The sequence below is a fragment of the Homo sapiens genome, chromosome 1, assembly GCF_000001405.40.
Source record: "Homo sapiens chromosome 1, GRCh38.p14 Primary Assembly".
In the NCBI taxonomy this organism is placed as follows: domain Eukaryota; kingdom Metazoa; phylum Chordata; class Mammalia; order Primates; family Hominidae; genus Homo; species Homo sapiens.
Window position 1 is genome coordinate 58,559,271 of NC_000001.11, and position 572,404 is coordinate 59,131,674.

Genomic DNA, 572,404 nt, shown 5'->3' on the forward strand with positions numbered 1-572,404 from the left:
TGACTTTTTTTTTTTTTTTTTGAGACAAAGTCTTGCTCTGTCACCCAGCCTGGAGTGCAGTGGTGGCATCTTGGCTCACTGCAAGCTCCGCCTGCCAGGTTCTTGCCATTCTCCTGCCTCAGCCTTCCGAGCAGCTGGGACTACAGGCACCTGCCACCACGCCAGGCTAAGTTTTTGTATTTTTAGTAGAGACGGGGTTTCACCGTGTTAGCCAGGATGGTCTCGATCTCCTGACCTCGTGATCCACCCTCCTTAGCCTCCCAATGTGCTGGGATTACAGGCATGAGCCACTGAGCCCAGCCAGCAATGACTTTTTAAGTGCAACACCAAAGGCATGATCTATGTAAAAAACAATTAATAAAATGGACTTTATTAAAATTAAAATTTTCTGCCCTGAAAAAGATACTGTCAGGAGAGTTAAAAGAAAAGTGACAGACTGGGGAAAGTATTTGCAAAAAAATACCTATTTTTAAAATGTTATTCAAAATATGTGAATAACTCTTAAAACTCAACAACATAAACACACAAAAAAATCTGATTAAAAATGGGTCAAAGACCTTAACAAATATCTCATCAAAGAAGAAATACAGATGATAAATAAGCATATAAAAAGATGCCCTACATCATATGTCACCAGGAAAATGCAAATTAAAACAACGAGATACCACTACACACCTATTAGAATGGCCAAAAGGCAGCACACTGATAACATCAAATGCTGGTGAGGCTGTGAAGCCACTGGAATTCTCATTCATTGCTGGTAAGAATGTAAAAATGGTACAGCCACTTTGAAAGACCAGCTTCTTACCAAACTAAACATACTACTTTTTATCAATGATCCAGCACTTGCACTCCCTGATAGTTACCCAAAGACATTGAAAACTTATGCCTGCACAAAAACCTACACACAGGTGTTTATAGCAGACTTAATGCCAAAACTTGGAAGCAATAAAGATGTCCTTCAGTAGGTGAGTGGATAAAAAAAGCGGCAGTACATCAAGACAATGGAATATTATGCAGCAATAAAAAGAAATAAGCTATTAAGCCATGAAAAGACATGAAAGGCTGGGTGTGGTGGCACATGCCTGTAGTCCCAGCTGCTTGAGAGGCTGAGGTGGGAGGATGACTTGAGCCCATGAGTTCAAGTCCAGCCTGGGCAATATAATGAGACCTCATCACTAAATAAAATAATAAATAAATAAATAAAGTTTTAAAAGAAAAAGGCATAGGAGAAACATAAATGCATATTACTAAATTCAAGGAGCCAATCTGAAAAGGTGACATACTGTATAATTCCAACTATATAACATTCTGGAAAAGGCAAAATTATAGAGACAATAAAAAGATCAATTGTTGCCACAAGTTAGGGTAAAGTGAAGGATGAATAGGTAGAGCCCAGAGGAATTATTTTAGGGCTGGAAAACCACTCTGTGTGATACTGCAATGGTAGATACATGTGATACATTTGTCCAAACCCATTAAATGTACACCACCAAGCTTGAGCCCTAATGTAAACTATGTACTCTACATGATAATAATATGTCATTTTATGTTTATCAATTGTAAAAAGTCTACCACTCTGGTGAAGGCTGTTGATAACGGGGGAGGCTGTGTGTGGAGGGGCAGGGGATATATGGGAAATCTCTGTACCTTTTGTGAAATTTTGCTGCGAACCTATAACAGCTCTAAAATATAGCTTATTGTGACGGTTAATTTTATGGTTAATATGATGGTTGATTTGACTGGGCTAAGGGATGCCCAGATAGCTGGTAAAACATTATTTCTGGGTGTGCCTCTGGGGTGTGTCTGGAAGAGATTAGCATTTGAATTGGTAGACAGTAAAGAAATAATCCTCACCAGTGTGGGTGAGCCTTATTCAGTCTGTCCAGGGACCCAATAAAACAAGAAAGTGGAAGAAGGATGAATTCACTCTCCCTATTTCAGCTGTGACATGCATCTTCTCCTGCCCTCAGTCATTGGCACTCCTGCTTCTTGGGCCTTCAGACTTGGACTAGGATTTACACCCCTGGCTCTTCTGGTTCTCAGGCTTTCAGGCTTGAACTAAAACTCACCGTTGGTTTTCCTGGGCCTCCAACTTGCAGATGGCAGATGGTGGGACTTCTTAGCCTTCATAATCATGTGAGCCAATCCCTCAGAATAAATTTCTCTCTCTCTCACTCACTCACTATCCCTTTGGTTCTGTTTCTCTGAAGAACCCTAACTAATACATCTGTTTAAAAAATGTAAAGATATTAAGAAAGAAAGAGAGTCTTGACAACATTATTTGAACACTTGGATCCAGCCATGGCTAAAGCTAACACCTCCTCTTCACTTTCCAGTTACACTAATCAACATATGTTCTTTTTGTGTAAACTTACTTGAGTTGAATAGCTAACATTCATAGCTGAATAGTCCTTGCTAATATAGTCAGTTATTGCACATCTAGTTGCCTCCGCAATACATTTTCCTTTCCTCTTCTTATACATGACAAGCTCCTGTTTGTCCTCAGGTCTCAGCTTAAGCAGAACTTTCTCGAGCAGATCTTCCCTAAACTGATTCCTACTTCCACTCCAGCTTACGTCAGTTCTCCTTGCTGGATGTTCTCGTAACGCCCTGTATTTCCTCATAACACTCATCCCACACTATTGTAATTACTTGTTCCATTTATTCTCCCTGTTCCACCACCACTACCAAGCTGAACTGTTAAGATCTTCGAGGGCAGAAAAAAAATATTCTGTTCAGTGTTATATTCTCATTTCTATTGTGATGGAATGAAGTGGGTAGCCAGTGTCTGTTCATTCATAGATTTAAATCTTCATTTGATTTTGAAAATTATGGTAAAATACATTATGAGCAAGTGTAAGTGTTTTTGTATGGCTACTAGACAATTGTAGTAAGTTCTGATTAATTTTTAGCATAAAAGCTAGTAATTGCTTTTACTTAGGGAGTTCTAAATGAAACTGTAATAATTTTTTTTAAAACTCCCCAGGCTGATCAAAGGGAATAATTTGAAGAAGGTAATTATGCACATGGAGGATGAAGATTATTGCTTTAACAGTATTTAGCAGTCTGATTAAAGAAAGAGAGAACCCAGTCTGCCAGTTCTTTGAGCATTTTCTGAAGATCTGGATTGAAGTCTAAAAGTTTCCTAATTCATGTGTAAAAATCGCAAGCATTCCCAGACACCAAAATAGACAAATCATGAGTGAACTCCCATTCACAATTGCTACAAAGAGAATAAAATACCTAGGAATACAACTTACAAGGAATGTGAAGGACCTCTTCAATGAGGACTACAAACCACTGCTCAAGGAAATAGGAGAGAATGAAAACAAATAGAAAAACATTCCATGCTCATGGATAGGAAGAATCAATATTCTGTAAAATGGCCATACTGCCCAAAGTAATTTATAGATTCAATTCCATCTCCATCAAGCTACCACTGACTTTCTTCACAGAATTAGAAAAATCTACTTTAAATTTCATATGGAACCAAAAAAGAGCCCGCATAGCCAAGACAATCCTAAGCAAAAAGAACAAAGCTGGAGGCATCATACTACCCGACTTCAAACTATGCTATAAGGCTACAGTAACCAAAACAGCATTGTACTGGTACCAAAACAGATATATAGACCAATGGAACAGAGCAGAGTCCTCAGAAATAATGCCACACATCTGCAACCATCTGATCTTTGACAAACCTGACAAAAACAAGCAATGGGGAAAGGATTCCCTATTTAATAAATGGTGTTGGGAAAACTGGCTAGCCATATGTGGAAAACTGAAACTAGACCCCTTTCTTACACCTTATACAAAAATTAACTCAAGATGGATTAAAGACTTAAATGTAAGACCTAAAACCATAAAAACCCTAGAAGAAAACCTATGCAATACCATTCAGGACATAGGCATGGGCAAAGACTTCACTACTAAAACACCAAAAACAATGGCAACAAAAGCCAAAATTGACAAATGGGATCTAATTAAACTAAAGAGCTTCTGCACAGCAAAATAAACTATCATCAGAGTGAACAGGCAACCGACAGAATGGGAGAAAAATTTTGCAATCTATCCATCTGTCAAAGGGCTAATATACAGAATCTACAAGGAACTTAAACAAATTTAAAAGAAAAAAAACAAACAACCCCATCAAAAAGTGGGCGATATGAACAGACACTTCTCAAAAGAAGACAATTATGTGGCCAACAGACATATGGAAAAAAGCTCATCATCACTGGTCATTAGATAAATGCAAATTCAAACCACAATGAGATACCATCTCATGCCAGTTAGAATGGTGATCATTAAAAAGTAGGAAACAACAGATACTGGAGAGGATGTGGAGAAATAGGAACACTTTTACACTGTTGATGGGATTGTAAATTAGTTCAACCATTGTGGAACACAGTGTGGAGATTCCTCAAGGAGCTAGAACCAGAAATACCATTTGACCCAGCAATCCCATTACTGGGTATATACCTAAAGGATTATAAATCATTCTACTATGAAGACACATGCACATGTATGTTTATTGCAGCACTATTCACAATAGCAAAGACTTGAAACCAACCCAAATGCCCATCAGTGATAGACTGGATAAAGAGAATGTGGCACATATACACCATGGAATACTATGCAGCCATAAAAAAGGATGAGTTCATGTCCTTTGCAGGGACATGGATGAAGCTGGAAACCATCATTCTCAGCAGACTAACACAGGAACAGAAAACCAAACATTGCATGTTCTCACTCATAAGTGGGAGTTGAACAATGAGAACACATGGACACAGGGAGGGGAACATCACACACTGGGGCCTGTCGAGGGGTGGGGGAATAGGGGAGGGATAGCATTAGGAGAAATACCTAATGTAGATGACGGGTTGATGGATGCAGCAAACCACCATGGCACGTGTATACCTATGTAACAAACCTGCACGTTCTGCATGTGTATCCCAGAACTTAAAGTATATAAAATAAAATAAAATAAAAACCACACACACACACAAAGATTCCTTTTGTTTAATTTCCATATAAACAACACTACCCATATAGTACACTTGCTTAGCCAACTTAATCTGAAAATTTAGGGGAAAAACCAAGGAGGTGTTTATGTCACAGTTCCATATATATCATTCATTCATTTATTCATTCAGCAGACATAATCTTTAAAATAAATGGAATATTAGAATTCCTTTTTCTTAGTCAAGTCACAAACTAGGGGTCTGATTGATACAGGAGTTAAGAAGAAATTACTTAGTCAGATAGCAAGGGCATGGGAGTCCTCGGTGAGGCTTTTCTTTTTAATGAAAAGCAGCCCCAAACCGTTTTCTAACAAAGAGCAAGCTGGGAACTTGCGTGGCTGAATGCTGCCAGGAACTAAGGACTAGACATATTCAAGATGGCAGCTCCATCTTCCCTTCTCTGCCAGCCACGTGTACTATAAAGGAGGAGACAAGATCATGCTGGTTAACTGGAAATCTCCTTTGCATAAGAAGATTAGGGTGGGGCGAACAGCCTTCCCCGTGCACTATGTAAACGTCATACCTGATCGAACCAATCTATGAGCCCTATGTAAATCAGACACTGCCTCCTCAAACTGGACTATAAAACTTGGGGGATTCCCCACCAACTGGTCCTTTCCTCTCGGAGACCCCTTCCTCCAAAGAGGAAGCTGTTTCTCTTTCTCTTCTTTTTTACCTATTAAACCTTTGCTCCTAAATGCCTCCTGTGTGTCCATGTCCTAAATTTTTCTGGCATGCAACAACGAACCCCAGGGGTATATATCCCAGATAATGTAGCCACTTCATGATCTTATTTGAATAGTATCCTCCCCTAATTCATGTTCACCTGGAACTTGTATATGTGATCCTATTGGAAATAGGGTCTTTGCAGACATAATCAAGTTAAGATCAGTTCATACTGGATTAGGATGGGCCCTCATTCAGCGAGTAGTGTCCTTATGAGAAGCCAAAAATTTGGACACAGAGATACACACAGAGGGAAGACAGCCATGTGAAGAAAGCAGAGATTGGAGTTATGCTGCCACAGTCCGAGGACTTCCCACAACCCCAGAAGCTAGAGGATGCAAGGAAGGATTCTTCCCTAGAGCCTTGATTTCAAACTTCTAGCTTCCAGGACTGGAAGAAATTAATTTATGTTATTTTAAGCCTCCGAGTTTGTAGTAGTTTTCTATGGAAGCCCCAGGGTACTAATTCATGGTCCAATCTTCTGCCAAGTGACCCTTCCTTTCCCCTCACCACCCAGCCTCCATCCAATTCCAAAACATTTTCTCCCATGTCTTCTTTGTTGTTTCCTTTTAAAAGAGTTGGAGTTGAGTTTTGCCATGTTGCCTAGACTGGAATGTAGTATCTATTCATGCCATGTTGCCTAGGCTGGAATGTAGTGTCTACTCAAACACGCGATCCCTCTACTGATCAGCATGAGAGTTTTGATTTGCACCATTTCTGACCTGGGCCAGTTCACCCCTCCTTAGGCAACCTAGTGGTTCCCCGATCCCAGGAGGTCCCCAGATTGATGTCGAACTTGGTGTGGTCATCCAATCAACATAGCACACAGCAGCCCAGAACTCCTGGGCTCAAGCGACCCTCCTGCCTCAGCCTCCCCAGGAACTGGGACTCCAGGCTCCAACCACCAAGCCCAAGTTTTTATGCAAAGCAGTTAAGGATCTTTAGCCCCTCACCCAAGCAAAGGCCTTCCCTTTGCATATAGGAAGGCTCAGACTCTGCCTCACCGAATGAGAGGCACCTAGAGAGAGCAGGTTTTCCTTTCCTCCACCCTAGCAGGGTTTTCAAAGGGTGAAGAGTGCAGTAAAATGGGAGTGTAGTAGAACAATTGATTTCTCCACTGATTAAAATTATACCATTCCCTTGAAGTTTAAAAAAAGAAAGACAAAAAATAAAAGAGAAAATGAAAGCAGTTACAATCAATTTGGATTTAAAACAACAAATTTTGCACTTAAAATGTTTGTTCCCATTTTTTAAAAATGGAGTCTTTTTATAATTTTGTTACTTTTCCCCCCATCACGTAACAGTATATTGTGAGTATTTTCCCATGTTAGAAAGTCCTCAAGGATTATACCGTAACGTATACAGATCCACAATCCCTTATCCACTGTCGGGGACAAGGGAAGCTCCTTTTCACTCTCTGAAGGTTCCCTGAAAAATCAGCTTACAAAGCCTGATTAATTGGACAAAAGGCATACAAATGTATTTAACATATATACAATGAGAGCCTTCAGAAAGAATTTGGGGCTTGGATCCTGGCAAAACAGCTATAAGAGGAGAAGTCAATGGGCTTGAAGAACATACAATGGTCTATTGGGCCCACAGAGTGAAAGATGATTTGTGACAAAAGTCTGTCCAGGTTTGTTGACAGACTTTGGTCTTCCTTCCTGTGATATGGGTTCAGTTAATGAAAACTTAAGGAAGGGACTGGAGGTAATTGTTTTCTTCTTTGGTAGGTCTGGACTTTAGGCAGATAAGGAAGCTTTGGAGAGCAACTTTATCCCATGCTTTGAGAGAGATGGAGGTGGGGGGCAGATCTGGAGAGAGAAGTCAGAAAGACCTTGAGGCTCCTTTTTCAGTTTAGCATGTACAAAGCACTGCATTTTGGGATATCGATTTCTGAGCCGCAACACCACAAATCCAAAAAGCTGAAAACCCAAGAGCTGTTTTAAAAGTTTGGCAGCAAAACTGACCTGAAGTGACCTAAGCCTGCTTATGGTCTATTTATACCACTTAGTGTGACTGTTAATGTTTCATGGCAGAAATCTAAATATATTGATTAGAGATGCTGTCACAGACCCTGCTGAAGGGATTAAAATCATGCACCAAATTATCCTTCTAAAATCCGAACATTTCTGAATTCTGAAACACACTAGATCTCAAGGTGTTGTGAACCTATATAATCATCCCCCTGTAGTTAGATATTTATTTTCACCTTTTTACTATTATAAAAAGTGCTGCATGCAACATGTTATACATGTGAATCTTGTTTGCATCACTATTCATGTCCTTAAGATAAATTCCTTGATATAGAAATAGAAAGTCAGAAAAACTAAACATGTTCTTGGTAGATATTGTCTACTTGTTTTCCAGAAAGGTTATACCAATTAACATACCCCTCACCAGCACTGAGAAACAACAGTTTTATTAATTTCACAAAGGAAAATTGTCATAGCATTGTGCTTTTAACTCATTTGGTTACCAGTGATGTTAGACATATTTTTAAAAAGAGGTTTATTAGTATTTCGAGTTCCTCTCCAGGAATTGTCTATTTATTACCTTTGTTCCTTTTCTACTGAAATTCATCTCATAAGCTTGCTTTGTGTATGTGCTGCACCAAGGCCAAGGGAGTGGGGGCCAAAATCAAGCCTGACTCTGATCACTAACTGTGTACCCTCCACTGAGGAGGGAGCACTTTTTCTTCTTTGAAAGGTGTCTCTCCACCTGGTGCACTTGCCAAGCCCTGCACTGTAAGGCTGAGTCCAACTAGATGGACTGTCTTTTTCTAATTTGTCTGCCCAGAGCAAACAGGATGCCCTTTCTAATTTGCACAAAAGTACCAAACTGAGATCTTAACTAGACGAATTGTGTTTCTAATTAATTTGAGTTTAAATTCTTTATATAAGCTGGGTGTGATGGTTCACACCTGTAAACCCAGCACTTTGGGAGGCTGAGGCAGGTGAATCACTTGAACAGAAGAGTTTGAGATCAGCCTGGGCAACATGGTGAAACCTGTCTCCACAAAAAAATACAAATACCCAGGCATGGTGGCGCATGCCTGTAGTCCCAGCTACTGGGGTGGCTGAGGCAGGATAATCGCTTGAACCCAGGAGGCAGAGGCTGCAGTAAGGTGATCATGCCACTGCACTCCAGCCTGGGGGCAGAGTGAGACCTGGTTTCAAAAAACACAAAAAATGTTCTTTATATAGTAAAGCTATCATATTAAAATTTCGAGTGTTATATTGTGCTGGCTGTGTTTTTCTTGCTTATTGCTTTGTATTTGTTTGACTCATAAGTTATCTAAACGTCTTCCATTTTGCTTTTTCTTAAGAAATATTTGTGGAGCTATAAGTAGCTTTGTTTTTCTTCCTTTTGCTTCTGAATATTATTTTAGGTGGTGAGACATGGGTAGAAATGTATGAAATCTAATCCTTGAACAGTTAATCCCAGCTGTCAAAGGGCCATACTTGGCCCTGTTTAAATTCCCAGACCAGAGATAGCCCTTCTGGAAGACATCTACACCCATCTCATCTATCCATCCATTCAACCAGCACTAATTATTGAACACCCAGTATGCTCCAGGCACTGTGCGAGACATTGGGAATACAGAGGTGAATAACAGAAACCGGAATTCCTTCCTTTATGGAGCTTGCAATGGACACCACGTGTTCAAGTTTCATATAACCATAACAATAGCTAACATTTAGGAGTGCTCACTGTGTGCAGGCATCAGTTTAAGTGCTTTACCTGCATTAATGTATTTACTTCTCTCAGCAACCCTATGAGGAGGTGGGTATACTATTGTTCCCATTTTACAAGTGAGGAAAATGCACAGGGAGGTTAAGTAACTTGATCCAAGATCACAGACCAGCAAATAGCTTGGTTACTTGTAAAGCTGTACCTAGCAAGTTTTCATCACTTCTGTTTCCCATGTCACATTCACAGATTTGTCACTTTGTGACAATGTGTCACAAATTTGTTTACTCCAACCCTCTCTTTCTTCCTCTTGGTATAGGGCTTTGCTTCCACCAATGCTTCCACGCCCTGCGAAGAAACTGCTCTGCCACCCGTGACCTCTGACTTGGCCTTTATCCCCTGGTAGCAGTCTGGGCTTGTCTTTTAGTCTCCACCCCTGGTTTTAACCATTCTTGGTTTCGTTTGCCAACGCTTTCTCATCTTTCTGGTCCTGGTGTGCTGGAGTCTTTTAAAGCATGTTGCTAGTTTTCTTCCCTTCTCAGTCTATCACCTTTTGCTAGACAATTGAATTTCTAACCCTGGCTTTTAAGTACTACCTATAAACCAGTGCCTCCCAAATTCCCATCTCCAGCCCATACAACACCAGACTGCTATAGTCAGCTTCTGGATGAAAGCCTGAACTCAACTATCCAAAACCATCCTCGTCATTTCCCTCACACCAAACATGTTCCCATCCCTGTGTTCCCTTTCTCAGAAAATAGTGCCACCAACCAGTTATGAAAGCCAAAAGCTACAACCATTCTTAACACTTCCCTTGTCCTCACAATCCCCATATAAAATCCATCCCCAAGTCCTGTTGATTTTATATCTGAAATATCCCTTCAGTACATCCACTCCTCCCCATCATTATCACTATTTTCTATTCCTGACCCTCATCCAAGCTGCTTTTTTTTTTTTTGAGATGGGGTTTCGCTCTTGTTGCCCAGGCTGGAGTGCAATGGCACGATCTCAGCTCACTGCAACCTCCTGCCTCCCAAGTTCAAGTGATTATCCTGCCTCAGCCTCCCAGGTAGCTGGGATTACAGGCATGTGCCACCACACCTGGCTAATTTTGTATTTTTAGTAGAGACGGGGTTTCTCCATGTTGGTCAGGCTGGTTTCGAACTCCCAACCTCAAGTAATCCACCTGCCCCAGCCTCCCAAAGTGCTGGGATTACAGGCGTGAGCCACTGCGCCTAGCATTCCCAAGCTACCTTTACCTTTCACCTGAAATACTCCTATTACTGGTCTTTTATGGTTTCCTTGCCTCTATTCTTGTTCCTTTTCAGTCTATTCTCCACACTCCAGCCAGAGTGATCTTTCCAGAACATGAATCTGCTTATGTCACCCCTGCTTTAAAACAAATAGTTTTTTCAAGGATTTCTCTATGCTGTTGACAGGGGAGGGGGTGAAGTTATGTCAATAGGAAAGTAGAGGACCCTTATTTCTTCACACAAAGGCACCTACCAGGCCATTTGCCAAATTTGGCACTGCAGGGTTAAGTCCAACTAGATAGGAAGCATTTTTCTACCTTGTCTGCACAAGGGGTGTGCCCTTTGTGTCATTTGCACAAAGGTCAGAATACTTAGTAGGCTTGAAAGGCCTTCCATAGTCTGTTCCCAGCCCACTTCCTCAGTCACAGGCAGCACCAGTCTTCTTGCTACCCACAATCCACCCATTCTTGTCTACTCTCAGGTCCTCAGATAATCCACACTTCCTGCTGCTTCAGGACCTTTGCACATGCTGTTCTTCCTTACTGAAATGCTTCTCTTCATGCATAAATAACATCTGCTCATGCCTTACATCTCAAATCAAGCATCAATTCCTTAAGGGTCCGACTTCCCCCAAGACTAGGTCAGAACATTCATATTTGCTTTTTTTTCTTTAGAGCACGTATCTCATTTTTAAATTGCACCTTAGTTACATGATTGTGTTGTTAATGACTCTCTATGCTGTAGTCTTTATGTTCATTAAAGGCAGAGACTCTACCAGTCAGGATTCTTGGCTGTAAGCAACAGAAAAGGATTCTGGCTAAACTTAAGCATAAAAGGAATTTATTGGAGGATTTGGATTAAGTTCACAGAATCAGTGGGAAGGCTGGTGAATCAGACCCAGAAAATGAACAGGACCTAAGGTTGCCTAGGCAGCAGGGGATGTGGCCAATGTCAAGCTGTGGGGCAATCCGATTGGGATATTCTACCAACGCTGCTGCCACTGGACACTGGCACCCATGGAACAGCTGTGCTCTTGACAAAGCCAGTACTGTTCTGAGAAAATTTCTCAATTGTCCTGATCTATGGCTTCATATCCTCTAGGTCTCTGCCCAGGCAGGAGAGTTCAATTGGCTGAGCCATGTCACATGCCCATATCCCACCTGCCAGGGAACAGGACCATCAGGCCTCCCATCAAGGTTCACACAATGTGGGTGTTTCCCCCATTGAAAACATTGTGGGGATGCCAAGTAAGAAAAAAAAGAGCAGCAGAGAAACCGTATCTGTTCAATTCATATGTTCCCCAAACTAGTATGATATCTGGCATCAAATAAGACAAAAAATATTTGAGGGAACAAATAAATGACCAACGCTAGGCATCTCTGAGGACACAGACTGTCCAACTTGTGCCTGCTTCAGGGTAACTGCTCACAATCACTGGGGCCTTTGCACTCCAGCTAGAGCCAACACTGGTCAAACTGGCTGCTTAGTCGAGATCACCCCAGTCCCACTGAGGTCAGATGAGGAGCCAGGAGCTCTATGAGCTAGAGTGAGTGGATATTACTAGACCCATTTTATAATGCAAATGTGAGGTTCAGGGAGGTGAACTGCCATATTCAAGATAATACAGCTGGAAAGCAAGAACAAGGACTTGAAGACTCATCTGCTGGCATAGTTTAGTACCTTTTCCCACCTTCTGTATTATGTTGCTTCAATTGCATATGACAATGTGCTTCACATAAAAATATTTGGGTGGCCAGGACATTTCCTCCAACAGTATCAGATAACAAGGGAGTGGAGAGTGCTGAGGCCACCTAAGAGATCAGCTACATCCAGCATGGGAGAAAGCTGGGCACAAGGATTCCAAGGAGTTAATGCTTATCTAGTCAAGATCCCTTTCCTTGCAAGGAGACAAGATGCCTTGGTAAGCTGAGCTGCCTGCTGATAAACTGCTGGTTAACATGTTCAGGCTATCACTGTGGATCATTTATCTTTCCCTTCTTACCCAGATCAATTTGGCCTCCTTGTACATCATGAACCTAAGAATTTCCACTGAAATTGATGACATATGGCTTGCTGCAGTGCCAGGGGACACAACCCCCCTGTTTACAGTATAATTCCCTAATAGTGAATGGGCCCAGCCCCCCATCCATCCCCATCCCTCCCAACAATTCCTTCTTTGAGCTCACTATAAAAGGCTATAATGAAACCTCTAATGATATTTAGCAATGACAGGGAATGGTTCCAGGAGGGAAATTACAGCTGGAAGATGTCCACCACGACCTGCTAGTAATTGTAAAGGAAATCTACTCAGGTCTCAAAGGGTCCTTTGTTTTATATAAACAGGAGGCTTCCAAGGTTGTTCTAGCCTCCTCTAATAGCAGAAGTCTATGGAGAGATATCTCCTTCAGAAAGTGGAGTGGAAGTTCTGTTCACATTACATTAGAAAGAACTCACTCATTACTAGTATTTTTCCCCCAAGAACTTGGGGGACCTTCCTCTAGTTCTAACAAGAGTGACTATTTACTAAATACATCATCAGGAGACTAACCAGGGAGGCAAGTGGAACACCAGACAGGATAGAGTCAGGGTGTTAGAGCTCTAGGGTGGCTCTGCCCCTCTCTGTCTGACTTGGGTAAATCCATTCTCCTCTATGAGCTTCAGTGTCTTCATCTATAGAATCAGAATGTTGAACTAAATGACTCTCTAAGCTTTTTCCAGCTCTGACATAACATTCTGTGATTCCACTTGGAAAATGGTAAGCAAAAAATTTGTAAGCAGAGGGAGGAATGGGTGATCTTTAAAAAAATGCTTCAATAAAAGAAACAGAATGGATAAAGCCCTGGTGACCTACACAAGGAAATCAGTCAAGTGTCCTCAGGAGGCTCAGAAGGCAGGCTGCAACTTGCTGGGCAAGCCACACCTGCTCCTCACATTCCTTCCAAGGGCAGCCCCAGGTCTGAGCTCTCGGCAGTGAACCAGTGAACTGTAAGGTATTTTTTTGTTTGTTTGTTTGTTTGTTTTTGGTGGGGAGGTGGGTGGAATCTTGGAGGCAGCTGCTCAATCCCTGAAGATAGCTGGTTCTTAAGACCCGACCCCAGCAGAGGAAAGCTGATTTTCAGAACAGAAGCATGAGGGGGCTCTTCCTTGGAAGAAGTGAGTAAAAAAAGGCATCTTAACCTGCTGGCTACCCAGCAGGAACAGGAGGAAATAAGTATAATGGAGACATGTGGCTAGTTTTTACAGCTAATAGGTAAAACACATCTTTAAAGCACATTAACAGTAAAAATCTTAGCTACACAAGGCAAAAGTCCCAAGCCCCATATTTGGTATATGCAGGGTGTGTGTTCATGAATTTACTCAATGTCTTTCAAATCTCAGTTTGCTGACATGTGACATGGATGTAATCTAAACAATTTAAAGTACATGAAACTTTCACTAAGCACCAGATTGTTTCAGACGCTCATATCAATTACTTCATTTAATATTCATAATAGCGAGAGAGGGATTTATAGTTTCATTTAACTAATGAGGAAACAGGGGAGGTAAGTGACTTCCTGACCCAAAGGAATAAGATTTGACCTCAGGTTTGTCAACATTTGGGTTACTTCCAGTAAGTCAATGGCTCAAAGAAGATTATATGTGTGAAAACGCTTTGCAAATTATAAATGCTATAAAGTGCAAGAAGTCACAGTCCTGAATTAATGCAGAAACCTAAATATCATCCAGAAGCAACATTCTGATGGAGTAAGGGGCTTTTTCAGGGAGTCTGCTTTGTTCAGTTGCCCACTGGATCCTTTATTTTCCAGGCAGACAAGTGAGTTTTTAAAAGTGACTCTTGAAACAATGAGGCTTTCTGGTTCCAGCTGTGCTACAGAAACATTAATCTTGAGAATTCACTTGCTCTTTTCATGTGTGAAATGCGGGGTTAGGTCACAGGTGATCACCAAGGTCACTTCCGTCAAAGCACTTCAGTGACTCAGAAGTGGAAAGCACCCAGTGAGACCTAGAGTGGGGAGTCTCACTCTCATTGTTAGAGAGCCAGTTCTAACTTCAGGTACTTGGGCCACCCTTCCTACTGTAGGAGAGCCTGCTCACATCCACCCTCTCCCCTTGGTAAGTCTTATTTGACCCTGGAAGGAAGTTTGGAGCCTGGAGGAGTTTCTCCCTTGATGAGTGGCAGCAGACTTTGAGATCTCTGGCAATCCCACAGTATCCACTCCACCAGCGCATAGCAGCCACAGCCCTAAGTTGAGAAGCCAGTAGCTGAGAGCTATCTCTCCCCAATTCTTACTGGTGTTTCAGTCTTGGGAGGTCCTCATAGACTGTAGAAACAGGATGGGAGGAGGGGCATGAAATGGATTCCAGGGGAAGAAACTGCAGTCCTGGATCTAGCTTAGCTGTTGCTGAATATGTGATATACCAACCACTCCCTTCCTTTGTACACACCTAGTGTTGTATCAGTTTCTCAGTTACTGTAGTAACTTGTTTACTTGTGGGGTACCCCACAGTCACACACATAAATGAACGTGAATGACTGAAAAGTAAGAGATAAGTGTAAGAGGGACAAGTGGCTAGTTTTTACAGCTAATAGGTAAAACATATCTTTAAAGCACATTAATAGTAAAAATCCCTGGGTGCAGTGGCTCACACCTATGATACCAGCACTTTGGGAGGCCGACGCAGGTGGATCACCTGAGGGCAGGAGTTCAAGACCAGCCTGGCCAACATGGTGAAACTCCATCTCTACTAAAAATGCAAAAATTAGTTGGGCATAGTGGTGGGCACCTGTAATCCCAGTTACTCAGGAGGCTGAGGTAGGAGAATCGCTTGAACCCAGGAGGTGGAGGTTGCAGTGAGCTGAGCTCACTCCACTGCCCTGCAGCCTGGACAACAGAGCAAGACTCCATCTCAAAAAATATATGTAATAAGTAAAAGTCTTAGGAAAACAGCCTGTGCACACCCAGCAAAAGTGTAGGGCCCACTGCAGACTGGCTCTAATTATGTGGGAAAGTCGTTTAATCTTAGAGCCACAACGCTTTGAGATTAAGTGATTTGCTCAAAGGCTAAATGGAAATAGTACCACTTATTTCAAAGTAGGGCTGGGATTCAAAGGAGGTACAGCTCTTGAACTAGAGTTTTCTGTCTCCATTGGTGATAAGCCTTGTTTAGAGATGACCAAAGACTGGCACTCTTTTTCATAAAAGCAGCTAGTTTTAGCTTCCTCCCTCAAGCTCACCCTCCTGCAGTTTGAAGGAAGTTTCCAAATAATCTTATTTAGAAAGAATAGCATTTACACTGGCCAGTTAGGATATCTTAGGACACACCAGAGTAGCAACATGAAACACCCACTTCTGGGGGAAAAAAAAGTGTTATAATTTGAAATAAAAAAAAAATACAAGTCTTGGGAAATTAGAGACCAATGTGATAGAAATCTGGAGGGACTTTTCACAAATGCCGACTTCTGGTTTGTGCCTTTCCCATATTTTATTAAATTCGTGTTTTATTTTAAAAAATTACAGCAACATTATCAAAGACAACATATGTACAAACATTTTACAAAAAAGAACATTACCAATATCAGTGGCAGTAAGGGCAAGCTGAAGAATAAATAGACTGAGTTTCCGGGCAATGTCTGTCCTCAAAGACATCCAAACTGCGTTCAGGCAGCTGAAACAGGCTTCTTTCCCAGTGACAAGCATATGTGGTCAGTAATACAAACGATGGTAAATGAGGCTACTACATAGGCCCAGTTAACAAACTCCTCTTCTCCTCGGGTAGGCCATGATACAAGTGGAACTCATCAAATAATTTAAACCCAAGGCGATAACAACGCTATTTCCCATCTAAACTCATTTAAGCCTTCACAATGTCGCAATGGATTCAGTTACTTGCAAACGATCCCGGGTTGTCATACAGATACTTGTTTTTTACACATAACGCTATGCCATCCCTTCCTTCACTGCCCCAGTCAGGTTTCCTGTTGTTGGACCGAAAGGGGATACATTTTAGAAATGCTTCCTTCAAGACAGAAGTGAGAAAGAAAGGAGACCCTGAGGCCAGGATCTATTAAACCTGGTGTGTGCGCAAAAGGGAGGGGGAAGGCAGGAATTTGAAAGGATAAACGTCTCCTTTGCGCCGAGGAATCAGGAAGCGTGACTCACTTGGGTCTGGGACGATACCGAAATCCGGTACCCCACCCCATCCCCTGCCCCGCCGGGTACCTACAAGCTCGGTTCCTTTCTCAACTCCCCCAGTTCCTTGATCTCCACCTTCTTGTACTTCCCCGACTTTCTCCGGTTGGTGATCACCAGGACGGCCATGCCGGCGACGAGGGCCACCACGACCACCACGATGACGGCGATGAGGCCGGCGGTGAGGCGCTTCATGGAGAACTTCGGGGGAATCTCGTCCAGGTAATAGATGAGCGTGCGCTCCACCTGCAGGGGTTCTCCGCGCACGCGCAAGTCCAGGCCGCCGCGGCCCTGGAATAGAGACTCGCCCTTGATGTCCCTCTCGAAGTAGTAGGCGGCATCGCCGATATCCACGTCACCGGCGGCCTTCTGAGACGTGTTCTGCCGCAGCTCGATCTGGATGGTGGGCTGCTCGTAGTGCACGGCCGCCACGAACTTGGGGTGCAGCCGATAGCGCTCGCGGAAGAGCCGCCTCAGCTCGGCGTCCAGGTCTGAGTGGTTGAAGGCGCCGGCGGTGGGGCGGTGGCGCAGGTCAATGAGGATGTGGTGGGTGCGCACCAGCTCATCGCAGCGTAGGCTCAGGTCGCCCTTGTCCGTGCGGCGCACGCCCACCGAGTTCACGCACCAGCACACCGACGTCTGGTTGCACTGGCGCGCCTTGAAGCGGCCCTCGGGGTCGCAGTCGGGGTCGTAGAGGCCATCGTTGTCCACGAGCGCGTGCTCACTCGGCCGCACCAGCGTGCGGGCGTTCTTGGGGGCGCTCATGCGCGCCTTGAGCAGCAGACACTTGGAGGTCAGCGTGGAGCAGTCGACCGCCATGCCCGAGCCCAGCGCGCGGCACTGGCAGCGGCCGCCGGGGCCGTCGGGGCTGCACACGGTCATCTTGTTGGTGGGACACGTGCAGTTGTCCTGCGCGGCCGTGTGGCCGGTCACCGCCGCCAGCACCAGCAGCAGCAGCGGCAGCCGCAGCGGTGGCGGCGCGAGGCCGGGGCCCCGAGCCATGGTGGGGCGGAGGAACGCGGACCGGACGCGGGCGGATGAGGCGCGGGGACTCGTCGGGGCTCGGGCTCCGGCGTCTGGGATGGTCTGCAGGCGTCTGCCGCCCGGCCGCTCCCTCCGGCTCTTATACTCTACCCGACCTGCCCGGCTGGTTCCACCACCGACCGTCCCCACTGGTATTTGGGTGACACATCCCGCCCCCCTCCCCGTCCCACGGAAGGCCAAGCCGGCCCTGCGCCGCCCGCGATAGGATCAGAACAGGGAAGCTGCTCCCGCCTCCTCCGGACCGAAAGCCGGGAAGGGGAGAACCGATACTCACCTGTAGGCTTCTGGGGACCCGCCCTCGGCGCGGCCTCCTGCTACAGACCTGGCGCGTCTGGGCCGCTCTCCCGGCAGAAAGTCTAAAGAGTTTCATTGCAAAGTGTGGCTCGCGACTGTCGCGCTCTCCTCTATACGCGACTCCCTTTTCGTTCTTTCCCAGCCCCAGCCCTCCCTTAATTTCTCTCACTCCCTCTCTTCTTTGTCCAGTTCTCACAGTAGCACACGTTTATATAGTTTACAGTTCACAAACATTATCTCATCCTAACACCAGTCCTGACAGGTAGGGACTATCAGACCCGTTTTATAGGTGGTACTGATGAGGCTTAAAGACCTGAAGTCACACTGCTATCAACTTCCTCATATTTCTGAGAGGGGTCTTTGGCACCCTGCCTAGGAGTGATGAGACCTTAAATAAAGTGTTTGTGGACACGAAGTGACACAGAATCTGAAGGGAAGTTAGGGAAGCAGTTCTGTTACTCACCATATCAAGGGTAAAACACAGGTATCCTGGTGTCCAGAGGGTTAAAAGTTCTGTTAAACACTAATTTTCTGTACCTCACACAAGCGCACACACACAGGCACACACGCACATAATATTTATTTGTGCACTGGCTATAAAGAGACAAACAGGAACAAATTCTTAAAGAGCCAGCAAGACTGTAAAGAGTTTTTTGTACAATTTGATTCTAACACAGCAAATCGTTGCTTTTCTTTTCCTGTATCCCACGTAAGTAGCTGAACCATGTAAATAATGAAAGAATGGAGCCTGTGAGAAATTGCTTGTCTGCCACTGTGTGGCTAGTTTCATGGCATACAGGGGTTGCAATCTCTTTTTGAGTCATTGAGAAAGTCTAGAGTTTCAAAGCTGTGGTAAAATTAACAATAATTAGCAAGCTATAATTATTCCCAGGTCCTCCATCAAAGCACATTTTATATGTTCAGCATTTAATGTGCACCACCAGTCGTGCAAGGGTGTTGTTTAGCAGATGAAAGCCAGCTGGGCCTCTGTCCCATTAATTTTCACGCAATTCCTGAGGCAGGAAGATTGAAATATATTCTGCCTTGACAGACAGAGGAAGCAGAGACATGTGAGGGACAATTTCTTTTTTCTTTTTTTTTTTTGAGACGGAGTTTTGCCCTTGTTGCCCAGGCTGGAGTGCAATGGCGTGATCTCGGCTCACCACAACCTCCGCCGCCCAGGTTCAAGCAAGTCTCCCGCGTCAGCCTCCCGAGTAGCTGGGATTACAGGCATGAGCCATCAAGCCTGGCTAATTTTTTTTTGTATTTTTAGTAGAGACAGGGTTTCTCCATGTTGGTCAGGCTGGTCTCAAACTCCTGACCTCAGGTGATCCGCCCACCTCAGCCTCCCAAAGTGCTGGGATTACAGGCATGAGCCACCACGCCCGGCGAATTTTTTTTTTTTTTTTTTTTTTTTTTTTTTTTTTTGAGACGGAGTCTCGCTCTGTCACCCAGGCTGGAGTGCAGTGGCATGATCTCAACTCACTGCAAGCTCCACCTCCTGGGTTCATGCCATTCTCCTGCTTCAGCCTCCTGAGTAGCTGGGACTACAAGCGCCTGCCACCACGCCCGGCTAATTTTTTTGGTATTTTTAGTAGAGACGGGGTTTCACCGTGTTAGCCAGGGTGGTCTCGATCTCCTGACCTCGTGATCCGCGTGAGGGACAATTTCTTATCCACAAACATGAGGAATTGTGGGATAGTCCTCTGCTGTCTATCCCCACTGTCTCTGTTCAGGTCTTCCTTGGACAGATATCTGAGTCAGGTTCTAGTTTCTTTTCCCCTCTCCGACCTCGGTCCACCCTGCATCCAAGAAGACTTTCTAAATCAGAAGTCTGTGCCCACCTCCTCTCTGTTAAGTAGAGTGAGGGGGGTGCTCTCGGCTCTCCAGATAAAATTCATGCTTCTTATATTAGCCCTTAAGATCATTCCTATATGATGTTATAGGCAAGCTACGTCTCTGTGCCTTAGTTTTGTCATCTGTAAAATGGGGATAATAAAAGTACCTACCTTACAAGGTAGGTTTTATAGTTAATGCAGATAAACTGCTTTGAAGAGTATCTGTTCTAACAGTATCTACACATAGTAAGCAACGGATAGATGTTAGCTGCTGTCATTTGTCATCATCGTTGTCGTCGTCGTCGTCATCATCATCATCATCATCATCGTGCTCCTGCCAACCTCTCCGGCAGTCCATGTTTTCAAGTCTTTGCAAAGTCACCTACCTGGAGTCTCCCTTTCTTTATTTAGTGCATAATTCTGTTTTTCTACTCAGCTCTTGAGTCACCTCCAAGATGCCTTCCCTAATAAGGCCCTCCCTGTTACACTCAGGGATATGCCTCTCTATTCGTTCCTAATCTCAGACATACTAGGATGGCAACATTAACTTTTCTGGGCTTTTGTCCTCCCATCTGTCAAATGGGCAAAATACAGCCTGTTTCGTAGATTATGCTGAGACTCAAATACAAAGAGATGAGATGGTAGATGCCAAAGCTTTGTAAACTCTAAGACTCTGTAAAAATATTAGATTTCACTTTTATTTCTAAAATATATATACCCTCTTCTTGCTTTTCCAGGTATTAACTAGGTAGCCACAATGTTCTATAACTAGCAGAGTTCTCTATTTTCCATTCCATCAGGTCCCAGGCTGGCAAGAGGAAAGCTGATGAGAGAGGGTTCTCAGGGCTGAGGAATTTGTGTGATGGTGTCATTGACTACCAAGCTAGAACAGCCCCACATGGGTGGTACTGGGGCTAGTGCTCTGAGGCATCCAAGCCTTTGCTTCTTCCAATTATGTTAGGTACTGAGAGGACAGGAATAGAAGGGGCCCAGCCTCAATATCTTCTGGGGAAGTTAGAGTAAGGCAAAGATGACCTCCTAATCCCCTCCCCCCACAGACTCCACTTGCTTAAATTCTCTGGTTCTGCCAGGCTTTCCCCAACACACACAAAGACCACAATGAGTTTATTATGTAAACACAGTCTCAGCTGTGATTCTCCCTTTTCCCTTCGTCCTTTTTCTGCCAAGTTCTGCAAAATAGCATGTATTAGCTTTATCTCTTTTTATTTATTTATTTATTTATTTTTGAGACAGAGTTTTGCTCTTGTCACCCAGGCTGGAGTGCAGTAGCATGACCTCGGCTCACTGAAACCTCCGCCTCCTGGGTTCAAGTGATTCTCCTGCCTCAGCCTCCCAAGTAGCTGGGATTACAGGTGCTCAACACCATGCTCAGCTAATTTTTGTATTTTTAGTATAGACGGGGTTTCACCATGTTGGCCAGGGTGGTCTCAAACTCCTGACCTCAGGTGATCCTCCCGCCTTGGCCTCCCAAACTGCTGGGATTACAGGCGTAATCCCACCACACCCAGCCTGTATTTTTTAATTTTAATTTAAAAAATATTTAACACAAGCATTTCAGGCTTGTCATGTGTTTATGAGGGGCGGGAAGCACATATAAGCACTGTATGTAGCCCCAGCACCAGAATATTAGGCACTAAGTAATGTTTATTGGATTAACACTGAGTTGTGCCCAGAATGTTTCAATATCAATATATTCTCCTAGGAGTGTTCATGTGGACCATTTCAGTACTTCTTTCCTTGTCTAAGCCTCACCACCTGCCCCAACCATGAATCTCTGTCCCTACCCTAACCCACCCTCCAAACACCCAATTTCAAGGAAGACTGGGTAACGATGCCCTTATTGTCATTTTTGTCCAATCCTTAACTTTTGTCAGCCTTGTGCCTGCAAGGATGAAGGATATGATCTGAGGACACCAAGAGCAGCCAAAGATTCTATAAGCAAGTGTATAATGTAGTTGAAAGAAAATGGACCTTGGATCCAGTGAGACTTAGGCTCAAGTTTTGGCTTCACACCACTCACTGCTGTGTGTTTCTCAGCAAGTTGTTTCAGCACTCTGCGCCTCAGCTTCCTTAACTGTAAAATGGGGGTAACAGGGCCTACACTGCATCAATGCCTGTGAAAACAATGATTTCCCACCTTGTAATTAATAATACATTTTTCCCCATTGAACTTCACACTTCAGCTGTTCTTGTGCTCTTTGATAAATTCTTGGTGATAATCTGATTCTCCTTGGTATAAGACCAATACCAGCATGTGAATTTTATATTAAAGGGTATGATATATAAAAACAAAACATAAAAATAAAACTGTTTGATTAATTAAAAATAAACAGCACTTACCATCGAGAATTATTTTAATGATTCCAGATAAAGACTATAAAATACTCAACATAATGTTTGGTATGTGCTAAGTAAAATATTTTAGCTATTATTATCAGCCATCTCAGGAATGTGAAGATGCTTTAAGATCATTAAAGGGTTCTTCACAAGGCCAGTGATTATGGGGACTGCTGAAGATCAAGTCCAGGGAGCTGAGTGCTAGGCAGGAGAGCAGCCCGAGAGCCCCAACCATCCCCTGACCTCCAGGATGCAGCAATATGGAGAGTATCTAGATGCAGATAGTGCTTTAGTATATTTGCCCCCATTATCTGCTGGGATCCCTGCAGCACCTCTGGGGGTTAGGCAGGGAAGATATTATTATCCCTATTTTATAGATGTGGAAACAGAGGCCTTGGGGGAAGGGAACAATTTGCCCATGGTCACATGCTTATAAAAGGTGAGGCCAGGCCTAGAAACCAGGTCTCCTGACTGCAAATGTATATAGAAATTAACAAAGATGGAATTAACAAGGGGTTGAAAGAGCTTAGAGACTCATCTCATGTTTCTCAGGTTTTCTGTTACTTTTCATCCCTTCCCTTAATTGTACAAATATTTTTAGGAATTTCTTGTTTCAAGAAGAATGATTAAATAATTTATTTTCTTTTTTTTCTATTTATTTATTTATTTTTTTTATTTTTTTATTTTTTTATTATTATACTTTAAGTTTTAGGGTACATGTGCACATTGTGCAGGTTAGTTACATACATATACATGTGCCATGCTGGTGTGCTGCACCCACTAACTCGTCATCTAGCATCAGGTATATCTCCCAATGCTATCCCTCCCCCCTCCCCCCACCCCACAACAGTCCCCAGAGTATGATGTTCCCCTTCCTGTGTCCATGTGTTCTCATTGTTCAATTCCCACCTATGAGTGAGAATATGCGGTGTTTGGTTTTTTGTTCTTGCGATAGTTTACTGAGAATGATGGTTTCCAATTTCATCCATGTCCCTACAAAGGACATGAACTCATCATTTTTTATGGCTGCATAGTATTCCATGGTGTATATGTGCCACATTTTCTTAATCCAGTCTATCATTGTTGGACATTTGGGTTGGTTCAAAGTCTTTGCTATTGTGAATAATGCCGCAATAAACATACGTGTGCATGTGTCTTTATAGCAGCATGATTTATAGTCCTTTGGGTGTATACCCAGTAATGGGATGGCTGGGTCAAATGGTATTTCTAGTTCTAGATCCCTGAGGAATCGCCACACTGACTTCCACAATGGTTGAACTAGTTTACAGTCCCACCAACAGTGTAAAAGTGTTCCTATTTCTCCACATCCTCTCCAGCACCTGTTGTTTCCTGACTTTTTAATGATTGCCATTCTAACTGGTGTGAGATGGTGTCTCATTGTGGTTTTGATTTGCATTTCTCTGATGGCCAGTGATGGTGAGCATTTTTTCATGTGTTTTTTGGCTGCATAAATGTCTTCTTTTGAGAAGTGTCTGTTCATGTCCTTCGCCCACTTTTTGATGGGGTTGTTTGTTTTTTTCTTGTAAATTTGTTTGAGTTCATTGTAGATTCTGGATATTAGCCCTTTGTCAGATGAGTAGGTTGCAAAAATTTTCTCCCATTTTGTAGGTTGCCTGTTCACTCTGATGGTAGTTTCTTTTGCTGTGCAGAAGCTCTTTAGTTTAATTAGATCCCATTTGTCAAAATAATTTATTTTCTAGGACACAGCTGTGAGCCCACAGCTGAAGACCCTAATGCCCAGCACTATGCAGGGAGGGGTCCGCACTCTTCTTTCTAGCCTGACCACCATCAGCTTCAGCCTCTTTTAAGGAGCTCCTTTTGAGACAGTGGGCAGTGCTGGAGGGCCAGAGTTTCCTTTTCTCCTCAGCAGAAGCTTGCAGTCCTAGAAGAAGCAGGTAACTCTTCAGCCAGAATACAGATAATGCAGAGAGAGAAGTTGGTTGTGGTGATTGTTAGTTCAGGCTGGAGGAAGGAAGCCCCAAGAAACAGAACATAAAAAAGGAAGTTGGACAGTGTCCAGAGTGTAGAGGTGTGGAGAACAGAATAGACAAGGGCTACACAACTGTATCTTCGGTGTTTCATTTCTTTAAAAATGTGTTTTAAGTATTTCAAAATACTAGAAATCAAGAGCTAGGGAATGGGTACACTCTCCATATTTTGTTTGCTTAAAATGTTTGTAATAAAAAAATTCACATCAATTCCTCAAAGTAAGTTTTGGAGGAAGTATTTGGGAGTAATATTTTCTGTTTTTGCTTCCTCTTTTTCTCCATTTCTGTTATTTTTATTAATATAAGCTGTCATTTATTGATCATCATATTATAAATTCCTTGTAATTCCCCCAGCAAGCCTACAAAATAATTACTCTTGTCCCCATTCACCTGATCAGGAAGCTGAGGCTTAGGGTCACATAGTTAGAAATGAGTCCAGGAAGGATCTGAGCCAAGTCTCGTGACTGGGACATTTTTCCATTGCACAGTTTAGTCTCTCGCTGATGGGTCTTGAATAAACGAGAGAGGTCAAAGATGTTCTGCTGGTAAACTGGGTGTGGTCTGGGTCCTGGCTGCCCAGGGAATGTTTGATCTTTTCACTTTTCTGGGAAGACAACACGTTTCTGTTTGTGCTTGCTCATTTGGGTGGGCCCAACTCAGTTTCTTTCAGGAGAAGTTGCCTGTGATGTGTACAGTTCTGCTTGGTTTTTGTGGTTCATCTGGATTTGAAAAGTGACTGCAGTTTCACCTTACAAGTGTGTGTCATGGTTTCATTTCAGAATCCTGCCCATCATCTTCTTTTCATGGTGTCCTTGTTCTGAATTGCAAACCATAAATGGCCTCCTTCTCATTCTGGTCTCTTCATCTAGGGGCAGTCAGCTTCTCCTGTAAGGGCTTTACACTCTGGGGAAAGCCAGTAAAACACTCAGTGACTTTTAATTTCACTGGGCCCAACAGCTTCCAGACAGATTTGGCAACAAATAAAGAGAGATTGGGAAACCTTCTCCCTACATTCCTGAGGCAGCCACAATGCTCGAACCCCACACTGATGAGTCACGGTGCTTCCTTTCCCAGAGCTGGCCCGGCGATGTGTGATGCCCTGTTAAGGGGATGTGGAGGTGTTTGCTGTTTTTAACCACTTTCAGCTGTCCTTGAGATAAGGGCAGGTGGTGAGAGGTCTTAAGTGGGCTGCTGCTACTGACAAATTCGTCTGCCTTTCTGGACAGTCCTGATCCAAGTGAGGCTCCTTAGAGTTATCAAAAGGGGTCTTAGAGGACATGTATTCCAGTCTCCCACCCAAAGAGAGGTATCTCAGAATGCTAAACAGGTGCTTGTAGGCTACCTGTGATAATGCAACATCCTTACCTCCCCACAAGACAACCCATTCCAGTCCCAAGCAGCTTTACTAAGAAGTTCATCATAATTAAGGAAATTCAGTGCCTCTGTAATTTTCACAAACTGATCTAAATTTCTACTCTTGGAGCAAGAAAGAGTAAGTAATGTTCCCCTTTCACTCCTTGGTTCCTCAGGAATTTGAAGCCAGTTCTCCTGTCCCCAGACTTTCCCCTTTCCTGCTCTCTCCCTGCCTCTTCCATTGCCTTTCTCTAGTGGAACGTCCCTATCCCGTCATCCTTCCTCCTGTGCCAACCTCACACCCTAGGTGGTGGCAAGCACCATCTCCACCAGTGGCCCAGCCCAGCAAATGACATTATGAGAGATACCAGCAGAGGATTCTAGGGAAGCTTTGAGGAGGTTTTACTCCTGTTGTCTTGCCTTTCTACTCCCCTGTCTAGGAAGGCAGGAGTAACCCTAACAGCCCCTTACCTATCTATCAATTTCCTCTTTTCTAGGAACAGATGGTTTCTGGGCAATACTTACAATAAATATCTACACTGTATTGAGAGCCTATTACCAGCCAGCAACTCAACATGTGTTTCCTCTATCCCTATAACATCTGAAGGGAGTGGGTTTTGTTATTCTCACTTTACAAATAAGGAAACAGGCAGAAGGGCGCTTGTCTAAGAATACACAAATAGTAAATGGAACAGCTGTAATTCACATTCTTTTCTAAACATATTTTAGAGACAGGATCTCTCTCTGTTGCCCAGGCTAGAGTGCGGTGATGCAATCATAGCTCACTACAGCCTCAACTCCTGAGCTCAAGTAATCCTCCCACCTCAGCTTCAAGTAGCTAGGGCTTCAGGTACGTGCCACTGCACCCAGCTCACACCCCTTTTTGCCTGGTTCTGAGATTATGCTTTTTCTGTGACATCATGCTGCTACAGACCATATAAATTTCCTGAACCCAACATGTTTAAAACTCCAGCATGGTAGTATAGAAGTTCACTGGTATACAAGTTCAAGTTATACCCTAACCTCTCTTACTCATGCTGAATCAGAACATCAAAAATGGCCTCTCAAGAGAATCCAAGTAAGGATAAGGCTTTGATTTTATCCGACAACTTACTACCTTTAGATGGTATGGATAGTAAGTTTTGCTATCTTCTCCTTTTGGGAAGACAGACAAGTATTATGGACACTGCAGATGAATACAGTACAGCCTAGTGCAGGTGAATTTTGTTTTGTTTTGTTCAAAACAAGAAAGCAGAACAGAACCTTTCAGTCTCCCTGGTAGAAGATGCTCTCCTTAGCTCTTGTGCTGCCCCTCCCACAGACATTAATACCCAAGCTACATCCCTGGCATGGCTTACCCTCCTGCTCCTCCCTGCGCCTGTTCCTGTCCATCTCAAGACATCTCCAGTCACATCGGTCCAGGGCTGAGTGTGCTGAGGGGCTCAACTGCACTCCTACTCTCAGCCGTCATGAGTCACAAGACTCACACCAGGGATGGAAGTAGAGGCGAGGAGGAGTGGGAGAGAGGAAAAGTTCAGAAGTCTAGGAAGAATGAGGCAGGCAGGAAAGAGGAGACTTCATTGTTCTCTAATTCTGGGATGTGTGGGCCCAAGACAAAGGGCAAGAAAGTCCTTGTTGTTCCTCTGACCTTAGTGGGATGTAAGAAAATGGATTAATTTCTTTGGATTCATGTGAGAAGTCCTGGCTCTGTCAGCTGATCTTCAACTAGCATCTTTCAAAGCATGACTGATGGGAAAATGAGGACTGCCCTCAAAAGCTTCTCCAAGATCATGGGAGGCTGCCAATTGGAAGGTACCAGAAACCAACACAACTAAATTGCTCAGCACCCTGAACCTCTTTCCCCACCCACACTACTGATTTTTCATATACTTTCCAGCCTTCTATTCATCCGTCTCTTCAGCCAGGCAGGCAGGCAGGCAGGCATCCTCACTGAGTGCCTCCCAGGTGCCAGGTCTGTATTGGGCTGAGGAGGTACAATGGCAAGTTACACCTAACCCCTGGCTCCATGGAGGTTACAGTGCACACAGCAACTACCTCCTAGTGGGGGTTTAGTACATATTTGTTAAATAAATAACATGGAAACATATGAATAACTACAATATGGATTTATAAACCATATCTCCTGTCCTCTCCACTTATACAGATTATTTATATAGAGTTGCAGGATACATCAGTAGAAAAACCTCACTGGCTCTTAAGGTTGTCTGTTTTTCTCATTTTTTAAAGGTAATGAGTATGTAGCAATTTGGAGGTGGGAGCAAATACAATCCAATAGATAACATTTGCATTTTAAAAGGCATCTGAAATAAATAACATTTAGGCAGAAAAGACAACCTAAACAGATAGCACATGAGGAAAAAAATCCAAATAAATAACATTGAAGAATGTTAAGGCTGGAGATAGCCTTCCAAGAAAGCTAGTCCAGTAGTTCTGTTTTGAGTCACAGAATCCATTTCTGAAGACAGTGATGGATTCTCTCTTCAAATAATGCAACTGTGCACAAAGACAGTATATTTTGCACAGATTCCAGAGTCACAGACTCCCTGAAATTCATTTCAAGGACCTTCCTGACCTCAGTTTTAAATTTCTGGTGGGACTCATCACCTTCATCTCACTTAACAGGGACAGTGAAATGACTTGCTCAAGATCATCAGCCAGTTAGTGAAAACATTAGGCAGTTTGGTCTTAAGAAGGAACTCAGAAACCAGTTGCCTGAGTTCAAATTTTGCCTTTGCCATTTACTAGCGATTTGACCTCAATACATCATTTAACCTCCCCCTGCCTCTATTTGCTCATCTGTAAAATGGGGATAATAATAGTTAACCTACTTTGCAGGGTTATTGTGAGGATTAGGAATTAATCCATGTTAAAAAAAAAAAAAAGTTGGAGCAGGGGTTGGTTAGCAAACTAGTTAGTTAAAGGCTAGATAAACAATTTAGGCTTTGTGTGCTAAGGATCAAAATTAAAGATGAGACTGGGTGCGGTGGCTCATGCCTGTAATCCCAGCAGTTTGGGAAGCTGAGGCGGGCAGTGGCTTGAACCCAGGAGTTCGAGACCAGCCAGGCAACATGGCAAAACCCTATCTCTACAAAAACTTTAAAATTTAGTCAGGTGTGGTTGTGTGTGCCTGCGGTCCCAGCTACTTGGGAAGCTGAGGTGGGAGGATCACTTAGGCCTGAGAGGTCGAGGCTACAGTGAGCCTTGTTGGCGCCACTGTGCTCCAGCCTGGGTGACAGAGCAAGACCCTGTCAAAAAAAAAAAAAAACAAATCAAGATAATTATGAAGTACTTATATAATTATTTAACAATGTAAACAACATCTCGGCCAGGCTCGATGGCTCACACTTGTAATCCTAGCACTTTGGGAGGCCAAGGAGGGTGGATCACTTGAGCTCAGGAGTTTGAGACCAGTATGGACAACATGACAAAACCCCATCTTTAAAAAAATCCAAAAATTAGCCCAGCGTCGTGCCATGTGCCTGTAGTCACAGCTACTTGGGAGGTTGAGATGGGAGGTTGGCTTGAGCCCAAGAGGCGGAGGTTGCAGTGAAGTGAGTTGTGATTTTGTCCAGCCGGGTGACACAGCCAGACCCTGTCTCAAAATTTAAAAGTGTCTCAGCCCATGGACCACACAAAAACAGAATTTGGCCAGTGTAGTTTGCTGACCCTTAGCTTAAAGCAGCACCTGGCACACAATAAATGCTCAATAAATGGTAGTTTCTATTATCCAAATCAGGGCTCTTTCGATTGCTCTGAACTGCTTATGCTCCATGTAACATAAATAACAGGAAACAAGGTGCGGGCTGACCAACTTAGCCAACCTGTTTGTTTAGACACAAGCCAAAGTTACCAAGATGTAACGCGTCTCCGTGCTCCTCCCTGTATCAGAGCCTTCCTATTCGTGTCCTGCTCCAGTAGGTAAAGCAGCCAATGCTCTAACTGTTCTCAGGGAAGCCTCAAGTCAGGTGCCATATGAAGACAGGCGGGAGGAGCTGGAATGGTTTCTGGGCAGAGGTAGAGACCGGAGAAGAAGAGAGGGGCCCATCCCACAGCTCTGAGGTGTCCCAGACTCTGGAGCACTATGCTATCTTCCAGCTGTGGCATCCTGGCCACATCCTGCCTCTTGTACCTGTAGAAGGCCAGTTCTGTCCATCAGCCACCTCCTGCTACTTTAGAGCAGCCCTGCCTGGGGCAGATCCAGACATAAATTCAACCACAGCTCTGAGTTAGAAGGGACCCCATCATCTACTTCCAATCACCCCATTTTACCAATAGGAAAATTAAGGCCTGGGTTGGAGAAGTGACTTGCCTGAGGCCGCATAGCAGGCACAGTTATGCTGGGATTAAAAACCCAGGCTCCTGCCTCCCAGGCCAGTGCTTTTTTCTTGCCTGAGTTCCTGCAGGTTTCTCTTTGGCGCATAATGGAAATACCAGTGGAGTTGTCTGGTGCAGTTTTTTATGCTTATCAGAGAGCAGCTGGATTTGATGTAGATGCAGCCGTCTTCAGAGGGTATTCTCTTGTTTATCAACATTCCTTGAGCTCCTTCTATGTGCCAGGCTGTGTGCTGAGCACAAAAGATGAAAAGAGAGCCAATGTCTTCTTTCAAAGACTCAGTTTACAACTGGATGTGATTATTGTTTCTCATTGGTTGGTTTGCGTATTTGTTTGTTCATTCAACAAACATTATTGAGCACATACTTTGTGTCAGGCATGGCACTAGATGCTGGGACTAAGCATTAGTAAAGCCTCTGCCTTTGCAAAAATTATGATCTAGTGAGAGAGATACACAATAAATGAAATAAACACAGAATAGTATGCACATAGGTGTTTGAAAACAAGTTCTCCAGGAGAAAAAAGAAAGTACCCTAATTTGTAGCCTTTGGTGATTTTCAAGTAGCTAGTCAATGGTGAAGTCAGGATTTGAACTCAAGCAACTGGTTTCTGAGTTCCTTCTTAAAACCAAATTGCCTAATGTTTTCATTAACTGGCTGTGTGACCTTGAACCAGCCATTTCACTATCCCTGTTAAGTGAGATGAAGGTGATGAGTTCCATCAGAGATTCTAAATTGAGGGCAGGAGGGGCCTTAGTGTACTCTCCCTGTGACCAATTTCAAGCTATCAACATGGTGTCACTGAGTGCCAATTTGGGAGTGATTCACACAGCTGGCTCTTGCAGCCCCATATTGCATGGGCCCTAGACAGATGACAAGTGCTCTGAAGGAAAAGAAGCAGGTTACAGGGTGGGAGAGTGAGGGAGGCTGTGCTATCTTAGATTGGCTGGTCAGGCAGGTCTTTCTGAGAGGCAAGATTTGAACAGAGACCTGAATGAAGTAAGGAAGCCAGATATTTAGTGAATATTTAGGAAATGAGCATCCCAGGCAGAGGGAACAACACGTGCAAAGGCCCTGAGTCAGGACTGTGCTTGGCCCTTTGAGGAACGGCGAGACCAGTCTGCAGTGAACACAGGATTTAGGGGAGCACACAGAGGGGGAATTTGAATTCAACAGGTATGTGCAGCAGTAGTGAGGGCAAGAGTTGTTAGCTGGACAAAGGGATGATATTTGCAGGGTATCTTAAAACATGAGGACAGGTTTAACCAGAAGGGTTGGAGTGTGGGCAGAAATGGAAAGAGAAGAGAGCTCTGGAAAGAAAGAATGGTGTGAGCAAAGGTGCCAAAGGTTGGAACAGAGTAATATGGCGGGGGATTGGGAGCATATGGCCAGTCAAACCTGCACGGGTAAGTGAGAGCCACATCGTGAAGCTAGTGATAGTTTTTCACCTGGGATAGACATATAGGCAGGCATTTGTGGAGGATAAATTTGACAGGGAGACACAAAAGGCAAAGAGGCTACTCTGGAGGCTACTGGTACAGGATAGAAAGGATGGATGAGTGCTTGATTTAGGGAAGAGAGAAAAGGATGGACGTGGAACAATAACCTCATGTCTCTGTAATGATTTACACTAAGGGCTTTCATGCATGCCATTGCTACTCACCTTCACAACAGCCCTGCGAGGTACATGGGATATGTGGTGTGGTGGGTTCAAGATGGTGAAAAATCTTTGACACTCCTCCCTTCACTTCGCCTTGAATCTGGGCTGGGCCCATATCTCATTTATAGCTAATAGAATGTAGCAGAAGTGACACAAAGGGACTTCCAAGACTAGGTCACAGGTAACCATTTTGTTTCTGCCTTGGCGTCTTGGCATGCATGCTCTATGGGAAGCCAGCTGCCTTGTGAGAAGTCTGACTACTCTAAGAAGAAGTCCCAGCTAGAGATGACACATGGCAAGAGAGGTGTCCAACCAGCGTCCAGACTTGCAGCCTTCCCAGCCCAGGTAAGTAAAAAAGCCACCTTGGACATCAAGCCCAGTCAAGCCTTTGGATAAGTCCAGCCCCAGGGGCCTCTGACTGCAGCTGCGCTAGACCCCAAGCAAGAACCACCCAGCTGAGTCCAGTCAACACGAACCCTGAGAGGTAATAATTGTTGTAAGCCATTAAGGTTTAGGGTGGTTTGTGATGCCACAATAGATAATCAGAAGATACCTGATATTATCCCCATTTTAGATGGGGAACTGAGGCTCAGGGAGATCACGAGGGCTTGTCCAAAGTCATATGGCTAATAAATGCTAGAGCCAGAGCCAAAATCCAGATGTGCTGACATTTATAACTGTTGTTTGGACTCCTTTCTGCTCTGTCATTACCATCCTCTCCCATGCCCTGGGCCCAGAAAGGTTGGGGAGGGAGGGAGCCAGCCATCTGAGTCTTTTTGCCAGCCCAAAGGAGAGGTCTACTCATGCCATTTATAGCAGCCCAGTTCTCAGGGGGGTTAGAGAAGTGTGTCCCCTCCAGCATCCTGATGCCCAAAGGGTACTCCCTTCTGGCATGTCCTCATGTTCTTCCTCTCTCTATTCAAGTCCTTCTGTCAACCAGCTGTCCCCTTGGGAATGAAGAAACGCACATTTACTGAGCATCATCTGCCTAAGCATTTTTACATGATGTTAGCTCATATAATCCATATGGCATGAATACCAAGTAGATACTGCCACAATTGGTGGGAAACTGAGGCTCAGAGGGGAAGATCTTTGCCCAGACTCACACAGCAAGTGAGTTTCAGAGCCTGGATTCCAACCCAGATTTCTCTATTCTACCATCTGCATTCCTTCCACTGGAAGATGGGGCTAATGTTATGCAGACATGCCACCAGAGCATCTGATGTGACACAGGTTCTCAGTGTATGCCACATTCCCTTCCTTTTCCCTCCCTCTATTTCTGCTCCATCCCAGAGAAATTCAGAACCTGCCAAAAGGCAAGAGAAGTCCTTGAGTAGAAAAATAAGACTCAACAATTATTGAACTCTCTGTGATATAGGCTCAAGGATTATCTTATTCTCACAAATACACTGTGAATTTAGGTGCTGTTATTAGCTCCACTTTCCATCTGATGAAGTCAAGGCTTAGACAGATAAGAAACTTGCCCAAGATCCTACAGCTAGTAAGGGATGGATTCAAGATCGAAACCCTGGTGTTTTTGTCTCTGAAGTTCATGCTCTTAAACAGCAAAGCCTACCTCAGCCCCTGAACTGGGAGCTCCCATGCCAGCTGCATGCCTGGCAGCCTGCCTGATAGAGCAGGACTGGGCAGGCTGATTAATGAGGGGAACGACCTGGGGAAGGAATGAGGTCACATTCCAGGAGGCTGAGGCAAGGCTGTTCACGAATCACTTCAAAATACTCACTCTCTTGGAAAAATACTAGCAGGGTTGGATACTCATGCCAAATAAGAAAACTAGATATACAAAATGGATATTAGGACTGAGCATAGTATTCAACCTTCCAGGGCCATAGGCCTAAAGGGGACCAATTGCTCAGCCATGGGTCATAGCCTTCCAAGGACTCGTTCATGTCCTGCCCCCTTCCCATACCTATCCCTGGTCTCCAGAAGATCAGATGGCCTTCCCTCTGACTTCCACCCCTCTTTGTATGTGACTTAAGCACATAACATGTGCTTGAATTATTAATAAATTCATTGGCTTTAAAGATATTTTTTGGGCACCGACTTGATGTCAGGCACTGTGCTAGGAGTAGTGAATATGACATATTAGTTACCCCCTTGGCCCTTACAATCTAGTGAGGAAGGTAGACATTAAACTGGAGATGAACATTTTGATAGGATAGGGTGCTATAGGAACTAACATTCTTCCTTTCTTCTTTCCCTTCCCCATTCCTCCCTTCTTTCCCTTCCCCATTCCTCCCTTTTTCTATTATCTCCTTCCTTCCAGAAATACTTATTAAGAACCTACTATGTGCTAGTATCAGTCGAGGTGCTAGAGAAGAAAGCAGTGAACAACAGAGATGCTTGCCCCCTTGGAGCTTATATCCCAGTGATGACTGGGGAATTTGACTTGGGATAGGAACAACTTGTGAAGGAACTTGTGAGCCATGCCAGAGTTTGAACTTTATCTGGTTGGTAAAAGAGAACCTAAAATTGAATTTAGGCAAGGGAATAGTCTGAGCAGATTTGTGTTTCAGAAAAATCGCAGGAAAACTATATGGAGGATGAGTGGCAGGAGGTGAGACTGGAAGCAGCAAGATCAGATTGGAGGTTGCTGGGAGACCATGAGAGAGACAGGTTGGTGCTCTAGACCAAGTGGGCTATTGAGAAAGGAAGAGAGCCCCATAACTCACTCCCACAGGGTGAGTAGTGACAGTGGCACCTTGGACAGGATGGCAGAGTAGCACCTCTTCAAACTGATACTTAAAAAAATCATGGACACATCTATTTGGTGGGCATAGAGAGAAACAAATGACTTGTTATTAAAAATTGCATGCCCATTGCTTTACGTTAATTATGTGTACTGAAGATGACATTTCAAATCATTTGAATTATCTTTTTTTTTTTTTTTTTTTTTTTTTTTTTGAGACGGAGTCTCGCTCTGTCGCCCAGGCTGGAGTGCAGTGGCGGGATCTCGGCTCACTGCAAGCTCCGCCTCCCGGGTTCACGCCATTCTCCTGCCTCAGCCTCCCAAGTAGCTGGGACTACAGGCGCCCGCCACTACGCCCGGCTAATTTTTTGTATTTTTAGTAGAGACGGGGTTTCACCGTTTTAGCCGGGATGGTCTCGATCTCCTGACCTCGTGATCCGCCCGCCTCGGCCTCCCAAAGTGCTGGGATTACAGGCGTGAGCCACCGCGCCCGGCCATCATTTGAATTATCTTTCATTTCACAATTTCTCTGTCACTCATAGGAGGGTAGCAAACTGAGGCACCATGGGATGAGTCCATCTACCCCACTGGAGAGACCACATGGAGAGGGGGAGGGGTCCAGCTGAGCCCAGCCCAGTCTCCCGCTGTCCCCAGCGGGGTGCCAGGCATGTGAGTGATGACATCCAGGATCCTCAGACCAGACCAGATGCCACCTGAATACCACTGAGTAGCCCCAGTCAAAGCTCTATGAAGCCTAAGTGTCTCCAGGCTAAGCCCTGCCTGAATTTATGACCCATAAATGGTGAGATATAGTAAAATGTTAGTATGTTCAAGCCAGTTTTGTTGTTTGCTGCTCAGCAATTAATAAACAGAACAGCCCCATTTGTTGACAGTCAAGCAACATCGAAGTTGACAAGCCCCTGCACCACCTGGAAGCCTTGTCATGTGATCCCCACAGAGGCCACTGTGGCTGAGTCTCCAGTGTCCATTACATCCCAGCTGATTGCTCTAAGTAAACCTTGCTAACATCATTCTCCTTGACAGGTGGATATGGGGAGGCTTGAGACAATGTAAGCCCCTGTGTCATGAGGGGAGGCTCCTAAACACTCTAGTAAAAGATTTTTCATGGGTATCAGCTCTCTTTCTCTCCTTCACTGGATGTGAAAAAAGACATATATCCCAATTGCCATTAGCAGCCACCATCTTATTACAGGGGGAACTAGACTTGGGAAGAAGCCAGTGTTATTGAGGGCAGAGGGGAGAGATGGAAAGAACCTAAGACCACAATGGTATCAATGAATCACTGAATCAACCAACCCTGAAGCCCACCCTACAGTTGGACAGGTGCTATGTGAACCAATTCTTAAGTTTCCAGCTTAAGCTAATTTGTGCAGGATTTTTTGCTTGCTACTCAAGGCAACCTACTTAATTTAATGCTATGGTTCCTTTCTGTGGAATATGGATATTTAGTTGGTAAATTCAATTTCTTAATTTCTAGCTTATCCTGAACTCAACCTATTCTCACTTGCTGTAGTTAAAGCCCTAGAATGGAGAATGAGAGAGAAATATTCTTGAGCCAGCTATCATTTAAACCATAATTTTGACTTACTACACAAAATCCATGAAAGCAGTGCCTCTAAACAGTAAGAGTGCTACCAATGAATATTAATAGCAATAATTATAAGAAGGATAACAAATATCATGGAGGAGTCGCAATATGCCAAACATTGTTTTAAATACCATATGGATTACCTCATTTAATTCCCATAACACTTCCATGTGGTTAGAGATATTTTAATCTCCATTTTACAGAGCAGAATCTGAGACAGGAAAAAATTAAGTTAATTTTTTTCTAGGTCACACAGCAGCAAGTGGTGGAATTGGAATTTAAACTGAGAAAGTCTGACTCCCGAGCTCTGTCTCTTAACAACTATTATAAACCAAGGTAGTAGTAACAAGGAAAGTAGTAGCACCAATAAAATAAATAAGAAGTATTATAGATTTGTTAGTAAGAAAGGACGACTCGACCAGGCGCGGTGGCTTATGCCTGTAATCCTAGCACTTTGGGAGGCTCAGGTGGGTGGATCACAAGGTCAGGAGATCGAGACCATCCTGGCCAACATGGTAAAACCCCGTCTCTACTAAAAAAAAAATACAAAAATTAGCTGGATGTGGTGGTGCGTGCCTGTAATCCCAGCTACTCAGGAGGCTGAGGCAGGAGAATCTCTTGAACCAGGGAGTTGGAGGTTGCAGTGAGCTGAGATCGCGCCACAGCACTCCAGTCTGGTGACGGAGCAAGACGCCGTCTCAAAAAAAAAAAAAAAAAAGAAAAGAAAGGACGACTCATGGGCGATGTGGAGGATTTGGGAGTGAATGAATCAATTATGAGGTACAAGTGGACCCTCAATATTTTACACATGCCCATGAACACTACTTATTGATGTTTTATAAATAGCTACATTATTACATATTCATATACACATATATATACTATGGATTTATTGTGTGTGTGTGTGTTTTTTTAGACAGAGTCTTGCTCTATCACCCAGGCTGGAGTGAGTGTAGTGGTGCAATCTCAGCTCACTGCAACCTCTGCCTCCCAGCTTCAAGTGATTCTCGTGTTTCAGCCTCTGGAGTAGCGGGATTACAGGTGCACGCTACCATGCCCCGCTAATTTTTAGTAGAGACGGGGTTTCACCATGTTGGCCAGGCTGGTCTTGAACTCCCGACCTCAAGTGATCCAGCCACCTCAGCATCCCAAAGTACTGTGACTACAGGCATGAGCCACTGTGCTCAGATGATTTACTGTTAATGTTTCTTTTTTATGTGACCTTTCAAACTTTAGTTTTATTAATCATGGTAACGTATTTTGGGAGAAAGCTGTGACCCTAGACAACAGGTGTCAAAACCAAGCCCCATAGCAGTGGTTTTCCCTTGATCAGCCCCAGTTGCTCCCTCTGGCTTCACTTCCTCCTGGCTGCCTCTGAACTCACCGTGCTAACACTTCCAACTGTAGTCAGGTCACTGGGGCAAAATGCAGAGGAACTGGATATCGCAAAATGCAGAGGAGCTGGGTATCCCAAAATGAGTTCTGCATCTGTTTGAGATAAGACCTTCATTCCTCCAATGTCACTGGTATGTCTGCTTAGAGGAAAGGAGCTCCTGACTGGCTGATTTTACCACCAATTTTGCCAGAGCCTAGGCATTGCTGAGTCACACATGTACCTGCTCTTCAGGCTCTTTCTTCTGAAAAGTAAAACTCTTCAGTATCGTGGCTAGGCTTCCATACAGACCCAGCCTTCACAAACAAACAAGCTGTCAGGTCAAATCCTTGGAGAAGTGAGTCTGTATTCAAACCAGAGCCCTCCAAGGGCTGCATGGGAAATGTTCCCTCTCTGGGATTCAGTCTGTTCTGAGGACTGGGCAGCGGGCAACCTCTGAACAAAGACAATTCCTGTATTTTGAGGCTCTTGAGCATCGCGTTGATCTTACGAAGTGGCCAGGCACGCGCCAGCCTCCTCAGAGGCAAATACTCCAGGGAACAACGTTGCTTATTGACAACAGACGCCTGTGAGTGGGAAGCATCATTCCCTTCCGAGAATTTGATTCCATTCAAGGCTGCTGAAGAAAATTTGTTTTTTAAAACATGACAGATTTTTTCCAGATGATATCCAGGTTTGCTAGCAATTTAAGAGACCTGCTATATTTTATACTGAGTGTATCCACTCCCTGCAAAAAACAGATCACAGAGATTGCAACCCTCCCCATGTTGAAAGAACTTTTCTCCAACTGATGTCATTATCGCCTTATTTCAAGCTGTTCCCACAGAATTCACCCTGATCTTCTCCTTTGTGCCTTCATTTATTTATACATTCAACACATGCTTTCATTTCACATGAAGAGATTGTCACATTCCAGGCACTGGGCAAGCTATTGAGAATACTGGGGTGTACAAGATAGATACACTTCCTGCCATGATGGAGTTTAGCAGGGAGGGCTGACCAGTTCTTAGAGGGTGGTGAGTATAATCACAGGGCAATATGGTGGGTATTCTCAGCAGGTACTGGGGATGAGGTGGGGCATCTAGACAGGCTGTGAGGCAGGGAACATCTTCTTAAGCAAGTGGAGTGTAACCCAAGACCTAAGGATGAGTAGTACTGGGCCAGGGGAAGAGGTAGAACAGAGTGTTCCAGGCTATGCAGATGTCGTCCACTGGCACTCAATATCTACTCCAACCTTCTTCTACCGTGTTAGTCTGGAAAGCTAAAAGCCACATTTTCTGGGTTTCTTTGTAGTACGTGTTCTGAATGTGAATTAGCTCCATCAGTCAGTGCATTCCTGCGGGATTTGGAAGATGGGGGTGCTGCAGTGGCCTCACCTCCCTGCTTCTGTGGCTTCTGCTGGTTGGTAAGCTCCTCATGGACGGAAGTCTGGCCGCCACAAGGCACTTCTTGATTTTGGTGGCTTCCTGGGTATTTCAGTTTCTAGGTTGTGGCTGTTTGCTGGTTTTGGTGGGTTTTTGATCCTGGCAGAGAGCTGCTGCAGGGGCAGCTTCCCAATTTGGCTGCCAGCTCCCTGATGGCAGAAGAGACAAAAGCACCCGAGGTGGCCAGATCTGCCTGCAGCTCTTGGGGTTGTCTTAGAGTCTCATTTTCCCGGCTTGCCATTGCTTCTGGAACCATGTAATATCCTGCAATAAATAAATCCCTTACTACTTAATCTAACTAGAATCGCTTCTCATTCCTATAACTGATCCCTAAACAACTTACAGACCATAGGAACCACATATGTGAATGTCCACTAGGAAGAAAGCTGGTAGCATTCCAAGGATGCCCCCATGCGTCTGGGACAGAGCCATTTAAGGGAAGAAGGACTGGAGGGACAAGAAAGTGCTAAATCATGGAGTGTCTTATTAAGCAGGCTAAAAATCTCTATTGAAAGGGCAACTGAAGGTTTTCAAGCTGTTTGACCCCAGAACCAGATTTGTACTTTTCAAACACACTGCCCACTAAGTGGAGAAGAGATGGAAGGCAGAGACTGAACACAAGAACACCAGTTGGAATCTATTGTGTTAGTCCTGGATTCAGAATATGCCTCATGTATCAATACTCAATTCCATGTTGAAAACAGGTAGTTAAGAGATTCTCAAGTTTATTTGTGTAAAAAATTAGATCTTTCTTACTTCATCTTCTATCTTATTCCAAATAGAGTGTGACCACCATTCTTTTCTTTCTTTTTTTTAAGATGGAGTTTCGCTCTTGTTGCCCAGGCTGGAGTGCAATGGCGCAATCTTGGCTCACTGCAACCTCTGCCTCCTAGGTTTGAGTGATTCTCCTGCCTCAGCCTCCCAAGTAGCTGGGATTACAGGTGCCTGCCACCATACCTGGCTAATTCTTTTTTCTTTTTCTGTATTTTTAGGAGAGACAAGGTTTCGCCATGTTGGCCAGGCTGGTCTTGAACTCCTGACCTCAGATGATCTACCTGCCTTGGCCTCCCAAAGTGCTGGGATTACAGGCGTAGGCCACGTGCCCAGCCGAGAGTGACCACCATTCTAACCATCAGTGTGCAATATTTCTTGGCAACCTTGTTGTGTCCTTCAACCCAAGGTCACAGCCACCATAAGGAGGCCCTCTCCATGGCTTTTGTTCTCTCTTTTCCTTCCTTCCCTCTCTCTCTCACTATGTATCCTCTGTTACAGTAACTATTCCTCCCCTGTTCCTTTTTCCCTAAAATGGCAATGTCTCGTGAGTTGTAATTAGCTCTGGGATCCTGTGCTATCTCTTTTTGCCTTGTGGTTTCCCTATATCCCACCCAAATCTTTCTAAGTAGTCCTTTTACTAAGCCCTTCTCAAATTACCTAATTTGAATGTGCCATCTGTTTCTTGCTGGGACCTTGATGGATACACTGGGTCATTTGTCATGTAGAATTCTCCTACATTTTGGGTTTGGCTAATTGTCTCTTTGTCATATCATTCAATACATTTCTTTATCCTCTAGATTTCCTGTCAACTGGTAGGTAGACCTAGAGACTTGAAGAGATCCAGATTCAAGGTGTTTTTGGCAGGTGGGGTGGGAACAACAATATTTCATAGGCGGCTTCTTTATACCTCTATAGCATCTCATTAGAACCCACATAAAATCTGATTGTCTAATTTTTTTTTTTTTCTGGCAGAAAGCTTGTTGTCAGCTTTCTTTTTTAATTTTTTTTTTTTTATTTTATTTTTATTTCAATAGTTTTTGGGGAACAGGTGGTTTTTTGTTACATGGATAAGTGCTTTAGTGGTAATTTCTGAGATTTTGGTGCACCTATCATCCAAGCAGTGTACACTGTACCCAATGTGTAGTCTTATCCCTCATGCTCCTCCTCCCGAGTCCCCAAAGTCCCCATCATTCCTATGCCTTTGTGTCCTCATAGCTTAGCTCCCACTTATAAGTGAGAACATATGATATTTGGTTTTCCATTCCTGTTTTACTTCACTTAGAATAATGGTCTCCAATTCCATCCAGGTTGCTGCAAATGCCATTATTTCATTCCTTTTTATGGCTGCATAATATTCCACAGTGTATATATATACCACATTTTCTTTGTCCACCCATTGGTTGATGGGCATTTAGGCTGGTTCCATGTATTTACAATTGCAAATTGTGCTGCTACAAACGTGTGTGCAAGTGTCTTTTTCATATAATGACTTCTTTTCCTCTGAGTAGATACCCAGTAGTGAGATTACTGGATCCAATGGTAGTTCTACTTTTAGTTCTTTAAGGAATCTCCACACGGTTTTCCATAGCAGTAATACTAGTTTACATTCCCACCAGCATTGTAAAAGTGTTCCCTTTTCACCACATTCATGCCAACATCTATTATTTTTTGATTTTTTAATTATGGCCATTCTTGCAGGAGTAAGGTGATATCTCATTGTGGTTTTAATTTTCATTTCCCTGATAATTAAAGATGTTGATCATTTTTTCCTGTTTGTTGGCCATTTGTATATTTTCTTTTGAGAATTGTCTATTCATGTCATTTGTCCACTTTTTGATGGGGTTATTTGTTTTTGTTTTTCTTTCTTGCTGATTTGTTTGAGTTCCCTGTAGATTCTGGATATTAGTCCTTTGTTGGATGTATAGTTTGCAAATATTTTCCCCCATTCAGTGGGTTGTCTGTTTGCTGATTATTTCTTTTGCTGTGCAGAAGCTTTTTAGTTTAATTAGATCCTATCTATTTATTTTTGTTTTTGTTTCATTTGCTTTTGCATTCTTGGTCATGATCTCTTTGCCAAGCCAACATCCGGAAGAGTTTTACCAATGCCATCTTCATCATTTTTATGGTTTCAGGTCTTAGATTTAAGTCTTCAATCCATCTTGAGCTGATTTTTGTATAAGGTGAGAAATGAGGATCCAGTTTTATTATTCTGCATGTGGCTTGCCAATTATCCCAGCACCATTTGTTGAATAGGGTGCCCTTTCCCCATTTTATGTTTCTGTTTGCTTTGTCAAAGATCAGTTGGCTGTAAGCATTTGGCTTTATTTCTGCATTCTGTATTCTGTTCCAATGGTCTATGTACCTATTTTTATACCAGTACCATACTGTTTTGGTAACCACAGCCTTGTAGTATAGCTTGAAGTCCAGCAATGTGATGCCTCCAGATTTTTTCCTTTTGCTCAGTCTTGCTTTGGCTATGTCGGGTCTTTCTTTTGGTTCCATATGAAATTTCAGATTGTTTTTCCTGGCTCTGTGAAGAATGATGATGGTACTTTGATGGGAATTGTATTGAATCTGTAGATTGCTTTTGTCAGTATGGTCATTTTCACAATATTGATTCTTCCCATCCATGAGCATGGGACGTGTTTCCATTTACTTGTGTCATTGATGATTTCTTTCAGCAGCGTTTTGTAGATTTCCTTGTAGAGATCTTTCACCTACTTGGTTAGGTATATTCCTAAGTGTTTTATTTTATTTTTTGCAGCTGTTGTAAAAGGGAATTAGTTCTTTATTTGTTCCTGAGCTTGGTTGTTGTTGGTGTATAGCAGTGCTACTGATTTGTGTACATTGATTTTGTATCCTGAAACTTTACTAAATTCATATATCAGATCTAGGAGCATTTTGGACGAGTTTTTAGGGTTTTCCAGGTATACATCATATCATCGGTGAACAGCGACAGTTTGACTTCCTCTTTACCAATCTGGATGCCCTTTATTTCTTTCTCTTGTCTGATTGCTCTGGCTAGGACTTTCAGTACTATGCTGAATAGAAGTGGTAAAAGTGGGCAATCTTGTCTTGTTCCAGTTTTCAGTTTCAGTTTTCCATTTGTCCCCATTCAGTATAATGTTGGCTGTGGGTTTTTCACAGATGGCTTTTATTATTTTGAGATAAGTCCCTTCTATGCCAGTTTTGCTGAGGGCTTTAATCATAAAGGGATGCTAGCTTTTGTCAAATGCTTTTTCAGCATCTATTGAAATGATCATATGGTATTTGTTTTTAGTTCTGTTTATGTGATATATCACATTTATTGACTTGCATGTGTTAAACTATCCCTGCATCCCTGGTATGAAACCCACTTGATCATGGTGTATTTTTTTTTTTTTTTGACATGCTGCTAGATTCAGTTAGTTAGTACTTTGTTAAGGATTTTTGCATCTATGTTTATCAGGGATATTGGTCTGTAGTTTTCTTTTTTTGTTATGTCCTTTCCTGATTTTGGAATTATGGTGATACTGGCTTCATCAAATGATTTAGGGAGGATTTCCTCTTTATCTTTTGGAATAGTAAGATTGGTATCAATTCTTTGAATGTCTGATGGAATTCAGCTGTGAATCCATCTGATCCTAGACTTTTTTTGTTGGCAATTTTTAAATTACTGTTTCAACCTTGCTACTTGTTATTGGTCTGTTCAGAGTTTCTGTTTCTCCTGATTTAATCTGGGAGCATTGTATATTTCCAGGAATTTATCCATCTCCTCTACATTTTCTAGTTTGTGTATGTAAAGGTGTTCATAGTAGCCTGGAATGACCTAGTACTTCTGTGGTATTAGTTGTAATATCTCCTGTTTCCTTTCTAATTGAGCTTACTTGGATCTTCTCTCTTCTTTTCTTGGTTAATCTCACTAGGTCTATCAATTTTGTTTATTTTTTTAAAGAACCAGCTTTTTGTTTCATTTATCCTTTGTATTTCTGTTTGCTTGTTTGCTTCAATTTCATTTAGTTTTGCTCTGATCTTTATTTTTTTCTTCTGCTGGGCTTGGGTTTGGTTTGGTCTTGTTTCTCTAATTCCTTGAGGTATGACCTTAGATTGTCGATTTGTGCTCTTTCAGACTTTTTGATGTAGGCATTTAATGCTATGGACTTTCCTCTTAGCACTGCTTTTGCTATATCCCAGAGGTTTTGATAAGTTGTGTCACTATTATCGTTCAGCTTAAATAATGGTTATTTTTTATTTATTTTTATTTATTTATTTATTTTTTTGAGACAGTCTTGCTCTGTCGCCCAGGCTGGAGTGCAGTGGCACAATCTTAGCTCACTGCAAGCTCCGCTTCCCAGGTTCACGCCATTCTCCTGCCTCAGCCTCCAGAGTAGCTGGGACTACAGGCGCCCACCTCCACACCCGGCTAATTTTTTGTATTTTTTAGCAGAGACAGAGTTTCACTGTGTTAGCCAGGATGGTCTCGATCTCCTGACCTCATGATCTGCCCACCTCGGCCTCCATATTTGTTTAATTTTTATCTTGATTTTATTGTTTATCCAAAGATCATTCAAGAGCAGATTATTTAATTTCCATGTATTTGTATAGTTTTGAGGATTCCTTTTGGAGTTAATTTCTGGTTTTATTCCACTGTGGTCTGAGAGGATACTTGATATAATTTTGATTTTCTTAAATTTATTAAGACTTGTTTTGTGGCCTATCATATGGTCTATCTGTGAGAATGTTACAGTGCTGAAGAAAAGAATGTATATTCTGCAGTTGTTGGGTAGAATGTTCTATAAATATCTTTTAAGTCCATTTATTCTAGAGTACAGTTTAAACCCATTGTTTCTTTATTGACCTTCTGTCTTGATGACCTATCTAGTGCTGCCAGTGGAGTATTGAATTCCCCCACTATTACTGTGTTGCTGTCTATCTCATTTCTTAGGTCTAGCAGTAATTGTTTTATAAATTTGGGAGCTCCAGTATTAGGTGCATATATATTTATGATTGTGACATTTTCCTCTTGGACTAGTTCTTTTATCATTACATAATGTCACTCTTTATCTATTTTTACTGTTGTTGCTTTAAAGTCTGTTTTGTCTGATATAAGAATAGGTACTCCTGCCCACTTTTGGTTTCCATTTGTGTGGAATATCTTTTTCCAACCCTTTACCTTAAGTTTGAGTCCTTATGTGTTAGGTGAGTCTCTTGAAGACAGTGGATACTTGGTTGGTGGATTTTTACCAATTCTGCCATCCTCTCTCTCTTAAGTGGAGCATTTAGGTCATTTATATTCAACGTTAGTATTGAGATGTGAGGTACTTTTCTATTCATCATGTTCGTTGTTGCCTTGATACCTTGTTTTTTTCCCCTTTTTGTTATTGTTTTATAGGCCCTGTGAGACTTACACTTTAAGGGAGTTCTATTTTGGTGTATTTCAAGGTTTTGTTTCAAGATTTAGGACTCCTTTAAGCATTTCTTGTAGTGCTGGCTTAGTAATGGTGAATTCTCTCAGCATTTGTTTGTCTGAAAAAGACTATCTCTCCTTCATTTATGAAGCTTACTTTTGCTGAATACAAAAATCTTGGTTGACAATTATTTTGTTTCAGGAGGCTAAAGATGGGACCCCAGTTGCTTCTGACTTGTAAGGTTTCTGCTGAGAAGTCTGCTATTAATCTGATAGGTTTTCCTTTCTAGATTATCTGATGCTTTTGTCTCACAGCCCTTAAGATTCTTCCCTTCACCTTGACTTTAGATAACCTGATGATTATGTGCCTGGGTGATAATCTTTTTGTGATGAATTTCCCAGGTGTTCTTTGAGCTTCTTGTATTTGAATGTCTAGATCTCTAGCAAGGCCAGGAAAGTTTTCCTTAATTTTTCCTTCAAATAAGTTTTACAAACTTTTAGATTTCTCTTCTTCATCAGGAACAGCAATTATTCTTTGGTTTGGCTGCTTAACATAATCCCAAATTTCTTGAAGGCTTTGTTGATTTTTTTAATTCTTTTTTCTTTGTCTTTGTTTGATTGGGTTAATTTGAAAGCCTTGTCTTTGAACTCTGAAGTTCTTTTTTCTACTTGTTCTAGTCTATTGTTGAAACTTTCCAGTGCATTCTGTATTTCTCTAAGTGTGTCTTTCATTTCCAGAAGTTTGTAATTGTTTTTTTCTTTATGATATCTGTTTCTCTGGAGAATTTTTCATCCACATCCTGTATTTTTAAAAATTTCTTTAAGTTGGTTTTCACCTTTCTCTGGTATCTCCTTGAGTAGCTCAATAATCAATCTTCTGAATTCTGTATCTGGCAATTCAGAGATTTCTTCTTGGTTTGGATCCATTGCTAGGGAGCTGGTGTGACCTTTTGGGGGTGTTATAGAAACCTGTTTTGTCATATAATCAGAATTACTTTTCTGATTCCTTCTCATTTGGGGAGACTATTTCAGTGGAGAGGTCTGAAACTCAAGGTCTGCTGTTCAGATTCTCTTCTCCCATGGGATGATCCCTTGATATGGTGCTCTCTTCCTCCCCCAAGGGATGGAGCTTTCTGAGAGCTGGACTGCAGTGATTGTTATTGCTCTTCTGCGTCTGTTATTGCTCTTCTGGGTCTAGCCACCACATGGATCTAGGGATTGTTTTTGCTCTTCTGGGTCTGGCCACCATGTGGGGCTATGAGGCTCTGAGCTGGTGGTCTGAAAAAAGTCCTGTGATGTGATCTGACTTCAGGTCTACAGCCATGGATACCAGCACCTGTTCAGTGGAGGTGGCAGGGGAGTGAAATAAGACTCTGTGAGAATCCTTGGTTGTAGATATGTTTAGTGCACTTGCTGAAGTGGCATTGTTGTCTGGGGTAAATACACAAGGTTTGTTGCCTCATGCCAAGGAAATCAAGGACATGAACACATGTGGAGTGAGGTTAAGAGCATAGGTTTAATAGGCAAAAAAAAGCGAAAGGAAAACAGCTCTCTCTCCTATGAGACAGAGGGGTGCCTGAGTGGGACTTCAGGCCTGCATCAGTGCACCGGATTTTATAGACAGGCTTGAGGAGGCAGTGTCTGATTTACACAGGGGCCAAAGATTGGTTGGACCAGGTGCGCACATTTATTTACATAGCGCATGGGGAAGCTGGCCCCCACCCTAATCTTATTATGCTAATGGGGTCTTTACTTTATTATGCAAATGGCGCCACGTTGTCTGTTCCTTGCTGTAGACATGGTTGATAAGGAAAGGGGAAGATGGAGCCACCATGTTGGACATGCCTAGCCCTCAGGTAGCCTTTTCCTAATGGCACAGCTGCCAGCATTCACTCATGCAAGCTTCCAGCTTGCTTGTCTATGTCTGCAGCTCCATTTTACAGGCTGCTCTTTGTTAGAAAAGAAGATTATTTTGGATCTGCTTTTCATTAAAAGGAAAACCTTACCAAAGACTCTCTTACCCTCGCTTTCTGCCTAAATAATTTCTTCTTAACTCCTATATCGTCGCTTTCTTGAATTCTGGTTCTATTAGCAGTGAAGTTGTCACATGGACACATTCAAAACCTCTGGTTACCCAAGATGTTGCAGGCAGTGGAATTAGGTGTTGTCTTCTCCTTTCTGGGATCAGGGTTATTCTGTCATGAGTTGCTGTAATAACCTGAGTTGGTTGGCCTCCAGCCAATAGGTGGCACTTCCAAGAGAACACCAGCTATGATAGTGGTAGGGAGCTCTAAACTTGCCCTAAGATGGCCAGGGTAAGTATTTTGGTTTCTCAGGTAATGGGTGGGGCCATAAAGCTCCAAAGAATGATTATGTTTTGTGTTCAGCTACCAAGGTGAATAGGGAAATACCATCAGGTGGGGACAGGGTTAGACAGGTCTGCACTCAGATTCTCCTTGGGTAGGGCTTGCTACTACCCAAGGCCACTGTGGTGGGTGGGTGGTGGTTCTCAGGCCAATGGGACTACGTTCCAGAGGGGATTATGGCTGCCTCTGCTGTGTCCAGGGAAGTGGTGGATAGCTGGTAGTGAGAGGCTTCATCCAGCTCCCATGCACTTGGAGAGATTGGTCTTCCACTACAGTGCCCTGCTCAGACCTTGCCCCAGGCCATGAGCTACCCAGCTGAGAATCAGCACAGCTTCCAGACCTCATCCCTCCCCATCTGCTCACTCCATTGGTGGTAGGTCCTGTGCTCACTCATACCAGCAGCACCTGATCATCCCCCAGACTCCACTCAAGAAATTTGTGCCCAGTCCACTACCAATTTCAGTTGGGACCTTTCTTCATCCCACAACACCTTCCCAATTCCACTGACTGCCTTTCCCAAGGGCCCCAGTGAGATATAGTCAGGGATGGCTTCCCTGGGCTCAAGCTGGATACTGGGAATATGTGCAAGGTACTTCCCACTGCCACTTCCACTTTTATATTTCATGCAACCCCCTAAATCTGTTTCATCTCTAGGTAAAGTTAAATCCTTCTCATGTGATCTGGATTTTCAGATTCCCCAGTGGGGATATGTGTTTGGAGGTAGGTTTGCCTCCTCTCACACTTTGGGAACTCACAGTTTTTTTTTGCCTGTTTCATGGAATTTGCAGCAGTGTGCAACTTCTTTCAAAAAATCTGTGAATTCCTTTGGTTTTCCCGGTACGTTCCTGTGGTAGTTCTTGGAGCAAAAGATCATGGTGTGAGTCTGCACACACTGTTCTGTCCATCCATGTGGGAGCTGCACATTAGCCCTGTCTCCTATTCATCATCTTCCCCCGTTCTTGTCCTGATTATCCAATTTTGAGTGCTGTTGAGGTTGATCTGTGGGTTCAGGTGTTTCAGCTGTAATGATGGTATTATAAAGTTACTCATCAATTTTCACCTAATGATTTTTTTGCAGTCACTGATGATTGCTGACTACATCCACTATTTCATTAAAGATTTGCAAAATAGTGATTTTCTAATTCTACCCTTCATTCTGCACCTATTAGCTGGGTTTTTCAATAAAGAAGAACTTTCCCTCATCAACCAAAAAGCTTCTTGCAAGGTTTTCTTTTTGGTTTACTGTGGGTTCATTAAGATGTGACAGATACGACTAGATGCAGGGACTTCAGAATGCTTTCCACCGTTGCTCCCTCACATATATACTCTTGTCATCATGTACTTTTATTCTACATATTATTATTGTTGTTTTCATTTCAATGTTTCACTCCAATGTTCATTTATACAATCAGTGAAAAATATTCCCCATAAATTAATATTTCTTTCTTTTCTTTCTTTCTTTCCTCTTCTTTTTTTTTTTTTTTTTGACAGGGTCTCACTCTGCCATCCAGGCTGGAGTGCAGTGGCATACTCATGACTCAATGCAGCCTTGATCTCCTGGGTTCAAGCGATCTTCCCACTTCTCACCTCAACCTCCACAAGTAGCTTGGACCAGAGGTGCATTCTACCATGTTTGGCTAATTTTTTTTTATTTTTTGCAGAAATAGTGTCTCCCTGTATTGCCCATGCCCTGTATTACCTCAAACTCTTGGGCTCAAGTGATACTCCCACCTAGGCCTCCCAAAGTGCTGGGATTGCAGGCATGAGTCACTGTGCCTGGCCAAATTAATCTTTTTCTTTTCTGCATTCTTTTCTGTGTCTCTTCATTCTTTTCTGCATCTCTGACTTCCAATCTGGAATCTGGTTTCCAGCCCTAAATTTCCTGGCTTCAGCACTGGCAAATTCTATTTTCCCAGGGAGGGGAAAAAAAGTACCTGACCAGGCCCAAAGACTTCATTTATTTTCTTCATTATTTTATTTACCTCTATAGGGGCTTTTTCCAAGTCACCCTCAATGGGATTTCCTTTACTCTATCTTCTGTAACAGCCAGAGCACATCAAATACATAGAAGCTGGCATTCTAGGCCATAGTAATTGTTCAGTAGGTACTTTATCTTGTTTACTTTGTTGGATAGCCTTTCTTAACAAACTTTCTCTGATATCTCAGTCTCAGATACAAGTCTCCCTGCCTTTAACCATTGTATCAGTTAGGACTTGCATTAACTGCAAACAAGTAAAAACTCAACCACATTTTACAGTTAGGCATTACACATATGCACACATGTATGTGTACACACACACACACACACAGAGAGAGAGAGAGCGAGAGAGAGAGAACTCTAGAACTTCTAGTCCCATGGCTTAAAAGTGTCAGGACCACTGACTCCACATTTTTCCAGGCACCTTCCTAATGCCTGTGAGTCAGCTAGTATTGCTTCAGCCATGACATCTATATTCCAGACAAAAAGTAGAAGGAAGAAGAAGAAAGGAAATGTCTCTACCTGTATCAGGTATATCAACCAGACTGAGAAATCCCCACTAGTCCGTTGCTTACACCTCATTGGTCACAACTCAGTCAAATGGCTACCTCAATCTGAATGAGAGGCTAGAAAATGTGTATATATGTGTTAGTTGTGCACTTCGCTATCCTAAACAAAACTGCAGTTCTGGCAAGGAAACATTGACTTTGGGTTGACAATCAACAGTTTGCCCTCTCCCTACTCTTCCCTTGGCATAGGATGCCCTTCCCTCCTCCCCACCTACTGAAATCTTATTAGAATATCACCTCTTCCAGGAAGTCTTTTCAGGTTATCTCAGTAGGAATTTTCTTTTAATTCTTCAGTTTAATAAGCAATATCTTGTTTGCCTAGTAACTGCAAGGCGCTACTAAGATACTATAGATGGAGATAAGTAAAATAGCGTTACTGTCCTGATAGAGCTCAGTTTACTTTTAGTATCTAAAAATCAGACTCCAATTATTATTTAATGATTACAGAGTTTCTATTTGAGGTGATGAAAAGGTTTTGGAAGCAGATCATGAGGATGGTAGCACAACAGTGTGAATGTACAACTGACCCTTAAGCAACATGGGTTTGAATTGCATGGGTCTATTTACAGAAAGATTTTTTCCAACCAAATGCAGATTGAAAACACAGTATTTGCAGAATGTGAACCCAAGTGTAAAGAGGGCTAACTTTTCATGTATATAGGTTCCACAGGGCTTGACTACAGGACTTGAGTATACAGGATTTGGATATATGTTGGGGGCAGAGGAGTTCTAGAATTAATCCCACTTGTATACTGAGGGGTGTCTATAATTAACACCACTGAATTGTACACTTCAAAATGATTACAATAGCAAATTCTGTGTTATATATATTTTATCACAGACAGGCAAATCGGACTCCAAATCCAAAAATGCCAGCATGGTGTGAAAATACAGACAGAAAGGAGGTATGGGTGTTGGGGTGCATAGAAAAGTCATTTAAATTACCTAGGCATTGGATCCTGTTCTGATGCTGTCTATTAGTTCATCTTCACACTGCCATAAAGACATATTCAAGACTGGGTAATTTATGAAGAAAAGAGGTTTTATTGACTCACAGTTCTGCATGGCTGGGGAGGCCTCAGGAAACTTACAATCATGGTGGAAGGGAAAGAGGCATGTCCTACATGGAAGCAGATGAGAGAGAGTGAGCAAGAGCAGGGAAAACTGCCCTATAAAACCATCAGATCTCTTGAGAACTCACTCATTATCATGAGAACAGCATGGGGGGAAGTGCCCCCATGATTCAATCACCTCCCACCTTGTCCCTCCCTTGACACATGGGGATTGTGGGGATTACAATTCAAGATGAGATTTGGGTGGGGACACAGAGCCAAACCACATCACACTGCTAGTTCTGTCTACTGAGAAGCAGATGCGGAGATGCAGTTAGGACAAACAGGCATATTTGGGTAAACTTGTGAAAGGAATTTCTTCTACTTTCACAAGAAACTTCTTTTCTTAGAAGCAGGACTGGTCAGAGGAAGCCATTAAACCGTGAAGTAGATCAAGTAGAAAAAGCCTCTCTGCCTAAAGGGGAGCTCTAGAGGAAAGAGCCCATTACAGGAATCCTGCTTTGGGTGGAAGTGCCTAAACCTTGCTCAGTCATTGGCTGGGGCTGCACTGGGAAGAACTGAAGGAGACCAGAAAGAACAAGTGGAAGCTGTCAGCCCACCACCTTCTCACAGCTAGGCAAGGCATCCTTTCTTGCAAGGGAATAAGTACAGCCCACCTCTGTCTGCCACAGCTGCTACTAGCTATGTGATCTTGTGGCATTTGAGCTTTCTGTGCCTCAGTTTTTTCATTTGCAAAATAAATATAATAATAAAAATAGCAACCCAATCTGGTTATTGGAACAACTATATGAGCTAATGAATGAATAGTGCTTAGAATAGTGTCTGTTTAATTATAGGTGCTCATTAAATGTGGGCTATCATTATCAATATTGCCAAGCAGAATGTACATTATGAAATAAACACAAAACTAAATTACATATATATGATACAGTAAATATAAATCAAAGTTCTGATATCTTCTGGACCTTGATTGGTTTTGTTCTATTTTTAGACTTCTGGTTTGGGCAAGAAATGACAGTGACTGCAGGTAAGATGGTGGCAGTAGATCTAGTAAGATGTGAACAGATTCAAAATGCAATTTAAAGTTTTAGAATATGCAGTGAAGTGGTCAAGGGGAGTGAAGTAGAATCAAGCCTGACTCTCAGGCTTTTGGCTTGATCAGCTGTGTGGATGCTGCTGTCAATAAGGTGAGAAAGACTGGAGGACAAAGGGCAGATGGGGGCCAGTCAAGACTTTCATTTGAACCCATGAAGCCTGAGTTATCTGTGAGGTAGTGGAAGCCAACAAGGCAGGTGGCCATGAGAACTAAGAGATGCAATCTGAGCTGGAAATAGAAGTTTGGGAGTAATTACCATAAGGATGGTATTTAAGTCCACAGGAATGGACAAGATAACTGCGAGAGTGAAGAAAACCAGTCTCTACCTGCTTCCTCACCCTCCAAATCCAATCAAGCTTTGGCTCTACCTCACTGTATTTTGGCTCCACCCCTCTTTTTTATCCTCTGTTTTGCTGCACCTGTTCAGTCAATACTGCTCATGACACTGTCCTTATAAACCATATAAAATTAATCAGGGAGGAAGGGAGGAGGAGAAGCAAAAATAAGCCAATCTTGCAGCACATTTAGTGTTAATCACTAGGCCAGTTTGCTCTCTGACCTGCTTCCTCATAGTTGTTTAGTGCCTATTGCCTCAGAATCACGTAGACCCTGTTACAGGTTATAGTTCCCCCTAACTGCTCTATACATAACAACTTGAACATTATACAATGTTACGTTTTCTATATGAGATCATCTTTTAAGTCCTGCATGCCAGTGAAACTATGGACACCAGCTGGTCTGAAGGACTCCACAAGAAGCTGACTCACAATGCAATTTCCACATCCTTATGATTTTATACCCCTTACTCCAACCACTTAATGACCCCAATTTTCCAGTCTCCCACCCTCCATGATCCCCTTGTGGATCCAGAAGTCCTTGTGGAGATGTATTTGAGAGTCTCCTTCCATCTCCTTGCTCAGCTTCCTGAGATCATTAAACTCTTTCTCTGCTGCAAACTTTGCTGTCACAGTGTATTGGACTATTACTGTGCCATGGGACTACAAACCTGTTGGTCCGGTAAAAAATTTTGGTGAGTCAAGCCTAGAGCCCCTTGTGGGCATTTGTCCATGGCTCAGTGCCCCTGCACAATTGGGACAGGCCCAGAGACAAGCCCACGTAGCCACTAGGTTCTATTGTACTAGGAGCTGTTGACAGGGCAGTGCCAACCTTCAGCACATAAGTTGCTTGCACCAAAGGAACAGTTTCCAGATTTGAAAGACATCTTTAGTGAGTTTTCTCTGTGCAACTGGCACATTTAATTGGCTGAAACTCTTTTGGCTCTAAGTCCCTTGGCCATAGGGTCCCACTGAGGGACAAGATGGACCCAAGGCAGGTAGCCATACCACTTCGGCAACAACATGGGACAGAATAAAAGCTTGGCCATCAATGCAGCTTCTGGCATATCTTGACCAAAAAAGGGAATGTAAATTAAAAATAAAATTCTAAGCCCCTACCAACTGAACAGACTCTGCTTATAGCCAATGGAAACCCACAAAGACCTTATAACCTGAGTTCCTAGCCATGATGGAATGGGTGGTCAGACATGTCTCATTATACTGTCTCCCTCTCAGCATCTAGACACAGCAACTGGCCAGCATTAATGTTAAAATGGAGGTCATAACACTGACAGAACAGACTCTTTGTGTCAGTAAGATTTCATGAGTATTCCAGAGTTTTCAGTCTTATTTTGCAAGGACTTTTGAAATTTGAGCTCACAGCTCTGATAATAATTAATTGCACACCAGATTATAAGATAATAATTTATAGATAAATATAAATTTATTTATAAATATGCATTTATCTAAGACGTATAGATAATTGAATTATCTATAAGTTGTATGCGTTGAACTACCAGCTGTTTAGGCTTCTGTATACCTGTCCTTGATTTGAAAGGTCTGAATTAATTTTATCCCTTGGAACTGGCCCTTACGATCTTATGTGCCCACATCTTTTGTCATGGTCCCTGGGCCTAGAGAGAGGATGTTTGATATTGCATAATTTTAGCAGCAGTGCGTTGGCAATGGAAAACAGATTGTCCCAGTGAGATTGAATAGTTTCAGATTCTGGCCCTGTGTTTCATGAAATATTATCAGAGACTAAAAGATAAATTATTATCTTATAGTCTGGTGTGCAATTAAATGCTGTGCTAAGACAGTGGATTGGAGCACTAAGGTGTTTGTACTGCACCCCTGAGATCCCCAACTGAGCACTTGTAAATACTTACAGGTTACTCCAAGGCAGTTTCATTCCTCTAATCCTGACTCTTACCTCAACTGTGCCCCTTGCCAACAGGAAGAAGCTAGGGTCATCTTCCCCCAGTTCCCACCATATTAGCTCTCACTTCAGGATTGAAGTATGACCAAGCCCACAGAGGGACAGAAACCATCCTTATAAATAGTATAAAATTAATCAAGGAAGAAGGGAGGAGGTGAAATAAAAATAAGCCAATCTTGCAGCACATTCAGCATTAAGCACTAGGTCAGCTTGCTCTCAGACCTGCTTCCTCATAGCTGTTTGGTGCCTATTGCCTCGGAATCACGTAGACCCTGTTACAGGTCATAGTTCCCCTTAACTTCTCCTTAACAACTTAACTTCTCCCCTTAACAACTTGAACATTGTACAATGTTACGTTTTCTATTTGAGATCATCTTTCAAGTCCTGCATGCCAATGAAACTATGGACATCAGTTGGTCTGAAGGACCCCATGAGAAGCTGACTCACAAAAGAATGCAATTTTGACATCCTTATGATTTTATACCCCTCAATCTAACCAATCAATGACCCCAATTTTCCAGCCCCTCACCCTCCAGGATCTCCTTAAAAACCCCAGCCAAGAGCTTCCTGGGGAGGATTTGAGAGTGTCTTTCCATCTCATTGTGGGTGCCCTGTGATCATTAAGCTCTTTACTGCAAACCCTGCTATCTCAGTGCATTGGACTATTACTGTGCAGCAGGCATTCGGACCAGTCCATCCTGTAACAGTCACCTGGATGAGGACACCATCTTGCCTGATTGGTTTCCCATGCCCTTATTTTGCTTCCTCTCTCATATCCTATTTCCTTATTCTTCTAATCCGTCTTCCAAAATGGCCACAAATCATTTTTCCAAAACCCCAATCTGCTCATGTCAATTGAATACTTGTTTCCTTAAAATCTTTCAGTTACTTCCATTGCACTCAGAATAAATCTCAACTTTCTCAGTTTAGAGCTCTTTCTTGGCTAGGCCTTTCATGTTCAGCCTCCAGCTTGCTTTTCTACTGATTTTTCTATGATCTCTAGTGTGAACTTCACAGGAAAATCATATCGGACTATTTGTACGTTTCTCAATGCTTCCAATTATCTCATGCCTTGCCACCTCAATGGCCTCAAGGCATCCTCAGACTCACAATAAAATCCAGACTCCTAATCATGGCTTGCAAGGCTCTGTCTAAACTGGATACCACGTCAACCTCATTCCCTACCTCTCTTTCCCTCCCTCCCTGCTGTAGCCATTGACCTCCTAGATATTCCTTCTCTTTTTTCTTTTCTTTCTTTCTTTCTTTTTTTTTTTTTTTTTTTTTTTTTTTGACAGATTCTGACTTTGTCACCCAGGCTGGAGTGCAGTAGCATGATCTCGGCTAACTGCAACCTCTGCCTCCAGGGTTCAAGCGATTCTCCTGCCTCAGTCTCCCGAGTAGCTGGGACCACAGGTGCGCACTACCACGCCCGGCTACATTTTTTGTATTTTTAGTAGAGATGTGGTTTTGCCATGTTGGCCAGGCTGGTCTTGAACTCCTGACATCAAGTGATTAGCCCACTTGGGCCTCCCAAAGTGCTGGGATTATAGGCATGAGCCACCGTGCTCGGCCTTCTCTTTTCTTTTGACTTAATTTTTTTTAGGGCAGTTTTAGGTTCACAGTAAAATTGGGAGGAAAGTATTGAAATTGCCCATATACTCCCTGCCCTAACACATGCGCAACCTCCCCTATTACCAATATCCCCTGTCAGAGTGGTATATTTGTTACAATTGATGAATCTATATTGACACATCTATCACCCAAAGTCCACAATTTACATTGGGGTTTACTCTTGGTGTTGTATTTTCTATAGGCTTGGACAAATGTAAAATGACATGTATCCACCATTACAGTATCATACAGATTATTGTAAGAATAATCCTAAAAATTCTCTGTGCTCCAACATCCTAGCTGTTTCTTGAACTTGCCAAAAAAATTCCAGACTCAGAGATTTTACATTTGCTGTTCCCTTTATCTTGAATGCTGTTCCTCTAGATGGTCAAATGTGTTAGTCTCTCATTTCAAATGAATTTCCACTTATATCTTGCCTCATCAACACCTCCCCTCTCCACTCTATGCATAACAACTATGGCCCCTTTCGTACCTCCCCCTATTATCTCCTGTATCTCCTTCATCAACTTCATTTCACTTTTCCCTATCTGATGTTATATTACATATTTCTTCTGTTGTTTGCTTACTATCTCTCTCCTCATTCTAGAATACAAAATGCACAAAGGCAGAGATTTTTCTTTTGTTCACTGCTGTATCCCCATTGCTTATATCAATTTCTGTATTTATTTATAGGTTATTTATTTATTTCTGTATTTATAGTAGGTATCTAACAAATACTAGTTAAGTGAATTAATGAATGAATAAACACAGGAATAAATGCCACCACTTCTGACTGTCTTTTTCCACTTGGTTAACTCCTACTCATCCTAAAGACTCAGGGTAGGCACCAACTCCTCCAGCAAGTCTTCCCTGACCGTCCGCCCAGGCTGGGATGAGGGCCCTTTGTTGTTCCTCTGGGCTCTCTCAGCCACCTGGACTGGCACCTCTATTGCAACACTTCTTATCTTGTGCCTCCTAACCCAATCTCTAAGCTTCTCTAGGGCAGAAAAATCTTATGCATCTCCCCCTCTCTCCAGTGCCTGGAAGAAAGTAAGTGCTCTGTAAATGTTCATGAAATGAATGGAAGAATGAATAAGTGAAAGAATTATAGCAGAATTTAAAATGTGCAAACTCTGATGTGCAAAATAACACAATTTTCTTTGTCATTAACTGATCTACTTTGCTCTTGCATCTCCATTCCTCCTGATGGTGAAAAATAATCCTTAAATTTGCCAATTAAAGGCAATTCAGTTTGCTTTGCAACTGAATTCAGTCTGCAACTGAATTCAGTCTGAATTCAGTCATGTTGGCGTTGATTATTGAAAAAATATCAATACCATTTCTCCCCTCATTCAAAAGACTCCTCCTTTTCTTCTTTGCCAAGATTGTATCTGGGTACAAGTGTGTATTTCTGCATCTCCATGGTCAAGAAGGTGGTGGGGAAGAGAGTACAGGTGAAGGTGGAACCCCTGGTCTGAGTTCCCTTAGTTCTCAGTGAATTCCAGAGGGTTGGCGGGTTTAACATGGTCCCTGGGCACTCTGAGTGGATGTCTACTGAGAGATTCATAATACCCGTGGTCTTCTGGGTGTCATCCATCTATCCATAGCCCCTGATGCTGAAGACTTCACCCTACTTTACCCTCTAGTTGTGAGGTTCCTGCTGTCTGTGGCTTCTAGCTCCTGTTCCCAGGACTGGAGCTTGCAGGAATGTTCTGTTTCTCTGCCCAAACTAGTGTGCAGCCTCTACGCTGTTGCCTCTAAGCACCTCCTTACTATGTCTGTACTGTGTTGGACATGATGCCATGCTGAACCTGAGAGTTGGGATTTTTTTCAGAGCTAGATCCTAAGAAATAAGAAACAGATGATTCTGCCCTGTTATCCCCACATCTCACTCATAAAACCTCCTGCTTCAGAGAGCTCAGCCCTCAGGTTGGGCTTTCTTCTCCCTCTGTCTCCACTGCCCTAAACCCCAGTACAAAAGGAGCTTTCTGTTACCCATTCCTGTCTGATAGATGCCCCTTTATTTCTTACCTTCCTTCTTTTGTGCTCTGTAGATTTCTATGTTCCAGGTGGTTTCCTCTGTTATCACACTTGGGCAATAAGCACCATATGGTGTAGAGATGCTAGAGATTCAAGAAAAAGGAAACTACCCTGGAGATAGTCTATTCAGATGAGAGGCAGGTGGGTGGATGGATGGATGGTTATTAGATGACTTGTCCCATATCATCAGGTCCTTATGTAAAGAGCCCAGGACTCCAAGCCAGATCTTCTGATCACTCTTTCCATTGTATCTTTTGGATTGAAAATCCAGTTCTCCAACTTCCCAACTTTCCCAAATGCCATTCATCCTGGAAAGCTTTCTCAGAGGGTAATTATGTGCTTGAGGACTCTGAGCTGTTCAGATGTGAGGACATGCGTCCCAAGATGCGCACAGCAGTAATTTGCCTTGTGGGTTTCCCAGTGCCCGGTGCTCTGTAGAGCCAGCTAATTAAAGGCCTTATCACAATTATGGAAAATCACAAGGCAGCAGTTTAATTAGATTTTCATGTGGAACTCTGTTTCATTCCCCTCATTTTTGCCTAAGATGTCTGAGAGTAGAATTGAGTCTAATGGCCATTAAAGTAGTGTTTGTTTTTATATTTAATTTCTTCTTCTCCAAAATCTTGATGCCTGAACCCTAAATGCCCAAGCAACGCTTAGATGTCTATTCAGCATTTCAAACTTAGTGTCCAAAATGAACTCCTGATTTCAACCCTATCTCTGTTCTTTCCCTATCTTCCCCATCTGGCAACACATTCTACTAAATCTTGGAATTAACTCTCCTCTTTTTCTAATTCCTCACATTCATTCCGTCAGACTTCATCACTTGTCTCTTCGCAATATTTTCAGAACCTGAGCTTCTCATCACCTCCAAAGCTACTACCTTTTTTCAAGCCACCATCATCTTTGCCTGCACTATTTCAAAAGCTTCTGACTGGTTCCTCTGCTGCCACTTTTGTCCACAGAATTAAATGGTCTGTGTGTGCCTGTGAGTGCACACATATAGCTTAGTCACTCTAACAGAGACCCAAATAAACAGTGGCTTAAACAAGACAGGAATTTGTTTCTCACTCATGTAGCAACCCGTGTGGAAGCAGTCCAGGACTTGTGTGTCAGGCACCCTGTTTTCATGGTTCCGCCCTCCTTAGGGTATTTCCCCTGCTCATAGGATCCAGTATTACTCACCCCCATGTCTGCTTTCCATCCAGTAGGGAGGAAGCCCTGGAGAAGAGGAAGGCATGCCCACTTCCTTTAACTGCCTGGCCCACAAATTGTGCCCACCACTTCCACTTGTCTGCCAATGGTCAGAATTTTGGCTAACAGCCACATCTAGCTACCTGGGAGGCTGGAAAATGCAGGCTATTTCTGGGCATCTAGGAGTCCAGCTAAGAATCACAGCTCTGTTGCTACAGAAAATGTCTTGAATGGATATTGAGGTTTCTGTCCTACTCATTCCCCCTGGTCTGTTTTCCCTACAGTGGCCAAAGAGAATAGCATAGAGATCAGGACATGTCACTCAGTAAATGACAGGATGGCACTCAACAATTATTTTTCTAGTGCCCCATTTAATAAATTCCAAGTCACAAGAATCAGGCCTCAATTCTAGTCTGCACTAGCTGGAAGAGACCCCAGAGAATATTTAGCGCATGGTTTTCAAAATGATTTTAGGCTATATATGTATATATATTTAGAGAAACTTTAATAAGGAAGCCTACTATGTTAAATGGGGAACAAGCTGGCTGCTATTTTTGAAATCAAGGGCAAGATGGATTCATTTGCTTTTTCTTTTCTGCTTTAACTCAAAGCTGGTTTAGATTCAAAGTCCCACTTCCAGAGGTGTTCGGACCACAGATTGAAACAATGAACTCCAGCAGAACATCTTCATTTTCCCTATGGGGAAACTGATGCCCAGGGAACAACAGGAGTTGTAGCTTACCGAGCTCAGTGCCTCACATGCTTGAGCTAACTTTCCCAAAGCGGGGATCCCGGCCATGGAAGAAAGCCTGCCTCATGACTGGCCACTCTCCCAGAAGCACCAGGCTATGTGCCCACCAGAGGGAATCCCAGCAGATTGATTCCTGCAATAACTTCATGCTCTCTGAAAAAAAAAAGTACCATACTCATGTTTCAGTACCTCCAAACTGGCAGTGGGGTTTCCTTTGTGGGGGAGGGGTAAGGAAGGAAACACTGGGAGGAGCCCTTCACTTCAGCTAAACCAGCTCTGAAAACTTGGCCAAGTCTCTCATTTACTTTGGTAACCATATCTGCTTGGAAGTGTTGCTGTAAAGATCAGAAAGAGATGAGGTCTACAGGCAACAATAGAGAGATGAAAGGGATTGTTTTTTCTGTGTGGGCCGTACAATATCCCACACTCTCATACCCTTGAGGGGCTTACCAGCTGAAGTGGAGACAGGAGAAGAAGGGAAGCCAAGAATCTCAGGTGCCTGGCACAGAATCAAAGGAGCAGTGGGAATTGTGCATGCTGCAGGAGGGACCAGGGCTAAAGTGGTGAGGACAGGGACACACTCCAGTGCTGGGTGGAAGAGAACCTGAGGGATAACATAGAGGTGGTGAAGGACAGGGCTCCCCACCTGGGGATCTTGTTAAAATGAAGATTCTGGCCAAGAGGACTGGGGAGAAGCCTGAGATTATTCATTTTTAACAAACTTTCTGGGGACGCTGAAGCTGCTGCTCCTGGTAACACCTTTAGTAACAACATAGAAAAAGAGACCCCACTGGTGCAGGGATCAGGCCAGCCTGAATTCCAGCCTCTCTTCTACCACCCAACAGTTGTGGACCTCAGGCAGCCTCGGGCCTTTTACCTTATAAGTGGGCACACTATTAGCAACTTTACACCAGAACCGCCAGCTTTCAGAATCCACTTCTCTCCTGTGCGGACAGAGGTGCAGACACATCTAGTGTAAAATGGGCCATCTGCAGTGACTCTCTCACTCTGTTTCTAGTCCTCCGCCAGCCCTCAATCCTACACACTTCCTCCCACCGCCTGTTTGTTTTGTTTTGTTTGATTTCATTATCTTCACTTCTCTGAAAAACAGAGGTAATACTGGCCTTTCAGGTTTGCTGGGAGGATTAGGTGAGCTCTTGTGTTCTCAGAAGCAATTAGACCCGCCCCCAACCGCTCCCATTGCCCTGCCCCTCCCCAGCCTAAGGTTTGTCCTTCACTTTCTATCACACGACCCCAGTGTCATCCCTAAGGCAGGGAACCTCTGCATCCTTTCCAGTCTTAGACATGGGCAAGACACCTGGGAGCAGCCTCGCTAGACCAAAACTAACACCCAGAGAGGAACCCACCCTCCAGGGGAACAAGAGGATCTCTTGCTTCCTGCCTGAGACTCTGAGACCTGAGAGGTCAACCCACCAAATCCTTTAACCTCTTCAAGTGGTGTTTTTGTTTGTTTTTTGAGATGGAGTCTCACTCTGTCACCCAGGCCTGGAGTGCAGTGGCATGATCTCGGCTCACTGCAACCTCCGCCTCCTGAGTAGCTGGGATTACAGGCATGTGCCACAATGCCTGGCTAATTTTTGTAGTTTTAGTAGGAAAGGGGTCTCACCATGTTGGCCAGGCTGGTCTCAAACTCCTGACCTCAGGCGACCTGCCTGCCTCAGCCTCCCAAAGTGTTGAGATTACAGGCATGAGCCACCACGCCCAGCCTCCTCAAGTGATTTTTAGTGAAGAAGCACATTCGCTCATTTTCCTGTCAGTCAATCTCTGTGAGGGAACTGTTATTTCCCCTTGGTAGGTGAGTAAACAGAGGACTCACTCTTCTGAATCCCACAGCTGACAAGTGACAAGATTCAAGCCCAGGCTTTGGAGATTTTATCTCTGTTCTAGAAATGAGCTTTTTGTCTTAGAGGATCCAAAGATGTCCAGTGGTTGGGCGTAGTTTGTTCATTTGCTGATGCTTTAGCCGAGGCAGGGATGATAAGAGAATCAGGAGGCAAGGGGGAGGTGTTTGAAAATCCAGGCTGTGGAGAGGATAGATCCTCCCTGAGCTGTGCGAGCTTGGCCTAAATTGCCCCATCTCCAAAATGAAATAATAATAACCACGACCTACCTCATAGGGTTGTTGTGAGGATTAAATGTGGTAATGTTATCCCCATGCCTAGCACACAGTAAGCACCTAAATACATCTCAACCATAATTATTTCCACCCCCACCGCCGACCACAATCCTTGGCTTAGGATTAACTATAATTATTAATGACACAACTGAACCAGGCTCTACCACTTCCTCAATTTGTAATCTCAGAAAAGTTCCTTACCCATTGTGAACCTTGGCTTCCTCTTCTGTAGAATGGGAATGATACTCACCTCTCTCTGCTTTAGGAAAGATTAAGCAATCTGATATGGAGTCTAGCACAGTGCTTGGCACAACACAGTCAATAATAGGGAACATTTCTTGCTGATGCCTGATGTTTCTGTTCTGTGAAGGAACCATCTTGCTCTTGGGGGTAAGCCTGCCCATGGGGAGTGTACACTGCTGATTCTCCCTCCCAGTGTCCCCTCACCTGGGTGGGTGTCTGCTTAATGCCATGGTTCCCTGGCAGACCCACTTGGCCTTCAAACTAAGCTACATCCTCTGACATAGCGTCTATCAGTAGTAAAAGTGCTATGTGGCTTGCGTCTTCATCGACTTATTTCTCAAATTATTCAGAAGTGTTATTCATGGGTACCCTCCTCGGAAGGACTTAATAAAGAAAATGTATTCAATTAGTCTTTTATTTAGCTTTTATTTAATCCACTATGTACTAGGAACCAAGCTAGGGATTAAGGCATAAATAAGACAATCCTGCCCCTCAGGGGCCCACCATTTACGGTGGGGAAGACAGGTGTGTAAACAGATGGTAATGCAGTATGCAGGGTGTTCTGGGACAGACATGTCAGGATGTGAATGGAATACACAGGAGAGTACATAGCCCAGCATGGAGAATCTGGAGAGACTTCCTGGAGGGAGGTGACGTCTAAATTGAATTTTAAAAATGATTATTCAAGTCTGTAAAATATATAACCCAGCATCACAGTTTAGTGTCATGTCCACCTGTTCCCTGCTTTGAGCCAAGTGCCTGATCCATAGTAGGCACTTAATAAATCATGAAATTACAAATAGGAGAGGGTATGGAGTAAAAGGAGCAAGAAGAGAGAGCTGGAGAGTAATTAGAGGGAGTGGGCGCTGCCATCGGGTCTGGGATTTGCTGCTCCCACCCCTGCTGCAAGTTCCCGAAAGACATGGAAGGTGGATTAAGAGATACATGGCAATGGGGAGCTGTGATCTTTCCAGGCCCAGGACAGAATAGAGGTTGAAAAGAGAGCTGCAGGCTTCAGAGGAATTCATGACATCAATGTGGCGAGAGGGCGGAAGACATGAGCGAGTCTCCAAAGGGAGCACAAATCGTTGAGGAGGCAGCTGAGGGTGAGCCCCTTGACAGCAGGGCGTGATGGGTCTCCTACTTATCCTTATTCAGCCTCTACAAGAGGAGAGCTTTGCACTTGATATGACATCAGAGTTGAGCATGAATAGGATTTCTCTGGTTTTGTTCATATTTGAAAATTCCATTAAATTTTCTTAACAAAAAGTTAAAAATCTTTTGGAAAAAAGATTTTTTTTTTTTTGAGACAGAGTCTCACTCTGTCACCCAGTCTAGAGTGCAGTGGCCGATCTTGGCTCACTGCAATCTCCACCTTCCAAGTTCAAGTGATTCTCCTGCCTCAGCCTCCAGAGTAGCTGGGATTACAGGTGCTTGCCACCATGCCTGGCTAATTTTCGTGTTTTTAGTAGAGACGGGATTTCACCATTTTGGCCAGGCTGGTCTCGAACTCCTGACCTCAGGTGATCTGCCTTCCTCGACCTCCCAAAGTGCTGGTGAGAGGTGACAGCATGCTGGCAGTCCTCACAGCCCTCGCTCGCTCTGGGCGCCTCCTCTGCCTGGGCTCCCACTTTGGCGGCACTTGAGGAGCCCTTCAGCCCGCTGCTGTACTGTGGGGGCCCCTTTCTGGGCTGGCCAAGGCCGGAGCCGGCTCCCTCAGCTTGCGGGGAGGTGTAGAGGGAGAGGCGCGGGTGGGAACCGAGGCTGCACGGGGCGCTCGCCGGCCAGCTGGAGTTCCGGGTGGGCGTCGGCTTGGCGGGCCCGCACTGGGAGCAGCCGGCCGGCTCTGCCGGCCCAGGGCAATGAGGGGCTTAGCACCCAGGCCAGCGGCTGCGGAGGGTGTACTGGGTCCCCCAGCAGTGCCAGCCCACCAGCGCTGAGCTCGATTTCTCACCAGGCCTTAGCTGCCTTTCCGCGGGGCAGGGCTCGAGACCTGCAGCCCGCCATGCCTGAGCCTCCCACCCCCTCCATGGGCTCCTGTGCGGCCCAAGCCTCCCCGATGAGCGCCGCCCCCTGCTCCACGGCGCCCAGTCCCATCGACCACCCAAGGGCTGAGGAATGCGGGCGCACGGCGCGGGACTGGCAGGCAGCTCCACCTGCAGCCCAGTGCCGCATCCACTGGGTGAAGCCAGCTGGGCTCCTGAGTCTGGTGGGGACGTGGAGAACCTTTATGTCTAGCTCAGGGATTGTAAATACACCAATCGGCACTCTGTATCTAGCTCAAAGTTTGTAAACACACCAATCAGCACCCTGTGTCTAGCTCAGGGTTTGTGAATGCACCAATCGACACTGTATCTAGCTACTCTGGTGGGACCTTGGAGAACCTTTATGTCTAGCTCAGGGATTGTAAATACACCAATCAGCACTCTGTATCTAGCTCAAGGTTTGTAAACACACCAATCAGCACCCTGTGTCTAGCTCAGGGTTTGTGAATGCACCAATCGACACTCTGTATCTAGCTACTCTGGTGGGGCCTTGGAGAACCTTTGTGTCCACACTCTGTATCTAGCTAATCTGGTGGGGACGAGGAGAACCTTTGTGTCTAGCTCAGGGATTGTAAATGCACCAATCTGCGCCCTGTCAAAACAGACCACTCGGCTCTACCAATCAGCAGGATGTGGGTGGTGCCAGATAAGAGAATAAAAGCAGCCTGCCTCAGCCAGCAGTGGCAACCCGCTGGGGTCCCCTTCCTCATCGTGGGAGCTTTGTTCTTTTGCTCTTTGCAATAAATCTTGCTACTGCTCACTCTTTGGGTCCACACTGCTTTTATGAGCTGTAACACTCACCGTGAAGATCTGCAGCTTCACTCCTGAAGCCAGCGAGACCATGAGCCCACCGGGAGGAACGAACAACTCCAGACGCAGTGCATTAAGAGCTGTAACACTCACCGCGAAGGTCTGCAGCTTCACTCCTGAGCCAGCGAGACCACGAACCCACCGGAAGAAAGAAACTCCGAACACATCCGAACATCAAAAGGAACAAACTCCAGACGCGCCACCTTAAGAGCTGTAGCACTCACCGCGAGGGTCCGCAGCTTCATTCTTGAAGTCAGTGAGACCAAGAACCCACCAATTCCGGACACACTGGGATTACAGGCGTAAGCCACTGTGCCCGGCAGGAAAAATATTCTTTTAAATAAACAAAATTAAGGTTTTAAAAATAATTAGATTATACTATTAACTAAAAGTTGTTGAAAATTAAGTAATCTAGCCAAGATGCCGTTAAGGGAGCCACTACCCAGTGGGAGAAGAACATCATAACAGCATAGTTTGGAAGCAACTCCTAGGAAAAAAAAAAAAAAATTCATGTTTATGCCCGACTAACTGGACTCCCCCTAAAACAGTTACACATGGAGTTTCTATGAGATGAGAAATAAAGAAGCAAAGAAAAAAGATTGGTAAATAGAAATATAAAATAAGATGTTAGAAAGAAGTCCAAATACCTCAGTATTCACAAGAAATGTAATAGATTTAAATACTCTGTTAAAAGGAGTAGCACTTGGCACAGTATTATAAAATACTTTCTTTTCTTGGTTCTCGCTCCCTACCCTCTCCTGGTTTTCTCCTACCTCACTGGCCGCTACTCCTCAATCTCCTTCTGTGGATGTGTCTCCTCTTCCAGGAGGAGCTACAAGCATTAGAAGAGGATGCATTTCTTCTTCCAGGAGGAACTACAGTCATTAGCAGAGGAAGACGCACATCCTCTCCTAAGGATTGTAGCTCCCCTATGTCTCAATCCTCTCATGTCTTCTCACCATACCTTCTCCAGCCTCATGGCTTTAAATAACATTTGATAACTCCAAATTCACATCTTCAGCCTGCAGCTTCTTCCTTGAGCTTCAGCTTACTTATCCAACATCCTACTTGATGCCTGTACTAGGTTATCTAATAAACCCATCAAAATTGGTGGAAGTAGAACTCTTAAAAATGTGCATCCTGTTCCCATTCTTCCTGAATCTTCCCCACCCAATAGACGGCACCACCGTTTTGTTAATTGCTCAGTCCAAAACGCATGTAGTCATCCTTAATATCTTCTTTTTCTCATATAATCTTGTTACAGGCCTACATTTTAAACTCCTCTCCTGGGATTCTTTCCCTTGCTCAACCTGTTTTAGTCACATTTGTCTTTGTTTGTTATTCGTAGAACACACCAAGGTTGTCAGGACCTTGGCGTCTGCTTTTTTCTCTGTTAAAATGGTATTCTGCCTGGTCTTCCCCCTTATTTCATCAATTCCTACTAGAATAGTACCCCTCAAAGGCTTCTTGCCTGACCCCACTTAAAAAAATGGAGCTGTCCCTCAGGCCACTCTCTATTCCTTTACCCAACTTCATTTCTCTGAATAGCACTTTCTACTGCCTCAGATTATATTTCCTATGTGTTTGTTGGCCAGTTTTTTAGTCATCTCCCCCAACTACAATGTAAGTTTTGTAAAAGCAGGGGTGTTGTCTTGTTCACCGCCACATCCCCAGTCACTAGAAATATGCCTGGCGCAGAGGATGCTTTATTAAATGAATTTCAAATTGATGAATGAATGAATGCATGAATATATTAATGAATAAAAGGAGGTAGACCTCTTAGGAGCTGAAGAAATAGTCCAGGTGAGAAATAATGAAAGACTGAACTAGATGTCATGGTTAATTTAATGTGTCAACTTGGCTAGGCCACAGTGCCCAGACATTTGGTTAAACATTACTCTAGATGTTTCTGTAACAGGACTGTTGGATGAGACTGACATTTACATTGGTAGACTTTGAGTAAGGAGATTCACCTCCATAATTTGGGTGAGCCTCATTTGATCAGTTGAAGGCCTGAGTAGAACCAAAGACTGACCTTCCCTGAGCAAGGGAGAATTCTCCAGCATGTAGCCTTTGGACTTGAACTGATATATTAGCATTTCTCTGTGTCTCCAGCATACTGGCCCACTCTGTAGATTTTGGGCTTGCCAGCCACTATAATCATGAATCAATTCCTTAAATAAATCTCTCTGTATATACACATCCTATTGGTTTTGTATGTCTAGAGAACCCCAACTAGTACACTAGGCCAGGTAGATGGGATGGAGAAGTGAAATAAGATATGGGAAATTAAGAAGACCTGGGAGGAATCATCAAATTAAGGCATTTGGCTTGGGAGACTGGGAACCTGTGGAAGCCATGCACCAACACAGAAAAGGCAAAAAACAGGTAACCCCAGCAATAATCTTGCAAGCAGCTGGGTTAATTCATTTGTTCGTTTGGAGGAATCATCAAATTAAGGTATCTTAATTATCTTAGTCTCTCCTAGGCTTGAGAGACCAAGAACTTGTGGGTGCCATACACCAAGACAAAAAACAAGTATCCCCAGCAATGGTCTTGCAAGCAATTGTGTTCATTCATTTACTTGTTTATATATTCATCGGGTCCAAGTACCTGCTCCACATGTAAGGTTCCTAAAAGCCAGGGAGATTACAGGATTTTCATAGATTGCACAACAAGTTTCTTTGGTTTGAGAGTTCTTTTTATTATTGTTATTATTACATCTCTGATAGGGAGTCCAGTTTTCTTGATTTTGCGATAGCCAATAATAATTGAGGGAGTTTTATAATGATTCAGCATGGGAAAATCAGAGTTAAGAAACTGCCCAGAGGTTCCCTGCAATTCCTGGTTGTGGCCTTTCATTGTTACTGTTCACAGACTCAATCTTTGTCATCCTGCTGGAAGTGAGGCCACCCCTTCTCCCTCAGGGTTTGCTGCTGCTGCCTGAGCTGTTTCCTCCCTAGCAGCCAATGGGCTAGTGAGGCTGTGGGTATGGTATGATGCAGATCTAAGTAATGATGGCCCGGAACTTTAAAAAAGCAAAAAGCTCAGTGAATTATTATTATTAGTCCTTCTTCAGAAGTACAGAGAAAGGGATCCTATCGCATTGGAGAAGTGTGGGCTGCACCAGTTAGATTGTCAGAAATGATGAGGCAAGCCCTATATGGAAGAGATCATTAATGAATAAAAATTCTAACATTTCTTTACTATGAAGTTTATGAAATGTTTTAAGATGTATTGTGCATTGGAGCTTCACGGCTATACTTTGAAGCAGATATTTTTATTACTCCAAATTTCCAAAAATAGAAACTATCAGAGATATTAAATGACTTTCTAAAATTCCATACTTAGTAATTTACAAAGTAGAATTCAAGCCCATGTCTTTTGGTTTCCAATCTTCGGAATTTTTCTAGAGGTTAGCTGGTTTTAGGCATCAGAGATGGGCTAACTAAATTGGAATAAATCACTTGCAGTTTGTTAAAAATGCAGATTTCTGGGCTCCACCCCCAAAAGATTCTGATTCAATAGGTTTTGAAGCCCCCAGATCTATATATTTATAAAATGCACTATAAAAATCTCCTGAGCAGCCAGGATGTTAACTAAGCTCCTGCTATGCTTAGCAAAATATGCTCAATATAAAAGCTCTAACAAAGGACAAAATAATAGTTTTTATTTTATCATTCAAAAAAATTGACATAGTTTCTATCCTTATAGAAATTTTAGTCTCTTAGGTGAGATAAACACATACAATGATCATACAAATAAATAGATATTTTGAAATAGATAAACAGAGAAGGAGTAAGAGGGGATGACTTGAAATTTAAAATATCTGATTTAGATAAGGGCAACAGGGAAACTTAAGCAGAGACCTGAAAGAATGAGATGGGTTAGCTAGACCAAGGGGGAGGCTGGGGTTGTTCAAGGCAGAGAGAAGAGCATGCACCCATGGCCTGAGGTAGGAAGAACTTAGTGTGTTCCAGAAATTGAGGAAGGCCCATGTCACTGAAGGCTGATGAGCAAAGAGGATAAAACAAGGCAATTATGACGGGTGGTGGCCCGGTGATCTGGGGCCTATGGACCGTGGTAAGAGATTTAGATTTTAAGTACAACCGGAATCCTCTTTCATGAAAGAAAAAGAAAAGTCAACAAGATTTGCATTTTTTTAAAGATTTGGATGAAGAACCAGAAATGGATGAAGAGTAATAGGGGATTCAGGGAGGCTTCTTAGGTGGTTATAGCACAAATCGAGGTGAGAGATGATGGTTTAGACCAGTGTGGTTAAAGTGGAGGTAGAAGGAAGTGGATAAAATTAAGAAGTATTTTGATGGGAGAATGAATGTGGTTTGGGCAAGAAATGAGGAATTCTCAAAAATGGCCCTGAGTTTCTGTCGTAAGTAATTGCAGTACCTGAGTGAAATAAGAGACATTTGTTGATCTGAGTCAGTGTGGAGAAGGAACTTATTTAGGGACATAAAAAGATTAAGAGTTTAGTTGCTGACATACTAACTTTGAGATGTCCATTAGACATTCAAGTAGATGTGTCAGATCTTGGCTGGAGATAAAATTTTTGGAATTTTCAGCATAGCCACAGAAGTGGATGAGATTCCTTGAGGAGAGAGTGCATGTTGATAACAGGAGCACTATGAGAGAGCCCTGAGGAATGGGACTGATGCATAAGGTCAATAAGTGGCTCCTCAGATTGGGGTGCATTATTTCTTGATCTATAGGAGGTCACTGTAAAGAGAAGAGCACTTGTCACCCTGCAGTTAGGTATCTGCTTATTTGTCTTAATTGCTCAATAGGTTGTAAGTCCTTCAAAGGTGAAGGATAAGAGTGTAACTCAATTATCCTGAAAACCACAGCACCTAACACACTGGGCATCTAAATGAATCATGCACACTGTTAAAAGCTTTACATTTATCACATAATGTAGTGCTCCAAAATTATATTATTCTCATTTTACAGAAGAGGAAACCTAAATTCAGAGATGTTAAATTCTTTGACCAAGGTCACATATTTAGTAAATGGGAAGGTTACATTTAGAATCAAAATCTATCAGATTGACAAATATGGCTTTCAAATTCCAGTGGATGAGAAATTTTAGACAACATCCTATGATAGGTAAGTGTTGCCATGGTTTGAATGTGTTCCCTCGAAGGTTCATCTGTTGGAAACTTAATCCCTAAAGCAATAGTGGTGTGTGCATGTGTGCTGGGGTGGCGGGGTGGGGGCACTACTAAAAGGTGATTGGGTCATGAGGGCAGAGCCTTCTTGAGTGGATTAATTTTGTTACTGTGGGAGTGGCTTAGTTATCATAAGCAAGTTGTTATAAAGCAAGTCCTAACCCTTGTGCCTCTCTTACGGTCTTTTTTTTTTTTTCTTCAAATTTTAACATATTTTATTGATTTAGGGGCCAAACAAGGCAGCATTTGGTCAGTTAAGAAAGGCACCTCATTGAAAATAATACATCACAGTGCTGTTGAGTGATCCCAGTCACAGGATTTGAGAATGGAAAGGACAATCTTTGGATGACATAGCTTAGGACACTTGCTCATTTATTTAAAAGAGTCCCTTCACACATTGCAGATAAAAGAAGGCAAGAGCATAGGATTGTGGCATGTGCTGGGTAGCTGTGAGAGGTTACTCATGAGATTACGTAGCCTAGTAAATTAGTGGTAAGTCAGGGGAAGGGAATCAGCCTCCCTTTCCATTTCATTCCCTTCTCCCTCCCCTTGATTCCAGTTTGTTTGATTTGTTGAGCCACCATCCCTATGAATACACCTTACATCTCTTTCAGATGTGGAAATGGTTTTTTGATCTTACAGTGTGTGGAACCGGGGTCAGTAATCAAAGCCTCCCTGTTCCAAGCTATAGACAGACAGGACAACAATTTGATTTCCTGTACTCTTGGTCTGGAACCCATGGGGTTCTGAGATAAAAGCTGAGGTCTTAGAGCACTGGCTTTAAAAAATATTTTCACCAGTCCAGAGTAAATGAAAACCCGATTCCTTAGAAATAATATTGTGTCTCTCTATTTCTACCCCCACCCTCCAAGCATGGTGTTTTTTAAAAAATTAATTTTTCCCTTACACTTTAAAAACTCTCACCTATGTATAAAATAAACTGCCACATTACAATAACACTGCTGTTGTTTCAAGTATTCCTCTCAGCCCCTCACCAGCCCTCCCTCACCATCCTCACCCTGACCACCCTTTCCCTCTGCCCAGCACCTAAGAGCAGGGATCACGCCACCGGGTGATGAGCAGTGTTGCAGTTTCGCCTGGCCTTCTGATACTAGGATGTGGCTTTGGAGAAGGCTGCTAGGATGCTTGCGAACACGACATCAGGGGTCTGGGATGCATTGATGGCAGAGTGGATCCCCCGTTTCCTGTAGTACTCTATGAGTGGGGTGGTTTGAGTGTGGTAGGCTTGCCGGCAGATTTTCAAGGCCTTTTCATTATCATCTGATCAACGGATCAAGGGTTCCCCGGTGATGTCATCTTTCATGGGCTCTTTTGGAGGGTTGAACTCCTCGTGGTAGGAACGGCCACTCTTGGGGTGATCAGCCTTCCTGTGATTCTTCGGATCAGCAGAGAGTCTGGGATGCTGAATTCAATCACAGAATCAAGCTTCTCTTTCCTCTTCTCCATGAGGTCATCGAGCATTTCTGCCTGCCTCACAGTCCGAGGGAAGCCATCCAGAAGAAAACCATTTTTGCACAAGGGGGTCTCCAAATTCTTCTCAATGAGCTCCACTACCATTTCATCACTCACCAGTTTCCCAGCATCCATAGTTGCCTTCAGCTTTTTTCCTAGCTCTGAGCCAGAAGCCACCATGGCCCTCAGCATGTCCCCAGTAGCTAAATGGCAGACACAGAAGTTTTCAGCCAATCTGGGTGCCTGGGTGCCTTTACCGGCCCTGGGAGGCCCCAGCAGCACAGCCTTTAGGACACTCGGGTTCTGCCGCTGGCACGCTGGGAGCCATGTCCGCCGAAGTCTCTCACTGCCACCAGTTCGCACACCTCACAGGTCCCTCTCTTTTGGTCTTATGTTCTCACTTCCACCTTTGTCCTTCTCACCATGGGATGACCCTTGCCAAATGTTGGCGCCATGCTCTTGGACTTCCCAGCCTCAAGAACCATGCACTAAATAAATTTCTGTTCATTATAAATTACTCAGTCTCAGTTGTCCTTTTGTAGCAACACACAATGAATCAAGAGAGGCAATGTGTACCAAGAAGGGGGGATTGTTGCTATAAAAATATCTGAAATTGTGAAAGCAGCTTGGTACTGGGTAATTGGTAGAGGCTGGAAGAATTTGGAAGAGTAGGTTAGTAAAAGCTTGTATTGCTATAAACAGAGCATTAAGGGTGATTCTGGTGAGGGCTCAGAAGAGCTGACTTGGGAAAGTCTGAATCTTCTTAGAGATTACTTAAGTAGTTGTGACCAAAATGTTGATGCAACTATGGACAGTAAAGGCCATTCTGATGAGGTCTTCAATGGAACTGAGGAACAAGGTATTGGAAGATAGATCAAAGGGCATCCTTGTTATAGAATAGCAAAGAACTTGCCTGAACTGTGTCCATGCGCAAGGGCTTTATGGAAGATGGCATTTAAGAACAATGAATTAGATCATTTGGCAGAAGAAGTATCTAAACAGCAAAGCACTCAGGCTACTGCCCAGCTACTTTTAACCACTTATAGTAAGATACTACAAGAAAGGAATGGTTTAAAGACAGAATTTATCATTAAAAGGGAAGGAGAGCAGAAAGATTTGGAAAATTTGCAGCCTGGTCATGTAAAGAACAAAAAAAGTATGCAAGGGTGAAATCAAACAACCTTTTGCTAAAGAGATTAGCATGGATAGAAGGAAGACAGCTCTGTTCATCAAGACAATGGTAGAAAGACCCAGAAGGCATTTTAGAAATCTTCAAGGGTTCCTCTCCTATCACAAGCCAAGAGTTCTAGGACGGCAGAATGGTTCTGGGGGATGGGCCTAGGGTTCCCTTCATGGGCTTACTGCCCATGGCTGCCTTGGGTCTCTGCATCCTGCATCTTGCTTGGGCAGTGCTCTTGGCTGCCCCAACTATGGCTCAAACAACTACAGGTGTGGCTTGACCCACTGCTCTGGAAGGTAGAAGTGGCAAATCTTGGCAATGTCCACATACTGCTAGGTCTGCAGGCATGCAGAATGCAAGAGTGGTGGGGGCATGGCTTCCTATACCAAGATTTTAAAGTATATCACAGAGAACTGGGGGCCCAGGCAGGGACTTGTCACAGTGATGGAGCTACTATAGAAGAGCCCCCACTAGGACAAGCCAAATGGAGCCATGGAAGCAAAGCCACCACACAGTCACCACTAGGATAATGCCTAGTGAAGCCATGGGTGCAGGACTACCTGAGAACTGTAGAGCTACCAGTGTAAGCCCAGAAATGCCATGGGGCTGGGGTTGCCATAGGTCTTGGGGGTTTAACCCCTATTCTAGTGTGCCTAGGATGCAGGACACGAAGTCAAAGGAGATTATTCTCCATCTTTAAGCCTTAATGTTATTTCAGGTTGGGTTTTGGACTTACTTGGGGACTTTCGCTTTTTTGTTCTTGCCTATTTTACCCTTTTAGAATGGGAATATCTGTTCTATGCCTGTCCCATCATTATAGTTTGGAAACAGATAATTTGTTTAATTTCACAGGCAAACAGCTAGAAGGAATTAACCTCAGGGTGAATCATGCCTTGAGTTTCACCCATATCTGATTTAGATGAGACTTTGGACTTTTGAGTTGATGCTGGAATGAGCTAAGGCTTTTGAGATCATGAGGATGGAATAAATGTATTTTTCATTCTGAGAATATAAATTTGTGTTGGGGGGGAGGGGTGGAATGCTATGGTTTCATGTATCCCCTAAAAGTTAATATGTTAGAAAAAATCCATAATGCCACAGTGCTGGGAGGTAGGACCTAATAAGAGGTGATTTGGTCATAAATGGTTTAATGTTGTCATCGTGGGACCAGGTTAGTTATCATGAGACTGGGTTGTTATAAAGCGAGTCTGGCCCCTGGTGCCTCTCTCTCTGTCCTTTGTGCTCACTTGTACCTTCTGCCCTTCTACCATGGGATGACCCTTGCCAGATGCTGGCACTATGCTCCTGGACTTCCCAGCCTCCCAAACTGTGAGCTAAATAAATTTTTGTTCATTAAAAATTACCCAGTGTCAGGTATTCTGTTATAGTAACAAAAAATGGACTAAGACAAGTATCTTTGGTGTCTTGTACCAAATTTTGCATTTGATAGTTTTATTTTATCAATCTTTATGATTTATGCATTATGTCCTATTTTAGTAATCTTTTCCTACTCTAATCTCATAAATATATTGTCTTCAAAAAGTTTTATAGGTTATTTTCTTTACTCTATTTGTAATTTATTTTTACAAATGAGGTAAAGTAGAGAATTAATTTTGTTTATTTACTTGTATGTGTATGAATAATACACTGTCCTAGGACCATTTATTAATGTTTTCCCCCACTGATTTATAATACCACATCTGACCTTCATTCATTCAATAACTATGTATTAAAGAGCCAACTATATGCCAGGCTCGGTTCAAGTCACTGGAGAAAGTATTGACACTCAGAAGATTAGGAAGATCTAGGCACAGCTGCTGGCCCTGAAAAGATTTTCTTATGTGATAAGCATTTTGCAACATATCTTAGATTCATGTTGTAACAAGATAATATATAAATAAATAAGCAGTTTCATTCTTTAGGCCCAACTTAGGCCGTCACAATTCTAGGAAGTCTTCTATGAGCTCCTCAAGCTGAGTTAAGTCCTTTTTTTGGTGCTCTTTCATTATCTTATAAAGTTTTCACTATAACATTGACCACATTATATCAATTCCTGTTTACATATTTTTTTCCCAGCAACAATAAAAATTTTGAGAACAGAGACTCTCCCTTATTTATTTCAGAATCTTGTACAGGGCCTTGGTTCCAATCATATTTGATAAATAAATAAATTACTATGTAACACTTTGGTTATAACTGTTTGACTTCAGGAGTGTGAAGTACATTACCAAGAAGAAAGCAATGTTGCTATTGGCCAATTGCAAACATATATGAAATCCAGAGGATAATTCAAACAGAAAACACACACACACACACACACACACACGCACACACACACACACACACACAATGATATGGTTTGGCTCTGTGTCCCCACCCAAGTCTCATCTGGAATTGTACTCCCATAATTCCCATGTGTTGTGTGAGGGACCGGTGGGAGATAATTTGAATCATGGGGGCAGTTTCCCCCATACTGTTCTCCTGGTAGTGAATAATTCTCACAAGATCTGATGGTTTTATCAAGAGTTTCCGCTTTTGCATCCTTCTCATTTTCTCTTGCCTTCACCATGTAAGAAGTGCCTTTTGCCTCCTGCCATGATTCTGAGGCCTCCCCAGCCACGTGGAACTGTAAGTCCAATTAAACCTCTTTATCTTCCCAGTCTCGGGCATGTCTTTATCAGCAGCATGAAAATGGACTAATACAGTAAATTGGTACTGGTAGAGTGGGGCATTGCTGAAAAGATACCCAAAAATGTGGAAGTGATTTTGGAACTGGGTAACAGGCAGAGATTAGAACAGTTTGAAGGACTCAGAAGAAGACAGGAAAGTGTGGGAAAGTTTGGAACTTCCTAGAGACTTGTTGAGTGGCTTTACCCAAAATGCTGATAGCAATATGAATAAGAAGGTCCAGGCTGAGGTGGTCTCAGATAGAGATGAGGAACCAGTTGGGAAGGTGACTCTTGTTATGTTTTAGTAAAGAGACTGGCGGCATTTTGCCCCTGCCCTAGAGATTTGTGGAACTTTGAACTTGAGAGAGATGATTTAGAGTATCTGGTGGAAGAAATTTCTAAGCATCAAAGCATTCAAGAGGTGACTTGGGTGCTGTTAAAGGCATCTAGTTTTATAAGGGAAGCAGAGCATAAAAGTTTGGAAAATTTGCAGCCTGACTATGCAATAGAAAAGAAAACCCCATTCTCTGGGGAGAAATACAAGTCAGCTACAGAAACTTGCATAAGTAGCAAGGAGCCTAATGTTAATCCCCAAGACCATGGGGAAAATGTCACCAGGCCATGTCAGAGACCTTCACGGCAGCCCCTCCCATCACAGGTCTGGAGGCCCAGGAGGAAAAAGTGGTTTTGTGGGCCGGGCCCAGGGTCCCCCTGCTGTGTGCAGTCTAAGGGCTTGGTGCACTGTGTCCCAGATGCTCCAGCCATGGCTGAAAGGGGCAAATGTACAGCTCAGGCTATGACTTCAGAGAGTGCAAGCCACAAACCTTGGCAGCTTCCACATGGTGTTGAGCCTGAGAGTGCACAGAAGTCAACAATTGAGGTTTGGGAACCTCTGCCTAGATTTCAGAAGATGTGTGGAAATGCCTGGATGCCCAGGCAAAAGTTTGCTGCAGGGGTGAGGCCCTCATGGAGAAAATCTGCTAGGGCAGTGCTGAAGGGAAATATGGGTTCAGAGCCCCACACAGAGTCCCTACTGGGGCACTGCCTAGTAGACTTGTGAGAAGAGGATCACCGTCCTCCAGACCCCAGAAAGGTAGATCCACCAACAGCTTGCACCATGCACCTGGGAAAGCCACAGACACTCAATGCCAGCCCATGAAAGCAGACAGAAGGGGGCTATACCCTGCAAAGCCACAAGGGTGGAACTGCCCCAAGACTATGGGAACCTACCTCTTGCATCAGCGTGACCTGGATGTGAGACATGGAATCAAAGGAGATCATTTTGGAGCATTAAAATTTGACTGCTCCTCTGAATTTCGGACTTGCATGGGCCCTATAACCCCTTTGTTTTGGCCAATTTCTCCCCTTTGGAATGGCTGTATTTACCCAATACCTGTACCCCATTGTATCTAGGAAGTAACTAGCTTGCTTTTGATTTTACAGGCTCATAGGCAGAAGGGACTTGCCTTGTCTCAGATGAGGCTTTGGACTGTGGACTTGTGGGTTAATGCTAAAATGAGTTAAGACTTTGGGGGACTGTTTGGAAGGTATGATTGGTTTTGAAATGTGAGGACATGAGATTTGGAGGGGCCAGGGGTGGAGTGATATGGTTTGGCTCTGTGTCCCCACCCAAATCTCATCTTAAATTGTACTCCCATAATTCCCATGTGTTGTGGGAGGGACCCAGTGGGAGATAATTTAAATCCTGATGGTGGTTTACTCCATACTATTCTCGTGGTAGTGAATAAGTCTCACGAGATCTGATGGTTTTTATCAGGGGTTTCCACTTTTGCATCCTTCTCATTTTCTCTTGCCACCACCATGTAAGAAGTGCCTGTTGCCTCCTGCCATGATTCTGAGGCCTCCCTAGCCATGTGGAACTGTAAGTCCAATTAAACCTCTTTGTCTTCCCAGTCTTGGGGATGTATTTATCAGCAGTATGAAAAAGGACTAACACACAGTCCCATCTTCTTTTTAAAGGGTATACTCCAGCAAAACTAGGGAAAGAAAAAGACATGAAATCCAGGCAATAGAGGATGCTACCCAGGAGGGTAATAAAGAGAATTCCCCAAATGGCATCTGTGCAATAGGCATAGAGAGCAGCCTGCCTCGTCTATAGCAGGTGGACAGAGCTCCTGGAGAGATGTCTCCATGTTGAAACAAAAAGAGAAGGTAATGAGACAAATAGAGTCTGATATGAGAGTTTTGGAAAACAATAATCAAAGCATAGGTAGATGGCAGATCTGATGAGCAGTCTGAGCAAAATTGAATAACTATATTTACATAGTCATTATAATATAAACCCTAATTTCCAATTAAATTTAACAAATGATATGGGGCAGGTGGGGGATGGGAGATTGTGTAAGAATGCTAAAGGCATGGATTATCACAGAAATATAATAGATGACATCTAATTTTGACAAAATAGGAAATATTAAAAGAAGCACATTTGTTTAGAAATATGAGATAACTGGTGAGACAGCTCAAGGAGTGAACTGAGGTTTCCTTTAGAGTGTGAAACTGGGTTTCATTATAAGTCTCATGACATTTTTTTTTAAGCTATGTGTATGTATAAATTGATGAAAAAATTTTTTTAACTTTTAAGTTCAGGGGTACTAATGCAGGTTTTGTGTCATGGGGGTTTGTTGTAAAGACTATTTCATCACCCAGGTATTAAGCCTTGTGCCAATTGGTTATTTTTCCTGATCCTTGCCCTTCTCCCACTCTTTGAAAGGCCCCAATGTGTGTTGTTCCCCTCTATGTTTCCATGTGTTCTTATCATTTTGCTTCCACTTGTAAGTAAGAACATGTGGTATTTGGTTTTCTGTTCCTGTGATAATTTGCTAAGGATAATGGCCTCCAGCTCCATCCATGTCCCTGCAAAGGACATGATCTCATTCTTTTTTATAGCTGCGTAGTATTCCATCATGTATATATACATTTTCTTTATCTAGTCTATCACTGATGGGCATTTAGGTTGATCTACATCTTTGCTATTGTGAATAGTGCTTCAATGAATATATGTGTGCATGTGTCTTTAAAACAGAATGATTTATATTCCTTTGGATATATATCCAGTAATGGGATTGCTTGGTCAAATGGTTCTGTCTTTAGGTCTTTGAATAATTGCCACACTGTCTTCCACAATGGCTGAACTAATTTATACTCTCACCAACAGTGTATTAACTGTTCTTTTTCCCTACAACGTTGCCAGCATCTGTTATTTTTTGACTTTTTATAATGAAAAATGTTGAAAAACTAAGTGAACCACTGTTTTACCAGGAGTTCTAGGTGAATCGACTGCTCCTCTATCTATGTGGAAGCATACAGAAATCTTGCTCATTTGGAGAGTTGATTCATCCTGGAGTGTTTATGTTGAGCCAGGGAAGCTGTTCTTCTGACTCCTTGCTCCTTGTTGAGAAGGGGAAGAAATGCCAAGTGGCCCCTTAGGGCTAATGACAGTGTCCCCTGTGAACATGTGTCAGAAGCAATCATATCTAATCTTGACAGCAGGTCTTTAAAGTGAGTATTATCATGCCCCATTTAAACGATAAAGAAACTGGGATTCAGAGACATTGACTTGCCCAAGCTGCTCCACTAAATGGAGCTATTATATATTTAGTGGTGGAGGAGGGGTCTGAACTCATGTATGCTGACTCCAGAACACAAGCAAGCCTGGATAGCAAATTATCTCTGAAGTCCTGCCCAAACTTGTTTTCTGTACTGCCATGCACTGCTCACATCTGCTGCAACCCCTTCTATGCCCATCTTCTCCCGTCCGACAAGCCTAGTTCCAACCCTACCTCTACTCCAGCTCTGCCTGCCTCTCCCAGCCCCCCAGCTAACTCCTGCACCCATAGTCAACACTGGTTTATGTCTTTCCATTTATCTTTTTATATAGATACAAATAGATCTCTTTTAAAGATAAATGCCATCATAGGGTACATAGTGTTGTATTCTTCATTTTTCTCATATGTCTTGTCTTTCCACATCACTTCAGGTTAAGATCATTTTTTTCCATACATGATCTGTACTATTCTGCAGTACATATTTCCTTAATTCATTTATCTCCTTTATTTTTCTCTAGGGTCATTTGTCAACATTTTATCATTCTGACCCTCCTAGCAACCCTTTTGACAGAGGTATTATTATTCTAGCATGTAAAGATGGAGAGTGGAGGCTTAGACAGTTAATTCTTTGGCACTAGCTAACAACTCTACAATAAAGGCTTGACAGGGACTATCCACCATCCAGAAACAACTCCAAAGACTTCAAAACGTGTTCCTTACTGGGCACTGCCTTTGGCCAGAGGGAGCTGTCTCACTCTCTCCCAGCAACGGCGAGGGATCACCACCTGGCTGATGCCCGGATATAAAGACCCTGCCGTTTCTGCCTCAATTTGGACAGCTCTGAAGGTTCCTCTCAACTGCAGGGGCCACTGTAGGATGGGCTGAGGGCTCAGTTGCAATTATATTGCAGTTCAGCTTCTCCCTCTGTCCAATCCTGCTCTCTTCACTTCCTTAGAGTTAAATATCCCGAGAGCACCTCCCAATAAACCTGCATGCAATCTCAGGCTCAGAGCGTGTCTCCAAGGTACCTAGTCTGAGATATTTAGTTACATAGCTATATATCTATTCTTTTTTTTTTTTCTTTTTTTTGAGCCGGAGTCTCACTCTGCCACCCAGGCTGGAGTGCCGTGGCGTGATCTCAGCTCACTGCAACCTCCGCCTCCCAGGTTCATGCAATTCTCCTGCCCCAGCCTCCAGAGTAGCTGGGATTACAGGCATGCACTCTTTGTATTTTTGTATTTTACAGGCCCGGCTAATCTTTGTATTTTTGGTAGACACAGGGTTTCACCATGTTGGCCAGGCTGGTCTCGAACTCCTGACCTGATCTGCCTGCCTCGACCTCCCAAAATGCTGGGATTACAGGCATGAGCCACCGCACCCAGCCTGTATATCTACTCTTTAAATAGTGCTGTCTGTCATACTCTCTACCTTTGTTCATAGCACTTTCCAGTACCTGATACATGATATATTTATTAGTTTATTCGTTATCTGTTTTCCTGTCTTCAGAATGTATGCTCCGTGCAAACAGGGACTTTATTTTATTCTCTATTGTATCCCCAGCACCTAAAATAGTGCCTGACACTAATTAACAATAAGAAAATTGTTAAATTGATTGAATAAATGAATCCTTTGAAAATTGTGGAGGCAGCAGAGACAAGTGGATAAAATCATGCTCCTTGATAGCAGACAGGTCTGAGATAGAGTTCTAGTTCAGCCCCATTCCCAGGGGTGAGCAAGTTTCTTAATCCATTTGAGCCTCAGTATCCTCACCTATAGAATAAGGTAAATAACAGGACCTACCTCATGGGGGTTTTGTGATAACTAAAGGAGGTAATGCATACAAAGCCTTCAGAATACAGCATACCCATTGTAAGCTCTCAAAACTGTTAGATGATGATGATTATAATACCGAACAGATCCCTTGGAAAAGGTAATTATAAAAACTACATTTCAAAATTATTTTTCTAAACCATTGGGTTAAAATACTGGAGAAAATGCAATTAGACAGTGATTATCTCTTCAACCTGCTGCAGGAATATTTTCTCTAATTGCAATGAAGATTTCATTAGCTGGGTCTGCAACATACAGTCCAGGACACAAAAAGCCTACTTGACAAATTACCTCCTGTACTCACTGGGCATGGAGCCTTCCATCTGAGCAACTGGGGCTTTAGGGCATGTAGCTATTACCTGTAGCAGCCTGCAATGGCAGGTGTAATTTGGTAAACTAGGGAGGCTGGAGAACTGATTTTAAAGCTAGGTGATCCAGAATTAAGAGTATGGAAAGAAGGCTTGCCTTTGGGTCCTTGTCACTCCATCTGCTGGCCATGGTATCCTAAACAGATCACCCATCAATCCATCCATGTATCCATCCATCCATATATCCATTCATTCATGTATCCATCCATCCATCCATCCATCCATCCATCCATCCATCCATCCATCCATCCAACATTTACTATGCATTTACTATATGACAGATGCTGTGCTAGACCCTGGAGATAGAGATGAGCCATTTCAGCCCTCAAGGAGCACCCCCTTTTGCGAAAAAGGGAAAAAAAACCAATTTCATATTTAAGAAGTAAGCAGTGGCAACAAGTCCAATGTTGCTGGGGCTTAGTCCTGTGCTGGGAAATGGGAAGTCAGGGGAAACTTGTTGGAGAAGTTGATGATAACTGAGTCAGTCAGGAAGACAGAGCAGGGATAAAATGCCAGACAGAGCAAACAACACATAAATAGAGATGAAGTCTTGAGTGCCATGCTTTTTGTATTTTTATGATTTCTGTTGATTTTGCTGTTTAAAGTGACCCCCAAATAGAGGCTGAAGTGCTGCCTAGTGTTCCTAAATACAAGAAGGCTGTGATGTGCCTTATGGAAAAAATATGCATGTTAAATATGTTTCGTGAAAGCATGAGTTATATTGTTGTTGACCATGAGTTTAATGTTAATGAATTAACAATATATATTAAATAAGGTGCCTTTAAACAAAAACACACATAAGATTAGGTTATGTATTGATAGACTGAGAAAAATTTTGTGACTAGAGGCTCACAGGAGCCTAATTCTGTATATCCTGTAGGAGCAAATTTTCATAATTCTGTGTTCATAGTGATTTTATAGAATGGAAGTACTGTGAATAATGAGAATCACCTATATCTGTTATCTTCCACAAGACATAAACCAAGTCCCTTTCCTCAATTTCTTTCCCTGGAGAGAAGCTCTCACGTGTGAGGCAGTGTATAAGTGGGTAGCAATGTTTTCCCAGATTCCCTGAAGGTCTAAGTGAACCAAACCACACATGTATTTCTTGCCTTTTAAATATGGGCCTCATCCTTATTTCTCTAAGCCTCCCTCTATGTTGCCCCCTTGTCTACTTCCCACTAGACAAGGTTTATAGTGTTCTGCACAAGTATTGAGACTCTATGACACCAGGGAGTTTTGCCTCCTAAGACTGCCACCTCCACATCCCTACTCTCCATTCCTGATCTACTTTGCTCCATGTTCCAAGTAAGTTAGAATGAGAGGTTCTCACTATATGTGTGGGAGCACGTGCCTGTCCTTTGCTTCACAAGGCCCATCTACATTAGAGTATGTATTTGAATGTCCTTCTATGGACATTAGACTCATTTTATAAAGCACCTCCATTCCCTTTGCCCCATTCCCCTTAGGGGATGCCTAGCTGGTTCTTCCTGATGTCTAGCTGCTTCTCTCTACTGGCTGAGTCTGGTGTCTTTACAGGCACAGCATGAGAGCTGGGCAGCCTGTAGGTAGTTTTGGAAAAGTCAACATTTGATTGGTAAGAGGACATTATTCAGAAAGAACAAATCGGGAGAGAGTGGGCACACAGGGATGGAAGTTCTCACTTTGGGCTGCAGGTTTCAGGTGAGACTTGTCAAGCTGATTCTAAAATTAACATGATTTATTAGAGGGCCAATATTAGCAAAGACAAGTTTGAAAAAAAAAAAAAGGAGGAGAACTTGCTGCATCACCTATCAGGACTTATCATAAAGCTCTAGAAACTAAAGTGGTAAGGAATTGTCACAGAAATTGACAGACTAAGGGAACAGAATAGTGAGCCCCAAACAGCCAGGCATCTATTGGAATTTGACACTTGCTAGAGGTGGCATTAAAAATCAGTGAAAAAAGGATAGGCTATTCAACAAATGAAATGAGACAATTAGTACACACATGGGGAAAAAATAATACATAAAAATAACATTATGGGCCTTAGTATAGGAAATTAGACCTTCCCACCTAAAATCCCATATGTCATAATATAAATAATAAAAATATTTTCAGCTTTCTCAAAATTTAAAAGTTATATATGTAAAATAAAGTCTGAGAAAATTAACAGAGAAGCTGCAGACAGGGAGATAATTTTGTAATGCATATGAACAACCAAAGATCTGTAACTCAAATATAAAAAACTGCTGCAAATCTATGAGAAAAGCCAAACAACCTAATATAATGAGCAAGAAAAATGAACAATTCCCAGGAGAGGAATACACCATCACCCTCCACAAAAATGAAAAGATGCCCAAGCTCCCCAATCACCCAAGAAGTTAGAATTAAAACAATAATCTAATACCATTTCCCTCCCATCAGACTGGCAAGCATTTAAAAGTCTGACGATACCAAGTGACATTCTGATGCAAGGGTAACAGGAGTGTCTATGAATAATACAACTTCAAAGAGAAATTTGGCAATCTTGGTAAACTTGGAGTTGCAGATACCTTTTGGCTTCGCAGTTCCATCTCTAGGTATACATCTCAGAGAAACTCACACACATGCTCATGGAGAGATGCAAAAACGTATTAACAGCAGCACAGTTTGTGACATCACAAATATTGGAAATGACCTACATTTTCATCGAAAGGGAAGAATAACTAAACTGTAGTATGTTTATATAATGGGATGCCATTAAGATGAATGAAACAAATTGACACATATCACTATGGAAAAAATCTATAAACCATCAACAGTAGAGTTTCATAGTTCAGGTTCCCAGACAGACTCTGATACTCTGGTGAGATTTGCAAGAGTTTTTTGGGAAGTACTCTTGGCAACAACACTTGTCTGGGGTGAGGGAGGCAGGATTGTTTGGACACAGGAAAAGCTGAACAGAGGCCATCGCCAATCCCATGAGCATCTCTGGAGCTGGCATGTCTCTACTGAGTTGTCCTATTGAGGCAAGGACTCCAGGTATTTGTACTCCTATAGTTACCAGTCATTGGATAACTAATCATTGGATACCAGCTTCTTTCTGTAGAGGTACAAGACTCAGCTGCCTTGGCAGCTGGAGAGACTGGCCCCCTGACCCTGAAGGACAATCTGGCCATGCACCTCAGTATCCACCACAGAGAGAAAATCAGGCAACGCATCAAGAAGATACATTACTAAGAGGGTTAAGATATTAATAGAGGGTTTCCAGGTAGGCTAGAGTGGAAATGCTCTTGACAGAAGATAGAGCACGTACAACACACCAGTCTATGGAAAAGCATGTAGGTGACCTGCTGCCATTGAATGTTTCAATCTTGTTGTCTTTAAGGGGTTCTTTATGTATTATGGATTTTAATTGTTTAATTTTTTTTTACCATGAAGGGAAAAATATTTTTCCCTTGTGGCTTCTGATTTTTGTGCATTGCTTGAAAGGCAAGTATTATAAGAATATTCTCCAGTATATTCTTAAGTGATATATTTCTACTCACAACATAGGCCCAACTTCACGGTGAAGGCCAAGACAGCTATTAGAGCCCCCTGTCTGTTGTTATCTGATCTAAGACACCCTTCCCTTCCCCAGAGAACCTAAATCAGGAACGATTCCTCCTTCAGGTACTCTACTGTCCTCTGTCTATAGAGGGTACGCCTTCCACCTAGCAGGACCTTCGCATGCAGCTGCCTCCTTTGGACTGTGTGGATCGACTCTCCACCTGTATTCCAGGTCCTTCCTCTAGCTGGAATGGTTAGAAAACTAACCATTTCAAGTCCCAGAATATCAGAGTTCTGCATGCTGATTGGGTTCTGCCATTTAGATGTTCAGGAGATGTAAAAGGGCAGCGAGGGGGACGCTAGCAAGTGGGACTGTGGAGATGTGAATTTTCTGGAGAACTGCTTTGTAGGGCCCCTTCATTCACTGGTGGCAAGGGCTGCTTGCTTGGCTTCCTGATCCCTGGGTGGTCAGAGCCACAGCTTCCCAGTGTTCAGAGGCAGCAGAAATAGTAGTGGTCACTGCAGCAGTGGTAAATTCTTAATTCTAGCAGGCCCTAATTGTGGCCTCAGAGGTTCTAGTTCCCTCAGTTGGACAGTAAGAATCATCTGGTGGTCATTTCTGGCAGCCTTGAGTAGAACCCAGAGCTGCACCCCTTTCCAACAGTTTTATAAGCATCCAATTTCCTGTGTTAAATCCCCTCTTGTATAAAATATTTACATGGTTTCTATTTCCCACACTGAAACTTTGCTGATATGATATCCAAATAAGAAGAGTGGCCGGGCGCGGTGGCTCACGCCTGTAATCCCAGAACTTTGGGAGGCCAAGGCAGGCAGATCACTTGAGGTCAGGAATTCAAGACCAGCCTGGCCAACATGGCAAAACCCTGAATCTACTAAAAATACAAAAATTAGCCAGGGATGGTGGCACGGGCCTGTAATTCCAGCTACTTGGGAGGCTGAGGCATGAGAATTGCTTGAATCCAGGAGGTAGAGGTTGCAGTGAACCGAGATCACGCCACTGCACTCCAGCCTGGGTGACAGAGTAAGACTCTATCTCTGAAAAATAATAAATAAATAAATAAATATATAAATAAGAATATAAACAACACCACTAGTAATAATAATAATAAATGCAACACTAATAGTAGCTAACATTTATTGAGTACTTGCTCCATTCCAGGCACTGTTCTATATATTTCCATGTATGAACTCATTTAATCCTTGCAACAACCTTGCAAGTTAGGTACTATTAGTGACCCCGTATACATATGAAGAAACTGAGAAACTGAAAGATTTCCCAAGGTCACACATCTAGCAGTCGCAGAGGTGGATTAAACCTGGGCAATCCTGACGTAAATACCATAAGAATAACAATGGCCAAGAAGGTGTCTTTCTTACATGTCTTCTCTGTTTCTCCCACTAGACTCAGGACTCCCTAGTCCCTCATCACTTTAACATTATAAAAGTGCTTTATTAATTATTCATACAGAACCAATATAGGTGGGACACAGTGGCTCACACCTGTAATCCCAGCACTCTGAAAGGCCGAGACAGGAAGATCGCTTCAGCCCAGGAGTTCGAGACCAGCCTGGGCAACATGGCAAAACCCCATCTCTACAGAAAGTGCAAAAATTAGTCAGGCATAGTGGCATATGCCTGTAGTCCCAGCTACTTGGGGAGCTAAGGCAGGAGGATCCCTTGAGTCCAGGAGGTTGAGGCTGCAGTGAGCCGTGATTGTGCCACTGTACTCCAGCCTGAGTGACAGAGGGAGACCCTGTCTCAAAAAACAAAACAAAACAAAACAAATATGATTAGAGAAAATGCAATCTTATTTATTATGGCTGATATTCAATCTCTTCTCAGAATCTACATTGCAAAACCAGCTCAGCAAGCTCTAGACTATGCCTTCCCTAAATCAGATCTAAATCGGTGACAGAAAACTATATCTATTGACATAAGGAAGAAATCATCAGGCTTTTATGTGCTCCAGAGAGCTCCAGAAAGACAGGTCAGATCTGGGCTTAACCTTCAGGTTGAAATTCATTTAGGAGTAATTCTGGAGCAGTCGTCTCCAGTAAGAAATGTTTCCTTCTCTTACCCCTGAGTCATCCCCCCAGGTCTTCCAGGGTGAAGTGAAGATGATGTTGGCTATTCTAACTGCCTTTGTTGATCATGAATGTGCCTGGATAAAGCAGGACTTTGGCTCTGGATGCGCAGGGCTCTGGAGAAACTTGACAAGGCCTGTTAGAGAGGATTGGCAACAGGTCACAGGGAAGAGCTTGGGTTCTGGCTTAGATTTCAGGTCCTGGTGGGAGGCCCCAGGGGCAGGAAACAACATGTGGACTTAGAGATGTGTTTGGTAGACAGGTGCTAGAATTGGGGTTTAGGTGGGGCCTTATCCACCAGATGGTTATTAGGATTGGGGTGGGAGTTCTAGAACAGTCCCCAACCTTTTTGGCACTAAGGACTGGTTTCGTGGAAGGTAATTTTTCCATGGACCGGGGATTAGGGGACGGTTTTGGGTTGAAACTGTTCTACCTTAGATCATCAGGCATTAGATTCTCATAAGGAGTGCACAACCTTGCATGCATACTTCACAATGCGCTCCTGAGAATCTGATGCCACCACTGATGTGATAGGAGGTGGAACTCAGGCAGTAATGCTCACCGCTGCTCACTTCCTGCTGTGTAGCCCAGCTCCTAACAGGCCACGGACTGGTACCAGTCCACAGCCTGGGGTTTGGGAGAACCCCTGTTTTAGAGGAATCTGCGGCTGGGATGACTAGATACTAAAGACTCCAGAGCCCAAGATGTTCTATGTCTCACTCCTTCCCTACTAAAGTCAAAATGGATCCCAGAATATCCAGAAGGGCTGAGTCTGAGTAGGAGGGTGAAAGGTGCCAAGTGGTTCCAGTTTTCAAGGCCAGCGGGCATTTGGTCATTGGGTCAGGCCCTCAGTTATACTGCATGCCCACTTGGACACTCTGGAAAGTTGGTCTTTCCCCACGTGCCCTGTGTTCATGGCTTGAAGACGAATCCCTTCCCCCAAGAGCAGAGCAACTTCCACTCTGGCTGATCACCCCCTGGCCTGTTTCTGGAATCTGACTCCACATCTCTGCTAATGGCACCTCATCTCCCATCTCTCTGAGTCTTGTCAATTCCTGCCTGGCTGTCGCTCCTGCTTGCAGGCAGGATCCAGGGTCTTTCCAGTCCACCTCCAAAATCTCTATCTGTCTCCCTCTCATTGCTTTTTCTTTTCTGATTATAAAAATAATGTGGCCAGGCACAGTGGCTGATGCCTATAATCTCAACACTTTGGGATGCTGAGGCAAGATGATCACTTTAGGAATTCAAGACCAGTCTGGGCCACATAGTGACATCCTGTCCTACAAAAAAATTAAAAATTAGCCAGGAATGGTGGTGCACGCCTTTAGTCGCTGCTACTTGGGAGGTTGAGGTGGGAGGACCGCTTGAGCCCAGGAGTTCAAGACTGTGGTGAACTATGGTGACACCACTGCACTGCAGCCTGGGCAACAGAGTGAGACCCTGTCTCTTAAAAAATAATAATAATATATGCTAATCAAAGGGAATGTAGAAACTATAGAAAAGCATGCTGGATTTGGGTTAATGGATTGGTCACACACAATGAAATCCCATGCCCTCCTGAAACATCACTCAAGCACAGCAAGGTAGTAGGGGGGCTTTGTTTTGAGAGACGTGACAATAATGAATCAATGCATGGGGTCTGACTTAGCAGGTCTGGAGAGTGGGAGAAGCAGACCCTCAAGAAGTGACCTGATTTACCTTGTGGAACCCCCAAAGCTCAAGAATTTGTAGCACCAGGGACATCTGGAATTGGGGATGCCAGTGGGGCTAGAATGATGATAGCTGGTAGAAGGTGGGTTGTGGGTTTAAGGCTAGGCACGGTGGCTCACGCCTGTAATCCCAGCACTTTGGGAGGCTGCCGGGGGAGGATCACTTGAGGTCAGGAGTTGGAGACCAGCCTGGCCAACATGTTGAAACCCCATCTCTACTAAAAATAGAAAAATTAGCCAGGCGTGGTGGTGAATGCCTGTAATCCCAGCTACTCAGGAGGCTGAGGCAGGAGAATCGCTTGAACCTGGGAGATGGAGGTTGCAGTGAGCCGAAATCACACCACTGCACTCCAGCCTGGGTGGCACAGTGAGACTGTCTCAAACACACACACACACACACACACACACACACACACACACACACACACACACACACAGAGAGAGAGAGAGAGAGAGAGAGAGAGAGAGAGAGAGAAAGTGGGTTTAAGATGTAGTTATCCCTTAGTGGCTTCCTGCTTCCTTAGCAGGCTACTGACCATCTCACCCCCAAGAGGGTAGTCGCTGCCTGGTCAGTCTCTGGAGAAAGTGAAGCAGAACCTTTCTGGAGTGGGGAAAAATTGGAGGATTAGGTGAAAGTTTACATGCTCAATTTTGAGGTGTCTATATCTTTTCTCCTACTTGGCTCCCCAGGGATCTGGAAGCCAAGCTTAAAACTTGGGTGAGAGATTGGGCAGACATTGGAAATAAACAGGGCCAACCATAAGGGCCACTGTACTTCCCAGTGCCTCCTCCCTTCAGCCAAATCGGCTCTGCTTGGTTCCTTCCTTCCTTCCCTCTCTCCCTCCGTCTCTCTCTCTTTCTAGATGTAACTCATAGATCATCAAGTTCACCACTTTTAAGTGTGGTTTTTAGTATCCGGAGTGGTTTTTAGTATATTCACAAGGTTGTACAACCGTCACCATCACCACTAATTCCAGAACATGTCATCACCCCAAAAAGACATCCTGTATCCATTAGCAGTCACTCCCCAATCCCTTCTTCCCACCTGAGACTCTGGCAACTTCTAATCTACTTTTTCTATCTATGATTTGCTTATTCTGGACATTTTCTAGAAATGGAATAATACAAAATGTGGTCATTTATGTCTGACTTCTTCACTAAGCATAATGTTTTCAAGGCTCATTAATGTTGTAATATATGTCAGTGCTTTATTTCTCTTTGTGGCTGAATAATAATTCCATTGTATGGGTAGACCATGTTTAATTTATCCATTTATCAGTTGATATCCAGTTGGGTTTTTTCTATTTTTTGGTTATTACTTGTTTTATATGCTTGGTTTTAATGCAAGATTTGTTTTCAACAGCGATTTCTAACTAAATAAAAGTCTGAATACTACTGGCTTAGAGAAACCTTTTCATTTTAGGATTTGAAGATGTTGGCTGTTGATTGCCTGAATCTCTTTCCATGAGGAACATGAAAGCACCCCTCTCTAAAATAGCATTGGACACCCTGGGGGACCTGACCCCATGTCCACATCCCCTTCTGTGGTCCCCGACTCCTAGCCACACACGATGCACACCAGCCTCACGGAAATCTACAATTCTTGGCACTGTGCCACCGCTTCCGGGGCACCTTCTGCCTAGAGTGCCTTTTCTCTCTTCTCTTCCTGTCCAGATCTATTTCACCAAGAAAGCTTTTGACCAGAAATCCAGGGCTCCTATTGTACAGCCCTGTCTCTCTACAAAACCAGAAGGAACTTCATGCCACATAGAGCCCTGCAGGTCCCACAGCCTGTCCCAGGTCCCTGGATCAGGAGGGAGGGCTCTTGAACGCGTAAACCCCAGGGACATGGCAAAATCCTTTCCTTCTCCTTTTGCAGCAACAAAAGGCCCCCAAGCCCTCCAAATGTCTGCTTTTTAGCATTGCTATTTTGGTTCTATTGTTGTTCTCCCTCCTAAGGAGGAGACGGTAACTAACTGCATTCTGGGTCTGCCCAGAGTATGATATATCTTCCTCCGCTGGGCCCTGGGCAGAGAAGCTGGGCTGCATTGATTTCCTGGGTGAAACGGAAGTGCAATTCACAGGCATCTTTCAAAGTGGAGAAAGGTCCTGGGTGTGGGCTGGAGCTGGACCTGTCTCTCCTGGCTCCCCTCAGGCAGGGCTGTGGATGATGCACCTAGTCCTGTTTGCCTGACAGAAAAATCACTTGCCCAGAAAATGCAGAACCCATCCCACTGCTGGACCTCAAATCCAGCATGACTAAGGCACCTTAGTCATCTTTAAATGGATTCTACCCTTTTGCCTGTTTTTTCTGTTTTTTGGTTTTTTTTTTCATTTTGTTTTCCATGTATGAACCCCACAGAAGAGAACACAAGGTGATGGATGAAAATGTTTGAGCAGTTGCTACCCAACTCGTAGTGATAAAAATACTCAGGATATAAAGTGGTAACACCGCTGACGCCTCATAATTACCCAAGTTATGTTGCACTTTTGATTAGAAAATGCAATTATGTTTATAGTGTTATAATCTCACCTGCCTTTGTGTTTTTGAGAAAATTGCAAGAGAATACCTCTCCTGGAGTAGGCTGCCCTTGCTAATCAGTTGATTCATGTCTCTTGAAGTGCTCATTGCACTTAAGATAATGAAGAGATGTGGCTTCTCCGGGGCTCTCAGCTCCCACCTAGACTCTGGGGCTTGTTTTTCAGAACAAACAGCTTTGTCTCAGTTGTTTTCTACTCCTCACAGGAAATCCAGCAACTGATTGTCATAGAACTGATTTTTCCCCAAGAATCTGCCTTCCATTCTTTCTTTTTGCTTTCTTTCACTTATTCAATTATTTATCCATTCATCAAGCTGCCATCAATTAAGTGCCTTCCTAATCTATGCTAGGTATTATACTAGGCATTGGGGATATGAAGTGTGAGAAGGCAGGGTCCAAGCCCTTCAGAAGCTCCGTCTCATAGAAGTAGTAGGAAAGAAAAGAGACAAGCAGAAGGCAGTGTGACTGGGGCCGAGATAAGAACAGGGTGTGAGAGGGGCCCAATCAACCCCATCTGGAGTGAATGAAGACTCAAGGCAGGCAGGCTTCCAGGTGGAAGTGATGTTTGAGCTGAATTTGAAGAAGGTTGGGACCAGGAAGGGTGTTGTTCAAGCATGGGGAAAGGGGTGAGCCTGCAGGGGTGAAGCTGCCCATTTTGGATTTGTCTAATCCAAGATGGGCAGTTGAAATGGGTTGAGTGGCTAGGGCAAAAAGCAGAGGCAGGAGTGTGTGTGTGTGTGTGTGTGTGTGTGTATTTGTATTTGAAGGCAGGAGTGGCAGGAGGTTAGGCTAGAGAGGGGTGCATCGTAAGTAAGGGTCTTCTGCGCTTCCGCGTCAGGAGTGGTGCAGAAAACTCGCCAAGCCATTAAAAAGCTTTTAGCAGCGGGGCACGGTGGCTCACACCTGTAATCCCAGCACTTTGGGAGTCCAAGGCGGGTGGATCACGAGGTCAGGGGTTCAAGACCAGCCTGGCCAACATGGTAAAACCCCATCTCTACTCAAAATACAAAAATTAACTGGGCATGGTGGCACACGGCTGTAATCCCCGCTACTCAGGAGGCTGAAGCAGGAGAATGGCTTGAACCTGGGAGGCGGAGGTTGTGGTGAGCCAAGATCACACTAATGCACTCCAGCCTGGGTAATAGAGCAAGACTCCATCTCAAAAAAAAAAAAAAAAAAAAAAAAGCTTTAAGCACAGAAATGATGTGCTCAGATTTATGCTTCGTGAAGAAAAAAAAAAATCCCTCGGCTTCAGTGTAGAGGATGGAGGGGGACCTGTTGGAAGCAGGAAGATTAATTACCTGTGACAATGCAAGAGGCTCTTATGAAATAGAGAATAGAGAACCATGTCAGAGCAAAATTTCTATCCATAAGGTCCATTCCTTCTGTTGTCTGGGTAACAAAGACAATCCCTTGGTATATCATCTACCATGTTTGGGTAAAGCATGACACAGGACCTACGAGCACAGGATTTCTTTTGTTGCTCAGAGAAGGCAAGAATTGCCATGAGGCGTGACCCAAGATCACAGGATAAGGAATGCACACACTTTGACTTCCCAATCTGGCTTTGACTGGGTCTGTGACTTGGACTTGGGTATCAGTTCTCCCATCTCAAAGTGAGGAGACTAAACTAAATTGTTCCTTAAGTTTCTTCCAGCTCTGAAATCAATAACGTAATAGCTTAATGAGCTGGCTTTAGAATTATATATGAATCTGAATTCTCTCTGCCACTTCTGGCTGCATGACGTTGGGCAAGTGACTTAAACACTCTATGGCTAAGTTTAAAATGGGGGTAGTAAGATTCTTCTTGCAAGGTTGTTGTGGAAACTAAATGTGACACTGTTATGTAAAGCATTTTTAGCACTGTATCTATGTATAATAGATGGCTGTTACTATTATAAACAAAAGTGAAGATAGTTAACCTGGATACTATGAAACAAGGAAACTCATCCCTAGATCATACTATGTCAAGAAACTAGAAAAGTGAATGTGTTAGTGCTTACAAATTCAGCTACACGTGCAGTCTTTTCTGCCTCTTAGGCTAGCCAACAGTACTGGGCTGAGATGGTAGTGCTGACACACTGTGACAGAGCACCCTCTAGTGGCCGTAAGCATTAACATTTTCATTACAATTATTGAAGAACATGGCTTTGTGGACATGCATGCAAACATCGAGGATTTGGGTTTGTTACTCTTAGATAATGCCAATAAAGCGAATAAAGTCTCACTAATTATAGCACTTCTAATAGTAATTCCTTAGTCAACTGTTCCACAAAAATCATGTTCTGGGCATTGATAAGATCTTGCAGTTCTAAAAGAGACAATTACATTTTAAATTAAAACGTATTAACATTTGAATCTCACATAAAATACTAAGTAGTTCTTTATGAGATTGAAAAATAATGTGACATCACTCAAAAGGATGGTGCAGTAGCACTTGGGTTAGGTGGCAGAGCTGGGGTCTTTCTAGGGGCGATCTTGCTACAAACTTGGCTGTGACTTTGGGCAACTTGCTTCATTTTGGGGAACCTGTTTCCTATTAAAATATAGAACTGTAAGCCTGAACAATCCTTTTTCCAGCTTTAAAATTCTCTGAATTAAGGGAGATAGGTTATCCATTTTAATATAGAGCTCTGGTTTCAAAGAAATTTGATGTCAACTTTTCTTCATGAACATGGGGTCTCAAGTACAGTAGTTTAAAGGCCATGCAAAGACAAATTTATACTATTTTAGAAAATCAATCCAAGCCATCTGTAGCAGAGATAGCTAGTCATTAACAACGATTCATATTTCCTTTCCATAATGTAGAATTTTGCAGAAGTACCAGTCCAATCAGGACTCCATTTAGCGGCTCCCTTTGCATTCAGGTGGGAACGTATGTTTAGTTCTTCCCAAAGGAATAGCAAAAACCATATGTATTTCCAAGTAGTTAAGTACCAGGTGCGTAACCCTCCACTCTTCCTCGTTCCCCTTGTCCTCCAAGGGATAACACTAATGTGAAAGGAATCTATTGAAGATGAGCTGCCCAGGAGGGCCACCCAATCAGAAATACCTGCATTGGATTTACTATTTCTTGTACTTTGCCACCTAAATGATTATCATTTAGGTGCCTGAGTTCAAACTGGTTCTGTAACAAGACAGAATATGCCTGTACTACTCTAAGGAAAATTAGCTTATAGGAATAAAAATTTTTCTGCAGATACTAACAAAATTTAAAGGCTGCATAGTTGATCTAGCAACTAAGGTTCTATGACTCTTCTGAGAAGTATTAACTGTGTAAAAGAAAAAATATATTTTTAATAGAAAAATGGAAACAACCTGAAGTTCAACTGAAAACAGATCAAATCAATTAAGACAAATATATACTGCAGAATACTATGTACTTACTGTAAAGGATGAATAGACTTTAGGCACCAACATGGAAAGATGTCCTCAATGAGAATTATAGAAGTTAAAGATATACAGTATGATTCTGTTGGGTTTTTAAAAAAAATTTGTAGGTTTTGCATAAAGACTGGAAAGTTGATGATCAATAAATGAGGGAATACTGCTTTTAAGGTAGATTTTCACTTCCTTTACACCTTCTACAGCCTTTAGTTGACAGAATGTGTATTGCTTTCATAATGAACATCTTCATATACTCTACCCTTTAACCAAAACTCTCGCCATTCTCACTCCTTACCTCCACACCTATGCTAAACACCTCTCTGGAGCATCCTCCCACAAATGCTATTTAACCAAATCTGATTAGGCGGCTTCTCTTCCCCAGAAATTGATCTCACTGCTCATATTCCAGAGAATTTTCTCTCATTTGTTTAACCATCCATTACCCTGGAAGTCTTTTTGCATCTCAGTGTCTTAGCTATTCATGTTGGGCTTTATCTGTTTTCCCACTTACAAGGCTTCTTGTGGGAAGAAATTAAGATTTCCTCATCTTTGCTTCCCCTACAGTGTTCTATATAACAGATGCTCAACAAATCTTTGATAAATTAAAATGTGGCATTTTTTTGCAATTCAATGTGTATATTGCTAATAATTTAGAAATAATCCAAATGATCACTTTATTTTCAAAATTTTATTTTTATGGAATTTTCAGCATGTTTAAACTTAATTTTTAGAACAAAATCCAAAAGCTTAAAATCAGATATCTTATAATGTGTCACAATTAAGTATGGAGAGTTCTGTCATTTTTGAGGAAAATCTTTCATAATTCTTAAAATGCAGGTATTTACAACATTTTTAAATACAGACATATACAACATGGCATATTTAAATGTACAAAATAGTTGAAATTACATTTTATCACAGAACATTCCAAAATTCAAACTAATTTTTAAAAGTCCACAAACACTGATAGCATTTGGAAAAAAATAGCAACAAGTTTATCAATAACCATGCCATATGTTTAGTAACTAACTTACTTATACACAACACATAATTTACATGTCAAATCCACAAATCTAAAAGATATATGACTAATCTATTTAACTCACGCTAGAATCTAAATACTATTTTATAATTCATAGGTTTAAATACATGTTTCACAGTAATCTATGAAACAGGAATATAAACTATGAAAACATATTTAACTGACTTCTTAAGAGACGAGGAAATGTCAAAAATAGCAAATCAGGCATTTTTTTCCCCTGAAATTAAAGTTCTTATGAATACCTTCATAAACACCAAAGGAAGAAAATAAAAACAACTCAGATACTACAACTTAATTTTTACCTTCTCAAACTTCTGTTTAGAGCTCTTGGCATAATCACAGCTCCCCTGGGATATTTTTATTTTTTCCTGATTTAGTGGAGGCAACTATTTATTCCCTCCCTTGTTCCAGGAAAAATGTAAGGTGGCTTAGAAGATAGACTCAGAATATACTAGAAAGTATAATTATAGGTTAAATAAAAAAGAAAATAGAGAAAGCAGAATTTGGGGGAATAGCACATGAAGCCATTTAAGAAAAGGTCAGGAAATATATCCTAAAGTATATTACATTATTCTCCCACAGTGATTTTCTGGAAATATTGCAAAATACATTAATTTGTAAGAAAACTAATATTAAAGTACTGGTAAACTAGAGATGCTGATCAAATTTGTTAAATTATTTATTTACCCTGATGAAGCAGATGATTATAAAAATGTGTGTGCTTTTCTTTGTGCTTGGATAAAAGAAGTTTTCCTAAATACCATATATTGGTAGAGTATAGGTGAAAAAAAAAATAAAATTTGGGCACCCTTACTGAATTTCTACTGAGAATTCCATCAACTGCTGTCTGCTGACTTGCGACTGGATGGCTTCAACTCAGGTGCTCATGTGTTACATGGCTGTTTTGTGAGCACAAAACAGAGCAACATCAATTCCAGGGCATCCTGACTATTGGTTCCTCCAGCTCACCTCATCAGGACCCAGGAAGAGAAATGGGAGGAAGGTAATGCAGAGGAGACCTGCTCAGGTTGGCATGTTGAAGCCACAGTCTCCTCTGTTGGGTTGAGAGCTGCAGAGGTTCTGACTGTGCTTACAGTCTGCATGTCACAGACCTCAACCCCACTCCTAGGGGCAGGGAAGGAATGGTATGGACAGAAGACTGGGAGCAGCATTAAATAGCTTCATGGAAACATGCATGGTCTGTCCATCTCTATTTTACAGGCCTAGCTTTCAACAAATAATAGAAAGAAGGGTCTTGTATTTATATGCTGAGAAGTAAGAATGCAGGGAGTGATGATGAAGGAAAGGGTTTGTGGGAAATGGAGAGGAAAGAAAGGTAGTAGGATGTTTCCCTTTCAAGTGTGGCACGAGTTTCAAAACTACAGATTAGGGACTGACCAAAACAAAAATATCTGAAGACTAAAACAAACCACTGCCTCCTATCTTTTTTGAGGATGAATGGTCCCAAGTAATCCTTGTGAGTTTTCGTTAGGTTGGGAAGGAAGTAAGTTCAAGTCTATAGATCTATAACCGTGGAAACTGCAGTGCTCCTGGATGGAGTGGCAAAGGCTTCTCCAAGGACTGTGGTGGTGGGAGAAGGGGACAGAATAATGACTGCTATTTTTCCAATGATGCCCTTCAGAATACAGGCAATGCCAACTTATCCATTAGGCACAGTACCTAAGGCCCACAGTTTTTTAGAAGCCCACAAAAATGTTTTAATTTTTTTTAGCCTCATAAGAAAAAACTGAACTTCTAAACAAAATGTTTTAATCTAAAATATTAATACATTCATTTCATACAGATACAATTGTAAAATATCACTTTTAATTTTGTATGGAAGAAGGGGTCTAAGATGGCAAAACTATCTAGGGCCCACAAGAATCATAATGCAGCTCTGAATACAGGGTCAAACAAACTGTAACTGAAGCAATGTAACTTGAACTGGAAACTGAAGATAATTTAAAAGGATTAGAGAAGAATGGTCAAGGCTAAAATAATGGAGATGGAGAGTCTGAGCTTACTGATCCTGTTCCACTGGTTTTTCTTTTCTTGAATGTTACTTTGGAATTAGATTAAGTCTAATACTGGGGAAGCGCTAGTGTCGATTTCCATTAGCCAAGCCAGAAAAAAAAAAAAATTAGGTCATTATTTTATAGTCATTGTGCAATAACAAAGACAGAATCAGGATGAAGACACCTGCATGTCTTTAAGTCCTTTAGTCCTTTCTCCACTTCTGTAAACATTATTAAAGGCAGGTGTTCCTTTGAGACTCTGCCTCCTGAACTTCCTGTATCATAGGCCCCCTCAGTTCTAGACTTCCTCTGTGCTTCTACAAGGCCCTGGCTCCATTATCCTCGGTAGTAGCCCAAGGCTGGTAGTGCCAGCAATGTGGGTACCTGTGGTTGCAAAATTGTTTTAAGAATATGACAAAAGAAAAAGGAAGCAGGGAAAATGATGGAGGAAGAGAGAAAGAAGTAACCAAGTTTAACATACTAAAATTATACTGTCAAAAAAATGGGGAAGGATTTATATACTAATTGTGTTTTTTTAAATAGTAGCACTGAGATATTTGTACTTCACACTTCTCTGTATTTTAAAATATACTTTACAAGACAAATGTACTCTATAGTCAGAAAATACTAAGTATTATTTTGAAAACTGTGCTCTCAAGGCCCCAAACTCTTGACAAGTATCATCCTTGAGATCCTCGCAATATGGCTTAGATTAGCAAATATGGTTAAACATTGGCACACAGGGCAAGGAGACTCAGATTTGAGAGCAGAACTTTTAACAATTTCCATTACTTTCCATCACCCAAATTCATCAGTATTATAGGGAAATGTCAATCAAGAAAGCTAGTATAAAACACTTTTTAGTATTTGTTCCCCAATATATCATGAGGAAACAGGTCAAAAGGAAGATGAGTACAAAGGAATCAATCACTGCCTTTCACAGAATCACGCAACTTCGGAGCTTGGAAGGGAATACTAAGCCATAAAATTCAGGCCCTTGATTTACTGGTGAGGAGCATGGGGTCCAGGTTATGTGTTTTGATTAAGGTCACACAGCAAAGTTGGTAACAGAGTTAGGGTAAGAGCTCAGGTTTCCTGACTTTTGGTATAGTTCCTCTTACACTCTCAGCCCTCAAACTAATTGTTTTATAAGCTATACTTCACTGTTTATCCTAAGTGCACACAGAGAAATGGAAAAATACTACCCTTTTTTTTTTAAATGTATGTTAATTTGGAAACTGTATTAACTCAAAATATAAACTTCACAAGAGTAGTCCAACGATTAGAATGAACAATAAAATTTTAGTTCTGGAAGGACATTAAGAAGTTAAGTTAGACTTCAGTTACACAAGAATTAAGGCTCAGGGAAAGTAAACTGTATCTCCCCAAATCACAAAGTTGAGACAAGAACCAGGTCACCTAAAGCTGACTCACTGCTTCTTCCAATACTCCTTATTCTTCATTGGCTATTGATTACAAACAAAGCAAAATATAGAATCAATCTGATTTAGATATAAGGAAACGTTAGTAAGAATGTTTGGTGAATAGCTATAAATCAATTCTCTGACTACTAAGAAATAAACTAAAATCTACTGAATTTCAATAAATGAGGCAGCATTGACTGCTTATTTTATTTTAAAATTGGCTTAAATGCAGATCATAATTCTGAGTTTTGGTGTCATTTGAAGATGACGTAAAGCTTAACAAATGTAAAACAAAATTCTAATGTTTAAAATTCTCTAGATCAAGGGTTGGAGAATAATAGCCAACAGCCTATGTTTTATGAGGCCTGTGAGTTAACAATGGTTTTTATCATTTTAAAGGGCTGTAAAACACACACACACACACACACACACACACACACACACAAAGAAGAATGTCTCATAGACATCATATGTGGCCTGAAAAGCCAAAATTATTTACAAACTGGCCCTTTACATTAAAAAAGTTCACTGACCTCCATTATAGATTCAGAAAGCATATGAAACTGGGCTGAATATGTAACATGTCCTGAAAGGCTTGTTTTAAAAATTAAATCTCTGATTTATTCCAGCTTTATTATCATTTGCCTCTTTCTCCTAGTAGTAGGCAGTAGAAAAAAAGTTTGAGTTATGATTACCTATGTTCCAGTTAAATGAGGTTTTATCACACCTACTAATGTAAGTGGACTCACAATTGAAGCTAATTATTTTATGTGTGTAAAATTGGTTAAAAATTTTCAGATAGCTGAGAAAATGGCATATCTTATGATACTACTGCTATACAATGAAATGGAAGATAGTATCTATGATTAGAAACTGGTAATTTAGTTCTCTCCTTTGGGTTTTTCCTGTTTTTAAGATTTTCTTGTCATGCCTCTCCTGGTCTCCTGTTAGATTTATTAATCAGTAGTTCTAAACCATATTAATTATCTCAGTGACCACCCATCCATATCTCATTTATAGCCATAAACAAATCTCAGCAGAATATATGGAAAGAATGGAAGTGCTTTTAAATGAAATAGGAGATACCACAATGGAACATAAATGACTAGTTCAGGGAAGAAATGACTTAGAGACATAGTCCAAATCCCAAGCTGAACACAACAGTAAAGCCGACCAGGTTGCTTAGTTTCACAGCCTACAGCATTGCTCAGTAAAGGACTAGAACACCGTGGTGGACCCTGGTTTGCAGAACACTCTGATAATCACTATATGAAAACAAATTTGTATCTCTTCCTTTTCACATGATTTATGTGGCAAAGTTTGGATTTTGTGAAATAGAGAAAAAATACCAAAGCTGTGCCAATGTTAACTACAATCACTTCAAGTTTATAACTTTGAAAGTAAGATCTACTGTGTCAAGATTAAAATGTCTTAACTTTAAAATAATCACATTAACAATTCCTTTGTACAGTTCTCTTCGGTTACTCCATTCTCTTGGTTGCTTTTATAATTGGAAAGGAACAAATTTTCTATTTCAGTCAAGAATTCTTCAGCCATAAAGCAATTGGTCACTTTGCTCAGAGTCTTCCTCATACACTCCAAAAGCTAGTTGAAAAGAAAAGTTTTATATTTAAATACAGAAAAAGTATGAGGGTTTGCATTACTATCACTATTTCGTCCCTTTCCAGACCTCACATTTCCTAATGCTCAAATGAGAAACACTCTCCTTAAAAATGGTTGAAGATTAACTTGTGTTTAATAGTCACAGAGCTGGAATGTAGGAAATTGCTGCTGAGGAACACTCAGCTTAGTACTTTTATGATTTTACATAAGGAGACAAACCTGAGATTGTTTATGTGATGCTTTCTACTTCGGACGTATTTGCGACTTTTCTCCATTTGTAGTTACACTTACAAAGCAAAATAATCCTGAGTATACACACACACAAAAATCTAGGTACATAAAAACATAGGATTCTGCATTTCAAAATGAGGATGCTAGCTGGAGTCTATTTCCTTGGAAATGTGCACATACTTTTTCAACAACACACAAAAAACTGGATATAACAGAAAGGAGTAAAACATATTAAAAAGAAACTTAATGTTTAAATTTTCTATCCCCAATTGCTATTTAAAAAGACAAATGTTGCAGATCTACTAGCCTTCAATCATTACAGAAGCAAAACCTAGACGTGAACTGACAGAATTCAAAACTCTTATTTCCTATTAGAAAGTTAAATAAAATGACTATTTAAATTTAATTGTTAGATTTATACCATCATTCTTAAAAATGACCAATTGTTAAGGCTAAAATGGAAACATGGCACTTTCAAATTTAATAAAATAAGAAAAATGTTCTCCATTGTGTATAATAATAATCTGCTAAAATCAGCCAACACTGACAAATTTATTCTAAAATAGAATTTTTTCTATGTGCAAGCTTGGGCAACAAAAAACGTTACTAATTATCTCCTAGAAATTAATTTTCCAAAGGAAAAAGTAATAAAAGAAATATACAGAAAATTATCCACAAAGTATTAGGCATCATGGGAAAACACATTGAGATGAATAGCTTCAGAATCTGTGAACAATGGAACCAATTAAAATGAAGACAGCTTACTTTCTGCAAACAAGTCAGGTCAGAATCCCGGCGAAAGATTTTATCCATGGGGACGCTGCTGTAGGAAGAAATATGAAAACAAACTGGTGAAACGAATACTATAAACTAATCAGTTTCATAATAAACTATCACGGATGCCATACATCACAATTTTATATTTAACTTGGGTTTTCTCTGAAACATAATTTAATGAGCAACACTGCAGATGTGCAACCATCTCAAACCACAGTACATACCTATGGGAGAGCCTGTATTTTTCTATTATCCATCTTGTCTTTTCAAATACTAATCCCCACTGAGGTTCTTCTAACATCTGCTGTACTTCAAATTTGTAAGGTAAGCCTAGAAAAGCATAAAGAAGCACATTGTCATCAACTATTTCTTAACTCTCCAATCTCCTTTTAATTATACTTAAAATTCCCTTCGGTGTTTTTACAGCCATAGCTTTGCAGATCAGCTGAACAGCACTTTAAACATAGTGGGCATTCATTAAATATTTATTGCCCGATTGTACTTGGTCCACTAAGCATATTAATGCCAAGCTATTAATAATAATAATGAGTAAAAGTGCCATTTACATGACAATTCTACGCATGGCACTATGATGGGATGATCACGTAATTTATCACCTAAACCAAGAGACTTTTTGAATGAAAGAAGGTACTATTAATAATTATGCCTGAACCGCAGGTTTAAAGTGGGATTATCCTAGACAAACTAAGACATATTGCCATCCTAGTGATAATTAAAAATATATATATATACAGGTTATTAAGCTTACAACAATGCTGTAAGTTATTGTTTTTTTTTTAACAGGTGAGAAAACTGAAGCTGAGATACATTAAAAATCATATTTAGGCTAGCAAAGTGGCAGGACACAGATGTTAAAACCCAGCAGGTTTGCCTCACTTCTGAGCCCAAACTCATTCCACCTCCCTAGAAGAGCTAATCTAAGACTAGACAAGAGGATAGGATGAACTCTGGGGAGGCAGCAACTGCTTTGAGTCAAAGTTGTTATACTAAACTCTGGAGGAAAGAAAGAAGCCCAAGGGGTGAACATCATATATTCATCTAGAAAGGAAAAAATACCAAACGATGAGTTATCTTAGCAATTTTTCACATATCCTTCAAGACCCCCATGCAAATGCATCTATAGCATTTTTTTAAAAGCTCAGCTGATTCACTAGCAAAGGCTGATACCATCATAGTAACACTTATAATGCATACTATGTGCCACCTAAAACTTAATGTGAAATCACTTAAATGAAGTAGCTGCCATTATTCACCCCCCCCTTTTTTTTTTTTCGATGAGGACACTACGTCATAGAAAGGTTAACCTGCTCATGATCAGATATAAAAGGCATTGGCAGGATTTGAACCCAGGCAGTCAGGCTCGAGAGTTCTGCTTTTAACTTATACATAATACTGCCTCAACTGGGTTTCTACCATGGTAAGGAATAAATAAAATGCCAGCAAATCAGAAGGCATGGAAAAAAAAAAGGGGAAAAATACAATTATTTCCTCACAATGAAATAAAGCATAGCTTAAATGTCAATATGCTCTAAAAAGGCATTTTTTCAGGTGTTTGGAAGGAAAGGGGACAGCAAGCCTGATGATGATGACTGATCTTTTTTATTTAATTGCTCAATTTTCCTCTTCTCCAAAAACTTAAGAAGAGTGACACACTATAGTACACGGGGTATTAAGCAAACTCCTTATGGTGATAACAGTCATTTACTTGACATGCTTTGATTACTTACTAAACATGGATACCATCTATATAATGATAACCACCCACTGAAAACCTATTATTTGCTAAACACTTTACATATATTACTGACACACCTTACAACCATATACCTACTGTAAGCAAGGTAGTAATTTTTTCTCATTTTACAGATGTAGCAAAGGAGAATGAGGGAGTAGACTGCCCAAGGTAAAATAAGCAATAAATGTCAGAGCTGGGATCTGAATCCAGTAGAGTGACTCCTACTCTCAATGAAAGTTGAAGATGAAAATAAAGAGAGGTAAATAATGCATTTTCAATCTATGCTGATGCAAAAACATGAAAACATACACACAAATTATATACAGGTCTATTTGGTATTTTTAAGAATATTTTTTAAGTTAAAAAAGGTACTTTTAAAGTCAATAAGTTTCTTTTATAGAGAATATTTTTATCCACTAAAATATCAGAAGAAAACTGATCACTAAATATATTTCCTGCCTGTCACAAGTAAAGAAAACATTAAACCATTAGAGATATTGTAAAGATATGACCTGAGTTAAAAGTACTGTAGCACAAGGTATCCCATGGCTTCTAGAAAACCTTAATTCTTGCACCAGAGGATTTCTAAGGGCAAAGCAAAAGACCTAGGATTAAGATCTAATACGCAGTGTTAAGCATGGACAAGTCATTTACAAGACAGCTCTGTCCAATGGTAGCTCATGGGAGCATCATGGATAGTTCCCTCTAATGCTTTCAAGTAGTTCTTTCCCATCTGGGCTAGTTTATTCACATACATGTGCTGATCTGTACTTTGCTAAATACTCCAGGGATACTCTTCTACAAATCTCCAGAGTTCACTCTCCATTCTGCTTTCTGTTCTCTTGGGGCTCTGTCTCACAAACTCAGCTGTCTTGGTCTCCTTATCTCCATCACCTTAATTGAGTCGGCCTGGCTCTGGGTGGGTTTCTCCTTCTTGTGCCATATCTGAAAACCCTCTTAAGCAGTAAGCTAGGGTAATGTGGGGCTCTTTTCATTTGTTTCCCATCTCTTAGCAATCGTATTCCTTTGCTGCTAAATGTTGTGTTTAAATACCATTATTTTACATATTTTGTCCAGTTTTTTGGTAGTTTCAGACAAGTTCTTTTTACTTCATTTTGGCCAGAGTAGAATTCCATGAACTAAATTTTAAATTTCATGTAATTCTAATCAACTTACATTTAAAGTCACACGTACTGCTATTGTACTGGATAGCATCAGAATTGAGGTTCATTACCAAAACCTAGCAGTCTGTGAGATTATAAAATCAAGTCAGATGATGATTTAAAGATGGTTTAAAAATGATTTAAAGAGAACAAGTTAATTGCGATTCTTTTTATAAAACTGTACTGAGCTAAAGAATAATATGTATTATGTGCTATGCTCAAAATGGACATTCCAGACTAAAAGCTAATACCAATATTATTAATTCAGTAAAAACCCATAGTGTTGACCACCTCCTAGATGCAAAGCAATTTATTAGGTGCTACTTGAGAAAAAAGACAAATAAGACACAGTCCCTGCTCTTTGGGCATACAATTTATTAGGACTTGCTAAATAGATAAATTGCATTAAAAGACAAAGTGACCATGAAGGCAGGAATAAAGTGTTGCAGATACATAAAGAATAAAGCAACTAATAGTAAATAACATGGGGGCAGTGCTGGTAAATCTACATCAAATATAGGGCATCCAAGAGAGATCATTAAGAATGAAGAGAAATTAATTATTAAACAAATATTCATTTAGTATCTACTTTATGCCAGGCCTCATGCTAGAAACAGGATAGAAAAAATGGGTACAATACAGTATTTATTCTCAAAGAGCTCATAATCTAATGGGGAAGAGTACAATGTGGGGTAACTGTAGTGGCAGTGTCCAGGGGACCTGACCTATAGCAGTGGTAGTAATGACAGAATAAATATCCTAGAGTTATTTAGCCTACTGTTTCCTCTGATTATTTGCTTTCTAGCCACACTCCCTTCCTTTTCCTAGTCTGCTATACTAACTCCCTATCCGCCCAGAAATGTTTGGACTACAAGTGGACATAAACCTCAGGGGAATCAAGTCAGATGATGGTCTATGCCAACCAAATTCTTTCCTGAGATAGAATGGGAACAAAGAGAGATACAAATTGAGTTAGTCATTGTTAACCCTAAACCGGGAGGTGACAGAGAGCTGGTGGTCATTTTTTTTTTCATTTGCATGCCATCACAGAGAAAGCCAGTCTGCATTTATAAAAAAATTTTCATGAGAACAGAGACTGTTTTGTTTACTGCAACATCTCCAGTGCCTAGCATACACACTGCCTGGCCATAACTTTTCTCCATATTTCAATCCTTTTGCCCAGTGGCCATGGTAACAAAAGTGGGGACTTGAATATAGCAGGAGATTAAGAAACGGAAGAGGGTGGCTGCACTAGGGTGGCACCCAAATAATGATTCCCTAGTTGAGGGCACAAACTCTTGCATTAAATAATTTTAAACAGTTGCAAATCTTTTGATTTGTATGAGTCAAAGAAATAAGAGTAGAAAGAGGATAAAGTTATTTTTGTTGAAAACTTACGATAAGAGCCATCTGGGCTAATTTCCTCACTTATAACCAGGCAGGTAATCTGAGAATATGGTAAGGGATTATTTCGATTATAGGGACTAACAATCATCCCAATGAACTTTGCACCTCCTCTGGAGAAGTAACTCTACAATGACAAGAAAAATATAATTAGTTTCAACTATATAAATTCAAAAGCCAATATTTATCCATACTAACATTTTAAACATCTAATGGGGAAAAGCAGGAACAAAAAGGTGCATTAAAAAGTTCACATCTGGCCCGGCACAGTGGCCCACGCCTGTAATCCCAGCACTTTGGGAGACTGAGGCAGGCGGACTGCTTGAGGTCAGGTCAGCCTGATCAGGCTTGAGACCAGCCTGGCCAACATGGTGAAACCCCGTCTCTACCAAAAATAAAAAAATTAGCCAGGTGTAGTGGCACGTGCCTGTAACCCCAGCTACTCAGGAGGCTGAGGCAGCAGAATCCCTTAAACCTGGGAGACAGAGGTTGCAGTGAGTCGAGATCCCACCACTGCACTCTAGCCTGGGTGACAGAGTAAGACTATGTCTCTAAAAAAAAAAAAAGTTCACATCCAAACTGCAACTAAATCAAATGCCTTAGATATTCATCTCACACGGTACATTTTTCAGGCAAAAATGTGTTCAACCAAATCCAAAATGACCCTTAAAAATATAAAATGGCCTACACAATCTGTATTTGCCATGAATATATTTACTAATTGTATTCACCACCCTACATCTGTAATTCTTATCAATACAGTAATAATTTACAAATACCCTACAGCAAACCCAGTCACATATCAAGTGTAAAATCCCAGAATAAAACTTTTTCTTCAGCTATAAAAAATACATTATGTTTCTTATTACTTCAGTTGTATCTAGTCCCTGTCCTAGTTGTTCCCATCAATTTTTAAAGGCTCTGGGAGTATTTACCAGTGATACATTCATGGCTTGTTTGTACTTAATAAAATAACTGACTTTCTAAATGTTTACATAAACAATTATCAATCTTGCAATCAGAAAAAAAAATGCATGTTCTTTTAAAACCCCCAGTATATGTATTTTTTTTCTTTTTTTTTTTTTTGGCTGGGTGTGGTGGCTCATGCCTATAATCCCAGCACTTTTGGAGGCCGAGGCGGGCCAATCACCTGAGGTCAGGAGTTTGAGACCAGCCTGGCTAACATGGTGAAACCCTGTTTCTACTCAAACTACAAAAAATTAGCTAGGCGTGGTGGTGCACGCCTGTAATCCCAGCTACTTGGGAGGCTGAGGCAGGAGAATCACTTGAACCTAAGAGGCAGAGGTTGCAGTGAGCCAAGATCGTGCCATTGCACTCCAGCTTGGGCAACAAGAGCGAAACTCTGTCTCAAAAAAAAAATAATAATAAAAATAAATAAAAATAAACAAACAAAATCCCCAGTATAAAGAATATTAGAAATGTAATATGAAAAATGTTTAAAGTTTATCTATTTAAAAGGGAGCATTGAGGGGGTGTGCAACCATTTACAGAATATAAATATACATGTAATACCTGGTATTTAGCTTGTGTGTCAATATCTCGTAAGGAAGGATTAGGATCAAAAGCAGGATGAGAATGATACCATCCAATAACACTGAAGCCTCTAACAGCCAAGGTTTCTGAGGCCTGTGTTTGTGATACAGGATCCATCTCACACTGTAGTCCTGTACTCAGACTGTTACATGGTTCTGCTGCACAGACCTATAAACGATTGATCCTCAAATGATTATACTAAAATCCTGTTAATTCTATTACTCTAATGTTATAATTCTTTCAAAGATACGGAAACTTTTCAAGGCCAAGACTTTTATTTAACAATACCACAGTTGCCTTTAACTTGCAAATGACTTAAACTCCAAAAGTCTGATTATATGCTAGGAACTTAGCATGCATTTTTCTACTCAAACAAGGTCATAATAATGGTTAGTTTTCCAGGTCAGCCCACATAATACCTGTACAAAGGTATTCTTTCAATGACTCCTGTTACTTATGACAATAATTTCAACAGAATGATGCATACAAACTTTCAACTAAAGTGTTAGTACCTGTTTCTGGCCTCTTAGAAGTTGTAGCTTTTTACTAATAAAGGTAATGAGGACCCAAGGCCTGGCAATGTTCTCTCGGTGGTAAAAAGAAACAGGCGCTAGGCATATAGAATGTTAAGTCACTTCTGGGAATATATAACTTGCTACATTTGCATATTCTCATATATATCATAGGTAAAGTCTGTATTTTAATTATATTAACTGAATTCTATAAAAATATTTGGTATGGTAGTAGGACTAAATAACTAAAACATTTTTTTAAAAGAGAGAACTTACTTCAACTACTTTATCAACTTCTGAGTATCTTCCTCCTAACAGACCAATCACTTCTGCCATAGAAACATGAGCATGCTAAAAGAAATACAAGACAGACTTAGCCCAAACGCACAAACCCACCTGACAAAGTAACAAAACTCACTTATCATAAGAAAGTCATTTGTAAGTATAGCCATCATGCTTTTATAAAATAAAGTAGCATAGGAGAGGAACTAGATGCTAGGATCAGTGCACAGAAACTAAGATTTCAGGTCTATCTTCACTGCTGGCTGAGAAGCTTTCAACCAAACACTTAAAAATTCTCAGACTCTACTTTTGCAATTACAAAATGAAGATACCATTTACTCTCCCTACTCAAGGGAGGTATTATGTAAGGATACAAAGTAAAAATCACTCTAAATCCTTCTACACAAAGACATCACAAACACAAAAACTGTTGGAGGTATCGGTAGTTTAGTAAAAACAAAAAAACCCTCCAAATTACAGGAGTTGTGCTTTGTTTCAGTGATCTAAAAAGTGGCAGACACATATATTAGAAACTTAAAATAGGGTTAATGATGGTAAACAGTCTGCAAAAACTCACATTAATTTATTTTCTCTAAAATATGGAAACATGCAATTGTTTGGCTTTTCTCCAAAAGAAAAGACTTATTTTTAGATTCCTTGTAAAAGAGGACAGTTAAGATCCAAAATACACGTCTTCCATACTCTGTCTTACGCCTGCAATAAAAATACACAAGAGTAGAAATCAGAATAACTAAGTAAACACAATAGATTATCCTTACCAAATCCATTATTAAAAGTGCTTCTGAAGCCACTTTCACCTGAAATGGCTCCTGAAATATAAAAAACAAAACAAAACGGGGGAGCATAAAAATAGAGATTTTTGTTTTCCCCACCTGGAATGCCCACCCTGTTCTCCTTTATCCACCCCACCAAGTTCTCAGCACTAACCAAAGCTCAGCACAAACTAGACTTTTAAAACATTATGATTTAAAATTCCAGCAGGGAGAAATTCTCTCTCATTTTCAGTCTTTTTATACATATGCCTTGCACATACGGAAAAAGAGTAAGCATTTCCTGTTTGACGGGGAAGCGGGGATTGTCTACTGTCATTCATTAATGCATAAATAGTACCTGCTTTTCTTCACTAAAAAAATTACAAGGTATCAGTTGGAAGGGATCAAACGAGCTGAAAAAGAAAAAAAATTTTCAATACAATCTCAACAAGATTAGGAAAATAACATTTATTTGTAAATCTGAAAGTGTATATCAATAATCTAAACCCAAATTCTGTCTAAATGAGAGAGTTTTGTAGGAAATTCCATAAACCCTTTCGAAAGAAGCACTGTTCTTTTAGATTTAACAAGAACAAAAAAAAAACCCAGGAACTTTGAGATAAAGTTGCTCTGTTGTCTTAATTTCCTTTAACACTCAAAGAGGACACTATAAACTATCAGACATATGTCCCACACTAAAAGCAGATTTCAAAAAGTCCAATGAAAATATAATTAACTGTCATGAGACCCAAAAAAAGGTTCAAGAAAGATGGAAGTTTATCAAAAACACTTGTCAGTTCAATAATGTGCCCACTATAGAATAGGAACTTAAAACATTTTTTGAATGAATGAATGACAAACAGTTCTGGTAAAGATATTAATGTATTACTCCTATCATAAACTCTTCAAGTGAAAAAGTGGCCAGGTGCAGTGGCTCACATCTGTAATTCCAACACTTCAGGAGGCCGAGGTGGGCAGACCCCTTGAGCCTAGGAGTTTGAGACCAGCCTGGATAACATGGTGAAACCCCACCCCTACAAAAGAATTTCAAAACTAGCTGAGCGTGGTGGCGTGTGCCTGTAGTCCCAGCCACTCGGGAGGCTGAGGTGGGAGGATCACTTAAGCCCAGGAGGTGGAGGCTGCAGTGAGCCATGATTTCACCACTCTACTACTCCACTCCAGCCTGGGTGACAGAGTGAGACCCTGTCTCCAAAAAAAAAAAAAAAAAAAAAAAAAACAAAAAAGTGAAAAAGTAAAAAGAGGTGAAAAAGAGAGAACCTAAGCAAGGTCAAAAGCACACATAAATCTCAGAAATGTCAGTAAAGAATTGAGGCTTGAGAACTATATTAAGAACAATAAAAAGGTTTTTTAGGCTATCTTCAGGGAAAGAAAAACACACAGGAATACATTCGCATTAACACAACTGGAAGAGAGCAGGGCAATTCCATTTCCATTCAACCATAGATGGTTAGCTTCAAGAGAACATTTTGTTTTGCTTAATAATGTATCCCAAGTGATCAGAACCGTGCCTGACATATACAGTACACATTCAAAGATACTTGTTGAATAAAGAAAGACCTTTAAATTAGAAAGTGTTTAATCAACACAAAAAGAAACTGAAGGCCAAGATAGATGAGAAAATAGCACAGAAAGAACATCCTGGAGTACTTAAGAACCACGGATATGGAACCGCTGTCAGTGTTTGTTGAGGAACTGCAGAGAATGGGAAAGTTGCTGAAGGACTAGAAATAGACAATTATTGAGCTTGTTTCACAATACAAAAAAGCAGACTGCAGAAAAGGAGGAACTAGATGTTGAACAGTAGTAAAATTCTAGAAAAAATTATGAAACAGCTGATTTGTGATCCTTAACCAAGTGAAGAGGTGACTAAGTAAAATAATGAGTTCATGAAAAGTCATGATAAGTAGACCTTATTGTAGACACTATTGATAGGAATAATCTGTTAGAAACTAAAGACTTAAATATATTTTATCTGAAATTAAACAAGACATCCGATATGATTATCCTTCTGTATAAGATGAAGATATATGCGTTAATTGTGGTAATCTATATAGCTGATTGAAGAATGAATGTCTTCGTTGTTTAAATATATACAATGAGGTTTACATTTATTCAATTAAACATTGCAATCAGTGAGTAATGGCAGGAAAGGCAAGCTTATTGAAATGTTAATGATACAGTGCTACAAAGGCTAAAATGAGAAAAGTGGATCTGGATTCAAAAAGATCCTGAAGACCTTGAACAATGACTTGAAAATCACAATAAATATAAGTCTCACATTTAGAGTCAGAAAATCAATTATCTGGATACTGGATGAGGAGTCCTAGCTTATGGAGGACTATTTTTTACATAGTTTATCTAATTCAGTCTCACGACAACTGTGTAAGTTTTATTTTTACTTTAGAGAGGTAATATATACTGTAATGATTAGGGGTATGAACTCTTAAGCTTAACACTTGGGTTTAAAATCAACAGCTCCACTACTTGACAGCGTGAGCAAGTTATTAAACCTCTCTATGCCTCTCAGTTTCCTCATCTATAAAATGGGAGTGAGAACATTAACTAATGCACAGGGTTGTCATGAAGACTATATGAGCTAATAAATATAAAGTGCTTAAAATACAGCTAACAGTGTTATTTAAATTATTGTTTAATAAATGAGAACCTAAGGATTACCCGAGGACATTTATCAGGCAAAAATATGATCTAGTGGCATTCCTGGATATCTTCTTTTAAAAGGTACACTGACAAAACTACAGTCTATTCAATGGGGCATCTGCAGGAAGAGGGAATAGAAAATCGGAACATTTAACTTATTTGGTGACCCTTAATTTTAAAAGGCTCAAATTTTAGATTACACATGCATTAGAAAACAACAAACCATGCAACAACTTGCTAACAATTAGTACCACCCAAAGAAAACCCAGTCATTTCATGAAGGTTCCTGTCCATAGCGTCTAGAGTTGAATGACCAACCTGTCCTAAACAGGGCCCCTTTACAACATATGTTGGATCATATGTTCAATGAATCTGAACAAATTTAAAATGTTTGTTCAAGGTCTTCCAAATTCATAATCAGTGAAACAAAAAAAATCTAAAAAATTGTAGCAGTATTTTTTTAAACTTAATGTGAACAATATAATGCAGCTATTGAATATTTTTTCATATATTATCTAGCCATTTGTGATAAATGTTTAAAAACCACATTTATATAACACTACACCTTTTTGTTGGTCTTGGCACTTTTAAAGATTTAACAGGTCTGCCTTTTTCCTCTTCTCTTCTTTTTGCCAACTCCTCAGCAGAGAGATGCTAAAACAAAATGCCAATTGATTAAGGAGTCCATCATCTACTAAGAGGCAGAATAAAAATAGTCCTTTAAAATCAAATTGAAGGGCATGTGAGGACAAGAGAGACTAAATTGATATAGATGGGCTTCCTTTTTGCTACCAACATGTAGAAAGACTGGACAGTATTTTTAAAAAATTGTTTCAAAAGACACGGCCATCCCAAACTGAAAATTTACTCCTTCTCTTGATTTGCCCATTTCAATCAATGGTACCAGTCACCCAGGTTCAAAAACGTCAGAATCACCTGAGTCTTTTATTTCCCATTTCTACTTACCATATTCTACTGTGTTGAGTTTTCTTTCACAACTGAGAGACAGTGCAGAGTAATGATTAAGAACAGATTCTGGATCTAGAATGTCTGGCCCAGTTATTTACTAGCTTGGTGACCCTAGGCAAATTCTAAAGCTTTCATGCTTCAGTTACCTCATCTTTAAAAATGGGAACAATAAAATTAATAATAAAAAGTAAACAATAATACCACTGTCATGGTATTATTGTGAAGACTGAGTTAATGTTTATAAAATACTGACATTGTCTGACACACAGTAAGCCCTTTATAAGTGTTTATAAAATAAAGTAAATCTCTATTCCATTTCTACGACCAACTTACACCCTAGTCCAAATGAACTATGCACCTTTTCCAGAATATATCTAGTATTTTCCCATGTCTCCAGCTTTGTTCCCTCAGCCTAAAGTGTATTCATCTCCATTTTGAGATTCTTCTGCAGATCCTTCAGATCAGATTATACCCCACATACTCTACGAAACCTGCCCTGATCACAGCCTTTGGGAGAAACTTACAATTCTTGGGACCAACCTTATTGAACTTACCATAGGTTTTGTCTTTCCTATTAGAAATACAAGCCCCTTATGGGAAGGATGAATTACTAATTACTGTGCCTAGAATAGTACTCAGGTGAGAAGTTGAGGGCAGGGAATGCGGAGGAGGAAAGAGAACTCAAGTTTGAGTACTTTGTGCATGCAAGGCTTACTGAATACCTAGTACTAGCATCTTTATATAGTCTATCTCGTTTCTTTCTTACAACAATACTTTGAGGGAGGTATTATTATTATTCACAATTCGTAAGTTAAAAAAGCATGAGATTCTGTGAGATTAAGTAGTTGCTTAAAGTAACAAAGCCAGTACGTACACATTCACACATTCTATCCATTCTACTGCACTAGCTGTTACAAAAAATATATATATTTAGAACACATGTGTGTCTAATGTCTAATGCTTAGAACAATATTTTAATTGGTATATCAGAACCTCTTCCAATAAATGTTTAATGAAACGAATTGGGCATACCAACTTCTTGACACCCTTATCTTGAGTTAGAGACAAGAATACAGAGACAGAGAATCCAAGTTCTGAAATGAGTTAAACTCCTAGTTAACTGCACCACCAATGCCTTCTACTTTGGTGTTTACTGGTGACTTCCAGACAAATTAACATGGGAATGAACACATACATGTTAATGTATGAAACAAGTACAATACATATGACATTAAGATGTACAAATATATATTTAAAAACCAGTTTTCATGGATGAGCCATTTGAAAGGTCAAAGTTACCTCAAACGTTTGTCCTTCTAAGTCCTTTGCATCACACCAGTTTCCCCATGGGTCTCGGACCCTACGTCTCCTTGTACGCTGCGATGAGATTAAAGTAAAGCAAAAGGTAGCAAGATTAATATGGAGAAATCATAGCACATTAATACACAAAATGAAAACAATAATTATCTAAAAGTCAATTAATCTATCAATTTAAATAGTATAACCTCTGGCAATGACTGACTAAACTTTATTAATTTATGTTCAATAGTTAGCACTCTAGTTACAAATATAATAAATCAGTGATGGCGAGGTAAGGGCAGGAGCACCAGTAGCAGGTGGGCAGGGTGTGGGCTGGGTGTTGGCACCAGAGGGCTATTTAAAAAATAAGATCAGTAATGATTTTCTGTATTTTGCTAGCATTTCTTCTTAGCTTTTATATTTCCTTTCATCATGTAGGAGCTAAAACACTATGACAAAATTTTGGGTTTTTTTTGAGACGGAGTCTCACTGTGTCGCCCAGGCTGGAGTGCAGTGGCGTGATCTTTGCTTACTGCAACCTCCCACCTCCCGGTTCGAGTGATTCTCCTGCCTCAGACTCCCGAGTAGGAACAAAAATATTTTTAAGATCAAAAAGAACCATCAAGAAAATGGCTTCCTTTTCAACCACTTGTGGTAGAAAATCTGCAAGAACACACAGCAAGAGGTATAATATTGAAAACTAGAAGCAAAATAATTATTATTTCCAGCTTTAGAAAGGAGGTGGCCTAGTTGATCAAATAATGAGAAATTACAAAGTTGGTTGACTACATTATTAAAATCCAGTTTTGCAAACCTCAATAGTGAGGCCTTTAAAATGGACCAGTTGCCAAAGGATAGTGTATGACTAGCACCATATCCAGCAACTCTAATTGATAACATCTTTAAGATAGTAAATCTAGATAGAAATGGTTTATAGCCTAAATACTCTGAGAAAAACAGCTATTTTAGCACCTATACTTTCTTTTTCATATCTTATTTATTACTAATTTAATCCATTAGTAAAACTAACAGGATCATATTATGACTCTGCCTTATAAAGAGTGTTGGATCGGCTGCACACGGTGGCTCACGCCTGTAATCCCAGCACTTCGGGAGGCCAAGGCGGGCGGATCATGAGGTCAGGAGATCGAGACCATCCTGGCTAACAAGGTGAAACCCTGTCTCTACTAAAAATACAAAAAAAATTAGCTTGGTGTGATGGCGGGCACCTGTAGTCCCAGCTACTCGGGAGGCTGAGGCATGAGAATGGTGTGAACCCGGGAGATGGAGCTTGCAGTGAGCCGAGATGGCACCACCATACTCTAGCCTGGGTGACACAGCGAGACTCTGTCTCAAAAAAAAAAAAAAAAGAAAAAAAAAGTGTTGGATCACATTTTTATTTGTTTTTTTTTCCCCTCGAGATGTTTCTTTTTCTCCTAGTAGGTCACTTTATTTTTAAAGTATGATTTACGAATTTTAAAATATTATAAAACTGACTCCAAGAATAAAAAAAAAGTCTAGTTATTCCAAAAAGGTGATTCTTAAGGTTAAGAATTTTAAAAGAAAAATCAATGAGAGAAAAAAAAACTGAACTATATATTTTTAAAAGACACATTAGATTTATAAATTAAAACGAAGCATCCCAAGACCACTTTAGGAAAACATTATGCTTCTGCATCAAGTTTGCTAGTACATTTTAAGGGTTTTTAGGTTTGTTTTTGCCTCAGAAAGCAACATGAAATTGAATGAAACCCAGAAAAGCGAATTGCTAAGGTGAAACACAAGAGGAAACATGTTTTTCTACTAAATGGTCATTTATTAAACAGCTCAAGGTAAGTACGTAAACCACACTAAACAGAGTAAGCAGCAATGTGGAGAGATCACTGAGAGAGATGACTGCTTACCATAGACTGCAGACGCTGGGCAAGTTGGTATGCTTCTACTGCATCTTTTCTGTCTCTGATTCGTACTTTGTCAACTGTTTGTGGCCTATTATACACAGCCTGTTCTATTGGAATTCAGGAAAGATAAAACCATCTATTATTTTGTGAAACTCATTTGTTAAACAGTAAGACACATGTACACTGACTATAGTGGGGCTTCTATGACTCTTATTTCACGATCATACATTTGATGTGCTACTGAGCACCCCTCAAATTAAAAGTAATGCTGTTATTATAAGAAAATCTTAATAAATGGAATATTTAGAAAATGGGTAGTTTGCTAACTTTGGCAGTCTAATACAGAAAACATGATTTAATTTTTCTTTTGGTGGCTGAGGAAGCAAAAATCCTTTAGTTTTCCTGAAAAGCTAGTCTCAATATTCAAGGCTTTGGGAAAACAAAGACACTGAAATGAAGGACAGATTCCCGGGCAAACTAAATTCTATCTAGCTCAATATAAAAGAAAATCATATCTGACAGAAAATCTTCTTGTTAGTTGTCTCCCTTTCATAGACAAACACAGAATATACTCTTCTTAAACCATGGGTTACAAGGTTTTATGTACCTTATCACTTTGTAGCTATGAATGGTTGTGTCATTTTAATTCAATAAAAGAGTAGAGGTCAGGCGCGGTGGCTCACGCCTGTGATCCCAGCACTTTAGGAGGCTGAGGCGGGCAAATCACGAGGTCAGGAGTTCGAGACCAGCCTGGCCAATATGGTGAAACCCGTCTCTACTAATCATACAAAAATTAGCCAGGTGTGGTGGCATGCGCCTGTAGTCCCAGCTACTCTGGAGACCGAAGCAAAAGAATCGCTTGAACCCGGGAGGCGGAAGTTGCAGTGAGCAGAGATCACACCACTGCACTTCAGCCTGGGCAACAGAGCGAGAAAAAAAAAAAAAAAAAGAGTAGAATATATTTTAAAATATGTATATTCATTAACTTTAAATTTGAAAAAAACTAAGGTACAATTGTCTTCCACAAAAAATATTTTGACGCTTTTATCACATGTAAGTGTAGAGGCTCACAAATTATTTCCTTTATTTAAACATTGCTAGGTAGTATTTCTAGCATGAATACAGTATTTGCAAATTAAATGGGCTATTATTAGACTTTTCATAAAATAATTTTACTTTTATCTGCTAAAGAACTGTATTCTTAAATTATTTCTATTACTTAGATTGAATATTTTACCTTTAAAGTTACACTCTCAATTTTCAGTGTAGGTCAAATGAAAACACAGTTTAACCAACAGTAAAATCTTAATAAAACATTTATTAAATAATGTTACAGCACCTCTGAATTCTATATACCTATAACTACTTGAATTCTAACCATCATAGAAATGAATAAGTGCTGTAAGGATAAAAAATGTCGAGTAAAAGATGTTGTTGGGTTTTTATTTTTACCACATCCAAAATTGATTGCTCCTATCAATTCGAGGTATGTATGAATCCGTCCAATACAATTAACATCTCCACAGTTCTTCAGGCCAGGACGTACTGAGGTCTTATTTAAGTATTTTGGTTTGCATATCTCCCTAATTAAGAGACAGAAGTACAATTATTTTGGATAAATAAAAACGTGAAAAAAGATTTCTGGGGAAAACTTTCAATATTTGAAATATCTCTAAATTTTAACCCCTTTCAATGTATAAATGTGTAATAAATACAATACTAATACATAATACCCATGTACTTTTTTTCTGAAATAAAATATCCTTAAATGATACAATAACTTATTAGCATAATTTTTTACAAGCAATATTTCTTCCCCAATGTTAAATTCATAGATTCCAGTTATCCCAGGACCTTGAATTCAGAAATTTATGTACAGACACAAATTGAATCTTTAAATACAAAGAGCAGTTTGATAATATATAGAAAAGATTTAGTATTAGACGTTTCCAATTTGTAATATATTACTTAGATTCATCTACTCTTATTTTGCTTAACAGTGTCTTTCAATTATCAGCTATCTTACAAATGCTTAAACATTTTATATTTGTTTTTAATTATGATGACAACAAATATTAAGTGCTTACTCTCAGTGGAAAACAGAAACAGACGTTATAAGGGATTCCAAAGGGGAAATCAAGAAACTCCCAAAGATTATGAAAGAAATAAGAGGTTTATATAATAAAACACGTATTTATTGAATATACTTAATGTACCTTGCTAGATGGTACAACATAAAATTCGAGTAATAAAGAACTTAGTAGAAACTAATTACTGAATGCTTAAGCCAGATTATTGTGCTGAGTTACACATCCTTAATCTTTACAACTATACAAGGTAGATTTTATTAATATTATTCTCATTTTGGAAATGAGGAAGCAAGGGGGTCAGAGTAAAGCACTTACTTAAGGAAGGGACATAATCAGGATTCAAGTATAGATATTATAAATTTAGGTATTCAGATATCTCATATAACATGGGTATTTCTCATTCGATCATTATTTTATTCCATGAATATATTGTTCTAAGCACTAGAGATACACAGATAATGTAAAATTTCTAACCTTACAGATCTTACATTCTAATGGGAGGGACTGTCAATAATCAATGAACCATATATATTACACTTTCAGGTAGCAATAGTGCTAAGTAAGAAGGTCAAGGGGATAGAGTGGGACAAACAGGCATAGACTACTTTAGATAGATAGGGTGCTTAGGCTAGGCCTCACTAAGCAGAATAGAGGGTAAAAATAATTTGTGATGTGGGAGGGTACCACACCTTCCATAGAAACGTTGAGATTTCAGTGTGTCTTGCAAGAAAATGAAACAAAATTGTACAAATGAAAGCAATAAAGCAGGCAAGAGTATGGCTACCAAGAAACCAAAGGAGTCTGAAAAAACTAGACTGAGCTAACTGAAGACTACTCAAAGTAAAAGGCTTTAAACAGAACTCAGTAATCTAGCACAGTGCTGAACAAATGGTAAGGACTCTAAAAATATGTTCATGGAATAATGATTCATGTTCGATCTTTTCCCCCTAACAAATAAGAGTACCTTCTATATTCTGAGCATTGTTTAAGAACTAGATTCAACAACAAACAAAACAGATAAAAATCTGCCCTCATGTTGCCTGCATTATCATGGGGGTTGAGGGGAGAAGAGACAGTAAACAAATAAAAATGTAATTATTTGTGGTAGTAATAAGTTCTATAAAGAAAATAAAATACAGGGCAAGAGAATGAAAGGGAGGAGATATGTGAGATATTTTAGATAAGCCTCTAATTTCCCTCGACCAGATTTCAATGAGACAAGAAAGCAACACTTGACAAAATATGGGGGAAGAACATCCAAAGCAGAGTGAAAAGTCAGGGTCAAGGCCATGAGTTGGAAGTGTGAAAATAATGAGTCAAGACTGCAGACTCCAATATCTCCTTTACCTAGTGTGACCTGGAAAAGTTTTTTATCCTCTGTGAACCTCATTTTTCTTATCTATAAAGTGAGAACGAGGTTGTCAAAAGGATTGGAGATGATTTAAGTACAGTACATGGTATTCGGGAGGCATTCAGTAATGGTACTGGTTACTATTTTAATAAAAATATTCCCCTAACCAGGGAATCAACTGCATCTGCTTTTATGAAAAGAATCTTTATCTATAAACAAATCTGGCAGGCTTCTTTTTATTTCAAAACTTTAACTCTTCTATTTTTTTTTAACACCACCTCCAGTGCCTAACCACTCACTCTCTTCTATTTCTGAACAAATGTGAGTTCCTGTTCAAAACAATTTTTGCTTTCACAATGTTCTGCTAAATCACCATAATGAAATAGCAATACCTAACCAGTTTCATGAACCAAGGCAAATGACTTAGGAAACTATTGCCATGTAATTTATAGTACCTATATAAATTAATCTGCCTCATTTGGAATTCAAAATTCAAAGTAACAAATATAGAATTTGATTAAAGTAACAAGAATATAGTGATCATTCATATGGACATTTTTAAGAGACAGGATCTTGCTCTGTTGCCCAGGCTAGTGTACAGTGGCATGATCCCACCTCACTGCAGCTTCAAACTCCTGGGCTCAAGTGATTCTCCTGCTTCAGTCTCCTGAGTAGCTACAACTACAGGCACACAACACCGCGCCTAAGTTTTAAAAAAATTTTTTGTAGGGACAGGGTCTTGCTATGTTGCCCAAACTAGTCTCGAACTCCTGGCCTCAAGTAATCCTCTTGTCTCAGCCTCCAAAAGCACGGGGATGAAAATTGTGAGTCAGCCGGGCGTGGTGGCTCACACCTGTAATCCCAGAACTTTGGGTGGCCGAGGTGAGTGGATTACCTGAGGTCAGGAGTTCTAGACCAGCCTGGCCAATGTGGTGAAACCCAGTCTCTACTAAAAATACAAAAATTAGCCGGGCGTGGTGGCACGCACCTGTAGTCCCAGCTGCATGGGAGCTGAGGCAGAAGAATCACTTGAACCTGGGAGACAGAGGTTGCAGTGAGCTGAGATCATGCCAAGGCACTCCAGCCTGGGAGAAAGAGTGAGACTCTGTCTCAAAAAAAAAAAAAAAAAAAAAAAGGTTGTGAGCCACTACTCCTGACCAATATGGACATTTTTGAGTTAGTTATGATTTCAAGGTCCTTAAATTTTGGCCATTCACCCTCTTATTTCCAAAAACAAAAGTAGATACCAATAGAAATCTAATTTAACTAGTCTTTGTCATTAGTGTGAATTAGGCCATGTAGAATAAAAGAGTGATTTACAGACACATGAAGACTGAAGTCCTTCATGTGTCAGTGACTGGTTGTATAATCCAAGGCAGGTCCCTAAACCTCTCCTGATCTCAGAATCATTCTTTATCAAATAAACATAATACCATCTGCATTATTTTACAGGATTGTTTTAAAAAATCAAGTAAGATGATGTAGCAAAGCTCTTTAACAACTATAAAGCACTATGTAAAGTCAGGAGTTGTTCCTTGCAAGTATTCTTTACTATGATGCCAACCTAACCCACATGTTGTACTTTCAGCACCTCCACCATCTGTAAGATAACTCAAGAACAAACCTCCTCCTTTAAGAATACAGCCATCTTTAAAAACCAAAGACTTATATTGTGTGGGTAAAATGAAGGTTACCGATTTATTATAGCAAGTTGTTTTCCTTTGGTAACCCTTCTAGGTTACAGCAGGAAGTTAACAATAGCAATAGGACAGGAAGGCTTTCCATACAAAAGAGAACAAAGGACAAAGCAGAACCCCTGCTCAAGGAACTAGGAAGCTCTCTGTAAAGATGGCCCTATACAATTTGATAGCTTCTGAAACAGAATTAGCAATTATGATTTTTAAAAATAATTTTTTTTTTTTTTTGAGATGAAGTCTCGCTCTGTCGCCCAGGCTGGAGTGCAGTGGCACGATCTCGGCTCACTGCAACCTCTGCCTCCCAGGTTCAAGAGATTCTCCTGCCTCAGCATCCTGAGTAGCTGGGATTACAGACACCTGCCACAATGCCCAGCTAATATATATATATAGTTATTTTTAGAAGGGACAGGGTTTCACCACGTGGGCCAGGCTGGTCTCAAACTCCTGACCTCAAATGATCTGCCTGCCTCAGCCTCCCAAAGTGCTGGGATTACAGGCATGAGCCACTGTGCCCAGCCAGCAATTATAAATGTTTAATGATGGTTTAATTAAGCTGTTTTAAAAAATTCAAATTAGGCTAGTAAGGTGGGAAATTTTGGGGTTTGTTCCCTAAGCTTCATTAAATAATTCAAATAAACGGTACTGACAATCTAGAGAATAAGCTTCATCTATCAGAAAACTGTATCCTGATAAAACTGGATGAAGAAATTAATAGCACATTATTGTCACAAGTTCAAAGTTAAAAGCATTTAAGATCACTATTTAGAAGTGTTTCTGCAATCTGGCCACATTTAATACTACTGCTGTCATCAAATTTTTCTATCTTTGTACTCAAAGTACATGATAAACCGGAAAGAATTATTTCCCTTTTCCCGTGCAGTGGTGTTCTCTCTATATCTTCCTAACGCTGTCCTAGGAGACTGCTTCATAAAGCAATCGTCTATCCCTTTTATTCCAGGCCCACAATCTAATGAATAGGCAAAAAGATGGGTTATGAGAGTTATAGGTGATAATGTTTACCAAAGCTTTTTTTCATTACAAGAAATCTTAAATCTTCCCTACTGTAGTGATCTCTAGATTTACTAGCAAAATTCTAAATTCTGTATAGGCCTAATTAAAATACTTCAGAATATCACGTTTTAAAACAACATCTATAATGTAATTCTTTCTTACCATTGATCCAAAATATAATTTCTAATTTTCAAATAGCGTTCTGGTGTTTTAGCTTGGCGCCCCTCAAAAAACTCAGGAATTGCTTGTTTTTCTTCTTCTTGAATGATATTTCTATCTATTTCTATTTCCTGTTCTGGTGGCTTAAGCTCTTCTTCCTCATGGCTTTCCTCTACCATTTGGCAAGAATGAAAAAGCATTTCATTATCATTCAAATTTTTCTGAATTTCACAAGGCTCTGGAGAAGGCAACTGCCTGGCATCAACTATTATTCCCCTTCCATCATGCTTGTTGCAGTTTTTAATCAATTCATTAAATTTCTGGTCATTTAATTCAATTGATTTTTTGTCACCATTGCTCTGTTTCTCAGTCCACAGTGTAATTTCTGAGCTTGAAAGTGTTTCATCTTGCTTTTCATTTTGAAGACAGCCCCTGGAAGACTTAGAAAAGAGAGCTTCCTGGCTGTCAGAAGTAATGAATTCTCCTTGATTGGTTTCATGCATTTTACTATTAGGAAAGTCTAACAAGAGATCACTGCTAGAATTCTTCTGGGGTGTTTGAGAAGACAACTCGTCCACCTCATCTGTGATGTCTACTTCTTCATCATCAGATAACTTTTCAATTTTTACAGCATTCAAGTTGGGATCAGCACGTCCCCTTAAACATGATGGTGTCCATGCCTTTGTCCCTTTATCTTCATTTTTAACTTGAAGATTATGGCCGGTCTTCTGATTTGGTGTTTCTTTATCCAGACCGCATTTGACCTTATTAAAAATCAAAATAAAATCCCCATAATATTAAGATTTAAAAATTTAATCACTGGTACACACAAAAAAGGATAAATATACAGTGTTATTAAACTGAATACATGTAAATGGTACATTATACCTCTAATGCGCTTTTCTTTTTTTTCTTTTCTTTTTTTTTTTTTTGAGACGGAGTCTCGCTCTGTCACCCAGGCTGGAGTGCAGTGGCGCAATCCCAGGCCACTGCAAGCTCCAGCTCCCGGGTTCATGCCATTCTCCTGCCTCAGCCTCCCGAATAGCTGGGACTACAGGCGCCTGCCACCGTGCCCGGCTAATTTTTTGTATTTTTAGTAGAGATGGGGTTTCACCATGTTAGCCAGGATGGTCTCGATCTCCTGACCTTGTGATGCACCTGCCTCGGCCTCCCAAAGTGCTGGGATTACAGGCAATGTGTTTTTCTTTAAAGGGTTTATAATAACTGCATTTTAGACAAGATTGGGCACGTTCATGGTGGTAGGACCATAGACTACAACTGCATTTCAAATGTAAAGGATCACCATTTAAAATTTCTATAAATATATAACTAATTCATGGGTCTGGTGATTTTTATTAATCAAATAATCATGACCTATATTTACTACTTATTTTTCAATATTAAGTTGAAAACAGCAGCCTGGCTCAGATCAACTGTATGGAATAAACCAACAACTATCATACTAAGGTATCGTACAATATATTGAAATATTTTTAAAGGCTTCTCAGACTATGTGATACTGTAGCTGATTATTTCTTATAATGCTAAAATAATCCTTAATCTATCTGACATCTTCACTGAGTACATTAAAACTACCTTTCATTTAAATAAGGGACAACAGAAAACAAACTGTCTTTTGCAGGCTTATTTAATGAGCTTATATTATAGAGATTATATTTTAATGTGATACTTGAGAAAAAAAGAGAGATTATATTAAGCCATAAAAGTATCTCCCATACCTGCTACTACAGACATAAATATCTGGTAATGTAACAACAACAAAAAAAGATAATGAAAGTGAATGAGCAAATATAACATGAAATAAAATCCTTACCTACGAAGTTTTTAAAAAGTCTTATAAATGACTAACATACATAAGAGATATGACAGCTCTCAGAAACAGGTTATTTATAGATCCTGTATCACACAGAATTCCAGGATTAAATATTTGAGGTTAACTGGCTTACTATGTAGAGAATAAAAGGGTAGCAGGAGGGAAAGAGATTTGGACATATTGCCTGAAACAGCTTTTAACATCCCTGCTATTTATTTTAAGTATCCTGTCTATAATTTTAAAAATTCAGATGAAATTTTGCATTGATTTCATAATATACTAGTCTCTGTTACAATATGAAAAATGTATCCTTCTACCCCAGGTCTTTGAGTAAAACTGGCACTCCAAGATACATAGCATGTATCTTGGAAGCCTAAGAGTAAGAATAACCAAGTTAAGCTTTATTCTGTTCTGAGGTATTAACTAAACCCTGGTGAGCTGCCTTGAAAATGCTTCTGTTTGGTTGAAAGATGGAGCATACAATCGATGTATGATGAATCCATTCCATTAGTTACCACCTATGTCTAGACAACACCGAAACAAATCTTACCTACAGGGTAGAACTCATTATCTACATGAAGAGATAATATCAAATTTCACTCAAGACACTTACCAATTTTATATAATTATGTTCCTAGGCTTCAAAGAGGATATATTAAAAAATTCTAGGCCGGGCACGGTGGCTCACGCCTGTAATCCCAGCACTTTGGGAGGCCGAGGCGGGTGGATCACGAGGTCAGGAGATCCAGACCATCCTGGCTGACACGGTGAAACCCCGTCTCTACTAAAAATACAAAAAATTGGCCAGGTGTGGTGGCGGGCACCTGTAGTCCCAGCTACTCAGGAGGCTGAGGCAGGAGAATGGCGTGAACCTGGGAGGCCGAGCTTGCAGTGAGCCGAGATCGCACCACTGCACTCCAGCCTGGGCGACAGAGCAAGACTCTGTCTCAAAAAAAAAAAAAAAGAAAAAAAAAAAATTCTAAATATCAAAACGACATGGTTGCATATAGCACAAATTACTTGAAAGATTAAGAAACCAGATCACAATTAAACCTTTCTTAACACTGCAGTTTATTAAAGTTTCAGACAATTTTTCATAACAATTGTAAAAATTTCATAGCTATTTAACAGATTTCAGAGTCAGGATAGCATTTACCTCCTGTAAGCTCTAATAATTCTTAAAAGTTTCTACAACACAAATATTTTAAAAGGAAAAGTTATTTTCTAGAGGAAACAATAAGATAAGATCTCTAAGGTTTTCTCTTTGAAATACAATTTGCTTTATAGTATATTTTTGAGCAATTACTATTTTGTCCATTTAACTTTATAAAATTAAATAGAGTAACATGATACCTATTTAATGGCAATACTCAAAACACTGAAGATATCCTCTGAGGTTTTGTATAGTACTATGTGGGTATAAAATACTTTAAAAACTTTTACCAGTAAGACTTTAATGCCTGAATTAAAGAAATACTTCTGCTTAGTTTTTTCTAAATATTATCATTATTAACCAGGATACTGATATTCTGCTTACCTTATTTTTAAAATACTGTCTTGCATAACTCTTCACTTGTAAAACAGTGCGGCTTCCAATTAGCTTTGAAATTTTGGTCCATCTTCGGCCAAATTTAGCCTGTATTATTAAAATGGGAAAAAAAATTGCTTTTGATGAATTTACTTAAGAATAGTCCAAGCCACTACCACATTAAAAAAAAAAAAACTTAAAAAAAAATACATCTTTATTTTCTGAAGCACACAATAAAGTCTTCTATATAGACTATGCTCTTAAAATCAAAGCCTACATTCATTCTTTTGGAATCTGAACTACTGAAAACTGATGGAAATGATTTAGAAACTCCTTTTTAAAAAGAATAGCTATCTAAATGAAGATATTGCCTAACTGAATGAATTCATATTGTAAGTTATAATGTTCCATATCTAAAATAACTTTTTAAAATAAATAAGTGCCTGAAAGGGGTACAGGTTACATTTTCCATTTATACGATCAACTGAACATGTTCTGTGCTAATTTCAACACTTTTTTTAACTCAGATTCCCTATTTTGCAATATCCATTATGTATCTCACAGCAGAGACTTTTACTCTATCAGATATCACAGTGAACTGACCTAAAAGACTAAATCGATTAAATCACAAATGAGGAAGTCCTGCAACAAATGTCTTCTTTGTTAAGATGTTATAAGCCCCAAGTTCTAACTACCCGTTTCATTACTCATCAGAGTTTCTCTTGCATATGTATATGCTGCACACATCAACAAACTCTGGTTTTCTCCTGTTAATGTCGTTGTCAGTTTTTATTTCATTTTTGAGACAGGGTCTCACTCTGTTACCCAGGCTGAGTACAGTGGTGTGATCACGGCTCATGCAGCCTCAACCTCCTAGGCTTAAGCAATCCTCCCACCTCAGCCTTCCCAGTAGCTGGGACTACAGGTACGCACCACTTTGCCGGGCTAATTTTTTATTTTTTGTAGAGATGGGGTCTCACTATGTTGCCTACCCTCCAACTAATGCCTTCTGACACCTCCCACATCCAGGTGTCAAAGGCTGTGCACGTCATAACACTGAAGCTGTGGAGGGAAAAAAAAAAATGACAACTTGAGGGAGCTCCTGTGTGTTCTCAAGCACAGAAAGGAACACATAATTTGACAGCTAAAAGGGACTGTTAGGTATCAAGTCTAACTATAATTTAATACGTAAATCCTCTCTGCAATATCCCCAACATAAGATATTCTCTACTTCCTAAGGTAGCTAAATAATTCTATATTTTTAGAATTCTTAAAACTATGAAAAAAACAAAAAACTAGCCACAACTTAGGAAAAGTTTTGTCAGATTTACAGGCCAGGCAGTCATGCCTTACGGTAGCAAATCATTTTCAAAGATCTCACCCAAGTGATAAACCTTAATTTAAGTAAATTTCTGATACTCATTAGAAAATATGACATATGGACAATTTCTTAAACTCAAAGTGCTTCTGAAAATTATTAGTAAATATAAATTAATTATTTAAGATTGCTCTTAACACCTAGCTGAGATCAACTTGATGAAAAACTACTTATCTTTATTGTGGGATGAAGACAAATAGATAACATTGGTAGGTAGCATGGAGCATTTGTGGAGACAGGACAGATCTGGATTAAGATATGATTAGTAGAAGAGTAGGGACTTGGGCACTAGAAAAATTGGGGAAAGAACACGAACAAGAGGAGCAAAGAAGCCAGGCACAGTGGCACATGTATGTGGTCCTAGCTACTCAGGAGACTGAGGCAAGGGGATCACCTGAACTCAGGAGTTCAAAGCCTGGGCAGCATAACGAGACCTTGTTTCTTAAAAAAAAAAAAAGAAGATAAAAAAAGGAGCAAAGAAAATATTCACCAGTTTCAAAATAGAGCAAAGGGAGAGTCCCATGCCCAAAAAAGGGAAGGAAAAAAGCCTTTCTTCATCAATCAGTACCACCCAAGTCCCTACTCCCAAGCCTGAGAGAATTCAGTCTGTAAGCAAACTTTATCAATGGTTTAAAAAAAAGCTGAAAATACAACTAATAATTCCATGCTTGTTGTGTAGGAAAACATTCCAAGTTTAAAATCTCCCTTAATGTAAATAGACAGAGGTCTACATATCTCTATATAAATAAATACATATTTACTTATATATGGACAAATATCTCTGGAAGAAAACACAAAGAAGACACTGGTTACCCCGGGCGAAGCGAACTGAAGGCTAAGATGAGAGTGAGAAGACTTAATACCCTATAACTTTAGGAACCTTTTGAATTTTAAACCATGCAAATGTAGTCCCCATAAGTACCACCAACATAAAAAATAACAACCCAAAAATGAACCTTAAATTCAATCTATTTGCAGATGTAAGCATATATGTTAGTACAAACTGCACCATGTTGTAAGCTCCCTGCTATTTTGCAGACCTTTGTCGAAGTGAAACATTTCACAGGGGTTCAGGCCATGAGAAGTATCCTGCCTAACCACCTGACTACAAGACAAACAAAGGCCCAACTAAAGAAATATCCCTATCCTATCTTGCTTGACAAAGGTCCAAAAAACACCTGAACACCACAACGACATCCCGCCGGAACAAGGGCCAGAACTGCCTCATCATGGGAACATCTTATCAATGTCCTGCTGGGCAGCAAGCCATACTGCCCAGACCTCTTCTGCCGATACCTATAAATTGCCCCAGGCTATAAGCAGCAGCGGGCTCTGGCATTAGGTTGGTCTCCCACTTCTGTAGGTTTTATGCTGGACATAAAGCCTGCATTTGCTGCTGAGCTGCCCTCCTTCTGCGTGTGTGTGTGTGTCTTTCTTTAACCCTCACCTCCTCTTTAAGACCTAACATTATGTATCTGGTCTTTGATAAGGGGCAAAACACCAAAGTTGTTAGGAATCTTAAATAAATGATTAATTAAAGTTAGATCATATAAATGATAATCATACAACACACTGAAATATCAATATAAAAAAAAAATCACCAGTATAGGAACAAGTCTTGAAGAGATAAAAACCTCAAGATCATTTATATATTTATATAAGAATATCATACAGTATACAGATCTCATGGTGTTGACTAAAATACAAACACAAACATTTTATTCTCATCATCTGTAGAAATGTTAATGATACTTCAATTAGCATACATAAATTTTATATATACAAATATTCTATATATGTAATGTATAAATATACATAATTTCAAAATTACTTAGAACATTACTAGGTATCATGCACCTTAAAGGAAAAGATATAAACTAATCTTGATAGTAAAAAAATTAAAAAAAAATCCTAAGTATTTTTTTTTAAAGTTTCTTCATATTAAGGGGTATTTTCAGAATTAGAAACCAGAATACGTATCTTTTCCATTATGCAACTTGTGAACATTTAAATAGATTTCAGTGTAATAGACATTCACGCAAAAAAAAAATGTTTCTGGTCTTCATTTAGAGTCGCTGAAATATTTAGACAGTGTATACAATGCCAAATTATCTGAATAAAAACTCAGCTGATCACCCCAACAGTTTCAAATATACAAGTTTTTATTTTATTTCAAAAAAAAAAAGAGATTACTAAATAATTTTGCCTTTTAATCCAGGTAGTTGGTGTCATGTATACAGATATACCTCAATTTCTTGGATTTTGATAATACCACAAGAACGTGAAAACTACAGATCTAAATCTATTTTAGTATTTTAGTACCTTAGATCTAAGTTAAAAGGAATTCTCTTGCACTACACTATAAACATCATTACTCTAACTACAGAAGAACTAAAGGTGTTAAAACTGTAATTAAAAAGAAAATTCAGGTCTCTATAAATTAATTTAACCTTATAACTTTACCAATATTTGCTTCTAGAATTATTTTACTAAAAATTTAAAATTGCTCTATTTACCAGCCCTTGTTCAAACAGCTCTTTTTCTTCTATCGTCCACTTTACTGAGTAACTGGCTGGTTTTGTAGGAGAGTGTACCCTGAGGGGAAAAAAAGGAATTGCAAAAAAAATTTCTGAAATGGAACATTCCATATTTATGTAACTAAAGGTTATAGATAGCCATGGGCTAAATTCAATACTTTGAGTCTAGGAATTAAAAATAAACAAACAAACAAAACAAGAAGGCTACAGCCTCTACCTGGGGGCAGAGATTTACCCTGTCACGTGTCTCTAGCTCAGGATGATGGGAGCCCCAAAAGACATAATCCTTGGGTCTGAGTGAGGGTAACACTAAAAGACATCAAAGGAAGTCAATGTGATAACAAACAAATAGGCTCCCTTAGACTGGATACAAAGCAGCAGGTGTTAATACATTCCCAAATCCTGAAAGGCATGTAAGAGTTTAAATTGGTTCCACAAATACTATCTCTTTAGTTCTTTCATGTAAATCCATGTAAATATTTAGAAAAGAAGTCAAAAACTACAGCATTGTATTTATTGCTTTTAAAATTCATTATCTCAAGGAATTAAAAATAAAACTGATGAAGCTCACTAATTTAAGCAACCCATTAATCCTTTTGTTAACTTCATTTCATTGTTTATTCAGCAAAATACAAAAGCAAAAGGCTGCTCAGTACTCAACCTCTTGGGCAATTGCAAATACGTAAACCACCCTTTAAAGGACCATAAACTTCCAAAGTCATAAATGCTAAATAATGTTTTTTCAATTATAGGGAAAGGATATTTTTAAAATAGTTAATTTCTCCAGATAATTTTTGAAAGCCACAAATCCAAATGAAAATTTTGTTGAAAATAAGTGAAAATTAACTGACAGAGTAAAAGAAATCAAGTCAATTCCAATATATCACATAACAGCTTCTCAAAATTTCCCCATAAACCCCTGGACAACCATATTTTTCACAATCTGAAAGAATTGCCTACATAGGGCCATGAAAGAAATTCTGGCAAGTAAATAACACCATAAAATTATACTTGTGCCACTCCAACATCTTTATTAAAAAAACTGTTTTTATATCTACTTTAAGGTCAAGAGGGCTTTTCCACAGGCCAACTATAATTAAAAAAAAATTATTCCATAATTTTTAACTAATGAAAACAGATTTATAAATATAAAATATAAGTACATACATGATTTTTGCTGTTTTCTGCAGACTGCATCACATGAAAAAAGAAAATAAGGAAGCGTGTGAGGTTTCTAAAACTACAATCCAGACTTTTAGAAATATTATAAATTGATTTTACCTCTTCATGTATTTTTTATCATCTTCCTTTTGATCAAGCCAGACTTTTTCCGGTTGTGATTTTTTAGATAAATAATATCTGTGTAACTATCAAGGAAACTTTTTAAACAATATTACAGTCATGTAATTTTTACATTACTTATACAAAACGTGTGCTACATAAATGTTATTAATAGTTCCCTTGTCTTCCCAATTAGAAGTGACTACAAGAAACAGCCTCCATGTTTAAATCAAGCTTGTCCAATCCTCTGCCTGCAGGCTACATGTGGCCCAGGACGGCTTCAAATGTGGCCCAACACAAATTCGTAAACTTTCTTAAAACACCATGAGATTATTTTGTGATTTTTTTTTTTTTTTTTGGCTCATCAGCTATCATTAGTGTATTTTATGTGGGGCCCAAGAAAATTCTTCTTCCAGTGTGGCCCAGGGAAGCCAAAAGACTGGACACCCTGGTTTAAATATTTTCTTCCAAAACATATGGAGAATGTAATAGGTAAACTTGGTTGGTTGTCCAAGGCAATTCGGGAATAATTTTCCACATTTCTAAAGCCAACAGAGAAGAATCCAAGGATCTTCTCTACCTTAATAAAAATTGCAAACATTTAGATCAAATCTACCAGAGAACTTCCCTCTTAAAGTTATTAGAACTAGCCTGATGAGGCCAGGCGCGGTGGCTCACACCTGTAATCCCAGCACTTTGGAAGGCCGAGGCAGGCGGATCACAAGGTTAGGAGATCGAGACCATCCTGGCTAACACGGTGAAACCCCATCTCTACTAAAAAACAGAAAAAATTAGCCAGGCGTGGTGGCGGGCGCCTGTAGTCCCAGCTACTCAGAAGGCTGAGGCAGGAGAATGGAGTGAACCTGGAAGGCGGAGCTTGCAGTGAGCCAAGTTTGAGCCACTGCACTCCAGCCTGGGCGACAGAGCGAGACTCCGTCTCAAAAAAAAAAAACAAAAACAAAAAACTAGCCTGATGAAGTACTTTAAGATTAGCCTGAGATATTCTTCACTTAACAAGTATTTATTGGCTATCTACTGCATATGTCAGGTACTATGCTAGGTATAGATGCTGAGAACAAAGATACTCTCATTATTTGTTTCCATATCTAGAAGTGAACCACTGACTACTTAAGTGTTTTATCTAGACAGTGGCCACCAACCACATGTGCATCGCTGGTTTCTGACCAGTGGAAACACTATTTGCATGAACTAGGATGTACTCTAAGTATAAAACACAGTGGATTTTGGCCGGGCGCAGTGGCTCACACCTGTAATCCCAGCACTTTGGGAGGCCGAAGCAGGTAGATCCCGAGGTCAGGAGTTCAAGACCAGCCTGGCCAACATGGTGAAACCCCATCTCTACTAAAGATACAAAAAATCAGCCAGGTGTGGTGGTGTGCGCCCATAATCCCAGCTACTCAGGAGGCTGAGGCAGGAGAATCGCTTGAACCAGGGAGGCAGAGGTTGCAGTGAGCCAAGATCGCACCATTGCACTCCAGCCTGGGTGACAAGGCGAGATTCCGTCTCAAAAAACAAACAAAACAAAACACAGTGGATTTCAAAGACTTAGTACAAAAATGTAAAATTATCTCATTAATGTTTTTATCTTGATTAAATGTTAAAATGAGAATATTTTAAATATTTTAGGTTATATAATATATAGTTAAAATTAATTTCCTTTGTGTTAAATGAGGATATCGGAAAATTTTAAATTATATGTGACTTTCTCTGAATAGCAATAATCTAGGCTATAACTGCAATGTCTGGGGAGAATTAGAGAATAAGAAAGCCTAAATGGGGTTAACCTATGATAATTAAAGGTACAGAGACACTCTAAAATCAACATGGCAATAAGTGGAAATAGTGGGAACAGAGAAATTCTGGCTTAGTAAGGAGAAATCCATAAAATGAAGATGAAGGAGATTAATAAACCACTACTTATTAGACTATGACTAGCTATCTTTATAAATCATAAAATCAGAAATCATTTCATTCAATCCTCTCCTTTTACATGTACGAAAACTGAGCTATAAATAAGGATCCACAAATGTAGGGAAAACATCTTCATTCTATAGTATTTGTTTTGTGCTTTTTATTTAGATTCCTCCCACGTAACACCTGTAAATTATGAAGTGAGAAGAACTTTTACATGTTCCAACTCTGTGCCCTTGGAAAATTAACATCTCTGGGTTTCAGCTTATATAACTTAAAAATGCAAGCTTGGACTTAAGGTTCAAAATGACTTAAATATTCTATCATTTCTACTCAATATTCAGATATCATAAACAGTTGGCTAGTGACAGAAACTCAAAATATGCAATCAGATCTCAGATGTTACAGTAAAACAGAACCTGAGGAAGAAAATGCTGCTTTTTGCATACATAGGTAACATGAAATTATATAATAGCAGTCTGGTGCTGTATAAAATCCATCTAGTAAACAGTGGCCTCTTGTAAATTTTGCATTTATAGATTTTTTTCACCCTGAAACCTGTACTTTCCTCATAATCATTAAAGGATACTCTTCTTCCAACAACATTTTCTCAATAACAGCTCTGTTCTCTTCACTGATGGTGTTATCCAAGGTCCAAGGCTATTAAAAAAGAGAATATATTTGTCTTTTTATTTATTGCTTTTTGAAATTATCTTCTGTTTTGGTAAAGAAAAATACATGTTATAATGATTATAAATGACAGTCACCATTTACTGAGCACACAGACATATTTTTGATTACCACAGTAACATTGAGATAGGCATTAATACTTTACAGAAGCAACCACAGCACTACTAGCATTTTAAGTGGAAGAGCAGAGACTTTACACCTGAGTCTGTTGGATTCCCAGGCTCATGCTCCTGCCCAGGATGAGGTAATAATCGCCATTCAAAAAAGGAATCATTTGTTAGGCATCAGACACTCTGTCAGACACTTAACCTCTTTCCAAAACTCACCACTAACTCTCCTTTTTCCTCAGTTACAATCTCCATGATCCTACTCATTTTCAACGCTCCAAGTTAAGTATTTTCAGCTCATATCTCTTCTTCAAGCTCTAGGCCATAATACCCAACAGCCCATCCGAGATTTCTACTTGGATATCTAATTGGCTTCTAGAACTTAACATATCTAAAACAGAACTCACCATCACTTATCTCCACCTGCTTCTCCCTCTGCATTCCCAACTCTACGAAAGGCACTATTACTCACTAAGTTATTCCATGTAGAAATTCAGGAATCATTGTGGATTCTTTCCTTTTCCTTTGATGCCCATATCCAATCTATCAACCAGTTCTACCTCCAAAATATAATTCAAATCTATCTACTCTATCTCTTCTGCTACTACCTCAGGCCAAGTCCCAATCATCAAATCTTGCTTCCATTACCGTGAATGTTTCCTAACTGGTCCCTTTAACTCCACTCTTACTTCCCTCCAATCTTTACCACAGTACCCAAAATTAATTTTATAAAAATAAATTTGCTAATCTCTATTAAATCTATATGAAATGTTTCAATGATGTCCCAGTTCCTTTAAAACAAAATGTAAACCCTTTAGCATAATCCGACTCATAAGTCCTGCATGACAGAACTCTAGCCTGCCTCTCCAACCTTGCCACATGCTGCCACTCCTTCCTTTCCCACCATATTCTAGACACTGGCCTTCAACCAGAGCTTCTGTAGTTGCTGTTCCTTCTGCCTATAATTTTATTTTAACTGTTCACATATCTACCCTTTTTCCCATCATTTTCAACTTAAATCTCACCTCCTCTGAGATTCCCTCACTGACAATTTAATCTAAACTAGGTTTCCCACTCTGGTACTCTCATTCAGCATCTTGCTTATTTCCTTCAAAATCTATTATTAGTTTGTCTACCTGTTTATTACTTAACTCCCTCTTAGAAAATAAACTTCTTGAGAGCAGGAACACGTCTGTCTTCATTGTAGTCGTATTCTCCAAGCCTGACCTACTGACTGGCACCGAGTAAGTACTCAATAAGTAACTACTACATGGCCGGGCGCGGTGGCTCACGCCTGTAATCCCACCACTTTGGGAGGCTGAGGCGGGCGGATCACGAGGTCAAGAGATCAAGGTCAGCTTGGCCAACATGGTGAAACCCCGCCTCTATGAAAAATACAAAAATTAGCTGGGCGGGGTGGCACACGCCTGTAGTCCCAGCTACTCGGGAGACTGAGGCAGGAGAATCACTTGAATGTGGGAGGCAGAGGTTGCAGTGAGCCGAGATCACGAAACTGCAGTTCAGCCTGGCGACAAAGAGACTGCATCTCAAAAAAAAAAAAAGTAACTACTACATGAAGAAATAAGCCCTGTGACAATCCCATTTTTTTTTTCTCTTTGAGACCGGGTCTCATTCTGTTGCCCAGGTTGGAGAGCAGTGGCACAATCAGAGCTCACTGCAATCTCAAACTCCTGGGCTCAAGGAATTCTCCTGCCTTGGCTTCTCAAAGCACTGGGATTATAGGCAGGAGCCACCTTGCCCACCTACCACTTTTTTAGGTGTAAAGAAACTGAAGTTCACAAATTTGAGAAGTGGTAGAGCAAAGACCTGTACCTAAATCTAGCTGGCTCCAAACCTGTTTCTCAACAGGCCATTTTTCAATGTCAAAAGAAAGAGGTTTCTATTTTTAAAGTAAAAAAAAATTCTAAATTTCTAAAAAAGAAAAATATTATATCTGTGATAGTTGAGAACTAGCACTAAGTTTAAAAAAAAAAAAAGAAGAAGCACTCTAGGCAATAAATAACAGCTTAATGCACCTGATATTTTTATAAAATACTTACAATAAGGCCATTCTCTGTTCTCCAAGATGAATCAAGATAGTGATCTTTTTGTAAAACTGATGCTGTATTTTCACCACTTCTGTAATAATTAAGAAAATGAGTATATAAGTGAAAATCATATTAGTTAATGAATGTAACTTACACAGCACAGAATCCAGCAGGTAGTAAGGGAACTAAGCAAATACTTAGTTCCCTTCTCCCCTTAACAAACAGATTTAACATTGTGGAAATGCCTGCTCTACCTCTTTGGCCTGTGAAACACGTGGTAGTGCTAAGCTACCCCATCTCAATTGTGAAACATCAAGTCTGACTGCTCACTTCTTTTGGTTCTCGAGAATAAACAATCTCATGAGGAAAACAATACCCCAAAGCAGCAATCACAACATGCTCTGTGACTTGAACCAACAATGCAGTTTCAGCTGATTAGTACCAGTACCCATGTGTATACAGGAATTCAACTTTGTGATTAAACCTTTTAGCTGTATCTAAATTATAAAAACCACCATCAATAGCACCACCTATAAAATGAAAGAAAAAAAAAAAACTAGATGAGAGAACCAAAACAGAAAATACTCAAAGAAGGACAGTACAGTGAATAGATAAGAAAAATGTGGTTTTAATAACAACTCATATAATTTAAAAAATTAATTTGATTTGGACGCTTTTCAATGTCCATGGGAGATCAAACTTTTTAAATTATCTCACTCGTTTCATTAAGCTCCTAAGAGCTCTTTAAAGTTACATTGTTTACCCCATATTTGAAAAGGCTGAGTAAGTTTTGGGGGGCTCAATCCATGATATAAATTTAATATTTTGCTTCGTTATTGACTTTTTCTAGACCTTGTCTAGTGATAAGAATTTTCCATCTCTAAGACTGCAAAAACCTTTCAACAGGCTTATAAATCTGAATCTTTAATTAGGCAGTAGTTATAATAAATTGTGGGGCTAATGAACTATTCTCTAAAAGCAATCATTTCTCTCAACTGTTGATGGTAAATAGATTTAATCTTAAATGTCAACTATGATCTGGAAGAGGCTACCAGGAAGGGTAAATAAAGGATTCTGAGACTTTTATCAGCTCAAAGAAACCTTTGCTCAAGTAACTAGGTCTGCCAAGAGTTCAGAAAATAGAACCACTATCATTTCAAATTCACTGTAGAAATCTTTTTATTCCTCAATAAGAAGAATCAGCAACACTCATACTCTGGTAGCTACTTCTGGATCTCTACCTGAATCTCCATAGGTACCACATATTAGCATGTTTAAAGCTTGAAATCACCTTTCCTCCCAAATCTGCTACTCTTCTATTGTTCACCATCTCACTCAGTGGCACCACCATCTCCGTAGTTATCCAAGCCAGAAATCCAAGCCTGACCATTTTCTTCACAACCCCCATTTAATCTGCCCTAATTCTGCTGTTTCTCCCATTTTCCAAATCCAGTCCTTCCAGTATTTTCATACTACCTCTGAGGTCCTGTAGTTTCCAATCTTATATAATTTTCCTGGATAAATGTAAAAGATAAAGCTGACAAACCATTCACCTCCCCTCCTTTATCTTTCTCCACCCATCTCCATCTGACATATATATAGGATTGCTGTCTATGTTATCTAACAAGAATGTTCTATGAGAGCACAGACTTGGTTTTGATACACTGTTGTATATCAGTGCATGGCATGTAGAAGGTACTCAATAAAAATTTGTTGGACTAAATGAACAAGGTAGGTAGGGCGTGGATCACTCAGATCTCTGGTAGTTAAAGAATGAGGATTTTATCAAAAAACCAACTGGGGAGTGAAGAGAATAATATGATCAGATCTGGATATAAGAAAGATTACTCTGACTTCAGACTAGAACAGAATGGGGCCAAGGAGACGAGGAGCAGTTAAGAGGGAGAGATTTTAAAAATACTAGAGAAAGGTGACAATAACTTATAGCTACAGGACAATGTGAACAGGAAGAAGTGAATACAGTTGAGAAGATATTTAGACAGAATCAACAGCCCTAAATAACTGATAGGGTAGAGGAGTAGAAGGAGGGAGGTAAGGAATGATGAAGTTTAGGTCTGTGCTTTGGGTGACTGGGTGTGTGTAGGTGCCATTTACTAAACTAGGGTACAGTGAAGAGATCTGGTGGGGAAAATTTATAAGGTGAAACTGAGGTGCTTGTGAGACATCCAGGTACAGATAGATTCAGAGAACTGGATAAATGGATCTGTCACTTAAGAGAGAGATCTGGGTTGGTAACAGATTCGGGAAACATCAGCTGGCAGGTCAAAAATGGTTTAACACTGGTAAAATTTCATATGGTTCAACCTAACAAAGAGAAGTTGAAGTCTTAAGAGGGACAGTGTGGTCAGTGAATCAAAGTCCAATGAGAAAACTCCTTGCAACACTAGGAGTAAAGAACATAAGAAAAGGAGAATGAGACAGAATGGTAGAAGTAGAAGAGAAACCAAAAAAAAATTTTTTTTTTTTTTTGAGATGGCGTTTTGCTCTTGTTGCCCAGGCTAGAGGGCAATGGCGCGATCTCGGCTCACTGCAACCTTCACCTCCCAGGGTCAAGCAATTCTCCTGCCTCAGCCTCCCTAGTAGCTGCAATTACAGGCAGGTGCCACCATGCCTGGCTAAGTTTGTATTTTTAGTAGAGACGGGGTTTCTCCATGTTGGTCAGGCTGATCTCGAACTCCCAACCTCAGGTGATCCGCCCGCCTTGGCCTCCCAAAGTGCTGGGATTACAGGCATGAGCCACCGCACCCAGCCAACCCAAAAGTTTCAATACCATCTTCTAACTTTGACATCTAGCACTTACCAAGTGCTTAAAAGTGTCTATTAAATTAATTCTCAACGGTTTCACAGATGCTATAATATCAACTGTAACTACATACTTCAGAGAGTACCATCACACTAAATTCCATACGGTTGGAGCTCCAACACCACTGGACACTATTTATCAGACTATATATATATATATATATTTTTTTTTTTTTTTTGAGACAGAGTCTCGCTCTGTTGCCCAGGCTGGAGTGCGGTGGCGTGATCTCCGCTCACTGCAAGCTCTGCCTCCCGGGTTCACGCCATTCTCCTGCCTCAGCCTCCCAAGTACCTGGGACTACAGGCGCCCACCACCACGCCCAGCTAATTTTTTGTATTTTTAGTAGAGATGGGGTTTCACCGTGTTAGCCAGGATGGTCTCGATCTCCTGACCTCGTGATCTGCCCGCCTCGGTCTCCCAAAGTGCTGGGATTACAGGCGTGAGCCACCATGCCTGGCCCAGAATATAATATTAATGATACTCCTTGGGGTTGTATAAGACAATAATTGTAACCATCATCAGGAACCAATAACCTTTGTAATCCTGCTTGTTACCACAAGTGCCACCAGTAGACCTAGGCCTCAACTAAAATAGGAAGAAAGAGAAAAGGGGAAAAATGAAACACAATCAGAAAGATAAATCTATGGAAGAAGCATACAGCCAATGCCCTCAGGTGACCAATCTTCAGTGTTTCCAAGGCCAGCTCATTTCTTTCTAGACTGCAGATAAGTATCCCTGCCAACCTATTTCATTAACTTGTTGCGAAAAGTAAATTAAATCAAACATGCAAAAGCACTTGGTCAAGATTTAAACACTAAATGAATGTCAACAAGTATTGTTATTAAGGGCTCCCTACTCATCTGCAAAGCTTTGAGGGACAATGACCATATGAGTTTAATCACCCCTCACGTCTTTATAGGGCTTTAGAGTTCATGATACACTTCTAAACACACTATCTTAGTGCCTCAAGCGCTGGGTTAGTACTTCTCCCCTGTTCACAGAGGCCCTAATATTAGGCTGAACTACATGAAGTTGCCGCTTTATAGAACAAAAATGGTCTAAATATTGGCAATTTCATATGGTTCAAGCTAATACAGTTCTAAGGAAATTGTACATAATTATAAACAACATAGCTGGCTGACTTTAGAACTCAGGCTTTCTGATTCCTGGCTAGTCTAGGACTCTTCATGACTAAAAGGAGACTCATTTTTGATTCAGAAAGCAAGGAGTCAAAGGAGGTTCTGTGTCAAATCACACTGGGCTGTTTGTTCTGCTGGAACAGGTATTTTAAAAAATGTGATCCCTTACTGGATTCTCACAGTACTGTCCCCGAGGGTAACAGGATGGTAAAGAATACATTCAGAGGGCACCTACCGTATGCTAAAGCATATCTCATAATCATTTCATTTGATCCTCCCAATTACATATCATGACTCCCAGTTTAAATATGAGCAGTCTGAGGCTCAGACAAGTTAAGTGTCTTGCCCAAGGTCACATTGCTATTAACTGGTAGGGCGAGCAAATGCAGAAGGAAAACCCAGAACTGTCCAACTCTAAAACCTGGCCCATTTAAGTCAACCTGCTTCTCGGGAAGTTTTACAACTATCCCCATGTGGAAGAAGGGATGAAACGACTCGCCCAAGGTCACACGGCTAGCAAGCCATAGAACAAGAGTCCCTGACCTCAGGTCTCGTCCGTAGCCGCTCTTGTTCTAGTTACTGTCGATGAGATCCTGAAAAGGAGGGAACGGAAGAAGGAATCTAAATGTAAATCAAACGCAATGTGGTAGGCGAAATCGGTGCCCTCACAGCATCCGGCAAAAGGTGAAAGCGACCCAGGAGTACCTGAGCTCCAGGTAACCGCCCTGCCCGCTGGGCTTGGGACAAGCCGGCGGGCGAGGTGCCTCCCAGGCCAACAAGAGACCCTGGCCCAGGGGACAGTCTTCTGTTCCCTTTTCCCTTGCCGGACCTGCAGCTTTCCCAGGGCCCGCTCCTTCAATCCACTCCCCTCTCCGCCCCAGAGAGACCCGGTCTCTAAGCCTCACCCTGGCTGTGCCCCCGCCGCCGCTACCACGTCCCCTTCGATATCCACATCCGCCTCTTCAGCCGCCATGATGGGACCTGACCCCGTCCGTCCTCCCGAGAGATCCCGCGAGACGAAGATGGCCCGGGGGCAGGGCCTAACGCGTCACGGGGCGGGATTGAAGCGTCGTCCGGCCCCTCCCGTGCCGGGAGGCGGGGTTTCCAGAGCAAAGGCGCCCCCAGAGGCCTGGGGCTTGGTCCTTTCTAACTTGTTGACATGTAGAGACCTTGGGAAGTGGCCCACGCCTGAGCTTTTTTTTTTTGAGAGGGAGTTTCACTCTTGTTGCCCAGGCTTGGGTGCAATGGCGCGTATCTCAGCTCACTGCAACCTCCACCTCCCGGGTTCAAGCGATTCTCCTGCCTCAGCCTCCCAAGTAGCTGGGATTACAGGCATGCGCCACCACGCCCGGCTAATTTTTGTATTTTTAGTAGATACAGGGTTTCACCATGTTGCCCAGCTGGTCTCGAACTCCCGACCTCCCGACCTCAGGTGATCCGCCCGCCTCGGCCTCCCAAAGCTCTGAGATTACAGGCGTGAGCCACCGCGCCCGGGCCCTCCTGAGCTTCTAAGAGCTTCTGTTCTTGCACACATTCTTTGGGACCTCACTGCTCTCACTGATAAAATGGGGATAACAGCAGTATCTTTCTGGACTGATGAAAAAGTCAAGCTAGACCCGCTTTGTGAACTGAAGGTTGCATACCTGCTGGTTATTTAAGTCTCTCTCTTTGTTTTTTAAAGAAAAGGGTCGTGCAGCACTTATGTGAAGTCGTTCAGCATTTCACCTAAGTGCTGAACAACTTTTATTTTAAAATTCAACAAATATTTAAGAATATAACTTATGATTGTGTAATTTATTTTGTAGACGTCTTTGCAATTTAAAAATCACGCTCATGACCATTAATCCTTACAGTGTCCCAGTGAGGTAGGCAGAGCTAATATCACCAGTTATACTTTACAGGTGAGGTAACTGAGGCCTGGAGAGCTGAAATGACTGTCCAAGGACAGGTAGCTTCAAAGACAGAGCCAGGAGTAGAATCCAGGCTTTGTTGACCCTCTACTGAGTGCTCACCATGTAACAATCATGTTGTTAGAAATTGGAGGATAAACACCACTTCTGTCTAGTTTATAGTTTCTCAAGAAATTAGATACTGACAGCCAGATGCGGTGGCTCACACCTGTAATCCCAGCACTTTGGGAGGCCAGGGAGGGCGGATCACAAGGTCAGGAGTTCGAGACCAGCCTGACCAACATGGTGAAACCCCGTTTCTACTAAAAATACAAAAATTAGCTGGGCGTAGTGGTGGGCAACTGTAGTCCCAGCTACTCAGGAGGCTGAGGCACAAGAATCGCTTGAACCCAGGAGGCAGAGGTTGCAGTGAGCCGAGATCACGCCATTGCATTCCAGCCTGGGTGACAGAGCGGGATTCCATCTCAAAAAAAAAGAAAAGAAAAAAAAACCCTTCTGCATTCCCCTGCCTTAGCAGCTATCACTCACACCTTGTAATTTTTCATCCGTCTGCCTTCTGCACTGGACTGTGAATTCCTTAAGGACAAAGACCACGTCTGCTAGTCCTTACACTACCAATATTCAGCATAGTGACACATAGCAGGTGCTCAATAACTATTGAACAGAGGAATGAATGAATTAATTAATTAATTAAATGACCTCACTTCTCACACTATTCCCAATTTGTCCCATCTCACCTTTGTTCTCAGGCTGCACTCTGAATATGATGGCAAAAGATGGAGAGAAAGAATTGCAAAGAGGGAGAGCCCAGTTCAGAAACCAAACACTGCTAGGGCCCATTCTCAGGCCACCATGGGAGTGCTGCTTCTGTTGTCAGTGGGCTTATCCAGTAACCAGTCCCACTGGTAACACCATGCCTGGAACAGAGTAGGCACTTAAAGATGTCTGTTGAATTTAATTTAGAGCAAAATTAGGGTTTCTTAAAAAGATGTAATGGGCTGGCCGGGCGCGGTGGCTCACACCTGTAATCCCAGCACTTTGGGAGGCCAAGGCGGGTGGATTACCAGGTCAGGAGATTGAGACCATCCTGGCTAACACGGTGAAACCCCGTCTGTACTAAAAATACAAAAGATTAGCTGGGCGTGTTGGTGGGCACCTGTAGTCCCAGGTACTCGGGAGGCTGAGGCAGGAGAATGGCGCGAACCCAGGAGGCGGAGCTTGCAGTGAACGGAGATCGCGCCACCACACTCCAGCCTGGGCGACAGAGCCAGAATCCGTCTCAAAAAAAAAAAAAAAAGATGTAATGGGCTAAATCATCAAAACAAATGTAAAATGGTATGCTTTTCACTGATTTTACATAGCAGGCAGGGATGGGGACCCTGGCAGGGCTGTCTGGATATACATGATATCAAATGAGAATGGTGCTTTCTAGAGCATAATGCAGAATACCATGTGAACAGCATCTCTGGCAATGCAGACGCAAAAATGTTTCTGGTCCAGTGCCAGATATCAGTAGGCATTAAAATATATGTGGAAGGAAAGGCCTGTACAGAATTCAGAGTTGCCCAATTCGTCTCAAAACCCCCCTGAACAGAGACACTAGCATAAAGCTTTCCCGTACACACCCCACACCCTGCACTGGGTCCACTGGCTTTATGTGAAACTGGCTCGTTAAGGGTCTAGGTCTAACTCCTTCCAACAGGATAGAGCTATGAGCTCACATGCAGATGAACTCCAGAGGCCTGGTCTACTATTTAAAATTCCCTCTAATCCTGCAACCCTAGGACTTGTTGAAAGACTCATTTCTCACCAAGTAGTTTGAAAGCAGAATGAATAATTCAGAATTAGTGTTTCATGAAACTTGTAGCATTCCTACTGTGCTTGGTACTGATGCATTGAATGAGATTGACTCAGTGTCTGCCCTCATAAAATCAATCAAATGTGCAATTTCAGGCCAGGCACTGTGGCTTATTCCTACAATCTCAACACTTTGGAAGGCTGAGGTGGGAGGATTGCTTGAGCCCAGGAGTTTAAGACCATCCCGAGCAGCATAGTGACACCTGTTTCTATAAAAAAATCAAATGAAACAATTAGCCGGGTGCAGTGGTGCATGCTAGTAGTCCCAGCTACTCAGGGTGGGGTGTGGGAAGGCTGAGGTAGGAAGATCACTTGAGCCTGAGAAGTAAAGCTCTCTAGCACAGGCAAGAGTGAGACCCTGTCTTAAAAAAAAAAAAAAAAAAAAAAAAAAAAAAAGGGCCGGGCGCGGTGGCTCACGCCTATAATCCCAACACTTTGGGAGGCCGAGGCGGGCAGATCACGAGGTCAAGAGATCAAGACCATCCTGGCCAACATGGTGAAACCCTGTCTCTATTAAAAGTATAAAAATTAGCTGGGCGTGGTGGCGGGTGCCTGTAGTCCCAGCTACTCGGGAGGCTGAGGCAGGAGAATCGCTTGAACCCGGGAGGCGGAGGTTGCAGTGAGCCAAGATCACGCCATTGCACTCTAGCCTGGGCGACAGAGCGAGACGCCATCTCAAAAAAAAAAAAAAAAAGGCAATTTCACAACAATGTAACAAGCTCCATGTCCATGTCTGCACGTCTACGTGTCCATGTAGCTCCACGTCTGCTACAGATGTGTGCTAAAAGAGTAATAATCATAATAATAAGCTTCATGATAGAGAACCTACAAACTGCTGTGGGATCTCCGAAGAGGGGCACTTAGCCCAGGATGAACCCTCTCCTTTACTGTACTTCTGAGGAAAACGTGGGTCAGTCAAAATTTGAAAGTACTGTCAGGCCTCTGAGCCCAAGCTAAGCTATCATATCCCCTGTGACCTGCACGCATATATCCAGATGGCCTGAAGCAACCGAAGAGCCACAAAAGAAGTGAAAATAGCCTTAACTGATGACATTCCACCATTGTGATTTATTTCTACCCCAATTGATCAACGTACTTTGTAATCTCCCCCACCGTTAAGAAGGTTCTTTATAATCTCCCCCACCCTTAAGAAGGTTCTTTGTAATTCTCCCCACCCTTGAAAATGTACTTTGTGAGATCCAACCCCTGCCCCCAAAACATTGCTCTTAACTCCACCGCCTATCCCAAAACCTAAAAGAACTAATGATAATCCCACCACCCTTTGCTGACTCTCTTTTCAGACTCAGCCCGCCTGCACCCAGATGAAATAAACAGCCTTGTTGCTGACACAAAGTCTGTTTGGTGGTCTCTTCACATGGATGCGTCAGACAAGTACCACTTTAGACCGTGGGAAATACAAAATAAAAACCCCTGTTTCTAACTTAAAGAAAGAAGCAATGGAAAAATACTAGAGGGCATAGTGCAATGCTGGGCACTCACACAGAGCCAGGAATAGTGTCTGCTCCCACTGGCCAGACTGAAAAAACCTCATGATTCAGGTAGACAATCTGAAGGGTGTGAAAGGAAAATAAACCTCGGGACCCCAAAATCACTAAGCCCAGGAAAAAGTCCAGCTGGGAACTATGTCAGGCAAACCTGCCTCCCACTTTATTCCTAAATAAGATAGCTGCAAAGATTAAAAAAAAAAAAAAAAGCTACATATCTCCTTCACAATTTGCGCACAAGGAAATTCCTTGTGGACCTCAAGATCTTTACCCAAAACAGTTCTGTTGAATTTCACCCTGGCAATGTAAATTGATAGCTCATCTTCATAGGTGGGACAGAAAGTCACCCTCTGCTCACCTGAGACAAAGGTATATCTGATTGCTTCCTCTGCCCTATTGTTAATGTAAAAATGCAGATTCACTGAGCCAGTCTATGTAAAAATGCAGATTCATTGAGCCAGTCTAAATTGTGTATTCAGTGAAAGGCTGAGCTAATTTAAAAGTGGGAATTGAGCTCATTCAAAAGAATGCAACCTTTTGTTTCTTATCTACCTAAGACCTGGAAGACCCCTCCCCCACCATGGCTGTCACAACTTCCAGACACATATTGATTGATGTCTCATATCTCCCTGAATGTATAAAAGCAAGCTATACCCCAACCACCTTGGGCACATGTTGTCAGGACATCCTGAGGCTGTGTCACGGGTGCGTCCTTAAACTCAGCAATATAAGTTTTCTAAATTGATTGAGACAGATATGTTGGATTCACAAAGGTATTGCCCAAGTAGTGGAGAATGCTTAGCTCTGGGTGAAGCACTGTTCTGCCACTGCCTAACAAATCTTAAGGACAAGACCTAAAAGGATCAAATTGTTTCCTGGTAACTTCACTGCATACCCCTTTTCTCCTAAAAGTACAAGGATATTTATAGGGATACAAAAATAGCTAGCACTAAACAAGGTAAAATTCACAATGCCTGGCATCCCATTACCAGGCATGCAAAGAAGTAGGAAAATACGACCCATAATGAGGGGAAAAAAATCCACTGAAACCCACCCAGTAGTGGCACAGATGTTAGAATTACTACACTGGGACATTAAGACAGTTTTTTTTTTTTTTTTTTTTTTTTTTTTAGATGGAGTCTCACTCTGTCGCCCAGGCTGGAGTGCAGTGGCGTGATCTTGGCTCACTGCAACCTCTGATTCTGAGGTTCAAGCGATTCTCCTACCTCAGCCTCCCGAGTGGCTGGGATTATAGGTGCCTGCCACCACACCCAGCTAAGTTTTCTATTTTTAGTAGAGATGGGGTTTCACTGTGTTGGCCAGGCTGGTCTTGAACTCCTGACCTCAGGTGATCCACCCACCTCAGACTCCCAAAGTGCTAGGATTACAGGCATAAGCCACCTTGCCCGGCCTAAAATACTTACTATAACTGTGTTCTATATGTTCAAAAAGTTAAATAGAGACATGGAAAATACAAAAATAATGAAATTGTTCTTCTAGAGATGAAAACTACAATGCCTGAGATGAAAATACACTGGATGGGACTAATGGCAGAGTAGAGGTTGTGGAAGAAAGGATTCGTGAACTTGAACACGTAACAAAATTAACAATCCAAAATTAAACACATGGAGAAATAAATAATATTAAAAATAAACAGAGAATCTCTGAGCTATAGGATAAATTCAGGCTTCCTCGTATATATGCAATTGGAGTCTCTGAAAAGCAGAGGGTGGGGAGGTCAGGAAAAATGTTTAAAGAAATGACTAAAAAAATTTTCAAATTTGAAGAAAACTACAAACTCACAGATCCTGAAAACTCAAGGAACCCCAAGCAGGAAAAAAATAAAAATGAAGAAAGAAAACCATACTATGGCCTATCATAATCAAATTCTCAAAACCAGTAACAAAGAGAAAACCTTACCAGAGGAAAAAAGGTAGCCAGGAGCGGTGGCTCACGCCGGTAATCCCAGCACTTTGGGAGGCCGAGGCAGGCGGACCACGAGGTCAAGAGATTGAGACCATCCTGGCCAACGTGGTAAAACTCCGTCTCTACTGAAAATACAAAAATTACCCAGGCGTGGTGGTGCGTGCCTGTAGTCCCAGCTACTCGGGAGGCTGAGGCAGGAGAATGGCGTGAACCCGGGAGGTGGAGGTTGCAGTGAGCTGAGATCACGCCACCGCACTCCAGCCTGGGCGACAGAGCCAGACTCCGTCTCAAAAAAAAAAAAGAAAGAAAGAAAGAAAAAAAGGCACATTACCTATAGAGGGAAAAAGATAAGAGTGACAGCAAATTTCATGTTGAGGAGAATGGAAGCAAGAAGAGGGTAAAGCAACATCTTTAAAGTACTGAAAGGAAAAAACAAATCAGCCACATGTGAATTCTATACCTCATTAAAAATATCTTTCAAAAATGAAGACAAAGTAAGGGCTTTTTAAAGATATGCAACATCTGAAAGAGTTCATTCTCAATCTACCTATACTACAAGAAATGTTGAAGGACATCTTTCAGGCAGAAGGAAATGTTATGAGATGGAAATCTAGATCTACATAAAAGAAGAGAATAGGGAATTAGGTAACTACATGAGTACATATATAAGATTTTTTTCCTAATATTTAAATCTCTTTAAAAGAGAATTGACTGTTTAAACATAAATAACATAGTGTGAGATTTATAACATATATATGTCATAAATTATATATATACTTATATGGACTGTTCATATTGATGTGAGCTTTGTGGCAGTTAAGATTCTAAAAGCAAGGAACAATTTGACTATATGCAACAGTAATGTGAGGTCCAGGAAGGAAGAAATTGCAAGGAAGAAATTACAATGCTATATTGTAAAGTTCGTATACTATACAAGTAGTGATATAATATCACTTAAATGAGCTATTATTGTGATATGTTAAAAATATGTAGTATAGCCAGGTGCGGTGGCTCATGCCTGTACTCTCAGCACTTTGGGAGGCCGAGACAGGTGGATCACAAGGTCAGGAGATCGAGACCATCCTGGCTAGCCGGGTGAAACCCTGTCTCTACTAAAAATACAAAAAATTAGCTAGGCGTGGTGGCTGGTGCCTGTAGTCCCAGCTACTGGGGAGGCTGAGGCAGGAGAATGACATGAACTCGGGAGGCGGAGCTTGCAGTGAGCCAAGATCGCGCCACTGCACTCCAGCCTGGGCGACAGAGCGAGACTCCAGCTCAAAAAAAAAAAAAAAAAAAGTAGTATAAACACTAATACAATCAGTAAAATAAAACAAAGTTTGAATGTTAACCATAAAAACATATTAATATATTAATTACTTCTATTGTTATTTTTTAAAGCAATAAAAAGGGGTTCGGAGGGGTTGCTAACTTGCTAAAGGACATAGAACTAGGAATCAATGGAGCAGGAATTCAAACCAAAGCCAATTTCAAAACATAAAAACATATTAATATATTACTTCTATTATTATTTTTTAAAGCAATAAAAAGGGGTTGGGAGGGGTTGCTAACTTGCTAAAGGACATAGAACTAGGAATTAATGGAGCAAGAGTTCAAACCAAAGCCAATTTCAAAGCTAATGTTATTTTTTCCCACACCAGACTGTCATGTGTGTGTGTGTGTGTGTGTGTGTGTGTGTGTGTGTGTGTATAAACAATTTTTCGGCTCTTAGGTCTGTAGAGAGTTGACCCTCAGAACTTGTGAATACAAAACAACAGATTGTCTTCAGAGTTAAAAGGTGAGATCACCTCATCAGAGCAGAGCTATCCAAGTAAACAAATAAATGGAAAGACATTCAGGCCCAAATGAATTCACACGTCTAAGTTCACAGTGGTAAATGCTGTCAATGCACTTCCAAGCAATGTCCAAGGAGTAGGAAGCTGTAGTGTTACAAATTTCTGGTTCTAGTGTGGAGGAAGATTCTAATATTTTCCATCCCATTAGCCAGACCACCTATACTATGACAAGATAAACTCTGTGAAAGAATGGACTTTGTTTTGTTTATTTCTTCATTCCTACGGTCCACAGCAGTGCTGGCTGTATAGTGGGCACTCAATAAATATTCGTTGAATAAATGGTTCCAGAAGGCCATGACTAATAGCATGAATCCATTACACTGGAAATATACATTATTGTTAACTATAGCTACCTACTCTGATATTGAACATTAGAGTTTATTCCCTTTGTCTAACTGGATGTTTGTACCTATTGACCAACCTCTCTTCATCTCCCTGCCCCACATACCTGTCTATAGGCTTTTTAAGTATGCTCCAGGCAACCTTCCCACTTTATACCTAGTCACATCACTTTTTACTAATTTTGTACACAGAACCAAGGGCAAAATGCCAAATCCAAGTGAGGTACCTCCACAGTTTAACATTATGTTAAAAGGAACGTTTTCAGATGATCATACATTTTTCTCATCAAAATGAACTTTTTATTCCTAGTCCCCTTAAAAAGAGAATTGTATATTTAAAAATACATAACACTTACATAGGAAAGAACATTTTTATGCTTTATGGTACTCTGCTTTCCTGCAAACTGAATTAATGTCAGAATAATTTTAGACTGGAAGAGGAGGAAGAAGAGTTATAAACAGAAAGGGAGGGTCAGGGCTAATATGATCACCTGTCCTATCCCAGATATTGTGTAAGGCAGAATCTTCCTTGGACCTCCCAGGAATCCTGCCAAGTAAGTAGTATTGCCCCCATTTTAGAGGTGAGGATAACAAGAGTCAGAGAGTTACCACAGCTGGTAACTATCAGAGCTGGGACTCCTACCCAAGTCTTTCTGACTCTACATTTACTGTATTATATTTTCATACTACAACAGAAAGAATATGGTATTTTGCAATATTATGTGAGCTGGTATTTTCTCATTTTGTTTAAGAATAAATTATAAGTGGACAATTTTCTGACTTGTTCAAGGTGCTTCATCTAGAAATAAGTAGAAAGTATATTTTAAAGGTTGGAACTTTGTCTTCAGTTTTACAAGTTCCTTTTCTGCCACCATCAATACATTCTATTTCCTTTGTTGATCCTAAAACAAAATTAACAGGAGATGTCATACTGTAAATCCTCATGGATGTTGTTAGAGGAACATTCAGTCAATAAAGGGTCTGTCTCATATTTCTACTACATTATGTTTGAATCCATTGGGAAGGCTGCCTATTTATTTCTTGTTTTCTCCCATTTTGAGTAAAAAAAAAAAAGATCACTGTATTTTTATTGAAAAAGGAAAGTATAATTGCAATATTAATCCATAAAAAGCTGGCATGTTAGCATTCATGCTAATTAGCTCAGATTTGTAACATGCTTTCAAAGCAGGAAGTGTCATACAACTGCTCCTAATGTTATTATTATGTTATGATCCAAACTGTCAGCTAAATGATTGCCAGGGATTCAAAGAGTTTCCATTTTAAAAATACAATAGCTAGTGGGCAGGGAGGAAAACCACTTTATCTATATAGAGGTGAGATAATAGATGGATGCAGACATAAACTTATGGGTTACACTTGGCAGGCATTGGGTATGGCTTGAATTGTTCCAGGAAAGCAAGCTGCATTTTATTTTCTTTTCCCTCCCCAATTCCCTGAAATCACATAAGGTAGCTACTGAAAAAGCTGTTCTCAATATGTTGTAAGGAAAGTCTGCCAATGCACTTCTTACATTTTAATTACAGTAATGCTATATCCATCTGACATTATCTGAAAGGGAAAGAAGGAATGCCAGCATTAATGAGCTCCTACTGTGTGCCAGGCATTTTACATACATTATTTCTTTCCAGCCAGACAACAGCCCTTTGAAGTAGATATTGTTATTTCCGTTTACAGATGTGGTAACCGAGGCTCAGAATAGTTAAGCAATTTACCCAAGGTAATGTAACTTATCATCTTTTCAATTACATCATGCAGTCTTAGGTTAGGTACCAACAGCATCATTCAGACTTACACCTTTTCTTCTCAGCGACCCCCGTGGAAAAATTATACCTCTTTCCCAATAGCTCCAGGTGGATGGGTATGGTTGACCAGGCCTGGATCTCATGCCATTCCTGATGCCAGATGGACTCAGTTCCACGAGGGCCACCTGAAAAAAGAAGGAATGGTAGCTTCCTAAGCAAAATAAGAGGGCTATTTTCAGAGAGGAGAAAAGGATGTCAGGCAGGCAGAATGACAGATGCCCACTAGACTGTTCTGTGTTGTATAATTCCCCTGTGTTCCCCCAAGCCTTTAGTGCAATCTATTAACCACTGCAGACTCATGTTAGTGTTACATCGGGCAAATTACTCAACCTCTTTAGACTTCTGATGGTTAAATGACCTATAAAATTATCTCTTCCAGGAGTAAAATTCTTTGATCATGTTTTTATTCATTTCACAGACATTTATTGAACATTGTTATAGGCAAAGCAGAAGAATGGGTGTGTGGGAATGCACATGGGTTTATATATGGTTGGCTGGTTAGTTAAGCATGAACTACCATCAAAATATACCCTCTGCCTGACATCCCTACCACTTCCCCTACTCGCAGCCCATCCCCATTCACAGGGCTTCCTCCCTCCTGCTAAAAGTGCTGGTTCTGACTCAGCTCTGGCCTACTGTTGCCATTCTGGAACTCTGGCTCAGAGTTGCTGGATCTTCTGAGTTTTTTAAGAGAAGTCAGAAATAAAGATTAATTTGTGAAAACCAGTTTAAATTTTTTAAAGACATTGTTGAATCAAACAAACACTTAAATGGGCTACATCTGACCTGCAGTTTGTGCCGATTGGTCTGTGTCCTTCTCTCATTCCACAGGTAATGCTTCAGTGTTCTTATTTTCTGATAGATCTGTCTGGCCCACAGTTACCAGCTTCTTCTTTTTTTTTTTTTTTTTTTTTTTTTTTTTGAGACAGTCTCACTGTGTCACTCAGGCTGGAATGCAGTGGTGCAATCTTGACTCAGTGCAAACTCCACCTCCCGTGTTCAAGTGATTCTCCTGTCTCGGCCTCCCAAGTAGCTGGGTTACAGGTGCCTGCCACCAAGCCCAGCTAATTTTTGTATTTTTAGTAGAGACAGAGGTTTGCCATGTTGGTCAGGCTGGTCTCAAACTCCTGACCTCAGGTGATCCACCTGCCTCGGCCTCCCAAAGTGTTGGGATTACAGGCGTGAGCCACCACACCCAGCCATGAGCTTCTTAAGGGCAGGGAACACTCCTCTGTTCATTGTATCCACAGCACCTAGCACGACACACAGTAGGCACTTAATAATTGTTTGTTGAATGAGTGAAGGAATCAACTGGAAAGAATAAGGCCAGGATTTAAAAAATTAAAAACAGAAACCTTACTTTATAAACACACAATCAATGGATACTTTAGATGAGAAAAACTATGGATAGATAAGATTTTAAAAGCAACTGACAGCTTACACCCATTAGAATGGCTACTCTCAAAAAAACCAAAAAAAAAAAAACAAGTGTTGGATAGACTGTGAAGAGATTACAACTTTTGTGCATTAGTGGCAATATAAAATAATGCAGCTACTATGGAAAATAGTATCGTGGTTCCTCAAAAAAATTAAAAATAGAATTACCATATAATCCAGCAATTCCACTTCTGGGTATATGTCCAAAAAATTGAAAGCAAGAACTTAAAGAGATATTTGTGCACCAGTGTTCACAGCAGCATTATTCACAATAGCCAAAAGGTGGAAGCAATCCAATTATCTCTTAATGGATGAAGGGATAAACAAAATGTGGCATATACATACAATGGAATATTATTTAGTCTTAAAAGGAAAGGGAATTCTGACATATGCTTCAATGTGAATAAACCCTGAGAACATTGTGCTAAGTGAAACAGCACAATCACAAAAGGACAAGTAACGTGTGGTTCCACTTATATAAGCTACCTAGTGTTGTCAAACTCCTAGAGACAGAAAACAGAATTATGGTTCAGGGGCAGGAGTAGAGAGAAATGGGGAGTTAGTTTTAATGGTTACAGAGCTTCAGTTTTGTAAGATGAAAAGAATCCTGTGGATGATGGTGATGGTAGCATAACAATGTGACTGTGCTTAATGCCGCTGAACTGTATACTTAAAATGGATAAAGCTGATACATTTTATGTTATGGCTATTTTATCATAATTAAAAACAAGTAAAAATAAAGACAAGAAATTGGAGCATGATTTTGATAAAAATACAAAACCTCACAGAGAAGGGGAAAATTGTTAACATAAATAGAGTCCCAAAGCCCCTTCCCATTAATGAGGGAGAGATCTATGAAGTTCTAGTGCCTGTTTAGAGTCTCTACTTTTGGGGGAAATGAAGGGCGACAGAAGGCAAATAACTAAGTTTAGGAAAACAGCTCATTCTGTATTGATTCTAAAGGACTTTTGAAGAATATAAACCTGTGCTGTCTCCCATTTCTATAGCTCATGCATGGTAGAATATATGCATACACACACACAAAAAGAATGCATGAGCACAAAACCTAGTCTAGCCCTTCTCTTTATTGTCTAGGTAGTTCCCTTTCTGCAAGAAAAGTCAGCTTTAGAGTAGTCTCCTCACTTAATATCTTTCTAACGAGCCACACCCTCCCTCCTCTGTGACCCTACAGCCACTGTGCATGCTTGTGTTAGAGTGCTCATCGCTCTGAATATCGTCTGTGGCCCTGCCTGAGTCCACACTTGCCTAGGAGCTCCTTGAAAACAAAGACTATGTCTAAATTATTCATGCTGGCCCTTTGTAGGTGCCCAATCAGTGTTTGGGGAATGGATGACTGACACACCATCTACATTATGAAGCACATTGTTACCTCCAGAGCGTCAAGATACTCAATTCAATTTTGTAAGTGTTTATTGAGCACCCACTATGTGCCAGACACTGTTCTGGAAGTTTGGGATAAACCAATGAATAAAAATCACAATGTTTCCTACCGTGGTGGAGCTCACATTCCTAGCAGAGGGGAAAGAAAATAAAAAAGAGACATAATAATTTAATTATACATTTATTAGAGGTGATTGAGTGCCAGAAAAAAAAAAAAGAAAGAAAAGGAACAGGCTAAGGAGAGAAGGAGTTTATGGTGGTTGAGGGCTATAGGTTCTAAATAGGGAATTCAGGGTAGGCCTTATTGGAAAGGTGACATAAGGTCAGCCTTGAAAAGGTGAAAGAGTGGCTGGGCACAGTGGCTCATGTCTGTAATCACAGCACTTTGGGAGGCCGAGGTAGGTGGATCACCTGAGGTCAGGAGTTTGTGACCAGCCTGGCCAACGTGATGAAACCTTATGTCTACTAAAAATACAAAAATTAGCTGGGTGTGGTGGCACACACCTGTAGTCCCAGCTACTCAGGAAGCTGAGGCAGGAGAATTGCTTGAACCCAGGAGGCAGAGGTTGCAGTGAGCCAAGATTGCACCACTGCACTCCAGCCTGGACAACAGAGTGAGACTCTGTCACAAAAAAGAAAAGAAAAGGTGAAGGAGTTTGCCAAGCCAATGGAGTGAGACTCTGTCTCAAAGAAGAAAGAAAGAAAAGAAAAGAAAAGAAAAAAAAGAAAGAAAAGAAAAGAAAAGAAAAAGAAAAGGTGAAGGAGTTTGCCAAGCTGATAATGGAAGAAAGAGCTCCAAGTGAAAAAAAAACAGCCAGTGCAAAGATTCCAAGCTGGAATGTGCCTGGTGGAGGCCAGGGAGGTGGAGAGAAGTGTGCAACAATGGGGGCAGTAGGAGAGGAAGACAGACAGGCAACAGGGTCATATGTGGTGGGGCTTTACTGTCATTGTAAGGACATTAGCTTTTGTTCTGAGTGAATCGGGGAGTTATTGTAGGGATCCAGTGAGATTAAATACAGATTTTAGCAATGTGATTTCACTGAAATTTACTTTGGATTGGTGTATGTATGGAGCGGTCAGTAATATGATATATGTGATTTTGGGAGGAGGTCTGATTTTTTAAGAAAAAAATCCCACCAACTACAACTGATAATTTTATTAAAATAATTCCTTTTCCCCATGATCACAAATGATCACATCTTTATCAATGTCAACTGTTTTCAGCTGCCTGACTTATTTTCCCTTTATTTATACTGGATTTCTTTCCATTATAAGGTTTCATTTGAACAGTCAATCAACTGCTTGAGAAATAGACTCACTGCTATAACATTACCCATTCATTTAAAACTTGAATTTTCACTCCATTGAGAGATCCTAAGACTGTAGCTGTGTGCTAGTTACTATGCTGGATAGCCACTGAGGTGAACAAGACCCTGTCATCACTGCTAAGGAGTTCATGCTCAATATATAAACTATTTATCATCAATGCAACAAGACAAATGCTGTGTGAGAGAGGTCGGTACTTGGCAGCTTGGAGGTCTTATGGGGCACAGTTAACCCTGTGCATGTTAGGAAAGTGACCTCTTGTGCAACACCTCTCATCATCTCAGCACACCTTTTACTCCAGCTATTGCCATGGCAACAAGCTTCACACAAGTGCAAACTGACAGCACCGTGCATCTCTCCCTTTCTGCATCAGGGCTCCTCAGGCTCAAGCACAACCTGGAAAAACGAAGGTGTTAATGTTCCATGAGGCAACTGATGACCAATGGGGAGCAGGAGCTGGTGAATGAATGTTCCCTTCATCCATCCTGCAGGTAACAGTTCTGAAGTCCATCCTTTGCAGATCCTCAAGTGGTCCATGTTTGGTGGAGCTCCAGTGGCCCACAGAAGGGAACAACTCAGTATTTATTTTATATTGACTCTCTCCCCTTCACTGTTTCCCTCTTTTCCAGTCCTGCTCCATAAGCCTTGGGATCACTTCCTAAATAAATCATGATCTTCAAGCCCTATCTCAGGTTCTGCTTTCCTGGGGAAGTCCCAAATTAAGACAGTAGTGTTTGACCTGGGTTTTGAAAATTGAGCATGAGTTTTTTAAGTGGAGAAATAGAGATAGAGAAAGAACATTCCAGGCAAAGGGAGAAACATGAGCAAAGGTCAGTGGGCATGAACGGTACAGAATGTGTTTAGGGATTAGCAGTAATATACTGTGGCTGAAGCATGGGGTATACAGAGAGTCTGAGGAGGAGATTACTGGTGGGAAGTTTTGTTGGTTGAGAAACACCTATCAGATATACTGAGCTAAGAATACTGGAAAAATGTTCACCCAAAATTATGTTTGTTGTTTGCTTTCCTCTCGAGCTTCTACATTGTTCTTCATCTCTGGGAAATCAGTGACCCATGGACTGGACAATAACTTTGAGCCATGCAGTCAAAATAAAATGGAATATTTAAGTGAAAGATCAGGTTCTGGAAAATAAAACTGCTCGTAGCTGCATATTATCTACCGGTGAGTAAAACAAGTTTACTGCCACCATCTTAGTGTGACTAAAAGAGGGAGATCCTAAAGAATTTCAAGGAAATAAAGAAAAGTAAATGGAAATGGATTGTGTAATATTCGTTATTATTGATTAAATTTATAAAATAGCAGTGCATTTTTATTGTTTTATTAATGCAAACAAAAAATTTTATAAGAGCTTTTGTATAATCATTCCTTACTTCACTACCTTATTTACTCTTAAGGACTTAACTACAAATACTCTCGCAAGGAGGGTGGTGCTTTTGGGTTTGAACGGGAATTTCAAACCTCTTTACTTTAGCATTGTCTGTCTCTTGTCTTATGTAATAACTGCCATATTTAATCAAACTTAAATTGCATTGTAATGGATAGTAAGTGACTCCATTATTTTATGTGCCCCTAAAAGACAAAAAAGGTCTGCCAATTATGTTTTGACACGGTGTCAATTGTAAGATGCATCCTAGTTCCAGAGATGTGAGAAAATATGTAGCTTAAAGTTATTTCTCCCACCTGATTTTGGGTTCTGAAGGCAGGGATCCGACTTGTTCAACTTTGGCTCTTTCTCACACTTGGTACAATTCTTCATACATATATGATTCATATGTGTTCAACAAATATTTGTTGAATTAAACTGAACAGGTCTGTATTAGTCTGCTCTTGCATTGTAATAAAGAGCTACCTGAGACTGGGTAATTTATGAAGAAAAGTGGTTTAATTGGCTCACATTTCCACAGGCAGTATAGGAAGCATGAATGAGGAGGCCTCAGGAAACTTACAATCATGGCAGAAAGTGAAACGGAAGCAGGCACATCTTACATGGCTGCAGTAGGAGGAAGGTGGGGGTGGGAAGGTGCTGCACACTTTTAAACAACCAGATCTCTTGATAATTCAGTCAACAGCCTGAGAACAGCACCCGGGATGGGGGGATGGCATTAAACCATTAGAAACTGCCCCTATGATCCAATCACCTCCCACCAGGCCCCACCTCCAACACTGAGGATTACAATTGAACATGAGATTTGGGTGGGGACACAGACTGCATCCAAGCCACATCAAGGTCTCTATCTTTACCTATTTTGACACAGCTCCTAATGTCCTACCTCAGACATAGGACATTTCATAGGATGAGAATCTCATCATCTATTTTAGAACCCTGCATAATATAATAAAATAGACCTACTAAGAGCATCAACAAAAATCTCATATTGCCATCTTTTTGTTTATTCTGACTTGAGGACTTAAAGTGTAGAAGGTCTTCCACAATGTGTTTTACGTATAAACTCCATGCCACAGGTTGTTTTCTATCACATTTATGAGAAAGCCAAGAACTGTTTTTAGAAAGTCATTGTTTAGGTAAAATATGATAGTAAAAATAATTTTGAAAGTACAGATATTGTGTTAATTATTTACATATGAGGGTGTGTTTTGAAGGCCACATGCTGTCCCTAACTGTTCTAACCCTTCGAGGGATTTACTTTGGAAGAAAAAACTGGACATCAAGGAATTATTCATATACATTTTCTGTGTTTTCATTTAAGATGGGAAGGGATTTTTCAAGGTTTTCCACGCTTTTATTTGATTTAATTTCATGCTCACTGAAGCCCATTTCCATCACAGTCACCAACACCTTGAACTTGCTGTGATTTTCCCCTGTTAAGCAGCCCAGATGAGATTCAGTGAGATTCTTGGCTTCTAGGCCCCATGTCTTGGAAACAGACCTCACTGCATCAGTGAAGATTCCAGGGCATTCTTCTTACTGATCCGACTAAGCCTTTGAAAATATAATATGACCACTTGGATTTTTCAGCATTAGCTTGAATCTGGCATAAAAGGAGCCAGAGATGTTGGAAGGCTCTGTCGCCTGGGGGTGCAGTGGTTACACCTCATTAGCCCCAGAGCAAGGGCCCCTTTCCCCTTTTTCCTTGGGCCTCTGTATCTTCCCATCCTGGCCTGGGGCTGAGACTGCCTGGGCCTGGGGGAGGGAGCACAGAGTCATCTGAGGCCCTTCCCAGGACAGCCTGTAGACCCACACCCACCCTTACATTCTACAGCAGGGATTTCATCTTTATTTCCATTTTGTCTGATCACGGCTTGTTCTAATTTAAGAACTTAGGTGGATTCTCAGAAAGAAAAAGGTGATGTTCACTGGCATGAACAGTGAATGGTGGAGTGGAACGTGAACAGGCTGGAGCTCTGGCTGTGCCATTTATTAGCCATGTGCCTTTAGAAGGTCCTCATCTTCTCCAGCCTCAGTTTCACCATCTGTAATGGTAGGTAAGAACCTCTACTTCAGAAGGCTGTTGGAAAGACGAAATGGTATGAGACAAAATGAAATAATGACATCCTAAGTGGAAAGGGCTCGCCTGGGGTCTGGTTAACAAGTATCACTGCCTCAGGTAACAGTCTTTCTCAGCAGTGCTGCATACAAACCTCCTCTGGCTTTGACCTTAACAGCCATTGTAGGTCAGTGTTCATAGCAGCCCCCACTCAAGTGAGGGTCCAGCTCTGCAATGAGTTGTGCCTAAGAAGGTCACAGGGGACCAGCCCCTGCTGTGTAGCGCAGGGAGGAGGGCTCTGTCATTTCTGGCCATCATGGCCCTTTGCAGTCAGCCTCAGCCTGAGATAAATATCACACTCTTGCATCTCACTTTATATCTGAGATCATCTGGCCCTGCCCACATCCTCCTCTGCTAAATGAGTAGAACAGACGGACTCTAAAGCTGCAGAATGATTTTAAAAATAAATAAAACCAAATAACAACTTGAGTCTAATGATTTCCCTTCAGGTTGTGCAAGCAGGAAAGTTTAAAATCACATAAGAATGACTTGAGGGAAAAGAACACCCCTTTCTGCTCCCGGTAAACACAATCAGCTTTGCTGGTCTGGGTTTTTTAATGATCTGCATTTACAGGAGTATCCATGACCCAGAGAGAGTATCAGTGTCAAGAATCTGCCAGTGAGAAAGTGATTTGAAGCAGCTCTGGAGTTCAGATGGCCACGGGTGCAAGTGCCTGCTCTGGTGTGCTTTGCCTCTGGAAAGATGCCAAGTCTTTGAGAATCTTTGCTGCATCAGCCATGCTACATCCTGAGGACTTGGAGGTGAGGAAATCCTGTGTGCACTTGTTTCCTTCCCTTCAAATGATATATCCCAGAAAAATGGCAAGCTCTCTGCTTACTAACTCTTTTCTTTTTCTTTAGTTCCCCCTTAGCTTTCTCTCTCCTTTCTTCCGTCTTTCTCTTGCCTCCTTTCATTTTTGGTAAAATCCAAAGCGAAATGTCAACTCAGAGGACATAGCTGTTTGTCTTCACCACCTACAAACTGTATTTCCTGGATCAAGCCGCTTAACTCCATTGAACTGTTTTTAGCATCCTGAAAATGGGGAATCACACTTTCCACTTATCCAAGCATTTGCTCATTCGTTTATTAATAATGTAACACCCTTGAATGCCAGGCCCTGAACTGAAGATATGGTCCTGACCCACTGGGTAGTCACAGGAGAGTGGAGAATAATGCTTCATTTGCTATGTTGCTTCAAGAATTACATAAAATAAGGCAGTTAAAAATATTTTGTGAACCAAATAGTGCATTATGAAAAGATATTAACACTTCTTACTTTCTTATAGCAATTTCTAAATGATTTAATTTCTGCCATCAAAATATCCCCCTTGTGTTGATCTAAACCATCAGATTGCAAGGTAAAGCCCTGATGTAACTGATGAGATGAAGAACACTGTATGGCCATTATTTTAGGTACGATAAACATTTGACTTCTCTTACAGAGACCTAAGGAAAATGACTTAAATAGGGTAGAAATGTCTTTCTCATGTAACAAGCCATGCATTAGCAGACCAGGGCTAGTGTGACAGTTCCTCCATGGGTCACTGTGTGGTTCATTAAGGTGTTGTCCTCCTTGGCATGACCCACGATGGCTGCCAGTGTAACAGCTGAATGTCAACCAGCAAGACAGAGGTGAGGGGTGGGGAGGAGGGCATGCCTCTTCCCTCTGAGAAATTGCCCACCTACTTCTGTTTATGTCCCATGAGCCAAAATTTAGAATTAGGTGTCTCCACCTAGCTTCAGGGAGGCTTGGGAACTGAAGTCTTTATCCTGGGCATTCTAGCATACCCTACATCCAATCTGTCAAAGTTGCATTTAGAATCCAGCCCCTTCTCACCACCTTTACTTCTTTCATGGCGGTCCAAGCCACTTTCACTGGATGACGGCAGTAGCCACCTAACTGGCTTCTCTGCTTCTTCTCTTGCCCTCCACTGAAATCTTTGCTCAGCGCACGTTGAATAATGACTCTTTTAGGATGTAAGCCAGATTTTTCAACTCCTCTGCTCAAACCCCTGCAATGGCTTGCTAGGCCCTGTGGGATTAGGCCTTTGCTACCTGTCCCTTCCTTCCATCCTCCCTCCTCCCTTGCTTACTCCACTCCAGCCACATCTGCTCCCTTCCTGGCCTCAGGAAGGCAGACATGCTGTTGGGTAGGGATTTTCATCGGTCGTTCCTTCAGCCTAAAAATTGTCCATTTCAGATATTCACAGGGCTCATTCCCTCGCCTCCTTCAAATCTTTCCTCAAATGTCACCTTCTTATAGAGGTCTATCATGACTTCTCTACTTAAAATGGCAAGACCTGCTTCCCAACTTTTGGCACTCCTAATCTGCCTTATCTTATTCTTTTTTTTTTTTTTTTTTTTTTCACAGCAGGGACATTTTCTAATATAGGTTTATACTTTACTTATTTACTATCTTTAGTGTGTGTGTGTGTGTGTGCCTCTTCCCTTGCTAGAATGACAGCTCCCTGAAGGCAAGGATTTTTTTTTCTTCCCTGATGTATCCCCAGTACCTAAAAGAGTGCCTGGTGTATAATAGATAATAAATATTTCTTGAATATAAGCTTGCATGAAGAGATGGAGCCGAATCCAGTTCTGATGACATCATTTGAGCTCTGGTTCCATGTGCCTAAAGCAAGAATTCTACACTTTTCAGTTCCATGGGTCAATAAATTTTCTTGTGTTTATTTATTTAATTGGAAGACTATTATTTAACTAAATCAATTAGAATTGGGTTTCTGATATCTGCAAGAGAAGAGCCCTGGCCTTCACAGGGAGCTAATATAAAGTCATAGAAGACCTCTCTGAGGAAGAAACATTTAAGCTGATGCCTGGAGGAGGAATGGGAACTAGTCATAGCAAGATTGTGGGGGCGGATGGCAAGATAGGACAGTGCAGGGAGAATATTCCAGGATGGTATCGTGGGAGCCCCAAGGCAGGCAGACATTGAAAGCTGGCCACCAAGGCTAGAATACAATGAATGAGCTGGAGAGTGGTGTGAGATGAAGCCAGGAGGTAGGCTGAGGCCAGATCACAGGGGCCCTAGGAATCACCAGGGAGGATTTTTAATGATATTCTTGGTGCAATGGAAAGCTATTTATGGGGCTTTAAGCAGAAGAGTGGCATATCTAGTATACTTTTCTCAAAGATCACTTTGGGTATTGGATGGCTAATAGACTGTGGTGTGTGTGTGTGTGTGTGTGTGTGTGTGTGTGTTTCGGGGAGACTATTGTGAAAGTGGGGAGAGCAGGGGTCCAGATGGGAAACAACAGTGTTTGGACATGGGTAGTGGCAATGGAGAGAACTAGATGAAATTGAGATATATTTTGGAGGTATAATCAACAGGCTTTGGTGACAGATTGGCTGTGGGGGTGAGGAAGAGGGAGGCAACAGGAATAACTCCTAGGTTTTCAGCTTGAGCAGTGCGAGGGATGCAGGTGCCGTTTGCTGAGATATGGAAGATTGGAGCAGGAGGAACGTCGGGAAGAAGCTCCTGGTCAGAGGCAGCCTGGCCTGGCACTAGGTGCTTCTTGGCAGAGCATCGGTGACACTTCCTGCCATAGTTAGACACTGACTTATCTTGAATGTGTTGGACAAGCAACTTGTTGCAGCACATTAAAATTCCTTTTCCATGAGGGAAAAGTAAGGACAACAGTCTATTTGCTCTATTTTTCTCTGCAGATAATTTGGTGGTAGTAAATTCTCTCAAAGTGAGAACACAGATGCAGCCAAGAGCTGGGCCATGCTGGGATCATGGTGTTGAGGGCAGCTCTTGCTCATGGAGCTGTATTTGAGTAATCGTTAGGGTGTTCCTTGATGGGGGGGTGGGGTTTCAGGATGTACCATCACATTGGGAACTGGGCTTGATGGCTTTTGAGGTCTTACCAGCCTTGGGGTTCTGTGATTCCACAGTTCAGCCATTGACAAGGTTTTCTTTTCTTTTTCTTTTCTTTTCTTTTTTTTTTTTTTTTTTTTTTTTTTTGAGGCCGAGTCTTGCTTTGTCGCCCAGGCTGGAGTGCAATGGTGGGATCTAGGCTCACGGCAACCTCTGCCTCCCGGGTTCAAGCAGTTCTCCTGCCTCAGCCTCCTGAGTAGCTGGGATTACAGGCACCAGCCACCATGCCCAGCTAATTTTTGTATTTTTAGTAGAGATGGGGTTTCACCAGTTTGGCCAGGCTGATCTTGAACTCCTGACCTCCAGTGGTCCACCCGCCTCAGCCTCCCAAAGTGCTGGGATTATAGGCATGAGCCACCGCGCCTGGCCGAGAAGGTGTTTTTAAAATAAACAAAAGGTTGATGATTGTGGGTTAGCAGAACTTACTAACATTAATGTCACTAAAGTTGGTATACAGCCCCCATCCACTGCTAAATTTGGCTGGCTTTTAAAAGAAAAATAAAATAAAATAAACAAAAGCTGGAAAGGATGAAGGAGGCCCTTGGATGAAACAAGTTACTAAGTGGGCTTTAATAATTCATTCATATTCTCAAAGTGACAATTTACTCTCTCAGGCCAGCCTAAGCTTTTGAGCCACCCCAGTAGGCTTATTCTCCTCCCTTCAGTATCAAAATATGAATACACAAATAACGGTTAAGATTTTACAGTAGCATAACATGTTTGGAATGTAAATTTGGGGCGAGGGAAAGGAAGAATATAAAGTTTGTTGCTGTTGGCACTTAAAAAGTGCAAGTTGTAGAGTCCGACAGACTGAAGTCTGAATATATACTCTGTCATGTGTAGCTGTGCGATCTTTAACAAATTACCTAGCCTCTCTGGGTCTCACTTTTCCAATATGTAAAATACAGGCATGTAGAGCTCAGTTCCTGCCTCATAGGATAGTTGTGAGGACCAACTGAGATCCTGGTGTGGAGGAAGAGGCCAGTCAACGTGAGCTACTATTTGGTGTTTTACAAGCACTTTAAAAACAGAAGTTAAAAAAAAAGTATTTTGATCACTCAGAGAGAATAGTGTTAACACTTTGAGCCTTTTTTAGATGTATTTTTTGTCCTGTACATTTGTATTACATAGTTATGGTTATATTGAATTTTGTATCCTGCTGTTAGAGTCAGCTCAGGCTGCTATGACAAGATACCACAGACTGGGTGGCTTAAACAACAGACTTACTTCTCACAGTTCTGAAGGCTGGAATGTCCGAGATCAAGGTGCTGGCAGATTCACTGTCTGGTGAGAGCCTGCTTCCTGCCTCATAGATGGTGCCTGCTTGTGGTGTCCTTACATGGCCTTTCCTCAGTGTGTGCTTGTGGAGAGAGAGGTGTCACTTTCTTGCTCTTCTTATAAGGGCACTAATCCCATCATGAGGGGCCCAGTCTCATGACTTAATTTAAACTCAATCACCTTCCAAAGGCCCCATCTGCTAATACCATCACATTAGGGGACTTCAACATAGGAATGTTGGGAGGATGCAAACATTCAGTTCACAACACCTATTTTTTGTCTTTTAATATTATTAGGCCATCAACATTCTTCCTATTTTTTCAGTTATGTCCCAAATAAAGGTCTTATTTTTTCATCACAACTTTATTAATATATAGTTCATATACCATAACTTTCACCCTTTAAGGCATACAAATCAACTTTAAAAAAATCATATTCACAGACTTGTGTAACCATCACCATCATCTAATTTTAGAACATCAGTTTCACCCCAAAAAGAAACCTCATCAGCTGTCACTCCTTTCCTTCTTCTCAACCTCTGGCAACCGCTAGTCAACTTTCTGTCTTCCTAGATTTTCCTATTCTGGATAGTTCATGTAAATGGAATCATATAATATGTAGTGCTTTGTAACTTCTTTCACTTAGCATCATGTTTTCAAGGTTCATCCATGTTGAGTACTTCATTCCTTTTTGTTGCCAAATAATACTCAATTGTATTACATTTTGTTTACCCATTCTTCAGTTGATGGACATTTGGGTTGTTTTCATTTTTTGGCTAGTATGAATAATGCTGCTATTATTTTAAATTCTGCATTCAAAATTTACTGAGTGGATGAATAAATTAAGGAAATGCAATTATCATACAAAATAGGCAGAAAATGCCATATCTGTAACCTTAACAGAATTTTCATTCTTTTTTTTGTCCTGAACAGCAAGAATAATTGGAAGTAGCACAGCGGTAACTGAAAGAAATAATAAAGGCCCAACAGAATTCAATAGAGCAGATGCACATTGTCGGCTTCAGGCTGACCAAGGAAATCAGAAGTTGTGTTTGAGTTTTGTACAGGTTATGATGGCAGTCTATGGGGCTTTGTTTACCAACTTGGCTTTGGTGGAAAGTTTTTGTCTTACTCTTTGTAATGTGCTTAATATAAGCCATTCATCGAAAGTGTCAAGAGAAACCAGCAAACTTACTAACCATGACTCTAATTCTTTTAGGTCATTTGTAAATTTGAGGAAATTAAACACATTATTAGCAATATGGGCAAGAATTGCTTATAAGCAAGGGCATAGGGCAAGTTAGGAATCGGCTTAACACTCGACCATTTACTTTGCTGTATGTCAGAGCTGGAAGCTTGGGGGTCTCCCTGAGGTGCCAGTCTCAATACTCCCCACTGGTTCTGAACCAGTTGAGTCAAAGAGAAGATAAACACACCAGATTTAGACTGACAAAAGTAGCCTCACCCTGAAGCAAAATTGGCTTCTTCATACTTAGCTACCTAGACACAGCTGGGCAAGCAGCCCTCCCCCAAGAAACAACCACCTGCCTCACAGAGCAGAAGGAAGAGAAAGCTCACAGGTCACAAAATGGGAAGGAAGGGTGGGCCATGTGGGAGCACCAGTTTGAATACCTTAACCCCAGCCGATATGGGATTGTAGACTAATGGAGGCTAAACTATTGTGAAACCATCCATCACTAATTAGTTAGCAAGAGGCAGGAGGACCAAAAATTTTATTCTAGCAGAATGCCCTGGCTTTCTACTGCTGCTTTACAAACCATTCCTAAACCAGTGGTTACCTAGACAGAGTACAATTTTCTCTCACAGTTCTGTTTAGCTGGGTGGTTCTCACTCAGGGTCTTTCATACAATTATAGTCAGAGATGGTGGCTGGCTCTGGAGTTTTCTGAATACTTCTTCACTTGTGCCTGGTATGTGGGCTGGGATGGCTGGTGTGCCAGGGCATCTCTTCTCCCATTGGCCTCCCTACTTTTCTAGCTTGGGCTTCTTCACAGCATGAAAGACTTAGACTAATCAGATTTTTTTTTTTTATGTGGCAGCTGACTTCCCCCATAGCTAATTTTTCTAGAGGCCCAGATGAAAGCTACAAGGTTTCTTACAAGCTGGCTTTGTAAGTCCCAGAACATGATTTCTATTACATTCTGTTGGTCAAGCAAGTCACTAACATTAGCTCAGACTCAAGGGGTGGAGAATTAGACTCCACTAGTCAGTGACAGGAATAGTAAAAAAATTACAGCCATGTTTAATTTACTTTACAGAAATGCCTTCATGAAAACATAAGGACAGGGGATAGCAGCTAACAATGCTTGAAATACTATATGTCAGGGACACATTGCATTATCATGTTCACTCTCACAAGAGCCCACAAGGTGAAGTGTCATTTTCCCCATTTTACAGGTGAGGAATCTGAGGCCCAGAGGTTAAGTTACTTGCTGGTCAATAGGTGGTAGAGAAAAACAAAAAACAAAAACACTGTTATGTCTGATTCCAAAGCCTTTATTATTTCTGCTATACCACACTATTATTCATCTATTATAAATCTCTCATTACACAGAAGAGAAAATTGCACCCCCTTAAATGCTTTTGAACTAGCAGACTTGGAAAACAGTAACTTTTATGACAGTTTCACTGGTTAAATATTTGCTCTGGTCCAATATTTCATAAGTTAATTTTGAGCAAAATCCATACTCTACGATATGGAGTTCCCTATTAGGTGGGAAAGGATGCTTTCAACCAGGACCTCATCAAGGGAGCTTTCCTGGAACCCAGAAGGAGATCCTATCACCCATCAGATTGCCAGAGGATGAAATTTCTTAGAAGCCCCTCTCACATCATGCTCCCCGGTTTTTCACTTAGAACACTATAGCACTCTTACTCCATCCTAGAATCAAATCCAAGCCCTTACATTAAATAAAACTCTTCATTAGTGCTTGTCAACTCTATAACACCCACTTGTAGTAATACACATTATACGTATCTCCTTTAAAAATCCTGAAATAGGCCAGGCGTGGTGGCTTATCCCTGCAATCCCAGCACTTTGGGAGGCTGAGGTGGGTGGATCACAAGGTCAGGAGATCGAGACCATCCTGGCCAACATGATCAAACCCCATCTCTCCTAAAAATACAAAAATTAGCTGGATGTGGTGGTGCATGCCTGTAATCCCAGATACTCAGGAGGCTGAGGCATGAGAATTGCTCAAACCCAGGAGGCAGAGGTTGCAGTGAGCCGAGATTGTGCCACTGCACTTCAGCCTGGCGACAGAGTGAGACTCCATCTCAAAAAAGAAAAGAAAAAAAAAATCCAGAAATAGAAATCATACTACTGACGCACCAAGCTCAAAGACAACCATGAAGGAAAAATCATGAAGAAGAAGCTAGAGGAGTGTATTTATAATAAAACAATATACATTTTAATAAGCAGATGCTGGAACACATCTATATTAGAAGAGATACATTACTAGTGGGTCTCAAATAATGATGAAGAACTAGTTAAAAAATTGTTTTATGATCTACTACTGTCCAATATATTTGTAAAATATAATGAAACTACTGTGGTAAAATGCAACGGCTACAGAGGTTACTCTTACTTCCTGTAGGTAACTGTCAGGGGACAGCTAACAGTTTGTAGACCTGTTTTGGTCTTGGATCCCACTTTGAGTGGCAATGCATCAGATCAATTAATGTTCACAGTAACCCTACCAGGTAGGTATTATTTGGAGTCTCCATATTATAGATGAGGAAATTGGGGCACTGAGAGATTAAATAACTTGCCTAAAGCTCAGATTCAGACTCAGGCATTTTGACACATTGCTAATGCTGGACTTCACAAACATACCTGTTACAGATACAAAGTAAGATTTGGTATCCCTGAGGTGTGCACAGTCTACTGGAAGAAACAAACAGAAAAATATTAGATTAATAATTTTGGATTTTGACAAAATGTTTGTCATCAAGTAAAAATTCAGGAGCAAGGCCATCAATCCACTGAAATCCCCCAAGACTCCAAAATCCCCCTCCAGGCAGCTTTTCAAGAATTTTCTCATTTTACCTCAATATGAATGCACAAATCTTTGAAACATCCAAATCTCCAGCTCTACCTCTGACTCTCGGTGAGCCCAAGTTTTGAAAAGGCCTGGGGTTTGGGAGAAATGATGCTAGTCATTCTCAAGTTTAGCATCTTTTTGAGAAAGAGTTGTGCCCTTTGTGAAGGAGTGTGGAGGGGATATGAGAAATTAATTGGCACATCTGTTCTCATGTCTGTTCATGAGCAGCTTGTGATCATAAACAACTCATTTAAGGGCATTGTCAGTCTCTCCCCAAGAGGTACCACCCCCATAACATTTGTGGACTGCACACTCTGGCATGTGAATCACCTTTTAGAATGAGTGACTGTTGACTCACCCTTCGGAGAGCTTCCTATTGAGCCAGTATTTGCCCTAAAGCCTTGGAAAGAGAACAAAACAACTTTTGAAGGAAATGAATACCATTCCTTTGTCAACTGTGAGACTGTCACAGCTAAAAATGGGCTTCACTTCCCGTGAACAACAGCACCCAAGTTTCTGCAGGCTGCTGAGGCTTAGACCTACCACGCTGGATAGGCAGCTTCCTGAATCTTTCCAGTAGTGCCACTCAGGGGACATTTATTGAGCACTTACTATATGCTAGGCACTATACAAAATAATTTACATATACTATTTCATTTTATTCTGAAAACAAATATAATATGAGGTAGATGTTATCATGATTTCCATTTTACAATTGATTTAAACTGAGGCACATAGTGGTTAAGAACTTGTCAAAAGTCTGAGAGCTGGAAGGTGGAAGAGCCAAAGTATTTGACTCCAAAGTGCTTGCTCACAAATACCGAGCCTTAGTGAGCATTAGACTCCAGGAAGGGGCCTCAAGAATCCAAGGGAGAGTCGGGAGCGGTGGCTCATGCCTGCAATCCCAGCACTTTGGGAGGCCGAGGCGGGCGGATCACGAGGTCAGGAGATCGAGACCATCCTGGCTAACACGGTGAAACCTCGTCTCTACTAAAAATACAAAAAATTAGCCGGGTGTGGTGGCGGGCGCCTGTAGTCCCAGCTACTCGGGAGGCTGAGGCAGGAGAATGGCCTGAACCCAGGAGGCGGAGCTTGCAGTGAGCTGAGATCCTGCCACTGCACTCCAGCCTGGGTGACACAGCGAGACTCCGTCTCAAAAAAAAAAAAAAAAAAAGAATCCAAGGGAGAATTCTCCTATATTTACTGAACAATTGCTTTGACCTCGGTCCCTACACTACGATGCACAAATATGATGCAGAGAATATGGCATCACACATGGTCCAAGGTCCTTGGACTTTCATCACCCTGTGATGGGGATTCAATGTCTCCTTACAGAGTTTGGGGAAGGAGCCACGAAATACTGTATGAAAAGCATCTCACTTAAGCCTGGTCTATGGCAGATACTCAACGTACATTATTCATCTGTCCTCTCCCACAACACTCATAAAAAACACAAGGAATGTGTAGTTGCACAAAGTAGATAGACACACATTCTATAAGCACAGTACTGAGGGAGGAAACAATGTAAAAAGTAGAGTTTTTGAGGCATACTTACAGATACCAATAGGATATTGAGCATCCACTGTGTGCCAGATATATATAAATATATATAGTGTGTGTATTATATACATAAGTATAATATATTATTAAATATGTGATAACAAATTATTATACATACTATACATGATAATATTTATTATGTATATAATACTTATTTTACATACATTTATATTATGTATCATATATACAATATTTCATATACAATAAAATATCATTATATATGTAACATATAATTTATGTACAATAAGATATTATAATGTATACTTAATATATAATATATACAATGATAGATTATTGGGTACACAATAATAGATTATTATAAATGCAATATATAACTATTACATATTACATATTATATATGATCATTATATATTATAATATATAACAGAAAACCTGTAATTATATATAACATATAATAATACATAATTATATAATATGTCATGCACTATAATATAATAATATATGATTATATAATATAAATTACATATATGTAATATATAATCAAAATTACATATTATATGTAATATATAATCAAAATTACATATTATATGTAATATATAATCAAAATTACATATTATATGTAATATATAATCTAAATTACATACTATATGTAATATATAATATGAATTACATATATTAATATATTATGCATTTCACATAAAATGATATATTAATAAATGATATAATATATAATAATATATAATATAATATTGCACATATTATATATTATACAGTATATGTACATATATGTACATATACTGTATAATGTATTGCATATAATGTGTATATATACTATATATTATATATTATATATGCGTCTGTATGTATAGTACACATATATTATATATGCGTCTGTATGTATAGTACACATATATTATATATGCGTCTGTATGTATAGTACACATATATTATATATGCGTCTGTATGTATAGTACACATATATTATATATGCGTCTGTATGTATAGTGCACATATATTATATATGCGTCTGTATGTATAGTACACATATATATGCGTCTATATGTATAGTACACATATATTATATATGCGTCTGTATGTATAGTACACATATATTATATATGCGTCTGTATGTATAGTACACATATATATGCGTCTGTATGTATAGTACACATATATTATATATGTGTCTGTATGTATAGTACACATATATTATATATGCGTCTGTATGTATAGTACACATATATGCGTCTATATGTATAGTACACATATATTATATATGCGTCTGTATGTATAGTACACATATATTATATATGCGTCTGTATGTATAGTACACATATATATGCATCTGTATGTATAGTACACATATATTATATATGCATCTGTATGTATAGTACACATATAATATATATGCGTCTGTATGTATAGTACACATATATATGCGTCTGTATGTATAGTACACATATATATGCCTATGTACGTATAGTACACATATATTATATATGCGTCTGTATGTATAGTACACATATATATGCGTCTGTATGTATAGTACACATATATATGCGTATGTATGTATAGTACACATATATTATATATGCGTATGTATGTATAGTATACATATATTATATATGCGTATGCATATATTTATATACATATATTATATATACATCTATACATATATTTGTGCATATATGTATACATATATATATATATGTATACATTTATTGGAGTCAAATACTTTGGCTCTTCCACCTTCCAGCTCTCTGAGTTTTAACAAGTTCTTAACCACTATGTGCCTCAGTTTAAATCAACTGTAAAATAGAAATATATATATTGTATATGTATACATATATTATATGTATATATAATATATAGTATATATGATAATATATTATATATGCAATATATAATATGTATATGTTATACATATTTACATATTATATGAATATATACTATATGATATATAGTATAGATACATATTATATGTGCGATATATACTATATAGTATATATACAACATGTATATTATATAGTATGTATACAATATGTTATATATGTAATTTTATACAATATATTATTACATATATGATATATAATTATGTAATATATATTTTTACATATATATGTTACAATGTATCATATATATTAACATATAATATAATGTAGTATATATTATGTTATGTATAATATAATATTACAATTGTATAATTATATAATAATTATATATCAATAATCATAATATCATTACATATCAATTATATAATCATACATATTATATATTGTATAACATATAATACAATGTTATTATAAAATATAATAATAATATATAACATATAATAAATGTTATATATGTAAGATATATTATATATTATACATTAATCCTTATACTGTACATATGTAGTGTATATGTAGTATATATGAATGATATGTTATATATTAATATTATATGTAACATATAACATTATATATTAACAGCATATAAGATTATATATTAATTTTATATATTATCATAACATATAACATATATGTAATATTACATGTTATCATGACATATATTATTATATATGGTATATTACATATAGAATAATGTGATATATAATATATGTAATAATGTATATTTTATATGAGTAATAATATATACACTATGCATAATATATTACATATATTATATAGATCATACATCATATACTACATATATTATTATATATCATATAGATTATATCACATATATTAATATATGTAATAATCTATATGATATATAACATATGAAATAATCTATTACAAATAATGTATTATATATATTAATATACTCTTTTAAAGTCTCAGCATGGGTATTATTCTTCACATGTGATACCAATGAAACTGAAACAGAGAGTTTAGGAAACTTGCCTAAGGAATGAAACCTAGTATGTCTCAAAAATTACCTTTCAGTTAAAGGGCGGTCTTGTTTATGTTGAATGTGCAATGTGGTAGCTGAATTGTATAAAAATAGGTTTGGTATTACCTTGAAGTTTGTTTCAAAACGCCTATAATTTCATGCCCTTTAGGTACATTTTTATTTTATCTAGACCTCTTGATATATAATGACAAAAGTAGAATTCAGGTATTTCTGTGTTGGTTCTGGAAAACAGGCTTGAGAGAGAAGGTGACAGCTGAGCATATCTGTGAATTCAACGGCCAAGGTGTTGACAATGGATGAAATGCATCATGAACCTGGTGTGTCAACAAGGTGGATTAGGGTACAAGCTGAAAATGTATGTTTAGTGGAAGGATGAGGGGCTCCACCCTTCCAATTGGTTTCCCACAGTCTTGCCATGAATGCCTCACTGAACTTGCCCAGTTTTGGTCAACCCCAAACTTAAAGTATGGACGCCTGCAGCACAGCAATGCCCAAGCTTAGTCAACATGTTTGACCTGGTTGAAATCCAGAAATTGAATGAAGTGAAAGTTCTGGTGCATCCAGTTATAGCTGAGATTTTAATGCCATCAGATACGTTTGCTATTCAACTCATGGCCATGTTTCTACTTGGCAGCAGTTTAAGACATTGAGCAAAGCCAAATATGAGGCTTTGTCTATTACTAGGTTGGACTGCCTGCAGAAATATGATTCACAGCCATGGAAAATGATGACTGGATTTGGTAAAACAGTTTTTCTTGTTTTCCTTATCACTTAGTAAACCAAAAGTTAACAGAAAGAACTCTTGGGACAGCTTCCCATTGTATGTGTGAGAGCCTGGATGTGAACCTAGGTCTTTGCAACTCTAATGCCTATGTTCATTTTACATAGTTACACTGTTCTCTAACAATATATGTGAGAACTGAGTTATGACAAGTGAGTAGACATTTTCCAGATGGGTTACGAGACAAAGGGCATTTTAAGCAGAGACAACAGCATAAGCACAAGGCCTTGCATTATGGCAGAAGGGCCAAGATGAGGTCAAGTTGCACAGATAATGTAAGGGAAGACTTCCCATAAGAAGTTTTGAATGCATTGAAATACGTAACTCGTCATTCATTACTTCGGTAATTCAACAGTTATTTATTGAGTGCCTTTACATGTCAGGTAACATGTTACAAAACTGGAATTGGAAATTACTCAAATCCTATGTCAAAATATCACTGCATAGGCTGGGCTCAGTGGCTCGTGCCTGTAATCCCAGCACTTTGGGAAGGCAAGGCAGGTGGAACACTTGAGGTCAGGAGTTCGAAACTAGTCTGGCCAACATGGTGAAACCCCGTCTCTCCTAAAAATACAAAAGTTAGCCAGGTGCAGTGGCACATGCCTGTAATTCCAGCTACTTGGGAGGCAGGAGAATCGCTTGGACCAGGGAGGCGGAGGTTGCAGTGAGCCGAGATTGTGCCACTGTACCGCAGCCTGGGTGACAGAGTGAGACACTGTCTCAAAAAAAAAAAAAAAAAAGAAAAAAAAATCTCTGCTTATATCTAGAACTTCCTCTCCTCCTTTAAAACAAACAAGTCTGAGAGGCCAGGTGCGGTGGCTCACGCCTGTAATCCCAGCACTTTGGGAAGCCGAGGTGGGCGGATTATGAGGTCAGGAGATTGAGACCATCCTGGCTAACACAGTGAAACCCCGTCTCTACTAAAAAATACAAAAAATTAGCCAGGTGTGGTGGCGGGCGCCTGTAGTCCCAGCTACTCGGGAGGCTGAGGCAGGAGAATGTCGTGAACCCGGGAGGCAGAGCTCGCAGTGAGCCGAGATCACGCCACTGCACTCCAGACTGGGCGACAGAGTAAGACTCCGTCTCAAAAAATTAATAAATAAATAAAAAAGAGTGTCCCGCAGAACAACAGTTCCTTGGGATATTAACAGGTAAAACAAACAAGTCTGTACAATTTTGTCTCATTGGCAAAACTAGCAGCTAAAGTCCCTTAGCTGGCTTTTGAGTGAAATAAACTATGAATACTTATAATAGATTAAGAGGCAAGCATAAGGGAAAGTAAAGATAAGCAGAGAAAAGTGACAATATCTTTGGGCTGGGGAGGGCCTTGTCTGTCATATGGTTCAACCTGTTTATTCTGCTGAGTTCTGGAGTGAAGGGACTTGCCCAAGCTCTCTTCATTCCCTGTATTGGTTCCTTTCTTCTCATACTCCCTGCCAGGGTCTGCCTTCAGTGTCTCATCATGTTTCGCTTGGATTGTTATAGTAGCCTTCAAACAAATCTCCCCGCTTTTACACAGCAGCTCAGAGATAATTCAGAAAAGCAACTTCTGGATTTTACTTTGTTCCTCAAAGCCGTTCAATATCTTCATGTTGTCTCAGGTTGTGCTCCCCAAACTGTTGTATGTGACCAGGTCCCAGAGCCATAAGCTAAACATAATATCACTTTAAAATGCTAATTTTACGTGATGGCTAGTAACTAAAAACATCATTTTACATGAAAACAAATGAATATATTATAGCCAAGATGAAAAATTTGGATGGGCTGAAATATTTCAAAGAATTTTTTTTTAGTTGTAGCAGTTGGTGTCAGAACCCTTGCATATTAGTTCATACTCATATTACTATAAAGAAATGCCTGAGACAGGGTAATTTACAAGAAAAGAGGTTTAATTGGCTCACAGTTCTGCAGGCTGTACTGGAAGCATGGTGGCATCTGCTTCCGGGGAGTCCTCAGGGAGATTTTCATCATGGCAGAAGGCAAAGAGGGAGCAGGCACTTCACATGGCAAAAGCAGGAGCAAGAGAGAGGGAAGGGGGAGGTGCCACACACTTTGAAACCACCAGATCTCATGAGAATTCACTCACTGTCCTGAGGACAGTACCAAGGGGACAGTACTAAAACATTCATGAGAAATTGTCCCTATGATCAATCACCTCCCACCAGGCTCCACCTCCAACATTGGGGATCACAGCTCAACATGAGATTTGCAGAGGGAACACAGATCCAAACATATTACCTTAGCAGCACAAGTTTGCTCTTTCCGCCATAAGAGGTGTTTCAGTGGGAAAGTTTATAATTTCTTGGCCCATAGAATAAATGCCAAGTCATTAGTTCATATCCCAGTTTCTCCAAGATCTGTTCAGGCCTGCTTGCCACTCACCCTCTTCTCTTTAATAGATTCTTGGAGACTCCACTCATCAACCATCCCATACCACTTGTATTAGTTTGTTCTTGCATTGCTATAAAGAAATACCTGAGACTGGGTAATTTATAAGGAAAAGAGGGTTTAATTGGCTCATGGTTTCACAGGCTGTAAAGGAAGCATGATGCTGGCATCTGCTCAGTTTCCAGGGAGGCCTCAGGAAACTTTTAATCATGGTCGAAGGTGAAAGGGAAGCAGGGATGTCTTACATGGTCAGAGAAGGAGCAAGAGAGAGAGGGGAGAGGTGCTACACACCATTACACAACCAGATCCCATGATAACTCACTGGCTCACTACACAGTACCAAGGGAGGATGGTGCTAAACCATTCATGAGAATTTCACCCCCATGATCCAACCACCTCCAACACTGAGGATTGCTATTCAGCACGAGATTTGGGCAGGAACAGAGATCCAAACCATATCACCACTTAAAATAGTAACTACTGCCGGGCACGGTGGCTCACGCCTGTAATCCCAGCACTTTGGGAGGCCGAGTTGGGTGGATCACCTGAGGTCAGGAGTTCGAGACCAGCCTGACCAACATGGAAAAACCCCATCTCTACTAAAAATACAAAATTAGCCGTGCATGGTGGCACATGCCAGTAATCCTAGCTACTTGGGAGGCTGAGGCAGGAGAATTGCTTGAACCCAGGAGGTGGAAGTTGCAGTGAGCTGAGATCGCACTATTGCACTCCAGCCTGGGCAACAAGAGCGAAACTCCATCTCAAAAAAAGAAAATAGTAATAATAACTACTATAGTCTCCAAGGTTTAGTAAAAAATGAAAACCACTGTAGGTATCTCAAACAGGAATAAATTTTATACAGGAAATTAGAAGCTTACAAAACCATTAGAAGAACCGGCAGAACAAAGGTTAGGCGAGCCAACTGCCAGTGTTCAGGACGTCAGGAAGCGCAGCCATGGCAGGAAGCTGCTGCTAATGCTTTGGGCTGTCTGCAGCAGCTAAATGGGTTATGTTCAAGAGCGTGGCTGGAAGGTACAGCTCCAGAAAAACTTCACATCTGCCACCAGCTGAAAACCAAAATACTGGCTTTTGAGTCTCTTTTGCCTTTCAAATATTGCATGTATGGCTCTAAGCCCTGAAACTTTGTGATATGGGCTGAATGGTGTCCCCTCAAGTTCACATGTTGAAGTTCATACCCCCCAGTACCTTAGAATGTGATTGTATTTGCAGATTTACCTTAATCTTTTTAAAAAGGGGTTAAGGTAAAATGAGGTTATGTGGGTGGGCCCTACTCTAATATGACTGATGTCCTTATAAAAAGAGGAGTTTAGGACACAGATAGGCACAGAGAGAAGACCACATGAAGACATGGAGATGAGATGACCATCCACAAGTCAAGGAGAGACTTCAGAAACCACCGCTTTCAACACCTTGATCTTGGATTTTCAGCCTACAGGACTGTGAGACAATAAGTTTCTATTGTTTAAGCCACCCAGTTTGTGGCACTCTGTTATGGCAGCCCTAGCAAACTAACATATTCTGGGAATAGGGATTTTGCAAGACTTAGTTATTAGGTTTCTAAGGGCAAAAATGGTACTGAGTTGCAAGAGACAATCTGGCACAGTTGCCCTATGCTAGGCTCATGCTGAGGCCCAGTCATGGCACAAAGCACTTCACACATGTTATCTTGTTTAATTTAAGCCTCATATCATCCATCAGTAGTGGGAACCTAGGTCAGATCTAGAAGCAGATCTCTTTGTGCTCTATCTGGTTGCATATGCACTTTCTTTTTTGGTCCACTCAGGGAACATCTATTGATCTTCAAATCGACGTTAGTTCTTCTCGCTCTTCACCCAATGCCAATCTTCTCCCTCCCCACAGAGCCATTTCCTTCTTTATTTTCCCAAAACCATAGCCCATATGGATTTCTATAATAGTACCTATGCAGATTCTATGCATTTTTACATCTATGCATTTGTTTTCTCCACTAAACTCTAGGTTTCTTAAGAGCAGAGACCACATCTTGTTTGCTTTTGCACTTCCAGAGCCCAACTTTGTGTCTGATACATGGTTTTTCTTCAGGGTGTGTTGGAAGAAAGTGGGAGGAAGGATTCAAACCGGGAAAAGACCAAGGATCCTTTCACCACACTGCAGTGTCAGCATCTCATAAGAACACACCCAGTTAATCCAGAATAGATAGGAAGGAAGAATGCTTTTGCACACACACATGCATACAAATGTGAGAGACTTCTCTGGCTTGATGCTAGGCCACTTCCCTTATAGAAATTGGCCAGCAGTGTGACAATTAATTAACTTTCTAAGTAGCTGATCAAACATCTCATTTACTCAGTCAACAGAGTGTTAAGACAGAAGCGTGGTGGAACGGAGAAAAGGGACCTTAGGGAGCTGTGAAGGAGGCTTTGCAAAGCAGATGACATTTGAGCTTGATCTTAAAGAATGAGTAAGTGTGTTATGAAGGGTAGTGGGTCGTGGGTATTCTAGAAAAGGGAACAGCATGGGCCATGTCTGGAGACTTTGGCTTGTTCAGCAAAGAGCAAGTAGTTAGGGGTGTATATATGTTTGTTATGTGCGAGGGGTGGGGAAGAGGAGAGACAATAGGAAATGAAAAACCACAACAAACTTCTTTGTACACAAATATTTCTTCACATTTCAGATAGTCATAGAATGTCTTAGATCTGGGCATGGTTTATAATATCAAAAATTGGAAATGGCCAATGATAGGAGAATGGACAAGTAAACTATGGTGTATTAACTCAAAACAATATTATATAATAACATAATTACATAATTTATTAAAAGTATTAGCAAATACTTTACATAAATGCATATTAAATAAATGACTATTAAATGAATAAATATTAAAAATAATGGCAAAGATCACAATTGCTTTTGCACCAACCTAATTATATAAGATTGTAATGAAGAACTTGTCACTTTACAGAAATATTTTGTGTGAATAATCCTAAGTGAAATAGTAGGATTTGGTGTGATCATATGCACTTAAAAAATAAAATAGGCTGAGCACAGTGGCTCATGCCTGTAATCCCAGCACTTTGGGTGGCCGAAGCAGGAGGATCACGAGATCAGGAGTTTGAGACCAGCCTGGCCAACATGGTGAAACCCTGTCTCTACTAAAAACACAAAAATGAGTCGGGCGTGGGGGCGTGCCTGTAATCCCAGCTACTCGGGAGGCTGAGGCAGGAGAATTGCTTGAATCTGGGAGGTGGAGGTTGCAGTGAGCTAAGATTGCAGCACTGCACTCCAGCCTGGGTGGCAGAGCGACGAGACTCTGTCTCAAAAATAAATAAATAAAATGAATAAATAAAAAAAATAAAATCCTAAACAGAAGGAAAAAAATGGAAGGAAATATTGTGGGCAGTTGTTATCTTTAGGTGATTTTCCCCTCTCATTCCTATTGATTAATTTTTGCACCTAGTTTATTGATAATGAAGATGAATTTATTTTTTATGTATTTTTGAAAAATCCATGTCCTGTCCTAAAGATTTTTGCTGCCAATTCCTTTATGTTCTGTGGTTATGGGACACTGTTTAGCTGTGACCAGAAGAGAAAAGGCCACAGTATCACCAAACCACCAAGAAGACAAAGGCTTAAGAAAGGAAGCCAAAGACCAAGGGGCATTAGGTCCTTGTGATTCCCGTCTCAGAGTGAAAGCACAAGTCGCAGCTTCAGAGGGCTTCCCAGAGCGGAGTGGGCAAAGCCGATGCATCCACAGTGTCTAGGCTGCGAGGAAACTAAGACGGCCAAATCCCACCCACTCCACCCCACCTTGAATTCCTTCTAAAGCTTCCACAGGTTCCTAGACTCATCTTGCATGCTCTCAGCAATAAGTAGTCCTCACAGTTGAGCCAGATCCCTCCAGCCAGTTTAAAAGTTCTGCCCAAATCTACTTTTCAGATGGCCCCGGTCCGGCTATATGGACTCACCCAGAACAAAGCTAACTTTGCACGTGACAACCCCTACTATTCTGACCTCACTAGATTAGGTTTCATGAGACCAGCCCTTAGGTCTGTTTTGCTGTATCCTCAGCACTCAATATGGTGCCACGTACAGAGTAAGCACTTAGGACATGTTGTAGGATGAATGAACAAGTGAAAGAGTGAGAGAATAAATTCACTCCTGAGTCTTCTCCTCTCCTGGCCAAATATCCCCAGTTCCTTCAACAGTTCTGATGTGGCTCCTGGACCTGTCAGCACTTGTTTTAGATATTCCCCAGCATGTCCGTGTTAAATGTGGATTTCAGGAACTTACACAATAGTCCTGGTGTGGTGTGGGGTGCACGATTCACAGGAACCATAACTTCCCTTATTTAGAACAACCTATTTTAATGAGGCAACTCAAGATCTTAAGAGCCATTATCAAAGCCACTAATGGTTAAAAAATCTGGACTATATTTTTAGGGGTTGGGGCCACTGCTATCAATCCCAGCAGCATGGTGTTCCTTTTTGACCATTCAAGACTCTGCCCAATGTTGTGGCAAAGGCAAGGGTAAGGAGTCAAAAGACCTGGATATGGGCATTGGGCTGGTAGCAGTAGCTACTATGGAGTCCCAGGTTCACTCTGGGCTAAACACTGTGCTAAATGTCTCACAAATATGTTCTCAGTTAACGCTTGTTGCAAGTAGAGTACTGTTTTTATCCATTTTTTACAAATAGAGAAATTACCTAAGCTTATTTCTGGCATTTCATTGTGCAGGAATCTCCAGCTCGTCACTCAAACTCTCTGGGCTTCATTTATTTTATCTGTCAAATGGAGATAATAATAATATCTGTCTTGGATAGTCACTGGGAAGATTTATTAAAAGGTTGCAGTGAAAGTAACTGATAAAGCCTATAAACTTGCAATACATTATTATAAAGGCTCCGATTTTCCAGAGCAAAGTCTGGAGACATAGATTTCAATTTCCTCTCTGTGTCTGTGTCTGCCATTCCAGATTGCTGTCAGTTAATGTAACAAATGTTTTCTTCCTTTCTCTAATCTTGGACATTTTTTTAATAGATTAAGAGTAATTACTCCCAAATGGATACATGAAAGCCCAATTTCTGCCTAACATGCATCAAACCATTCATAAATATGCTTTTCTATTTTATTTATTATTCTTCATTAAATCTATTTCAAGTGGAAACAAACAAATCCACTCTTTCCAAGTATTAAATTAACTCAACGCCAAAGGTGTTTCCTGTAACACTCTTCCAGCAGAGGGCACTATTTCTCTATAAAGAGGGTGCCTTAGTTTTCTAAACTGTGATCCTCAGATTTTGAGGTAATTTTTGCAGAGCCTCATAAATAAATTCAGACCCAAGTATTAAGAATTATTAATGAGGACAATGCCGTTTGGGTTTACTTCATGAAAAGAATTTTCAGTTAGTGCAGAAATGCTGATTTTTGCCCTCTGCCATATACGGTCAGGTATCTCCTTATTTAGAAATCACAGAATATGAGAGTTAGGGCCTTACAGATCACTTAGCCTGCAGATCACAAAGAAACTGCCTGCAGGTGAAATTCAGCCCACATTCATATTTTGTTTGCCTTGCAGAAGTTTATTATTATTGTTATCAGACTAACATTAACCAGGAGGGTGCACACAACATATAGATTTCTTAGCATATTAAAAAAAAAATAAATCTGAAGCTTTCACAATGCTGAGCCAACATGCCTCTATGGTGACAACTGGCTGGGATTCAATAAATTTACACCCTTGTGGACAGGACATATGCACACTAGTTCCCCAACAGTGACTTCTCATCCAGGCTGCCCCATTAGTATACATCAATTACCTGGACCTAAAAGCACTTGAGTTTATGACCTGTAGATTCTGGTCCAACTTCTTCATGTTACAGATGAAGACACTGGAGGCCAGAAATAGGAAGGGCCTTGCTCAAGGTCACACCACAAGTGAGGCGCTGAGACCAGGTCTCATTCCCAGGCCTCCCAACCTACGGGGTCACGGTCCTTTCCCACCTCTGGGGTTTCTCAAAATTAAGAATTGATCCTGACTCCTGCCTGTGCCTCTGTCAGAAAGCTTCAGTCCTTTCCTCCTTTACCCTAAGAGGCCAGTGTTCCCAGGCAGGTGGGAGGGCCACAAAGAGGTCCCAGACAGTGTAAAATGCAAGGAGAGGCTTTGGTGGTGGTGGTGGTTGGGAGTGGGGGGTGGGGTCGGGGAACAGAAAGAAGGGGAGAGGGGGCCCTCTACTAGTTCTTCTAGGGCCTTTTTCTTGGCTACTCCTGCTTTCCTAGGGCTAGTTTTGCTTCTCAGATCCTGATTTCTTGGGCTGATGGACAGAACTTGGAGAGCACAGTCAGAGAGACTTACTTTCTTAAAATTTCTGGGCCAGCCGGGCGTGGTGGCTCACGCCTGTAATCCCAGCACTTTGGGAGGCTGAGGAGGGTGGATCACGAGGTCAGGAAATCGAGACCATCCTGGCTAACACGGTGAAATGAAACCCCGTCTCTACTAAAAAAATACAAAAAAAAATTAGCTGGGCGTGGTGGCGGGGGCCTGTAGTCCCAGCTACTCGGGAGGCTGAGGCAGGAGAATGGCGTGAACACAGGAGGCGGAGCTTGCAGTGAGCGGAGATCGAGCCACTGCACTCCAGCCTGGGCGACTGAGCGAGACTCTGCCTCAAAAAAAAAAAAAAAAAATTCTGGGCCTTGGTTTCCTCATCTGTAAAGTGGAAGCATTATTACTTTGTGGAGCTTGTGTAAAAATTTTCTATTCGATAAGAAAAGCATTTGTGATTCATTTGCTTATTGACTGCCTACTAGATGTAGAATGTTTGGGGGTACAGCTATGCCTGAAACATGAGGATCCTAAATAAATGGCAGCAATTATTGGGGAGAAAAAGGAGACAGGCTTCTTGTTATCCTGTGGAGACTCTGTGCCTTTGGCCCTGAGGCCTCCACATTCCAACAGCTCTCCACCTAAGCCTGTGCTGCATATCTCGGCTGCACATTAAAATATCCTGGGCAGCGTTTAAAATCCTTGGTGCCCAGGCTCCTCCTAGAACAAGTAAATCAGAATCCCCAGGGGTGGTGTCTGGTCATTAGTGCAGCACAGCTGGGAACCACTGTCATAAATCCTCTTCCTACCATGACACAGCCTAAAGCCGTTTGCTTTCCTAGGAGCCACGTTGGCCACACGCTTCCTTTGCTGCAACCCCACTCCTGCCCTTTGAGTCTGGACATATTAATGAAATTCCTCTGACCTTCTATTTCTTTTTCAGGAAAATAGGGGTGTAGGGGAGACAGTTGGTAGCCTAACCGGCATCTGTTAGCTCCTTTTTCCATCTAAGCAGAAGGCAGATTTTGGAAGCTGACCACCTCCAGGGGTGAATCTGATTGGCCCAACAGTTATTCAGTCAATCCTCTTTTGTCAGTGATTGGTTTAGGAACGAGACTGTGGACCGAACTCCGTTATATAAGATGTGAAAGGAGGCCTCTAGGAAAAGTTTTCTTGCTCTTGAAAAAGAGGAAGAAGACCATTGTGTGGTGTTTTGATTTGACATGTGGAACTGCTGCCGCCATCTTGTGACCAGCCTGAGGATGAAGGCGACACCGGGGCACAACATGTAAAGATGAATGTTGGTTAACTGGAGTTTTTATTCAATAGAAAATTGAAGTGGCAAGCACGATGAGTAGAAGAGAACTAGAATTTACTGAGTCCCTATTATGTGCCAGACCCTCTGTTAAGTTCGGTATAATATGTGCCAGCTCATGTAATTCTGACAACTGTGGTCTGGCATTAGAAAGTAATCAGTTAGACTCTATTGATTTTTTTTTTTTTTTTTTTTTGAGATGGAGACTCCCTCTGTCTCCCACGCTGGAATGCAAAGGCGCGATCTAGGGTCACTGCAACCTCCTCCTCTGGGGTTCAAGCGATTCTCCTGCCTCAGCCTCCTGAGTAGCTGGGATTACAGGTGCCTGCTGCCACGCCCAGCTAATTTTTGTATTTTTAGTAGAGATGGGGTTTCACCATGTTGGCCAGGCTGGTCTTGAATTCCTGACCTCAGGTGATACACCCGCCTTGGCCTACCAAAGTGCTGAGATTACAGGGCTAAGCCACCGTGCCCGGCCGACTCTGTTGATTTTTCTTTTAGCTCTGACACTTAGGCAAATGCTTTCATCTCTCTAAACCTCAGTTTTCTCATCTGTGAGATAGAAATGATAGAATATATGCATTATGTGGTTGTTAGAAGAATTAAATGAAATAATGCTTGTAAATAATGCATGTAAATAATCTAGTAAATAATTAGGACCCAATGAAAACCAGGTGTTACATATGTTTATCAACCTGTAAGGCAGGTTATTAGTTTTATTATTATTGTTATTGTACTTTTTACATATGAATGGAATAAGAATTACAAGACCCAAGTGGACTTGCCTAAGATCTCACAGTGTGTAAGTGGCAGAGCTGGGATTTAAACTCAAGAATTCTTTTTTTTTTTTTTTTGAGATGGAGTCTCACTCTGTCACCCAGGCTGGAGTGCAGTGGTGCGATCTCGGTTCACTGCAACCTCTGCCTCCCAGCTTCAAGCAATTCTCCTGCCTCAGCCTCCCAAGTAGCTGGAATTACAGGTGCACGCCACCACGCCCAGTTAATTTTTTGTATTTTTAATAGAGATAGGGTTTCACCATGTTGGCCAGGCTGGTCAAGAATTCTTACTACTAATCCACTGTTCATGCTTTTTCTCTCCTCTCCTGCTTGCTATATTCAGTTGAGGAAATCCCAGTATTCTCCTGCAGTAAGTAGTCCATGGAGAATTCTTCCACAAACACAAGTTTTCAAGCAAATGAAATGAAAAAGAGAAGCTGAGTCTGAGGCATGGGTGTGACCCAGAGGCTGAGAAAAGCAAGGAACCCTCTTCAGCCTGACATACTTTAGGCTTGCAAAGAATAAAGGCTCATAGGATAATAGAATCTCAAGATCCAAAGAACCCTTAGAGATCATACAAGTATAACCCAACCCCATCCATGCTGAAATTCCTCTTTGCCTACCTTTTGAGATGGGGACTTCCAACTCTCCAGAGTGGGGCAACTCTGTTGAAAAGTTCTACCATTCCTTGAGATTACATTTGCATTTGCCTCCCTTGAAGTTCCACCCATTGGTCCTAATTGTAGCCTCTAGGGAAAGAAAGAACAACGCTCATTCCTTTGCTACATGGCTGGCTGCCCTTTGGAAGCATGGTGATGAGAGCTCACTTCACCTTGAGTCTCCTTCTCACCTTCAAGCTGCTCCATCATGCAGCTTTCTCAACTGGTCCTCAAACAATACTGTTTCCAACTCCACCACCATCCTGACCCTTCTTTTACTCCACCACCATCCTGACCCTTCTTTTGCTATGGAGGGATAGAAATGGAATCAACAATTGCAGAAGGGTTTCCTAACAATCAGAGCAGTTCCCCAATAGACCAAGTGGTCAGTTTGAAACATTATTGTTTATATGTAAATTATACTTTTAAGAAGTCACAGGGGGGAAACTATTACCTAATGTGGTGGGCATCTGTTTTTGTTTGTCCAACATCCATTTCATTTCTTTTGGGATTAAGATTAAAACTCCCTTGGGTGAACAACCAAAGTCATTTGGATACAGTCTGGATGAAACAGTTAGCAAGGTGCCCTACTGTCCCCTAGCCATAGGCAGAAATATGGTCCTCACTGGGCTGGCCAGATCTTCCTTCCCTAGTTGGACAGGAATTAGGGTGGATGGTTTGAACTCATGGGTTGTCAAAAGGGCAACCGGATTAGCCTGCTCATAGTTCCTGTGGAACCCCTAGAACCACTTCTGTCCTCCTCCCGGCTTCCTAAGCTTGGCTCCCAGCTTTCCTTTTGAACTTTTGAATTCCCCCATATATTCCCAGCATGTTTCCTTTCTGGTATATATTCATCAGATGTAATTTCTGTTGCTTACAGCTAAAGACCTTTGATTTATTTGGTAATAGAATAAAGGGCAAATAACATGATGGAATTTTGATAAAGCAGACTCAAAAACATAGGAAAAAATAAATACAGAATTTACTTAATCTCTATTATATTATCTTATGTTATAAATGTATGATGAATATTTTTTATGTTAATAATATTTTTAAAAATTAACTTTTATTATAAAAGAGCATGTGCTCATTATAGAAAATTTGGAAAACATATAATAGAAAGTGATATATTACCTATATAAAATTATTACTTGACTGCCAAAAGTCTGAGTCTATGCCCAGGGCAGAATTTACGCCACTCCATACTAGCCTGGCTTTTTGGTTACCTTTTGGTCTGTTTTTATTTCACTGGGAATGTGGGCCAGTGCTTATTTTCACAGCCAAGTTAATTAATGAGAAAATCCTCAGACTTTCCATTTATCACTTCCAAACACCCACTTTTGATGAGTCAGTTGCCATTTGGACAATATAGGATAATTTTCAAATTCATTACAACAGGACAACAATACAGCCCATTTCTTACTCATGTTATCTCCAAGGGATTCTGACTTCATTAATCTTTGGACCACCACTCTCAAACAGGGAAGGGACATTAATCACAGTTCTCCAGTGGGGGAGCAACAGGACCCGGAGAGAGCAAGTGGTTTGTCATTTATAGAGAAGTGCTGGAGTAATTGGAACTATATATCCAGCTTGGAGTCTTTCTAAAAAAAAAAATTTTTTTGCTATTAGACAATCAATCAACCATGTTTATATATTTAGTAGATACCTAATATATGCTATGAGTACTTAAATGTACGCAAAATACAAACAACTGTGGGTTATAGCTCTTATCCCCTTACAGTCCAAGGAGCAAGGAAAGACAAATCTGTTAGAAAAAACATAGTAGCACAGATATGATACTGTGTTGTTCATTAAATATAAAGCAGCTGCTGTTTTGTTCTTTGAACACAGTATAAAATCTAATTCCTTGGCTTTTATATCTTTTCTCTGCTTATGCAAATACTTGTTAGTATCTGTCATACACAAGGCTCTTTAACACACATCTCCTCTTTACATGATCACAACCACCGGGTGAAGGAGGCACTCCCATTTCATCCTACAGATGAGGGTGTGGCAGTGACAAAGCAGGTATGCCCTCTCCCTTCTCTCTCCCTGGGCTTTTCCTGGCTCCTCTTGCGCATCCCCACGGCCTTATCACCACTGCGTTCATGTGTCCCACATCTCTCTCTTAGCCTGGCTCTTTCTCCCTCTGCTGAACTTGAGAGTCGTAACCAAGTAACACTAGACAACTCCACCTAGAGTTTCTGCAGGCATATGAAACTCAATATGCCTTAGACCAAAGACATCTCTTTTCCTTCTCCAAACCTATTGCTCTTGTTTTGTTTTTAGTCCTGGAAAATACTGTCATCCACTGACACTCTAGCCAGAATCCTGAGAATCAGCCTAGATGCCTCCCTCCCCAGTGGACTCTTTTTCCATTCATTCAGCTATGATTGCTACTTCCTAAGTGTACCTCGAAACCTCCCCCTTCTCTCCATGTCCACCAGAATGATCCTGGCCCAGGCTCTCACCCTTTATCTGCTGCTTGTTGCATCAGCCTGTCTCTTCTTGTCCACTATCCACCTCTCTGTAATTCATCCTCTATGCAACAGAGAAAGGGGTCTTCTATAAGAGATGCAAATATGATCATGGCAGTCACCTATGCAATGGCTCCCCAGTGCCCTGGGTACAAAGACCAAACTTTTAAGCATGACATATAAGTCCTTTAGGATTTATTTTCAGTCTGCCTCTGAACCTCTCACCTTCTTACTTTGGCCTATTTTTTTTTTTTTCTGCCTGGAACTTTTTTTCACTTTCTTCATCACCTAACGAACTCCCATTCATCTGTCAAGAGCCGGCTCAGGTGCCATCTCCTGTAGGAAGCCTTCCCTGACCTCCAAGATGGAAAAAATTTGGGAGGCAGGTGAGTGAAGGCAGGGTTTGATTCCCCTGACATCTTCTTTGTATGGTCATGCTGGTCTGGCTGTGACCGTCAACTGTCAGTCACTCTTCCTCTTATGCTGATCTTCTCGACACTACTCTTCCCTTCTAGGTTCCCATAGCCAATTCCCTCTGTAATTCTTTTGAATGTTAGCACCACTGCTGCTAGCCCTGGGTTCCTGCACAGCCCTTATGAGTCACCTGCATCCCACCCACATCCTTGTAAACACTCCCTTTGTAATAAACTTTCTTAGAATTATCCTAATATGGGTGTTCCATAGGTTTCCTATCAGGACCCTGTCTGATCCACCAATATTTTGCAACCAGAATCATATAGTCTTCTGTTAACATTTCAAAGCTACATCATCTTCATTTCTGATTGATCTTTCATTGACCTTGGTTTGTAACTCTTTAACCTAAAAGTGAGGGCAAAATAGTTTTTCTATCCCATTTGCCAAGAGAATGAAAAAGCTATTAAAATACACTACCTTTATTTCCAGGACATAGATCTTATCACAAGAATCATGGCCAGGCACAGTAGCTCACACCTGTAATCCTAGCAGTCTGAGGTAGGAGGATTACTTGAGGCCAGGAATCAGAGACCAGCCTGGGCAACATAGCAAGACACTGTGTTTACAAGAAAATTATAAAAAGAAAAAGAATCATAAAAAACTACTAACAGATCTATCTATTCATTAGACTGTGTGCACCATGAGGGCAGGAATTGGGTCTTTTTCACCATTTATTCCCAAAGCCCAGCCCTGGAATACAGTAGACACTCAGTAATAGTCAATTAATGAACAGATCACTAGTAAGCCTTTAAAATATTTGTAGAATAAATGAATGAATACCTGGATGGAGAAAGAGTTGATATCCCAAACCTGTAAGTCTTAGGAACTCTGGTTGTTAACAAGTGAGCTCCCTTTTTTATTTTGTCCCCATGCCAGGATACTGAAGTGTTATTTTGGTAGAATTGGCAATTTTCTGAAAGAAGTTGAAAATATCTTTCTTGGGTTGGGCAAAGTGGCTCACCCGTATAATCCAAACACTATGGGAGGCTGAGGGAGGAGGATCACTTGAGGCCAAGAGTGGGTTGGGCAAAGTGGCTCACCCATATAATCCAAACACTATGGGAGGCTGAGGCAGGAGGATCACTTGAGGCCAAGAGTCGGAGAACAGCCTGGGAAATAGAGTGAGCCCCGTCTCTACACAAATAAACTAGCCCCTGGCACCATAGCAGCCTGAGGGCGCCTGGGCCCAGTCCAGGAAGCTAAACAGGGTCGGGCCCAGTGGGAGCTTGGAAGGGGAGCCGCCTGGGGAGCCCAGGGGCTAGAGGCTTTTGCTGGGGGAGGTGTGAGCCACCTGTAATCCCAGCACTTTGGGAGGCAGAGGCAGGTGGATCACCTGAGGTCGGGAGTTCGAGACCAGCCTGACCAACATGGAGAAACCCCATCTCTACTAAAAATACAAAATTAGCCTGGTGTGGTGGTGCATGCCTGTAATCCCAGCTACTCGGGAGGCTGAGGCAGGAGAATCACTTGAACCCGGGAGGTGGAAGGGAGGCGGAGCTTGCAGTGACCCGAGATTGTGCCATTGCACTCTACCCTGGGCAACAAGAGCAAGACTCTGTCTCAAAAAAAAAAAAATAAATGAATAAATAAAAATAAACTAGCTGGGTATGGTGGTGGGTGCCTGTAGTCCCAGTTACTCCTGCTGAGGCAGGAATATTGCTTGAGCCCAAAAGTTGGAGGGTGCAGTGAGCTATGATCACACAACTGCACTCCAGCCTGGGCAACGGAGCAAGACCTTGTCTCTAAAAAAAAAAGAAAGAGAAAGAAAAGATGTATTCTATTCAAGGTGTCTCTGGAACACATACTTGGAGAAAGAACACTGCTGGAGTAGAACCACTAACCATGCTGTCACTCCCATCTTCTCCCTGACCCCCCTTGTCCCACCCCTTCAGATTTGACAACTCTGTAGGAAACCAATTTGCCGTTAATCACAAGGGAGTTTTATTTACTCTGCTGAAAGAATTGAAAAGCAGTCATTTTTATTAGCACCACAGCTGGTTCTTCCATCATGGAAGAAATACAATTATGCGTCTTCCTATGGCTGAATGCAGACAGCTACAACCTCATTATTCATTCTGGTAGGAAGCAGGCCTTTATAATGAGCAGAGGGAAAAATGTGCCCCAGTCTCATTTGTAAAAGGAACAAATCTTAGTTCCTCGAATGACATTGCCACTGTCACCATAAAAAAAGGCTTTTTATTTGTTTGGTTATGTAATAGGGTGCTATCACTTTGGAGGCAGAACCAAAGGCAGTCATTATGATGTAGTGGAAAGAGGGTAGGCTCTGGCATCAGGCCAGCCTGGGTTCAAATTCTGGCCCTGTTTCTTATCAGCTGTGAATAGGGAGCCCATTAGTTCTTCTGAACCTCCGTTTTCTTATTTGTAAATTGGAACGAGTAATAGAACAGCTTCGCAGGGTGGTGGCAAAGATTAGAGATTAAATTCCTACATGTGGCATCCAGCACCTGTGATAACATGATCTGCCTCTGCCTACCTCTCCAGCTTCATCTCCCACCCCTCAAACCTGGCATTTCTGCTGCAGCCGAACTTGCCATACTTGCCCATGCTCCCCTGACTTTGCTTATGTTGCCCCCTCTGCCTGAGTCACATGCCCTTTTCATTTCCCTTGTTCCTCTGGCAAACTTCTTTTCTTAAAAGAAGTCTTCTTCTTAGTCCCTCCCCTAGACAGGCACTGGCACCCCCTTTCTGTTTTTGTCACCCTTTGGACACACCTCACTATAGGAAGTGGCCGTGCATTACAATGGACTTGTCTGCTTACATATCTACACCAAGCATCAGTCTGTAAGCTGCTTAAGAAGTAAGAACTGTGTGCCTGACTTACATGTCTACTGCTGACACTGTACCAGGCAGAACTGGTGGTCAGGAAATGATTTACCGAATGAACAAATGAATCAATGAAGACTTGGGTAAAGCACTTACTGCCCTGTGTGAATCCAGCAGGCACTGTTGATTGTTAAACCACTGTCAACTCATTCCCTTGAAAATTCTCACCAAAGAGGCACCCCAGCTGGTTAGAGAAGTGGAGAGCCTGGTTACCCAGTTTGGGGCAATGAGTCATTGGAGGGAGTCTATTGAGGAGGTATTTGAGTTTCTCTTACTTGTCCTCAGACATCCCAACTGGATCTTGGTATAGAATATTCAATTCTAAAGGTGAATTTACCTTTATCCATCCTCATCTCTTGATGCAATTAGCAAAGTATGGCATCATTTGGAGTCAGACAAATGAGAGTTTGAACTTAATCTCCATTACCTTGTTTCCTACAACAAAAGATGACATGGCATGATGGTTAAGAATACTGTCCTGGGAACCAGACGGCCTGGGCTTGAGTGTTGGCTCCATTTTGAAGTTGTTGGACCTTGGGCAAATAATCTGTAAAATCAGAATCATAATTGTACCTGCCTCATAGGGTTAAACAGAATCATGAATATAAAGTACTTAGAATAAAGTCTGACACATAGTTAGGGCTGTATTAATGTCAGCACTATTTTTATTAATAATACCAGTTGTGTAACCATAGGCAATTTCATATGTTCTCTGAGATTTGGTTTGAACATCTAGAAAATGATGGTTAAAATGCCTCTGTAGCAGGATTGTGGTGAGGGTGTTAATTCATGTGCGTGGAGCATCGAGAACCGCACTGGCATGTGGCCACAGCTGGGCAAAGAGGGAAGAAAGACCATGACAAACTTTGGGACTTGGATAAACTGTGCTCTCACCTTTGCTCCTTGTGTACCCCCGGTCTTGTCCTCCTGCTCAAGGCCAATGGCAGCCCCTGAGGTCTGGACCCCTCCCCTTCTGCTTTCTCAGGGACCTTGTGCTATCAATTAAGCTCCTATCCCTTCAACCTTTTCCACTTGGCTTGCTTCTCCTCAAAAGCATTTAAATAGGCTCTGGTCTTTTCTAACTTAGAACACCACCTTCAAAAAAAATCAACTCTTCCCCCACTGTCCCATTCTTTCTCCCTCAATTTTTTCACAGCCAAACTCCTTGCAGTATTTGTCTACACAACCTGTCTCTACTTCCTCACCTCCCACTCAATCCTCCTGATGGTGCAGCCTTTAAAAACCGTGTTGAATACTTGGAGTCTGGAAGAAGCAAGGTAAAGAGAGCAAAGGTTATTTTCACCCTGAAGAGACAGCCTTTAGAGAAGTACAGCCAGGGAGTGATCGAGTCCCCTAACAAAGACACTTTGGTGAACCAAGAATGGGATGGCCCCGACTAGAGTTGGTCTTCACTGCCAGATGTCCAATCTATCTTCACAGCACATTGGGCAGAACCCACAGTTCTCTCATCTCATGACATACATGCATGCAGATCCCTCCTGAATTATGAGCCCTTTTCCTGGCAGCACCAGACTCCAGATCAAGCCTAGTACAGCCAGAGCCAGTCTCTCTGTGCCCTTCCAATCAACAGCCTTCTCTGCAATAAGGAGGGGACCCATGGCTTCAGTGAGGCCCAAGCAATACCAAGAAGAGAAGAAGGATATGAAGGTAAAACATCTACGGAGTTGTAAGTTTCTAATTTTTTTTCTGTGTTTTCCTTTTCTTCTGCTTTATAATCATTTATAATGAGGAAAGGCCAGGATCAGATGCCATTAACTTCACTCTAATATTGTCCACTTGGGAGGTCACCCAGGAACACCTGAAATGCCATACCTAACAGCTCCAAAAGATGATAGGTAGTGTTTGAGAAGCAAATGCTACAGAGCTCTGCACATTCAAGAGCTCATTTAATTTTTTTAACAAATATATGAGGCAAGGGCCCTTGCCCACCCCATTTACAAATAAAGAGACTGATATTTAGGGTCAGCAGCATCTACCCTCTGCAGGGCCAACCATATGTCAGGTACTGACCTAGCTGAATACTTTGAAAACAATCCTCACAGCCACAGCTTTATAGACAAGTGTTATTGCCCCTTCTTTGCAGATGAAGAGCATAGGATTTGGTACCAGACAAGGCTGGGCCTAGTACTTACTAATTAGATGGGTGACCTTGGGTGACCTTCTTAAGTTCACCCAAATATATAAAGTTTACCATCTATAAAATATCAGGGCTAGGCTGGGCATGGTGGCTCATGCCTGTAATCCCAGCACTTTGGGAGGCCAAGGTGGGTGGATCACGTGGTCAGGAGTTGGAGACCAACCTGGCCAACATGGTGGAACCCCGTCTCTACTAAGAATACAAAAATTAGCCGGGCATAGTGGCATGTGCCTGTAATCCCAGCTACTTGGGAGGCTGGGGCAGAAGAATCGCCTGACCCAGGAGACAGAGATTGCAGTGAGATGAGATTGTGCCACTGCACTCCGGCCTGGGCAACAGAGTGAGACTCCGTCTCAAAAAAAAAAAAAAAAAAAAAAAATCAGGGCTAAATTGAATGAGCTGAAAGGTCCGTTCTGACAGAACTCTCTTCAACCTAATAATTGCTAAGTATCTCCTCATAACTCCCAAATGTTAGTGTCAGCTCTATATACTGGAGTCACAGAAAACAAGTTCTTTCAGTTTTAGGAGAGGAAATAAAGTGGGTGGAGAAAAAGAACTGGATGGTCTGTAGCTGCCATTCTGTTTCCTTTTCACTAGGTTGTTCTTAGCGGACTTTTAACTTTCCAGATTCTTCTAATTTTTATTTTTATTTTGAGGCAGAGTCTCACTCTGCTACCCAGACTGGACTGCAGTGCACAATCTTGGCTCACTGCAACCTCTGCCTCCAAAGTTCAAGTGATTCTCATGCCTCAGCCTTCCTAGTAGCTGGGATTACAGGCGTGCACCAACGCTTGGCTAATTTCTTTGTATTTTTAGTAGAGATGGGGTTTCACCATGTTGGCCAGGCTGGTCTCGAACTCCTGACCTCATGTGATCCACCCACCTTGGCCTCCCAAAGTGCTGGGATTACTGGCATGAGTCATCACACGTGGCCTAGATTCATCTAAATTTTAAAACATGGGATGTTGCAATCAGATAGAAGAGCCAGATCCAGTATTGGCAGCTGTTACTGGTTTTGTGACCTGAAGAAGCTAATCAATGTTTCTAAGCCTCAATTCCCTTCTCTGTAAAAGTGGGTGCTCACAGTGTTGTTGAGAAGATTAAGCAGGGAAGAGTGTGTGAAACTACCTTACACATAGCAAGGGCTCAATAAATGGTAGTAACTGTTCTTTGTTTTAAAAAATTTTTGCTTAATCCACTGCACAATAAAGTGACCCATGGAAGACCTTGGGAAATGTTTACAGGTTTCAAATTTGGTGTTTGCCAAGTATTGCAAAACATCTACCCCTCCTCACTACACACTTGTACTCCTGTTAAAATACATTACTGTGCTTGAAGGTGTCCAGTCTTCTATTGTCTTGCATAGTAGCACAGGCGAGCTTGGTGAAGGTAGGTGGAATCAGGGTGTGTTTTCAGCAACAAGTGAGCAGAGGAGCTGAGCGGGTGGTTCTGAGCAAAGGGCCCGAGAAGTGACAGCAGAGGGGGAGTGATGCCGAAACGATAATATTAGAGTACACAGAGTAATGCACAGCTGCCAGGTCACACAATTTGAGAACTGCTTCAGAACAGTCAACTCTTCCACGCTGTTGCTAAGAGACGGGGGAGGTGGGGAGGCATTCATCCCTTGAACAAAAGGGAGGGGAAAAACACGAACAGACATGAACTCTAAGTTTTGGAAATGATTTCATGGACTCCTATTTTCTGAACGTTAGTGTCTTTGGAGACATTTTCATGTGTTGAGTTCCTACTGTGTGCTATGTGTGGCTCAAGGCACTGGGGAGAGAGCAGTGGACAAAGTCCCTGTTTTCATGGAGCTTCTATTGGATTTGGTCTTCTCCTTTGATGTTGAGGGGACTGACTGAGGTCCTCAGAAGGGAAGAACTTGCCTAAGAACTGAAGGCAACCTATTGGCAAAGCTGATATTTGAATCCAGGCCTCCTAAATCCAAGATCGAGACTTTTTCCATATACTACATTTTACAAAAGAGATTCATCTGCAGCAGATTTTAACGTTAGCTAGGACTTAAGTACCTCAGCTAGGTCAAGGTCCATTCACTGGAGATTTCTGCAAATGAGTCCAAAAAAATGATGTTTTTTTAATTTCAAGTGTCCCACGGAGAAGTTTCATATTTATTCAGAGTCCTTGTCTTCCATTATTACACCTAGTTGAATGAAACTGTATAGTATGAAAGGAGGTAGGGAGAATCAAAACAGGAAAAAGATTTGGGTATCTCATAACTGCTGAAAATTAGCAAGACATGGAAGTCAAGAGATCTGGGTGCAGAAGCAGTTTCTACTTCTTCCTACCTGTGACCTTACCTCTTTAGGCCTGTTTTCCCACCTATAACATGAGGGATTGCATTATAATAATCTCAGCATTCTTCTCCAGCTCTAAATTTATGATGAGTCACCCAACAGTGCCATGCAGTGAAAATAGCCCTAAGGCCCTAAGATGTAATTTCAGAGAGTGACTGTGGTTCAAAGATGAAAAACTGAGTGTTAATTGCCCCTTCTCCTGTGCTCCCATGGTCCTAGGGCAGGGTGCTGCTGTAGTGCACATTCTGCTGTGCATGCTGAGAAGCTGGCTCCGGGTCTGCACCAGCAGAAAGGTCTGTGCTTATGGAGGGTGAGCACTGTGTCCTGTGCACTGCCACGTGACTGTTTTTGTAGGCCTTTCTTCCCATCAGACCATGACTACTTTGATGGCAGGGACCATGTCTTATTTATCCTTCTGCCTTAGTGCCTGCCGCTGAGTAGTCTGTAGATGTTTACAGAGTGAAGGAATCAATGAATAATGACTGAGTGAGAAAACTATACTTTTTCAGGGTCAATAAAGGAAATAGCACAAGAGAATCTCCCCTGATAAACTTGTCAAAGTGATCCCAGAATTAAACATTCAGGCTGGAGAGGTTATTAGTGACTTGCTTAAGGCCACATTGTTTAAAAGCAGCAAAGCTAGGACTCCTTTCCTCTCTCCTTTTCTTTCTTTTATTCAGTACCCCAAAAGGGTGTTTGGCTCCAGCATTGAACACAGGTGACTTTGAATAACAATTTATCGGAACAAGATGAATTTTGAAGCAGGTAGGAGGGTGGCTTTTGAGTCTGACAGATGTGGGTTCAAATCCTCTGGGGCCGCTGACTATCAGTGTGATCTATGGCAACTTAACCTCCCGGAAGCTCAGTTTCCTCGTGTGAAAAGTAGAAGTGATAACATCTCCACCATCTCCCTTGCAGGCTGCTTCTGTGGGGTCATTTGAAGGCTTATGGTTAACCCAGATAAGAGGTAGGATGGGAGTTTCTAACACAAGTCTCTTACTGTCCTGCACGATTTGTTGCTTCAGAGAAATGGGGTCTTCTCTATCTTTTTTGAAATTCCATTGTTGGCTTAGACAATGAGTAGCCTTCTGTGTATGTGATGTACATTCTCCCCCAGACCTACTGTTATGTATTTTCCAGCCTACTGAGGTAGTCCAGGCCCATTCACTATACACATCAGTGTGTGCTGGCTTGTGTTTTTACCCTTTCTGCAGCTACAGCCTGAACTAAGACTGGGTCCTTGCAGCTCTCCAACACATGATTGCTGCCTGCCAGAACCACAGACCTTTCTCGGGACTGGCACGAATTTCAGCCAACAGAGCCTGCACAGAAACACATGGAAAAGGCTTCCGGTGGAGCTTACTGTGAGTCACAGACAGCCATAGTTGCACTGGATAGAGAGCTGGCAGATGCCATCAGCATATGCCCTTAGAAACTTTGGTTGTTTTGTGGCCTGGAGAAGAGCCCAGAATTATGGAGCCTAAGAGGCAGCACCTCTGCTTTCTGAAGAGGAAGCCGTAGTGCCGTGGACTTCACCACGTGCACAGTGGCTGCATCCAGACCTGAATGCCCCTCTCATTACTCACCGGAAGTGAGCTTTGAACACTTCACACAGGAAGATGACTCGCTCCTCCAACAAGATGCAGAAAGTCTTTCCAAGCAAATGACTTGAAGTGTTTAAATATTCTGTTTCTTAGTCTGCTTTTTTTCTGTTAAATCCTTCAGCTTGAATGAGCACCTTTATCTGCAAATTGATCTGGTTGTAGCATCCCTTGACCATGTAGGTGGATTTTTAATTTGTACTTAAGGCCAGTTACAATATGCCATCTGCAACTCTGCTCCCTTTATGCTCCTGTAGCACTGCTATAGAGAGGAAGGGTTTGTCGTAGCAATGGGAAATAAAACAATGAGCATACAACTTTTACAATTGGAAATGAAGAAGCATAAAAAAAAATAACGGCTGATATTTGTTATCGGTCAGGCCTGAGTATGAGAATTATGGGTCTCTAACATGCCTGAATTAGCAAGAGGATGAAATTGCAAGAAGGCAGGCTGGAGAACAACCTCTTGACCCCACTCAGCATTTTGGAGCATGGCAGCTTAACAGATCCAACACAGAAAACAAGGGAATGGGTTAGTCTGGTGCTCATTCTCAAAGGTAGATGTGTCTGAAGTGAGAACTCTTGTTTGCATTCTCTGGAACCAAGTAGGGATCTGTCATCTTTTGGGAAGATCTGTCCTTCCTCAGCAGGTGTCCCATCAGCAAGGACAAAATCTGGAACCCAGATTCCAGGGAAAGAAACTAAGAAGAGCTAGGCATGGATCCAGGCCATTCAACAATAGGCTAGGGACAACAGCAGGCTCTGAGCTCAGGGAAGGGACGCTTGGGCAGAAACTAGTCTTACGGGATTGGGGAAGGTAGCACAGTATCACAGGGAGAGCATGTCTTTGGACTTGAAGAGACATAGATTATAATCCCAGTTTTGGTGCTTACTAGCTATGTGATTGCAGGTAGGTCAGTTTCCTTCATGGGACTCATCTGCAAAATAATTCTTACAGAGGCATCATAATACCCAAGATCATAGTCAAATAAACTTGGAATAGAAACTCTGGCCCATCATTTATGAACCATTAGTTCCTTAACTTTTGTCCTAACCTTCCTTAAGCCTCAGTTTTCCTATCTGTAAAAAGGAGATAAGATTACTTATCTTAGATCTAGTGTGAGGATTAATTGAAACATTGCAAGTACAATACTCAGCATAAGGCTCAGAACACAGAACACATTCCATAAATGGTGCTATGATTGGTCCTGGGATATTGGCTCCTGGTCTGGTTGGCAGTGAAGGCAAGGAAAACATGTGTGTGGGATATGCTGACAGTTTAGGGGATGTCCTAGAGTTTCCCATAGTTGTCCCAGTCAGTTTGATCTTGGTATTATGCACTAGGCTGTGTACTGTTTGGCCCCAGTTAAGATTCCAGGTCTGAGAACATTTTTGAAGCCCCTAGATGGATGGGCTGAGGTGATGAAAGAGGTAACTTTGATATGAACTATGCCTCAATAAGTGGGTTCTGCAAACTGGGGAAGGCAGGGCTGAAGCTGACAGCTTTATAGTTCAAAGAGTGTTTTCCCAAATATGATTTAATTTAATTTAACCCTTATAGCTTGCATCACCAAAATTGTCCCCAAATGAAGAAACAAAGATCCTGAGAGGTTCCCTAAGTGGGAGTCAGTGCTGGTACAGGGTCCTGAACTTGGCAAGACTGCAAAACCATGCTCCACCTGTGTCGCAGCAAGGCTGTGGTGTCTGTCCCAATGCAGTAGTCAGTGAGGATCTGCTCTCTGCTCAGTCCTGTGGAGGAGGCTCATAGTGTTGACCCTGTTCCTGCCCTATATATATGTGTATAGTATAATAATAATAATTCTGGGGATGTAATACAGTTACTATTTGTTGAGCACTAACTGCTTAACATATGCCATCTTATTTTTTTTCACAGAAAAACACCATAAATAGGATTTCTGATGTCCATTTTATAGATGAAGAAGGAAGGTTTAGCAAGGCCATTCAAGGATACACAGCTAGAGGACGAGATGGAATTGAAGTCCCTTTGTCAGCATCCTTTTCATTCTTGATGCCATTTCATTTCCCCTCCTGGTATGTTTTGTTATGCAGTTAGCTTAGGCCTAATTTTATATAACCAATTATAAACTGTGAAATAGGATTCTGGTATGAATTTCCTATTCTTCTCCCACTAAGCAACTGATGAATCCCTTCGTGGTCAGATGTGACGAATGGGATTGTTTCTGTTCTACTATGGTTTGAATTTCTACCTTGATAATTACACAAAAACACTATCAACAAAGGTGGACGCCAGGTAAACACTGCTCCCTCCTAAATGCTTCTATGGCTGAGATCCATTCTCTTGCTCTTTTTCTCCTTTCTTCAAGAACAGATGTTCATATTCTTTGCCAATTTTTCTACTGAGTTATAAGAACACATTATATATTAAGAAAATTAGTCCTATTTATTTGTCTTATAGGTTAGAAATATTTACCTGTTGGTCAATGGTCTATCATCTGAATATATAGTATTTTTGGGGGCCTCTGCATAATAGTTCTGTATTATTTTTTAGGAAAGCCTTCCCACTCCAAGAGAAAAAGTAAGTTATTTATATATCCACATCTTATGGGTCTTTGACTTTCTATTCTCTTCCACTGAATTGTCTATTTCCCAATTTCAGTTGTTACAATATTTATAGCTTTATAATTTGAGCTAATATCTGCCATTTTAAAGCTTTTTTTCTGGCTTCTGTTGCATTTTTATGTCTTTATTTCTTTCAGCTATTATACAAATGATACAACCTGCTATGGAAAAAAGAGAAATAACAGATAAGTATACAAAGAAAATACAAGAAAAACATGAACAGTAATAATCTTATCCAAATGTTACTGAGATATTTTTGGAGTACTTAATTTCAATCTTTTTCCTATATGCAAACACACACAACTTTTCTCTAACAAAAATCAGATCATACTGTACTAGCAAACACCCTACCTGAAATCTGTATATCCATTGCCTATTGATTATGCCCATTGCTTAACATACTATGTTTTATTTAATCATTATTTAATTGTTGAGTATGCAAGTTATTTCTGAGTTTTCACTCAAGCTGTTTACGCTTATTTCTGTCTGGGTGTGAATGAATCTTTGGCACATTCCTCTAGCAAGTTGATCAACATCTGGTCTAAGATATTCTTCGGTGTTGGGTTTGTGCTGTCCACATCAGCTTAGCAATGTCTGCACAAAGACTCCTTCCCCCTCAAAAGTGCCATTCAGACTTGCTGTGGGTATAAGGGGAACAATCTCATTGAGGAGAAAGTTGTCATTGTGGTTGAGAACATGAACTTTGGAATTGGATAGAGCTGTGTGAATTTGGCCTAAACTCCGAGTCTGCTTCCACATCTGTAAAATGTAGACACAAATAGTTACTCATAAGGTTCTGGTGGGGATTAAATGTGGTTATACCTGTAAAGTCCTTAGCATTATGCCCAGCACATAGTGAAGATGTTCGATAAATGATAACTAAACAAACATTGTGTCCCCTCCCACTACAACCACACTGCTCTCCCTCACCTTACAGACTTTGCTGCTTGACAATCTTGGGGTGGGGCTGCTGAAAACTGAATCTCAATTTAGGAAGCCATGTTGTCCCAGGATTAGGGTTATTGGCCTCACATAAGAATCTCCAAATCTGCAGAATCTCAGGCCCCACCCAAAAACTATTCAATCAGAAACTACATTTTCAAAAGATATCCCAGATGATTTGTATGCATAGTAAAGTTTGAGAAGGTTTTAGTCCAGGTATTCAGGAAGTGATGCTGGTTGTGTATGGAGGACAGGGGCCCAGGAACTGATGAAATCTCTAGTTTGGAATTCTCGATAGCATTTGCATTCTTTTTTTTTTTTTTTATCTCAAATCCATCACTCAGTAGCAATGTGATCTTCACAAAGCTCCCTTTACTTTTACCACCATAGTGTTGTAGGAGAAGCTCTATCTTCCAAGTCAGACAGATCTGGGCTTCAATTCCAGCTTTGTTAACTGGAGGACTTATTATTAGCTGGGAGGACTTGCGACAAATCATACCAACTTTCTGAGCCCAGTTTCCTTCCCTGTAAAATGTAGATAATACACCTTTCTTGAGGTGTTACTAGAGATAACCAATGATAAAGTGTTTGGGAAATCTGGCATATCGTAGGGGTACAATGAGTAAGTGGTTTGACTCCAAAGACCTGAGTTTGGATCTCAGCTCCACAACTCACTTGGCTGATTGCTTTCTTTCCCTGGACTCAAGTTTCATCATCTGTAAAACTGGCATTTCAACCAAATAACTTCTGAAGTCTCTCCCTCCTTTAAAGCTTGATATTACAAGGGCAAATTTTAGTACAAATATCCAAATCCTAACGGTAACTCACAATTACAAAAGAGCTGAGTCTGTCATTCACCTGTCAAATTATCTAAACTGCGTCTCAGTCAGGAGATGTGAAAAGAAGGATGGATTTTCTATGAATGTTTTCTTTTTTTTTTTTGAGACGGAGTCTCGCTCTGTCGCCCAGGCTGGAGTGCAGTGGCGGGATCTCGGCTCACTGCAAGCTCCGCCTCCCGGGTTCACGCCATTCTCCTGCCTCAGCCTCCCAAGTAGCTGGGACTGCAGGCGCCCGCCACTACGCCCGGCTAATTTTTTGTATTTTTAGTAGAGACGGGGTTTCACCGTTTTAGCTGGGATGGTCTCGATCTCCTGACCTCGTGATCCGCCCGCCTCGGCCTCCCAAAGTGCTGGGATTACAGGCGTGAGCCACCGCGCCCGGCCGAATGTTTTCAATTTGATAGAAACAAGTGACTCAAGGAAAGTGTTGACAGTTATTAAATTGAGTTTCCATATAATAAGGGCATATAATAGGTGACAAATGACAGGTCCTGAGAGCTGCATTTTGAATATTTGGAGGATTTGGGGCACATATCTGGTATTGGAACTTCTCTGAATTGGATTAGAACGCCGCGTGGCTCACGCCTGTAATCCCAGCACTTTGGGAGGCTGAGGTGGGTGGATCACGAGGTCAGGAGATCGAGACCATCCTGGCTAACACAGTGAAACCCCGTCTTTACTAAAAATACACACTCAAAAAAAATTAGCCGGGCGTGGTTGCAGGTGCCTGTAGTCCCAGCTACTAGGGAGGCTGAGGCAGGAGAATGGCGTGAACCTCGGCGGCGGAGCTTGCAGTGAGCAGAGATCGCGCCACTGCACTCCAGCCTGGGCGACAGAGCGAGACTCCGTCTCCAAAAAAAAGAAAGGGGAAAAAAAAAAAAAAGAAAGCTGTCAAGACCATCCAGACCTGAAAATACCTGATAGGGGGATGGGAAACAAAAACATGACTTCTCACAGTAGATCCTTAATTGGTGATCGAAAATTGGTTTAAAAGTGTCCTAACTAATCTTTTTTGAAGGGAAAGTCAGAAATACATTCAAACTCACAGTGTGTACCTCTGAGAGACAGTGGCTCATTCAAGTATCACTTATCCATTTGGGTCTTCATTCATTCACTCATTCCCCAAATCCTAACTGAGTACGTACTATAAAACAGACACTTGCCAGGTATTGGGGGATGGAGGGTCTGAGTAGGGGTAAAGATTAATTAGGTAATAAAATCCAGATTTCTTTTAAAAACAATCAGAAAATCTCACAAGGCTGGACCCACATTCTCACACAATAATGATTGCTGGCGCTGAGTCACTGGGGACCTACTAGGTGAAGCAGGAATCCCTGAGTGCCTACAGCTCCCATCCCCAAAGCTACATCATTACAGCATTCCTTCATGTTACCTACCTGTCATTACCTATGGACGTCTGAATTCATGAATCTGAGCTCACGAATTCTCATTGAGAGAACCTTTCCAATGAAATACCCATCGGATGCCCTTTGCTGAGAGCCCGGAGTAGAACCAGTGCTAAATTTCTAAGAGAGAGACAAATACCTAAATAACTCTATTGCAAAATAAAAGGTATTATCAGAAAGGGAAGGATGAAATGCTTTGAACATTTAGGGGACAGGGAAATTGTTTCTGGAGACTGGTACACATCAGAAATGGCTTCCTGGCAGATGTAGCACCGAATCTGGGACTTGAATGATTACATTTTTTCCATCAATTCAACAAATATTTGCTAGAAGCCAGCTAGCCAGAATGCTTTATAGAAGATGCACTCAGAATTGGCTAGTTATGAGGGAGCTGTTTGTCAACTGCTAATTTTCTGTGGTTTGCTCTTCTTCCCTTTCCTTTTACATTCACAAATTGGGAAAGTTAAACTTGTAGATCACTTTGGGGATTGTCAAAGGGTGGCTTCTGGTAGATACTGGTTTCTCCAAGCCAGGCAAACCTGCATTCACTCAGCATATATTTTCAAGTCTGGACTATGTACCGTCCACTATGACAGGAGTCAGAAATACAGTGATGAGTGCTGGCCCTGTCCCATGTAATTTACAGCCTTTTTGGAGAGAGAGGCAGTTTCAGTGACCTCACAAATACATGCAGGAGTGTAACTGTGATGAGTACTGCAAAGGGAAGAGGGCCCTTGTTGCTAAAGGACTTATAAGAGGAGTTGGCCATGTCAGAAGGATCAGGGAAGGCCTTACTGAGGCATGAGGCTTCCTGGTGTGAATAGCAGTTAACAGGTGGAGGGAGACCAGGTTCCAGGTGGAGGAAATAACATGTGTGTGGGCTCCTTTCCAGAAGAGCTGGAGAGAAGAGAGATGAAAGGAAGGTGATGCAGGATGAAGCTGGAGGAGTAAGAAGGGGTTTGATGATATAGCAGGCCCAGTCAAAGAATCTTGTCTTTATCCTAAGAGTCAAGAGAAGTTGCTGAGAATTTTTAAGCAGGAAAGGGTGATGATCATATTTATATTTTGGAAAGATCCTCCAACCTGCTCTCTGTGTTAAAACAGTTGAGTTCATATATCTTCTGGCTGCAATAATGGGAATGAACACAAGGCAGGACAGAGTACATGGGGGGAGGCCGGTTAGCAAGCTAGTGTTGAGTTCAGAAGGAAGATGATGTTCTTTTGACTAGGATGCTGGTGATGGAGGGCAATGAAAAAATCTGAGAGATAAATAGGAGCTAAATCAACAATATAATGGGCTGAACATGGAGGAGAAAAAAAGAAAAGAGTCAAACATATCTTCTAGGTTCCTCTCTGCCATGCATAATTGGATGGATGGAATACCATTCACTAAAATGAATCACCACTTGGCTTTGTTCTAAGACTGCTGTGTACAGTTGTGTGAGTTGTGTACTACACCAGGGCATCTGGCTAATTAACAAAGGCAGAAGCTGAAAGTCAGCCCATTCTCTGCTTGCCAAGACACATATCCCCATGTAGGGTCATGTCTACCCAGGTGGGAGGGGCAGCTTCTTATAATTTGCAAAAAATAGCTATCCATTTGGCTAGATAAAAAGTTATACCTTTTAACCAGCATTGCAGGCATCCAAGAAGGCCCACATAGGGTACTACGAGTGGGAGGGAGCACTAAAGGTGGTAAAGCCAGGGCCAGGATACCTGGATGGTAGAGACAAGGGCTGAAGAAGGTGATGAGAAAATGAGAGAGTGCAAAAAATATCAAGCTCAGTTTATTTATCCTGCAGTGGCTATCTCTGGCATTTCCTGGACTCCTGACCCACAGGGAGGGATCCTGCCTGTGGCTCACCCTTCCTGTTATTTTAATTCTTTTGTTGGATGCCTTTAATGAATGTAGACATGGACACTCATACATCAGAGAGCAGAAGTACTTTAAGAACCATCTAGCCCTACTCTTTCATTACACGGATGAGAACGCTGAGGTCCAGGGAAATGGAAAGCTTTGCTCTGTCTCCTGCTGGGACAAGATCCTTAATCGCCTGATTCCTCACATCATGCTGATCTTTCCTCTAACAAGAAATTGACTGAGCTTTCACAGACAACGAGGCAACACCTGAAAGAGCAAAGATACCAAGTCAGATTCATCTGAGTTTGGATCTCTGCTTGCCATTCTTTGTTGTGTGATTTTTGACAAGTTACTTAATCTCTCCAAGCTTCACTTTCCCCACCTGTAAAATGAAGATTAAAAACACCTTGAAGGTGGGCTGTGAGGATTAACGTAAAGCCTTTGGGATAGGGTCTGATATTCACGAGCCACCATCTAGACCACATTCTCTACTTATGTTGACTTCTCCAGCCCCTGTCTCTTCCCTACCCTTTCTCTATTCTCAAAGGGTTTGCAGGGATTCTGCAGAAAATTTATTCTTTGGAAATTCTTTGTGGAACTCAACACAAATTCAGCATATCAAATAAACGAAATATTAAGAAATGACTCTACCTTTTCCCCTAACCTTTCACTTAGGGTTCTGATCCCTAAGATGCAAATGGCAATTAACCCTGCACCCCACACTAGCCCTCTACCTCTCCCTATGATGACTCTGCACAGATCTCAGGAAGCTTTATGTGAAAATAACACCTTGGAACTAGAAGCAGAAGGAACTAGAGAGGTTTCTGCTGGAAGCATAATATAAAAGCCAGTTTTGAAGAAGGCGGGGGGTGGTGGGGGCTCAGAAAAATGAGCGATTACCAGAAGGAACTTTTTTTCTCCCAACATGATTTTTGATGGCTCATAGTTACTTTCATTTGTTCCGTGACTTTGAGAGGCTGACAAATAGCAGCCTCATTCTGAATGCCTATTGTTACTCCTGAGGTTTTATGTAGAGTAGAAAAGATTGTTTTGAACGTTTCTCATGGACAAGTGGAAGCTGTACTCTTGCTACAAATGATTCATGTGGGAGAAATGATATATAAACAAGATTGCCTGCTTGGAGAGTGGATGAGAGGGTGAGTTATTTCAGAAGGGCTCTTCACTTTCATGCCAGCAAATGATAAAAGCTAGCTCTCAGAATGGCAGGGGTGCTATGGAATGGAGGCTTCAGAAACTTTTTGACTCTTACATTTTATAGTCAATGTCAAAAAAATGTATTATAAATTTCTGACTAAGTCCAGTTACTTTTTCATGGTGATGTAGCAATAGGTTGATTCAACCTTGGGCCTTGTCCTGTCAGTGTGTTGAGGCTGAAAGAGCCTGGGTTCTGGAAGCTGAGCCTCTGGGGTAAGGTAGGTGCCTAAGGGGCAAAATTTCAGGAGGCACCTACTCTCAGGGTCATACAGGCACAGAGTCAGCACTTGCACAATCCTGTAAGTGAGTGCCTCCTTAAATTTTGCCCTCTGGGTCACCCTCTTTTCTCACCCAAATCCGGGCCCTGGAATTGAATTAGAATCAAGACTCCATCACTTATTGGTGGTGCAACTTTAGGGAATCAGTTAGGATTAGTCTTGGCTATAACAGAAAAAAGCCAAGTGAGAGTGGCTTATTTCTCTATTACATAAAAATCTAGAGCAATACAGGACAGGGCTGGCATAATGTCCCCATTGCATAAAGTCATCAGATCCTAGTTCCTTCCAGTGCACTTTTCTGCCATTCCAAGGGTTTTGCCTTCATGATTCAAAATGACACATCCACATTCTAGGCAGCAGGATGGAGGAAGGTGACTAAACCATGTGACTATATTACTGATTTTTAAAATATAACAAAATTATAATTATAAACATGTAGAATAGATTGTAAAAGCCCAAACAATACAAAAATAAAATATATTTTTGGATTGTTAAATCACCTATAATTGTTATTTCTATCAGCCCCACTCCAAATTCCCAGCCTAAGCATCTAGTTTATTGCAACTATTAAGGACTGAGCCAGTCTTGATTCCCACAATTGAAAATGTTTTCAGAAGGAATTATTCTTATGGAAGCTCATAAAATGTTCTTAAACCCATAGGTTTGAAAATAAGAAAATTATCTAGAGTGGAGTGGTAGACAGCTGAGTTATCTGCCTGCCCAGCACTCACTTCCCATTCTGGCAGGCATACTTCAATTTTGGTTTGGGGAACAAACTACCAGGTTCCTTTGCTTACAGACTTGGTAGAAATTGTCATTTGGGCTACAGATGGGAAGACGTAGAAATGTAACTCAAACTAGGACCATAATATCCCTCTCTCTTCGAATAATTTGTCTCTTGGATATGGTTAAAAAGCATAGACATATGACTGGGGATCATTTTCTCTAACAGAGACATGGAACTCAAACAAATTCCCTGAGCTGCTTTGGATCCTGTTCTTTCTGAGGCCTGATACTTCAGCGTCTTCAAATCTAATTTGCAATGCCCCATATCCTTCCAGTACACCTCTTCTATTTAAGTTACCTAGAGTCCATTTATGTTGCTTGCAATCAAGAACCCTAACTGACAAAAGAAGCTATTCACTTTTCTACCCAAATATTTGAAATTATACAGGTTGGTCTCTCCTACCTTGTTAATTATACCTGTTTTCTTCTCCAGCTTTTCCCAGGTGAGGCCATTAATGCCTCCACCCATAGGCTTAACCCTGCCCTGTTTCTGAGCCAACTCTAAAGTGAGGTATGAAGAGTCTCGATTTTTTACTGGGTGGGACTTAGAATTAAGTCATCTCCCTAATATCTGGGTTGTAGTGACTATGAGGTTTGATTTCATACTCAGGAATAGGACTAAAGAGGTGGTGGGTGAGTTGCATGCAGGATACCAAAGGATAAATCCTGGGGGCTTCCAGAAGTTCCAGAGGAATTACCTAGAAGGCATCATTCCAAGGAGGAAAGAGGCCAAAGCATCACATAGACTTCATAAAACAAGGGACCTTGCCTATCTTATTCCCCACTGTATCCCCAGTACAAAAAATTATGTCTGGCTCATGGTAAGTACTCAGGAAGTAAGTAGTCAGGCTGAATAAAAGAGGGAAAAAGCAATGGCAGTAAGAAGGGCTGAGATTTGTGGGGATAGAAATCAAGTGAAGAGGTGAGGTGACATTGCAGAGATGGAGTGAGGTCAGTGAGTAGAAAGGGGAAAGATGCAAAGTTAAGAGTGCAAGAGATGCTGACTTTTACAGGTGCCAACCGAGGCAGTCACTGGGACAATTTCTGGTCTTTCACAATATTTTCTTGAATTATCTTCTCTGCCAATGACATCTCTCAAACAAAGTTAACCTCAGGAAAACCTATAGCTGCCATATTCTGCCTCTTTGCCTGCCCTCCTTCCTTCTCCCTGCTGGCTTGGCCCAGCCCAGCAGAATGACATTTTGTGTTGGTCCTTCCTCTTGAGTGTTGACCATTTCCCTGTCTTAATCCCTAACCCAAGGCCTGGTGCTCTTATAACCTGCTGTGCTCTTCCATGTTCTCCCTACTAAGATGAGAGACTCATCAATTTCCCTGACAGGTCCCTGAGATGCCGTCACCAAAGTCTGGTTTCTTAAATGATGACCTGGTTAATACAAACAAGAATGAAAAAAGACCCCCACAACTAACATATATCGGGCACTTACAAAGATCAGGTCCTGAGCAGTGCTTTTAACTTTTGTACAGTACTCATCACAAACCCATGAATTAAATATTATTTTGGTATGAACTGCTAGTTGCCTACCCAGTATTCATTCTCCCATTCACAGATGTTAAAGACTACATTTCCCAGCTTTCCTTGCAACTAGGAGTAGCCAAAGAATATAAATAGAAGTTGCTGGGTAAGCTTCAGACAAAGCTCTTTAATGCTGATAGGGTGCCTTTTATTGCTGTGAAATATTGGCTGCAGTGTAGACATGATAGCTGGAGGGCACCTTGTAACCATGAAGTAACTTTAGGATGGAAGCCATATGCGAAGAATGGTGGAACAGAAACAGAGAAGGAGCCTATGACCCTGATGGCTGTGGAGCTGCTACAGTGCCTTCCTCCAGACTTTTTATAACAGGCAAAATAAATCTCTAACTCCTTAAAGCCATTAAAAGAGTTATTTAGCTGCTCTGTTTTATGCAATGAAATCCAATTCTGATCGAGTTAATTATTGCCCTGTGGGGCAGGCATATTTAGTGTTCCCCAAATATCTACCACTCTTCCACATTTCCCAGTCTTAATTGCAGTTGAGTTGGGCCATGTGTCTTATTCTGACCAATGAGCTCCAAGCAGAAATTACATACATTGCTTGTGTGCTGAGGCACCTAGGAGCCAGTATAACTTCTCCAGCTCTCTCTTTCTTGACACAGTAACATTGGAAGCCATATGATGAGATAGTAGTGTCACGAGATAGAAGAAAATGGGATCTCTAAGTCACTGGATGTAGGAGGATTCCCACTGACTTGACTTTGGGTGGGTAAAAAATTAATTTTTGTTCTGTGAAGTCACTGAGATTTCAGTTTGTTACCACAGCACAGATTAACCTATCCTGACTAATACACCCCATTTTATAGATGAAGAGATTAAGCCTCTCAGCAAACAAGTAACTTTACCCAATCAAAGGGCTACTAAGTGACCAAGTCTATATGACTCATGATAGCCAACCCATGGCCTCCACCTTTCCTATGTATTGGCCCCAGCTTGACATCCCTGATCTTGTTGGCTTCCCGACATTTGCTTCCGTCCAGGTCCTTCCCTCCTTTCCATCTCCATCGCTCTTTTTGGCATGCATGGATGAGAATGCCATATGTCCAAGTCTTCAGCTATGACACCAAAATCATAGAATTGCTTCTAAGGTTGTAATTCCGTCTTGGAATTTATTTTGAGCCTTGGCTGGTTGAGTTGGCCATTCCTGAAGATGGCTGCTCAGCATCTGGCTCCCATTTGGTCTTTGGCTAAAAATTCAAAATTCATTTTCATCACTGAGTTTGTAGTATTTTCTTTCTTTGCTGAGCACAGTGAAGGAAAAGATGTGGCCATAATACTGTATCTGAATCACTCAGCTTGGTGGGTTGGAACAACTTGTTCCTAAGAAAAACTTTGTATTTAACAGATGTTATCACATTCCAGGGACCGTGATAGATGCTGGGGATGCAAAGAGAACTTTACAAAGTAGCCCTTACATTAAAGGAGTAGCCAACCTAATGGCCTGCATGAAGTTTAAAAATGCAAAATACTGTGATAAGCCCATGGAGAATCAGCACATATAGGCACAGGGATAACACAAATGAGAAGGTTGTTTTTCCCACCCAGCATGATCCTGATTCCCACATGAATGGGTTTTAATGATATGATTGGAAGAGTTGCTGACTATTGAGTGCTGTGCTAAGCGTTTTCCAAAAATCAACACTTCCCTCCTTTACAACGATGACACCTATTCCATGCATAAGTAAACTGTTGCCCAGTGAAGGAAAGAGACTTACCCAAAGTCATGTATCTAAGATTTCAACTCAGTTCTGTCTAACGCTTGATCTTCAAATCTTCTCCAGCATAGTAAGCTGGTGCCCCTGTTAATGTAGATGAGTTTGGATGGGTTTATTCCAATATCGCACGTGTCTCTTGTCTCATTATCCAGTGAGTTCCCTGAGCCAAGCACTCCGCAGCTCCATCGCAGCGTGGGCCTCTTGGAAATTCGGTGCTAGTTCTCAAGGCCTCCTACCTGCTGAACCTTAGTCTTCATTGCTGAAATAAGAGCTGTCCTGCAAACAGAGTTTGGCGCTCGCTTTCTGGCCTCCGGCTGGTGGAGCAAGGACGTTTCCAGCACATAAGATTCCCCACTCTGTTAAAAAAAAATGTGTTTATACTTGGTCCCCTCTGAAGGCGGACGACACCCATACTTTTGTCCCAGCCCAATTTGCTGGCTGGGATTTTTCTCATCCTTTAAATCCCGGGAAGCAAGGAACCTGCCCTCTGGCGCCATCTACCGGCACTGTTTTTCGAGTCCAAGGAGCCCCCTGCGGAGTTGGGATGTGTTTAGTAATTGATTGGATGAATCCTGCCACTTCGTTAGTAGATTCTTATTTTCTTCACGGACTCTTTACTAATTAGTAAAGAGATTATATAGCAAATATATTATCTTACTTTAAAGAGACCAGAGTCTCCTATCTCTCGCTTCCCCCACCCCATCAGTTGTGGCATTCCTTCATCTTTAATTTCTTCCTTCGAAAAATATTTATTTTGTTATTGTATAGAGATCAGGGCATGGGCCACACAGCTGCACACCTGAGCAAACAGAGGGGCTGACTGATTTGCTGTTGTAATGAAAAACATTAGTTTTGGGTTCATTACTGTGATTCCACAATGGGCACCAAATCCCACTTAAGACCCACCGAAGAAGTCTTCAAAGGGACACGGTTTCAGGTCTGTGCCTGGTGAGCGTGCTGCCTCTTCGAATCTTTGCACAGAAATAACCTACGGTTGAAGACTCAGACCTGTCAGATCAAAACCAACCCTGGCCTCCAGACCTTGAAACAAGTCAAAACAGTGAACCTTACTCATCCGTTTTCAAAATATGGCCTGTTTTCTTTACAAAATGCAGCAAAGCCTCTCAGATGGGCGCTGGCTGCAATATTTGATATATTAGGGAGAATCCTGACTCCTTCCAGGTTTCTGCCCATCTGTTTTAAATCCAAATGGCTTGGCAGAGGATGGTTTTTAGTTATGTATTTTTTTCATTTCAAATGGAATTTAAAACAGCAGGGGCAGAAAGCCCAGATATGGATGAGAGAGAAAATAAAAAGGCCCCTGTAATTCCCCATTCGCCTTCTACATGAAGGAAAAAATATCGGCATTTGTTGTAAACCTACTATGTGTCAAGGTATCACTAGGGAGTGTGATGTTGCTGAGCCATTGGAATTTTATAAAATTTTAAATGTTTTTCATTTTCTTCTTCAGAGGTGGTTTGATTTCATGATCAAGAGCTTGAACTTAAAGTCAAATCCTTCTCCTGCCTCCTGCAGTCATGGGGCCTTAGCTATTCTCTGTAATGACTCTAGGTCTCAGTTTCCTTGCCTGAGAACAGGCCTGTGATAATTACCTTGATGGGCTATTGTCAGTTTTAAATAAGGTAGTGCAGAGGCAACTACCACAGGAATGGTTCTGCCTTAAGAATGAACTACGTGTGCATGTGTCTTTATAGCAGCATGATTTATAGTCCTTTGGGTATATACCCAGTAATGGGATGGCTGGGTCAAATGGTATTTCTGGTTCTAGATCCCTGAGGAATCGCCACACTGACTTCCACAATGGTTCAACTAGTTTACAGTCCCACCAACAGTGTAAAAGTGTTCCTATTTCTCCACATCCTCTCCAGCACCTGTTGTTTCCTGACTTTTTAATGATTGCCATTCTAACTGGTGTGAGATGATATCTCATTGTGGTTTTGATTTGCATTTCTCTGATGGCCAGTGATGGTGAGCATTTTTTCATGTGTTTTTTGGCTGCATAAATGTCTTCTTTTGAGAAGTGTCTGTTCATGTCCTTCGCCCACCTTTTGATGGGGTTGTTTGTTTTTTTCTTGTAAATTTGTTTGAGTTCATTGTAGATTCTGGATATTAGCCCTTTGTCAGATGAGTAGGTTGCGAAAATTTTCTCCCATTTTGTGGGTTGCCTGTTCACTCTGATGGTAGTTTCTTTTGCTGTGCAGTTTATTGAGGCACTATTCACAATAGCAAAGACTTGGAACCAACCCAAATGTCCAACAATGATAGACTGGATTAAGAAAATGTGGCACATATACACCATGGAATACTATGCAGCCATAAAAAATGATGAGTTCATGTCCTTTGTAGGGACATGGATGAAATTGGAAATCATCATTCTCAGTAAACTATCACAAGAACAAAAAACCAAACACCACATATTCTCACTCATAGGTGGGAACTGAACAATGAGAACACATGGACACAGGAAGGGGAACATCACACTCTGGGGACTGTGCTGTGGTGGGGGGAGGGAGGAGGGATAGCATTGGGAGATATACCTAATGCTAGGTGACGAGTTAGTGGGTGCAGCGCACCAGCATGGCACATGTATACATATGCAACGAACCTGCACATTGTGCACATGTACCCTAAAACTTAAAGTATAATAATTAAAAAAAAAAACCAAAACTACTTTGGTTATCCAAAAAAAAAAAAAAAGAATGAACTAGTGTGATTTTCAGAAAAAACCTGGGTTTTCTTTGCTCACCATCATCTGGCTGCTCAGTTTGTTGACGACTTGAGGGTACTATATTCCGATATGGCAAGTTAAACCACATACTATCTGGAACCACCTGCCCCTGTGGCCTCCCCTCCTACCTTGTCCCCTCCCCCTGAAGGAACCACGTTTTCTTTTCTTTTCTTTTCTTTTTTTTTTTTTTTAGACGGAGTCTCGCCCTGCTGCCAGGCTGGAGTGCAGTGGCAAGATCTCAGCTCACTGCAACCTCCGACTCCCTGGTTCAAGCAATTCTCCTGCCTCAGCCTCCTGAGTAGCTGGGACTACAGGTGTGCACCACCACACCCAGCTAATTTTTGTATGTTTAGTACAGACGAGGTTTCACCATGTTGGCCAGGCTGGTCTCGATCTCTTGACCTCATGATCCACCCACTTCGGCCTCCCAAAGTGCTGGGATTACAGGTGCAAGCCACTGCGCCTGGCCCGATATTCACTTTCCTAAGATAAGACTTTAAGAAGACATTGACCAGAATTGCCCATTGAGAGACCAAAAAGTAAATAATGAGTAATGCATTGTGACCCAATTTTAGAAAGGCAGTAGATACCTCTAGCCTGGTCTGCAAGGTTTGATAATAATAACAGCAACAATAATCACTAAATGGATGAGCTCTGGTAGTTGACATTTTCTTTTGATCCCCCCAGTATCTACTCCCTCCTAGATCCTGATTTTCCTTTGAAGATACCCTCTTTCCTCCCTGTCTGGCCATGTGCTTTGAATGACTCCACAACCTTGGTTTCAGAGGTGGGCACTTGACCTACACTTAAGCTGGTCAATATATCCCACTTCACCCCTTGGCCATACTGATTGGTTCAGGGATGTGTATGTGACCCAATTAGATCAATGAAGCATAATTCTGGGAGGCTGTGAGAAATTGCTGTAGCCCTCTGACCCCTATGGATGGAGAGTTGGGACTTTCTGGACACTACCACATGGAGACTGAAGATGAAGCTAACACTTTCCAGAGCAAGCTGAGTGACAGACAGAAATCAAAGCCTGATGATACCATTTGAACCCTGTATATAGCCATGTCTGGAGCTACATCTATGATGGTTTTTGACTGATATATTTCAATAAAAATCCTTTCCATTTAAACTAAGTTTCCTGCCTCTTGCAACCATGGAATTCTAACTGATACATTTATGATTTGCTGGCACTAGGTTAAGTAAGCTCTTTTACATATATTGACCTATTTAATCGTTACAGCAACACAATGGGAGTAGATATTATATTATCTCCATTTCACAGTGAATGCAACTGAGGCTTAGACAAGTGAAATATTTTCCCACTGACAGCTCGAGGTTGATATTAGAATTCAGATCTTAGCCACTATGCTGTTTCCTCGGCATGCGAATATGGCTGGAGAGTGGCAGCATGGTTCTTTCTCAGGATTCCATATCCTCTCAGGCACTTCATCCAGTTCTCTCCCTCCCCTCCCCAACACTGGTAACCCATTCCTTCATTTTGCTGTCCTTTCCCTCATCTCTTCTCCCAATCTCACACCTTGACTTCAATACTCCCAGGAGATAAACATTAGGCCCTCCACCTAGCAAGTTCAGAGAGCTCAGGTTTAGAGCAAGCTCAGAGAGCCTAAGGCAGGAGACTGGCTGAGATGACCCCTGCACAGCCCCCAGGCCACCTTGTTGTGGAAGCTATGGCCTTAGCCTGGGTGCTGGTGATTGCTTCTTCCTTTTCTGGCACAGAGCCACTCTCAGAGGCTTCTTTGACAGCACCTAGGGCAAGCCAGGCTGATAGGCACCCTGCTCGAATAAGGCATTTCACTGCCTGGGCATTTGTGTGCAGCTGGCTCTGTTTGAAATCCTGCCTCTTTCTGACTTCACTTCCTGAATGTGCTGACAGGCCTCTGAGCCAAGCCAAACAGGTTCACAATGCAGTGCCTGCAGAGTATTCCCCCGTGAGTGCAGCTGGGGAAACAAAACTTTTCTCCAGCCCACAGAGAGGACCTGCCAGCCCTTATATGACCAAGAAGTAGGCCCTGTGAGACCTCGTTGAATCTTAATGGGAAATGTTTTTATTTCAGCTGTGTGTGTGTGTGTGTGTATGTGTGTGTATGTATTCCTGATTGTATTCCTGATTTTTTTTTCTTAAATTAACAAGTCGACAGTAAAAACTAGCTAATTATTCTGTGCCTGCTGTATATAAGTGCTTTAGATGTATGTTCCTCCCAACAACCTTCTGTGGCAGCCATGATTGGCCTCATTTTTGCAAAGAAAGAAATTGAGGATTAGCAATCAATGGTAAGGGACTGGCTCCATGCTCCCCAGCTACAAGTGGCAGAGGCTAGATTTAACGCAGGGGCACTTCACTCCAAAATCTGCATGCCTCTGAGTCATAATACCTCAATTCTCTCCCCTAACTCATAATACCTCAATTCCTGATGTGTTTGTTCAGAAGTGCAGTGAGGAACAGTGGGAAGGGCAGAGGCTCTAGTGTCTTTCTAGCTCTGAAGTTTGGCAAGATAGTTTTTTTCTCTAAATCTCAGTTCCTCATATACAAAATGAAATAACAGTGCCTGTGTGGCAGAGAAGTTGCAGAGTTCAATGAGATAGAAATTTACATGGCAGTACTATTCAAGAGCAAGGTCCTGTGTGGACAAAGCCAGTTCTTTGGAGTCAGGAAGAGTTGGATTCAGCTTGAGCTTCTACAAGTCACTTATTTCCTAAAGTTGAACAAGACCTGATGCTCCATTTCCCCTTAACACCAACCCTGGAAGTCCTAACACAATGCCTGCTACATAGGAGACATGTAGCAAATGGTATCTATTATAAATATTATATACGTGTCGGTTTTTATTATGCTTGTAGCAAGCATTATTGGTTCCTACCAGAGGATATCGTTCCTACTGTTGGTTCCTACTAGAGTTAGAATATACTAGGTAATGCTATAAGAACAAGCAACCCTCAAATTCAGTGCCTTAAAGCAACAAATTCTTGGGGGATTTTGCTCATGCTAAATGGTCACTGTGGGTATGCTGGTGGTCAGGAGTTGTGGGAGAGGAGAGTGGACTCTGTCCACATCACTATCGTTTAAGGACACAGGCTGATGGACATTGCATTCCTGTGTGTCCACAGTTGCCAAGGCAAAGAAAAGGGAAGATGTTGAATCTTGTAGTTGCTCTCAAGGCGTCCTATCTTGGTGTGATATGTCACCATTGTTTGCATTTCATTGGCTGATGCAAGTCAGAAGTCCTCTCGCTTAAGTTCAAGGAGGTAGGAGATGGCAAAGTACAAGCAATCATGGTGGGTTCATTTCCTAGTCATGAATGATTTTGAGTCTAGGAATATGACCTGCTCCTGTCCAATGGGACAAAAGGGCAAGTCTACTGGGGTGGAGGTGGGGAGCCGCTAGGAAAGTTTCTCTTGTTAATAAAAACAGAAAGATGATAGTAAACATTCCTGCATTGCTGGTGACTATTGTGTTGACTTATGATGCCGGAAATGCTGCAGGTATCTTGAGTGCTCACAAGAAACTTCCTTGACACACTGAGAATGGTGAAATGAAAAGATAGGAGGCACCTGAACCCGTGATTATGTCATTAAGCCACTACATTAGCCACTCGTGGACTTGTTTCATAGCTGGTCTTCTGGTTTACGTTGCATGTTCTGTTGCTGGCCCCTGCACACATCTTAACTGGTAGAATGGTCAATAATAGAACAATTCAGATGCCTGCCCATTTTTCTCCAGGATAACATAATATCAGGAAAAGTTTCCCCCTTCAAGCATGAACCTAAGATCAATCAATACACCCTGGAAGAGATTAGTCATCAGCCCAAGGTGATGAATGTACAATCCTCAGGATATTTGGGAAATATTCAAATTCTGTCCAGGGGACCAGTGAGTACCTACAACCTAAGAAGGCAATAACTGTATTGGTCATCTGGTAACACAATTGTTTGAAGCAATAATGAGGCAATCATCAAACAATGTTTTTTAGTGATGTACATGAAAGAAGTTTGTATAGCAAGAAACTCTCAGGGCTTCTCAGCACAGAAGTGTTCGTTCTCTCCAGAGAGGGGGAGTTTGCAGAGAGGCAAGGAGAGTTCATTAGACATTGCTGCGGCATGGACAAAATATCCCAGGAGACTATCTGATTACCTTTGCTCAGATGCTGTGCACATCAAAGAACCTTCTGATAACTAATTCAGTCCTCAGGGTCCTTGATGTAGACGTAGGGGTGTGCACTGAGTAAGAGACCCAAGGTCACCAGGATTTCTGTTTCTTGGAACAATATAGGTGAAAAATATGGTTCTTGATGCCTGGGGACCAAATTGTGCCCCACCAGTTACTGGAGCCATGGCCTCAACAAAAGCACTTAAAACTCACTGGGAGCCTCAGCTTCTGCTCCCATGAAACATGACTACTATCAATGGGCATCCCGAGAACAGTGGTGAAAATAACATGAGACAGAAGAGGCAAAAGAGCTTTGGAAACTACAAGAGTATGGATGGGTGAGTACAAATGTCATTGCTCATCACTCTTTCTTTTGCTTAGTATGCTCCAGGGATTCAGGCCTTCTCATAACTACTAGGGTGCACCAGAGTCTTTCCCAGGCTCTCCTTCATGCTGATTCTTCACCTGGGATGTCTCACTCCTATTCATCTGCTCTTCACATGGGGAACTCTTAGTCTAAGATTTCTCAGCTCAAGTAGTTCTCCAGAAATACTTTGTTGCCAACCCAATTTAGATCTTCTCTTTATTAGTGCCCAGTTCTTTTTCTTCATTGCACTTTAATCATATATTTATTTGTGTGTTTCTTTTCCTTCCTCCCTCCCTCCCTCCCTCTCTTTCTCTCTCTCTTTCTTTCTTTCTTCACGGAATCTCTCTCTGTCGCCCAGGCTGGAGTGCAGTGGCGCCATCTCAGCTCACTGCAACTTCCGCCTCCTGGGTTCAAGTGATTCTCCTGCCTCAGCCTCCTGGGTAGCTGGGATTACAGGCACCCACCACCATGCCCAGCGAATTTTTGTATTTTCAGCAGAGAGACAGGGTTTCACCATGTTGGCCAGGCTGGTCTCGAACTACTGACCTGAAGTAATATGCCTGCCTTAGCCTCCCAAAGTGCTGGGATTACAGGTGTGAGCCACCATGCCTGGCCTTGTGTGTTTATTTACTGTTCCTTTTAGCTAGATGAGAAACTCCATGAGGGAAGGCATCCTGTTGCTTTCACTCTTCTGTGTTCCTGGTTTCTGGCACAAAATAGGATTTCAATATTACTTGTGGTAGAAAATGAGTGCTATGGGAATGTAAAATGTTATTATCAGTTCCCTCAACATAATTTGTTTATACATCAAAGAGTTTATAAAGTTTGGGTCAACTAGCCTCATTGAGCTTAATCAATTCTAGGTGACCAGATAAAGTCAGGTTTGGTCTTGCAGCAGTGAAGACCAGTTCTGTGCTATAACCCTGGAAGGCCTGGCCTACACGGGTGCAGGTCTGTTTCATTCACATCTGTTTATTTGAGCTTCCTGACTCTGAACAGGTGGGCTCTAGACCATTTTGTGAGAAGATTTTCTTTCAGGTATCAAATGGACCCAATGGAGAGGAAAATGTAAGCATGGAGCAGGTAGCATAAGAGGAAAGCAAACCTCCTGGTATCCCTCTTTAGGCCTAACTCATCAGAAAGTTACATAAGAAGAAAGGTGGCATGATGTAGCCTGGACCAAGCCATCTTCTTCCCATTTGTCCCCCAACTGTAAGACTACTTTAAATACCACAGGCATTCTAAATAAAACTGAAAACCTATCTTTGGTATTTCACCCCTTACCTAGCTTCTTCTTCACCAATCCATCCTCCAAACTGTTGCCAGCATGAATCATTCTTAAGCTGAGGGTATTATGTCCCCACTCTGTTTCAAATTCACCTGCTTTCTCCGTCACCTATAGGATAACATGGAATGGATATTAAATCTCAACCCAAGCCTTCAACTTCCCTGCCTCTTCTCCCTTCAGTTTTCTTCTCGTATCTTTCTTCCGAGCTTCTCTAAGCAGCCTTCAGGTCCCTAAACACAAGACGTTTTCTCATACTTCTCTGCCTTTGCATGCACGTTTCTTTCCAATCTTTTCTGCCTGGTAAGGCCCACTGGATCAGCTCAAATGTCACCTCTCCCATAAAGCATTTTCTAATAATGTCTCCTTCTGCTCCCATCTGGCACCTTTTTCTTATAGCATATATCTTGTGCCTTTAGAATAGTTTCTATTTCATCTCCACATTCCACTCTACCAGAATGTGAGTTCCTTGAGAATAGGGATTATATTTTGCTCATCATTGAATCCCCACAGACAAGCAGAGGGCCTCAAAGAGACTCAGGACCAGAGGAATGCCCTGCTTTATGATGTTCAAAAGTCCAAAACCAAACAACTCAAGTTAGGTTCCAGAGTTAGGAAAGAATAGTTTTACATTCTGGGGCCATCCCAGCTGCTAACCCTCTTCCCCTCTTCTATGAGATCCTACTTGACCACCATAGAGGTGGGTGGAGGAGGCAAGGGACAATCAAACCAGAAGTCATGGCCTCTTTCCTTGGTTCATGAATGCACTTCTCTAGTAATGAAATGACATGGAGGAATAGATGGATTAGCATGATTCCTGTCTCAGCAAGCAAACATTGGGTACTAACTTCTGGACCCCTGAAATATGTCTAATTTTACTAACAGAAAGTCCCCTCTCTCATTACCAATAAAGCTGGTTGTTTTAAATGAAGACACATCTGGAACTGTTTTTGTGCCTGCCCAAGGACACACATAGGCTCCATTTCCACCTTCAAAACTAATGTTTCAGGCAGACCCATTTAATGTAAGAAGATGCTCACCTGCATTAGTGGAGGCAGGAAGGGACACTGTGTGTGGCTGGATGTATGAATGTGCTAACAGCTTAATTCTTTTAAGAACACTCACTAAGTACTGGGCTTTAGAACTTGAGGGTTGGCCAGGTTGACTTTGAGGGTTGATCCATCACGAGTTATGCACCTGGAAATGAATGAAGTATATTTACTAGAAGAAACTAAGACTTGGAATTATGTTGGAGGAGGGTTTGAGCTCACTTGTTCGTTCAGTCATCAAACATTTATTTTATGAACATCTACTATATGCCAGGCGCTACATTAAAAGTTTGGGAGTCCATTGATGAAGAAGATAGGGTTCTGACCAGGAGACACAGAGGTTCATAATACATTTTTGTATGTGCTATCATAGGATTTTTGATAAAATGTTATCATGCTCATTAGGGAATTATTCATTCCTTTTGAAGATGGAGTTACTAAGGGAAGCTTTACAGAGAAGGTGTCACTTACGCCAAGACTTGAAGAATGGGTAGGATTTATCAGTTGAACTAGAAGGAAAGGTATTCCAGGCAAATACATGCAAGCAGAAACATGAAGGGGTGAAAGAGCATGGGATTTAGATCCATACAATGATATGTTTCTGATAGTGGGCATGTAGCTGGTCAGTTCATGGTTTATTAACCCTTTTTTTTGAGTCATGGAACTCTGGGAGGGTCGAATAAAAGCAAAAATTTCTCTCCTCAGAAGAGTGTGTACAGACACACAAACACAACTTTCTGGGCATTTTCACTGAGTTCATGAACCCTCTGTCTTGATAGACAGAGAGGGTTAAATGTCCTTGATTGAATTATTTTATATATGTAACATATATATATGTGTAAAAAAAATTAAGAGGATTAATGACGATGTGTCACCAGCTTCATCTTCTCCAACTATTAGTGTTACCTTAATTCAAAGATTAACTCATTGAAGGCCCATAATAAGCTTAACCATTAAGTGTTTATAAGCAGTTAATCTTTTGTCTCCAAAATTTACCAGAGATCATGGGTTAATTTCCTCTACCACAATTACTTTTTTCTACCCCTTTTGGTTAGAATGGTTAGAATTTCAAGAATATACATTTAGAATGTTAATTGAAACAATCAAGCATGGGGATAGGCCTGAGTTTCAGACTTTTTTTTTTTTTAACACTGAAATCTAAAGCAAACTGGGGAGTGGTGTGGCTTTTCTGTGCTGTACTGTTGTCTGGGCTTAGTCTACCTTTGCAGGTAATTAATTCCCCAGCCTGCTTATTTTTTCTAGTTGGCTCTTGTTTAGCTTCCACAGAGCCCCACCCCAAAATGCTTTATTGTCCCTCTGCTATTTCTACATATGGTCAAAATCATCTCACCTTCCGGGTTGCTGACATCGGCAAATTCAGTTTGGCAAACTGGGCTCTGCTCCCAGTAACCCTTTGTTCAAGAAGTGTTATTACAAAGGATCCGAAGCTAACAAGCCTGTCCAATCTCTTCCACTCCTAGATATACTCCTAAGGAGAAACTCTTTGTGTATTTGGATTTACAGCCACAGGCAGGATATTAGCACTCCCAGACCTACTGGGTACTAGAACACTGCTAATGAGCAAACAGCCCTGACTCAATTAGTGGTTTGTGAAATATTCCTGGATATCAAATTGCTTTTGCTGCCTGATAATCACACTGGCTCTTGGTATGAAAAGCAACCAAGCAAAAAATTGTTCCCTTGTTAAGCACTGCCTTGTTGATCTCCTAAGTTATATCTGTAGGTAGAATTCAAGTTTCCCATTTCCCCAGAGCTGAGGTTTGATTTACGCATGTAATCATTGAGTTAGTACTAGTTCATGTTTTCTCTTGTGAATCTTTTCCATAGTATTAGATTACTATCTTTTGAGACTTATTCTATATTTAAACAAGGTTGATTATTTTAGAAACAAATTAAGAAATAAGCTACAGACAGACCCAAAATGCTAAACTGTTAGTTTCCATAGGCATAGGGGTTTATTTGGGGGTGAGGTAGTAGAGAGAGAGATAGAGATGGAGAAAGAGGGAAAGAATTAATGAAATTGGGAGACTGTTTCATTCAGATCACAACTTCTAGTTTGACTCTTCCTAAATTCTTTGCTTCTTAATTTTCAAATCACTTCAGATTGCAGCAATGTTAACCTCAGCAACTAAAAATAAAAACTTCAGTATATAACTTGGGAAGAAAAAAGTAGTAAAGGGAAGCAATTCAAGATCTGTTATTGGTATTTGAATACATTTATTGTGACAAGAATGCTGTTATAAATATTCATAAGCAAAGGCCATCTTTTTATCTAGGAATTGTCAAAGAGAAGATTCCAAATTGGAAGGATACATCTTTTGTAAAATCTGCCACCAATTCCTGCTTTGAGAATAAGCACCTATTGTAAAATTTCTACTAACATTATAAATGGTCACAGCACATGCCACTTGATACAATCCAAACTTTGAAATGTTTGACTTCTCAGTGGGCTGTCCCTCTCCACTGCAACCCCCCTTCCTCCAGCCTCCTGAAACATCGCACTATCCTTTGGTAAGCAATTCCATATAGATAGCTGGGGGAGGAGGAGTATAACCTGACCATAGCATCAGGTACATCAGGTACATTTATTTCTAAAGTCTAATAGAGAACAGTTTTTACTGCTTAATAGTAAGAAGCACTGAGAGTGATTTTAATCGACATTCTTAACTCTTTCAACTCCACCTAGATAGCTAGTATCTACAGATGATGCAGAAAAGAGGTTAGGGGAGTACTTTCCAATAGTTTATTGTATTTTCTTAAATATCCTTTCTGGAATTTTCAGAAACAAAACATAAAAAAATTATATACTTTATTACAAATGGTAAACTCAGAGTGCTCCAAATCTCTTATTTACAAACAACACTGGGCAGGATACCCAAACAAACAAACAAGAAATAACTTACAAAGGCATGAAGCTGTTTATTGACAGTAATCAGCTTTCATCAAATTAAAAAATATATATATGTACATACACAGTTAACGAAGGCAGGCCAGAAAGAGTTCATCTGTAGGCTCAGCCTCGCTCTCACAAACCTCCCTCCTGCCGCCCCTCCCCAACCCTCCCCCCGCTTTGTGTTCTTAAGGAGTACTACAGAAGCAATCTACAGTCTCTATTGCAGTTTGTAACCCCCTCCCCCTCCCCCCTTTAATACTGAATGAGATCGAATGTTAGGTCCATGCAGTTCTTGGTCAATGTTAACGAAAAGTCCAACGTTCCGTTCGCGCGGGGACAGCCCGTCCGCAAAGCGGGGCAGCCCGCAGGCGGCCGCTCCCTGGCTCCACGCCAAGGGAGGGCGCGCCAAGTCCTTCCCACTCGTGCACACTGGGGGCGCCGTCAGGACGCAACCCAGTCCAACTTGGATACCCTTGGCTTTAGTTCTCGGACACTTCTTTTTTCTCTCCGTCGCAACTTGTCAAGTTCTCAAGTCTGTCTCTCTGTGTTATTTTTTTTCTTCGTTGCCCCTCAGCCCCCGACGGTCTCTCTTCAAAATGTTTGCAACTGCTGCGTTAGCATGAGTTGGCACCCACTGTTAACGTGGTTCATGACTTTCTGTTTAAGCTGTGCCACCTGTTCCCTGAGCATGTTGGCCGTGGACGCCAGCTCCGAGTTCTGAGCTTTCAAGGTTTTCACTTTTTCCTCCAGCCGGGCGATTCTCTCCAGCTTCCTTTTTCGGCACTTGGAGGCAGCGATGCGGTTCCTCATGCGCTTCCTCTCCGCCTTGATCCGCTCCTGGGACTCCATGTCGATGGGGGACAGGGGCGGTGTCTCGCCGGGCATCTCGGGCACTGTCTGAGGCTCCTCCTTCAGGGCCTGCAGCCGCGGGTGCTGCACGGGCATCTGCTGGGGCAGGTGGTGCGGCGGCTGCTGCTGCTGCTGGGGTTGCGCGGGAAAGGCCAGGCCGGCCGCGCCGTAGGAGGGCGCCCCGCCGCCGCTGCTCAGCGCGCCTGGGTTGAAGTTGCTGAGGTTTGCGTAGACCGGCGGCTCGCTGTGCAGGCTGGCGCTGAAGCCGCCGCTGCCGCTGCCCCCTGCCACCGAGGCTACCGCGGGAGCCACCATGCCTGCCCCGTTGACCGGCTGCGCCGCCGACGTGACGCTGGGCAGCGTGTTCTGGCTGTGCAGTTCGGCCAGGGCGCGCACGAAGCCCTCGGCGAAGCCCTCCTGCTCATCTGTCACGTTCTTGGGGCACAGGAACTGGGTGGGGGTCGGCGTGGTGGTGATGTGCCCGTTGCTGGACTGGATTATCAGGCGCTCCAGCTCGGGCGACGCCAGCTTGAGCAGCCCCACGTCGGGCGAGGTGAGGAGGTCCGAGTTCTTGGCGCGGAGGTGCGGCTTCAGGCTCCCCACTGGGTCGGCCAGGTTCAGGGTCATGCTCTGTTTCAGGATCTTGGGGTTACTGTAGCCATAAGGTCCGCTCTCGGACGGGAGGAACGAGGCGTTGAGGGCATCGTCATAGAAGGTCGTTTCCATCTTTGCAGTCATAGAACAGTCCGTCACTTCACGTGAGGTTAGTTTGGGCTGCGCGCACAAGTTTCGGGGCCGCAACAGGGCTGTGGCAAGCGGGGGACACCCGCGCCCCCCGGAGCCTTTGACAGGGAAAGTTTCTCTAAGAGCGCACGCACCCGCTGGCTGTCGTCCCCGCTGCGCCCTCCTCACCAGCTCGCTCCAGGGAGCGCAGGGTTAATTAAGATGCCTCCCGCACTCTTACTTGTCGACTCGCGCGCGCTACCCGGCTTTGAAAAGTCGCGGTCACTCACTGAGCGCTCTTCGTGCGCAGCGGTTCCTCGGAGTCCGCAGGCGAACTCACTTCCCAGAGCAGCGGCTCTCCCCGCGGAGCGGATCAGTGCGGACCCTGCAGTGGCCGGCCGGCGGCGGGTCTTGGCCGCCCGGACTCCGACGACTTGTCCCCTCCTCCGCTGCTAGGGGGAGGGGGCGCCCGGCAGCCGCGGCTCGCGCTCGCCCAAGTTCAACAACCGGTGCGAGCGAAGCTGAGCGCACGTCCTTCTTCTCTTGCGTGGCTCTCCGCCGCCTTCTGGTCTTTACCGCCGTGGAGAAGCCTAAGACGCAGGAAAGGCTTGCAAAAGTTGGCTCCGGGACTCTGCCACTTGTCTCCGGTCCTCCCAGCCGGGAAAGTTCTTTGCTGCTGCAGCCGCTCGCCGACTTCCCCCGGCGGGCGCGTGGGTACCGCTGCTTTCCGCCGCTGTCAACAGCGCCTGGGCAGCAGGGCTCTCCTCCCGGGGGCGGCTGGAGACCAGGCTCTCTGGACACTCCCGAAACACCAGCCCGGGAGCCACAGGCGCTAGCTCTGGGCAGTTAGAGAGAAGGTGAAAAGAAAATAAGATTTGCAGTTCGGACTATACTGCCGACCTGGCTGGCTGGCTGTGTCTGTCTGTCTGCCTGACTCCGCGCACCTCCACTCCCGCCTCGCTGCTTCAGCCACACTCAGTGCAACTCTGAGCCCTTATCCAGCCCGAGCTCAACACTTATCTGCTACCAGTCAACCCCTAAAAATAGCCCATGATGTCACCCCAAGGCCTTCCCATTGGCTCGCGTCGCTCTCAGGGGGGCGGGCCCGCCCGTCACCATGGAGACTCCACCCTAGAAGATTCTTCTCTGGGCCCGCGGAGGCTCACGGGATGAGGTAATGCTCCGCTGCCCTCCTACAGTCGGGCCCTTCTTTCTCCTACCCTCCCCCCTGCCGCACGCCTCTCGGCCCTCTCTTCCCCGGTCCCCTCCCCGGGCCGTTTTTCCCGGCCCGCCCGGTGCATTGTGGGCTGACGTCTTGGGGTTTGACTGTCTAGTGACGGTGGCTGCCGCGAGCGGGCGGACGCTCGCAACCTCTGATGGAGGGGGGCTCAAGTTCACGGCTGCGGACGGGGATGCGGGGGATGCAGGGACCCGGGAGGCCAGGGAACCTGGCCAGTTGTTTTGGGCCAGGGGTGCGGGCGAGGGGTGGTTGTTGTTTCCCCACTTGTGGGGCCCGAAGTCATCCACCGGCGGCCGCCACCGCGCGGGGCTGGAGGCTGAGAATCCAAGTACGCTGCCACCCCCCCGCACTTCCGGGGGGGCGGGAATACCGCCCTTAAGGTGGCTCTGTGAAGTCCCAGGTGGGGGCGAGCCTAAGGGGACTTAAGTTTAGGGGCGGTCTCCCGAGAGTCGGCCCCCCACGTTGAGAACACTCCGAAGTTTGCATCTCGGTCAAGTTCAGGAGCGACGGTCCGCGGGGTCGTCTGGCTGCTCGTAGAAGCCGAGAGATTTGTATTGCCCGAAACTGGACGCTCAGCTGAGTCTCCGTTGCACCCCACTTCATCCTCCGGGACCGTGGGGGAAAGGGCGCGGGGGTTCACAGCTTTGCCTCGGAGGGGCAGTTTTTATAGTGGGCGCAATTGGTGGGTAACAGGGTCCAGATGGGAACAAGCGTGTAGGCGATCCGAAACTCGGGGAACCCCGGTGTTAGTCTACTCCCCCTCCCGCCCCCGGACAACACGCACACGCTTAACACAACACGCACAACATAACGCGCGCGCGCGCGCACACACACACTCCATCCGCGCCGAGTTGCTTCCGGGAAAACAAGCCCAGAAGGCGGCGGACACTCGCATAAAGTCACGCAGTAGTACTCGGAGCCCGGGGTAGAACCTGGACTTCAAATCTCTGCACTCCCGGCCGGGTGGTGGGCGCATATCCTGGGTAGCCTCTAGGAAGCGCTAGACACATGTAAGTGGTTCCTTTTCCGCGGTTATTTTATTCTCCCCCCGCCCCCCACCCCTTAGGGACGAAAGTGTGTGGTGGAAAGAATCCCGAAGTCGGGAATCCTGGTTCTTTCGTGGCCAGGCTACCACAGTGTGAAGCAAGCAAATCACGGAACTCCTCCGAGCTTCATTTCCCTCATCTGCAGGTGGGGCCGGTGCCGTCCACCTCACTGGGCTGCCAGGAGTTAGTGTGACAGGGTCGCCTGCAGCACTAGGGAGGTGGTGGCCAAACAGCCCGCTTCCCTCCCCTGCCTCGCAGTTTCCATCCTCGCAGAGCCTGGATAGGATGCCAGGATATAAGAGTGCGATTTGGCAGGACCAGGTGTACTTTCCTGTGAGAAGCATCGAGGGGAGGAGGGGAGGGGGAACCGGGTTAGAAGTCAGATCTTTCCCAAGCCTCTGTCTAAAACTGGGGCTTGAAGTTGGACCTGCAGCAGTTTAAGTTCCTAGGTTCTAAATTCAGACTTCGCTGCTTCTGAACTTGGAATTCAGCCTTGGGTTCATTGCCCCCAGCCCTAAGGTATTTGCGGCTTTGAGTGTTCAGAAACCAACAGCAGCTGGTATCAGTGGGAAACCTGCCAACTTTTCTTCACTCCGGGCACTCACCTAGCTTTCACTGATCTGCAGAGGGTAACTGAAAGCCTACTGTGAGCCAGGCACTGAGCTGGGGAGGGGGTGGGGTAGGTAGGTATACAGTGATGACAAGATCCAGTTGCTTCCTCAAGGAGAGAACATTCTCCTCTGTCTGTTGCCCTGAATCATTTTCTGTTGTATTCAGGGAGTTGGTGTTCTAAATATTTTTTAATAACAGTAATAAAAATCAGTTTCATGTATTAAACACTTATTATCTGCCAGGCATTCTCCTAAGCAATTTAAATACGCTGTTTTCTCCCCACAACTGTCTTGAGAGACATATATTATTATCCAGATTTAACATGTGAGGAAATAGGCCCAGAGAGGTTAAGTATCTTTGTTGAGGTCACACAGGCAGCTGGAAATTGACCTCAGGTCTGTGTTACATTCCTTTGTATTTTCTCTACTCTGGCAAACTTTCTTGTGGAGTATTAGTTATCTGCAGAGGAAATAGCGCTTGTGGCATAGAAGAAATTTTCTTGCCTGATCCTCTGACTGTAACTCCGTTCAGAGCTCTTGTATTTAGAAATTTCAAGACTTAGGACTTTGCATAAATATATATCTTTTGCCTAAGGTTCTGTGTGTTCCTCTCTGCCTCATGTGGTTTAGTAGGCTGATCTTCTCCTTATGTTGAGAAATAGCATATTTCATCCAAAAAAATAACAAATCTGTTCATGTTAACGCCCCTGCTTGGAAGCCTTCATTGGCTTTTCCTTACAATCAGGAGAGTTCCGATTCCTATGCCTTGGAGAAGGGGCTTTTCACAATCCAACTCCTTCTCTCTCCAGCCTTATCTCTCACTCCCAGTTCTGTCAGGAAAGGCAGTGTTATGCTGCCCTAACAAACAACCCTAACATATCAGTGGCTTATTCCAGTGAAAGTTGGTCATTTCTGCTACATGACCGTTGTAGGTTGGCAGGGTAGCTCTGCTCATTGTAGTCACTAAAGGGCTCAGGCTGAAGGAGGCCTCGTGTTGATACCCCTTTTCACAGCTATCCTGACTGTGGGGAAGGAACTCGGAACATCATGGCTGTCAGAGCATCCACTTATGGCACACATCACTTCTGCCCATACATCATTGGCCAAAGCAGTCACATGGCCATGCCTCTTTAGATCACTATAATCCTACCAGGTGTCTCAAAGGGCTCTCCAGGAATATTTGGGGAATAACACTAAAGACTCTGTCTCCCTTTCTGTTCACCAAATGTTTGGTCTACTCTCCTTCCCCTGGTGGAATTCCCTCATTCTTTATTCAAGGGAAACAACCTTAAAGACCCATCCAGTCACAGCACCAAGCTGCCCTGCCCATTGTTTTCCATGACTCCTGGATTTGCCCTCGGAGAGTCTTCCTTTTCCACAGCTAAAGCAGGCATTGGAAAATATGCTTTTAAATAAGCTTTTAAAAGTTGGGGAGATGCAGAGTGACATTAAGTCTTGAATATGTGTAGGTAGGCTTCTTATCTATCTGATATGAGGTGTTCCATGTGACAATAGCCACAAAGTTCTTTTCCAGACATACTTCTTTGGTTTGCCATATCTCTTTGCTTTCCTGCTCTCCTGCCTGTTGACTCCTCTGTCTCTCTTTTGCCGTCTCACTCTCTTGCTCTTCACTTGATTTTGAGCACTTTGGGCTTATTGGGTTTTGATGGGAGAGTTAGACCTTTCTTCCTTTTCCCAGAGCCATTTTGTCCAGTTGAAAGTATATACTGGGTAAGATCTTAATTGATCCTTTTTTTTTTTTTTCTGAGACGGAGTTTCACTCTTGTTGCCCTGGTTGGAGTGCAATGGCACAGTCTCGGCTCACTGCAACCTCTACCTCCCGGGTTCAAGCGATTCTCCTGCCTCAGCCTCCTGAGTAGCTGGGATTACAGGCATGCGCCACCACGCCCGGCTAATTTTGTATTTTTAGGAGCGACAGGATTTCTCCATATTGGTCAGGCTTGTCTCGAACTCCCGACCTCAGGTGATCCGTCCTCCTCGGCCTCCTATCCTGAGGTTTTAATAGTAGGTTCATACTTTGTGACTTGATCCTTACTTCAAAGCTTAGTTTCTTCCAGGTCCTTTCTTGCTAAAAGTATTTCTTGATTTTATATTTTACCAGTCGGGACTGGGAAACAATTGCCTCTTCTAACGATGTAAATCCCTGGATTTATAGGTTTTCTCTATTCCATTTCATTCCTGATTGCAAACAGGCCAAATTTTTCTGAGTTCATCTTTGAATAGCTTGTAGTAACTTTCAGAATGCATCCAACAGCCACCAACACACACTACTCACTCTCTGTTTTACAATCCTTTTCTTTAGTTCATCAGGTTCATGATCTGCCTTCTACATTATCACAGGTGATATGTTTACCAAACAGATCACCATCCCTTCAGCTTCTGATAGCAGTGTTCTTAGTTATCGCCCTCTAAATGATTGTTTAGTTTTATTGTTGTTATGCTTATTGTTGTTATTACACTAACCCATATCTAGGAGCCAATTTTTATATGAGTCAGGATGGTTTAGGTTATGCTGCCATAACAAACAATCCTAAAATTTCAGTGGCTTAAAAATAAATTTTATATTTTGCTCATACTACATGTTCAACTTCACGGGGCTCTGCTTAATGTGCTCATTTAGAAACCTAGTCTGAAGAAGGTTTCATCTTGATACATGCTTCAACAATCATCGCATCAGTTTGGCAGGGGAAAGAAAGCATGGTGAACTCACATTGGCTTTAAAAGCTCCCTCCTAGGAATGACACTTTTTATTGTATTTACATATTATTGGCTAAAATTAGTCACATGGCCATGCCTTACTTAAAGGGTGCAGGAAAGTGCAATCCTACTAGGTACCCGGAAGTCAAAGAGCTGGAAATGCACACCTCCATATACTCTAGGTTATGCTGTGTTAGCCATCCAAAAATCTTACTGGGTTACAATCACAGAATTGTTTCTCACTCATATTGCATGTCCACTCATATGGTTTGGTTGTGTCCCCACTCAAATCTCACCTTGAATTGTAATAATCCTCACATGTCAAAGGTGGGGTCAGGTGGAGATAATTGAATCATGGGGTCAGTTTCCCCCATACTGTTCTCATGGTAATGAATTAGTCTCATAAGATATTATGGTTTTATAAATGGGAGTTGCCCTGCACAAGCTTTCTTGCTTGCCACCATGTAAGATGTGCTTTTGCTTCTCCTTTGCCTTCTGCCATGATTTTGAGGCCTCCCAAGCCATGTGGAACTGTGAGTCCATTAAACCTCTTTCCTTTATAAATTTCCCAATCTCAGGTATGTCTTTATTAGCAGTGTGAGAACAGACTAATACATCCACCATAAGTTGGCTGTGTCTCTGATTTACACACATGATCTTTGCTCAAAGACCTTGGTTAATGAAGCACGCTCTTTCTAAAACATTACTGTTATTGGCAGACAGAAAAAAGCATAGCCCTTAAAGCTTATACTGAGAGCAATTTATATGACCGAGCCTGATGTCAGTGAGGAGGGGCAGCAAGTATTTTTGAATAGTATTGCAGTCTACCACACCCTGCACTCCACATTCCCTCCATTCCTTTGAGTCGCTGCCACCCCAGACATTTTCCATCGCTCTGACAGTTTCCTGTCTTTGCATGTACGTTTATCCCTAATCAAAAGGCTACCTGGCAAACTCCTATTCACCCTTCAGGAGCCAGCTCAAATAATCACTACCTCTGAAGCTTTCCCTCACCCCATCTCCTGCTTCACCTCGAATAGTTATTATCCTCTTTGGCTGTCACCATACTGGGTACATACCTGAAGTAGAGAATGTTTTTCACATGATCTTGTAAATGTCTTCTTAAATCCCTGACTCCAAATCCAGCAACTGTGTCTTATTCTTATTTTGTATCTCCAATGCTTAATACAAAGCCTGGCATATGAAAGCATAGAAGGTGCTCAGTAAATGCTTGTTGATGGATTTTTTTTAAATAGCCTTTTCCATAGTGGAATGAAGGGGGTGTTTTAATGATTGAGTAGCAATAGTACCTTGTTTTAATACATAATATGTGGAAAATGTCAAATTCCCCTGCTGAAGCCTCCTTAAAGGCATCCTATTAGCTTAAAAGAGCTAGGACTTCTCATCTCACTTTTCTCCAGCCACACTGCCTTTGGCTGAATCAATCAGGATAGCCTAAGTTATGCTATGATTAAGAATATTTCCAAACCTCAGTGACTTAAGAAATAAAGTTTTTTTCTTGTTCCTATATGTTCATATGCTATAATTAAATCATTTTTTTCCCCCAAACCTCAGTGACTTAAGAAATACAGTTTTTTTTTTCCTTGCTCCTGCAATATGTCCAGCAAGGGTTGGCAAGCACTCTGATCACATCACCTTCCTCTAGGACCCAGGCTGATGGAACACCCACTTTCAGGAACATTTCAGATCTCGTGGTAGAAGGAAAGGCAGCTTTGAAGGGTCTCATCACAGCAATTAAGTGTCTTTTCCTAAGAATGTCACATGTCACTTCTCACACATTCATTGACTAAAACTAGTCTCATGGCCCAGCCCAGCCAAGCCACAAGGGGACCAGGAAGCACAATCCTATGGTGACCAGTCCTAATGACTCCCACACTAGCCTTCATTTGTTCCTCATATAAGACAAACTATTTGTTGTCTAAGAACCTCTTAACCCTTCCTTGTTTTTTGGCCAATTTCTATCTTTCTTTGGATGTTAGCTTAAATGACAAAGAGACTTTCTGTGATTTTTCCTAATGTGCCCTCTCTCCATGTAAATTAGATTTCTCCTTATACTCTCATAAGTCCCTATAACTTTTCTTTGAGAAGGATTATGAATAACACCCCTTTCTCACCTTCTGGAGTTAAGAACCAGCTGAGAGTTAGACACAGGAATCAGATGAGTGGGGATCAAAATATCAATGTGAAAGCTAATACAGACTGGTTTGGAGGGTATGGCAAACAGGAAGCCACAGTGGATTTTCTGATTGTCTTAGTCTCTTTTGTGTTGCTATAAAGGAATTCCTGAGGCTGGGTAATTTATAAAGAAAAAAAAAGGTGTATTTGGCTCATAATTCTGCTGCTTGGAAAGTTCATGATTGGGCATCTGCATCTGGTAAGGGCCTCAGGCTGTTTCTACTCATGAGAGAAGGTGAAGGGGTTCTGGGTGTGTAGAGATTACATGGGCAAAAGGGAAGCAAGAGAGAAAAGGGGGAGGTGCAAAGCTCTTTTTAATATCCAGCTCTCCTGAGAACTAATAGAGCTAGAAGAACTCACTCCCTGCCTCACCCCAGGGAGGGCATTACTCTATTCATGAAGGATCTGCTCCCATGGCCCAAACACCTCCCATTTGGCCCCACCTCCAACAGGTGGGAATCACATTTCAACATGATGTTTGGAGGAGACAAACATTCAACCCATAGCACTGATGTTTCACCCATGCATTAAACTTACCTACTGGTTCCTGGCTATGATGGACAGTTGCAGACCTTCTCCAGAGGTACAGTGAGTGTATACATCCTTTGGATGAATTGACTCTGAAAAGTGAGAGCCGGTTTCTGAGTGGGGCATGCATGGGTCTTTCTTGTGAACTCAGAAATCAGATAACTCAAATTACTTTTCTTCCCATGGGGACTATATATAAAGGATGGAGAGAAAGGATAAGAGGGTTATTTTAGCAGATGTCCCATCATGGAAAACTGAGGCAAGGGAAATGGTGATTTTCTCTTAACAATAGAATGTTTTAAAAAGTATTATTCTATATTTCTTTATGTAATTATGTATTTTTTTAAACTGTCTTATTAAAGTCCATTTCACACACTAGATGCCAAGTGTCAAGAATATAGAAAAACTGTATCTCTTGGTCTCCACTGTATCCATAGCATCTAGCATGCTTAGCACAGAGAATATACCCAATACATCTTTTTTATACATCGGAGCCCTTGTGGAAGTCCTTTTGGATTTTCTTCAAGGTTTTTGTCAAGGAGGAATGTGTAACTGTTGCGTACATTATCACACTTATGGTGATGCCTTTTCTCTACTCAGAACTTCTACAAAACCTATAGGATCATAAAGTGGCAAGAGTCCTTAGTGGTCACCTTCCAAGTCCTGCCTTTTTTCCAATGCAGAAATTCCTTTGCTAGCATCTTCACTACTTAAATACTTCTAGTCACAAAGTAAGGACACAATGCCCAAAGCCAAGAGTAGTAATTCTACTAAATGCTACTGGTTGGACACCATTGGGTCCCATCTTTGGGAATATTGTGGGCCTGAAATTTGGAAAGCAATTTGGCCAACCACAGATATCTGTGGGAAGGACAGCCAAATGGTGAGAGGCCTGAAACCTTGTCTTGTGGAGAAGAATTGAATGAACTGGGATTATTTGCCTGGGAGAAGTGTGGGTTGGAGAAGGCAGGGGGAAGACCAATAGAGCACCCATAGGAGTCTCTGTAGGTTTTGAGGTCAGAGCTAGGCTAATGGTTAGAAGTTAGAGAAGAAAACTTTCCTGTATTTAAGAAGGAACTTTCTGAAGTTAAAATTATTTATCAATAGGATAGTTGCCTTAAAAGTAGAATTGTAGTTTCCCTGCTCAACATGTATTTATTATCTACTATGTGCCAGAAACGATGCCATAAATTATCATTTATGATAATTCCTTGTCAGCTCATTGTACTTATAGTAATCATCATTCTTATTTTCAATGTTCATAAAAGCCATCTTAAAGAATCTCATTTAGAATTCTGGAGTGGTAATTAACATCACTGTTTCTCATTTCTGGAATTGACCTTTTTTTACCTTCAAAATTCCTAAACCTGGAATGATACATTCTCATGTCCACTATTAGATGGATATTTTTCTGTCAAAAAATGGGTGTTTTCAGTATCCATAAATCAAAATTACCTGGTCTTGGGATCACTTGAGAAGATTAGGTACTCCCTTATCAGCTGTGGCGAAGAACTACAAAGTTTTCACCAAACCTCTTTTCTTTTCCTCTTGTATGTACAGATAGACTACATTTCCTGGCCTCCTTTCTAAATACCTGTGGCTGAGTTTTAGTCAATGCAGTGAATGTGCTGTGTATCACTTACAGGCTTGGCTCATAAAACCGTCTCTCCCCATCTCCTCGTCTCTGTGTCTCCAAGGTCGTAGAGAAGGGCAGGTCCACAGATAGAAGTAGTCCAGATCTCTGAATAACCATGTGAAAGGTTTCTTATCGACCAGAAATATTCTCAATAGGATTTTGATGGAATGAGGAATCAACTTTATTGCGCTGAGCCACTGAAATGTTGGAGCATATGTGTTAAAGCTGCTGTTTTATTTCAGTTAGTGCTGCAGGATACCCTCAATGAAGAAACAAATGTGGAACTGAACTTAGGGATTTTGTTCTGCTCTTTCTAGTTTGAAGAAAAGTAGTGGAGGAGGCAGAAGAAAAGAATATAGCATTTAATTGTGCTGAGGTTCCTTTTACAATGCTTTCTTCCCATCTAATTTATAAACTTCATGAAGCATGTTACCATGTCTTACATACTCTTCCATATTTAATCTTTCAGTGGGTATTTATTGAGAACTGTAAGGTGCTTTGGGGATTTCAGAAGAAAAATAGATAGCATATATTGTTAACTATTTTACTCATTTATTCAAAAAATTTTGAGCATTTACTATGGGACAGCCTTTGGTAATCCCTGGTGAACAAAAGCTATAGTACCTGCCCACAAGTTGGGGTCTAGCAAGGAAAGTAGAATAAAGAGGCAAGACTAGTCCAGTATGGCAATGCTATGAAAAACAAGGAACAGGATGCTCTAGGTTCCCTGGGGAAATCTGACAAGGGTCAGGGTCAGATAATTGTCCTCTAGGAACTGAGCCCTCCAAGATGAGTAGGAGTAGCCAGAAAAAGAGGAGATAGTGGAGAGAGAAAGAATATTCTGGGAAGAGGGAGTGCATATACAAAGGCCTGGATATTATTGAATATGGGGCATGTTTGGAGGGACAAAAAGGTAAACTGGGAAGAAGAATGGAGAGAATGAGCCTGAGAGGAAGGTCTTGTAATATATGTATGCATGTACTTAATAAATGCATTCAGAAGGCTTTGTGTGATGTACAAGTATAATATGTAATATGGGTATGCATTTACCTAGAAGGAAATATGGCTGATTAACCATTAGGATGTCAATGGTTGTGATTTTTGGGTAATTTCCACTTTCTTTCTTATGTTCTCTGTTTGTTTTAAAATTCTCTACAACGAACATGTATTCCACATGTAATTTAAAAAAATCAGAATACATGTTTCTTTTTCTTATTAGTCGTGACTGCACCTGCTGTCCCTCATTGGATCCTCACAGCAGTCTTCTTTGCAAACTGAGGTTCAGAGCTGATACATGGCGAAGCTGGAATTAGACTTCCTAATGTCCCATTTATTCTAATTTCCTCTCCATTTTGCCTGCCTTCCCTGCAGTTTTCTAAGTAGCAATGATGGTTTTTCTTGGAACTACTGCCTTTTAGCACAGTGTTGCCTGTTTGTGTGTATGTAGTTTGCAACATGAAGAAACTGGGTCAAAGTTCTTATAATACTGACCTACCTAGGAGGCTTCCCACACACAAAGGATGGTCCTCAACCTACTGGGTTAGGTAGACTTATCTTTTCTGTGATATTATCATATCCTTCGCCAGTTATTTGGAACTTGAGGAGGAGGCTATTGATAGTTTTTAAAAATACAGTTAGGGAGGTGATTATTCCTGATTATTTTATCAACTCACATCTTTATTGACTAGCATGTTGGTGCTTGACCAAACCAGTGATGATGAATATTTGTAATGAATGACAAAACACTTGAAAGTCTGGAAACATTGTGTTAGCATTCTCTAAATCATGTTGTGGCAACAAACAACCCCCAGCATCTCAGAGGCTTAAAACAACATGAGTTTATTTCATATGCATGTTACATTTCCTTCCTGATTTACACCTTAGGTCTTTACTTCGAGACCCAGGCTGAAGGAGCAGCCTCTGTTTGAGATATTGCTGGTGTATGTTACAGACGAGGGTGAGAGCTGTCACCATGGGGTGGCTCTTAAGGCTTTACCTATGGGCATTTCCACTCACCTTTCATTGGCCAAATTGTGTCACAGTGTCACAAAACCAAGCCTGAGACAGGGGAAGAAGAGAAGACTTGATAGGGAGGGGTAGCAACAATTTTGCAAACACTTTCAGTTCTCTGAGTCTCAGTTTCTTTACCTGTAAAGTGGAAATAAGACAATTATGGAATAGTCAAACCATGGAATATCCTGTAGCCATTTTAAAAGGAGCTAATTAACCTTATAAAGATGAGTTGACCTAGAGGAATGCCCATGATGTAGCAATAAGTGAAGAAAGGAAAGTTTCAGAGTAATGTGCATAGCATGGTCTCATTTCTGCACAAATTGAAACACCTATATCTGAGTATGTCTGTTTATGTGAGAATACCAATAAAAATAGCTAATGTTTAATGAGTGCTTTCTTCATATGCCCAGCACTATGCTAAGTGTTTTTTTTTAAACATGCATTTGCTCCTTTAATCCTTGAAAAAAAAAACAGCAGAAAGTTATATACCAAATGGTTATCATTAGTAGCCTTAGTCAGGGGTGGGATTAGAGAGAAGATTTTATTCTCTTTAAAAATTAGATTTCTGTAAATTTTTACTTGTCACAATAGGTAGGTTAATTAGCTCTTCTTGTGAAACAAACCATCGCAAAATCTGAGTGCTACGCAATGTTAATCAGTTGATTTCCTGCTCTTTGGTCTGCAGGTCAGTTGAGGTGGCTTCACCTTCCTAAGACCTAATTTGGTGTTCTGTCCTCCCCATTACAGCTGCCACCCTTACAGTTTTCTAAGTAGTGATGATGGCTTTTCCTGCAACTGCTGACTTTAATGCATTGTTGCATGTGTGCGTAGTTTACAACCTGGAGAAATGGGGGGCTGAGGGTCACATTCAAATGTGCTCCATGTGTCTCATTCTAGAACTCATCCTAGAGAGGTCGAATCTACCAGGGGCATATTCTTCTCAGGGGAGACACTGGGGTAAATGGAAGCATGTGAAACTTTTTAAGGCCAGGCTTGGAACTGTTATGATATCATTTCTGTCCACGTTCTATTGACTGAAGCAAGTATCACAGCTAAGTTCAGTATCAGTAGAGCTGGGAAGTCATAGAGGTTGCAGAAGGAGGGAGTGAATATTGTAATATATCATAATAAGCATAAATTAATTTCTTAGTTAAGAAACAGAAACAAAAATGAAACAAAGAAAAAACTAGTAAAGTGAAGAAAAGAGAACACTTATTAGTGATAGTTTAAATTGTGTTTGATATATTGCAGTTACATAATGCATTTCTTAAAAATACAAAGTCCTTATCTACAGTTATAATGAGCACAGTGGTATTAACGTGGACATTTAATTAACCAGAATACTCACTATCTAGTAGGACAGGTACGAATTTACAACAGCTTGGCTTATGCTATCTGTGGTGTGACATTCTAAGCATAATCCAGAGACTGTTTAATGGCAATGTGTCTATGTTACTGCTATTTGTATGGCCATCTGCAACCCAAGGAACTGAAATCATGAAATCAGATTTTTAGACCTGGAAGGGCTCTAGTGCCCATGTAGGCATGTGCTTCCTAAGTTACAGGAATAACTGCTTTTGCCAGTTATAGTTATTCTCTCTATTGGGTGTGTCTCACATTACTGGAAAATGGTTATGGAAATCAAAACTCTGTCATTTAAATAATGAAGACACTGAGCACCCCAGCCATAACTTACTTGAGTGATGTAGTAAGTTAACATCCAAAGATAAGATGGAAACCCAGGTGTCTTGAGTAGTCCCAGGGTCTTTTACTTTGTTTCTCTGCACAACACAAACATCAAGCATGTGGATCATTTGGGAATATTCACTAGGCTCTGAAAACTTCCACTACTCTCTTAAAAATTGTATGGATTCTTCTACTGCTTCCTTTATTCTAAGAGAACCCAAGCACTTCTTACAGCAACTACCACAGAAACACCAAATGACACAGAATATTGAAATAAAGGGTAGCATGTTAAATTTCTTACAATACTGCCCATGGAATCGGATTTGTTTTCATTTCCTTTTTACTCTAAATAATTTAGAAAATATCTGCCAATACACCTTATGGGAACCAATCACATATACAAAAATGTTTTATTAAGGAATTTGTTAGGATTAAGATTTGTGCTTCTCAAGTTTCAGTCACTTACTAATCATTGTTTCCATTTTGCTATATCCACTTACATGTCTAAAATCAATTTAATACTTTTCTTTAAATGGACTCACTTTTTTAAAACTCAAAGACAAATTTTATAGGAGATGATGAGTACTATTGTAAATGGATAACAAGCATCAATTGCCATAAACATTTAGACAACTATAAATATAATTACAAAAGTATAAAATAAATGTGTCTATCTACCACTGAAAGTCATCTCTTATTCTATAAGTAACAGGCCTTTTTCACTGATACAGTGAAAAGTATGGATGGACTTTGCAATCAGGAAGACTTGGGTTTGAATCTGAACTCATTCCCTTCCCGCTATTGTAATCTTTGGTAATTTCCTTAAACGTCTCACCACCAGTTTCTCATCTGTAAAATGGAATAACAAAAGCTATCTCCTAGTGTGTGTGTGTGTGTGTGTATGTGTTTACAAAGCACCCAGGGTTATTCCTAGCTCATAGTAGGAGCTCAAAAAAATTTGGTTACCTTTTTGCTTTCCTCAATATTTCTTTCTTTATTTTTCAAAATGACATTCATGAACGATATTGTTAGCTAGAGGAATGCTATGGGGACAGTGTTAATTTTTCCCAGAATTACTTACTGTTTGATTGCCTACCATGTGCTAGGAACTGTGCTAAGTGCCATGGGTAAAATGAAGACTGAATAAATAGACTTGGAGTTGAAGACTTGGATTCAAGTCCTAATTCATCTCCATTGAATAAGTCATTTAATATTTCAGAGCCTCAGTTTTCTCATCTGAAAAGTGAATGTGGTGATTGACATTTACTTCAAAGAACTTATGTAAGGAATGCCATGATAGCTTATGGGAGAGTCTTTGGTGAACTGATAGAAGCATTTCTGTTGTAACATTATATACAGGTTCCTGAAATAGTTTGTGTTCTACAGAATTGTACATTAAAAATAACAGGACTTTATGCAGCCATAAAAAATGATGAGTTCATGTCCTTTGTAGGGACATGGGTGAAGCTGGAAACCATCATTCTCAGCAAACTATCGCAAGGACAAAAAACCAAACACTGCATGTTCTCACTCATAGGTGGGAATTGAACAATGAGAAGACATGGACACAGGAAGGGGATCATCACACACCAGGGACTGTTGTGGGGTAGGGGGAGAGGGGAGGGATGGCATCAGGAGATATACCTAATGCTAAATGATGAGTTAATGGGTGCAGCACACCAACATGGCACATGTATACATATGTAACAAACCTGCACATTGTGCACATGTACCCTAAAACTTAAAGTATAATAATAATAATAATAATAATAATAATAATAATAATGAACGTAAAAAAAAACAGGACTTTTGCAAAAATAGGGTTGGGTAGACCACAAAAACCTGTACAATATTATGACCACAATGCTAAGATTAGGATATTTATCCTAATAAAAATAATAGAGCTAAGAAGACCTGTTAAACTTTGAATAACTAAATAGATACACAAATGCATATATGCTATAGCAAATTTAGGACTGTACTTTAAAACTAGTGAAGGTTGCTTGATGGAAGGCTTAAGGAAGGGATGAGGCTGCTTAGTTGTGTAGGCAAGGGCAAATGTTCAAAGATCGGAAAGCACCATGCTAAAAGCTCTTCCAAGAAGGAGCATGTAGACAAACAGCCCAGCATGATGGGGCTGGAGTGGGTAAAGGCATCATGTCCAGTATTCCCACTATCCATCTCTCTGTGGCAAATGTATTCAACCATGCTAGTGTACCTTCTCCTCAGCTGCTGCTCCTTGGTGCAACAAATCTTTGACATCCTGGGAAAAATCAAGCAGCTTGCATGTTATTGTGCTATCATTCCTCTAGTTATCAGTCTTGCCTTGTTTTATAGTAACATGTGTTACAGGGTCATGTGTATAGCAGAGCAGTCCACAGATGCAGATGAGGGGTTGTAGCTCTCAATGAATCGCAGGCTTCATGAGCAGAATAAGCAATGACTCTCAGAGATATAACAGAATTCAATGAGAGACATGAGTCTCTCCCTCTGTCCCTCCCTCCCTTTCCAGCCTGACCAGGCTACTATCCACTCCCCTCCTTGGTTTCAGGTTTCCTTTTCTTAACTAGCTTGTGAGCTTCTTGAGAGAGGGCTCTGTCATATTCCTCTATGTGCTCTGAGGGCCCAGCACAGAGGCCCCAGAGCAGAATGTTTGCATTACAGTTGAACTTCCTTTTGTAAGTTGAGAAAAATCCAGGACCCACTGAAGAAGTTCCAGACTTCATTGAGGGCATCAGATCCACTGGACCACCATGAGGCCAGGATGGAGACACTACTGGGACAGGGACAGTGTTTCATTCAGTACTATCTCCTGCATCTCTGTTGGTCCCACGTGACACGGGAACTGCTCAGTGGGTCCCAACCCTACTTTATCCAGGAGAGGGACATGATGGGGCTCACAGAACAGCCTCCTTCTCAGCCCTCCTTCATTTCCCTTCCTTGCCTTCCTTCATTCCTGTCCTCCCTCCCTTCCTTCATTCCTGTCCTTTCTGCCTTCCTTCATTCCTCTTATCCTTTCCTCCTTCCTCTCTCCCAAACTCTTTCCTTCCTTCCTCCTGTCCTTCCTTCCTGTCCTCTGTCCCTTCCTTCCTCCCATCCTTTCTTCCTTCCTCCTTCCCATCCTCTCTTTCTTTGTTCCTTCCTTCCCTTTTTCTTTCCTCTCTCTCCCTTCTTCCTCCCTTCCTTCTTCCTTCCTTCTTTCCTGTCTTCCCTCCCTTTCTCCTCCTTCCATCCTTCCTTCCCTGCCTCTCTTCTCCCCTTCCCTTCCCTTCCTTTCCCTTCCTTCCAATTTGTTGAGCCCCTATTCCATGCCAGACGCTAGACAAGGTCCTAGGGATAAAGTGGTGAGCAAAAAGGCATGAAATCTGTCTTCACAGTGCTTCCATATTGCCTGTAGTTTAAGAGCTTAACCTCTGAAGCCAGATCTCCTCAGTCTGATACTTGACCCTTTCCTTTACTCACTATATGAACTTGGTGAAATTCCTTTCTGGATATCAGTTTTCTCTGCTGTCAAATGAGGCTCATGACAACCTATTTCAGAGAGTTATCATGAATGTTAAATTAATTGATATGTAAAGTACTTAGATTAGTACCTGACACAGTAAATGCCCAATAAATATTAACAGGAATTGCTAGTGTGATAACTGCTATATAGAGACAATAAGTCAACAAATCAATATAAAATCACAAGAAGCAATGTGTGTTATGAATGCAAAGAACTGGGTGAGACTTGCCTATAACTTAGAACTATGTTTTCCCTGGGGTGTAGCTCTGGAACTAGTTGAATATGTAAACATTATCTGACCAAAGAGTTGGCAAATGATTGTGCCTATGGATCATGAAGATCTCTAAATATCCTCTGATTTTGAAGAATAACATTGGGAACCTTTTTAAAGAGAATGATCAGATAGGGCCTCTCTGAGGAGGGGATGTAGATAAATGGTATAAACACTGAAACTGGCAGAAGGAGGGTAGTGTAAGAGAGGCATTACAGTTGGAGGAGAGATGGGAATGGTCACAGGCAGGAAAAAGCCACCAACAATGATCAGGTGTTGAGGCCTTTGCCCTGTGGGGTCTGTGCTTGGCCAGTTTTATTAAAAGAATCTTTGTTCCTTGACTGCCACTTAAAGTGTCACTCTATGTGCAGTCCTCCATTAGGGCTTTTGCATACTGGAGACCAGGCAGTTACCTCCCATATCTTGATGATTCTAGCACTCATGTCAGGTTATTACCATGAGCCCCTCTGTCCTGCCTGCTGAACTCTGCACCACTATGTCGGCTAGGCCATTGTTTCATTTATTATGTTAGGCTTGAGAAAATTTAAGAAAGGAAATATAAGAATAGACATTTCTAGGTACTTTGGTCTAAATTCAATCCCAATCCTTAAAGGTGGTTTGGCTTGTTTGTTTGTTTTGACTTTAAGTTCTGGGATACATGTGCAGAACGTGCAGGTTTGTTACATTGGTATACCTGTGCCATGGTGGTTTGCTGCACCTATCAACCCATCATCTAGGTCTTAAGCCCTACATGCATTAGGTATTTCTCCTAATGCTATCCCTCCCCTAGCCCCCCACCCCACAACAGCCCCTGGAGTGTGATGTTCCCCTCCCTGTGTCCATGTGTTCTCACTGTTGAACTCCCACTTATGAGTGAGAACATGTGGTGTTTGATTTTCTGTTCCTGTGTTAGTTTGCTGAGAATGATGGCTTCCAGCTTCATCCATGTCCCTGCAAAGGACATGAACTCATTTTTTATGGCTGTATAGTATTCCATGGTGTATATGTGCCACATTTTCTTTATGCAGTTTATCATTGATGGGCATTTGGGTTCCAATCCCTAAGTTTTATTCAGTATATGGTACCAGCTATATGCACTTTGGGTAACCTTGGTCACATCATCTCATTTGCCTGCTCATTCACGGATACTTATTCAACAAATACCAATTGAGCAAGATGTATGTGCTAGTATGACAGAGAGATAGGTCACCTGGGGCCTCAGCTTCTCCACTGCTGAAGACTTGTGCCAGATCACTGGCTTTCAATGCAGTGTGGACTCCAGAGCCCTATTTTATTAAACAAATTAGAGTGGATTCAAGGTTATTCCTCTAATAGCTTCACTCCTTGGTATACTGAAGCTGTCTCAGGTGAAAGAGAAAATGGTGGAGTGACAGCTATAGGCTTGGAATTTTTGTTATTATTACCCAGAACTTAATTGATCTCTGCCTGAATTGTTAGGCTGTGTGAGCCTCACTTGCCACAAGGTCTTCATGAAAAGGATTGAGAACTGCTGAACTGAATGTTCTCTGAGATTCTTTCTAGCTCTGACATTCACAGAGTGCTGAGACAGTTTTTCTTTTTTCTTTGTTTTCATTTAACACTGTTTCACATGCACATTTCCAAGACTCCATATGGCTGATTTCCTTGTCAGTCTCAGAAACAGTGCTTCAGTTTTGCTTAGCAGTAGTCCTATTGGTTCCTGTCTTCCCTTGATTCCCTCTACTTTTACAGACTTTTTTCAGAGCCTTCATTTCAATGAATCCTAATGGTGTGTGTGTCTGTGTATTTGTCCACACTCAAGGTCTTTATCTGGTACCTACAGGCACTCAGCAACTACCAATTGGATGAATTAGTGAATTCTTAATGATTATCAATAATTTCATCTCACACACACACACATACACACACAGAGAGAGAGAGAGAGAGAGAGAATGAGAGAAATCATAACCTTTGGCTTATTTTACTTCTTTTTTGAGGGTGTTAATTTTCAAAACAGAATCGCTAGATCCAAAGTTTAGCAGCAAGTTTCATGCTTGTATTACCAGCTACCAGATTGCTGTGTTGCCTCTGTTTTATGTAAGCAGTAGTTTTTCTGATAACACTTGTGTTAATTATTTATAACATTATAAGTAATTAATCAAATCAAGGAGTGTTTTCTCTTCCTTTTTTTCTGGGTGTCAATATTCTTTCTATCCCAAACTCTAGTTGTTTCCCTAAAGCCATCAAATAAGAGGTTTGTCCTCTGAGTTTAACCAGAGAAAAAGAAATGGGCTGTTCCTGCTCTCCACCCTTTGCAATTTCTGTGATGATGATGATGATGATGATGATGATGGTGATGATGATGATGAAGGTAACTATAACAACCCTGTGAGAATATTAATAACCCCATTGACAGATGAGGAAACTAAGGCCCAGAGAGATGAAGTGATTTGCCCTCAGTCACACAGCTAGATATTAGCAAAGACAGGATTTATATCTGGTTCCATGAGACTCAGAACCTGGCCTCTTTCCACTAAACTACACTACATCACTCCCCACGTGGAAGTTCAGGGTCAGGAGCCTGGGGAGCAGCAGGTCTGTCAAGTTCTGCAGGGCTGAGCTGTTTATCATTGTGGAGGACACTCATCACTGTGCTAATTACATTAATTGCTGCCCACTCTGTGGCTAGGTGGGTGGCTTAACAACACCTAGCAACGTGGTAACGATGCCTGGGCCTGTCTTTATGCATGAAAACATCTGCCTTTTTTTTTAAACTCCTTCCTGTGGTGTCCAAGGATAGTAATTACAGGTTCTATTGGTTGGGAGTTAGTGATTCTCTACCCTGTAGGGAAAAGGTCAAGACTATGAACTTTGCCCTCTAACAGCCTTTTTACTGGAATCGGGAGGGAAACCGAAGATTTATTAAATATCAACCCTGTGCTTGACATTTTATTTAAGGGATCTTTTATAATCCTCATGATTCCTCAAGAAATAGGAATTATATTATTCTTACTTTGTTTATGAGAGTACACAGTCACCATGTTGGGGTCACATAGCAAGCTAGGAGCAGGTGGGAACAGGCTTAGAACTCAGGACTATCAGTGGACACATTTAGTCTTCACAAATTTATCTACACGACAGCATCTCGTAACAGAAGACAGTGTCTTTCTAATGTTTAGAACTGAATTATAGTGAGGCCGAGTCTGTATTTCCAGAGAACAAGCAAGGCATTAGGAGCTGGTGTTTTGTGGAGTTCTCTATTGGTAAAGGATGAATATTTGAGATGTCAGCCTTCCGACCTCCACTCCTTCCCTTAGTTTCTGAAAGAAATTAACAGAGTTTTCCAGTTGATTTTTAAATAAGTAATTTCAAGACCACCTCTGTCTACTTGTTGGGAATGGACAAGGTGGCTTTGGCAATTCATCATAATTGGGTAAATGACTTAATTTTCAGAGGCTCAGATAACAGACGATAATTTAGGAAGTAATTGACTTTGGAATGTTGTGTATTCATGTACTTTAAGGGTGTGCCCATATCTATATGTGTAGGTATATATGTCAATAAATGTGTGGTGCGTGTGTGTGTGTGTGTGTGTATTCTTCAGGAAGACTTAGAGTAGTAGTGGACTTAGATGATTTGGTTCCTTTTATACCTGCCATTTGTCTATAAATAAAGTTTAAATAAAGTTTAGCTTGTATACTAAAGCTCAGAACAACTACATCATATGATGATACAGGGTAGTAGTTAAGATATATGAAGCTAGGCCAGGGTTTGAATCTTTTTTTTTTGTTTGTTTGAATCTTGGCTCGGTCACTTACCAGCTGCTATGACTTGGGCAGGTCACTTAACCTCTCTGGCATCAGTTTTTTCATTTCTAGAAATAGGGATGATAACAATTCTCATCTCATGAGGTTCTTCTATGCCACGGAGGCTTTTGAGACAGGAACTATGTCTATACACTTTTCTGCACTCAGCCAGAATGAGGTTTGGAAGGAGCAGGCTTTGGACTTAGATACTCGATTCTGATTCCAGCACTCCCATATTGGCTGTCTGACCTTACAGAAACTATATACCTTTTCTGGACCTCAGATTCCTCATTTACACAATCAAGGCTCCTGATTTCTACCTAAAATGATTGCGATACCACAAGGTGGGACCCATGAGACCTGGTGCAGCAGTAACACACAGGAGGGATCCAGCGAAGGTTGGTTCTTTTTCCCCTTATTCCCATCCTAGGGTCTTACATTTAATAATTGGTGACTCAGTTCTTGTTTGATATGTAAAATACATTCTTTTGTCTCATACTCCATTTTTCCCTCTTTCCACTATTTTCCTTCTCCCTTTTCATAACACTTTCCTTTCTTTTACCTTTTTGGTCAGCTTCTATCTACTGTGATTGAAGCCCTCTGTCCAGGTCACCAGCCATTGTCTCCTGGATTGTGGCAGCAGCTTTCTAACTTGTCTCCTTGCCTCTATCTGTCCCTGTTGTTTCATTCTCCATGCAGGGCAGTCCTTCTGTAACCTGAACCAGACCTTGCTGCTCCTCTGTGCCACTCCCTCCGGTGGCTTCTCATCACCATGGCCTGCAAGGCTCTGTGTGACCTGTCTTCTGGCACTCCCTGACCTCCCTCTTAGCTCAGTCTGCTCCAGCCTCAAAGGCCTTCTGGCTGTTACTGGAACATTCAAGCACATTCTTGCTTTGGGTCTTTTATAAATATATACATCTGTCTGTGTGTATATATATATATACACACACACACACACACACACAAAAACACACACATACACACACATATATACACACACACATACACACACACACATATATAGTTCTCTCTTCCTCCAGATATCTGTAGGCTTCATCCTCTCACTTCCTTAGGCCTCTGCCCACATGGCACCATATCAGAAAGGCCTTCCCTGATGACTTAATATTAAAAAAAAAAACCCAAGCACTCCCAGTCCTCCGTTTTAGTTTTCCTCTTTTCTCTTATCAGTGGCATATTAGACACTTATTCATTTACTTATTTATTTTCTCTCTCCCCTGAGCAGCACGTGACCTCTATAAGAGCAGACTTGGTTTTGTTTTCTGCTGTGTCCCCAGAACCTGGAGCACAGTAAGTGCTCAATAAATATTTGCTGGATTTTGTGAATGTGTGTGTCCCCTTTATGAAATGGCACGGAAGAGCCTGCACTGACGCTCCAGGTGATTTGGGGCCTGAATGGGTCACTGATCAACTTTTATCTTAACCAGACCAGGGTGATGAGGAGAATTAGGTGGCTGCTCAGGGGCCCTTCACACACATACCTTTGGGACCAACGCTGTTTCGTCTGCAGCAATGGCGTGCCTGGCTTTCATGCTTGTGGTTTGTACCATAGTTGTGATGTTGTCTAGAATTCCCATGGCAGCTTTACAATATGATTAATTTTGCTCATATAGATACATATCGATTACGGATAAAGATGACTCAAGGTTTAAATTTAGCCCCACCACAACAAATTGAAAGTCACAGGTGTGCTACCTAATTGCTCCCAGACTATGAAAACAAAAGCACAATGTCTGCCAGCACTGAATCACTCTTCTCCACCCTTTTTCTCCCTTCCCTTCATGTTCTCTGTCTTAATTCTGTTCATGTCGTAAACCGTGGTAGCTTAGAAAAGTGAAAAATAACATCCGGAGTCCAAAGTTCCAGTCCTGACACCACCACTTGTTTACTGTGAGATCTCAAGCATGTTACCCCACCTCCCTGAGCTTCAGTTTCCTCTTTTGTAGAATAGACCTACTTGAAAACAGGTGCTCAATAACGTGTTGAATGAAAGATGCCTAAGTGAGACAGCATGGGTAGAATGTCTAGCCCAGGGTGAGCACTCAATAGATGCTAGTCACCGGCCATGCTAACTGATGCACCTGACTGTGCTGTCTTCATGAACTTTCTTTGGCTTTGGTTAACCATTAGGATAGGCAACCCAGCTGAAAACAGAGGATGGCTCATGACAAGGCCTTTCCTAATCAGTCTCTCACAAGGGCTTTTATGGAGGCCCTACTATGCGTACAGCAAGGTGGAAGATTCAGGGGTGGGTGGAGCATCAAGCCAGCGAGAGGCATAGTTACTGCTGCTATTGGTGCCCTGTGGCTGCTGTAACAAATGACCACAAGCTTTGTAGCTTAAAGCCACAGAAATGTATTCGCTCACAGTTCTAGAGGGCAAAGCATTTGAAATCAAAATGTTGGCAGGGCCACGCTCCCTCCAAGGGCCCTAAGGAAGAATCCACTCTCTGCCTTTTGCAGCTTCTGGCGACTCCTGGTGTTGCTTGGCTTGTGGAAGCACAGCTCCGTTCCGCGCCTCTGTCTTCACATGATCTTCCCTACTGTGTGTCTCTGTGTCTCAAATCTCCCTCACCTTTCTCTAATAAGGAAACCAATCATTGGATTTAGGGTCTACCCTAAATTCAAAATGTTTTCATCTTGAGATCCTTAACTTAATTACATCTGCAAGGACCCTATTTCTAAATAAGTTCACATTCATAAGTGTTGGGGTTTGGGGTTTAGGGTTTTGACATCTTTTTTGGGGTCCCAATTTAACCCAGCTACAGTGGCCTCCAGGAATTTCAGATTAGGGAAAGGAAGAGCACACACAGATGAACAAAAAAAGTTTCAAGTAGAGTTTGTAAGACAAATCTTATTTGAAGGTGGTTAGTAGGGGGTTGATCCATTAATTTTTTGATCCAGAAATATTCACTGAGCCCCTGCTATGCTGGGTGCTGGAGATAGAAATGAGGAAGCACAGTCTCTGCCTTCAAGGAGTTCACAGACTGCTTCAATGAACAGAGAAATGGACATTTATTGTTGAGCATGGTAGGAGCTGTGGTAGAAGTAGACCCCTGATGCGATGGGCATTAGCAGGTCTGAGTTACAACCTCGGGGCTGGTGTTCAGAGAGGGCTTTCTGCAGGAAGTATTATCCCTTCCAAGGCCTAAAGGTTGAGGGAGTAGGAGCTGGCCAGGCCCAAGCGGGAATGGTTCTAGGAAGAAGGAATGGAGGAAAGACAGGCTGGCCTGTATAGGTTCTGCACTATGTAGGGGGCTGGAGAGGTGCACAAGGGATCAGATTGAATGGGATGCTGAAAACCACAGAAAGCTATGGAGAGCCATAGAAAGACTGTAGGGAGGGGAGTGACATGACTAGATCTGTATGTTAAAAATAAAAATTGGAGAAGGTCTTTTGAGAAAAGTGATTTTCTAATAGAATTTTATTTGATCCTTTTTTTAAAAAAAGAAGCATAACATATATACAGAAATGCATACAAGTCATAAGAGGTGCATTTTGATGAATGATTACAAAGTGAATAGCCCTGTGTATATACTGCTTAGGTTTTCCAGATGTATAGGTTGTCAGAGTACAGGCAGAATAGAGGAGAGATGGCCTAATCATTTGGAATTTCTCTTCTTTGTCCTGTGGAGAAATGGCTTTCATAACAGAAAGAATATGGGATCTAGGGTAGAAAGGCTCAGTTTTGAGCTCTATATCTGGTATTTCCTTTTTGTATGATCTCAGGCAAATGGCTACACTTTCCTTATCCTCAGTTTCACTACTGAGAGTGGACTAGCTATGTCTTCTTCACTAAGATGGTGTGCAGGTAAAATAGGACAAAGCTGGTAAAAAGCTCTCTGCATTATGCAAAATAGTTGCCCATATAATTCTAAAATTCCAATCTGTCTCAGATATAGACTGCTTCACTTTATCTTCTTCCTTCTTTATATGACATTTTGACAGATGAATGAGGAGGGAAGGAGGGGAGGGAGTTTCTCTTTTTGTAATGCTTTTTTTTTTTTGGTTTTGTTTTCCATTTCAAAATGCCAGCCACATCTGGAGTGGCTCTCCTATACCCTTCTCTGTCCCTACTCTTCCTGCTCATTGCTGGCCATCTTACCCAACCAGGCCCAAAGAGGCAGGGGAAGGAGGGCGGGAATGAGGGCATGAAAAGAGCTTCGAGGTGAAAAGAAGTCCCTTCGTCTTCCTTGAGGGTCCCTGCTGTCCCCAGCTGTGCACTAGGCATTTGGGATGGAGGTGGGGGGATGTAGATGGGAAACATGCCCTTCACTTTCAGTGTGATGTCAAGTCTGTTGAGGCAAAATGAAAACAGCCTAGGCCGAGCGCGGTGGCTCACGCCTGTAATCCCAGCACTTTGAGAGGCCGAGGCGGGCGGATCACGAGGTCAGGAGATCAAGACCATCCTGGCTAACACGGTGAAACCCCCTCTCTACTAAAAATACAAAAAAAAGTTAGCCAGGCATGGTGGCAGGCACCTGTAGTCCCAGCTACTCGGGAGGCTGAGGCAGGAGAATTGCGTGAACCTGGGAGGCAGAGCTTGCAGTGAGCCGAGATCTGGCCACTGCACTCCAGCCTGGGCAAGAGAGTGAGACTACGTCTCAAAAAAAAAAAAAAAACAAAAAACAAAAAACAGCCTAATAGCAGAGCAAGACCAGCTAAGGTCAAAGTCTTAGTGTCAGAGGCAAATAGCCCCAAAGGAGGCTGGAAACAGAAGAGACCACTTCACTGGGTAAAACACCTACAGAAGGTGAGCTCAGTGCTAGGCTCTCCCTTCTCTCCTCTCATTTCAAATTCTTGGCATTTTATGCAATAAATATATTTAAGCACCTATAGCATATCAGACCATTATTTTATACACATTGTTTTATTTGATCCTCAGAACAACACTAAAAGCTAAGTATTATAATTACCATCTTTTGGAGGAAGGGGACCAAGATTTACAGATTTGCTCAAGATCACACCACTGTTAAAAGAAGGAAATAGCTTTGAACCCACACCCATCCAGTCCCACAAATCCTGCTCTTTCCACTCTGCTATACCGTTCGTTGAACGTATGTGGAAGGGAGCCACGCGCTTTATCGGGCTGCATCACATTGCATGCATTTTTAGTATATGTGTGCACATGCCAACAGGCATGTGGGAATCCTGCTGGGTGAGTTGTAATGAGGGCGTTTTGAGTGGCTAGATGCATTTTTGCTGGTGAGGCCTGGCTCAAGGAGAACAGGAAAGGAAGCATACAAACCCAGTGTGTGGGAGGCTAGTCACACGGTGTGAGGGCTTGTCCTTGAACAAACTATTGGGAAATGGGTCTGTTAAGCCCTGGTGAAACTTTACTTTACTGGGGGGCCCCTAGGTTTTTCCATGACTATTTGATTTCCAAAGCATAATTCATTCCCAATTCTTGAAAAAAAAGAAAAAGCAATATTTGTTTAGCACCTCCTGTGTGCCAGGCATGGTGCTTGGTGCTTTACATATGTGACATCATTTAATTCTCACAAACCCTTGCCCATTAGTGCCACTGTTCAGCCCAGGAGACAGATTCAGGAAGTTCAGGCGATTTGTTCAAGATTCTTCAGCTGGTGTGGAGCAGCACTGGGGTTCCTGCCCTGTGCTGTTCAACAGCAAGTCACACTGGCATTTTAAAGTTATTGGTGGGACATTCTGTCTTTTAATATAGTTGTAAATTATCTCTAATCATGAAATAGGATGACAGCATACTGATCCTTCCTCTCCTCTTTTAGAAAAAGAAAGGCATTATCTTTTCATTCCTGAGTAACTAAGATTCTTTGCCCCAGAGGTAAAAATCTCCACTCCAGGTTACTCATGTGTCATTGTCCGGAGGGTACAATTGCTACTCTTGCTTTCGTTTGGCCCTTTTTCTTCTTCTTTTCCTAAGGTACCTGGCCTCTTTCAAGATATCTCTCACTCCCCCATACCCATCACTATAGTATAAGGCTGCTGAGGTGGCACCAGCCATGATAAGGAAGGCAGGGACCTGTGGCCTGGATGAGCCTGTAGTCAGAGAGACCTGGTGTGTATGGAGTCTAGAGGGCCCTCTGAGGTTTGAGATAGGCCTAATAGTCTCCCAAAGACCCCTGGTCCCTGCTCACCTAGTGCCATCATAGAAGGGAAAAGATGTTCTTGGTGTCACTGGAGAACATTTGGCTTTGGAGATAAGTGTTTGGGCCACCAGCCCCCTTCAAGAATATATAGCAATTATGAGTGTCTGGATGGACCTCATTTTTTGCACTGGGCGGATAGATTAACCAAACCTCCCAGAAGTGGAATGAATAACAAAGAGAAAGGTCTTTGCAATTCTAGGGCTTGTCCTTTCACATCTCTTTTAAGGCTTGTGAAAGCAGCGAGCAGTGGGGAGGGAGATGGGTGGAATGGGCATTTGTTAACGAGGAGAAATCCTGAGATGCTTGGTTGTGTGACCTGGGGTTGGGAAGCCACTCCACTTCACATCTCTGAGTCTCAATTTTCCCTTCTGCCATTTGGCAAAGGGAATGCTTCCCTTCCTCTTCCCCTGCCCCAGACGGCTGCTGTGAGAATGAGATGAGAATATGTTTAGGGTTTTGGAGTGATGTCCGAACTCAGAGAAGGTGCTTAGGCCAAAGTCAAGAGGCCTGAGGTGTACTCCAGACTCTGCCCTGAACTCAGTATCTCTTCTTTCCGGGGCTTCCTTTCTATAAAATGGGGGAATGAGGGTAGCTTTCTTTCTTTTTTTTTTTTTTCCCTCAATGGTCACTTTTGATTCTAAATGCCATAATGCCATGACTGTTTTCTCAAAGTAGAGGATTAGATGCAACTTTTAGGAGATAAATGGATCATTTAATAGTTACCTGTTCAGTCATTTAACAAATGTTTAATGAGGACCTACCACATGTCAGCCACAGTGCTAGGTAATGGATAGAATAACAAACAAAACAGACGTAGCCCCTGCCCTCATGGAACTTCTAGTCTAGTATAAGACTGTTTGGAAGAACTTCCTCATCTCAGATAGTTGAAGAAGTTCCAGGGCTCCAAGGGGAATGTCGTTAGTTAAAAGAACAATGTCAGGAATGTAATAGGTGCTCAAATATTTGTTAAATGAATAAATCAATACAAGCACCTGAAGGAAGCTCTTGCAGTAACCCTAGAGTTAGGAGCAGTTCTTTGGAGTCCAGAAAGACTGTGGGAGCTCTGGCAAAGGGTGTATGTAATTGCTAAATAGTTTGTTTGTTGAGACACCTGTGGATGGGAGGATCTGCCCCTACCTGCCTGGTTCTCAAGGTGGCCACTTACTGGGAACAACGATGGCTTCACTTGCCAGGTCTTTTCCCCAGAGGTGGAGCCCATGCAGATGCTGGAACTGAAGGGGGGAAGGGAAAAGTGGCCAGGGAAAAATGCCAGTGTTTGTATGACATTTGGGCTAAGCCCAGAGGACCCATAGAGATTGTGGGGTCTCATCTGTATCCTGTCAGAGGGGTAACTGAGGCCTAGATGGGATGTGAGGTCACAAAAGAGTTGGCTCCAAGCCATGTCAGGAGGCTGGATGGGGAGGTGGAAAGAACCTGGGCTTAGGAGTTGGAGAGTACTTGGGTTTGAAGGCTGTGGATCCTTGGGTAAATCACTTAATCTCTCTGAATCAGCTTTCTCATCTGTTGAAGAGACATCACAGTGGTGGCATCTGAAAGATGTCATGAGGTATAATGTGTCTTGGACACCTAAAATCAGGACCCAGGACTAACTATAGACCTGATAATCAGTATTTATAATTATTACATTATTAGGACCCAGGTCCTATTTCTGTGCAATGTTGAAAGATAGTGATAAGAACAATTTAGATCAGAACTTACAAGTTTGCATGATCTTCATTATAAATGAAATAGTGAAACAATGCTGAGCGGATTTACAGAGGCGTAACTCATTCATTAACCAGCTTAGACAGGCATTTTCCCCCCTCTTTGGGATTGGTTTTCTCTTCTGTTAAATGGGGATAATTTTTATGCTCAACCTCTTCTCATCCATCTATTAAACATTTATTGAATGCCTATTAGGAGTCATAATATGCTTAGTGCTGAGGACACAGGAAGAGGACATAGTTCCTGACCCTAAGGAGCTCATTACCTAGTGGGACACTATTAAACAGATACAACACAGAATAGTATGTATAGAGCATGGTATGTAGCAGGGGCCTATTCCTGTCTGAGTGGACAAGGAGGCTTCCTAGAGGAAGCAACATTTAAAGCTGAGGGCTGAAGGATGAATAGGATTTAACCAAGTAAAAGTAAGAAAGGAAGTGGGGAGCTGGAAAGGGCATTCCAGGAAGAAGAAACTGCATGTGCAAAGGCCAGGAGGTCAGAGCGCACAGTGGATATGACGATGTGGCTAGCTGAGCATGTCTGTGCAGTGTCAACTTTGTTGTGAACACAGAGGGAGGCTACTGGGAAATTTTAAGCAAGAGAGTTGGAGTATGATCACATTTGCATGTTAGAAAGAACACTCAGGGTTATATGCACTTGAATGAAGTTTTATTATGGAGAGCAGTTGGAACAAGTCGATTCTTTCCTCCTCCTCCATCATCCTCCTCTTTTCCCTGTCCACATAACATGGCTCACATGAGATAAAATAACCCACACAAGCATGCCTTGTGTAATGTCTGCCACATAGTAGGTGTCCAATTATCATATAATTCCCCCCTTTTTAAATGTAGTTCCTGAAAGAGAAATCCCCTGGCATGAAGCACAAGTTGGGGCAAAAACGGTGAGGGTGTGGCTGTTTGTATCTTCTGGCTGGTGTTTGGGTATAGCCGACAGGATTTAGGTCAGAGGAAGTTCCCCAGACAGTTCAGCCTCAACCAGTCATCTGGGGTTTCAGGGAGGGCAGGTGAAGGTCATAATATCCCCCTATTTCAGGAGGCCACCCCTCCCCAGGATCCTGATCTTGAAATGTACCAGACATGGACCATTGCGTTAATTTGTCTGGGTCGGCTTCCTCATCTGTAAAATGGGTATAAGGTTACCTGTGCTGTCAGCCACATGGGGTTGTTGTAAGAAACAGAAAAGTGTGAACCACCACAAAATAATATAAGACTACATTAATTAATGGCTACCCTGGGCTGGGCCTTGTTCTGTGAAGTAGATATTATCAATTATCCCTATTATACAGATAGCAAAACCAAGGGTCAGAGAGATTATGTGAATCACCCACAGGCACAGAATAAGTGGCTGTAGCTGGAGCGCTGGCATTTTAACCACAACACTGTGACACCATGACTTGTTCTCCTTTGAAAACCACCTCCTGCTCCCTGAGCTCTTAGCTTGATGCAGTACTCCAGAAATGAGTGTAGAAAGATGGAAGAAGGAAGGAAAGGGGCAGTGTTTGAAGTCTGAGAGTCTTTCCAGATGCCTCCCTACTCCTCACCCCACCAACTCAGGGTCTTCTTCCAGATGCACTCTGGGAAATGGCTCATGGCATCCTCTTAAAATGACCTGTTACCTGACTCCTCATTAGATGGGGACACGTGGGGGAAGGGACTGTTTGGTTTGCGTTGGTATCCCCAGGGTCTAGTACAATGGCTGGCACTCAGTAAATGTTTGTGAATAAATTCCTCCTGTCATTGTCTGAATTTTCTGCCCATGCTGTCCTCTTGGCCAAGAGATCTAAAAGCAAACGAGCTGGGGCTTCTGGAAAGTCTTCCAAGGTCAGTGGATGCATGTGTGATGGAGGCCCAGCAAGAGGTCAGTGTGTTGCCCTGGGGCAAGCCTGCAGGATGGACCCAGAGGGCTGGGGTGGCCGGCTTCATCCAGCTCATTTTTCCCAAGGGATCTGGCGCTCACAGGCTGCACATAGAGCCCACGTGTTGTGTTGCGTGAGGACCCCTAAGGATTTGTTGAGTGGTCCTAGGTGCTCAAGTCACTGTACCTGCAGGGTGGCTTGAGCTGGGCCCACCTGACTGATTGGCTGGTCAATAGGTGGCCTGAGAACCAAAACTAGCCTCCAGCACATTGAGCAACCGGCTTCCTTCCTGCCCCGGGTCAGGAGCTGGGCCAGGGAAAGTGAAGAAACCTGTTTGGGGCCTCGGCAGGGTGGGCGTGGGTGGGGCCCTGCCGGGAAAAGAGGCGCCTAGACCAGTTAGTTTCCTTTGCTCCAGGACCGGATGCGGAGCCGGGACTCAGGTGGAGGCAGGAGAAATACGCACCCTGGGTGCACCTGTAAGTCCTCCAGGACTACATTGGTTTTGGCTATGACATGACCAGGGGCTCTGGGTCGGTGGTCACCGGGCGTGGGGCTTCTGGCTGCTAAATCAGGAGAGTGAGCGGGCCGGGCGGCGGCGAATGAGTTGACGGGTGGAGCTGGAAGAGGCTTTGGCGATCCAGCGGGCAAGCGAAGGACACCGCGGGAAGGGGTGGTACCCGGAAACGCAGCTGGGCAGTCGCGCCGCTCCCCTGTCCTCGCCAGCGCGCTTTCTCTTCCTGGCCCCTGCGCCTCCTCCGGGCCCCGCGGTGGCGTGAAAGGCGCTCAGGACAGACTTGTATTTGAATCCAAGCTGTTCCACCCACACGCTTTTGTTCTTGGGCGAGTGACTTCTATCTGACCCAGAGTTTTCCCAGACGAAAGTGGGAAGACGGTGCCTACCCCAAAGCGTCGTGGGAATGAAAGTCAATGAAGTGACATAGGAAAGGTGCCTAGCACATGGCAGGTGCTGAGCAAAGCGGGGTTCCCTTTCCCTTTGTTTAGCCCCAAGATCTCACTCCTAGCCCTGAAGTCGCGCCCCAAAGGCAGCCCCAGGACGGCGGGGTCTGGGAGGCAGGAGGCCTGGCCTGGCAATAACTCATTTGAATCATTTGATCCTCAAATGGGATGGGGGCGAGTGGGCGGATTCTGAGGCTGCCTTTGGAATGCGTTTCTGTGATCCTAGGAGGGAATTTCAATGCATTCTTCCATTCACGTATTTATTTATTCACAGATTCCTATCAGGCGAAGGCCGCCTTTCCTGGCCTCCCCCACAGGCCCGCCAGCGATTCGTCCTTACAAGGCTAGCCTCCACGGGCTGCCCTCTGTGTAAATAAAGCCACAGACTTCCGCCCACAGGTCGCCGCAGGTCCCGCCCGCAGCGCCGGGCCGCGGGGGAGGCGGGAACTGGTGCTACGGCCGCTACGCAGGCCTCGGGAGGCTCGGAGCCCGCCACGCCCCAGCCCTCTCGCAGGGCCGGGGAGCCACGGGGCCAAAAGGAGGAGCAGGTGGAAGAAATCCAGGCTCAGACCGTCGGAGTCCCCACCCATGAGCACCCTTCTCCACTGATCACTCAGAACATGGTAGGCCCTAGAGAGACAGCAGCCCGAATCTTCCCAGAAACCCTGCAGGAGATTCCTTCTTCCCATTTTATAGAAGGGAGGCTGAGGCTCGGCACGTTGAAATGGCTTGACCAAGGTCCCACAGGCAAAAAAATGGTACAGCAAGATATTGTAACCCAATATCTGGCTGCAAAACCCAGTCTCTCCCCAACCCACCTATCGTCACCGAGATTGTAAAACTTCTAACCGGGAAGAATCAAATACATGCACAACGGGTTACAGGTTAACAGACAGATGGGAGCGGAAAGGGACATTCCAGCGCTTCCCTGGGCGTGTCGCACAGGGCAACTCCAACCACAGGCGAATTTTCCTGGGTGACAGTTAAACTCCTTTTTGCATGAAAAAATACAGATTCTTATTAAAACAATAATCGATTAGACTATAAAACTCTCAAAGTTATTTCGGATCAAAATTATTTTCGGCTGTTTCCACACCTTTTTTTCTCGATTGTGCAGAAATTCTTCACACCGTCTGCACAGATGGGCAAACTGAGACCCGGACGAGTCCCATTGAGAGAGAGAGGCAGAGCCGGGGTTGGGAGAAGACTGAGATTTCTGGGATCCGGCTTGGGGTGTTTCCGCTGGGTGGGGGCGCCGGTTTGCGAAGAGCTTTCCTCGGACAGCTACTGCTGATTTTTGTCGCTCAGCCAGCCAAGTGGGGGCGATTCTGAGTAATCGCAGGCAATCAGCGCGGCTGGGGTTAAAAGCGAAAGGGACTCGCGGGCGAACGGCCGGGGAGGGCGGCGGGCACAGAGCCCAGACGCCGGCAAAGGCGGGGCGCCGCCGGGGTTCCCTCGGTGCGAGCGCGCGCGGCACTTCCTGCTTTTGCTCCTCCCTGCGGTCCTGCCGGCCGTTGTAAACTGGCGCTGCGGGCCACACCCGTGTTCCAGGCCCGCTAACCCACCGGCGGCCCCAGAGCCCCAGGCGGCCCCAGAGACCCAGCCTCAATCCTCAGTCCTCGTACAGTCCTCAGGTCCAAGTTCTGGCCATAGGAACGCCAGCCAGATCTGCAGCTCAGCTAGCTGAATTTCAGGTTCCAGAGACCTGGCCCTTTTCTTCCATGTAGGGGACAGTCAGGTTCTCTGGCCTGGGTTTTCTAAAAGTACCCAGAGTTGAACTACCTTCCACTCAGCAATCCCATTACTGGGTCTGTACCGAAAGAAAAATAAGTGGTTCTTCCAGAAAGACACATGAATCCCTATGTTCATCGAAGTGCTATTCACAATAGCAAAAACTTGGAATCAACCCAGGTGCTTGTCAATGGTGGATTGGATAAAGAAAATATGGCTCATACACACCACGGAACACTATGCAGTCATAAAAAGAATGAAATCGTGTCCTTTGCAGCAACATGGATGCAGGTGGAGGCCATTATCCTAAGTGAACTAATCAGGAAAAGAAAATCAAATACCACATATCCTCACTTATAAGCAGGAGCTAAACAATGGGTACACATGGACATAAAGGTGGACATGATAGACACTGAGGACTACTAGAGTTAGTGGGAGAGGGAGCAGAGCAAGGGCTGGAAAATTACCTCTTGGGTGCTATGCTCACTATCTGAGTGACAAGCTCAATTATACTAAAAACCTCAGCATTAGGCAATATACCTTTGTAACAAACCTGCACATGTACCCCCAATTATAAAATAAAAGTTGGGACGGGTGCAGTGGCTCACTCTTTTAATTCCAGCACTTTGGGAGACAGAAGGGGGAGGATGGCTTGAGGCCAGGAGTTTGAGACCCACCTGGGCAACAAAGTGAGACCTCATCTCTACAAAAAATTTAAAAATTAGCTAGGCATGGTGGCGTGCACCTGTGGTCCCAGCTACATAGGAGGCTGAGACAGAAGGATTGCTTGAGCCTAGGAAGTCGAGGCTGCAGTGAGCCATGTTCCTGCTACTGCACTCCAGCCTAGGCACTGGGCTGGACACCGTTTCAAAATAAAGTAAAATAAAAGTTGAAAAAAATATATAAAACAAACAAAACAACCCACACTTGACATTTGCTGACTATATGGCCTTGGGAAAATTACTTAACCTCAGTCTCAGTTTCTGCATCTGTAAAATGTGAGTTACTGACACTTACCTCATATAATTGTTGTGAGAAGTAAATATGTGCCTATCTGTAAAGGCCTAGAACATTTGAAAAAAAACTAATTAAATGCTATGTTTTGTTATTAGTGTTAGTTAGGCCTAGGTAGGAATCTTGTTTAGGCCACTTAAGAACTGGATGACCAGGCAGGTGTACTTTCTTCAGTTTCCCCACCTGGAAAAAGGAGTTTATTACACTTTATGTCACAGGGTGATGGTGAGGTCCCCATTATCCAGCAATTCCACAAGTGATGATGTTTGCAACTCTTACTGTTTGCCAGCACTGTCTTAAGCATTTGACCCTTATTAACTCATTTAATTCTACAATTACAGTATGAGAGAGGTATTAAGAGCATCCCATTTCACAAATAGGAAATTGAGGAACGAAGAAGTTAAATGACTTACCCAAAGTCACACAGCTACTAAGTAGGACTTGAATCTACAAAGTTTGGCTCCTTATTCCATATTCTTAATTCCTGCAGGATGTATCAGACACAATGCTAGGCAATGGGCATGCAGCCAGGAATGATACCACACACAGCTGCCTCCTCAACAAAGGCAAGGGGTTCCTTTCTGAGCTTATTGGCATTCCTTATATATGATTAAGCATTGCATGCATATGCTATATTTTATATAATAAGGTGGCTTGCACACCGTAGATATTCAAGATTGTTGGTTTCCCTCACTGTAATTTTTGGGGGTCCAGTTCCAAGTGCTTACATGGAATGTGGAGGGAGGTTAGGTTTTAAGTGATAGAGAAGTTGGTGTCTAATAGATGCTCCACATACCTAAGTTCCCTCGTCTGTGTACTTAGTGATCTTCCAGCTAAAGAGAATAAAACAGCACAGGCTTAAGGTTTAGACCTTTTAACAATAATAATAATTACTTCTGCCTTTGCAGAGTAATTCTGTTTCTGTAGAATTATGTCTGCACTGTGGGGTTCCCAGAATTGAGGGTAAATTTACTGTATTTATCACTTAATCATTTCCAAAACAGCTTATGACTATGGCATCTTTAGTCAAAGGCCCAGAATTCTCCTCCTACCCTCTGTCTTTGGAGTCCCCGTGGTAATTTTTGCTGTAAATGGCTAAAGCTATTAAATATAGTGTACATCTTCCTGCCATGGAAATATAAGCTGTCATTACATTCATTGCTTAAATGTTGTGATTATTTCAAACTTGGCTTTTGTATTTGAAGCCTTGAGTTAAATGTGGAAAGTAAGGGAGAAAACGGATAATGGTTAGAAATAAAAACGTGCAGTGGATAGGTTTCCAAAGTAATAAAAAGCCACTTTAAATTTCAAAAGATTTTAAACCTGTGTAGTTCCAGACAGAATACCCTAAATTCCCATCAAACATTGTGTCTCTATTCTGAGGGTCAGAACCGCCTTGAGGCAATTCAATGAACTCAACTGACAACAAAGAATTAAATCATTAATTTCTGCTTGTAAAAGAGATAGCCTGTGGACAACACTCAGCAGATGGTAGGTATTCACAAGGAAACTATTATGATTAGAGACAGGGATATGGAGAGAACAAAGACAGTATACTCAGCTGACATTTATTGAGCACCTACTATGTGACAGTTGCTTTCAAATCCATTATTTCAAATAAACCTCAAAATAAGGCTATGAGGAAAAGATCATATTATAGAAGAGGAAACTGACACTCCAAGACGCTTGTTAACTTGCCGAGAAAGTGAGTGGCAAAGTCTGAGTTGGAAGAAGTTGGGTCTGACTTCAAGTTCAGTATCTGATTCGCTGCACCTCTCTGCTTTTTCCCTGTATGCCCAAATGTCAGTCATTTTAGAGCTGGAGGTGAGGATCAGAGGGGACTTTAAGATCGCCTCACCCAGAGTTTCTCTGCCTCTTTTATAATCCAAGTCACCCTAGATAAACACAAAAACCTTACATCCTCTTTTAATGAGTTTCAAATTCAAAATAAGCAAAATATCATGATTCAAAACAAATCAAAGCAAGGGGACATTTTCAGTATTTTGTTTTGAAACAAAACAAGTCTTTCCAGCACTTTTGTTTCCAGCTCCGTGCCTCCACCAACCTCACTGGAGAGCTGGTGATCCTTTGCCCCCCTCCTCCTAGTCATTGACTTCCAAGGAAGTTGAGCTCAGAGCGGACTGACTGACTAGCTTGTGACATGGTCAGCTCTTGAACTCAGGTCTGCCTGACTCCAGTGTGGTATCTTTTCTGTAAACACCCTGCTTACTTCATAGCCTGGTCTCTTACTGAACCCCAGCTCACAGTCCACACTTCGGACTGACTTTATCACCTCTAGTTTCCAGAATGTGTCCTCCTCCTTCCTGGCCGTTGCTCAGGCTTTTCCTCTCCGTGGAACACCCTCACTACCGCTCCTCCCCGCTTGTCTGGGGAGCCCCTGTTCCCCAAGCTTCAGCTGAAATGCAGCTTACTTTAGGAGCTTTTCTGGACTCCTGCCTATATCCAAATGAAGGGGACTGATTCCTTTTGTACACGTGCCCATGTACCCATGTAGAATTATCTTTTGGCATTTGCTAACACTTTAATATTCTTTACACGTCTCTTCCTTTTTTTTCTTCCTTTTTTTTTTTTAATTTGAGACAGAGTTTCACTCTTGTCACCCAGGCTGGAGTGCAGTGGCATGATCTTGGCTCACTGCAACCTCTGCCTCCCCGATTCTAGCGATTCTCCTGCCTCACCCTCCTAAGTAGCTGGGATTACAGGCATGCGCCACCATGCCCAGCTAATTTTGTATTTTTAGTAGAGAAGGGGTTTCACCATGTTGGCCAGGCTGGTCTCGAACTCCCGACCTCAGATGATCCACCTGCTTTGGCCTCCCAAAATGCTGGAATTACAGGTGTGAGCCACTGCGCCCAACCTAAGTCTCTTTTTCTTAATCGCCTATGACCTCCTTGGATATCTCACTCTACTACTACCAAAATGATGGTGGTTGGGGTGGATCCATATCTTTGTATTCTTTCAAGAGTGCCTGGCATTTAGCAAGCACTCAGTAAATGTTTATGACACACACACACACACACACACACACACACACACACACACACAACGTCATTGTCAGATTATTTTATTTTAGGTGGTCTTGAGTTTTTACTTAGACTGCGAACTCTCACAGACAGCTGTCCTCTGTTGAAGCAACAGGGAGCCACTGCAGGTTTTTGAGGCAGAGAGTTTCTTGATCCATAGGTAACATAAGAGACTTACCCATGGGATTAAAGCTAAAGATCTCCCAGTTTCCAAGCCTTTTCAATCTTTCTCTGGAAAAGTTTTATTTCACAAATAAAAGGCTGAAGAAGAGAAGTGCTATTCTTTCATTTTTTGTTAATTCAAAAAATATATCAAGTGCCTGCCCTCTCCCAGGTGCTATTTTGGGCACCATTTAGATAAGAATGAACTGGGCAGACAAAATATCTCCTCTCTTGGAGTTTGCATTCTCCTGGTGGAGAAAGACAATAAATAAGTAAATAATAACTATATCAGTTCAGATAGTAATAAATATTATGAAGAAAGATATAAAAAGACAGAGTAGGGGATGGGCAGATCATTTTACATGGCGAAGTCAAGAAAGGATCTTTGAGGACGTGGCATTTGGCAGAGCTCTGATGCAGTGAGGAGGGGAGCCAGGAGAAGGTCTGAAGCAAGTGTATTCCAAGCAGGTGAAACAGCAAGTGCAAATGCCCTGAGGTGGGAACAAGTTGGGTACGTGAGAGGAACAGCAAGATGGCTGGAGTGACAGCATGGACAGTGGCTGAGGTAGGCCCTAGGTTGTTTCCCAGGGTGGTTGCTAAGGTCAGACCATAATTTGGTAGATGTGACTAGATCAGCCAGTGCAGCTGGTTCTAAGCTTGAGCCAGCTGTGAATGAATGAATGGAACGTAGACTATCAGCCAGAAGATTAGGCTGAGTACCTTGATCAGACTTTTGTTGCTTTTAGTCAGCAACAAAATGAAGGCTTATGGAGCAAAATATAAGAACAATGTGATCTTTTAAATGAGTTTAAATAATCAAAACAGAACAAAGAGTGATTTCTTGAGTGTAAAACAGGTGGTAAGTTGGTGTTTATTCCTTAAAAAGGAATCTGTCACATCCATCCCAAGGTTGTTTTCACTGAAATGTAAAAGTTACTTTCACTGTAATTTGGGGAATGGTATTAAGACGCCACTTGCGGAGGGCAGCTTCAGCTTGATCCTGCCTGAGGACTCTGGAGTGTGGGTTAAACCTCAGGATTATCCTCGCCCAAGGCTGGAGAGCCACAGCACCTAACAGTCCACCCAAGAAGAGCTGCTGGCACTGGCCACCGAAGGCACATTGGAGCCCCCTACCCCCTAAACAATTAAAAGGAATCCCACTGAAATCTGAGTGGAACAGTGACATTGTCTGATTCGGATAGAATAAAGCAGAATCAAAGAGGATGATCTGGAAGTTCTTTTGCCTCATGATGTTCTCATTCATTACACCATAATGATTATAGGACCCAGGACAGTTAGGGATAGCCAGGAGCTCTAGGCCCCTAGGCACATAGTTACCACCTCTTGGCTTTGCTCTTACTCAGCTTTGAGGGTAGATCACCATGCAGCTTACTCGAAAAGGGCAGGGAAGCAATGTGAAGGCAGAATGACATGAATTCAGATTCTGTCTTCATTTTCAGCTCCGTTGGGAAGTTGTGTGACCTTCAGCATGTTACTTAATGTCTCTGGGCCTCAGGTCTCCTGGAACACTCCATAGTTCCCAGGCCCAGACTTTTCCCACCATACTGCCTTGTCTTTCTACAGTGTTTCTGAAACAATGGAAATGAGAGTTTCTGTTTTTCAGGAACTAATTTGGTGGGACAGTGCATAATTGATATTCTTGCTTTGTAATCATTCAAGCCTTTACTTTGCTTGTTTTATTTCTTACAGGGTTTTGATGTGGAGACCTTGAAATTCATTTGCAGAGGAGCAATTTTACACTTTTATTTAGAACTGGAGGGGAACTTTATAAAAGGATAGGGGAAGGGAGAATAAGCCCAACTTTATTTAAGATGCAGTTATGTTGGGGGCAGAGTTGACTATTTGATCATTCTTTGCCTTTTATTGGTAAAACAGACTAGAGTGTCTAAGAGAGTTAGTTGTGTTTTCATATCAAAATTTGATGGTGGATTAGTGGTGGATCTGAGAGCTATTAGAGGAAGGAAGGGCTCTTAGGGACAAGCCCACTCTCAGGTGGTTGGCAACCCTGCCCAAGTTTGGTGCTGAACGAATAAGTGAATAATTTTTTTCCACATCATATGATAAAGAGGAAAAGTTTGTGCTCATCTTAGGTCATGAGTTCTAGTTCCAGTTCCACCACTTGGGTATGTTCATTACCATCTCCAAATTCCATTTCTTTGTCTTTAATGTGAGGAGGGTTAGACTTGTCGAGCCTACTTCTTTAGGTTGTCTTAAGACTCAGATGCTAATCAAATGTACCTGTATATTACATGTGGTAATTCATGGAGTAAATCTGGTAAAGTCATTCCAGACTCTGCATCTAATTCATAGGATCTCAGGAAAATTGTATAATTTTGCTAAAGCCTCTGTTTTTTCATCTGTAGATGGAGATAGCCCCTGCCTTGCCAAATTCATATGGATGCAATCAGATAATGGATAAGAAAGAATCTTGTAAATTGTAAAGCACCAAAAAAGTATTTTTTATGTTATTATTTTTTAATCTTCCTTATCCTATTGGTCACTAGTATATTCCCTAGTCCCTGAGCAGAACTCATGGTGAACACGTTCACTCCCTTTTCATTAGGGGGCTGCTGTGGCCAGAGCATGGGCTTCTGAGTCAGAGAGGCCTCTGCTCAAATCCCTGTTCTACCAGCTACTAGCTGCTGTGTGACCCCGGCTGAGTCACTTAACCTGTTTGAGCACTATCTGAGAACTCAGAAAAATAAGATCCACCTCAGAGGTGTTTGTAGTAAGACTCAAGTAGGAGAGCATGTGTGTGGTATCCAAAACAGCATCTGCTGTGAGTTCAATCAGTGCTAATTACTTCTCTTGACAACTCTCCTCTCCCCTTGTATCTTTAAGGCTGCAGTAGTTGGGGGTTGGTCTGTTTTATTTCTAAAACCACTCGTCACATGCTAAACTGAATCATGCTGAGTTGCATGAGTTCCTTTCTGCATTAAGCTGTGGACTCCTTAAGGAAAGGATGTGTAGCTTGCAGTTCTAACCCCTGGTACTGAGTAGACATGCTGTTCTAGGGGCTCACAGAGGGGAGGCGGTGAACCACAGGAGAATGAACTTAAACTCTGGGCTACCCAGATCTAGGTTTGAGTTTCTTATGGTAGGACCCTAGACAAATCATCTAATGATACTGAGACTCAGTTTCTTCATCTGACAAATAACCCAACAGAGATGCATGCATAGATGCATACGTTTAGGGATTGTTAGGAAGAGCAGAGATAATGCTTGTAAAATGGCTAGCATGGTACCTGGTGCATACTAGGTCTTAGTGAGCAACTGTTGACTGACTAAAGCCTCCGCCCAGTGTTCCATTCTATCGCTAATAGCATCGTCTTTTCCTGAACAGAAGAAACTGGGAAGTATCCACAGGAGCAAAACACCAAGTGGTGTGAGAAAGAGACATTTGCCCTTGCGAGGGAGAATATTTTATCCCTGACATTATTCAGAATTACCTGCACATGTGACAATGAACAAAGAGACTGACTTTTGTTAAATTTCTTCTTTTTTTAAAGTTTGCTACAGATAATGCATGCCTTTATATATAACCTGTACCAGGTGGACTGCTCTCTACCTCCCCAACCTTGGTTGACACTGGCTTACAGGTGGAGGCCAGGGGGTGGTAGGGTAGGGGAGATGGGGTGCTTAATTCCAAGGCAATGAGATGACTGTAAGTAGAGGTGCATCCATGGCTCCGTTAGGAGCACTGAAGTCAAAGCTACCCATCCACCCTGGTGTTGGGACCAGGATTTGGGGCCACCACTGCCAGAAAAGGCTCAAAAGGAAGAATATTGAGGCTGGTCTTGCAGGAAGTTCGGGACCATGCCAAACAGGAAAGAGGAGGAAGGGACCTATTAGGCATAGAGGTTCCACACTGCAGGCCATATTCAGAGGATCTCAAGTAGGAGGGTTTGGTTGGGGCAGAACCAACAGGGCATATTACTTATATTTACAAATCTCCCAGGGAGTGACTGAATTTCCACTTCCTTACAGGTTCTGAAGAAGATTCCAGCCTGCCACACTGTTATGCTGTGAGTCCAGGGCTTAGTGGAACCCTGTCTTGGCCCACAGCCATTAGGATATTTCTCAGGGAAAGCCCTTGGACCAAGAAGTCTAGAATTGTCTGTGAAAACAAAAGCATTTGGATTCTTTTCAGGAAAAATGTAACCTGCAAACAAATAGCCTTGGAAAATCAGTGCCTCACCCTCGGTGCTTGGGTCAGGCACAGGGAGTGCCCCCACCCCGCCCCACCTGCTGCTTTCTGGCTGGAGGCCACCTCCTTTTCCTCTTCTGTATGTTGTCCTGGCTGCCCAGAGGGCAATGCCTCCCCTCCCTGCCTCACCCTTCCCTAGACTTGTTCAGGCCCCAAGTCTTTGCAAGTGTGCTCGCTCTACCCGGAATGTTCTTCCCTCCTTGTCTGTGAGCCCTTTATTATTCTTTAGGACCCAGCTCCAACTTCTCCCTGTTGGTTGATTATTTGCTCCCCTACTATATTGCCCTGGATAATTTCAATTTTAAATATTCTTTTTTTTAAAGATAATAATCCTTGATTTTATATTTAAAAATATAATAATAAAGATGGTTGGTTACCAATTCTTTTTTTTTTTTTTTTTTTTTTTGAGACAGAGTCTTGCTTTGTCACCCAGGCTGGAGTGCAGTGGCTCAGTTCACTGCAACCTCCGCCTCCCAGGTTCAAGCAATTCTACCACCTCAGCATCCCAAGTAGCTAGGATTACAGCCACATGCCACCATGCCCGGCTAATTTTTGTATTTTTTTAGTAGAGACGGGGTTTCACCATGTTGGCCAGGCTGGTCTTGAACTCCTGACCTTGTGATCCACCCACCTCGGCCTCCCAAAGTGCTGGGATTACAGGCATGAGCCACCGCGCCCGGCCAGTTGGCAATTCTTAAACTCTTAAGCTCTTGTTATGAGCCAGGCATTGTGGTACATAATGTTACCCACTCCACATGCAAAGTGTTTAGGACAGAAACAGGCACATAGTAAGTGCTCGGTAAGTGTTACTTATTACTAGTCTTATTAGCTATTTTAATTCTTTCACAGCATTTGCAGAAATTATGCTTTCTTCTGTGCATTATAATGATCAGGTTACATGTCTGTGAGCTTCTTGAGGGCAGGGACTATGTCTTTTACCTCTGGTATCTCAGAGCACGTGACTATCCCAAGGGTATTTCATGAGTGAATATCTAGATGTTGAAGTTGGTGACTGATGTTTATCTCAAGAGTTCCCAAGTCAATTTGGAGTAAGGGTAGCCCAAAGAATATAGGACTGAGAATCAGAAGATCTCGGCTTAGTTCTTTTCCAACTAACTACTAGCTTTGTGACCTTGGGCAGATTAGCCAATCTTTTCTGAATCCCAAATAACCTTTTTCCAAAATGAGAATAATTGTCCCTACCTTGCTTTCCTTTCAGGTTTGCCTTGAGCATCAGATGACCTCACACAGGGGAGAGTTTTGTGAACTGTAAAGTATTTAACACATGTGCAACATTATTGTTTGTATCATATTGCCATCACCACCATACTTGGTGAAACATGAGCTCACATGTAGCTCTTGTTATATAAATATCAATATGTCATTTTGGCTTCTTCACAGTGTTCAAAACTGTAGTTCCTTAATGTTTGGGATGTTCTTTCTCCTCAAAGCAGGCATCCAAGGTATTCACCTCAAGCATTTTGAAGGGTTTTAAATGGCTCTTGATTTTATCACTTGCCTGTTTTAAAATCTCTGGCCCAAAATTTCAAAGTTACACTTTCTCCCAGGAGAGGTCCTGTAAGAATTGTAACTAATCATAGCATTTACTGTTTGATATTATGTAATTCAAGAAGTGAGATGCTAGAGGTTATAAGAAGGGCTGAAAAGAACTATAAGACATAATCTTACTCTCAAGGAACTTCCTATCTAGTATGGGAGTTAGAGCTAAGTCTTAGACTTGTGGGCAAAATATACGATTTGGGAAAAGAAAGACTCCTCTGTGTTGAGCTGGTTTGTGAAGGTCTCAGAGAAAAATTGGATCTTGTTTTAAGCCTTAAAAAATGACTGATGTTTAGACTATAACCCTGGGAACTTAATTCATAAGTCAGGGCCATTGAGTAGTGCTGGTAACATTTCCCTTTTCAGCAAGATTGTTGATTTCTTTAGTTCTTTGTGGAATAGGAGGAAGATATAAGAAGATTCTAGTAATTTATCCACTGAAAAATGTCTGAATCCAGAAAGCTGCTAATAGTCTATGGCTGATGCTTTTATGATGAGAAAATAAAAATCTTTACTTTTCTTTTCAGCCATGATGTATTTGTTTTAAAAAATGTCAGAGAGAAATTTGTTCATAGGAAATTGTGATTCAATCTTCTACATAATAATAACAACAATGAAAGCTCCTGGATCAGTAAGGCCAATTCATAGTGCTTAGGGTAAGGATGATGCTAATAATAACTCAGAATAAGAAGTTTTTAAAAATACCTAAATGTGAACTATTTAGAAAAGAATAAAATGAGAACACAAGATATGAAAATGTATATAATGCAGCCAAAGTCATAGTTAGAGGTAAATTCATAGCTTTTATATTTGCACTTAAAAATAAGTAAAAATAAAGCAACTCTATGTCTAACCTAAGAATTTAGAAAATGAGCAGCAAAACAAAACCAAGAAAAGCAGAGCAATTAAAAAATAGCAAGGATAATAAATAATTAGAATATCAATAAAATTAAAGTAGTAGAATTCATAAATCATGAGCCGGTTCTTTGGGGGAAAAAGTAAAATAAACAAACCTCTGGAAAGCCAACTGAAGAAGAAAAGAGAGGAAAAACAATCAAATAATTAACATCTGAAAAGCTTGTATAGTTTGTAAAACACTATCTCATTTCTTATCACTCTTGGTCCCTAAATTAATCCTCTGTGTTGTATGTTTATATCTCTATCAGACTGGGGATCAAAGAAATGAGGTCACTTTTTAGAGTCATACAACTGGTGAATAGTAAAATCATGATTTGAACCCGGGTCTTCTAACTTTGTTGAATATTCTTCCAATAATCTCAAGACGTCCTTTCAGGATAAGTACAAAAAGGAAGAGTTAAACATTTAATACAAGGGTTCTCAACCCCCAGGATGCAGACCAGTACCCATCTGTGGCCTGTTAGGAACTGGGCTGCACACCAGGAGGGGAGTAGTGGGCAAGCATTACCACCTGAGCTCCACCTCCTCTCAGATTAGTGGCCACATTAGATTCTCCTAGGAGCACAAACCCTGTTGTGAACTTTGCATGCCAGGGATCTAGATTGTGCACTCCTTATGAGAATCTAATGCCTGAAGATCTGATGTGGAACAGTTTCATCCTGAAACCACCCCCCACCCCCTGCCCCATCTATGGAAAAATTGTCTCCCACAAAACTGGTCCCTGGTGCCAAAAAGGTTGGAGGCCGCTGGTTTCCTGGGGCTGTCATGACAAACAACAGTAATTTATTCTCTCACATTTCTGGAGGCTAGAAGTCTGAAATCAAGGAACCAGTAGAACTGTACTCCCTCTGAAGGCTCTAAGGGAGAATCCTTCCTTGCCCCTTCCTAGCTTCCAGTGGTTGCTGGCACTTCTTGGCATCCCTTGGCTGCAGCTGCAGCTCTCCAGTGGCTTCTACATCATCACATGGTGTTCTCCCTGTGTGTATTCACATTGTCTTCCCTCTGCACACATATGTCTTCTCCATTTCTCCACTTACAAGGACATCAGTCATGGGATGAGAGCCCACCCTAATCTGGTAGGACCTCAGCTTAACTCATTTAATTATATCTGCAATGATTCTATTTCCAAATAAGGTCATATCTGATGGTCCAGGTGGACATAAATTTTGGGGAGACACTACTCACCCAATACAATGTTCTTATTTCTTATGATTGTGGTTTTAACTATCTTTATTTTGCTCCACCCACATAGTGAATTTGTACATGCATCCAGCCAGCCAGCAATCATTTAACCTATTTCTTAAAATAGGTACAGGGTGAGAGTGATAGTTCTAATTTACTTGTCAGAACAATCTAGAGAACCATTCGGATTCAGGCACTTTAAGAGGGAGGTGAAGTGGGACAAATACAGAGGAAAGAAACCAGGATTGTAAAATCGTTATCACTCTGGCCACAGTTGAGGGAACTGTTAGGATGGCTAAGAAAATCTCAGGTGTGCATATGGGTCATGGGGTGGGTGAGAGATAAGAGCATGAGAACACTCTTCTAATACTTGAAGGCTTCCAGCCACAGGAGTCTGGGTTTGGTTTTTTTTTGTCTCCACTATAAGAATCACAACCCGGTGGGTAGAAGCTACAGAGATTTAGATTTTAACTCTGTTAACAGAAGAACTTTAAAAACTAGAATTTTCTAAAGACCTAACTAGGGTTGGATGACCCTGGTATGTGTATTTGTGCAATTTTCAGCCTTTAAGCTGCCACAGCTGCTAAGAGATGCCTTATATGCTGGAAGGGCTAGAGGGCTAGAGGGAGCCTAGAAGAGAAGGGGGATTGTTAATGGATTTTATTACTTGCTGAACACTCCAAACTAGTCACTAGACAGAAATTGCTGTTTAAAAATTATAGGAACACATATTATAAAATTGTTTTGCACAAACTTGCAATGTTTATCAATAAAAACCACAGTGATTTGCATAAAATTAAGTGACTTTTATGAGCAGATACTGTGCTGGGGCCTAACAATGCAAGATTGAAAAAAATGTGGGCTTCAAACCAAGGGGCTCACAGTATAGTAAAAGAGATATAACATCAAATACAGGCAAACAGCTATAACAATATAGGAATTAGGCATGCAATAAATATTTGAAGAATGAATGATTGAGTGATTTTCTTCAGAGAATATTTTTGTTGTTTTTAAACATTGACTTAGTAGGGTAAGCAACTGTCCTAATTGGCCTGGGACTGAGAGGTTTCTCGGGATATGGTACTTCCCAAGCAAACTGAAATGAGTTGGTCATGCTGATTTACAGGCTTTTAAAGAAGGAAGGAAGATGTAAAAGCAATTATTGTAACAGAAGCAACAGCAGTTATGGGAGCAGACACAGGAGGCAAGAGTATTGTTTTTAAAGGGGAACAAGGGCAAGCCTCCAAATTTCATTAGAGAAGGGATGACATCAGTCATGTTCACCACTATATCCCCAACAGTGTTTGGCACATAGTTGGAATTCAATCTATATTAGTCAAATACAGTGATGGGCTGCATAATGATGTTTTGGTCAACTACTAACCATATATATGACACTGGTCCCATAATATTATAATACTGTATTTTCACTGTTTCTTTTGTATGTTTAGATATGTTCAAATAGAAAAATACTTACCATTGTGTTACAGTTACCTACAGTAGTTAGTACAGTAACATGCTTTACAGGTTTGTAGCCTAGGAGCAATAGGCTATACCATATAGCCTACATGTGTAGTGGGCTATACTGTCTAGGTTTGTGTTAAGAACACTCTATGATCACACAACGATGAAACTGCCTAAGAATGCATTTCTTAGAACTTATCCCCATTGTTAAGTGATGCATAACTACATGAACTACATAAGCCAAAAAGCATTGAGCTGGGCCTTGAAGGCTACATAGCATTTTGACCCAGGAGAAAGGAATATGTGATGAAAGAATGCAAAAATAGAGAACTTGGATATAGTAATTGATAAATATGATGTTTAATGGAATCTAGTCTTTTCCTATGTCTTTAAATATTTTTCTTGGGAAAAGTCCTTGAAACAGTAAGTCTATTCTATTTTCCCCACTCTTCTTTCTATCCTGAAAAACTTCATCCACCCCACTTTTTGCTTCCCTCCCTTTTATCTGTTGGAAGAGATTTTACTTTTTGTAGAAAGGATGCCAGTAGAATCTCTTTCAGGACAAGCCGAAGTAGCAAATAAACTGTCCAGGAAAACAATGTGCTTTGAAATAGGAGACGGGAGTTGGGAGAGAAAGATTTGGCCAAAGAAGGGCAAGTAGTCTGGAATGTGTAAAACAGCATGAGAGAAGGAATAAGAGAAAGGGTGTTAAGGCCGGGGAAGGCTCTTGGGCCTTCATGGTGAAGGGCCCAGTTGCCAAATCCCAATGCACTGTGTACTAACCTCCCCTGGGGCACATGGGTGTTTCTTGCTGATTCTCTTTATAGGGGACAAAATGTGAGCATTGCTCCTATAAGTGAAAGAGAAACAAAGGGGAAGAAGACTTTATCTACCAACTAGTATGTCCCAGGTACTGTTGGGCATCTTTATTATATGCGCAATCACATACACAAATTTGAAAGAAGATATTATTATCCTCATTATACAAATGAAGAGGCAGAGAAATAAAGAGATGCAGTGATTGCCCAAGATGTTAACTAGTGGCTGGTCAAAGTTAGATTTGAATTCAGGTCTGTCTCGCATTATAACGGTGGTTTCCAACTTTCCATCTTTTTTTTTACAGCTCTGCTGATGAAAGACAAAACTTTCCTAGCTCCCTCCTTCTCACTTCCTACCTCTTCTCAACACCATTGGAGTTTTCTGCACCAAATGCACCCAACATTTCCTTCCAGAACACCCTCTCCTTGCTACAACAAGTCAAGATTTTAGCATCTCTTTTACATTAAATATACATATTATTTTGACCTGAACAAAGCCCAAACTTTGTGATAGCCTCTATTTTTTATTACTTCTCAGGAATATTTATAGCAAGTGTTACTGTACTATGAAGATGTGCTTCTTAAAAGGGCATAGTTACCTACAGTAGAAAGGTATGAGAATCTTATGAGCCCAAGTAGCCCAACAGCCTCTCTCTTAGTGCTTATAGCCATGATCTATTAGCAGAAAAATAAGAGAACCTAAATTCTAGGTTCTCATTATAGAGAGAAAAATAGGAAAACCTAGATTCTAGTCCAGGCTCTTCCATTTGCTAGCTGTGTGACCTAAGTCCCTTTACTTCTTTGAACCTCAGTTAGATTATCTGTAAAATGAACGAATTACACTTTCTTTGCTCACCTCAGAAAACTATATTGAGTGATCACCTTGAGTGAAGTAATAAACCATAAATCAGAAATTATAAGACAAATGAAGGATGTTAACTTTAAATCAATCCTTTGTGGAAAAAAGGGCATAAATAAAATATGAGATATTATTTTTATTTCTTGGTAGTAAGTTCAAGTATAAACATAAAGTCAACCTAGCTTAAGCCAAAAAGGAGACATTATTTGCTCAGATAAATTGTGAGAAGGGTAGGGGTGGATCGGAATTGGCCAGATCCGAGTCTCCAGCACTTACGGGGCACCATCCCTGCCTGTTACCTCTGCCTTCCTGCATATTGGAATTGTTCTCTTCTCTTCATGAGTTCCTTACATGGGATGAGCATGTGATTGCCAAAGCTCCAGGCTTGCCTTCCAGCTTTTGTAGTGTCTTTTTTAATTTGTAAAATATAACTTATGTATGGAATACATAGAATAGTGTATAATAATATATGTAAAGTTTAGGCTTCCATTTTTACAGCTTGCGATCAGAGAGAGAAGAAATTTTCTTCCTACAGCTCGGGGTAGAAAAGTCCCATGGAAATCCTTTGATTGGCCTGGCTTGGGACATGTGCATGCCTTAAATAGATCTCCCTGGCTAAGAGTGGGTATTACCATTGACCCACCTTGGGTCTCAGGTCCACCTACTGTGGCCAAGGGGTGGAGAAAGGACAGACAAGGCCAGGCCCATTTGTATTCATAGCCAACAATGGAATTTAAACAATAAAATATATGTGATGGGGATGCTTCTGTAGGCTTCTGTTTCTTCCAGGATGCTCCAGCTCTGGAGATGCAGGCCTGCCTGGGTGTGTAATGGGGGACCTTGCACTGCTTACACTTGGGAAATCTTGCCAGGTTTTGCTCAGTTGAAGTTTGGCTAGGCATAATATCTAGAATAAGCACCTACTTACATTGTCAGACTTAGTACAGAGAATGCAGTAAAATGAATTGGCTCATGGGTGATCTCTGATCCAGACCCGATACTTCTTACTGCAGCAGGGGAGGCAGAAACTGAGTAAGCATCTGTGCTACAAAAGAGAAGTATGAGCATCCAGCAGCACATAACAGAGGCCCAAGAATGCACTGATATCATCTCAGTGAAGTGTTATGGTTGGGGGAAGGCCTTTTAGGTAGAGGGATTAGCATGCGCAACAGTCTGGGGTTGGAAAGAGCATGCTGGGGGAAGTAAAAGAGGGCCAGTGTGTCCTCATATAGAGAACTAGGGGTAGAAGGGAGGCAGGGTCCAGATTAGGCATCTCAAGGAATATTCAAATGCCAGGCCCACAATGTATGCTTACCAGTGCCCTCTCTCCATCTTTGGCCAGAATGGGCCTGTGACCATTACAGGAGTTCTGTGGCCCAGCTCCTGACCCCACCATATCCTGTCATGATGTTGTCATCCTCTTTAATAGCAAAATTTAGCAATGGAAGGAGCTTCAGCAGTTGGGAAACAGTTGCAAGGATATTTCCCCCTTTCAAAAGAGCTAAGTCCTGCTGCTAATAATAATTATTATTAATGCTAATCATCACATTAGATACCTCTCTTGCCACAGAGCACGTCAAACCTTCAAAGCTCCCAGGAGCAATAATTACCCCTCCCTGATCCCCTATGAAACAGGTAAGTAGGGGTCTGAGTACGGGATAAGGAGCCACAAAGTCTTCAAAATTAGACTTTTTCTCTTTGTGGAGCAGAAAAAGAAAGGTACACTACAAAGCACCCCCCACCCCCAGCTCCTGACTGTAAAAGTGGAGGCAGGAAGGGTAGGGAGGGAATTGTGGCTTCACAGGTGTGTTGAGAAGCCTAATTAGAAGGTTCAACGTGCACTTTCATGAGGAAAAGGGCTGCTGAGTGCCTATTCTCCAGACTTCAAATGCCCCTTTTGGCAGACAGCATCAGGGGCAAGGCAGCCAGTGCTGAGACAGAGGGGATGGGGACCACAAACTCTTCCCATGAGATGGCACTTGTCTGGCTTACAGAAGGCTGAGCCAGGCCAAACTGCCTGGATCTCTTAGGCGTGATGCTGCTGAGACATGGGGGACCAAACCCTGATGCCGTCCAGGTCTTATCTCCTCATGTGATGAAATGCTTTATGGGACCAGGAGCTGTTAGGTCTTTGGTGGCTCAGAAAACCTTCCCAGGGTTTTGCTTTAGTTCAAACAGGACTTCTGGTTTGGTTTTATGCTCTCACCCTCTGCTCCTTCCTCAAATGCATCTATTCTGCATTCACTGTGGGATGGGCCCTATGCCAGGCACTAGGGATACAAGGATGGAGAAAGATTGTCCCCAACCTCATGGTTTGTGGGGAAATGAAAGCACAAATTGACAATTACAGTTCAGGGTGGTATGCTTTGAAAGAGGGAAGCACAGGGATTGTGGGAACCCAGAGGAACAGCGTTTATGCAGGTTGGGGGAGACAGGGAATACCTCCTAGAGGGCTGAGTCAGCCTATCCAAGCTCTTCCCATTAAGCCCAATTATCCTCCAGGAAAGAAGTTTTTCCTACACATGCCTACCCTCCAGCCACTGTGCACCATGGCCTCTTCTCATTGAATCCTACATACCTGCACCAATCCTACGGCACTTCCAACCAGCTCTTGTGTTTTCAGACATATCTTTAGGCATGAAGTTTAATATTCTGAATGACAGAATTAATATCAGTAATGAAAATCCTTTACATTTGTATAGTGCTTTGCAATTTACAAAGTACATTCACATCCATGACCTCAGAGAGCTCAGAGAGTTTAAGGGGTCGATCAGGTAAGCCTGTTCATTGCACCCACCTGTCTGCCTATCAGTCCTGTGCTTTCTCTCATATTCCTGCTGCAGGCAGGCAAGGGGGAAAAGAATGAATATGTAGGGCATGCCTGCTGTTTACCTACTAAATGCTTCACATGGATCATCTCATTTAACCTTCACACCAATCCACTGAGGGTTGCATCATACGATCCCCCTCTTATAGACAGGAAACTGAAGCTCCAAGAGGTCAAGTTATTTGTCCAATGTCCCACAGTTCATAGGGGATGGAGCTGGGATTTCTCCTAACATGGGCTTAACTCCCAGCCTGTTCACTCTTGGCTACACAATGCTACTTGGTATTTATCTCTCAATGCCAGGTATATAGTACAGCTTAGTAGAGTTGTGGAGGTCTGACTTATTTATTTGTCTTCCTATCTTTCTGCCTACCTTTTTGTTCTTGAAGTAGGCATGCAGCGGTGAGGAAGCGGAGCTTTGTCCCTGGCATACTGGCCCTATAGGCACTAAAGAAACACTGGTCTGTGACTGGGCCCCTATTCTCTTTTGCTACCTGGAATGTCGCCGGTAAGAAGCAGAATGTTAAGATGTTGAAACATTGACTGTATAAGATGGATAGTTCCTTCCTGTCCCCAACCTGTAAAGGCCTGAATGTCATTGGAGGCAGCTGCCCAACAAACCTGGAATAGCACTGCCCTCCGGAATATCCTCTCCCTTGGACAGGACTAGGGACGTGCGGTCCAGGCCTTTCTCTTGGGCCCCTCTTTCACCTACCTCCTTGCACATCAGAGCTCTTGGATCTATTTCATGACCTCTGTGTCTCTCAGAGGTCATAGTTTGCTTTCTTATTACCAGTGGATCCTCTGGTTGTCTTCATTCAACACCCACCTCCTGGGCCAGGCACCTGTGGATCTCTGGGGTGCAGAGTTGAACACAGCCTCTTCTCTGAGGCATTCCCAGGTTGGGGGCATTGAACCAGGGTAGAAAGGGTGGATGGAAGGAAGTCCAGAGGCTTGTGGAAGCATGGAGGAGGAGCACACAGGCAGTTAGGAAAGACTTCAGAGGGTGTAGTCAATGGGTTTGGTTTTAAAGGATGCACAAGGATTTTACAGGCAAAGAGATTGGTGGTGGGAATTCCACCCAGAGGGATTTTTATCCCTCTTCAGTACTTGTGACTCTGAGGGACCACACAGGTGTGTGCATGGGTTCTGCAGGACAGCCTCTAGAGGTGGGAAGAGCTCACATGCTGTTTGTGTGGCTTGGTTCCTCAGTCATGATCATCTCTGTCCCCTTGACATGTCATGGTTCCTAGCTACCTTCTTGTTTTTGAGCATTTTTGCTGAACTTGTTCCATTTTGTCAGCATCTTTCAGAAAGTAGGAGTTAGCATGGTGCTTAAGAGAATGGTCTTCAGCACTACACTAGACCTCAGTTTGAATCCTGGCTTTGCCACTTATTAGCTAGGAAGTTAGACAAGTTTCTCTGAGCCTCAGTTTCTTTATGCATAAAATGGAAAGGCCATAATGCCCCACTGGCCTTTGGGGGGTTTAAATCAGATCGTGAATGTGAAAGATTGACACTCATTCTGGCACAAAGCAAGTGGTCAGTAAACATCTTCTGAGGCCATATTCAAAGTGTGGGACCAGAACTGAATGCAAGTCAACTTGGGGGAGGCTGGCCAGAGCTGGACTCTTGCCTCATGGCCCTGACACTGGCCTTCTCATGCATGCAAGGATCACGGTGGCCCTTTTGGCAGACTCACCCTCTGCCGACTCACTCCAGGTTGCTTGGTCCCTTTGACTTCCTTCTCAAGGGCTGCACTGCTAAGTCACCTCTCCCCAACCATTTCCTGGAGCTGGTGGTGTGGTGGAGCCTTATCCAGGGCCTGACATTTCGGCTTGTGAAATTCCACTGTGGGTACATTTAGCCCATCCTTCAAGCCTGTCTTGAATCTTGGTCCTGCCTCCTAGTATTTGCTAGCTTGTTTCCTAACAGGATTTCCTCCCAGGCCAATCCATCTAACAGGCTCTGGCCAGAGAAGCTTTTCAAAAATGCTGTTTTCCTCATATTCCTCTCCTGTTCAAAATCCTTCCATGGCTATTGAATGGATAAAGTTAACACTCTTTAGCCTGGCACATGAGACTCTTTATGATCCACCACCAACCTTCTCTTTGGACTGTTTTATTTTTTCCTGCCCAAATAGGGGTGTAATCATTTCTATATTTGAGGATTTTTGAGAGGATTAAGTGAGTTCATACTGGAAAAGTACTTAGAACATGACTTTTAAGAGCTGTGAGGGGTCTGAGATCTTCCACCACTTGCAAACTAATGGGTTAGCCTGGTACCACTTCATGACTGCTAGGTGGGAGACAAAAGATTTTATCACTCATAGAACTAGCAGTAGCCAGAGTATTAGTGTTTTGTTTATTTACTTATTTATTTTACGGATGGCGTCTTACTCTGTTCCCCAGGCTGGAGTGCAGTGGCGCTATCATAGCTCACTGCAGCCTTGAGCTTCTGGGCTCAAGCAATCCTCCAACTTCAGCTTCCCAAGTTGCTGGGATAACAGGAGTGTGTCATTACACCTGGCTAGGGGTGTGTGTGTGTGTGTGTGTGCGTGTGTGTGTTTGTGTTTAAAGAGATAGGGCCTTGCTTTGTTGCCCAGACTGATCTCAGGCTCCTGGCCTCAAGTGATCCTCCAGCCTTGGCCTCCTAAGTCACTGGGATTACTGGCATGTGCCACCATGTCCAGCAGAACCATTGTTTCCATATGCTATTCCCCTGGGCTCCAATTCCCATGGAGCAATGTGAAGAGGACCAGATGACACCTGGCATTTGAGAGTTGTATTAGGAGAGGAATCCCAAGTTTAAGGAACTTGAATTTGTTTTAAGCAAGCCTACCCTCTGCTCTAGAGGGAGACACTATCTCTCTTTGTTCCTGTAAAAACATCCTTGAAAATAATATCTAGAACAAAGGCAGTCAGGCCTTTAATCACAAAACATGCAGAAATTTGAGACATCTTGGAGAATTGTGTATCAATGAGGGCCAGGTGCATTGTGAGTGCTTTGTGCATATCAGCCATGATGAGGGTGAGGGTGGTGGTGGTGGTGTGTGTGCTTTGCTTCTTTCAGTATGGTGGGTCTTCTCTTCAGTATCATCCTTGACTGTGAGTTCTGCTTTTTGTACCTTTAATTATGCAGTTCCCTCAGACCTCCCCATTCCTTCACCTCTGCCTAAAATCTCTGCATTCTAGCTTTAGTTCTCCAATAAATCTCTCCTGACCATCCCAATTTAAATGGACCTCCCCTTTCTAAATTCTGACAGTGCCATCTGTTCCATTCTCTCAGCATTTAGCAAATACTGTTTCCCTCCCCTCAAGTCCTTTGCCAAGCTCTTCCCTCTGCCTGGAACTCCTGCCTCTCTCTCTTCAGATTAACTCCACCTCATCCTTAGTTCATCAGTTTAGGTGACACTTCCCCCAGAATGCTTTCCTGATCTCTCCTGTACCCAGCCTGGATTAGAGGCCTCCATTTTCTCCTGTGGCATCAGTGGTGACCTCTATATGGCATTACTTGCCTGGCTTCCCCTCTAGACTTGGAGGTTCTGGAGGATCCTTGTATGCCCAGTATCTGCCATAGTGCCAAAAAGGCATTTAATTAATATTTACAAATGAACAAATGATCACATGAATATATAACTACTCATATCACATATTTATGCAAATTTAATAAACAAATCTAACCATATTGAAAGCTCTTGGAAAAAGCCCAGGGGACACAGATACCTCAGTAGGTATTTAGTGGCTGTGGATTGATTGATAAGATATGCAATTATGCTGGTACAGTGGTGTGCACCTGTAGTCTCAGTTACTTGGGAGGGTGAGGTGGGAACACTACTTGAGCTTAGGGATTCAAGTCCAGCCTTGGCAATATAGTGGGACTTCATCTCTAAAAATAATAAAATAAAATAAATGTAATTAGTCAGTACATTCCCTTTTAGATGCAGCAATTTCACCTTGATTTAAAGGATATCTGTGAGGCCAAGTAGACCTCTATTTAAGAGTGTAAAAAAAAAAAGAATGTATACATTGTCAAAGGTACTATTCATTCTGGTTTTATATAAGGGAAAATTCTAGTAAGCCTTCTCAAAGCAATTTAAAAACCATAAATTTCATGTTCCCTTAACTTAGTAAATTTCAAACCCATTTCATCCTTAATAGTCTACAAAATCAACATCAGTTTCAACTAATGGTCTGTTTATAGCTTACATGGTAAGTTTCAAATTGCAAATGCATTTTTACACTGGCGTTTGAAGGTTGATATTGGAAAGAATGACAGAGGAGTCACCATGAAACGTGGAGCGGAGTTTGAGGCTAGCTCCCAGTTTTCCATAATGGGATACAATTATACCAAAGAATGGAAAATTTTGGAAACTCAAACCAAGTGATAGGAGCCCTCATGACACTTGTTGAGGCTAAAAACTAGCCTTTCAGGATCGGATGAGCCTGCATTTGAATTCTGCTTCTCTTAATTACTGAGCCTAAGTTTCTTCATTTATATAAGTGGGAAAATGTGACACACAGTATAGGATTGACATGAGGATTCAATGAGGTAACACGTGTTTTTTTAAAAAAAGCCTAGCACAGTATGTGACACATAGTAAGCTCTCAACAAATGCTAGCTGTTATTATTATTATTATTACTAATTTGTAGTCAGGAAGACTTGGATTTGTATCCTAGCTCAGGCGCTGACAGCTGTTTGCTGGGCCTCTCAAGCTGAGGGACGTTGAGAACTTTCTTAACTTCTTCAAGCTTTGGTTTCCTCACTTATAAAATGGGGACACTGGATCATACGGTTGATGTCATAATAAAATTGGAAGATGATGTGCAATGCTCTTAAGGAATGCATAGCACATGGTAAGCACTCAGTAACTTGTGTAGAAAAATAAAGGTAATAAGAATTATTATTCTCTGCATCTCTTTTTTCCTTATTTGTAAATCTGGAAATACCAGTGTTGCTATATGATTGTAAGGATTGGAAATAATAAAGTATCAAGTGTAATGTTAGACACATAGTAAGTAGGTACCCAAGAGATGGAAGCTATTGTTTCTAGACCCTCCCTCCTCCTGCCTTTGCCTGGCTTCCAGGTCCTGATGAATGGATGCGGCAATTTCTATTTTCAGGGGTTTCTCTGAGAGCACTGAGTTGGGGTGAGGGGCAAGAGAGGGCTCTGTCAACTGGTAACCGCAACCTGGAAGTGAACTTCCCTAATCAGCACTGCAGGATTCCAACAGCTGGTTCTACTTTGGAATCAATTGGAACCTCCTGGGCTCCTTGCTCTTATTCCGCAAGAAGCAAATGCCATCCCACAGCTAAGATTTAGAAATTTGCCACACCATATCAGAAACAGATCCATTTGCCAACAAGGTCAAGGCTCCCAAGGCCAAGGCCCCTGTTCTGGAGCCTCTGTAGCCTGCCGGGTGGCCTTGGAGGCTGAGCCTTCAGCCATAGGTCAAGGCTGCCTGTGGCACTGCCCACAAGCACTATCCTGCCACTGGCCACTGGGAAATACCACCCCAAACACCCAGATTTTCATTTCAAAGAGTGAGTCACATTCAGATGTGGAAAGCATGTTAAATAACAGTTTTTAGGATATGAATGTTATAGTGCAGCAGCAAGAATGCATTTGGTTTGGAAAGGAAGTGTTTCCTAAGTGCCTGCCTTATAATTTCTTCCATCTGCCCATATTTCTGGTGGGCCCTTGAAGTCTCTAGGGCCTCCAGAGTAGCCAGTGCTGCCCTGGGTGCTTTAGGTACCAGAAGATACTGGTTGAATGGCTGTTATCAGCACTAGCTGAGGTTTGAGTCAACAGGTGAAAGAGCAGGCTGTTTCCTAATTCTGGGCTTACTTGCTGTATGGCCTCAGGCAAATTCCTTGCCTTCTCTGAACTTCAGTTTCCTCACCTGAAGAATGATGGGGGTGGGCTATATCTTCTTGAAGCTGCCTTTTAGCTCTTTGATTTTCTGATCACAAGTGATCGCTAATGCTATAATTGCTCAAAGGATGAAAAACAGCAAATGCCACTAATTAAGCACTTATGGGTCCAAGGACTGTTAGGCATTTTAATAGATAATTTAATGAACTGAATGAATTACTGCAAACATCCATTATCTCTTTTGGAAAAGAGAGTAAAAAGGGAGGTAAAGTGATGAGTGGAGCACTTGTTACATATTTGACACTGTCCTCGATGCCTTAATACACATCATCTTGTTTTGTCCTCTTTTCAAACTGGGAAAGTATTATTACCACAATTTGTAGAAGAGGAAACTGATGCTTAATGGGGTAAGTAACTCACCACATAAGTGATGTAGCCGAGGATTTGAACCCAGTTTTGCTACTTAGAAAGGGTGCATGTATCTGTTTTCTTCCTTGGTATTGAGCCCCTTTCATGCAGGAAGTGCTCAGGTCAGCGGAGGTCCTGTGTAAAGATTGGTTAAATGTATGAGGAAAGTCTTGGTGACCAGCTTGGAGAGAGCCAGGACTCTGCCAGAGCACACCAGATGTGAGGAAGGGGTGGGATGCCGTAGAGCCCAAGTTCCTGAGTCCCCGACCTTGGGGCAGCTGCATCTACCTGGCACCCCTAGCAGCCCACCCCATGAATGTGTCTGGGTTATCCTTGACCCCTTTTTCTTCAGCAGAGGGATCCAGTGAGCAGGACAGCAAAACGGGCCTTGGTGTAACTTCTGGAGAAACAGGGACAAGTGGAAGGAAGGTGGCAGAAAGGGAGAAGAGGAGATGGAACAGGGTGCAGAAACCTGGAGGCCAAGGGCCCAGCCAGAATGGAGCCTCACGTGCTGGGAAGAGCCATTTTCCCCAGGGCAGGCCAGGGAACCCCATCAGCTCCTGTTTCACATACCACTGACCCCTGCTGGTGAGTAAAGATGGTGCCAGCCTCCAAAGGTTCCTGGGGAGAAGGCCCCATGTCCATTTCAAAAACGGGGAAATGGACACCCACACACATTCACTCCCTCAGCCTTTTCTTTCCACTGGATAAAGCCTCCAGAAACACAATGAACTTTACAAAATTTATGATGCTAGTCTCAGGGAATATGTCCTGGTGGCAGTAAGAGAATAGAGAACCCAGGAGTCCTTGCTCAGCAGCCTTTTCTGGCTGCAAACATCTGCAATCTGGTTAGTCATGCTTTCATTTATTCAACAAATATTTGCCAAGCTCCTACTTTGCTCCTGACACTTCTAGACACTAGGTGTAAAACAGTGAACAAAATAGAATTTATGACTGCCCTTGTGGCACTTACAATCTAATCGGGGGATGGGATAGAGGGCTGCATATCAGTTTCCTGTGACTGCCATAACAGACTGCCACAACTGGGTGGCTTAAAAATGACAGAAATATATTGTCTCACAGTTCTGGAGGCCAGAGTCCAAGATTAAGGTATTGGCAGGGTTGGTTCCTTGAGAAGGCTCTGAGGGAGGATCTGTTCCATGCTTTTCTCCCAGCTCTGGTGGCATTCCTTGACTTGTAGATGTATCCCTCCAATGTCTATCTCTGTCTTCATACTGCCTTCTCTGTGGATCTCTCCCCTTGTCTATTCTGATAAGGATATTTATCATTAGAGTTAGGGCCTACTCTGATCCAGGATGATCTCACTTTGAGATCATTAACCATGTCTACAGAGACCCTTTTCGAAGTAGGATTACATCCACTGGTTCCAGGGGGACATTATTTTTGGGGGGACCCCATTCAACCCACAGCAGGAGGCAATAATAAAGTTAGATAAACAAGCAGTTACATGATTGCACATTGTGATGAGCAGTGAGACAGGAGAGTAAACCCACAAAGCTGCAGAATAAAGATAATACAGCTGTTGAATACTTAATTTCTCCGAACCTCAGATTCTTTACCTGGAAAAATGAAAATAATAATGCCAAACTCATAAAGAAGTAAGGATGGAAGGATTCAATTACTTAGGAGTTAAGTTGTTGATTAAATACATGAAAATGTCACTGGCAAATAGTTGTTTATTAGGATTTTTTTTTTCTCCACTGGCTTCCAAATTTCCTCCTCTTCCTTCCTTCATTCATTCACTCATTCATTCATTTATTCAATATATTTTGAGCTCTTTCTCTGTACTAGATTTTTTCCTAGGCCCTGAGAATGCTGTAGGGAACAAAATAGATAAATTTTGGTTCCTCATTGGGCTTACATTTTCATCATTGTGATGGTTAATTTTATGTGTCAACTTGACTGAGCTGTGGGGTACCTAAGTATTTGGTCAGACATTCTGAGTGTTTCTGTGAGGGGTTTTTGCATGAAATTAAATTGGCAGACTGAGTAAAGCAGATCGTCCTCCCAAATGTGGGTGAGCCTCATCCAATCAGTTGAAGGCCTGAGTAGAACAAAAACCCTGACCCTCCCCTGCATAACAGAGAATTCTTCTTGCCTAATGGTCTTTGAACTGGGACATTGGCTTTTTCCTTGCCTTTGGATTCAAATAGGAAGAATGGCTCTTTCTGGTTCTCAAGCCTGAAGGCCGTTGCTCTGTAGCTATACTATCAGCTCTCCTGGTTTTCAGGCCTTTGGGCTTAAACTGAAACTAAACCATGGCTCTTTTGGGTCTTCAGCTTGTGGACTCATCTTGCTTATCTTGAGACTATCCTGCCTCCATAATTGTGTGAGCCAATTCCTTATGATAAATCTCTGTCTCACTCTGTACATGTATACACATTCTATTGGTTCTGTTTCTTTCAAGAACCCTAACATATAGAATCATCTTAATCATCTTCATCCCCTTTGTATTTGTCCAGTGCCTTCTTCATCCATTAGCTCTTTTTATCCACAAAACAGCATTGTGAAGTAGGCAGAGCAAACATTTTGAAAATACCCATTTTACAGAGGGAATCTGAGTCCTAGGGAGGGTTCCCTTTAACTGCTATGCCATGGTGCTGACTCCGCCATGGGAGAAATATAATGTCCCTGTGGCCAGAGGGCACATAGGTAGCTGGATAAAAAGGTTGTGCGTTGTGCTCAAGTCAGGTTTCTTTTTCTTTTTTTTTTTTCTAGATGGACTCTCACTCTGTCGCCCAGGCTGGAGTGCAGCAGTGTGATCTTGGCTCACTGCAACCTCTGCCTCCCGGGTTCAAGCAATTCTCCTGCCTCAGCCTCCAGAGTAGCTGGGAATACAGGTGCACACCACCATGGCTGGCTAATTTTTGTATTTTTTTTAGTTTCACCATGTTGTATTTTTTTTTTTTTTTAGTTTTTTGATTGTTTGTTTATTTTTGTTTTGTTTTAGTTTCACCATGTTGGCCAGGCTGGTCTCAAACTCCTGACCTCAGGTGATCCCCCTGCCTCGGCCTCCCAAAGTGCTGGGATTATAGGCATGAGCCACTGCGCCTGGCCTTAAGTCAGATTTTTAACCCTTTTTAACAAAAGAGCAGTATTTTGATGATGATTATGATTTTTTTTTCTTGTGGCCAGAGTGGAAAAACAATCACTCTCCTCTTTGATTTTTAATATAGCATTGGTCATCAATTAGAAACCTCTTAAGATTTCCTGGGAAAGGAATATGACACTGCTAAGATATGGGCTAGGCAAGTCTTGTGACATAATATGTAAGCAAGATATTCTAGAAATGCCTCAACTAAACTAAAAAAAAAAATCTAGATGAGTCATGGAGACTCAGGTTTAAAATGATTTTAGAATGTATCAATTCTGGTCCCTTTCTTATATAGCGGAGGAGTTAATTGGCTTACCAAGGTCCACACCTTAAAAGTAATATATTGACATTATTTCAAAGATAGCTTGACTTCCAATCCATTGCCCTATTCATTATTTAATGCTTATGTGGTGAATGCAGACTGTCCTTCCTTCTCCCAGCTCTTGGTGTATTGTATGCCACCCCTGTGGAGTGGGAAAGGAATGGTGGTAGAAAAGGTGTTTATACTCATTTTTCCATATTTCTGTGCCCATAGATGATGCTTTGAAATGCAGGTTATCACTCTTGGCCCTGCATTTGTGAGAAAAAATATTTTGGAGTCAAACAGACCTGAGTTTCAATCCAGCTCCTTGCTTGCTTATTGCAGAAGAATGGTCGAATTATGTAATATCTCAAATCTCAGATTCCTTATTCATTAAATAGACCTGGTGGCTGTATTTACTATTCTAATTTTCATGTGAAACTATGAGATAATGCATGTGAACCTGTCAGCACAATGCCTGACATAGTAAATACTCGATAAACAATACCAATCACAATTGTCCCTCGGTATCCATGGGGGATTGGTTCCAAGATCACTGCAGATACCCAAATCTGAGGATGGTCAAGTCCCTGATATTAATCTGATATAAAATGGTGTAGTATTTGCATATAACCTACACACATCCTCCTGTATACTTTAAAGCATCTCTAGATTACCTAATACAATGTAAATGCTGTGTAAATAGTTGTTATACTGCATTTTTTAAAAAAGTATTATTTTTATTGTTGTTATTTATTATTATTATTATTGTTTTAAATATTTTTGATCTGTGGTTGGTGAAATCTGAGGATGTGGAATCCATAGATATTGAGGGCTGACTATTAATAAGGTAAAATTCCAGCATTGAGGGATGTTGAGTGGGGGCCAGTGGGGCCAAGAGCACACACTAGGTCTTCAAGGCTAGGTTCAAGGCTGCCTTCCCTGGCCACTCCAGTTAGCAGTGAGTGCTTTCTCATGGTGCCTGCCATACATGTTGTTTTATATTGTCCCTGTATCACTATGAGATGTCTTTCTTTTCTGACCCAAGGTTTTTTATGTGCAAAATGGGGCAGGGCAAGGAGGGGAATTATCTACCTCACAGAAGTTTTGAGAGATTTAATTGAGTATGAAAGTACTTGGCAAACTGAGCAGTGGGAACAAACTTTCATTTGTTCATTCATTCATTCACTTACCACATGTTTATTAAGGAAAAGCTGCTGTATATTGGCATTATGTGTGGTTGACGCTGGGAAAGCATTAGTAAAAAAATCTTGTCTGTCTTCTAGAACTTCATTGTTAAGTAAGAAAGAAATTTCAATATAACTCTAATATGAGATTTTTATTATTTTAATAATTATTGTCATCTAATTTCTTGGTATAGATGAAAGCTCTGGGATGGCAGATACCTTCATGAATATTACTGATAAAACATGTCAAGGGGTCAAACCAGGAAATGGCACAAGTGAAACTTGCAGAATATGATCATGCCATTCCCCTGCTTAAGGTTCGTCAGTAGCTCCAAGGATAAAATCCCAGCTTCTGAGCAGGGCATTTTCGAGGTCCTTCTTCATCTGACTGCTGCCTCCTTATGCCATCAGGCCCTTCCCCATGCTGTTTCCTCTGTTGAGGATGCAGTTCCTCCTTTTCTTCTCTGCTCAGCAAACCCTAGTGGTCTTGTAAGACACCACCTCCTCCCAGGGCCCTTTCACTACTCCTCTAGGGAAGATCGACACCTGTGAGCTCAGGGACCTGTGGCTGCCTCCATTAAAGTGGCAACTGCCACCTTTTATATATTTGTCTGCACCCCCTGGTAGATGGAGAGCTCTTTATGCTAGCGACTTTGTGTCCCTAACACCCGACACGGAACCTGGGACACAGAAGGCTCGGTGTGTGTTTGTGGAGTGAATGAGCACACGTGTGAACGAGTGTCAGTCATTCTTTGCTACCTTCTCAAGTCTTGGGTTGAATACATTAGTTAAAAGATCAATTAAAGTGAATTGGGAAGCAAAAATTACTTCTTTGCCACTGCCAAGATGAGAAACGTGATTTTCAACCAAGGCTCCTCAGAACTGTTTAAATCTGTGGCTATCATAAATATGGGTATGGATTCCAAGGATAACAAGAGAAGCTGAAGCCCACCAGGAGAGGGAGAACTCTATGACTCCTTTCTCTCCAAAGAGGGCTCAGAAGTTTTTCTCAGTGTTGCCAATATCAGAAGAGGAGAAGAATGCTCCATGTCACCAAGCATCTACAACCCTAGACTAAGGACTTTCATGCTGTTGTTTAAGAATTACCCTCTGAGCCGGGCCTGGTGGCTCACGCCTGTAATCTCAGCACTTTGGGAGGCTGAGGTGGGCAGATCACCTGAGGTTAGGAGTTCGAGACCAGCCTGGCCAATATGAAGAAACCCCGTTTCTACTAAAAATACAAAATTAGCTGGGTATGGTGGCGCATGCCTGTAATCCCAGCTACTCAGGAGGCTGAGGCAGGAGAATCGCTTGAACCTGGGAGGCGGAGGTCGTGGAGAGCCAAGAACACGCCATTGCACTCCAGCCTGGGCAACAAGAGTAAAACTCCATCTCAAAAAAAAAAAGAGAAAAATTACCCTCTGTAATTTAATTTTCTCCTGGCATCCCCATGGTATAATTCATCGAAATTTTGTTGTGGGGTCCAGAAGGGCTGTATTGGAATCTTGGTTCTTCTACTTGCTAGTTTTGTGACTTTGGGACCCCTCTGAGCCTTGGTTCCTCCTTTGTAACACACTCATCTTACATCATGGTGAGCCAAATCCCATAGAATGACATCTGTACCATGTAGCCCAGTGTCTCATACACATCCAATAAGTGTGGGCTCTCTTTCTTCCCCATCACAGAAACTCACTCTGAACATGCTTCCAATTGTTACCATTGATGATTTATTTATGTTTGAGTCTGGGAAGGTGTTTCTTGAAATCTGATAGCAATGACAATGACAACTGAGTTCATCATATGGAGTGATTACTGTGGACCAGGCACTATCCTAACTGCTTTACTTATATGGTTCTTTATGATAGCTCCATGGGGAAGCAATATTGTTATCCAGTATTGTCAGATGAAGAGACTGAGGCACAGAAAGGTTATAAATCCTGCCTAAGTTTATACAGCTGATAAGTGGGGAGCCAGGGACTCTGGCTCCAGAGTCCCACGGTATTAACAGAGCTTGTCTATTGCCCACACTTCAGCCAGATAGAAGGTCGGGGGAACAGCAGTTAACTAGTAGTGCCATGCCAAGCCACTACAATTTCAACCTGAAGCAAAAGAAACTTGGTCTTCAAGATAGTCTGTGGAGGTCACATTATTGACAAGTATATGATTTCCCATACCTTTTGGAATATTGAAAATACCTCTAGGTACCCTTCTCTCACTGCCTTTACTACTTTCCCAGACCCTTTTGGGTCCACAGGTCTGAGGTTGAAAATCCTAATGTAACCTAAATTTCTCCTGAAAAGGAACTCAGAGAGATCAAGTGAGTTTTTTGCTCCCTTGCCCCATACTGAGATTGTAGTATATGAGGAAAATGGCAGTTATAATAAAAATACTAATTACCACATTTAGAGCCTTGTTTAAATATAGTAAACAATATATTTTTGATCAAAAACAGCCTCTTAAAATTTATCAATAACTTTTTATATAATGGCTTATTTGATGGAAATGGTAATAATGATAATAATAACCATGAACCTACTGAATATGAAATATATTAATAAACCATCTTAAAATGTTATTTACTCTTCACAACAATGAGAAAAATGTGTATTATTTTCTCTGGTTTACAGATGAGGAAGCAGGTTCATATGTTATCTCATTTAATTTTTGTCATAACCCTTGAGGTTGGTTCTCTTACGATCCACAAAACATGAGGAAATTGAAGCTCACAGAGGATAAGACATTTGCTCAAGCTCACACAGCAAATCAGAGGCAGAGCTGGGACTCGAACCCAGATCTTTTTGACTCAAAAGCCTGGATTTTGAATTGCTGTGCTGCAGTTCTCAAAGTAACCCATAATGTAGGCAAATATCATCCCCATTTTGCAATGGGGAAACTGAGGTAGTTAGAGAACTGGCTTACCTAATATTCTCCTAGCTCTACTGTACACTCTGGAGACCAAAATGTTTAGTAGTTGCACATAAGGGCTTTGGAGCTGGCTTGCACTTTGCACAGTGATGGGACCAGGTGAGCTCTCAATAAATGATAGCTGTTGTCATTTTCAGCATGGGAGTTCGGCAGCCCACAACCTGGGCACAGACCTGATACCTGCGTCCTTGACTATCTGTTCTGTTTTTGTGCAGACTTGTGCTTGGACCGCAGGAATTTTCTATCATCTGCATGCAATGCCTACTGATGACACACTATCACAATAAAGGCCACCTGAGTCTATGCAGGGGAAAGCTTCCTTCGTGGGAGGCCTATCTGAATGGATGTGGCCTGCAGGAGGCCCTTGGAGCAGAGGCTCAGCCTCTGACTCACACTGAGCTGTCCCCCATCCGGTTAAGGCCAGCCCAGGAGCCGCCCACCTCTCCTGCACCCGCTGCCTTCTTGGCACAGACCTCTGGCTGCAGCCTTTGGGCTCCAGGCTGCAGAATTACTCACTCGCAGATTCTTCCTTTGGCATCTGCCAGGATCCAGGAAGAGGGCTTTGTAGTCTCTCTGTCTCACTTAGCTTTTTCCCTGCCTCCTTTATCAGTTGAATTGCTAAAGCCAAAGCTGAATTTCTCTCCCATTTCCTCCAAGGACCAGTATCCGGTAGGAATCATCTCTGCACTTGGGAGGCTAGGGAGAAGTCAAACACCAGGTCTGGCTCTTTGCCCCTGGAGGAAGAGTTAGTCACTTGGTTACTGCCGGCTGAAATCGACTGGAGATGTCACAGGGAGAAAATGCTTTCCTATGAGTTAGTGGAGCATGGTCTCCACAAAAATTGCCTTTTTACTGAACAGAGAAAGTGGCAAACTGATGTCCTCTTCACAGAGTTCTGACTTTAGTCCTCTAGCTGCAGCCATTAGCAATTCCTTTCCATCCAGTGCATAGAAGTCACAGGAGGCATGTCACAAAAATGGGGAGTAGGGAGGAGAAAAATTAGATGTGTACACACATGATCTCATTTTGTCACCACAGCAACCTAATTGTCATTATCCTGATTTTTTAAAAGGTAAAACTTGAGGTGGTGAATGCTTGTCCAAGATCATGGAGTTGGTGACTGGCAGAGCCGACATATGGACCCAAGTCCTTTCAATGCCAAATCCACTGTAGGGGAAATGGCCCTTCTGTCTCTTTCTCTCCCTCTGTCTCCCCTTTTCCTCTTGATTCCATGTGTCACCTTCCCCACTCCCAGTCTCGAAGGGGTCAGAGGATTATATGACACAACACAATGCCTTGCATACAGTACTTGCTCAATAAATGCACATTAAATTTGAATTGCTATGCCATGCCTTTTATGAACATTTGCATTTTCAAAAAGGACTCTTAGAAAAGATAATACTTAATACCAAGGACTAAATGGTGAATTTCCAGCACAGGAGATCTCTAGTGGGATGTTTATTTCCTCCATCCCTTCTTCCTCTCCCTCTTCCTTCCTTCCTTCCTTCTTCTCGTGTTCTCTCCTTCAGAACAAACACCAACACTATCCTAACTACTTTATAAATATTTACTTATTTAATCCTCATTACCACTGTGTGATGTAGATACCATTATTGTTAGCAATATCCCATTTTGGAAATAAGTAAATGGGCATAGAGTGGCTTAGTTATCTGCCCAGAAACACACAACTTATAATAGGCAGAGCAGGAGTTTGAAGGTGGGCACTTGGCCTCTTTAACCATTGCTGGTATCCCTGTCCAGGCACAGATAGCTTCCTGGAGCCATTTCCATCTCTCACATGAACTTGACATTGCAATTTACAAGGTTTGTTCAAATAGGGTCTCATTCTATTTGATTCTCACCACCATTTGTGAAGTCTGGACTTTGCTTCCTATTTACAATAGAGAAAGCCCAAGCTTGGAGAATTTAAGTGACTTGCATAAGGTCACACAACTGCTATGTTAGCAGAGCTTGGGAGCCAAACCATTTTATGGTCCCCTAATTTCTATGAATGAAGCTGGTGCTGAAGAATTAGAACTGGCCAGAACAACACTTTGAGCAGGAAGAAAGTGCTCATTGTGATAATTTATTTTTTCTTGAAAGTTGGATAGAGAAAAATATATGTGTGTGTGTGTGTGTGTGTGTGTGTGTGTAATAGTCATAAAAGTATTTCTCAGAACTTGAGGTTTTAATAAAATGTGAAAAACATTTTTACCAGCACCCTCTTTTCCCTCCTGGTTTTTAGGTACTGCATAATTTAAAGAAATGCAATCCATATGTTTGATTATTCATACTTCCATCATCAAAAAATATTGTTGATCCTTTGAGGAGCTTTTGATGTTCTAGAAACCATTTTTTTTTTTTTTTAGGGCAAGGGAGAAGAGAGACTTTTTTTTTTTTTTTTAAAGCATCCTTCCTTTTCCTACTATTTTGTTTCCCTTGAAAAAACATTTTTTGGCATTTGAGTGGGAGATGAACAAGTAGTCACTAGAATAGTCCATTTTTTTCCCCTTTAGGTTTTTAATATAGTGATATGTACAGAAATGCAGTTCTCAACTTTAGGGTTCTCTGATATGGTGGGGAGGGGAGTTAATATTTATGGAATTCTTACCTTGCAGTCACTTTATCTACATCTTCTTAGGTGGTGTTTCTAATACACAGGAAAGAGGTGTCATTGGCTCCATTGTATAGAAGAGGAGAGTGAGGCTCAAAGTCTGGAGAGTTGTACTGCTGGGACACAAACCCAACTTTGCCTGGCCCTGAAGCTGTGGTGTTCATACGTTTCAGCTCCTTCAAGAGAATACAAGGGTGTTTACCATCCTGTGAAGACATTACCTAATTGTATTCAATCACGACCCCTACATCCCTAGCCAGCACCTATGCCACTCCCTTGTAGGAGCTCTTGCTCACCTTTACAGGAAGTGGGAGCTAAGGGTTAGTTCATGCAGCTTAAATGCCACCTCCTCGAGGAGGCTTTCTCAGCCTTCTGCCTAAAAAAGCCCTTCACCTATGCTCCATCACTTAAATCTACTGTAAATGGCAATGTAGCACTTTTCACAAGATGATATTTTTCTCGTTTATCTATTTTTTTCTGTTTATTATCTATCTCCACTCCTTTCTTCTTCCCCCTAGAAGTAGCAGAAATCCCTGACATATAGAAGCCACTTAAGAAATATTTGTTGAAGAAAAGCCTGTCTTATCCATCACTGTATTCTTAGGCTCTGAAACAGACTAGGTATTTAACAATAATACTATCCAATATTTACTGAGCACTTACCATGTACCAAGCATTCTTTGAAGGATTTTACACGTATTTTCTCATATTAACTGCCTCTGAGGTAGTTACAGTTATTATTCCCATTTTACAAATGGGGAAACTGAGGTACAGAAAGGCCAAGATCCTACAGCAAGCAAGAAGTAGAGCTGAGTTTCAAATTCAGACACTCATGACCCCAGGGCTGGGCTCTGAATTACAATTCTAAGTGTTTGATGAATCAGTGAGGGATTGAGAGAACTATAGCTAAGTAGAATATGGAGTTTTGAAGGCATGGAAGAAGCAAGGTGCTAAGTATAGAGGAGATAATTCATCGCAGCTGAAAGAATTTAACTTTTTGGAGAAGTTGACAGTCTTAGGATGGGTAGGATATCAACATGTGCATTTCGGAATTCAGAGTTAGAACAGTGGCTAGGATAGAGAAAGGACAGGTTATGCACAGAAAAGGGAGGGAGGGAGGAAGGAGTGGGAAATGAGGCTGGAAAGGGAGGAGGAGGGCAGAAAGTGGAGGACTTTGAATGTCAGGCCAACAGATGTGGCCTTGATGGTGTGCAGGTAGTGTGCCATGAGGGGTTTCCACACAGAGAAATGCCATGATCAGAACCTCTTGCTTTAGGTGGTTTTGAGCCCTGCATTTATGCTGCATCTACTGTAGTTTGGATGGTGTCTCAATCTTCTCATTTCATCTGCACAGTAATCCCACAAGGTCCAGATTACTATTCCCGTTTTACAGATGACACTGTGGATGTTCAGAGAGTTGAATTTTCCCAAGTATCAGCTATTAACTATTAGAAGTAGGACTTTAATTCCCCTATGCCCGTGCCATTTCCACCACCAGGTAAACACTTCCACAACCCCAGGGAGAAAGGAATGATGCCACTGTACCCATCTCACCTTCCCGAGGGAAAGGAAGATAATTCCCTGGTCGCTTCTCCTTCTCAACCTAGAAGGCTGTTTCCAGGGGAGAGAGTTTCTGATGTGGTGGGAGGAGCCAGAGGATGGGGTAGTTAGGAGTGGGCTGGGGCGTTGGTGGAGAGAGAGCCTTGTAGAGGAGGGGAGGGCTGGAAGAGAGACAGCAAATTGTTTCGGGATGGAATTTTCCAGACAGGGCCTCAGTCAGAGAACAAATGTGCCTTCTGAATTTTCGCTATAATTGTTATTGACCTTTAGTGAAATGATCAAAATTACTGTGCTGTACCCCTCCACCCCTACCCCTTTTTCACAAAATTGTTTTCCCTGACTTTTCAAAAATGAAGTTTGGCAAGCCTAAGCCCTGACAGCCAGCCGACTGTGGGAAAACAATGCACCTCCTTATGGCCCCAAATGGAGCATTTGCAATTAATCCATTGATCTCAGTAGAAAACCCTATTGTATCAGGGCCCGCCAGGAGAAAGCTGTATCCTGCCCCTCTCCCGCCCTGCACAGAACGTTCATTGAAGTCAGCCCCCAAATTGATGGCAGGATGTGGCCCTAAAAGCCTCCAAATTAAAGGGGCCCAGAAAATAATGTAGGCTGGGTGGCGGAAGCTGGGATGGGGATTGGGGAGGTAGGAGAGAATGGGGGAGGGGAAAGGGTTTCCTTTTGAATCTGTGCAGGAGCAGAGGAGCAGGCATGTCTTTGTCCACGGGGTTGCAAACTATGAGGTGTTTCTGGTCATCCTTACTCTGCTTTCCTTAGTTTGTTCTGAGGTTTCAGACCCTTAGCTATCTAGTTTGCTGATTGGGCCTCTGTTGCTCCTACCACTGATAAAATGGACAATAATGATACTGGGATCTATAGAGCATTGTTTGGATACCACTCCCTCTGTATCACCTAATTTACTTCTCCAACAGCTTTGTGGTAAAAGTCATGGAGATTATGAGGGCTATCTCCTGTTGAGTGGGTCCTGCCTGCCAGGTCCTGCTTTACATATTCTTTTTCATTTAACTCTTCAAATCCTGGAAGTAAACCGAGCTGGGTTATGGTATAGTTTGGCCAGTTGAACAGGAACTCAATCTACCAGGGTTCAAATGGGATTAAGTATCACTGGAAATAGGAGACATATTTTAAGAGCTCTGAGACAGAACAATGTACGTGGCTGGAAGAAGGTTAGATAAACTGTCTGAGGGGAGGAATAAGCCTGCAAGTGGCTAAACTATCTTCCATGGAGGGTGGATTGAGATGATCACAGGACTCGTTTTTGCTGAGCCACATGGAGCGCTTAGGTGGGATGCTGCCATCCTGGGGCATCAGGCGTGCTTGTGAGGTTGTGCCCTGCATAACTCCAGCTCCTGGACCTGCCATGCATGCTCTCTTAGCTCTTCCCTCATCCAATACATTCTCTTCTAAAGAATGTTAAATAAATATTCGAAGAGTCATAAGCCCTTCAGGAAGACCTATGGTGTCAGCCCTGGTGGTGGGTATTCTCATTTTATAGGTGAGAAAACTGAGGTTCCATGAGGTAGAATGACATGCTTGAGGGTACACAACTATTAAATATTTGATTCCAGGTCAACAAAAATATAAGCTCTAGGAAAACTGGGGTCGTTTTAGTCTCACTCAGAGATATATACACCACCTCTATCTAGCTTGGCATCTGGCATGTAGTTTGTACTAAAAAAAATTTGTTACATAAACAAATAAACTGCTTTTTGCTCTTTTTTAGGCTATGTGGGGCTCTGGCTCCTTTCTGTCTGCCTGGCTGCTATACTGCTATTTGTCTGATCCTTATGTTGTTCAACAATCCTTCTACAAGGATCTTCTGATAAGATAGGCTCAACCAACCTCGTTAGCCAGACTGGTCTGCCCAGCTCCTGTCTTCACAGTGGCTCCTCACTTCCCCATTCCTCTCTGCCCCTGCCTTCTATGTGGTAATTCCCTTTTTAAAACAATAATTAAAAATGAAAAAGAGAGTGGTGAACACGCTGAATTGTTGAAGCTTTTGTAGTCTGAGCTGTGAAACCTCATCTCTGAGTGCAGCTGTGCATCCCAAGGGCTCAACTTGAGGAGGCTTCAGATCAGTAAGCAGATGCTTCAAAGTGCTCACACTGAAGCTTCCTTCTCTTTGAAAAGGCTGCAGGAGTAGGTATGGGGTGGCCACACCCATCAACCAGCACCAGACTGAGCCCCAAAGAGACCAGCTTGGGTACCAAACCACAGGACAGAGTATCTTTTGAGTCCTCATAACAGCTCTGAGGGGTAGATGTTATTGTCCCCACTGCATTGCTGAAGAAACTGAGGCTCAGATGTGTTGAGTCATTTGCTAATACATGCAGGAGCCAGGATTCAAAAGCAAGGCTTTCTGTCCAATTCCACTTTCTTCTCATTCCCTCATTTTCTGAGCGCAGCTGAGGCTCTGGGGTGAGTGAAGATCAAATCCGAGTTTCCGTCCTATTTTCCCCTCAGGATCGCTCTCACAGAGTCATTCTGAAGATGGAAGCAGAATCAGAACAGAGCTTGTGTGTTTTGTTATGTCTCACCTCTTTTTCCCAAGATTTCAAAGGCATGGGCCCATTTATCTAGACACTCAAGTTCTCAACAGGGGCGTTAGCAGCTGGGGAGTGGAATGTTGTTTGGAAAGGATGAAACAACACTGGCAGTGTTTATATTCAATTCCGGAGACCTGGTTAGAAAAATATTTTTAAAAAACGGAAGGAAGAGTAACCATGCACTTACAAAATGTGGCCTCCTTATCGTGAGGGACTTTTGCCCTTGGATTCTATTCCCAGGAGTAGACATGTCCAGCCTCAGACTGCCGTTAGGAGATGAAAGGGAATCTTTCAACATTTCCTCCTATTGTTTGTGCTTTCTCTCTGCTTTGTCACCATCATATTCATTATTGGAATTTTGTTAATGTGCCATTTCTCCCCTGGAAACAAAAGAGAAGAGCTGTCAAAGCAAAGCAGGAAAGACGTGTGGCTTACTCCTAAGTGAGTAATTATCATGTGTCTTGGAATGGTTGGCTGCTTCCAGTTGAAGATGTTTGAGCTAAAAAGGAAGACACATAAGCATCCAGTGAAGTGAAAGATGGGGGAATCCACCTGGCTGCGGGAGGTGGCTTAGAGCCCACAGTAAGGCATGGGGAGGGCTGAATATGACTTGGGAACTAGAACACCTGAGCTCAAATCCTGATTGCACTCTGTACAAGCTGTATGACCTTGAGCAAGGTACTTACCATCTCTGAACTTCACCAAGTTCATCACATAGACAGGAATTCTGTCTATGTGTTGTGTGTTCTTGTGAAAATGAAATATGAGAGAATATGAAAGTGCCCGGTACGTGGTAGCTTTCAAATATGTCTTTTTCCTTCTTTCTTTCTCCTGTTAACATCCCTTCTACCTGCACAATCTCCAACATGAACCTTTTTTTTTTTTTTTTTTTTTTTTTTGAGATAGAGTCTTGCTCTGTGGCCCAGGCTGGAGTCTGGAGTGCAGTGGTATGATCTTGGCTCACTGCAACCTCCATGATATGGTTTGGCTGTGTCCCCATTCAAATCTTAACTTGAATTGCATCTCCCAGAATTCCCACATGTTGTGGGAAGGACCCAGGGGGAGGTAACTGAATCATGGGAGCTGGTCTTTCCCATGCTATTCTCATGATAGTGAATAAGTCTCATGGATATGATGGGTTTATCAGGGATTTCTGCTTTTGCTTCTTCCTCATTTTCTCTTGCCACTGCCATATAAGAAGTGCCCTTTACCTCCCACCATGATTCTGAGGCCTCCCCAGCCATGTGGAACTGTAAGTCCAATTAAATGTCTTTTTCTTCCCAGTCTCGGGTATGTCTTTATTAGCAGGGTGAAAACAGACTAATACACTCTACCTCCCAGGTTCAAGTGATTCTTCTGCCTCAGCTTCCCGAGTAGCTGGGATTACAGGTGGCTGCCACCACACCCAGCTAATTTTTGTATTTTTAGTGGAGGCCAGGTTTCACCATGTTGACCAGGATGGTCTCAAACTCCTGATCTCAAGTGATCCACCCGCTTTGGCCTCCCAAAGTGCTGGATTATAAGCATGATCCACCGTGCCTGGCCCAACGTGAAGCTTTTGAGATGGCCAAGTGAAAGAAACAGGAACAGTATGAACAAGAAACCTCAAGCACTGGCAACTTAATTTATCTAATGAGGAATTGTATGTATGTTTGTATGTATTTGTGTTTTGGAGCAATAATTCAGAGCAGAGAAGAAAAGAATATTTCATTGAGGTTATCTGTCCATGTGGGTTTTCAACACTGCTGTGACTATTAATTAGAGTGTGTATAATTAAGCCTACCATTTACAAAGCGCCTGTTCTATCCTGGGTATTGTTGGAATATTATCTTGTTTAATCCTTACAACCACCTTATGTAGTAGGAATTGTCATGCAAATTTCCACACAAGGAATTAAGGCTGAGAGAAATGGTCAGTAGTGGAGTTACAATTTTAATTCAGCTTTTTCTGATTCCAAAGCTACTCCTACTACCACTGAATTTCAAAAGCTCTTGTGATCTCTAACACTCATGTTAGTATTTAGTATGTACAATATTGTGTCCACTCATACATTCAGTCAAGGAGCTGTCATGTGCTAGGAACTACTCTAAAATGGGGGGATTCCAACTTGTAGAAGATGGTCTTTACCAATTATCTAAAAATTTTGAACTTCAGGTATTTTTTTTAACCTGTAAGTGGGAAAACTAATATTTACCTGATACTTTGAGAGGATTACATTAATAAATGTATGAAAAGCACTTTAGAGTGTACTTAGTATATGCAAGGTGCTCGCATAAGTCTTAGAACACTCAAACCAGGCAGTTTGAGGTGAAGAGTTATTGAAAGAGTTACAGGCATAGAGAAAGCAATGAAGGATCTTGCTAGATCTGAAGGCTAGCAACAGAAGGGCACTGTTATCTTCCCCGGGCCTGAAAGGGTGAGGGGAAGGCATGGTCATGGAACCAGGAGGAGGTAGCCTCATAGAGAGGGCTGTAGCCTTTCAAGAGCTGTGGTCTTTGGTAGAGAAATGCAGCTAACCCACAGCAACCTGACAGAAAAGGAGCCAGGAGAGGAAATACCCTAACCTCACTCTCCTTTCAGTTCTGATCTCCTGCTGGTGGCACCCATTGGCCAAAACCAACTGGAGACTGGGGACAAGGGAGCCCCTTGATATCATCTACATGGTCAGCCTCCAGGGGCACAGAGCTGGATAGGGTAGTGCAGAGAGTGGATCTAGTTGGGCAGAAAAAGTATCCAGCTGCATATTCCATAAATATTGAATTCAAATCCCCAATCTGAAATTGCTTGTAGTCAAATAAGAAAGATCAGACTCTTACCTAATGTTCACAATACAGGACAGGGTGGGTGAGTCTATCACAGTAGGCTTGAGTTGGACTAGATGCTACCTCATGTTTGTCACAGCCTGCAGTGTGTCCTCAATGTCTCACAAAGCTCAGACTCTTCAAAGCAGGCCTTGAAGACCCTCTACACTGGGGCTCAGCTCACATGTCCTCCTCTCACCTGATGTAGTGGCCAAATTGGATTGCTCACGGTTCATGGTGTTTTCCTAAGCACAGTTACACCTCTGTGCTTTGACGGAAGTGCTTCCTCCAGCACAGCAGGCCCTGCTCTGCTGCCTTCCCCCAGCCCTTTTAAGCTCTCAGGGCACATACCACCTGCTCAATGAATCCTCCTCTGCTCACTCCCACTCAGATTTTTAGCATGATTTTCCTGTGCTTCTGCAGTATAGGGCTTGCTTATCTGGGTAAGGCATACTTCATTCAACAAACATTTCATTCAGCAAACATTTACTGAATGTCTATAGAGTTCCTGGCACTGTGCAAAAAGGGACTACAAAGGGAATGAAGCCTGGTTCTTTCTCTTAAGAAGCTCTTATTCTTCCTGGAATTAGCATTCTCCTTCTACTTAACCATCTCCCCACTAGACTATGGGTGTGCTGAGGACAGGGAATCAGCTTAATTATCTTTGTGCTCTCAGTGCTTAGCAACCATGTGGCACAGAAGTCTTTCAGGAAATGTGAAGCTATAGAAGAAAAAAGAGAGAAAGAGGAAGAAAGGATAGAAGAAGTTAGTTAATTTATTCCACAGCTGTTTGCGAAGTGCCTAAAATATGCCAGGTCCTAATGAGCAATGAATAGTACACAGGCTACCCACATACGGGTGTGTGTGTGTGGGGGGGTGGCGGTGCACATGAAGACTCAGAACTTAGTGGTGAGTGTCTATGAAGCTCTGAGAACAAATCAGAGGATGCCCCTCTTGACTAGCTTTCTGAACTGAAGCTTTCCGAATCCACAGGAAAGAAGAGAGGGACCTAACTGGATGCCCAACTGAGCTACTGAGTGGTGGTTAAAGGGACTCTTCAAATAATTTCAGAAAGCAGGTGATTTTTGCAATTGCAGGCTTATAGGCATATGGTATTTGGATGATATAATTTCTTTAATTGAAAGTGTTATCTTAACCAGGGAGTTTTGCAAAACCCCAAAACAAAGACATCTGTTGCTGTTTTTGTTCTTTTCCCCAGCAAACAATCTGGTGGTGAAAAATAGGAATGACTAAATGGAACACCAGGGAAAATCATGGATTTGAAAAACAAACCCCTACATCTTTAAGAGGGGGGCAACTAATCATGGCACAAAACAGGCACTTCTGAATAGAGTTTTCTGTGAAATCTTGGGTCATTATAACTCTACTTATTTTCATATCAATAATTATTAATACAGAACCAATGAGATGAGCTTATGGCAAGTTTAGTGCACTTCTCTGTTGTCCATGGACCTTAGCTATTAGCTCTGTATGCTGGTGGTTTGGCTAAATCTTTACACCAGATCCTTTAATCCATCTGCCTCCTGGACATCTTCTCTTGATGGCCCAAAGGTACCTCAAACTCAGCTGCTCAAAATTAATCTCATCAGTCTACCGGAACCTGCTTCTTCTGAATTCTCCATTTTGGGGAATGTCCTGCCAAGTCAGAAACCTCTCAGGACCTTCTCTCTCCTGCAAACCTTGCAGAAGCTGAAATCAAAATCTGTTGTCTCTCTGTTGGAAAGATTCTGCACTCTGCTGCCTCTTCTTCACCCCCACTACTTCTGTCTCCCACTCTCTGGTTACTGCAATGATTCTGCCTCTCTCTATGCCTTTATTCAACCTTGACCATGACCTATAGGGAAATGGCAGGAAGCAGAATTCACCTCACATGATTCAAATGAAGAAACATTAATGAAGGAACTGCTTAGAGGGGTGGAGAAGGGTTAATGGAATAAACAAGGGATATTGAGGCACCTAGAGACTAGCAACAGTTGGAAGCTGTTATCTCTACAACCAAAGGGACAAGGGAGAGAAACAGATATTGAAGCCCAGTGAGAACTGGAACTGTGGAGGAAGGGCTGCCCAGTGGGGCATAGCCAGAGAGGCCGTGTGGCAATAGGGAGAGAGCAGGAGAGAAATCACACAATGCACTGTCTACCCACTTTCCCCCTGTTGGTACTTCCCATTGTTTGGACCCGGAGCCTAGTTCAGGGGAGCCCAGAAGAAACAGTCTGCAAGGGCCAGCCTCCTGGGCACAGAGCAGAGCAGAAAAGTGCTGAGAATGCATCTGGGGCATGGAAAAGGAGGAAAGAGAATCACAAGCCTCTCCCCTCTTATCCATTCTACACTCTGATACCCGAGTACTCTTCAAATACCCCGACTATGTCTCTCCTCTGACTGAATCACTTTAGAAACTCCTCATTTCACTCAAGATAGAAAATCACAGCTCCTCAAGCTAGCATTGAATCTCCCCACTGCCACTGACCTCTCTAGTCCCGCCTATCACTACTCCTGGTGCTTACCTGACCCCCCGCCCCCAGTTCTACTTCCAGGCCCCTGAATATACCATGCTGTTCTAAATCTTCATGGCTTAGTGAATGTTCATTTCTTTTCCTGAAATAGCCTCTCCCTCCCCACCCAAACCTTTCCAACACCACCTGCCTGGTGAGCTGCAAGTCTTCCTTTCAAGCCTAGTTCAGATGTCACCTTCTCTGGGAAGTCTCCTCTAACCATTCCACTCCTCGACCTGAATTAATCACCCCTGCCTCTGAACAATCTTCATCATACACATTTACATTTTCACTATTGACACACTTTATGACTTTCTCTTGATCATGTCTGTACCCCCCAGCTAGACTGGTAGGTCCCTGAAGGTGAAGGCTGTGTATTATTCATCTTGGCCTACTAGCTAATTGTCATAGTTCCTGGAACATTAAATCTGTTCAGTAAACATTTAAGGAATAAAGGAAAAAAGAGAGGGAGGGAGAGAGGGAAGAAGGGAGGGAAGGAGAAAGGAAGGAAGAAGTAAGGAAAGGAGATGAGGAAGGAGGGAAGGGAGAAGGAAGGAAAGGAGGGAGAAAGCGAGGTAGGAAGGAAGGAGGGAAGGAGAAAGGAAGGAAGAAGTAAGGAAGGGAGGTGAGGAAGGAGGGAAGGGAGAAGGAAGGAAAGGAGGGAAGAAGTGAGGGAGGAAGGGAGGAGGGAAGGGGGAGGAAGAAGGGAAGGAAGGAAGAGAGAGGGAGGCAGGGAAGGAAGGAAGGAAATTATTCTAATTGTTCAAAGCATTTTCAAATACCTTTCCACCTCTGACCTTCACAAGCAGCCTAAGTGTTGTGGTGGGTATGATTACCTAGGATAGGAACACTGAGTCTCAGAAAGGGATGAATGGAAGCTGGGTCAGAGGGCAGTGGGAAGAGCTTGGGATTGAGAATCAGACTATTTGGTTTGAGCCCTGGGTCTCTAATTTTCTGGGTGTGAATTCTTTGCTGAACTAGGAACTTCTCTGAGCCTTTGCTTCATATCTGTAAAACCTCCCAGAGTTGTGGGTGAGGCAATGTGTGAAGATGATTCACATACTATACAAGGCTAGACAAATAAAAGGGATATAGGGCCACTTTTCAGCACTCACTCTGCCATTTTTAGTAGTTTTGGTTGACTTATTGACATCTGCCTAACTCTACTACCTTATATACCCAAGTCAACAAAAGGCTGAGTAGGCTCTTCCCACAGTGAGAAAGTTGCTTCTTGGATTTTCAGAGTTGTCAAGGTAGGTCCAGAAAATGCCTGGAGACAACCTAGTCCAATCTTTGATCTCCTGCTACTGTCACCCACTACAGGCTTCCCTGACAAGAGGACACAGGCTTCATGCACCAGCAGCAGCTCACTCCAATCCAGCTAGCCCATTCCATCCTTGGAACACTCTGGATGCCAGAAACTTCTTTCTTTGAACAGAAATCTTTCTCTCTATAATTTTTTCATATTGGCTTTGGGACCAGAAAAGGCCATGCTCATTCCCACGTAACAGCTCTTTTAAAATGAAGGCAGCTCTTTTGTCCATCTGAATTGCTTCTCTTCCAGGCCACGCTTCTCTTGTCCCTCAGCTGTTCTTTATTAGAGAGGCTTTGAGGACTTTTATTACTCTGAGAGCCTCATCAGAATGTTTCTCTCTGCTGCTATTTCTCATTGGAGTCTATGACAAACCACTCGACTGCCTCATGACTACATTGACACCATAGCAATCCATCATACATCTCAAACAATAATCACAGGTAACAGAGGTCCATATGTCCAGATAAGAAAATCAAGGCTTTGTGAGATGGGGGTTGCTTGCCCTAATTCATATCGATGGTAAATAGAAGCACAGCGACTAACCCACAGCTGCCTGACTTCTAGAGCCCCCGTGTTTTCTATTGCTAAAGATACCCACGCTTGCTCCATTTAAGCCATGGACAAAGAGAACTGAGGGGTGCACTGATTGCTTTCCTCGATTCAAAGCAGTCTCCTCAATGAAAATATAGGATTAGACAAGTTTCTAATCATTGATGGTGTCTTTCCCATAAGAAGCACTTGAAAAACAATAAATATTCTTAGCATCATGATTATTTAGTGCTTTATGAAACTTGTGAATTGCTTTTCCCAGTCATTCTGAGATTTTCAGATAGTGAGGTTTTGGGAATCATATAGACTGGTGCTCCTCCAAGTGAGGTCTGCATACTGGTGTCAGTTTACAAATCATCATGGGTCCCTGCTGAGATAAGTACAGAAGTTGAGAATGAATGTTGAGACATTTTATAGCAATTTGGCATCACCATGGCATCCAAGCATGTAATTTTGTGTTTTACAAAAAGCATCAGTTGGCCACAGATTGAAAATAAAAACCTGGTCCTTTACCATAGGCATTTTGAGAAGCACTGATGCAGACCATTCTCTAATGATTGACTGGTTCTGTTTCATTTGCATAAGAATTTGGACTTCACTTGGATAATAGGATCTGTTCAGCTAGGTTTGGAAAACAATAGTCACATTGACTGTGTGCTGTATGCTCTACCAGGGGCTGTGAGGGCACTGTAGGGATAAGCAAGGCATTGGATCTTCCCACGGCACTCAGCACAAGAGTGTGCCCAGAGTAGATGCTTAGGAAATGTTAAAATTGAATTGGTTTGACTTGAACTTGCACTTGCAATTCTGAAGGCTATCTAATGTTAGATGTCTACAGGAATCTTTAGGCTTGGTCAAGAATGTCTGAACACATGGCCTATGGTTATGGGTTGTAAGCAATATAAGAGTAAGACCCTGTGCACAACTCCATGTGCTCTAAAAAAAAAAGGAAAGATGGACTGAGATCTTTGGTAATTTGTCTGCATTATTTAGCTGTGTATTTACTTGGCTTTTTTGTTTGTTTGTTTCTTTTTCATCCATGTAGTCTTATTTTGCCAACTGGACTGCTTACTTTTTGAGGAAAGGCTATATCATAGACCACATGTCTTCACATTCAAAAACATACTTTTTCAAATTTAATTTTTCTGAAATCAATAAGGATCTTATAAGTGATATGTTCATATGATGTTATCTCCCCCAAGCCTAAAAATGATCAAATCAGTGGTGCTTTTTACATTTAAAGGCATCTTAGAATTTAACAAATACTGCAAGTCCATGATACTCAAATTGCTTTCAGCACTCTATTGGGCTCATATAGCATGTTCCATAAATACCCTCTGGTTGAATTATCACCTTTAGTTTTTAGAAACATAAGTTGAACTCACTGAGGGGCAGAAGTATTAAGTGGAAATGAAAACCTTTTGTCTACAGTTGAAACAAATGTTTGCTTAGTAATTTATCCCTAACATTAATCCTTCCCAGTTGGTAGCTTTATCCTATCTTACAGATGAGAAAACTTAGGCTCAGAGGTAGAGGCTGTTGTTTGACCAGGGTCAACAACTGGTTAGTTGCTGAACTGAGAGTACATGCTCTTTCTACCACAGCAAACTGGTAATCTGTGTTCATTGCAAAACCCAGTTTAAAAGTTATTCTTACAGAAGGCTTCTTTGATTCTTCTATCCAGATAATGGTGATTTTTGTCTTTTTTATGCCTCCCTCACACTCTACCTGTGTCAAGCTAATGGCCTTAATACTTTATGCCTTAAATTATGGTATTTTAGGCATGTCTTGGTTCCCACCATTAGATCCCAGTTCCTTGGGAGGCAACTAAGGAACCAATTGCTACAAAGAGATGTTGACAACTTGCCCCAGATCTTAAGATATTTCCCTTGTGAAACCTAATTTAGGCTTTGACTATGTGTATATGTGGTCCATTTGTGATGGTAAGGGGGTGGTTCTGGTCCCAACTAAGGTCCTATCAGCCTATATGTTCTGGAGCAATTTACTTTAAAATTCATCCTACCTTAATGTGATTGTTTCCTATGTAAAGAAGTAATGTGGATGTCACACAAGTAATGAGGATTTGGGTTGTAATTATAATGGGATACAAATTTCCTCTGAGTACAATGGAATATTATTGCTAACAGTAATAAAAGCCAACATTTCTATAGCATTGTATAACATGAAAATATTTTCTTGTCTATTATGTTGTTTCATTCTCATAACAACTCTATAAGGTAGGTAACCTCATGCTCATTTGCTATAAAAGGATACTGAGGCTGAGTCACCCGTGGCTCCCACTTATAGCCAGAAAGTGGCAGAGCCAAAACTAGCATGCAATCATCCATCTTCATAACCATGCTGTGTTTAACAATACGATGAATGTTATCATGGCCACTTTGTTATTTTCCTAACACTGCTCTCTCTGATGTAAACTCATTATAGCAATGAACACCTTGGTGGCCAAGTATTTGAAAAAATCTGTTGTGGAGCTAGAGCTTTCCAGCTGACATCTCAGGTGGGTTATTAGGATTAATAGGCAGGCAGCAGACATTATCAGTCATGTTTGCCCTGGAGGTAAACTGAACCACAAAGATGAAGGGAATTAGCCAAGAATGATGAGGCCTATTTCTCTGACTGTTAGGCAGACATCTTATTTCCTCATGGAGCAAGTGAATGTAGCCTTGGATAGGAGGTAAGTCACATGTTCTGATCCTGGTCTTAATACCTGCTAGAGGTACAATCCAGCACAGACCCTGAACATGCTCCATGTGAATGCTATCTCTGAACCATGTATAGGATCCTGGTCACTGACCTTGCTGCTAATGATGAGCCCAAATGAGATGTGTTACATTTGTCCAACACATAGAATATACTTTTGGGGTGTGGACTATCTCTGGGTTCCTGGCTATTCTCAGCTCCTGACTACTTCCTAACCTGGGTTCCCAGGTCTTTATCACTTGCTAGGGAAATTGGTCTCTACAAATGGTTCCCTATGGCACAAAGTTCCCATTAATGGGACTAAATCAACTGGGTGTGGACCTGTTTTGCCAACAAAATTCCCTTGAGAACCCAGGGGAGCTTATGTCTTTTTTTGTGACGGTTCAATTTAGCTGTGTAATGGGAAGCACTCAATTTCACTCTTCAAAGCCTGCTAGGTGTCTGCTTTCTTTGTGAAGGCTCTGTTAGCCCCTTTAGATAGAGTTCAGCATTCGGTGCAGCTACTGTTTTGTGTACTCACCTTCATTGTTTTACTCATCTTATGGGATGGTGGAACTTGGGTATGTGTCAGTCTTTCCCACTAAATTATGAGCTCCTAAGGCCAAGAGCTATGGAGTCCCCAGGGCCTACCAAGGAGGTTGTACAGAGTAGGAGTTAGGATGGATGGAAGGATGGATAAACAAATAATAGAATGATTTAGGATTGGAAGACTTGGGTTTGAGCCCCACCTGGCCAATTCACCAGCTGTGTGACTCAGTCACATCAGAACTTACCTGGGTCAAACTTCCCTTTCAGGTAAAATGAAGAAAATAATGCTTTTCTATCATCGTCAAATGTAGTATGTGTGGAAATGCTGTGAAACAGTAAAGTTACATAACACAAACCACAGTTTTATATTTCCAGGACATATATGAGCAAGCGCTATATATTAATAACTGGCACAGTTTTAGGTGATTCAATGGAGAAGGAGGCAAGTCTCAAAATGGCAGTCCAGGGTGTGTCCATGTCCTACCTCTTGATTTTGATGAAAATGTGAGAGCAAAGGGAATGGTCATCACTGATTATCTTAGAATAAAGTATTTAGTCTGTTTGTCTGTCTCATGCTTGATGCCACTTGACAATGTCCACAGCAGTGTTTCCTCCAGTTCCTGTCTCCTGTGATGGGAAACTCAGGACCAGGCCAGGGCCACCGTGCAGGCACACACCCGCATTTGGTATAATGCCCTGCTGCCGCCATCTTGAAGTGGTTCATCATTTAAACCAGGAGTGCCACAGTTAGATTTTGCACTGGTTCCCGCAAATTATATCCTGGGCCCTGTTTGCATTCTCTGGAGACTGCTCTGCTTTTCTACTCATTGAGCAAACATCTTCATCCCTGTTGGCCATTCCGAAGGATGCTGCTTCTGAGGTTTAAACTGAGAGAAGGATCCCTCTTTCTGCCAATGAGCCTAAGATATTTAAACGCAGCTGTTGCTCTCCTCCCCTCCCCACCCATATCTCCTCTCTTCTCTTTTCTCTATTAATTTGTGATGTCATCATTGTTATACATTATTACATATATAATTACATATATTATTATGTATTATTACATAAATAATTACATATATTATTATGTATTATTACATTCCATTTAAATGTAAAATGGGGCCCATTTTGGGGATGTACTATATTCCACTCACCTGCCTGTGTTTTCTTGTATTTGGCATTATGTGATTTTAATAATTGTAGTCTTTTGATATGTCCAAAATTTGTCAACAGTAGTTCTTCATTATTATTTGTTCGAGTTTGTATTTCTCCTGTCTGTAGTCATCAAGATGATATTAAGAATCACTGGATTCCTGGGATAAACCCTACTTAGTCATGGTGGATTATTCTTTTTAATATACTGTGGAATTCAAATCACTATCATTTTATTTAGCATTTTCACAAACGTATTAATATGTGAAGCTGAACTATGAATACTTTTTTGGTATTATCTGTCAGATTTTAATATAAGGATTTATGATAGCTTTATAAAAAATGAGATAACTTTTCATATTTCTCTGTTGTTGAACACTTTAGGCAGCATAGTAATCTCTTCCCTTAAAGTATTAGAGAATTCACCATATAAGGCCTGGAGGTTGCAAGGCTGAAGGAGAGGGTAATCCTGAAGATAATTTTCTTAAATTGTGCTGTGGTTATTGATATGTGTGTGTGTCTGCGCGTGTATGTGTGTGTGTGTGTGCATATTTCTTGTTGAACCAATTAATTAATTTTTTTCCAGAAATTATCCAAATTAATAAAAAAATTTCAGAAGCATAACCATATAGCTATGTATAACATTCTTTGGACATTTGTATCTTCTATATGTATTATATTTTTCCTGCATTTTTAATTTGTTTCCCTTTTCTTGAATAGATTTGTCACAGGTTTATAAGGATAATTTATTTTTACCCCAGAGAAACAGTCTTTAGATTTATTAATACATGTGAAGTCACTATATACTCTATTCCTGCTTTCAAAATAATTAACTTTAGTCTTTATAGTTTCTTTTCTACTACCCATCACTCTTTCTTTGGTGTGGATGGCTTATTTAAAAATGCTTTTTAGTTAAAATATCATTAATTCCATTTTCTTATTTAAAATGAATAAATTAAGTAAAGCATAAATAAAATCTGAAATCTTCATTTTTTTCCATTTTTCAAAATTGTTTGCAGTGTTTTAATTTTAATGAGTTCATTACTGACATGTCCTCACTTGGGATCACAAATTTTATTATTATAAAGTGATTATTGTTATCTTTTTCCTTTTGAAATCTGCTTTGTCTAATATTTAACTAATCTTGCTTTCTCTTTAAAATTATCTAACTAATAAGGTTGCATCCTCATTATTTTAAACTTTCTGTGACATTTCATGGGCCTGTCTTTTATATAGACAAACTGCTGGTTCTGTTTTAAACCTAGCGCAGGACTTTCTATCCTTTACAAGCTCATTTCTGTTTATCTATCTATGTTTTACAGCTCCCTTGCCATCCTGGTTAATAGTGGATTTATAAGAGGTTCATTTCTTTTAAAACTTTAACTTTTGTGGAACCTCATTTTATTACCTATAACCCCCCATACACTTTTCCCTCCATTTCTAAATGTCTGTTTCCCCAAGGAAACCAGGAAGTTGAGGCAGGAGCAATTCAATGATACGCCTCCATAAGGATAGTACTTTTCAAATTTATTTACGTAGGAAACCTAGGAAAAATAGTATTAACATATTGATGAAATACCAAAAGGAACCTACAAATATAATGTACATTTGGATTAAAAGAGGAATGAAAAGTATGTCTGATTTAATTGTTGCAAGAAATGATCACAGTGATTCATATGTTTAATGCACAACAAACACGGATTAATATCAGAAATACATGGTGCTCTTATAAGAAATATATATATAACATAGACTGACAATCATCCAAAAGGCAATATAAATGAGTTGTTTAGAGCCGCCTATGTATCATTTTATAGCAGAATGTTCCAGGTTTGTAAATCAGGAATCTCTCATAAGACCACCAGGCATTCTAATTTAAGGTGTGCCATTTCTCATCCTTTTTTTTTTTTAAACCACAGCACTATGCATCCTATGCTGTAATAATAAGGAATACACACATGCACGTACTTCTTATGTACAGTTGACCCTTGAACCACATGGAAGTGAGGAACACTGACTCCCCTGCACAGTTGAACATCCATGTATAACTTTTAACTCCCCAAAAATGTAACTGCTGATAGCCTACTAGTGACCAGAAGCCTTACTGATAACATAGTCAACACATATTTTTGTTATACGTATTATATACTATATTCATATAATAAAGTAAAATAAAAGAATTTCCTTAAGAAAATTATAACGAAAATATATTTACTATTAAGTGGAAGTAAATCATCGTAAAGAACTTCATCCTTGTCATCTTCACATTGAGCAGGCTGAGGAGGAAGAGGACGAAGAATGGTTGGTCTTGGTCTTGCTGTCTCAGGAGTGGCAGAGGCAGAAGCAGACCCATGCAGTTCAGATCCGTGTTGTTCAAGGGTTAACTGTATATGCATTAAATTATATTTTAGCAAAGTATCTCAAAATTATTTTTTACTCTTTATTTTTAATTATTCAGGACAAAGGCTACCTCAAGGATTGCTAGCATTTCACAAAATATGATTGGGAAAATTTGCCTTAGGAGCAACTGGGTTATAATAGTTCTGAGAAAGATAAGACCATGATATACTGATAAACATTATGGAAAGATGACATTATTCATCTTTCAGTCATTTTTTTACACAACAAACACTTAGGAGGCATGGATTCTGGATCGGACATTCTGCTCACCTACAGTTGGAGCTGGCAGTGAAGTGACTGAGTCTGGGAGAGGTGACAAACAACAGATCTTTGGGCCTTAGATATACCACGTCACTTAAGGCTCACAGAATTCCTATTTTGGAGATGGAGAAGCTGAGCCACAGTGAGATTGAGAGACTCATCCAGAGTCACACTGCTTCAAAAACTATAAAACATGGGTCAAAGGTTAGCCTTTGTCCTCTCTCTGTCTTCCATCATGGTAGCAGTATGGCCCCATGCCTCTCTTTCTTGGGGAAGCCAAACCCTTCATCTTTACTGCCCCAACTGTTCAAGGATGGTCTGGCCTACATATCTCTCTTAAGCCTCCTTCCTGTTGGCTAGTGCCATGGTGACCACCACCCCAAAAGCCCAGGACCTCTGGGTTTTCACTCTACAGCTATGTGGCTTTGAGAAAGTCACTTACCACCCTGGTTCTGAGTAACTTCATTATAAAATAGGAATGATAATAACCTGGGTTCAAATCTTGATTTGGCCACCTGCCAGCTTTGTCTTCTTAGGCTTCAGTTTCCTTGTCTGTGACATGGAGCTAAACTGTACTGGATGAATGGAATGTGCAAAGGTATATGAAAGTGCCTTGCTAAAATCCTAGTGCGTGGTTGGCACTCATTAACTGTGCTGTATTTCTCCCATGTTTTAGATGACTGGGCCTTCAGAGAACTTGCCGCAATTTTCAGGAAATGTGTGAGCTAAGGGTATCTCTGTTTTCACTTGCTTCTGATTTTGTCCCTTCTCTAATTGCTCCACTCTAGGTGTCTTTGTTTCTTATCTTCATTGTAGGCCTAAGCACTGACCAGGCAAGGCAGAGAGTGAAGCCATAAAGAGAAGTCAGCAAGGCAGTTGGGCCCCCGGGAGGAAGGGGGTGGGCAGGTCTCATTCTATTTGTACAGGTGCATTGTAATGCTGCCTGTGGTGTGAACATTTTCCACTTCATTACTCCTGGCCCTGGCCCAGGCCCTGTCTGCTCCCCTGGCCCCTGCCTTGGTTTAATTTCAGCAGTTCCTGGCCTTTGGAAGGCAGCAGTCACAGAAAGGAAAATAAATGAGGTCGCCATAAACATCTCTGCACATTGCCCAGCCAGGGCAGATGGGTATGATTGTGGAGCAGGAAGGGGGCCATTTGGCTGGGGCTGCTGGTACCCCCATCAAAGTAACTCAGTTCCCAAGGGCTTCTGTCTGCTGAGCCCAACCTTTCTAGTTGGAGTTGGCTTTGGTTTAATGTGTAAGAGTAGGCCAAAACAGATACCCATGGGTCCCAGGGTGGTGCAGTCTATGAGTTGGTTGAACTGAATAAATAATAGCCACCATTTACTGAGCACTTACTATATGCCAGATGCTGTTCTAAGCACTTTAAATGAAGTTTAGATTGTGGTCTATCCTATTATTATTCTTATTTTACAGATGAGGGAACTGAGGCACATAGTCTGGTTCGTAAGCAGCAGAGCAAGATATTGTCCCCAGCAGTCTGACCTCAGCATCTGCATATTGAAGTACTATGCCAGCATTGCCTCTTGACATAACACTTGTATGTGTTCATATTTGGATGATGAGAAACCCTGAAGTATCAATTATACACCTATAGAATTATATAATTTGGACTCGTTGAATCCCAGGATTGGATTGGTCCATAAGTTAATAAAGCCCAATGACCATTACGTGCTGGGATTTCCCCATAGATATTATCCAGCTTTTGCTTATGTAACTCCATTGATGGAAAGCTCACTGCTATATGGGGCATCCCCTTTCATCACATGACAATTTAACCTTAATGGTGGTGCTGGTGACTTAGTGTGCAAAATGGAGTTTTTTCCTAATCATGTTGGTTATCTGTAAAAGAGATCACTCAAGTGACTGGCTAGTAGAGTACCTAGTACATTGTGGACACTCAATAAATGTTCATTCCCTTCCTTGTCTTCCTTTGTGTTTCACAAATTAAAAAGAAAATAAATAGTTTCCTCACTCTACTATTGGGAAGATATGTTTCCAAAATAGTATCAGGCTCATGCCTCATTTGAAAGTAGAGAGGTTCAAAAGGGCAGGATGATCCAATTCTCACTTTCTTTCTTTTTATTCCTTCTTCTCCTTCCTTTCCCAAATGGTTTGTGAAGATGCATTTGCTAGGCATGGGGCTGCAGGACAGGAACAGAACACAGTCCCTCCCTGTGGGGAGTTCATATCTACCAGGGAAGCCTGCCACATAAATAACCTGCAATTAGGTGTATAACAATACTGAGGGAACCCAGTAGGAAGAGTGGCTAACTCATTGTGTTCACTAAGGTAGGTTCTCCATGATCCATTGGGCAATATTTTGACACCTCCTGGTAAACTTATGCTGTGTAATTAAAAGAAATGTTTGCATTTGAAAGCAGTTTAAAATTATCCCCAGATGTATGCTTTTATGAATAAAAGGCCATGTCATTTTAGTAGAAGACATTCTAGGGATTGAAATTGATCCCATTCCTCTTATCTACTCCCGAGGATTGACCCTATACCAGGGCCCCCCTGCCTCATTAACTTCTCCTTCTCTGGTAGACCATTCCCATCAATGCAAAAACATGCTATGAAGCCAGCTATGTTTTAAAATGAAATTCTGTGTTGATCCCCATCCCCTCCTTGTTTCTCTGTTCCTCTTTCCAGATAAACTCCCCAAAGAGTTGGACCTGCTTGCACTCTCTGCTTTCTCTCCTCCTATTCTCTTGAACTTACTCGATCAGGCTTTTACCTTCACTTCACCCAAACAGATATTGTCAAGATCACTAAGGATCATTCTTTGCCAAATCCGGAAGTCAGTTCTCACTTGTCACCCTAACCAATGACTGATTTGACCCTTTGGGTCACTCTTTTCTTAAAACTCTTCATTCGACTTCCAGGACGGGAGTCTCTGGGTTTTCTTCCTACCTTAGCAAGCCCCTCCTTCATAGCTTTCTTGCCGGGTCCTCTTCCTCTTACTAACTCCATGCATTGTAGCACTCCAAGGACTGGTCCTCTTCTCTACCTCCATTTAATCCCTTGGGGATTTTGACTGAGGTCTATGACTTTAAATAACATGTAATCTGAAGAATGGCAAAAGAATCTCTTCAACTTGCCTCTTTCCACCTTCCCTGCCCTCTCCATGGGAGCTCCAGTATGCACCTCAAATGTAACATATTTAAGAGAAACATCCTGGCTGGGTGTGGTGTAACCCAGCACTTTGGGAGGCTGGAGCAAGCAGACCACCTGAGGTCACGAGTTTGAGAACAGCCTGGCCAACATGGCGAAACCCCATCTCTACTGAAAAAAAAAAAAAATAGCTGGACGTGGTGACGTGCCTGTAGTCCCAGCTGCTCGGGAGGCTGACGCAAGAGAATCGCTTGAACTTGGGAGGCGGAGGTTGGCAGTGAGCCGAGATCGCACCACTGCACTCCAGCCTAGGCAACAGAGCGAGACTCCATCTCTATTAAAAAGAAGAAAAAGAAGAAAAAAGAAACATCTTGATTATCATTAACCTGCTCCTCTCTGAGATTTTTTCATCTCTGGACATAGCAACTTCATTCTTCCAGTTACTTAGCCCTGGAGTCATCAGGGGCTCTTCCTGCTCACACCCCAACTTCAAACCATCAGCAGATCCTGAAGCCTTTTCCTGAGGAATAGATCCAGAATCTGACACTTCTCATCACTTCAGGCAGCCATGCTCCTTTCTTGCCTCAATGGTTGCAGTAGCCTCTTAACAATTGGTCTCCCTGTTTCCATCCTTGCTGCCCTTCAGACTGTTGTTCATGTGGGAGTCAGCAGGATCTTTTTTAACCTGCTGAATCACACTGTGGCCACTGCTTTGCCCAAAGCCCTCCAACGACTCCCATCTCACCTGGGGTAAAACCCAACATGAATTCCATGCCCTACAAGTTCCCCATGAACTGGACTACTCACTTCTCCTTGGCTTCCTCTCCTGCCAACCTCCCTATTCTGCTGCTGCTACAGCCATGCCTGCCTTCTGGCTGCTCTACAATGTGCCAACGTGTTCCCACCTCAGGGCCTCACGCCTTGCTCTTCCTCCTACCTGGACACTTTTCCACCATGGTATCCACAGGGCCAGCTCCTCACTTCTCCCCAGCCTCCTCAGAAAGTACTTCCCAGGCAATCTATATAAACTATTAATAGTATCAAGCAATGCTATCATCTCTACTCTGCTGACTTTTTTCTCCACTGTGCTTATCACTTCTTAATGTAGTCTGCGTTTATGTGTTTGTTAGCAGTCTGCTTCCTTCCCCTAGAACTTGAACTATTTAATGCAAATTTGTTTTATTCACTGCCTTTGACCCCAGTGTCTAGAACAATGTTGGCACCTAGCAGCTACTCAAGAAATATTTACTGAAAGAATAAGTTGGAAAATGTATGTTCGAATTCCTACTGCGACCTGGACAAATCACTTCACCTTTGTGCCTCAGTGTCTTCACTCTGAAGTGAAAACACCCATTCTTATCCTTCCAAATACAGCAGATGGTTAAGAAAGTCCAGTGAGGTATGGATCATGAAAGCATGTTATAATGAAGATATAATGTACACAATCAGTAAACGATCATGTCCAAAACTGATAAATTTATCTTGGGTACAAGAAGAATGTTATAAAAATGCATGGGCCCTTGATCATCTTTCAGGGCTTTCTTTAGAGTAGCCTGGTTTGAAGAAGAAGGGAAATAAACTTTTATAGTACAACAGATCTCACTGGGTGCCAGGCAGTGGGTACCTGGTATGATCCAACTTAATATTTAATACAGTTCTGCCTGATAGGCTATCTGAGTTCCCTGAGGGGAATAGCCTGGTGTTTTCAGCTTTGTAATCTCAGCATCTAGCTCAGAGTAGACATCAATATGAGTTTATTAAATTGGGCTTAATTGCATTTTTTGCTGAGGAAAAGACTCAGGGACAGTGAGCAACTTCCCTGAGGTTGCACAGGTGGTGTTACTGTTCTGTGCCAGAGCCAGACTCAGCACACCATGCTGCAAAAGCTCTGCAGAAAACAGGCAGGCACTCATTTTGGCTTAAAGTCTCTTAAAGCTTATCATGGGCAATTGGCAACAGTCTTTGCCCATACATCTTCCTCAGAGCAGGCAGTAGGCTGTGTGCAGCTGGCACAATAGCTTCTCTTTAATGCCCTTTGAAAGAATCCTGGAAAAGTCTTCAGTTTTAGGGGAGGGAAGGGTCCAGGAGAAAGCCTCCTCCCAAACAGGCTTGGCTTTGCGGCACCTCCCAAGTTTCGATGTGCAGTTTCAGGGTTTCACTATGGCCACTGTAGTTGCTATGGAAATAGAGCAACAAATATTTGCAGGCCGGTAACACCTTCCCCCAAGAAGCCTAGTCAAGAATGTTTGGGACAAGGCCCCTGCCCACCAGGCTGCTGTTGTTGCAGCTGAATGCTGCCTTTGTGATCAGCCTCCTGGCCTGCCACCAGGCTCCAAAGAAATGACTCGGCCCAGATCTTTCTAAATAGTGTTTGTGTTTTAGTTGTCCACAAAGGGGGTGGGGGCAGCTCGAAACAACTTTAAGGAAATCATCTGGCCTATGGCTGATTGTCAAGACAAAAATAATGCTAAGTCTCACTTTGCAAATACCATTCAGAGAGCCGTGCCAGGTTGCTGCGGGAATGATGCAAGTTGCCACTCACTGAGCACCAGCATGTGTGGGGAGCTCTGTTCTTACAGGGTCCTCACAGCAGCATGGCCAGATAAGTCTGGCTATCTTACAGATGAGAAAATGAATGTTCATGGACGACACATAAGTTACTTCAGTTCATTTAACTAGTAAGTGGTGGTGCAGTGCTGAGGTTGAAATGTCTGATCGTTTTAATTACTATCAGCATTATTGTAAAGCTCCCTAGATTTCAATCAGACAGCGACTGGCAACCTTTCAGAGCCTCTTACCTTGCACACTCTGATAAGAAAAAGAGATACAGTGAAATGGAGAAATTTGGCCCTCACTGAAAGTTAATTTTATTTGTTCATGGGAACTTGATATGCTTGCTTATCATTGCAGACCAGGCATTGTGCGATTTTACTGGAATGGAAAGGCCCATGGCTTCCCATCTGGCTCCAGTTCTGTTTGGGAGAAAGGAGGCAGTGAAGGAAATTTGACTTAACGGCAGGTGTTACTTTGAGGGTTAGAAAGGTACCATTGTCTCCTCTGCAATAAACTGCCAGGTTTTCACCTGCTGTCAAATTGCAAATTCACTTACCATTAAAATGTTGGGTCGTGACTTCATTAATTTAGTAAGTCTTTATTAAATGCCTACTGAGGGTCAAGCACTGGGCTGAGCACTGGGGATAGAGAAATGAATAATATTTGTTTAACAAGTATTTATTGAGTGTCTGCTCTGTGCTAGGTACTATGTAGGCCCTGGGGGTACCTCTTATTCCATCTCCTCAAGGGAATTGCTTGTGGATAAACCAAGTAAACGGACATTTGCCACAGAAAGGATGACTTCTTCACTTGTAAGTATAGGGTGCTAAGGGAGCACCCAGCAAGGACACTTAAATTAGTCTCAACCTGCCCGGTCCAACTTGGCAGCCACCCGCGGCTAGAGAACACATGAAATGTGACTGATCTGTGTTGTCAGGATAAAACACACACTAAATTTCAAAGTCTTAGTGTGAAAAATGGAATGTATTTATCTCATTAGTAATTTAAATTGGTTATAGGTTTAAATGATTTTGGTTATAGGTTGAAATGGCTATAGGTTGAAAAGATTTAGGATATTTTGGGTTAAATAACATATATTATCAAAATTAATTTTTCATGTGTCTCATGATGCTTTGTAAAGCCACTCAGCAACTCTGTGAGGTAGATATTGTTCTCGTTGCCATTTAAGTGATACACAATGGGCTTAGAGTGGTAAATGACTTGCCCAAGTTCACATGACTTAGGAAGGGTAATTCATTTGCCCAGAATCATATAATTGGACCTTCCTTCTGAGAAAGCCCATTGATGATTTGGTTTAGAAATTGGGCCTTTAATGGGAAGTTAGTTGTTTTCTCTCAATGTGTTTTAATGTTCTCTATAGAGGGCCCAGGAGTATGTCAGAAATGTGAAATATATCCAGTAGTACATCAGTTTTAGAGAGCAGGGCAGATAAATTCTGAAAGCAAAGCATTCATGTCTGCGGTAGAGACAGGCTGGCTGTTCCCAAATAACTACTCTCCCCTTCCTCCTTAACAATACAACCCTTGATTTATTTTTTAATTTTTTAAAATTTTATTTTAGAGACAGGATGTCACTCTGTTGCCTAGGCTGGAGTGCAGTGGCATGATCATGGCTCACTGCAGCCTCAAACTCCTGGCCTCAAGCAATCCTCCTGCCTTGGTCTCTCCCAAAGTGTTGTGATTACAGGCATGAGCCACTGTACCCATCCAGAACACCTGATTTTTAGCTGGGCATGTGGATGCTGAAAATGAAATCTTGCAATGTCGGGGCTCCATTACAGCCAGGTATTGCCAGGTAACTAAGTGCTGGTTCATGAGATGTAAGCAAAAGTGGGGTTTGCAACTTCTGAGAAGTGTTCTTAAATGCCAAGGCCATACCCTTTGTCCTGCTCTTCATCCTTCTTGCTTAATGGAGCAGCCATCTTGGACCAGTTAGGATGTTGAGGATGGCAGAGCCATATGTTGAGGATGGCACAACAACAAGTTAGAAAGAATCTGGGATTTCAGTCCAGGATTATTTCCATCTTGACTTCTGTTATTATGTGAGAGAATTAAACATCATGGTTATATATCACATATATTATCAAAATTAATTTTTCATATGTCTAATGATGCTATGTAAGCGACTCAGCAACCGTGAGGTTGATATTATTCTTATTGCCATTTAAGTGATGCTATTCTTATTGACATTTAAGTGATTGTGAGTTTTCTTTCATATACAGCTGACCATAATTCTCATAATACCATGTATGAAGATTTTCTCCAACTACAGGCATGCCTAGTTTTATTGAGCTTCATTTTATTGTGCTTTGCAGATTTTTTTTTAAACAAATTGAAGGTTTTTGGCAACCCTGCGCCGAGCAGTCTATCAGTGCCATTTGTCCAATAGCATGTGCTCACTTCAGGCACGCCTCTGTGTCACATTTTGGTAATTCTCTCAATATTTCAAATGTTTTCATTATTATTATATCTGTTATGGTGATCTGCTATTAGTGATCTTTGATGTTACTATTGTCATTGTTTTAAGGTGTCACAAGCTGCTCCCATATAAGGTGGTGAACATAATTCACCAACCGGCTATTCCCCATCTTCCTCCCTCTCCTCGGGTCTCCCTATTGCCTAAGACACAACAATGTTGAAATTAAGCCAATTAATAACCCTACAATGGCCTCTAAATGTTCAAGTGAAAGGAAGAGTCACATCTCTCATTTTAAATCAAAAGCTAGAAATAATAAAGCTTAATGAGGAAGGCATCTTGAAAGCTGAGATAGGCTGAAATCTAGGTCTCTTGCACCAAACAGTTTGCCAAGTTGTGAATGTGGAAGAAAAGTTCCTGAGGAAAATTAAAAGCACTATTCCAGTCAACATACAAGTCATAAGAAAGTTAAACAGCCTTATTGCTGAGATGGAGAAAGTTTTAGTGGTCTAGATAGAAGGTCAAACCAGCCACAACATTCCCTTAAGTTAAAGCCTCATCCAGAGCAAGGCCCTAACTCTCTTTCATTCTATGGAGGCTGAGAGTGAGGAAGCTGCAGAAGAAAAGTTTGAAGCTAGCAGACATTGGTTCATGAGGTTTAAGGAAAGAAGTCTCAATCTCATAAAGTGGAAGATGAAGTAGCAAGTGCTGATGTAGAAGCTGCAGCAAGTTATCCAGAAGATTTAGCTAAGATCATTGATGAAAGTGGCTACACTAAACAACAGACTTTTCAATGTAAATGAAACAGCCTTCTATTGGAAGAAGATGCCATCTATGTTTCATAGCAAAAGAGGAGAAGTCAATGCCTGGCTTCAAAGCTTCAAAGGGCAGATTGACTTTTATTAAGGGCTAATGCAGCTGGTGACTTTAAGTTGAAGCCAATGCTCATTTACCAATTCCAAAACCCTAGGGCCCTTAAGAATTAGGCTAAATCTACTCTGCCTGTGCTCTACAAATGAAACATCAAAGCTAGATGACAGCGCATTTGTTTACAGCATGGTTTACTAAATATTTTAAGCCCACCATTGAGACCTACTGCTCAGGAAAAGATTCCTTTCAAGTTGTTACTGCTCACTGGCAATTCGCCTGGTCACCCAAGATCTCTAATGGAGATGTACAAGAAGATAAATGTTTTCATACCTGTTAACACAACATCCATTCTGCAGGCCATGGATCAAGAAGTAATTTCAACTTTCAAGTCTTATTATTTAAGAAATACATTTCATAAGGCTATAGCTTTCATAGATAGTGATTCCTCTGATGGATCTGGGCAAAGTACATTTAAAACACTCTGGAAAGGATTCACCATTCTTGGTGCCATTAAGAACACTTGTGATTCATGGGAGGTCAAAATATCAGCATTAATATGAGTTTGGCAGAAGTAGAATCTAACTCTGATGGATTACTTTGAGAGGTTCAAGACTTCAGTGGAGGAAATCACTGCAATGTGGCAAAAATAGCAAGAGAGCTAGAATTAGAAGTGGAGGCTGAAGATGGGACTGAATTGCTGCAATCTCATAATGAAACTTGAATGAATGAGGAGTTGCTTTTTATGGATGAGCAAAGAAAGTAGTTTCTTGAGAAGGAAACTACTCCTGGTAAAGATGCTGTTACCATTGTTGAAATGACAACAAAGGATTAGAATATTACCTAAACTTAGTTGATAAAGCAATGGAAGGACCTGAGAGGATTAGCTCCAATTTTGAAAAAATTCTACTGTGGATAAAATGCTATGAAATAGCATCGCATGCTACAGAGAAATCTGTCATCAGAGATGGAATGAAAGGAAACATCAGTCGATGCAGTAAACTTTACTGTTGCCTTATTTTAAGAAATTGCTGCAGCCACACCAATCTTCAACCACCACCACTAAGATGAGTCAGTAGCCATCAACATCAAGGCAAGATTCTCCACCAGCAAGATTACAACACACTGAAGGCTCAAATGATGGTTACCATTTTTTTTTGTTTTAGCAATAAAGTAGTTTTTAATTAAGGTATATACAGTGTTTTTAAAGACATAATGCTATTGAACACTTAAAAGACTATAGTATAGTATAAACATAACTTTTATATGCACTGAGAAGATAAAAATTTGTGTGACTTACTGTCTTGTGATATTCGCTTTATGGCTGTGGTCTGCAACTGAACCCACGATATGTCCGAGGTATGCCTGTATGTCAGAAATGAGATGGTTATAATATAAAGATTCCTGGAGCCAGAAAAGCCCAAGGCTAAATTCTTTTTGGAATGTTTGATCTTCAAAAATTTTCATGAATCCATATTTTAAATAAGCAAATTTTATTTTTGAGAAAGACATACATGCAAATAACTAAAAATACCTATTTAAACTCAAACTGTTAGATGATTAAAAAAATAAGTCTCCCTCAACCCTCCAGTCTCTATTCCTCTAAGGCCCTCCTTTGTCACCTCCCCGAAGCAGTTTCTTCTGTGTCCCTAAAGCAGTCTCAGCATAAACAAGCATATATATGTTTTAATATGTTTCTATTTTCCCTAATGAGAGCACATGATGCCAACAGGCACTCCATTTTTTGTGTTTTTCACTTAATGTTATATTTTTGAGATGATTCCATGTAGGTCTACCCCACTTTTTTTCTCATAGATTTTGTCAAGTTATTTAGCCTCTCTGTGCCTCTGTTTCTTCTGTAAAATGAGACTAACAACACTTAAAAGCTATGTATGTATGTTTATGGTAACTAGCATGGACTAGCACATGGCGGTGCTTCATAACTCTCACTCTCTCGCTCTTGCTTTCTGCCTCACAGCCCAGTCTATGTCAGACACTACATACAGAGCTACTCACTTGTCTTCAGGAAGATCACAGTAGAACTGAGTGGATGAGTCCCCTAGGAAAATACAACACCCAACAACATGAGTACCTCAAAGAGGTGCAAAGAACATTGGAAGTACGAACCAAAGTCATGGAGCAACTTGGAGTCAGGCACACTGGCCTTTGAATCTCAAGAGGAATGTAGGTGTGGACAAGTTAGCTCTCCTCTCTGAGTCTCAGTTACCACATCTATAAAATGGGGTAATAAATACTCATTTAGCTATAAGGCTGCTGGAAATATCAACTGAAATGAAGCATATAAAGTACTGATCATAACAATTTGCACAACAGAAATTATCAATAAACATAGCTGGCATTATCCCAGTGTTTGGGCTGAGGAGATCTGGGAGGGCTTCCTGAATAAGGCGGATTTTAAGCTCAGATCCGAAGAATGGATAAGACATGGGAAGGACATTCCAGATGAAAGTGAGTTAGTATATTAGCAAGGGCAAGGAGAAGGGAAAGTAAAGGGCAACTCTGTAGAATGGCAACACACAGACTGATCTAAAATGAAGGATTCAAGGGTGTACAGAGGAAAAAAACAGGAAAAGTAGGCTGAGGCTTCAGCAAGAGGACCTTGAGTGCTGAGCCAGGGGTTTAGATTTTATTTTCCAGGTAGTAGGGAGCCAGTCAAGAATTTCTGAACATAAGTACATGATATTCATAATGTGTGGTTATGGCAAATCACTTAACTTCTTTGAAAAGAAGGTTGATAGAGTGGAGGCTAGGAGTCCAGGCAGAACAAAAGATGATTGGAGTCAATGCTGAGGACGTGACATTGGGGATGGAGAAGGGGCACCTCTGAGTCAGAGCCCACCAGTCACAGTGACGGGATAGGTGTTGCTCTTTAGACGCTCTTGTGGGAGATGGGTGTGGATCTGGTGTGACATCCTTGTCCCCGCCCCATCTTCACCCCATGAAGGATTTCCCAGGTGGTGTGCTCAGCTGGACTGAGGGATCCCTGGGCACACCCACCTGGCAGGGCAGCCCTGCTCCCTCCTCAGGTCTGAAGTTCACCTCAGCCCATGACTCAGTGTGAAGGCTGATGGCTGGGTTCAGTGACCCCCAGGGAAAGCTGAGTCATGTCCAGGAAAGCAATGTCATCCCACCCGAACCAGAGTGGCCTGTGTTGTGAAATCTAGCAGAAAGGTCATCACCACAGGTTCCAAGATGCCTGGCTTAGCCACTGATTGCCAGGCCACTCACTGAACTCTGTATTCAGTTTTTCCTCCATCTATAGGATGGTGTATCTCTCTGGGGTCTTGGGGGATAAAATTAGATAATAAGTCATTTTATCTGTTTACTCAACAGATGTTGACTGGGCACCAGTTCTATGCCAGTGTGCTGGGGACAGAGGAATGAATAAGACATAGGCTTAGAAGACATCCCCTTCAAGGGGATGAAGTTCTAATGGGGAAACAGATAAGTAAATAGAAGCACTAGCACAGAACTAAACTTTCCGACATGTAGTTGCACACTCACTAACTCACTTAAGTCATCTCACATGGGGTAGTAACCAATTTCATTCATTTGACACACAAGGAAACTGAGGGCCAAACTGGCAAAGCGATTTGCCCTTCCTGGTGTTCCATAACCCTTCAGACATAATTTCATCACAGCCCTTAGCGCTCTTTCTCTGGGATAGAAGTTCAAATGTTTATTTCCCCCATTAAAGTTTAAATTCCCTGCAGGCAGGTCTAGCTTCTTTTAATCTGTTGACCACCAGCATCTAGCCCAAGCTTGGCACACGGTTATGGAAGGTGTGGTGGGGGGAATGGAGCTAGAAGTTGTGGAGCATCAACCACATGCTGGGCTTCGCTGGGCACTTCACATTTGCTGTTGGTTAATCTACTACAAAAACTTGGTATGGTGGGTATTATTATCTCTGTTTTATAGGAAATATGCCAGAGGCTGAGATGAGTGATGGGATTTGCCCAAGGTCACACTGAGCGTAATCTGAGAAGCTCCCAACTCAGAAATGGCCCAGAAGCTGGTGTGTGTGCTGCGGGTGGGGGATGAAGTGGGTGGGAGCTCAGCCGTCCAAATGCAGAGCCAGAACGAGTCTCCTGTAAAGTGTTCAGCTGGTCCACTGGAGCATCTTTACCCACAGAGCCTGATCCTGTGCTCAGGCTTTTATTAGCATCTGTGTTCTTTCCGCCACAGCGCCCAGCTGCCCCGGCAGCCTCTTGGTGAACACTTGCTGAATAAATGCTTCACCAGGAGAACAAAGACGTGAAGAAACAATCACAATATGTGCCAAGGCACGAGGCTAAGCCATTTATTTATCCTTTTTCTTTTCATTCTCTCAACATCACGATGAAGTTAAGTACCATGAAGACCCCAGTTTTACAGGAAAAAAAAATGGAGGTTTAAAAATGTAGAGACTTCCTACAAAGCTGGAAAGTGGCTTTGAAGCCAGGCTTATGTGGCTCCAAAGCCTGAACTGCAAACCACTACTTGAAAATGAATGCGTGTGTGGATGAATTGCAGCTCCCAAACTCTTCTGAAGCCTCAGTCAAGGCCACAGTGGCATTTGCTCCCTGGGCAGGGTGTTTTCCAGGGACTTATGGATCAGGTCTGACTCTTTCCAAAAGGCCCTCTGACTGCCAGCCCTCCCAGAGGGGTCAGAGAGCATTTCCCAGCTTCCCACTGGGCCTGCCTATCTTTGGGAGCTTTGAAGTCCTACATTTAGAGGACATGGATCAGCCCCAAACCTAAGAGCTCCCCCAAGGTAACTGCCAAGGGAATCCCTCAGGAATCCCGCTTAATGCAACCAAGAGAGGCCTTTAGAAATCAGGCCAAGTAGAGGAAAGAACAATGGACAGGAAATTGGGACATGAGAGAGTCGTGAGTCAGCAGCGTGGTGAGAGCTGCCAAGATTGCTGATGTGAACTCTGGTTGTATCACGAGGAGCATAATGTGTTGAATAACTAAGGTGATATTGCACTTCCTCTGTGGTAGAGCTGGAGCTGGAATGTGGGGTGAAGGTCTGGTTCCACATTTTCACGTAGTCATAGTCAAACCGGAACTTATCCAATAGAGCAGAACCGGAACACTGAAGGGAACGGTACTATCATCTTTGCCAAGGCGGAAGGACTTGTATTTCTTTTCCTGAAGAAGAAAAGAAGCAAACATGTTGGGAGGATAGGCTTTGGGTATTTCAGAGATTTCCCTATGAACAAGGCAGTAGACTTCTTCTGTCTGATCCTAAGGGGAACCTAGGACTCAAGTGAGGAAATAATAGGAAGCAAGATTCAGACGCGAACTGAATCAACAATGCCTTTGTTCTAGTCAAAAAGATAGCCAAAGAAGGAAATATTTTTGAAGAAAGAAGAAAAAAAGCAAAACACTCAATGAACCTCCTCTCTCCCCTCTATGTGACCCTAAGCAAGTAACGTAATCTTCCTGAGGCTCAGTTCCTTATCTGAAAGTGGCAGGTGGTGTTACATGAGACTAACAATGTGCAGACTGAACGCAGTGTGGAGAGACGGCTGTGCACATGGCCCTGCGACTCTGGCTGCTGCAATTTAAACCTTAGCTTAGGGTGACCTTGGAAATTTGTTTTTACTTTGCAGTGCCTCAGCTTCCTCATCTGTAAAATGGGGATAATATATGTAAAGCAATCAAAAGGGTACCTGTCACACAGTGGGCACTCAACTTTCTTGTTAGCCAGCATCATCATCATTGCCACTCTTTATATATGAAAGGGACTGTCACAGTATCTAAAATATAATAGGTGTTCAGAGAATGTTTTCCTTTTCCCATTCTCCTTTAGGGGACTCTTCCAGGGTGTCTCTGGGATACCAAGTTCTTCTCATCTCCAGATGTCTGGAAAATGTCTCTAAATAAAACATCTTTTTGCTTATATTCTAAGGCAGCTATCTGCCTCTATCTAAATACTCTTTTAGTGAAGAAAGGGGCAGAGCAAGGAGAGTCAATCTACTTGTAGAAGTTTCTCATTCTGAACAGTGTACTTTACAGATTCCAAAGTGTTTCTCCCTCCATTACCTCTTTACCCCTTACTAGAGCAAGCCCAGATGTGAGAACTGAGGCTCCGAGAGGTTCAGTGACTTACCTGGAGCCATTAACATCTGAGTGAGTGAGCCAGGAATTGAACCCAAGGCTTTCAGACTCTGGACACCTACCTTTACAGGAGGCATTGGCCAGCCTCTTCCCCTCACACACACATCCTCTCACCCTGGGGTTCTGCTTAGGAAGCATAAGAAAGGCAGTGAGCCAGGCTCCAACCTTGAAGCCAAATCCTTGCAGTAATAGAGAGGACTAAGGGCTAGAGAGAGGAGCCAGGAACCGTGGATCTCTGCCGTGAATCCGAGCCCTTAGAGCTGGAGACCTCACTTGGACCAGTCTTCTGTTTTCAGTAGCTGTAGTGAGTGAGATCAAGAACTAATGTCAAGAGCCCAGAGCCCCTACCAGCATTGCATGATAGGATTTTCTGTGATAATGCTGTATCTGTGTTGTACAATACAGTAGCCACTAGCCACATGTGCTATTGAGCACTTGGAATATGCTCAGTCATAGGACTGAGCCATCAACATCCCTGTTTTATAGCTGAGGAAACTGACGCTCAGTCAGGGAGGTTGTTGAGGTTGCAGTTAGCCAGCCATGTCACTGAGACTTGAAGCTATCCTGTCTGGCCCCCAAGCCATGCCCTTCACCACCACAGAAGCCTCTTGTTCCACTCCCCAAGGAGGGTCTTTGCACCCTTCTGAACCAGACAGGTGATTGGGTCATGTCTGCCTGTGCGAAGGGGTCTCCCTTCCTGCTTGGCTCCACCTGGCTCCAACTCTAGAAAGCACCTGTGTTGTTTTACTGATAACAGTGTTTGCCCTTCCAAAGCCAGAGCCATAAAAGGCAGCTTTCAAAGTCACTGCCGCAGAAATGTCAACATGAGGGGGAGGCCAGTCATGGTTTCTGAGGCCCAATGTCACCTCCAGGCTGCTGCAAAGGCTGCTACAAAGACCTTCGGGTCCTGGAATCTGGACTTGCTTCTACCACAAACTTGCTGCGTTTCCTTGAACATATTTCTTACTTCCTCTGGGCCTTGTTTTTATCATCGGTGTAAGGAGAGGGTTGAATTTAAAGATCTTAAAGGGCTCTTCTATCTCTAAAATGTTTAGTGTCCTCTGCACGGGATCCTGGGGTCAACATCTAAATCTCCTATTTAATGACTGTGAAATACCTTATGTAGCAGCCTTCAAAACAAAATCACCCCCAAACCTTAACCTGGAGTTTTTTTAAAACCTCCAACAATGTCACCATTGAAGCAGTAAAGGTATTCATTAATATCTTGTAAAAAGTGATTTTGTGATTTTCTTAATGTATGAAAAAATGTCCCCCGCCCTTGACACTGGGCCCAGAGCCCCAGAATATAAAACCACAGTCAGACCACTAGGATTCTACAGAGCTCAGGTGTTTGGACAAATTGCCTGCACTTGAGAATACAGGGCAATTTTCTCGACTTTTAAAATGTTTTCTCCCTTCCCCCCACTTTTCTGGGGTTTTCACCCCTGCTTGTAACTCAAACCACAAATAAAGCTCTAAGCCTCTGGCTGTGAGGAACAGCGCAGTGGCTGCCAAGAACAGCATGGTTCACGTGGGCCCTTTTTCTGCCGCTCTGGAAACCAGCTCTCCAGAGGACAGCACAACATTCGTTTTTCTCTTTCTTTACTAATCACAAAAATATTGCTTTTCAGATGGGCTGGGGAAGGGGCAGATTGGTGTTGATTGGTGGTGGACAGGGTCAGATTGGCAGCCTTAGGTGCAGCAGAAGCCAGGTATGGCAGCCACAAAGATTTATATATCCCTCCCAGATGATGGCTCTGATACTCCCATTTGAGGCTTTTACCCTGGAACATGGCACATATTGGTGTTCAATACCTGTTTGTGGTTGAATGAATACACTTTTACAAATATTCTTTCTTAACAGAGGGATAAGCATTCCTGTTTTTCTGCTGAAACTGAGGAAACTGAGGCTCTGAGAGAGTAGCCGACTCAGTCAGGGTCATACACACAGTTACCTGGTAGGGCTGTTGTGTGACCCCAGGCTGGCCCCAGATTGGGCTCTTCCACTCACGCTCTTTCTGCGTCTGCCTCTCAGCCATACAAGCCAAAGAAACACTGTGTTCCCAGCCCACGAATGAAGCTGAGGCATGATGGACAAGGCTTATGGAACTAGACTTTTCTTCTCCAAGTGCTCTCTCCCACAACTTCCAAAATTATCCCCATGGGGATGATGCTTACAACAGAAATGCCAGCTCCACCCTCTTTCCAGCTGCCTGCTGGACATCACTGCCTGGATTTATGCTCAGTTCTAGATACAATGCTTGGCCTAGAGTGGGTGCTCACTGTTGAATAAATAGTCAATGATGTCCTACAGATAATATCTGAATCTAAGTTCACCGTATCCACTGCTGAGTCCCCAGTGCCTAGACAAGGCTTGGGGAACAATTGTTCAATGAATAAATGGAAGAATGCATTTTCCCTCCCTCCAACATAGTTTATTTTTTGGATTGCCTACTTCTGCTGAGATCCTCATCCCTCTACAGTTTCTCAAGCCAAAAGCCCAGGACTTCCCCAGGACACCCCTTCTCTCATGTGACTCTCAGCAAACTGGTCACCACATTCTTTCAATTCACCCTCTGACCTGTCTTTCATGCCAATCTCCTCCTCTCCAAATCTGAACACATGAACTTCTTTACTTTATTGTGCAAGATTGTATTGGTTACAAGGAGCAAAAACCCAACTTGAACTTGCATAAGCCAAAAAGGAGATTTTAAATGAGAAGAATATAGGGAAAATCAAAGAACTGATGGAGAAACCAAACTACCAAGCCCCAGGAATGGCAGAGTTGGCTGGAACGGGGTGCTCTGATTCTGACAGCTCTCTTTCTCTTACACCTCCATCTTCTGAGTTCATTGATGTACTGGCCTCATTCTCTCTCAGCAGTTTCCTCAGTATCACAGGGATGTGGATGCTACACACTCCTATCTATACAGTTTTGGGGTCAGAGTAGAAAAAACCTCTTTCCCATGTGCTGCAATGTCATAATTCCTAGAGAACTCCAATTTACCTAGTGTGGCATATGGGCCTGCCCCTGGACCAGCCACTGGGGTTGGCAGCAAAGAACACCTCTGTGGGAGTTAGAAGAGGGCACTATCTTCTGAGTGTCTGCACCTCCACAGGTGCAAGCTTGCCCTGCAGAGCACAGGCTGGATTCCAGTCCCCACTTATTATCCCTGCCAGACAAGCTTCTACAGGGCATAACCTGCACAACTGTACATGGCGGACCTGGCTGGCAGTGGATGTGGGGCTGGGCACTCCCAGTTCGAATCAGATGTCTACACCTGGCCAATTACTACTGTTAGAAAGGCAGGGTCATGCAAATGATCTCACTTTCCATGTGGACACGTGGTCAGAGTGGAGGGAGGTTTGGAAAAAGAACATTTCTCTAAGAAAGGAAGGTAGCACGTTCATGGACCACAGCAGAATCATATGAGCTGGAATGTGTTTACAACTCCTAAACCTGCTTCTTTTTTTGGTTCTCTTCATTGATACAAAGAACCATCTGCCCAGTTACTCTCTCCAAAAACCCATGAGGTATCCTGAATTCTTTCCTCTCCCTCATAATCATTCTCCTGAATATGTCTCAAATATATTCTAATCATCTCTCCGTTTCTTCTGCCATCTCCTAGGTTAAGCAACTATTAATTCTTGCTTGGCCCATTACAAAAATGGCCTCCTAACAAAAACAACCCCAAATTCATCCCATCCCTATGCACATCCTTTTTTTTTTTTTTTTTTTTTTTTTTTTTTTTTTTTTTTTTTTTTTTGTGAGACGGAGTCTCGCTCTGTCACCCAGGCTGGAGTGCAGTGGCGGGATCTCGGCTCACTGCAAGCTCCGCCTCCCGGGTTCACGCCATTCTCCTGCCTCAGCCTCCCAAGTAGCTGGGACTACAGGCGCCCGCCACTACGCCCGGCTAATTTTTTGTATTTTTAGTAGAGACGGGGTTTCACCGTTTTAGCTGGGATGGTCTCGATCTCCTGACCTCGTGATCCGCCCGCCTCGGCCTCCCAAAGTGCTGGGATTACAGGCGTGAGCCACCGCGCCCGGCCCACACCCCTTTGTTATATGACTTTGCTGTTCTTGCCGTCAAGAAATGCTGTCTATTGCACCACCCTTTGAATCTGTGCTTGGCCAACGGACACTAAGAAAGATGACATAAGCCGAGGCTTGAAAAGAACTTGTGTGCATCAGGGCTTGCTCTTTCTTGCTTTTCTTGGTAACCTGGCAACCATCTACCATGAGAAGAAGCCCAAGGTAATAAGAGACACATGCCCCAGTCATCTCCATTGCCCCATCCAGTACCCACCAAACACGTGAGCAGGTAGCTGACTGTAGAGCTGCCCACTGACTCCTAGACTTGTGAACAATAATAAGACAGTGGTTATTTTAGGCCTCTAGGTTATGGGGTGGCTGATTTTGCAGAAAGAGCTAAATGACTCACCGGTCTTCCTTTCTTCAGCCTTTTCCTTCTCCAGTGCTTCCCAGAAACCGCATGATCTTCCTAAAATGCAGGTCAGGTTATATTACTTCCTTTTTTCCCCACCTCTGATAGGTCAGTATCAACTAAACAGTGAGCAAATTCTGTATTTACTGTATTAATTCAAACTCTCCAGGATCTGGAGCCCAATTCTCCTTTGACTTGCCCCTGTCTTCACCCTATACCCTCTGTTCCCCAGACACACAAATTGATTTGATGTTTCCCTAACCTGGAGTCTACTGCCATGCCTGGATGAGGTGGTATATGCTGCGACCTGTTCCTAGAGCACCATTCTCTCTTTAATTTACAAGGCCCAGCTCAAATGTCCTATCCCCAGTGCACTTACTTTGTACCTTTCATTTTAGTTTCATTGATTTCTTATGTCTTCTGAGTCGGCAACTTCTTGAAGGCAGGAAGTTTATAAAGTTATTCTTTGTAGCTTTTCCTCAGAGTACCCAGTATCATGTCTAAAACATGAAGAGTGCTTAACTGGGAAGTTTCTAGCAGCCTCCCAGAGTTGGACAAGTTGGGCATGTTCTATTGAGGCAGGAGACAAAATGGTTAAAAGTGTAGGCTCTGAGATCAACTGTGTGGGTTTGAACCCCAGACACTTTCCTTACCACCAGTGTGATCTAAGAAAATTACCTAATAGTACCTCAGTTTGCTCATTTGTAAATTGGGAACAATAATTGAATCTCCAGTACCAGGTGATTATGAAGAATGGGTGAACTTGTGTAGAGCTTCTGGGAAAGTGCATTCCTTTAGCTGCTGATGTTGGAGATGATGATCTGTCTCTGGACCCAGCCCCCTCCATTCCTTGGGAATGGTCTCTCACCCCCTCAGAACCTGCATGGACAGCAAGTCATCCTTTGCCACAAGGAGTCCTCGTTATGTGTTGGCAAGAGGCAGAACAGTGTGGAAAAAGCATAGACTTTCAGCAGAAGATGTGGGCCCTGCTCTCCCAGCTGAGTGGCCTTTACCAAGCTTCTTCCTGTCTCTGAGATTTGTTTCTTCATTCATAAAATGGGTGTTACTTCGCTGAGTTGTGAAGAAGTCATGAAATGGGGAATGCTGAAGGGTGTGAGCTTTGGAACGCCGTGTTCCTGGCCAAGGCCTCTTCTTGCTGGAAGTTTTCTGTGGCTCCCATCTGTGGACTGAGCTAGGCACATGCAACTTTCTGTGCTTCCTCAAGCCATGCACATATTCACAGATATTTATCAAACCTACACCAGTGCCCCTCTGAGACTTCCCAAGTGAGCAGCTACTATGTGCTAGGAGGAGAGCAGTGAACAATACAAAGCTTTTCTCATTGCTTATATTCTTATGGGAAGACGGAGTACAAGTAATTAAATAATAATGTAATTTAGTTTGGTAAGTACCAGAAGACTGGGTGAGGGGCGGGTTTCCTAAGTGTGGTCCCTCAATCCTTGGCACACTCTGTTGTTATTACCCATTTTTATGTTGAGCTTCCTCCTCTGCCACAGGCTCCTGGAGATGAGGGGCCCCATTTGATTCAGTTCTGTGGCTCAGGTAGCCAGCACAGTACCTGGTTACAGTAGGAGCTCAAAGTTCATTACTCTCCTCGTGATTCAAATGAATGATCACTATCACATCTGTGATTTTCTAATCACAATTTTTCCATCAATAAATGGTCTCTGAAAATGTACTTTGTGTCAGTCCTGGCCTTGTACTACCAACGACTGAAGACTGTGAGGTAGTGCTGTCATCAGAGAGCTCGCTGCCTGGTGGAGGAAGAACACCACCACCTCACTGAGTAAGCTCTGTGGCAGAGGTTTGCACACAGAGCTGGGAGGAATCCAGGGGGCATACTCGTTGTGGTTCCTGAATCTTTCCGAGGTCTTGGAGCTGTCAGGCCTCACAAGGGAACAGGCTTTGGCTTTCCCAGACACTGAGGAAAATAAGGTGTCAGGAGTTTCCCAAATCTAGGCTGTTGATCCAACACCAATGGTCTTGAGATGAGATGTGTTCCCTGTGAGCCTCCATGCTGCACCCCACTCCTTCTCCCGGGCTCAGATCAGCCTTCCTGGGACTCTGTCATTTCTCCACTGAAAACAGGCACACCATGGAGTCCAACTCCCCAGTCATGGTGCCAGGTCCTTCCGACCATGCCCAATCCAAACAACCCAAGCTTCTTCCCACCATTCACCCATAGCCAGTTGGCTCTGCCACCGACCCTGACAGCCCTCAACCTCTCCCAACAGAATGGGGTTCCTGCTAACTGATGGGCCTTCACCACTTGCTTGCTTCCATTGACCCGTTCAAGTTACTTAATGCTTATTATCTGTTGAGTGCTCTATCAGGTACTAGGGATACAGACATGAATGAATGTGATAAAGGTCCCTGCCCTCATGAAGCTTACATTCTAGTGAGGAGAGGCAAGGAGTTAATAAGTAAGAAGTCAGAAACACATGGTGTGTCTGATGGTGCTAAGTGTTAAGAAGACAGAGCAGGGAAGGGGGACAGAGCATGCCCATGGGGTGGAACTGTAATTTTAAATACAGTGCTATGGATGGTCCCCCTGGGAAGATCACATAAGAGAAGAGGCATAGAGGAGGCAGGATAGCTAGTCACAGAGTAGAGTGAGAGTAGAGTCGAGTCACAGAGTAGACTAGAGTTACAGAGGCATAGAGGAGGCAGGATAGCTAGTCACAGCTGGGAGTAGAGTGTCCAAGGCAGAGGGAAGAGCAGATGGCCTTTGAAGATCAAATTTTCTATTTCCCTTCCTCCTTCCTTTCTTTTCTTCCTTTTTGCCTGCATGTATTTATTTCAAAAAATATTTCTAGGAATATGCTAGGTGCCATGCACTGCATTAAGTCTTGCATGTAAAAAGAGGGCCCCCTTCTTTCAAGATGCACACACTCTATTGACAGAGGAGAACAAGATAAACCAACAGTTACAGTGGGGATTTAAGAGCATTATGCCAGAGAAGGTGTCACCATTCATGCTGGGAAGCCCTTGGACAGTCTGATGGTGCCCTTGGGCCTCTTCTCAGAATAACATTTTAAAATGCATAAAATTAAGCACATACAATGGTAAAGAAAGCAATTATTTTTCAAAAGTTAACAAAATACAGAAAAAAATAAATTGGTAATAATGTATGTGGTTTCATATTTGTACACTGAGTAACCAGATCTATAGGTCTATTAACTATTTTATTTTCAAAATATTGATAATCATAGATACAATTTTTAGATAATCTGTAACAACTGTAAAGTGGTATGAACATAACTATGATTTCTATTAGTAATAAATTACAGGAACCATTGATATCACTGTGATTTGAGCCTACATTTGTAATTGAAGGAAATGTTAAATTAATTTTATGTACAAGTTAGTGAACATTTCTTCCCCCATACAGATTCACAAAGCTCCTGAATTCCAGCCCTAAGAACCTTGATACTAGAGATATATGTGCTGTCAGGCTCTGAGAGCACAGAGGAGGGGTCAGAAAAACCTTTCTAGAGGAGGTGATTCCTTAGCTGGGTTCTGAAGAAGGAGTAGGAGTTAGCCAGAAAGATAGGGGTGGAGGGAATTCCAGGTAAAAGGAAGAGCAACAGACAGCATTAAACTGTACGCCTTATTTGGGGGAACTGATAGTTAGTGTGGTAATAACTCAGGGTATGTGTAGGTTTTGTTGGGAAATTAAGCAGGAGAGGAAGACAATGGGATCAGCTTATGGAAGTTCTGAGTCCTAAGCTACAGAATTGGTCCCAGAGTTGATGGGGTGTCCTTGAAGGACTTAAGCAGAAAAGGAACACAGTCAGAAAGATTATTTTGGCAACTATGAGGTGGATGGATTGGAAGGTGGGAGAAACTAGAGGCAAGGAGATGGGTTAGAAAACTGTTCTAATTAGTCTAGGCCAGAAGAGCTATGTGTCCCAGACAATGGCCATAGGGGTAGAGAAGAGGAAATGGATACTAGAGACCCACAAGATGGTAGAATCTGCACGAAAATTGGCAGTTGATGGGGATGGGGCAGTTGGGGAGAAGAAATGATCAAAGCAAAAATGTGACTAATTAACAGAGAAGCTGTGTTCAGGGCAGTAGCGGCCACGAACTGCAAACCTGTCCTGCTCGTTCACACCTTTGTGCCTTTGCGAAGCTCCATCTCTCTTCCTGGGATTCCCTCTCCTCCCCTGTTGCTTGCTCTTTCCTAACTCCCAGGTCACCTCACCAACTTCTATCTTGCTGGGAGGCTTTCTGGAGGTGGCAGGTTATCTCGAAGCTGCAGCCTAAACACAAGCCCTTGTCTGACTCTGTGTAGACACCCGAGATTCCCGCCTTGAGCAGAGGCCCCATGGCCCCCTTTGCATCCTTGATATCAGGCTTGTTCTCCTAGGGAACCAAGGCAGATTCAGCCTGGCAGCTGGCAAGTCATGGAGCACTGCCTGTCCATCTGCGAGCTAACAACAGTCGCGCTGGAAGTCAACAAGGGAAATGGAAAGGGAGAGACCCAGCCTCCACAGGGGCTCACGCCCTGGGACCTGTGCCAGTGTGAACAAGGTTTTCCGGGTGAGGATTTCCCCTCGTAGAATGGGAATAGCAGCTGAAGGCGAGCTAAAGAGAACTGCTTGTGCTTTCCTTGTAACATTGTCTTATTTATTAAAGCTTTGTAACCACCCTTTGGTGGTTGTGTGTGTGTGTTCTCATGCACACACACACACACCTTCTTTCTGATTACATGCAAAGAAAATATGTCCAGAGTGGCTAAAGGACTTATCTAAGGTCACTCAGGCAGCAAGGCACAGGTGAGTATAGAAGTGGCTTGGGAATGAACACATGCCTCTTAGAACCCTTGAGATTTGTAAAGTCAGGGGTGGCTTGGAAGAAAAGATTTGGGATTAAAGAGGCTCGATGGGGCCAGAAGAATTGTCACTGTTTTCCTCTGGGTCTGCCTGCTGCTTTTCTCTCCATTCTCTAGCCCAGCCTCCATATCTTCCTAGAGGCAGTCCTTGCTGCAGAATGCGAGGGGCAATGGCTTCCAGTGGTGGCTGCTGGCATGATTTGGCCCATGCTGGGTCTCCAGCCTCCTCTCCTGACATCCTTCCTTGCCAGTACTCCATACTCAAGCCAGCTATGTTAGCTGGGTGGCCCCGTTACTCATTTGGCCACTTGTGCCATTAAATGTGCTGCTTTTTGGCCGGGTGCAGTGGCTCACACCTATAATCCCAGCACTTTGGGAGGCCAAGGTGGGCGGATCACCTGTGGTCAGGAGTTCAAGACCAACCTGGCTAACGTGGTGAAGCGCTGTTTCTACTAAAAATACAAAAAATAGCTTGACGTGGTGGCAGGCAGCTGTAATCCCAGCTATTCGGGAGGCTGAGGCAGGAGAATCACTTGAACCTGGGAGGTAAAGGTTGAAGTGAGCCAAGATCATGCCACTGCACTCCAGCCTGGGTGATGCAGTGAGACTCCGTCTCAAAAAAGAACAACAACAGCAACAAAAACAAACAAACAAACTAACAAACAAACAAACAAAAAAGCGCTGCTTCTCTTTCCTGGTGGGCAGGGGATAGAGAGAAACAGGAGGAACCTCTTTTCTAAAACACTTTTTCTCACGCCTGTAATCCCAGCACTTTGGGAGCCTGAGGCGGGCGGATCACGAGGTCAGGAGTTCGAGACCAGCCTGGCCAACATAGTGAAACCCCGTCTCTACTAAAAATACAAAAAATTAGCCAGGCGTGGTGGTGGGTGCCTGTAATCCCAGCTACTCGGGAGGCAGAGGCAGAGGAACTGCTTGAACCCAGGAGGTGGAGGTTGCAGTGAGCCGAGATCATGCCATTGCACTCCAGTCTGGGCGACAAGAGTGAAACTTCGTCAAAAAGAAAACAAAAAACAAAAAACAAAAAACCACATTCTCCCAAAGTGGCACCTGCTAGTTGAAGTTAAGGTAATATGTTGTTACAATAGTTGTTGGGGACACAGTGAAATGACTCTAGAAACAGAGCGTGCATGCAAGACCTTGAGACAGTAAAGAAGGTGGCCAGAAGTGACACCTTGTTAATATGCAACCCAACCAACCAAGTGTGCTTGCCTGGCCCAGGCCAGCAGGCTAACTAGCTCTGTGCAAGCCCCTGGCTATGCCCCTTAGGTGCTGGCCCAGTGCCAGATGTTCTGGTGGCCTCATATGCCAGAGGCCACCAGAACATCTTTGTGGAAGGACTGAGAGGGGAGGCGTGAAGCCACAGAGAGGAGCCAATCTCTCTCCCCTTGGCTGGGACTCTCCCCTTAGGAATATAAGCAGACTGTCACTTGGGTCAAAAGCACAGCTGTAGGGAAGAACAGGAGGAGAGAATGGGTATGAGGAAGAGGAGGAGGAGGAGTGGAGGAGGAGGAAGGAAAAAGGGCTGGGAAGGGAAGAGGGAAATTGGAGGGGCAGGTGGAGGAGGCAGTGAGGAGAAGAATACTTGGTGAGAGTTTAGCCACCTCAAATAACAATCTTGCAGTCTCTTGCAGCTGCTAGAGAAGTCCAGTCTGCCCACAGGGCAGAGGAGGAAGGGTACTTCCTCTGAGGAGGCTGGAGGCCTTGTAATCTCTGTACCCACATCCGGAGAAGCTTGGACGGGGTGGGGCTGCCTGGGTCCAGCTTCCCACCCAACCCTGCAAGCTTGGGATCGGACCCTGGGAAGCCTGGCTTACCTGGGCCAGGTCCAGCTGCACTGGGTCTGGATGTCGTATCTCAGGAGCCAGTGGGCTTGGGGTGAAGATGGACAGCCTTTTCTAGAAGATACAGACTGTGACTCAGAGAAAGGCATTCTGATGTCTTCTGCGAGACTCCTGAATCACAGCAGGATGGGCACAGGGCTGGGGGAGAAGAAATAAATACTTAATTATAAAAATTGCATAGTTGGAGAGAGCTTTTGTAGTCTTAGAGGTGAAAGAACTCTGAGCTACAAGAATAAAGAAGAGCATCTTTTGCTGGGTGCTTACTTTGTGCTAGACACTGTAAAGTGCTAAAGATAAGGAAAGTATCCTTCATGGCTGCATGCGTTGCATGCCCACCACGTGCCAGGGGCTTAACACCACCACCCTATTTAATATCCACCACTAGCCCCAGGAAGCAGGCCTAAGTACTCTCATTTCATCACTGAGGAGCCTGAGACGTTCAGTCATTGATTGGACAGCCCTCACCATTCAAGCCCTCCTTGGTTTACAGCAGCAGAAAGAGAGGCTCTGAAGGGTAAGTGACTTGTCACAGTTGAGAGCAACTGGCCTGTGGTAAGAGTTGGAGGCAGAACTGAGCTCCTGGCCCAGGCCTGTGGCCTCTTCATTCCCCCAAGCCACCCTCTCCAGTTGTCAGGCCTTCACTTTCAGGAAGTCCGGGACAATGAGGTTCCACACCTGCTTCACAGGAGAAATATCCTTTTGCAGGATTTTCAGTTGATAGCCAGTTGCCAGGGCCATCTTCTCAACTGATGGCAGCTTCTTATTTTTTCCCCAGTACCTGGTCACACCTGGCCCTCTCCGAGAGGTTTTCAATGCCCTGGGCTACAGTTTTGTTCAGTTGTGCTCTCAGGGTGCTAATGACAGCACACCCACATGCTGATAGAGCCCACATGCTGATAGAGACGATAAGAAAGGAACAGCTGGGAGGGAGGGAGGAAGGGAGGGCCAGCAGGAGCCTGGGCCAGCGGGTGGGGCTGGCGGCCAGTGTTTCCCTGTAGGGCGAGGGCACGCTCAAGGGACTGGCTTCCTTGTAAACAGTGTGCAGCCAGCTCTAAAAATACCCCTGCCCTAGACAGGGCACATTGAGCTCCTCTGGTCTCCCCCAGAGCCTTCCCAGGGGCCTCACCTTTTTCCTAAAAGGTCAAGGGGATGGGAAGAAAGCTGCCTTGTGGAGGGTTGGATTTCCTTAGCAAGGAAAGTATAACCATATTTCCTTCCTCTGCAAAACAGAAAGGAGGATGCTTCATGGGTTTCAGCAGCAACAACAAAAGGCCAAAACAAAACAAAACAAAAAACAAAAAACAAACAACAACAACAACAAAAACTTCCCTGGACCCTTGTCTCTTTTCCGTAATCTGAGACCTGGGCTGAGCTCAGGTCCAAGGACTGGTCCTGATTCACAGCCTAGGATCAGGGAGCCATGGGAAGATGCTGGATTGTAATTTTCAGCTGTTCTCCTCATGAGGCATGTGATCCATGACTCAACTGCTTAATGCCTCAGTTTCCACAATTATAAAAGGGGATAATAATAGTGTTTAATTCACTTGGGTATGGAGAGGCTTAAATGAGATGCTATCTATAAGGCTTTTAGCACAGTGCCTTACACATGACAAACGTTCAAGAAATGCTTATTATTATGGTATATGGGAGGATAAAACTATTTCCTGAATAACAGAAGACTTGGTTTAATAAGAAATGTGGTAGGTAGGGAAAAAGAGAAGTGTGGATAAGAAAAGACTAAAAGTGTCTGAATCACAGAAAGCTCAAATATATTATTTGACAGATGGGGACACTGAGGCCCACGGAGCAGAAAGGAGTTGCTCCAAGCTAGACAATGTATTGGCCACTGCCTGTAGGTTCAATATAAAGTAAGTGTGATGAGAACATGAAAAGTCCTGTGGGACTGTAAGCCTGCTTCACTAGGAGTTAGGGGAATGAGGCCTTTTGTTCATGCAGCACTTTAAAGTTTGGAAAGCCCTTTTCCAGGGAAAGACAGACCTTAGCAGATCACTGCCAGAGGGCTGAGCTCCATGATGAGGGACTCTTGAGGGAGGATGTGTGAGGACACAGCCAAGCAGAACTCATTCTTGGGACTGGTGGCTGCCTGTGAGGCCATATATTCATGCCTTGAACCCAAAGACCTTGGTTAAATGAAGGAGTTAAATCTCTTTACTCCAAGATTTTTCAGAACCTTCTAAGACATGAAAATGAAATTGTGGGTCTTCAAGACAGGGATATGCTGTATGCAGCATTCCCCATATTAAGTTGGTTACAGAGCCTTCTTTCCACAGAGTATGAGCAAGAAATAATTTGCTATTATTATTATTTATTAGTATTATTATAATTTTTTTTTTGAGACAGAGTCTCACTTTGTTGCCCAGGCTGGAGTGCAGTGGTGCCATTTCAGCTTACTGCAAACTCCACCTTCCAGGTTCAAGCGGCTCTCGTGTCTCGGCCTCCCAGGTAGCTGGGAATACAGGCCAGCGCCACCACGCCATGCTAATTTTTGTATTTTTAGTAGAGATGGGGTTTCATTCACTATGTTGGCCAGGCTGGTCTCAAACTCCTGACCTCAGATGATCTACCCGCCCCGGCCTCCCAAAGTCATGGGATTATAGATGTGAGCCACTGCACCCGGCCAAATAATTCAGTATTAAGCTAATTCCTTGAGAATTGCTGTCCTTAAGTTCTCAAAAAATAATAATAATAATAATGTGGATTCTGTTGCCAGATAGCACTAAGTTCATAATTTGGCTATTTCCTAGGTGACTTTGTACATGTTACTTCACCTTCATCAACTGTAAAATGAGAGGAAGAATATTCACTTCTCAGGATAGCTTTGAAGGTTACATTTATAAAAGCATATGGAAAATGCAGTGTCGTGGCTAACACACAGTAGGTATTCAGTTAATGGTTCTAATTAAGTAAAGCCCGGAGACGGAAACCAGCTTTTGCAAGCTCACATAGGAAATTAGTGACTGTGCTAGGCCTTGAATCTCCATCTCTGGGCTCTTCCAGTTCACCATACTTCTCTTTATTAAGCAATACCATATAAGAAATGTAGTCCATCAGAGGAGATAGGCAGCCTCCCCAAGTTTGGTGTGATTTTATAGGTCAAGTTGACTTTAAATATGCGACAAATATTTCCTTTTCTCCTTCTCCCCCTTCTCCTCAGTTCTAGCCAGAGGAAGCTGCAGCCAGGCCTGGCAGTCTCCCCTGCTCCCTTCCACCAGCTTGGTTCCTGTTTCTGCTGGTCCTGGGAGCCCCCAGCAGATGGACTGCCCTTATCAGCCGGCTCCAGGCCAGAGGAGGAATCCTCCGGTCACGTGTGGCTCTCTGGAGGGAGAGAGACCTCATAAATACATACAGCCCACGCAGAGGAAGGGGGGAGGGTCAAGGGGAAAGAAACCTTGACATTCTGGCGACTGGGCCAGGATTAAAGTCCACCAGGCATAGTCCTTATTGGCTATTTCTATGAGGAATCTCAAATCCACATGGCTTCCCTGGATGACAACGCTGACTTTGACTAGCCCTGGGATCTGGGGCATTCCCAGTGTGCTGCTGGCTTGATCCAGGCCTAATCCTTTGCCCAGGACTGACCTTTCACAGTTTACAGAGCACTTTATCTCCTGGCTCAGTGAAGTCTCACAGAACCCTCCAGAGAGAAGGGAGTTTATCATCACCCTCAATTTACAGATGAGGAAGCTGAGGCTGCGATTGTAACTGACTGACTGCTGGCTACGCAGCTACAAGTGACCGAGTCCAGCCTGAAAGCCACATATATTCTCCCACAAAATCCAGAGCTGCCAAACACATCCTCCTCCATGAGTCTTGCTTTGTGCCCATCACTGAGCTCCATGCCCCGGGCGAGCCATCGTTCCTGCCTGGCGAAGTCCACAATCCAATAAGGAGGGAAGGTTGAAGGGATGAATCTCAACAGAATTGTGCACAGTGAAAGAAGCCAATGAAAGAAGAGTACATATTGTATAATTCCATTTATAGAAAACTCTAGAAAATGCAAGCTGATCTACAGTGACAGAAAGCAGATCCATGGTTGTTTGGGGAAGTGAGGCAGAAGGAAAGGATTCAGAGAAGCACAAGGAACCTTTTAGGGTGGTAGACATGCTTACTATCTGGTACTGAGAGTTTCTCATGTCTGCACGTATCTAATTGTACACTTTAAATACACACAGTTTATTGTATGTCAATTATATCTCCATAAAGCTATTTAAAAAGAGGAACGTAAGTGGGGAAAAGAATGAAGGAAGTTGGCTGGCGTATAATTAAGTAAGTCTGTGAGCAGTCTTAAAGTGGGGACACAAAGTACCATGGGCACGTAAGAGAAGAAGGTAGAGATTCATTCCCAAACGGAAGAGATCAGGAAGGAGTTCTTAGAACAGGGTTTCAACAAAGCTCAAGGTATGGATAAGTAAGGGTCAGGTTAAGAAAGATTCAGATGGAAGATACAGATAGAGTTTATTTGGGAAATAGAGAGTGGAGTATTATACACACGCACAATTCGCCTTTTTACCCAAGTTTTGAAGGACTGAAGTTAAAACTAACAGCAACTATCCTCTCTTTTCTTCAGAAATTCAGACACATGCCCTACTTGGCAGGCAGCTAGTTTTGCTAATAAGATTCCTGCCCTTCTCCCTCCCTCTCTGTGCATCTCATCCCTTCGGTCCCGCTGAGGCCCCTACCCTCTCGGATTTCCTCTTTGAACTGAACTGCCAAATACTTGCCAGCTTCCAGGGCCCTGAGTACCCACATTTCAGCCTCTTCCAAACCCCAGAGTAAGAAGGAGATTTGGGGAGTTCTGGGTGGGCATGTGATGGGAGACTAGGTCCAACATAAAAAGATATTTCCCTTTTTCTTCCATACTTTTTGGCTTAGTAATTGACATGTGACCATTGGAGAATTTTGAATAGTTTATTAGAATACATTGTGATAGAGAAGAAGGAAATTCAAGAATTGTTACAATGTTGTACACTGATTAACTGGCTAATTTGCTGCAAAACCAATTCTGATCACTGCTCTTATGGTTTGTAATACATTATTTTGGGTTTGGATGATCCTGTTATTCATAGCTTTACATAAAGAAATATTCCAATGACATATGAAACCCATATATGAAATTGTGGGTTAGCTCTTGCTTTCAATTTTGTATTATGTTTGTTGATTTTAAACTGTCTCCTTTCAAAAGTTTCCTTATTAATTAAATAAACCACTCAGCCACATTCCCCTCATCTAACTCAGTACCCAAGTGTAAGCTCAATTCTGGAGTCGCCTTTCCAACCTTGGCTTAAGGGACATTAGTCACTAGGAACAAAACATGGCATTTGAACAGCTGTTTTGGGTATTCAGAGTCCAAACCCTACAGGTCTGGAGAAGGTGGGGGTTGGGGGAAGGAAACCAATATTTACTTACTGAATACCTACTCTGAGCCAGGCACTGGGGACTTCACAGAGAGTATGTCTTTTAATTTTCTGAACAGCTCATTAATGTGTTCTGCCTCCTCTAGGCATAGCAAGGTTAAGAATTTATCAAAGATCACACAGCTCATAAGTGGTGGAGCTGGGACTTGAACCCATGCAATCTGACTCTAGAGCTTATATTCTTGAATACTTCCCTATGTGTACTTTGTTGAACCCTCCCATGCCAAGATGTAGGAGCCATTATTATCAAATCTGTTTTCCAGATGGGAAACCAGAGGCTCAGAAGAGTAATTTTCCCAACGTAAATTAAACAGAGACCCTGGATTTAAACTCTGTGATCCTGGGCAAGTCACTTCACTCATCTATCCATCATCCATCTGTCCACTCATTAATTCAACAGATAGTGTCAACTGTTTACTCCAGGGACTGTCTTGTCCCTAGAGATGAAAAGATATATAAAATCTGGCCCTTGCTTTTTAAGAACTCATAATCCAGTGAAGAGGGCAAACACCTACACAACAGTAAGACAAATGACTGCAATATGACGGGTGCTTAAGAGGTGTCTAAAAAGAGCCACAAGAACATAGAGGAAAAGCATCAAATTACTTGATGAAGTAAAGCAAGGAGGCCTCTGGAAAGGAAGGGACATTGGGCTGATATGCTCTCCAGGCAGAGAAAGGGGGAAAGGGGTTACTCCAGGGAGAGAGAGCATCAAAGGTTAAAAAAAAAAAAGGGGTCACATATTGAGTGCTTACCACCTGTTTTAAGTGCCATCTCTCTGATTCCCATGTCAATTCTGTGAAGTAGGTATTATTCAGACCACTTTATAGAAGAGGAAACATAGGCACATAGAGAACAGGCACCTTGCCTTTGCTCACACAGCTAGTAAGGAATAGAGCTAGAATTCAGCCCTGGGCAGCCTAGCTTCAGAGCCCATCCTCTCAGCTACTCTACTTGGAGTGTTTGGGGGCAGCTGCTAGTAGTTCCTCACAGGTGAGGCAGGCAGTGCAACTGGTCACATAGGCAGGAATCTGGTCTACAGGGTCTTCCTGTATGCCGGCTTTAGGCACTTTCTTCATGAGGCCTTACATGTTCTTCATCTAGGACCTGGACCTTTTGGGATCCATGAAAATAATAATGCTGTGGTATATGCATGTGTGCTTGTGTGTTGAGGGGTACACCCACCTTTCTCAGGGGAATTATACAGTTCCATTTTTTTTTTTTGAGACAGAATCTTACTCTGTCCCCCAGGCTGGAATGCAGTGGCATGATCTTAGCTCACTGAAACCTCTGCTCCCGGGTCCAAAGGATTCTTGTGCCTCAGCCACCTGAATAGCTGAGATTACAGGAGTGCGCCACCACGCTCGGCTAATTTTTGTATTTTTAGTAGAGATGGGGTTTCACCATGTTGGTCAGGCTGGTCTTGAACTCATGGACTCTTCTCTATCACAATATATTCTAAGGCAGGCAGCGATCTGCCTGCCTCGGCCTCCCAAAGTGTTGGGATTACCGATGTGAGCCACCGTGCCAGGCTTCTATTTGCTTTTGCTTTTGATACACCCATATCTGCTCATTGTAGGAATATTGGGTGCCTTCAGCTCAGCTGGATTCTCTTGGCTTCAGTGTCAGTATTTGAATTCTTGTTCATTTTCTGCTTTCCCTCCCCAGACTGGTAAGTCCATGAGGACAGAGTCCTTGTCTATCCGCCAGACCACCAGTGTCCAGCACAGTGCCTGGCACACAGTAGGTATTCAATAATTGTTTAATGAACTCTGGGGCTTTGATTAATAATTTAGTTAGAGAGTAAATTAATTGTGAGTTAAATCTAGTTTGGTCAACAACATACTTTACACTGTGCAGTCAGTGGGGCAGGAGGGAATCACAGAAGGGTCTTTGAAGATGAAAAGTGCAGGGACTATTGGCCTAGATCAGTGGTTTACACATGAAGCTGTACTTTTAGACGAGCTTGCCTTCCGGGATTTCGATCCCTGGTCTGAGGTGCTGTTTGAGCTTCCCAGGTGATTCTGAAGTCACCAGATCGGTATTGAGGGATGCCAAATTTGGGGGACTTCCTGTTCTAACGTATTTCTTTTTGTCCCCCGAACTCATTCAACTTGTGCCTGAACGGTCTCAGCAATGGGAGCTCATTATTTCACAAGGCGAGCTGCCCAACCCAGCGTAACCACAACGACAACAATCACAGTGACACCATGTAGGGACCATACATTGAGCATTTCTTAGGTGTCAGGTACCGTACATACATGCTGCTCACTCCAAAGGCGAGGTGGGTAGTACTTGTCTGCATATGACAGCTAAAGAAACTGCAACTCCGACGTTGGTGGCGCTGGGAGTCTCAGTGGCGGCGGGGCGGGGCAGGGCCGGGACCGAGGCCACGTCCCGCCCGCCGCCCGGCTTCCCGCCCATGGGCCTCGGCAGTGCCCGCGGGAGGAGCGGGTGGAGGGAGCCGCTCGCCACGTCAGCGCACGCCCGCCCCGGCGCTCCGCCCGGCCCTCCTGGGCCTCCCCATAGAAGGTTAACCCGGGCCGGATCCCACGAGGACTGGTGGGGGCCGGGCGGCCCGTGATTTCAGTTTCCGAAGAGTCCGGCCCTGCGCAAAGGCGGGCAGGGAGGAGGAGTTCGGGAAGCCTTCCCGACAGTCTGTAGATGAAATGAACGCGCCCCGCCTGAGCGCCACTCGGGGAGCGCGCCGAGCCAGTGCAGCACCGCGGCCTCCCGGCCCGCCAGGCTGAGGGTTTCCGCGGGCCCTGACCCTGCTGGCCCCCACCGGGCCAGTGAAAGCAGCAGGCTTTATGCGGCTGTCGGGCTCGGGGCGAGGAGCCGGCTCCACCCTCCCAGTCTGGGCCCATCCTCCGGCCTCGGCCAGCCCCTTCCCTCCCTCTCTTTGGCGTTCGCGTTCCCTCGGCCTAGCAGACCTCTTAGAATGTTTGTTTTCCTTCTGAGAAAGAGCGGAGGGACGTGGCCAAGACCAACATGAACTGCAAACACGGGACATCCTCTGTGTGGGGGGACATTTTTCTGGGACCAACAGACCTGGGTCTGAATACCCATCCTGCCGCTTCCTCGCTGGGTGACCTTTGTATATCTTTCTCCATCTCTCTCAGCCTCATTATCCTCATCTGTAAAATGGGGATAATGACGCCTTACCTATCTTTAAGATACATTCTGAGGATTAGATTGGATAAATACGGATCATACATTTTAAGCACTTAGTGCTGTCAATGGCAATTAACATTATTATTCATTATATTGTTATTATGAATGACTGATAATGACACTCAAGATTATTAATGCTACTGTGTCAAAAATATGCTCAATTAAATTTATTTTTAGTGAGTGAAATAGTTTTATGAAAGGTAAATAAAGAGGAATAATACTGGGTCGGGAAGTATATACACGTTATCTCATTTAATATTCAAACAGCTTCAGAAGGTGGGTGTTATCATCCCCATTCTGCAGATGAGAAAGTTGAGGCTCTTGGAGGTTCATTAACTTGCCCACCTCACACACTTCAAGCCTAATGTCCTGCCCTCCCTCTCTCACTGACTTCCTTGACTGCATCCCTTAAGCTCCAGTCCCTTTCTACCTGCCTGCCTCAGCAAAGACTCGTCCATCTGCAGAGAAACCTGGAGGAAAGTGAGTCAGCTCTGGAAACTGGATAAAGCTCACCTCCTCCAGGCAGCTTTCCTGATTCTCTCCCTCCTCCCCCTGTAAAATTAATCCTTCCTTCCTTTCTTCTCTTGGTGCCCATAGTATGAGGTTGCACACACTTATTGCAGGTTGTGTCTCCCACCTGGGGAGTATGCCTGTCTAAGGCAGACGCCACATACTTTTTCACTCTTGAAGGGTCAATATGGTGTTGTGGTTAAGGGCACAGGCTTAGGAGCCCAACTGTCCAGTTTCAGATCTTGGCTTTACTACCTACTGGTTGTGAGCCTTAACCAAGTGACTTAACCCCTTTCAGCCTCACTGTCCTTATCTACAACATGGAGATTGACAATAAGATCAGCCTTGTGGGGTTGCTATAAGGATTGAATGAGTTAAGATATAGAAAGCAATTTGAACCTCTAAGTAATCAGATGTTCACTGAATGAAGACGGAATCGTGAAGGTCTTGAATGTTGCTTACTAAGATAGTGAGATAGAAAGCATGTTGCAGAGTTAAGAGCAGGAGTAGGTATCAGAGACCTAGGTTCTCATCCTGGCTCTGCCTTTAACTTTATGTTTGGATTGGGCCTGTTCCTCCCTCTGTCTGAATCTGTTTCCCCTTCTGCAAAATGATAAGTTTGGCTCCCGCTGCTAGATGACTTCAAAGGGTAATATTCAGTGTATTAATTCTGTGCCTCTAGGACTTTGCTTGTGTAATGTTCCCAGTTAGCGGTCACACTAAAAAATAAATGACTGGTTTGCCCCTGGAAGCATGAAGCTCAACCACTGGCTACCATGAACTCAGAGGTAGAGGATTGTACCAGTTTTGATAATTGCCAGCTTTTTCTGGGCAGGTCTTAGTGCCTGGCATTGGGCCAAGTGCCATCATTGTCTTGTTTAGTATTCTCAAGAACCCTGTAAAGAAGTCACTACTATGATCCCCTTTCTATAGCTGAGGAAACAGAGGCTAGAGGTTAACAAGCTTGTAACTAGTTGGGTGGGATGTAGGATCATCACTTGTCAGGCTTTGGCTCCCAAGGCCTGCAAGAATCCTCTCTAACACATGCCTGTTTCGATACCTCTGGGGACAAAGAACCTATTGTCTTTCAAGCCTGTTCATTATTAAGAATCCTGAACAGCCAAAAAGGGTACAGCTGCCTTTTTACGTGAGTTTCATTCATGACTTTGCACTTGGGCTCCAGGAAGACATGATTTGTATTAAGGGTTAAGAAAAGGGAGAATATGAATTCCACCAAGGGAGGGTCTCAGGAGTAGTTTACAATTGGGTGGCCAGAGGACAGAAGCCTCTGCTCCTACTTTTTTGGGCCTCACCCCCAGCCCCCACTGATGGGGTCCTGCCTGGGGACAGAGCTGTGGGATGCTAAGGAATTTCAGTACAGCCTTGATTGGGAGTGGGCTGAACTCAAAGCATCAGAAATGTGCATCTATAATTCCCAGTCAATTGAGATACATTTCCTTGGAGGTAGGGTTTGGAGTGTGGTGGAGGCAGCGAACACATTAGCAAAAAGTTAGGCTAAATCAGACCTGCAAAACTGGAGGGAGAAATTGGCTCCAGGTTTTATTCAGTTTACTGTCTTTAAAAACAAACAAACAAACAATGAAAAACCACAAATATCCTGCTCAAATAGCTCCCGAGGCTCACCTTTCCCAACAGGATGAAGTCCGGACTCCTTGGGGTGGCATTCAAGACCTTCCACAATCTAGTACTAACTCACCTTTTTCACGTTTTCTCCTACCACATTCCCAGCTCCACTCCCAGCCAGAGAATCTCGCATAGTCCCCTGAATACTCTAAGCTTGCTCTTGCTTCCATGCCTTTGCACATGCTATTCCTCCTGCCCCATAGCACACCACCACAGATGTCACATCTAGATGAAAACATCAATCCTGTGTTAAAATGCATTGGTTTTCCTCTCCCACTCCTGAATAGTCCCAGCTAAGAGAGAACCTTTGCTGCCTCTATGGAATTACAACTGCGAACACAGCTAAACAAATCAAAAAACACCAACTAGAAGCACTGAAGTTTGAAGCATTGAGTGGGTCCCCAAAGCATTATTGGAAGATCAAAACTTATAAGGTTGACTATCAGTGTGGTTTGGAAAGTCTTGAGTTGCTACCAAATGAATTTAAGGATAATACAACAATGTGTTCCTAAGTTGGAACAATTTGCCATATAGATGTTATGCTAAAATCCAGCAATAGGACTAAAAAGCATTGTTAGGGAAACATCTACAATTTTTTCAGAAAGTTAGCCAGGGTGGGGAAGGCTTCTCTGGAGCATTTTTAACATACTATCTTGTCACAGGTTTCAATAAGCATGAAATGCAATTCAGGGACCTGTTTTTCATGATATAAAAATCTTTGCACACAGTAAAATCACCATATCATCTGGTTTACCTAGGAGGTTCTGGTTTACACCCATTGTCCTGACATAATTGCCAATAGTTCCCCTTTTATTATCAGGTACCATAATTTGGAAAATAAATTATATTGTCACTCTAGCACTGGGTAACCAAACAAGAGCTTGTCTAAGTGGTTGCTTTCCCAAGGTTTTGCCATCTGTTGGACTCCAGTTCACGTTTCAAGACGCAGCCTCTGTCACTTCCTCTGTGACAGAATTAATCTGCACTCCCACAGCACTGGGTACTCACCTTCATTCACTCACAGATCCTCTTTGGCTTTGTCTCCACTGAGCACTGGGTCCCCTCAACTAGACCACATTGTGTTCTGTGCATCTCCTTGCACAAGTCGTGAGAACAGTAAGCTCTTAACTAGAGGCTGTGGAGTGAATTATTTTGGACAGAAATTTCCCCAAGAAGATTTGGTTTTGCTTTATTTTACTTTCAGTCACCAAAGGAATAAAAATGTTCCTAGGGACTTGTTAAGCCTTAACACTGAATATTGGAAAGGGGATATGCAATACAAATGCTTTCAAAAGGAAAGTCAATAAATATTTAGGAAAGTGACAAGAAGTGTTCAAACATGCTTGTTGTTGTTGCTAAATGTTAAAGCTTTATCAACCTTCTTTAATAGTTTTTAAATTTGTTTTTGTTTTTGTTTTTTGAAACAAAGTCTCACTCTGTCACCCAGGTTGGAGTGCAGTGGTGTGATCTCAGCTCACTGCAACCTCTGCCTCCTGAGTTCAAGCAATTCTCCTGTTTCAGCCTCCCAACTAGCTAGGACTACAGGTGCCCGCCATCATGCCTGGCTAATTTTTGTATTTTTATTAGAGACAGGGTTTCACCATATTGGTCAGGCTGGTCTTGAACTCCTGACCTCAGGTGATCCACCCTCCTCAGCCCAAAGTGCTGGGATTACAGGCATGAGCCACCGTGCCCGGCCTTTAATAGTTTTTTCTAAATTTAAAATTCTAGCAATAACTCTACTTGTATAAAAGAAACATTTTACTTTCTACTCTTTTGTATCCTTTAACAAGTATGTGTTGCTTTTTCTTTAACATGTATGTTTCTCTTTAAAACGTTTGTATCCCTTTTTAACTAGAAAATTTTTATTAGAAAAGATACAATTATTGAAACAAAAAATTAGTTTCCTAAGAGATTTGAGAGATCATTGAGATAAATCCTTTCATATTCCAGAGTGTGTGCTGGGCAGGAGGGTTGAAAGGGAAGGAGGAAAAACTAAGAAACTAATGGGACCCAAAGAATTTAAGGTATTCAGCAGAAGCCTCACAAGCAATAAGTGGCAAAGTCAATACTGGAACCCAGTTCTCTGAATCCATGTCTCTTGATCCTTGCACAACACTTCTCAAATTTCTTTGGACTGGCAAAAGGCATTTGAGCAGAGATACTCTTGTCATCCCTGGAGTTAGAATGTGAGCTCCATGCCTCAACTAGGATTATTTGGATGAAGTTAAACCATGCACAGCTCCAAATTCAAAGGAGTCAAGGAGAAAATTTATCCATGAATAAGGGTTTATATCACCTTACTTGCTGAGTGACCTTGGTCAGGTTACTTAACCTCTCTGAGGCTTAGTTTTCCTGTCTTTCATATGGTGCTAACAGTATGTTTCTTGTAGGATTTGGCGAGGTTTCAATGAAATAGTGTGCATAAAGTACTTACCAGTTTTTAGAGGGAAACGTTCAATAAATTATAGGCATTATAATAATTATTATTATTGCTGCTCTGCTACCCAGACTTGTATTGAAGGAGAACTTATTAATTTCAAATAGGCACTATGTAGACAGTTCTTCCTGCCCTAACGCTCAGGTGCCAATTCCATAAGCACTTTGACTTAAGAAATCTGTTTTCTGAGGAGGTGGTGATTGAAATGGGGATCATGTATAGAGGAGCCTGCATGACTGGTCTCCCTGTCACCAGGCATTTTCCTGTTTCCTAGATTCCTTGATATCACTTTTTTTTTTTTTTTTTGGCTTGGGCTTTGCAAAACTTCCTGGTGGGTAGTTTTAGTCATCCTTCCTAGCAGTTTGCAAGAGTATGTTATGAAGCTGGAAATCATTTAAAAAATGTCCTGATGTGTCAGAAAAAGGGAAGAAGAAGGATGATGGCTCCTCTTGTTCATTCATTTGAAATATTGATTACTAGTTCCTCTTTCTTTAATCTTTAATGGAGATTTTCTTTTCTTTTTCTCTTGTCTTCACAGACTTCTATTTACCATTGAAAAGAAAAGCAACCATAATACCCTGGCATCTACAAAGGAGAACCATTTACTTAAGCATCTACCTACTCGTTTGACATATGTTATTAAATACTTACTGCATTAGGCCCTGTGCTAGGCAATGACATACAGACATGAAGGTTACATAAACTTGTTTATGAAACATGGACTCTTACAGACCTGGGTTCAAATCTCTGCTTTGTCCATTTCTAAAGATTGGATCTCAGGCAGGTTAGCTACTTATCTCTCTGAACCAACTCCTTCTCTCAGATTCCCTGTCTCAGCCATGGCATCACCGTCATCTTTTTGTCCCAGTTTAGAAAGCTCAGAATGATTTTATTCTCCCCCTGAACCCTCTACCTAATGTTCTGTCCATCACCCAGCAATGCACAATTTAATTCCTAAATATTCATTGAATGTATCTTCCCCTACATCTCCAATTTATTTAACAAATATTTATTGAGGGCCTGCTCTGTCCCAGGCCCTCTGCTGGCACAGGGATACCTGTCCCTAAGGAGCTCCCTGGCTGGTCAGGTGCATCCATAAATACACAATTTCTCAATAGCAAATGGGTGTAGCGATAATAAAAGCCCACTTTTATTGCACGCTTAATCACTGCTGGACACTGTTCTAAGAGCATTATATACATTAAACCACTTAATCATCACAATAACCCTAAGAGATAGGTGATATTAGTATCTTTACCTTATAGATAAGGAAACCAAGACAACAGAGTGAATAAACAACTTGGCCAAAGTCACACAACTCACTAGCAGTGGAGGAAGGTGCAATGGCTTATAAAGTTGGCTTAAAAGCTATAGCTGTAACCACTAGTGAGCTCAGGTTCTGCTTTGAGGGCATTGGAGAGGGGTCCCTGGGGAGGAGCTCCTAACCATATTAAAGGTCCTTCTTTGAGCTGTTGTCTATGCTGAGCCTTACAATGTGAGTAGGGTTTAGCCAGAACAATTCTCCCCATCCCCCCACACCCTGCTCTGTGGGCCTCACCTTGACCAGTTTCTTCATTGATCCCACTCTTGTTGGTCCATTCTTCTCACATGTGTCACAGTGAGCTTTCTAATCAAATCTGATCATATTATTACTACTTTTTTTTTCTTTTACTTTTTCTTCTTTAGATACAAGGTCTTGCTCTAATGCCCAGGTTGGAGTACAGTGGCGGAATCATAGCTCACTACAGCCTCAACCTCCTGGGCTCAGTCGATCCTCCTATCTCAGCCTCTTGAGTGGTTGAGTGGCTGGGACTACAAGCATGCACCACCACAACCCACTAATTTTTAAAATAATTTTTTTGTAAAGATGGGGCTCTCCTTACGTTGCCCAGGCTGGTCTCGACCTCCTGGACTCAAATGATCCTCCTACCTCAGCCTCCCAAAGTGCTGGAATTATAGGTGTGAGCCACTTTGCCTAGCTTTAATGTTTTGGAATGTCTTTCCATCATCCACAGGATAGAGTCTAAACTCCTCAGCATGATCATGAGGCCTCCACAATGTGGCCATGTGGCCCACCTAACTCCCAGCCTTGCCCTACCCTTCCTGCCTTCAGCCACACCCACTCACTGGTAGGCCCACTTCTGCCTCCATCTGTGTCAGATTCTATCCCTCAGCTCCTATGAGGCTTTCCACCCTCATCTTTCTAGGATACCTTCCTGGATCCCACAGGCAAAGTTAACTACTCTCAATAGTACAACCCACCACACCCCAAATACATGTATTTTAGCTCTTCTCCTTCTGAGTTAGAACAGTTGACTTTTGAATCCGTCTACTTTATTATATAGTGAGCCCCTTGAAGGGTATTTCCCAGATCCTAACAGGGCCTGGTACTAGTGAATCCTTAGCATGAATGAATGAATGAATGAGTAAATGAATGAATATTAAGAACCAGGACCAGACTTTAAGCTTTTTTATCTGTTGCAGCTCATAGCATAATGCTGAGGACGTTCAGTATCCAGTCAAATATTGATTTTCCTTTTACACATCTATGGGGTACAATCATGCCCCAACAGAACTAGAAAAGGGAAAATACTATCCATAAAGTCAAAACTGTATCATGAGAAATGCGCTGGACAGGTGGCCAGGAGATCTGGGATTGTCGTCCAGGCCCTATCACCAACTAACATGTGACCTTGGGCAGGATATTAACCCCCATTTCCTCAGCTATAATACTGCCATGAAAAGTCTAAAAGGGCGTGAGTGCTGAAGAAATTTGTAAACTGTAAAGCACTGGGCAAGCCAGAGACATCACTGGCTTCATTCCTCCAGCTACTCTCCAAGGATTAATCTAAAGGGTATACTCAGCGCTACTGCAGGCCATGGGGCAAGCCTTTCTCACCCTTTCTCCTCTTCTTGGCCTGAGTCCAGGAAGATTTCCATCTGTACCTTGTCTGCAAGCCAGACTCTGAACCTAGGGTTTGGAAAAACAGGCAGGTTATATTCATCCAGGTGTATCCTGTATACATACTGAGCTGTAAAGCCAAGTTTGTTCTCAGAATAAAGTGAGCACACATATGTGCGTGTATGTGTATGTGTGCTGCTTTCATTAGCACAGCAAGGTTCAGCACAATAGAGGCAGCTGTGGAGTAGTGGCAAGAGCTCTGAACTTGACATCATTTAGGTCTTAATTTCACCATTGTCATTCCTGCGCACGCTGAGCGACTTTTGTTATATTCTTAACCTCTTACGGCCTCCCTCCCTCCTCTCTAAAATGAGGTAATGCATTTGCCGTAGATTCATTGTAAAGATTACACAAGGAATGTAAGGTGGCTAGCACAGTGCCTGGTATATAGTACATAGTACATATATATTTGTTTGTTGATTTCTATTTCTATTAATAATAATTATAACTAACATTTTGTATGCATTTTCTATGCATCAGGCTTTATGCTAAGCATTTTACATGTGTTATATGGAGTAAGTCTCATGACAACCTTAAAAAATAGATACAGTTGATCCTTGAACAACACAGTTTGAACAGCAAGGGTCCATTTATATGCAGATTTTCACCCACCTCTGCACATCTCAGACAGCAAGATCAACTCCTCCCTTCTACCTCCCCTTCAGCCTACTCAACATGAAGACAAAAAGGATGAAGACATTTATTATGATCCACTTCCACTTAATGAATAGTAAATATATTTTCTTTTCCTTATGATTTTCTTAGCAATATGTGCTTTTCTCTAGCTTACTTTATTGTAAGAATACAGTATATACTAATAGTACATATAACATACAAAATATGTGTTAATTGACTGTTTGTATTATTGGCAAGATTTCTAGTCAAAAGTAGGCTACTAGAAGTTAAATTTTTGAGGAGTCAAAAGTTATACGTGGATTTTCAATTGTGCAGGGGGTTGGCGCCCCTAATCCCCATGTTGTTCTTCAGTCAACTGTATTGTTATTCTTCCTTATAGACTAGAAGACTGACACTCTGATGGGTTAAGCTGCTACCCCAAGGTCAGAATAGAGCTGGTAATTAGAGGAACCAGGGCTCAGATACATTTCTCTATATTCTAAAGCAATGCTTTTGGGACTTCTAATGAAATATGTCTGTTTAAGTCAACATTTTTGCCCTTATTACCAGGAAATTATACTAAAGGGACAATAAAAATAGGAGGGAAAGTAGAAGACTCAAATAATAGAAGTATAAGCTTAATTACATAAGTATCCATATAAACAGACACACTAAGGAAAATGTTGTTGACTGAAATGGGTTTGTTAAGAAGGAGGAAGATAAGCACACTAATTGTGTCATCATTTATAATGAACTAGCAGATAGTGTCCAAAAAGTAGAGAGAACTAAGGATGTTTTATAAATATATAAACTGGTAACCACTAAAATAGAAATGTAACCCATCTTAAATAGCAGAGAAAGCACAAACAAAAAACAAAATAGAGCTGTTTTTATAGTAAATGACATACATACGTCCATAAATGCAAGCTAGACTGACTTCTGATTCCAGCCAACATGAATAAGAGGGACTGGATTATTTTCACACTTGGAACAACCAAAAATACCGAAGTATATGAAATAATGGCTGTTAAGACACTGGACACCAGGCAATAAAGAACAGCAATCCCTAAAATAAAGGAAACAAATGAGGTGAGCCTACAACTGCTTCAGTTTACTGCCTGGAGGCAGTGTTCAGGCTGTGACATAAGGAAGGGACCCAGACAGAGTCCAGCAGACTTCTGGAGTAGAGGAGATGAAACTGAGAGTTCAGAGAGACCATGGTAGACAGAATTCACAGGACAGAGTACTGGAGAGGATAAAGCCACAGGGAGAGAAGGCTTCAAAGATCCACAGAAGATTCTGGTCAGCATACACATGTGAGGAAGCTATCCAAAGCTGGGGGAAGAACCCAACAAAAGGATTAGAGGGAAAAATACCCATCGCTGCCATACTTGTGACTAACTCATGGGTCAGAGAAGAAATCAGAAGGAAATTATGAAGTATTTCAAACTGAATGAAAATCAGAATACCATACATTAAAATTTGTGGAATGCTGCTAAACAGTACTTAGGGAAAATTCATAGCACTAACCACCTATATTAGTAAAGAAGAAAGTTCCAAATCAATGACTTCAGCTTCCACCTTAAGAAACTAGGAACAGAAGAGCAAATCAAAACCAAAGTGCGTGGAAAAAAGAAATGGGTAAAAATCAGAATGACAGTCAATATAATAGAAAATAGAAAGATAATGAAGAAAATCAGTGAAACTGAAAACTGGTTCTTTGAGAAAAATCAAGAAACCTCTGGGAACTTAGATAAAATGGAAAAATTCCTGGAAAGACGCGAACTATCAAACCTCACTTGAGAAGAAATAGGTAACCTGAATTGCCCTAAATCTAGTAAGAAAACTGAGTTTGTAGTTGAAAATCTCCCCACAAATATAATTCCAATTCCAATTGGTTTCACTGATGAATTCTACCAAACACTTAAGGAAGAAACATAAATTTGACACAGACATCCTGAAAACTGAAAAGGAGAGAATACTTTACAACTTATTTTAAGATTCCATAACTACCCTGATACCAAAGCCAAATATGTTAAAATGAAAAAAAAAAGACAAACAAAAAAACTACAGACCAATATCCATAATGAATACAAATCAAAAAATTCTAAATAAAATTTTAGCAAATTGAATCCAACAATATATGAAAACAATAATACCTATGCCCAAATGGAGTTTATTCAAGGAATAAAAATTTTGTTTAATATTAGAAATCAGTTAATAACATTTATTTTATTAACAAGGCAAAAAATAATAATCATGCTTATCTCAATAGATGAGACATCCATTCTTGACAAAATCTCTAAGTAAATTAAGACTAGAAGGGAACTTCCTCAACTTGATAAAGAGCATATAAGAAAAATGTACACCTAACATTATACTTAATGGTGAAAGACTAAGTGTGTTCTCCCTAATATTGGGAAAAAGACAATGACATCTACTCTCATCACTTCTATTCAACATTGTAATGGAGTTTTTGTCCAATGCAATAAGGCAAGAAAAAGAAATAAAGGGAATCCAGATTGGGGAAAAAAAAATAAAACTCTTTATTCTCAAAAACATGATTGGGCTGAGTGCAGTGGCTCATGCCTGTAATCCCAGTACTTTGGGAGCTCATGGAGGGCAGATCACTTGAGGTCAGAAGTTTGAGACTAGCCTGGCCAACATGGTGAAATCCTGTCTCTACCAAAAATACAAACATTAGCTGGGCGTGGTGGCACGTGCTTGTAGTCCCAGCTACTTGGTAGGCTGAGGCATGAAAATCACTTGAACCTGGGAGGTGGAGGTTGCAGTGAGCAGGGATTGTGACACTGCACTCCAGCCTAGGTGACAGAGTGAGACCCTGTCTCAAAAACAAAAACCAAAAAAACCCATGATTGCCTAGTAAGAAAATCTGATGGAAAAGAGAAAAGTAGTACTAGAACTAATAAGTGAGTTCAGCAAGATTTCAGGATACAGGATTAATATTGGATTAAAATTATATTTTTATATCATAGCAATGAACATTGAACATTCAAGTTGTAGAAAATAACCTTTACAATAGCATCAAATAATGTGAAGTACTCAGGGAGAAGTCTGACAGAAGATGTCAGACACTGTACACTGACAACTACAAAACATTGCTGGGAGAAATTACTGAAGACAATAAAATGGAGAGACGCACCTTATTCATGGATCCAAAGACTCAATATTTTTAAGAGGTAAGTTCCCCCCAGATTGATCTAGATTCATTCTAAAACTTATATAGAAATGTAAAAGACCTTGGACATCCAAAATGACTTTGAAAAAGAACGATATTGGAGAGCTAGCAGTACCTGATTTCAAAGTACATTATAAAACTGCAGTGATCAGAACAATGTAGTATTGATGCAATGATAGACAAACAGATCAGTGGAACAGAATATAGAATCAAGAAGTAGATCCATAGATATATGGGCAGCTGATTTTTGACAAAGATGCAAAGGCAATTTAGTGTTTTCAACAAATGGTTCTAGAACAATTGGATAATCTCTATGAAAAAATATTGATGTTTGACCTATACTTGCATCACACAAAAACATTAACTAAAAATGGATCATAGACCCAAGTGTGAAACTAAAATTTATAAAACTTCTAGAACAAAACATAAGAGAAAACAAAGGTTTCTCACATACAATATCAAAAGCATAAAAGGTCCATAAAAGATCAAATTAATAAATTAGACTTCATACAAAATTAAAAACTTATTTTTGAAAGACACTGTTAAGAGAATGAAAAGACAAGCTACAAACTGGAAGAAAATATGTGTAAAGCATATATCTGATAAAAAGACTTATATAGAGACTATATAAATAATTCTCAAAATGTAGTAATAAGAAAACAAAGGGACCAAAAGATCTGAACAGGCACTTCACCAAGGGAAATACATGGATGGCAAATAAGCATATGAAAAGATACTCAGCACCATTAGAGGAAAGCAAATTCAAACTACAATGAAATACCACTACACACCTATTAGAATCACTGAGGCTAGAAAGACTGACCATCTCAAGTATAGGTAAGGGTGTGGAACAAGCAGAACGCTCATATACTGATGGTGGGAATGTAAAATAGTGCAACCACTTTGGAAAAGAGTTTGGCAGTTTCCTAAAATGTTAAATATATGCCTACCTTATGAGTCATTCCACTGCTGGGTACTACCCAAGAGAAAAACAAGTATATGTTCATACAAATACTTGTATACAAATGTTTATCACAGCTATATTTGTAATAGCTAAAAATGGAAAACAACACAAATGTTTATCAACAGGAAAATGGGTAAATGAATTATAGTATATCCATACAACAGAATACTATTTAGCAATACAAAGAAAAACATGCAGTATTATGGATGGATAGCAAAACTATGCTGAGTGAGAAGAAAGTCAGACAAAACAAGGGTACATATTGTATGATTACATTGATAGAAAAATCTAGAAAATGCAACTAAAACTATAGTGATAGAAGGCAGATCCTTAGTTGCTGAGGGTAAGGTGGGTGGGGCAGGATGGTGGGAAGTGAACTAGGATGGGAGGGAGAGATTGCAAAAGGAAATTTTGGGTGTGATGGGTATGCTCCCCATCTAGAGTATGGTGATGACTGCATGGATATATATGTATGTCAAAACTTATTACAAGTATATACTTTAAAATATGTTTACTTAATCATTTATAAATTACATTTCAATAAAGTTATTACAAAAATATATTTCTTTAAAATTAAAATGTATATAAAGCTGGGAATATAAAATTAAATGACAAACATAAAACTAAAACATAAAATTAAATGACAAAAATAAAAGCTAAACATAGCTCTTATATTAATAAGTATGAATGGACTTTAATTCACTTTACTAAGAGAAATACTGTCAGACCGGATCATAAAGCAAAACCCCAAATTGCCCAAAAAGATTAAGAAAATAAGATGATGAGAAAATGTATAATAGACAAATTCAAACATAAAGAACGCTGAGGTTGCCATTTCATATGAGAAACTGCGGAATTCAGGTTAAAGAAAAAAAAAAACTAAAACAGACAAGGAGGGGTATGCAACAATGATGAAGTGTGAAATTCACAACGAGGCTACAAGAATTTTGAAAATCTATACCCAAAATAACACAGCAGAAATATTCATAAAGCTGTAAGAAGACATTAACAACAACATAATCATGGTACAAAATTAACAACAAAATAATCATGGTACAAAAATGTAACCTATTTTCTCAATCCCTGATAGATCAAGTGGATGGATAAATAAATAAATACATGCATAAGTAAATAAAATACATAATTAAATGTAACAAAGACCTAAATAACAAATATAAAGCCAATTTCATTGATATGTTTCAAACGATATACTCTGAAAATAGAGATCACATTTTATATTGTTTTCAAATGTTCATTTTATACTCATAAAAATTTATCATATATTAGCTGCCCAAACCTCGAACATTCCAAAATGCAGAGATACTCATGGTAATATTCTCTTCTTACAAAGCAACCAAACAAGAAAGTTATAATAAAATTTAAAAATTAATTTAGTGATGTACATACTTCATTTAAATAACTTCTAATTTAGACAGACAAGTTTAAAAACAACATTAATGAAAATATTATATATCAAAACCATGAGATACCATAAAGCAGTCTCAGAGGAAAATTCATACCTCAGTACTTACATTAATTAAAAAGTACAGAAACAGATAGACCAAACATATGTTAAAAATATAGGAAAAGAGGCTGGACGCAGTGGCTCACGCCTGTAATCCTAGCACTTTGGGAGGCTGAGGTGGATCACTTGAGCTCAGGAGTTCAAGCCTGGACAACACGGTGGACAACATGGACAATCAGCCTGGACAATATGGTGAAATCCCGTCTCTACTAAAAATACAAAAAATTAGCCAGGCAAGGTGGCAGGAGCCTGTAATCCCAGCTATCGGGGAGGGAGAGGCACAGAAATTGCTTGAACCCAGGAAGCGGAGGTTGCAGTGAGCTGAGATCACACCACTTCACTCCAGCCTGGGCGACAGAACAAGACTCTATCTCCAAAACAAAAGAAAAAAAAATTAGAAAAAGAATAATAAACTTTTTTATTTATTTCCAAATAATAAACTTATTTATTTATTTCTAAATAACAAACTTATTTATTCGGAAAAATAAGTTTTTCCAAATAAACTGTTGGAAAAGAGAAGGAAGAGTGACAGTTAAGCTGAGATTCAAAAAAAGAGGAGTGGCCAGGTGCAGTGGCTTAGGCCTGTAATCCCAGCACTTTGGGAGGCCGAGGCGGGTGGATCATGAGGTCAAGAGATAGAGACCATCCTGGCCAACACGATGAAACCCCGTCTCTACTACAAAATACAAAAATTAGCTGGGCGTGGTGGTGTGTGCCTGTAGTCCCAGCTACTCTGGAGGCTGAGGCAGGAGAATCGCTTGAACCCGGGAGGTGGAGGTTGCAGTGAGCCAAGATCATGCCACTGCACTCCAGCCTGGGCAACAGAGCGAGACTGTGTCTAAAAAACAAAACAAAACAAATGAGGAGTGAGCAGAAGGAGAATGGATGGATGGGCTGAGCTGAAGGAAAAGCAAGTACAGTCACAAAGAATGGAAAGAATGCTAATGTGTCTGGAGCTTAGAGGACCAGGGGTATAGGCCAAAGGGAGGTGAAGGGGTAGAGCATGCAGGACCACAGGGGCCATAAGGAGCGTGAAGGCTATCCTGCCTGCACAGGGCCACGTGGACATGATCTATGCAGTGGCACTACAGAAGTGGATTCACATGTTAGCAGGATTGCTTTGGCTGCGGGGCAGGGAAATGGACGGGAGGCGGTGAAGGAAGCAGGAGACTAGGCATAACATTATACATAGAGGACGAAGATGGTGCCTGGCCTGGAGGCATGGACAGGTACCCCTTGCCTGATGTTCACAGTCAAACCAGCCTTCCAGAATTGGGTTCAGCTCCAGAAGTGGCACTTCCAGAAAGCCTACAGCAAACTTGAGACTCTCTAGCTGAGCACCAGAACACCAAAGTATGTAAGAGTTTGAGAGCAAGTGAAGCGGGTGACCCAAACAACCCAGGCTATCTGGCTTGTAAACACAGAAACCAGAAATCATCATGGCCTCCCTCATTCTGAGTGAGGGGGCTGCCATGTCTCAGAGTCCATGCCGTCCCCACAGAAGCTTCCAGGTTCCAAGAAAAGGCCAAGTAGAGGCTGAAGGTTTCTGGGCTTTCCCGAGGAGTTACTGAGATTGATTTCTTTTGAAGGAGTGCAGACTCTTCCCTGCTGCCCCTTCTTTTTATAAAGGCATCAATCGTTTGAGTCACTTGGGAATAAAACTGTTGTTGTGGAGAAGATTTCTGTGGGCGCCCGAGTAGGAGTTGGGATGGCTGCTGTCAGGGGATGGGAGAACATATGGTGGTCTGTTGTGAATGTGATCTGTTTTTTGTGTTGTTGTTAAACTTCCTCTTGTTAGCATTGGGCCAGTTATGTAAGAGCTTGAGGGTCCATATGGTTTGTTGCATAAGACGCCAAAGAGGAACATGGTTTGCCATTGCCTTGCAGCTACTCCAATTGTGAATTTAAAAAATGTGGCCACAGTGTTATATTTGGGCAATGGAGTCAAGTAGTCCTGGATTTGAATATCAGTTCCACCACTGGTTAGCTGTATGACCCTGGGTAAGTTACCTAACCTCTCTGAAACTTAAACTCTCAAAGACTCAATAGCCTTCTTGCAAAATGGAGAAAACAGTACGTACTTCATATAGCTGTTAAGAGGATACAGTAATGCTAAATGACGAGTTAACGGGTGCGGCACACCAGCATGGCACATATATACATATGTAATTAGCCTGCACATTGTGCACATGTACCCTAAAACTTAAAGTATAATAATAATAAAATAAAAAAAGAGGATACAGAATTAATAATGCTAGTTACAATGTATTGAGTATCCCAAATTTGCAATACTGTGTGCTTTACAAATATTGCTTTGTTTAAACCTCACAGAAATCCTTGGAAGTAGCTGTTACTCTTTTTATGTTTCAAAGAGGAAACTGAGGAGCAAAGTGATGGAATGGCTTCCCTCATCTAATAGGAAGCTGTGGAGCTAAGATTCAAACATATGTTCCTGCCAAGAAGAGCTATTGACATTGGGCCTCACTGTCTCCAGTGCTGGTGAAGCACTAGGCACATAACAGGTGCCAAGTCAATGTGATCCTAGACTATAGGCTTCATGAGGCAAGACATTTGGACAATTTTGTTCACTACTGCATCCCCAGGTTTAAAAACCGTGCTGGGTGCAGAGTAGGCATTCAGTAATAACTTTTGGACTAAATAAATGGATTCTGCATTTATGGCATAGCTGTCAGTTCTGGAGGTGGAGCTGCTTGGGTTTGAATCCCAACTCTGCCATTTACTAGCTGTGAAAATAGCTAATTCAGTTGGTTGGTTCATTTTCCAGCACAGTGTTCTCATCTGTATACTGCGATTACTGGTCACTTCCTCTCGATAACTGTCCCTTTCCCTGTTTTCTTCTGGATGCACAGATCAATCCTCTATCCCAGGCTTATTCATCTATACCCCACCCGATTTAAGATGAAACAAAACCCCAAACACAAAACTGCAACAACAAACTTACCTGTGCTTTCTGGAGCTCCTATATGAACTTATCCTTACTAATGCAAATAGATGACAAGATTAATATGTTATCTTTATCAGAGGGATTTGCATCTCAGCAAGTACATTCTTGAAATATGGTGATTTAACCCACGGCGTAATTGCTTACTGGAAGAATTACACACAACCTATAGGAAGTCATTACTAAGAAGAGTTCTTGGGTGTTACTCTGGCTCGGTGGAAAAGGTCATGATCAATTGGTGATGCCTGCAAAGGCATGGAGGGAGGTGCTTGGGGCTTGAATGCCATCCTGGACTAAGCTGATCTTCCCATATTTTAGAGCTGAGGAAACTGACTGAGGCTCTATCAAGGAAAAGTGACTTGCTCAAAATAAATAATTAGGCTTCAGAAGCAGCATTAGACTCTTGCTTTTTTCTGATTCACAGTCCAGTTCTTTTGCCCTAATCTTCCAACATACTGGTTTGGACCAAAGCTTATTGGGGGGAAAAAAAGAGGGGGAAGGAGAATTAACCTTCATGGAGCACCCACCCTAGACTGGAGACTCTCCATGAGATACTTTAAAAACATTTTCTTTTATCCTGTGAGGTGAGCAACATGTCTCCCATTTTACAGATGAGGAAGCCGAGTCTCAGAGAAGTGATGTAACTTACCCAAGGTCCCAGAGCCAGAGAGGGAAGCCTGACCTGACCTGGATCCTTATTCCTGCGTCTGGGGATGATTTGAACCCACACTCCAAGGCTAAATATTTGTCCACCCCACAGGTTCAAAAGTTGAGCATCCCTGCTCTCCCACCTACAGAACTAGCTGTGAAGGCTTGGGCAAGTGACTTCACTTCTCTGGGATAGATTTTTCATCTTTAAATAAGGACAATCAGCATACATTCCTTAAAGAATGTAATGAGGATTTAGTAAATTCGAGTACATAAAATGATGAATATCGGGTCTGTCCCATAGTAAGTACTCTTTTAATATTAGTTCAAAACAAACAAATCTGACACATGCGGCCTCACTCCAGTGCCCTGAGAGGCTAGAGGTGCTGGGATGGCCCACACAGGGCCCAGGGAGACGGCAGCCAGGCCCAGCCTCCCCGGAGCCTTTGCTCCGTGTTTTGGCACAAGGCCCGGGACTGAGGAGTCCCCATTCCTCTCTCCTGTCAACTCAGCAGAACAAGCTGTTTCAAGGGAAGGTGGTTCCCCTTGAGAAAATGTTCTCGCACGCCCTGGAGGCTCTTGCCCTGCACGTCGTCAGCGATCAGCCGGTACAGGGCCTGGGCCCCACCCTGCACAACCATTCTTTCAAAGTCTGTATCCTGCCAAGTCATAAAAGGTAGTGTGCGGTCTGGACAGCTGTGGTCTTCTAGCAGAACTCCCCTTTGCTGATGACTTTGAACCAACTTTGTCTCTGTGTGCCTCAGTTTCAGGCCCTTTAAAATGAGGTGGTAATGAGCTGTCTGTCAACTCTTTGGTAGGAAGGTTGAGAGAAACCACTGGAGACACTGCCTCTTCTACCTCATTTCCCATGCCTTCTGCAAATGTCTGCAGTCTGGCCTCTGTCCCCTTGATGCCAAACAAAACCGCCCTGCCCAAGGTCACTGTTGTAAATCTAAATGACACCCCTCAGCAGCAGTGGGAGCATTCTGTCCTGGTGTGTTCTCTGACTCTGTGGCCTCTGATTCCCTTCCTCCCCATCTGGCCACTTTCTCATTCTCCTCTAAGGGATCCTTTCCTTCCTTCAGTCCTTAAATGCTGCAATTTCTCCAAGGTTCGGTCCCCAATCTCCTTTCTCCTCACTCTGTATACTCCCAGGGTGCTTAATACCACAAGCCTGGACCGAAGTCACTCTGAGAGTATATGGAGTGAGGAGAAAGGAGGTTCTCCTGCACTGTGTATTCCTCATCCTCACCACCCAATCATCCAACCCGTGATCTGGATCTCAGAGAATTGCACGGCCATTCATTCAGTAAATGTGTAATAAACACCTTCCAGGTGCAGGTACTGTTCAAGGAGTAAAGTTTACAGCAAAGGAGAGGACATAGTCCCTGCTCTTATAGCACTTACCCTGCTTCTACCAAGATGTCCAAGGGTCTGGGGCTCCTTGTAACTCCCTTCTCCCTCACCCTCTTTTGCAATTGGCCACCAAGTCTTGCCAATTCTGCTTCCATAGTATCACTTGAGTTGATTCCCTCTTTTCTGGATGTTCTCATTGCCATGACTTAGTTCAGGCAACTGCTTCCAACCTGGTCTCCCAGCGACTCCAGGCTTGCCCCGTCCAATGCACTGTACACTGCAGCCAGAGCTATTTTTAAAAAACACAGGCTGGGCACGGTGGCTCACGTCTGTAATTCCAGCACTTTGGGAGGCCGAGGCGGGTGGATCACGAGGTCAAGAGATCGAGACCATCCTGGCCAACGTGGTGAAACCCTGTCTCTACCAAAAATACAAAAATTAGCTGGGCATGGTGGCGTGTGCCTATAGTCCCAACTACTCTGGAGGCCGAGGCAGGAAAATTGCTTGAACCTGGGAGGCGGAGGTTGAAGTGAGCTGAGATTGAGCCACTGCACTCCAACCTGGTGACAGAGCGAGACTCCATCTCAAACAAACAAACAACAACAACAAAAAAAAACCCCCACAAATCTGGTTATGCTGCGCCTTTGCTTAAACCCTCCATGAGTCCTTCCCATCACCTTAATGATGAAGTCTAAGTCTCTTAGCTAGGTAGATGTGTATCAGTCAGGAAGGAGTCTATCAGGGAAACAGAATCAGTAAGAGACTAGGATTCTATCTATCTATCTATCTATCTATCTATCTATCTATCTATCTATCTATCTTTCTATCTTCTATCTATATCTATCTATCTTGTCTATCTACCTATCATCTGCCTTATCTATCTAATTTATCTATTTATCTTATCTACCCACCTATCTATCAAATCTATATATAATCTAATCTATCCATCTTATCTCTCTTTCTATCTGTCTGTCTATCTATCTATCTATCTATCTATCTATCTATCTATCATCTATCTATCTGTCTATCTAGAGATTTACTTCAAGGAATTAGCTTCTGTAGTTGTGGGATCTTGCTAGACATTTCTGATATATGCAGGGCAGGTCAGCCAGTTGGAAACTCTTGGGCAGAGCTGAAGCTGCAGTTCACAAGCTGAATTCTTTCTCTCTCAGGGAAATCTCAGTCTTGCTCTTAAGGCCTATCAATGGACTGACTGAGGCCCACTCATGTGATTGAGGACAATCTTCTTTACTTAAAGTCAACTGATTTTAGGTATTAACCATATTCACAAAATACCTTCTCAGCACACCTGGATTAGTGTTTGGTTGAATATCTGGGTACTATAGCCTAGTCAAGTTGACACATAAAACTAACCATCCTAACAGGGTGCTTCTGGACCTGATTCATGCCCGTCTCCCTCACCTCTTTTCTTCCCACCTCACACTAAGGCTCAGTCACCCCTTGCAGTGTGCCCACTGGCCTTCTGCCACCTGTCCTTGCACAGGCCTAGAATATTCCCCACCCCTTTCCCGGAGAACTTCTAGTCGTCTTTAAAACCACTGGGATGCTTCTTCTTCAGGAAGCCTTCCCTGATTCCTCCCCACCCAATCCCTCCCACTCTGAGTTAACTGCATTGTCTCTGAGTTTGTAAAGCCCCTACTAATCATGTGAGATGGAAACTGCCTCGGGGGCTGCAAGGTCTGGCTCAGTAGCATGTGAACAGCTCTAGAACAAAAACTTTCTATCACATCACTCTGGTAAGCCCCACATGATGCAAATCCCAATCAGCAGCAATGATCTCATTTACTTGTGAATAAATCTCCCCTCCCTATTAGAATGAAAGCTCCATGGAGGTAGGAACTGTACCTGTCTCTTTCAGGGCAGTATCTCTCAGACCTAACTGTGCCGGGCACATAGTAGATACTTAATAAACGTTTACTGAGCAAATTAATTAATAGTTGTTTGAATGGATTCAACAATAAATGTTAATTAAGAATCTTCTAAGTTCTAGGCATTATTGGGGACCTGGAAATATAATTATCAAGAAGGACAAGGATGCCCATCAATGATATATTAGAAAGAAAATGTGGTACATATACACCATGGAATACTATACAGCCATAAAAAGGAACAAGGTCATGTCCTTTGCTGGGACATGGATGGAGCCGGAAGCCATTATCCTCAGCAAACTAACACAGGAACAGAAAACCAAACACAACATGTTCTCACTTACAAAAGTGAGAGCTGAAAGATGAGAACACATGGACACATGAGAGGGAACAACACACACTGGGGCCTATCGGGGTTGGGGTGAGGGGAAGGAGAGCAGGAAGAATAGCTAATGCATGCTGGGCTTAATACCTAGGTGATGGGTTGATCTGTGCGACAAATCACTATGACACACGTTTACCTAGGTAACAAACCTGCACATCCTGCACATGTACCCTGGAACTTAAAATAAAAGTTGATTTAAAAAAAAAAAAAGAGGGACAAGGGCCAGCTCTCATGGAGCTCACATTCCAAGGAGGGGTGACAGGCAGCAACTAAATAAACTTATAAGTGATCAGGATAGGGAAATTAAAAATATAATATAGCTAATTAAATGAATAAAGGCACAAATGAATAAATGAATAATTGGAAATATCTATCTTTCATCTATTATTTATGCATCTGTCTACCTACCTACCTACCTACCTATCTGTCTGTCTATCTTCCCTTTCTTCAGCAAGAAACCTACATTGGGAGAGGGTAGGAAGTAGCGATATGGACACTAGATTTGGATTAGGAATTAGAAAGGTCTGACTCCATTCTTTACTGGTAGTGTGTGCCTGGTTAAGTAATCTAGCCCTGAGAATCTAGATCAGTTCTCTTATCTGTAATATAGGATTATGGTAACTGCTTTGTTTCTCCAACAGGGCTGTCATATCACATGAGGCAGCAAACATAAATGAACTTGGTGACTTGGAAGCTCTGTACCAATGTTAGGGGAGATTGTTGTTGATATTTGCAATTGTTGCAAGCAGAGCACTTTAGCTCCACCAGTTAATTGCATTGTTTAGTTGGAGAGAACCAGAAAGGAATTTTGGCATGGGACAGACCTGAGTTTCAGTTCCACTTCAGCCACTGCATGTTGAGTTGTGTGACCTTAAACATGAATTATTTCATCTTCCTTGGACTCGGTTTTCTGATCTGTGAAAATGGGGAAAGTAATTGCCCCCATCTAATAAGGCCATAAGGCAACAGCCAGGTTTAAACAAGGTAATCTATGTCAAGTGCTTGGCATAGGGTTAAGCCCATAGGAAGAGCTCAGCTAATATTAGCTACTAATAGTCATTCTGTCAATCATCGGTGGCTGTTCGTAAATGGAGCCATTCATGGTTCAATTTCTCAAGTCTCACTTTTCTGCCAGGAAACTTCCCAAGTCTTTATGCACCAACACCTGTGATTATGCAAAACCACAATCAGCGTTCATATTCCGAACATAAACAAATGGAGAATTCGCCCTTCAATACTCCCCCTCCCCATTTTTCAAAAAACAGTTTCTGGAACATAGAAAGATGAACTCTTCATTTCTATAGAAAACAAGTGTTCCTGGTTTTATAATCATATAACCCTGAAACAGTTATGTTTTTTCATGTAATGCATTTTAGAAGTTCCATAAAGGAGTCGTTGTCAAGAGAAAACACAGCTGGTGCCCAATTAGAGAGGTGAACGACACTAATGGACCAGCAGAACTCTTAATTAAGCTGGACCACAAACTGCAGGAGAGATGGCGGGTGGGAAACTGCAGTGGCCCACACACTCACGCAAAGGAATGAATGGGAAGGGCATTTAAGCTTTTAAAAGCTGGCTTTGCAGAGGCCAACACCTGATTTTGACTCACTCTGAACTTCTTTCTCTTCCTTTTCCCTGAGAAGCCTCAAGCTCTTTCACTTCTATTTGGGCATCAGTTTCTATCTTATTTGTCATCAGCTTCTGCGCTGGGAAGATTCTGAAAGTGGACTGGAGAGCAACAACTTCAGGAACATCTCCAGGGACTGCCTGTCTGCATTTCTTTCCTGCAGCACTGCTCTCTTTAGACAACTCCTGTCTCCCTCAGCAGTACCCCACTCACATCCAACTCTTGCTCATTTTTCCCATTGCTGCTGTCTTCTTTGCTCCCTCTTCCTACTGTGCCCTGTAGTATCCCCGTATTGTGCCAAATATACTCCACTTAAAACCTCACCTCTCTGCATGCCTTTGTCTCTGGATCTGAAGTGGAACCTGTATACTTTGCTGTCCCCATGGAGATGGTTTGTTTTTTCATATTCCACACACCTCAAAGCCAAGAAGCAGGACTGAGCTTCTTTTATGTCCCCTAATGCTACCTACACCTTAATCCTCTACCCTCCTGTGAAACAGATACACCTGCTGCCACACATTTGGTAATCACATCTGGAAAGAGATGCTGGATCTGCCATGCACTAAGAGAAGGTGTGTGTGTCTATTTGCGAGGTGGTATGAAGCGGAACAGAGGTTCTCAAAGTGCAGCCTTGGGACCAGCTGCTCAATGATCACCTGGGAACTTCTTAGAAATGGAAATTCTTGGGCTCCACTCCAGACTGACTGAATCAGAAACTCTAGGGGAGGGACCAAACATCCTGCTTTAACAAATCCTCCACCCCACCCCACCCCAGGCAATTCTAGTGATTACCCATGTTGGAAAACCACTAGTGCAGCATTTAAGGGTATGGGTTCTAAAGCTGGTTTACCTGAGTTCAAATCCCACTTGCGACTTACACTAGTGATGCCACGTTGGCCAACTTACACAATTCCTCTAGGCTTCTTTTTCCATCTCGTAAGATGGGAATAAAAATGGTATGTCCCTACAGGACATCATGAGATGACTGAAGTAGCTATACACCTAAAGTGTTTAGGACAGTGCCTAGCATGTAATAAGCTCTCATGAACTGTTAGCTCTTATTATTATCATCATTAGATGGAAATCAGAAAAGACCCTGGTCCTTGGGTGTTTGCATCTCTAGTCCTCCTGTTTGCTGTCATCTATGACGGGTAAGTGGCCCCCTCAAACCCAGTGCTTCTCCAGCTTTCCACGGTAGAGGCATGTGGACCTCCACACACACTTTTTTGAAATCTTATATTTTATTCCCAGGTTTGGCTATTAAAACATTATTTACAAATCTCATGTCCTGGTAAAATTTATAACCCAAGAAGCTACACTGTACTTCACCAGGGGCTTGTTGCATCCTTCCAGACCCCCTTTTCCCCAAGACTAGAAGTGTGGCTCCCTCTTTCCCACCTTCGACCTCCTCAACTCCAGGGACCTTTGCTTTATTCCGCGGCAGCCACCTATACTCAGAGCCGCACCCAGCTTTCATCTCGGCTGGCTACTGCTCCACCTTTGAAATCTCAAATAGCTGGGTCTCACTCTGACCCCTCCCTCTTATCTTTTCAGAGCTCTCCTCAGACTGACTCATTGACCTCCTCCTGAATTCCAGACTCTGAACCCCTTTCTCTGTTCCTTCCCAGTCTTTCAAACCTTATTGGTTTCTCGGATTTGCAACTTGCCATACCTCTTCCCCCTGCCACATTCATGGATGCATGGAGCAGGAGCAAGAAATAGACCTTTGTGTCTGCAGCCACCTAGAATTTTTTTTGTAATTCCTGTAGTATGACCTGGCTCATCTTGACTGGGGCACCTGCCTCTTAGGTGCATCTGAAGACCAAAGAGGTCACGTCTACAGAGCACTAAGCCCAGTGCCTGGACAATAATAACTGCTCAAGAAACATTAGCTGTTACTCTTACCCACCAAAATCACAGGGGCCACACACTGCCCTGTAATGTGTTTGCAAATTCCCAGTCAGATCCCTTCTCCTCTATGCAGTAGCGATTCCTATTATTTGTCATCCCACCAAACCTTCAGCCTTTGTAGAGAAAATAGAGGTAATCAGGTAGGAACTGTCTCAATAATTCTCACTCAAATTTATCTGCAGGTTTCCTTTCTGATCAATTTCCTTCCTATTTTAGAAGCAGTTGGGTATCTCCTGACCATAAGAACTGGAGGACAGACAGTGGGGTGACTTCTAAGACCAGGAAAGGTTGAACATTCATTCATTCATTCACTCATAAACCCCTGGGCCCAGAGAAAGCCCAGGTTTGAAGATTGAGACCTAAAGGGACTGCTATGCCAGATCTATTTTTCTTTCCCAAATAGTCCCTCCGCCCTCCTTATGCTCTCTTTTGTTTGCCATTCTCCCTCCCCACCAGGTACATGAGTAGTCAAAGCTGGGAGAGGGGGAGGACTGGACTGAAGCTCATGAATTAGGCCATCCTGTCACTGTCCCGGGTTTCAGGGGGAAAGGGAGAGAAGGCCAGTGAAGATCTTTAAGGAAAGCCTCAGGAAGGAGGTAAAGCAGGGACTATCCTTCTAGAACCTCTGTCGACTCTCCTGGCTACGTGAGCAGTTGACGTACGTGCAAAGGAAGGCCTGCATGCTTCCCCCTCTCCAGACAGGTTTCTCTGGAACCCCAACAGACAGACAGACAGTGATCTTTCTCCTCTCCAGACATCCTCAGCCGCCGCCGCTGACTCAGCCTCCCCGCCCTCCCCGTGGGTGGAGTAGGTAGGCAGCCCAGTCCCTGGGGTTGAAGCTGTAGGTGACATAAGGGCAAAGTCGCAAACATCTGCAGATATGAGACCTTTGATTTCTCCCCAAACCCCAGAACATTCACAACTCTGTCTCCTTTACCTGTCAGTCAGCCCCACCTTCCAGTTCCAAACCCAGACAAACTTCAGTTCCTTCTGTAGGAGATTGGAACACAGTGTCCCTGGAGGCACAGAAGGCCCCAGTTGAAATGACCTTTGGGACTAGCTAGCATTCCCTTTGAGGAGAAACAGGACTTCCCACCCATTCCAGAAAGGTCCAGGAGTCCTGGCTACAACATCTGAAAAGAGAGCAACTGACATCCCGGATGACTTACTTGTTCAGCACAGCAGACACAGCACCTTGGGTCTATAAGAAAATGTTTTCTTATAGAATAGTAAGATCTTTGTCTTCATGTCAATGTAGTTGTAAAGTATAATTTTACGCACACACACATACATGCACACTTTTCTGGAGAAAGGAGTCCACATAGGCAAAATTGCCTAGGGCCTGTGAAAATCATATTGCAGCCATGCTCATATCACCTCTCTAGGACTCAGTTTTCTCTTCTATAAAATACAGATCACAACACTTTCCACACCATTCCACCTCCAGTTTCACCAGTGTTCTGCCTGAACATCAATGACCTTAACATTTTCAGATTTGAAATGTTTGGAAGCCCCCCACATATACAATATGTAACAGCCAGATTCCTTAGTGTTGCATTTGAGGCCTTTCACTGTTTTCCACTTGGAGCTTCTACCTCGTACACAACTCTCCAGCTAGGAACATCATAACTCGTGCTGGTTGTTCTCAGAACAGGCTGAGCCTTGAGTTCCAGCGTGTCTTTGCACACTTAAAGCCCCTTTGCTTCAAAAGCATTCCCCTCCTCTTCTCTGCCGAATGGTCTCCTATGACAGCACAGCTAGCGAATTTGCAGCATCCAGTGAAAAATGAAAATGGGGGGCTCCTTGCTCAAAAATCGTTGAGAATTTCAAGATGGTAGAGCAGAACATTCAATCATGTATGGGGCTCTTCTGTGCTCATGGCCCTGTGGGCCTGCCCATGAAGCCATCTCTGCCTACTCCTTTTCTGAGATCACCTCAAATGTCACCTGATCTTTGAAGCAGTTTTTACTCTCCAAGACCAACAATAGGAAGACACAAAACGAAGCACTTCTTCTGTTCCAGGCATCATGCCAGGTGCTTTACAGATAAGGTCTCATTTATTCCTCACAACCACTCCATGAGGTAGGTAGTATTATGATCCCCATTTCTCTGATGGGTAAACTGAGGCTCAACAAGCAGTTGACAGAGTTGGCATTTAAACTGAGGGCTGCCTGAGCTTAGAGCTCATGGTCTTACCTATCAGGCTGCACCAACCCTTTCCACCACATGGTCTTTCAGTCTTGCTTCTGCTCTCCAATTTATAGAGACCCTAGGCCCGGGTCCTGTTCCTTTAGTCTCTGGGTATCCACCCCCTTAGCATGTCTGGTCCCCAAATACCCCAAGAGGCCAGTAGCTTTCCCAGCCTAGAGTACCTTCAGGTTTCCCAGGAGACATATGTGGAATCGAAACACTTTTTCCTTTGGGAATTATCGGTCATCCCCACATCCCCTGTGTCCCCAAGTCCAGTCCATTTGGTTTCTTTAAAAGGTATCTTGAGCCCCATGCCTCACTCCCAGTGCCAGTGTTAGCTCAGGCCTTTTTATCCTCTGCTAGACCTCAATGTCCCCTTCACTAGCCCTTCTAAATGCAGGCCTGACCATGTCACCCCTTCTTAAAATCCTTCAGTAGCTCCCCACTGCCCTCAGGTCCCTTAACCTGGCACACAGGACCCTGCCCACCCCTCGACTGGAACCCTCCCACATGATCATCACTAATTAATTACTTACAATTTCCAGAAGGAGTCATGTCTTGTCATGCTCCCGTGACTGTGCACATAATGTTCTCTTACCAGGAATCTGATCCCATAACACTTGGAAAACTCCTCCTAACGAGCCGAGGCTCATTTAGCATCACCTCTTACAGGAAGCCTTTCATAACTCCTGGCTCTTCCAAAGGCTGAGTTCCCATAACGTCCAGGCTTACTTCTGGCCCATCACTTAACTGTATTTATCCCAATTGGGCTGAGAGCCCTTCGAAGGTAAAAACTGTATCCAAGTCACCTCTGCATCTCCAGCCTCCAGCATGGGACCTCTTTGGCAACTGGAAGCACACAGTAGGTGTTTTCTGAGTAAAATCTATAGATGAATGATGTTCACCTGTCTGGCGTCAGGGATGCCCTTGCCACATCCGGGGGACAGCTACATCTTGGCAGCAGACAGAGAACAAACATCCAGGTGAGAACAGGACCACTGAGAGCTCCAGAAGGAAGCAAGATGGATGGCTTGATTACCTGATGTGCTTGAAGATTCTGAGAGCAGACTTAAATTTCTCACTGAGGGGAGAGGGATGTGTGTACCTAGGAAATAAAGCTAATAGATTTTTTTTTTTAAATGAGGCAGCAGTTTCAGTGAAAAGAATAAGTCATATAAAAGCAAAAATTTAATCATGATACAATATGGCTTAGCTGTGATTTATGTGGTCACAATGCTATAAAAACTAATCTAACAAAAGGAATGTTATATCTAGATTGGAAAGTTGGGAAAGGTAAAGTGTTTCCATGACAGAAGAGAGCTAAGTCGTTCTCTTTTGTAATGGAAAGTCAGTAGGCCATATAACTAATGAAAAAATTAAGAAAGAGACATGTAGACATAATATTTAGAAGCACGGACTTAAATACTGGAAGAAATATTGAACAGTGGCTGTCTCTGGGTGGTAAGATTTGGGCGTGGAGGGAAATGGGGCTGGGGAATGGGCTTTGTAGAACTATCTGACTTTTTGAACTATGTACATAATATTGGTAAGACACAAGATTAATTTTTAAAATACTGCTTGTGGTTTGAAGGCAGGAAAGTGTTGCAAGGCAAGCACGTCTGTCCAATCAGTCTGACTAATCTCCCTGAAATGCCACCTTGGGCATTTCTTCAGAGCCCTCTCAGGCCCAGGAACTGGACTGGGCTGGTCCGCCTTGCAATGCCCTCTGTGGCCTGGCCCCACCCTCCATGCACACGCCCTTTGCACCTCATTGACTGGCATCCTGCCATTTCTCCTGCAGATGCTATACCTCTTACCTCTAGGCTTTTGCCTAGGCTGTGCTCCTGCCTCTGTGTAATGCCTTTCCTCAATCTGCCCTCCCAGCTCCTTCCTCCAGCTGCCTGGGACAAGTGTGTTTGCTTTACCCCAGGACAGCCCTGCATTCAAGGGAGATTTTATTTGCTGCTTTCCCCTGGGCCTTTCTGTCTTGGCTCACACAGTTTGACAAAGTAAGAAGCCCTAGCAAGCCATGTTGCAGGCTCACCTCTTCTGTCTCATAGTTGAGGGCCTCTCTGAGTCTGTATCTTTGTCTGGAAAATCGAGATCTTCAGGCCTACTTGCCAGGATGTTTGTGAGAGTAGGTTGATGTGATGTTTATCAGAGATCTCAAGATAAACATCCTATTTCCAGTCCTCTCTTCTTTTGAAAAATCTCTGCCTGATAGCAGCTGTAGCTGCAGCAAGAGCTAATATCTATAGAATGTTTACAGTGTGACAAGCACTGCACTAAGTCATGCATTGTTTCATTTAATTCCCACATGACCCTCATTTTACAGATGAGGAAACAGAAGCTCATTGAAGGCAACTTGAAGGTGGATCTACATGTCCCTCCCCCACATTAGACCACAAGAGGCTCAAAGATAGGGAGAAATGCACACTCATGTTAAAGCTGCATTATTCACAACAGCCAAAAGGTGGAAGCAAGACAAGTAAGTGTCCGTTGATGGATGAATGGATATACAAACTGTGGTATATACATATGATAGAATATTACTCAGCCTTAAAAAGGAGGGAACACGCTACACATGGATGAACCTTGAAGATATTATGCTAAATGAAATAAGCCAGACACAAAAAGGCAAATAATGTATGATTCTACTTATATGAGGAGGCTAGAGTAGTCAAGTTCAGAGACAGAAAGTAGAATGGTGGATGCCAGGGGCTGGGGGAAAGGGGTCCAAAATTTTACTTTGGGAAAATGAAAGTTTTGGAGATGGATGGTGGTGATGGCTGCACAGTGCAAATGTACTCAATGACACTAAACTGTAATTTTAAAAATGGTCAAAATGATACATTTAAGGTCATGTATATTTTACCACAATAAAAATATTCTTTTTTTTTTTTTTTTTTTTGAGATGGAGTCTTGCTCTGTCACCCAGGCTGGAGTGCAGTGGCACAATCTCGGCTCATGCAACATCTGCCTCCCAGGTTCAAGCGATTCCCCTGCCTCAGCCTCCTGATTAGCTGGGACTACAGGCACCTGCCACCACAGCTGGCTAATTTTTTGTGGTTTTTTTTTGTTTTGTTTTGTTTTGTTTTGTTTTGTTTTGTTTTTTAGTAGAGACGGGGTTTCACTGTGTTAGCCAGGATGTCCCAATCTCCTGACCTCGTGATCCACCTGCCTTGGCCTCCCAAAGTGCTGGGATTACAAGCGTGAGCCACTATACCTGGCCAAAAACATTCTTTTTAAATGTGGTTAGAGACAGAAAGTAGAATAGAGGTCACCTGGGGCTGGGGGGAATGGAAGGAAGGTGGGTTTTTTTGTTTAATGGGTAAAGAGTTTTTTTGCTGGGGATGACGAAAAATTTTGGATGTAGATAGAGGTGATTCACACTACATTGTGAATGTGTTTAATGTCCCTGCATTGGACAATTATGAAGGTTAAAATGATAAATACTATGTTATGAGTATTTTCCCACAATTAACAAAAAATGGAAGGGAGACCCTGTGCCTCTTTGGTTTTTCTGGACCTAGAGGCTCAAGCGGGGTCTGGCAGACAGTAAAGGTTTACTTGAGAGCATTTGTCAGTTTGAATAGGCTTTTGTTGGAAGGCTGCCCACAGGAAAAGAACCTGAATAAGAAGGAACAAGATCAGGATTCCCATCCTGACTCAGTTTTTTGGCTAATTCTAGCTTCCCCCTGGTCAAAAGTTCCATGTATATATGGAATCCCCCAAGACAAAGACTCGACTGTAGTAACATAGACAGCAGCTATTAATCGCTAGGCTTTTTACATACACATAACTGTAGCCAACAATTATTGTATACAGTCATTGCCGCAGGGAAATTGGTTCCAGGACTCTTGTGGATACCCAAATCCAAGGATGCTCAAGCTCCTGAGATAAAATGGGGTAGTGTTTGCATATAACCTACACACATCCTCCTGTACACTTTAAATCATCTCTAGATTACTTACAACACCTAACACAATGTCTAGACATCACTTCACTTGTGTGGATTTAACATAGTACTTGGTACATGGCAAATTCAAGTTTTGCTTTTTGAAACTTTGCAATTATTTTTTTCCTGAATATTTTCAATCTGCAGTTGGTGCAATTCATAAATGCAAGACCCACGGATCCAAGAGGCCGACTGATACTGTTCTAAGCACTTTTCATGCCCTACTACAATACCTCTGGGATTGTTACTATTATAATCCCCATTTTGTAGCTGAGAAAATGGAGACTTACATTAACTAACCTGGGAGAGGTCAATAGCCAGGCTGCAGGGAGACTCAGATTTGCCCCCAGATGGTCTGGTTTGCTTAATGATCATGGTACTTGCCTTGACTCTACTCTGATGGCCCCAGCCTTTCTGCATTTCCTCCAGCCCCGCTCAGGAGGGAAGGAGAAGGCCCTTAAAGGGAGGAGGGAAGTTAAGGGCTTCCGAGGCAGGAGGCTTCTGAGGCAAGAAGGCATTAATACAAGATGAGGTTCTCAGGTCCCCAGCAGAGCTCTCTGCTGTCACCCATGTCACAGAAGCAGGGCAAGTCAGACTGGCGAGATGGGCTCCACATTGGTACAAACACAGGCTTGGGCATGGATCAGGATGATTTGGTTCAAGGGCTGGCCCAGTATTTGTTGGTCACGTGGCCCTGGACAAGCTACTTCACCTGTGCAATCCTCTGTGTTCTCATCTGTAAAGTGGCGACAGCAGCGGTATCCATCTCACTGGGTTTTATGGGGATTAAATAAATTAGTAAACGTAAACCTGCTAGTGAGAGTGGTGCCAGGCATGGCAAGCCCCACTAGCAGAGAGCTAGGATTGTGCTTGCGAACTTCCTGGAGTGATGTTGGGCAACTTCTCTTTCTCCCTGAGCCCCGCTGATCTCAGGTATGAAACAGAATTTCTAAAACTAACTCCACAGATTTGTTGTGAGGATTAAATGAATACTGTGTTTTGTATTAGTATCTGTTTATAAAGTTAACTTGTTCTCAAAAGTATTTAAGGTGGCTAACAATACAAGATTAGTTTTAATTTGAAAAGAAATAATTTGAGACTAAGAGAAAGGGGTGGTAAGGAAAAAGAACACCTACTATGTACCCATAAAAACTGAAAATAAAAAGAATTAAAATTAAACAGATCTTTAAAAAAAAAAACAGAAACAAGATCCTTTTTAAAAAGCCCTGGCTGCCCTGGCATGTATTAGGCACTCTATAAATATTTGTTATTATTTTCCCGGCTGTAATACCTGGTCCCAGTGGTTCTGGCTACTTGAGATATAGTTAATTTCAGGCTGATTTAGCATTAGGGTGACAGGGAGGATGGAGGGTATTGAAATGTACTCTTCCTGGCAAAAGGAAAGTGGAGATGAGCTTTGAGGATTTGAGTCCCATCTCTAGCTTCAGAGAAGTTCAGACTTTATTTACATTACACCTTGGGCTTCTGGGTACAATTGCAGTTGATGGAAAGGTTCTACTCAAAGAACAAAAGAAAAGAAAGACAAAATAGGAAAATAGAAGAGAGGAAATATGCTGATTACTCTAATTCCCTGTTTACAGAGACTATACTGAGACCCAGTAAAAAAGGGAGCTAAACACAATTGGCTGTTTATATTTTTTTGAGGTTCTTCATAGGGAGAAATCCGCTAGTCACAAAATTAATCATTCATCAAATCATCTTCATTCAGCAACACTTACTGAGCACTTACTATGTGCGTGCCATTGTCCTAGGAACCAAGCTATGAATTAGACACATTTCTGCACTCAAGAAGCTCACAGTCTAGAAGTGGGGTCAGAGTGAAAGGTGCTACCCCAGGGTTGCAGTCCATTGATGGGGAAGTCAGCCTAACTTGAGGGGTCCAGAACAGCCTTACAGAAGAAAGCCTCACAAAAAAGAGGATACTGAGTTGTATCTCGAAAGAAAAGCTGGGTTTTGTCAGGGAGCCAGTATAGAGAGACAGAGGTTCACCCCATTGCCTAATCTCAGCACTCCCTGCAGTTTCTGCCCTTACTTGTTAGTCCTTGTTTAGCTATCTTTTCTGCCAGTCTGGAACTGATGTGTGGGCAGGGGCCTTGTCCATTTGCCCATCCTGTATCCAATGCCTCTAGCACAGGAGAAGGAAAGAAGAAAGGAAGGGAGGAGAAAGGGAATTCCAGGCAGAAGGAAGAGCATATGCAAACATTCAGAGGTGGGAAGTAATATGGTTCTAAGAAATTTGGGTTGTTCTAGATGGTTCTGACCACAGCAGATGATTTGAGTTAGATCAGACATTGAGTGTCTTATTTCATTTTGTAGATGATAAATTGTGTGTCCTGATTCTGGATTCAGAAAATATAACACTTTTTGGTGGTTGGTACTATTATGGTAACATTAATGCCCATGGAATCTGGAATCTCAGATTTGGAATGATGAGCTTCAGGGCCCTTCAGGTATATCCACTCATGCAACAGACCATGAATAGTGTACCATGAACAGAAGATGTGGTTCCTGTTCTCTAGCAATCTGGCCATCCTAGTGTTGCTGTCAGCTGCCTTAAGTGTGCTGCAGGATGTCTTACAGGGCACAACTTCTGGCTCTTACTAGATAATAATTGTCCATAAGTATTGAGTGTCCAGTTTGTGTAATGAGCTTTACATACTGTTGTTTCATAGACTCTAAAATGTGACATATCTTAATTTCAGAGATGCTGAAATCAATAATTTAAGTTCTATGAGATATGGTACAGTTATCTTTAATTTTTTTAACAAACAGGTAGTAACTACATCTACATATTGAAAACTAAGGCTAAGTGAGGTGCTACACCTTGTCCTCAATATCACAGTTCATAATTGCCCGAGTTGTGTGCTCCAAAGGCCATTTATCACCCACCTGATGGCCCGCATTGACACTTTGAGTACTCAGGGTATCCCTCTTTTTCTTTTCTTTCTTTCTTTTTATTTTTTAAGAGGTGTGGGGTCACTGTGTTGCCCAGGCTGGTCTCAAACTCCTGGAGTCAAGCTATCCCACTGTCTCGGTCTCTCAAAGTGCTGGGATTACAGGTATGAGCCACCACGCCAGCCAGGATATCCTTATCATTAATTTTAAAAATCTTTGTAAAATTTCAGTCATTTTTGCCACACAGGCAAACCTCTGTCCCCTCGTCTTGCTGCCGTTCAGCCTGGAAATATTTCAGCTTTGCTTCCTCTTCCTAGTATTTGTTGGGTGAGCAGACTAGTTTGCCCCCGTAATTTCATACATTTCCAAATTAACCAAGTGCTTCCATGGAGCTGGTCTCCTGGAGTCTCCTGGAGTCAGTCACTTGCATGGAGTGTGCCTATGTTCCTCGTAGACCTGGGTACCTCCTCAAGAAGTGTTGCGTGTTTGGTGCCTCCTTCTTGTTCCCCTTCTTCCTTTTCTTTTCTTTTTTTTTTTTCTGTTGTTGCATTAATACAAGATGAGGTTCTCAGGCCCCCAGCAGAGCTCTCTTCTGTCACCCATGTCACAGAACCAGGGCAAGTCAGACTGGCCAGTAGGAGAAACATTGGTTTGAAATCTACTGGAGACCTGTGTTCTGTTTGTGCTTGGGTTTGGAAGGAAGATGTGTGTATACAGATCAGATAGAAACTAGCAAGATAACAAATTCGAAAACTGTGTAGGTGGGGCGCGGTGGCTCACACTTGTAATCCCAACACTTTGGGAGGCTAAGGAGGGCAGATCACGAGGTCGAGAGATTGAGACCATCCTGGCCAACATGGTAAAATCCTGTCTCTACTAAAAATACAAAAATTAGCTGGGCGTGGCAGTGTGTGCCTGTAGTCCTAGCTACTCAGGAGACTGAGACAGGAGAATCACTTGAACCTGGGAGGCAGAGGTTGCAGTGAACCGAGATGGCACCAGTGCACTCCAGTCTGGCAACAGAGTGAGACTCTGTCTCAAAAATAAATAAATAAATAAATGTGTAGAGGTTCTAGCTCATTCAGAGATATAGTAGAGTCATGCCTCACTTATGACAAGGATATGTTCTGAGAAATGCCTCGTTAGGAGATTTCATTGTTGTGAGATCATAGAGTGTACTTACACAAACCTAGATGGGATAGCCTACTTTACACCTAGGCTATGTGGTATGCCCTATTGCTCCCAGGCTACAAACCTGTGCAGCATGTTACTGTACTAAATACTGTAGCTCATTGTAACACAATGGTAAGTATTTGTGTATCAAAACATAGGAAAAGTACAGTAAAAATACAGTGTTATAATCTTATGGGACCATCGTCATATATGTGATACGTTGTTGACTGAAACATCATTGTATGGTGCGTGTCTACAGTTAATTCTCACAGAAACTCTTGGAGGTAGCTGCAAGAGCTGCTAGGGACCTCGATTAGAGTTATTACATATGGACCCTCATGAATCAGAGGAAGAACGAGGCCTGGAGTCATGAAGGGGCTTAACTGAAGTCACAAGGCTCACGGCAGGACCAGTATCAAAATAGACCCCAATGTGCGGCAGGTAAGTGGCTGGCTTGAAGGAGTGGCTAACTGGGTGCATTATAAATTCCTGACTCCTTCCCCCTGCAGCCCTGCAAATCTTGCTGCTGGGACCACTTAGTTTCCACCATGGACATTCCCCTGCCCATATCCCTTGGGCTTTTGCTGGAATATTGGAATCAAGTTCTCCCTATTGTTAGCTCCCCTCTGACTTTGTGCCTTGGACTTGCAAGCTGGTCTTTTGCCTGATGAAGATGATCTTCTTAAATCTCTATTATGGAAACCAGGACTCTGTCAGAGCCCCAGTACCTACCTTTTCCTCCAGCCAGTTTCCCAGAAGCTCGAATTTGGTCCCTGCTGCCTTCCTTCCTGGCTCTTTCCTATCACCTGCCATGAGACCTGGTAACATGATGTTTTCCTTGCCCCTGGGAATACCCCTGGCAGCGTTGCTAAACTACCTTGATGGATATTTACTACTCTCAGCCTGAACTCCCTATTGACACTACACCTGGGGCAACTGGGGATCACTAGCTCTGCTGGCTCTCAGCATCCTGGGTCCTTTTCTCCCCTGTCCCTCCCGGTCATACCTGATACTGACACATAAGATGGCTTTTCAAGCTTGCTATCTGTTTGACTTTTGCTTTTTGAAAACTGTCTTCCCTCTTCCAGTCAATCAGTGCTTATTGGATTATTGACTCCCAAAGGAAGTGGTTCTCAAACTTAAGAGTACTTTGGAAACATCTGGAGAGCTTGGTAAACAGCTCTGCACCCAGAAACTCTGGTTCAGTGGATCTGGAGACAGGGCCTTGGAATATACATTTTTAATGAGGCAGATGCTAAGTGCACCAAGCTTGGAGAGATAGAAGGCAGGCACTATGGGAGTTAATAACAGGAATCTCACACATGGGCATTTTATGTCAACTTGCAAGATAATATTAGTTCATCTACCCCAACCTTGTGTTAAAACAAAACAAAACAATGAAACAACACAAAATGCCTCCATGAACTAGCATAGAAAATAAGGACTCGAGTCAGAGAATTCAGACCTCCAATTACTAACTAAAAGACCTTGGAGGAGTCACTCAACCTTTCAAACATTGTGTTTACTCATCTATTCAGTGGATATCTTAATTCCTTAGAGTCTTGTTGTGAATATTGAATGAAATATTGTAAAATGCCCATTTTACTATCTAATACATGTTTGGAGAATTAAGGAAGAAATAAAGCTAATATGTTTGGACCTCTCTCTGTTTGCCAAGAAGTAGGCTAAGGGCCTTGTATGAACTCAATTAACTAATCCTCATAGCAGCCTGTGAGGCAGGGGTACCAGTTCCTCCACTTGGAGGCTTGCTGACATTATGTGACTTGCCCAAGGTCCCTAAACTAGGGGCAGTGCTGAAATTCAGACTCCAGCTGCTCTGACTTTAGAAATGGAACTCTGAGCTGCCATGTTTTCGTGCCACTCCAAAACAGAACTGATATAGTCCTTAAAACAACTCCTTTGGCATTTGATCTCCATCTCTGGTATCACACTATACAAGGGTCGTGCGCCTGGGAATGACAAAAACGGCAGTCCTGGTTCCTCCACCAGGACTGTTGTGTGATTGGGGGCAAGCCTCTTCCCCTCTCTGCACTGAGGAGACATGATTCTACAGCTAGACATGAGACGGCACAGAAGGCTGTTGGAAACATCCACTGTGATATCCTAAATGAAGCAGCTGCAGAGTTAGGAGCAGAGGTGGGATTTGGCATCTCCTCATTCCCAGCCCCTGGTTAGGGGGTCTCTGGGGCAGGTTCACCCAGTCTGTCCTCTCCTTCAGCTCTATGTTCCAGGGCATGCTTCCCAGGAGAGGGGCATGGGTAGGAACCCCTGTGCCCTGTGGTGGCAGGAAGTAACATCTGCTTCCGGGGAGATGGGACTGCCCAGGAGGTTATCCCCTCCTGGGGGATAGATAGGTGATGGCTGTCTCCTTTTTCATTCCCAGTGCCTACTGTTATGGGGGAAAATTAGAACACAAATACACCAAAACAGTAACATGGGCTGGCCATGCAGATCACTTACTTAGCTGCTATGGGGAGAGAAGGTTTGCTCTTCCTGCTGGCATAGAACATCAAAAACAACCAGAGGGCCAGGAAATCAACTAGGTTAGAATAAGAGGAAACCTCAAACCAGAACCCTTCCTGGCAGTGCAGGGCAGAGGTTATTAAGAGTGTGGACTCAGAAGTCAGACTCTCTTGGGTTCCGGCCCTCGCTCTGCTACCCACTAACAGTGTGACCTTGAGCAGGTCATTTGTTGACTTAGTGTCCGTTTCCTAATTTGTAAACTGTGGATAATAATGATACCTGCCTTGTGAGTCTCTATGAGGAGCAAACACAAGTAAAGACAAAGGTGTGCCACATGGTAAATATGTGGTAAACACATGTTCTTGTTCAAGCCTGAGCTAACCACTTTGAGGGACTTGGTCTCCTCCTCCTTCATCTAATCCAGTTCTTCAAACTTTACTGAGCAGTTGCCAGCTGCTGGGTAGAGTTTTGAGCATCAGGTATACAGGCATACATAAGACATAATACTTGGCTCAACATATTTAGCCTCAAATTTCTAAAATCCTTTTTGACCTTACCACCCACATACAAATAACAATAATGATGACGATAATGCACACCACATGCCATTTACTAGACAATAATTACATGGAGGCTCAGTGCTGGACACTATATATCCATTATTGCTGACATTCATAACAAGCCTTTGGGATATGTACTAATATTCCCATTGATGAAGGAAACTGAAGCTGGAGGAGTGAAGGTGATTAAGTTACCTGCCAAAGGTTCTGCAGCTGATGGACTGGAATCCCAGCTCCTTCAGATTCTAACAAGGCCTTCTCCTCCCCAAGCTGCCTCCTTCCAGTCTCAAAGCCTCACAGGCAGGCTGGCATTTCTGAATTTAATTCCCACAGCCACTCTGAGAGGCAGAGACTTTTATCATCAGATTCGTTTTCCCAACAACAGAAGTAAGAGCAGGTTAAGCAGTTTGCCAACTGTAGCTCAGCTAGTGAGCTGTAATGACTCTGTGTGTCTTAAGATCAAATAGAAGGCAACTCTGAGGCTGCCGCTTGGTGAGAAGCCTTCTGCAGAGGCAAAAAATATGTGCAAACAAAACCAACAGCTTTCTTTATGTTCCCCAAAGTTGCTAAAAATGCCTGCGGGTTTGCACACAAGCAGACGTGCTCACAATGCTGGGTGGCTTCTGTCTTCTTGGCTCCAGCACGAAGAGACCTGGCAGGTATTTCTCACATCTTTGTTAAACACACACATCAGACAAGGAAAGGAGTTCCAAGGTAGTCCCAGGGTGTGGATTTCTGCCAAGTTTCCTTTTATTTGTTGTTAACTTAGAGAGAGAGAAAGAGAGACAGAAGACACCTCATGGATAAGCCCACAATCCCTGAGGTAACCGCAGTGAAAAATGTCTTCCCTCTACTTGGAATCAGTCATCCCTCATCCTGATTGGGGGGTCTTTTACCTGTAAGCTCTGTGACCTTGTCCAGGTTGCTTAGCCTCCCAGAGCTAACCTCTGTCTGCCCATCTGTAAAATAGACATGGTGATCCCTCCTGTAGGAATGTAAGCTCCACAAAGGCAGGCATAGTTGTCTGTTCTGTTTGCACCTGCATTCCAGTGCCTATAACAGTGCCTGACACAGCGTCAGTGAATGAGTTAATGAACGAATGAATAAATGAGTTGCTATTTTTGAAGAGTTGTTGTGAAATAAGATCATGAATGGGAAATTGCTTTGCAAACTGCAAATTGCTATACAAATATGAGGATTTATTATTATCACAGAACATGGTCTGAGTTCTATTAAATAAATTTATCCAGTCAATCAGTCAGTGAGTGCTTCCTGAGCTTCCTCTTGGGTCTGGCACTGGGATACAGAGAAAGAAGGGGCCTGGTTCCTTCCTTCAAGGGCTCACAGTCCAGTAGGAGGATATACAAGTGAATCAGGCACTGAAACACAATATAGGTAAGTACAGGGTGCTAAGGGGGCAGACAGAAGGGACTGAGTTCCCACACTAGAAAGGAGTGGGTCAGGGAACTTTCTGGAAGAGGCGTTCTGGGCCCCACTCTGCCCAAGGGCAGAAGCTGAGGGGAGACTTTGGAGACTTCCTCCCAGGTTGACTCACCAGGCACATGGCAGGGTGAGGCTAGAGATGGAAAGGTGACTGAGAGTCAGAGAGGGCCTGGAGGGCCGAGGTACTTATCAGGAAGGGCCTCGTAGTGGAGGAGAAGGCATTTAGGGGGACATGCTGGAAGAGCATGGCTGGGCTTGTGGGCAGGGCAGTTCCCCTGGGGGATGATTGGAGGCCATACCCTGTAAAGCCAAAGTCCCCACGTGTGGCTTGCCTTAGAAGGCACTGAGGAGGACCATGGCTTCTGGAAGAAGATGACATATTCAGCCCAGGGCAGCCTCAGCTGCGACAGAACTCTTCAGTGTGTTCTTTTCTCTTTTCATTTGTTCATTCATCTGACAAATACCATGAGAGGCTGTGGAAGCCTGTCCACTGGGCACCAACGGGAAAGCACCCATGAGAAGAGGCAACTTCTTCCCTCACAACCTATAGAGGAAGACAAAGCCAACAGAAAATTCATCCCCTTACCAAACGTTGCCTGAGTGCTGACTATGTGCAGCTGGTGGGGCCTTAAATAAACCTGTCCAACCCCCTTGCCCCAGTACACACACACTGTCATGGCACTCAGATTCCAGAGAGGGCTGGCAGGCAGGTAAGTGAGGGAAACACTCAGGGTGTCAGGATGGGGGAAGAGCCAGGAGAAAAAGAAAGTGGAAGAGGGGAGAGAGGGTTGGAGGGTGAGGGCGTGCACACTGAAGTGGGTGGGAAGATGCCCAGAGTGAAAACAGGAGTGGAGCTGGGGAACCTGTGCATGGCCTCCTCTGATGGGGGAGCAGCGGCCTCCTTTCTGAAGCAGCAAGGAGGCAGCGTGGGGGTGCAGAAGTGGAGGCAGTATGAAAACAGGAATCTGTGTGGTGCAGAGAAAGGGAAAGTAGATCATCCAGGACCTTATGGGTCATTGTGGTGACTCTAGCTTATATTATGGTTGTGATGGGAGCCTTTGGAGGGTTCAAACACAGGAGTGACTTGGTGTGACTCCTGCTTTAACAGGATTTTTCTGGGGACTGTGTCAATAACAGAGTGCAGAGGAACAAGGATGGAAGCAGGGCGACCTGTTGTGAAGATGTAGGGACAACCCAGATGAGGGTTATGGTGCTCAGACCAGGTGGCAGAGATGGTAAGAAGTGGGCAGACCCTGAACATTTTTTGAAGGAAGAACAGACTATATTTTCTGACATTGAAAAGGCGGTGTAAAAAAGAGAGAAGAGTTAAGAATACCTCTAAAGGTTCTGTACCTGAGCAAATGGAAAGTTTGACAGGCCATTAACTGAGATGGGAGACAGCAAGAGAGGAAATTTGGAGGTGTTGGGGGAGATAGAAGGCAGGAAATTGATTTAAAAAAATTACTTCTTAAATTTTCTGTGGTTGAAGGAAACCTATTTTAAATATAAGGATATAGATAGATTATAGGGACATTCTATAATGATAAAAGGGTCAATTTACCAAGAAGATAAACACTCAAATATACTATGCAACTAACAAAGATCCAAAATAAATGAACCAAAAACTGAAAGAACTAAAAGGAGATATGGAAAAATTCAGTTATAATTAGGAAACTTCAAAATCTTCTTTCACAATAATTGATAAACACATAGATGGAAAATCAGCAAAGATATATAAAACCTGAATAACACTGTCAACTGATTTAATCTAATGGACATTTGTAGAACACGCCACCCATGAACAACAGAATACACATTCTTTTCAAGTGCCCACAGAGCATATACCCAGATAGATCATATTCTGGGTCATAAAATAAACTTACAATTTTTAATAAATTAAAGTCCCACAAAGCATGTTCTCTGGTTATACCAAAATTAAACAAGAAATCGATAATAGGAACTTCTTAAATATTTAGAAATTGTTAACATACTTTTAAATTTTTTTATAATTTTTATTTTTTTAAAATAATTTCAACTTTTATTTTAGATTCAGGGAGTACCTGTGCAGGTTTGTTTCCTGGGTATGTTGCATGACGCTGAGGTTTGGGGCATGATTGATCCTGTCACCTAGGTACTGAGCATAGTACCCAGTAGTTAGTTTTTTAACTCTTCCTCTCCTCCTTCCTCCCTCATCTAGCAGTCCCCAGTGTCTATTGTTTTCACCTTTGTGTCCATGAGTACCCCATGTTTAACTCCCACTTATAAGTGAGAAAATGTGGTGTATTAGTCCATTTTCACGCTGCTATAAAGATACTACCTGAGACTGGGTAATTTATGAACAAAGGAGGTTTAATTGACTCCCAGTTCAGCATGGCTGGGAAGGACTAAGGAAACTTACAATCATGGTGGAAGGGAAAACAGGCATGTATTACATGGCAGCAGGAGAGAGAAGTTCAAGAGACAGCAGGAAAAACTGCCTTATAAAACCATCAGATGTTGTGAGAACTCACTCACTATTATGAGAACAACATGGGGGAAACTACCCCTATGATCCAATCACGCCCCACCAAGTCTCTCCCTCAACAAGTGGGGATTACGGAGGTTATAATTCAAGATGGGATTTAGGAGGGGGAAAGAGCCAAACCACATCAAGTGGTGTTTGGTTTTCTTTTTCTGTGTTGATTCACTTAAGATAATGACCTCCGGCTGCATCCTTGTTTCTGCAAAGGACATAATTTTATACTTTTCATGGCCATGTAGTATTCCATGGCATACGTGTACCACATTTTCTTTATCCAATCCACCATTGATGGGCACCTAGGTTGATTCCATGTCTTTGCTATTGTAAATAGTTCTTTAATAAGCATACAAGTGCAGGCATCTTTTTGGTAGAATGATTTATTTATTTTTGTATATACACCCAGTAATGGGATTGCTGGGTCAAATTGTAGTTCTGTTTTAAGTTCTTTGAGAAATCTCCAAACTGCTTTATACAGTGGCTGCACTAATTTACATTCCCACTAACAGTGTATAAACATTCCCTTTTCTCTGTCGCCTCACCAGCATCTGTTGTCTTTTGACTTCTTAATAATTAGCCATTCTGACTGGTGTGAGATGGTATTTCATTGTGGTTTTGATGTGCATTTCTCTGATGATTAGTGATTTTGAGAACTTTTTCATGTTTGTTGCCTGCTTATATGTCTTCTTTTGAGAAATGTCTGTTCATGTCTCTTGTCCATTTTTTAATCAAGTTATTTGTCTTTGCTTGTTTAGTTGTTTAAGTTCCTTATAGATTCTGGATATTAGACCTTTGTCGGATGTATGGTCTATGAATAATTTCTCCCAGGAAACATACCCAGGAAACAAACCTGTAGGTTGTCTGTTTACTCTGTTGGTAGTTTCTTTTTCTGTGTAGAAGCTCTTTATTTAATTAGGTCCCACTTGTCAAATTTTGTTTTTGTAGCAATCGATTTTGAAGACTTATAAAGTCTTTCCCAAGGCCGATATCCAGAATGATGTTTCCTAGGTTTTCTTCTAGGATTTGTATAGTTTGAGGTCTTACATTTAATCTTTAATCCATTTTGAGTTAATTTTTGTATATGATGAAAGGTAGGCACCCAATTTCATTCTTCCGCATATGACTAGTCAGCTATCCCAGCAGCATTTACTGAATAGGGAGTCTTTCCCTCAAGGCTTACTTCTGTCAACTTCATTGAAGATCGGATTATTATAGGTGTGCAGTTTTATTTCTGGGTTCTCTATTCTGTTTCATTGATTTATGTGTCTATTTTTGTATCAGTATCATGCTGTTTTGGCTACTGTAGCCTTAAAGTATAGTTTGAAGTTGGATTATGTGATGCCTCTGGCTTTGTTCTTTTGCTTAAGATTGCTTTGGCTATTCAGGCTCTTTTTTGTTTCCATATGAATTTTAAAATAGTTTTAGAATAGTTTTCTCTAGCTCTGTGAAAAACGGTCTTGGTAGTTTGATAGGAATAATGTTGAATCTGTAGATTGCTTTGGGCAGTATGGCCATGTTAACCATATAGATTCTTCAATCCATGAGCATGGAAGATTTTTTCATTTGTGTCATCTATGATTTTTTCAGCAGTGTTTTATAGTTCTCCTTGTAGAGATCTTTCACTTCCTCAGTTAGATGTATTCCTAGATGTGTGTGTGTGTGTGGCTATTGTAAGTGGGATTGTATTCTTAATTTGGCTCTCAGCTCAAACATTATTGGTGTATAGAAATGCTAGTAATTTTTGTACATTGATTTTGTATCCTGAAACTTTACCAAAGTCATTTATCACTTCCAGGAGCCTTTTGGTAGAGTCTCTTTAGGGTTTTCTAGGTATAGAATCAAATCATCAGTGAAGAGAGATAGTTTGACTTATTATTTTCCTATTTGGATGCCTTTTATTTCTATCTCTTGCCTGATTGCTCTGGCTAGGACTTCCAGGAAATTGATTTCTTTTTTAACTTATTAAAAGCAAAATGCCTAAAGACGGCCACATGGAGGTGTTGAGCAGATAGGGGAGATGCTGGACATTTGGATGTCCACAGTGTACAGATGGTATTTAAAGCCAGGATCCTGGATGAGATCACAGGAGCATGAAGGTAGATACGGAAGAGAAGAGGCAGGGACCAAGCTCCAGGGCCTCCAGCATAAGTGTTTGGGAAGATGAGGAGGAACATTCCAAGGAGACAAAGGAAAAGCCAACGAGATAGGAGGGGAACTAAGAAACTGTTCTTGAAAGCCAAATGCAAAAAGAGTGTCATGGAGGAGGAAGTGAACAGTTATTTCAAATGCTGCTGCCTCATTTGTTAAGATCCAGACTGAGACTTGACCACTGGATTTATGGTGAGTTGTCACTGTTCACTTTAACTAGAGCAGTTTGGAATAGGGTGGGGGCAAGAGCCTGACCAGGGTAAATCCAATAGCAGAGGGGAGAAGAGAATTTGAAGGTATGGCCTATATTCAACTCTTTTGAGGAGTTTTGCTATACAAGAGCAAAGAGAGTTGGAGGAGGATGTGGGCTCAAAAGAAGAGTGTGCATGTGTGTGTGTGTGTGTGTGTATTTTTGTGTGTATAGGAGAAATAACAGTATTTTTTTTTGTGCTACTAAGAATTATGAAGTCTTAGAGGCAAACATTGATGATACCAGAGAGAAAGGAGAGAATTTCTGGAGTAATGGCCCTGGGAAGATGAGCAAGCATGGGACCTGGCACACAGTAGGGAAGTAGGTATTTGCTGGGACCACAGACATGCATTCATAATAGAGATCACAATGGAGGGGCCTAAGAGATAAGGAGGATATTGTCAGTGCCCAGCACAGAGTCATAGAAACCCACACTTCCACAGCACAATGTGCCAGATACTGCCCTTAGCCATTTACATATATTAACTCCAAATTCTCAGAACAACCGTGTGAAGTAGACACTGTTACTGTGTCCATTTTACATAGAGAGCACTGAGGCATAGTGATATCAAGAATTTTGCCCAAATTTTCACACAAGCAGTAAATAGCATAGCCAACCACCGCTCACATGGATTGGTATGACCAGAGAAAAGACTGGTGAGTGAGTGGGTGGAAGAGGAGCTACGTGGTTTTGGGGAGCGCAGGGCTGGTGTGCACTAACAGATGCCTCCTTCTGGGACAACTGTGCATTTGCAAAGCACTTTTTTAGTCACTTCTTTTTGAGTTAGGAGCTAGGGTAGGCAGAGGATGGGGCTGTGCCGAGTTCTCAGCTTGGGCCTTGATGAAGTCTGGAGGGGTTCCTTCCCCCGCTGTCATAAATCTTCCACTGGTTTCCCCAAGGGATTTTCAAGAGAGTTCCTTTCTCTTTAGAGACATCCCTGGGATTCTGAGCACCTGGAAGGTCACAGTCCCCAGTATTCCTGGGTAAAGGAAGGGAGGGAGAAATAAATTATGTCATTGACCTGGTTCTGACACTAGCTGGCTGAGAGACCTTGGCCAAGACATTTCCCTCTTCTGAGCCTGAGCTCTAAAATGCAAGAGATGCTAGAATGATATCTCACTTTATAGACTCACATGTTCTGTCAGTATACACTTAGTGAGTGCCACTGTATACCAGGCATAGTACAGGGCACTAGAGATATGACAATGAGCACAAAGGACATAGTCCCTGACTTTGTGTAGACTGCAGTCTATGCGAGGGGGATGGGAGGAAAAACTGATGACCATACAATTATTAACCATGATACAAGCTTTGAAGGAACATTCTAGGGTGCTGGAGAGTATCATTTCCTGAACACTTTTGGAATTTTTGTGAAATATGACTATGACTAAGGTTTGACTCCAAAACAAACTGTCTTGGTTGATTGTTCATTCATTCATTTATTTACTTAAAAAAATTTTAATGAACCCCTTCATATTGTCTACCGTTTAAAGCAATAGCTTTGCATTTTGTGTTCCCCAAGGAAAGTATAAATCAAAGCTGACAGAAATATAACATGAAATGGGGCTGGGAGCCAGTTTATTTATTCAACCAAGCTCAAGAGATGTTTGATACACCCTACTATGTGCCAGATACTATAGACACAGGTGTGTAAGGGCAAGAACACAGTGGTCTCTTTCCTCAGTAATTTCTCTGGAGTCTCATAGGGTTGAAGTGGTGGGGAGGTGCGCTGGACCAAGGTGACACTAAGGTTTGAATATGGGCCTCACCATACAAAAGTAGGAGACCTAAGGAGGGTTTTGGAATATTCTGTAGGCTCAGTTTCCTCATCTGTGATAGAACACATAGGAACATTTCTTTTTTTTTTTTTTTGATACAGAGTCTCACTCTGTCACCCAGGCTGAAGTACAGTGGCGTGATCTCGGCTCACTGCAACCTCCACCTCTCAGGTCAAGCAATTCTACTGCCCCAGCTTCCTGAGTAGCTGGGACCACAGGCAACCACCACCACACCTGCTAATTTTTTGTGTGTTTTTAGTAGAGACAGGGTTTTGCCATGTCGGCCAGGCTGCTTTTGAACTCCTGACCTCAGGTGATTCCCCCACCTAGGCCTCCCAAAGTGCTGGGATTACAGGCGCGAGCCACCATGCCTGGCCTAAAACATGAGAACATTTCTGAGTGCCATTCTACACACTGTGCTAAGCACTGCACATGCATTACCTCCTTTGATCCATGTAACAATCACGTGAGGTAGGTTCTTTCTTCTCTCCATTTAATTGACGCAGAAACCGAAGCTCAGAAATGACAAGTGCCACTGGCATTGCAATCCTGCAGAGGGCTCTCCTTCATTCTCCAAACTCCGAGGATAGTCACCTGACAGGAACCTTAGAACCATTGGACAGGGTGGTCTCTAAACCCTTCTGGCTGCTCATCTCTCTCAGTAAATATATGAAACATGTCCTCATCAATCATATTTATTTAGAAACATATATGTGTTCTGCCAATAATTTGTATAGCAGGCCGGGTACGGCGGCTCATGCCTGTAATCCCAGCACTTTGGGAAGCAGAGGTGGGTGAATCGCTGGAGTCCAGGAGTTCAAGACCAGCCTGGGCAATATAGCAAAACCCTGTCTCTAAAAAAATTAACCAGGCGTGGTGGTGCATGACTGTAGGTTCATATGCTGTGAAGGCTGATGTGGGAGAATCACTTGAGCCCTGGGAGGTTGAGGCTGCAGTCAGCTGAGATTGTGCCACTGCATTCCAGTCTGGGTGACAAAGCTAGACCCTGCCTCAAAAAACAAAATTTATATAGCAAATACTATATTTTTGTTATACTTTGTTTTAATACTAAAGGTTAATTTCTTATCTTGGATAAAATGAAATATACATAGATAAGATTAAGAATACAAATATAAATAAAATTACTACCTATCCCCTGATGTGTCATGGAGCACTTGGAGATCACTCACCCAGACTATTTTACAGAGGAGGACACAGAAGCCCAGAGAGTCCAAGCAACTTGTCCAAGTTGCTCATTTGGGATAGGCCAGTGGGGAGGTTTGTCCTCCAGACAATGTAGGGCAATGTCTAGAGACATTTATGTATGGGAAGGTGAGAGTGCTGCTGGCATCTACTGAGTAGAGGCCAGGGATGCTGCTAAACATCTTATAATATACAGGACGGGTGATATGGTTTGGCTGTGTCCCCACCCAAATCTCAACTTGAATTGTATCTCCCAGAATTCCCACATGTTGTGGGAGGGACCTAGAGGGAGGTAATCGAATCATGGGGGCTGGTCTTTCCCATGCTAGTCCCATGCTATTCTCATGATAGCACTCCATTTTAAAAGGGGAATAGAGAATAAAAGTTCAGAAAATTTGCAGCCTGATGAGGCAGTAGAAAGGAAAACTCCATTTTTTGAGGAGGAATTCCAGCCAGCTGCAGAAATTTGCGTAAGTGACAAGGAGCCTAATGTTAAGTCTCATGAGATCTGATGGGTTTATCCAGGGTTTCTGCTTTTGCTTCTTCCTCATTTTCTCTTGCTGCCGCCATATAAGAAGTGCCTTTTGTCTCCTGCCATGATTCTGAGGCTTCCCGAGCCATGTGGAAGTGTAAGTCCACTTAAACCTCTTTTTCCTTCCCAGTCTTGGGTATGTCTTTATCAGCAGCATGAAAATAGACTAATACAGTCAATTGGTACCAGTAGAGTAGGGCAGTGCTGAAAAAGTAGCTGAAAATGTGGAAGCAACTTTGGAATTGGGTAAAAGGCAGAGACTGGAACCGTTTGGAGGGCTCAGAAGAAGACAGGAAAATGTGGGAAAGTTTGGAACCTCCTAGAGACTTGTTGAATGGTTTTGACAAAAATACTGATAGTGATATGAACAATAAGGTCCAAGCTGAGATGGTCTCAGATGGAGATGAGGAACTTGTTGGGAACTGGAGTAAAGGTGACTCGTGTTATGTTTTCACAAAGAGACTGGCAACATTTTGTTCCTGTGCTAGAGACTTGTGGAACTTTGAAGTTGAGAGAGATGATTTAGAATATGTGGCAGAAGAAATTCTTAAGTAGCAAAGCATTCAAAAGTTGACTTGGGTGCTGTTAAAAGCATTCCATTTTAAAAGGGGAACAGAGAATAAAAGTTCAGAAAATTTGCAGCCTGATGATGCAGTAGAAAGGAAAAACCCATTTTTTGAGGAGAAATTCAAGCTGGCTGCAGAAATTTGCATAAGTAACAAGAAGCCTAATGTTAATCCCCAAGACCACCGGGAAAATGTCTCCAGGCCATGTCAGAGACCTTCATTGCAGCCTCTCCCATCACAGGCCTGGAAGCCCAGGAGCAAAATATGGTTTCATGGGCCAGGCCCAGGATCCCCGTGCTTTTTGCAGCCTAGGGACTTGGTGCCCTGTGTTCCAGCCACTCCAGCCATAGCGGAAAGGGGCCAACATAGAGCTTGGGCTGTGGCTTCAGAGGGTGGAAGCCTCAAGGCTTGGCAGCTTCCACATGGTGTTGAGCCTGCAGGTGCACAGAAGTCAAGAATTGAGGTTTAGGAACTCCGCCTAGATTTCAGAAGATGTATGGAAATGCCTGGATTCCTAGGCAAAAGTTTGCTGCAGGGGCAGGGTACTCATGGAGAACCTCTGCTAGGGCAGTACAGAAGGGAAAAGTGGGGTTGAAGCCCCCACACTGAGTCTCCACTGGGGTACTGCCTAGTGGAGCTATGAGAAGAGGCCCACCATCTTCCAGACCCCAGAATGGTAAATCCACTGACACCTTGCACCATGTGCATGGAAGAGACACTCAACGTCAACCTGTGAAAGCACCCAGGAGGGAGGCTGTACCCTGCAAAGCCATAGGGGTGGAGCTGCCCAAGACCATAGAAACCCACCTCTTGCATCAGCATGACCTGGATATGAGACCTGGAGTCAAAGGAGATCATTCTGGAGCTTTAAAATGTGACTTCCCCACTGGATTTTGGACTTGCATGGGCCCTACAACCCCTTTGTTTTGGTCAATTTCCCCTATTTGGAATGGCTGTATTTACCCAACACCTGTACCCCCATTGTATCTAGGAAGTAACTAGCTTACTTTTGATTTTACAGGCTCATCAGTGGAAGTGACTTACCCTGTCTCAGATGAGGCTTTGTACTGTGGACTTTCGAGGTAATGTTGAAATGTGTTAAGACTTTGGGGGACTGTTGGGAAGGCATGACTGGTTTTGAAATGTGAGGATATGAGATTTGGAGGGGCCAGGGGCAGAATGATGTGATTTGGTTGTGTCCCCACTCAAATCTCAACTTGAACTGTATCTCCCAGAATTCCCAGGTCTTGTGGTAGGTACCCAGGGAGAGATAATTGAATCATGGGGGCCGGTCTTTCCCATGCTATACTTGTGATAGTGAATAAGTTTTACAAAATCTGATGAGTTTATCAGGGATTTCCACTTTTGCTTCTTCCTCATTTTCTCTTGCTGCTGCCATGTAAGAAGTGCCTTTGTCTCCCACCATGATTCTGAGACCTCCCCAGCCATGTGGAAGTGTAAGTCCAATTAAACCTCTTTTTCTTCCCAGTCTCTGGTATGTCTTTATCAGCAGTGTAGAAACGGACTAATACAATAGGCTCTCACAACAAAGAATTATTCAGGTCAAAATGTCAACAGTGTCAAGCTGAGGAACACTGCTATAGACCCTAAACTTGGACTGAGATAAGGGTATGGTATCTTGGGCTAGATGATATGTTTGGATCTGATCTCTACCACTATCTGGAAACTGTGGGCAAATTACTTACTTCTGACCTCCAGTGTTTTCCACCACAAAAGGGTTAATAATACCACACTGGGGAGGTTGTAGCATTAAATTAGATCCTTTCTGTGTGAAAGGCCAAGGGTTAATTCTCTTCCTGTTCTCCCATGCCCTTCTCCTCAGTGACCTCAACTTTTTGGTGAAGTTGACTTATTTCTCAGAGTGACTGTGAAGGATCGGCTAAAAGCCATCCAGATTTGGGAGCCACAGAAGCATGCTAAATGCCGACAATCCAGACCAACAGGGTTGAAGAGTTCTAGAGCTGGTTTCAGCCATTTGAATACCTGAGTTATCTAAGTTAGGGTGTGAGTGTTTGTGGAAAGGATAAATTTCAATTTGTCTACAGGAGGAATCTGAAATCTCACTCACCTCTGCAGCCCTTCCTTTTCTTTGAAACTTTCCTGTTCCACTACTTGGAAATCTTTCCTTCCTCCAGCCTCCTCTCCTTTCTTTTTTTCCTTCTTTACTCCTTCCTTCCAATGAACAAACTTCAGACACAGAAGGAAAACACTCCCAGCCATCACTGGGAGACAGACATGTAAACTGTCAGTTACAATCAGGTGTCCCAGGTACAGAGAGGGCACCAGGATGAAGGTGGATGATGCTATCTGAGAATGGAAGGAGTGTTTGAGAAAAGGTTCTTGGGGGAGGTTGCTAGAGCTGCAAGTCCGCCTCCTCCCACCCATTTCTAACCAGGTCAGATGCTTCTGCTACTGGTTTTTCAGTAAACTGTAAGCATCATGTGGTCAGGGACTTCTATTTTGTTCCCCAATATAGCCTCAGAGCCTAGAACAGTGCCTGCCACATAGTGGGTACTCAATAAATATTTGTGGAATCAATCAACATTATTTTGAAAAGTCACTAGGGATTCACAGAGCAGACCTAGAAGGGAAAGGAAGGGCATTCCAAGCACAGAGAACAGAATGAAAAAAGGCAGAGGAATGATGAGAATTATGAAGGATACAACAGGAAATGACATGGGGTGTGGTCAGCTGGGGAGATGGGACCACATGTGAACTGGTGGGGGGGGGCCTTGTGTGTGCATGGCAAGGCATTTGAAGTTATCTCTGGATTAGATAATTTGTTTGCAGGGAAAGTTTCGATTGAGAATGAAAATGTCTAAAGAGAGCATGACAGCATTCATTCAGCAATATTTATTGAGTACCAACTAAGCACTAGGCACTGTGCTGGCCTCTAGTTCTTGAGAGGGTTATTGCATTAGTCCAGAAGAGAGATAGAAGGGGCCAGAAACAATGAGGATGCAACCCAGCAGATAGACTTACCCATTACTGCGCACTTGCTCGCTACCTAAACTGGAAGTCAGGTGGGAGGGGGGCTTTCAGGGGAAAGGACATGACAAAGAGGACTCTGAGGTTTTAAACTATGGTAACTGACAGGGTGCTGGAGTCAACAATGAAAATAGAAACTACAAAAAGAAGTTTGAGTAGGAAGGGACTGTACAATCTTGAGCCAAGTCCTTCTGTGAGCCTCAGTTATTATTTTTAATATTAACATTAAATCATGATTACATGCCAGGCATGTATGAGGGCAGGGATTCCCAATCCTGGTCGGTGGCCTGTTGGAAACCAGGCCACACAGCAGGAGGTAGGTGGTGGGCCAGTAAGTATTTACAGCCGTATTTACATCTGTATTTACAGATGATCCCCGTTGCTTGCCTGAGCTCCGCCTCCTGTCAGATCAGTGGCGGCATTAGATTCTCATAACAGAGTGAACCTTATTATGAACTGCATGCAAGGGACCAAGGTCGTGTGCTCCTTATGAGAACCCAATGCCTGATGATCTGGCACTGTCTCCCATCACCCCCAGATGGGACTGTCTAGTTGCAGGAAAACAAGCTCAGGGATCCCACTGATTCTACATTATGGTGAGTTGTATATTATTTCATTATATATTACAGTGTAATAATAATAGAAATAAGGTATATAGTAAATGTAATGAACTGAATTCATCCTGAAACCATTCCCCTACCCCAATCCATGGAAAAATTGTCTTCAACAAAATTGGTCCCTGGTTCCAAAAAGGTTGGGGACCTCTGTATTAGGGGCTTTACATACCCCATTTCATGTAATCTTTATAACAGCCTTGTAAAGGAGATATTATCTCCCTCAACTTACCAATGCCTCAACTAAGGCACAAAAGTTTAAAGAATCCAAAATTATGGAGCTCATGAGGGGGTGAGGGAAGGGGCAGTGTTATTGATGCTAGGTCTATTGACTCCACACCCCTTCCTTTCTCCCTATACCCAGCTCAAAGAGGGCGGCTTCCGGCACTGGCCTCTGGCTACCAGCTTTAATTCTGAGCTGTCCATACTGTTTCTTGACCACCCTCCAGGCTCTCTAGGTCTGGTCTGGGGCAATGGCATAGGGACACTTTACTGCTGAAAACCTGCATTGTTCTCAGGGAAGATATTCCCCACAAACCATTCACTCAGTTGAGCCTTGAATGGAGGTCAAAGCCAACTCTTGCACTTCAGTCAGGAGACTCCTTCTTATAAGTGTGAAGCCTTAACCCAGATGTGGCTGTGCTGGTCTCTAAAGCGGGGGTGATTAATAGTACATCTCAAGTTTGTTAGGAGGATTAAATATGTATTGCATGTAGAACATCTGCATTGTGCCTGGTACATAGTAAGCACTTAATACATGTATGAGGCAGTGGAGTGGGATGTCAAGCACACAGGGTCTCTGGAGGCAGTTTGCTTGTCTTCAAACCCCAGCTCAATCACAAGTTCCATCTCCCAGCTTACTATCTATGAAATTTAGGCAGATCTTAACTTCTTGGTGCCTTTGTTTCCTCATGTGTAAAACTTGTATAATAACATAATCTACTACATAGGGTAGTTGTAGAGACTAAATGAGTAGAGACTAATGACATACAAAGCACTTAGAATACTGCCTCTTACCCCCTCCTTACTTTTGAGGTTTGGATCCTGATCAAGCAGGAATCTGCCTAGGACTTCTGCCCCATGCTGTTCTCAGAAATCAGTACCTCCATGAAAAGGAGTTGCCAAGAGCAGGTTTGGATAGAGGAGGTGACTAGCCTGAGAGGAGGCATTGATTCATTTTTTTCTTCCAGCATTTTACTGGGTGTTTGATTTGCACCATGTTAAATGCTTAGGTGCTAGGGATGCCACAATGATTAAAAGATCAACACCCTCCAAAGAGCTCAAGGCGGAAAAACGGGGAAGACAGGAGGGAGAGAGCAGTTGCAATGCTGCAGTGCATGCGAGGAAAACATGTTACGGCCTCACAGAACACAGAGGAGGGAAAGTTTAATCCTGCCCGGAGGATAGAGTGACCTTTGACCTCAGCCTGAAGGCCTGGTGTATTAGCATGGCAGGTGGGAGAAAGGGGCAGGAGTGTTGGTTAGGAGAACAGCATTTGCAGTGATAATGAGAGTTAGCATACTCGCTAGCATGTTATTTGCATTCGCTAATAGGAAGTGGTGGGTTTTAGTATCACGACGATGGATGATGACGATAATAAAGATAATGCTATCCTTGAGAATGACTCCAGGACATGGAGGTGAGGAAAGCAGGAAAGATCTAAAATTGGAAGGAGGAGCCAAGATGGCCGAATAGGAACAGCTCCGGTCTACAGCTCCCAGCGTGAGCGACGCAGAAGACAGGTGATTTCTGCATTTCCATCTGAGGTACCGGGTTCATCTCACTAGGGAGTGCCAGACAGTGGGCGCAGGACAGTGGGTGCAGCGCATCATGTGCGAGCCGAAGCAGGGCGAGGCATTGCCTCACTTGGGAAGCACAAGGGGTCAGGGAGTTCCCTTTCGTGGTCAAGGAAAGGGGTGACAGACGGCACCTGGAAAATGGGGTCACTCCCACCCGAATGCTGCGCTTTTCCGATGGGCTTACGAAACGACGCACCAGTAGATTATATCCCGCACCTGGCTTGGAGGGTCCTATGCCCATGGAGTCTAGCTGATTGCTAGCACAGCAGTCTGAGATCAAACTGCAAGGCAGCAGCAAGGCTGGGGGAGGGGCGCCCACCATTGCCCAGGCTCACTTAGGTAAACAAAGCAGCTGAGAAGCTCGAACTGGGTGGAGCCCACCACAGCTCAAGGAGGCCTCCTGCCTCTGTAGGCTCCACCTCTGGGGGCAGGGCACAGACAAACAAAAAGACAGCAGTAACCTCTGCAGACTTAAATGTCCCTGTCTGACAGCTTTGAGGAGAGAAGTGGTTCTCCCAGCACGCAGCTGGAGATCTGAGAACGGGCAGACTGCCTCCTCAAGTGGGTCCCTGACCCCTGAACCCCAAGCAGCCTAACTGGGAGGCAGCCCCCAGTAGGGGCAGACTGACACCTCACACGGCCCGGTACTCCTCTGAGACAAAACTTCCAGAGGAACGATCAGACAGCAGCATTCACGGAACACGAAAATCAGCGGTTCTGCAGACACCGCTGCTGATATCCAGGCAAACAGGGTCTGGAGTGGACCTCTAGCAAACTCCAACAGACCTGCAGCTGAGGGTCCTGTCTGTTAGAAGGAAAACTAACAAACAGAAAGGACATCCACACCAAAAACCCATCTGTACATCACCATCATCAAAGACCAAAAGTAGATAAAACCACAAAGATGGGGAAAAAACAGAGCAGAAAAACTGGAAACTCTAAAAAGCAGAACACCTCTCCTCCTCCAAAGGAACGGAGTTCCTCACCAGCAACGGAACAAAGCTGGATGGGGAATGACTTTGATGAGTTGAGAGAAGAAGGCTTCAGATGATCAAACTACTCCAAGCTACAGGAGGAAATTCAAACCAAAGGCAAAGAAGTTGAAAACTCTGAAAAAAATTTAGAAGAATGTATAACTAGAATAACCAATACAGAGAAGTGCTTAAAGGAGCTGATGGAGCTGAAAGCCAAGGCTCGAGAACTACGTGAAGAATGCAGAAGCCTCAGGAACCGATGCGATCAACTGGAAGAAAGTATCAGTGATGGAAGATGAAATGAATGAAATGAAGCAAGAAGGGAAGTTTAGAGAAAAAAAAATAAAAAGAAATGAACAAAGTCTCCAAGAAATATGGGACTATGTGAAAAGACCAAATCTACGTCTGATTGGTGTACCTGAAAGTGACAGGGAGAATGGAACCAAGTTGGAAAACACTCTGCAGGATATTATCCAGGAGAACTTCCCCAATCTAGCAAGGCAGGCCAACATTCAAATTCAGGAAATACAGAGAATGCCACAAAGATACTCCTCGAGAAGAGCAACTCCAAGACACATAATTGTCAGATTCACCAAAGTTGAAATGAAGGAAAAAATGTTAAGGGCAGCCAGAGAGAAAGGTCGCGTTACCCACAAAGGGAAGCCCATTAGACTAACAGTGGCTCTCTCGGCAGAAACTCTACAAGTCAGAAGAGAGTGGGGGCCAATATTCAACATTCTTAAAGAAAAGAATTTTCAATCCAGAATTTCATATCCAGCCAAACTAAGCTTCATAAGTGAAGGAGAAATAAAATAATTTACAGACAAGCAAATGCTGAGAGATTTTGTCACCACCAGGCCTACCCTAAAAGAGCTCCTGAAGGAAGCACTAAACATGGAAAGGAACAACAGGTACCAGCCACTGCAAAATCATGCCAAAATGTAAAGACCATCGAGACTAGGAAGAAACTGTATCAACTAACGAGCAAAATAACCAGCTAACATCATAATGACAGGATCAAATTCACACATAACAATATTAACTTTAAATGTAAATGGACTAAATGCTCCAATTAAAAGACACAGACTGGCAAATTGGATAAAGAGTCAAGACCCATCAGTGTGCTGTATTCAGGAAACCCATCTCACGTGCAGAGACACACATAGGCTCAAAATAAAAGGATGGAGGAAGATCTACCAAGCAAATGGAAAACAAAAAAAGGCAGGGGTTGCAATCCTAGTCTCTGATAAAACAGACTTTAAACCAACAAAGATCAAAAGAGACAAAGAAGGCCATTACATAATGGTAAAGGGATCAATTCAACAAGAAGAGCTAAATATCCTAAATATATGTGCACCCAATACAGGAACACCCAGATTCATAAAGCAAGTCCTGAGTGACCTACAAAGAGACTTAGACTCCCACACAATAATAATGGGAGACTTTAACACCCCACTGTCAACATCAGACAGATCAACAAGACAGAAAGTTAACAAGGATACCCAGGAATTGAACTCAGCTCTGCACCAAGTGGACCAAATAGACATCTACAGAACTCTCCACCCCAAATCAACAGAATATACATTCTTTTCAGCACCACACCACACCTATTCCAAAATTGACGACATACTTGGAAGTAAAGCTCTCCTCAGCAAATGTAAAAGAACAGAAATTATAACAAACTGTCTCTCAGACCACAGTGCAATCAAACTAGAACTCAGGATTAAGAAACTCACTCAAAACCGCTCAACTACAGGGATACTGAACAACCTGCTCCTGAATGACTACTGGGTACATAAGGAAATGAAGGCAGAAATAAAGATGTTCTTCGAAACCAATGAGAACAAAGACACAACATACCAGAATCTCTGGGACACATTCAAAGCAGTGCGTAGAGGGAAATTTATAGCACTAAATGCCCACAAGAGAAAGCAGGAAAGATCCAAAATTGACACTCTAACATCACAATAAAAAGAACTAGAAAAGCAAGAGCAAACACATGCAAAAGCTAGCAGAAGGCAAGAAATAACTAAAATCGGAGCAGAACTGAAGGAAATCGAGACACAAAAAACCCTTCAAAAAATTAATGAATCCAGGAGCTGGTTTTTTGAAAGGATCAACAAAATTGATAAACTGCTAGCAAAACTAATAAAGAAATAAAGAGAGAAGAATCAAATAGATGCAATAAAAAATGATAAAGGGGATATCACCACCGATCCCACAGAAATACAAACTACCATCAGAGAATACTATAAACACCTCTACGCAAATAAACTAGAAAATCTAGAAATGGATAAATTCCTCGACACTTACACTCTCCCAAGACTAAACCAGGAAGAAGTTGAATCTCTGAATAGACCAATAACAGGATCTGAAATTGTGGCAATAATTAATAGCTTACCAACTAAAAAGAGTCCAGGACCAGATGGATTCACAGGCGAATTCTACCAGAGGTACAAGGAGGAACTGGTACCATTCCTTCTGAAACTATTCCAATCAATAGAAAAAGAGGGAATCCTCCCTAACTCATTTTATGAGGCCAGCATCTTCCTGATACCAAAGCCGGGCAGAGACACAACAAAAAAGAGAATTTTAGACCAATATCCTTGATGAACATTGATGCAAAAATCCTCAATAAAATACTGGCAAACCGAATCCAGCAGCACATCAAAAAGCTTATCCACCATGATCAAGTGGGCTTCATCCCTGGGATGCAAGGCTGGTTCAATATACGCAAATCAATAAATGTAATCCAGCATATAAACAGAACCAAAGACAAAAACCACATGATTATGTCAATAGATGCAGAAAAGGCCTTTGACAAAGTTCAACAACCCTTCATGCTAAAAACTCTCAATACATTAGGTATTGATGGGACGTATCTCAAAATAATAAGAGTTATCTATGACAAACCCACAGCCAATATCATACTGAATGGGCAAAAACTGGAAGCATTCCCTTTGAAAACTGGCACAAGACAGGGATGCCCTCTCTCACCACTCCCATTCAACATAGTGTTGGAAGTTCTGGCCAGAGCAATTAGGCAGGAGAAGGAAGTAAAGGGTATTCAATTAGGAAAAGAGGAAGTCAAATTGTCCCTGTTTGCAGACGACATGATTGTATATCTAGAAAACCCCATTGTCTCAGCCCAAAATCTCCTTAAGCTGATAAGCAACTTCAGCAAAGTCTCAGGATACAAAATCAATGTACAAAAATCACAAGTATTCTTATACACCAATAACAGACAAACAGAGAGCCAAATCATGAGTGAACTCTCATTCACAATTGCTTCAAAGAGAATAAAATACTTAGGAATCCAACTTACAAGGGATGTGAAGGACCTCTTCAAGGAGAACTACAAACCACTGCTCAAGGAAATAAAAGAGGATATAAACAATTGGAAGAACATTCCATGCTCATGGGTAGGAAGAATCAATATCGTGAAAATGGCCATACTGCCCAAGATAATTTATAGATTCAATGCCATCACCATCAAGCTACCAATGACTTTCTTCACAGAATTGGAAAAAACTACTTTAAAGTTCATATGGAACCAAAAAAGAACCCGTATCGCCAAGTCTATCCTAAGCCAAAAGAACAAAGCTGGAGGCATCACGTTACCTGACTTCAAACTATACTACAAGGCTACAGTAACCAAAACAGCATGGTACTGGTACCAAAACAGAGATATAGATCAATGGAACAGAACAGAGCCCTCAGAAATAACGCTGCATATCTACAACTCTCTGATCTTTGACAAACCTGAGAAAAACAGGCAATGGGGAAAGGATTCCCTATTTAATAAATGGTGCTGGGAAAACTGGCTAGCCATATGTAGAAAGCTGCAACTGGATCCCTTCCTTACACCTTAAACAAAAATTAATTCAAGATGGATTAAAGACTTAAACGTTAGACCTAAAACCATAAAAACCCTAGAAGAAAACCTAGGCATTACCATTCAGGACATAGGCATGGGCAAGGACTTCATGTCTAAAACACCAAAAGCAATGGCAACAAAAGCCAAAATTGACAAATGGGATCTAATTAAACTAAAGAGCTTCTGCACAGCAAAAGAAACTACCATCAGACTGAACAGGCTACCTACAAAATGGGAGAAAATTTTCGCAACCTACTCATCTGACAAAGGGCTAATATCCAGAATCTACAATGAACTCAAACAAATTTACAAGAAAAAAACAAACAACCCCATCAAAAAGTGGGCAAAGGGTATGAACAGACACTTCTCAAAAGAAGACATTTATGCAGCCAACAGACACATGAAAAAATGCTCATCATCACTGGCCATCGGAGAAATGCAAATCAAAACCACAATGAGATACTATCTTACACCAGTTAGAATGGTGATCATTAAAAAGTCAGGAAACAACAGGTGCTGGAGAGGATGTGCAGAAATAGGAACACTTTTACACTGTTGGTGGGACTGTAAACTAGTTCAACCGTTGTGGAAGACAGTGTGGGGATTCCTCAAAGATCTAGAACTAGAAATACCATTTGACCCAGCCATCTCATTACTGGGTATATACCCAGAGAATTATAAATCATGCTACTATAAAGACACATGCACACATATGTTTATTGCAGCACTATTCACAATAGCAAAGACTTGTCACCAACCCAAATGTCCATCAGTGACAGACTGGATTAAGAAAACCTGGCACATATACATCATGGAATACTTTTACAGCCATAAAAAATGATGAGTTCATGTCCTTTGTAGGGACATGGATGAAGCTGGAAACCATCATTCTGAGCAAACTATCACAAGGACAGAAAATCAAACACCACATGTTCTCAATCATAGGTGGGAATTGAACAATGGGAACACTTGGACACAGGGTGGGGAACATCACACACCAGGGCCTGTCGTGGGGTGAGGGGAGAGGGGAGTAATAGCCTTAGGAGAAATACCTAATGTAAATGACGAGTTAATGGGTGCAGCACGCCAACATGGCACATGCATACATATGTAACAAACCTGCACATTGTACACATGAACCCTAGAACTTAAAGCATAATAAAAATAAACAAATAAAACCCAAGCATGTGCTCTTCACCACATAATTTGGCCCCCTCTTCCCCAAACCGGACTTCCCTCACCCAGCCCTGTCTCCTTTCCAGGTCTCATCTCCCATGGCCCCTCCTTGTGTCTTGCTATGCATCTTTATTCTTCCAGGCCTTTGCACGTGCACTTCCTTCTGCCTGGAATACATTTTCCTTTCTACTATACCCATCAAAAGCCTTTCCATGTGTGGATATCAGCTCAGCAGCTCCTGCTCTTGGAGCCCCTCCTCCAGATCCTGGCTGCTGTTTGCTCCCCTCCTCCTCCCTCCTGTAGTAGCAGGTGTGGTTGGCAGTGTGTGGGCCATGGTGTGTGCCAGGCTGTGGGTGGCCGAGTCTGTGCCAACATTCAACTACCTTATCTACCTCTTTATCAGGCCCCTGTTAGGTGCCAGGCCCTGGGCTGGGATCTAGGAACACAGAGGTATAAGCAAAAAAAAAAAAAAGGCATGTCTTGGCCTTTACAGGGCTTGCAGAGGCTGAGTCCTGTGGTGGAGCATTGTAAGGGGCTGTGAGGTCTCCCAAGAGAAGCCCCTATCCAGGACTGGAGCCCCTATTCAGGACTTGGAATGTCCAGCAGGGCTTTGTGGAGCAAGTGATAGCAAATCTCAGTGGAGCTAGTCAAGCCTTGAGAGGATTAAGAGGGAAAGCAATGTCCTCAACAAAGGGAACAGCCTGTGCAAAGTCCCGGGGGTGAGAGAAAGCTGAGCATGCTCTAGATACCACAGAGATTAGCACAGCTGAAAAGTCAAGTGTGCAGGGCCAGTGTTGCAAGACTACTCTGCAGAGGCAAGCTTTGGTCATTTGACCATGAAAGATTGCATAAGCCATAGGCAGGAATTCTGCTTCTCTCTCATATGTCTATGGGCTCCAGGTGTCTTTGAGGACAGTCTGGCATGGTGGCTAAGAGCCTACCTTTGCAGGCAGCAGACCTGGGTTTGACTTCTCCATCCACTCTGAGGGGGCTCAGCAAGCTACTTACCCACTCTGGGCCTTGGTCTCATCTTTTAAATAGGATTAATAATAGCCACCACTTCCTAGGGTTTGGGAGAAGATTGCATAACTTAATAGAATGAACACACTCCTGGGCACATAGGAAAAGCTTAATTCATGTGACTGTTACAGTGATAACAATAATATCCTGTATTATTGTTACCACTGTTACTGTTCTCACTATTTTTATTATTGGATCTCAATAATCTCTGCCTCTCTAGTGGTGGCACCCAGAACACCTGCCCACATCTTGGTCCTGGGGAAAATGGGCAAAGTCCAGCATTAGAGAACAACTCCTTTGCCCTCCACAACTCTGTGTGGGCCAAAGTATGAAATATCTGTGGCTGGGTGGAATATTCTGGCAGATGCACTGAACACAGGACCTGGATGCTATGTGAACACGGCAGCCTGGCTGGGAAAGCTACCTGTCAGCCAGGCTCACTTCTCCCCTTAAATGGCATTCTCTTTCTTGGGGAAGAGTTTACCCACTCAGGGTTAGTGATTCCTATTCTCCTTGCAGGATGCTTGGACATGTGCTGTGTTGTTAATTCCTTTTTGTGGTCCTTCCTATTCAATCCATTTTACTGCCCTTCTTTGCAGGCCTTGAGCCCTAGAGAGCTAATGCCTAAGAACTATAATACATCACTCAGACTCCCTTATCCACTAACTTCTAGCTAGATTTGGTCAAAGGGAAGCTTTGGTGGGAGATAGGAGGCTGGGAGGAGAGAGAACCCAGGGGTCTATGCCTCCCTCCTTCCTGAACTCCTTTCTTGCTGCAGTCCCTGCATTGGCTGTGACCAGTATGGTGGTAACTCCCGGGGCAGGGGTGGGCAGGTTCTCTTTCTTAGCTCCAGCTCTCTCAGCCATCCCAGAACACATTCCTTCACTTCCCCTTCCCCCTTAGAGAGGTACGGGCCTTCCACTGTTGCTAGCTTGGGAGTGCATCAACTTCTCTTGCTGGCTTCCTTCACCTTGCCCTGACCTCTAAACACAATCCTGTTACTAAATTCTTTTCAACTAAGCCCTTCTGTGTAAGACTTGTTTCCTGCCATGATTCTGATCAGTACTTCCACGGAGGGTCTGCAAAGTACCTTAGAGACACTCCACCCTCGCCAAGAGCAGAACACAAATCTGCCCCTCTCCTTGCCCCCTGGTATCTTGGTGCCTTCCAAGAAGACAGGCAGAGGTCCCATGTGGGCACTTCTCCCATAGGCCCTGCCTATTTGACTGCAGAGCTGCAGAGGAAGCAGGCTCCATCACAGGTGGCCTCAGGGGCCATGGGGGTGGGGAGGTTGTGATTTTATTGCAAGAACAAAGACAAGTCATGGCAGATTTGGGGGCTGGGAAGTGCCATTATCTGATTTGTAATTTTAGAAAGATCGTTTTATCTTTCATGAGCAGAGCAGGTTCTAGAGAGTGAGTGCAGCCCAGGGAAGATATTTAGGAGACTGATGCAATAGTTTCTATTTGAGATTATGGCATGGCCACCATCAGAGACATCTGCCACCTCCATCATGAAGCCTCTGCCAATCACTCCACTTTGAATGAAATTCCTCCTTCCTTTTGTGTGCCCCAAACTTTGTTGTAGCATCTATCGCAGTCAGCCCCTGAGACCCTCTCCTCCTCTCTAGGGTGAGTTCCTTGGCCTCAGTGCTCACTCACTCCCAGGGTTCTAAGCTTACTGGGCAACGACATATCACTAAGCTGGCTGGTACTCTCTAGGCAAATGCAAATGGCTCAGAAGGTATAACACATTATGCCATCATCAACTATTAATATCTAATATCAGATCAGCCGGCATCATCTTGTCAAACTAGAAAAGAAAGTAAGCTTCTGCCAAACATCTGCCATGTGCTGGGCCACCTTCCAAAGATGCCTCATTCAATCCACCAGCAACCTGGGCAGTAGGTTCTCATCTCGCAATGTGGAAACCAAGGCCCAGAGGAGTGGCTGCCCAGCTTGTGAGTGACAGAGCCTGACTCAAACCCAGGTCTCCCTGTTTATTACAGAGGCAAATCAAGAAACATGCTGTCAGAAGAATGGGCCAAGGCTACTGAGGAAACTGGGCCTAGAAAGGTTAATTTGGATAATAACAAACAATTACAAATGGACAATAATGATATCTAGCTTCACACACTTTGTTGATGCCAACTGTCACCCACTGCTACAGCAGAGGGGCATGCTCCTGAGGCTGGGTTCCTCACTATTAGCTGTGGGACTGCACATGCACTTTACACTGCCTACTCAGGTTAAACATTACCTCCTCTAAGAAGCCCTCCTGGACCTCGCAAGTCCTGGATAGGTACACATGTATTTGCCTACAGAGGCCCTTGTAGTTGCCTCTACATACTTACATATGAGTGTATATAAATATACCTTACACTCTCTCTTTCTTCGTATGTATGGGATACATATACACATACATATATAGATATATACATACACATATACACATACAATATACATACATATATATGTATATATATGTGTGTATATATATAGTATATATGTATATTGTATGTGTATATACCTAACTAAAGCCTCAAGACTTCTGTTGACACCTCAAAGAGGGCTTGAGAGCTGTCCTCTATGCTGAAGACTGCAGAGAGGTGGAGGGTATAGACTTGTTTTCAGTGTTCTTGAGGGGGAAGGCCCAATAGGTGAAAGCTGCAGAGACATCAATTTTGATTCAGCCCAAGGAAAAACTTTCTAGTAGCGAGAATTTCCCCAGGATGCAGCAGGCTCCCTGGGGGAGCCTATGAGCGTGGGCTGGGAGAGGCAACTATGGAGAAGGCTACACTTTAAGTGGTGTAGGGAGGAGTGGGAACTGGATCCCTCTAATGGGGTCTTCTAGTTTTGTGATTGGGGGCTCTTTTACCATAAAAAAAACTATTATTTATTAACCTTCTATGAAGCGCTTATCTCCTTACAAACATGAATTCATTCAACCTCACATTGGCCCTGCAAGGTAGATATTATCCAGTTCATGGATAAGGAAATGAGGCTCAGAGAAGTGGGGTAGCTTGCTCATTAGAAATTGGCATAGAAACATGAGCTGCATCTCACACTAGAACTCCGTAGAATAAACCAGCTGCCCCCACTTTCCTCCAGCAGTTAGGTTCATACAAGTTTTACCCATGTCAGCAGCACAACAGAGTTCATTTGGTTTTGTTTTCATGTTCCTTTACTTCCTCTCCAGTATCTCTACCTTTTTCATGCTGAAAGTTGGCCAGCAGTCCAGACCATCAGATCTAATCTGCTCTGGGGGAGTAGGGGCCTGGCCTGGTTCACAGGCAGTCCCCAGACTGGGTGGTGCCTCCTGAACCCTCTTTATTCCTTCTAGAAGGAATCCACTGTTTACTACCTTGTTCCTGGACCTCTAGACACATTTATAAAGCCACAGAACCTGGGAGGGGTAAGGAGGTTACATGAAGCGTGGCAGCTACAGCTGACAGAAGGTTTCAGAAAGTCCTGTCGCTTCAGTTTCAAGTCTGATGAAAGAAAAAAAAAAAAAAAAAAAAGCTAAGCAAAGCCCAACGAGGCTGCCTGCCAGGAGTCTGTGAAACATGGCCCAGGCCAAAGCCAGTGTCAGCCAAGAGGGAAATTACAGGCCTTAAATGGCAGACAAGTCTGCAAAAGCCTCCTAGAGTTGTGTTTGGCAAATGTTTGTTTGCATACATGTTTGTTTGTGTGGATGTGTTTTTCAGCATGTATTTTTTTTTTTAGTTATGTATTTAGCTCTAAGATCGTTTTTAAAAACAATGTCAAAATTGTACTTTAAAATAATTTATTCCTGGTGAATATTTGGAGCAATTCCATTCAGTTTAGTTCAAGTCAGCAACTATTTACTGACAGTCTATTCCATGCCAGGCACTGAGATTGGCACTGGGCATCCTGGGTTGCTAAAGGGGCTGCCCCATTCTGAGCTAGCTCAGTGGCTGCTGTAGAAAAAAGTCAGCCCAAATGCCCATCAATGATAGACTAGATAAAGAAAATATGGTACATATACACCATGGAATACTATGCAGCCATAAAAAGGAATGAGATTATGTCCTTTGCAGGGACATGGATGAAGCTGGAAGCCATTATCCTCAGCAAACTAACACAGGAACAGAAAACCAAACACCACATGTTCTCACTCATAAGTGGGAGCTGAACAATGAGAACACATGGACACAGGGAGGGGAACAACACACACTGGGGCCTGTTGGGGGAGGGGAGTGGGGAAAGCATTAGAGAAAAGAGCTAATGCATGCTAGGGTTAACACCTAGGTGAAGGGTTGATAGGTACCACAAACCACTGTGATACACATTTACTTATGCAACAAACCTGCACATCCTGCACTTATACCCCAGAACTTAAAAGATAAAAAAATTAAAAAATTAAAGCAAACAACAAACAAACAAACAAAAGTGATAATCAGGTGAGAGAATGAGGAAGAGGAATATTGTTTTCTAAATGAATATAATAGTTGGCTTTATTTTACAGTAAACATGTAGTTTCAAAAATATTAAAAACAAAGCACAGACAACTTGACAAATTACCATTTGTTCCACCACCTAGAATTAACTAATTTTTATATTTGTCATATTTGAATTATACATTTGTATGTGTATAAAAATTTTTAAAGTGTTATTAATAAAGCTGTGGTTCTCCTCCAAGAAAAAAGAGAAAAAGACACATGCATGGAAAAGAATCCCAGAGGACCCTTGGGCCCAGATCATTTCAGTCCGGTGTGGCTGGGACAAAAGAGGGAGAAGCCTTAGTTCTTGGGGGAGAAGGAGTCAAGTAGGACTTTACAGGCATACAAAGGTCTGGAGGGGGCCCTTCCAGGTACAGGAAAGAAACCTAGGGGAGCTCATCTGAAGGTCAGGGATGGATGACTTGCTCAAGGTCCCACAGCTAGAAACTGGCAGCCTGAAGATTTGAACTCAGGTCTGTCACATTCTTCTCCACCCCAGCAAATAAACCTGAAGGTGAAAGCTGTGTGATTTGGCTGGAGGGCTATGTCCAGCCTCTTTAAATCCTTCCCATCCCTTAAGGACTAGCCAACTCTTACAAATTCTCAGTAGGCTAATCTAATATCCACTGCTGAGTTCCTAGAAAATATGTGCCTCAATATTGCTCGTTATCTTTTAATGAAGCTATGCTTTTCTCTTCAACAATATAAATACATATAAACATTTATTTCATTTTTAAAAAATAAAATAAAGATTTGTGGTTTTCCACTCTATGTCATGACAATGTTTGGCAAAAGAGATAGGAAGAATGATAAAACCATCTTCATGGGTAGAAATAATTTTAAATTCTGTTTTACTTCCGTCACACACAGCAGGTACTCAATAAATACTTGCAGTGCTGGCCTGGCTAGGCTGTACTTTTTTATGACAGTGTATTAGTCAGATATTGCCACCATCATGCTGGGTAACAAACCACACGAAACTCAGTTGCTTACAACTACAAGCATTTATTTTTCTCACTGAGAGTTGGCTGGATACCTCAGGTTCAAGGTGCAGGCCCAGGGCTTTGGGTCAGTTTGAGTCTGCTTCTTTTGTCTCATTCTGGGGGCCAGGCTGAAAGAACCTCAGACTTGCCCTTTTCATGGTGGTAAATGAGACATGAGACAGGAGCAGAAGCAAGAGATAAGTAGAAACAGATCAAGCTTCTTGAGGTCTCAGCCCAGAACTGTCATGCTGTTGTTTCCACCCCCATAACTTTGCCCAGGGCAAGTCAATGGTCAAGCCCAATATCACTGCACAGGAAGACACATTTGCCCACTCTAGGGGGAGGCACAGCAAAGTCAGATGGCAAAGGGTATAATTCTAAAAGAAACAGAACATGAAGAACTGAAGAAAGATTCTAGGATTTGAAGGTAGACTTGACTTCAAATCTGAATTATCATTTACCTGCTTTGGAGACTAGAGAAATCGCTTAACCTTTTTGCATCTGTCTCCTCATCTGTTCTTACCTCTCTGGGGTGTAATAAGACTATTTCCCATCCTCACTTACTGAGTGCTGACAATGTACCACTCACTGAGCTTAGCATTTTATGAACATCATCACACATAAGACAGGTAAGGTAGGAATCCATCTCCCATTTAATAGATGAGGAAACTGAGATTGATAGATGTTAAGTGACTTGCCCAAAGTCACACAGCTACATTCGAAGTTTCATGCCAGGTCTGTGTCACCTCTACTTAATGTAAATAAGGCGTGTACACTGTCTGCCACATAGAGGGTCCTTGTTTCAGGTGAATTTCTGTATCTTTCCCTCTTAGAGAGTCCTGGAAACTTCTAGGTCGCTGGACTTTTACTTTCTGATGAACTTCACCCAAGCTGATGTGACCAGCTACCATCACCCAAGTTTCAAAGTTCATTGTTGCTTAAAAAAAATAAGGCTATTATTAGCAGCAATCAGAGGGCAATCACATTTCCCAGTCAGGAGTCTTTGGGAGGAAGGTTGTTTGAAGCAATGCCTGGATGGTGTTTGTGGTGCCACATGTCTGGTGTGGAGGCAAATTTCGTAATGGCCATGCCTGTCAGGTGATGCCGAGACCTCTGCTCAGAACAGATATCTTTCCAGTCGGGAGTGGCTGCTCTGACATCGCTGGGGAAGGACAGCTAGCAGCTGCTCTTTTGCAAGACTTGATTCATACAGCATGGAAGATACTAGTAAGAGCAAGTCTTTAGATAAGAGACCTGATTTAAATCAGGGTTGTGCCTCTGACTGGCTGGGTGGCCTTGGCCCCTGGTGATGCTGTTCCCTCTGCCTGCACACCTCCTCAGGGCCAGCTCTCCACCTTAGTGTCACTTCATCTAGGAGATCTTCCCTGACGTTCTCAAGCTAACACACTGGACACCCCCAGGCTCTGCACTTAGATGATCTTAATTGCTTGTTTAATTGGCTGTCTGCTACAGGATAAGTGTTGTTTGAGAACAAGCCCTGATCAATGTTTGCCACTGAAATCCTACTTCCCAGAATGATGTCTAGTGCATAGTAGGCACTGTAGGAACATTTATTTATCTAATGAATTCAGTAATAAACTACTAAAAGCATACTGTTGATTTGTAACCTTTTGGTGGTGGATCCAATATTGTCTGTGCTATGGAAGCCCCTTGGCTCTAAATCCTTGCTAATCAAAGTGTGGTCCTTGGATGGACCTACATCACCTGAGGGCAGCCCAGTAGTTTTAACTGTGCAGATCCTGAAGAGGTACGGGTACTGCTTGAACAGTATACCATTCATTGAGATGGACAGATGATGATCTATTTGTTAAGAAATAAGTTGTCAAAACCTTGCTAGTGACTAGCTTCAAGAGCATGCCAGATGCCCCATGGTCCCCAGGGTGATTTTTTTTTTTTTTTAACTATCTACCAGGAGAAGGGGATGAGCCAGTGCTTATTGTCTAGTCTCACTTCTGGTCTGTGAGGCAGATATCATCATCTCCACTGTATGCAGGAGGAGGGTGAGGTCCAGAGAGATTAAATCACTTGCCCAAGTTCACACAGTTGGGAAGAGGCAGAGTGGGGATATCCCCTTTACATCAAGCTGACTCTCCCAGGAAAGCTACCCTTTTAACTCTGACAGTAAAACCTCTGCCTTATTCCACATTCTGTCCTTAAATCCTCTTCACACAGGAAAAGCTACATTCTCTGAAGCATGTGAATGGGCCCTTCTGGGTCTTCTACTAAATATATACCCCATGGCTCCCTCCATTCTAGCCATGATGGCCTGATTTCTGTCTCTTGAATACACCAGCTGATGCCTGTCCCAGGACCTTTGCAGTTCCTCCTGCCTGCAGAGTGTCCCCAGATCTCCCCATGGTTGCCTGCTTCTCATCATTCAGGTCTCACTCTGTGTCACCTCTTCAGAGAGACTTTCCCTAAACACTCTAGGGAAAGCAGTCCTCCTCCGCCACCAACAAACATTCATTCTCATTCCCATTTTATTTTTTTTCCACATCACTTAATTTATGCTAAATTACCATGGGCATTCATTCAGATGTCTTTTTTTCTCTCCATTAGAGTGGATGTTCTTTGAGGTCAGAGTTCTTGTCTGGTTTTGGTTTGCACTATTCCCAGGCTAGTGAATTGTAAGGATGATTCTAACACATTCTTGTGTTGAGACGTTTTTGTATCCAGTGGATTTATATCAGGGCTTGCATTGGCTTCTTGTCTTCAGAAGGAGAGCAGACCCTTGTCCAAGTGTCCAATCATGCTTCAGGGTGTCAGAGGGGCTCCGATTAGCTGTTCAGGTGGGGTCTTATCAGGGTGCATGCAATTATCCATGCAATTCCTGACCCCAGAAGGAAGTGATCCTTTTCATCATTTGCACCCTGATAGGACCCCACCCAAACAGCTAATCAGAGCCCCTGTGACATCCTGAAGCATGATTGGACACCTGGACAAGGGGTCGGCTCTCCTGCAGACGAGAAGGCAATGCAAGCCCTGACATAAATCCACTGGATACAGTAATGTCTCAACACAAGAATGTCTTAGAATCATCCATACAATTCACCTGAATTTGCCCTTGAGTCTATGCTTTCTGAGGGGAGGGATAGTATCTACTTTCCTTACTGCCAGCACATGTCATCTGCCTACCTCTTTAGAAGGGAGCATCTGGTAAGTATTTGTTCCTTCTCTGACCTCTCTGGGTCTCAGCTGAGAATGTTAACAATGATAGACATAACTTTTGAATGCCATCGTGTTTTTCTCTGCTTGAGTCAGGTACACAAAGGAAAATAAAATTAAACCAGAAAGGAATGGAGGGAACCCATCTTTTCTTTCTGTTTGAGTATGCCAAAGCCCAGACTTGGGATCTTGACCTGGAGGAAGCCACCCAATTGCTGGACTCAGAATGACCTGATTTCTGCTTTTTATAAATAGGAAGTCCCATTGTCCATTTAGGCCTCACCATTGTTGAACTGCCCTGTTATATCCACACCTACTTCTTCTGTGGAACGTCCAAAGTGATACAGAACTCTGTACAACCCACTGAGTGGGCATGGAACCCAGCTGTACACCTCCATTGCTAGTCTTGAATGAGTTAGCTCATAGAGATGGAATTTGCAAACTAGTCTCTGAACATAGTCTGGCTCCTAACAGACCACCTTTCTAAATGATGTGGAGTTCTGAAGCATTTCTTGGACAGTTTGATCCACGTTGAGTGGAGAGGGACAATGGGTTGGTCCTAGAAGGTACTGAGGGCCCACGCTCTGTGAGACACTTTGTATACATGATCTTTAATTCTCACAATAGCCTTTATTATGCTATGCATTTTACAGATGAGGAAGCTGACGCCCAGAGAAGCTAAGTTACTGCCTCACTGCCTCACAGCTAGTAAGCAGCGAAGCCTAATGCTTGGTCTTCCAGTCCAGACTTAAGTTTAGAGCTGAGGAACTCCAGCTTAGATGCTAAGTGGCTTGGCTGAAAGGCCACATCTCATATCCCCCTGATAAGTGGCAGAACCAGTATCTAAACCCAGATGCTTTATTCCCAAACTCTAAGCTGCCTGTTACCCTACACCACCTTTTCTTTGTAATAATGTGGGACTCAATTTGCCTAAAGTCACGTGGAGAATCAGAGGGAGCTTCAGGACAGGGCCAGCTCTCTTGACTCCTGGTTTAGTGTTTCTTCCTGAGACCACATCACCTGTCTGCCCTATGCACTGACATGGAAAAGCATTTCCAGAGAACGGTCTCAAGGCTGATGCCAGAGGACAAGGCTGATCCCTGAAGACTCAGGCTTCTTTCAAGGCCAGTGGGGTCACCCTACGAAGGCTTTTCACCCTCCTCTAAAGCACTGTTCCTGTGTTTAGTCTGGTCTGCCTCCAGGGGCAAGATGATGGAATGGATAATTGCCCTGGACAGTTTCTGTCACTTGAATGCCAATCTGCCATTGTGTTTTCCCTTTGCCAGAGAGTCTTCATAGCTGGAATAAAACCCATGACATAGGCACTGGAGGAAAAGAGAGATTGTCTACAATTCACACCAAATAATTGAGGGGATGGAGTGACTTCCCTAGGAAGCCAGACTGAATAGTTCCTACAGTCTCTAAAATCAGGGAATTGCAGTCTTGGAATGATGCTTAGCAAGCTGCCTTAGTTCAGCTGCTATAACAAAAATACCATAGGCTAGGTGGCTTATAAACAACAGAAAATTATTTCTCACAGTTCTGAAGGCTGGAAAGTCTAAGACCAAGTTGCCAGCAGACTCAGTGTCTGGTGAGGGCCCACTTCCTGGTTTATGGACCGCCATCTTCTTGCTGTATCCTCACATGATGGAAGGGATAAGGGACCTCTCTGGGGTCTTTTTTATAAGGGCACTAATCCCACTCATGAGGATTATTCCCTCATGAGGGTCATGCCCTCTTGACCTAACTACCTCCCAAAGACCCCACCTCCTGATACCATTACCTTGGAGTTAGGTTTTAACACATGGATTTTGGAGGGACACAGACATTCAGTCTACAGCAAAAGCCTAAGCAATTGCAGCTTAATAGCTAGAGTCAGGTCTGAGTTCCAATATTCTTCTGCCTCTTCCCACTTACTAAATTATACCTGTAAGTATAATAATAATAATACTGACTTCTTAGGATTGTTGTGATTTTTAGCATGAAATAATATATGTGATATGCCTGGCCCAGAGAAGACAAGCAATAAAGAGCAGTGTGTGTGTGTGTGTGTGTGTGTGTGTGTGCGTGTTTGTTTGTGTGTCTTCCTCCTTACCGCTTCACTGTGTGTACAGAGAAACTAGAGCCAGAGACAGAAGTTGTGACATGTACAGACACGTGGGAGTTAACAGCAGAGCCAGGACTTGAAGACTTATCTCCAGTCTCCCAGGCCAGTGTTCTTATTTCACATCATAATAACAAGGTTGCAATTTGTTAAACATGTCCCTAAATTGTGGGCCTCAGAAGCATAAAAAAGACAATTTTCAGAGAGCATAAAGGGAATATATCAAAATGAAATTGTTCTTCAAGCATTCTGGCATCCAGAAAGTACATTTGAGTGGTATTCCTGTATGGTCAGGGCAACAGGAATGTGGCTAGATTTGATTGTTTTCACTCAATAGAGAACTAAACTCAACAGTTTCCTTGTACCCACCTCCACTCCCAAGACCAAAGGATTTTAGCCAGATGTGGTTTGAGAGAAAGTCAAGAGCAGAATATAGGTACACCATGTACAGGCCCTGGAGCCAGCCGGGGCAAGCTTTATCTATGAGATAAGGACTGTGAGTACACCTTGTAGGCTTCAGTCATTTTGTTCTTATTAAAAGGAATATTCCAGAAATGACTTTATTTTTCAAGGCACACAGCTTTTTCACTGGTCTCTGAGAACACTTTAGAGGATGACTGTCTTACAAACCCATGGATAATTTATATCACATCACAATATAAGAATGCAATTTGTTAATCATATTCCCAAATGGATAATTGACATTTGAGAGTCAGGGACAGGGCCACAGAATACTGTGCCTTCTGAACAATCAATGAAAGTGATAAACACAGCTTCTCTTGGCTCATTGACCTTCAAATCTTCCTTCAAATGATGCCTTTTCAGTGTGGTCTTCCCCGGCCTCCCTATCTAAAATTGCAAACCCACAAGCATACCCTATCACCATTCCCTGATTTATTTCTTATCTTCAACAGTTAATATTGCAGGATATGCTATATATTTTACTTACTTTGCTATTGCCTGTGAAACTCCACTATTCATTTAACAAAACTCATGTGCTTTAACTACTTTACAAATATCAGCTCATTCAATCCTCACAATGGCTATAAAAGAGAATACTACTATTGCTCCTTTATATAGATGAGGACACTAAGGCACAGAGAGGTTAGATAGTATGTCCAAGGTCACACAGCTCACAAGTGGCAGAGTTATGACATGATCCCAGGAATCTGCCTCCTGAGTTCTTATTCACACCCACTGTACTGTTCTGCCCATACAATGTGAATTGCACAAGGGCAGGGGTTTACCTGTTTGATTCATTGCTGTATTCTCAGTGCCTAGAATAATACCTGGCATACCATGGTGCCCAATAATTATTTGTTAAATTAAAAAATGAGGGAATGGTTAAACAGAGCTTATTGTATTCCACTTCTTTAAAGCTCTTCATCCACAGATACTACACATAGACAGCCACTCTCCATTAAGCAAATCTCCGGATTATAGGAATCCAGAGGGACAGGTGGAAAGAGCACGGGCTTTGGTGTCAGCAAAAACAGGGGAGTCAAAATCCCAACTCAACAATCACACGTAGTATTACCTGAGCTGTGTGACTGTAACAAATTCACCTCATCTCTTTCAGCCTTGGTTACCTCATCTTTACAATGGAGAAAATAGTGTGTTCCTTGTAGGATCATGTCTTATGGTGAAAGGTAAATGTAGATAAAGGGCCAGCACAGAGCAGGTATCAGTAAATATCAACTCCCTCCTACATTGGGAAGGGATGGAGGGAAGAGAAGTGAACTTCATCTCTTTTGCTGAGCAAGCACTTATTTTTCAGAGTGAATATATCAGGATTAGGGTAGGGGAAAGCAAAGAGGATCAAGAGATGGAAAAATTTCACTTTTCTCCTCTACTACAATTAAGACTGGAACAATGTCAGCCTAAATGAACAATCTATTTCTTTGCATTCCCAGATAAAGTCATATTGACGTCACTCTTTTCTCATCTGTTATCTTATTAAATTTGGTTTCCTATAACATAAAACACTGGCTCTTCTGAAGTAGTTTTCCATATTATTGAGCAGGCAGGGGGATTTCAATCTATCTTCCACCAGAAAACAAAGTCTGCTTTTAATTAGGGAGGACAAAGGTACACATCTCACATTCAAGTTGCCCATTCTTCCTAATTTGTAGGCTTAGCTCTTAAAACTCTAATTATTTGTCTTACTTTTAAGACTGTTTCCTTCTAGTCTTAGTCAGAGATTCTAATGTGAAACTAAGAGTCCCAGGCTCAACAAGTTATTTCTGCTTTCTGGATTTGGTGAGCTCCTTGACATCAGATTTGCACTGGAGACTTCCACAAATGACCACCAGAAAGATGTTTCTCTTTCTGCAGGAGGAGGCCCCAGGTCCTACTGTATGCTCTGTCCTCCTTCTGGGGCCCTTCTGCTGCTCACACGTGAACATTGCATGGCAGCCCCAGTCAATTAATTCTAAATCTCTGAACCAACGCTCAATCTTTGCACATGCTATTCTTTCCTCCTGGAACACCCTTCCCTTACCTCCTCTGAGCACAGAGACCAACTTGATCCTCAAGATTCAATGTGGATCTTCATCTGGGATGACACCTCTGAGGGGCCTCTGAGGTGTTCCTTCCTAGCATATCACCTTTCTTATAATCTCCAAAAGTTCATGCTTTTCTCTGTGAGCTCCTTCAGAGTAGGCACTGTGTCATTCATTTAAGTATGTTTAAGCCTCACATAGGCCTGGTTTATAGCAAGTTCTCAGTGAATGATTTAAAGAGACATGCCAAAATTTAACCTTGATGTTCCAATGAACAGGGAGCGGAGTTCTCAACAGAAAGCAGTAGGATGGGGGGGATGGGGTGTTGACGGTTTCCTGGGGGACCCTTTGGGCTAATCTGATCCAGCCCCCTTTATTCTGAACATGATGAAATGGCAGCTTAGGGACATCCCGGAGGCTGCAAATGTTGTTGGCAGAGCTGAGGTTTTCTGATTCTCAGTCCAGTACTCAGCCATGATATCAGGGTGGCCCTCACCCTCATGAGGCAGCTGCAACAAAGACACAGACGATGGAGTGGGGAAAGCCATCGAGGGACAAGAGACAAACTGGGTTTGAACAGAAATCACTGGAGTGAGGCCTGCTGTCTTGGCAGCAGACTGCCTGGCAGACTGGAGGTTGCTAATGGCAAGAAACCCACAGGGAGGATGATGGGGAAGAGCTCTGGGATGGCAGACTTGAGCTTTGTGGGTCAGACCCATTGGCCTGAGTCAGCACAGGAACCAGGAGAAAGCGACACAAAACCGCCCTCAAATCAAAGGATTCTTACTCTTTGCAGCTGGCCATCTGGCCAGATGTTAAGAAAAGTAGACCTTGCAAAAACTCTCTAGTAAGAGGAAGTGGTTTGAATTTCCTCCTTAAAGGAGGATGCTTCATTTAAATAGAATTCAGTGGAATTAAGTGCAAGAGGGAAGCACACTGAGCCCTCTGCTTGGACCTTGAAATTGACTTCTTGCAGCAAAGAAGGATCCAGAAATGACTTCCCAGGGAACTAGAGGATGATTTTTACCAAAGGATCTCAACTAGGGTAGGAATGGATATAACGGAACATGCTTCCACCTATTGAGCACCTGTTCTGTGCTGGATGCTTAACTCAGTTAGTCCTTCTGACATTCTCACCAAATCCCAGTAGAAACTCAGGCCCTCGGAAGGTAAGTGATTTACCTTACAAAGAACACACAGCCAGGCAGATCTAGCCCTGAGATGAACTCCACCAGACTGCTGTATGAAAGTTTGCTCCCAAAGCCAGCCAACGCTCTTAGAACTCTCCGGGCCTCAGTCTAAGGGAGCTTCTCTTATCTGTGAGCTAACACTCACCAGCCTGTCCCCTCCTCTGCTTTGCAAAGCTCAGTTTTGCACAGCTAACTTCTTTAGTAGCTTAGAGAGATCAGACCATAAGTGCCCTGAGAAAAGGAGCTGGTTCCATTTATCTCTGTCTTCTTGGTACCAACTCAGGCAAGTGCAAGGGATCACAGAGATGTTTGGAAAATAATGCCTTCTCCTGTACCAGGGTCTTTCTGAGTAGTAGCTCATCTTACTCTTACACCAAATCAATGGGGTAGGTGATGTCATCTCCATGTTTGAGATGGGGAAACTGAGACCCTTGAAGGGATTGATTTTCTTCAGTATGTTGTTTGATTGCCTTTTAAAAATAAAGGTATTTTCTGAGCATGATGTAGTTAAGATATTTTATGATGCTTTTGTGCAAAAGTGTCAGGTTTATGTGTTTTTCTAAATCAAATAAATCTGGCTTGCCACCTCCACCCCCAATTTGGTAGGAAATTCTATCTGTTATATGGGGTAGGGGTTGCCCCAAATCCTGGGGACTTACGAGGAATGGAGTTTAAGATAAGGGTCTGTCTTTAGTCTTCAGCATAAAGATGTCCCAACTATAAGGGTGACATTAACAAGCTTATACTTCTGAATCCTTCATTGCACAGGCTTCTTCCGAGGGGGATCCTAGCAATGTGTCCATGCTGTCAGATATTATTATAAAATTTGCCAAAATAGAATATTTTAGTCTCTAAGAGTGAAGATTGCCATCTCCTTCCACTCCCACATTGTCTCCATCACACTTCCCCTCCTGCTGAGTAACGGAGTGGCCATAGGCATTTTGTATTTGTAATTGTTTTCTGAAAGAAAGCTCTCCAAATTGTATATGCTTCAATATCCTGGCCACTGAGATAGACATTAAAGCCTTAAGCAATAAAAAGGAAAAAAAAATCCATGCTGGGTATGCTGGCTCATGCCTGTAATCCCAGCAATTTGGGTGTAAAATGTTTAAACTGCTTAGAGCCATGGGAGGCCAAAGGGGGTGGATCACCTGAGGTCAGGAGTTTGAGACCAGCCTGGCCAACACAGTGAAACCTCGTCTCTACTACAAGTACAAAAATTAGCCGGGTGTGGCAGTGTGTGCCTATAGTCCCAGCTACTCGGGAGGCTGAAGCAGGAGAATCGCTTGAACCCAGGTGGCGGAGGTTGCAGTGAGTAGAGATTGTGCCACTGCACTCTAGCCTGGGCTACAAAGTGAAACTTTGTCAAAAAAAAGAAGAAAGAAAGAAAGAAAGAAAGAAAGAAAGAAAGAAAGAAAGAAAGAAAGAAAGAAAGAAAGAAAGAAAGAAAGAAAGAAAGAAAGAAAGAAAGAAAGAAAGAAAGAAAGAAAGAAAGAAAGAAAGAAAGAAAGAAAGAAAGAAAGAAAGAAAGAAAGAAAGAAAGAAAAAAACAGAAAAGAAAAGAACAAAAAAGAAAAAGAAAAAGAAAAAAAATCCAAATTCCCAAAACAATAATAACACATGGTGACCCTGAATTCTTATACATTGGCTCACCTAGAGAATTTTCTTTAGGATAACAGATTCTCTTTATTAAAATATATCTGTCCTATATTCAAAAGTCTGTAGCCAAGGGGGATTGTATGAGAATGGAGAGTCTACATCTACTCCTGCTGTGCTGTGCTGTGCCCCATTTAAAGGGGACAGTTCTCCTAGCCCTCCTGCTGTGCTAGTCAAAGGCCAAGGGCAGCTTTCCCTGTAACTGCTAGAACCACAACTCTGCATGTGAAGTCTTTTGGCTTTTTCTTCTGCTTTTCCAGAGGTTCTGCCCCTCCTGGGTTGGGATGCTCTATGGTAGTAGGATGCAGCTCCCCATCTTTGGAAACAGCAGCCACTGTAGTTTATTTTGCCATCTTGGAGAATCCCTGCCAGATACGGGCCATTCCACCTTTTCAACCTTAGCACCAGTCTTGGCCTACCCTTCTCCTTCTGGAATAATGGATCTCTCTTTAAGCAGAGTAATAAGGGAGAGGATATGTAAGCATTGTTCAGACCGTCAGAAAGACAAGAGTGTCCTCCTTCTCTTGGAGAGTTTGAAAAGGACATTCTTGCCATGGAATATAAGCAAGCAGACCAAAAACTAAACATATAAGCCAACGGCACAAAAACACCATTCCTTTTTTAAAAAAAAATTTATTTTAAGTCCCGGGACACATGTGCAGGACATGCAGGTTTGTTACATAGGTAAACATGTGTCATGGTGGTTTGCTGCACCTATCAACCCATCACCTAGACATTAAGCCCCGCATGCATTAGCTATTTATCCTGATGCTCTTCTTCCTCCAAACCCCTGACAGGCCCCAATGTGTGTTGTTCCGCTCCCTGTGTTCATGTGTTTTCATTGTTCAGCTCTCATTCATGAGTGAGAACACGTGGACACCATTCCTTTTTAAAAAATCACCTGTCTTGGTATCAATCTTACTGGGAGCTTAAAGACACCACTTTACAAAGACATTGAGAGGTTTGTGTTAGGGTCATCGTTTTACCTGTGAGTTTAGCAGAGGATGCTGAGGCTAGAAAGAAAACACCCAAGGAGAAGGGCACACAGCTGGAGGGGAGTGTGCTGCTGCTCTGCCCAGATGCGTCTGACTCCACTACCCAGGAGTTTCCTTTCCCCACACTGGGAAGCATTGTTCGTAGATGAACAGCCTTCCTGGAAGAGGTGACACTTGAGCTAAGTCTTAAAGAACAGAAGGCTTTCTGCTGGGTAACAGTGGTGGGAAGGCCATGATTGAAAAGGGTTAAAAAGTGTAGATGCTTTTGTAAACACAGCCAGGCAACAGGGTCAAGCAACAGGGGTGAGGCCAGTGGTGAAACAGCAGACGTGGTGGATGTGGTTGTTTTTAGTCTCTTGGATGAAGTTCAAAGCAAAAGTCCCTGATATCCCCTGGAGAGAGAACATCCAGGTTGTGTTCCTGCCCAGAGCCGAGTAAACAGGATTATTGGAACCTGCTGTGGCCTCAGCTGGACACACTGGCTGCAGCCTGGCTGGCGCAGAGGGAGAGAGTGACAGGAAAATGGCTGAGATTAGGAACCGCCCTTGCCTCTGGACTTGGGTCTCTGAGGAAATGCCTCTGTTGGGATAACCTGTCTTGGGCACTTGGAATCTGTATTTCAGGTCAGAAAATATGCATAGCCTTTGACCCACCAATTCCACTTCTAGGAATACAAGAAGGAGAAATAGTTGCTGATGTGTGAAAAGATATATGTACAAGGATGTTCAACGTAGTATTGTTGATAATAAAAAAAAATTGGAAGCAACTTAAATATCTCAGGAAACTTATAGTACATCTATATGACAGAAAAATTTTAGCCCTTAATAATCATGTGGTAAAAGACTATTCGTTGATATGAAATATTTAGAATATTTTGCCAAGTTAAAAAAAGGTTATAAGACAGTATGCACCACCTGCTCTCAATTATGTAACTATTTATCATGATGACATTTACTGAACACTTGCCATGTGCCAGCCGTGGCTCTAAGCAGTTTAAACATATTTGATTGTGCAACAAGTTTATGAAGAAGATTTCTTATTATCTCTATTTTACACATAAGGAGACTGAGACACAGAGTGTTTAAGTAATTTGTCTAAAATCACAGCAGTAAGTGGCAAAACCTGCACGTGAACAAAGCATTCTAGCTCCAGAGCCCAAATGCAAACAACTAAGTTGCCATACTCTCTTCCTATGTGTGTCCACGTTTCTGTGGTTTCTTTGATTTTCTTTCTCTTTCTTGGAGACTTTACACCCAAACGTTAGCTGTGTGTTAAGTAATCCCCTTGTAGGGCAAGAGCAGATAAATATTTTCATGATGGAAGTGAATGTTGCAGCCAGTATAGGCTCCAAAGGACATTTACACCTTGACTACAGAGAACACACTGCATGCCACTTAAGATCTTGTACAGGACAGACACAAGCAGTTCCCCAATTCACTTATTCAGCAAAATAATGATTAAGTGCCAGTTCTGCACAGGCTCTGTTCTAGGCTCTGAAGATTCAGCAGTAAGGCAAGGGACACAAGGCCAATTCTCCAATAAGACTTCCATCCTCATGGGGGAAGCAGGGAGGTAACCAGTAAATAAAGAGCCAAGAAAAATATTAGCTGGAGTTCAGTGTTCTGTAGAGTACTACAATTGGAATGGTGCCATAGGGTGGGATCATGGGCTTAGGAAGATGACCTTTAAGAGGAGACATTTGAGCTAAAACTTGAATGACCAGCAGTAGAGACACACACATACACACACACACACACACACACACACACACACGGGGTGGCAGGGAAGCAAATCCAGCAAAATGTTGACATTTGGGAAATCTGGATGAAGGGTACAACACAATTTTTTATATAAGTGTTGTAACATTTCCATAAGTCAAATAATTTTGGAATACAAAGTTAAAATATGTCAAAATAAATATATTACAAATACAAACAATCACTCTACATCTAAGGAAATAGAGTTGGTAGAGCTTGCTGGTGAATGCCATGTGGTGGGTGAAGAAATCAAGAGGAAGTAGATGATGCTGGCGCCTTTGACTAAAGTAGGGTGAGGCTGAGGTATGAGGTATGGGGAGAAAAAGCAAACATCCTTTTCTTTGACCCAATAGTCAGTTTGCAAACTACCATACACTTATCTTCTCAGTGGGTCTTCTCCTTTTTTTTAGAGATGGAGTCTTGCTCTGTTGCCCAGGCTGGAGTGCAATCTCGGCTCACTGCAACCTCCGTCTCCCGGGTTCACGTCTTCTCCTGCCTCAGCCTCCAGAGTAGCTGGGACTATGCCCGGCTAATTTTTTGTATTTTTAGTAGAGATGGGGTTTCACCGTGTTAGCCAGGATGGTCTCGATCTCCTGACCTCGAGATCCTCCCACCTCGCCCTCCCAAAGTGCTGGGATTACAGGCGTGAGCCACTGCGCCTGGCCAGTGGGTCTTCTCTTACCCTCCTTTGAATCAGGTAGGATTTTTTACTGATGAAGAAACTGAGACCAAGAGTGGGGAAATGATTGTATGTGGTGTCATGGTGACTGAGTAGCAGAGTTAGGTGCCAAAGTCAGATCTTCTGAATCCATGAAACTAACAATCCCCAAGGCTAAGTGACAGGAGATACATCATGTATATTTTCCGCTGCTCTAAAGTAGAATAAATGTTGAATAGGCTGGGCAATAATTGGCCCGTGGAAGACGCAGGTAACTCAATCTGACTATGTTGTAGAGGGTTGGTTGTAACACTCTCTTTCTTAGAAACTATCAAGGATTCCCAGTAACCCATGAACCATTTTAGTTCCCAAGAGATAGTACAATGCTGTAGACTGCAACTTGACTTACTGTGATGCTAAGTTATTATTCCATTTTTATTATTTTATAATTATTATTAAAAATAGAGGTAAACCACCTACTCCTCTCAAAAGGTAGTTAGGAGAATCAGCATCCAAAGGAAATACTGCAAATGAAAGGGTTTGTGGTCTTCAACACTCGGTTAGACGAGCTCCTGTTGGGGTCTTAGGGTCATGTTCATTATCTCTGAGTACATTGCAAGTGCTTCAGGTTGCCTTTGGAGGTCACTCCTGTGACTGGCTCAGCTTCTGCCAATTTGGAGACCAATTTAAAATTCCAAGACATCAACAAAACAAACCCAGGATCTTAGAGAAAGGGAGTATCAACTAACACTAAAGTAGTACCTGCTAAGTGCAATTTAGTGACATTTATCACTAAGTAGCACCATTTGACCCCCCACTCCAACAGCCTCTTGAGGGAGCCCCATTAACTCAGTTTTAAAAGAGGAGGAAACTAAGACTTGAAGTATTAAGCAATGTGGTCCCATGCTAGCAGTGAGCCTACAATGTCTAAGCCAGAGCTTGCACCCCTTTCATGGCACTACATGGCCAAATAGGCCCTTTCTGGTCCCAGAGATGAAGGTTAACCAATGTGCAAAAATAAGTTGCCTTGGAATCCACCCTGCTTACAGGTCCTCATTACCCTAAATCAATGATCTGCACGATTTCATTGGGATGGTATGTGTGCTTGATTTATATTGGCACAGATCAAGCCATAAATTGTGCCTATGGACCCATCAAAGTCTTTTCTCACATTGAAGATGTTTATAGAAACAGGAAACATGGCCTTTGCATGAACATACTGGTCCTCTCTATGTCAACGTCATCATAAATAGACGTATCCAGGATCTCTGCCTGGACTGTTTTCCATAGATACTCAGCAAACCCATGAGCTAGGTCGTTATTACCAAGGAGGAACAAAGAGACCCTCCCTTGTTCCTAGAACTTATCCTGACAAGAGGCCCTCTTGAGTGAAGACCAGAAAAAATGCCATGGCCCACATTCCACCCCTCTCTGTTGTTAGCAGCAGTGCCTGGTCCTTTAAGATGTCCCCCCATTCTTACAGCTTTGAACTTCAGGCTCCTAACCTGGGAATCCAGAGTTGTAGAGCTATTCTTTGCTTCTTGTAAAATGAATCTACTCTGTGGACTCAAAACACCTTCAGTCTTACTGTTCTTCCCAGTTTGCAAAGCTGTCCCACCCTTTATCACAATGGACTCTGGCAAGACTCTATAAGGGGGGCTGTTGTCAGTATCTCATTTTGCAGATGAAAAGAATGAGGCAGAGAGAGAGACAGAAGGGTCTATTACTCGACTTTGAATTTCTCACACAGCTGGCATTAAATTCCTCTTCTCAAGAAACTTACAAGTAGTTGTAGATTATTATCACCAGAGCTGTCAATATCTGTATCTGCAAGAAACTGCCAGAAAACAGCCAGTATACCTGTAAAGGGTTCAAGCTAAATAGAATTTATAAAGACACTATTACAGAGATATAGGCAGAGTTAGGGACTGGCACCCAGGAACTCACAATAGCAGGGAGCCGTTAGCACCTGCGATGGGCTGAATCATGTTCCTCCGAGACTCACAAGTTGAAGCCCTATCCCCCAGTACCTGATAATGTGACTGTATTTGGAGATAAGGTCTCCATATGATAATTAAATTAAAATGAGGTCATTAATGTGGGCCCTAATTCAGTATGACTGGTGTTCTTATAAGAAGAAGAAATGTGGACACAGATATGTAGAGAGGAAAGACTATGTGAGGACACAGAGAGAAGATAGAGGCCTCAGAAGAAACCAATCCTGTCAACATCTTGAGCTCAGATTTCCAGCCTCCAGGGCTGTGAGAAAATAAATTTCTATTGTTTATGCACCCAGCCTGTGATATTTTGTTATGGCAGCCCTAGTAAACGAACACATTCCCTTCTAATCTTGAAAGTCAGAGAGAGGAATTAATGGCTCACCCCTCTCCTCCCAGCCTCTGATCTCCTGCTAAGGCTTCCCATGGGCTGAACCCAACTGAAAACCAGATAAGGGTACAATTAGGATAGGATCACAGCAAGAGCTCTGGATAAGGGCTAAGCAGATTCTTTCATTCATTCAACAAATATTCATCAAATACCTGGTGCAATTGTACCAGGAGCTATTCTGGATGCTGTGGATATAAAGATAAATAAGATAGAGTCCCTTGTCTTCAATGGTCACAGTGTGACATAGAAGGAAGATTCTGCTATGTGTTCTACTATGTAAGTGCCCCACTGTACAATGTAGATTACATGCTGATAATTGCTGTTTGAGCATGATGCTATGACTGCAAAGAGGAGGGGTTACTCACTCAGTCAGGGTGGCAGGAAGACGGCCACAGAGGAAGTACACTCTAGTTGCCCCTTGAAGGATGTGCTAGATTTTACGGAGAGATGGAGGGGAAGGTCATGCTGGGTGGAAGGACATGCAAAGACCCAGGGATGTGTAAAGTGAGGAATCCCTTTGGAAAGAGAGGCTGAAAGATAGACGTAAACCCTATGTAGTTAAAATCACTTCCTAACTGTGCCACCTCACAATGCTATGCTGTCTGTGTTTGGGGCACTAATTTATACCTGTTGGCCACATGGTTCAGTGGCAAGAACAGGGTTCTAGAGCCTTGGGCTCAAAGTCCATTGCCAGCAACTGTTCACCATGTGTGGCTTAGGCAAGACACTCAACCTTTCTGAGCCTTTGTTTTCTCTCTGGTCAATTAATCAGCCAGCATTATTGTGTGTCTTCTCTGTTCCAAGCCTCAAAGCTATAGAGATGCTTGGTGCTGCCCTTGGGAACCTATAGTGGCGGAGGAGGCAGACTCTACACTGAGCCCCTCTGTGCATATGGAGTGGCTTCCAGGGCTGGGCTCAAAGTGCTCTGGGAACACACAGGTTAACGCACTTCCTCCATACTTCCCAGGGATTTGGAGGGAGTTTGGAGAAATAACAAAACAGGAAATGCTTGTAAGCTGCTTCTATTATTGGGTGGCAGTCATGGTTGCTGACATTTAGGTGAGGGTTGTTTCGTTTAGGCATTCTCATTGCACTCCTTCATCATCCCTGCCTTTGCACCTTGGCTCACACTATGTCCACTTTATACTTCTCTGACTGTGTAAATCCTATCCATCTTCATGGTCAAGGTCCAGACCCAACTTCTCCAGGAATCTTGTCCAGAGCATCGCAGGCCATAGAAATAACACCCTCCTCTTAACTCTGCTACATTTGCAGGCTCATTAGGCATTTATGCATTAGTAAAAGACAGTTTTGTGCCATTCCAAGAGTGGTCTAAAAACTATCTGGATCAGAGAATTCTGGAGCTGGATGAGACCTTAAAAGGCCATCATCAAGCCTCTAGTCTTATTCCAAGCTAGTACACATGGCAACTAGAGTGAGCATCCTATAATACAGATTGGAGCATATGTCTCTCCTACTTTAAACAAGGTGACTCTGCAATTGATTGCCCAAATGGGGATACTTTCGAGGGTGAAAGGCAATGCTGTTATTATAATGCTTGGACAACAGTCCTAAACTAGGATGACACCAAGGGCTAAACTAGGATAACACTAAAATTTGGGCACATAGTCCCTGTGTGACCTGCTGACCTCTCCTGTACTCCAGCCAACCTACAGTTTCCCAGCATCTGATGGACAACTACTAGTTAACCAAATGTTCCTTGCTTGTTCTGGCCACTGTGCCTGGGACATGCTGTTCCCTTTGCCTGAAATGCCATCCTCCTCACTCCATCCATTTCATCCTTAAGTCTCAGGCTAAGGGTTGCCTCCTATGTGAAGCCTTCTGACCCCTGGGCAGAGGCATCTGCTTCCAACATATTTTGTTAGGTCTCCTAGCATGTGGCATAGTTACCTATGAGCCAGTCAGCTGCCACCACTGGACTTGGAGCCCTCAGAGGCTGTGTCTCATTATGGTTGTCTCCCTCATCGCTTGTCCAGGGTCTACATCTGACCCACTGTAAACACTAAGTATTTTTTCATTAATAATAATGACAAATGAAATATGAGATTATGACACATGAGATAGTGCACCTTTGCATTTCTTGTTCTGGATTGTCACTTCTTTCTTTTCCTATTGAACTTCGGGTATGTAGGTCAGACACCCAGTGAGGGCAAACTTCTCAAGCATATCACATTGTGAAGACTAAGGCTTATTCCAGGGAAGCTGCTATGGCTCCAGCATTTCCTGGAGCTTCAGAACCCAAGGCATGTGTCTCCTAGAGGGGCAAATATTCACCTTGTAAGTCTACATACATTGTGTAAAACTAGTCAAAACTCTTTCAGAACCAGGTGAAGAGGATGAGTGATGGAAACAGGGACTGGCTCATAATGGGTGCTCTAGTCCATGTTTGTTAAATAAACCAGAGCAAGAAGACATGGAGGGAAGGAAAAAAGGAAGAAAAAACAAGATGAATTTTCTTATTTGGCTCTTAGACTAAACTTAAATGTCACTTTACAAAAAGGGAGTTGGCAGAGAAATAGAATCATAAGAGAAGGAAAAGGAACCAGCTTTTGTTGGGTGTTTATAATGTGTTTAATGGACCAGGCATTTTGTTTATGTGATCTTACTTTAATTTAAATGTGATACCACCCCACCAGAGCAGATATTATCATCTGAGTTCTACAGATGAGAAAATTTGAGCGCAGAGAAATTAAACAGTTTCCCAAGGCCTTATAGGTTTAAACTGTGGGTCTAATGAAATCAAAACTAGACTTAAACCCTTAAACCGGAGTCTCTGTGACTTCACCTCCCCTGATTTCTCCACATGAGTGAGATGTCTGGAGTCTCCCAAAGGGACTTCTTACAAGAGTCACACCCATTTGGATCCATGTATTCTGAGTGATTTTGTTTTTAGAAATCAGTCTCATTGCTTCATAATCACAGTTTATAGGTACCATGAGGACAAGTGCTGTGCTTTATTGATCCTAGTATCCCAAGACACTATCACAGTGCCTTTCCCCACCAGGAATGCTCAGACCATATTTACTGAAGGCCTTAAGTCAGATTCTCTGGCTTTATATAGTTGATCCACCCCAACATGCTCAATTCTCTGAGTCTTCTGATTTCTTCCTCCCTTCTCGCCCCTGGCTTGTCTACTTCAGTTAGTGTGGGCCCCTAGCATGGCCTCCTGAAAGATCCCCACACCCAATCTAGTGGCATATTGAGACTGTCTCTCAGGGTCCTTACCATATGTTAAATCCTGTGTAACACTACTGAGTGCTCCCATATCAATAAATTCTCCATTATTCGACTGTCTATACCATCACCACCACCCCCTGCCCCCGCCCCTGCCCACCACCCCCATGTCACCCATCTTGGATCCTCAGGATCCAGTTCTAGACACACACTCCTGGCTCCTGCTGGTGTAGGTTGGCTAGGCCCTACAGCTCCTTCAGGGTCTAGTCCCTTTCCTGGAAGCCCAGCAAGTCCCTGGCAGAATTATGTTGTGACTCGATCCTCATTTCTGGTCTGTTGGCCTGGAAGGGGAGCAGAAGGGTTCTACCTTGCCAGGCAGAGTCCTCTCTGTCATCTTCAAGCAAGGAGGAAGAGTTAGCCCATAATTGGGAAGACTGAGCCACTTCTGCAGCCCAGGAGGTACAAGCAGAGCTGGAATGTCAACATTCTCAGGTTCTCAAGGGCTTCAACCCAGATATTCTTAGCCCACATCTAAGGGTCCCACACCTCCTGACCAGGGCCCTGGCCTTCGTCTGTCAGGATGGTAAATTAGACTTTCATTGAAACTCTGCTACCCTTGTAATTAAGTCATGGCCTGATTCTCAGCTTCTCCTGCCCTCCAACTGCAGGAGATAAGAAAATGCTGTCAAGGAGGCCCTCTGACTTTCACACTTTGTCTTAAATTAGTGAATAATCACTTCAAGCCTGCACGACTTTCTCCAATACACTGATAGCACTCAGCAGCAGCATCTCATTCCACCGTCTTAATAATTGTGCTTTCCTCCATAGCTCTTGAATATCTGATATATTACACCTGTGGGTGCCTTTCCTTTCACTATAACCCCATCTCAGCTCCCTAAAAGTGAAAATTCTCCCATTTGTCAGGCTATAGCATGCCAGGTTCTATCAGTACTCTCCCTGCTCCAGAGATGGGATTTTAGTTGCCAGCCAGACAGCAGGTGATTCAGCTCCAAAATCCCAGTGTAGAGCCACTCTTGGTACCAACTGTCTTAGGATGAGGTTCAGTGCCTTGGGAAACAGACTCTAAGGCAGATATTTGCATGCAGGAAGTTTACTGGTGAGTGCTTCCGGAAACACCAGCCATGAGGGAGTAAGCAAAGTAGGATTAGGTGGAGGGAGAAGTTGAGCTGGGATGCAGCAGTCAGAGGCTCTGCAGTTTGGATGGTGCTTCTGAATTGTCACAAATTGAGGCCAGGGGACCAGGTTCTTGTACCTTTGACATCAATCCATGATGGATATGGACTGCCAATAGAAACCAGGCATAGCTTTGCTTGGGGGAGTACCATTCAACCAAGAGTAAATCTTGAACAAGAAGAACTGTGAGCTGTCAGTTACCAACACTATTGGCAATTAGGGGAATGATCTTAGTTGGGCATCTGGGCAGTACTCTACAGCATTCTCTACACTGGATGAATAGATGGATGAATGAATGAATAATGAATGAATGAATGTTCTGCTTGTCTTCCTAACTACTTTGGAAATCCTGAGAAAAGGACTTTGATATTCTGTGGTCTTTTTAGACCCAGCAGTGCTGGTTGCCCAGTTATTATAATTGCTTTAGCCTTAGAAAGAACCTTTGAAAATGCCGCTGTAATTCAATTTACTTATTTTCCAGATTAAAAAAAAATCAAGGTCTAAAATGATTAAATAATTTGCCTAAAGCTCCACAGTAAGTTTGTGATTCAGCCTAGACTTCATAAGTATTTTATCAGCCTCAGAAACAGAGGTTTAAGCACATGAGGATTTCCTCTATTGTACAAAAGAAGTCCGAAGTCCCAGCGTTGGTTGAAGGCTCTATGGTTATCAGGGACACCCCCATTCTATCACATGGCTTCCATCCTCAAAGTCACCTCAAGGTCCAACATGGCTTCAGAGATCCATGAAACACGTCTGGTTTTAGCTTGGCAGCAGGAGAAATCAGGAGAAAGCAAAAGGACACTTTACTATTCCTTTCAAGGAGCCTTCCCTGAAGCCCCACTAGCCCCTTCTGACTACACCACCCTTGAGCAGAACTTTGTCCTGTGACTTCTCCACCTGTAAGGAGAGCTAGGAAATGTAGCTTTATTCTAGATGACAATTTGCCCAGTAAAGAATAGGAGTTCCATATTGCAACACAAAGGGGAAAACAAGTATTTGGTAGGTAATTTACAATCTCTAACATATTGGTTATTGGGCTGTTACAGAAAAGCATACATTTCGGAATCATACCTAGATCGGTCTCCTCCTACATGTAAGACTAGCTTAAAGTTATTTAACCTCTAGACTTTTAGTTTCTACATGTGTGAAACAGACAACAATCCTTATCCTCACAGATGTATTGTGCACTAATGTGTGGAAAGCACCTAGCACAGTGTCAAGTATTTGGATTGGTAGAATGTCTATCCCTCCTACTCCCACATTATTGAATAACTTGGTTAAAACTTAATGGCATTACACCCCATTGTCCTGTTCAAATAAACCTGAGGAACAGTTACTATTTTGTTCTTGGAGCATAGTGTGATTGAGACACATGTCCAAGCTTTCCACCCATTTGCTGGGTGTAGTTTAAGGGGGAAGAATAGAAAAGTCTGTTTCGATACTTTCCACTGACTTTTCCTTGCATTCAGGTGGAGGCAGACAGACATAAAACAAAAACCATTCCCAGAGAATTTTTGAAATAAAAGCCTTTCTTCTCTATTTTATCCCATTCAGGAGACCAGATCTGAGTTCACTTGCTGGGCAGATCCTCCCCATGCAACACAGCCACTGCCTCCTCTACGCAGACCTCCCTGCTCCTTTGGGTGGCTCAGCCCCTCAGAGAGTTTATAGTTACATTACTGAGTTAGACCCTGTGCAAGAAGCTGGGGATATAGACATGTGGAAGTAAAGGTTTCTGCTTTTGAACAACCCCAGTCTAGTGAGAGAGACCAATATGTGAAGAGATAATATCACTTACTTTAATTGGATGCTCTATAAAAGGACATAGGGGGTACAGAGAAGCTCCTAACCCAACTTGGAGCAGGAAGTTCATTGAGGACTTCTCAGAGGTGGTTATGTTTAAGCTGCATCTTAAAGGATGAAGAAGAGGGCAAAGCAGGGAGAGAGTATCCAAGGAGAGAGAACAGCAAGGACAAAAGTTTGGTAGAATGACACAGGAGTGTGTTAGAAACTGCAAATTGTTTCGTAATAGTTAGATTATAAATGAGGACATAGGGAGACTTCATTATTGGAAGGGTCATTGGGTCTGACATTTGAAGTACCAATGCTTTGCCCCCAAGCCACCTCTCTTCATGAACTCTGGAAAGCAGTGACCTCCGACATCAGTGTCGGTATTCAAGCAGTGGCAAATGGCAGGGGATACAGCATAGTAAAGCTGCTCTAATCATTCTGTAATTGATCGTTGCTAGAGTCACTTTTAGTTTTAGGATTCTGTGATTCAGGATGCTACCAGAGCACTTTTTTATAGATGTGTCATCTGAAAACATCTGGCCTTGAGTTTCTTTGTGTTCTCTTGGCAGTTCCTAATTTTCTTTAAATAGAAAATACACAAGAAAATAGATGAGCAATTTTGAACACCTACATTGTAATAAACAGCTACTTTCACATGCCAGCTTCTGTAAGCCTCACAGGTAATTGTGATAAAAATGACTAGCCTACATCTTAACAGATAATGAAACTGGCCCAGAGAGGTTAAGTGACATGCCTAATGTTACACAGCTGGTGAGTAATGGCACGGGGAGTTAAACCTAAGAGCACCTGACTCCAAGTCTCTGCAAACTTAAGATGCACCATCTTGGCTGGGCGCGGTGGCTCACGCCTGTAATCCCAGCACTTTGGGAGGGCAAGGAGGGCAGGTCACGAGGTCAGGAGATGGAGACCATCCTGGCTAACATGGTGAAATCCCGTCTCTACTAAAAATACAAAAAAAAAAAAAAAAACATTAGCCGGGCATGGTGGCAGGTGCCTGTAGTCCCAGCTACATGGGAGGCTGAGGCAGGAGAATGGCGTGAACCCGGGAGGTGGAGCTTGCAGTGAGCCGAGATGGCACCACTGCACTCCAGCCTGGGTGACAGAGCGAGACTCTGTCTCAAAAAAAAAAAAAAAAGGCACCATCTTAAATGTCCATCCTGGATAAGACGGAACTTCGTTTTACTCCTCTCCTTCCCTCCTTTCTTCAGTTTTAAATCATTGCTCTTTGGGAAATTTTTCCTGCACTCTCACCTTGAAATTGAGACAGTAACTGAGAATTCCAAAAGAGACAGCCTGAACATGCTGAGGTTCAGTTTTCCCTAGGAGACTGGGGATTTATTTCATAATTCACTCTTTTGTTAGCAAATTCTTGCCACAGATGGTTTTTAATGTCTCAGTATCATAGAAGGTTGGACTTCAGTCTACTGTAAACCAACCCTCATTTTTGTACATGTGAGGACATCAAGGCTCAAAGTGGAGCAGAGGGTTACACATGGTCACTCAGAGAGTGAGCAGAATTTAATGTAATTTCGTGAGAATATTGCTTTTGGATTTATTGTCTCCCTTTTTCTAGTGGATTTTTGGCTCCAGGAAAAGATGCAATAAGCGAGGCATGAGCCTAGACATGCAGACTTTTGGCAGGAGTTGTTGTGCTAGTTCAGAAACTGGTATAAAAACTTTAAAGGGGGTGGGAGAAGATCATCAGGTTTCTGCTGACTTGGGATCATCAGAAAGTCAACTCTTCTCAGCATGAAGCACTGTACCGAAGGAATGTGTAGGACCATGTGGGTATTGCAGAGAATTTTATGTCTCCAGGAGGAAAAGAAGCTTACAGACCATTAAGTACAATTTTCCAATTTTGCAAATGAGCAAACTGAGGCTCAGAGAGGTGAGGTGACTTTTACATAGTCATAAAGCTAGGGAGAGGCAGAGCCAGGATTCAAATCCAGTCCTTATGAGCCAGAAAGGCTCTGCATCAGTCACTAGAGCACCAAACACTTGGGTTCAGTCTCTGGTTCTGCTGCTTTCAAGCTTTGTGTCTTTAGTAAGTTGCTTAACATCTCTGAACATTAGCCACCTTGTCAATAAAATGAGGTCAGTGGTCTATACTCAGAGTGTTGCTGTGAGAATTAAATATTACTATTACATAGGTGGAAGTGTCTGGTACATAGTAGCTATTCATTCTGTGCCAGAGCCGCCCACCCCACCCTGAAGCCTTGGAAATATTTCTTTGAGGCAAGGGAGACAGTGAGTTGTCACCGGTTATTTTAAATATAAAGGTGTCAGTTAGGAAGTCAGTGTGTGAAAATGCCTGGTGTTCTGAAGAAGAAAGAAGCAGCACAGTGTTTCTGGAGCATAGGTGTGAGCAGGAGTCCGTGGGGCTGGAGGAACCAGCAATGGGCAGAGCCTGGTGGAGTGTTTTGTTGTTGTTTGCCATGTGAAGTAGCTTACACTTGGTCCTCTATGTGAAGGAAAACACAAAAGGTCTTAACCCAGAAGAATACCTGGATTTGCATGTTTTAAAGGGCCCCATAAAGACTGTGTGTCTAGGTGAGAGCGGATATCAGGGAGCTATTAAGAAACTATTGTAATTGTCCAGGAGAGAGGCAGTAGGGCCTAAACTGGGGCAGAAGAAGTTAATGTGGCCTAGATGGCAGAGACAGGGTTTGGAAATCTAGATCAATAGGGTTTGGAAACTAACTTAATGTAGAGGGTAAGAAAGAAGAAAGTATTTACAATGATTCCCTCTTCTGGCATTAAAACATAAAAACTTCCACAGACCAAAGTTACGATAAACAAAGTGAGAAAGGCAAGAGACAAATGGGGAAAAGTATTTGCTACGTATATGAAAGATAATAGACTATATACAAGTATTAACTAAGAATATCAATAAGAAAAAGATTTTTAAAAGTCTAACAGAAAAGAACTGATATAAACAAATAAATCCAGAAGAAGAAATATAAATGGGCAGTAAACTTTGGAAAAGAAGCCCAATATCACTAGTAATCAGAAAAATAAAACACTGAGGTATCACTTCATACATATTGTCACATACTGAAAAATCTAATGATACCAACAGTTGATGAGCACAGGAAACAGTGAAAAGACTCAGACATTGCTGGTGTAAGTCTAAATTGTTACATCATCACTTTGGAGAACATTTGGGCATTATTCAGTAAATTTGATGATAGGTATACTCTGTATCTCAGCAATTTCACATTTAAGTATATATTGTGGATAAGCTCTGCATATATTCACAGAGAATACGCAGACAAAACCCAAGAGCGTATCAATGGAGAAATGCATTGTAGTATATTCATCTCATGTAAGACTTATAACAGTTAAAAATAACTGAGCTGGGACATTCTGGTTTTAGCTAGTGAGCACACTCTAATCTGTCTCTCTTACTACTGACAACTAAAAAGCCTGGAGAGAATACATAAGGATTTATCTGAGGACTCTGACAAGTAAACAATAACAGGTGGGTTGGGAAGGGAAATAAAAACTGAAAGCACAACTGATACAGGGGTGTAATTAGTCAGCATTCTCAAGAGAAAACCAATAGGATGCATATATATATATTTTTTTCTTTATGTGTGTGTGTGTATATATATATATATATACACACACACACATAAAGATATATGTACATATATACACACATACAGATGTATCTATAGATATATATCTGTCTATAGATATAGATAGATATATATCTATATATCAAGAGAGATTTATTGTAAGAAATTGGATCATGTGATTATAGAAGCTGAAAGGCCTCAAGATCTTCAGTCAGTGAACTGGAGGCCTAGGACAGATGGTGGTATAGTTCCATTCTGAATCTGAAGGTCTGAGAACCAGGAGAGCCACTGGTGTAGAACCAGTCCACAAGCTGGTAGCCTCAAGACCTAGGAAGAGCTGATGCTTCAAGTTTGAAGGAAGGAAAAAAACAATGTCCCAGCTCGAAGTCAGTCAGGCAGGATGAGCTCCCTCTTATTCATGGGAAGGTCAGTCTTTTTGTTCTATTCAGGCCTTCAACTGATTGGATGATACCCATACACACTGGGGAGGGCCATCTGCTTACTCAGTCTGTCAATCTAAATATTAATCTCATTCACAAAAAACCTTGTAGACACACCCAAAATAATGTTTGATCAAATGTTTGGGTACCCCAATGCCCAGTCAAGTTGATACATAAAATCAACCATCACTAGGGGGTTAAGTGTCCTGAGGTTTTCTCCCCCTGCTATATCTCCTAGCTGAAACCCTAGGGCAGCCTGGATCTCTGAAGTGTGCAGTAAACATGGACAGAAAAACATCAAGATGAACTCTCTCTTTCTGGCTGGAAGACTGGGAGGGCGGGCCCTTCAGGACAAAGACTGTAGGGGTACTCTCATTTCATTTTACTTTTTTTATTCTCCTAGCTTGGTGCCAAAGCCAGACTTAGTCATGAACTATACTCCTGCAGCAGTGGTGGCAACAGTGGTTCTTAGGCAATAAAAAGTGTAAGAGAAAATTCTTCCCTCTGACCAAAGGAACTGGGAAAATAGACCCCTGCAGTCTAAAGACTGTGAAGCAGTCTCCATTATTTTGTTCCTCCTTTTTCTAACTGCTTCATTCTCAAAGTGGACACAGTTGTGAAAAATGTCTGACAGCACAGGAGGCTAAAACCCTGGCTTTCTCTCCAGCACAACAGGAAAATGTGACCCTGCATATGGAAGAGTGGGGAAATCATAGAGAAGAGGGAGATGGAAAAAGAGATCTCTTAAATCTGGGTATGAAATCCTGGGCTCACTCGCAGGATTCACGTACAAGGAACTGACCCAAAACAGTATAATGAAGGCTTTGAGTCTGAACTACAATGTGGGCCGTTTCCTAGGCCCCAGACCAGCCCCTGGATAGTGTCCACATGGGGCAGACCCTAATAGCACTGCAAAGGCTTTGAAAATGAAGCTAGCATTAGAACCTCATCCCACAAAAAGTAAGTTGGGAGTTGGGGTATGAGCCTAACTCTTTTAATTGCTTTAGAAAAAAATCAACATTCTTCAGAGAATTTTTTTTTTTTTTGAGACAGAGTCTCAGTGCAACACCCACACTGGAGTGCAATGGAATGATCACAGCTCACTCCAGCCTCAACTTTCCTAGGCTCAGGTACTTCTCTCATCTCAGCCTCCCAAGTAGCTGGGACAGCAGGTGCACACCACCATGCTTGATTAATTTTTTGTATTTTTTGTAAAGACAGGGTTTTGCCATGTTTCCCAGGCTAGACTCAAACTCCTGGGCTCAAGTGACCTACCCATCTTGGCCTCCCAAAGTGCTGAGATTACAGGCAAACCACCACACCCAGCCTCTTCAAAGAATCTTAACAGGACCTAGAGAATTATACATAATTCAAATGTCTAAGATACAATTCAAAATTAATCAATACACAAATAACAAAAAAAAAAAAACAAGAAAATCTCACCAACTCTCAAAGAAAAAAGACAATCAACCAATCAACACACACCAACACCAAATTGACCAAGGTACCGATGGTGGAATAAACAAAGACTCTAAGAAACTGTTATACACACACACATACACACCTCCTCCACACACACACAAATATAATTAAGCTCCATGAAGTGGGAGAGAGCATTAGTGAATAGTGAAACAAATGAAAAGATGGACACTTTCAGCAAAGAGAAGCTATTGAAAAAAAATGAAAATTTTATAATGAAAAATACAATGATAGAAATAAAATAATTCGCTGAAGGAGATCAGTAACATAATGGAGATAGAGTCAGTGAACTTGAAGATGAGGAATTAGGCTGGCCATCTTTTCCTGTAAAGGAACAGATAGTAAATATTTTAGAATTGAATGACCATAAACTATGTCATAACTCCTCAGCTCTACAATTATAGCATGAAAACAGCCATAGATCATATGTAAATTAATGGAAATAGCTGTTTCAATAAATCTTTATTTAATGAACAGGCAAGCTAGATTTGTCCTGTGAACCATGGTTTTCTGACCACTGAGATAGATCAATAGAAGCTATCTAATCTGAAAAATACAGAAAAGTAACTGAAAAACAATAAGCAGTCTCAGGGACAAGTGGCCTGATATCACAAGATGTAACATTCATGTCATCAGAGTGAAATGACAGAATGATAGAAAAGAGAAGAAAGAGATTAGTATTAGAAAAATATTTGAAGAAATCACGGCTAAAACTTCTCAGATTCGGGGGAATTCATGTGGAGGTCAAAGTGGAAACAGGTGTGAGAGGTCCAGCAGAAGAAAACATGGCTGCCAAAGTGTTTGAGTCCATAGGCAAGTTTGGCCTGGTCTAAGCTGTTGCAGGAGGCGTGGTGAACTCTGCCTTATATAATGTGGATGCTGGGCACAGAGCTGTCATCCTTGACCGATTCCGTGGAGTACAGGAAATTGTGGTAGGGGAAGGGACTCACTTTCTCATCCTCTGGGTACAGAAACCAGTTATCTTTGACTGCCATTCTTGACCACGTAATGTGTCAGTCATCACTGGTAGCAAAGATTTACAGAATGTCAACATCACACTGCACATCCCCTTCCAGCCCGTCGCTAGCCAGCTTCCTCGCATCTTCACCAGCATCGGAGAGGACTATGATGAGCCTGTGCTGCCATCCATCACAACTGAGATGCTCAAGTCAGTGGTGGTTTGCTTTGATGCTGGAGAACTAATCACCCAGAGAGAGCTGGTCTCCAGGCAGGTGAGCGACAACCTTACGGAGTGAGCAGCCACCTTTAGGCTCATCCTGGACGACGTGTCCTTGACATATCTGACCTTCAGGAAGGACTTCACAGAAGCAGTGGGAGCCAAACAGGTGGCTCAGCAGGAAGCAGAAAGGGCCAGATTTGTGATGGAAAAGGCTAAGCAGCAGAAAAAGGCAGCTATCATCTCTGCTGAGGGTGACTCCAAGGCAGCTGAGCTGATTGCCAACTCACTGGCCACTGCAGGGGACGGCCTGATCGAGCTGCGCAAGCTGTAAGCTGCGGAGGACATCGCCTACCAGCTCTCACGCTCTCAGAACATCACCTACCTGCCAGCGGGGCAGTCCGTGCTCCTCCAGCTGCCCCAGTGAGGGCCCACCTTGCCTGCACCTCCACAGGCTGACTGGACCACAGCCCTGATGATATTTAACATCGACTTCCTTCTGCCCCCACCCCAGAAATCACTGTGAAATTTCATGATTGGCTTAAAGTGACGGAATTAAAGGTAAAATCACTTCAGATCTCAAAAAAAAGAAAAATTCTCAGATTTGATGAAAGTCATAGATTTACAGCTTTAAAAAGCTCAAGAAACCCCAAACAAGATAAATTCAAAGTAAAATACACCAAGACACATGATGAAACTGAATACAATGAAAAACATCTTGAAAGAAACCAGAAAACATTGGGGAACAATGATCGCATATTTCTCATCAGAAACCGTGGAGACCAGAAAACAGTGAAACAACATTTTTAAAGGCCTATGAGAAAAGAGCTGCAAACCCAGAATTCTATATCTAGTGAAAATATCCTTCAGGAGCGAAGACAAAATTAAGATATTCTCAGATAAAGGAAAATCAGCAAAATGTGTTACTAGTAGACCTGCTCTAAAATAAATGCTAAAGGAAGTTCTTCAGGTGGAGAGGGAATGATAAAACAACAAAAATACTTGGACTTTAGGAATGAAGAAAGCATAAGATAAAAAGAGAAAAGATATAATTTACCAATATCTGGAACAAAAAAGAGGCTATCACCGCAGAACTCACAGATTTTAAAGGATAATTGATATACTATAAATAACTCATAAATTTGACAGCTTAGATAAAATGGTCCATTTTCGTAAAATACACAAACTACCAAAACTCACTAGTGAAGAAATATATGACCTACGTAGTCCTATATTTACTAAAGAAATTGAGATTATAGTTAAAGACCTTCCAATGAAGGAAAGTTTGGGTCCAAGTGGTTTTACTGGTGAATTGCACCAAACATTAAAAAAAAGTTAATTGTATATAAGCTTTCAAAAAATAGGGAAAAGGAACATTCTCAACTCCTTTTAAGTGGCCAGCATTATCCTGATATCCAAACCAGACACAGCACAATAATATAAAATAAAATTAAACAAAATATTAGCAAATCAAATCCAGTAGCATATGAAAAGGATAATAGCTCACAACCAAGTGGGATTAATATGAAGAATGCAAGGTGATTCATCATCGAAAAAAATCAAAGACTGTAATCCACCCTATTAACAGACTAAAGAAAAACTACATGATAATAGATGCAGAAAAAGCAATATCTATCTATGGCAGACTCAGCAAACTAGGAATAGTAGGGATCTTCCTTAACATGGTAAATGGCAACTACAAAAATAGAGTACATAATTCTACATGAATAAATCCCAAAGATAAAATGTTGACCAAGAAAGAAAATTGCTGGATATTTATAGTATGATATCATTTATATAAAGTTTTGCTATATGCAAAATTATTACAATTGCTTATGGATAAAGTATAAATGTTTGCAAGGGAATAGCAAATATTAAAATCAGATAGTGGCCACATCTGGGGAGTGACAGAAGGGAATAGGATTGGAGATTGACACACAAGGAGCCGCAGCTTTACTGTAATGTTCGAACTCTTCTTAAAAAATCTGAATCAAATATGACAAAATGATAAGATTTGAAGAGCAAAATGAAAGAGACATGACCATTCATTACATTGTCTGTATTTTCCTGTATAGTGAATATTTTATAGTTTTTTATTTTATTTTATTTATTTATTTTTGAGAAGGAGTCTGGCTCTGTCACCCAGGCTGGAGTGCAGTGGTGCAATCTCGGCTCATTGCAACCCTCTGCCTCCTGGGTTCAATGATTCTCCTGCCTCAGACTCCACAGTAGCTGGGATTACAGGCATGCACCACCACGCCCGGCTAATTTTTGTATTTTTAGTAGAGACAAGGTTTCGCCATGTTGGCCAGGCTGGTCTCGAACTCCTGACCTCAGGTGATCTGCCCGCCTCAGCCCCCCAAAATGCTAGGATTGCAGGCATGAGCCACTGTGCCCAGCAAGTTTTTTAACTATGTAAGCACTATATATTTAAAATATATAAACACTGATAAAAGCGTCCTCAGGATCTTACGGAAGCACAAAGCGTAGGGGAGGAGGAAAGAATAGGTCTTCGAGGGCTTCCCGCAGGTGATGCTAGTAATTCTTAAACAGTTACCACATGCCAGGTAATGCTCTAACTTCTAGAAGTAGTAGCTTACTTATTTTACACAACAACCCTATGAAGCTTGCACACCTATCCTCAGTTAGAGATAAATTGAAACCCAGAGAGGTTAAATAACTTGCTCCAAGTCAGAAAGCTAGAAAATAAGAGTTGGGATGAAAACCAGGCAGCCTAGACCCAAATCCTGAACTGGTCAACCACACGAACAATCCACTGCAATGCTTTACTTTAGAGCAATTACTCTGCTTGCTGTGTGGACAACAGTGTAGACTCAGGCAAGGCTGAAGGCAGGGCGATAGTGGGCCCTTTTTGCTTATTGATTTCCTTACTAAATTATTTATTTATTTATTTATTTTGAGACGGAATCTTGACCCGTTGCCCAGGCTGGAGTGCAATGGCAGGATCTTGGCTCACTGCAACCTCTGCCTCCCGGGTTCAAGTGATTCTCCTACCTCAGTCTCCCAAGTAGCTGGGATTACAGGCCTGCGCCACCATGTCCTGCTAATTTTTGTATTTTTAGTAGAGGAGGGCTTTCGCCATGTTGGTCAGGCTGGTCTCGAATGTCTGACCTCAGGTGATCCACCCCCTCGGCCTACTACAGTGCTGATATTATAGACGTGAGCCACCGCACCCAGCCTCCCTACTGGAATCTTATATATTCTTAATGCAAACCTTTGTGTATTTTATATATTTAGCAACTACTTTCCCATTCATGCCTCATCTTTTCTCTTTGTTTGTGGTGGCTTTTGTATATAGAAGTTTTTACTTCCCTCTGGAAAATGGAACCTGATTCAGGGGTGAAAGAGAGGAAAATTCAAGAGAGGTTATAAAAGTGGAGGAAATGGTGAGGTTTGGTGAACATTCCGACCTCCTTGTTTGCAAAGCAGGCTGGCTAAGCAGCGAGAACACTTAATTCTCTCTGCCGTGTCCATGACTAAATTTGTCTTCTGTAGTTTTTGAAGGCAGCCTCACGTTTGGCTTTGCATTTCCCATGACACCTACACAGCACCTGAGGGCCTGGGAGGCTGGTTTACTCCACACCTAGAAGCCAAGGACTGGCCATAGTTTGAGACATGATCCTCACTACCGGGGCAGGGAAATGAGGAAAATACTGGCAATGGAGTGGGGTTCTTATAAAGCTCAGTTTATTCAGTTGAATAAACTTTCTTTTATCATGCATGTGTGTGTGTGTGTGTTTTTCCAAAGGGTATGTGGTTAAAATTTCTTTTTATGCAGGGATAGTGGCATTAGATCATAAATTAATTGATTTCCAATGTTCTCATTTTGCCAAATAAAAAGTTGGCAACACTCTATCGATGCCTCGAAATTATTTTTATATTTTTCTGCTCAGTTAAATTAAAAAAAATATTTGAGAACAACTGTCATAGACAAAAGAGCTTTTAAGTCTCAAAAACATGTGTTTTCAGTTGGGTCACATATATTAGTTCTATGACCAGAATGCAAGTTACTGAACTTTGGAGAATATTGGTTTCTTCACTAAAATGGGATAATTACACCCACCTTAGGGAGATTGTAAGGATCAAATGAGAGAATATCAGTAAGGGGCTCAGTTTCACATATGGTTCACTTCTGGTTTATTTTTCTGCCCTCTCCCTTCCTGGCAGGCAGGGACTAGATTTTACTTGCATGCTCTGACAATCATTCAGTTTAGACCTGGATCATAGTAGGTGCTCAAAAAATAGTCTGTTAAAAACCACCATGAGATGCCATGTCACAGTCATTAGAATAGAATAACTACCATCAAAAAGAACAATAACAGAAAATAACAAGTGTTAATGAAGATGTAGAGAAATTGGAATTCTTGTGCCTTACTGGTGGAAATGTGACATGGTGCAATTACAGAACAAAACAGTATGGTAGTTTATCAAAAAATATTGGATTACCATATGATTCAACAATACTACTTCTGGGTGTATACCCCAAAGAAATGAGAGTAGGGACTTGAACAGATATTTGTACACCCACATTCATAGAAGTATTATTTATAATGGAAAAAAGGTGGAAGCTACTCAAGTGTCCATTAACAGATGAATGGATAAACAAAATGTGGCCTATACATACAATGAAATATTATTCAGCCTTAAAAACGAAGGAAATTCTGAGATATGTCACCGCATGGATGAACCTTGAGGACATCATATTAAGTAAAATAAGCCAGTTACAAAGGGGGCAAATACTGTATAATTCCACTCCTATGAGGAGCCTAGAGTAGTCAAGTTCATAGAAACAGGAAGCAGAATGGTGGTTGTGAGGAGCTGGGGAAAAGGAGAAATGGAGAGTTATTGTTTAATGAGTATGGAGTTTCAGTTTTGGAAGATGAAGAATGTTCTGGGGATGGATGGTGATGATGGTTGCACAACAGTGTGAATGAACTTAACTCCACTGAATTGCACACCTAAATATGGTTAACATAGTAAGTTTTATGTCCATTTTTCAACAATTAAAAGTAAAAATTTAAAATTTAACAAAAACGTTTAATTGTCTGTTAAATAAAAGAGCTAATGAATGAATGAGGAGAAGGATAGAGCCAAGAGGATGCCTAAGGCAAGAAACTTCCAAGCAAGGAAATAGCAAGTGTGTTTGCTCAGCCAAAACCAGCTAAGGGGTTTGCTCACCTGCTGTAGGTAAGAGAGGGGGATGGCAGAGGAAATGAGGGCTGAGGTGTTGCCAGGGGGCAGATCATGCAGGGCTGTACAGGATTTTGCCTTTTATCTTAACTGAATATGATGGGATGTGATGGGAGGAAACAGGTAAGAGAGTAAATGAGTCAATGGAAGTGAGGAAGGAGTACTAGAAGTCCAGAAGTGTGTCCAGATGCTGAGGGCCTAGAGCAGAGGTTCTGTGTCCTCCACTCCCCAAGCACACACCTGCTCTCAGGACTGAGTTGACCCCTGGAACATCCCAGAACCCTGGATTATCTGATCAGACCCCTCCACCCTGGCATGTCCTAAGGATGATTTTGCCTGAACAGGGGAACATGTGTGTCTTCCCCAGTGATGGCTGGGGCTCTGGCACAAATGCAGATCATTACTCTTGGTTTCTAATGTGGGAGGAGGAAGTGTGAAGGGTGGAGGAGGTGTTTCTTTTATCACACAATTAGATTAGAAACTGGCTGGCTGCTCAGGGCAGGGTTCCACCCAAACTAGGCCTACAGGAGAGTTGTCCTGCTGGGTGGCCCCATCTCAGTCTTCAGGGGCTTAATGTTTTTAGACCTGACTTCTTCACTGTTCAAATTCTTGAGAAAAGGCATATAGTGTGGTTCACATGAAAACTCAAACCAGATTCCAAAAACTCACTTTGAGTCCTCATATCATTCATGTATTCATTTATTAATTCATTCACTCATTCAACATTTACTGAGCACCTACTATGTGTCAAACACTATGCCAGGCATTGGGAATACACACATAGACTCTAACCTTGAGTTGCTCACAGAATCAATGGTGGAATAAAATAAACCTTGAATTATACTACAGTGAGTTAAGTACTATGACAAAACGGTAATAAAAAAATAAAACTAAGTTAGCCAATATTTATTCTTACTACATACTTACTATATGCCAGGCATTGCTTTAATTGATTTGTATATATGGACTTATTTTTTCCCTAGGCAAACCCTATGTGGTGGGCACTATTATCAGCCCACTTTATAGATGACGATAATGACTCACCAAGAGTATTAAGTGGCAAGCACACAATGCAGCTAGAAACTAGGGCAACCAGGAATAGCCCTGCTTATAACTCTCTGCTGCTTCTAGAGGTATGGGAACACAGAGAAGGACTGGCTAGGTATGTTTCACAGAGAAGGTGATGACTGGACTGATTGTTGCAGGATGAGAAGTTGGCCAATCAGAGGAAGATGGGGGCAGAGGATTGGTGAGGATTTTCACCCGTCGAAAGTTTCAAACAGAACTGTAAGTGGAAAGCAGGGAAGCATGACAGGGCATGTGCATTCCAGAGAATGTAAGAAGGGGAGAAGCAGGAGATGAGCTGGGAGAGAGGGCCTGGGCCGGGATGCCTGGTGAGAAGGGAGCTCATTTCTTTAGGCACTAGAGTCCAATGTGCTTTTTTACACCTGAAGTGATGTGATCACAGTCAGCACTTTAGGATTTTTGCAGGAGATTTATTCATGGTTTGGGTGGACTAATACTAGCCAATATGTGAATCACAATAAATTCTCTCTGACCTGGTGATTCTCCATTTGTACCCCCTTCCCAACCAGATCTGTTCTCTGGTCTGCACTGTGCCATCTGCACTGTGCCATAGAGAGGTTAATGCCCCTGATTGCCTCGGGGGACTCCTTTGCCTCCTATCTTCCAGTTGGGTTTAGCCAGTGGTAGGCATCGGCAAGAGATTAAAGGGTGGGAGGAGAAAGAGGTTGGGAATTTCCTCCAGCTCTTTCCCTGCTTCTGTGCCAGGGTCTGCCAGTGGCCGGGTTCCTCTGCAACCGTAGTTCCTGCCAGCAGCCCCTCCTCCATGGCTTCAGCAACATCTCACCCTCTTCCTGTCCTTGCAGATTCAGGGTAGCAATGGTTCCCTGGTGTTGCAAGTCTCTGAGTGCTTCAGCATCTCTCATTGGTTTCCTTAGCTCTGTCCCTATCCCTATAAATTGTTGTCCCTTCATCAAATCCCACTTCCAAGTCCGCGCTGCATGAGCCTTCTTTTTCTTGATCATAACTAGTCATGCTGAGAACTTACCCGATACCAATTACCATTTATTGAGTACCTACTGTGTACTTGGGGCTTCAAATGCATTTTTTTTTCCATTTAATTTTCACCACAGCTCCATGAGTTATGGACCATTTATATCCATTTCAGGAATCCCAAAAACAAGGCAGGCATACATTTAACATAGATGTTAAGTAACTTGCCCAAAATTATATAAGCCTTTTGTCCAGAGTTACACAGTTAGTCAGGAGCAAAGTTAAAATTCACACCCAGGTCTCTGGACTCTAAAACTCATCCTCTTTCTGTTGCTCTGCGGTCACTGAGTCAATTCTTATAAATGCTTAATTTGTCAGACTCTGGAAAACCAGTAACGGTAGCAGTAGTAAAATCTCTAGAGGAAGAGGGGATAGGGTATTCCGTGGAGGCTATAGGTCTTCTTGAGGAATGGTGGATCTTTAAGTAAAAGTTCCAGAACTTTGCCATTCCTGCATTGGTGGAAAACGCAATGGCAGGTGATTCACCAAAATATCCCTTGCTTCACAATGTGCAGTTCCTCTGTGGAGGGGAACTTAGCCCTTACTGAGTTCAGAAAGAAGAAGAAACTCATCCATCCAAGACCCACAGCAGAAAGCATAAGGGTTTATTTATAGAGAAGAATTTTATTATTTTTAAAAATCACTTGTGGGCTTCTGCACCAAAGCGTAGGAAAAAGCATGTGTTGGTTGCCAAGGGTCAAGGGAAACCACCTTGTTTTCTTGACAGCGCTGTGGCTGAAACAGCCCTTCCCAAAAACAATACGTTGGGGGAAGAAAGGCAAAACCAGTGGGAGGCCTGAAAATGCTGTGGTTTGCTTTTTATTTTATTTTTTTCCAGTGTCTTTGGGGCTGAAAAAGGCAGTGGAATGAATTCCACAACTAGTTTAAAATGCAGTGCCTCTTGCACTGGGAGCTCCGGGGGCTGCCCTCACATGACTCATGCCTTCCCCAACTCACCTCAGACCTCTCGTCCAGGCCCATCTGTCAAGGATAATAACAACAACACAGAAGTGATGCTGCCTTCACCTCCACCGTAGACTGCAGCGGCTCTTTCTGTTTCCTAAAACTCTTTCATAGTCTAACAAAAATGGCTGCCTTTCTCCTAAGTGCCAGGCTCCTTACTCTTAGGATTTTATCTCATCTGAACCACAACCTTTTGGAGACATCATTGTTATGCTCATTTGACAGATGAAGGAAGCCAGGCTCAGATGATTAAATACCATGCCCCAAATCACACAGCAAGGAGACAAGCTGAGATGTGAAGTCGGTGGTCTTATGCTTCAGAACAGTTCTGGGAATTCGCATTGTCTTCTCATTTTCCGAGGAGGAAACCAAAGTAGAGAGGTGGAGAGGATACTACAGACCAGGGCTCAGGGTGGCCCAGGCAGTGCTATCTCCAGGCACATGGTTCTGTCTCCTGAGGCTGTGACTCATGACGGTGCCAGACCATCAGCTAGACAAACCGCCACCCACTGGGCCACTCCAGCCAATTGCAAACCTTTGGCTTCAGAACCAAACATGTGTCCACATTGGCTCGGATATATCCACAGCCTTGCCTTGTAATGCCATCGGGCCCTCTGTATATTTTAAAAGCAGATGCCTCAGACCTCCAAAAGGCCAAGGGTTGCTTCTCGAATCTGACCTAAAAGGGCCTAACCTCAAGGACAGATCTGAATTCACCTGACATACAGCCCCAGGAGGAATCACAGAGAAAATGCTCTTACCTGGAACACCTCTACACAGACTGTTGCTGTCCTGCATGCTGCTTGCATTGAACTATGTCATTCACCAGCTGTGTGTCCCCAGACAAGGTACTGAACCTCTCTGAGCCTCACTTTCTTCAGAGGACCAGTTTAAGTTTTCACAGTCAGGAATTCATTCCTTCTAAAAACCTGTGCTAAGGAGACATGGCAAGGTGTTCTGGGCCTACAGAGACATGGGCAGAACTGGGGCAGAAGAGCAAAATGGATACTAAAGCTCTAAACCTGCCCACCAAGGTTCATAGTTTATTTTAAATTGGGGCTGTTTTGTGCCATTGCAAAGGAGGGTGAATATGCTTACAGTTATAAAATTCTGCTCTTCTTTCACAGAATTTCAGAGTAGATGGGTTGGTACAAGCTATCTTGTCTGACCACCTCCACATGGTATAGAGATTAAGGCCAGGAAAGGGAAGCCCTGGCTTGACACCTCACAAGGGCTTGAACCCAGACACAGTGCTCTTTCCAATGAGGGTCACTGCCAATCTAAAGAATTCTCTCATCTGCATATTGGACTAGGAACCTCTAACTCATAGCACTTTTCTGAGGATAATAAGAAAAAAGGGATAGGAAAATGTTTTGTACACAAATGCAGTACATGTCTGACAAGAGGTATTATTAATTTCAAATAGTCATGTGATGCTTCTTCAGTGACGCTGAAGAAGGGACCTGTGGCAGGGCTTCTAGGAGGTATGGCTCAACAAGTGTGCTTTAATTTGTCTTTAGTCAGTATACTGACATTATTTAGAAAGTTTAATCAACGTTGAAGGTAGAGAATATCTGATTTGTTTGTCAAAATGAGTGCCTGCATGTTGAAAGTTATGGTTTACCAAGAGTCCCCAACCTGTATGTCTATAGGAACCTGGAGATTAAAGCCTGAAAGTGAGTGGTAAGAATTAAAATCTACCTCCTTCATTATGTTGATGGCTATTTTTTTTTTTTTTGAGACGGAGTTTTGCTCTTGTTGCCCAGGCTGGAGTGCAGTGGCGCAATCTCGGCTCACTGCAACCTCTGCCTCCTGGGTTCAAGCAATTCTCCTGCCTCAGCTTCCCGAGTAGCTGGGATTATAGGCATGTGCCACCACGCCTGGCTAATTTTGTGTTTTTAGTAGAGACATGGTTTCTCCATGTTGGTCAGGCTGATCTTGAACTCCCAACCTCAGGTGATCCCCCCACTTTGGCCTCCCACAGTGTTGGGATTACAGGTGTGACCCACCGTGCCCAGGCGGCTATTTTTTTTTTTTTTTAACTGCAGGGATGGGCTTCATATTTTCTTTAAACCTTGGGTGAGCCCATCCAAAAATGTATCTTCAAGTCTGATCTAGCCTGTGGGCCACCTCTACTATTGTAGGTGTTCATATTGTGTAGTTTCTTTCCTCTGCACTATTGGCATCTTCTTCCCTTTGTCCAATGGACACCATGACCATGTTACCATGACTTAGCCCTGAGACCAGGGTGGCAGGCCAAAGATGTTGGAAGGCAGAAAGAACACACACCCATCTGGTGGCTTAAGGTTGGATCTCAACTCTGCCTGCCATCTACTAGCTGAGCAAGGGACATAAACTCTCTGATCAAGCCTCGGTTTCATTTGTAAACATATATATATATACCCACCACCCAAGGTTGTGGTAAGGAATAAAAGAGATGATAGGTATGAAAGGTTCAGCCCATAGAAGATGTTCAAATATGGTAGCTTCCTTCTACTTATTACAAATCCTACCTACTATTCAAAACTCGATACACGCTGCAGCCTCTCCAGCCTTCTCTGACCTCCTCAGCTGATGGGGCACTTTCTCTTCTGAATTGCATTTGTCCTTCATGGCTTGTGAATTAGTAAACAATCCTTGGCATTACTAGGCAACTTTTCATGTGTATGTGTGATATATTGCCACAATTTGGTCATCAGCTCCTTAAAGGCACTTTTCTCCTTCTCATGAGCTTAATTCCTTATCTTTTACTGTTGAGTAGGCACTGCCTTGTGCGAAATTTTCTCATAACAACCATGTAAGGGAGAGGGCATGCACCATGAACTGGACGCTCTGATGAGGCAACTGGCTCACAAAGTTGGATAGCTAGAAAGAAATCAGTAAGCATATAGTGTTCACGGTCACCAAGCAGACCAAGCAAGATAGTGCGGATGATCAAACTTAATCCCACTTCCACTTCCATAAAAATAATGCAAAGTGCAATTTTCTGAGGGAAAGTGCGGTCGGCTAAAAAATGTCCCCCTAAGATATCAGGTCCTCATCCCTGAAAGCTGTGATTATTTCCTTAAATGGAAAAAGGTGTGATTAAGTTAAGGAGCTTGAGTTAGTGAGATTACTTTGAATAGTCCAGAGGGGTCCTAAATGCAATCACAAATGCCCTTTTAAGAGAGAGGCAGAGGGAGATTTGACACAGACAGAAAAGAAGGCAATGTGTGGAAAGAAGCAGAGAGGGAGATTAGACTGCTCCAAAGCAGCCATGGGTGCTGAATCAGAGAAAGAGATGCTACGCTGCTGGCTGTGAAGATGGAGGAAGGGGCCATGACCCAAGGAATACAAGGAATGCATCTCTAGACACTGGAAAAGGCAAGGAAATTGAGTCTCCCCAGGAGCCTCTGCAGAGAGTGCGGCCCTTCCAACACCTTGATTTCAGCCCAGGGACACTGATTTCAGACCTGTGACCTCCAGAACTGTAAGAGAACAAATGTGTGTTGTTGTAAGCCACCAAGTTTGTGGTAATTTGTTACAGCGTCAATAGGAAACTATGACATCAAGTGAAGGGGAAAAAATAGCAGAAATAAAGAAATAAGAATGAGGCATGGAACTAATGTGGGGGATTTGAAATAACCCTGCACAAAATCTCCACGGACCTGAGTGCTTGTCTCAGTAATTTCACCAGCTGGCTATTTCATCTTGAGCAGATCACTTCACCTCTGTGAGCCAGAATCTCCTCATCTGTAAAATAGGATAAAAACCTAACTGTCATATGTAGATGCTCGAAAAAGGGCAGCTGCTATTACATTAATATTAAAGAATGACAAAACATGGCCGGGTGGTGGAGGTGGGTTCTAACTCTCCTTTCGTGGAACGCAATAGCTGAACCGATGTGACCCACTGATGAAATTCAATAGGAACCCTCTATACTCACTTTACAAGGAGAGAAAGAAGTCAAAAGATAGAGATGTATTAATTTTATGTTTTGCCTTCATACTTTTTCAACCTTATACTTTCATTTAGGTCTTTGGCTTTTGCCCATCCCAGAAACCTGTTAAGATGGCATGCGACTTAGCACAAAATTATACATTTAGTCATTTCAAGTTTAAAAAAGAAAATATTATGCCTATAGGTGATATTCTGCAGTGACCACCAAGACCCCAGGACTCTTCACATGAACCTGTCTTTGAGCCACTGGTAGAACCTAACTGACACTCTGAGATTGTTCTGCCACCTACTAGCTGGGTGAGCTTCGGGAAGATCGTCATCTGCTCTCTGACTCAGTTACTTCGTCTGTAAAATGGGAATACCAGCTTCCTCAAAGGGTGCTTTTGTGGAGAGGTTAAAATAACACAGGGAAAGCACTTAGCTTGAGCATATATAGTCAGTGCTCATTAATTAGTAATTTCTTAGCACTATTATTGTTATTATTGTTACTCAGCTCTCAGGGAACCTAATTAACTGTAGTAAAATTTCGACTCCTGTATTTTTGAACCAGTTAGCTTCTGTAGGCAGGAACCTTCTGTTACTCAAAACTGCAGAGCTTAGTGATTAAGAGAAATGAAGATAGAGGCTGTAGTTTGCATTCTATTCTCACCGTTTATTGTGTGGTACTGTGTGATACTGAGCCAATCACGTAAGCTCTGATCCTCCGCTTCCTCATCCTCATCTGTAATATGAAATGATAATGGTATTTATCTCACAGAATTGTTATGCGGAATATATAATACAGTGCTTTTGAAGCTGGCATACGCAGGTAGTAGGCACTCAGTCAATATTCAATGAATTAAATTCCTTCACTTGAATTTCCATTTAAAAACACAGAAAAAAGTCTACAGATCTGAAGCAAAGAATGTTATTGGGCTCTTCACCACTTGTGAAAACTGCAGCTTGGTGCCCCACCCCTGTGCTCATTTTATAAGGCACAGGGTTTTCAGTTATTCTCGGTGTTTCTAGGAGGTTGACTTCTCAGGAAACGGTACCTGTCTCTCCCAGAAACCTGGGGTGTTTGCCTGGAGAAAAATCCCTTAGCCAAGAGACCGTTGTGACCTTTCACAGGCAAATTTACTCACAGCCTAGGGTGGGAAGAGGCCTAGGGAGCTCCCCTTCCAAGGGCACCGGGCTATGGGAATTTCCTCCAGGGCCTTCCTGGGCCGGCCCTGGCCGCGCCTCACTGAGCTCCTTGCAGTTTCTGTCAGCGCTGAAACTGCTGTGGAAAGTTCAGCTCGAGAAGAGGGAACTAGGGTGTTTTGCTTTTTTTCTTTCTTTTTGAAAGTTGAACAACCCTAAGACTTGATTTAGAAATCTTAACCCAAGCCAAATGCTTTTCTGATGGGTGACCACCCCAAGGAGCAACCAGGCAGGGTACTTTGACTTTGCAAGGACACTGACACTGGCAGGAGCCAGATCTCTCCAGAAAGCAAACGGCGCAGGTTCACACGCCACCAGGGACGTGTGCTGGAATGTTGCTTTGTTTTTGACTCTGAATTTACGGTCTCACTCCTCCTTCCCCGCCCCCTGGAACGCGATTTATTATTATGCAGACCTAGTGGCTTTTCTCCAACTTTATTTCTTTTTTCAGAAATAAACAAGGGTTTTACAGCTCCATAACCTCTCCAAAGTTTGTTTATTCTTCCCTCTGTATAGTGTGGGCCATGTTCGTTCCCTGGGAAAGTCTCTTCCCTAATTATTTTCACATTTTAACAGCTTTTGTTTCTTCTTTCTGTGAGGTTTATGAAAATGCTGACGGTGGATTTGCTTCAGGCTAAATTGTACCATAAACATTTTCTCCTAGGCACATGGGAGCCTCGGTGACCAGGGACCATGTTGCTATTCCTTATTGTGTACCATGCCAGAAGGAAATTTTAAAATCCTGAAATACTCTTTTTGATGGCTGGAAGAAAAATATGTAAATTGGTAATACAGAGAAAATCTGCTAATCTTGTACAAGGAATTTTGGACAATATCATGTAGGTAAGAGCCAGCTGTGAAAAGGGCTGCCTCAAACGCTGAGCTTTCATTTTAGGTTGAGCTCTTTCTGCCTCCAACCACAGACTGAAATTTGTTGTGTTTTAAGGAAATAAAGATTTTTAAAATGAAAGGCTAGTATGTTTTAGCAAAATCTTGGGATTCTGGGATAGGTAAATGTTTGTTTCAGGCAGAAGGTGTAAACCTAATCTTGATGTCTGCATATTTGGTTTGAAGACTGAAGAATCTTTCTACCAATAGCAATCCTGAATTCTAGGAGACATGGAGGCTCAAAAAGATGGTGTATAGTTTCTTTCTCTCATTGTTATATGGTTCTCAGTGCCTCGCTTGTTTCTGTACAACCTCTCCCTCCATCCACCTCTGGATAGTGCTACCACCTATGGTGCCATAGCATCTCACCTGATATCAGACAGAAACCTCAAACCCACCCTGTTCAAAATGGAATTTTTGCTCTTTTCCCCAATCTGTTCTCTCTCCAAATTCCCCACCTGGTGACACCATCATCCCCAAAAGCCCTTGCAGGAAGCCTGGAGTCCTTCTAACTCTCTGCTGTCTTATCTGATCAGGCCTTGAGTTCTGTTTATTCTATCTGCCCAATATCTCTCAAATTTGTCCACCTTTCTCTTTCCCCACAGCCATTTGCCTCATTCAGACTCTTACTGCCCCTCACCTAGACCAGTGCTACAGCCTCCTTGCTGGTCTCCATCAAATCTCACTCTCTCTACCCCCCATGAAAAGAATCTCCTCCAGAGCTACAAGAGTGTTCTGACCGCAGTATCATTGCTTCCCTGCTTAGAAACCACCTATGTTCCTCTCACCCTATGCAGCTGGTCCAAGACCTGGAGCGTGGCACTCAGAGCCCTCCCTGAGCCAGTCCCAGGCTTGCTCTGCCACTCAATGGCCACATCCACATGCCCTTTGACATGTGGCCACTCCCTGAAACACTTGCCATGCTCTTCTGTGCTTCATGCTGGTCCCTTGACTTAGGGTGCTCTTCTCCCTCTTCTCTAGCTGGAAAAACAAAACAAAACAAAACAAAAAAACACCCTCCTTATGCTTAAAGGCCCAATTCAAACCCCAGCTCCTCTATGAAGCCTTCCTGAATTCCCCTAAGCAGAGTGCTGCTCCCTCCAAGTATTTCTGAAGCAGCTTGTACACATCTTCACACTATATCCCTTCTACCCATTGTAGAGTCTGGCCTATGGGAGAGACTTAAGACGGACATAGGAGGCCTTACTGAGCCTGTTTCAAGAGAGGCCCATGTGGGGATGTGCTCGTGGTGATGAGGGTGAACACATGGCTTCCAGCATTGCTTGGAACACCATGGATAGAGCTTTGTCTAGGTCTGAGGGTGACTGAGGAGACTGGAACAGGGCAGGGGCTGCTATTATAGGCAGCAAATTGTGTCCCCTTCAGAGATCCCCTTGGAGAATAAAAGGGAAATCAGCTTGGACCTCCCCTAACTCCAGGTGCCACGGATTGTCTGGATCCTCCTGCCACCAAGTACCTCCATCCCCTTGGACCCATGTAGGGTCAAGCCTAAATTTGTCATGTCCCTTAAACGTGAGGAATTAAAGTAAGCGCCAGCCTGGCTCAGGCTCCCACCTCCCCCGACTCTGATCTGGCCCTGACTCAGCTTCTGTTGCATAGGAGGAAGTCCCAGGATGCTTCCAAGATGATCTCACTTGTGCCTGTTGGCACATGTTTCATTTAGGAATAGGATAGCAAAGAGGCTCTGGGGTTGAGGGCAGGGGTCCCCCTGCTAAGACTTGAATGAGACAGTAAGGATTCTCAGGTCTGAGAGGCCTAAATTCCAGTGCTTGATTCACTCATGCAAACTCACTCTTCAGAGAGCCTACTCTATGCCAGGCATTGAAGCCAGCATCCTTGTCGTACAAGAACTCTTAACTCTGTGTGGGAGGTGACTTCAGGGGTCTGCCCAACCCCTGTCTGTATGATAGGGATTAGCACCCTTGCTCTGTTTGCAGTACAGGGGTGGGGTGTGAGGACCTGCTCTGTAGACCCCTGGGTCAAAGTTAGGGATGCGACATGTGCCAGGTGCAGTGTCTAGCACACTGTGGATGCTCAATAAATATCCATTGAGAGCATGAGAATAAATGAATGGTTTCTGCTCTCAGCCTTATTAGGGAAGGGCATGACCATTTACAGAACACCCGCTGTGCTTCACTGATGTCACAGCAGCGTGCACACAACTACAGCCAAGCCTTCCACCACACTGTCTCCCTCTGGGTCTTTGTGTGCCTCTGATGTCTTTTTCTTGCTGTCATGATCTCTTTTCTCTTTGCCCACTTCACTCTCACTCCTATGCAGGTGTCCACCTCTCTCTCTCTCTCCCTCTCTCTCTCTCTCTCTCTCTCTCCCCTCTTGTGTTTAAAAGTGAAACAGCAGGGCCAGGTGTGGTGACTTATGCCTGTAATCCCAGCTACTCAGGAGGCTGAGGCAGGAGAATCACTTGAACCTGGCAGGAGGAGGTTGCAGTGAGCCAAGATCGCACCACTGCACTCCAGCCTGGGCAATAGAGCGAGACTCTATCTCAAAAAATAAAAAATAAAAAGAATAAATAAATAAATAAAAGTGAAACAGCTTTGGGGCTGACTGGAGTTGGATGTAACCTGGAAGTTCTATGATTATACACCCCTTTGAGGGCTAGGATCCAGGTCAGTTTGTTCACCACAGTGTGCCTGACACCTAGCATTAGAGGCCATATTCAGTAGGAACCCGAAATATTGTTGCATAAACACATCGGTTTATATATATATGGGTGAGGAATGTATGCTTGGGAATGCTGAGGGGACCAGCACAGAACCAAAGAACACTGAGCAAGAAGCTACAGTTTTGCTCTAGCTTGGGCCTAAGCTTTAAGAGATGGGTTGAAAAAATTCCTTGAGGTTTTTAGAATGTCCAGCCAAGCTCCCTGTGTGAGAAATCTGACCGAGATTGTGAGTAGAAGCTTCTCTCCGGAATGAAGAGGCTGTGTCTAGAAACACCATCTCTGGGTTTTATCTCTTAGAGACATGAGGACCTGGGGAGCAGGGGGCTCTACAGAAGCCTAATGTTTTAGGAGCATGTAATGCAACATTCCTGACCTCAAGCAATAGTCAGCTCATAAAGATCTTAACTGTAATAGGGGTCCCTCCTCCTATTCTGCTCTGGTTGGTCGCATCAACCTGCACAAGTTCCCACTCTTTAAGCCCTATCCATCTGTTAAATGAAGGGTGCAGGTTAGATGATCCTTAAGGCTCTGCTGCTCTTGGATTTGTGAAATTAGCTAACGGATGAGCTGGGGATTTAAATAGGATTCCATGCCAGGGGCTTTTACCTTCACAGGACAATGGGAAACTAGGCTCTGATTGATTTCATTGCCTGCAGCACTGAATATGTCTGAGTTGCAGGCTGACTCATATAGGCCCTTCTAGAAGAGCTACTGGCCCAGAGAGGACGCTGCCTTCACTCTGAGGGTGGTCACCAGTACATGTGAATATGAGCGTAGAAATCCAGGTCTCTGCAGTGCAAGTGTCCATAATGGGGAAAAAACCACAAATATTTCACAACTCTCAGAAAAATAGTACTTGGTAGCCTATGCATGTTTATATTTCCTCCTTCAAGTGGTCCTCCCGCCTCACAACACACATACATGCATATGACCACAACTAATGCGATCAGGCAGTGTATACCTCCTAAACCACACACGTCCACATGCGCTCTTGCGGACATGCAACATACTTACATGTGTTACTTGGACACATGCCTTTGACATATATAGAGATTCTATGTGTTCCACACACATGCATATCCTGCATATTCAGACATTCCATTTTTGCCCTCACCTACTAGCATGTCCCAATCCCTGGAATGTGGCAAAAGGCAATAAAGGATGCAGATGGAATTAAGGATGCTAATCAGCTGACTTTATCTGAGTGGGCCTATGTAATCACAAGAGTCCTTAAAAGGTGGAGGAAGGAGGCAAAAGAATCAGCATCCAGAAGAATCAATGTCCAAATGTGATGTGAGAAAGACCCCACCAGCCTTGGCTGACTTTGAAGATGAAGGAAGGGGCCATCAACCAAGGAATGCAGGCAGCCTCTAGTTGAAAAGGCTGGAAAATGGATTCTTCCCTAGAGTCTCCAGAAAGCAGTAAAGCCTCCCACTGCCTTGATTTTAGCCCAGTGAGACCTGTGTCCAGCTTCTTACCTCTGGAGCTGTAAGATTATTAATTTGTGTTGTTTTAGGCTGTGAAGTTGTGGTAATTTGTTACAGGAGTGATAGGAAATGAACACCCACAGAATCAGACAGAGTCCCAACCTCATGAGTCTATGGTCTGAGAGAGGAGACAGGCACGAAACCAGGTGATAGACAACAGAGTAAGAGAGGCCGCAAAAACACAAAGGAGGACTCCCCAGCCTACACTTGGGCGTGGAGGGAAGATTTCCTCGTGGAAACTCCATAAAGGCAGGGACCAGTATTGACCCAGGTCTGCAACACTGACCACTATATCTGCACACACCCGATGCCGATAAGTGTTTGCTAGGGGAAGGAAGGAGGGAGAGAGGAAGAAAGGCAAGAGAAAGGCCAAAACTAGGACCCAATAGATAAATAGGATTTGAGGTGGGCGAATACAAGGTGGGGTGAACTGTCCCAGGCAGAAGACCTAGGGCTATTTTGAGAACTAAGTAGAGTTTCCTTTGGCTGGGACACAGTGCCCCACGGGGAACAGGGAAAGATGAGTAGGCAGGGCACAGATCAGGAGGAGCCTTATCAGCTATAATTAGACATTTGGCTCGTATCCTACGTGCAGTTGGTGCATGCTCGCTCTCGCTCGTTCTCTCTGGTTCTGTCTCCCCACCCCCACCCACTTGGGTGATATTTTAACATCTTTTAAATGAAGCATGTTTGTTTGATCTCATTTATGCTAAACAATGCTTATGGAACTATTTCCTCTTGTTCCCCAGGCCATACTCATGTCCCTACCCTTCAGCAATGATTGAGGACCTAGCTCCTCGGTTATCATTTTGGGTAAGATGGGCCCATCCAGTGGACAACAAGCACTGGATCTGTAACCACAGCCATCTGGGTTTGAGTTCATACTCCTTCATTTCCCAGCGAATGCTTAACCTCTTTCATCCCTGGTTTCCCTGTCTGGAAAATGGGTCCAGGACAGTGCCCACCTTAAGGGCTTGTTGTGAGAATCAAAAGAGCTAGTTCATAAAAGTGCTTTGAAAGGGCCAGATGTATCCTGAGTAGTCAATGGCAGTTGTCTACCACAATCGACACTCTTTGTATAGTTATTGTCAACCAGCCATAACTATTGTTACATGTTACATGAGTTTCCATGGCTCTCCAGATCTCCCTACCCTTCTGTACCCACCTCTGCACCCTAGGAGGCCGACCTGCATGGGCCCCATCAATGATCTCCCTTGCCTTCTAGCTCCCAATTGTGCCCAGCCTTTGCAAGTTACCAGCAAGAGATGCAGGGAGTGGCAGGAGAGTGAGGATGGGGGATTTATTCTCCCTGCTCCCTCCTTTTAGGATTTTGCTAGGGCTTGGCTGCTTTCTTCTCATGAAGGCAGCCTCTTTTTGGGGAGCCCTCTCCCTACAACTCCCGTCTTTTTGTTCCAGGAACTGCTCCCTCTTCTTGCCTTTTAAGAGATAGGGAAGGTAATGACTGCCTGCTGTTATAAGCCCCAGAGTTTCCTTTGCATCTAAGTAAATGATCTTTTCCTTAAATTCCCTCCAAGTTACACAGTTTGAGTGTACCATCCATTTTTTGCTAGAACACTGACTGAGACAACTTTTTTTTCAAATACTGGGACTGCTGGCTTCACAGACCGAGACTCCATCCTGATAAGGAAGCCCTTGTCCCTTGTCCCACTGGTTAGCTCTAGAACATTCAGCAAGGTGATCACATTGTCACAAGACCACTTCTTTTTCATTCTGCATGAAACTGAAAATGTCAAGAAAATTTCTGAGTTTAATAGACAACATGATCATACTCCAGACTAGAAAATGAAACCAAAACCAATTGACCTAGGCAGAAAGTTAGGTTGTAACGGGTTTCCTGCAGCCAAAGAGCCATGAGTCACAGCAGCTGGCTCAAGGCTGGGAGGGGAAGTAAAACACTAAATCTAAGGACCACTCTATTCACCCTACAGTGACTGCTCTTTTTCCCTCCTGCCACAGTCCAGGGTAGGAGATACTTCTCCAGGCTCTCACTTATGGGGGCTTTCCTGCTGGCTACATCACTGAAATGGAATCTCCTAGTGGCCCTTCTCCCTCTACAGCTCTGGTGTTACACTGAAAAACTAGAAGGTCAGTCCCTTTTATATTTACCACCATTAAGGTTGCAGGAGCCCAGCATGTCCCCATAGGCCTCCTTCTCCATTCTCCTCTTCCCCTTGTTTTGTGCCTGGTTTGTTTCCTGTCCAAATTGGGTCCTCCTTTTCTAGACCATGAGCTTGCTGAGGTCAGGGAATGAGTCTTCGTATCCTTGGTACCCAGTTCAGAGCCTGCCTTTAGGGAGTGTTTACTCTAGCACTGTGGTTAGGCAAAGAGATGTGAGTTTGAGTCTTGGTTTCCTTAGTCTTTTATCACTCACTTCTCAAATTAAGCCATTTGTATTTTTTTTTCTCTCTCTCTCTTTAGAGACAGGGTCTCACTCTGTCACCCAGGCTGGAGTGCAGTGGTGCAATCATAGCTCACTGCAGCCCTGAACTCCTGGGCTCAAGCCATCCTCCTGCCTCAGCCTCCCAAATAGCTAAGACTACAGGTGCACATCAATGCCTCTGGATAATTTTTTTTTTTAATTTCTGTAGAAACAGGGTTTCACTATGTTGCCCAGTCTGGTCCCAAACTTCTGGTCTCAAGCAGTCCTCCTATCTCAGCCTTCCAAAGTGCTAGGATTATAGGCATGAGCCACTACATTCAGCTACTGCTTGTATCTTCTGATTCTTGTTTTGATACCACTGACCTTAGGTAGGGTATTTTATCTTCCTGAATTTTATTTTTCTATGTGTATAAAGGAGATTAAATTATCCTTCTAATAGGCTTGTTGTGGGGATTAAGTGAAATAGTGTATACAAAGTTCTTAGCATACTTTGAAGCTATTATTTTTATTATTATGCTAGTAAATAAAACTTTCTGGAATTAGAGACTCACATGCCTGTTTGTCTACAGTTTCAAAACAGACAAGGGAAAAAGAGAAACATCAGAAAGTCTGATTAAAGTAGAAGCATCATATTTCTATCAACGTATCCACTGTGCTTGGTAAGTGGCAGTCTCTCGTCCTGTAAGAGACTTGGGCTTTGAAAAGGGCTTTGGATCTCAGATCTGTCGACATGGGCCTTGTCATGAACCTCAGCTTCCTCATCTCCAAAACTGCTATAGGCCAGGCAAGGTGGCTCACGCCTGTAATCCCAGCACTTTGGGAGGCCGAAGCAGTTGGATTGCTTGAACTCAGGAGTTTGAGACCAGCCTGGGCAACATGGTAAAACCCCATCTCTACCAAAAATACAAAAAAAAAAAAAATAGCTGGGTGTGCCCGTGGACACAGCTAACTGGGAGGCAGAGGTGAGAGGATTGCTTAAGCTCGGGAGGTGGAGGCTGCAGTGAGACAAGGTCATGCTACTCCACTCCAGCGTGGGTGACAGAGCGATACCCAATCTCGAAAAAAAAAATGGTATAGTAATAGCCTCCGCTTGAGGTTACTCTTTCACTGAATGATAAGTGAGCACCTACTGTGTGTCAGACGTTACTCTAAGCTGCAGACACAGCCTCAAAAAAGACAAGCTAACCCCTGCCACCATGGGGCTTATATTTTAATTGGGAAAGGGGCTGGAAAAGACAGACAATAGACAAATCAATAAATTCATTAAAAAGCTAACTTCAGGAATTGATAGGTGTTATGGGGAGAATGAAAGAGGACCCTGGGATATAGAATGACTTTGTGGGGGAATCAGGTTGGGATCCCTGGATCAGGTGGTCAGGGTGGGACTCTCAGAGAAAATGACTTTTGAATTTAAATAAGAATGAAAAGAAAAAGCCAACCGTAGGCAGACCTGGGGACGGCCAGTGCAAAGGTCAGAAGTGAGACAAGGTCATAGAGTAACCAGGGTTAAAATAAGGTGATGCGGCCTAACTGGCCAGAACAATGCCTGACAAAGGTGCTGCTTTCCCCAATATCTTCAAATCCTTAAGGATCTACTGTGTGCTGGTGTAAGATGCAGAAATCAGTAAATCATGCTACTATCTCTAAGAAACTCATGGTGTAATATAGGAGAAAAAAAGACACCATCAAAATAAATGAATCAAGACCAGGCAGATGAACATAACTGAAAACAAGTGATAGCAACCTGGGAGATGACATAGACATGGATATGGAAATGGATATGGATATGGGTAGATATGGATGCAGGTACAAATGTGGATAAAGGTGGGGATGTATGTTGGGAAAGGCAGTCTCTTGCATGCCGTCTTTCCACCCCTGCTTGGCCACCTAAGAATGCGCATTGGGCCTGGAAGACTTCCTTACCAAGAAATAAAGAATCCTCAGCCTGTGCTGGACTTATCACCTTTTGTGGGAATATCTTTTTCTGTTTGTACTCTTTTGCTTTGCTTAAGGGCATGCATCATATGGCACTTAGAAACTTCGCTACTGTATCTGTCCTTTGCAGGCAGGGGATGGGCCCTTCTGCTGCAGCATAAGAGGGGTCATTCAATGGCCTGTGTCAGCTACTGGGATGGACCTGCTGTCCATGGGATACTGACACCCACTAGTGAAGCAGATCTTGCTCTGTCTCTTCTCTGTGTGAGTAAAGTTCTGTTCCATCCAGTGCTTGACTGTGTTGTGTTTTTCGTGGCAATTTCAATACCAACATGCAGTGGGCACAAGCGCTTAGACTTCTACTCCGGTTAATAGGAAACAGATACCACTTGCTTGCCAGTTGGATGTGGATATTGGATGTGGATAGATGTAGATATCAATTAAAAGAACAAATGAATACGTGATTGAATGAGTGAATACATATAAGGAGGGAGAGGGTTGGGTCAGGGTAGATGAGAAGGGGGATGAAGGAGGCAGAGGTGGGCAGAGGTGGTGATGTAGAAGAGGTGTTCACCACTGGGAAAACTCCAACTGGGCTGGAGCAGAGGATCCTTGTATGGAAATCATGTCTGGAAACTAGCAGAAGACCAGTTATGGACAATTTTGGCTTTGCTTTGTGGGCCTATCATGCTATTTATACTTATATGATTAACAGACATTTCTATAACATACCAGACCTGACAAAGCTGCTACAACACACCTGAGTTCACATGAGTATGTATTGTTTCTCCAGTTTCCATTGGTAAAAGTGCAGTGCAGAAAATCGTTTTCTGCCCTTTCTCTGTGGCCACTTTGAGGTCAGAGATTGTGTCTTAAATTCAACAAGAACAGAACTGGAATAGTAGAATCTTGTTTTGTTGTGTTTTTGTGAAAAACATAAAAAGGCTCATTTTAGGCTTTAATAAAAGAAGGGGCCTGGAGGCATCACTGGTGATGGTAAAAAAAAAAAAAAAAAGCCATAATTTTATGTTTTTATAAGATTTTAAAATGTTAAAATCAAATTATGAGACATAAATCAGGATGTTCAGAAAAAATTATAAGAACCCTCATGATGTTTATCAATGAATGATCCGTTTGATTCTGTGCAGCCTCATGGCCAAAACCAAGCACAGAGTTAGTCAGATAACTGATCTCCTCTACACATATGATCTTCTTGGGGGACTCTGTTTGGCAAAGGAAGCTTTGGGGAAAGCTCATATAAACCACTGAGTATAGTCAAATGATTTAGACCTGAACACTTTTTAAAGTAGGAGTTATCTGTCCACTAATAAATATTTTAGTAAAGTGTCATGGAACATGCAGTTTTTTTTTAAGGTGGACAAATAATTTTATTTTGTGCATGCAAATACACGTCAAGTACTGCAAACTTTTTCCATCAATTTTCTCTCAAACACTGAAAATCATGATGTCCTATTTTGTGAACAGCCAAAGCTAGTATCTCTTCACTTCAGTGCCACAGCAAAAACATACAGAATTCACTCTTTGCTATTCACTATCATCATAACCCTCGTTGTTTCATCTCTGCCCTCCCCTCTTATACAGCCCTTATAAATTCTAGTCTTATCCCATTTAATCCTATTCCTATAGCACAAAGGCAAACATTACAATTTGGAAAATCAAATTGAAATCAATGGCATAGAATTTATTCCCATATATATCCCCCATTTCATTATACAGAATTATTTTAAGTTATAGTTAAAACTATGACATAAACATGCAGTTTTGAGCGATATAACTTGCCAATAAATCTTCCAGGTTAAATTAGTTGCCAATTATATTACTAAAGTTACCAGGAAAAAAACTTGAGCTATTGTAAGGGTTATGGGCTATGAGACAGTTATGTTTTTGTAGTTGCCAGCTCAAAATAAAGTTTCAGAAGTATTGATATTAAGCCACTCTTGCTGCCAATAATTTGATAGACAATCACTTATCCATTTAAGTAATAAGTTTAGTCAGAGGGAAGATTCTTTTTTATCATCTCTGTGGGAATGTGGGATGGCACACCTTTGTGACTTATTATACAACCACGATAGGTAGGAACCAGTGCTGGCCTTTGTAGTCTCAGGGTCTATATGAAGAGAGCCTCAAAAAATGATGCTTGTTGGTGATGCCAACAGAAGGTTGCAGCTCTTCAAAAAAAAAAAAAAAAAGAATAGGTCTGGGCATGGTGGCTCATGCCTGTTATCCCAACACTTTGGGAGGTTGAGGAGGGAGGATTGCTTGAGCCCAAAGTTCAAGACCAGCCTGGGAAACATAGCAAGACTTTGTCTCCCCCCCCCAAAAAAAAAAAAATAGCCTGGCATGGTGGTGTATGCTTGTGGTCCCAGCTACTCGGAAGGCTGAGGTGTGAGGATCTCTTGAGCCTTGGAGGTCAAGGCTGCAGTGAGGCATGATTGCATCACTACACTCCAGCCTGGGTAACAAGGCAAGACCCCCCTCCAAAGAAAAAATAATCAGGAAGTGAGTTTATTTTGCTTTCCCCTTGTGTAGTCAAATTGATTTGTGTTTGAGGCATGTGAAAGCTAAATGCCTGGCCCTGTATAGGTCATGAGTCATCCCTATATCCTACAGTTTAACAAAAGACAGCCCTGCCTGTTCCCTTCCCCTCCCCACGCCCACCACTGAAATCATTGTAGAGGTAGTGGTCTTCTAGTATGTGACCCTTGGGCTACAATATCAACAGGTTCTAGGCCATATTTCCTTCACATCCACGTAATGAGCCCCGAAACCCAAGTGTCCTATTTTCCTTGAGGACATCTAGACCCAAAGCATCCCCATTTTGGAAGCCCAGGGACTGTGGAGTGGGAAAATATGCCTCCATTCCTCTCCTTCACATGTGTTTTTAGGTTAAAAAAGGCAGGTGCAAATCACAACTGAATATGAAGCCTCAAAAGAGGCCAAAGCAAATCAACTTAACAAAAATAACTTCTTATCACCAAACCTGGAGAAAAACTTCAGCTGTGGCACCTCCAAGCAATGACCACGTCCCTGGCTGACTTAAAAGCCCCTTCAGGACCTCATGTTGATTGAATCCCCATGATCTAGCCTCAAGTGAGGGCTGAGTGGGCTGTTCTTGAGCCAAGTGTCTGTGGTTGTGGATAAATATATTAATATCCTAGCAACTTGCAAAAGCCAAAGTACTTTAGACAGAATTTGTCGTGCATTCTCTTAACAGGAGAGCAGGTTTGAGATGGAGATCTGAGGATATTCTGAGCCAAGCAAAGAGATTCTTAGTAAATACACAAATTCATTTCCTTCTGGTAATGCTTGGCTGCCCCTTGCAAATTGGAGTCATTTTCTCGTGCGGCCTTCTAGTGTTCTTCTGAAATTTGAGGTTTGCTCTGTTTTCAAAATGTAGAAACCCATCTCAGTCATCCACCAAGCTTTCACTGAGCAACCAGATGCAGGCATTGTGCAGGGTTATGAAAGTGGAGATGTTTAAGACACGGTTTCCACCTTCAAGAAGTACACTGTCTAATCAGGAAGACTCACTGCAACATCCAGACTCAACTTGCTACACCCCACCCTGGTGTCCTCCCACTTGCCCTTTCTTCTACCTGGATGGAATGCCCTTGGCTCTCTTCCTCTTCTCTTGGAGGCTTCTCTCCACCCCCACCCGCAGCTGAGTTGCCCACACCTCTGGGATGCTCTGTACTTTGGTCACACATACGTTTCACATTTTCACCGAGCATGAGATTATCTGATATCCCATTTATCACTTCTTCCAGACACATTCCTTCAGCCTGTAATGGTTCCTGGCACGAGACAGGCACACGATCATTATTGGTGGAATGAATGAGTGAATGAATTCACAAGAAACATATGGCACTCAGAAACCTCAGGACCTCAGCTTAAATTCTAGCTCCAATGCTCATGTGTTGAGTGAAACTGACTGAGTTATTTAAGCCTCCTATGACTCACTTTTTCTATTTGCAAAATGGGAATAAGGGTTGTTGTGATGATGAGCAAATTCTTGTTTAGTGCTTATCAAAATGACTGCCAACTGGTAAGCGCTTCATGAAGAGTAGCCATTAAAACAGTTATCACTAACAGACATCTACTGAATCCCGACTGTGTGCCAGATAATGTGCTAGACACTGAGGCTACAAAATGAATAAAGTAAGATGTGTGCTTTCAATGAACTCCCAGCCTGGCTGGGAAGATAGATGTTAACAGAAATTAAAAGGCTATCTTACTAAGTAAGTGGGATATTGGGAACATGAGGTGGGGCACCTAACCCAGGCTGGACCAGATCAATGAATTCACAAGAGAAATGGTACTGGGGATCATGAGAGCTAAATGGAAAAGTCAGAGTCAGAATCTTTAAGGCCTTCCCCAAACCCTGCTCTAAATATTCCAACATGCCTAAGTGTTTTCTTTCCTTATAAATCCCTTCCTCCAGCCATATTGCTGATTATTCTTATTCTGTGAATTACATAAGTGTATTGTTTTACAATTTACAAAAAATTTCCACACACCGTGAGTCACTGGATTCTCCCAACTTCCCTATAGGACAGATAAAGCAGATAATTTAATATTTAATTCATGGGTGAAGAAGCTGAGGCTCTGAGAAGTCGCACTGCTTCTAAATGATCCTAGCTAGACATAACCCCAGGGGCTGACACTAATTCTGATGCCCTTTCAGCTCCCACAGCCTGGACACTCATAACAAGCCAGGAGCCCACCACCTCTGCTCCTTTGCCACACAGTGCCCCCTACCTGGAATGCCATCCCTCATCCCTCGTGTTTGTCTAAATTCTCTTTCTCTTCTTTGAAGTCTCTGTTCAAACCTTAACTGCCTCCCCCTGCCATCTAGTCTCTCCCCTGTCCAGACAGCCTATAGGGGTCTCTTGAACTCCTAGAAGGCCCTCTCTCTAGGCTGAAATAGGACTCTGACATCCTATGGCGGCCTGTTTATGGTTCTTTTTCATGTGCCCATGTCTGCCTCCCCAACCTGGCTGTGAGCCCCTGGAGGAAGAAACTGTGTCTTACTAATCTCTGTGGTTCGGATATAGTAGATGCTTAGTAAGTGCCTGTTGATTAAATGAATGGTATAAAGGTTGTTGGTCAATCTTCTGTTTAGGCTGACAGAAACATACTTGTGAGAGAAGCAGACTAGCTTTTACTAGGCAGTTAGGCCCTGAGTGCAGAGATGAAAGACATAGTCTCTGCATCAGGAAGCACCAAGTCTAATCAAGAGACAGCAAGTACATAGATAATAACTATACATATTGGAAAGTTTCAAATAGAGTACAAAGTACAAGGTGCAATTGGAGAACAAAGGCCATGGGGGAGGAGGGAGTAGAAGGAGGAGATGAAAGCAACAAGAGGAAAGAGGGAAAGGTGAGGTCTGAAGAAAGTCTTATAGCGTGAGTAGAAATTGACCGGGGGTACAAAGGGTGGCAGAGTACAAAGTACAAGGTGCAATTGGAGAACAAAGGCCATGAGGGAGGAGGGAGTAGAAGGAGGGGATGAAAGCAACAAGAGGAAAGAGGGAAAGGTGAGGTCTGAAGAAAGTCTTAGAGCGTGAGTAGAAATTGACCAAGAGTACAAAGGCTGGCATGATGGGATATAGAAAGGGGCTCCATGGTCTAGAAGAGTAACAACAACAAGAAGAATAAAATAGCCCAGAGGCATGAGAGGAACTGAAATCAATATAAAACTTTCTTGAGGGATTATTTAAATACCATCCTGAAGTCCAGATAGATTCTACCTCCTGGATGGTTGGATGGATGGATGGATGGATGGATGGATGAATGAATGGGTATTATGAACATTCATGTAACAAGAGTAAAGAGGGTATAAAGAGGACGCATAGGTAAAAGATGAGCTCTTGATTCCGAATATTAGAATTGTTGTTATTAATAGCTATGCTTTTGTGTTAACAAAAGCAATATAAGTTTATTATTAAATAACCAGGAAATAAAGGTAAGTGATTTTTAAAGTTGCTCTTAATCCCGCCATCCAGATATAACCACTATTAACATATTTATGTTGGCCTTTCCACGCTTTCTTTGGTGTCTTTCTATCTTAATCATCTGTCTGTCCATCTAACTATACATTTGTTTACATATCGATGATCTTTTTATTCATCCACCCATTCATTTATCCATCTATACTTTTCCAAAACAAACATAGGCTCATTTGGTGCTTTACATTTTGTAACCAATTTTTCTAACCAATTTATTATAAGAATCCAGTTATTTCTACCTATTTTTAAGTCAAATGTTAATAGCCACATAATATTCCATCCTATGAAAGTACTACACTTGGTTTAATCAATCCTTTCCCCCTTGTGCAGTTATCAAACATGTTTTAATGAAGATTGGTGCTCTTCTTTTGGGCCAAAGTAACAGCAAAGGGGTTACCTTTCTCTAAAGTTTATGAGGCTCTGAGTTGATTGACCAAAACTTGAACTTGATATAGGGTCATATTAATCCTCTGACATAAATCAGCTGCCTCCTGAAGTGACGTCTCTATCTCCACTGTACCTTTCCCTGGAAATGCCAGACAGGGCAGAAGGGCCTCCCCGACAGTGCAGGTAAATTAGTGCAACCATCAGCAATCACAGGTTATCTTCTGCTGATGGAATCTGACAGCACCAGCTTTCCCACATCTTCACAGAGCTGGTGATGCAGAGCTGTCAACTAACACAGCTGCACGGAAATGCCAACGGTGGATTTATGGTGTGAGGCAGTAACTTTGTGACCCCCAGGTGGAAAAACAGATGGCTTTGAAATAAGATCAGTCAATGTGGCAAAATGGGAGAGGGAGGCACTTACCTTATAGTAAAAGAGAATCCATCCTACCACTTCCTTGAAACTTCAGATCTTCAATGGCTCCGTATTACTTACAGGAAAAGTCCTAAGCTTTTCAGTCCAGCAAAGAAGTAATGAATGTAGTGGAACAAGGACTGGCTGGAAAGCCAGAAGCTATAGATTCTAGCTGCTGTTTTGCTACCCACCAGTAGTGTGACCTGGGCAAGTCACCAGTTCTTGAGTTTATTTTCCTCAATCTCTAAAATGATCATACATAGATAATGTCAGAGTGTTTTGACAAATGAGTCAGTAAAAAGTCATGCATCATTCAAAAATCATTTACTGAGGGATTTAATGTGCTGAGGGTGGAGTTGAGCAAGATAGACCAGCCCCTGACTAGGGAACTTGCACTCTAGGAAGTAGGAGTCAGAACATAAAATAATCAGCAGACTATGGAACAGTGATCAAGTGCCGTGTTGAATACAAAGTGTTGGGGATGGTAGAGACCAACGTAGTGCCCGGGTTGGGTTGGGTGGTCAACAGATGATGACCTAGCAGCTATGGTTGGAATGAGAAGCTAAACAAGCCACACAGAATCTGGGGAGAAAGAATTCAGGCTGAGGGATAGCATAAGGCCCCACAGGCAAAGGTGAGCTTGGTGTTCAACTAACTAAATGCATATTTACTAAGTGTCCTTCTGCTAGATTCCAGGGATTCAAGGACAAGAATACCAGAGTCTCTGCCCTCACTAAGCTTAGGGTGGCCAGGCGCAGTGGCTCATGCCTGTAATCCCAACACTTTGGGAGTCTGAGGCGGGAGGATCACTAGGTCAGGAGATCGAGACCATCCTGGCTAACAGGGTGAAACCCCGTCTCTACTAAAAATACAAAAAATTATCCGGGTGTGGTGGCGGGTGGCTGTAGTCCCAGCTACTCAGGAGGCTGAGGCAGGAGAATGGCATGAACCAAGGAGGCGGAGCTTGCAGTGAGCGGAGATGGAGCCACTGCACTCCAGCCTGGATAACAGAGCGAGACTCCGTCTCAAAAAAAAAAAAAAAAAAAAAAAAAAAAAAAGCTTAGGGTGAAGGAAGCAGATGATTAAACAGATAGACCTTTTGCAGTATGATGAGCACTGTGATGATGAAGCAGAAATTTGGAATGCTTCTGGGAAAATGTGACAGGAGCTTCTACCTTAGCCCAGGAAGCTCAGGGAAGCCTTCCCTGAAGAGGTGCCCTGGAAGCTGAGATCAGATCAAGCAACATCAATTTTTTTTCAAAGCCATCATGGGACTTGAGTTCTAACCTACTGATGGTCTACCTGCCCATGCACATTCTTTGGCCACACCTGGGATTCTGCTGAACCCTAAGTGACTTTGCAGAAATTCTTTACTCATTTGGAGGAAGCCCAGGGCATTGCAAGGAAAATAGATAAGGTTCATTAAAGCATTCAAAAAAATATGTTGTCATATTTATTATCACTTACTGGTGTAGTTCTCAAACTTGAGTGCACATCGCAGTCCCTGGAAGTCTTGTTGAAACACAGATTGATGGGCCTCATCCCCTGAGTTTCTGATTCAGGAAGTGTGTTAGTCCATTCCTATGCTGCTATGAAGAAATACCCAAGACGGGGTTATTCATAAAGAAAAGAGATTTAATTGACTCATAGTTCTGCATGGCTAGGGAGACCTCAGGAAACTTACAATCATGGCGGAAGGCAACTCTTCACAGGGTGGCAGTAGAGAAAATGAGTGCAAGCAGGGGAAATGCCAGACACTTATAAAACCATTAGATATTGTGAGATGCACTCACTATCACGAGAACAGCATGGAGAAAACCACCCCCGTGATTCAATTACTCTACCTGGTCCTGCCCTTGACACGTTGGGATTATGGAGATTACAATTCAAGGTGAGACTTGGGTGGGGACACAGAGCCAAACCATATCAGGAGGTCTGGGTAGGGCCTGAGAATTTGGTCAAGCAAGTTCTCAGGTGGTGTAGATGCTACGAGTTGGGAAACCACACTTTGAGAACCACTGACTTTGAGTGCTTGGCATTTGGGACATAGAGGTGGTTTTCTAATTCCCCTTAAAGCTGGTGGAGGGGAACAGAGAGAACAGAGCTAGGGACTGGAGCTCCCAGGCCCGTCCACTTGAGGCCCTCTCCAGCCTGGTTTCTCCTTCAGAGATTTTATAGCCAGCAGACCCCAAAGTACAACATCTAGCCTTGCTTTGGCATTTGTGTTCTAATGTGTAAATAAACTTGAAACTTTTCCTAATCTTCTGAGGAAAAAGTAGAGGGGTGTTTGCCAAGTACTGTGGTCTGAATGTTTATGTCCCCCAAAATTCATATTCTGAAATCCTGACCCCCATGGTAATGCTATTAGAAGGTGGAGCCCTCACAACTGGGATTAGTGCCTTATAAAAGAGGGCCCAGAGAGCTAGCTAGCCCCTTGTACCATGTGAGGACACAGCTAGAAGGCTCTACGTATGAAAAAGAAAATAGGCTTTTGCCAGACATCAAATCTGCTGGCACCTTGATCCTAGACTTCCCAGCATCCAGAACCATGAGAAATAAATTTAGTCTATGGTGTTTGTTACAGCAGCCCAGATGGACTAAGACTCCAAGCCAAATAAACAAGCTCCAAATGCACATTCTCATCTTGTCCTCTTGGGTAGTTTTCTCTCAGTTATTTTTTTCTCAGTCAGGGAATTGCCAAAGTCCATACTGATCCCCTACTGGGTCACACTCCTCAAATACCACTCTGGTCCAATGTGGCCTCTGGACTCTGATGACATCAGGATAAACCCACACAGGTATCTTGTAGTGAACAAAACCCCAGCCTTGCAATCGCATAATTCTCACTCTGAATTCCAGGACAACCGCTTAGCAAGGATCCTTTGTGGGAGCTACTTGAAAGCTCTTTGAGCCTTAGAATAGTGCAGGGAGGGGCAGCAATAGCTCCACAGGGTTGTTGGGATAATTACAGAAGACTATGAATGTCATACCTTTGGGTATAGTAGGTGCTCAGTAGGTTAGGGATGCTTACAACAGTCTGTCATTTAAAGTGGTCCTCGACATAGAATTGCTAGCTCCAGGCCCACCACCTTCTCCCATATTTCCCCAGGCCTCAAGGGTCCGCAATGGGTGATGGTGGGGTTATCCTGCCATGCCTACTATGCTTTCTTCCAGGACACAATTGCAGGCCCTTGACATCTTTTGCCTGGATTATTGCAACAGCCTCCAAAAGGACTCGTCTGTCTCCATGATACCCCTCCATCCTCCTCTGCATCATCACCAAGGGAATCTTTGTAAAGCAAAGGCATGATCATGCTTATCACCTGGTGGAAACCCTTCAGAGACTCTCCACTCCCCAGAGCAGGCACCACATCGTTAGAGTCTACAGAAGGCAGGAGGAAACAGAAATGAGTGCCGGGTCCATAGGTAGGCAATGGGGAGCAGTGGGGATTGCGGTGAAATGGAGATTGGCTGTCTAAAGGCATCCAAACTCAGAATTCTGTAAAACCTTCTATGGGCCAAATAAAGTTTGTCCTGAGATTCCATGCCTGGCCTTGAGTACCAGTGTGTGAGAGCTGGCCTGGCAAATGAGGTATAAGCTCCTTAGCCGGGCTAACCAGGTTCAGCCTCCTTCTTGCTGTGCCCCGCCTCACTTACAATTCATATAGCGACCAAACTGTCTGCAGTACCTCCACACCTGCCATGCTGGTCCTCAGCCATGTCCTTTGATCAAGTCTGGAAAGCCCTTCCCTTGCTCTTCACTTGGTGAATGAAGAAGTCCTGCTCATCCCTTTAAAACTCAGTTCAGGCAACACCTCCTCCAGGAAGCATTGTTTCGCACTTATTCTCAGGTTTTCCATATGGATATGTATCTTTTCCTAGTGTCCCAACAATATCTGTTGCCTTTCTTCATCATTATAATTATTAAGTGGCAATGGCAATATAATTATCTCTTTTGTTGCCTCTGTCTCCTCTGCTAAGGTGTAAGCACCTAATATCAGGGACCAAGTGTTAATGGCCTTTGTGTCTAGCAATAATGAGGTGTTCAATAATTGTTAAACGAATGAATGGAGAGGCAGGTCCCCCTGCCACCGCGCCTCCACTCTCCCATGAGGTAGGAAGCAATCTGAACAGTGAGTGGCACAGCAGCCACTTGGGAGAGGCATAAGACTGGTCACCTCTCTCTCCCTTTCCACCACAGGAATGTGTTGAGGACAGTACAAGCAACAAGAATTGGGGAACAAGAACGCCTTTGACTTCATCTCTCAGCTGTTACAAACTCTCCCCTATTGACGGTTCAAATTTCCAAGAGAGACTCTGATCATCCAGTGAAATCACCCAGGCTCCAGTGGGGCAGTGGACCACACAAGCTCTCCCCAGCTGCCTGCCAGACTTCCATTGGCTGCTTGTAGGCAGAGGCCCTTCTTTGCTCCAATGAGGACAGGTGCATCTGCCAGAAAACATGGCACCTTCTATGGATAGAAACTCTATCTTAGTCGGTTTGGGCTGCTATGACAAAATATCATAAACTGAGAGGCTTATAAACAACAAATATTTATTTCTCTCAGTTTTGGAAGCCGGGAAACCTAAAATCAAGGTGCTGGCAGATTCAGTGTCTGGTGAGAGCCCTTTCCTCATAGATGGCACCTTCTATACATCCTCACATGGCAGAAGAGGCAAAGATAGTCCCTTGGTCCTTTTTTTTTAATATAAAGATACTAATCTCATTTATGAAGACTCTGTCCTTGTGACCTAATCACTTCTAAAAGGCCCCATCTGCTAATACCATCACATTGGGGATTAGGAGTTCAACATATGAATTTTAACCAGGGGAGGACACAAACATTTATATCATAATAATCTCTAGGAAGGTCTTTGACTGGCAAGTGTTACGCAGCCTGGGTGGTGTAGGACTTAGGGCCAAGATTAGGTAAGCTGAGTGAGGGGTCTTGGGTGCAGAGTTTAAGGAGGGGTCCTCTTAGAGTCATGTAGGTGCCTCATTTGCCTCATCCTAATTTCACCCCTAACGGCTAATTTCGTGCATGACTTGAAGGCAGTCACTGTCTCTCTGACCATTAGTTTCTTAACCTGTAAAATGAAGTGGTCAGAAGACTATAAGTCCTGTTAGGTTCTCTGGGTTTGAAACTGCTGCATTGTTCCATAGCTCCTGAGACACAGCTCACCCTCTCCAACCTACCCACTGGACTTTTCCCCCTTTGTCTTAGGGGGGCTGCTCATCTGTGTAGTTAGTTTCCCCAGTCATGCCTGGCTTCACTGTCAAGGGCTCAGTTCACAAGCCACTTAGCAAAGGCAGTCATGAAAGAACAACATAGCGTCTGTTCTGGGCCTTCGCGGAGGACGTGCTCACATTCCTCCCCTCAAAGCAAAATTGATCGGCCATGACCTGGGGCCGCACCAAAGAGAAGGAATCGCTGGGGGCCGGGGTGCCATTCGGTGCCCAGATGAGGTCAGTCACCACATGGTCCTCAGTAGCCTCGAGGAATGAGAGATATTTGACTCCCCTATTAATCACCTGGAAGAGTTATGAATATCTTGGGTCAAAGTGACAGTTTGCCTCTTGACAGGAAAGAGGCCTAAGTTCTGACTCCCACTTAGAAAAAGTTCATGTAGTTTTGTTCCTCCAAGATAGAAACAGAGGACCATAGATATGGGGAAGGGGAGAAATTGAGAAGGAGCGAGAAGGCGAGAGGGTGTTGTTTATCCAGTTCAATCTCAGATCCCACACTTGAGCCTAAGCTCAAAGGGTTCAGTCAGTCATCCTGAATATGGAGACTTCTCCAAGGGGAGCTCTTTTGATTGTTGGGTAACAAAAATTATTAGAAATATTTTATTTTTATGTATTATATCTATAAATATAAATCTATATAAATACAGATGTGATATATAATATAAATATGTTAGTCAGTGTGAATGAGGAACAGGTCAATTTCTCCTCCAAATAGTTGCCCTTAAAATCTTTGAAGACATTATCATATTCCTCCTGAATTTCTTATTCCCCATACCAAAAAAAAAAAAAATCCCACAAGGTCAGGAGCTTGAGACCAGCCTGGCCAACATGGTGAAACCCTGTTTCTACTAAAGAATACACAAAAATCAGCCAGGCATGGTGGTGTGCACCTGTAATCCCAGCTACTCAGGAGGCTGAGGCAGAAGAATTGCTTGAACCTAAGAGGCGGAGGTTGCAGTGAGCCAAGATTGTGCCACTGCACTCCAGCCTGGGCGACACAGTAAGACTCTGTCTCAAAAAAAAAAAAAAAAAAAAAAAGACTTGTAATATAAGGAAGGGGCCAGGTATGGTGTCTCACACCTGTAATCCCAGCACTTTGGGAGGCCAAGGTGAGCAGCTCAGTTGAGGCCAGGAGTTCAAGATCAGCTTGGCCAACCTGGTGAAACCCTGTCTCTACTAAAAATACAAAACTTAGCTAGGTGTGGTGGTGCACACCTGTAATCCCAGCTACTTGGGAGGCTGAGGCATGAGAATTGCTTGAACCCGGAGGCAGAGGTTGCAGTGAGCCAAGATGTCACCACCACACTCCAGCCTGGGTGACAGAGCGAGACAAGTCTTCCAGGCAATCCCAACCCCTCTGTTTCACCTGGTCCCCTTCTTCTGGAATCACAATGTATCAGTGACCTTCATATGGTGTTGGTCCAGAACCATACATGGTTATGCAAGCATGGAGAACAGAGCAATCATCTCTGCTTGCAGATGCCATTGGGTGATGAGAGAGCCAGAACAGAGTCCCATTCTGCTGATCCCCAGGCACCTGGGATGATGGAGAAAACACCAATAAGCCAGCAAGAGAAGTGACTAGCCTTCCCAACATGCAAACACTATGTGTGGAATTTACCATGTTTGTATCATCATTCAGGGACCACAGACCATGCATCTAAACACCACCAGTACGTCCATAGATGCAGAAGCACTGACCAAATGGATGTACTATCCCCTGACTCAAACCAGTGAAAATTACATGGCCAATCTTTTAAAAAGCAAGTAGTGGGCCAGGCATGGCAGCTTACTCCTGTAATCCCAGCACTTTGGGACGCCGAAGCAGGTGGATCACGAGGTCAGAAGTTCAAGACCAGCCTGGACAACATGGTGAAACCCTGTTTCAACTAAAAATGCAAAAATTAGTCGGGTGTGGTGGTGGGTGCCTGTAATCTTAGCTACTCGGGAGGCTGAGGCAGGAGAATCGCTTGAACCTGGGAGGCGGAGCTTGCAGTGAGCCAAGATCTCACCATTGCACTCCAGCCTGGGCGACAAGAGCGAGACTCCATCTCAAAAAAGAAAAAAGAAAAAAAGCAAGTAGTTAGTAGCGTAGGGGGAAAGTCCTGGATAAGAACTCATGCCTCTTTGATTTATACCTGTGTTGCCTAAACTGTCTTCCTTTCCTTGATGACTAATATATATGTTAGCTGCTCAGCTTTTCTTTATACTACATTTTCAGGAGATGCACACTCTTCCCTGACTTCCCTTAGCCTAAAGTTCTGGAATAATTATCCCTTCATTTCATGTGATACCAGATTTTGCATACTTCTTTTAGTGATCCAATGATTCCCTCTTTAAGATATATATTAGTTCTATAAACATTACACAATATTGCTATGGAAATGGAAAAAGACTGTTCTTAACTTGTCCCAATAGTTTCAGCTCTCAAACTATTTATTTGACGTCTCCTGAACTTTTATCCTAAACCTATATCTGAAGCTTATATCCAAAATTGTCAGCTACCCCTATCCAAAGGGACCTCTCCCTTGGGGATCCCACAGGTACCTGAAATTCATCATCTCCCCTCCCCTATCCATTCCTCGAATTATTTGCCACAATCAATGGTCTTACGACCACTGCTGATCATAGCACTGGACAGTTGAAGGAGAAAATTCACATTCCTTGAGCATCTACCATGAAGGTTAACAACCCTGCAGTGAAAATATCATCCTTAGTTCACAAATAAGAAAACAGGGGCAGATTCTCTCATGCCCCACATCTAATTCTCCAACAAATGCAGTGGGAACTCATACAACTCAATAGCAAAAATACAAATAACCTGATAAAAAAAACCAACAAAAACCTAATAGAGATTTTTCCAAAGAAGATCTACAGATGTACAACAGGTGTATAAAGGTGCTCAACATAACTAATTATAAGGGAAATACAAATCAAAACCACAATGGGACATTAACTGGAATTTGTTAGGATGGCAATTATAAAAAAAGACAAGAGTTAACAAGTGTTGTTGGCAAGATTGTGGAGAAAAGGGAACCCTTGTATATTGTTGATGGGAATGCAAATTGGTATAGCCACTATAGAAAAGAGTATAGAGGTTCCTCAAAAAATTAAAAATAGAATTAGCATATGATGCAGCCATCTCATTCTAGGTATATATCTAAAGGAAATAAAATCACTATCTCAAAGAGGTATCTGCACTTCCACATTCATTCCAGCATTATTCACAAGAGCCAAGATACGGAAACAACCTTAATGTCTGTCAATAGATGATGGATTAAAAAAAGACATGCTATACAAATTTATACAATGCGATGTTACTAAGCCATAGAAAGAAGGAAATCCTGCTATTTGTGACAACATGGATAAATGTTGAGGATAATATGCTAAGTGAAATGAATCAAACACATAAAGACAGATATTATGTGTTCTCACTTATATGTGGAATCTAAAAAATTGACCTCTTAGATGTAGTGAGAAGAATGATCACTGCCAAGGCCTGAAGGGCGTGAGGGAAATAGGGAGACATTTGTCAAAAGGTACAAACATTTAGTTATAAGATGAATACGTTCTGGGGATCTCATGAATACCACAGTGACTACAGTTGATGATACTGCATTGCATACTTGAAATTTGCTAAGAGGATAGATCTGAGGTATTCTCACCACACACACACACACAAACAGTAACTACGTGAAGTGATGGATATGTTAATTACCTTGATTGTAATAATCATTTCATGATATATATTAATACATACATCACATCATCACTGTGTACACCTTAGATTTATACGATTTTTATTTGTCAAACATACCTCCATAAAACTGGGGAAAAATACAAACAGAAAACCAAATGCAATGAACTCCACTTTCCAAGTGCATCTAGAATTTGTGTGCATCTTCCACATTTCCAGCATAGCCACCTTGGTTCTGGCACCGTCACCTCTTGCTGCAGTCATTGCAATCACTCTCCCACAGCTTTGTCTGCTCCCATCATTGTTCCTCTAAAAGCTCAACTTTGCAGAGCCCCAGAGAGAAGTTTTCAGGGGATTTAAATCAACTCTGAACTGGATTTCCATCTTATTTAAAGCAATGTCCTTTCCACCGGACTCAAGGCCCTGCATGATCTGCCTCTAGTTGTCTTGGAGCTCATCTCCAATTGCTCCTTCTCCTGCCTCCTGGTGCTGCCTCAGACTCTCCAAAGTGCTCTTGCCTAAGGGCACTTGCACCTTGCTTCTCTTCTTCACCTGGAACACACTTCCCTCAGACAGCCACATGGCTTGCTCCCTCATTTAATCCCCCTGCTCAAACTGTGGTCATTCCCCTGACCACACTCTACATAAATTGTCTATCCTCTCCTTTCCTTCCCTCCTCATCTCCCCACTGAATTTTCCTCCACGACACATCAACAGCTGACATATGTAGTACATTTTTGTTTGTTGTTCAGCTCCCCTCATCAGAATGTAAACCTCATAAGCTTATAGTCTAGTGAAAAAATCTGTTTCATGTGACAACTAGTAGGTGCTCAATAAATAGTCAATGAATGAATGCATAGGAGGCAACTGGAAAAGCAGGGAGTGTCCAAAATAGTATGGGATTCAGAGACCATTTCCAATAACAATTATTGGAGGGAAATTCGACTTGGAAGGCAGCACTAATTTGTAGAACAAGGAAGGGAGTCATGAGGACTGACTTCAACTGCTTGAAGAGCTGACATACGGAGTAGGAGCAGACTCACTCTGCATTTTTCATAAAGTAAAACTCCTAAGTAGTTTTCCAGGCCAACAAAGTGGGTGTGGCAGGCATTCAAGACACAGAGAATCATATGAGCCCTGCGTCGAGGCTGAGATTTGGAAAGACGTGGCTTGTATGTTAAATACCAAATTAGTCATATGCAGCTGGAGGGGAGTGGTGGTCCATGAGGTCAGAAAGATAAACTGGATGGGCTTTTATTGCATTCATTTATTAATTCATGAAAGTATCAAATGCTCTACATTTAATTAGCACATATTATCTCCCAGGCTCTGTGCTAGGTCCTGGGGATATAAAGCCTGTAATTTAGAAATCCTGTCATTGAAAGATAAGAATGAACATTTGTCAAGGCCTTAAAGGTCTCTGTATATAATAGGTACTCAAAAAAAAAAAAACTGGATCCCTGAATGCTGGTGTCTGAGTCCATTTGGCTACTATAACAAAATACCTTAGACTAGGTAATTTATAAACAATAGAAATTCATTACTCACAGTTCTAGCAAATGGAAAGTCCCAGATCACGGACTTTATAAAGGTGTCAGCAATTCAATGTCTGGTGAGAGCTCTCCACTTCATAGATTCATAGGGAGCTTCATAGCGCTCTCTACTTCATAGATTGCACCCTCTTACTGGGTCATCACATGGTGGTGGAAAACAAGCCTCTTTCTATGAGGCCATTAATCCCATTGATGAGAGCAGAGTCGTCATGACCCTATCACCTCCCAAAGGCCCTGCATCTTAATACTATCACCTTAGGAGTTAAGTTTCAACCTATGAATTTTTGGGGTGGAGGGCACGCCAACATTCGAAGTATAGCAGGAGGCTATGTTTTTCTAGTTAATAATCATATTAATCCTATGAGGCAAATATAATTATGCCTGTTTTAGAGGTAAGGAAACTAAGATTTAGTTTTCTGACTTCATATAACTCATATGATTCTGGGCCATGCTATAAATCTAGCTCTGTCTCACATCAAAGTTTTTGGGTTTTTCCCCGCCCCACTATGTCCTCTTGTCTCCTCAAAACAGCTCAAACTCTTAGAAATAACTTCCTAGACCAGAGAAGTAAAAACAGGAGGGATGGATCCACTCTACTCATACAGGAAGGTTTTGAGTGGGAGCCTTAAAGGATGAGTCTCTTTAATCTCCCTGGCCCAGTAGTTACCAGAATTGCCTTGCTATCAATCCCTGGGGAGCAATAGGCACTGTTGTTAAGTGTGCCAGCCTTGGGTTGCACAGTCTGGAATTTGAATACGAGTTTTCCCCTTGATTAGCTATATGACCCTGGGCATATCACTTAATCTTGTTAAACCTCAATCTTCTCATTCTTAAAATGAGGACTAAAAATTATACCTCTGGGGTGCCCCTGTGGCTCACATTTGTAATTTGAGCACTTTGGGAGGCCAAGACAGGAGGATTGCTTGAGCCCAGGAATTCAAGGCTACAGTGAGCCATTACTGCACTCTAGCCTGGGCAACAGAGCAAGACTCTATCTCAAAAAAAAAAAAATTACACCTCTAATAGAAGATCACTATGAAATTAAATTGGATAAATCATGCAGAATATGTAGCAAAATTTCTGGCACAAAATAAATGATCAATGACTCTTAGCCATGGGATGAAGAAGATAATGGTGATGAGGATATTCTGGCTCCAGGTGACAAAGTCAAGGACATGTCTGGCTGATAAAGTCAGTTTAGCAGCTTCCATTAAGAAGTTATTCAGAAAAAAAGCTGGGACCCTGTCCTTTACAATCCCACAGTGAAATGTACTGTACTTAAGGAAGGGCAAGGAGGAAGGAGAAGTTCCTATCCACACCACAAAGCTAAAAAACCCAAGAAGAGTTTGGTTTTGCTCTGTTCTCAGTCCTTTTTAACTGAGTTTTCCTTTTTAAAAAAATACTATGGCCTTTGCCTGAGGCCTAATCAGGATGCCTATAAATGTGCATATTTATGGATGTTAGTATAATACACCTTAAAAAGTTCCCTTTGCTTTCAGATGCTGGTCTGCATTTTGTGCATGTCTCAGCTATGTGCTGGGTGGCTGCTACAATATTTCTGCTGAGGCAGGCAGAGTACACCCACCCAAATGCATTTCATCTAAATGTAGTTTGGTCTGGGACATCTTGGTAATCAGGGAAGACAAAGCAGATTAAAATCATGTGAGAGGCCACTTTCCCAGCGAGCTCAAACATGCTCTGCTGATAGAAACCACTCCACACAGGGCATGGGGGTGTGACTTTGTGGGGAAGAGGGGGAGGTGGAAGGATTGGGGTCAGGTTGTGACAAGGAGATGAAGGTTTGTTCCAGCCAAGGGGTCTGTCTGGGATGCCAGCCATGAGGAAAGCAAGCTTCAGCACAGATGTCTGTGATGTGGAGTAACCCCACGTATATTTCAAAACAGATTTCCTGGGGGAAATTTTTTGGGAATTCACAATATGTTGTTAAAACCAGGCAATCCTTTGAGGTTTGTTATTCTTCTTCTAGGACTCTGTAATATTCACCGGCAGGAAAACCCAAGGGAATGACTACTATGACATCTGATGGTGAGAAGGCGGCGTTGGTTGAGGGGAGTGAATGGGTTATATCTATTGAAAATCTACTATGGGTTTTTCTTCTTTTTTCTCTGATTATCACAGAAGAGGTTACTAAGTTTCAGAAAGAAGCAGGAATTAGTGCTTGGAGACCCAAACATCCTAGAAGGACCCTGGAGATCCTTTGTGAAGTTGAGAAGGAGGGAGATTATTGTTTAAGGTAGCTTCTGAGTTGTGCGCCAGGCATTGGAAACTAAGCCAAGGACACAGCCAGCCAGTGAGCAAGGCCTTCTCCAGATCATTCCGGGGAGTTCTGCTCCAGTTTAGAGGGCTGTTCCAGGTTCCCTCAGTGGTGATTTTGGAGGCTTCAAAGGACTTCCCAGTAGAGATGAGCAAAGAGAGGTCATCCCCATTCCCTTGAAACTGATTCAGCCAAGCCTTTCATGTCAACCTTCTGCACCAGTTGAGCAAAGCAGTAATCACACCCATTCAAGTCTTCTAAAGGGAAAGAAATCACCATCACTTGTCCTTATTCTGTTGCACTGGAAATAGATTTGTCAGATAAGATATAGGATACCCAGTTAAATTTGAATTTCAGATAAATGATAAAACTTTTTTGGAATAAGTGTGTCCCACATGTTGCATGGGACACACAAACTTGATCTGAAATTCAAATGTGACCAGATGTCCTGTACTTTTATTTGCCAAATCTGACAATTCCTTCCACAAGTCACTAGAAACATCTCATAATTGTGCCCCCCTGCAGGTGGTAAGAGGTACCATGTCATAGCACAACCTGCAAAAAGTGGTTAATGATAGAACATGCCACTGAGGGGTAGTGAGCCTCTTGTCACAGAGAGCTTACCTGGCTGTTTTCATACCTTCCCTGCACTTTTAATCCCTCACTCCTCAGCTCCTAGGGATAAGGAGCATGAATCCTGAGGCAGGTTGCTTGGATATGAACGCTGGTTAGCTGATGGCCTTACATTAAGTAATATAACCTCTCTGTGTTTTCTAGTTTGCTCGTCTGTAAAATGGGGGCAAGAGTAGCAATTACCTTGTAAAGTTGTTCTGAAGCTTCAAAGTGCTTAGTTCAGTGCTTGGCCCATGGGGAAGGAAGAAAAGACATTAATTATTACTGTTATTATTCCCTGGTACCTATATACAAAAGGAGTTGGGCTATTGAGAATCATGTAATCATGTCAAAGCTGGGGCAGAATTTAAGGTCTCAGAAGCCATTGCTGAACCACTGCCACTCAGAGAAGAAAAATATTTTGGGAGCATTTAGAGGAACTCTCTTGTTTTAGAAATGAAAACTCAAGCCAGAAAGGCCAAATGGCTCGCTCCAAACTTCACAGGTGGTTGAGAATAAGATCTTGGGGTAGAACAGCAGATACAGATAAAATAACCCAAAGGAATGGTGGAGAGCCTTTTGCTAGGACTCAGTAATTTAAATTACAGAATTACAGGATTTTAGAGCTACCAGAAGTGGGCAAGACAGCATTTGCCCCAGGGCCGGCCTAAAGCAAGACACAGACATAGGAGTCAAATGTTCTTGGGGTTCTAGTCCCAGTTCTGCCCTGGTGTTTCTTACACATCTTTTGGCAAGTCCTTACCTTCCCTAGCCTTCAGTTTCCCATCTGTACAACGGAGATAATCATCTGAGCTCTGTCTGCTTCCTCTGGCTATTGCGAAAGCTTTGGAAGGAATGACACCTCGGCTGCCTCCCAGGAACTAACCATCCCACTCTGCCCTTTTGGCCTCTCCCCAGCTTGTCAGAGTGCTGCCTTCCTTCACGTCCTTGGCTTCCAGCCCTCACAGGCATGAGATATCTGGGCCCCAACTGACTGATGACCAGCAGATTCTAGTATGTGGGGTGAGGGTGGGGAAGGTTCATTCTTGCTTGACTGGCCTGCATTGCCCATCAGCCTAGATTCAAGCCATGCAAAGAAGGCCTCTGAGCTCAGCTCTCAACTGATGCTTTTTGAATTGAGCAGAGTGACCTTGCTGAAAAGTAAGTCTGATCATGACACTCACCAACTTAACCCTTGCCTACAGGTGTTAACCTGGTCCCCCATCTGCGTTACCACTTACTATCTCTCACTCAGACTAATAGACCTCAGCTTTTCTGTGCCCACTACCCCTGCTCAAATCCATTATTTGCATAGTCACCAAGAGAGCCGTCTAAAATAAAAATCCAATTAGGCTGCCTCCCCTCTTAAAACCCATTATTCACTGCAGGGATTCTTTTCTTGTCTTTTCTTTTTTGAAACAGAGTCTCACGGTGTTGCCCAGGCTGAATACAATCGTGCAATCATGACTCTCTGCAGACTTGACATCCTGGGCTCATCAAGCAATCCTCCTGCCTCAGCCTCCCGAATAGCTGAGACTACAGGCACCCACCACCACATCACACTCTACAAAAAATTTCTGTTTTTTTGTAGAGATGGGGTCTTGCTATATTGCCCAGGGTGGTCTCAAACTCCTGACTTCAAGTAATCCTCCTGCCTTGGCCTCCCAAGGTGCTGGGATTACAGGTGTGACCCACCACACCTGGCCAACTGCAGGGATTCTTTATTTGAAGATCATGGATAGGTTTCAGGAAATATGTGAACACTCTGAAATGTATACCCTAGTTCTGTTTGTGTGAGTATTAACTTTGATCAGATTTTCAGAGAGGTCTGTGACCAACTTCCTGCACTAAAAAATGTTTACAAACCACTGCTCCACAGGATAAAGTTCAAACCTCTCAGTCTAAAGGAAATACAAAGCCATTCATGACACAGTTTTTACATACACCATCTTCATTTTGGATTTCTCAGCCCCAATTGCTTGAACATGTCTTGCCGTTTCTTATCTCCTTGCCTTTGCTCAAGCTGTGTCCTCTGTCTTGAAGATCCTCTTTTTCTCATTCTTTCCAGGGATCTCCCTCCCTTGGTTAAGTCCCAGTTAACTAGTATAACTTCATTCAAGAGTTTCTTCTTCCAGGAGCTTCCCAATATGATTTGGCTGTGGGCCCCACCCAAATCTCATGTTGAATTGTGATCCCCAGAGTTGGAGGTAGACGTGGTGGGAGATGGTTGGATCATGGGGGTGGTTTCTAATGGTTTAACACTGTCTCCTAGTGTTGTTTTGTGACAGAGTTCTCACAAGATCTTGTTGTTTGAAAGTGTGTAACACCTCCTACTTCGTGCACTTTCTCTTTTCCCTTCTTCACCATGTGAAGATGTGCCTGCTTCTCCTTCACCTTCTGCCATAATTGAATGTTTCCTGAGGCCTCCCCAGCCATGCTTCCTGTATAGCCTGCAGAACGGTGAGCCAATTAAACCCATTTTCTTTATAAATTACCCAGTCTCAAGTATTTCTTTATAGCAATGTGAGAATGAACTAATACACTTCCTCTGACCCTCTCCTCCACACCCATGCTGGGGAGATGTTCTTCCGTGGGATCCCACAATCGACATCCATCTGGCTCTCTAGAATTGCACTGTTCATGTAGTGCTCACAGAGATGAAAGCTCTTTGAGAACAAGACCACACATTATCGCTTTCTTCCTCTCCTTTTCTCAAGCAGTGGTTCTTGGGGACTGCAGCATCTCACCTTCATAGAAACTCAACACTCAGACCTCACCCCAGACCTACTGAATCAGAAACTCTGAGGTTGGGGCCAGTGAGCTGTGCTTTAACAAGCCCTGCAGGTGATCCTGATGCCCGCTGAAGCCTGGGAACCATAGTCCTGAAAAAACGTCCCTGGCTCTTGTCTGTTCTGTTGTGATAGCTCCTAACTGGGCTTCCTGCTTCCTCCTCTGTCACCTTCCAATCTATTCTTCATCCTAGAGCCAGAATTATCTTTCTACAACATGGAAGGAAGGGCCCTCCTCAAGAGCCTTCAGTGGCTTCCATTTGCACCTATAATTAAATCCTGATCCCTCACCATGACCTACAGGACCCTGTGTGACCTGGCCCTGCATCTCTCCTATGCTGACCCCCTACCACCAGGCACGATGGTCTGCTTTCAGCTTCTGAGGTCAACCATCCCTTCTTGCCTCAGGCCATGTGCTGGGATGGGGAGAGGAATATGGGTGAGTCATCTTCTCCATCCTTGAGGAGGTATAGTCAACTAGGGGAGACAGATATGGACACAAATAGACATGCAGTTCATAGAAAGCAAAGTAGCAGGGCTGTGCATATGGTACAGAAACAGCAAAGACTCATTCTGTTTAGGGACTTTTGTTTTGCAGTGATTTCCAACTCTGCTTCTAAAGTTTGAAGGTGTAGTTTTTCTTATTCGAACATTCCAATACTAGGCATTCCATTGCCCTGAGCCTCAGTCCTGCTACTGCCATTCAGAAGCTATGCCCACCGTGCAGGGGCATTGGAGGGAGTACACGAGGATATACATCAAACGTGCCAAGCGGAGGGCAGGGTCTCTGCAGGGATCAGGGACTCCCATGTTTCTGGAGCAGATTCAAGTTTTGATGTTGTGGGGACTTACCCTTCCTGAGCTTCAGTGGGAAACTAAGTATCCCCTGAAAAAACTGAGGTGTTAAGGAGGAGGCTTGAGGTTGGGCCTACAGCAAAAGAAAAGTTCCCCTCCACTTTAAGAAATCTCCCTCCTGTGGGTGTGGTAGTGAATGTGAAAGTAGAATCTGCCTCCTGGCCCCTGCACTTACCAGAAGGGGCAGTGGTACTTGCAAAGGAGTTACAGAAAGAGCAGCAGCTGAACAGGAACTGGGGCCACCGGTTCTGGGAAGCTGGGGCTTTGGGGGAAGCGCCTGGCAGACCCCAGTGTTTACAAACTTCAGGAGCACCTGAACCCCAGCCTGTGTTAGGCACAGAGCAAATTGTGGTGAGCTACTGGCACAAGTCCTCTGGAGCCAGAAAGTCAAGACAGAAAGCCAGGATGACTCCTCTAGGGCCCAGGGCTCACAGTTCCCTGGACAAACAGCCTCACTGTGGCCTCTGGGAAAAGGTGGGAGGCAGAGCAGGCTGGTGGGTTAGATATTCATTCATTCATTCCCAATTTCCTCATCTGTGAAATGGGGAAAGAAATTCCTTCCACGTCTACTTGGATTGTATATAGTGGGGAAGGGTAGAGAACAGGTTGCTATGGAGACCAAATGAGATAATACATTCAGTTATTCATTTAATATACACTAAGCACCTGCTACGATAAAAATAATAATGGGCACTTATTGAGTACCTAGTGTATGCCAGGCACTATGCTAACTACTTTAATCCTCACAATCATCCTCCGAGGTAGCTGCCCTGATTTCCATTTACAGATGAGGAAACTGAGGCTCAGAGAGATGACTTGCCCAGATCACACAGCTAGTCAGTGGTGGATCTGGGATTTGAGAGCCACAGTGTTAAATGGGGCTCAAGTCTCAGCTCCTGTACTAGAGTCAGGGATCTGCAAGGTCAGGAATTATCATTTATCAATCTCTGAATCTTCGGTGCTTAGGCCACGGCCCAGCACATAACAGCTGCTCACTAAATGTGGGTAGGCCTCTTGCATATCTACAAGACAAGGTGAGATGAAACAGTCTGGTGGGGAAGTCAGGGAAGCAAACCAGCAGCAGGTAATGTAACAGGATCTATAGCAGATGTGCCTTCAGAGAGCTCCCTGAGGTTTGTGCTGGGTCACACTGTGTACCAATCAGGGTCCCAACAGTCTGACAGCTCCCAGGAAATAGCAGATTTCAAGGAGGGATTATATGCAAAGGTGCAGATATAGAAGAATCACAAAAGAGAGAGTAGGCACTTAATAGCTCCTGAACTGTTCTCACAACTCTTAATAGCTGCTGAACTGTCCTGCAGAGTTGCTTTCCTCAGGAGGAGCAGTGAGGAACATGGCCAGTTCAGTGACGTTGCAAACAGTGTATCAAAGGAATATCATACTCTCTCCCTTCCTCTTTTCCCTCCCTCTGGTCTCCTGTGGCTCCCTGTTGGCCAAACCCAACTAGAAACAGAAGGTTCAAGAACCCACCAATTCAATCCCCATAGATCAACCTCTTGAATACAGAGCAGATGAGGAAAGGTAATGTATGGATCTAGAGGGGCAAATGAAAGGTATTCTGCATGGACCGTGATATAGTGTGGATGTGTGTCCCTACCCAAATTTCACGTTGAAATGTATCCCCTATGTTGGAGGTGGGGCCTGGTTGGAGGTGACTGGATCATGGGGGTGGATTTATCATAAATGATTTAGTACCATACCCTTAGTTCTGTCCTCATGATAGTGAGTTTTCGCATCTTGTGAGAGATGTCATTTAAAAGTGTGTGGCATGCTCCCCACTCCCTCTCTTGCTCCTGTTCTGGCTATGTGTTGTGCCTGCTCCCCCTTCACCTTCCACCATGATTGTAAGTTTCCTGAGGCCTCCCCAGAAGCCAAGTAGATGCCAGCATCATACTCTCTTTACAGCCTATGGAATCGTGAACCAGTTAAACCTCTTTTCTGTATAAATTACCCATCCACAGGCATTTCTTTACAGCAATGTGAGAATGGCCTAATATGGACTGGAAGGATATGCAGACTTTTCCTGGAAAGCAGAGTTGAGGAAGGACATCCCATCGAGGGAAAGAATGTGCAATCTTTTTGTGTGGAACGCTCAGAACATTCTAAGTACTTTGGCATAGCAAAGGCATAGGGAATGAGAGACAGCATGGTAGGAAATAAAAATGTGTTCAGAGAGTGGCAGGGGCTGGCTCATGGACAGCTAAGGCAGGGAGCACTATTCTGCAGGCACAGGGGACCATGAAGGGCAGTTAAGTATGGACTTCCTATGACTGCAGAGTGGGTAACGATTCGAGGAAAGGGAAGGGGTCTAGAGGCAGGGGTCTCCTTGGGAGGCACTGCAACCATCCTACAGAGATGAGGGTGAGGGTCGGAAGAAGCAGAAGCCTACCCTCTCTTAAGCAAGATGAAGACAAACGAGACCCGTGGACTCCATGGAGGCTGGATCTACATCACCATAGTGCCATTGCCTTCCTTCAAGGGCAAGTGAGGAACAGGTATGGCTGCTGGTCAGCCCTTGCACTGGGCTAGTGCTCAAGACCAGAGTGAGGTCTTAGTGTCCTGGGGAGAGTTCTGGATTAGGTTTCTTTTTGGGTGGAGGGAGGTTGTGAAGGGGACTTTGGGAGAGATTGCAAATCTGTAAATGGGCAAGGCTGCCTTGACCACTGAGAGAGGAAGAGAAGGATACAGGAGATCAGAAGATTAGAAGGAGCTGCCTTTGTTCTTAGAATATGTGGGAGGCCATGCTCAAGAGAAGAAATGGATGCCGAGAAGGGAATGTGTGTGCATCTGACACTAGGAAACAAATTGGAAGAAAATTGGTAGATTGCTTTGATTTTTTTTTTTCTTTTGCTAGTGTTAAAAATCATGGAGAACTGGGAGAGAAGGAGGGGAGTAGGGGAGACTGGGAGGATCAGAAGCAAACACTTCTGAGGTAATAAACAACCTGAAACGCAGAGAGGCTGGGAGAATAAGCAAAGATGAAGGTGTCTGCATTCAGAGCACATCACAGAAGGGCTGATGTTTTAGAGGTGAAGCATTTTTTTAGCTTCCAGGGATTATTTTGGGGGTTATGGTTTTTTCCAACATTGAAGTATAATAATGTCTGAATTTCTTGCAATAAGTTAGGTAACAAGTAATAACACGGGAGGTGGAATAGAAAAAGTAATACTTTACTTTAGTACAGCAACAGAACAACACCTTACATTGGGGCAGATTAGAACTGGGGCGAGGCTTGCAGATCTTACTTCTCCTTCTAAGTGGGGAAACTGAGGTCCAGTGAACGGGAAGTATCTTGCCCCAAATTATATATATACACTCCCACCTTCATTTGACCCTCATAAAGTATTTGGTTGGTACAAAGGTAATTGCAATTTTTGCCATCACTTTCAATGACAAAAACCACAATTACTTTTGTGCCAACCTAATATTTTAGACCAATATGGAGAGGAGACAGTATAGCGGAGGGGTTGGCAAACTTTTTCTCTAAAAAGACAGATAGCAAATATTTTGGGCTTTGGTGGGGGGGGTCACATATGATCAGTGTTGCATATTCTTTTTTAAAAAAAAAATCCTTTAAAAGCGTAAGAGCCATTTTCAGCTCACCAGCCATACAAAAATCAGGCCATGCAAAAACAGGCTGTCCAAAGAAAAACATGGTATTGAATTTTGACCTGGGTTTGAATTTTGCTTCTGCTGTGAACAGGTCATGTAACTTTTGGCAAGTTAATTAGACTTATTTTCCTTCTCTGTTAAATGACCACATCTACCTCACCAGGCTCCTAGGAAGACAGAAAGAGACATGTCTGGTCTCAAATCCTAGCTCTGCCATTTGTTTTCAGTGTGACTCTCGCTAATTAAACTCTCTGTCTCTCAGTTCCTTCATCTGCAAAATAAAGATAATAGTAGTACCAACTTTATATGACTGATATGTGGATGAAATGACCTATGTGTAAAACTCATAGAATAGTTTCTGCCATGTATAAGTGTTTTTTGTTTTTGTTTGTTTGTTTGTTTTGAGACAGAGTCTCGCACTGTTGCCTGGGCTGGAGTGCAATGGCATGATTTCGGCTCACTGCAACCTCTGCCTCCCAGGTTCAAGCGATTCTCCTGCCTCAGCCTCCCAAGTAGCTGGGATTACAGACATTCACCACCACGCCCAGCTAATTTTTTGTATTTTTAGTAGATATGGAGTTTCCCTATGTTAGCCAGGCTGGTCTCGAACTTCTGACCTCGTGATCCGCCCACCTTGGCCTCCCAAAGTGCCGGGTTTACAGGCGTGAGCCACCGCACCCAGCCGCCATGCATAAGTTTTACATAGTAATAAGTATTTCTTTTGTACCAGGTACGTTATATGTTCATATAACATTATTAGTATAACATAATATTTATATTATATTAAACACATATTTATATTGACATATTAATATATGACATTATTATAGGACATATAATACATAATAAATATATACAAATATTTATATATGGTATATATGGTAAATATATACTTCTATATTTATTAGGAGCAGTGAGGAACATGGCCAGTTCATCAAATTACCAATATTTGATCAATTTTGACCTACAAAAATGGGAACTTCAATATATATTATAATATATACAATATATTATATAGTATAATCAACACATTATATATTAATATATAATTAAATATAATATATAACACATTATATAATTAATATAAAATATATTGATTATAATATATAATGCATTGTATATCTTACAATGTATTTATATTAATATTATATCAATATAAATATAAGTGGATATTTATATTAATATTATATTAATATAATTATATTTATATAATATAAAATATATATTATATATTATATAATTATTATATATAATATATAATATATATTATATATAATAATTATATAATATATTATAATATATTTATATTAATATATTAATATAAATATAAGTGGATATTTATATTAATATAAATATATGTGGATATTAATATTATATAAACACATAAAGTACCTGGTGCAAGACAGATACTTGGCAAATAGTAGCTAACTGCCGGGCGCAGTGGCTCACGCCTGTAATCCCAGCACTTTGGGAGGCCGAGGTAGGCAGATCACCTGAGGTCAGGAGTTCGAGACCAGCCTCAACATGGAGAAACCCCATCTCTACTAAAAATACAAAATTAGCCAGGCGTGGTGGTGCATGCCTGTAATCCCAGCTACTCAGGAGGTTGAGGTAGGAGAATTGCTTGAACCTGGGAGGTGGAGGTTGCGGTGAGCCGAGATCACGCCATTGCACTCCAGCCTGGGCAAGAAGAGCGAAACTCCATCTCAAAAAAAAAAAAAAAAAAAAAAATAGTAGCTAACCATGGCAGCCACTCCCAAATGAGAAATCAGACTTTAGAAAATTAAGGAAGGTTGGGCCATATTGTAATGGCCTGGTCACGCCAGAGTTCACCTACAGTTCACTCTTAAGTCTGTCCTGTAGGATGCAGCAAGTAAGAGCGGCTGCATGAAAGTAAGCTCTGTTTCTCTGCCCATGTGCGGGGCTCCCACCTCCATCAGATAAGCACTTGTGTAACCTAAGTCTATTTTGATCTCAGTAGAGATCTGTGTACACATGCACACATTTGGCAGCCATGGGCTACAGCCCTGGTGCTCTTGCTTGCGATTCGAGCCATGTTATCAATACTTATGTGTGTAAACTTGAGAGATCAAAGCTATCTTGGTTGGGAAGGCTAATATTTAAATTCCAGACTTGCAGGCACAGCACTGAAATTCCATGGCTCAAGATCAAGTTCATGTATAAAATCAAGTCAAGCATTTGTTTGACACAGTTGTAGGGCTCTGGAGTGTGGGTGAGGTTTGAATTCAGGAGAAATTTAGGGGCCTGCCCAGAATGGAATTCTGTGAAATTCTAGCTGTGGATAGTTTTTAGGTTCAGTGATTTGTGTGATCGTAATTAGAGCAAACACATCTTCATGGCCCAGCTTTGGTAATCACAGAGATGTTTACAGTTTAGAAATAACACAAATCTGTAGCTCTCAAGCAGTAAGATCTGGAGATACCACCACTTACCTTGCAAGGCAATAGAAAAACTAAAGATACTGGACATAACTTTTGGAAACCTAATAGGCTCTCAACAAATGAGAGCTTTGTCTTTATAATTGTCCCTGCCATTCCCATTGTTCCGTCTCTCCCACCACCCTGGAACTTGTAGTCCTTGCAGACCAAGGACTACATCCTTTTGTGAAAGCAAATTGTCTTTTGTCTTCTGCCTACCTCAATGAACCTTTGGTGAGTACATTTCACAGGCTGGGTAGAATGTAAGGCTCATTGTGAGGGCAAAGGTGATTAAGATAGGCCCTCGAGGAGATGTGTCTGGCCATGGGTCACACATACTCTACTACTTATAATGCCATACAAATGACTTGGAAGCAGAGTAAACCCAGGTCTGTAGATTGACAGGAAAAGGAAAGATTCATTCTTCTGGTAGTAATGGATTAGCTTTCAAAGGGGAGCTGAACTCTGACTCCTTCTGTAACATAGTGTAACAAATGGCCAAGAAACCCAGGTTCAATTCCTGGCTCTGTCACTTTTTGAACTGTGTCATCTGGAGCAAATAGTTTAACCTCATTGAAACTTTAGTTTCTTTGTCTGTAGAATGGGGATGTAATTATTAGTACCTATCTCATGGAAGGGTTGGAAGAAAAAAATGAGATAACCCATGTAGCACTGCTCCCCATAAAGCTAGCACATGCTAACCATATTCGGCTACCATCATTATAAAAGGGAATCAACTTAACCCTTCATCTTAAAAACATGGTTTTCTTTTCTTATTCTGCTGACTTGAAATCAAATTAGTCATATTTTACATCCATATAACATCTTTAACACTTTTACATTAAGTGGAAATATATAAAATTGCCAATATTTGATCAATTTTGACCTACAAAAATGGGAACTTCATAATAGCTCTCCAAAGCACCCTCTTCTGCAATGGCTCATTTGATCTCCACAACAACTCTGTGAGTGTGTTGACTCCTCTGGGATTTCCTCCTATGACCTTTTTCTAAAAGATTCTCCTCCCCTGCTTCACATAGATGCAAAGACATTATCACAGGCAATAGTTACTACTGTTTGGTCCAAGGGTAAGCATATGGCCTAGCTGGACAAATAAGTCCCTTCCCTGAGATTTTACTTGTTTTTCTCATTAACTCATTTTATTTTTTGAGCAGAACCCTAGAGAGTTTTGTTAGCTTTTTTCCAGGAACTAAAGTTGTTGGATATTAAACACTGAATAAGTTGGTTGCTATGTTTTCTACCACTGATTTATGCAATTAATATTTATTGAGCATCTTCTATGCTCCAGACACTTCACTGGGTGCAAGGGACACAGAAATGCATAGGATTTTTGCCTTCAACATATTTTATTGTACTGAGAGACTGAAAGTAAGCAAGAAAACAAATAAATAAGTTAATACAGAGTGTGATAAATGCTGCGCTGGGACTATGTGGAAAGAACCAGGCTGTATTGAGAGAGAAGAATATCAATACACTGATAGAGACAGAGATGAAGCTGGAAGGAAGACTAGTGAAAATTGAGCCTCTGGCTCCAGCAGCACCTGAGGTCCAGCTCTGTTGCTGTCCCTCCAGCACCTGGATCATTTTGTTCTTCCATGGATTTCAAGAGCTGCCAAGACATTTCCCTCATTGTTATAGTTGCATTGAGTTAGGTTTCTGCCATTTGCAATCATAACAGTCCATTCTGATACAGCAATCTAGATGGGAGTGCTTCTTCTTCTCCCTGTATAAATGGTGCAAGTAAGGACTTCTTTGGGGAAGTGGGTCTGAAACTTGAGCTGCATCAAATACTTTTTGGATATGATACTTAAATATAAATCATAAATAAAATGTAGCCTGGGATGTCTCATGGGATTAAAAAATAGTTCAACTATAGCTGGGGTCATTGCTGTCATCAGCGTCTTTGACCATTTTTTATGGTCAACAATATTGAACGGCTGATAGGATCAGAGTATATCTGAAAGCTGCAAAGGACTTTAGGGATCATTAAATCAGATCTCATTTTAGAGATATTGAGAGGGAGGCCCAGAGCCCACACATGACATATTCAAAGTCACATAGCTTGAGAGCAGCCAGGTAAGATTTGAACCCAGGATGCCTGACTCTCAGTTTATTCTTAGGTTACTATTGACTGATCTATTCATTCATTCAACAAACATTTTGAGAGCCTATTGTATGTCTAGGTGCTGGAGCCACAGTGGTTCCTGCTCTGATAGAGTTCATTCTGACTGGGGGAAGAGAGACAACAAATAGAAAATCTGGTGGTGCATGTTGGGAAGAACTTGAAACAAGATGATATGAGAGAGTAAGACTCTGTGTACAGAGGGGAGGGAGGTCATGTTATTCCAAATGGAGTGGTCAGGGAAGGCTTCTCTGAAGAGGTGTCATTTAATTCAAGATCTGAAAGTACAGGTGAGTCAGCCATGTGAAGACTGGAGGGAAGCATATTCCAAAGGGAGGAAACAGGTGATGAAAAAGCTCTGGCAATGGAATGATTTGCCCAGTTCAAGGAACAAAAAGAGCGCTAGTGTGGCTGAAGCACAGTGAGAAGTGGAGAATGGAATGGTACCAACTGAAGTTGGAGAAGTTAGCAGGGGCCAGAGTGTTGCTTCCAGGGCCAAGGTAAAGGCCTGACTTTTTATCCCACGTGCAGCAGGGAGCCATTTGGGCATCTTTGAGCAAAGGAGCAACATGATCAAATTTGTCTTAAAACATGATTCCAATCACTTGCTGGACAACGGAGAATAAAAATAAAGAGTTAGCGGTGCAGACAAGAATGCTGGGAACCTGGACCATGGAGGTAGAGAGAAGAAGATGAATTTGAGGGGTGCCATGCAGGTAGAATGGATAGGACTTGCTGATGGCTTGGGTCTAGGGAAAGACAGACTCATGATCAATTGCTAAGTCCCAGGCTTTTTTGTCTTAAGAAATTAAATGGATGGTATTACCATGCACTGTGGGTAATTGGGGAAGATGAAAGTTTGAGGAGAAAATATAAATCAAGAGTTCTGCTTTGCGTATCACTCTACACCCTTGTGGTCTATATTTAAGGTCAAAAACAAAACATAAAAAAACCTGAAAAAGAATCACTAGAAAACCTTAGAGGATAGAGATCATGTAGCTCCGTTACAACACAGCTAGCCATCTGGTTTTCTTATCCGCCACTAATTAATCAATGTGAAGCAGCCAGATAAGTAATAATTACCATTATAACAAACCACAGAAAGATATCCAGAGATTGCCAAGAGGTCCATCCTAGTGTTAGAAGCAACCAGGTCAAACCCCATCAGAAGATGCCTAGTCAGACTGGGAGGGACATTCCAGGCAAAGGCACAGCTTGTATTCCAGAAGCTCAAAAATGGGCAGGAGCACAGTGACCTGGAACAGAGAGATAAAGGGACGCTCATGAGAGATTTACACTGTAGGATGATAGATCAGCATTTTATGTTGTAAGTGAGAGGCAAGTACAGGGAAATATCATCATGTGAAAAAGCTGGGAGGAAAAACAGACTCATTCATTTGTTCATTCATTCATACATTCATTCAACAAATTCTTATGGAGCCCAATCTTTGTGCACAACTGTTCTAGGTACAAGAACTAACAATGAACAGAACAAAGGGGTGTGTGATCCAGTCCTTGCTCTGTTCACTGAGCTCTGCCCAGCGGCTGGTTGCTTTCACACGAGGAAAACCTTTTTTTCTGCTCTCTTGGCACAAATTGCTGGAGCTGAATGTACCAGGGTGGGTGAAGGGGAGGATGAGGTCAGAGAGGTAACAGGGCCAGGCAAGCCATTGTCAGGATTTTGGATTTTACTGTGTACGGAATGTGTTTGCCAGAACAATGCGGGAGTTGCAGAGAGAGGTGTCCTGTGTTTGTTCCCAGTCTTCCTTCACTCACCTGCACCTGCTCCTGCCCTGCTTCGGCCAACATGTTCTATGCAGGTAGGTAAAAAAGTTGGAAATTTCATTTCTCTCCCTGTGTCTCTAAGATGACATCTATCAAACCTCTGATTCTCTTTTGGTTCTTTACAGAAACCCCACTTGAAATTTTCAGGTAGGATGGGGAGAAGGGCAAACCTATTGTTTCCTTCAAACCTAGTAATATCTAACTGAACCCTCTCTATCGGCAGGGTGGTTTTGCTGATGAGACAGCTGCAGTTTGGGGAGTGTGATATCAAGGAAAGCAGTGTCTTGAGTCTGTCACTTTCTCTCTCTGTCCCATTGGGTAAGTCAGTTCTCCTCTCTGGTTGAGAAGGAGAGGGTTTGGGACTCAAACTTTATTCTTGTTAAGTTTCCTTTCTCCTCTAATATTCCTTGAACACTTGTCAGTTTTTTCCATCTCAAAAGTTCCCCTCTTCAGGCTTTGAAATGTGTGAACTGTTGAAAAAGACTGGGAGGTGCAGAGTGAAGAGGGAATGGGGGCTGGGCAGGCCTAGAGGGGTCCAGCACCAAAGAGCAGCCAGAGCCCCGGGGGGCCGTCTTGGTGACTGCTGGGGAAAGTACTAGCTCTCCTCGCAGAGGGAGCTCTGACAGGCTCAATCCAAACCAGATGTGCAGCAGAGAGAGCACAGCCTATTACAAAGTGTTGTGAAATGGCCCAGGGGAGGTAAATAAGCAAAAACAGGCCAGTTGCCTAGCAGCACATACAACAAAACAAGCAGCCAATCCATTCGCATTGGACAGGGCAGAATAGCTTTCTGCAGTAGGGAAAAAGAGACAGGGAGGGTTTGAGTCTGATGAGGACCCAGGGGACCTGCTCTCCAGCAACCTGTTCCCACTCCCTCCAGGCCACTCCTATGCTGCGGGGTGGCAGGGCTGCCACTGGACCTGCTCAGCCTGGTTCCACAGCCTCGGGGGCTTTGCACCTGGCTAACCCACAGGGTCATGGTCAGGGCCTTCCCCCCAGTGGTGGATGGTTGGGGTGAGGGCTGTCTGCACCCACTCCTGAGAATGGTGCTTGGCTGTATCCACTAGGAGGGGACAGGACTACAAAAATCTGCTAAAGTTCTTTGACAAGGTGCTTTACATGTGACTCTCCGTCATTCATTCCTTCATATACCATGTATTTCTTGAGTACCGTCTATGTACCAGGCACTGTGACTGACTCCAGGAGGAGACGTAAAGGAAGAAAATAGAAACACTCTTTGCTCTCTAGGGATCTACAACCTATGGGAGGAGACAGAAATTAATAAGGAATTGCACAATCAAATGCATGATTGTAAATCATGCTGAATGCTTTAAAGGAAAAGAAAGGGGTTGAGGAGTTGGATTCAAACAAAGTATTCTGGGCAGGCCTCTTTTAGGAAGGCAAGTTGAAACTTAAAGAATGAGCAGGGATTAGCCAGGTAAAAAGAAGAGAAAGGGAGTCCCCAGAAGCAGGCAGGCAAAAAGGCCTTGAGGTGGGGAAGAGGTGGCTGCTTGGGGTAAATTACAAAAAAGAGAGTGGTGCTGGAGAACTGTCAGTGAAGGGGGTGGTGAAGTAGAGAGGGAGGCAGGGGCCAGATCAAGTAATCCTTTCCATGAGAAAAGGATATGAGATTTTGTCCTAAGTACAATGAGAAATCTTTGGGGTTTATTTACTGATGACAATACTGAGGAAGCTTCAGGAGTCCTGAGTTGATCAGATTCACTTTTTAAAATTAAAAAAAAAATTGTGAGACAGGGTCTCTGTTGCAAGTCTGGAGTGGTCTGATCATAGTTCACTGCAGACTCGAACTCCTGGGCTCAAGCAATTCTCCTGCTTCAGCCTCCCGAGTAGCTGGGACTACAGGCATGCGGCACCACACCCAGTATATTAACATTTTTAAAAGATTACTCCTGGGTACGACATGGCAATTCTGAAAGGGAATGAGAGAGGGGACAAGAGGGAGGGGTTAGGAGGCTAGGATTTTAGCAAAGTAAAAGTGTAGAAGTCCATAAACTGGCCCAAGGTCACAGGCAGAGCTGAGATCCAAGCCTGGACCTATGTGGTAACCACCAAGCTAGTGTCTCCAGGTTTCTGCCTCCCAAGACTAACTTGCTGGAGCCGTGGAAGCCACCTCAGCTCCTCTCCCAAGGAGTAAGTGTGTGTCTCCATCAGAGCTGGGGGGTAAGCAAGCACTGGCCTGGAAAGAACTCATTATGACAGTAGCTAGCCATGCCTTGCTGTCTGCCCCCCTCTGTCTGTCTCTCTCAAGCGCTGTCTCTCTCTCAATCTCTCTCTCTCATACACACACACACATGCACACACACACACATATACACACACAAATACCCTCCCTTCATTGTGACTCTACTCCCCCTACTCTCCCAGAACCTGAATTGAAAAAGCACTTTTTCTCCAGCTTCTCAGAATTTTCGGTAGTGTCAAATGTTCTCAAGGAATTCTTGCAGAGAAGAGCTCTTTGCAAGCACAGAATACATCCCAGTTGCTTTTGTAACCTCAGCATGAACTAGTGGTGACAGGTGACAGATGGACCATGAGTCTGGGAACTCAGTTTCGATTCAGGCTTTACAATGACTAGGTGTGCCTTACGAACTTTTTAAAGTGGGGACAAAAATTCTACTTGCTTTTCAGGATTATGAGGATTAAGTGAGACAATGTAGTATAGGAAAAGGCTTTGAAAATAGCAAAGCTGTGTATAAATATTCATTGTGATATTGACACAGATTCTGATCAATCAAAAGTTGCACCTGAATGGATTGGTGTTTTCCTGTCTCCCCACCTGTGACACACCTGTGCACAGAGTCAGGGGTGCAGCCCTTCCTTCCAGCATACATCTAATCCAGCTACCTCTCTATACATATCCTGCAGATGTTAAGCACATACAGGGCTAGCCCTCCTTTCTTACCATGCACACCATCAGCTTCATCCTCTGCCTGCTTCTGTTCATATCCTGGCAAAGGGAAATGAGAAAATTCTGGTCATCCCATAGCATCAAAGGCTTCTGTCCATAATATTACAAAATTCTACTAAATCGTGATATGGTAAGACATAATAATAAAGTGTTGTATTTGGATTATCTCGGTGATTCCAAGATATTAGTCATTTTTGATCCACCTTTGTTATTTTTGCCATATATGGGTATCATCATGTTATATTGCCGCCAATGCGCTTTAACGTCATTCAGTGTAGATTCAGTGAGCTCTGCAAGTCTGTGTCAGTGTATTAGTCCATTCTTACATTGCCATAAAGACATACCTGAGACTGGGCAATTAATTTTTTTAAAAAGAGGTTTAATTGGCTCATGGTTCTGCATGCTGTACAGGAAGCATGGCTGGGAAGGCCTCAGAAAACTTACAATCATGGTGGAAGGCAAAAGAGAAGCAGGCACGTCCTACATGGCCAGAGAAGGAAAAGAGGGTGAAGGGGGAGGTGTGATACACTTTTAAGCAACCAGATCTCATTAGACTTACTCACTATCACAAGAACAGCAAGGCAGAAATTCAACCCCATGATCCAATCATCTCCCAAACCCCTCCTCCAAAACTGGGGATTACAATTCAACATGAGATTTGGGCAGGGACACAGACCCAAACCATATCAGTTTATTTTATTCTACATCATGGATGTCTAGTGACCCTAAGCAGGAAAACACACTGCTGGAGTATTAAGCCAGCATTTACTCAAAAGGCCACTCCAGAGCCATTTCAGTTACTTTCATCTCTGTTCAACACCAGAAGTTTTATTAGTTATCATAATAGAAATTATAAATAGGGCTTTGTTAATGAAGTTAATGACTTTAAAGATACGTGGGTTAGGAGATTGTTTTGTTTTATTTTGTTTTGAGATGGAGTCTCACTCTGTCACCCAGGCTGGAGTGCAGTGGTGTGATCTCAGCTCACTGCAACTTCCACTTCCTGGGTTGAAGCAATTCTTCTGCCTCAGCCTCCTGAGTAGCTGGGACTACAGGTGCGTGCCACCATGACTAGTTAATTTTTGTATTTTTAGTACAGACAGGGTTTCACCTGCAGGGAGCTTTTTACCCTTCACTCTTTGGAATGATGACTGAAGCTTAATCTTTAAACAGTTGAGTCCAGCCACTGATTTAGAGCATTCTAATTGCTGCTATGGTGGCCATGACAATGGGCTCCTCAGATCTCAAACTACATGCAGCATAAGTGCCCTCATTGCTGGGCACTGGAATCCATCTCTGCACCTGCATCTGGGCCATGCTCCCACTGCTGCTCCCAGCCAATCACTGAGCACTCTGGGAGTACTAAAATAGGTCAGGTCCTGGGGAGATCGGGGGCTCCTCTGATGAGCCAACATTAGCTCAGGCCTCCCCAACAACATTGCCATACTTCTCTTAGAGGTGCACTGCAATCTAGACCCTTAATGCCCAATTTCCCTTCATTAATCCCCCCTCTCTTCTGCACTTGCATCACTTGCATTCTCTCCTACACTCCCAACTTCCTTTCCCTTGTCTCTCGTAGGCACTTTCCCTAATAAATTTCTCACACATTGAAGCCTATCTGGTGTCTGTCTGTTTCTCAGAGAACCCAGATGAGTGGTCCCTGGAGTGATCTGAGAAAACAATAAGAGGATGCAATGGTCTGAATATTTGTGTCCCCCAAAATTCATATGTTAAAACTTAATTATCAAGGTGATGATATTAGAAGGTGGGGCCTGTGGGAAGATGATTAGGTCATGTGTGTTCCACCCTTACAAGTGCCCTTATAAAAGAAACCCCAGAGAGGCAGCTAGACCCATTTCTACCATGTAAGGACACAGCTTCCAGGGTGTCAGGGTCCTGTCACATGGCAGTGAATGCCCAGTGGTGGCAGGGTCACCAGCAACATTGTAATAGATTGTTCTTGACCAGCATTGGGCTCTGCTTGATATCCAAGCCTCACCTTTGTGCCTTCTTGTTGATTCTGTAAGATAGATACAGGGTGTCCTAACACACATAGTGCCTTTGTATGGGTTTCTTAAAGGCGCGTCCCTCTTAGTAGATCATTAGAAAGAAGCAAACCTTTCTTCAAGCTGAACACAGCTTTCACTCACCCTCACCCAGGACCTTTCTGCTGGACAAAACCTGCACAACTCTACTTGGTAGCAGTAGCTATGCAAATACCACTTCAATTTACTTTTTTCTGTTGAATTCAACAAGAATTTGTTTGTTTGTGGCTGCATTTATGTGTTCACCCAACCTCACTTCCTTTTCATCCTGGACACACAGCTGACTACATTTCCCAGCCTGCCTTGCAGTTCTTTGGCTCTGTATAACTGAATTCTGGCCAATGGAATATGAAAAGAAGTGATGTACTTCCAGAGCTAGCCCACAAAAACTTCCCACTTCATCAGCTATTTGCTCTCTTTCCCCAGCTGCTCACTGATGTCACTTAGAGGAAGGCAGGGGCACAAGATGGGAGGACCCAGAGCTCCGGGTTCTTAAGTAAGTACATAGAACACAGCCCCTCCTGCCTCGCAGTCCCTTCATGCCAAGAAATAAAGTTGTACATAATGTCCAAGCATTGACACTTTGTGTTTGCCTGTTAAAGATGTTAACCCACCATGACAAATACACTGTTTGCAAACAAGAATCCTGATTAGTCCTGGTCTCCTTAGGTTACTTAATTTTGTCCGTGTCTTGTCATCTCAATTAACTTGTAAGTGCCTTAGAAATGAGAGCTAGGGTTTGAAATATACAGTTTTTCTTTATTTAATACCTAGCTCAGGGTATGCCTGTGGGTAAATTAGAGCCAGAAGATTATTTAGAAATATGTATTATTTCTCTCTGCCCCAGTTTCCTCTCCAACAGCATATATTTCACTAAAAAGGAAGACAGAAAGAGAAACAAACTAAGGTTTGGAGAAAGTAAAATCTTAGAAACTGAAAGAATATCAATGGAATATAATTATATACAACTGCTGGTTCTTAAATCAGTTTTCTATATTCACTGATTAGGAAAATAAAGTTGGAAAAATATTTTCTTTTCGTCCTTCCATAGTTTCTCAATAAAAGAAACTTCATTTGTCTTCTATCGCTGCATAACAACTTACTCCAAAACTTACTAGCTTAAAATAACAAACGTTTTTAATCTCAATTCTGTGAGTCAGGAATCTGGGTGTGGTTTGGCTGAGTGTCTCTGACTTAACGTCTCACAAGGTTGTAAGCAGTCAGCTGAGGCTGCAGTCTTATCTGAGGGCTATCAGGGGCAGGGATGGTGATCTGCTTCCGAGCTAACTCATGTGTTTGCAGGCTGTGGCCCCACAGTATGTGGGTCTCTCTATAGGACCACCTGATAATCCGGCAGCTAGTTTTCCCCAAAGTTGGCAATACAAGAGAGAGTACCTAAGATGGAAGCTACAGATTTTTTAAATAACCTAATCTTAGAAGTGGCATAATCAATCCTGCCATGAATGCTAGCATGTAAGTATCATTGGGGGCCATCACAGAAGCTACTTACCTTAGGAACGTTCTAGAATTTTTCAAAGAACCTTTATAAAGGACTATTGGAGTTTCCTGAGCTCTTTTCTATACCAGTTCTCCTCCTATTTCTTCTCCAAACCTAGCCTAATATGTCCATTTGTGCAGTGGTTCAGGATACAGAAAAAACACTTCGCTTACTTTTAAGAGAGAATTTGACATAAAGAATTGTTAACTAAGTGCTAAAGAACTATAATAACAAAAAGAGTAACAAGTGTTAGCAATTACAGGAAATAGTTAACAACCCCTACTGCTGAGGAAACAAAAGGAGAGGTTAGAATGATTAAAAGGCAGAAACTTGAAGGATTAGCCCCAGAGCACTCGAATACAGGTCAAAAATGCATAGCAATTGCTCAGCTGGTGCTGAGGTCTCTGGGCTAGGAAGAGGAGTTCTGTGGAGCTGGAAGCCAGACCTCTTTGGAGGAAACTCCAGCAGCTATGTTGGTGTCTCTGAGGGAATGCAACAAGGCTGCTCCTCCATGTATTGGAAAACTGCAAACTGGACTCAACTGGAAGGAAGTGCTGCTGCCAGTGTGAAGAAGCCAGCCTGAGGTGACAGAAACGGAAGCAAACAGGAAGCAGCCAGTCTTTTCTTCCTCCTCCTGTCATACGGTCTCTCTCAAGCATCCTTTGTTGTCAGGGCCTAAAAGGGAGCTGCTGACAAAGAAGGAATTTGGTTTGTAGAGTCCCAGCCCAGTGTCTCAAAACAGAGTATGGGGGTGAAAGAATTTGTAACTGAAACTGAGAGATAATATCCTCATCACTTGTACGTGAAGCCATCCCCAATTCAAGTGACAGTAATTTGGAATATTCTTTAATTTCCTTTAATGCCCCATAATAATAATGTGTTGACATCTGTACATCTCAATACAGTTCTTTCAAGCCATTATCTTGTTTAATCTTGTGAGAATGACAAAAATCATTCTTTCCCCATTGAAGACAACAGTGCCCAAAAATGTCAATCACTTGCTGAAAGATGAACAATATACAAATGGTAGACTTGGGATTCAGTCTCTCTGATTTCAAGCCTGGGGTCTTTTTTACTATATCGTACTGTCTCCTCAAAATGTTTATCAAGAGCCCTATCCTTATTAGTAAATCCTCAATAAACTAGAAATGAATTCACGCAAACACCTTTACTTATGATCATTTAAATTCTCTTTGAGTGATAGAAATTTCTAGGATTCTCATTCATTCAACAAGTATTCAATGAGCACATTCTAGGCTATAAACTCCTAGGAGAAACCATTTTAAATAGGATAGGGTATATGCAGGAGCAGAGTCTGCATCTGGCCCTCTCACCTGCATGCTTGAAGTGGCAGAAGATAAAATCTCCCTCTCTCCTGTGTACCTTGGGCTAAGGATTCTTCTCTGGATAGCCAGGACCCAGTTGATCCTGAGCCCCCATTGCTAAAGAAATTCTCATTGTTCTTGGTTCCATTAGGTCACTCTTTGATGTCACAGGACATTTTCTAGGGAAAACATGCACCAAACTTTCCCCCTAGTAAGTGGGCAATGGCCCCACAGAAAGATTAAAGAGGAAAAAGCCCCTATTTGGAAAGCCCCAGGTGACTGGATTTCTGAGCCTGTATTTTCATTCTCCCTTCCTTAGCTCTGTGAAGATCCCTTTCTGAAGTAACCATAACCTCTAAATCCCCATAGAAGAATACAACACAAAGAGCTCTGGTCCTCCACTTAATATGCCCAAGCTTGCCACCTTGTCATCTACCACACTGGGGTGTTGCAGTGACTTTGAGCTAGAGAAGAAACTTTAACTCCTTCCAGAAAACATACTGGAGGCACACTGGGCAGGGACAGCTGAAGGCCGTAAACTTTTGTATGGGTCCTCATATTCTTAAGTACTTTGCACCATTAACAATAGTTCTCTTGGGAGGTAGAGTTACCAGGGTGCTTCCGCATTCTGTGTTTTTATATTTCTGTATTGTTTGATGGTTTAACGACCTATGATATGTGTAATTTAATAAATGTGTGTATAAGCATATATTTAAACCCTTTGGAGCTGTTATTGTTACTAAGAGAGTATGTGATACACGGAGACCAGGAGTGGGAGGGAGCTTTTGAAATCATATATAGGCCCTACTACTCCAACTGTATAGCAGCATTAGCTTCACCTGGGATTCTGTTAGAAATGCAGAATCTCAGGACAACCCTGGACCTACTGAATCAGAATCTGCATTTTAACAGATGCTCAGGTGACTTATATACATATTAGCAGTTGAAAAGCCCTCATGTCATCGAGCCAAATTCTGGATTTCACTGTGAAGGAAACAAGAGGGGTAGAGGGAATCACTTGCCAAAAGTTCACACAGCCTATCAGCACCAGAAGTAGGACTCCAGTTCCCATCTTTAGAATCCCAATAATCATGACTTCAGGCTGCCTCTCCATTTTTCTGTACTTTATAAGAAAATATCTTCTAAGTCTCAGGGTAACATGGAAGGTGAGTCTTAGTCCTTTAATACAGCTCAATACTGCTAGGTAAGTTAAGGCACTGGCAGGCTGGGAACTGGGCTCACCAGCCCTGGATTAGGCCCTGAATCATATTCTCATAGTGTTTGAGAGAAAGCTCAAAGTGGATTTAGGAACAAGTGAGGGTGAAAAAACAGGTAAAGCTAGTGATGTCAGGGCGTCTCTGGAAATTCAGGGAGGGGCAGAGGAAAGGTTTGGGAATCCCTTACGTATCGCTTGGCATTTATACAGGTGGCAGATGAGTCAAATGGTGGCTGGTGTGTTATGGAGAAGGGAATTGCCTATAATTGAGTTGCGAGTGCTCGTACAAATGCTAAGCAGGCCAGCTGTTTACAGAGTTTGAATTCTGCTCTCTCACGCAGATGGAATCATCCCAGCTTGTTGGCATGTCTGGGGTATATAGTGTTGCCCCCTCCTCTTGATCTGAAAACATGCTCAGATTGGGGTATGTCTGATTCAAGAAAGGGCTGAGTTCAGCATCAATCAGCAAAGGGGCCAGAACATAAGAGGGCTCCCCAGGGCCCCAGAGCTGGAGTTGAGTCTTTGCCTGAGACGTTGGGAGATACCAAGGCCAAAGGTGCAGGCTGAGTGAAAAATACACAGTAAAGGCAAAGTACTAAGCATCAGAAGTTCTGCCTGAAAATTAGCTCACAGGGCAGGGAATGTGCACCAGGGAGAAGCAGCCAGTAGGCAAGAATGATGTGGTTAATAGCTAAGAGGTGGGTTATGGAGAAAAGTGCAATTCTGGCTTCACCAGCCTCTGGCTATGTGACCTTGGGTGAGTGACTTCTTTCAAAGGCATCACACATCCAATTAATGGATAATTATCTCAAGGTAATGTCATATCTTTTTGTTTAATGAAACACTGACTCTTGTAAAAAGTCGAATGTAAAGTCACTCCCTCTTTTCTGAAGCACAGTTTTGTTTTTTTTTAAAGGGGGAAAAAACAAAAACAAATGTTGCCTTTTATTCAGACACACAGATGAACTTACTCAAGGTTTTAGTTAATAAGTGATAGAGTGGGATTCAACACAGTCTCACATCAGAGTCCAAATTCAAGCACAAAGCTGTGGTGTGCATCATCATCAGGACTAAGTTTAGGCATCACCTGCCCAGGCCTTCCCTGAGCAGCCCAGGCCCTCCCTGAGCAGCGCATCCCCTTCCCCATGCGTATGTATGGCCCCTGTGAGCAGCCCTGCTCTGCCTTCCCCAGGGCTGTGGGCTTCCCTCTGTAAGGGAGGAAAAATGCCTTTTCCTCACCATCCTGGGTTCAGGACTGAAGCTCCTCTAACAAAAGACGGATTACGAGAGAAAAACATACTCATTTATTTAATGTGATTTATATATATTTATCAATATATTTAACATTTTATGTGACATGGCAGCCTTCATAAGGAAATGAGGACCCAAAGAAACAGTTAAATCTGAATATTTTTATGCTAGGTTTGATGAAGTATAGACAGCCATAGAGAAATATGATAAGGCAAAAATGGTATGATCTAATGGGAATAAATTGAGGAAACTTATCAAGGCTGGTTGTTCAGATTCTTCTCTGTATCCCTGTGTCTTCAGAAATCAAAATGTTCCCTTCCTCCACGTATAAGGAAGGCACCTCTCACAGGGAAGTCTTATGATTTGCTTAAGGGAAGGCCAAAAATTCTTTCCTAGGTTTTAAGACCCACTTCAGGGGAGAAGAGCACAGGAAAGTCAGAGTCCCCTTCCTGCCTTTGCTGTTTTCTTCAGTATGCCCAGGTGCCATATTTTGGGGGTAGTGTGTCCTGAATCCCATCACCTGACAGAACTTAGCACACTGAGTTGTAAATTGCATAGGTGATCCTTCGAGTGTCAACTGTGTCAACTGAGCTGTAACCACAGCACTTAATGCTGCAGCTGACACATAATAAATGCTCAAAAATATCTATTGATTAGCTATATACCTTCAGGATTTGAAAAGTTTACTATGCCAGATAAGGTGGATTGGCAGTCAAAATACATCTTATCTTCTTTCTAGTATGTATCCCCAATGTGAAATCTAGAGAGAAATAAGATATGTCCTAGACTCTCTCACAGCTAAGCCAGCTAAGCAATGGGTGAGAACTAGGCTTGGCCAGTCAGATGCAGGAGCACAAATTCTGGAATGGAGGAGTGAGGGGACACACTTCTGCTGCCTCTACTGCATCTGTGGCCAACATAGTTGTGAGAGTGATTGGTTTTTCTGCAGCCCCATCAGTGGAGGGCCCAGTGCTGGGTCACTTGCTTTGTGGGGACCAGGAGGCAAGGCACTGAACATCCATTCTGTTGGTACAGACTGTATCATACATAACATAGCTCTTCCAGGTTAGGGCAGTGCTGAGGTAGTTTTGTAACCAAAGCTTCCATTTCACAGGAGGTCCAAGGAAAAAAATAGAAGATCCCTGTATTGCCCAGGGCTTTGGAATGATTTATAAAAGCTCAATTCTACAAGTTATTTTAATACTAATATATTTTAATTAGGACATTGTGTTGGCTGACTTACCAAGATAAATAATGGACACTTAAACAAAGTAAAAGTTTTTTTTCTCTCTCACATAAAATTATAAGCTGGTAGGCAGTCCAGGGGAATATAGTAGCTCTATCTCCCAAAGATATTCAATGACTTAGTTTTCTTCTTTCTTGGTGTCCTATTAACCTCTAGAGTGTTTCCCACCTGAAGCTTTTTCCCATCACCAGATCCCATCATCCAGTATGTGGGAAGTAGGGGAGTAGAAATGGAAGGCAAGCAGCCTCCTTTTAAGGAAATGACTTAACACTTATGTGTTACTTTTACACACATCCCCATTGCCATAATTTATCCACAGGACCATATCTATCAGCCAGTGGATTGGCAAATGTAATTGCAATGTAGGCAGCCACATAAATGCCCAGCTAAAACGTGGAAGGGGATAAAGTCCTAGTCTTGAAAGGAAGGAAATGGATATTGGTGAATAATAGTCTCCTGCATAGTTGACCAAAAAAAAAAAAAAATTCTGTCCACCTTAAACTAGCTAGAAGAATTAAATATACTTACTCTCTGCAACTGAAAACTGTTACAGTTACTTAAACTGATATCAAGAGGGGCTTTCACCTTGTGTTGGGATAGAATTAAGCAGTAGATGTGGAGCCCACTTTGTATCCTAAAAGTCTCATTAGCAAAATGAAAAGTAACATAGAATTAAAATGTGGCTTTTGAGAAACATATAATGCAGTTGAAAAATCTAAGTTAACACACAAGAATGGCCTTGCAAAAAAAAAACAAATAAAAAAACTGAGTGTTACACCTGAAGGTGAGGTGAACAAAGAAGTCTTAGCCTGACATGTAAGTAGTGTTGATAGAAAATAAAGATTTCAGGTCATGGGATACTGCATAACCAATTCTATTTTCGAAGAGGGTGACAGAAAATATAGGCAGCTCCTTGTTACAAGTAAAATTTAGCTGAGAGGCAGGTGCTAATATTTGTCAGGTGCTTATATTTCCAAACACAGTTCAGTAGTCCCCCCTTATTTGCAGTTTTGCTTTTGGCAGTTTCAGTTGTGGTCCAAAATATTACATGGAAAATTATATAAATAGACAATTCCTAAGTTTTAAATTGTGTGCCATTCTGTGTAGCATGATGAAATCTCACATAGTCCCACCTGGGTCTTGAATCATCCCTTTGTCCAATGTATCCACACTGTATATACTTCCTGCCTGTTAGCGACTTAGTAGCCATCTCAGTTATCAGATCAACTGTTACATTATATCACAGTGCTTGTGTTCAAGTAACCCTTATTTTTCTTAATAATGGCATCAAAGTGCAAGAGTAGTGATGCTGGAATATTGTTATAATTTATTTTATTACTAGCTATTACTGTTAATTTCTTACTGTACCTAATTTATAAATTAAACTTTATCATTGATATATGTGTATAGGAAAAACTCTAATATATAGAAAGTTCAGTAATATCTATGGTTTCAGGCAGCCACTGAGGATCTTAGAATGTATTTCCCAAGGATAAGGGGGGACTACTGTCCTACATATTCACTTAAATTTGTATTTTTCCATTAGCATCTGTGAATATGAATACCTCAATACACCCTCCAGCACCCAATAAAGAAGGCATTATTATTACCATTATAGTTGAGGAAGCTGAAACAATGAGAATAAGCAAAGCAACTTTCCCAGGGTTATCTGGGTCATGTAAGTGGTAGGGCTGGGTTTCACACCCAGGCAATCTGTAGCCTATGCTCTTCAGCACTTCTATATATGTTTTCCATGCTTACCTGTGACTACAGTTTCCCTGTTTTGTCCCCTAAGACAACCACTACCAGCTCCAGATAGAAGACTTGAAAATGCACCAAAGAATCTGGACAGTCTGTAGGTGACGTTGTATATGACTAGTTACTATGAATAAAAAAGCAACAAGACTTCATCAACGCTTATTCTTTTCTTTTCTTTTCTTTTTTTTTTTTTGAGACTGAGTTTCGCTCTTGTCACCCCAGCTGGAGTACAATGGTGCGATTACAGCTCACTGCAACCTCCACCTCCCGGGTTCAAGCGATTCCCCTGCCTCAGCCTCCGGAAGTACCTGGGATTACAGGTGCCCGCCACCACGCCCAGCTAATTTTTTGTATTTTTAGTTGAGATAGGGTTTCACTATGTTGGCCAGGCTGGTCTTGAACTCCTGATCTCAGGTGATCCACCCGCCTTGGCCTCCCAAAATGCTGGGATTACAGGCGTGAGCCACCACGCCCAGCCCATCAATGCTTATTCTTTGCCCATTACTATACAAGGCCTATAAGATGTGGTCCCTGCCCTTGAAGAACTTAAATATTCCCTAAAAGTAATATGAGGTACACAACCATTAATCTGGGGGCTAGATAAAAACCTACAAATTCCTTAACAAATAATTAAGGAGTAATGACTCTACACCAGACCCATGGTTTTATGAGACAAAAAAACTGACAGGATTTCTGCCTTCCTAAGGCTCAAAGTGCAATGGCTGAGATAGATATTTAGTAGTTACAAATAAAACACACAAGTGCATTAAATTGTATGTAAATATTTACAGTGTGCAGTAAGAAAAATGGCAGGGGAGTGTTTGCTTAGACTTTTAGATGATGCAATAAAATAGATAAAAATAGATATTTCAAAGCTCAAAAGTTAGAGAAGGGAAAACCCTACATTGCATCAATAAAGGTCCAGCCAAGAGGCAGAAATATCAGAGAATGGAAAAGGTATGTTTAGTCTCAGCTTTGAAAAATGAAGAGGAATTAGACTGAGAATTGGGGAAGAAGATTTTGTACCAAGGGAGCAGCAAGTCTAGAGTCCCTCAGGTGGCACAGAGCTCTGTGAATTTAAAGAACTCCATGAGGGCTGCTGTAGCCAGGATATAGCGATTGAGGGAAAGAGTGGTTTAGGCAAGGCTGGAGACATTGGAAACCAAACAAGGTCTTGCAAACCGATCAAGGAGTTTAAGTAGCTGCAAGTGCAGTAGGAATCCATTGTAGGTTTAGAAAGAGAAATGATTTACGATTAAGACAATCACTCTGGTTGCAGTAGGCATGGTTTATAGATTTAAGACTGAAATAAGGAAAACCAATTAAAAGCTTTTGCAGTACTCCAGGTCTTTGGATGCTAAATTTCAGATACTTTTCACAAACCACAACGTGTACTTCGAGATGCTGCAGCTAGAACACTGCAAACCACATTTCAGCTTGACTAGCTAGTTACCTGCTGAGCTCAGCCCATGGGGGCCACAGCAGGAGGCTGCACACCCGGAGGAGAGAAAGAAGCGATTGTTCCTTTCTGTTTGCTTCCTCCTTTCTGTTTACTTCCCGTTCCTATGTTCATAAGCAATGTCTCTTCACCATGGCAGCAGCAGTTGTTTCAGGAGCAATGGTTAAATCCAATTTGCAGTTTTTCTAACACTCACAGAAACAGCCTCATTGTGCCCCCTCAGTGACACTAACCAATCTGAGCCCCCTCCTCAGAGATCTGGGTCCCAGACCAATGAGACTTGTCCTTCAAACTCAGAAACACTATCATCAGCCGGGCAGTGTCCCTTCTCAGAATCTGAGTTTCATCTCTGCAGGGCCTTCTCTCCCATATTTCTAAGTTTTAATAATGCCAACCTCTTTCTTTGGTTGTCCCAGTCCCAGAGGCAGCCGCTTCCTGTAATTGTTGGCTCCATGATACCTTAGCATTCTCTTTTTGCCATTTTGGTTGTTGAGTTCCCAGGCAGCAATTCTCTATATTATATTCTCCATGTTAAAATAACTGGTATGGTTTCTCTCTCGGCTGGACCTTTACTGATGTAATGTAGGATTTTCCCTTCTCTAACTTTTGAGTTTTGAAATATCTATTTTTATTGTATCATCTAAACGTCTAACCAAATAAAAGGGCAGACCCAGCCATGGAATAAGTATAAGCTTTGTAATCAGAAAAACAGCAGAGCTACTTACTGGAAGTATGACTGTGGGTCTGACCCTTAACCTTTATAAGTCTTAGTTTCTGCATCTATAGAATAGGTGCAGTAAACCTCTACTTCAAATGGTCATTGTGATGGACTGGCACAGGCCAGGCACATATTAGGTAAACAATTTGTGGCAGCTATTATTATTAAAGTATCTCTCATAGAAAGTGTTTTATTTTAGATAATTTATTCAACAAATATTTTAGAACATGCCCTGTAAGTGTTTTCTTCCTGTTCTCTCCTGCCCCCCTGCAGGTGCCTCTGACTCATGACTTCCTCTCTCATAAGTGTTCCTCGAAGTTTCCTCCCTACACGTTTACTTGCCTCCATGTCGTCTCTCCAAAACCAGAATCTTCACAGGGTCAGGAAGAAAGCACTCAACACAATATCCAACATTTTGTATAGATCCAATCATCATTTGTTGACTAACCTCTGCTTGCTAACTGTTCACTACGGCTTTGTCTGGCTTCATACATCCTCTGAATGCCTTGGCCTCCCTTGGGATACCTCATGATGGGGCCAAAGCATCAGGACAAAAGAGCAGAGCAGAAAACATGCAAAGAAGACACTTCCCACCACACTCCACGGCTTCCTATTCTCAAGGCCAGTGGCACTTCAGCAAGCTGCTTCCCTTTAACTCTGTCCAGCTGGAGCCCTCTTCTCAGCCGCCCAGGGCTGGTAGCGAAGGCCCATTCGCAGTTGATTAAGGAGTAATTAGCAAGCCCAGTCAGGATCATTAGCATTTCTATGTTCCCACTTGTAAATAATAACTGGTTTGAGTGAGGTGATTAAAAAAAAAAGAACAGCTGGTGGGAGATTTTAGAAATTTACCTACAGGTCCAGCTGAAGTGCCCACTGGGAACCCTTGGGAGCCTCAGTAGTCCAAACACCAGACAGATGCCCTCTCCCTGCCCCAAAACTATCCTTAGAGGGAACAATTGCAGGGACATCTACACCCTCCCTATAGCACGAAAGTACAAATGTCTCCTCTCCTAGTAAGAGAGGGCATGGTCATAATAGAGAGGGGAAAAAAAAAAAAGAAAAGAAAAGAAAAGAAAGAAAAAACCCAGATTTTGGAGTTAGGCAGACATGACTTGAAAACTCAGCTTCTACACTTACTAGTTTGGTGACCTTGGGCAAGTATCAGCTTCTTTATCAGAAACATACTCTTTGTCCTTATGGATGGAGTCTTTCTTTCTTTCTTTTTTGTAAACAAATCAAGACGGTATTCAACAGTAAACAGATGAGTAGTTTGTTCAAGGAAAAGACAGGAGAGATGAGCAGGTGGAGCCCATGGAATCTTTAGGGCAGTAACACAGTAATCTATATGATACTGTAATGGCCAATACACAACATCATGCATTTGTCAAAACCCATAGAATATATCCAAAAGAGAGTAAATCATTTTACCAAAAAGACACATGTATGTTTATCACAGCACTATTCACAATAGCAAAGATATAGAATCAACCCAGGTACCTACCAATGGTGAATTGGATAAAGAAAATATGGTACATGTATACCATGGAATACCACACAGTCACCAGAAAAAAGAATGAAATAATGTCCTTTGCAGCAATATGGATGTAGCTGGAGGCCATTATCCTAAGTGAATTAACACTGGAACAGAAAACCAAATATCGCATGTTCTCACTTATAAGTGGGAGCTAAATATTGGGTCCTCATAAAGAAGGCAACAATGAGGCTGGGCACGGTGGCTCACGCCTGTAATCCCAGCACTTTGGGAGGCCGAGGCAGGGGGATCACGAGGTCAGGAGATCGAGACCATCCTGGCTAACACGGTGAAACCCCGTATCCACTAAAAATACAAAAAATTAGCCGGGCGTGGTGGCGGGCACCTGTAGTCCCAGCTGGGAGGCTGAGACGGGAGAATGGCGTGAACCTGGGAGGCGGAGCTTGCAATGAGCCGAGATCGCGCCACTGCACTCGAGCTTGGGCGACAGAGCGAGACTCTGTCTAAAAAAAAAAAAAGAAGAAAAAAGAAGGCAACAATGGACACTGAGGACTACTAAAGAGGGGAGGCATGGAGCGGGGCAAGGACTCAATGTCTATTGAATCCTATGCTCACACCTGGGTGACGGGATCATATGTATCCCAAACCTCAGCATTATGCAATATACTCATTAAATATACCTGCTCAAGTACCCCCTGCATCTAAAATAAAAGTTGAAATATTTTTTTTAAAACAGAGAACAGATTGTGTAAGTCATTGTAGTTGAGGAAGAAAATATATTTATTTCAATTAAGAGATCTAGCCTTAAATTTTGCCTTTGCCAGTTGGCAGCCTTGTGACTTTGGACAAGTTAAATAACCCCCCTGAGCCTCAGCTTTCTCATTTGTAAAATTTAATTAGAAATACCCTCAATTATCTACTTTCACGGGGTTCTTACAAGCGTTAAGTTTTATAATGTACCTTAAATTTTAATAAATTGTAAAATTTACACCTCAAGAAAACCCACAAAAAGCCATAGGATGTACATCACAAAGAGTGAGCCTCAGTGTAAACTATGGACTTGACTTAGTAATAATGTAATATTGGTTCATCCATTGTAACAAACGTAGTACACTAATGCAAGATGTTTGTAATAGGGAAAACTAGGTGAAGGTAGAGAAGAGTATACAGGAACTTTGTACTTTCTGTTCAATTCCGCTGTACACCTAAACCAGTCTAGAAAAAAATCAAGTCTACTAGTGATTCTTTTTTTCAAGGAATACTTGACTATTCCTTACCCCAAATAGCCTAGCCCAATGCCTTTCAAACTTTAACGTACATGTTAGTCACCTGTACTGCAGGTGACTTTGTAGGTCTAGAGTGGTGCCTGAGATTCTTTCTGCCTTTCTAACAAGGAACGCCGCTGATCCATAACAACACTTGGAGCAGCAAGTCTCAAGACTGAAGCAGTAATTGTCTAAGTAAAGCGACTGGAAATGATGGGTACTCCACAAAGTGGGACACTTGCTAATAGGATTCCCTTCCCTACCATTGTTCAGTAACCTTAGGATCAAAAGAGGCCCTAACACTGGGCTCTGCGATTAGCTAAATGAATACCCCAAACGTCAGGGACTTTGCACTTAAAAGACAACTGGATCCATTTAGGAATAATTCCCAGATAAGACTCAAGTCACAGACAGTTGTGGTGGCTCATGCCTATAATCTCAGCACTTTGGGAGGCCGAGGTGGGTGGATCACAAGATCAGGAGTTCAAGACCAGCCTGACCAACATGGTGAAACCCCTGTCTCTATTAAACATACAAAAATTAGCCAGGCATGGTGGTGCTCACCTGTAATTCCAGCTACTCCAAAGGCTGAGGCAGGAGAATCGCTTGAGCCCAGGAGGCGGAGGTTGCAGAGAGCTGAGATCCTGCCCCTGCACTCCAGCCTGAGCGACACAGCAAGACCCCGTCTCAAAAACAAAACAAAACAAAACAAAAAACAAAAGATACAGGTCACCCAGTTAAATTTGAATTTCAGATAAGCAACAATAATATTTTAGTATATGTCCCACATAAGCATGTTCCCCCAGGAACCAATTCACTTAACCAAGAGAATGCCTCTCTTTGGTCACTTTCTTGTCCTCCCCTTCTTCAGGAGCAAGTGACCAGTAATGTCCGTGTGAATGGAAATACTGAGCAAGTATAGGAAATGCTGCTATTCATTTCTATCAAATTACTATTAACATGGTGTACCTGACTTCATAGTTTACAAAACACTTTTACATCTTTTAGTCTAGTGTTTGTCAAACTTTGACATGTATGCAGATCACCTGGGGGATCATGTTAAAAATGCAGATTTGGGCTCAGCAGTTCTGAGGGTTCACATCTCTAACAAGCTCCAGGGAGTCTGATATTGCTGTTCTGTGGCTCATATTTTGAACAGCAAAGGTTTAGATATTCCCAGATGATAGATAGTCTGTATCACCCCCATTTTATAGTTAAAGAAACTAAGGCTTAGATTACATAGACATTCTCAGGTATACGCAGAGATGGAGGAGGAAGGGGCGTGGAGCGAAAGCAAAACTCACCAAGATGTATGTCAGGCTCTACCATATATCTGCCTCTGCAGAGGAGAGAAACCCTGGGTCTGCATCCCTTTTCAGTCCTTTGCAGGCTGCGTGATCTTGGAATAATTATTTGGCCTCTCTGAATCTCTGTTATCTCAAAAGTAAAGAGGTAGGGTACACCTCTCAGAGGCTTCCATGAGAGGCTAATGAGATCTGTGAAATGTTTATATTCTGTAACAGGATACAAGCAGTAATAATTGTTTTATTATTATTATTAAATCCTGAATACAGCCCTTTAGAAGGTTGTTCTAAGTAGTTTACATGTATTCACTACTCCTCACAACACCCTTGAAAACTAGGTACTATTGCTATCATCTGCCTTTTACAGTAAACTGAGTCATATAGAGGTTACATGAACTGGCCAAGGTTACAGAACTAGTAGGAGCAAGATATGGACTCTGGCAGTCTGCTTTAAAGCCTATGCTCTTAATCTCTAGCTATGTTACTTCTCTCTGGGAATTATCCCCATCTCTCCCCCTGCTGGTTTTATAGATAAGGAAAATGTGGTTCAGAGAATATGATTTTTCATATTCTCTGTCATATATATTCTCTGTCAGTCATATAGCAAGACTGTAAATGTGATGAGAGCTCAGGCCACAGACAAGTACCTACTGAGTGCCATGCAGTGCTGAGGGGGAGGTACCTACTGTGTGCCATGCAGCACTGAGGGGGAGGTATCTACTGTGTGCCATGCAGCACTGAGGGGAAGAGGAAGCCTGGATCTACAGAATGAGCGAGGAGAGATGGGCTGGGCAAGGGGAGAGGGGCCACGACTCAATTTGGCAACTTTAGTATAACCTTCTTTGTCAGGTAACCCTACTGATGCTTTGGGAAAGGTAACCAGTGACTTCCGAATAACTATGAAGCTCTGAACCTGCTTTCAGGAGGTGAGGGTGGCAGGACATCAGACTCTAGGAAGGAGTGACTGAACTGAACAGATGAGCTGCTCAGCCTGGTCAGCTGGTGTTTGCAGGGTGATCTAGGAAAGAGTTCCTGACTCCAACCATGCTAAGAGCAGTGGACTCAGACTCAAACTTGTGTTTGAGTCTTAACTCTCCCTTTTATTACTAAATGACCCTGGGCCTGTGACTTGACCTCTCTGTGCCTTGGTTTCCTCATCTGTAAAATAGGGATAACAATTGCACCTATTCCAGAGTTGTTGGAGGATACATGCGATCACTCATTTTTATTATTGTGAAATAAGAGATCTCAGGAAAGCATTTACCACGGTGCCTCAAGTAAGCTCTCAATCAACAAAGACTGTGGGTCAGAAGGATAAAGGAAATACATTTCTGTAGTAATGGAGCGGTGGGAGGAAAAGACCAACTGGCTGAAGCCATTAAAACTCACCGTCAGTAAAAGTGATTTGCCTACTCAAATCTTAGAGTTGGGAAACTGCCATTTCCCTAACAAGACGATGCAAATCAGTTTATTTGCCTGTGGGGACTGCATTTCTTTCTTCTTCTCCTTCCCCAAAGACATCTGTTGTAGGAGAAGAAATCTCAAGTATGCTGAGTAACTGCTTTGTGTCAGGTCCTGTATGGAGATCTTTCTTTTATACCCATCTAACACCTTTTCCAGGATGTAAATTCTACTAACTCCATTTTATAGAGGAGGAACCAAGTCTCAAGAGAGGTTGAGAGCTACATCCAACATCCTAAGCTCTGGAGTGATACATCCTGGATTCAGATCCACTTCTGTTGAGCCAACATCAAGACTGGTGGGCTCCTTCCAAGGAGTCAAAGCTCTCCCTGGGCCCAGCCGGTACTCACCAAGGCTTCTGCGATGATACCTCTAGGTGCCAGACAGTCTTGAAAGCACTTCATCTATGGGCACTCAGTCATTTTCCCACAGGCTAGGTGGTTACGTTTTATTAGCCCCACTTCACCCCTGAGAGGAGGCAATTGAGTTAATTATTTGAGCTGAGAGCCCCTTGGTGGTATCAGCTGAGATAACTATCTCAGCTCCTGGCTGCCAGCCCTAACCAGAGCTTTTGTTCGTTATCTTCCCTCAGAGAAACTCAGCACTCAATTGCTCATTAACATGATTTGGATAATTTTCTCAACAGCCCTCCAGTGGAGCAGCTAAAGGAGAAACTGTAAAAGCCTGTGCCATTCAGATTGCCCCCACCCCCAACCTTGCTCTTTCTTTCTTAAGTAGTGGAGAAAGACAGATCTGCATTTGAATTCTGGCTAGGACATTCACTTGCTGGGTGATCCTTATTATTTCCTCTCCCTAGGCTCCCCATTCCTCATTTGTAAAATGAGAATATAAATACCACTTGCTTCATGAGTTGTTTCAAGGACTAAACCAGAAGGAAGTTAGCAAGAGGGAGGGAGGTTGGTTGGTTTATGGAGTGCCTAATGGGGAACAGAAAATGCATGGACAATATTATTTGATCATCACAATGATCCTATGAAATTAAGAAAAGGAAACTGAGTGACAGAGCGATTTACTCAAAATTTTACAGCTAGCAATTATATGTAAGGGCAATGATTCAAACGCAGTCTGGGTGACAAAAAAGCCTAACCTATCACTCTCATTTGCTCTTCTTCAATGTTCCTTATTCAATTTTTTGGTTCTTTATTCTCTTTCATTCTTTCTCATTCACTCTTATTTGCTCCCTTTCTTTCATTCTTAGTCTTTCCTATTTCCCTATATAACCAGCTAGAAAAAAGGAAAGATAAAAGATTGGACAAAGATATAGCAGTCCGGGTAGTAGATGAGAGGTCTGAGCCCTGGTCGTTTGTGTAGACTCTGAGACTGAGAGAGAGACAATTAGAGATTGGGTGGGTTAGGAAAGCAAAGAGAGTCTTTCCTGTATGGATTTACATTCCGAGGGTCAAGGCCAAACATAAGGTGAATATTTAACCCCTGCAACAACTCCTGTAAGTAAAAAAGAAAACTCCCATCTTTTTCTTCTATCTCAACTTCATAGGTGAGGCTCAAATCTCACCTAGAGCCTGAGTTCAAAGCTCTGGCTCTGCCACTTTAGCAGTGAGACTTTGGACAAAGCCCTCCACATCCCCTGAGTCTCAGTTTCCTCCTCTGGGCATGGTAGAAACATCCCTGCCCCCAGGATTTAGGTGAGTACTAAACTAGATCAGGCAGGTGCAATGCTCAGCGCCCTGCTTGGCACCCAACAAGTGCTTGGCAGTATTAGTCTTTTCTGCCCTCATTAACCCAATGACTAACTTATAACCCTGCTTTCCTCAAAACTCTTCTCCAACATAAAGGTCTTTTGTAAATGTGAACTTTTCCCTTTCTGCAGACTTCCCATGGTGATCTGGCCCCTTTAACTACAGAGATGTCAAGGAATCTTTGTGAATCAGCCATCAAGTGTGGGTTGCTTGACGTGACTGTGGGGTTAACTTACAAGTGACTAATTTTTGGAGGCGAGATTTTGTACCCTTCCCACTGGTAGCACCATGGCTGGGTGTAATTACTTAGCTGATGAGTTTACTGAGGGGCTCCTTAAAGTTTCAGTATTAATATCCATATGAATACTTTCAACAAAACCTTTTGTTCTTGGAGTAGGGGATGTGGGAGGTAGTTACAGGAACTGTCTTGCTTTTCCAAATTTAATTGTCTAAATACAGTGCTGCCTCAGCAATCCAGGACATTTTTCTCACTCTTCTTTCTTAACAGACCTCTGCCAAAAGCCTACTTTGGCAACAGGAATGATTAGTTTGTGTTTCAGTAAACTTGCTGCATCAGAGTCACTATCCCAGCAGGGGCAGGGGGAGTTGAAATGTGCTCTATTTAACCAGTTTGAACTGTTATTTATTCGAATTGAGTCTGGGGCAGAGGTTGTGGGAGTTTTTGATAAGAGGAACTTAATGGCTCATAAGCAAGTCATCTCTCTTTTAGCAGATACTTTGGACTACACATGAATGTCCTAATCACAGTCTCCCTAAAGGTAGATCAGCCCCCTTTCCAGAGTCTGCTGAATTACTCACATTGTTCAGAGCGCTCAGCATTCTGCAAAGCTTTGTTAAATTAATCTTCACAACAACACCCAGGCGGAAGAAGTATCATTAGCACTCTCATTTTGCAGGGGGGAAACTAAGTCTCAGAGAAATTAAGGAATTTGCCTAAGTTTGCATCGAAATAAAGTGGGAGCATCAGCATCTTACCCAGGTTTGTCTGATTTCAGAGCCTGCGCTCATACTCCTCTGGTATTTGCAGCAGTTTTGGGGCTTCTGGCACACCACTCTGAGGCTTGCACAGGACCATGGATTTTATAACTGGAGGGGACCTGTAGGTAGGGCGACCAACCGTCCTGTTTGCCTAGGAATGATGGGGTTCCTGTGACGTGAGACTTTCAGTTTTCAGGACCAGTCAAACTAGGATGAGTTGGTCACCCTATGGGATGAAAGGCTGCTGAAACTACCAAAAGAGATAAAAAGTGAAAAAGCTTCTAGACTAATATGAGGTATTCTTATTACCTTTCCCCCTCTAAATTTGCAGATGAGAAAACTGAGGCTCAGAGAGGAAAAGTGACTTACCCAAGGTCACACATTTCATGAGTAGATGGAGCAGTAATTGGAAAACAGATCTTGGGATTCTCAAATCATTTCTCTTTTCCAATAAGGGAGGCTGCAGAGTTCAAGCCAAGGAGCACCTATTGAGCTCCTACTGCATGAGCAGTTAAGCTGTGGGTTAGCAAATACCCAGGAGAAATAGGAGGTGTCCAGGTAATGCTGTCAAGTAGAACTTTCCATGATGATGAAAATGTCCAATATCAATGCTGTCCAACACACTAGTCACTAGCCATATGCAGCTTCTGAGTACTGAAATGTGACTACAGTAACAGATAAACTGAAGTGTTCTATTTAATTTTAATTTAAATCATCATGCATGACAAGTCGCTACCACATTGCAAAGCACTGGTCAAATGGATATGATTAGTATTTCAGAAGCATTTTATTTCAGAGAACAGATTCTGTAGTGTGCACATTCTTGAAGAGGAAATGCTTTTTTTTGGAAGGGAAGATGGGGCAGAAAAGAAGTACCATTCATGGATGGCATACTGACATACTGAATAGCAGCACTGAAGTTAACATTGCTCCCTTACTCTTCCAACAAGCTTGTGCAATGGGCATCATCTTTCCTAGTTTATGAGTGAGGAAAGTGAAACCCACAGGAATTCAGTAAACTGCCCAAGGTCTTATTTGTAGAATGGGAATTTGAACCCGGGCCTGAATCTAAATCAGGTCCTCTATCCCATGCATTACCAACTTGAATGTACATATGAAACATCTGCAGATCTTGTTGAAGTTCTGATTCTAGAGGACTGTGACTGGTGATTCTTCCTTTATAACAAGCTCCCAGGTGATGCGAAGTCTGTGGCTCATGGGCCACACATTAGCCAGAAAAATTCTCTCTCTTTTAATAAACCAAAACTTCCTCCCTTCCTTAACAATCAAGAAACACCAGATACCTACAGAAAGGAGGATAAATTACAAGTTGTAAAGTAATGATTAAAGTTCTGAGAAAGAAAGTGTGCCCTTGTTGACTTGAAAGAGGGCACCTTCCCCATTGGGCAGTGGAGTGGCTCTTCACCAGGCGAGGTTCACCTGCCATCCAGTCACATCTCAGTTTCATCAGATAATGCAAAATCAGCCAGGAAAGGGTTTTTAATCCAAAGGGTGGGGTAGTCTAAAGAACATGTGCTTTGGAATGAGGCTGGTTTGGGGAAGAATCCCAGTTCTTCCCCTCTCCAGTGATATGACTGTGTATGAATCATCCATCCCTCTGAGCCTCCATTTTCACCCCGGGGAAAATGAGGATGAGCATTTGTAATTCATGGAGATGTATTAATAGTAAAGACCAAGAGAAATCCTATGTGTAAAGTGCTTGACAGAGCGCACACTTAATAAATGAGTGTCTCCTCTGCCCCTCTTTTTCCCTGGCCCTCTCGCTCGTTCCCACCCTTCCTGTTTTTCTCACCTCTTTTAGGAAATCTTCTCCAAGGGCAACTCTGAGTGGTGAAGACAGGATGGAGTCAGTTGACTCTAGACCTTGTCCCAGTCTACTACTTTCTACTATGACCTCCAGCAGGGCTGGGAGCTACACAGGCCAGGGACTTTGTTTTCTTCCCCGTCTTTCCTCAGGGCCCATCACAGAAATGCCTTTAGGCCCTCTTCACCACCTCACATCTGCATCTCAACTCCAGGTGGGAAACACAGAAAAGAGAAAGAGAGAGTGTGTGTGTATGCGAGAGCACTAGTCTCATCACTAAATTGTCGGTGCTGAAATCCAAATAACTTTAATTTTAAAAATTAATTATGTGATCTCTTTGACAGGCAGCAGAGTTCATATCAAGGGCCCATGTTTTAACTGAATATAATGAATTTTTTTTTTCACCTTGGAAGAGTCTTAGAGGCAAGATTAGAATGTTCATCTAAAAGGAGTGCAAATTTCTTCAACCATTCCCACGGAGGAAGGTGAGCTCAGACTCACTTTCATCTGTCCCTCTCCCCCATGTGCTTGGCCAGGGTAAGGGACCTCAGGAGGGCCCCCCCAGTCTCCCAGACAGCTGACTCTCCCTGTGTAAATAATTCTAATGCTCTCAGTTATTCACTACTCATCTGAGCCACCTATTGAACTATAAGCTTCAGAATTAGCTTTGTACAACCCACACCCAGCACAGGGTCTGGCATTTATATGTGTTCATAAATGCAACAAATAAACATTTATTAAAATGCATTGATTTGTTCAGTTTTGTTTATACCTCTGTGGTGGATTGCAATATTGATTCCAATTCTACAACCCACCCACTGCCATCTTTTCCACAGCTAAGCCCCCTCCACGCTTCTACCATCCACACACATGCACTTTCTGATGCTGTAGGTTTCGGGTGAGACCAGAAGAACCTCAATTATTAAAAAAAGAGCTTTAAAAATGCCCCATTTTTTTTTTCTCTTTTAGCTTCCCCCCAAATACCCCACCCTCCTTTTTTTTTTCTAAATTTGAGACAAGGTCTCACTCTGTTGCCTAGGCTGGAGTGCAGTGGCACAATTTCAGATCACTGTAACCTCCACCTCCCAGGCTCCAATGATCCTGAGTCAAGCAATCCTCCCACCTCAGCCTCCCAAGTAGCTGGAGCTACAGGTGCACACCACGGCACCCGGCTAATTTTTGTATTTTTTTTTTTTTTTTGTAGAGATGGAGTCTCACTACATTACCCAGGCTGGTCTCGAACTCCTGAACTTGAGCTATCCTCCTGCCTTGGGCTCCCAAGGCGCTAGGATTACAGGTGTGAGCCACTGTGCCCAGTAGTTTTCACCTTTAAATTTTAAAGGTTACTTTTGCAGGCCTCAGGCATGACGGACAATGAGCAGGTGAAAAACCAATAGAAAAGTGTTCAAAAACTCCTGTGTTAACTAACAGGCTTCTGAATGTATCACTGTGGTCCACAGAGAAGGCTAGAGAAAGTAGCAAGAAGATGCTATGTCAACTACTACAGCCTTAAAACAAAGGTGGTGTCTATGTAGCTGAAATTTTTCCTATGTAGCTTGTGTTATTTTTGTTTAATCAAGCAAATAAGAGGGTTTTTCCATGGCAAACAAACAAACTCCAATGCATACCTTCTTTTCTTCTTTTTAACAATGAATAAAAAAAGGAAAGAAGGTACAGTTCTAAATTGACCCAATTTATTTTTCTTTTCTAAATGAGATTAAGATAAAAGTTGGAGAGAGGCCACTCAGATATGCTCAGAAATGATAGCTCAGCTTCTAACGGTTACTCAGCTTACATCTGATTAAGGTTTTCTGTAAAACGAAATTGTTCCTCATACCAGGCCGACTGGACCTGGACAGCTCTAGTCTGGGTCCTGGCCTCACAGTGCTGGGTCTCTCCGGGGCCCAGGCTAGGGACTGGAGATCCTGAGCTCCTGTCATTTCCCTCCCCTCCTTCCTTCCTTCCTTCCTTCTCCCCTGGCAAAGACTGTATCCTGTTGCTCTGAGCAAGGCCCAAGAGAAAGGCCAGCAACAGGTTATTGTGCTGGGAAGGAAGACAAATGAGTCCCTTTTCTGTGGGGCTCCTGGCATCCTGTTGGAGGAAGGAAAGGACAATGCTTTGAGGGAACTGGCTTTGCCGACCCCCTCCTGGCAGGCTCTCCCCTCTCCTTTCCGGTGTACCGTTTGTCAGCCCCAAAGCCTCCACTTCCTGAGTAATCACTAGATGCACGTGTGAGGTATGTGGTTCCCCCCCATGCCCAAGGCAGATTCCTGGCCCCACTTCAGGAAGTGCAGCTCAAAGAGCCCTGGACCAGGACCCTGAAACAAGGGAGAGTCTTGGCTCCTCTCTCTCTACCAGGGTAGCTATTGCCAGATCATTTCACATCTTAGGGCCTCTGTTATGGCAATTGTGTAAGTGCCTTCTGCACACTTGAAACTGCCCCCTGCATCAGGGATTCCCACACCTGCCTGTGCATCTGAGTCACCTGGGGAGCTCTGTTGCCCTACACTCTTCATATGCCCTGCCTGGACTCCAGGCAAAACAAGCAGACACTCCATCCCCAGAAATGTTCTGTGGTAATTCCAGTTCCCCTGAAATTAAAAACAAAAAACAAACAAACAAAAAAACTACCCTTCGTATCCTCTTACCTAGCTCTTTCCTATCCCCCTTCAATAAAGTGGTGGATTGATAGGTACACAGATACAAGAAGCAGTAAGGAGTAGTGGCTAGGAGAGTGAATTTCAGAGACAGACTTCCAGCAATCAAAGCCCAGATCCACCACTAGATATGTAAGCTTGGGTAGAACTTCGAACCGTTAGGTGCTTGCTTTTACTTATCTGTAAAATGGTAATAATAATAATATTACTTTCTAGGACTGTTGTAGGTTTAGGCTAATATGTTCAAAGCCTTTAATATAGAATTTAGCTGATCGAGGATACTATATAATGGTTAACTATTATTATTATTATCCCAGAGGTTCATTGAACATACAATGAATTTTTTTTTTCTGGACCTAATATCAAGCCAAGCACTGGCGACTTAGGAATGAATATGACACATTTCCTGCCCTCAAGAAGTTTTCAAGTCAGTAGGGAAGTCAGACTTATGAAGAACCAATTCTAACAAAATATTGTTACAGGATGGATCTCCCTAGGAAGCAGGCTCAGAAGGTGTTTAGCACTCAGGATGTTCTCAGGGAATGCCTTGAGATGAACACTTGTGGAAGAGGGAAAGGCCACAATCAGGACTGGCAGAGCGAGAAGGCAAAGCATGATGCAGGCTCTAAAACTATCTTGGCCAACCCCACCAACAGCTCTGGAACTAAAATGACCCTTCAGAGTTGTCAAAAGTGAAGCCAAGAAAGCCAGAGCTCTTTATACTCCTGTATCAATCAGTCACTGGATGTAGGTTGCTACAGGAAGGAGTGTGACTTGGGATCAGCCATCTCTTCCCTAAAGGTTGACAGTACCTCAGGAACTAGAGTAACAAGTTCTTGATTGAAAAGGGATCTGGAGCCAGATGCAGTGGCTCACGTTTGTAATCTTAGCACTTTGGGAGGCTGAGTTGAGCGGATTGCCTAAGCCCAGGAGTTCGAGACCAGCCTTGCCAACACGGTGAAACCCTGTCCTATCAAAAATTACAAAAATTATCTGGGCATGGTGGCACTTGCCTGTAATTCCAGCTACCTGGGAGGCTGAGGCAGGAGAATCACTTGAAACCAGGAGGTAGAAGTTGCAGTGAGCCAAGATCGCACCGCTGCACTCTAGCCTGGGTGACAGAGTGAGACCCTGTCTCAAAAAAAAAAAAAAAAAAAAGAAAGAGAGAGAGAGGAAGGAAGGAAGGAAAGAAGGAAGGAAGGAGATATGGGAGATGCATCCCAGTGTCCACCTCAAATCTATAAGGTCAATTTTGATGAAACAACAAAAAGTACAGAGAAGAAGATGAGTAGCTAATAATATATATTTAAAACCCTGATATTTCTATGGCATTTTATATTTTTCAAAGCATTCTCTTAGACAAAAGCTTACTCATGACTTCCAGTCTAGGGTCTTGAGGTAGGTTGGGAAGCCATATGTTGTAAAGGAGAAAGCTTTGGATTTGGAGCAGAGAGGACACCGTGAATTGCAGCTCTGCCGCTGTCTAGCAAGGAGTCTTATGCATGCCTCTCATGTTTTCTAGGTCTACTCTGTGAAAAGGAAATGATCATACATAATTCATGCATTTGCTGTACGGATTTAATTAAATGATAGACAAAAAGTAGAGTGGCACAAGTCAAACTCAAAAAATAGTAACAACAAAATCAATTTCAAAATAAGCAACAGCAATAAATGTTACCTACTATTTTACGAATGAAAATACTGAGACCAATAAAGGTAAGATACTTTCTTAAGAACTCACAGTCAAATGTAGGTACATCCAAGACTGTAACTCACATACTGAGATCAGTTTCATGTGACCTCATAGCTTGTCATCTTACCTATAGAACCCACAGAAGTTGATGAACCTCTGAGGGATTGATTCAGGTGTTTTGTATGTGATTAACATTGGAAGGAATCTTAGAGATCATCTTGTCGCCTTCAGAAATCCGGAGCTTCATGCGGCCCAGTCTTTGCATTGACTAGAATATAAAGAAGCATAACCCAGTAGTAATTAGAAACAAATTCTCATTTTCTCTTATGTCCTTTGAAAACTTTAAGAAAGATCAATTCCCAAAAAACATGTCTCAAGAAATCTTTCCTTCCTTACTAATTTATTGAATTTGACTGTTGTTGCAGGACCACATCCTCAGCAAACACACTGGCACTCTTTCTCAAACTTCAGCCTTCAAGGTGCTATTTTCTTTCCTATATCTCCTCTCAATTCTTTATAATGTAGATGAACTGAGTTTCTGTCTTCTGCCTTGTATGGACTACCTCTCCTGCTTTTCTCTACGCATATTTCACATAAAGCACCACAAAAATCAAGGACTCATATTAGCAAAGATAGAAATCTCCATAGATGGACTGGGTTCATGAGAGAGGAGGAAGGAGAATGGGGCAGAAATGGTACTCAAAATTATTAACAATGGATATAGTAAAGTGTATTAGTCCATTTTCACACTGCTGATAAAGACACACCTGAGACTGGGAAGAAAAAGAGGTTTAATTGGACTTACAGTTGCACATGGCTGGGAAGGCCTCGGAGTCATGGCGAGAGGCAAAAGGCACTTCTTACATGGTGGCAGCAAGAGAAAATGAGGAAGAAGCAAAAGCTGAAACCCGATCATATCTCGTGAGACTTATTCACTATCACGAGAATAGCATGAGAAAGACCAGCCCCCGATGGTTCAATTACCTCCACCTGCATCCCTCCCACAACACATAGGAATTCTGGGATATACAATTCAAGTTGAGATTTCGGTGGGGACACAGCCAAACCATATCATAATGATACCTATGAATCAGAATAGATTAGCCAAGGAATTGGATTAGGGTCCTCAAGGCCCTCTAATGTCCAATGACTTAACCACTGGGCTGCTGACTCACAGGGGGGTATGGAAAATCCTGGAGTAGAGTCTGGAATGGCTGAGGTAACAGAGAATATTCAAGGGACTCAGGGCAACAGAAATCTATCAATTGGTATAAAAATATTTCAATTTTTACTATTTTAACAACTGGTGCAGCCTTACAGGTACATTGCAAACTCTCTCCAAAGCCTGAGCTCTTACCACCACCCCACATTCCCCAAAATGCATGCAAAGAGTCTGACTAGGGAAAACCGTAGTACGTTTCCTCTCTTCTCTCTCTCGTAGGCATTATAGTATACATAGCCTTGGAATCAGAAGACCAAGAACATACAAGAGAACATAGCCTTGGAATCAGAAGACCAAGAAACAATTTAACTCTGCCCCTCTAGAGCTCTGAGAACTTGGGCAAGCCTTTTACCCTCTGTGAGTTTCAGTTTCCTCATTTATTTAATTGAAATAATAATACAGATCACCTGAAATGTAATGAAAATTAAACATCCTTATGTAGGTGAAACCAACTGGCAGCATGCCTGGAATATAGTGAGTGCTCATTCGGTCTCTTGTATTTTCTTTCTATACCCTACTTCTGTTCCCTTGGATTCATATACCTGAATTGGAAACACCCAAAGTCAAAAAGAATAAGAAAAATCTTTAGAAATGTAGCATATTACCAAGATCTGCAAATTTCTGCCCAGAGCAGATGGTTCTAATAAAGAAAGTCGGATCTTATGTTGAGTTCTTTTCTGTCCAAGAATAGAAGACCTTCCCTCTTCTCCAGTAGTGAAGAATAGGATTCATCAGCCTTGGGGGCAAAGTTAAAAACTTGCTCTAGAAAGTGGCCTGGATAGTCAGAAACTGCTTAGACTCACTCCATCTGTTCTATACACATACACACACCTTTGTTTGTCAGTAAAATATTCAATGAGACTTGATAGTCCAATCCTTTGAAACCAGAATAATATTTGAAATTTTGATGATTTTATCTAACTGCTAATATCACTTGCAGGTCATCAGTGTTTTACATCCAACAAACTAATGGTCATTTGCTGCTTTATAAAGAGCCGATATAATTTTGTCTTCCTTGTTATTAAAGGATCAAGCAAGGGTGTTTCTGTACCAGTTCAACTTTCCTTATTTGCTTATTAGTCAGTAATATTCAAGAAAATCCTAGTTTTAAAAAATGTCATTACATGTTAAACTGTGGAAAGAGTCACCATCATTTGAATAAATCTTGAGTAAGCCCACTGTATTAGTCCATTTTCATGCTGCTGATAAAGACATACCTGAGACTGGGAAGAAAAATAGGTTTAATTGGACTTACAGTTCCACATAGCTGGGGAGGCCTCAGAATCACGGCAGAAGGTGAAAGGCACTTTTTACATGGCAGTGGCAAGAGAAAATGAGGAAATGCAAAAGCAGAAACCCCTGATAAAACCGTCAGATCTCATGAGACTTATTCACTACCATGAGAACAGTGTGGGGGAAACCACCCCCATGATTCAAATGATCTCCCACCAGCTCCCTCCCACAACATTTTGGAATTATGGGAGTACAATTCAAGATGAGATTTGGTTGTGGACACAGAGCCAAACCATATCAGCCACTCTACTATCATGTTCTTAAAAAGTTATATGTTTGTGACACCCACGTATGCAGAATTACTCTATCAGTTAAGTGTATTTTGTAGAAAAGTCAGTAAGAAACCTGCTTTACTAAGAACAGAAAGAGTCATCTGTAAATAATAATATGATCATTGTCATTTACTGAATACTTATTATGTGCCAAGCTACTGCTATTGTGCAATTGAGTTATTCTTGTCTGCTTCCCAGAAAAGACAAAACACTGAAAACAGCAGATGTTGCAGCAGAGAAAGAGTTTAATAATCACAGGGCAACTGAATGAGGAGGACAGAAGATATTTCTCAAATTTGCCTCCTTGAGAAATCAGAAGCTAGGGTTTTTCAAGGATGGTTTGGTGGGCAGCAGGGCTAGAGAATAGAAAGTGTAATTGGTTGGATCGGGGATAAAATCATAGGGTGTCAAAACTGTCTTCTTGGCTGGGTGCTGTGGCTCATGCCTGTAATCCCAGCAGTTTGAGAAGCTGAGGAGGGTGGGTCACCTGAGGTCAGGAGTTCGAGACCAGCCTGGCCAACATAGTGAAACCCCCGTCTCTACTAAAAACACAAAAGTTAGCACGGTATTAGTGGCACCCACCTGTAATCCCAGCTACTAGGGAGGCTGAGGCATAAGAATCGCTTGAACCCAGAAGGCAGAGGTTGCAGTGAGCCGAGATCATGCCACTGCACTCCACCCTGGGTGATAGAGTGAGACTCTCTCAAAAACACCAAAAAACTGTCTTCTTGCACTGAGTCAGTTCTTAGATGGGAGTTACAGGACCAGTTGAGTCAGTTTCTTGGCATGGGTTACCAGTCCAGGTGGTGCCAGTTGGTCCATCAGAAAGGAAGGTCTAAAAAATATCTCAAACACCCGTCTTAGATTTTACAATAGTGACATTATCTAAAGGGGCAATTGGGGATGTTATAAATCTTATGACCACTGGCTATGTGACTCTTGAGTAATAAGCAGTTCCAAAAGGCAGATTATAAAACATAGCCTGGTTACAGTTTAACAATACCTGCAACTTAGCAGAAGAAACAATGACCAATTAGAGTTTATGCCTACATCTCAGCATAATTGAGGCCCCCACCATAATTCTACCTTGTGGCCTTTCATTAGTTTTACAAAAACAGCTTCAGTCACTGAACAAGAAAGGGGTTAGTTTTTGGAGGAGGCTATTATCATCCTTAGTTTAAAATTAAAATGTAAACTAAATTCTTCTCATAGTTAGCTTGGCATACAAGTAGGAATGAGAAAAGGTAGCTTGTGAGGTTAGAAGCAAGACTGAGTCAGCTATGTCAGAATTCTCTCACTTATAATTCTGCAAAGGTGATTTCACTACCCAATATTAGTAGTGAAGGGTGTAGTAATGGAATGAGATAGAGAAATTTACTTAATGGAACACCTTTCAGGTGGGCTCTGTGAGTTTAAAAGGAACTTTAATAGGTGGCTTAGGGTGGAAGCAGAGCTGAGATCCCTAAAGAGTTAAACAGCTTCTAAGGAGGCTCTGCTAGTCATGGAAGCACTTTGTGTTTGTTGAGTAGGATGTGTGAGTTTAGATGTAAAATTCAATCAAGACTAAGAAGCGGTGAGAGACTGAAAGGATCCTGGAAGAATTTGAAAGTTGGAGAATGGAGCTTTGCATGGTAGACAGATGAGCTAGTTTAGGGGCAGCACAGAAAATAGATTTAGTAAGTATATGAAGAAAGATAACAGAGGATTCCAAGTTCTTGATCTGGAATGTGTGATGTAAATTACCTCTTCTGTCTCCCTGATAAGATCTCCAGCAAAATCCATTTTTGGTAGAAACGAATTTCTTCTGGAGAGTGGAAATTAGCGCTGAGACCTGCATAAAGTTGAGGCAAGGGTGGGGCTGCAGGTGTGCACTGCCTACATTTGGGAAATAATAATTAAAATGATAACAGTAGCAGCTTCATTGCTGAGCCCTCATTAAAGTTAGGATTATTGTAGATCTTATCACAGTTAATCCTCATTGCCACCTCTTAGTTCAGTGGATTATCCCTCATAATATAAATGAGGAAACTACAGCTCAGAATGTTTAGGCAACTTGCTTAAGGACATTCAGTGGTATGTGGAAAAGCTAGAATGAGGACAGAGTCTGTCTAACTTTAAAGTTGTCTGCTCCTATTCACTGCTGTGCTTCCTCGTTAAAGGTGGAGGTGAGGGGCAGGCATATAGATTAAGCAGTAGCTTTTCCAAGATGTACCTGCTATGTGGGACAGTCAGAGTGTTTGACTACTTCCATTCCTGGATCCCTGGTCTCTGGTGTCCCAGGAGAGCCTATTGATTTCCAGGTACCTTCCTTATAGGTTCTTGGGAAGATTATATAAGTTAATGCATGTAAAATATGCTTAAAACAATGCATGGCATTGGACATTCCCAATAAATGTTGTTCATTATTACGAAGAACTTTACAGACATATTCTCATTTAATTCTCACAAATGTATGAGGTAGAAACTATTATCGCCATCTTACAGAAAATAAAACTGAGAGGCTAAGTAATTTGCCAAGGTTCACACAGAAAGAAGGCTATAGAGCATGAATTTAGCCCCAGATTGAAGGATTCCAGACTTGTCACTATATCCACTGTTCTCAGCTCCTTCTCTCTGACTCTAGCTCCCAATGTTTCTGAAGTCCACTTGTGATTCAAGCATTCATGCCAAATGAATGTACAAATTGTGAACTTCTAGATCCTGCTTCACTCCATATTCCAAGGAGCCGGAGGCTGAAGCCAGCAAGTCAGGCTCCTCTAACATCCCACCTTCTGGCATGAATGTGAGCATGCAATGTTTAGTCTATTGTTGGTTTCCAGCAAGTCTGAATTTCAAGTCCTTTTGCTGGAGGATTACAACTTAGGAATCCAGAACGAATGGCTTTTCCAAAGCACTCCTGGTCACATCTTCTGCACTTATTCATGCTAAGATATTTTATCATGTTACTTATCTCACGTGATGCAAGTAAAAATCTCTGTTATCATGACATCTGAGTTTAAGTAACAGGCGACTCAGAGGTGTGGTGTGCATAGGCATGTGAATCACATTCTCACCTCCCAAAAATTTGTTTTGAAGTTCAGAACTGTTTGCAATGACCACACTGAATATTCAAAACTATACACTATAGTTACAGTTATTCTAAACTTTGAAAAGGACACTTGGAGGTATGTGATAATGGATTCTGGAGTCTAGTCATTGACTTTAGGGAGATGAATCCCACTTCCTTCACTTACTAGATGTGTCACCTGAGACAATTAACCTTATCTCTTGAGGCCTCCATATCTTCATTTTCAAGAGAAAATAATAATAGTAGTAATATTCTTCTTAAGGCTATTGTGAGGCTTAATGAGCAAGTGCATGTAAATGCTTAGACACATGATAATAGCTTGATACTGATTGTCTGTTATTAGGAGCCAATAACCCATGATTCCTCTGGGAACTTAGTAATTTGGGTAAAAACAACTAGCACAATGTTTGGCACAGAATAACTACTCAATAAATGTTTGTTATCAACAGTGCTGCTGTTGTGGTTGATCTTATCATTAAACCTGAAGTCTTTTATCTTTGATTGATTGATTGATTCATTTGTTCCTAAACCTGAAGTGCCTTCTCTGTGTTAGACATTTCTCTTGACATTGGAATGGGTCAGTCATCATTCCCAGTATCAAGAAGTTCACAAAATCATGAAGGAGAAAGATCAATGAAGAGAGAAAGGTCTTAGATGCCTCAATTAGAATGAAAGGGTATACTGGGGTCAGTCAGGGAGGGAGATTGGTAGACATAGTAATTTCTGTATCAGGAAGAGAGACCAGGAAAAACTCCACTAAAGAAGGCACTGAGCTAAGGTTGAAGGAAGTGTGGATGGTCACTGGAGACAGGGTAAGGGGGAGGGCCACTTCTGGTGGGCAGCCTTGAAATGTAAAGCAGCATGTGTTGAAGTTGGCAAACAACAGAAGGTCCACACTGACTTGTACATAGGTACGAAAACATAGTAAAAGACTCAAATGAGAATATATCTGGATGAAGCATAAAAGATCCAAAGGTGAAGGCCCTCTGTGCACAACAAGGACTGGAGTTCCATCCCCAGTGGAGAGACATTGCCTAAATTTAAGCTGGGACATGAAGTGATGGTCTCTGTGATGGTCTCCATATTCTAGAGAATGGGTGGAGGATGGGTTGGAGGGGTCCAGATGGGGAGAACAATCCTGAGAGATGAAGAGGACCAGTGCTAGGGCAAATAGAGCAAGGAGAAAGAGGGGAGAATAGACTTCCCAGGCTTTGCTAACTGCTGGAATGCAGGATATGAGGCTCAGGCAACTAAATGGATATTCACACCATCTACAGGGAACACAGGAAGGCAAAAAGCAGGTCTCATTTAACAGTGATGAGTTCAAGTTGGAAAATATTAGGACAGTAATGCCCAGGAGACAACCACCAGGCACTGATGTACAGTAGCATCCTGGGAGCATCCAAGTCATAAACAGGTTATCATCAGCATGTAGGTAGTTCGAAGCTGAAGGTAGCTGAGGTTATTTAAGAGGAGACTGCTGAGTTTATGAAGAAGAGACATGAAGATAAAACCTTAGTGAACTCTGATATTTGCTAAGCTGGCTGGAAAGCAATGCCCACAAAGGAGACTGATGAAGAAGGATTGAGAGGGGTTGGAGAGAAAAGATGGCATGATGGCATGGAGCCCAACTAAGGCCATGGTCTTGGGCATCAGATAAGAGTAGACTTGAGTCTAGTTTCTGCCACTATGAACTCTGTGAGCTTGTGCAACTTAGTTCACATTTGAGCCTCTATTTCCTCTTTGGTAAAAGGAAACAACAATGGCATCTAGCTTATAAGATCGTTGCGAGGATCAAGTGAGATGTTGCAAGTAAGATTAAAAAAAAAGCGTCCTGCAATTACTAACAGTGTGGTAAATGTTAATGAATCAGGAGAATGTGTCACAGAAACACAGAAGGGAAAGAGTTTTGAAAAACTGACCGTCAATACTAGAGATGTCAGAGAGAAAAATCAAGTGAGAAGAGGCCTTAAAAGTAACCAGTGGTGACAGGTTCTGCTATACCCTACACCTCAGCATCAGGCAATATATCTTTGTAACAAATCTGCACATATACCCCCAATTCTAAAGTAACAGTTGAAAAAGAAAAAAACAGGCTGGGCATGGTGGCTCACGCCTGTAATCCCAGCACTTTGGGAGGCCGAGGCAGGCGGATCATGAGGTCAGGAGATCGAGACTATCCTGGCTAACACGGTGAAACCCCGTCTCTACTAAAAATACAAAAAATTAGCCGGGCATGGTGGCAGGTGCCTGTAGTCCCAGCTACTCAGGAGGCTGAGGCAGGAGAATGGTGTGAACCTGGGAGGCAGAGCTTGCAGTGAGCTAAGATCATGCCACTGCGCTCCAGCCTGGGCAACATAGTAAGACTCCATCTAAAACAAAAAAAGAAAAAGAAAATGAACAAAACAAAACAGAGGCCATGAGGTTCACTCTGCCACTGTGGGAGGAGCTGCAGTCACATGGTCCAGAGAAAGGTGAAGAACTGGTGCCACTTCTTTAAGCTGCCATCTCACATCCACAAATGGCTGCTACAGTCAGTTCGTAGTGCAAGATGGTGGAACACACTCAGTACACTTTAAAAATAACAATATTCCTCCCCTGACTCTAAAAGTAATACATGCTCATCATGAAAAAGTATGAAGGGGAAAATGAAAGTCACCATAATTCCATCTCCTCACATGATCCCTGTTCGGATTTTGCTGCATATCCTTGCAATGTGCACATCGGTTTACATGCTCAAATAAACAAAAGCATAGATTTATATATAACGAAAGTGAGAGCATACTTTATTTGGTTTTGTATACTACCTTTTTCACTTAATCTAATTTTATGAGCTTTTTCTTGCAGGAGTAAATATACTTATCAAATAAAAAATTAAATAAATAAAATGTAAAGTTTAAAAAAAGTGACCAGTGGATTGGGCAGTTGGAAGGCCAGTTAATGATTTTAGAGAGGACAACTTCAATGGCACCGCACCCATAGAAGCCTGATACAGTGGTTTCTAGGAGTAGGGAAAGGAGCTTCAGTGAGACCTAGTTCCTCATTGTAGCTTTATTATTAGACACAGGTAGAGTATATGTCCTACCCTGATTGGAATCACTCCATCCCTGGATGATTGCAAATAATCCCACCAACCTCCAGCCCAAGTGCCTGCCCTCCCCTCCCATAGCTCCTCCCCATGTCCTAACCCCATCATGTTCCTGGCTACTTGTCCAATGCCACCCTCCCTGCTAGAATGTAAGCACCACAAGAGCAGCAGCTGGGCAGGCCTTGTCCAATCTGTGATGGTTAATTTTATGGATCAACTTGATGGGGCCGTGGTGTGCCCAGACTACACATTATTTCTGGATATGTCTGCAGGAGTACTTCCAATGAGACTAGGATTTGAATCAGTGGACTTAGTAAAGCAAACAGCCCTCCCCAGCCTAGATGGGCATCATCTAATCCACTGTGGGCCTGAATAGAACACAAGGCAGAGGAAGGAAGAATTCACCCCTTTTTTTTCCTCCCTCACTGCTTGAGCTGGAAGCTGATCTCATCTTCTCCTGCCCTCAGACTGGGAATGACACCATTGGCTCTCCTGGATCTCTGGCCCCCAGACTTTTAGACTGAATTACACCCCCAGCTGTCCTGGCTTTCCACCTTGCAGACAGCAGATTATGGGACTTCTCCATCTCTGTAAGCACTTGAGCCAATTCCTAATAATAAATCTCCTTTCATATTGGTTCTGTTTCTCTGCAGAATCCTGAATAATACAATATCTGGGTGCAGAAGACAATGAGTAAGAGAATTCCAGCTAGAATTTCAGCTAGTGATGAAGGTTGTGAAAGAAACCTAAGGGTGAAATGGGGTAGAGAGGGGTCTGGGGGTGGAGGAAAGCATTAGCTGTTGTGGGCAAGAAAGACCTTGGTGAGGAGGTTGCTTTTAGCTGAGAGAGGCAGCCATGCAAGGCTCCTGAGGGAAAACATTACAGACTCTGAGACCAACAGGCTCAAATGTCCAGAGGTGGGGACCAACAGGACCTATTTATGGAGAAGAAGGAACCAGAGAGTAGAAGGCCAGGAGAGAGGTAGGAGACAAGTCTGAAGGAGAGGGGCCAGGCCTCATTACTTCTGTCATGGGCTCTCAATTTCCTTGCACTGGGAATGTCCCAAAGGCCACTGATACACGGACTGAGCGGACTTCACGGACGTCACATCAAGTGTCACCCCTAGCAGCGGACAGTCTCCTCGGCTCCGTGCTGATAGCTGCAGACTCACACCCCTGACCATCCACTGGATTTTTGGCTTTAAGGACCCAAGGCATGTGACAAGAGATAAGCATTGCACTGAAGGTCTTTGTGTTTCACTCTATAAATGGAAAGAGGAAGAAAGACTTTCCCCCCACTTTTTATTTGTAAAAGTGTCAAAAGCTACAGAAAAATTGCATGGATAGTACAACGAGTACAAGTTCATCAAGCCACCAAGCAGCCCACCAAGGGTTCACACTTGGCAACATTTGCGTGCTCTCTCTCTCCTGTGTGTATGTGTGTGTATTTACTTTCAATTTTTTTGCTGAACCATTTTAATACTAGTTGCAGTCATGATACTTTGATTCAAATACTTCAGCATGGAGCTTCCAAGAACAAGGAAACAAGAATACTCTCCCACATAACCACAGTTTTCACACTCAGGAAACTTAATACAATACTATAATCTAATACACAGTCCAGATGCAAATTTCCCCAATTGTCCTCAAACTGTCCTTTAAAGTTGTTATATTTATCCAGGATTCAATCAAGCATCATGTATTTTAACTATCATTATTTTTAGTCTCCTCAACTAGAATTCCCAGGTTGTTGTGTTTGTTTGCGTTTTGTCTTTCATAACAGTAAAATGTTTGAAGAGTCTAGGCCAACTGACATAAAATATCTCCCTCAGTTTGGATTCATCTGCTTATTTCTTCTTGATTCGATTCGGGTTAACCCATTTGGGCATGAATACTAGATAGGTGATGTTCCTTCTCAGGGCCCGACAGTATGCTCTATCATTGGTGATATAAATTTTGATCACCTGGCTAAGTGATGCTCACCAGATTACTCCACTGGGGATGTAGCTTTATGCCTTTGTAGTTGATAAGTAATCTGTAGAGTACTATACTTGGAGACTGTATGAATATCCTGTTTCCCAGCATCTTTTCATGCAATGGTTTTAGCTCCATTGATGATTTTTGTTTGAATCCAGTATGATAGCCATGCTGATTTTCTATTTTTAGAGTTCCTGCTACATTTCCATATTGATATTCTTTAGTAAGAAAGAGCTTTCCCTGTCACCCACCTCCAGAACATATCCATTCTTGCACTCTTCGTGCTTGGGTTACACTGTTCAAGATTCAAGTTCCATCCAAAATCAAAGTCCAGTTGGTCCAGTTTAGGAAAGGGTGATACAACTTAAATTGACAGTTCCACTAAGTCTGGAGGAAGAGGTCATTCCTCAAAGAAAACATGAGGTGCAATTATTAAAATCAGGAGAAAGGGAAGCCAAGCAGACAAAAGCAGCAGCTGTCCTTAGAGCAAGGAGTTAATATTAGCGGGACTTCTTCCCATCACTGTGTGAACCATCTTAGTTCTCAAATAGCCATAGTTTAAAAAGGACAGGGGTTTAGTGCTCACAGCATCCCAGACTGTTATCTTATGCTTCCTTGCATGTGGCCTTCATTCCCAAAGTTACTTCATGGTCCCCGATAGCTCCTCTAGCTGAAGTTTTCACCCCCGTATTCCAACCAAAGGGAGGCAGCGGAAAAATGGGAGAAAAAGAAGGCCATGTCTTGGTACTTTAAGGATATTTCCTAGAAGTTGGACATGCCATTTCTGCTGACCTCCCGCTGTGCAGAACAGATTCATGTGGCTATCCCCAACTATAATAAAAACTGAGGAAATGTTGTCTTCATTCCAGACAGTTGTTTGCTCAGCTAAGAACTAAGAGTTCTATTTGTTTTTGTTTTGTTTTTTTGTTGTTTTTTTTTTTGAGTTCTATTATTATAGAGGAAGGAGAAAACTAAACTGGGAACAATTAGCAGTCTCTTCCCTGGATCCCACAAGAAACATGCTAGTAAGCTCATTTTAAAGGTGAAAAAAAAAATAAAGCTTAGTGAAATTAAACAACCTGAAAAAAGTCACACAGAGAGTAAATTATTGCGTCTGATTCCAAAGAACTCTGTGCTAGAGTAACTCTAATTTTTTTCACATTCAGTCCACATCCTGAATCTACATATCAGTGTAGTTTTGCTAAATTACCCTCTTTGGGGATTGAGTTGCAGCCTCATGACATAATGACTGGTGATATCAGGTCCTTCTTAGAAACGTGCTGTTCATTTCTGGCTAATGTTCCCTAGACAATCAGCACAGATACTGAAACCCTGATACATCCATGGCAGTGACAAAAGATGCAGATGGAAAGTAGAATGACAGTGGGTGTGTGCTGGAAAGCACCCCAGCCTGGAAGGCTGGATACCAAGGTTCCCGTCCCAGTTCAGTTACTCACTAATTATATGATCCTGGTCAGATCATGACCCACTGTTCCCCAGTTCCCTCCTTCATGTATTCCCTCCAGTTCTGATTCTGTCTCATTTTAGGTAATATCTGCTTGCGTGATGAGTCAAACTGGGATCTGGATCATAAAAGTATTTAAAGCCTTCACTTTCTACGCTATGCGATTATAGAATCTGTTGAAATTCCAGGGCCTGGCTTGCTAATTGGGTTTACATTTTGCTTTTATAAAACCCCACATGATAAATAGGAAAGGTTCATTAACCAGGAGCTTTATAACAGCAGGAATCATGTTTGGTTTTCTCATCATTATATCCCCAACAACTGGCACAGCCCCTGGTACACGATGAACTCCAGAATATCGATTTACTTATTGACTGACACAGACAATGTTATTGCTAGATGTATGTAACAAATTATTCTCTTTCTCTCCCTGCCCAAGAGCAAGCATGAGCTTCAAGGGAAGGAATAAGGAAACCAGGATTAACACAGCGCTTATTCTGCAATTTACCTCATTTACTTTTCATAAAAAGTCTTCAAGAAAGATATTACAATCCCCTTTTTGATTGATGAGAAATCTGAGATTCAGAAGGATGAAGTAACTTAAGATTACATAACTTTAAATTAGAAATGTTCAGAAATTATATGAAGAAAACTAAAACACACCTAAAAGACATAAAAGTAGACGTGAACAAATAGAAAAATATCTCTGTTCTTGGTTCAGACATCTCAACATTATCAGTCAGCCAGTCTACCCTAAGTTAATTTATTAATTTATTGTAATACTAATAAAAATACAAAAAAGCTGTTTTTCCTGAAGCTAAACAAGCTGATATTAAAGTTTGTACAAAAGGCCAGATGCGGTGGCTTACGCCTGTAATCCCAGCACTTTGGGAGGCCAAGGCAGGCGGATCACGAGGTCAGGAGATCAAGACCAACCTGGCTAACATGGTGAAACCCCATCTCTACTAAAAATACAAAAAAATTAGCTGGGCGTGGTGGCGGGCACCTGTAGTCCCAGCTACTCAGGAGGCTGAGGCAGGAGAATGGTGTGAACCTGGGAGGCAGAGCTTGCAGTGAGCCGAGATCGCACCACTGCACCCCAGCCTGGGCGGCAGAGCGAGACTCCATCTCAAAAAATAAATAAATAAATAAATATTTGTATAAAATAAGAATGCAAAAAAATGGCTAGGAAAACACTGAAGGAAATTGCTAGAAGAGGGCACTAGCCCTACCAAATATTAAAACATCTATAGGTTAAAATAGTGTAACACTGCTATGTGAATAGGCATACCAATAGACTAGATTAGGAAGTCCAGAAATAAACCTAACCATATATGAAGTTCAAGAATATAATAAAAGTAATAACTCAGATCATTAGGACAAAAATGGACTTTTTTTCAAACTTTTTTTTAATGATCAGAAAAAAATTGACTTTTTAATAAGTGGTATTGGAACAATTAGACATTTGAAAAATATAAAATTAGATCTATTCCTTATACCATAGATAAAAATAAATTCCAAATGCATCAAAGATCTAAATGTAAAATAAGTGAATAATACAAGTATTAGAAGAAAACATGGACAAATTTCCTATAAGCTGACTGTTGAGAAAGGGTTGCTAACTGTGACGCAAAGTCAAGATATGATAAAAGAAGAAAATTGATAAATTTGACTACTTAAAAGATTCAAAAAACCTTTTGCATGGCAAAATACCATAAGCAAAGCCAAAAGACAAATGACAAATTTGGAAAAAGTACTTACAATGCAAATCACAGATAATTTCTAACATATAAAGAGATTTCAAATCTCAAGGGGAAAAACAAAGATTGTATGTAAAAAAACATGAATAGATGCCAGAGATATATGCATAAATGAGCCACTCCTGCTAAGAAATGCTGTGGTAGGGAGCCTCTAACAAGGTGTCAATGATCTCCACCTCTTGGTATTCACACCCTTATATAATTGCCTTCACTTGATTGTGAGCTGGACCTAGTGACTATCTTCTAATGAGTAGGATATTGCAAAAGTGATGGGATGTCACTACTCAGATTAGGTTACAAAAAGTCTGTGGCTTCTGTTTTGGGTACCTCCTGTCTTTCTCTAGCTCATTTGCCCTGAGAGAAGCCAGCTGCCATGTTGTGATCCACCCTCTGGATGTCTCCAGTTGGCAGCCAGCAAAAACTTGAGGCCTTCCAACAGCCACATGAATGTGCTTGGAAATGGATAGTCATCTTTGAGATGACTGCATCCGCAGCAGACACTTTGATCTGCTGTTTTGAGAGGCCCTGAGCTAGAAATACCAGCTAAACTATGCCTGGATTCCTGACTCACAAAGACTATGAGATAGCAATCTTTTAATGTTTTAAGCCACTACATTTTGAGACAATTTGTTATGTAATGATAGATAACTAATACAAATGCAAATTAAAACTACAGTGAGATACCATTTCTCACACATCAGATTGGCAAAAATTCAGAAGCAAAATTCAGTAATCCTACTTCTAGAGTTTTACCCTAAAGATACACAACCAATAATACAAAAATACATATGCACAAGGTCATTCACTGAGGCATTATTTGTAATTGCAAAAACTACCTAAATGCTCAAATGTGGGAGATCAAGCATACCTACAGCGGCATACTATTGTTTCAGTTATCCATTGCTTGGTAACAAACCACCTCAAAACTTACTGGTTTTAAACTACAACTTATTATGCTTCATGATTCTGTAAGTTGACTGGGCTCAGCTGGGTGGTTCTCTTGGCCATATGAAATAGGTTGAGGTCACTCAGCTGGTGCCGGAACACACAAGATGGTCTCTTGTTCTCCAGGACCACTCTGCATGTGACCTCTTATCACCCAGTGGCCTATCCTGAGCTTCTTTACAATATGGTAGGTGCCTTCCAAGAGTGAGAAAACAAAATCCAATGGTCCTTTTAAGGTCTGAGCATAGAAGTCCCAGAACATCACATATACCACACGCTATTGCTCAAACAGTTCACAAGGCCATCCAAGTTCAAGGGAGAGGAAATAGACTCTACCTCTCCCTAGGAGGAGCAGCAGATAATTTGTAGCTCAGAGGAGCAGCAAATAATCTACCACAAATACGCAAGTGTAAAAAAAAATAAGGAACATTTCCATGAGTGCACCTGGAGTGATTGCCAGAAAAAAAGCAAAGCACAAAAGTATACATATAGGATGCTACCTTTTGTGAGAAAAAAAGAAGAAATAAGAAAACTCATATGTATCTATCTCCTTACTCTTGCAAAAAGAAACACAGGAATGATAAATCAGGAAACAATAAAATTGGTTACCTGCAAAGCTTGAGAGAATGAAGGGAGAACACTTCTCTGAGTACACCTTTTTGTATAGCTTGACTTTGGAAGAATGTTAATATTCTACAGATTCAAAAAACAAAGTTAAATCAACAAGGAAAAACATAAAACTGAATACAAACAGAAACAAATATACCAAATAATTACTTCAGATACTGGAGAAAAACAAAGGCTACTGTAAAAGACACTATTGGTACAATTTTAAAAACTGGAATATGACCTATATATAAAAGTGTTCTATTAATTTTAAATTTCCTGAAACTTCACTGGGGTTATATAAGAGAATACCTTTGTTCTTAGGTAGTATATACAGAAGTATTAAAAGGTATGCTATATGGAGCATGATATAGGCAACCTACTCTTAAATGGTTCAAAAAATACATTATATATTATTATATAATTCAGTCATGCACTGTAAATGATATTTCAATCAACGGTTAGCCACATACATGATGGTGTTCCTATAAGATTATAATACTGTTTTTGTTGTTGTTGTTGTTGTTTGAGACAGAGTCTCGCTCTGTCACCCAGGCTGGAGTGCAAGGTTGCCATCTCAGCTCACTGCAACCTCCGCCTCCCAGGTTCAAGTGATTCTCCCTGCCTCAGCTTCCCAAGTAGCTGGGATTACAGGTGCATGCCACCATGCCCAGCTAATTTTTGTATTTTTAGTAGAGACGTGGTTTCACCCTGTTGGCCAGGCTGGTCTCAAACTCCTGACCTCAGGTGATCCACCTGCCTCGGCCTCCCAAAGTGCTGAGATTACAGGCATGAGCCACCTCGCCCAGCCTATAATACAGTATTTTTGCTGTATCTTTTCTATGTTTAGATACACAAATATTCACCATTGTGTGAAAATTGCCATGTGTACAACAGTACAGTGACATGTTGTACAGGTTTGTAGCCTAGCACCAGTGTGCTATACCATAAGCCTAGGTTCACAGTAGGCTATACCACATAGGTTTGTGTAAGTACACTCTATGATGTTCAAACAACAACAAAATTGCCTAATGCCACATTTCTCAGAACATACCTCCTTCGTTAAGTGACACATGACTCTATTACAGAGTGTCCCACAAATCTTAGTGCAGATTTAACTTTTAAAGTTTTCAAAATATAAATGCTACAACTTACAAACAGTATCATTTTGAAATTTACTTGTTTCTTTTAATTCAGTTTTGTGACTTCTGAATAACCTTTTTATTTTAATATTTTTGTTTCAGTGAATTTTTGCCACCTTCAATGAGAAAGACTGAAACAAAAAACTCAGAAGAAAGAAAGAGACTGAGATAGCAAATATGACAAACTGTTAAAAATTCATGAATCTGTTATGGAATACTATGCAGCCATAAAAAAGGATGAGTTCCTGTCCTTTGCAAGGACGTGTATGAAGCTGGAAACCATCATTCTGAGCAAACTAAAACAGGAACAGAAAACCAAACACCACATGTTCTCACTCATAAGTGGGAGTTGAACAATGAGAACACATGGACACGGCGGGGTGGTGGGAACATCACACACCGGGGCCTGTCAGAGGGGAGGGGGCTAGGGGAGAGATAGCATTAGGAGAAATACCTAATGTAGATGATGGGTTGATGGGTGCAGCAAACCACCATGGCATGTGTATACCTATGTAACAAACCTGCATGTTCTGCACATGTATCCCAGAACTTAAAGTATAATAATAAAAAGAGAGATTAAAAAAATTGGTGAATCTGGGCAAAATGTACACAGGATTTTTCTGTACTGTTCTTGCAACTTTTCTACAGATTTGAAATGTTACAAAATAAAAGGTATTTTTAGAAAAAGAGTATACAGTTGGAAGTGACTGAGGCATGTGTGTTTTTGTACCTAGGGTTGTCTGATACCAAAGCTCAAGTTCATTCTACTTCGTGGCACTGCCTTTCATTTTGAGCAGGAGAATCGGGTTTGCACAGACTCGTGCTTTCTCTAATCATTAAGACAAAGGATCATAGGCACAGTGGCCAGGATTGGGGAGTCAGTTTGCAGCCTTGGAGAAAATGAAGGAAAAAGGCCCCCTCCCACCATCCTTTGTCTTTCAGGGACTCACTCTTCAATCCACTGAGCTAACCAACTCCAGACCTTTCCCTAAAGAGAACCATGTAATAGGCATGTAAAGCGATGAAGGGATTGTTTTGGAAACTTGTGTAAATAGCTCTTTGGGCAGGAGAAAGATTGCCAACACCTGCTATTTGTTTTCTGGTATTTATTAGAGCCACCCTGTGAAGGACCTCTAAGCTTCCTGGATCTTATTCATTTATCTGAGTTCACTCTTGGTTCAGGGTCAACATTTTTCAGGGCCTGCAAAAAGCTGGCAAGGATCAGAGGAGGGTCACTGACTCCGGGCTTTGTAGGTGAATATGTAGGTGAATATGGTTCAAAGAATGCCAAGTGGATAACAGTGATCTTGAAGCCAAATTTGGTTGCTCATGATGCTTTTCCTAACCCATCACTTTCTATTCCCTTCTCCTTATAGTTATTTACTAATTCATCCATCCATCTATCCATCTATTTACCCACTAGAGTAATAATTATAATTAGGCGGCCAGGCACAGTGGCTCATGCCTGTAATTCCAGCACTTTGGGAAGCCAAGGCAGGCGGATCACCTGAGTTCAGGAGTTCAAGAGCAGCTTGGCCAACATGGTGAAACCTCATCTCTACTAAAAAATGCAAAAATTAGCCAGGCGTGGTGGTGCACACCTGTAGTCCTAGCTACTCAAGAGACTGAGGCGGGAGACTCGCTTGAACCCGGGAGGTGGAGATTACAGTGAGCTGAGATCACACCACTGCACTCCAGCCTGGGCAACAAAGCAAGACCCTGTCTCAATAAATAAATAAATAATAATTAGGCCCACATCACAAAAGGCATTGTGCTAGATGCTGGGAATACAGTGATGAATAAGACTGCTCCATGCCCTAGGAAGAGAGAGGGACAGACAATTTTGTACAGCAAGGTAAGTGCTGTCATAGTCATAGGTACAGGGTACCATAGAAGAGGGGTACCCAGCCCAGCCTGGTGAGGTAAATCCAGGGACATCTTCAGAGCTGGGTCAGAAAAATGGTGGGACTGGTGGGTTAGAAAGAGAAATACCATGAGCAAAAGCATGGTAACCTAAACCGTTGCCTTTCCAAAGTGTGGTCCGTTGATCAGCAGAATTAGCATTACCAAAACTTATCTAGAACTGTTAGAAATGCAGAATCTTGCCCCCCTCAGACCTCCTGAATCTTATCCTGAATGTTAGTAAGATCTCCCAAGGAATTCCTAAGCACATTAATGTTTGAGAGGCATTGGTCTAAACACCATTTCTTGGGGAAATTACCAGTGGCTTATAGGCATCTTGTTCTCAGTCCAGGGCTCTCTTCCCCCAGCCACTGTTATCTCCTACTGCTGACTTGAAGATTCAGCTCTGGGCTCTCCCTCCACTCCCTAACTTGCTTCAGACACCAACATCCCAGCCACCTTCAGATTTCTGAGCAGTGAGTTCTTCCCCCTGGGAGAATTGCTAAGTCTAGTTTTCTTTTAGTTATAACACTGTCTGTACTTTTTGACCCAGTAATTCCATTCTGAGGACATTAGCCCAAAGGGAAAAAAAAATCCAAAAGAAAATAGTTATTTGTAGTCAGATGTTAAATGTTTACCACTGCGTCATCCTCAAGCACAAACAATCAAAGGAGAAACCTCCCAAATGCCAAGCAAGCAATGGTGTAGGAGTAGGGTGGGGAGCTGGTTGTTTCCTAAGCACTCTCAGGAATAGCCAGGGCTCAGGTCATGATGTCGTGGGAAGTGTCCTGGCTGGGAAGACAGAAAACCTGGGTCAAGTTCTAGTTTTGCTACTCCAGAACGGATCCCCTGGGGTAAGCCCATTCCTGTCTGAGGGTTTCAGGTTCGTCTGTGATCTCTAAACTTTAACATTCAGTCTGTGCACATTGGTGGCCCCAGATCCTCCCAATATATGCCTGCCCTTCCATGCAGAAGGGCAAGGGTCAGAGCACAGACCCTGGGAGAGGTGGCCTAGAGACAGAAATTCAAGCGAAACTGGCAATAACTGCAGGGAGAGAGCAGAAAAAGAACACGTACTGAACCCTGTGCAGACTCTGCGATACTAATAAAAGCTAATGTTCACTCAAAGCTTACTGTTTGCCAGATGCTGTTTTAAGTGCTTTTGTATGAATGAACTCACTTAATCTTCAGATCAACACTATAAAGTAACAATTATTATTCTCCCATTTTCCAAATAAGGTTCAGAAAGGTTCAGGAACTTGCCCAAAGACACTCTGCTAGAAGGGGCAGGGCCCAGGGTTGAACTCTCATGGTCAGACCCCAGAGCTCACATACTGGACCTCTAACCTCGTGCTCCTCCTCACCATGATTGCTGGACCAGCATCATCAGCATCCTTTGGAGACGTGCTAGGAAGACCATGCTCTCCAACCCACCCAATCAGAAAGTGGGGGTGTAGTACAGTGGGGCCCTCTGGTTTTTTATATTTATTTTATTTTATTATTATTATTATTATTATTATTATTATTATTATTATTATTACTATTATTTGAGACAGGGTCTTGCTCTGCTGCCCTGGCTGGAGTGCAGTGGTGTGATCATGGCTCACTGCAGCCTCTACTTCCTGGGGTCAAGCGATCCTCCGACCTCAGCCTCTCAAGTAGCTGGGACTATAGGTGCAGGTGCACACCACAAAACCCAGCTTTTTTTTTTTTTTTTTTTTTTTGAGAAACTGGGTCTCACTACGTTTCCCAGGCTGGTAGCAAACTCCTGGGCTCAAGCAATCCTCCTGCCCCAGCCTCCCAAAGGCTTGGATTACAGGCATGAGCCATTGCATCTGGCCTAGCTCTATTTTAACAAGCTTCCCCCACTCCTCAAGTGATTATCATGTATGATAAATTTTGAGAACCTTGCTCTAGATACTAACTGCTTTCAGTAACTCATAAAATTTTTTATAATTAAGGATAATTAACACCACTATTTCACTGAGGCAACTGAGCCTCAAAAGGGTCTCATGCTCATGGGTCAAACAGCTAGAAAATAGTACAGCCAGGATTTCAACCTGAGCCCCCTATGTCGAAACACCGGCTTTTTTCACTATACCATGCCCATGTTCAGTACCTCTCCAGAAATCAGTTTATCCAGAAGTAGAAGAGAGGGAGAAAAGAGAGTGGGAAGGCACTGGCCCTGATACCAGAGGAGGGTGAAAAAAGAGGATACATATGGAAAAATTGGCCAAACCTCATCTCTTTGGTCATCATGCCCCTAAAGTGGTGGTGGCAGCTTGGTTCTGCCTTGTTGGGCAACCTCATGTGTGCTGGGCTGCTGATTTTCCTGGGCCTCAAGCATCGGACCTATTCTTAGCTCAGCCCCGATGGGACATGTTTGCCGGGTATTGCCAAATCACAAGAACAATCACACCCTAGTAGCAGGCAGGCTATGCTTGGCTCACAGACCATGCAGGGCTGTCTGGGCATGTACCCAGCCTCCGCCCAGATGCTGGTCCCACCTGGACCAGCCCTAGGTGGGAAGAAAGAGATTCCAGGGGAATCCGGGCCATTGCAAATCCTTTCTCTAGTCACAAGATGCTGTTGCTGAACAGGATCTCAAAAATCCAAGAGGCCCACAGGGGCACTGTAACTTATCGCTGGTCACCCAGCCAGTGGGTGGTAAGGTGGAATTCAGAATCCCAGTCCTCCTGACTTCTTTTCCCTATGCCGTACAATCTGAGTTCTCCAATATGTTTGTTTATTTGTGTTCTGTCTGCTTCTGCTAACCAGAAAAAAAAAAAAAATTAGCCAAGGAATGCCAATACCCATTGTAACAGATGGAACCTCCCAGGAGGCGGTTTGCAAATGGAGACAGCAAACTGGCGACCCCAGGAGGTGATTTTTTATGAACAGCATTAGGGATCCAGTGGCACTGGTAAAAGGAACAAAAAGTATGCCTCACAATTGTAGGCAGCACTTTTATGCTAATGTCCCCCCCCCAAGTGTTAAACGTTTGCTTTCCTTTATTAGCTAATATCACAAGTTACTCAAGAGAGAAGAGGGGCCAGATGTTTCATTATTATTAATTATAAAGATATAAGTAATGATAATAACTGCTGTCTTTGGTGTCAGGCTTTGTGTTTTACATTCATCAGCTCATTTAAGCCTTACAATAATGTCGTGAGGTGAGTAATATTAATATTAGCTTCATTTTACAAATGGAGAAATGAAGGCTCAGAGAGGGTAAGTCACTTGCTCAAGGTCATACAGCTGGTAAGTGTCAGAGCCAGGCCCAAGAGCTCCAAAGTATGTGAGCTTAAACTTATGGAACACCCCTTTTAGAAAAGAGGAGACTGGTTGGGAAAGCAGAAGACAGATGGACAAACAGATGTGACAGCTGCCTTCACATAGCAAATGCTTTATTTTGTAGAATAAAGAATAAGCAAGACCTGTTTCCTGAAAACACCAGAGCAGCTACATAGAAGTTACAGGGTTGCACATGTCATTCAGTGTAAGAAATGACCACTGTTGACTCACAGAGAAAGTTGTTCAGATGGTAGCCCCCATCTCTGGAAATGCACATCATAATTGCACTAGGTGATTATCTAGTCCAGACCTCTCTTCTACTCCATTGTAAATGAAGTAGAGAGAGGTCTGGACTAGACAATCCCTAAAATCCCTTCCAGCTGGGGGATTCTACAGTTTGTGAGCATTTAAGCATCTTGAGGGTAGATATGGCATTCAATATCTCTCCATGCTCCCCAGAGCATAATGGCACAGGCCTACACAGGCAGTGGTAAGAAAATGTCTGCTGGTGTTGCCAGTAATGTAATCACTTTCCTCTGCCTGGTCCTCAAAATGGGAGATCAAGGAGATCTCTCTTTGCCACATTAGCAGGTCTCAATTCCAGCAAGTGGCAATAAAGCCCTCATTTCTCAGTCTCCCTGAGCCCTAGGCCTGGCAATTTGAAACACAGAGGAGGACAAAGGACTAAGAAACACAAAGGACCAATATCTGGCTAATGGGACATAAACAGAACTGCAGTGTACAAATTCCGGGAAGTGTCCTTAAAGGGGAGAGGGTACCCTTCCCCAGCCCTCCTCTGCCATGCTGCTGTCTGAAAAACAGATATGACTAAAGCTTGAACAGCCATCTTCAGTGATGAGATGGAAACCATGAGTTGAGAAGGGCAGAGCAATAAGATAGAAAGAGGCTGGATTTGACAATCAGGGAGCTGCCATACTAGGCCTGTGCTGCCTACAGGATGAGACAGAGAAGGAAGCTTACCATTATTTTAGGTGTTCTGTTACTCCCAGTGGAATCCAATTCTAATTCTTACAGAGTTGAAAAACATTCTGAACAATCAAATGAGCGAATAATTGTGAAAGTAAATCTGAGTAAGCTATTGAGATGTACATAATTATAGAAGAAGGGGAGAAAGGGAAAGGGAAGGAGAAAGCAAAGAGAAGGAGGAGAAGGGTAGAAGAAGAGGAGGAGGAGAAAGACTAGGAAGAAGAAAAGGAAGAGGAAAAGAAGGGAGGCGGGAAGGAGGAGGAGATGATGATAATGACAGGCATATGTCTTGCTTACAACCAGACTACAATATTCCTGGAGTCCGAGGTAGAAAGAATGCTCCATTCTCACTGCCACATTACATCCTCATTACATCTCACCTGAAATGTTGGGTCGGCTATTTGGTGTCTGTCTATAGTCTTCTTCCCTCTCCTTGATCCATTCTGCCAGCTATTGCCCAAGTCTTCAATATCACTCCCTTGCTCAAAATGGGTCCAGGCCGACTTTGTGTTTCAGATGAGAAAAGGAGCCCTTATTCTGACGTTTGCCAAAAATCTATCATTTCTGCCTTATACCTACTTCACACCCCTTGTCCTCTCACAAACGGTCTGTTTCAGGAAGAGTAAATTATTCACTGCTCCCCAAATGTACCTGCTAAATTCCTGCCTCTGTCCCTTTGCTCCCACTGGTCCCTCCACCTGGGATGTCCTTTGTCCTCTGAGTGCTGACAGCTCAACTGTCCTTCACAACTCTGGTCAAATGCCCCCTTTTCTATCAATAACTCACAACTCTCTTTGCCCCAGCTGGAGTCAATCTCCAAAGCCCATACATGTTTTAGTATGCATGACTGCCTCTTTGGACCCCCACACTAAAGCCTGTCTGTAGCAGGAGGACACAACATCAGCAGAAGGAGGAAGTGGGGGAGGAGAGAGTGTCTTTCTCTGGGGCTAATGATTATGACTGGCCACCGCTCCAACTCCATCTGGGATTCCTCATTGCCTCTTAGAGAAACAGTCATCATCTAGCCTTATCTTTCTCTTTATTACTGCAAAGATATCCCAGGTCAGGTAAACTAAATTACATATCCTAAGATTTTTCCCATTCGACACTGTGTATTGCTGTGGCCTCCATATGTAATCTTCTCTTCCACCCTAAAGACTGTCCCCATTTCTCAAGGATCTACTCCAGTTTACCTTCTCTGTGGAGCTCTGAGCTATCTCAGTCCTCTATGAGCTGTTTTCTCCGTAAGATATTATCTCACTTTTTTGAATTACCTCTTACCTTATAGAGGATTTATTATGTTCTTATATTCTTTCCTCCAGAGTATATATCCGAGTTTTTATATTTGCTAGACTGTAAAGAACATGGAGCTTTGAAATTAGACAGACTCATCATTGGACAAGATATTAACTTTGCTCAGGCTCAGTTTTCCCATCTGTAGAATAGGGATTTTAACACCTGCCTCGCAGAGTAGTCATGAAGATTAAATAAGAGAGTCTGGTACTCAAAGCAAGGTTAGCAGCACCTGCTCATGAGAATGCGGCAGAAGCACAGAGCCTGACGTGAAGGAGGTCTTCACCGGGGATGGGGAATTACTGAGCTGTTGATTTGGAGGCTCCTGCTGGAGTCTCTGAAGTTTGCTGGGTGTCACTGTTTGCAGCTGTACAAGTTAAGTGAGTGTCACTGTGATCTTGAAAACACTTGAACAAGATGGGCTTGGCTGTAGTGGAAGAGAAACCCTGTAACTTTCAGAGATAACCTCAGGAAAGAAGCTTCTCCTATGCTCAGTGAAGGCCCTGGGACAGACTCATGTTCTGGAATATCCCAGGCTTCCTTGTCACCAGGAAGCTGAGGAGAGCCACATGGAAGTCTTCCTTAATGTGGGGAGACTGGTCTAATAAGAGACAATTGAATGGGAGGCCTCAGGCGAAGTGAGTTGACTGTTGCCCAGTACTCTGTGCTGGTCAGTCTCCACTCAAGGGGTCGGGTTCTCTCAGTGCCACATGCTGGAAGAGGGGCATGGATCCATGCAAGGCTTCAGAAGAGGAAGGCAGCCTGGGGAGAGGATTAAGACGCCATCCTTTGGAAAAATGTATTGAACAAGGCATTAAGTCTAAAAAGAGGAAGTTTAGTGAGCATGGGTTCTATTGACCATATTTGATGTCCACAAGGACAGTCATGTGGACATAAACATGTGAAGTGGGCCCAATGCAGGAGACAGCCAAAAGTGATGAAAACAGACTCAGAGGCTTCTCAGCACACCTGACTCTTACACGTAAGGATAGGGGTCTGGTGTTGCAAGATCCTCCAACTTTTCTAGAGAATATTTACCTCTGGGTTAGTTTGTTTGTTTTTCATGAAACCTCACAATTTTCATTTGAGTAATTGATTCAAAAGCTTTCGTAGCTCTGCACCAGCCAACACTGTGCAGACCAAACAAATCATATCTGTAGGAAATGAGTGGATACCTGGGCTAACAGTTCGCAATTTTTGGATGAGATGCCCTCTAGGGTTGTTTCTAAATTGTACTCTCTAGTTATAAAATAACCCCACAAATTTAAAATTGATTGACTCAAATGGCAGGTGTTGGCATCATGTGCCTTAGGAAAAGATGCTCTGTGGTATTTCTAGTGCCTACCATTACTGTTGCCATCAGCCAAGGCAGAGAGATTGAGAGCACATGTTCTGGAATCAGACAGACTCGGGTTCAGATCCCAGCTCTGTCACTTTCTAGTTCTGTGATCTTGGACAAGTGATTTAGCTTCTGAGCTCAGATTCCTCAGCTGCAGTTGAAATAGTAGCTGAATTTATTGTTTAAAATGTGCCACACACTGATGTAAGTAATTCCTAAATTTTAATCCTATAAACAACCCTCTAAAAGTGGGCAAAATCATCATTATGTTCATTTCACAGATGAAAAAACAGGCACAGAAAAATTCAGGGATCACGGCTAATAAATAGAGAGCTGACATGCAAGTCCAGACACTCTACCCCCAGGTTTGTGCTTTCAACTGCTTTACTCTACTGGCTGGAATCAAAAATAAGGGTGGTAGTGGGAGTGTTCCCTGGGGTTCTCATGAGAATAGAAATGATGATATATGTAAAAGAACTAGCTCAATGCCTGAACATACTAACAATACATTTAAAAGATGCCTACTATTATGTTATTAACCATTTCCTATGTTCATCCGTAATCCCTCCTCCTTTAATCTATCTTTGACCCAGTTTCTCTGTCTCTCCCTTTCTCTTCTCTATTCTAATTATTACAGTAAGGATCATTTTAACACCCAGCTCTGAACAAATGCCCTCTTTATTTATGACCAAGCTATGGCTTATTCCTGTTCACCTTTCTGCTTCCTTCAATCACTCCCTAGCCCCTCCCCAGCCTTTTTTGTTTAATCCCAAGGATTATTTATCAGGTAAATCTATCATTAGGTAATGTTTTAATAATATGTTTCCCATCAGATAAATGGATATTACGTATTCCCTATAACCAGCCATGCTCCATGGTAAATATTACTCTAAAAAGGAAATTCATGACTCATAATCAACTGAACACCCAACTGGGAAGCTGGGGAGCTCCCATCTATGAAAATTATTATTGTTTGATAGATTTTTAGCCCACCTGCTCCCTGAGGGTCCTCTGAGTCATGCTGTACACATGAGTAGCATGCAAACTGGCAGGGGCTGGTTAGTTAGGGATGAAGTCAGGGTTATTTAATAACCTGTATTTATAGTATCTACTTACAAGGGAAAAAATCTCCTCTGTTTTATGCAGGTACCTCTAATCAGGAATTTGCTGGCAACACACACACACACACACACACACACACACACACACACACACACACACAGACACTCACACTGGAACCCACACTTCACCTGCCCCAGCAGGCCAAGGGTGGTGTTTCTCAGTTACCTTCCTCCATCCCACTAGGGAGCTATGGGAAAGATGCTCAGGTTTGGCAATGGTTTATGCCTAGTATGAATCCCCCTCCCATCACTTACTTGCTGTGTGACTCCAGACAAGTAACAAACCCTCTAAGCCTCAATTTCCCTGCCCCCAGAGCTATCATGTGGATTAGATCAAATAAAACACTTGGTACATAGTAAAGTGCTCAAATTTTGGTCCTGCTTAGGGGGACATAGAAGAATGTGAGCCTTGGGGAAATTCTGCTCCAGGACAAGAGCAGCCATATTTTTGAGATCATGTCTGGAGAGAGATAAGGGTCCAAACATTCTAGAACCATGGTTGTCTGTCTACTTTGTATTTATAGGACTGGAAACAACCTCTCCTCCATCATCAAGGCTGAAATTCAAGTTACCTCTCCTTGAGCACTTACTGCATACCAAGGACTGGGATTGATAGGTGTAGGGTCATTTAGAGATGAATATCATAGTTTCCTTGCTACCACAGAGCTCAGAGGCTAATCAGTGATTCCCTAAGTTATGTGTGGTGTCTGGATCACCCGTCTCAGAGTCACCCTGATTCCTGGGCCCCTACCCCAGACTTCTTGAATTACAGTCTCTGGAGGTGGAGCCTCAGGGTCTGCATTCTCACAAGTTCCCCCAATTAATTTTATGTACACTAAGGTTTGAGAACAGCTTGCCAGCAGCTGGCAGCATCTAAGATTTATTATGCATTGACTATTCATTCCTTCATTCAACAAATATTTGTTGAAGGTATTTCTGTGTTAGGCACTGTGCTAAGTGCTTTATGTGCATTGATTCATTTAATTCTCTCAACATATCTATACAGCAGGTGCCATTGACTCTATTTTTCTAGCCCAAGAGCTAAGAAAAGTACATACTTAACCTGACTATGTTAAGTATCATAACAGAGATACATAAAATGTGCTCTGGAAATTCCAAGAAGATAGAAATTGCACTTAATTAAGAAAGGTAGTGCAAGCGAGGAAGATTCTAAAACAGGACAGATCAAATGTCATTCCAGCTGAGTGGCATGGTTTTAGATTCCTTCAGGGTAGGTAAGTCGCTACCTCACAAAAAAAGCCAATTTACTCACAGACACAATGGTTACAGGTGCCTGTGAACCATTCCACAGAGATATTTCTATGTTCACAAAGCCTTTCAGTATCAGGTAAGTTTCTCAGACACATTTGAGAGTTGAATAAATGTATTCATATGCACTGTGAGGGAAGTATTTAATTCTTCCTTTTGATTATGAGGGGAAGTGAGGTGTTTTTAAAACAAGATGTCATTCTTCAACTATTTTGAATAAGAGAAATTAATTTTCTTTAAATAAAACGAAGTTAGTAAGTACCATATTTGTTGTTACAGAGCTATAAATGTGATATCAGGTAGACAAGGATTAAAAAGAGAGAAAGAATGTTGGAAAGGGTGCAGTGAAATGGACATTCTCAAAACTGCCGAAGTTGATGAAAGGGTAAATTGTTACACCATTGCTAGGGGTTATTTAGCAATATGAATCAAGAACTCAAATGAATATTCATATCCTTGACCTTTATAATTCCCATTCTGGGAAACTCTCCTAAAGAAATAAGCAGAGACTAGGATACATTGAGATTTACAAATCAGAATGCTCTCCCTCACACTGTTAATTTTTTTTATTTTTAAAGTCATTAAATCAGAAGCAGTTTAAACATCCTACAACAGAGATTTGTTAGGTAAATTATTGTAAATTCACATGATAGATGTGAGACAAAATGTAAGCTCCATCGGAGCAGAAATCTTTGTCTCTTTTGGTTACTGCTTTATCTCCAGAGCCTATCACAGTGCCTGGCACAGAGTAGACACTCAGCAAATATCTCTTGAGTGAGTATAACATCATAGTTAGGCAGGAGTACTTTGAAGTTGGACCTTCTGTCTCTCAATCTACAGTTGTGGCAACTTTTCCTCAGTAGCCTCATTTGCAAAATGAAGGTGAACATACAACCTTTTTCATAGGATTGTGTGGAGGACTGAAGGGCATGATAAATACATAAGGTGGCATGAACATAGAGACATTAAATAAATGTTAGTTGCCGTTATTATCCATGGAGTCGTAACATTCTCATGGCTAGTAAAAACTTGTATGTCAACTGTACTCAGGGAGATTCAAAATTTGCAATAGAAAAGTACAAATATATTTATATTTAAAAGACTAAGTGGATGCCTATTAAGCATGGTTATCTGTGGGCCATGAGGATCACCATAATTTTCATGAGCAGATAGACAGTGTGCCTCTGAAAGGTCTCTGGCTAATGCCTAAGGTTAATACATCTATACCTTAGTCTCTACATTCATAATCTCAGGAGGAATCAAAGCAATTCAACAAAACCTGGAGAAAAAAAAGAATTGTGCTGTAAGCAATTATTGGAATGGAAAACAGAAGGGCTTTAAAAACTGTATTTACATCAAGCCACATGTTTAGTGTTGATTCTTGATCTTTGTCTGCTCGCTGATAAGAGGCCCATAAAATGAAATTTCATCCTTGGCATGCTTCTAGCATTTGTAGATAACATCTGTGAATCTCAAGGAAAGTCTTATCATTTGCTATTTCAAGGTTTTTCCTTAAGCAATTCTATGGCTCTAGACAGAGCACGCACCCAGACCACCTTTCCAGAACTTTGTCTAACAAATTTGATTAGATCTTGTCAATCTAAAGATTCCAAAGGATAATTTGCATTTTTAGGACTTGCCACAAAACTTTCTGGTGGCATGAGCAACTTATAGTAACCAGTAGTTCAGAGCAGTGGTATTTTCTGTGGTGACTTAGGGCTTTAAGGAGTTACAGACAGACATCACAATATGAGGTTATTTTTCCCAGGCCACCAGCTTTAAATGCAATCTGGGAACCCCAAGGAAGGCTTACGACAAAACTGTAGTTTTGTAGTTCTGCCCGTACTGCAGCATTGTGGGGCTGGTGGTCCAAACTTTCCTTGTGCTCCAAGTGTGGGCTGTGGGGATAGATTGGGAGATAGACCAGTCCTGCACAAAGAATTCAAATGTCAATTACTGAAATCAAGGGTGAGAGACCTCTGGCTTAAAGGACATTTATTAGAATATACCTAGGTAATTTAGTAACCACAAAACAAGCAGCATTTTTTTTTTCTGTCTTCAGCTGTCTAAGAATTCGAAGTAGGGAGAGTTTGGTGAGGGGACGTGCTAGTTGAAATACAGATTACCAGGTCCCAAACCAAGACATTCTTCTTCACTGGATTTGGTGTGGGCACAGTTGTTTGCATTTTTAGTAAGGGTGCCATGTGAAACACACAAATCTAGGAAAACTTTCTGTAAGAAAGTAAATGTTCTGCTAAAAAAGTCACTCCAGTTGGCTTTTGGGGCTATGTAATTATAGGTGCTGGGGCTCCTCTTGATGGGAAAGGGCAAGAAAGGATGAGATTTACATTTTTCTCTTTTACAACATAATAGGACTAGAGAGTTTTCCCACCGTCAGCCCCTGTCAGAGTCTTATGTCTTTGAATTGGGGAGAGAAAGGAACAAGAGCCCAGCCCAATGGAAGGAGGCTGCAGCCAAGAGCGAAGGGGGCAGTGAGTCACTGCCTTCAAGGGGCGGAGGATGAATACCACTGACATGCTGTCTGACATTTAGTCTTAATTGTTTCCTTTCCTGTGATGTGACTTTCCTCTTTTATCACCAAAACTTTGGTAAAATGCTCTGTACAGAGCAGTGTCGTGTTGGTGGTGCATTGGGAGATAAAACAGAGAGGAGCATGCAGGGATTTTCTGGTGAAATATGCTAGAGAGAACTGGGACAGCCATGAGAAGCAGGGATGAGGGAGTGAGAAATGGGTGAGAACTGAGGTGGATGAGTTCATAGGGTGAGCTCCAGAAACTTGAGTGCACCTCTCTTGGGAACTCTTGGGAAGCCTTCTGGAAACTTTGGGTTTGTGGAATATCATTTATATACAAAAATGTGTTCCCATTTTAAGTGTATGGTTGAATCATTTTTGACAAATGTATATACCTATGTAATCACCACCACAATCAAGAAAGATATCCACCATTGTCACCTAAAAATTATCTTTCTATCTAGCCAGTTGATCAACCCTAGCCACAGACAACTGCCAAACAACTTTTTATCACTGTAGATTAGATTTGTCTTTTCTAGAGTTTCATATCAATAAAATTATACAGTATATACACCTTTGTATCTAATAGTACTTTAGGTTCCTCCATGTGGTTGCATTTTTCAGTAGATTGGTTGGTTGAATTATTTGATGAGGAGTAATGTGTTTACCCATTCACCTGTTGATGGTCATTTGGTTGTTTCCAGTTTGGGAACTGTATCAATAAAGCTGTTATGAACATTTGTATACAAATCTTTGTGTGGACATATGTTTTTATTTCTCTTATGTAAATAACTTTAAGTGGAATTGCTGGGATGTAAGATAACCACATGTTTCACTTAACAATTTCCCAGAGTGGTTATACTGTTTTAGTTACCACCAGTACATATGAGAATTTTAGTTGCTTTACACCCTGGTCAAAACTTGGTAGTATCAGTCTTTCTAAATTTAGCCATTTTAATGGATGTGTCCTGATGTTTTGCTGTGATTTTAATTTTCATTCCTCTGATAACTAATAATATTAGGCACCTTCTCATGTGTTTATTGGCCAATCATATATCTTCATTTGGAAAGTGCCTGTTCTAAGTTTGGGCCCACTTAAATTTTTTTTTCAGTCTTTTGATGAGTTGTAAGAGTTCTTTATAAACTTTGAATACTTGTCCTTTGTCAGATTTGTCTATGACAAATATTTTTCCCAGACTATGAAATGCCTTATTATTCTTTTGATTCTGTCTTCGGAAGAGCAGTTTAAAATTTTAAGTCCAATGTTTTCATATTGCATACTTTCCATTGAAATATTTGCTAACATAAAGATTGTAAATATTTTGTTCTGTATTTTGTTCTGGAAATTTCTAGTTTTAGATATAGATATAGATTTAGATTTAGAGATTTAGATTCAGATTTAGATCTATGACCCATTTCAAGTAATTTTTTGTGTTGTGATGTAAGATATTAAGTTGATGGTCGTGTTCCTGATCTTAGGATGAAGGCATTTATTTAGTCATTCACCTTTTGTATGTTAGTGGGTTTTTCACAGACACCCTTTATTAGGTTGAGGAAGTTCCCTTCTGTTTTTAGCTCTTGAGTGGCTTGCCTTTTTAAAGTAATAAATGGATATTGAATTTTATAGAATGTTTTTTCTGCATCCATTGCAGAATTTTTCTCTTTTTTCTGTTAATATGTAAAATAACATTAACTGATTTGTAAATATTAAACCAACATTGTATTTCTGGAAGAAACCCTAGTTAGAGGTGGTATATTGTCCTTTTTTATATATTGTTGGATTTTATTCACTACTCTTTAAAAGGATTTTTACATCTAGGTTCACAAAGGATATGTTTGTAGTTTTCTTTTTTTCATAAATTCTTTGGTCTTGATAGTAGGGTAAGGCTAGCTTCATGAAATGATTTGTGAAGTGTTCGCTCCTCCACTCTTTTGTGAAATAGTTTGTGATGGACTGGTACTATTTCTTCCTTAACTGTTTCATAATTTAACTTGGAAGTCTTTATTGTTATTTATGGAAAGGTTTTAATAATGGTAACAAATTCTATAATAAATTTAGAGCAATACAGATTTTCTGTTTCATCAGGAATCAGTTTTGGTAGTTAGAGTCTTCCAAGGAATTGATACATTTCATGTAAATTGTTTAATTTTTGGCATAAGGTTGTTTATACTATTACCTTATCATTTTAATTTCTGTAAGATGTGTAATGATGGCTCCTTTTTAATTCTTTTTATTGAACATTCATATCTTCTTCCTCTGCTAGTTCATGACTCTACTAGAAATGTATCAATTCATTTATCTTTTCAAAAACTCAGCTTTAGGATTTGGATTCATTGATTATTTTTTCTAAGTTTTATAATCTCTCTTTTTTTTTTTTTTGAGACAGGGTCTTACTCTGTCACCCAGGCTGGAGTGCAGTGGTGTAATCATGGCTCACTGCAATCTCAACCACCTCCCAGGCTCAAGCCATCCCCCATCTCTGTCTCCCAAGTAGCTGGGCTGAGACTACAGGTGTGCACCACCACACCTGGCTAATTATTTTTTATTTTTTATTTTCTGTAAAGATAGGGTCTCACTTTGTTACCCAGGCTGGTCTTGAACTCCTGGGCTCAAGTGATCCTCCAGCTTCAGCCTCCCAAAGTACTGAAATTACCATGTGAGCCACCATGCCCAGCCAATTTCTGTTCATATATGTATTATTTTCTTCAAATGTGTAAAGATACACACTTGAGTTTAAGTCTATCTTCTTTTTCTAGCATCTTAAGGTTGGTCATTGATTTTGGACATTTCTAATTTTCCAATATAAACAAAGCCATAAACTCCCTGGTCACTGTCTTAGTGGCATCCCACAAATTATAAAGTGAATTTTCATTTTCATTCACTACAGTGTGTCTTCTAATATTCTTTGTGATTCATTTTCTGATCATTAGTTATTGAGAACTATCTTATATAATTTCCAAATATTTGAGGATTTTTCCAGACCTGTGCCTAGAAATAGGATTTCTAACATATTCTTACTGTGGCCAAAGAGCATACTTTAAATAGTTTTAATACTCTAAAATTTACTGGGACTTCTTTTACTGCCTTGCATATAATATATCTTAAGTGTTCCATGTGCACTTAAAAAGAAGGTATATTCTGCTATTGGTGAAATTTTGTATAAATATCAATAATATCAAATGGTTAATAACTTTGTTAGAGTCTACTATATTCTTGCTGATTTTCTTTATATCTATGATATCAATTACCGAGAAAGAAGTATTGGAATCTTCCAGATATTATTGTAAATTATCTATTTCTTCTTTCTGTCAGTTTTTGCTTCATGAATTTTGAAGCTCTGGGGTGGGATTTAGGATTATTGTATCCTTTTGATAAATTGATCCCTTTATCATTATGAAGCATCTCTCTTTATCTCTGGTCATGTCATTTATGCTGAAGTCTACTTTATCTGTTATTATTATAGCCATTCCAGCTTTATTATTATATTTTCACAGTATGTTTTTTCCACCCCTTTATTCTAAGACTTTATATTTCAATAGATTTCTAATAGACAACATATTGTTGAGCTTTGCTTTTTTATCTGATCTTAAAATATCTGTCCTTTGAGTGTTTCAACTAGGTTTAATTGAATTTAGCAATACTGTGGCGCTTCACATTTAATATATTTAGCAGTATTGTGGTGCTTCAGTGTACCATCTTGCTTATTTGTATTTTTGTTAGTCCCATCTGTTCTTTTTTCTTTCCTTGTTTTTTCCCACCTTCCTTTGGATTGAAAGTTTTTGTATTATTCCATTTTATTTCTACTACTGTCTTATTAGCCCAGTATTTTATTTTATTTTACTTTTAGTTCTTGCTCTAAGGCAGGGGTTAGCAAACTAAAGGCTGCAGTCAAATCTGACCCATCGCTTGCTTTTATAAAGTTATATTGGAACACAGTTGCACTCATTCATTTATGTATTGCCTATGGTTGTCTATCTAGCTGACGAGTTTCATGCTGCAATGGCAGAACTAAGTAGTTGTCACAGAGACCATGTAGCATGCAAAGCCTAAAATTTCTACTATCTGGCTCTTTACACAAGTTTGCCAGTCTCTGCTCTAGGGTTTACTATAGGTTTCCTTAACTTATTACAATCTACCTTCAAATAATATTATACCACTTCACATATAAAAACCTCTCCTGTCTTTTGTTCCACATTTTACTTCTGCATATATTATAAGCTTGCAAATATATTATTACATTTGTTTTGAAGGGCCCATTTTACATTTCCTTGCACATTTACCACACCTTGCACTCTCCATTTCTTTTCTATATCTAAGTTTCCATCTGCTGAAATTTCCTTTCTGTCTAAAGGATATTCTTCAATATTTCTTATAGTTTAAGTCTGCTGGCAACAAATTACCCCAGCTCACATTTGTCTCCAAGTATTTATTTAATTTTATTGCTGAGGAATATTTTTACTGGATCTAGAAATCTAAGCCAACAGTTTATTTTGTTCTTTCATTCAGCACTTTAAATAACATGGTCCATTGTCTCCTTGTGTAGTTTCAGATGAGAAGTCTGTACTTATGTTTTATCTTTGTTCCTTTATACATAATGTGTCTTTTTTCCTTTGGTTACTTTTAAGATTTTCTCTAAATTGTTTGTTTTCAAAAATTTGGTTATAATGTGCTCCGGTGGAGTTTTTGTTTTCCTATTTGAGGTTCATTGAGCTTATATTTTTCATCAAATTTGGAAAATTTTAGCCATCATGTCTTCAAATATTCTACTGTTTTCCCTTGCCCCAGCCTGTCCTTCTGGAACTTTATGTTACACCACTCCAAATTGTCCCAAAGGTCACTGAGACACTGTTCATTATTTTTTGGATCATTTTCTTGCATATGATTCATTTTGGATAGTTTCTATTACCAGACTTTGAGTTTACTAATATTTTCTCTTGCAATTATACTTTCAATCTTTCCAGAAGATGTTTCATTGGCATATACTGTATTTTTTTAATTTCTAGAAGTTTCACTTTGTCTTTTTAAAATATATCTTCCATTTATTTCTTTACTACATATATGTTTACTTTTTATCATTTCGACAGAGCTTAACAGCTGTTTCAAAGTCTTTGTCTGCTGATTCTATCATTTCTATGATTTTCTGATTGATTTTTCTTCCTGATTATAGAACACATTTGCCTACTTTTTGGCATGTCCTGTAATTTTTTATTGGATACTGAATATTGTGTTTTGAGCATCTGGATTTTCTTGTTGTCCTTTAAAGAAGTTGAAGTGTTTCCTGCCAGTTAGACAAGTTACTTGTTGATCGGTTTGATCCTCCCAAGGCTTGTTTTGAAGATTTTTAGGGCAAGTCTAGAGAAGCAATGACTCTAGGGATAATCCCACCACCCAGTCATGACACTTCTGTGGTCTCTACTGAAGGTCCAGGTGATCCGTGAGGACGTTCCGCTCCTGCTGGTTGGAGTTTACATGTCTCTCACTGCTGTGATTTTTGGGGATTGCTCAGTCTCCAGCTCCCCATTCATTGCCTGGCCTCGTGGAGTTTTGCCCTAGGCATGCATGACCTAATATTCGGCAAAGACTCTGAAGTGATTTTTCTATGCAGCTCTCCTCTCTGAAACTCTGCTCCACAATTTTGAGTCACCTCAGCCTCCCTGAACTAAATCTCTGTCCTCAACTTAGTGAGACTGCTGAGCTCTGCTGAGGATTCCTCAACCTGCCATGGGGTACAGAATGAGATCCCAGGCAGAAGGCCAAGGGCTTACCTCACTTTTCCCCCGTTTCTTAGGAATCAAAGTATTGCACTATCTGTTGTCCAACATCTGAAAACACTTGTTATGTCATTTTCACCCAGTTTTCTTGTTGTTTATGATGGGAGAATATGTCTGGACTTTTGTCATTCCATCATGGCCTGAAATGGAAGTTCCACTATTACACTTTTATTTATACATAAGAGAGAAGGGCAAGCCTCAAGACTGGAGGCAGAGATAGTCGTGTTACAACAACCAAACAAGATGAAAAAGCTAGGTTGGTCTGCATTAATAGAGGTGTGGTGTCTGAAACAAGGAAGGTGATCATCCCACTGTTCTCCACACATGACTGGACTTGTTCATTTATTCATTTATTCCATAAGCATGCTTTGACTGCATGATTTGACCACCTCCTTTGTCAGCTTCTGTGGTAGGCACTGAGGATACCATGTTGCATGAGATATAGCCTTTGTCATTAAGAAACTCATAGACCAGAAAGGAATAGGCAAATAACATGGAAATAACAATGCATCATGATAAGGAATGCAGTAGAGATAAACCCAGAGGTTATGAGAACCCAAAGCGGGGGATACCTATTCCAGCCTGAGCAAGGGTAGGGGAATCAAGATGAACCCTGTGGGTAAGGATGGCTTATGAGTAAAGTCCCAGTGGATGAGTAAGAAAGAAAGCATCAGCTGAAGAAAGTGAGGGGAATTGGAAGTAAAGCACACATATGCAAAAGCTAATTTAATTTCTTCTGGGAATTGGAAGTATTTCAGTGTGGCTGAAGTGCCACAAGGGTAATAGAGGAATGGGGTGAGATTAGGCCGAAAGGAGATATAATTGATGAATAACATAAGGTCTCATTAAAATTTTAAACTTTATCCTGGAGAACTGAGAACTATTGAATAGTTTTCCCAGGTAAATAACATGGTCTCATTTATGTTCTGGAGAGATGTCATGGAAAGATGTTTGGAAAAGGAGGCTCTAGGGGGGAAATAATAATCCATCAGGCAGCAGTAGCATTAATGCAGGCAAAAGATGACATGGGCCTGAGCTATGTTATTGGAAATGGGAATCAAGAAAAGTAGATGAATGAGAGATATTTACAGCATAGTCAACTAAGCTGGAAGACTGATTGGATATAGAAATTAAGGAAGAGGTAGCCATCATACATAGCACCCAGGTTTTGACTTGGAAAGCTAGAGTATTCTATTAAGAAATACCATATTCCTTGGTTTTGTTAGGATTGACTCTTGTCTTGCCATCTATGTGATTTCAGGCTTTTCGTTGCCCGGACCTATGCACTTCCTCTGGATGTGTGAGTTTGTTTTCTGTACTTAAAGTTGCCTTCCATCTCTTGCCTCTTCTCACAGTCAGAATCTGTGTGAGCTAAGCTCATGGCTTCTCTCCTGGCTCTGTCTGGGTCACCATGTCAGGTTCCTTCTTGGGTCTGTCTCCCCAGCTATGTGATCTGGACTCTAATCTCCACTGTTACTATATTTCTTTCTATGACTCATGGAATATTGTGACATAGAACTGACAAAATAATACTTGGAGATCAGAGCTAGAAGGGAGTTAAACCTTTTTGTGGTACAATATACCAGTTTTTCAATTGAAAAAAATGAAAACATAGTTCCATCATGTCATTCATACATTCACTGAGCATATGTTGATTTTACTACCCTGCCTGGGTCAAACAGGACTAATCAACAATTATAACTCTCCCATATAGAGGTGGATCTGTAGGTTCTTACAATCTTGTATGAGGTAAGAAAGATGTTGATTTCCTTCTATTGTGGATATTAACAGTAGGGAATAGAAGGTTCAAGCTATAAAAAGTAGACATAAAAAACAGGAGAACTGATCATGAAAGACTGATGGGACTGTGGCAAAGACTGCTAATCATCCTATAATATTGGTCCTCCTCTTTTTTAGTAACACAGCCTTCAGTTTTTAGGTTGAGTACATGGCCCATAATAAAATCCTTATACTTAAATGGATGTGTCAAAGTCCCCACATAGTATAGATGATATATTCAAAGTAGAATAACTCCAAGAAGATTGATTTATAAAGGGGCTAATGACTGAGATTGGGTATGGAGAAACTTTAAGAGTAGTGTAGTAAGCAAAGCTCATGTCAGCCAGGCTGTTGTTAACTCCTTTGGGGCTGCATGGGATGGAGAGAAGGAAGAGTTACCAGAACCTGGAAAAAGAGAGAGTCAAGTAGTGCCATTCATTTTGCAAGGATCAGTTATCTTGAGTTGAGGGACAGAGCCAGCCAATGCAACCTTGATGGGAGGGATCCAGAAAAATAAATACCCTGACCTCACTCTTCTCTTTTTCTGATCTCCTGCTAGAATCCCTACTGTCTGAGCTAGAACCATAGAAACCAAAGGTTACAATAGCCCACTGATGTGGTTGACACATGCCAACCCACAAAGACAGACAGCAGACGACGAGGAGTAGGCAGTGCATTTGGGGAGGCAAATGGAAGATAATTGGCATATGGGAGTTATGTAACTAAGCAGAAATGGTGTGTTCAGCTTCTGGGATACATCTTTAGAGGGAGGAGCATGTCTTCCTCCTTCCTGTAAGCTAGAGTAATGACATGATGCCTGAAATTTGAGCAGCCATCTTGGTCCACAAGATGAAAGCTCCATCCTGAGACTGGTGGAACAAGAATCCCTGAGGGAACCTGAATCCCTGAGAACTAGGCAACTAGACCTGGTTGCCTACATTTCATTGAGAAAAATAAACTTGTACTCTTTTTAGGCCATCGTTATTTTGAATTTTCTATCACTTGCAGCTGATGCAAATCCTAACCAACTCAGAGACAAAACAGGAAATTCTTTTGGACTACATTGGTCATATTTTTTTTTTTACTTGTAAGCATCTAAAATGGAGTTCTTTTGCTTAAGCAAAGGAAACATTTATTGGAAGAATGCTGGGGGTGTCTCAGAGAATCAAAGGAAATGCTGAACTACCAAGATAGGAGGACCCAGGGCAATTCTGGTTTCTTGAAATTCTTCATGGTCTCTCTTTCACCCTTGAGGACTGCCACAAACATGACTCTTTCCCCAGCAACTCCCAATCTCTTCAGCAACTCATTCCAATTTTCATATTTCTACTAAAGAGAATCTGACTAAGGTAGCTTGGGTCAGGCTCTGGTGTCTCTGTGGGTTAAGAGGTCACAATACAGACAGGGCCATTGGGGGGGCACCTGAAATTCTTAAAGCCATGGATGTGTAGTGAGTCGGTCACCCCAGGAGGTGTGATTCAAAGTGAAAAAGGCACCAACCTCTAAAACATTTGTGTAAGTATAGTGTATCTCCACAATGAAGTCACAGCTCTTTGAGAGCATGTTTCATGCTTTTTCTGGAAGCAACTTGGACAACAAAAATGCCTGGTTTATAGTAGACGCTGAATAAAGGATCATTTCCTTTCACTTTCCCCCATAATCCCTGATATTACAAGTCTCATTACAGGAATAGGGGTGGCAACAACTGAAAGCCAGAATGTTTTGTAAATTTTGTGCAACCAGATTCACCAAAATTCTCAATATCTACCATATGCCAGGCGTATATTGAATACAATTGACAGAAGAAAATAGTAAATGTTTTTAAGAGCTCACAGTCTGGCAGGGAAGAGAAGCATGTAGATGACTCACAATAATAGTGAGTTATGTGCTGTAGTAGAAATAAGTATAAGATGCCTTAAGAGTATAGGGGAGAGAGCAACTGAGAGAGTTGGAAGAAGTGACATTTGAGGTGGTGTGTGTGGATGAGTAGGAGTCCTGCAGGGATAAAATGGATGAGGAGAATTCTAAGCCAAAGGAATAGCATGTTCAATGGTACTGAGGCATAGAAATGCTGAGCTGTGTTCAGGAAACAGCTAAAACCTTCATGTGAATAGACTCCTAGGCATAGACTAGAACCATATTTAGTCATTTGATAATAACAATTGAGTACCTGTACTGTGCAGGGTTACTAGGGGGTCAAGGAAAAATGATAAAGAAAATGTGGTATATATGCATAATGGAATACTAGTCAGCCAAGAAAAATAATGAAATTATGTCTTTTGCAGCAACATGAATTGGAGGCCATTATTTTAAGTGAAACAACTCAGACACAGAAAGAAAAATACTGCATCTTCTCACTTACAGGTGAGAACATAATAATGTGTACTCATGGGCTTAGAGTCTGGAATAGTAGACACTGAAGACACAGAAAGGTGTGGGGTGGCAGGGGGGTGGATAATAAGAAATTACTTAATGGGTACAATGTATGTTATTCCAGTAATCGATACACTAAAAGCCCAGACTTCACCACTACACAATATATCCATGTAACAAAATTATACTTATACTCCATAAATTTATACAAATTTTGTATAATTTTTGTACAAATTTTGTATAAATATCAGTGCCAGGCACTGTGCTATGGATTTTACATGTTATCTCATTTAAACTGAGGCTGATCTACAATTCTTACAAAGAAAAATGAGATGTACTTCTCACCTTCAGTGGGAAGGGCAACCACAATGACTATGATTAGATGAGTGCAATACCAGATGGGGACAAAAACTTTCCTGTGAGTTTTTGGGGGAGTTTTAGGGGAGGGGACATTATCTATGGACTCAGGAAGAGGAGCCCAGAGCTCTAGGCATAGGTTGGAGATTTGAATGCCATGCAAAACTGCTTCAGTTTCTTTATCTTGCAGGTCATAGTGCCCTCTAAAATTTTTCATACATGTTTGTTAAGCAGGAAGGCTCATTTGCAGAGGTTGCTTTAAAACCTTCTGTCTCAAAAAAGGACAATCCCATTTGTTTTATACTTGTTTGCCAGGCACTGTGCTATGGATTTTACATGTTATCTCATTTAAACTGATGCTGATCTGCAGGTGGAGAGGGCTGTGTGTCCAACTTTGGAGGTGAGCAAGGCAGAGAACAGAGAAGAGTGCTGTGTAGTGTCGGTGGGGATGGTTGGGCATGTTAATGCTGTTTTATGTGTAGGGTGCAGGGAATTAAATTCTCACAGTTCAGAGAAAGGTCCCTGCCTTGATCAAAATGGCTGCTATTCATTGAGTATGTATGATGAGTCAAAGCCTTAATTACTCCATCAGCCAGAAATATGGTGAGCTGCAAATCACTTCAACTACCTACAGTCCACTTGTCTCAAGCCGTGAGGAGTCCAAGAAAAGCAGTCCAACAATACCACCAAAGACCCACTCATCGTTTTTCTAAGACAGCTGTTGCATCTCCAGGTCTCTTTTCCCTATTCCAAGAAGGAAGAAAAGGAGAAGAAAGGCTTTTACCAAAAAGGTTTAGCTTTCTTATTCAGGACCAGAAACCCTTCCCTGAGACTTATGCTTACATTTCATTGGCCAGAACAATGTCATGTGGCCACCCCCAGGTGCTAGGGAGACTGGAAAATTGAATGTTTTAATAGGGTGTATGTGCTGCCTCCTCCACCCTAAATTAGGCATGAGTCACTGAGGAAGAAGGGGGATATGGGTAGCAAGTAGGCAACATATATAATCTCATTCCATGCTTCCAACAGTTCTGTGAAGTAAAGTTATCTACATTCTACAGATAGGAATATGAATGCAGAGAGGAAAGTAAATTGCCCAAAGTCACCCAAATAGTGAGTCATGGAATAGAGATTTTAAAACAGGCCTATATCATTCCAACTGAAAGGATTATTTTATGATATCATCCTGTCTCCCTTAGCTGTGTGAACTTGAAGAATTTACCAAACCTCCCTGAGCCTCAATTTAAGATCCGTAAAATTAGAATAATCATCCCTGACTCAAAGCTTCCTGAAGCATCAAGTTACATGCAAAGGGTTGGAAAGGATAATATCAATGGGACCCCAATTATTATTGATTTACCATTTGCCAAAATGTCTCATCTAAAGTTGACAAGCAATGAAGGTTCTCTGAACACAGCATGAACGTTGGTATTTGGGGTTGGCACCAGTAAAATCTCTTCACTGGCATTTCCTATTTGGGCCTCATTATGGATTCCCAGGAATTTCCACTGGCTGGATTTCCTTTGTCCACCTCAATAGCTGCATATGCAGATGAGTTATGAGCCACATTCCACAGCAGGTCAGATGAAAACAATGTGCAAACTATCCATTGTAGCTTTCTTGCCTTCTTTCCCCATGGCTGCTCCCCAACTAGAGCTAAATCCAGGCTGTTCCTTAGACTGTGCTTCTGGTGCCCCCTCCCAAGATGGAATAAACTGTCTGAACACCAAGGAAGTCATCCTGCTGCAGACGCACCACAGCTCACATGGTTTCGTGCCTCTCGGATTGGGCTCTTGTGTGTCTCTGCCTGGAAGGCTTTGCCGTCATTGTTCTCCCAGTCAAGGCCCAGGCAAAATCTTAGGTATCCCATTTCAGTGACACCTTTCCCCACTCTTCCTGGTGGGATTTTGTTGTTGTTACATTTTTTTCTCTATTACCAAAGGGCTTTGTCCATACTTGTGTTACACATAGCACTGTCATCACATCAAGAGTCTGGCTTTGCTTTTACTGAACACCAGGATTTTGAAAAAGAACAAATAAAGTAATAGTGATAACCCCAAAAAATGTGATGCTGTGGTATGAATGTTTGTGCCCCTAGCCCCCAAAATCATATGGTGAAATCTTGACCTTCAAAATATTAGTATTGGTATTGGTATTAGTATTGGTATTAGGAGGTGGGGACTTTGAAAGATGATTAGGTCATGAGTGTGGAGCCCTCATGATTAGAATTAGTGTCCTTATGAAAGAAACTGAAGAGAGCTCCTTTGTCCCTTCCACCATGTGAGGATACAGTTAGGAGGTGAGATCAATGAGGAAGCATGCCCTTGCCAGACACCAAATCTGCTGGCATTTGATCTTGGACTTCCCAGCCTTCAGAACCATGAGAAATAAATGTTTATTGTTTACAAACTACCTAGTTTATGGTATTTTTGTCATAGCAGCCCGAACACACTAAAACATTCATGTACATTATAATAGAAGAAAGCAAGGATGAGATGGGAATCAAAAATATAAATGAAAAAAATTATATTCTCCTTTCCCTTCCCATCTGTATCCCCGACAGCCACTTAGTTATTTCTCTGGTGTGGCACAAGCAAGGACCAATCCAAGCAGGCAAAGAACTAGAGCAGAGTGCTAGAGGCCTCCTGTGCAGCCAAGGTTCATTTTCTTAGGGCTACAGTCTGGTCATCTTTTTGTGTCAATACATACAGACCTATTCTATTTGTTTTCGTTGCTCCCTAACTATTGCATGAATATACCATGAAATTTTTAGGCCATTTTCCTACCTTGGAAGCATCCAGTGTTTCACTGTTACAAATGTTGCTGGAATGAATCTGCTTGAAAATATATTTGTGAGCACACGTGCTGGTATTTCTGAGTGATAGAATCCTAGAAACAAGGTTTGGGTGGAGACTCCAAAGTTGTACTCCCACTTAATAGGACATAAGCATACATGTTTCCCCAAAGCCCCACTGAAATTAGATATTGTTGATTGTATTAACTTTTGTAAACGTTGAAAAACTATCTCATTACTTAGTTTGAATTTCTTTAATGATCAATTCAGTTGAGCTTTGTTCTATATGTTTATAGGGGTTTTATTTTTCTCCTGTGCTGCGACTACTAGCATCAGGATCTTGATTGCAATAATCAGGGAGTTCCCCTCAGTCCTGAGGCCTGACTCCAACAATACCCCATGAAATTTTTCAACACAAGAATATGTGAGAAGAACAAAAGAATTTGTTAAGAATGGCTGAGCCAGCACTCTGGGATTAGAGCCTCAAGAAGTTTTCCTTTGCCGTTTACTGGGCATATCCATGTGTGACAATCACATGTACCATTCACTGAGGTTCTAGTGGCAACTTCTAGACCAAACACTTTAAACATGTATTAAGGGTCTTCCGCTTAGGTAGGGAAGGGAAGGGTCTTACATTTTCTAGTTTGGGGGCTTCTGGGGCTTTGCAGGGTTTTCTGTTATTTTTTTGGTTGTTGTGTACATTGCTGTTGTCTTTGCTTTGTGCCAGTCTGGCAGAGTATCTTCCATGTGAAATGACGTCTAGTTCTGCAACATTCTGATGGGGGATGTCACCTTCTCAATTCAGAGCCTTTTCTATTAAATACGGTCTATTGCCTTTGCATAAGAAGTCAATTTTATTTCATTTCAAATTCAAGGAGCACCTACTCTGTGCTAAACTTTGGGAATACAAAATTAGATTACACTAAGTCCCTATTTCAGGAAAGCCTCCAGTCTGGTGGAGCTGAAAGGGAAATATCATGGTCATATAATCAAGATGGAGTGATGCTTGGGATTCTCTGGGAAGATAGGACCAATTCCCTGCTTTCCAGTTGCTGTGATCTGAGTGTTTATGTTCTCCCCAAATCCATATGTTGAAATCCTGACCCCCAAGGTGATGGCATTAAGAGGTGGGGCATTTGGGAGGTGATTGTGTCCTGAGAGCACAGCCCTTGTGAATAGGATTAGTCCCTTATAAAAGAAATCTGGAAAGATTTCTCACTTCTTCCATTCTTGTGAGTTTACAGTGAGAAGATACCCATCAATGAGAAAGCCTTTACCAGACACCAAATCTACAGGCACCTTAATCTTGCACTTCCCAACCTACAGAACTATGAAAAAAAAAAGTTTGTTGTTTATAAGCCACCCCATTTATGGTATTTTGTTATAGTAGCCCAAACTGACTAAGATACTAGTGAGCAGGTAATAGAAACTCTATGTGCCTCAGTTTCTTCA

The 572,404-nt window shown here is 42.2% G+C and overlaps 3 protein-coding genes, 8 long non-coding RNA genes and 3 pseudogenes across 25 annotated transcripts, besides 62 other annotated features; 6 read left to right on the forward strand and 8 right to left on the reverse strand.

The window, feature by feature from the left end:
- RN7SL713P (RNA, 7SL, cytoplasmic 713, pseudogene) lies at positions 6,361 to 6,662 on the reverse strand (annotated as a pseudogene).
- Positions 14,460 to 14,659: an enhancer, noted in NCBI's record as "active region_1084". NCBI's record gives its function as "activates an Ori minimal core promoter by ATAC-STARR-seq in GM12878 lymphoblastoid cells {active_cell/tissue: GM12878}" and the evidence as "EXISTENCE:reporter gene assay evidence [ECO:0000049][PMID:35858748]".
- Positions 14,810 to 14,899: an enhancer, noted in NCBI's record as "active region_1085". NCBI's record gives its function as "activates an Ori minimal core promoter by ATAC-STARR-seq in GM12878 lymphoblastoid cells {active_cell/tissue: GM12878}" and the evidence as "EXISTENCE:reporter gene assay evidence [ECO:0000049][PMID:35858748]".
- Positions 16,163 to 17,982, reverse strand: TACSTD2 (tumor associated calcium signal transducer 2). Its single transcript, NM_002353.3, has one exon. It carries the CDS (start codon positions 17,884 to 17,886, stop codon positions 16,915 to 16,917), a length of 972 nt encoding a protein of 323 aa, NP_002344.2. The 5' UTR covers positions 17,887 to 17,982; the 3' UTR covers positions 16,163 to 16,914.
- Positions 16,750 to 17,445: an enhancer, noted in NCBI's record as "H3K27ac-H3K4me1 hESC enhancer chr1:59041692-59042387 (GRCh37/hg19 assembly coordinates)". NCBI's record gives its function as "activates a minimal SCP1, AML or CMV promoter by ChIP-STARR-seq in naive H9 embryonic stem cells {active_cell/tissue: H9 hESC(naive)}" and the evidence as "EXISTENCE:reporter gene assay evidence [ECO:0000049][PMID:30033119]".
- Positions 17,446 to 18,140: an enhancer, noted in NCBI's record as "H3K27ac-H3K4me1 hESC enhancer chr1:59042388-59043082 (GRCh37/hg19 assembly coordinates)". NCBI's record gives its function as "activates a minimal SCP1, AML or CMV promoter by ChIP-STARR-seq in naive H9 embryonic stem cells {active_cell/tissue: H9 hESC(naive)}" and the evidence as "EXISTENCE:reporter gene assay evidence [ECO:0000049][PMID:30033119]".
- Positions 24,821 to 26,020: an enhancer, noted in NCBI's record as "MED14-independent group 3 enhancer chr1:59049763-59050962 (GRCh37/hg19 assembly coordinates)". NCBI's record gives its function as "activates an origin of replication core promoter dependent on BRD2, BRD4, P300/CBP and CDK7 cofactors, and independent of MED14, by STARR-seq in HCT116 cells {active_cell/tissue: HCT116}" and the evidence as "EXISTENCE:reporter gene assay evidence [ECO:0000049][PMID:35650434]".
- Positions 27,087 to 27,381: a silencer, noted in NCBI's record as "tiled region #6655; K562 Repressive non-DNase unmatched - State 21:Repr". NCBI's record gives its function as "represses a minimal TATA promoter and a strong SV40 promoter by Sharpr-MPRA in K562 cells {active_cell/tissue: K562}" and the evidence as "EXISTENCE:reporter gene assay evidence [ECO:0000049][PMID:27701403]".
- Positions 33,307 to 33,601: an enhancer, noted in NCBI's record as "tiled region #14294; HepG2 Activating non-DNase unmatched - State 10:DNaseD". NCBI's record gives its function as "activates a minimal TATA promoter and a strong SV40 promoter by Sharpr-MPRA in HepG2 cells {active_cell/tissue: HepG2}" and the evidence as "EXISTENCE:reporter gene assay evidence [ECO:0000049][PMID:27701403]".
- Positions 71,576 to 72,308, reverse strand: AK2P1 (adenylate kinase 2 pseudogene 1; annotated as a pseudogene).
- Positions 93,367 to 93,661: an enhancer, noted in NCBI's record as "tiled region #3519; K562 Activating DNase unmatched - State 12:CtcfO". NCBI's record gives its function as "activates a minimal TATA promoter and a strong SV40 promoter by Sharpr-MPRA in K562 cells {active_cell/tissue: K562}" and the evidence as "EXISTENCE:reporter gene assay evidence [ECO:0000049][PMID:27701403]".
- Positions 95,473 to 140,792, reverse strand: MYSM1 (Myb like, SWIRM and MPN domains 1). Of its 9 annotated transcripts, XM_011540573.4 has the most exons (21): positions 140,715 to 140,792; positions 140,353 to 140,402; positions 135,859 to 135,937; positions 133,591 to 133,661; positions 131,070 to 131,147; positions 130,956 to 130,979; positions 129,768 to 129,846; positions 125,883 to 125,981; positions 122,515 to 123,275; positions 117,656 to 117,786; positions 116,207 to 116,310; positions 114,303 to 114,380; positions 112,600 to 112,688; positions 109,714 to 109,768; positions 109,362 to 109,412; positions 108,577 to 108,651; positions 107,768 to 107,956; positions 106,229 to 106,361; positions 102,136 to 102,241; positions 101,900 to 101,957; positions 95,473 to 100,885 (listed from the first exon to the last, which is right to left on the reverse strand). In XM_011540573.4, exons 4-21 carry the CDS (start codon positions 133,605 to 133,607, stop codon positions 100,727 to 100,729), a joined length of 2,286 nt encoding a protein of 761 aa, XP_011538875.1. In that variant the 5' UTR covers positions 133,608 to 133,661; positions 135,859 to 135,937; positions 140,353 to 140,402; positions 140,715 to 140,792; the 3' UTR covers positions 95,473 to 100,726. The 9 variants fall into 9 exon arrangements, 8 of the variants coding, with proteins under 8 accessions (XP_011538875.1, XP_006710377.1, NP_001078956.1 ...); XM_006710314.4 differs by lacking the exon at positions 140,353 to 140,402 and having other exon boundaries at positions 101,900 to 101,954; NM_001085487.3 differs by lacking the exon at positions 140,353 to 140,402.
- Positions 140,287 to 140,346: an enhancer, noted in NCBI's record as "active region_1086". NCBI's record gives its function as "activates an Ori minimal core promoter by ATAC-STARR-seq in GM12878 lymphoblastoid cells {active_cell/tissue: GM12878}" and the evidence as "EXISTENCE:reporter gene assay evidence [ECO:0000049][PMID:35858748]".
- Positions 140,557 to 140,966: an enhancer, noted in NCBI's record as "active region_1087". NCBI's record gives its function as "activates an Ori minimal core promoter by ATAC-STARR-seq in GM12878 lymphoblastoid cells {active_cell/tissue: GM12878}" and the evidence as "EXISTENCE:reporter gene assay evidence [ECO:0000049][PMID:35858748]".
- Positions 144,960 to 145,802: an enhancer, noted in NCBI's record as "OCT4-NANOG-H3K27ac hESC enhancer chr1:59169902-59170744 (GRCh37/hg19 assembly coordinates)". NCBI's record gives its function as "activates a minimal SCP1, AML or CMV promoter by ChIP-STARR-seq in primed H9 embryonic stem cells {active_cell/tissue: H9 hESC(primed)}" and the evidence as "EXISTENCE:reporter gene assay evidence [ECO:0000049][PMID:30033119]".
- On the forward strand, positions 153,786 to 200,927 carry LOC112268263 (uncharacterized). The gene is made up of 9 exons (XR_007066129.1): positions 153,786 to 153,883; positions 155,562 to 155,679; positions 156,224 to 156,371; positions 158,487 to 158,650; positions 159,291 to 159,478; positions 191,561 to 192,072; positions 198,373 to 198,530; positions 199,009 to 199,035; positions 199,217 to 200,927. It is a non-coding gene; the product is annotated as an uncharacterized LOC112268263 (long non-coding RNA).
- Positions 167,569 to 167,618: a silencer, noted in NCBI's record as "silent region_933". NCBI's record gives its function as "represses an Ori minimal core promoter by ATAC-STARR-seq in GM12878 lymphoblastoid cells {active_cell/tissue: GM12878}" and the evidence as "EXISTENCE:reporter gene assay evidence [ECO:0000049][PMID:35858748]".
- Positions 167,569 to 168,779: a biological region, named in NCBI's record as "P300/CBP strongly-dependent group 1 enhancer GRCh37_chr1:59192522-59193721".
- Positions 167,580 to 168,779: an enhancer, noted in NCBI's record as "P300/CBP strongly-dependent group 1 enhancer chr1:59192522-59193721 (GRCh37/hg19 assembly coordinates)". NCBI's record gives its function as "activates an origin of replication core promoter dependent on BRD2, BRD4, P300/CBP, MED14 and CDK7 cofactors, with strong dependence on P300/CBP, by STARR-seq in HCT116 cells {active_cell/tissue: HCT116}" and the evidence as "EXISTENCE:reporter gene assay evidence [ECO:0000049][PMID:35650434]".
- Positions 184,608 to 186,113, reverse strand: LOC124904191 (uncharacterized). Its single transcript, XR_007066130.1, has 3 exons — positions 186,030 to 186,113; positions 184,798 to 184,912; positions 184,608 to 184,696 (listed from the first exon to the last, which is right to left on the reverse strand). It is a non-coding gene; the product is annotated as an uncharacterized LOC124904191 (long non-coding RNA).
- Positions 190,101 to 190,311: a silencer, noted in NCBI's record as "fragment chr1:59215043-59215253 (GRCh37/hg19 assembly coordinates)". NCBI's record gives its function as "represses an EF-1alpha promoter that drives an FKBP-Casp9 reporter gene in an ReSE screen in phorbol 12-myristate 13-acetate-treated (for megakaryocytic differentiation) K562 erythroleukemia cells {active_cell/tissue: K562(+PMA)}" and the evidence as "EXISTENCE:reporter gene assay evidence [ECO:0000049][PMID:32094911]".
- Positions 195,732 to 196,931: an enhancer, noted in NCBI's record as "MED14-independent group 3 enhancer chr1:59220674-59221873 (GRCh37/hg19 assembly coordinates)". NCBI's record gives its function as "activates an origin of replication core promoter dependent on BRD2, BRD4, P300/CBP and CDK7 cofactors, and independent of MED14, by STARR-seq in HCT116 cells {active_cell/tissue: HCT116}" and the evidence as "EXISTENCE:reporter gene assay evidence [ECO:0000049][PMID:35650434]".
- An 815-nt stretch (positions 200,928 to 201,742) lies between the features above and the next one.
- On the forward strand, positions 201,743 to 211,438 carry LOC105378751 (uncharacterized). Of its 2 annotated transcripts, XR_007066137.1 has the most exons (4): positions 201,743 to 206,917; positions 207,017 to 207,227; positions 208,563 to 208,665; positions 209,828 to 211,438. It is a non-coding gene; the product is annotated as an uncharacterized LOC105378751 (long non-coding RNA). The 2 variants fall into 2 exon arrangements; XR_007066136.1 differs by lacking the exon at positions 208,563 to 208,665.
- Positions 214,044 to 214,243: an enhancer, noted in NCBI's record as "active region_1088". NCBI's record gives its function as "activates an Ori minimal core promoter by ATAC-STARR-seq in GM12878 lymphoblastoid cells {active_cell/tissue: GM12878}" and the evidence as "EXISTENCE:reporter gene assay evidence [ECO:0000049][PMID:35858748]".
- Positions 214,875 to 214,934: an enhancer, noted in NCBI's record as "active region_1089". NCBI's record gives its function as "activates an Ori minimal core promoter by ATAC-STARR-seq in GM12878 lymphoblastoid cells {active_cell/tissue: GM12878}" and the evidence as "EXISTENCE:reporter gene assay evidence [ECO:0000049][PMID:35858748]".
- On the reverse strand, positions 221,521 to 224,777 carry JUN (Jun proto-oncogene, AP-1 transcription factor subunit). The gene has a single exon (NM_002228.4). The coding sequence runs from the start codon at positions 223,798 to 223,800 to the stop codon at positions 222,805 to 222,807; it is 996 nt and encodes a 331-aa protein (NP_002219.1). The 5' UTR covers positions 223,801 to 224,777; the 3' UTR covers positions 221,521 to 222,804.
- Positions 222,574 to 222,749: a silencer, noted in NCBI's record as "fragment chr1:59247516-59247691 (GRCh37/hg19 assembly coordinates)". NCBI's record gives its function as "represses an EF-1alpha promoter that drives an FKBP-Casp9 reporter gene in an ReSE screen in HepG2 liver carcinoma cells {active_cell/tissue: HepG2}" and the evidence as "EXISTENCE:reporter gene assay evidence [ECO:0000049][PMID:32094911]".
- Positions 222,887 to 223,066: an enhancer, noted in NCBI's record as "active region_1090". NCBI's record gives its function as "activates an Ori minimal core promoter by ATAC-STARR-seq in GM12878 lymphoblastoid cells {active_cell/tissue: GM12878}" and the evidence as "EXISTENCE:reporter gene assay evidence [ECO:0000049][PMID:35858748]".
- Positions 223,137 to 223,216: a silencer, noted in NCBI's record as "silent region_934". NCBI's record gives its function as "represses an Ori minimal core promoter by ATAC-STARR-seq in GM12878 lymphoblastoid cells {active_cell/tissue: GM12878}" and the evidence as "EXISTENCE:reporter gene assay evidence [ECO:0000049][PMID:35858748]".
- Positions 224,475 to 225,222: an enhancer, noted in NCBI's record as "H3K27ac hESC enhancer chr1:59249417-59250164 (GRCh37/hg19 assembly coordinates)". NCBI's record gives its function as "activates a minimal SCP1, AML or CMV promoter by ChIP-STARR-seq in naive H9 embryonic stem cells {active_cell/tissue: H9 hESC(naive)}" and the evidence as "EXISTENCE:reporter gene assay evidence [ECO:0000049][PMID:30033119]".
- Positions 224,737 to 224,996: an enhancer, noted in NCBI's record as "active region_1091". NCBI's record gives its function as "activates an Ori minimal core promoter by ATAC-STARR-seq in GM12878 lymphoblastoid cells {active_cell/tissue: GM12878}" and the evidence as "EXISTENCE:reporter gene assay evidence [ECO:0000049][PMID:35858748]".
- Positions 225,223 to 225,968: an enhancer, noted in NCBI's record as "H3K27ac hESC enhancer chr1:59250165-59250910 (GRCh37/hg19 assembly coordinates)". NCBI's record gives its function as "activates a minimal SCP1, AML or CMV promoter by ChIP-STARR-seq in primed H9 embryonic stem cells {active_cell/tissue: H9 hESC(primed)}" and the evidence as "EXISTENCE:reporter gene assay evidence [ECO:0000049][PMID:30033119]".
- Positions 225,881 to 340,442, forward strand: JUN-DT (JUN divergent transcript). 3 transcript variants are annotated; one of them, NR_034014.1, is made up of 4 exons: positions 225,881 to 226,035; positions 334,275 to 334,447; positions 336,987 to 337,115; positions 339,777 to 340,442. It is a non-coding gene; the product is annotated as a JUN divergent transcript (long non-coding RNA). The 3 variants fall into 3 exon arrangements; NR_034015.1 differs by lacking the exon at positions 336,987 to 337,115; NR_108106.1 differs by lacking the exons at positions 334,275 to 334,447; positions 336,987 to 337,115.
- Positions 245,627 to 245,921: a silencer, noted in NCBI's record as "tiled region #1716; HepG2 Repressive non-DNase unmatched - State 23:Low". NCBI's record gives its function as "represses a minimal TATA promoter and a strong SV40 promoter by Sharpr-MPRA in HepG2 cells {active_cell/tissue: HepG2}" and the evidence as "EXISTENCE:reporter gene assay evidence [ECO:0000049][PMID:27701403]".
- Positions 254,658 to 255,654: an enhancer, noted in NCBI's record as "H3K4me1 hESC enhancer chr1:59279600-59280596 (GRCh37/hg19 assembly coordinates)". NCBI's record gives its function as "activates a minimal SCP1, AML or CMV promoter by ChIP-STARR-seq in primed H9 embryonic stem cells {active_cell/tissue: H9 hESC(primed)}" and the evidence as "EXISTENCE:reporter gene assay evidence [ECO:0000049][PMID:30033119]".
- On the forward strand, positions 255,170 to 256,772 carry LOC101926907 (uncharacterized). The gene is made up of 2 exons (XR_246327.5): positions 255,170 to 255,242; positions 255,998 to 256,772. It is a non-coding gene; the product is annotated as an uncharacterized LOC101926907 (long non-coding RNA).
- Positions 255,655 to 256,650: an enhancer, noted in NCBI's record as "H3K4me1 hESC enhancer chr1:59280597-59281592 (GRCh37/hg19 assembly coordinates)". NCBI's record gives its function as "activates a minimal SCP1, AML or CMV promoter by ChIP-STARR-seq in naive H9 embryonic stem cells {active_cell/tissue: H9 hESC(naive)}" and the evidence as "EXISTENCE:reporter gene assay evidence [ECO:0000049][PMID:30033119]".
- Positions 256,092 to 256,291: a silencer, noted in NCBI's record as "silent region_935". NCBI's record gives its function as "represses an Ori minimal core promoter by ATAC-STARR-seq in GM12878 lymphoblastoid cells {active_cell/tissue: GM12878}" and the evidence as "EXISTENCE:reporter gene assay evidence [ECO:0000049][PMID:35858748]".
- Positions 257,104 to 257,253: a silencer, noted in NCBI's record as "silent region_936". NCBI's record gives its function as "represses an Ori minimal core promoter by ATAC-STARR-seq in GM12878 lymphoblastoid cells {active_cell/tissue: GM12878}" and the evidence as "EXISTENCE:reporter gene assay evidence [ECO:0000049][PMID:35858748]".
- LOC107984961 (uncharacterized) lies at positions 291,689 to 296,457 on the reverse strand. Its single transcript, XR_001738081.2, has 2 exons — positions 296,271 to 296,457; positions 291,689 to 292,132 (listed from the first exon to the last, which is right to left on the reverse strand). It is a non-coding gene; the product is annotated as an uncharacterized LOC107984961 (long non-coding RNA).
- Positions 295,352 to 295,491: an enhancer, noted in NCBI's record as "active region_1092". NCBI's record gives its function as "activates an Ori minimal core promoter by ATAC-STARR-seq in GM12878 lymphoblastoid cells {active_cell/tissue: GM12878}" and the evidence as "EXISTENCE:reporter gene assay evidence [ECO:0000049][PMID:35858748]".
- Positions 298,770 to 298,899: an enhancer, noted in NCBI's record as "active region_1093". NCBI's record gives its function as "activates an Ori minimal core promoter by ATAC-STARR-seq in GM12878 lymphoblastoid cells {active_cell/tissue: GM12878}" and the evidence as "EXISTENCE:reporter gene assay evidence [ECO:0000049][PMID:35858748]".
- LINC02777 (long intergenic non-protein coding RNA 2777) lies at positions 323,608 to 344,868 on the reverse strand. Of its 4 annotated transcripts, NR_183656.1 has the most exons (5): positions 344,298 to 344,868; positions 337,728 to 337,820; positions 336,575 to 336,739; positions 329,879 to 329,938; positions 323,608 to 324,464 (listed from the first exon to the last, which is right to left on the reverse strand). It is a non-coding gene; the product is annotated as a long intergenic non-protein coding RNA 2777 (long non-coding RNA). The 4 variants fall into 4 exon arrangements; NR_183655.1 differs by lacking the exon at positions 337,728 to 337,820; NR_183658.1 differs by lacking the exons at positions 337,728 to 337,820; positions 344,298 to 344,868 and adding an exon at positions 337,380 to 337,516.
- Positions 323,725 to 324,924: an enhancer, noted in NCBI's record as "CDK7 strongly-dependent group 2 enhancer chr1:59348667-59349866 (GRCh37/hg19 assembly coordinates)". NCBI's record gives its function as "activates an origin of replication core promoter dependent on BRD2, BRD4, P300/CBP, MED14 and CDK7 cofactors, with strong dependence on CDK7, by STARR-seq in HCT116 cells {active_cell/tissue: HCT116}" and the evidence as "EXISTENCE:reporter gene assay evidence [ECO:0000049][PMID:35650434]".
- Positions 323,827 to 324,121: an enhancer, noted in NCBI's record as "tiled region #2604; HepG2 Activating DNase matched - State 5:Enh, and K562 Activating non-DNase unmatched - State 5:Enh". NCBI's record gives its function as "activates a minimal TATA promoter and a strong SV40 promoter by Sharpr-MPRA in HepG2 cells, with weaker activity in K562 cells {active_cell/tissue: HepG2 | K562}" and the evidence as "EXISTENCE:reporter gene assay evidence [ECO:0000049][PMID:27701403]".
- Positions 326,154 to 326,349: a silencer, noted in NCBI's record as "fragment chr1:59351096-59351291 (GRCh37/hg19 assembly coordinates)". NCBI's record gives its function as "represses an EF-1alpha promoter that drives an FKBP-Casp9 reporter gene in an ReSE screen in HepG2 liver carcinoma cells {active_cell/tissue: HepG2}" and the evidence as "EXISTENCE:reporter gene assay evidence [ECO:0000049][PMID:32094911]".
- Positions 339,907 to 340,201: an enhancer, noted in NCBI's record as "tiled region #10312; HepG2 Activating DNase matched - State 5:Enh". NCBI's record gives its function as "activates a minimal TATA promoter and a strong SV40 promoter by Sharpr-MPRA in HepG2 cells {active_cell/tissue: HepG2}" and the evidence as "EXISTENCE:reporter gene assay evidence [ECO:0000049][PMID:27701403]".
- Positions 344,262 to 344,651: a silencer, noted in NCBI's record as "silent region_937". NCBI's record gives its function as "represses an Ori minimal core promoter by ATAC-STARR-seq in GM12878 lymphoblastoid cells {active_cell/tissue: GM12878}" and the evidence as "EXISTENCE:reporter gene assay evidence [ECO:0000049][PMID:35858748]".
- Positions 344,712 to 344,961: a silencer, noted in NCBI's record as "silent region_938". NCBI's record gives its function as "represses an Ori minimal core promoter by ATAC-STARR-seq in GM12878 lymphoblastoid cells {active_cell/tissue: GM12878}" and the evidence as "EXISTENCE:reporter gene assay evidence [ECO:0000049][PMID:35858748]".
- Positions 362,673 to 363,174: an enhancer, noted in NCBI's record as "H3K4me1 hESC enhancer chr1:59387615-59388116 (GRCh37/hg19 assembly coordinates)". NCBI's record gives its function as "activates a minimal SCP1, AML or CMV promoter by ChIP-STARR-seq in primed H9 embryonic stem cells {active_cell/tissue: H9 hESC(primed)}" and the evidence as "EXISTENCE:reporter gene assay evidence [ECO:0000049][PMID:30033119]".
- Positions 363,175 to 363,674: an enhancer, noted in NCBI's record as "H3K4me1 hESC enhancer chr1:59388117-59388616 (GRCh37/hg19 assembly coordinates)". NCBI's record gives its function as "activates a minimal SCP1, AML or CMV promoter by ChIP-STARR-seq in primed H9 embryonic stem cells {active_cell/tissue: H9 hESC(primed)}" and the evidence as "EXISTENCE:reporter gene assay evidence [ECO:0000049][PMID:30033119]".
- Positions 409,312 to 409,471: an enhancer, noted in NCBI's record as "active region_1094". NCBI's record gives its function as "activates an Ori minimal core promoter by ATAC-STARR-seq in GM12878 lymphoblastoid cells {active_cell/tissue: GM12878}" and the evidence as "EXISTENCE:reporter gene assay evidence [ECO:0000049][PMID:35858748]".
- Positions 421,999 to 422,543: an enhancer, noted in NCBI's record as "NANOG hESC enhancer chr1:59446941-59447485 (GRCh37/hg19 assembly coordinates)". NCBI's record gives its function as "activates a minimal SCP1, AML or CMV promoter by ChIP-STARR-seq in naive H9 embryonic stem cells {active_cell/tissue: H9 hESC(naive)}" and the evidence as "EXISTENCE:reporter gene assay evidence [ECO:0000049][PMID:30033119]".
- Positions 423,078 to 423,578: an enhancer, noted in NCBI's record as "NANOG-H3K4me1 hESC enhancer chr1:59448020-59448520 (GRCh37/hg19 assembly coordinates)". NCBI's record gives its function as "activates a minimal SCP1, AML or CMV promoter by ChIP-STARR-seq in naive H9 embryonic stem cells {active_cell/tissue: H9 hESC(naive)}" and the evidence as "EXISTENCE:reporter gene assay evidence [ECO:0000049][PMID:30033119]".
- Positions 423,579 to 424,079: an enhancer, noted in NCBI's record as "NANOG-H3K4me1 hESC enhancer chr1:59448521-59449021 (GRCh37/hg19 assembly coordinates)". NCBI's record gives its function as "activates a minimal SCP1, AML or CMV promoter by ChIP-STARR-seq in naive and primed H9 embryonic stem cells {active_cell/tissue: H9 hESC(naive and primed)}" and the evidence as "EXISTENCE:reporter gene assay evidence [ECO:0000049][PMID:30033119]".
- Positions 437,564 to 437,703: an enhancer, noted in NCBI's record as "active region_1095". NCBI's record gives its function as "activates an Ori minimal core promoter by ATAC-STARR-seq in GM12878 lymphoblastoid cells {active_cell/tissue: GM12878}" and the evidence as "EXISTENCE:reporter gene assay evidence [ECO:0000049][PMID:35858748]".
- PHB1P3 (PHB1 pseudogene 3) lies at positions 440,347 to 441,381 on the forward strand (annotated as a pseudogene).
- Positions 446,154 to 446,353: an enhancer, noted in NCBI's record as "active region_1096". NCBI's record gives its function as "activates an Ori minimal core promoter by ATAC-STARR-seq in GM12878 lymphoblastoid cells {active_cell/tissue: GM12878}" and the evidence as "EXISTENCE:reporter gene assay evidence [ECO:0000049][PMID:35858748]".
- Positions 448,558 to 448,667: an enhancer, noted in NCBI's record as "active region_1097". NCBI's record gives its function as "activates an Ori minimal core promoter by ATAC-STARR-seq in GM12878 lymphoblastoid cells {active_cell/tissue: GM12878}" and the evidence as "EXISTENCE:reporter gene assay evidence [ECO:0000049][PMID:35858748]".
- Positions 448,938 to 448,987: an enhancer, noted in NCBI's record as "active region_1098". NCBI's record gives its function as "activates an Ori minimal core promoter by ATAC-STARR-seq in GM12878 lymphoblastoid cells {active_cell/tissue: GM12878}" and the evidence as "EXISTENCE:reporter gene assay evidence [ECO:0000049][PMID:35858748]".
- Positions 449,008 to 449,057: an enhancer, noted in NCBI's record as "active region_1099". NCBI's record gives its function as "activates an Ori minimal core promoter by ATAC-STARR-seq in GM12878 lymphoblastoid cells {active_cell/tissue: GM12878}" and the evidence as "EXISTENCE:reporter gene assay evidence [ECO:0000049][PMID:35858748]".
- Positions 449,098 to 449,167: an enhancer, noted in NCBI's record as "active region_1100". NCBI's record gives its function as "activates an Ori minimal core promoter by ATAC-STARR-seq in GM12878 lymphoblastoid cells {active_cell/tissue: GM12878}" and the evidence as "EXISTENCE:reporter gene assay evidence [ECO:0000049][PMID:35858748]".
- Positions 454,294 to 454,373: an enhancer, noted in NCBI's record as "active region_1101". NCBI's record gives its function as "activates an Ori minimal core promoter by ATAC-STARR-seq in GM12878 lymphoblastoid cells {active_cell/tissue: GM12878}" and the evidence as "EXISTENCE:reporter gene assay evidence [ECO:0000049][PMID:35858748]".
- Positions 460,888 to 460,937: an enhancer, noted in NCBI's record as "active region_1102". NCBI's record gives its function as "activates an Ori minimal core promoter by ATAC-STARR-seq in GM12878 lymphoblastoid cells {active_cell/tissue: GM12878}" and the evidence as "EXISTENCE:reporter gene assay evidence [ECO:0000049][PMID:35858748]".
- Positions 460,968 to 461,077: an enhancer, noted in NCBI's record as "active region_1103". NCBI's record gives its function as "activates an Ori minimal core promoter by ATAC-STARR-seq in GM12878 lymphoblastoid cells {active_cell/tissue: GM12878}" and the evidence as "EXISTENCE:reporter gene assay evidence [ECO:0000049][PMID:35858748]".
- Positions 461,206 to 528,977, forward strand: LINC01358 (long intergenic non-protein coding RNA 1358). The gene is made up of 3 exons (NR_110626.2): positions 461,206 to 461,353; positions 462,218 to 462,307; positions 528,745 to 528,977. It is a non-coding gene; the product is annotated as a long intergenic non-protein coding RNA 1358 (long non-coding RNA).
- Positions 467,313 to 467,372: an enhancer, noted in NCBI's record as "active region_1104". NCBI's record gives its function as "activates an Ori minimal core promoter by ATAC-STARR-seq in GM12878 lymphoblastoid cells {active_cell/tissue: GM12878}" and the evidence as "EXISTENCE:reporter gene assay evidence [ECO:0000049][PMID:35858748]".
- Positions 486,385 to 486,434: an enhancer, noted in NCBI's record as "active region_1105". NCBI's record gives its function as "activates an Ori minimal core promoter by ATAC-STARR-seq in GM12878 lymphoblastoid cells {active_cell/tissue: GM12878}" and the evidence as "EXISTENCE:reporter gene assay evidence [ECO:0000049][PMID:35858748]".
- Positions 487,290 to 487,359: an enhancer, noted in NCBI's record as "active region_1106". NCBI's record gives its function as "activates an Ori minimal core promoter by ATAC-STARR-seq in GM12878 lymphoblastoid cells {active_cell/tissue: GM12878}" and the evidence as "EXISTENCE:reporter gene assay evidence [ECO:0000049][PMID:35858748]".
- Positions 497,383 to 499,150: an enhancer, noted in NCBI's record as "VISTA enhancer hs1485". NCBI's record gives its function as "enhancer in: limb[3/5]" and the evidence as "EXISTENCE:transgenic organism evidence [ECO:0001131][PMID:17130149]".
- Positions 517,273 to 517,816: an enhancer, noted in NCBI's record as "NANOG-H3K27ac-H3K4me1 hESC enhancer chr1:59542215-59542758 (GRCh37/hg19 assembly coordinates)". NCBI's record gives its function as "activates a minimal SCP1, AML or CMV promoter by ChIP-STARR-seq in primed H9 embryonic stem cells {active_cell/tissue: H9 hESC(primed)}" and the evidence as "EXISTENCE:reporter gene assay evidence [ECO:0000049][PMID:30033119]".
- Positions 518,361 to 518,904: an enhancer, noted in NCBI's record as "OCT4-NANOG-H3K27ac-H3K4me1 hESC enhancer chr1:59543303-59543846 (GRCh37/hg19 assembly coordinates)". NCBI's record gives its function as "activates a minimal SCP1, AML or CMV promoter by ChIP-STARR-seq in primed H9 embryonic stem cells {active_cell/tissue: H9 hESC(primed)}" and the evidence as "EXISTENCE:reporter gene assay evidence [ECO:0000049][PMID:30033119]".
- Positions 518,547 to 518,841: a silencer, noted in NCBI's record as "tiled region #331; HepG2 Repressive non-DNase unmatched - State 7:EnhWF, and K562 Repressive non-DNase unmatched - State 7:EnhWF". NCBI's record gives its function as "represses a minimal TATA promoter and a strong SV40 promoter by Sharpr-MPRA in HepG2 and K562 cells {active_cell/tissue: HepG2 | K562}" and the evidence as "EXISTENCE:reporter gene assay evidence [ECO:0000049][PMID:27701403]".
- Positions 518,905 to 519,446: an enhancer, noted in NCBI's record as "OCT4-NANOG-H3K27ac hESC enhancer chr1:59543847-59544388 (GRCh37/hg19 assembly coordinates)". NCBI's record gives its function as "activates a minimal SCP1, AML or CMV promoter by ChIP-STARR-seq in primed H9 embryonic stem cells {active_cell/tissue: H9 hESC(primed)}" and the evidence as "EXISTENCE:reporter gene assay evidence [ECO:0000049][PMID:30033119]".
- Positions 547,966 to 548,466: an enhancer, noted in NCBI's record as "H3K4me1 hESC enhancer chr1:59572908-59573408 (GRCh37/hg19 assembly coordinates)". NCBI's record gives its function as "activates a minimal SCP1, AML or CMV promoter by ChIP-STARR-seq in naive H9 embryonic stem cells {active_cell/tissue: H9 hESC(naive)}" and the evidence as "EXISTENCE:reporter gene assay evidence [ECO:0000049][PMID:30033119]".
- Positions 548,467 to 548,967: an enhancer, noted in NCBI's record as "H3K4me1 hESC enhancer chr1:59573409-59573909 (GRCh37/hg19 assembly coordinates)". NCBI's record gives its function as "activates a minimal SCP1, AML or CMV promoter by ChIP-STARR-seq in naive and primed H9 embryonic stem cells {active_cell/tissue: H9 hESC(naive and primed)}" and the evidence as "EXISTENCE:reporter gene assay evidence [ECO:0000049][PMID:30033119]".

Excerpts from the sequence above, each read along its gene's own strand:
- TACSTD2 (NM_002353.3), bottom strand. The coding sequence starts at position 17,886 with ATGGCTCGGGGCCCCGGCCTCGCGCCGCCACCGCTGCGGCTGCCGCTG.
- MYSM1 (NM_001085487.3), bottom strand. The coding sequence starts at position 140,782 with ATGGCGGCTGAAGAGGCGGATGTGGATATCGAAGGGGACGTGGTAGCG. Across the intron at positions 131,148-133,590 it reads AAAATGTTGTTGGAAGAAGA|ATATTATTTATCTAAAAAAT; the intron begins GTATCCTTTAAT and ends ATAGTTACACAG. Across the intron at positions 114,381-116,206 it reads CCCAGCGTCTGCAGTCTATG|CGTACAAGGAGACGTAGGGT; the intron begins GTAAGCAGTCAT and ends ATCTCATCGCAG.
- JUN (NM_002228.4), bottom strand. The coding sequence starts at position 223,800 with ATGACTGCAAAGATGGAAACGACCTTCTATGACGATGCCCTCAACGCC.